The 557,406-nt window shown below is 39.5% G+C and overlaps 3 protein-coding genes across 9 annotated transcripts; all 3 read left to right on the plus strand.

The window, feature by feature from the left end:
• The first annotated feature begins 13,670 nt into the window (after window positions 1-13,670).
• Window positions 13,671-25,188, plus strand: EOMES (eomesodermin). 3 transcript variants are annotated; one of them, XM_081933557.1, is made up of 6 exons: window positions 13,671-13,808; window positions 17,580-17,734; window positions 18,390-18,511; window positions 18,719-18,877; window positions 19,656-19,717; window positions 23,510-25,188. In XM_081933557.1, exons 2-6 carry the CDS (start codon window positions 17,584-17,586, stop codon window positions 24,243-24,245), a joined length of 1,230 nt encoding a protein of 409 aa, XP_081789683.1. In that variant the 5' UTR covers window positions 13,671-13,808; window positions 17,580-17,583; the 3' UTR covers window positions 24,246-25,188. The 3 variants fall into 3 exon arrangements, with proteins under 3 accessions (XP_081789683.1, XP_081789681.1, XP_081789682.1); XM_081933555.1 differs by lacking the exon at window positions 13,671-13,808 and adding an exon at window positions 15,143-16,159; XM_081933556.1 differs by lacking the exon at window positions 13,671-13,808 and adding an exon at window positions 15,143-16,159 and having other exon boundaries at window positions 23,567-25,188.
• Window positions 25,189-110,720: 85,532 nt separating this feature from the next.
• SLC4A7 (solute carrier family 4 member 7) lies at window positions 110,721-221,259 on the plus strand. Of its 5 annotated transcripts, XM_081969822.1 has the most exons (27): window positions 110,721-110,925; window positions 154,360-154,441; window positions 161,851-161,994; window positions 164,844-164,982; window positions 168,126-168,286; window positions 170,572-170,760; window positions 172,095-172,433; window positions 181,099-181,214; window positions 184,909-185,066; window positions 185,659-185,746; window positions 191,995-192,141; window positions 192,891-192,994; window positions 194,124-194,298; window positions 197,163-197,296; window positions 198,403-198,648; window positions 199,111-199,216; window positions 202,595-202,756; window positions 203,938-204,051; window positions 206,500-206,661; window positions 208,936-209,187; window positions 209,688-209,756; window positions 210,428-210,601; window positions 210,771-210,902; window positions 212,092-212,192; window positions 214,007-214,114; window positions 217,510-217,593; window positions 218,244-221,259. In XM_081969822.1, the coding sequence occupies exons 1-26, from the start codon at window positions 110,878-110,880 to the stop codon at window positions 217,589-217,591; spliced, it is 3,732 nt and encodes a 1,243-aa protein (XP_081825948.1). In that variant the 5' UTR covers window positions 110,721-110,877; the 3' UTR covers window positions 217,592-217,593; window positions 218,244-221,259. The 5 variants fall into 5 exon arrangements, with proteins under 5 accessions (XP_081825948.1, XP_081825947.1, XP_081825951.1 ...); XM_081969821.1 differs by having other exon boundaries at window positions 110,722-110,925; window positions 217,510-221,259; XM_081969824.1 differs by lacking the exon at window positions 110,721-110,925 and adding an exon at window positions 111,557-111,671 and having other exon boundaries at window positions 217,510-221,259.
• A 3,772-nt stretch (window positions 221,260-225,031) lies between these two features.
• Window positions 225,032-402,332, plus strand: NEK10 (NIMA related kinase 10). Its single transcript, XM_081933724.1, has 38 exons — window positions 225,032-225,153; window positions 226,483-226,620; window positions 227,081-227,171; window positions 227,456-227,516; window positions 229,051-229,184; window positions 231,711-231,809; window positions 234,150-234,234; window positions 237,475-237,516; window positions 239,460-239,538; window positions 240,153-240,220; window positions 243,625-243,704; window positions 246,577-246,663; window positions 259,467-259,691; window positions 262,043-262,182; window positions 265,194-265,255; window positions 265,714-265,791; window positions 266,198-266,262; window positions 268,366-268,468; window positions 268,833-268,961; window positions 269,472-269,609; window positions 270,422-270,467; window positions 278,680-278,801; window positions 282,541-282,643; window positions 303,588-303,663; window positions 312,148-312,277; window positions 313,567-313,637; window positions 316,978-317,191; window positions 321,337-321,514; window positions 321,595-321,678; window positions 324,175-324,220; window positions 325,345-325,382; window positions 325,490-325,630; window positions 347,055-347,155; window positions 364,703-364,813; window positions 376,481-376,589; window positions 397,169-397,221; window positions 397,309-397,364; window positions 398,920-402,332. Exons 3-38 carry the CDS (start codon window positions 227,110-227,112, stop codon window positions 398,966-398,968), a joined length of 3,465 nt encoding a protein of 1,154 aa, XP_081789850.1. The 5' UTR covers window positions 225,032-225,153; window positions 226,483-226,620; window positions 227,081-227,109; the 3' UTR covers window positions 398,969-402,332.
• The last annotated feature ends 155,074 nt before the right edge of the window (window positions 402,333-557,406 follow it).

Raw genomic sequence — 557,406 nt, forward strand, 5'->3', positions numbered from 1 at the left:
TACAACATGGATAAATGCTCATTTACAAATAAACACCTTGCCATACCTTCACCAGATGCTTTCACACTCCATCCATTTGCCAAAGATACGTGTTGCTTGCTGGCAGACATTTTTATAAAACAATTCTTATTTCTAGTAATGCACTGTGATGCTCCACTGTCAACAACCCATGAATCATGGCTTTTTGGTGCATTTCTAGAGATAGCCAAAGTAGACATACATAAGTTGACATTAGCATTTTTCTTAGCTTTTCTAGTATTCTGGTGTTTTGCATGTTTACAGAATCTAGCTATATGCCCCTTAGCACCACAAGAAAAACATTTTCTAACAGTATAGGCAGTTGAAGGTGACTCTTCATGTTGTGGTGGTTTCTCTCTCAGTTGTTCTCTTTCCAAACTCCTTCTCAACTCTTCCAACAGGCGTGCAGTTATGTCAGTCAATATTAGTTCATTTTGGGTTAGAACCTCGAGGGACGATACAAAATCATCATAACTCTCATCCAGTGATGACAGAATGATGTAAACTTGATGTAACTCTGAGAAAATAAGTTCCTTTTCATGTAGCTCTTGGAAAACTCCTTTCATAAAGTTTAAATGAGCTAACATATCTCCACCCTTCAGAAGATATGCCCTAAACAGTTTGTGGGTAAGATGTATATGTGCACCTACAGTGTCACGTACATATATCTTCTTCAAATTCTCCCAACATCTTGCTGCAGAATTCTCCCCACGAATATGAACTAACTGTTGGTCAGTCAGTGTTAGACCAATTATACACAATGCTCGTTCGTTGCATTTTTGAAACTCTGCTATCTTCTTGGCCTCATCCTCATCATCTGGATTCCAAGAAGTCACGTCCGGTGGATTCTGTATAGCATCCCACAATCCCTCAATACGCAGGAGTAGGCTGCACTTCATAGATCAGGAAACATAGTTTGTTCCATCCAACTGGGTTATCAGTGATAGATTTGCTGATGGTGCGTGTGCCATCTTCTCCATAATAATAAAACTTACAAACTAAACAGCTATCTGTATACGGTAATGCGTATCAACACCAACTCTCTTTTTAGCTACATCTGGTACACCCTGGGCCCATAACCAGTGTTAAGTAAGTAAGCTCCCCATTAGGAGAGCGAGTGTGCAGAGAAGCGTAATGAGAGTGGTATGCAAGATCACGCACAAACCAGTATACAGGGACACTGAATAATATAAAATATAGTAATTTACTATGTGGAAATATAGAGGTATTCAGAGTCCAGTTAACAGTCCAAGTCATACACAGTTCAGTCATTCAGTTATCAAATAGTCAGTCTAGCACACAAAACAGCTAACAATAGCAAACCACAGTACCTCACAATACACCAATCAACAAAACAGAGAGCTAACAGTCATTCCGGTTCCCTCTTATGGTTATTTGAGGAAACAAACCAATTACATCTCTCTAGCATTTAAAGTAACAGATACATTTGTTACAATCATAGCTTATATACATTGCCAAGCCAAGCCTAGGGTTACATCCCTAACAAGCTCTCTTAAAGTCCAAGACTCTAGTTTGACTTTGTTCTACTATTTGTGTTTGCATAATGTTGAATTCCAGTATTGCATCATCGCTTGCCCCCAAGGTTCCTGTAGATTCAACTCCTTCTATCATTTCCTCTCTGTTAGTGAGAATTAAGTCCAATATGGTCGATCCCCTTGTTTCCTTCTCTACTTTTTGGGAAACAAAGTTGTCTGCTAGGTTTGTTAGGAACCTGTTGTATCTTCCACTTGGTGCAGAGTTTGTTTCCCAGTTGATGTCAGGGTAGTTAAAATCCCCCATTACTATTGTGATGTGCTTCCTACATACCTTAGTTAGCTGACTAGCAAAAATTTCATCTATTTCCTCTGCTTGGTTGGGTGGCCTGTAGTATAGACCTATGGCAATGTCATTTCCCCCCTTTAATATTGATCCAAATGCATTCAAGATAGTTCTCATCATTGTTGTGCTCTATTTCTGTAGAGATGTAGTTCTTTCTTATATATAGTGCAACTCCACCTCCTCTTTTATTTGGTCTATTTCTTTTAAATAATTTAAATCCTCCTAGCTGTATGTTCCAAATGTGGGTTTCATCCCACCAAGTTTCTGTAATGGCAACAATATTATATCTGCCCTCATTTACTTGAATTTCTAATTCACCCTGTTTATTCCTCATATTCTGTGCATTGGTGTATAGACATTTGAGACCATTTTTTTGTAAAGAATTTTTATTGGTTTTAAAACATTTATGGGAAAAAGGTAATAGGGTACATAGAAAATTTTGGTAGCTCCCATGTTAGTAGTAGAAATCCCCCCAATTCTCACACTTCTACAATTTTAAAAATAACATATAAAGGATAAGCATATACAGAATTCTTACTTTATATCAGCCATATGTTCAATCCTCTCTTTCTTTGTCACTTTCTAGTATGTCAACAATTACAATAATATTTCAGATATATTTATTTTTGTGACCTGAGCCTTTTCGTTATTGCTCCCTCCTCCCTGCCCCCAGGTGGAGCCATAGCTCCCCCCTTCCCCATGTCTTGTACATTACTGCCTTTTTCCCCACTTCCGCTATTTTCATCCTCTGGGAGAGAAAAATGTTTTTTAATAAAGACCTCTGCCTCGTCCACTGTCTTAATTCTGATTCGGCTTCCCTCCCAGAAAATCAGCATTCCTTCTGGCAATAACCATCTAAACCAAATTCCACTATTGTATAGTTTCTTTGATAAGGAAGAATACTTCCTCCTTTTTTCTCTAATCTTTTTTGGAATTTTCTTTAGAATGGTAATTTCTTTATCTTGGTATTTTAAAGGTCCCTCCCTTTGGGCCCCTAGCACCTCATCTCTCGTGGTCCTCCTGAGGAATTTAACATGTACCTCTCTTGGGACATTATCGGTTCTGGCATATGCTGAATTAATTCTATAAACCAGGTCCAGGTCCCACCACATCTGCTCTTTGTTTCTTTTAAGGTATTCTGCTAAAATTGTGCTCATAATATCTTTAAAGTCTTCGTTTTCTGTCTCTGGTAGATTCTGGAAGATGAGAAAAAAAGACATTCTTTCAAATTCTATTTTGGTCATAAAATTTTCCAACTCTAAATTCCCCTTTCGGACCTCCTTAACTTTTTCCTCCATCCCGGCTTCCCCCTCCTCCAGCACCACAATTTTCTGTTTATTTTCTGTTGTGTTATGTTGTACCCCTCTGAGTTCACCTTTGAGGTCTGCCACTTCCTTCCTCAGTTCGTTTTGACCTCTCATAATTTCCTGAAACATTTCATTGACAGATAATTCTTTTGAACTCTCTCCAGCCGCTTCTTTTTATAGCAATGAAGTAATTTTCGGCTGCTGGGTATTTGGACTGGAAGTCGCTGAGGCAGGAGCCGAAAGTGACTTGCCCATTGGAGGTTTCTTAGGTCCCATTGTCTAAATTCAGAGATGGTAAATCTTTTACAAAGAAAATGGCGTCGCTGGAGCATGCAGCCGGGGTAGTCCAGGGTGGCAGGCGAATCCGAAAGTAAAAAGTTAGTTCTCCTTCACTGTTCTAAGACACAGAGGTATACTAGGAAGGGAAAAACCAAATAATCAAATCCAGAAAGTCCACACAGCAGAAGAGATCCAGAGCACCCTCTTTAAAAGATGCCAGAAATCATCATTTTTCTTCCCCAGGGAATTTTCGAAAGGCAGCTTCATTTATAAGTACAAAAACGGGAACGGAGGGGAGCCATCTTAACTCCTCCTTTTCACAGGGAGAAGAGCAAAAGTTTTGATTTTCTTTAAAAACAGCTCAGCAAGCACTCTTGCAACTGTGATTTCAGTCTTTCTCACATAATTAGCTCAAGTGGCAAGTCAGCCTTTGTTTTCTCTCCATTCCAGGGTGGAGAGAGCGAGTTTAAATGCCGCTTTGTCCAAGGGGGGGGGTTAAAAAAAAGAAAACTCCCCCCTCTAATCTTCAGTTTTCAGTAGATTGAACAGAAACTTATGATAGCCTGCTGCTTATCCGTTACCGGTAGTTGAAGAGATTAGGAAGGATCCTCCATGACCAACATTTCAGCCACGCTTCCTTTGATTAGCTTATTTCCTCTGGAGCCCATTCGGCGAAGGGGAAAGCATGCCCCCCCCTTCTGCTCCCCGACTCCTGGGGTGAAGCTGGAAAACCCTCCTATGGCAGGGGATCCCCTCCAAGGCCCCCTGTGCTCCTAAACGGAGCCCACCGAGAAGACAAGCGGCGAACAAAGCGTCCGTCACCTGCAGCGACCGTCGCCATTTGAGACCATTTTGATTGACCCTGTGTTTACTGTCTACATAACCTGTGTTATGCTGACTGCCCCTATTTTCTTGCTATATGTTCACTTCCATTCACTTCACACTTCTTGGTAATAGGCTTCTCTTAAGTCTAGTTTGGTGAACACCTTGCCCTCCACTAAATGGCTTAGCATATCTTTCATTAAGGGGAAGGGGAAATGTTTCCCACACAAATGGCATTAATTCCACAGAAATCCACGCAAAGCCCCCCCCCCCAATCCTTTTTCTCTTTGAGCCGCCACTTTGGATTTGGTGGGATGAATAAAACCCCTTGTAGAGTGTTCTCTTTTTTTTCAATTTTATTAACAAACATATAAAATACACACACACAAAACTTAGACATACAATACATTTACACAATGCAATACAAACAGGAGCTTCCTGTTCTTTCTAATAGCAGTTATCAATCGATAGCGCTCACCTTATATTATTTCCCATTCAATTGTATTTCATTTGAGTTTCACCATTCTTAACTTTATTATTTTACTCATAACTATTATTTTTGAGTTTTGTCATATTCCTTCGTTGATTCTTTTTTCTTTCCTCCATCCACCTATATCATTTATCTCATATCTGGTAGAATTCTGATTCTTCTTTTCCCTGAATTTCTTTAGTTAGTTTGTCCATTTCAGCACAGTCCATAACCTTTCTTATTATTTCATCTTCACTTGGAGTTAGTTTGTTTTTCCATTTCTGGGCAAAAGCAATCCTTGCCGCCGTAATTATATGTAGTATTAAATACTGGATTTCTTTTTTGTATTTCACAGACATTATTCCTAATTAAAAAAATTCAGGTTTCCATTCTATTTTAACCCCCGTTATTGCCTCCAGCCAATTTTTGATCTTTTTCCAAAAAAATTTAGCCTCCTCACATGTCCACCATAAATGATAATACGTTCCGTGTATCGATTCGCATTTCCAACATTTTGGGGAGGTATTTGTTGATATTTTAGCTAACCTTGTTGGTGCCATGTGCCATTTTAAAACATTTTGTATTGGTTTTCCTTGTATGCAACTGAGAGTATCATTTTTAAGTTTATTCCCCAAAATTTTTCCCATTTGGCTAATTCAATATTATATCCAAAGTTCTGCGCCCATTTTATCATTTGTTCTTTCACAATTTCCTCTTCCATTTTATACTTCAGGAGAAATTTATATATTCTCCCTATCATCTTTCTATCTGAGCTTTGAATAATTTTATCCAATTCGTGTGGTTCTGTTTCGATGTCATATAATTTGATATCTTTATTGTATTTAGTTTTGATTTGAAGGTAAGTTAGCCAGTCAACTTTCATGTTCTGCTCTGCCAATTCTTCAATTATTTTTAAGTTTCCCTGTCTATCAATTAAGTCTCTATATCTTAGCATTTTGTTCAAATCTATAAAATTTGGATGGGTCGTCCTTTCTGTCGGTGATAGCCAATTCGGAATTTTCACATAGTGGGTTTTTTTTTATTTTGAGACATTTTTGCAATAACGCTCTTCTAATTAAATGATTTTGAAAGTATTTGTGTGTTTTATTTTTATCATCCCATAGGAATGTATGCCAGCCTGCTTGCAAATCATGGCCTTCCAAGGTCAAAATTCTTTTATTCTTTAGCTCTATCCAATCCTTCACCCATGTTATTGATACTGCTGATGCATATAGCTCCCAATTTGGTAATGCTAAACCTTCCCTCTCCTTGCTGTCTTGCATTGACTTTAGTTTAATCCTCACTTTTCGCCCCTGCCAAATAAACCTAGGGGTTATTTTGTTTAATTTTTGAAATAATTTTTTACCCGGATTAATGGGTGCGGCTTGCAACAGGAATAAGATTCTTGGTAAAATATTTGTTTTAATTGTCGCTATACGTCCCATGAGTTATAGTTGAATATTTTTCCAATTTTCTAACTCTTTCTTTATTTGTATCACTAATTTATTATAGTTATCATCTTTAATTGTGGAACATTTTGCCAACACCCAGATCCCCAAGTATTTCACTTTCTTAGTTATTTGCATTCTGGTTGTTACTCCCAGTTCCTCTTCTTGCTTTTTTGTCATGTTCTTGGTTATCATTTTTGTTTTGTTTTTTATGATCTTTAGTCCTGCCACTTTGCCATATTCTTCTAATTTTTGAATTAATTTCAGACTGGATTCTAATGGGTCCTCTAGAACAAATACTAAGTCATCGGCATAGGCCTTATATTCTTCATTTTTGAGTCTTAAACCTTTTATTTCCTGGTCCTTCCGAATTTCATTTAATAAAATTTCCAAAGTCAATATAAACAGCAAAGGAGAGAGGGGGCATCCTTGTCTGACTCCTTTTTTTATTTCAATCTTCTCTGTTAATTCTCCATTCATCAGAACTTTGGCTGTCTGATTGTTATAAAATCCTTCTATCATTTTTATATATTTTTCTCCGAATTTCATCTTATCCAATAGTGTTATTATAAATTTCCAGATTACGTTGTCAAATGCTTTTTGTGCATCAAGGAAAACCAGTACCATTTGTTTTTCTGGATGCACCTCATAGTACTCTATTATATTTAGAATGATTCTCGTATTATTTCTAATGTGTCTGTGAGGTAAAAATCCGTTTTGGTCTGGATGTATTCGTTCATTTAAAACCTGTTTAATTCTTCCTGCCATAATTGCTGCAAATATTTTATAATCGGAGTTTAGTAATGAAATTGGCCTGTAGTTTTGAATTTCTTGTAGGCTGGTTTCTTCTTTTGGGATCAGCGATATTATTGCTTCTGTCCATGATTCAGGTATCTTGGCTTTTCCTAAAACTTCATTAAATATTTCCACTCCTAACTCTTCCAATATTATTTTATTATATTTGTATAGCTCCACCGGTATTCCATCTGGTCCTGGGGTTTTATTATTTTTCTGGTTTTTCAAGACTAGTTCCACTTCAGCTAACATTATTGGCCTGTTTATCGCCTCCCTTTGCTCTTTTGAGATTGATGTTATCTTTTCTGTGTTTAAATAATGCTTTATTTTGTTTTCCTCCATACTATCTTGTGCGTATTGTTTTGTAAAGTATTTATGAATAATATTCTTCTTTTCTTCTGCTTTGTATTGAATTCTTCCCTCATCATCTTTTAATTGATATATCATCCTTTTTCTCTTTCATTCTTCAGTCTGTATGCCAGCCATCGTCCAGGTTTGTTGGCTTGTTCAAAGTAATTTTGTCTGGCCGCTTTAATTTTCTGCGCTAATTCCTTTTGATTTATTAAGTTGATCTTATGTTTAATTATCTCTCTTTTTTCTTTTTTAATTTTATTCTTTGGGTCTTTCTGGAGTTCATCTTTGGCTTCCATAAGTTCCTTTTGCATACATTCTTGTTGCTCTTTTTGTTTTCTAGTTTTCTCGCCATGTAGGCAATCGTAAGGCCTCTTATGTATGCTTTCATAGTGTCCCAGAGATTTTGAATTGAGGTATCTTCTTTTTTATTTATTCTAAAAAATTGTTTTAATTCTTTCTCCAGCATTTGAGTGTATTCTATTTCGTTTATAATATTTGAATTCATCATCAATTTTTTCTTCTTCTTTGATCTTTCCATCTTAATTTTATTAGATTGTGATCTGCCCACTCATTTGCTTCTATTTCAATTTCGTCTACTTGATTGCATAGACCAGATGAAATCCAAGCCATGTCAATTCTTGATAGGGACTGATGGGGGTTCGAATAAAAGGTATATTGCTTTCTTGCAAATTGCATTATAATCCCCAATTAAGCAAATATTTTCATATTCTAATTCATTTGTTTTGTTCTGTAGTTTCCTGTAGAATTCCTCTTGTTTCTGATTTGGTGCATATATGATTTTAATAATATCGGGTTTTTTGTTGTCTCTAATTCAATCATTAGTATCCTGCCTTCTTCATCAGAGTAGACTTCTTTGCAATTTATTTTTTCCTTTATATAGGTTGCTATCCCTCTTTTTTTTCTGCTAGTGCCGTGTATAATTTCCCTAGTTTTTTTGTTTTCCAGTAAGTTCTTATGTTCCCTTTTAATATGCACTTCCTGTATGCAGATTATATCTACCTTTAGTTTCTTAAGTTTGTTAAACATCTGCGCTCTTTTTTTTGGTGCGTTCAGTCCAATCAAGTTTGTTGAAATAATTGTTATTTCCTGGTCCATCTTTTGATGGGGTATTTTTTGTTGCTTCTAGTTTGTATCTGACTTTTCCCTCTCGTGCCCTCCTTTTCTGCTCTCTCTCTTTCTTGCCTCTATTCTTCTTTCCTGTTTCTTCCTTTGTCTTCTGATGTTTCTTCCTCTTGACTTCTACTTTCTAGGTCCTCTTTACTTCCTTGTTCTTCTTCCCCTGTGCAGTATTTCTCATAGAATTCCTGCGCTTCTTCTATATTCTCTACCTTATATCTTTTTCCTTGCCAGGACACCAGTACCTCTTCTGGTACCAACCATCTGTACATTATTCTGTTTTTATTTAACTGATTTGTTAAAAATTGATATTGTCTACGTCGTTCACAAATTCTCTGTGGAATCTGTTTAAGCGTGATCAACTCTTTTCCCTTCTCTGGTTTTTTTGTATACTTCATCTCTAGTTGTTTTTTTGGCAAATCTTACATGCATTTCTCTCGGGAGCCTATGTCTTCTGGCATAATTAGTATGCACACTGTAAGCTTCATCAATATCCCCTATCAACTCTTGTTCTTTTCTCTGTAGAATTTCAGTGAAGATTCCATTCATTTTTCCTTTCAGGTCTTCCTCCTTCTCTTCCAGTATGTTTTGGAATCTTAAATAGAATGCAGCTCTTTCATTTTCAAGTCGAATGATTGATAACTCTAGTTCTTTATTAACTTGTCTATATTCCAGCTCCATTTTTTCCAACTTCTGATCTGTTTGTTCTATTTTTGTTTCGATGTTCTGGATTTTCTGTTCGTTGATTGCTAAGGCATTCTGTATCCTTTCAATTTTGTCATCCACGGTTTTAATATTTCGTTTCAATTCTCCCATTTCATTTTTCATTTCTTCATGATTCCTCCTTGTCTCTTCATGATTTGTAGCCGTCACTTCTTGGTTTTTCATCAGTGTCTCTTGTATCATCTGGAGCATCAATTGCATACTCTGCATTGTTGGTGCTGGTCCCGTTGTTCCTGCCATCGTTCCGCCTTTCTCCAGCCCCAATGCGCTCTCAATTGATCTTTGATTTGAGGAGGGGGTGTTGCCGAAATCATATTAGGTGTGGGTTTTTTTACTAACTTTGCTGAAATTGCCATTCTTATCCCCCTATTTATCCTTGTCCACAATTGCATATAAATTCTACTTTACTTCTACTTTATCAGCAATATCAATATTATCAATAATTATATATCTCAATATTTAGCAATAATTAACTTTCCTTGATATCATGTTTCAATATCTACACATTCTTATGTATTTTTCCATTCTATTTTGATCCTTAATTATTATATATCCTAGAGTTATATATCACACTGTTATCTTATACAAATAGATGTCTCTCAATTGTATCAATTATATGGGTATTCAATTCTAGTAATAAGTTTCTCTCTATGCATATATATCAGCTTATGTCACGGTTAAGGTTTCTTGCATCAGATCGCAGGGTTCAAATTTTTGATCCACTAGATGTCACCCTCTGTTCAGTATCACTGTTAGTGTCAATCAGTTAATGCAACAAATCCAGCGACAAAGGAAAATAGAGGGGGGTAACGAAGCCCTCTAATCTTTTCAAAAGAGCAAGAAGAAAAAAGTCAACAAGTCAACAACCAACCCGAATATTAAACAATCCTTCTGTGCTTTAAACGTCTTCTCAGCAGTTACTATGTCCTACTCCTGTTGTCCATGCCGGGTTTCGTTCTCCCTCTGGCCAATTTAATTCAAGTTATTCACGCCGTCAATTACAACTCAGTAATTCTGCTCTCACAACTTTTCGGCAAAAATCTGAAAAATCTCCTTCCCCGAGCCTCCTTCTTTCCAGCTCACCCTCTCCGCCAGTTACGCGTTGTCCTTCTCTTCTTTGGGTTGTCAATAATAGTAACAGATGTCTCGATTTCAACTGCTTTCTCTCTCTGCTTCCTTCTTATGCGGTCGCCATTGCTCCAGTCCTGACGAAGTGGCAGGATAGTTCCTCGTCTATTTAGTGGGTTTCTCCTACTGCTGGGAGGATTTGCTTATCACCCCAGCATCTTCAGAGTTTCCCACTTAATCTGTTGGTCCCTCCAGGATCCACAGCGCTCAAAAATGAGCCCAAACGAAGAAGTTAGAGTTAGAGGTCAGGAGAGCTCCCATTCCTCAACTCCAAGCACTATGACATCACCACAGGAAGTCCCCCTTGTAGAGTGTTCTGGGGAGGGCAAAAACAAGCAAACAAAGGCCCATTTTTTTGCAAAAATGGGCCTATTCTTTGTCCAAAAAAGGGCCTTGGGAAACTTATAGAGTGCTCCTGGGGGCTGGAAGAGGAAAACTGAACAAAAGACAGGCTGTTTTTTTGCTCATTTATGCCCACCCCAGCCCCTAGGAGCTCTCTGAAAGCCTCCTACAAAATGTGCATGGCCATTTTGGTGAAAGGGTGGGGCTTCAGGAGGCAAAAAAAATGCTGTATTCAGTGTATAAGACATACCTAGATTTTCAGCCTCTTTTTTGAGGGAAAAAGGTGTGTCTTATGCTCCAAAAAATATGGTATATACATATCACTCTGTCTCCACCCAACCCCCCTCCTTTTCCCCACAGCATTCCCATCCATCAAGTGTGGCAGCCCTGGAGATCCAAAGTTATGACCTCCATGGCTGACAAATAGTCATGCTGAATTGCATAGCACAAATACAAAATGTATTTTGTATTATGTCATTAACAATTTTATGATAATTTTTGTCATTGAAAATTTGCCAAATTTCAATTCCATAGGAGTCATGAATCCCATCCTTTTTATTGGCATGACTTTTTGCACCCCTCCTTCCTGGGGAAAAAACCTAGCACAGGAAAACTAGAAATCTAGGTCATACTTTATGACATTTTGACAATTCAAGCTAAAATTTTAGGAGGTTGTCTACAGACTGATATGGCTACATTAATTATTGCTTTAAAAAGTTTGTTAAATAAACAAATCATGATTTCAATAGGGAGATCTTGTTGCAGGGTAAAGGTACTGAAAGCTCTAAATCTAGCTATTAAAGTTATAAAGGTTTAAGTTTAAACCACAGTCAAAGTCAGCTGTTTACTGATGAGGAAGGTGGCACTATTGCCCAAAGAAGGAAAATACTAAATAATAGTAAACACGGCAAGTGTGCATTTTGAAAATCTACTGGCAAAATGGAAGGAAGATGTGATGTCATTAGCAAAATCACTTTGCTTAGTAAATAATACAAAGTAGTTCATAATCCATGTTGCTACTCTCCAAGGTGCTGAATGTTCACATAAATAATTCATTATACTTTGCTTGAAATATGGTAGAAGCAACAAATGTTTGCTATAAAAGATAGGTAAGACCAATCAATGAAGAAAGTGACTAAGGATATATAATCTTATAATTTAAGAAATCCTTACTCAGAAGTAAGTTTCACCTAATTCAACAGGATCTATAAACAAGTGGTTTTGGACCAGGAGTTTGAGATGATAATCCCAATTCTTGTTACACATCATTGTTGTTGCATGAAAGTGAGGAATAATTTGTTAAGATTGGCATACAATTTTCTATCTACTATGAATGAGAAAGGTTCAAAATATCATTTTGGATCTAAAGACATTTCCAGTATAGCAATTTCTTGTGTATAGCTAGATTTAAATTCTTTTGATCAAGTGTAATTTTTTGAATTCTTCATGTCTGGACTTCAAAACCATACATGATTGCAAAGATTCAAGATTCCAAAGAAAATTAGGATGATAACATGGAGGAAGATATATCTTAAAATATTAACTTATTTGGATTTCCCTAAACTCAGCATAGCAAAATTGTATCTGAACTTTTATAAAGCTACTAGTTCAGGACAAAGGGAGATAATCCAGTAATGCTGTCCTAAATTGTAGAGACCCACATGTCATTGTGATTAGTGTTGCTTAAAGGTAAGCCACTATATATTCCCAAATAATTCATTTTCAGTTGCATGTTTTTAAAATGAAATCTTGATCTTTCGCTGTTTTTACTTTTCAGTGAGAAAACCTTCTTGGGCATTTAAAATTATTTTTGAAATGAAACAAGACAAAGTAAATTATTGGGTGAATTGAAATCCTGTACAAAGAAAATACAGGTAATGCTTTATTTGTCCTGTGACTATATGGAAATGGTAGCACTTTTCTATGAAAAGTTATTGAGATCTTTCCTACAAAATTGGCTGCCAAAAGTAGAAATTTGCTATCCTTCAGAGTATTAACTCAATTCACACCATGTCTTAAGGTTAACCAATATGAGATTTATTTTTAATGATTTACTTATAGTTAAGCAATCTAAAATTTATCTTTAGACTGGCTGGATTCACAGCCAATCTAAGATCTGGCCAAAAACCTGAAATAGTCAGCAGAGAAGCTCATCTGATAATTTTATCTCACAAAAGGACAAATTCTCTGTAACTTACAATAAGAGCTTGCTTCGTTTATATAGAAAGGAGGAATTAACCAAGGAAGAGACTGTCTCTCACATTTATTTCGAACTAAATTTCAATAAAATCAACGAATTTGTGTCCAGCATTTCATAAAAACAAGTGGGAATGTATGCTACATATCTTAAGATCTTCTGAAAGAGTTAATTAATAGGTGTTTTTTCAATCGATGCAATTTAATCGATACCTGTACTCACTAAAAGTGAAACCAACACGCAGAAAAACTACGTTCTTCTGATTTTCCATGTTCTTTTATAAAAAGATAGTGTTAAAACTGTCAGTCTGAAGAATTATTACCATTGATCCCCTACTTATTAAAGCAGGAGCTTCGCACATCTTGCAAGAACTCCAAAAGACCTGCTTCGTTTCGCTTTTAACTGATATATTGGTTTTTAGGAACGAATTTTGAATTTCTCAGGCCCTTGACAAAGAGGGGAACACTAAGCTTTAAAACATATTACTGTACAGCCGCGATCACTCTCGTTTTACGGTAGTTTCCTGGTTTGGTTTGTTAACGGGGACTTTTTCGCGACGGTGAATAACGAAGACCCGGCGGGAAAGAATGCCCTCGTATCCATTGACTGACACTAACTCGGAGCTTTCGCCATATCATAGCTCCTTATTGGACTTTTTTAAAGCGGGCCTTCGCTAAACACAACGAGGAAACGTCCACTAATCACGCAGAAGTTTGCGGTACGTCCCAGGACAGATCTGGGAAAGGCCTCTCGGTTATCTAGGGAGAATGTTCCGGAATTCCCTCCACTAACGTGTTACTGCTAGCGGCGTCATGACATTGGGCGTGCTCTTGCGTAAGCTTCAGGAGTGGTTGCGCAAAAGCTCTGGTAATAACGTGTGTTCCGGTGCTGCTTACAGGTGACTGATTCCAATCCAACCGTCTTCGGAACAGCCAGGGTTCCAAATCAAGGTAAGATATATTGGGATCGAAGATCTCCCTATGTATGCTCACTACTTTGGGTCCTGTCCTCACTGAAATTTGACAATCTCATGCTTTTTCTCAGCGGTTTACTTGGATTATTCTCTATAAAAATCTAGCCGTACTCGGAAAATAAAATGCAGTTTACACAGGCACACAAACAACTCCAAAGCCTGCTTCTATTGAGGCTGCGTTGGAATGAAAGTTCATTAAATTCAAGGAGACCAGCTTCCAATCTTATAGTTTGTAGCTTAAAGGTGCAGGCCTTTTTATGCCTCTGGAAGTTAACTCGAATTCACAGCATCTTGCTTTCAGCTAAAAGGTCCGTGGGATGGCAGCAGCTTTGGTCTGCCTGAATCTCCAACAGCCTACGTTAGATTAGCTGGTAATAAGTAAACACTTTGTATTACTTTTCAAACTAATAATAACTGTTCTGTGCTTCAGAGAGGATTGAAATTGCAAGGCCCCCGGTGGTCGAGGGGCAAAGTAGAATTCCTTCTTGCTAATGTCAGATACAAGTTGCCTTCCTGAATTCAACAGAAAAACCTTCCCTGGTTTCTGTGTCCCTGTTCCTTCATCTGCTTTTCCCCTCTCAGAGCCCTGAGAAATCGTGGAAGGTTCGACACGTTGTTCTACCTTCCTCTCTCTCTGTCCCTCCTCTTTCACACCCACAAATCGGGACAGCATTAGAACGAGGAGGACCCCCGCTTTGTCAAGAACCAGGCTTGCGCCGATGCTGAGGGCGACGCTAGCCGCGTTTTAGACAAAATGTGGGTCCGCCGCGTCTCCTCTCCCAGCTTGGTCAAGGGCGCTGGTGAGCCAAGGCCTCGCCTGTTGAGGTGGGATGATGACTTCATGGGTGGCCTGAACTAAAAGGCAGTGGCCATTCTTTCCTTTGACCTCGAAAGTGGATTTCGGCCTTGCAGACGTTGGCAGACTAAGAACCAGCCAGACTCCGCTTTTCTTTAAATTGAGAGGAACGCTTTTAAAAGTTACAAGTTTCTCTTTTTCTTTTCGCAGAAGAAAAACTTAAATCCCTCTTATTTATAGGAAAACTTTTTTTCTTTTTTCATCGAATTGTTTAACAATGCAAAGAGAGGGGTGACTTTAAAAATATACCTCCCTCCAGGAGTCACAGATGACTTGTTTCAATTAGTAACTGTCTAATTAAATTAGTGTCTCCTAGCTCAGCCAATAGGTGGACGAGAATAAGAGAAGTTCGTCTCTGAATGGAACCGCCTCCAAGCCCCTCCCCGGGTACAAGAAAGAAGCGCGCGCCTATATATATGTATACATGCTCCCGAGCGCGGTCGGGTGCAGTCACTGGCATGGGATTAAAGGGACGGGGACGGTGGGTGGCTTTCAATAGGTCGCCACAGTGGGCGGCTAACGACCTTTTCTCTTTCTTTAAGAAGTCTGTGAAGCGTAGACCTCGGGAGGGGTGAGGTGCACGTTGTTTGCGGCTCTCGCTAGAGCTGTTCTCCGAGAGTTCAGGGACGCTTCAAGGCGGAGACGAGGGGGTAATCACTTGGCGAGATGCAATTGGGGGAGCAACTCCTAGGCAGTTCTGCTAATCTGCCGGGTGCCCCGTTTTATCCACTGGAAGCCGCGGGCGGTAGAGCCGGCGTTACCGCGCGTCACCTCAACACTGGGTCGCCGCCGCGCCTGAACTTGGAAAAGGTGCCGAAAAAGTTCGGAGGCGCCTCTGGGCCGGCAGCGAGCCTGTTAGGTGAGGCTGAGGCGGCGGGCGAGACACCGCCCTTCGTCACTGCCGGACAGATGCCGCCCAAGGCGGTAACTGAGGTCGCGGACGGCGGGCGCAAGAGCTCGCCGTGTCCAACTGAGGAAGACGTGTTGCCGCCGCCGCCGCCGCCACCCCCGCCTGCGCGCTACTCTTTAGATGGCCTGAGTCCTGAACGGTACTACCTGCAATCTCCCGGCCCGCAGGCTAGTGCCGAGCTGGGCAGTCCGTGTTCACTTTTCCCGTACGCTGGGACGCCCGGGAGCGCGCAGTCCAGCTCCATGTACCAGGCGCCCAGTGGAGCGCGCTACCCCTATGGTTCTGTGCTGACTCCGCCGGGCAGCTTTTCGACGGCAGCGGGTAGGACGCCCTTCGCTGCAGCCGCGAGCACCTATCAGTATGGCCAAGGCGCACCTCCCGGTGCTCTCTATAACCCTTACCCGCCGGCGGCGGCGGGGGGCAGCTCCTGCGGCGGTCTAGGGGGACTGGCGATGCCCGGCGGGGCAGGCGGGCTCCGTGCCCAAGTTTTCCTCTGCAATCGACCGCTTTGGCTGAAGTTCCACCGACATCAAACCGAGATGATCATTACCAAACAGGGCAGGTAGGTTTTTATGACGAGTGGCCGTTTCCGAGCGCAGCTTTCCTGCCGAGCATATCTGTTAACTACTGCATTCCTGGGATTGGTGGCAAAAGGAGAGCGGAGCTGCATCCCTCTCTAGTCGGGATTTAAGTTTTGGGTGAAATCAGGCTTCGTGTGCCCTAGAAACATCTGGTTTCAAAGACGTTTTAAATTCGTTTCTTCGAATTGAGGTTTGTTAGGTTTGGAAACATGTTTGGAAAGGAGAATTAGCCGATCCAGTTGCACTCAAAAAAGAAGAAGAAATCTGCAGCAAAACACTTTAGGATCCTGGCTACTCTTATAAGTGGGTTCTGGTTTTACTTTTTTAATGGGCTCCCTGGTTTCGTTTCTTTCCTATTTCAGAATTCCAATCCTATAATCTATTTTTCATGAAATACTATTTCTTCAGTCTCCTGAAGCCAGTGCACACTTCTTAGATTGCTCCCTCCCTTCTCCTGTAATCAGACTGGATTTTAAGCACTGGTGCTATATTTATATGTTGAAGTGCATTAAAATCTCACACCAATTCTGACCCTTTTTGAAAGAGACAGAATTTTGGGGGGTATTTTGATTTTATGAATCTCAATTTGGCTTTTAGTTTTAATATGTTGTAACAAACTGATTCTGGCACCATTTGTTTGGAAATTGATCTGATCAAAGTTGCTGGGAAATCACACCACTGTCTTTTCCTGTTACTTAGCAAAGCAATTTGTGTGACTGAAATTTATATTTTAAGATTTCAGGAAGACCGAATCCAATTTCAACTAAAAACAAGCTCTTTCCAAGCAAGTCTTTCCTGCCATCCCTATGAGAGGGTATGATTATGGGAGCTTGAAGTGGAGTTCTATTATTTCTTCTTTAACTTCTATTTCCCGTCCTAAAAATTAAAATTAGTTTCCTTGATAACTTTCAGCAGAATGCTTACTTTTCCCCAATGGGTTTGTTTTGAATAATTATTAGAAAAAGCAAATGGCTTCAGTGCAGAGAATAATACCTGTCCCAGGAAATCAGGGTTTGAAGTTCAAAAGTTAAAATTCCAACCCTCAAAACTGATGATGAAAATGGAGGTCTGCACATTTACACAGGATAACTGTGGAACAACTGCTGGAGGATGTTGATTCTCCAAAGCAGAATTCTGCTAGGTGATGGTGAAGTCTTTTCTTTCCTGCATCTACTCTGATGCTTGCAAAAGAGAAAGGATGTTTGAAGCCAAACCCTCTCCCAGCCAAGCACTCTCTAAATATAAAACCTGCAAGGGGACCACCATCTGCCTCCTTTTCTTTGCCCAGGTGCTAGCCAAGGCTGAAACATGCTGCCAGAGGGACTCTGCAGGAGTTTTTGGCAAATAGCTGCAGGCTACTTCTCTAAAAGCCCCTTTTTTTCTTTCTCTTTCCCATTTCAGGCGGATGTTTCCTTTCCTGAGTTTCAACATAACAGGCCTCAATCCTACTGCCCATTACAATGTTTTCGTGGAAGTAGTGCTTGCAGATCCTAACCATTGGCGCTTCCAGGGAGGAAAATGGGTGACATGTGGCAAAGCTGATAATAATATGCAAGGTAGGATATTATTATGTAAGGTCTATGCCTACAGCTGGTGGGGAAAGGGTTTGTTTGGGGTTTTTTGTTTTGTGTTGTTTTTGATCTTCATTATTCACCCTAGAGGTGGATAGAACATTACACTTAATTGAGTAGGAAACCAACAGAGGCATTTTTGCCTCATGTATGTCTTCCTTGTAGCCAAAAATTTCATTGTGGAAGGATAATATTTCTCCCACTTTTTAAACGAGATATTGATGGCCTCTGCTTGTGCCCAGAATCTGGGAAAGTATAGAGCTATTTCCCTCTTACATTTCTTCCAGTCATTTCAACTGTAATTAAGACATTTTTTAAAAAAACTGTATTTATGGTTAAATTGCTGAAAGGATAGCTGGTATAGTTGAAAGATGTTGCAAATGGTTAGCAAGGAAATTATCTTTTTTATTATGATATATTCTTGGGTCTTATTATGGATGCTACATTTCCTTAGCCTAATAAAGTCAGTGGCAACATATTATTAGATGTACAAGTGTGTGAACAACAGTGCCTCTTTTCTAAATCTGATACTTAGTAGCTACATACTTTGGCTAATGTGTGGTTATGTCAGTGTCTCTGGTATAGAAGGAGGGAGCCGAAACATATTTTTGTTTATTTTTTTCCCCACTCCTTCTAATAGGCAACAAGGTTTACGTTCATCCTGAATCTCCCAATACTGGAGCCCACTGGATGAGACAGGAAATCTCTTTTGGAAAACTCAAACTTACTAACAACAAAGGGGCTAATAATAATAATACCCAGGTAAAAAAATTATGTACTTAAATGCGATCTGAATCAGACAAAATTGGCCCAGCAGTCTTGAATATTGACTTAGTCTTGTCTTTTAACAGAGATAAACTGGCATGTAAATGAGAAATAGGCTTTGAATCATAATCCTAACTCTGTACAAAATTTAATAGATTTTAAAAGTATTTGTCTTATAACAAAAGATGGCTAAACTGTTTCCAGATGATTGTTCTACAGTCCCTGCACAAATATCAGCCTCGTCTCCATATTGTGGAAGTGACAGAAGATGGTGTTGAAGATATGAATGACTCTACTAAAACACAAACTTTCAACTTTCCTGAAACACAATTCATAGCTGTTACTGCATATCAGAACACTGATGTAAGATAACATAATCTCAGAATGTCCATTGTTTTTTATCTGTAGCATAGCATCTTCTTTTACCTCATGCTGCTTTTAAAATTAAATGATAAAAACGTGTAAGCAAACAAACTTATGAGGCTGAGTGTTTTAGTGGCATGTAAATTGCTATTTCCATCAATCTGTTTTCAACCACTCTATTTAGCAGATTTATTTAAATTTATTATAAATTTATTTTCTGATTCATTTGTTTGTTTGTTCATTCATTCATTCATTCATTCATTCATTCATTCATTCATTCATTCATTCTCTATAGCTGCCAATGTCAAGCAAGTAACTCCAGTGAACAATCATTAAGCAGTTAAAAACAATTACAGTATAATACAAATTAAATATATATGGCAGGTGAGAAAAATAATCATAGATATCAATATAGCTAGGAAACATTTAAGATCCCAAACCTATATACAAAGTCAGGTTTGAATCCAGATTTGGGAAGTCAGGAGTACAAATTGGCCTTACGAAGGGCCAATAGGGCCAGAGTCATTCTCAGTCCTGAGAAATAATGTTCCAGAGGACAGGAGCTTTGGCAGGAGTGAAGGCACGCCTCCTGGAATCTTCCAGTCACCATTCCTTGCCTGAAAGGGCCTGTAACCCACTCAACCAGCAATATTTATATAGAAAATTTAATTTTCCATGTAAATATTTTTTTTCCTTTTTACACATACAAAGAGCTATTTGTCTTTTTAGGTATAACATATCTAAATAGGTCATGCTATTTTTCTGATTTACTTTCCAGATCACACAGCTTAAAATTGATCATAACCCTTTTGCAAAAGGGTTCAGGGACAACTATGATTCGTAAGTAATGATTTGTGTATTTCTACATAGTGCCAAGGACAATGAAAGATTAGCTCTTAATGTTTCTTTTAATTAGTATACGTACTTGAATTTTATATTTTAAAAAGTAACTTTACATCCGAGCAAAGAGCAACTCTGTTAAATAACAAAACACTACCAGTACTTAATGTAACTAAGGAATAATACATACATGCATACATACATACATACATACATACATACATACATGTATATGTATATGTATATGATGTGTGTGTGTGTTGTATTTGTACTGATAAATAAATAAAGGGAGACTAGTATAGATCTATTTCGAGCTAATTAGCTCTCATCAGCTAGCCATACCCTTACTGGGATTTGAACCTGGGCTGTATTATATATTAGGCAGGAGTCTTAGCCACTAAGCCACAGGCTCTCCTCCTTATCAGTTGAGATATGTGTGTGTGTGTGTGTGTGTGTATGTGTGTATATATGTGTGTGTGTGTGTGTGTGTGTATTTGTGTTACAACCCCTGGTATGCCTAAATATGGGAGGAAGGTCACTACTCCCTCTTTCTGTCCTTCGGCTCATCACAGAAGACCATGCAGGCAGAAAACCATATTTTTATTTTTAATGTTGTCTTTTTATATTTCTGTTGTATTTGTATTGATAAATAAATAAAGGGAGACTAGTATAGATCTATTTCGAGCTAATTAGCTCTCATCCGCTAGCCATACCCTTACTGGGATTTGAACCTGGGCTGTATTATATCTTAGGCTTAGCCACTAAGCCACAGGCTCGCCTCCTTATCAGTTGAGCCAGGGAAATAGGTATGTATTTGTGTTACAACCCCTGGTATGCCTAAATATGGGAGGAAGGTCACTACTCCCTCTTTCTGTCCTTCAGCTCATCACAGAAGACCATGCAGGCAGAAAACCATATTTTTATTTTTAATGTTGTCTTTTTATATTTGTGTTGTATTTGTATTGATAAATAAATAAAGGGAGACTAGTATAGATCTATTTCGAGCTAATTAGCTCTCATCAGCTAGCCATACCATTACTGGGATTTGAGCCTGGGCTGTATTATATCTTAGGCAGGAGTCTTAGCCACTAAGCCACAGGCTCGCCTCCTTATCAGTTTATATATATGTGTGTGTGTGTGTGTGTGTGTGTGTGTATTTGTGTTACAACTCCTGGTATGCCTAAATATGGGAGGAAGGTCACTACTCCCTCTTTCTGTCCTTCGGCTCATCACAGAAGACCATGCAGGCAGAAAACCATATTTTTATTTTTAATGTTGCCTTTTAATATTTGTATTGTATTTGTACTGATAAATAAATAAAGGGAGACTAGTATAGATCTATTTTGAGCTAATTAGCTCTCATCCACTAGCCATACCCTTACTGGGATTTGAACCTGGGCTGTATTATATTTTAGGCTTAGCCACTAAGCCACAGGCTCGCATCCTTATCAGTTGAGCCAGGGAAATAGGTATGTATTTGTGTTACAACCCCTGGTATGCCTAAATATGGGAGGAAGGTCACTACTCCCTCTTTCTGTCCTTCGGCTCATCACAGAAGACCATGCAGGCAGAAAACCATATTTTTATTTTTAATGTTGCCTTTTTATATTTGTGTTGTATTTGTACTGATAAATAAATAAATCTATACTAGTCTCCCTTTATTTATTTATCAGTACAAATACAACACACAAACACACACACACACACATACAGACATATATATATACCGTGTTTCCCCGAAATACGCCAGGGGCTTATTTTCTTTTGCCCCACGAAATATGCCCTTGGGTTTATTATCATGGAGGGCTTATTGTTTTGGGGCTGCCGGGCGGCTGCTCCCTTGTGAACTGGCTCCCGAAGAGCCGGGCACAGCCTCAGGGGCGAAGCAGCCATGAGGTAATCATGCCCACGAGCAGCCGCCCGGCAAATCCCCTCTCCAGCCAGGAAGAGCGCCATTCACGGACCTAGGGGGTAATCCCTAAGGTGCCAAGCCATGTGGCGCTCTGCCCATCCCCCAGCTCCTGCGGCTTGGCACATTCGGGATACCCCCTAGGTCAGTGCATGGAGCTATGCCCGGCTGGAGAAGGGGGTTGCTCGAGCGCCTGTTCCGCTCGCAGCTTCACCAAGCCCTTGCCAGGCTCTCCCAGGCCACCGCCGCAGGCTGCTGCTGCCCGCCGCCGCCGCCGCCGCCGCCGCCCCGCTCCGCGCAACTTCAAAACTCGGAGCCGAGTCTTTCAGCATCGGCCGCTCTAGGAGTGCTCTCTATGGTGGGCCGGCTGCTGGAAGACTCCCTGTCCGGCAGCCAGCCCACCATAGAGAGCACTCCTAGAGCAGCCGATGCTGAAAGACTCAGCCCCGAGTTTTGAAGTTGCGCGGAGCGGAGCGGGGCGGCGGCGGCGGCGGCGGCGGCGGGCAGCAGCAGCCTGCGGCGGTGGCCTGGGAGAGCCTGGCAAGGGCTTGGTGTAGCTGCGAGCGGAACAGGGCCTCGCGCAACCCCCTTCTCCAGCCGGGCAGAGCTCCATGCACTGACCTAGGGGGTATCCCGAATGTGCAAAGCCGCAGGAGCTGGGGAGCGGGCAGAGCGCCACATGGCTTGGCACCTTGGGGATTGCCCCCTGGGTCGGTGGGTGGCGCTCTTTCCGGCTGGGGAGGGGATTTGCCGGGCGGCTGCTCGTGGGCATGATTACCTCATGGCTGCTTCGCCCCTGAGGCTGTGCCCGGCTCTTCGGGAGCCAGTTCACAAGGGAGCAGCCGCCCGGTAACTCTCCCCTTCGGCCAGGCAGAACTCCACTCCCCAACCTAGCGGTATCCGGAAGGCAGCAAGCAACGTGAGCGCTTCCCCCCCCCCCCGGCTCCTGCGACTTGGCGCTTTCGGAATAACGCAAGGTCAGTGAGCGGTGCTCTGCCTGGCCGGAGGGGGGGTTTATTTTCAGGGGTGGGCTTATATTTTTGCCCACACGAAAAATGTGGCATGGGTTTAGTTTCGGGACAGGTTGTATTTTCGGGGAAACACGGTATATATATATATACCCAAATATGTATACATATCAGTGGTGGGTTCCTGCCGGATCGCACCGGATTGTGCGCGCTCCCTTTCGGCGCTAAACCCGGAAGTACGGTCTTGCCCCGCCCATGGCAACTCGACGACGCTTGCCTGCGCTCCACCAGCTCGGCTGGGAATGGAGACGTTTCTCTGCTCAGCAATGTCTTCAGTGGAGTGGTGGCAGCCTGGCAGGCTGAGCCTGCGTCCCTTTCAGGCGCTCCGCTCCGCTGAGGAAACGTCTCCGTTCCCAGCCGAGCTGGTGGAGCGCAGGCAAGCGTCGGCGCGTCGCCAGGGGCGGGGCAAGACCGTACTTCCAGGTTTAGCGCCGAAAGGGAGCGCGCGATCTGGTGCGATCCGGCAGGAACCCACCACTGATACATATACATATTTGGGAGTAAGTTCTATTGAATGAAGAGGTTGGCTTTCCAAATAGACAGAACCTATCAGTATATTACGCATTGCAATAGATGTGTGAGTTAGCTTAGCAGAGACTACTAGATGTAGAAAAAATGTTTAGTTTGGAATATAACTTTTTAAAAATTTAAACAGTTATTTTATTTAAACACATAACTTTATTATCTTTAATTAGTATTAACAGAAAAAAGTGTATATTAGACTTACAATCTCTATCGCTAAGATGGCATTCCAATGAACTGTGGTTAGAGCCCCATTCAGATTCCATACATGTCAATATCAAATTTCTGAGTGGCAAAGAACAGTATCTTAGCCTTTCTCTTTTATATTTGTAGCATGTACACAGCTTCAGAAAATGACAGATTAACTCCATCTCCTACGGATTCTCCTAGATCCCACCAGATTGTCCCAGGAGCCCGGTACACTGTACAACCCTTCTTCCAGGAACAATTTGTCAACAATCTGCCACCAGCTAGATTCTATAATGGTGAAAGAGCTGTACCACAGACCAATGGCCTCCTCTCTCCACAGCAGGCTGAAGAGGTGACTAATCCACCACAGAGATGGTTTGTCACTCCGGTCCAGCAGTCTGGGGCCAACAAACTGGACATGAATTCCTATGAAACTGATTACTCTCCAAGTAGCTTACTCTCTTATGGTATCAAATCCCTTCCCATTCAGACATCCCATGCACTAGGGTATTACCCAGATCCAACATTTTCTTCTGTGGCTGGATGGGGAAGTCGAGGCTCTTACCCAAGGAAAATGTCTACAGGTTTACCTTGGACCTCGAGAACAAGCCCTCCAGGTTTCTCTGAAGACCTCCTTTCAAAAGAAAAAGTAAAAGAAGAAATTGGGTCATCTTGGATTGAGACACCTCCATCCATAAAATCTCTAGATTCAAATGATTCTGGAGTTTATATTGGTGCTTGTAAAAGGCGGCGACTGTCCCCAAACAGCTCCAGCAATGAAAACTCTCCAACAATGAAGTGTGAGGATATTAATGCTGAGGACTATAGCAAAGATGCTTCTAAAGGCATGGGCTACTATGCTTTTTATACCAGTTCTTAAATGTTTGAGTCCTGGTGTCTTGAAATTTGAGTAACTGTACATGTACAGTGGTGGTGCTGAGATCCCTTAGTGAGGAACCTTTGGTATCGTCACCTTTTGAAATGGTCTTGTGCAATTCTATAGAATGTGCCAAAGTTTTTGTCTGACTTCCACAGGAAAAAAAATGGAAGAAACAAGGTAGCACTAAAATAAATAAATAAAGTCTCTTTCTTCTGCTCATTTCCAAAATTTAAGGGAAAATGCTTAAGCAGTATTAAATTAGGTTTTCTTCAAAATGGTCAAAAAAGAGGGATAGTAATACATAAGGACATTTTAATCAATGGTTATGTTTTATGCATTGCCAAACAATTTAGAGAAAGGAAATTCTTAATTTCTTCTAGAAGTCTCTGTAAAAAGGGAGTTCGAATTGGATCTCTTATTGTCGACTATCTGAAAAATACTTAGAGGCTTTTCCTTTAGAACAATTCTTCACATATGCAAGAACAAAAGTCTTAGTTTATAGCAAGTAAAACTTTTTTTTTTGACTGGGGGACTTTTGATCTTATGGCAGTGAAATATTCCTACAAAAATAGCAAATAATGATTCCATATAATATGTACAGCTCTGTGTCTAGGCATAATTGTAGGCTATGGCAAAATACTATCTTTAGTTCTAGTTATGGCAGTGCAGTTGAAGAGGATATGTTGGGAGTTCTCCATTTAAACAAATTCTAAATTGAAAGTGGGCACTAAGGCTGGGAGTATGTCAAAATGTCTATTTATTGGTAAGTGGTCAGTGTATTTTTTTTCAACTGTTTTACATGGAAAGTGTTGTACTTCCTGTTGCGCTGTCTGTAAATATTATTATCAGATATTGAAGTCACAAAAGGCTTTAAAACAAAGCATTAGTTTTATTTGGGGGATGCTCTCTGTACATAATTTATAATAAATGTATTACAATGATATTAGTTGTTGAGAAATTTCCTTTTCACTGCAAATGCTATATAAAGATCGGGGTCCTGTTCTGAAACAGCAAGTGTACTGTTATTCCAAAATAAAATGATTTTGGCAGCAGGCTCTCAACAAAGTAGGTAGAACAGGGTCGGTAGAAGATAAGAAGGTTGCTGCATCCCATTTCTCTGTTAAGCTGCTGCACAACCAAAAAGGCTGGCCTTCCTTACCCAGCCATAAAACCCCAGATTCCCAAGTGAACATGAATTTTATCCCTCCTCAACGCCTACCCGCGGGAAGAGGTATAACTTATATAAGCAAAAAGCCAACAGGTCGCCCTTAAGTTGGCTGGATCTCCCCTCGCATTCCTCCAAGAAGGAGCGAAGTCGGACATCTCTGGAGCGCCTAGCCTTGTCGATGCAAATATTACAGATACAGTGCGAGACACTATCCCGAGTCGGGCGCCTTTTTCCATAGCCGCTTTATTCCCATCGGCAGCTAATTCGGGATTGAAGAGAACGGAGGTCTTCTCCTGCTCTGCTTGGGAAAATGTGGACTCGCGCCAGTAGCCAAAGGAAGACGTGTCCGGGCTAGGCTTACATGCGCTCCGCGATACTCCAATGCCGCTTTGTCCAGGGAGACTCTCTGAAACAACATGTTCAAGTGAGGGACGAAGAGAAGGAATTCTTGGATCTTGCGCAGGTCCATTTTCTGACCACCAGGCGACAGTCCTTATGTACGTCCAGCAGCAGAGACTTTCCTTGAAAAGGAAGCGTTTCAATTTCAAGTGGAAGTCGCGCCAGCAGCTTAATTCGAAGACTAGAGGCTTGTTCTGTCCAATTTCTGGACAGAATTTTAAAATCATTTTTATCACGCTGAAGTTTGTATGCACGCACGTCTTCCTGATTTAAATCAGATTCTCAACGATCCTGGCGCTTAGGAAGTTAAAATCAATATACACGTATAGTGCATTTTTAATTAAAATAATTGTAACACAAAATAGATAAAGATACTGCACATACCATTTTGTTTGTAAGGTGATTGCAGCCGAGGCATTAGCTTGTTGGGGGGATAAGTAGCGCGGGGGGGACTTACTGCGTCTGACTTTTTCTTTGGACGGAAGGGACCTCCAAGAGCTTCCTTGAAATCAAAGCCGGGGCAGTCCGCCGCGAGTCTTCAGAAACCCCCTTTCGCAAAAAGCACGACTTCTGCTTTCATTCTTCCCCCAGCTGCAGACAGAGAATTGGACCCGGCAGTTCGGCGTTAGGACGCCGCTATCAAGAGAGCCTCCTGACCCCAGCCAGGAGGTGAGAGCCGAAGTGCGGCACCCAACCATTTTCGGTCAGAAAGCGCAGTTTCCAATTTGATATCCCTTTCCTCACGGAGGAAACCTGTATGTTCAGAAGGTTGTCTGTTTTCTCGGTCGCATGGGTGGGAGTGGTCTTTTGTTCCGTGCCACCCAAACGCCTCCAAAGTAAAATTCCGAAACTATTCCAATTTGGATTATTCTTCTAACCAATCTCCATTTGCTCCCTCGTTTTCTCTATCCCTCGGTTGTCCTGAGCCAACTGCCGAGTAGCAAAGCGATTCCCCTCCTTCAGTAGCGTTTTCACGCAACCTGTATATTTTTTCACTGCAGTGTTTGAAAAAAACGAAGGAAAGAAGAAAGGAGGGGTGGGAGGAAGGAGGAAAAAAAACTCGTGAAAAGTCCTCACACTGTTTAATGGAACTTATAAGTGCCTGGCTGGCCCCAATTAACACCTTATGATAAGGCATTCCTAAAATGGGGTGCCAGACGCCAAATTGCGAATAAATGTATCTAATTAATCCGCCTAAGATGACAGTGATAAACAAATCTATATTTAAATCGAGATGAAAGATGCAGGTTATTTGTTTACAATAACAGTAGGAAAGTTAAAAGTGCTGTAAATGCGGGTCCGCGTGTAACATACAAACCTGCTTTGGCATTACAGATACAGCTGCCGATTGCAGCGTCAAATAATTCGCTGCGTGCTGGACTCCATCAGCGCCCATGTGCAAAAGTGGATCTCCCTGGGATTGAATCCGCAGACCGATTTGCATGAAGTTCGCGGTTTTCAGACAGTAGCTTTTATTGCCAATTCAGAAGACAGTGGATAGGGCGACTAGCACGGAGAGTCTTTGTGGATGTAGGTTTAAGTTGCCCAAATCTAAAATTTGAGGCAAGCAATGAAGGTCGTCGATTGCCATAGGAAGCAGAAATTGGGATCTTAATGGGGAAAGAAAGCAGGAAGTAAGACTAGGAAATATACGCATGCTGATTATTGACTCAGGTGCAGGAACACTTCCACTAATTACAAGTCTGTGTACTTTGGCACCTAATTCAAACACATTGAAATCCATGAGATTCGCGTCCTGTTTCTGTGTTTTAACTCATATAAAATCAACCAGAATATAGGTCACAAGTGGTCAAGTTCCGAGGCTTCTGACAAATGTGTTAACTTTGCCACTTGTTTAGAAGACAAACTGCATAATCCAGCTGTTGTAGAAAGTGTGAGTCACTTCGAGGGACTCCTGGTGATTTCCCAACCTTTGGATAGTTTTTTCCAACTTCCTAATCTAGCCTATAGTTTTAGGATTTCCTGGTGATTTTCCATCCAGGCACATTTTACAGGAAGCTGAATCTCACTAATGAAATGTAAGGTTCTAAATGTTTTTTGTTTTCTATCAACCTGACACATGGGGGGGGGGGGAGAGAGAATGTGAAATGTTCTCTTTTAAAACGCTTGTAAAAGTCTTTTCACCATATCGACCAATGGGAGGCATTACTCTTAATTGGTCGCAACAAATCCCATAAACATGAGGCCACTTTTACTCAATGAAAAAGTCTAAATAGCAAGAACTCAGCCGCATTTCGACGCAGAGGCTAGGAACAAAGGCGGTGACCCTCTCCCTCAGCAGCTTCGCGGTTTGCACGTTTTAATGAATCGTGACCTGCGTTCTGGTAGGAAATCTAGTCTCAGGTCAGGGGGGGGGGGACTGAAAAGGCGAAGCCAGTGACCGAGTACATGCCGTAATACACGCGTGTATTATTTGTGGGTGCCCGTGCAAACTGAATGAAAAATGACTTCTTCTACTCCACCCTTCCCTCATTTCAAGCATGCATCCGGATTTAGACGAGAAATGCGTAGGACAGCAGCAGCGGGGCTCCCGACGGCTGCCAACCGCAAAAAGTTAAACAAAATGAGCGGCTTCTGCTGAGATTGGTTTGGTAGGTCACTGCAATACATCCTGCAATGAGCCCAGTTTAGGTCCCACTCAAAGCAGTCCCACTGAGTTTTACACCTATTACTGAGTCTATTCGTAACTCTCTCAGTGTGAACTCCCTCTCTTTGAACTTCCAAGTTACATTTTCTTCCTGAGTTCATAATTGCTTTTCCATGTCCCAGGGAGGAAGGGAGACCTGAAAAGGGGGGGGGGGGGAGAGAAAATTCAGAGGCTCTGCTTTCCTGGTGTTCAAGGTTTCCAGAAGGGTGAAGATGCCATTCCACACCTGTGGTTTAAATTGCATCTTCCTGCCGCCGCCAAAGCAACAACCTTGCCATCTGGTTATCTGGATTCTTGATTCCATCTGCTCAGCACAACTTCTGGGCAGTAGTGAATATGACAATACGCCCTCCTTCTCCACCTACTGCCCCACAAGGGTCTTCACCATTCTTTGCTGGCAGTGTCACCTGGTGAGAAGAAACAGGCTCAGATCCCAGAGCTGTAACAAAGAAGAGCAAGCCAGCCTGCTGTCTATTCTGAGGCGATTTGTGAGATAGGGTGCTTGGTGCTTTCTGAGCTTGGTAGGTTCCCCCCCCCCCCCCCAGATATTTTATTACCAAATTAAGGTACATCATTAATGGTAGAGAGAAGAGAGTGAGTTTGCACTTATTCTTTATACATAGTTTAATTCTGAATGTCTTCTCTGGGTACCATTTGTGATGTGCACTGTTTCAGCTTTCTGCAAATTTACTTTGCGTACTGCATATGCTGTTCTGATCAGAGACTCATGGTATGGTGCTCCCACTTCATATCTGAAAAACAACTTTTAGCCACAAAAACAACAGATCACCTCACTGCACTGCCAAGTGTTTTAGATTTTACACCTTTTGGAGTTGTAATGGGGTAGCATCGGCTGTATTTAATCACTGAATAGCTGTTGGGTGATGAATGAGATGGAGGTTATGTCATATGACCAAGGTGGGAGAGGTGGAAGGGCTTTATGTAAATTGGAGATGTCCTGAGATAAAGAGGCTATAAAACATATAGATAGTATATTCACTAATAAAAGGCTTCCCTGAGAAATTCAACCCGAAAGAAAAATGCTTGGGGATCTGCCAATGAGCCCAAAATATATAAATCCATGCCCCTTTGTAGCAGCCTTTTTTGGGAGAAAAATTCCACAGACATCTGCATCCAAGCGTGGGTGTTACCTAAGAGTCTGGATAGATCACAACCCCCAATTTTGAGATCTGGATCAGCCGAAATATTTGGTTGGGATGGAAGAGTTACAGGGGAAACAGTTTTTCCTGATCAATCTGAGTTGGAAATGTTGGAAGTTCAGTGTGTAAAGTTCACTCTACTCTGCCACATTTTGGGAGAAGATGTGTTCATGCCATCATCCCAGCTTGGATAAGTCATTGGCAGATTCCCCGGGAGAAGGAGATGATGCCTAAAGGCACTATGAGAAATTATACGAGTTTCTGTTCGTCACCTGAAAGGGCAATACGTTGACAGTCACTGTGGAATAGTACATTTTTATTACTGAAATAAGTTTCTATCCATAAGCTTCTTTCTCAGCAAAAGATGAGTCCTAATTCGACTTGCAAAAAGCACTATAAATCGCCGCTTGCTGCCTTTACTGCTGAAGTCTAGCCTTTGGCTCTCATACTTCTGCCTGAGTTGCATTCAGTTGGGCAGGACCCCATTCTGAAGTTATGCCAAGAAGGCAGCCGAAACCTCGTCTTTTTCGTCGCTTCAAAGTGTTTACATTTTCCAGCAGAGGCGCCATTCTGGAAAAGAGCGCTGTGTAACCACTGCCTCTGCGTCGCTTAGCTCGGACCGAGCTGAAAGTAGTTCTGGAGGGAACTAGTAGAGCCAAGTTTCTCATGAAGGGTAAGCAATCTTGTCGATTCACCTGTTTCTAGGGTCTGGTAGATTTCCGTAAAAACTGGACGAAAGAAGCACGTGTGCAAGGGCGCTTGAGAAATAGGAGAGCTTTTATCGACTAGCTGATTGAATCAAAAAGCCCGGCAGATATCTCTATTTCCGCCCCTTTTTTCTTTCGGTTAAATTTGTTCTAAAGGCAATTGCTCCTGGCATTAATCTGGACGTAATTCCCATGACGCTCTCAGTCATTAATCCTTTCTCTTCGGGAAAGCCCGGATTGGTGCGGATTATACTAAGAGTGACACCAGGACGCTTGTCCCCTAGGTTCCCCCCCCCCAATTTCCTATCACCTGGGGAACCAAATCATATAAAGTATATCCCACCGACTGTGCAGATTGTTTCCTGCTTGCAATTTAAACAGCTACACATAGGGCAGTTAGGTTATCTATCCTCGAAATAGCCTTTTTGGAAATAATGTGGAGGAAGTGGGTGTAATTTATCATTTCTATCCTTTATCAAAGTTTCTCCAAAATATTAAAATTATATTATTGGAGTGGGTGACCTTTAACCTTCCAAACGTTGATCCTCCCTAGTAGCTTTGCTGATTGGGAGTTATAAATGAGAAGTTAGCAGAGGGCTGCACATTCCCAACAGCTGCCTGTAAGATTGATATTTTATCTACCTATAGGAATGAATCAATATGATTTCATTTCAAAGGAAATTTATAAATAGGTTGAAATCAAATAAGGCTTCAAAAATCCAAAGAACGATTTTGATTGCAACTAAGAAATACTGCCACCTGGTGACTATCTTGGTTGATACTTTGGTAAGAAATACTGCCACCTGGTGACTATCTTGGTTGATACTTTGGTATACTATAGATCAGTGATGACTAACCTTTTTGCCATTGTGTGCTAAAAGCGGGAAGAGCACAGGGCGGGGAGGTCCTGCACATGCGTCCCCACACCCATAATTCTATGTACCCTCCCTCCGTACATGTGATCGCCCTGCCGCCCGCTCCCCCTACTTTCGGCATGTGATGGCACAGTGTACCCGTTTTTCACCTTCTCCAGACTCCAGATCCTTTCTAGGAGCCTGGGGAGGGCGAAAAAAGCCCTTTTTTGGATTTGCGTGTTGGGCTGTTTTTGAATAACAGAGTTGAAAGGGAGCTTGGAGATCTTCTAGTCCAACCCTTTGCACAAGCAGGAGACACTATACCATTCTGGACAAATAGCTATCCAGTAACTTCTTTAAAATCTCCAGGGATGTAGCACTCCAACTTCTGAAGAGAAGCCATTCCATTGGTTAAATGTTCTCACTGTCAGGAAATTTCTCCTTACTTCTAGGGTATTTCTTGATTAGTTTCCATCCATTGCTTCTTGTCATGCCTTCTAGTCCTTTGTTAAGTAGTTTGACCCCCTCTTCTTTGTGGAAATCCATCAATATTGGAATACTACTATCCCATCATGCCTAGTTTCTTTATCAGACCAAATATAATCAAATCCTGCTATCATTCTTTGTATGTTTTAGCCTTCATATGTTTTACCCTAATCATTTTTGTTGCTCTTCTCCAGACTCTTTGCAGAGTCTCAACCTTTTTTATATTGTGGTGACCAAAACTGGATGCAATAGTCCAGCGATGGCGAACCTTTTTTGGCTCGCGTGCTACAAGTGGGGGGAGCACGGGGGGTCGTGTGTGGGCGTGCCACACCCATAATGCAACGTGCGATCCCCCAGCGCGCCATGCACGCACAACGCCCCCAATTTTTACATGCTTTTTTCGCCCTCCCCAGGCTCCAGAGGCTTTATAGGAGCCTGGGGAGGGTGAAAAGAGCCTCCCCCCCCCCCGAGGCCCTCGGGAGGCTTCCGGGAACGTCCGGAGGCTTCCCTGAAGCCTTCGGAACGCTTAAAGTCACTTCTGGTTTGCTCGGAGGGTGGTTTTAAGCGTTCCGAAGGCTTCAGGGACCGTCCAGAGGCTTCCCTGATGCCTTCGGAGCGCTTAAAACCACCCTCCGAGCAAACCGGAAGTGACTTCCGGGTTGCTCAGAGGGTCGTTTTAAGTGCTCCGAAGGCGTCAGGGACCGTCCAGAGGCGGTCAGCTGACAGGGCAGCTGACAGGGCAGCACCTCGTGTGCCCTGACAAATGGCTCCGCGTGCCACTTGTGGCACGCGTGCCATAGGTTCGCCATCACGGCAATAGTCCAACAGCAGTACTAACATTTGATTCTATCACTCTACTAATGCAACCTAGAATTGCATTGGCATTTTTGATGGCTGCAGCACACTGTTGGCTCATATTTAAATAATTGTCTACTACAGAGGTGTCAAATCCACATCATACACCATGATGTATTGGGACTTTTTCCCCCTTTTGTTAACTGGCATGACCCATCCGGCCCAGGGGCCAAGAGTTTGACAGCCCTGGTCTATTAGGACTCCAAAATCCCTCTTGCAGTTACTGCTATTGAGTCAGAATCCACCTATTCTATACCTCTACTTTTGGTTTTTCTTGTGTAATTGTAAAACCCTACTTTTCTCACCATTGAATTATCTTTGATAGATAGGGCCCAGTGTTCAAGTCTGACAAGAACCTTCTGGATCTTTAGCCTATCTTCTGGGGTGTTGCCTATTCCTGCCAGCTTGGTATTGTCTGCAAACATCTAAATAGTTTATGAAAATATTGAAGAGTATTGGGCCTAAGACAGAGCCTTGGGGTACTCCACTGCTCCTTTCTTCCATGTAGATGTAGTTCCATTAAGGACTGCATGTTGAGTGTACTTATGAATCCATCTGATGATGATGCTGTCTATCCCATATTTTTCTAACTTACTACATAGTAGTAAGGTTAGGTCTAACATTCTTGGCTCTTAAATGGATCTGTTCTAAGCAAGCTCGGTGACACTACTCATGAGGAAAAAATGCTATGGATTAAATGGTGTTTTTGTAACATAATCCTACACTTTGTACCATTTTACTCTGAAGTTAACTTGCAGTAACTTTTAATGCAGCTGATTTATATTTAGTTGAAAGGCAATCTACTGAATTCAGAGGGTTTTACTTTTAATTGGGTTCCAGATATTCTTAGCAAATAGTAATCTATTTGAATTCAGTAGATTTCATTTCAAATAAATATGGGCGATCAACTGCAAATACTGCATTTAAGATTACTATCTGAAATCTACCAAGTGGAGAAAGCAATTTAAATTAATGAGACTAATTTTTTAATAGATATGCATGCATGCTAAGTTGGAAATGAGCTCAAATGAAACTTGGGTGATGAGAGAGAAAGGTTTCATGAAAAGTAAATATGAGCTGAACTGAGTGAAGTTAATTTTTTGGCAAAGAATTGCTTTTATTTTTCAAAGTGCACACAATATTCACATATCAAATTATACAGAATCAGTTATTTGATGTTATTTGATCAATGAAAACACTAGGAGAATTCAAGAAGATAAACACAATTCTTGAATACGACAATCTTAAATTGCACTGGACTATAATTATCAGAATTTTCCCCATTATTCCCCAGCAAGAATAGCAACTTAGAATTTCTAGTTATTATTGTATTACAGGCAGCCCTTGACTCATATCCACAACTGAGACCAGAGCTTCTATCACTAAACAAAGCAGTTAAGTGAGTAACACCCAATTTTCAATCTTATTTTGTTCAGTCAATAAACCACAGTTGTTAAGTGAATCACACAGTTGTTACATGAATCCCCATTGACTTTGCTTGTTGGAAGCTAGATGGAAAAATTGCACATGGTGATAATGTGACCTCAAGACTCTACATCTGTGATAAATACATGCTAGTTGCCAAATGCCCAAATTTGATCAGGTGACCATGGGGATGCTGTGACAGTTGTAATTGCATGGCCTAGTTGTAAGTCCCATTTTTCAGTGCCATTGTAATTTCGAATAGTCACTAAACAAATAGTTATAAATCAAGGACTACTGTACAACTGCCAGTAGTACTTGTTAGCATGGTTAGTGATCAAAGGTGTTCTGGCAGTTGTAGTTTAGTAACATCTAAAATGTCATTTATTTCCTAGAAAATGCATTTATTTTATTTATTTATTTATTTATACTGCTTATATACTGCAGGATACATATGTCTTGTGGCAGTTTTCAGGAACCCAGTAAAACATGTCAATTGAAATGCTGATAGCATCATTTAATAACCAAACTTTTCAGAAGATAAAGATGATCCTGCAGGTTCCTGGGCAACAAGCCATATAGGGTTTTTAAGATTAGTACAAGCACATTGAATTCACCCTGGAATACTATATATTTATTTCCTATTCTGATCTAGAATAAGATTTATCAGGTAGAACTTGTAAGTTCTACCTGATAAATCAATAGTTGATTTGAGAAATAAACATATGGCCATATCTTGCATATTAACAAATATCATTATGGGCATTTTTAAGGTCTCTCTATCTTCAGAAATTATAGGAATTTAATACAAATACATTCAACAGGGTATTTCAAAATCATGGTACAGGTAATCCTCCACTTACAACAGTTCATTTAGTCACCGTTGAAGTTACAATGGCACTGAAAAAAGTAATTTGTGACTTTTTCATATGTATGATCATTGTGGCATCCCCGTGGTCACATTATCAAATTCAGATGCTTGGCAACTGACTCATATTTTTGATGGTTGCAGTGTCCTAGAGTCATGTGATCACCTTTTGTGATAGTTGTGTATATTGGTCAAATTCACACATCATTTAAAGCTAGCAATAGCAAGAGTACTTAGATTTATATACCACCACATAGTGTTTTACAGCACTCTCTGAGAGGTTTACTCTGTCAGCATTATTTATATATTGCCTCCAACAATCTGGGTCCTCATTTTACTAACTTTGAAAGGATGGAAGTCTCGGTCAACCTTGAGTCCCATCGGCCACATTTTCCTGCAATATTGCACTTTAACCACACACCATCAGGCCACACCAGGCAGATTGATTTAACACAGTTTATTAATTAAAACATGGTTGAGTTAACGCAACACAACAAGCTATTATTTGTTTTCAAATCACAGAGGTAGGAATTACAAAGCACATTAAATGAAAACTAAGTAAGCTACATTATGGTTTAACAAAAAACAAAAACAAAAAACCAAACCCTGGCAAAACTTTAGTAGGTTCTATTACTTGTTAGAACTTTATTTCTTTTCTTAGTTTAATCATTAAAAAAAAAATAGAATCATTGTAGTAAACCCCACAGTCTGTAAATGGTTAACTTCTAACTTGCCTTCTCTGTGGATATTTAGGTTTAACTTTGTGATATATGTTACACCAGGGGTCTGCAATCTTTGGGCCATTTAAGCTATTTGCAACTAGCCATGGAAAAGTGTGTACATGTGTGTACATGTGAATTCCTCACCTGCGCAAGCAGTATATGAGCGTGTGCACACAAGCTCCATTTACATGAGTGATGGGCACGTGTGCTTGCCACTCGTGCACATGGACATGCTGTTTGCCGACCCCTCATTGCAACTACCCCCTCACCTACCCCCCAAGCTGGTCCACAAAGCTGGAAAGGTTGGAGAACTCTGTGTTACTCAGTTTAAACATTTATTTTTCAAATAAATGAATAATACATACATAATATATGGTGATGATTATAGGGCAATTCTAAGCATGTCTATTAAGAAAAGTATCCACTTTGAGTTTTTTGTATGTAAAAATAATTTGGATATGTTTAAAAACATGATTGGTATAATTAACATAATTTTATTCAACTCCCCATTTTCCTTTATGCCCATAATGGAAGGAAAAACAACAAATGCTTGTCAATGGACGAGTATTTTCTCCCTTTTTAGTTGAAGGGGATGGTGACTATTCATGGTGAAAGTAAATTAACTGCATTATTATTTGCATCAAATGCTAACAGAGCATAATGTTGCAAAAAGAGGGAAAAGAAATAAAGTCCACATAACTCAATAGGATTATAGTTCACATCCCCACAGTGAGCAGTTGCTTTAATGGTTGGAGATTGTGGAGGAGCTAAAGTACTTCATCACTTCATCTTTCTCCTTTACTTTCTCCTTTAAAACATTTTTGTTCTGGAGTTCAGGAAGATAATTGGTGATAAAGGGCAAAAGTAGGTTGCAAAAAGTTTAGGATTGTTTTCTTTTGATCTTTCTTCTTTCATTTCTTTTCTTTTTCCACAATATTACGATGAACAATTTTGAATATTATTAGTATAGCAACATTCAAGCCTATTTTTTTACCTTTTCCTGGCAGAATATCCCCATATGCTAATAATACACTGTTGTCGTATATGAATATTTACCTAAACCTTTATGGGAAGGATTTTAGTGCTTGTTGGATTTCATGAAGTATAATTCAAGGGAGGACATTATACTGCCACTGAGGAATGCAAACTATGATTTGAATAACATGATAGGAAAGATATTGAATGGCTCCTTGAGGGAGTATTATGCTCTGAGCTGTCACAACAGATTGTGTGAATAAACTAGACTGGAGATGTGATTCTAATCATATTGATGAAACATTCATCTGAAAGAGTGAGTGCAACCAGAAGGGACTCACTGGGAATACAATTAAATCCTAATCCGGACAAGACAGACCCTGGCAGGAAGACAATGAATATAGGAGAAAACTCTGGGTAGAGCAATGTTTCCCTGGAATCAGACCAACATCCTGAATGATTTATCTAAACAAAGATGAATATCAAGACAAATTCAATGTACTTAGATGTTTAGAAATCACTTCAAGTTTCTAAATGTTTTAGAATACTTCAATTCCTCTTCTACAGAAGTTAGAAAGCTATGCTAGCTCTAAGAAAAAAAATATTCTGGACATATTATAGCAAGGTGAACTCAAGGTTAATTTAAAAATCAAGTTGCTAAATGCAGCAGGCACTCTTTTATCAACAACAAAGAAAATTATTGCTGATTCTTCTTGTAAAATAAAAAAGCATTAATTTTAATTTTAAAATATAATGCTCTTATTTGAAATCCATCTTTAAGTAAAATATGCAGCTTCCTCAATAAGTGAAAATTGAACTAGCTAGTTGTTCATTGTATGTTGTAAATACTTGCTAAATGGGGCACTTTGATTTTACCATTATTTTCATTTCCAAAATCTTCAGGAGCAATTTAAAAGCCTTTAGTCATTGTTTCTAATTCTGCTGACATGAAATTCAGGTGCTGAGAACCAGGAGGAAAATTTCCTGTCCTGGCCCTGAGATGCTACAGGACTTGTCAAAACAAAAATCATTTCACCCCATTTGATGCGAAAGGTAAAGAAAGAGGGGGAGGTGTTAAAAAAAAGCAGTAACTTGGTGCCTAAAATAATTAATGCTTATTTATTTTTCTACTGCTAATTTAATCTGAATTACTGTTGCACTAGCCTGGCTATTAATTGGGAAGAAAATAAGAATAAGAATTCTACATTATGAGGAAATAGCATAAAGCACCTAAATAAACGATGATCAAACCTATTATTTATAATTGAGAGCTAAATCATTAAAAGAATGCCTGTATTTTTTATGAAAAATTGCATTGTTACAGATTAAAGAACATTTCTCTACCAAAACCAGTGTCATTCTGAGGCTAACCTCAAATTAAAGTAACATTTTCCAGATTGAATATTAAAATGTACAATCCATTTATGATTTTTAAAAATCGTAATTATTTCATCATCTCAAGAAGTCAGTTATGCTTGGACACTATTTTTTGCAGCATTTTTATAATCAATAAACATGTGTTGTAGAAGTTTATACCTTGGACTTCTCTTCAGAAAAACATATTTAGATGTGTAACATGAAATACATAACTTGTATTACAAAGGAAATACATTATGCTCAAATATAGTTATAAAATAATTTTAAAAATAATTAAAATAATTTTAAATAGTGAGATTCGTGGAAGAAAACATTTTTGCAGTCCTTACTTTGTTGCCTATATTCATTATTGAATCAATAGCTAAATCCCAGTAAAATAAAGTTGTAATTTTTCTCCTCATCCAGATTAATGGACTTCTTGGTCCATGGAGTCCAAAGAGGACTCCAAAGTCCATATTAAAGACCTAATCTAATATTTATCAGTGACCTCTCATAATAAAGTCATAGTCTCAAACATATAATGCTGAACAGTTGAGGAACATTGATCCAACTATCACAGCACACTTTCATTCTGATATACCAGAAGATGGATACCAAGTAATCTGAGATATACAAACCCCCAAATTTCACATATTCTAAACTGAATAAAATATGGGAAATTTGGGAGAGTGGTTTAAACTGAGGTTTGTATGAATGGGGCTTACTGTCTATACCTACTAAATAAACACCTGAGTCTAAGTAAGTCTTTGAATGGGAAGATATAAGACGATTTTGTCTTACCATAGCTTCATATATTAATTAGGTTTTTTTTTAAACTCCAGTCTTTAAACAAACCATTGTTTAGATTCATACAACATTTTACACTCTGAGTCATATTTAATAACCCAGTGTACTTAGGTTGATGTTTCACTATGAACCAATACTAATAAAGTACCTATGCACACTGCATTTTGTAATGACAGTCATGTTGTGTTTTTTCGGGGGTGGTGGAATTTTCAAGGCAGTGTTGACTCCTGGGCAAATGCTTTCTGGATAAGATTACTGAAGTTGTTTGCATTACTTGCTTCCTAAAGTTGAGAGAGAATGATTGGCCCAAGATCAGCAAGCTAGCTTTATGTTTAAGACTGGATTAGAATTCACAATCTCCTGGTTTGTAGCCTGACAAACTTTCTCTCTATATTGTTTTATACCAAACTGGCTCTCCAAATTGTTCTAGACTGCAATCAATATGATTATTAAAATTTCTTTATAGCTATTATTTCTTAAGAAAATATATGTTCTTTGATATACATTATATTTGATTTGACACTTATCAGGAGTCATGAATATTAGAGCAATTGAAAGCAGTGGTGAAATTCATTTTTTTTACTACCAGTTCTGTGGGTGTGGCTTGGTGGGCGTGGGAGGGGAAGGATACTGCAAAATATCCATTCCCACTCCACTCTGGGGTCAGCCAGAGGTGGTATTTGCCGTTTCTCTGAACTACTCAAAATTTCCACTATCGGTTCTCCAGAACCTGTCAGAACCTGCTGGATTTCATTCCTGCTTGAAAGCAATTAGATGATCTTTGCGAAACATGTCGGCACATGTTTCTAGACATGTTCAAATAGCCATAATTTCTGGAAGGCTAATAAGAATATTTTGAAGACTTTTCCTCTCTCTCCCCCCTCTCCTTCTCTCTCTCTCTCTCCCCTCCTCTCCCCTGGTGTGTGTGTGTGAGAGAGACAGAGAGTCAGACAGAGAAAGTTAGTATTTCTCCTTTGTTTTGCAAAGTGTCTTTTTAAATGCATTGTAATTTAGAATAGATCATTAGCCACTTCAGTGTAGGGGCTAAGGCATCTCCTTATAAACCTACTAGTCTAGCCTTAAGAATGAAGCCTGCTGGGTAACTTTGGCCATTCACACTTTCCCAGTCTTAGGAAGAAGACAATCACTTCTGAAATCTTCCCATGAAAACTGCAGAGACTTGCCAGGGAGTCACCAAGAGTCAGTCCTGACTCAAGGGTACACACAAAAAAGATCATTTATATAGAACACTAGCTGATGACCACACATTGCCTGGGTACTTATTTATCCAAATCCTGTATTAGACAGGAAAAGCCATCGTTCATTGTGGTGAGAAGTAGAGACCTAATTGCCCTGGTCAACAGCATGGGAAAAATTCTATAGGGAACACTTGTTGAGTGATTATCTGCATTAGCAGGCACCTTCCCCAATAACTTGCCCTCACTGCTTGAAGCTGAGTGCCCAGGGTTTTTTTTTTGTTCTTTTGTTTGTTTTTTTAAGAACCAATCCCCCTTATCAGAGGGAGCCCCCTTATGGAGTACTGTGAAGCCATTATCATGGCAACTCCATTGTGCTGTACAGTTGAAGCCATTTAAGGCACAACAGGCTGTATCTTAACAGAACTTGAATCCAAAATGTACACTATCATTGTGAAAAGTACTGTGATTCAACACTATAGATATAATTCATTTGTTTTCATTTCAGTGGCCCAGGTGTTCCAGAGTTATGACACACACACACACCCCAAGGGATGTTAGGGGTGTCTTACCCCCACAGTATCTTTTTACAGATTGTAAGTCATCTGTGTAGCAAGTTTGGTTAAAATTGCTCAAGGCATTCCAGAGTTATGCTGGAACACACAGACACAGAAACACATACCAGGGGTGTCTTAACCCCACAGTGTTTGTCTCTGGAGTGTAAGTCATCTGTGTACTAAGTTTGGTCAAAATTTCTCGAGATATTGAACATAAATACATACATCATTTTTTATATACGTAGATAGAAGATAGATAGATTGTATAATAATAAAGTTCATTATTATATTTGTGAAGTGCAGTAGCAGATGGATGATATATGTTCTTTGTTTCCAATCAATTTTTTTAATAGTTACATTATTTAGTGGGTTACTTGGCACATTAAAGATGTATTCTTGGGAGAAACCGGAAGCATCATGACAAGACTGATTGGAAATTAGCAAACTCCAAGGGGCATCACAAAATCCAACCTGACAAACCACTGTTGGGTGATCTGCAGACTGAAACCATCCTGTAGGGATGGGGAAAAAGGAGGTGCCTCAGACAACCAAGAGGAACTGGCAAGTTCTTTGGTAGATCAGAGAGAAACTCTTTGAATCGATAGCGGGTATGGCGGCAATATCAAATGACTGCTTTCAAGCTGGGGCAACTGGACTAAGATTTTTGAACTGGAGTGGTGTTTGAGCAAAGTATTGGAACTGGGTAAGTGATTGTCTAACTCATAGATAAAATAACTTTTAAATTTGGACTTTAAAAGTATCCCGGTGTGGAATTAGTGGCTATTTAGCACTTGGAAAATTTCATGGACAACAAAGTTGAAGTGGAGGCTAAAGCTCTTAAAACCTGAAATGATCTATTTGGATTGGAAAATATTAAAATTTGACAAAAAGAAAGAATTCATTTTTTTTTCTGGAATAAAAGTGGTTTTGAACAGTTATTGACAATTAATGGATTGGAGTGCACAGGCGAGTGAGGCCATCTGTTGGTGAAAAGAGATCATTACAATACTTAGAGACCGGTGAGAGAGAAAGGAAAGCTGGAGAATTTGACCTTGGCTACAGAGAAAGATATGTTATAGCAGTGAGAATTTTTAAGGAATGTTTGCTTTGCAACAAACTTTTCTTTGACTGCTTGGAAGAAAATAAATCCTCAATTCAGACTGGACTGGACTAACATTAAAACTGGATTTTAGAATTTGGGATATTAAAGGGAATTAAAAAAGGGATTGCACGGACTTTAAATTTTAATTAAATGCGATACAAGTTTTTAAAAATCTTTTTAAAAATTGTTAAATTAGTTAAAGTGACATTATGAAACTCTTGATGTATGAGGAATTATTTGAGATATTAAAAATGTGAGTGAAACTGTAAAAAAATCAGAAATGCAGACAGAGTACTAGATCAGGAAACTAGACATGGGGTAAAAGAGGGTTCAAATGAAGACCAAGAAGATAAGGTGGAAGAAGGGAGTTTAAATGTAGAGAGAGAAAATGATGTTGGAATTGGAAATAAAAAATAGATGATTTTACTGGGATTTACAGTGATACCAAAAAAATAAACAAAGGGGATGTCCCCACCCCACAAAAGAAGCAATTGAATAGCAAAGAAGGGAAAAGTGGGAATAGACGAGGGGAAACCCTGGAGAAAATTATTTGGAAGAAAAGGAATAAGAATTACAAAAATATATTCAGCAAATCCATTTTTGTTTTCCCAAACCAATCTGCTACATGCGTTAGTACCGCAGCTTCATAGTACAATCGAAGGTTTGGGAGTCTAAGGCCGCCTCTTTCACAAGTATCTTGCATAATCTTCATCTTTACTCTCGGTTTTTTCTCCTTCCAAACAAATTTATTTAATGTTGCTTGCCAATTTAACAAAGTTTTATCTGTTTTAAGCACCGGTATCATCTGGAATAAAAAGATAAATCTAGGTAGAATGTTCATTTTAATTGCTGAGATCCTTCCAAGCAAAGACAATTGTAGCTTTTTCCATACTTCAAGGTCTTTCTGGATCTTTTGCCACAACACTTCATAATTATTTGAGAAAAGTTTTGTGTTTGATTCTGCAATTTGTATTCCTAAATACTTGACCTTGGAGACTATTTCAAAGCCTGCTAAACTTTCAAGTCTCTTTCTTTGAGACTCTGTCATGTTTTTAACCATCATTTTCGTTTTGTTTTGATTTAGTCTAAACCCAGACACCATGCCAAATTCTACTATAATATTTTTCATCTGGATTATTGATTTCAAAGGGTGTGAAAGGGTAACAACCAGATCGTTGGCAAATGCTCTAGTTCTATATTCCTTTTGCCTAATAGTTATGCCATCTAAGGATTCTGAGTCCCGAATTGCATTCAACAAGACTTCCAAAGTTAAAATAAATAACAATGGAGATAATGGGCAACCTTGTCTTGTACCTTTTTGTATCTCGAAAGTTGTTGACAGATTTCCATTAATAATAAGTTGTGCATTTTGTTGCTGATAAATTGCTCCAATCGCCTGCCGAAATCGTGGTCCCATATCCATCTTTTCCAAAGTCTTGGTTAGAAAATTCCAGTTCACTCGATCAAAGGCCTTCTCTGCATCCAAGAAGACCAGCACTGCCGAGATCTGCTTATTCTTATCAAGATAGTCAATTAAATCTATGAGTTGCCTTACATTCTCCTTCATATGTCTGCCTTCAATAAATCCTGCTTGATCATGATGAATAATCTCTTGAATAACCGGCATCAATCTGTTGGCTAGTACCTTAGCAAATATTTTATAATCTGTATTCAGAAGAGATATCGGCCTGTAATCTTCTGGTTTCTTAGGGCCCTCTTTATCTTTGGGTATTAATGAGATAAAAGCCGCTTTCCATGAGGAGGGTGTTTTACCTCCTTGCTGTATGTTACAAAAAAGTTGTGTAAGATATTCAATCATTTCCAGTTGTAAAGTTTTATAGTACATTGCAGTCAAACCATCAGTCCCTGGAGCCTTAGCTAGTTTAAGTTGGTTTATAGCTAAAGTGATCTCATCAGCAGTTATCAGACGTTCCAAATTTGCCTTTTGAAGCACAGATATTTTAGTAACCCTTTTTTCTTCCAAAAAATCATCTACTGACTTGTTCTGTATATTATCCTGTACATATAACTTAGCATAATAGTCCACAAATGATTTTTTAATCAAATCTTGTTGATATACCGTCTTCCCTCCATACTCAATTCTATCAATAATTCTATCATTCGTGTTCCTTCTCAAAGTATAAGCCAACCACCTACCAGGTTTATTAGCGTTAGCAAAGGTGTTATGTTTAGCAAATTGCAAGTTAGTTGCCGTTTGTTCGGCTATAAGCATTTGAAATTGGTCTTTCAACAATTTTAGCGCCATCTGGAGCGCCTCGTCTTTCGGGCTTGTTATAAGCAGCTGTTCCTTGCTTTTTATTTCATCTTCCAGTTCCATTCTCCTTTTCTGTCTAATTTGTTTATGTTTGAAATTCATATGTATCAGGACCCCACGCATGTAAGCTTTACTTGCATCCCAAACTGTTTCAATGGGAGTACCCTTATTCATATTAAAACTGAAAAATTCCTTCATGTGTTTTTTAAGTTCATCAACATTTTTTTCATATCTAAATAAATTTTCATTTACTCTCCAAGACCTTCTTGGCCTCTTCCCTAGCTCAATTTGTAACCACACCGGGCTATGGTCCATAAGTGTCCTGGAGAATATCTTGGTTTTCTTAGCTTTAGGGAGTAGATCCGGTGTTAACAAAAAGAAATCAATCCTTGAAAAGGATTTATGTCTATCTGAGTAAAAAGAAAAGTCCATCTCATTTAGATGTTGTATCCTCCAAACATCTTTTAATTTCAAGTCATGATCTTGTTCTGGGATGGCATGCATATCTTTTTTATGAAGATAGGGTGGACAAAGTGTTCAACAATCACGTTCTCCGAAGTGCCCTGATGAGAGTATGGAAGAAGCACCGGCCCAATTGGGATTATAAAATACCGCTTTGGTTTGATCTTGCAGACACCATGGGGATTATGATTAAGTCACTCGGGGGTTGTTTATACAAAGATGTGCTTATCGCTGATGGGGATGAATGGAAGTTAAAAACTTTGGAACAACTGTTGGAAGAAGGAATTGTTTTAAATTGGTTACATTACATACAGCTTCAGAAGAGATGGGAAGAAGATCGAAGGGTCGGTTTTATGGACAAAGAAGTGGATCTGATTAAGCAGATAAAAGAGACTGGCCCAAAACAAGTTAAAAGAATATATAATGTACTGTTAGAAAGAGATTCAGAAAGTGAATTGATTAAGGATTGTATGATTAAATGGGCTCAGAATTTTGGTGAAGTTGTTATGTTGGAAACATGGGAAAGAATATGGGTTCAGAATGTTAAATTTACACAGTCACAGAATTTAAGGGAGAATTTTTATAAAATGTTTTACAGGTGGTATTTAGATCCTAAAAAATTATCATGCATGTACCCAAATATTCAACCAAAATGTTGGAGATGCGGGTGCCTAGATGCTACCTTTTTTCATGTATGGTGGACCTGCAATAAGGTTAAGGCTTTTTGGATAAAAATATGGTGGGTCATGCAAAATGTACTGAAAAAAAGAATACAATTTACTCCGCAAATGTTTCTACTGGGCATAGCTAAGGATCTTACTAAAGGGGAAACAAAATTGGTTCTGTATATGGTCACAGTAGCTAGGCTGCTGATTGCGCAACATTGGAAGAAAGATTTTTTACCGACAATTGGTCAATGGACTCAGAAAGTGGCGGGGTTCGCCAAAATGGCAAAAATTTCAGCTTTTTTAAAAGATCAGAAGCAGGAGAATTATACACAAGAATGGGCAAAATGGATTGATTATATACAGAATAAGTATCAGACTAGGAGGTATTATGTAGCCTTTAGCTAAGATTGTTTAGACTGATAGTTGATTAGAGTAAATAATACATGGGATGCTTGGAATCATTAGAGTGGTGTATAGTGGAAGTCAGGGGGGGGTTGAGTGGGAGGTGGGGGTGGGTTAGGGTGGAGGGTGGAGGGTGGGGTAATATATATGTATAAATATACTAGAAGATGGGATTAATGAACTATTATTTTAAGAGAAATTTATATTATGATTTATATATGTTAAATTAGTTTAGAAGAAGGGACTGATGGGTTATTATTATTCTAAGAGAAATTTATATTGTGATTGTTGGGAAGAGAGGGGGTACAATATGTGTATGAGTAACCAATTTTAGACAGGGGGAGGGGAGGGGGTAAAATAATTGGTATAATATTTGAATTTCCTTTCTTTAGGGGGGGCTGGGGGGAGGGGAGGGGTATAGTATCTGTATGGGATTTATACTGTATGGTGGGGGGCTTAAAGGGGGAAAATATGTTTGAATAAAACTTTTTCAATAAAAAAAAAGAACAAGAATAGAAGAAAAAGGAACTAAAAATAAAAAAAATAACTAGATGGTTTCATTAGGGTAAAATAGATGAAAACTGGGATCATGAAATGATAATTTGGTATAACTTTGAAGGGGCAATTAATGATATTGTTTATATAACAAGAAGAAAATAAGTTTAAGATGGAAAATATGAGAAGAGAATAATGGAGTTGAAATTGGAAATAGAATTATGATGTAAAATGGATTATGTACAAAAAAGGATGTAAAAGGGGAAAACCTGGACAACGCTTTGTTCATAAATATATTATTTGTATTTAAAAAACAATAAAAACTTTATTAAAAAAGATGTATTCTTTATTTTTCCTGACAGTTTTCATTTATATATTATACAATGAAAGAATCACAAAAAATTAGCAATGCATCAGTGGTGGGTTGTAGGTGGTACACCCCGGTACGGGTGTACTGGAGCTTGCCCGGAGCACCGGGTACCATTCCAGTACAGTGCTCTGGAAGGCCCACCCTCCTGCTCTCCTTACCTGTCTTTAAAGTCTTCTGTGCTTCTGTGCACACACACTGGGCGTATGCAGCCTGTGTGGCACTCCGCCAAGCAGCTGGAGTGTCATGGAGGCTCACGGAGGCATCACTGGATGATAAGACGCATGCACGCACTGGAACTCACCACTGTCATGCATGTAAGCATATTTTAAACACTGTCACAACCCACCTTTTTTCCTTAGGTAAATATGGAACTATTATAATACAAAGTATTGACCTTCACTTAGTGACTTGAGTTGCCAGTCCCATTTATGGTCACAAAATGAGGGCTACCAATATGTTAATTTTAAACAAACAAACAAACAAACAAATAAATAAATAAATAAATAAATAAATAAAGAATTCATTTTTGCATCCTGCCTTTAGTTCTAAGAAAGACAAATGAAGAGGAGGGGGCAGGGCTGACGTCGTGATGGTACAACATGCAATCTTGTAGCTCCAAGATTGCCATTGATACCTCTGCCGCTGGATGGTCCTTTTGGACCTAAACCGTCCCATAGAGATGGTGACAGTGAAGGGCACATCTTGCTGATCCCAGGAGGAGCCATTTCTTGCCGGCAGCAGTGAGGCAGCCATTAAAGCTGCTGAAATTGGGACAGCTCTGGAATGGAAGAGAATGCAGGAGAGAAGTGTGTCATTTTGGTGAGAATTTTTTCTGCATTATTATCTGAGAGAACACCCTAAAAGACTAGAAGTAAAGCTAAAATTGAACGGAAAGTGGATAAGCGGTGAGATTGAGCCAGAGTCAAACAGAGTGCTTTTACTTTTTTTTTACTTTTTAATGTGAGAATTTTTGCTGGATTTTTACAAGTCCCTGTTACTTTTTAAACTGGATTGGTTTTGTTTTGTTTTTTCGTTAAATATTGGCATAAATAACTTTTTATTAACTAAGACTTTTCCCTCCCTACCTTTCTCTTTCCAATATTTTATTGTTTTCTTTGTAGTTTTGAATTCTTTCTAGTCTTCTTTTTGAGTTTGGGGAGAGGAAGTGTAAGCGCTAAAAATAAGTAACACTGCCAATGCTTGGAAACATTGTTTTCTTTTCCCTGTATGAGTGTTCTGAGAAAAGTTAAGAACTGTTATTGCATTTTAAAACCTCTGAGACTGCTGATAGTGGGGTGAGCATTGAAGGTTGATTACTCGGGTGCTTTCCTGGGATACTATCAGTAAAGGGAGGCTGGTCTGAAAGGTAATTCAGCAGCTTAAAGAAATAAGACTGTTGTGACCTTGGAAAAAGAAAACTGATAACTTTGTTTGATAGTTAACATAAAAGCCTCAGTAATGTCTGTGATTTCTTTTTCTCCACTCCATTATTTCCCCTCACTTAGTTATTTTTAGCTGATAGGAGCCTTTTGGTAGAAGAAGCCTAGCATTTTTCTTTTTCTTTCTTTTTTCTCTCCATCTTTCTATTTTTGTTAAAGCTAGTGTGTCTTTCCTCTCCTCTCTTTTTTCCTTTTTGTATATATAGATGTAACTTTCTTTTTTCCTTTTCTTCTTTTTTCTTCCCCCTTTTTGGTTTTTTTGGGGGGGATTTTTGATTTTGTTACCACACGATATTGAATTGGATTAAGGGCACATAAGAACCTGAAGATTTTTTCTTTTTCTTTTCTTTTCTGTTTTTCTTTCCATTGCTTTTTTGTTCTTATTCTATGATCATTTTGGATTATAATTACCCTCCACATAAGTGGACTGGTTGTAGAAGAACCTGAAGATTTTGTACTTTTTAGCCAATAAAGCTTATTAACTTGTTGGAAATGAGCAAAAAGATAACGACCGCCAGCTCTTCAATACCAACTTCTTCTTCCTCACTGTCTGGAGGCCAAAGATCAATTCAGACAATGTTACAGCAGGAAAAAGACAGAGAAGTGACTTTACAAATTATTTTTCAAGGAATTCAAAAAATAGAATTAAGAACTGAAAATATTGAAAAGCGAACAGAAAAAACAGATGAGAAGGTTGAAAACATCCAACAAATGATGATGAAATTTGAAGACAAGACTCCAAATAATTGAAGAAAAGGTTGAACAAAGAGACAAGAAAATTGGAGATATTGATAATTGATTAAGTGTGGTCGAAAAAGAGAAAAGTGGACTATTAGAATGGGAGATCGACAAATCAGAATTTTACCTTAGTTTTCAAAATATAGAAGAAGAAAAGGAAAAGAACTTGGCAAACATAATGATAGAAATTCTCGCAGGCACCATGGAGATAACTAAAGAGAAGATGATGAATGGCATAGATGTGGTGTTTCGAGTCTTCACAAGATATGCAATGAAAAACAAGCTTCGAAGAGAAGTCCACATAAGATTTACCACAAAAACAAAAAAACAAAAAAACAATGAGGACACAAATATTACAGATGGCAAGAGATAAAACATTGAAATATAAAACAAAGAGATTGTGATTCTGAAACAGGTACCAAGAAGACTGAGAGAGATAAGAAGAGAATATCAATTTTTGACTAAAATTCTACAGAAAAAAGGAGTCAATTATAGATGGCTGATTTCAGAAGGCCTGATGTTTGTATGGCAAGGACAAAGACATAGAATAGATTCAATTGATAAAGCAGAACTATTCTATGTAGAATATCTTACAGGGAAAGAGGGGGAGACAGGAAAAGAAGAGTCATTAATTGAACTACAAGATAATGGTCAGGCTGAGATTGAAAAAGAAGAAGGCGCAGTAGGCGGCACTGTGGATACTAAAGAACAAAGAGAACTAAGATCAACTAGAGCAGTTAATCCTATCTATAAAGTATAAACACGGAGGAGAAAAAATTAATCTCAATTATATAAATGGACTCCTCAGCTACTAAAAGAAGGAAAACATTTCATAAATCAGAAAAATTAAAAGTGGACATAATCTGCCTACAAGAAGTACATATTAAAAAATAACAGGAACATTTATTGATACAACCAAAATTAGGGAAAATATTTGCTACATTGTCACATTGTAAGAAAAGAGGAGTGGTTCTGTATATTAAAGATACAATTTCAGCAGACCAAATCCACACAGATGATGATGGAAGAATTTTAATGGTGGAAATTATGGACAATAATAAGAAAATACTTTTAATAGCAATCTATGCTCCTAACGACAGCCAAGATGAATTTTACAAAAAATTACATTTGAAAATAATTGAACTGTATTATGCTAATATTTGCATGATGGGAGACTTTAATGGAATAGTAGACCAGAATTTGGACTATAAACCACAAAAAACAACAAAACAAAATAGAAAGAATCTTCCAAAATCCTTTTTTAAAATGATAGGTGAAATAGACCTAAAAGATGCATGGAGAGAAAGAAATATTAAAAATAGACAATATACTTTTTATTCAAACAGACACTTATCTTGTTCCAGAATAGATATGATATGGATTTCAATGGAATTGATTTGTGATATACAAGAAATTGACATTGAAACAAGTACTTGGGCGGACCACAATCCAATGACAATTAATTGGAAAGGACAAAGGAGAAGATCAAGATGGACTTTAAATAATACTATATTAAAAGAAAAGGACTTTGTACAGAAAATTGAGAAAGAACTGGCATTCTTCAAAGAAAACAAAAAAGAGGACACATCAATGCAGAATTTCTGGGACACAATGAAAGCCTATGCCACAAAGTTGATAATACACTACACAAGAAAAAGAAATACTAAGAAAATACAAGCTTTTAAAATACTGGATGATGATTACAAAAGATTTGAAAAGAGTTACAGAAGGTCCCACAAAAAAGGACATTAAAGTAAAAATGGATACAATTAAACATAAAATGGGGCTAATGGAAAAGGAAGAATTAGCACAAAAAATTAGAAGTGCTAAACAGAATTATTTTGAAAACGCAAATAAATGGAGAGATGGCTAGCATACAAACTATAAAAAGAGAGAGAATCAAGAAAAATAATGCAACTAATAGATGATCAAAGGCAAATTTGTCAGGGAAATAGAGAAATTAAGAATTATAGACCAATATACAAGAATATTATGGAAAACTGTGTGACCAAGAGAAGATAGAGGAGGAAAGAGTCAAACAATACCTGCAAAAAGCTAATTTACCCCAGATAGCCAACGAAACTGAAATGATGTTAGAAGGTAATATAATGATGATGAAATTAGTTGAAGTTCTTAAAAAACTAAACAATGAAAAGGCTCCAGGTCCAGATGGACTTCCAGTGGAATTTTATAAGACTTTACAGGAATCATTGTATCTCCCATTGTTAGAAGTTATGAATGAAGCCATGTCTAAGATGAAGATACCCAAATCTTTGTCAGAAGCATATATAACACTTGTCCCAAAGGACGATGCAGACCCACATCAAATTAAGAATTATAGACCAATTTCCCTTCTAAATTCAGATTATAAAATATTTGTTTCAATACTGGCAGAAAGACTTAAAAGATATGTAAATAACTTTATTCATCCTTATCAAAATGGATTTCTGCCAAAGAGACAAATTGGGACAATATGAGAATAATTCTGGACACTTTGGAATATTATGAGGTACCTCCTGAAAAACAAATGGCATTGATATTCTTAGACACACAGAAGGCCTTTGATAATGTGAATTGGCATTTTATGTTGCTACAGTTGGAACAGATGGGCTTTGGCAAAAAATTTATTCAAGCCATACAAACCATATACCACAAACAACAAAGATAATGATAAATGGAGAATTGATAGATTCCATTGATATAGGGAAAGGGACAAGACAAGGTTGTCCACTATCACCCTTGTTCTTTGTGTTAACATTAGAAGTCTTAAATAGAAATATTAGAGAAGATAAAGATATAAAAGGAATAGAAATTTAAAAAGAAGGATATAAACTGCAAGCATTTGCAGATGACCTAGTCTTCATCTTAGAGGATCCAATGGGAACTGAAACTGAAATATTCAATAACATACAAAAGGAACAAACAGTTACCGTGTTTCCCCGAAAATACGACATGTCCTGCTAATAAGCCCAGGCCTGGTTTTTGAGGTGGGTGTAAATATACACCCTCCCCCGAAAATAAGCCCAAGTGAAAGGGTGCCATGGCAAGTACAGGAGGAAGCCCTTCCCTTCCCTAGTCACCTCAGCGCTTCTCAGCTCCTTAATCGGATCAGTTGAGCTGATCTGGCTTCCATTCAAAAAACAGCTGATTTGCGGGTGCTGCTCAGGCCGTGGCCTCCGGCAAGTGCGGCTGCCTTTGCCATCGATTACGGCCACAAAAGCAGCAGGAGGCCAAGTGATGCACCCCACGCGCCTTGCCCCGGCCTTCCGAAGGGTACTGTAGCAGCAGCTATCCACAATTTTTAAATCATTATTTCGTCCTGACCCACGTGGCCCAGTGAGCCACGTGGATCGGGACAAAATAAGGGAAAAAAATTTGTGGATAGCTGCTGCTACAGTGCCGGCTTGAGTCTCCTGCTGCAAAAGTGTCTGCACCCGAGACTGCTTTTGGGAGAGGAGGCAAAGGGGAAGCAATCAGCTTCATCTCGCCCTTGCCCTCAACCCCCCCCCCCCTTCAGCTGAGCTCAAGCAGAGAAGTGGCCCGCAGGGTTTCAGGAGCAAAGTTGAGGCTGACAGGAGTCAGGGCAGGGGGGAAAGTCCAGTGCGGCCCCAGCGCTTTTCTTTCCTTGGAAATGGAATCTTGGGAGTGGGAAACGGCATTCCCAGGAAGGGTGGGTATGTCGGTATGTGTATAAAAAACACAAAGCACAGACAGAGCGAAGTTCATTGAAGACTTCTCCGGCCAGCCCACAAGACTATCTGAAGGGGGAGGGGGAGGAGATTTCCTGCACGTTGGCAGCAGCGTCTTCTCACAAGGCTTCTTCTGACATCCCCAGTTGTATGGATTTCCATGCCTTCCTTTACGGGATGTTGCTTCGCCCCTGGGACATCGGGAGAAGCCCTGTGAGGAGATGCCACTGCCAATGTGCAGGAAATCCCCCCCCCCCCCGCAGATCATCCTTTCAAAACGTAGTTTCACCAGGATGAAGAGGTGGCTGGAGGCGGCGTTTGCATCGGGTTGGGCTTTCTTTGCAAGGCAGACAATCTGGGGAGCAAGAGATTTAGGAAGCCTGGGCTGGCGTGTGTCCGTTTCTCCAGTGAAGCATCTGATTCATCCCCAGGGGTGAACGTTTCACCCTTCGTCATCTCTCTGCCCTGGCTTGGAAGCTGCAGAGGAAGCCTGCTATGCCCGGGGAGGGGAGGGAGAAGTGACAGCAAGAGGAGCACATCTCGCTTCTCCCCCACCCCACCTGCCACCCGTCTCGCTAAAAAGATGGTGGGGAAAGGAAGCAGCCTAGATTCTGTTAGCGTTGGGGCGGGGTGGGAGGAGTTGGGCTGCGAGACATGCGTCCTGCCCGAGACTTGCAGCTCCGTCGTGTTCCTTGCTGTTTTGTCCAGGGAAGTTGAACTCGCGAGATTTTTTTTTTACAGGGTGCTTCCCTGGACAAAACAGCGAGAAACACGACGGAGCTGCAAGTCTTGGGTAGGACGCGTATGTCGCAGCCCAACTCCTCCCACCCCGCCCCAATGCTAACAGAATCCAGGCTGCTTCCCTTCCCCACCGTCTCTTTAGCGAGAGGGGTGGCAGGTGGGGTGGAGGAGAAGTGAGAGGTGTGGAGCGAGACCTGCCTTCTCTTGTCGTCTCTTCTCCCCCCCTTGCCAGGCATGGCAGGCTTCCTCTGCAGCTTCCAAGCCGGGGCAGAGAGGAGGCAAAACGCTCACCCCTGGGGATGAATCAGACGCTTGACTGGAGAAACGGCCCCACGCCAGCCCCGGCTTCCTAACTCTCTCACTCCCCAGATTGTCCCCCTCACAAAGAAAGCCCAGCCCGACGCAGGGTGGTAACAGGACACATCAGAGCAGTGCCGGCCACTCGCTTGGCTGGTGCAAATAAGACCCCCACCCCACCCACCCCCGATAATAAGCCCAAGGCCATATTTCGTGGGTCAAAATAAAATAAGCCCCTGTCTTATTTTCGGGGAAACACGGTAGATATGGTGAAATATTAAATGCTAAAGGTGAACTTAAATCTATGCACGAATTAGATGAACAAAGTATAAGAATGAATTGGTTTTCATATACGCAAATACATTCTAGATATGATAAAGATCTTAAAATAGAAGGTTTTTATGATAAAATGACTGACTTGGATAAAATTCTGACAGGTACTGATGAAAAGGTGATTTTAAAATTATATGGATACTTATTAGAGGTTAAATTAGAAGAAAAACGAGTTAAAGAATCTATGATTGCTTGGGGGGAAAATTTTGGTCATGGGATTGATTTAGAGAAATAGCAAAAATTATGGTCACAAAATTATAAAATGACAATGTCAACAGCATATAAAGAAAACTTGTATAAGAGACTTCCGGTTCCGGCGGCTGACGGCAACGGTCAAGCCTCGCTCGCCCCGCGCTTCCCCGGTGGGCTCCCCACTCCTTGGGGGGCATAGGACGCCCCGTAGAGGCTCCTGCCGGAGGGGCAGCACTGCGGGGGATCCCCTGGATCGGCGGCAGCCAGTGGGGGGCCCCCCGCCTCGCTCCAGGCATTGGGGAGCATGATGGGGAGACGCTCCGGCGTCTCCGCTGCGAGGCTGTGCGGAGAATAAGCGAGCAGAAGGATGCGGCTGCGGTGCGGTGAGGCAAAAACTCCCTTCCATTCCCTTTACCAAGCTGGAGAAACTGTCAGCAGTTTAAATTTCTTCCTTTCGGCTTGATTTGGAGAGGCGTGGCTGGAGGGAGGGGGATTTCCCCTCCCCTCGGACAGGCGGCTTGAAACAATTCTGCTCTCAGCCCCAGGGGAAGGAGGAGGGGGGAGCCAACCAATGATGTCACGCCCTTACTAAAAGTGAATTTTCGGATTTAACCCCATAACATAATGATGATCTGGAAACTTTGGGAACTTTGAAAACTTTGTTATGCCTCTAAACCCGAAGCTGGCAGGGCAAGATGGCACACTTCCATTGTCTTTATGAACTGTGAAACCTGACTCCACCTTCAAAACTTCAGGCTTCCGGTCCTTGTCTCCGTGCTACTCAGACAAATCTCTTGTTGATTGCTACCTTCTGAACTCCCTGGAGTGAAAAACTTTGCTCTATTGCCAGGGTGATTAGAAAAATCCTCTTCTGCCTGAACCCTCTGTCTCCTGGACTCTCCTGGCTGTTCTACCCCTCTGACTGATCACTCTCTATACTGACTGAACTCTTTATTCCACAAACAATGTCTCCTAAAAAACCACCTCCTGGAAAGCCTGGCTTTGCTGCCTCTGCCCCGACATCTGCAACCTCCAGTCCTAGTACACAATCAACGATAACAGCTTTGATGCAACCTAAAACTACAGAGACGGAGTTTCAACAAATGTTTCAGCAACTTTTACAGGGACAAGAGGAAATAAAAAAACAAAGGAGATGAAAGAAGAAATTAAAAAGAACCAGGCCCAAATTAATAAGAACTCACAGAGACTGGATCTTTTGGAGGGTGGGACAGCTGAGATGAGGGAGGGGATGGAAGGGGTGCAGAAGGGGAACAAAGAACTTGATACCCAACAGATGAAAATAGAGTTTGAGAGAATGTCCTTTTACCTTAGATTCCAAAACGTGATGGAGGCAGATGACGAAAATATAAGGGACATCATGACAAGTATTTTGGCTGAATACATCCAGAAAGAGAAACAACAGATGGGGTGGGAAATAGATTTGGTCTATAGAGTGAACTCAGCCTCTGCTAGAACACATAACGTACCCAGGGAGGTACACATTAAATTTCTCAGAAAAAGTACAAGAGATGAAATTCTGAGTGCACAAAGGGGGCAAGCTTTGACATACCAAGATAGGGAAATAACCATTCTGAAACAGATCCCCAAGAAAGTGAGGGAAAAAAGAAAAAGCTATTTGCAATTAGTGAATAAATTATACCAGAAGGGGGTGTGGTTCAGATGGTTGATGCCTGAAGGTATGCTAATATTCTGGGAGTTAAAATTAGTTAGAATTAATACACCCATAGAGGCGCAGGCCTTTATGGAAAAAAACAAAGCACTCCTAGAAAAACCAGATGATCCTACAACAGACATGCAGGACACGGGAGGGGCCGGAGCTCTGTCGGCGGGGGGAGATGGGGCAATACCGAGAAAGCTCAGATCACAAAAATGAGCAAGAAAATTCACCTGACATAAACTGATCGAAATTATTAACTGAATCCATATGCTGACTATATGTTACTACTTAGTAATGAATTTTGTGTAAATGTATACTATGAGTATGGGGGGAGGGGGCACCTACCGCACATCGCAACTGCCAAAATTTGTAACCTTTCTTTTACCTTTTTCCCTGTAAAATGTTAAAAAAACCAATAAAACTTTGTTTTAAAAAAAAGAAAAGAAAACTTGTATAAGATGTTTTACAGGTGGCACTTACCCCCAGCGAGAATAGTAAGAATGTTCAAGAACAAATTGGAACAGTGTTGGAAATGTCATCACATGCCGGGTTCATATTATCATATGTGTTGGACATGCGCAGAAGCTAAAAGATATTGGACTAAAATCCACACTTGGTTGGAAAAAAATGACACAGAAACATATAGATTTTAAACCTGAGATTTTTTTATTGGGGATATTACCGGAAATATACAATAGAGATCTGAAATATTTAATTGTAAACGTGTTAATGGCAGCTAGAATTGTATTTGCAAAAAATTGGAAAAATGAGAAAATACCCATGCCGGAGGAAGTTATTCAGAAAATAATGGAATGTGCTGAAATGAGTAAATTGACATTTGAAATTAGAGAACAAGAAGATGAACAATTTTATAAAGTATGGGATTTATTCTACCAGTGGTTAGATTAAAAAAACATGGAAATGAATAATGTTGGAGAAGCAAAAGACCTGTATCTGATTGCAGAATGCAGAGCTACGCATGAAGAATTCCATTGGGCACAAAGTACTTTTTAATTCTTCTCTTCCTCCATGCTACTTCTTTTTTCTCAAATTTTCTTAGAACCCTCCAACTTATTTCACTAAAAGTTTATTAAATTGTCAATATTTTTTAGAAAATGGTGGTTTTCTTTAGCCATAGCCTGAGAGATGTTCTGCATTTTTAAACAGAAAATAACCTTTGCATGTAAAACTGAGAAACTTTGGTCCTGAAAAATGTTTATATTTTATCTGGAGATTTATTGGTTTATTTAAAATATTTATATAGTCAAAACAACTCTGGATGACATATTGAATAATGAATAATGAATAAATGTATTAAAGTGTAGAAATCAACAATAATAAAAATAAAAACAGAAAAAAATGTGGTGCTACAGCCAATCTACAAATTTGGGTTAACAAATCCCCACTTTGCTTAAGCCAGTTTGTAGTTAACATCTTATATTTAGGTAACACGTGGCTATAAAAATGGCTGTGTTTTACTTTTATGCCATCTTTACTATTTTTATAAATAACTTTAGTGAACATATATAATATTCCTTCTTCCTCCTATTTTTCCTGCACCAACAATCCTGTAAGGTGAGTTAAGAAAGAATGACTGTCCCAAATTCACCGAGCCAGATGTTTCACCTAAGAGAGAACTAGAACTCCCCCACTGGTTTCTGGGCCAGCACATTAACTACTTGACCGAACTAACTGAATATTGAAATAATTCTAGAAGTTATCTTTCTTTCAAACATAATGGATTGTTTCTGTATTTTTAACTTTAAATAGCTTTGGATGCACATGCTTGTATCAGTTTCTACAAAGTAAACTAAGAGAGAAGAACAGATCTTTTCTTTTTTACTTTTTCCCCCAGTAACATTTGCTGCACCAAATCTGGGGAGTTTGTGAACTACAGGACCCTGAATTTATGCCTATCCTAACAGCATTGCAAGGTACACATCTGGATCATACATTGCAAGCAGTCAATAGGTCTTCAAATGGAATTAAACACTTCTTTTACACAGACAGAGGCCAATTAGTACCTGCTGCCTTAAAACTTTTCTAGGCCAAAACATTGGCACAAATCCTATATGGGGCACAAATAGGAATCCTCATAAAGAAAGACTTGCTAGAAACCATACAAACCAAATCCCTGTGAACCATCTTAACTGCACCCAAAGGAACTCCAAATGCCCCATTAAGAATTGAGACAGGACGTGGTCTCTCTTGGCTATCCCCTTTTATAGCTGCCATTTTATTGTATGGACATAGACACCTCTGAGTTCTCTTTATTAAAATGGCTCCGAAGAGACCACCACCTGGGAAACCAGGTTTTGCTGGTTCTGCTCCAACATCCTCAACATCCAGCCCAAGCGGACAACAGACATTAACATCGCTATTACAACCTAAAGCTCCCGAGGAGGAGTTAACCCATCAGTTGCTCCAAAAGCTCTTAAAGGGGCAGGAGGATTTGAAAAATCAATTGAAAGAAATGAATGAACAGCTCAAAGAGAATCAAAACCAAACAGCTCAAAACAAACAGAGACTGGAAGTCTTGGAGGGGGGGATGGCTGAGATGAGGGGGAAGGTGAGGGGGGGTCCAGAGAGGAAACTTAGAACTTGAGAACCACTTGATAAAAATGGAATTTGAAAGGATGTCTTTTTTCCTTAGATTTCAAAACGTAATTGAGACTGACAATGAAGATCTGAGGGAGATCATGACAAAAGTGTTGGCTGAATACATTAAAAAAGACAGACAGCAGTTAGGATGGGATATTGACCTGGTCTATAGAGTTAATTCAGCTTCTGCTAGAACACACAATGTTCCAAGAGAGGTTCACATTAAATTTCTTAGAAAGGCTACAAGAGATGAGATTCTGGGTGCACAAAGGGGGCAAATGTTAAAATACAACGATAGAGAGATAGCCATCCTGAAACAAATCCTGAAGAAAGTAAGAGATAAAAGAAAAAATATGCGCTATTAGCGAAAAAACTATTTGGAAAAGGATTTTGGTTTTGGTGGCTTTTGCCAGAAGGTATGCTGATATTCTGGGAGGGTGGTAGAGTTAGAATTAATACAACTACGGAGGCAGAGGCCTTCATGGAAAAAAAACAAAGCTCTCCTAGATAAAGCTGACGATACTACACAAGACATGGGAGGTGCTGAGGCTTTGCTGGCAGGCGGGGGGGAGGAGGCAACATTGAGAAAACTCAGATCACAGAAGTGAGTTAGAAAAATAATCCAATTGATGATATAGGGAATCTTTTCTGTTCGATACAAAATAGATTGAAATTATTGAAAGATATAAGGTAAAAATAAGCTGTCAAAATTTAGCTAAGCAATAATCATTTTGTTTATTAATATGTAAAAGTTATGAGAACTGGGGGGAGTACCATTTCCTGCATAATGTAGCTGTCAAAATTTGTAACCATATCCATTACCCTTTTCCTCAAAATTTTGTAAAACTAATTAAAAAATTATTTTAAAAAAAAGGAATTGAGACAGGCATGCCTCAAATTCAGGTAAGAGCCTGGAAGATGATGATCATTCATTGGCTTAAAATGCATTTCTTTCCAGAGGGACTGTCCCCACTAGTGTTGACTGACAATGTCCCTTTCCCCTGGAAACAGGTAATTGATCACAAGCTGGGCTCTTATGGGCTCTCACCGATATTCTTAATGTCTTTGATCAAGCAAAGCAAGTAGTAATCAATAGAATGAAGGACATGGAGTTCCAAGAAGAACTAAATAGGTTGACTCTCAACAGCAGGGACAGAATCAAACAGGGAGTGTGGGAATCAGCAAGATATCTAAATGGCCTGATCTTCCCAAAACAAAGAATAGCTTTCTTCAGAGCCAGATTTAACATTCTCCTTTCAGCACTCCTCCAGGGCAGGTATAAGAGAATTCCAATAGCAGAACAGGTATGCATATGTGGTAAAGGAGAAGTGGAAGATATCTCACACGTTTTATTGTACTGTGAGCTATACAGAGTTCAAAGGTTTGCATATATTCTCCCCTTATTAGAGAGATTGCCAGGGAGGGAGACAATTTTTATGTAGGCTTTCTTCTCCAGGACACAAACCCGGCTATCACACATACAGTGGCAAAATTCTGTGTTGCTGCAATGTAGTGCCATCTAGTGTTCAGCAAAGCTACTTGCCTTTATGTGAATGTTTCTAATAGCAGAAACTCCTTTAAAATATCCATATAAAGACTGCCTGAAAATATATTTTAAAATATATTTCCTTCAGCAAATATAACCTACTTTTCTGGTTTACATATATCTAAATAAATGTAAATAAAGCCTATAATGCTGGTTCATATTTGGCTTAACATGAAATGTGAATGACTCAAAATGGTCTTAATGTTCTATGCAATCTTGTCTTTGATGATTTGTTCAAAGTCAAAATCCTGATTTAATAATGTTATATATAAACATAACCATTGCTTCTTCCTGCTGAAGCTATATTCCAACTTTTCTACATTGAAACCTTATCAAGGTGTCATTTGTTTAGCTGTTACATAATTCTTTTTCATTTTTAGGAACTAGGCTTTTTAGTTGTTATTCCAACAAAGTATTGCAAAACAAAATCCTTTTCAATACTGAATCACAATACTTGTAGCATCTTTATTCTCTGCTTATCTGTTGTCTTTGAATACATAATATTCTCCATCTTCATTTTTAAAAAAGCTACACAAGCTGTTCCTCCATAAATGCTCAATTCAACATAAGGTCCTTGAGATGAACGGGATAGAGTTATAAAAATGGTGGCAACTAAAAATTAGAACCAATATATTTCTTTGTATATTAGGGCAATTCTTTTTAACTCCCTTTGTAACAAGGTTCTGCTCCATTTGAAAATGGATCATGTTTCCATAAAAGTGGTTGTGTTTCAAAGTTCTTGAGTTGATTTCTTTCTGGCTTATTGATGTTATATTGGGAACCAAGGGAAAATAGTATTTATATGCTGTATCAAAATGAAATTGTGGTGTTTATTTCTTAATTTAATGGAAGTCTTTTCTCATCCCAACTGTTGGGTTCCAGGCCTTCAGTCACCTAAGCAGTTACCCTACCTAAAATCAGAAGACAAGTAGCAGCAGATGCCGGGAGAACTAAGCAAGGGAATGATCCTCAGCATCCTCTAAACAGACATATGCCCCAAGCCCACAGACAGATATAGGCACAACTTTATGGCAAGAACAAACATTCTTGATGGTGTAGTACAAAAACAACATTGAATTAAAAGATGGAGTAAGGAGATCATCAAGCAAGGAATAACATTAAAGGAGGGTATAGTTGAAGGATCTGACCTCCATTATAGTACTTGGAGAATCCTGAATAGGAGTGAGAGTTGGAGTGCCTAAATGTAAAGCCAATAGGCTCTTGGCAGATAACAACATGCTATGTGGAGATAGTCTGGCCTATTTGCTGATATGTCAACTACTACCAAAAGCATGTACAAATGATGACTTGTTTTAGCCAATGACAAAGCCACGAAAGTGGCTTCATTATGGCAGTTTAAAGTTTGATCTAGACGTGGAAGAAGAACCTAAGCAGGTCTTATGAGGAAAAAAGAAATGCCTCCTAAGAACCATTCAGATTTGGAAGTTTCTTTTTATTGTTGCTTTGGAAATAATGCTAAATAAAGACAGAAGGAAGGAATATAAGCAGCCTCCCCACTTACAATTTCACAGAATGGTAGTCAAGACAGTTTTTATTACTTTAGGGTTTGCAGAAATTTGGAATGGGGTCAATGATAACCTTTGTCCTCTTCGTTCAACATTTTGAAATCAGCAGAAATGAAGGCAGTTGCTAAAATGGTACCCGCTAGGATGTATGTCAAAAGTTGCTAGATGGTGGGGTCAGTGGTGGGGTTCAAATAATTTAACTCTTTGGCTCTCTGCCTAATGACTGACTAGGTAAGTGTGGCTGGGGGGACATGGCCAACTCGATGTCACTCACATCGAGGGGTGCTTCACCTCACCCGACCTCTTGAGACAGTGGAGATGCTGCAATGGTTGTAGGTGTGAAAAATGGTCATAAGTCACTTTTCTGTGTCATTGTAACACAGATCACTAAATGAACTGTTGTAAGTCAAGGATTAACTCTACAAAAATACAAAAAGTTGCTTTGCTTGCAAAAAGCTGCCCTAAATACCAATCAGTAGATTAAAAGAGGGGAATACACACTGAAGGTCAATGACAGTCACAGCCATCATGGAAACCTAAACCATTCTGTCTGAATACCTTCCTTTTCCTCAGCAATACCTGCAACCCAGAGTTACAAATCAGGCACCGTGTCAAAGCACCTTGAGGAATTAAAATAGTTAAAGTTCAATATAACTATCAGCAACCAACTCTTGCTCACAAAGTGAAAGCCTTTAGCAGAGATGTCATTTAAGCTCTCCAGAGAGTGGATGGGCATATTTGGGTTACAAAATGCCAAGCTAAAGAGACAAATTAACAAAGTATATAGGGGACCCAAGTTCAAGTCTCTTCCCTCCCAAGCTTGTCAGGATCACAATTAGTACATGCCACAGATATCTAAATAAACTTCAAGCTTGTGTTGGAAGAAATATCCATTTGGTTCAGTTCAAACTGGGAGAAAGACACTAAAAATATGAAGGCTGATTGGAAAGATAGTTTAATGATGAAGCAGCTGACCATATGGAGTTCAGAGAGAGGGGTTTTTATACCCTCTCTTGGGCTTTGAACTTGAGCTTCCTGTTCCTGTGCAAGAATATATATTCTATTGACTGTTGCCAGACTTCCATGGAGCCATGTAGGTAGTTCTGTAGGTTGTCTGAAATGTTTGGTTGAAGTTTGGACTCTCTGAGATAATGTAATGAAAAGGCTTGTGTCCTGAAAGGGTGTTGGGCAATTCCTATTGCATCTTAATGTCTTTCCTCCTGTTTTGGATCTTGAGTGGGGGGCTAATATCATTCTGCCTTTGTCCAGGCCTTGCTGCAGGGAATTTTTGACTATGAATAGAGCTATCTTTCTCTTTACCTCTTAAGTGCTGACATCTGCTGTGGGCTATTAAGGAAGGTGGGGGCTGTTTTCTTCCTCTAAGAAAATTGTTTCTCCATTTCTCATTCAGGAAAATATATTCTTCCTTTTTAATATTTCTCAAAATATTTCATTCTTCTAGGAGAAGAATAGGTGGGTGCTAACTTTCTACAATTGGTGCCATGTTACTAAGCCTTATTAGCATGAGAGAAAACTAAAATGAATTGGGAGGAGGATCCACTTATTATCAATGACCAATCATGTGTTTTGTCCACTCTGAAGCAATGCAAGAGACACCTGTCCAAAAGGTGATTTTTCAAGAGGCAAATGGATTTTCTGTAAACCAAGACAGTCCAGTTTCTTCTTGAAAAAAGCACCTTTGGGACAACCGTGACCTGGATGACTGAAGAATCCCCATAGACAAGAGATTCCTGTGTTCAGTGAACTCACAAAGCACAGTTTCCCACCCAGGAGAAGCAATCCTTACATCTATTGGTACCAGTTAAAGATGCCAGCTGGTCTTACTCACCTCACAAGATATCCTTAGGAAATCACTGTCTTGTACTACAGAGAGAGAAGAAAAATACCTGATGCATGGAAAAATGTTGAAGTGATTGTCATACACAAGAAAGGTGTATTCCACTGGGGGGAAGCGGAACCGGAAGGTATTAGATGGTTCCGCCCCAAGCGCCTGATGGAACCAGATAAGTTCCAGACGGAGCTTGGGCCACCTCCTGTAGACCTGACCCGCCCCCGGGTGGAGGACCTGGTAGACGCATGGAATAGTGCGACTGCCGGGGCCCTAGACCGAGTGGCGCCTTTGCGGCCTCTCCTGCGGCGACGAACCACCCTGGCCCCTTGGTTTACCGAGGAGCTAAGGGTGATGAAACGCCACAAGAGACGCCTAGAGAGTCGTTGGAGATCCTCCCGTTCCGAATTTGACCGAGCACAGGCACGAGCCTATTTGAGGACGTACCTTGTGGCATTAAGAGCGGCCAAACGTCAACATTGTGCCGCTCTTATTGCGTCCGCAGATAACCGCCCTGCTGCCCTGTTTCGGGTGACACGCTCCCTCTTGTCTGAGAGGCCGCGGGAAGCCCCTTTACAGGGCAGAGCAGAGGAGTTTGGGAAATATCTACAGGACAAAGTCGCTCAAATCCGGATGGGATGGGCCCCTTTCAGTGGTCCAGTGGGGGCGCCCGAGGCGAGTCTTGAGGGACCATTCTGGGAGGAGTTTGACTCGGTTGCCATCGAGGATTTGGACAGGCTGCGTGGAGGCCTGCGACCTACCACATGTTTATTGGACCCGTGTCCCTCCTGGCTTGTACTGGCATCCTGGGAGGTTACACGCGACTGGCTCCTGGGCCTAGTGAACGCTTCATTGGGCGAGGGGTCTCTGCCGGCCGCCTTGAAAGAGGCAGTTGTGAGGCCCCTGCTCAAGAAGCCTTCCCTGGACCCAACGGAGCTAGTTAATTATCGTCCAGTCTCCAACCTTCCCTTTTTAGCGAAGGTTGTAGAGAGTGTGGTGGCACAACAGTTCCCACGTCACCTGGAGGAGAATGATTATCTGGACCCGCGCCAGTCCGGCTTCCGACCCGGGCACAGCACGGAGACGGCCTTGGTCGCATTGGTTGATGATCTCTGGAGGGCCAGAGATAGGGGTTGTTCCTCTATCCTGGTCCTATTAGATCTCTCGGCGGCGTTCGATACCATCGACCATGGTATCCTGTTGCTCCGGCTAGAGGGGCTGGGAGTCAGGGGCACCGTTCTACGGTGGTTTGGCTCCTACCTCTCTGACCGAACGCAACGTGTGTTGGCAGGGGAGCAGAGATCGACCCTGAGCCCCCTCACATGTGGGGTGCCACAGGGATCGGTGCTCTCGCCTCTCCTGTTCAACACATACATGAAACCGCTGGGCGAGATCATCCGTGGCTTTGGGGTGGGATATCATCTGTATGCTGATGATACTCAGCTGTACATTTCCACCCCGAACCACCCCAATGAGGCCGTCGAAATGATGTCCCGGTGTTTGGAGGCCGTACGGGTCTGGATGGATGGCAACCGACTAAAACTCAACCCCTCCAAGACGGAGTGGCTGTGGCTTCCGGCCCCCCAGTTCAACCAGTTGCTTCCATCTCTGGCCATCGGGGGCGAGCAACTGGCCCCCGTGGAACGGGTACACAATTTGGGCGTCCTCCTGGATGCCCGGCTGTCCATGGATGACCATGTAACAGCCGTGGCAAGGGGGGCGTTCCATCAGGTTCGCCTGATGCGCCAATTGCGCCCCTTATTGGACCGGGATGCCCTACGCACAGTCACCCATCGACGGAGGTGACGTCTCGCCTGGACTACTGCAATGCTCTCTACATGGGGCTTCCCTTGAGATGCACTCGGAGACTGCAGTTGGTCCAGAATGCGGCCGCGTGGGTGATTATGGGGAGGACTAGATACTCCCCTGTAACACCTCTCCTGCGCGAGCTGCACTGGCTTCCTGTAGTCTATCGGGTGCGTTTCAAGGTCTTGATTACGATCTTTAAAGCGCTTCATGGCACAGGACCTAGTTACATGCGGGATCGCATCCTGCCCCATACATCCCTACGACCAATCCGCTCACACAGAGAGGGACTTCTCCGGGTGCCGTCCACTAAACAGTGTCGGGGGGCGACACCCAGGAGCAGAGCCTTCTCTTTGATGGGCCCAGCCCTGTGGAATGACCTCCCCCGTGACATCAGGATGACTTCCGATCTCCGCTCCTTCCGTGTACAGCTTAAGACCCACCTTTTTCAATTATCTGGCCTGGCTCAACCGTAGTTTTTTCTTATTCCTCCTGACAGTCCTTTTAAATTTTAAATTGTGTTAAATTAAATTGTGTTATTATTAAGGGGTATTTTAATGGCTGATTTTTAACATTCTTAATGTGATGTAATTGTTACCTCCTCTGTGCATGTATGTCTTTGTATATGTGTGGATTTGTTGTTTATGTGTTTGCACATATGTTTTTATGTTTTATATGTTTTATTGTACGCCGCCCCGAGTCCTTTTTGGAGAGGGAGCGGCTAATAAATTAAAAATTATTATTATTATTATTATTATTAAAAACTATCACCCAATAAGCCTTCTTCAGTCTTCTACAAGATTTTCACCAAGACAATAGCAAAAAGAATGTTGAAAACATTAAATGATGCACAACCAAAAAAGCAGGCAGGGTTCAGAAATACAGCACAATGGATTACAATCAGGTTGTTCAGCAAGTCATTGAAAGGCACGCCATACTTCTGTGAATGACTTTCATTGACAACAAAAAGGCATTTGACTCAGTGTTCCAGCAAGCAATAATTAAGCATTTTTTAACCAAGGAACAGACACTGCTTACCTATTGCAATCAATATATGAAAAAAAGCAATGACAATAATTTGCCTTAGTGATCTTAAAGTGGAAATCAACATAGAATAAGGTGTACGACAAAGCGATACAATATCTTCTATCCTTTTCTCAGCCTGCCTTGAAGAAATATTTTGCAAACTGGACTGGACAAAAGATAGAATAAAAATCAATGGAGCCTATTTAAATCACTTAAGATTTGCAGATGATGTTGTTCTCTTCTCACAAGACCCAAAAGAGCTACATACAAGAGCTGCATGGAGCAGGAGAACAATTTGACTTAAAAATAAATGTGAAAAAGAGCCAAATTATTTGTCAGGGAAGCCTCCATCAGTAACCAAGAAAGAAACCACTCAACTCCATATTTCAGAATTAAGAGTACTTTTACTGGTTATGAGTAGATAGCAGCTAAGCAAAGCAAGATCTGAGGCAAAAGCGTGCGTAATCATAGATATCAATATGTGACCCAACTCCCTCCCCATAGTAACCCCATCCCCCAGTCCAATCCACACACCCCACAGGTGTCATGTGGGCTGCAGCTTCAAAACCCATCATCAGGTTGGTATGCCAGACGATTGGCCTTGGCGCCAAGTCCACTATCTGCAGCATGCGCAGTAGATGGTGAGAAAACCACTCGCTTCTTCATTCACTCCCGTGCTGAAGGTTCCCCCCCAAATACCATGTTATCTCCCCGCTTCCCCATTTCTATGGCAGCCAAAAGCAAGCAACAAAGCAGAGGCTGACATCCGGCCCTCCGTCAGGAAAAAACATCACCCCTGGTCATTGAGTAGATTTGGGGTTTTGGAAGTTTCACCTCCGGGAGGATCAATACTGCAATCTCTTGCACGGTGTGGGGGTAATTTATCAGAGGATTTCTCACTGAAAACATCCTTTAGGTCCCAATATTCTTTTGGGATTTTTTCTTCCCCCTCAATTCTTTCTTGTCCTGTGGCTGCTAGGTTAGGTTTAGCATTAACAGGTTTTGGAGCCCCCCCTCTCCCTCAGGCGGATCAGATGTGCAACCATCCTTTTCTCCAATTGATGGGTGGGTTCCACTACCATAACCAAGGTAACCCTAGTATGAGAGGCCGATCCATTCCTGGCACAACAATAAAACTTATAGTTTCTTGGTGAGTGCCCATCCACATGTCAGTTGGCTCAGTTACAAAATGGGCAGGGCTCCCTTACTTACTTTACTTTACTTTATTCATATTTATAGACCGCCCCCTCTCCCAAAAGGGACTCGGGGCGGTGTACAGTCAATACATAAAAGATACATAGATAAATCAATACTCAAATATTAAATACATAAATAGTTAAATACTTAAATACTTAGATGGAGTAGGTTAAAAGAACTGTACATTAAAGTAAAGTATTTAAAATACAATCATTAAAAAACCCCTAAAATACCCCAAAGAGTTAAATTTAAAATGGTTCCCCACAATACCAATTAAAATATATCTGCCAGGAGGTAAAAGCTATGAATGTGCCATGCCAGCTAATCGAAACAGGTGAGTCTTTAGTTTTTGTCGGAAGGAGCGGAAGTCGGTGGTGGTTCTAATGTCGGGGGGCAGGTAATTCCAGAGGGTTGGGCCCATCACAGAGAAGGCCCTACTCCTAGGCGTCGCCCGTTGGCATTGCCTGGTGGACGGCACCAGGAGAAGACCCTCCCTGTGAGAGCGAATTGGTCGCAGGGATGTGTGCAGCAGGATGCGATCCCGCAGATAGCTAGGTCCTGTGCCATGGAGCGCTTTGAAGATGGTAATCAACACCTTGAAACACACCCGAAAAACCACAGGCAGCCAGTGCAGCTCGCGCAGGAGAGGTGTTACGTGGGAGTACCTAGTACTCCCCATGATGGCCCGCGCGGCTGCGTTCTGGGCTAACTGTAGTCTTCGGGCGCGTCCCAATGGAAGCCCCATGTAGAGAGCATTGCAGTAGTCCAGATGAGACGTCACCAGCGCATGAGTGACCGTGCGTAGGGCATCCCGGTCCAGTAGGGGGCGCAATTGGCACACCAGGCGAACCTGGTGGAACGCCCCCCTTGCCACGGCTGCCACATGGTCATCCATCGACAGCCGGGCATCTAGGAGGACGCCCAAATTGTGCGCCCGTTCCACAGGAGGCAATTGCTCGCCCCCTATTGCGCGTGATGGAGTCAACTGGCTGAACCGAGGTGCCGGTAACCACAGCCACTCAGTCTTGGAGGGGTTGAACTTGAGTCTGTTGTCACCCATCCAGACCCCGACGGCTTCCAAACACCGGGACATCACTTCGACAGCCTCGTTGGGGTGGTTTGGGGTTGAAATGTACAGCTGAGTATCATCAGCGTACAGATGATACTCAACCCCAAAACCACGGATGATCTCCCCCAGTGGCTTCACATATGCGTTGAACAGAAGGGGCGAGAGGACCGACCCCTGTGGCACCCCACAAGTGAGTGGCCTCAGGGTCGACCTCTGACCCCCTGCCAACACACATTGCGTCCGGTCGGAGAGGTAGGAGCCGAACCACCGCAAAACGGTGCCTCCGACTTCCGGTTCCAGCGGCTACGGCGACGGGCAAGAACTTTGCCCGCTCCCGCTCTTCGGTGGGCTTCCCCCGTCTTTGGAGGGGCACAGGACGCCCCGGATAGGCGTCCTGCCGAGGGAGCAGCTCGCGGAAGGCTCCGGCACCGGCGGCGGCTGGTGGGGGCTTCTCCGCTTTGCTCCAGGCACCGGGGAGCAATTTCGGAGGGCGCGCCTGCGTCTCGCTCCATGCCGATCGGAGAACGCAAAACTGAAGGAAGCAGCGGCGGTGCGGTGAGATGCTTCCTCTCTTCATTCCCTTACTTTTGAGTTGATGGACTTTTCAGTAATTTTAAAAGTTAATCTTTCGGATTTTTTTGGGAGGAGCGGCTAGAGGGGAGGGGGATTTCCCCCCCCCTTGGACAAGCGGCTTGAAAAAACTCTGCTCTCGTCCCCAGGGGAAGGAGGAGGGGGGAGAGCCAAGTAATGATGCCTCACCCCAGTAAAAGTGTTTTTCATTGGACTTAGTTCCAGAACTTATGGATGACCTGAGAACTTTGTGAACTTTTAAAATTTCTCCTATGCCTCTGAGCCCAAAGCTGGCAGGGCAAGATGGCACACTTCCGTTGTCTTCATGAACTGTGAAACCTGACTCCACCTTTAAAATTCAGGCTTCCGGTCTTTGTCTCCGTGTCACCCAGAGGAATCTCTTGTGGATTGTTATTTCCTGAACTCTTTGGAGAAAAACTTTCATCTATTGCTAGACTGATTAAAGAAACTCCCACCTGTTTGGATCTTCTGCCTCCTGGACTCATCTGCCTGCTCTACTTCTCCAGCTGCCCAGTCTCTACACTGACTGATCTCTTTGTTTTATAAACCATGTCTCCAAAAAGACCACCCCCTGGGAAACCTGGCTTTGCTACTTCTGCACCGACATCTGCAACATCCAGTCCTGCCACACAGTCAAAGATCACAGAACTGATGCAACCTAAGAGTACAGAGATGGATTTGCAACAAATGCTTCAGCAACTTATACAGGGCCAGGAAGAAATTAAGAAACAATTAAAAGAAATGAAGGAAGAAATTAAAGAGAATCAAGTCCAAATTTATAAGAACTCACAGAGACTGGACCTTGTGGAGGGTGGGGTGGCGGAGGCGAGAGGGGGGGTAGAGGCTTTACAGAAGGGAAACAAAGAACTTGATATCCAACAAATGAAAACAGAGTTTGAGAGAATGTCCTTTTATCTTAGATTTCAAAATGTAATAGAAGCAGATGGGGAAAATATAAGGGACATTATGACTAATATTTTAGCTGAATACATACACAAAGATAAACAGCAGATGGAATGGGAGATAGATCTGGTTTATAGAGTGAATTCAGCATATGCCAGAACACACAATGTACCCAGGGAGGTTCATATTAAATTCCTTAGGAAAAGCACAAGAGATGAAATTCTGGGTGTACAAAGGGGGCAAGCATTGACATATCATGACAGGGAGATAACCATCCTGAAGCAGATCCCCCAAAAAATTAGGGAGAAAAGGAAAAACTATTCGCAATTGGCGAATAAACTATACCAGAAGGGGGTGTGGTTTAGATGGTTGATGCCTGAAGGTATGCTGATATTCTGGGAGGAGACAAGAATCAGAATCAATACACCCATAGAGGCACAGGCCTTTATGGAAAAAAATAAAGCGAACCTAGAAAAAACAGAAGACGCTACAACGGTCATACAGGACACGGGAGGGGCCGGAGCTCTGCCAGCGGGGGCTGAAGGGGCAACACCAAGAACGCTCAGATCACAAAAATGAATAAGAAAACCACAATGTTATAAACAGACCGAAAGTAATAATGAAATTATATCTAGACTATATATCATATCTATATAAATTGATTGGAAACTTTTTTTTTCTAGAATTAATATGCTGATTTTTTATGATTATGTATTAATGTTTTACACTTAGATATATCTTATGAGTTTGGAGGGATGGGGCGTCTGCCACACTTGCAACTGCCAAAATTTGTAACCATTCCACTTACCCTTTTCCTTATAAATGTTTTAAAAAACCAATAAAACTTTTTGAAAAAAAAATGGTGCCTCCAACTCCCATCCCCTCCAGCCAGCGCAATAAGATACCATGGTCGATGGTATCAAAAGCCGCTGACAGATCTAATAGGACCAGGATAGAGGAACAACCCCTATCTCTGGCCCTCCAGAGATCATCAACCAACGCGACCAAGGCCGTCTCCGTGCTGTGCCCGGGTCGGAAGCCGGACTGGCGTGGGTCTAGATCAGTGATAGCGAACCTATGGCACGCGTGCCACAGGTGGCACACGGAGCCAATTGTCAGGGAATGCGAGGCGCTGCCCTGTCAGCTGGCCAGCGCACATGTGCGTGCTGGCCAGCTGGTTCACCCTTTTTAAAAGCCATTTTTCGCCCTCCCCAGGCTCCAGATGGTGTCCAGGGGGTCAGGGGAGGCTGTTTTCACCCTCCCCAGGCTCCTATAAAGCCTCTGGAGCCTGGGGAGGGCGAAAAAAGCATGTAAAAATGGGGGGGTCACGGCTGTAGTGCGCACATGCGCACTGGTGGTTGCACATTGTATTATGTGTGCGGCATACCCGCGCACACAACCCCCTGCGCTCCCCCCACTTATGGCACGCGAGCCAAAAAAGGTTCGCCATCGCTGGTCTAGATATTCGGATTCGTCAAGGTGTCGCGGAAATTGCTGTGCCACCACATTCTCTACGACCTTCGCTAAAAAGGGAAGGTTGGAGACTGAACGATAATTAGCTAGCTCCATCGGGTCAAGTGAAAGCCTCTTGAGTAAGGGCCTCACCACCGCTTCTTTCAAGGCGGTTGGTAAGGACCCCTCGCCCAACGAGGCGTTCACCAGGCCCAGGAGCCAGCCTCGTGTCACCTCCCAGGATGCCAGTACCAGCCAGGAGGGACACGGGTCCATTAAACATGTGGTGGGTCGCAGCCGTCCATGCAACCTGTCCAAATCCTCGGGGGCAACAGAATCAAACTCCTCCCAGAATGGTCTCACAAGACTCACTGTTGACGGCTCCCCTGGTCCACTGAAGGGGGCCCATCCACTCCGGATCTGAGCGACTTTGTCCTGCAGATATTCCCCAAACTCCTCTGCTCTGCCCTGCAAGGGGGCTTCCCGCGTCCTCTGTGATAAGAGGGAGTGGGTTACCCGAAACAGGGCGGCAGGACGGTTATCGGCAGATGCAATAAGAGCGGCACAATATCCGCGTTTGGCCACTCTTAATGCCACAAGGTAGGTCCGTAAATAGGCTCTTACCTGTGTGCGGTCAGATTCGGAGCGTGAGGACCTCCACCTGCTCTCTAGACGTCTCCTATGGCGCTTCATCACCCTCAGGTCCTCAGTAAACCAAGGAGCCCGGGTGGGTCGCTGCCGTAGGAGAGGCCGCAAAGGCACAACCCGGTCCAAGGCCCCAGCCTTCGCCCTATTCCAGGCGGCCACTATGTCCTCCGACCGAGAGCGGGTCAGGGCTACAGGTAGTGGCCCAAGCTCCGTCTGGAACCTATCCGGCTCCATCAGGTGCCTGGGGCGGTACCAACTTGGGCAGTCTGGTTCTGCCTTCTCGCGGTGGGGGGTAGTGCCAGGGAAGTCCAGCCGGAGAGATGAGTGATCTGACCATGACAGGGGAGTAATAACTAAATCCCCTATTCCCAGATCACTCGTCCACTGCCCAGATACAAAAACAAGATCCAGTGTGTGGCCAACTTTGTGTGTGGGGCCCTGAATTAATTGGGTCAGGTCCATGGCCGTCATGGAAGCCATGAACTCCCGAGCTACCTCAGATGCTTCCCCCGTCGACAGCAGGTTGAAATCCCCCATAACCAGACGTTTGGGGATCTCAACTGCTGTCTCTGAGATCAGCTCGAGGAGCTCGGGCAGGGCTGCTGATGCATAGTGAGGAGCCAAGTATACAATCAGCAGACCCCACTGCCTCCCTGGGCCCCATTTCACACCAAGGGACTCACACCCGGGTATCTGAGGGACAGTGAACTCCCTTGGCTCCAAACATTCCCGTATAACTACCGCCACCCCACCACCCTTACCCAGGGCCCGGGGCTGATGGAATGCACGGAAACCCGGTGGGCACATTTCCACAAGGGGTAAACCACCCTCGTGGCCCAACCAGGTCTCCGTTATCCCTGCAAGGTCCAGCTCCCCCTCCGAGATCAACTCACTGATGAGGGGGGCCTTGTTGGTCACGGACCTTGCATTGCAAAGCATCAGCCGCAGGCCCTGGCTCTGTAGTTCCTGGCCACCTAGACTGCGGGGGTTGGTACAAACGACCGGGCGTAACCAGCAGCCACGGTCTCCCAACCGACCTTGTGATCTTCTCCTGTCCTCGCATCCCCCCTCCCCGCGACCATTGTAATAAAACAACCCTCTGTTGGAATAGCCTTTTCCCTCCCCCCCCCCCCCGGCCACACTCACTTCCCTCCTGGACTCACCTGTTCGCCTGGCACTGGCTCCCCTCCCGGCCTGATTAACCCGCCCCCCCACCCTGGAACCCCCTAAAAAAGATACAAAACATTTTGTTAAAAATCCCCTTAGCTTCCGCTTCCTCCACCTCTCGGGGTTCACAAACCCGTCATCCAGGCGGGCCCTTGAGAGAGCCAAGGGCCATCGCTGCGAGAGAGGGGCCTCCCGCAGGCGGAGCAGGTCTGACCTCAGGTAAATTGTTAAAAAACCCGGTGGAGTCAAGGTGCTGCTGATGATAAATTAATAGTCAGTGGGTCAGGGTCTCAGCAGGAAGTAGGAGGCAGTGTCCTGTTTGTACTTGGATGAGGGGGGGGGGGGCAGAAAGTGATCGAATGTCTAAATATCCAAATGGTAAAAAGATGGCAAAGATGACAAAAGATGGGTGGCAGTCCCAGGTGGTCCCAGGTGGGTGTGAGTTTATGGATAGAGATCTAGGGTCCTCAGTGGGTGGGGGAGGCATTCTTGGCCCAGGCGTTCTTGGCCCAGGCACCGCTCCGGCCTATCCATGGCCCTAGAACAGGGCTTCCGGTGGCCTCCGGTGTTCTGAACCACCCCCAGCCATTGTCCTGCATCTTCACACTCTCTCCTGGCTCCCATCCAGAAAACCCGGTGGGCACATTCCACCCTGGCTCTCACCCAGCGCTCCGATGTTCCGATGTTCCTGGCGCCAAGCTCTCGGCGTCTTCTGCTGGCGCCGGCAGGCCTGAGGGCACGGGAGCTATTGAGCCATCCAGCTGGCAAAAAGCAATGGGGACTTTTAAAGTTTTCAATTTCAGCCCCAGTTTTTCCACCACCTCAGGGCTAACGATGCAATGTGTGCATCCTGAATCTAAGAGGGCCAGCATTTTCTCTTGTGCTCCAGTAGAGGGCACTTTAAGTTCTACCGGGATAGTCATGGGGCCCAATCGGGAACTTACCAGACGTTCGTCATCAGATTCGGTTTCACTTTCCTCCGATGAGGAGGATGATTCCTCCTCCCTTGGAGTGGGATGGAACTGTGCAGTCAGCTGCATCCCTTTCATGGTGGTGTCCCTTCTTTTCCCAGGCTGTTTGCCTGGTTTTCTTTCTCCCCCAGCAGCAGGTTTTGGTCCCATCTTGGTGCGGCAGTTTGCTGCTATGTGCCCCTCCTTCCCGCAATGGAAACAAATGATGGCTAGGGGCTTGCTAGTAGACCAACTTTTCCCTCCTTTTGGAGCTCTTTGGAGGGTTTTGGGGGGGAGTAGCCTTCTCTTTTTCACTGTCATCACGGTACTTGTCTCAGGCTAAATCAATTTCCACATTCGCTGCCAATTCATACCGGGGCTGCAATGTGCGGGGGTGGGGGCCCTCCTGTTTACACAGTTCTGGTATATATCTTTGTTTAAACCGTCCATGAAACTATCCAACAGGGCCTGTTCAGACCAACCCCTCATATAAACAGACAATTCACGAAATTCTTGTATATATTCAGGGACTGGCCTGTTTCCCCGGGTAAGGGTTTTAAATTTAGTTCTGGCTTTTCGCTCTGTGAGCAGATCATCAAAGCGTTTCCTCAGGGCGGCCATAAACCTATTATAGTCTCTCAGTAGGGAAGAATCAGCGTTATGCAGAGCAACCATTCAAGCTGCTGCTTTATCTTCTAATGCCATGGTAACAATTCTTACCTTGGCTTCTTCTGTAGGTAAATCCTCCCCAAATTGATGCATGTAATTCCATACTTGAACTAGGAAAAATACCAAATGGAGGAACTTTGGCCATCCACCGTCTGCGGGGGGCCCCTCCCCCTCTTGGGGTGGCTCTGGCGGCTGCTGCTACTGGGGTTGGGGCTCGTTCATCCTGATCATCACCACCATCTGAGCCCCCAGTCTCTCTCGGGCAGAACAGACCCTCTGCAGTTCTCTCCTCTGTTTCTGGGAGAAGATCTTCTCTTTCAGGACCACCCTCATGTAAACGTCGCCTCTCCCAAGCCTCTTCAAAGAGTTTCATGGCCTGAGACATCATAAGGTTCTCCTCCTCGACCTCCTGCCATGCAGTGGCTAGATGCCTTGTGGTGACCCCAAATGGGTTTTCCTCGGACTCATACTTCTGTCCCACTCCCAATGTCCATCTGGGGTGAACGGATTGTTCTTCCACGTGTAATCCAGCCATTCGCTCTGTTTCCAGAGGGCATGAAGATGCAGTTGCTCCCGTGTCTTCCTCCTGGTCACTGCCTGGGTGGGACATTCTTTTGAAGTTTGGGATTTTATTGCACTCCCCTCGGAAGGTGTTAACTCCGGGTTGAATGTGAAACTGAGATCTTGCTTAATGTCAGGCCAGCCTTCATCAGTAACCAAGAAAGAAACCACTCAACTCCATATTTCAGAATTAAGAGCACTTTTACTGGTTATGAGTAGATAGCTGTTTGTGGGAGAGGCAGATATGGTGGGGGCTGGGGGCCAAATGATGTTCGGAGGATGCAGGTTTGCTGTTTAAGAGTGATCGTGTGTTCTGACCCTCATCGCCCTTCTCACACCCCTGGGTGCTCGGGATTGCAGGACCCTGGTCTCCGGCTGGTGTCACTTAACGCCAGGTCCATGGTACATAAGGCTCCCCTTATTTACGACCTCATACAAGAGGGTAGAGCGGACCTGGCGTGCATTATGGAGACCCGGTTGGGCCATGAGGGGGGTGTGCCCCTTAGCGAACTAGGCCCACCGGGCTTCCAGGCGTTTCACCAGCCAAGAGCCCAGGGCAGGGGCGGGGTGGCGGCGGTGGTTATTAGGGAAAGTCTCAGACCTCAGGAGGTCACTGTGCCTCAGATAGGCGGGTGTGAGTCCCTCTTTGTGAAGTGGGGCCTTGGAGCTCAGGTGGGCCTTTTTGTTACGTACCTGTCTCCCTGCTACATTTCACTGGCCCTGCCAGAGCTGCTAGATATTTTAGCTGGATTGGCGGTTGATTTCCCCAGGCTCATGGTCCTGGGGGATTTCAATCTGCCTTCCATTGGTGAGACATCCGAGTCAGCTCGGGAGTTCATGGCTTCCATGACAGCTATGGACCTAACTCAGTTAATTCAAGACCCCACCCATAATGGGGGACATACGCTCGACCTGATTTTTGTCTCTGGGCAGTGGATGAATGATCTAGATTTAGGGGATATTTCTATTCAACCCTTGACATGGTCCGATCATTTCCTCATCAGGCTTGACTTTCATACCGCTACCCCTCGCTGCAGGGAGGTGGAACCGACTAGATGGTTCCGCCCCAGGCACCTGATGGACCCCGAAAGGTTCCTGATGGAGCTTGGGACTTTCCCTGAATCCCTTGCTTACAACTTGACCGAAGCCCTATTGGAAGCCTGGGATAGGGCGGCCGCTGGGGCTTGGATCGCGTTGTGCCTTTGCGGCCTCTGACCTGGTGTTGATCCTGGGTGGCTCCCTGGTTTACCGAGGAGCTTTGGGAGATGAAACACCGGAAAAGACGCCTAGAGAGTGGCTGGAGGGCCAGCCAGTCCAAATCTGATCGAACACTAGTAAGAATTCATATTAAATCCTACTTAGTGGTGATAGAAGCGGCAAAGCGGCAACATTTTTCCGCTCTTATCGCGTCCGCAGATAACCACCCAGCTGCCCTGTTTAGGGTGACTGCTCCTTACTTAACCAAGGAACTGGGGAAGACCCCTTGCAGGGTAGGGCTGAAGAATTTGTTCAGTATCTGCAGGATAAAATCGGGGATGAATCTTGAGGAGACAATCTGGGATGAGTTTGACCCTGTGACCCCTGAAGGCATGGACAGGATTATGGGGAGACTCAGTGCTGCCACTTGTGTGCTGGACCCGTGTCCCTCTTGATTAGTTTCGGCTTCCCGGGAGGTGACACGAGGCTGGCTCCAGGCGATTACCAACGCTTCATTGAGAGAGGGGTTCTTTCCCACCGCCTTGAAGGAGGCGGTGGTGAGGCCCCTCCTTAAGAAGCCTTCCCTGGACCCAGCTTCCTTAGCCAACTATTGTCCGGTCTCCAACCTTCGCTTTGTAGCAAAGGTTGTTGAGAGTGTGGTAGCACGTCAGCTTCCCCAGTACCTGGATGAAGCTGTCTATCTGGATCCGTTTCAGTCGGGTTTCAGGCCTGGGTACAGCACAGAGACGGCATTGGTCACGTTGGTCGATGATCTCTGGCGGGCCCGGGACAGGGGCTGCTCCTCTGTCCTGGTCCTATTAGATCTCTCGGCGGCTTTCGATACCATTGACCATGGTATCCTACTGTGACGACTTGGGGGTTGGGAGTGGGGGGCACCGTTTTACGGTGGTTCTCCTCCTACCTATCGGATCAGTCACAGTTTGTGTTGACTGGAGGGCAGAGATCGACCCCCAGGCGCGTCACTTGTGGGGTGCCCCAGGGGTCTGTTCTCTCACCCCTCCTGTTCAACATATATATGAAACCGCTGGGCAAGATCATCCGTGGTTTTGGGGTACGGTAACATCAATATGCTGATGATACCCAACTTTTCATCTCTACCCCAAACCACCCAAACGATGCCCTCGACGTGATGTCCCGATGCCTGGAGGCTGTGCGAATCTGGATGGGGAGGAACAGGCTCAAGCTCAATCCCTCCAAGACTGAGTGGCTGTGGTTTCCGTCATCCCGATTTGTACACCTTGTTCCATCTTTGGTGATAGGGGGAGAAATTTTAGCACCCTCAGAGAAGGCTCGCAATCTGGGAGTCCTCCTGGATACGCGGCTTAGTTTAGAAGAACACCTGACGGCCGTGACCAGGGAGGCCTTTTACCAGGTTCACCTGGTACGTCAGTTGCGCCCCTTCCTGGATCGGGATGCTCTGTGCACAGTCACTCATGCCCTCGTCCTTTCTCTCACTCATGCAATGCTCTCTACATGGGGCTGCCCTTGAAGAGCACCCTGAGGCTTCAGCTGGTCCAGAATGCGGCCGCGCAGGTTGTCATGGGGGTACCTAGGTGCTCCCATGTTACACCCCTTTTAGGCAGCCTGCACTGGTTGCCGGTTGTTTTCCGGGTGCGATTCAAGGTATTAATTATGACCTTTAAAGCACTCCATGGCTTAGGCCCAGGGTACCTGCGAGACCACCTACTGCCACCAGTAGCCTCCCACCGTCCAGTACGATCTCACAGAGTTGGCCTCCTCAGGGTGCCGTCAGCCAGACAGTGTCGGCTGGTGAGCCCCCAAGGGGAGAGCCTTCTCTGTGGAGCACCTTCCCTCTGGAATGAGCTGCCCCCGGAGCTTTGCATAATCCCTGACCTCCAGTCCTTCTGACGCGCCCTAAAAAGTTGGCTTTTCCAGCAAGCCGGCCTGGCCTGTTAATTTTAACTCATTTTTAAATGTATTGTTCTATAAATTCTATTTGTTTTTTTGGATATATATTTAATTTCTTTTTAACATTCGGGATGTGTGTTTTTTAATGTTGTACGCCGCCCTGAGTCCTTTGGGAGAAGGGCGGCATATAAATCCAATAAAAACAAAACAAAACAATAGCAGCTAAGCAAAGCAAGATCTGAGGCAAAAGCGTGCGTAATCATAGATATCAATATGTGACCCAACTTCCTCCCCATAGTAACCCCATCCCCCAGTCCAATCCACACACCACACAAGTGTCATGTGGGCTGCAGCTTCAAAACCCATCATCAGGTTGGTATGCTGGACGGTTGGCCTTGGCGCCAAGTCCACTATCTGCAGCATGTGCAGTAGATGGTGAGAAAACCACTCCCTTCTTCATTTACTCCTGTGCTGAAGCTTCCCCTCCCAAATACCATGTTATCCCCCCCTCCCCATTTCTATGGCAGCCGAAAGCAAGCAGCAAAGCAGAGGCTGACATTATGCTTAATAAATTCATCAAAGAAAGAACTAGACATGGTAGACTACTACATATACCTTGGTTAATGGATCTCAATGGAAGTAGTTGCAATAAAGGAAATTGAATAATGTGTTAAACATGGTTGACAGCTAGCCATTTGGCAAGCTAGGCATAATTTTCAAGGCCAACCTCCCCAAATATTTTTATCAATGTGTGCTACCTACTCTAACATGCTAGTGAAATATGGACACTAACCATACAATTGATACAAAAACAATGAGTGGCGCAAAGAGCCGTGAAATGATACATGCTCTGCATTCTAAGACAAGACAGAAAAACCTGCACATGGATTAAAGAATTGAAATGGAAATGGGCTGGTCACATAGCAAGAAGAATTGATGGCAGGTAAACCAAAGTAGTCATACGATAAATCTCACTTGATAAAAAGAATCCACAAAAGAGACCTAAAACAAGATAGATCAATGACATCAGCAAGTATTGTGGTCCAATTGGCAAAAGTTGCAAATATGCGGAAGTGGTCTTCTTCCTGCAGTGGAAAGGCAGTAACTAAAATTATACATATACATGCTTACAAGCATGTAAAAAGACAAAAACATATTTTGACCATTCTTTATGTAAATATACTCCTTATCAAAGTCACAATGTATTCCTTGTGTTGCTTCGTTATCAATGTAAGACGTTTTGAATTCTATGATTAACTATGAGCAAAAACTTGCATATATGGGCTGCATAGTTTATATTTTGCTAGTTTATAGTTTTGCATAGTTTATAGTTTTGATATAGCTTTCTTGGTTGTTTTCCCTAGCACTAGTATATTGTGGAAATCCAGGCACTGTGATTTATAAAATGTTGTTGATAGTTTATTGAAGTGTGCAAATATGGATAATTAGATATATTTAAAAAACCATGATAAAACAAACAATTCCCATAATGTACATTGAATCACACCGCTCTTTCAGTTATGACCAAATGTTTGGATAGGATTTTATTTTATTATTATTTAAGCTGTACATCAAATTTGTGATTTAAAAAAACCCATTTATACTATCCTCTGATTGTTAATTTCCATGATATCTCCAGTAGGGGGCAGGTTGGCTTCATTTGCATTTTGAACATTTAGTTAAAGCTGAAACTTGGTAGAAATATTACTGTGTATATAATACCAGATTGCTGGAGAGTAAGTACTTTAGAAAAAGTGTTAGATTGTTTCTGATGGAAAGGAACAATCATTCAACATATAATGAAGGTATTTTAATAGAATCTAAGACTGTATTACTGTGAATCTTAAAGCCCAAGGAACTGCTTGGAATATTTCTCTCCCTTCCGTTCTAACAAATACCAACATTTGTGATTTAATCTATAATAAATGAGGCTATGCCCTAGTTAATTTGTTCCATTTTTTAATGGAGCCTGATTACAGTGAATATAGATTTCAAGTCAACTGAGGACCTCCAAAATTTGTAAAAGCCAAGTCCTGCGGGCAGTGAAAAATATATTTTGGCAGTACAAAATATGTTTGGAAAAACATTCCAAACATACAAATGCTGCAGTTGCTTGTAGCTCTTCTGATAAACCTATATCAGTGGAACAGGTAATATGGATTTGCAGAAGTTGTAAACTAAATAGGAGAAGGATATTTATTATATCATCATGTATCATCATGTACTGTTTTAGACTTTGATAGCAAAAAGTAAAGTTAAGATCAAATCTGAAAAAGCTTCTTGAATTAGTAGTGAAATATTTTCAAGAAAGTTCAGTTTCCTTTTGGAAAAGCACCTCTGGGAATTACAATTAAATAATTAATTAAAATCCAGTCTTTATTATTTTTACAAATAACTCAAGGTGACAAACATATCCAGCGCACCTTCCTCCTCCTATTGATCCTACAACTACCCTGCATTGGGCTGATCACCCATCTGGCTTTCATGGCTAATTAGAACTAGAACTCATGATCTGCTAGTTTCTAGCCTGATGCCTTAACCTTAGACCAAACTGGCTCTCAATATATGAAACATATATAATAATATATGAAAAATGCATATGTTGATAGTAGTAAATGAATTAATATCTACATTTTTGAAGGTAATACAAAGGATTTATTTTTTATTCTTTCCGATGGTTTTCAATTTATATGACTGCCCATTTCAATAAAGGGACTCTGCCTGCCAAAGAAATTACATAACTGGCGTCTGAAATAAAACAATAATCAGTTGTACAACCACTTCATGGTTGACACTTTGACCTTCATGACTGGGAGTTGACAAGATATAATCAATGATTTATAGGCAATGAATGTGTTAGTGGGCAATCAGCATGCTTGGCAGACATATACAGTAGCTCAGCAAAGAAAGCATTCTCTGAGGAATGAGTCTTTTCTGCAGGTACCAAGGATGAATAGGGATATAGACAAATCTGCAATTATTTATACATTCAGTGTTTTGTCTCTGAGAATAATGGAAACTTTAATCCTTTTGCCCCAGTTTATTAATTTAGGACCATAAAACTAGGTTGAGTGGAGTTGTAGTCCATGTTGACTGATATCTATCATTCTGTCTACAGATAAATTAGACAAGGAGACGATTATTTAAAAGTAAATATTTACGAACACTTAAAAAAACCTCCATAAGAAGCAATAGAAAAAAAATGTTATACAATTTTTGCACAAAAAGTGATGTAACTGTGCCCAAGGGGCAGGAAAATAAGCTATATAACTGTGTTTCAGGGGCAGAAAAATAAGCTGTCCATTTATTTCAGAAACAGATTGTTCAGTTGAAATGTTTTTCCACTCTTGATAAGGAGTTAAGAAGATACTGGCATAGCCATTCATGTTGTTGTTTCAGATAACCATATGGACACATCTATGAAGTTTCCAGAGAGCTAATGCCTGGAAATTTTAAGCTGTGATTTCTATAAAATGGGAAAGGTTAGAGGTGATTATTTCTATAAAACAGGAAATGTTAGATCTGATTATTTTTATTATATTTAGGTTGGTGTTACCTAAACTTTCTCAAAAACAAGAAATTACTCACCCAGTTTTGACTCTTTTACTCTAAAACTAGTTACATTTTTAAAAAGCAAAAACAAACCTTGCATGTTTATATTGCAGACTCTCAATTGCTTGTTTGTATAAATCATTTTGGATATTCTACTCCTTAGGAAATGATTGCTTTCATGGGTGCCCATAATGTCACAGCATTAGCAGCAGTTTGGAAAGCTCAACATTAATTATTTGTGTTCTACTTCAGAGAATGTGCATTAATTACTATTTAAAATTGAGAATAAGGCTTACATATTCCAAACAAATAATACATGGAAAAAGATCAAACAATAAAATTGTTGGAAGCCATATGAAAGTATAACACAGAAACCACAAAAATAAAACACTGTCACTATATTTATTTACTAGAGCAGAGTAATGTTTTCTGACCTTTCTATCTTCCTTATTTCAGTATGACCTTGTTTCACAAATGCTGCCAAAATTTAAAGTATTCCATGCTGTGGCTGAATCTTTAAACAGAGTGAAACATAAATATTCCATTAAATGTGTTGATATTTGCACTATAAGACACAGTTCAAAGAACACTACATTTTACACTGTACTGGTTACAGTGTCATTATTGGTTTCTTGCCTGATAATTACTGAGCGACATTTGTGACTATGAACGGAGTCCATCTGGCCATCCAGAGATTATAAAATCAGCCCCCCTCCACCCAGGCCTTGTTGGTATTCTATTGGTGGGTCAATTTGGTGATAACTTGCTTTAATAGTACTCTGAAATACTGTTTAGGAAAAGACATTGATCAACTGGAGAGCAAGTTGTAAAAAGCCTGGGAAGGGGAAAAATCTTATGAGGAATTGTTGGTTTTATTTAGCCTTGAGTAATGAGAGACACATCGGCAGTCTAGAAGTAGCTAAGGATTGTTGTGTAAAACAATCAGATTGCTCAGAGTTGTTCCATAAGGTAAGAGATAATGAATTCCAATTACAGGAAAGAAAACATTAGACATCAGGAAACATGTTGCATTGATAATTGCAATGATTCTTCAACAACAGAAATAGACTGCTAGAAAGAAAGGAGTTTCTGCAAGTGCTTAACTATTATATTCTCTGATTTTCTGCAATGTATCTTTATTCCAAATTTCAGCAGCCCTATTTTTAAACATAGCAGTGTCCAGAATATAATGAATAATGTTGAATAGGCTTTTATTTCTTCCTAGTTACTCTGAACATATTAGTTTCAATCACTCCCTTTACCTTAAGTAATAAAGAAGGTTACCCAATAGATAGTCAGTTTCATTTAATTGCAAAATGTTGGGCGACCTCTGTCTACTTTGGGCCTAGTTCTGCTCTAGTCTTCTCAATATGTTCTGTATTTTAGATGACTTTTGAGAAATATCCAAATGAAGCATGAGAGGAAGATGGAGGAAGATAGATTAGACTAGAGAAAATGCACAGAATCTTGACGTGGCGTTCATCCAATTCTTGCAGCATCTTTATACATAATTTTTTCCCCCTATTGGCTAATGTGTTGCAAATCTGAAGGATAAAACCAATAACCTTGCGTACAATGACTAACATATGCTCATAAATCTAATATTACCATTTGGCAATGACTCAAATCTGTACAAGATTGTGGCAGCCTGTTTCATGACAACATTTTTTTGAATCAAGGATGGATGGGTAGAAATTTGTCACAAGACTGAGTCCATGTTCATATTGCAGAATTTTCCAACTTCTAGCGCGCAGTGGGAAAATGTGATATTTTGTGAGATGTGTCCCATGAAAGAAAATGGTTTATTCTTACATGAAATGGTTTCCATTTCAGTGGGTGTGGCTAATTACATTAATCACTAATATACCAGTACACAGGACCCCATAATGAGGCCAAAGTATGCACACACTGCTTTCACAAATGCAACTTCTGCAGCCAAGTTTTGCATGGGCTGTGCTCCAGGGGTTGGGGAGCCCTGATCTAGTGGGACAGAGATAGCTTGTTGGTGTGTGTGTGTGTGTGTGTTAATGCAATATATGAACCAGGAAACTTACTTTCATTCAATAAGCATTAAGTCAATACAGCATTACTTAGTCTCTTCTATGAATCACTTCAGTATATTCTTTAGCTAAGGAGTTTATGATATCAGTTGCCAGATTGTAATTATTTGAAGCTGAGGTCAACCGCTGTACACTTTGGAGCAGGAAAAGCAAGAAAGTAGATTTCTTTAATTTTTATAGCAAATACTTTTCATTTTATAGGACAAGTCAAAACAATGTTACCCTGACATTAGATAAAACTAGCTATATGTCTAAGGTAACAAGTGCTTGGTGACAGCAACAAAAAAATTATTTATTTATTGGATTTAGAAGGCTGCCCAACTCCATAAGTCTCTATTTAATTAAAAAAAAACAATAAGAAACACAAAACATGTATCATACAGAAAAACAATTCCTCAAACAAATGAAGTTCTGTAAAGGCTTAACACCTAATCTAATGCTTGAGGTGACAGTCAGACTGTCAGAAATTTTTGAATACCCTCAGGATGGAAGCCATGCAGATTTCTGGGGAGGGGGGTACTTTTCCAAGGACCAGGTGTTGCAACCATAAAACATCAATACAGTTCTCTTTAAGGCAACCTACTTCCATCAAATGAGGTGGAGAAAGCTGTCCCTTCAGCAATGCTGAAAAATATTCAATTGCTTCTCATCTTATACACAGAATAGGAGAAGTTACTATCTTGTTTTTCACATCTGGTAAGTATCTACACTAAATGACATTGTCATTGCTCCTTAGTACATTCCTTACAGTATTCTTCCTGATATTTTTTCTAAAACTGCAAAATTTCAGGATGAACTATATAATTTCTTAATATTATTAATATATTTCCCATATTTTTCAGACTATAAGATGCACCAGAGTATAAGATGCACTTACCATGTTTCCCCGAAATAAGACAGGGTCTTATTTTCTTTTGACCCCCGAAATAAGCACTTGGCCTTATTTTCGAGGTCTTATTATTTTTGAGTGCAGGTAGTGGTGAGCATGGTCACCTCATGGCTGCTGCTGTGTTATGATGCTGCAGCAATGAGACGTGTTGCTGGGCCTGCCGCTTTTTACAGCAGCCATTAGCGTGACAAAAGGGGCACGATGGCTAAGTAAGGATATGTGGGGTGTGTGGGGTATGTTCCCCTTTCTCCCCCTCAGGCCTCGTCTTCTTACCTCATATTGTTCATACAGCAAGCAACCAGAGGAAATGGTGGGGACCAGCTGCACATGCGTTTAAGTATTTTCAGGGAGAGATTATTTTCAGGGGAGGGATTATTTTAGCGTATGTGCTCAAAAGCCCAATTGGGTTTATTATCCAGGGAGGTCTTATTTTCAGGGAAACTGGATATATTTCAAAGAGGAAAACAAGAAAAAAATAGTCCTTGGCCTCCATGAATCTGGCTTTTGCCCTCCCCGGCCCCCAGGAGCACTCTGCAGGCCTCCCAAACCTTCTGTGCATCCCATTTTTGCAAAAAACTGGCCCACTTTTGGCCTAATGAACCCCCCACATCTCATTTTTGTCCTACCCAACCACCAGGAGTACTCTGCCGGCCTCCTAAACCCCCAGGTGTCCCATTTTCACCCAAAACAGGCCCATTTTTGGTGAAAACGGGACGCATTGGGGTGGAGGTTCGGGAGGCCAAAAACAGGACCATTTTCGGTCTATAACATGCACAGACATTTCCACCCACTTTTTGGGGGGAGAGGAATGCATCTTATCATTCGAAAAATACAGTATATCTTTTTGAAGAAAACTGTGTTGGTAACTGCATAAGAAACAGCAATTACAGAAATATATAGATACATGCACATATGCAGAAAATAAATCCAGTAAATGTGTAATAAGATTATGAAGCCATCTCTTTGAACAGAATTTTAAAAAACAACCTCATTTAAAAACTTCTTACTTGAATATAGGAGAGACATCTAAAAATAAGGAGCCATCACTAATCAGGCTCTGCCCCTGGTGCATTCATTCTGATATATTTTGGTAGTAACCCATATTGGAGGACTTTTGAAGTTGCTTCAGAACCCATACAATTCTTTAATCTTCAAGATATTTAGGATAGGACAGAACAGGACAGAATACTTTGTTGGCCATGTGTGATTGGACACACAAGGAATTAGGTGTTCAGCAGAGTGATGGCATGGGGGAGGGAGAGTATCATTGAGTCTAGTTGTTTTGGCATGCAATGCTCTATAATGGTGTCCTGAGTGGAGAGGTTAAAACAGATTATAAACAGGATGCAGGGGTTGGTTCCTGCCGGTTCTAACTGGATGAGTCCACAAATCTAGTGTGCTGTTTAGAACCGGTTCCACCGGTGGAATGCCCCCTCACTCGCTTATCCCCGGGCCCCGCCCATCCAGTCACCGCACGTCCGCTTGCTCCCCCTGCCCATCCGCACCATGCCTCTAAGAGCCCTATAGAGAGCCCCTGGCTCTCTATTGCTGCCTGCCAAGGGGGTAAGTAATCTCTTTGCTGGTGCAGTGGCTTTTGGGGCTACTGTGGCTTGGGTTTCTAGCCCAACAGCCCCTGCCACCTCTGGATGTCTATTGCAGTTGCGAGGAGCCGAGGAGAGCGCGGAGAAGAGCGCGAAAGTTCTTGGTGCTTTGAAAAGCCGTGAAAGCAGCTGGGAGAGGCGCGTGGCTTGGTTTAGCCTCCCCGGATGTTGCAGCAGCAGCCGCAAGTGCGCCGATCTTGGCATTTTTTGCATCACAGCATGCTGCAAGAGGGAGTGAGTGAAGACCTTTTCTGGATTGCTGGCGGTGGAGGTGCAGGCCCATCGCCCCGTGCTCAGCAAAGCAAGTCTGGGGAAGTCCTTTGCACCATCTGGAAAAGGTCTTCACTCACTCCCTCTTGCAGCACACCCCGATGTGAAAAACGCCAAGATCGGCACACTTGGGGCTGCTGCTGTGATGTCCAGGAAGGCCAAACCAAGCCACGTGCCTCTCCCAGCCACTTTTGCGGCTTCCCGAAGCACCAAGAACCTTCACACTCTTCTCTGTGCTCTCCTTGGCTCCTCGTGACTGAAATAGATGTCCAGAAGAGGCTTTTGGGGCGAATGGGGCTTGGGTTTCCAGCCCAACAGCCCCTGCCGCTTCTTCTCCGCTGGTCCGGAGCCCATCCGGGAAGACGAAAAACATGAGGGGAATCCCTCCCCCTGTGGATGGGCTCTGGACCAGCAGAGTCTCCTCCTTCTTTTTAACCAGGCAGCTATCAGAGAGAAGAGGGCAGCACATGCCCGTGAGTTTGTGCAGCAGCCGAAGGTCGCCTGGTTAAAGATCACCTGGTTAAAAAGATCACCTGGCTAAAAAGAAGATAATCGCCTGGTTAAAAAGAAGGATGAGGCTCCACTGGTTGGGAGCCCATCCGTGGGGAGAGGGATCCCCCTCCCATTCCTCATCTTCCTGGATGGGATGGTAAGGGGACAGAAAAGGTTTTTCTCCCAGGTTTCAGCTTCCTGGCTTCAGTATCTCTTTCCAGCTTCTTTTGTTGAGCCTGCAATTAAGGTTCTTTTTTATGTCTTAAGAAAGATCGCTTGGTTGAAAAGAAGGACGAGGCTCTACTGGTCCGGAGCCCATCCACGGGTTGAGAGGGAGGGAGAGACAGACAGACAGACAGAGTGACAGATGGGGAAGGGAGGAAAGAGAGAGACAGAGAGATACAGAGGGACAGACAGACAGACACACAGAGAGAAAGACAGAGAGAGAGGGGGAGGGGGAGAGAGAGAGACAGAGTCACAGAGAGAGAGACAGACAGAGAGAAAGAGAAAGAAAGAAAAAAGAAAAAAAGAAAAGAAAGTGAGAGAGATGAAAGAAAGAAAGAAAGAAAGAAAGAGAACCTATGACCACAATTGAGCCCAAAATTTTGGTTACTAAGCAAGAGCGTCGTTAAGTGAGTTTAACCACATTTCCAAGTTGGCCACGCCCACCTCATCACATGACCGCCGAGCCACTCCCATAAAACAGGCCACACCTTCAGAATAGGTTCTAAAAAAATTTGAAACCCACCACTGCCAGGATGTGAGGTGACTGTAAATTATTTTCTCAGCCCTTTTTCTGGTTTGTGCAGTATATAGATCATCAATGAAAGGCAGGCTGGTTGCAATTATTTTTTAAACAGTCCTAACTAGCTGTTGAAGTCCGTATCTCTCCCGTTTGGTTGCTGTGCCAAATCAGACAGTTATTGAGGTATGTATAACAGACTCAATAATTTCTCTGAAAAGTATATGAGCAGTTCCTTGGGCAATCTTAGCTTTCTGACTTGATGCAGGAAGAACATTGTTCGTTGCGGCTTTTTAATGATGATTCTAATGTTAGGTGTAGCCATTTCAAGCCCTGAGACATAATAGAATACAGAAGCTTGAAGATCTTTACTATTGATACTACGTTGTCTAATATTGTAAGATGTGGTAGAATAGGAGTAGTTCTTCTAAAATCTACTATAATCTCTAAAGTTTTAAGAGTGTTCAGTTCCAGATTGTTCTGGCTGCACTACAGGGACAGTCAATCTACCTCTTGTCTATTTGCAGATTCATCATTGTCACAAATGTTGTATCATCTGCAACTTCAGTATTTTAACAGAGGGATCCTTCAAGATGCAGTAATTAAGATAGCACACGGCCCTAGGGGGCTCCTATGCTAATTGAACAGGTATTCAATGTGATTTTTCCCTAGCTTTATCTGCTTCCTACTCATTAGAAAGCTTATAATCAATCTACACGTGTCATCAGGCACAGCTATCTGAGTCAGTTTAGAGAGAAGGATTTCTGGAATGATGGTATTGAACGCAGAGGTGAAGTTTACAAAAATCCTTACTTTGGGGGTTCTAGATGTTATAAGATGTAGTGCATTGCCATAGTGGCAGCATCATCTGCCTATACATTTGCATGGTAGGAAAATTGCAAGGGGCCTAGATGCAGATGAATTTCAGGTGGGCCAACACCAGAGGTGGGTTGCTCCCAGTTTGGCCCAGATCAGGCAAACCAGTAGTACCAGGAGCGGGAGGCTCCACCCACCCACCCGGACACTTCTGCACAAATGCAGAAATGTTGTGTGCGAGTGCGCGCAGGAGCACACCCGAACCGGTAGTAAAAAAATTGGCAACTCATCACTGGCCAGCGCTAACCTTTTGAAGGTTTTCATAACTTCGGATGTCAGAGCAACCTGTGTATAGTCATTCATCTCCTTGATGGAGTGTTTCTTGAGCACACGGATGATAATAGAGCATTTGAAGCAAGAAGGGACATAACACATCTCCAGTGATTTATTAAAAATGTGAATGAAGATGGAGGCCAGTTGATCAACACACACTTTCAAGCAAGCAGGGGTTGCTCTGTCTGGCCCCGGTGCTTTTCCTGCCTTTTGTCTGTGAAGTAGATCTCACACATTTTTTCTGTGATCAACAGAGGTGGAGGAACCCAGAGGGATGGAATCGTATGTAGGAGACTTAGCTGTTGTTTGTGTATCTAAAATACAGAGGGTAATGATAGTTGACAGTGGACTCTTCTCAAACCTACAGTAGAACAAATTCAGGTCATCTTCCAGTTGCTGATTCTCTTCAGTAGAGCAAGAGGTCTAGTTTAGCCATTGATATTTTTCAGGCTTTTCCATACATTTGCTGGTTCATTTGTGGAGAGCTGATTCCACAGCTTTTTAGAGTAGCTTCTCTTTGCTGCCCTGATCTCCCTTGTTAATACATTCCTGGCCTGATTGTACAGCATTCTATCTCCTTTCCTGTAGACTTCCTCTTTGGCACGGTGTAGATGGTTGAGCTTAGCTGTGATCCAAGATTTATTATTACCATAGATGTGAAGCATTTTGGTTGGCACACATAACTCCTCACAAAAACTAATGTATGATGTCACAGTGTCAGTGAGACATCCAGGTCCACTGAGGCAGCTTCAAAAACATTCCAGTCTGTGCAGTTGAGGCATGCCTGCAGCTTTAACTTTGCCTTCTCAGTCCAATTTTGGGGTGGTTTATATATTTGAAAATGAATAGGCAAAGAATGCAAGTGGTATGCCACATTGAGCAGAATCTAAATTGCACTTCTCTCTGAAAGCATCTGTCTGTAGTATTTTTTTTCACATGCACTTCCTACTCTTTTATTCTACAAAAGAATACTACAGTGCAATATTCTTTGTTAGCATTGCCAAGAGCAAGGGAAGACAACCTGGCAATCTCCTAGAAATTTTGAGCTTCAAATATGTTGCCCTTGGCTCCAGCTAACAGGAACTATCAGTGTGAAACATTTGACTGCTTTTTAATTGTCTAATCCTGGACTAATTGTGCCTTTATTTATTTTTATTTATTTCTGTAACTTCAATGCTGCCACTCTTGCCAAGACAATTCTAGGCAACTTACAGTCATTGAACAAAATACCATATAAAGCATTAAAACAATAAATAAAGACCATACAGTTAAAATTCAATTAACCAAGATGGAGAGGAAGGAAGTGAAGTGTGCTTGGGGAGGAGGTGGGGTCTTTCTAATCTATGAAAGGTAAAAGTAAAGGTTCCCCCCCCCGCACATATGTGCTAGTTGTTCCAACTCACCCCTAAAATGCTTCCCCACATCGGGACCCCCCATCACCTGGGAGAGCAGGTCTTCAAGCCCTTTCAGAATGCCACAAGGATGGGTGTGGATCTCACCTCAGGGAGGCATGACGTTCAGGGGGGGCATAGGAAAAAGGACTTTCTCTGCAATTCGATTTCTTTCTGGATCCCCCTCCCCCACCCCCAGCCAAAACTTCTTGATCAAAGGGTTATGTCAGCGGTCTGCAATTTTTGCAGCTTGGCGGTCTGGCTGGTGTGGGGGGAGAGGGGAACTGAGTCACATGAACCAGTTCTGAATAAACCACAATGCGATAGTGGACCTCATGGCCAGGGCTGGGGGGGGGGCTGGGCTATGCAGCATGCCTCTTCTGCCACCACAGCTGAGACAGGCTAATCCCATTGGGTTGAGACAGTTCCTCAACCTGGCCCCATGCCATTCAACACCTTGAATTCAATCTGGAAGTAAACTGGCACTCAGTGGTGTAATCTAGGCCACTCTAGGGTCTCAAAGAATTACCTGGATAACTCTGTTCTGTACCAGCTGAAGCTTACAGATACTTTTCAAGATAGCCCCTTGTAAAGCACATTGCAAACCATGAGGTATCCAGGGCTTGAGTGACTTTAGTACAAAGATGATCATATTTAAAAACTAAGTCAGTGTACTTTTGAAATCACATTTTGTATTGGGCCAATTTGTTGATTAGTTTGATTGTAACAGAAGAAATTATAAGCATCTGCACAATGAAGTTAGTACAGTATGACCTTTTTTCTATTAACCAAGAATTTAAATTTGTTTTATAATGAACCACGATGATGGTATTTTCTACTTCTCTCAGCTTTCAATTGACACATTCACACTCCCAACAGTAATTCTGAATGAGGTCTAGTTCTTTCTTCCCATTTACCTCAACACTGCAAAAGGGATCTGCAAGGGATCTCCTCTCACCTGTTTTCTATTAAGACCCAAGCATGATTCATAACAGGATTTAAATAACTTTGCACTGATTGTTACTTTTCCAAAGATAGGTGAAATTTGTTTTTTTTTAAAGAAAGCAATTTGAAATTGCAGATCACATATGCAAAAAAAAAAAAAATGTGAGGAATATATGGAACACTTGTAGGGCCAGCCAGAAGGCCAGGCTGAAGGGAGGCCAAAGTTATGGAAGCAATGCTGCATACCTGTGACACAAGCCCTGTCCATTTCCTTTGCATGTTGCAACCTCACCTGCCACCATTTTAGGATGTGTGGGCTTCAACTTTCAGAATTCTGGGAGTTGAAATCCACACATCTTAAATAGTTGATGTCAAGAAATACTGATATAATGGCCTAATACTCCATTAGGTTTCTGAGTTGGTTCTAAAATGCTGACCCAATCATGTTTTGAAATGTCAATATAAATAAGCCAATAAATGTCAGTGGACAAATGAAAATCAAAGATAATTGCACATAAAAACATAATATTCATTCTGTGACACTTCTCTGCATCCTATATTGGATTTCAACATGAAGAGAAATGTTCTGGAGACAGCCTATGTGTAATCTAGAATACTGTTACTAATAAATGGTATAAGTAAATTATTACATTCATTTAAATGCATATGAGACAGTTCAGAGGTTATTTTTTAAATGTAAATTACTCAATTTTATATTAGAACAATTATTCAGTATATAGCAGGATATCACAGAGGATGAAACATTTGATCTCATTGAAACTACTTCTAAAGAAAATACAGAAAGATTAATATCTCATTAAAAACAAGAATTCTAGAACACTTTGAGTAATGCTTCTATTTTAAGGCTTTTTGGTGCAATAATTTAGCAAAAAGTAACAAGCATTAAGCCTATTGGTTATCCTATGTATTAATACATTGCCTTTGCCTCCAATCGCTAAATATGCATGGGCTAAACTAGTCTTTGGTTGCACTTATGGCATACTGTCCAAAATATGACAATATTGTAACAATTAGCAGGGAATGCTGCTGTAGGAATAACAAATGTGGACTAAATGGAGACATGTGTGATTGGTATGAAAGATACATATTAAAGTGGTTTGGTCATATGATCACTGTAAAATCAAAGGGTGAACAAATGGGCTAAAAGGAAAATGACCATCATGATTGAATGGAGTTCATAATATTGTCAAAAATAGAGAGGTGAAAAGCAATAAGATACTATATGAATAGAAGAAAATATTATCTGCAAAGGCAGAAAGTATGGAAAAGTCTAGCCAGCAGTGTGGTTGTAAAATAGATTTAGCTATATTACATTTTCTCTTACCTGATGGCTTTAATTTACTTTGTTTCCTGGTTTCTCCTCTTTTCCTGCACTTTGCATACATTTGTTTAACCCAAAGGGGGATAACATGATAGGCATGAATGTATCAAATTATTACAAGATATACCATACTTATGGGTGAAGATGGCAACACATCCCTTTTTTTCTTATTTTCTTTCCCTCTGAAATCAATCTTCAGCAATCATTGCTGCTGACTCCCAATTGTAGAAAATGCCATGAACCAATCCATATCCCATGCACAAATGACCGAGAGGCAAATGGAAAAATAAAAATAAAAAAATGTTCAAGTTGTGCCTAGCTCTTTTACTACTATAGTCCTGGAATAATAAAAATCCTGCAGATCAACATAATATGGAAAGAAATTAACGTGTTACCATATTTCTCATTTTCTCTTGGTATGTTGAAGAGTTCATTTAAACACACAGTGAAATAAATACTTTTATTATTTTTGGAGTCTTTGAATCAGTTTTTGACTCCTGGTGACTGCTTGGAGTAATCCCTGCAGTTTTCTTGGTAAGATTTTCACAACTGGTTTGCCACTGTCTCCCTCCTACGGTTGAGAGAGAGCCCAGTTGGCTAGGTCTGTGGCTAAGGCAGAACTAGCGCTCACAATCACTGTTTCTAGACTGTGTCTTACACTAAACTTGTTCTTTTTATCATATGAAAAGACAAGTTAAAAACATACAAGCAAAAATATTCCGTACATAGCAAAAGGTAATCTGATACAGATAACTGGCAGAAAATCGTGTTATGGTGGTTGATAAGGTTCTATGCATAGCTTTGTAGAATCCTCCATCCATTATTTTCACATTCTATCATTTTTTTAAAAGTACCTTTGTGGGTCTAAGAGACATTAACCCCACTAGGTAAGCCAGACCAGGAAATAAACTCCATAGAAAGGCAAAAGCTACTTTTAGAGCTATAATAGAATAGCAGTAGCAATATAGCATTTAGACTTATATACCACTTCACAGTGCTTTACAGCCCTCTCTAAGCAGTTTACAGAGTCAGTATATTGCTCCCAACAATGTGGGTCCTCATTTTAGCAACCTCAGAAAGATGGAAGGCTGAATCAACCTTGAGCCTGGTGAGATTCGAACTGCCAAATTGCAGGCAGATGGTACTCAGCAGAAGTAGCTTGCAGTACTGCATTCTAACCACTGCTCCAAGATTGCCTGCAATTTCCTTTCTTTCCATGTTACATTTCGGGGAGTTGTGGGGGAGGGGGAATGAGGGCTAGTCTGAATCTTTTCATAACACACTTCTGCTTTTCTGAATTTACACATGCTTTTTCTATATCTGGTGCTTCCCTAATTATCTCTGAATTCCTTCTTCCGGTCATCTCTCTGGCTGTCTACATGTATGAAGGTTTTGATATTTAGATACAAGAAAACAAATATCTGAAAACTCACAAAAGTGAAGATGTTATTTTTTGTTGTTGTTGTTTGGACATCCAGGTTCAAATCACTCTTCCTGCCAAAATTTATCTGAACCTATAAAGCATATTGCTGGAGGGGATAATAAGACAAATTATAGTCCATTTGCTTTGTCAGAGGAGACACAATTATCCCAAGATTTAAGCTAGACGAAGGACTCATCCAAGAAGTTTTTGTTAGTCAGAATTTGTATCAGGTGAGTCTCAAAAAAGATGCAGGCAAGTATGTTCATGGTTGATTGAAAGACATAGATTATGGCTTTTAGAAAGATGGACTAAATGGCTTCCAAGACAGAAGGGTCCTTGTGTATACACAATTGTGCGCCATTGAGCAGCTAACATAAGGAGAGGGTTATTAAAAGTTCTGTATAATTTGATTGCTTCAAGCACACAGTTATTGCATTTGTGGCGTGTAAATCTGATAATCTTGTTGAAGGCTTTTGTGCTCTTGACAAGAGTTCACTTATTTGGTAACTGCAGGAGGTACATGGTTGGAAGTGAAATCTTAAATATTTAAAGTTCTTGACTTGCTGAATTTATTTTCCAATTATAAGAAGTTGTTTATAAGAAGTTCCCCAATCTCTAGGAATAGCAATAGCCCACAAATCCACAGCCACATTCCACCAGGAATTATCTAGATCCAAAGACAAGATACAGAAGGATAAAAGAAACATTGTAATCTACAAAATAACTATAATAATTACAATCAATTCTACATGAAACATCATATCAATTAAGAACCAGAATCCACGGACACTGGCTGGCAGTCAAATGCCACAATTCCAAACTAAATCTCGACCATATCGACACCAAACAGTACCAGTTCAATTGGAACAACACAAAAATAATCAGCCACCCTACCACCTGCCACACTTTTGAGTTCATTAAAGCCTGGCACTCCACAAGCAATTTCATCAAAAGACATATTGACCTACAACCAGCCTATGAATCCCTCAGAATTCACCAACAAGCTTTAAAAATGAAACTTCACCCTCGAAGGTATAAATGCTTGCATATTCTAAAGATTAGAAGTATGATGGAATAACTTCATTAGAGAACAATAAGGAATTGTTGGTAGTAAAAATAGGATAACAGATACAGAGGCCTAACAATTAGGATTTATTTTCAACAACTCTTGGGGAGATCAATTTAAGGATTTCTGAATTTGAAATGTGACTATTCGGACAAGAAGTGAAACACTGGGAAGTTTAAGATTTCTTTCCTGACTGATGTGCAAAGTGGCTTGTGATAATAGATGATGGTCTCAGGTGGGTTTGAATTGTTAGAGTTTGAACTTGATCTACCGTCTGCATAGGATACAAGATGTCAAAACATGCTGTGATTTTTGTTGGGAAGTGCTGGTTGGAGCTTTTCCCAGTTCATAAGCAAGTACACTACTCCTTCCTTCTTGAGATAACTTAAATTCATTTAACAATCAATATATTTCTTGGGAATGTTAGTCATAGTGTTTCACAGTTCTGCATGTGGAAATAACTCCAGCCCTTCATGAGATTCACTCTTTGTCAAATCAAGGTTTGGAGGTTCTGATTATTCTATATATGATTAGAAATGGACTTTAAGCATGCCTGTGAAAAGATGATAGTTTATTGGAAAATACAGACAGCTCGACTTATATTTGTTTAACAATTGTTCATATTACAACTGTGCTGGAAAAAGTAACTTATAACCAGTTTTTGCAATTACTATTCTTGTAGTATTCCTGCAGTCATATAATCAGCATTTGGTACTTTGCAACCAGCATGTATTTCCGGAGAGTCACATAATCACGATCTGAAATCTTTCCAGGGGATTTCTGACAAGTAAGGGGAAAGCCAGGTTTGCTTAACAACCACATGAAAAAAGGCACAATTCATTTATTGACTGCATTGCTTAGCAACAGATGTTCCAGACCCAATTGTAGTCATAAGTCAAGAACTACCTGTAGTTAGGATTTCCTATGTATCTTTTATTGACTGTTTTAAGTGAGAGCTCCAAAAGTTACCACTAATTTGCAATGTATTCAGCTAGATACTGTACCTACTTTGAGTCTCTCTTTTTCCAAGTCTTGCTTCTAATTCATTATAAACACTCTTCTAACAACAAAGCAGAAGTTGGTAATAAAACCTCAAGCTTCCAATACTGAAGGAATGTTATCAGGCTTATGGTACTTTGTGTTGTCCTTCCAATTAAAAGTCCTTTAAATCATTTAATCAGTTTCATGGGGCCCTCTTTTCACTCTATCAGCAGAGAACTATGCCTTGAAAGACACAGTGAATTTCTGAGCTTTTGGCCTCTATTTGTTTTATACTTGAAATTGTACCTTGGCTATTTGTGGCTTGTTAACATCAAAGGGATTTTTTTTCTTGGCTGCTTGTGCTAATTGTTTCCTTGACAACATTTTCTATAGTAATTTATCTGAGTTTCCGTAGGACTGATCATTTCAATTCTTCTTGTCTTGTGAATTCAGAGGTGCAGAACCTGACTGAAAGATTTTGCTACCAAAAGCAGATGACAAGATAGTGTTCCCAGCCACATTTCATTTTCAAAAACTGACCAGATCATTCTGCCTAAAAGCTGGGAAGGAAAAGTATGGTTCTTCAAGATGTGATTAAACAATAGCTCCAGGGGTGGGTTTCAGCTGGTAAGGACCAGTACAGGCATACCGGTTGGTGTAATTTAGCGTGCCTTCCCGTACCTGTTCTTCCGGAGGCCCGGTACTGGAATCCTCGCCTCCTGTTCCTTCTTTGGCTGTTGGACAAATCCACGTGGCATGTGCTGCTCTCTTCTCTTTGATAGCTGCCTCATTTCCAATGAAAGTGGTGGGGAATCCATGCAGGGGGAGGAAATCACATGAATTCCCCACCACCTTCATTGCAAACAAGGCGGCTGTCAAAGAAGAGAGCAGTGCATGCCGGTGGGCTTGTCCAACGAATCCTTGCCTCCTGTTCCTTCTTCAGCTGTTGGACAATCCCACATGACATGCACTGCCCTCTTCTCTTTGATAGCCACCTCATTTCCAATGAAGGTGGTGGGGAATCCATGCAGAGGGAGGAAATTGCATGGGTTCCCCACCACCTTCATTGGAAATGAGGCGGCTATCAGAGAAGAGAGTAGAGCACGCCCATGGGCTAGTCCACCGAATCCTGGCCTCCTGTTCCTTCTTCGGCTGTTGGACAAGTCCACATGGTGTATGTTCCTTCTTCTCTTTGATAGCCACCTTGTTTCCAATGAAGTTGGTGGGGAATCCATAGAGGGAGGAAATTGCATGGATTCCCCACCTTCATTGGAAACGAGGCGGCTGTCAGAGAAGAGAGAGGCAGCGGGGCAGCTGGGTCCCTCACCCTCAGAGGGAAGAAGAACCAGTTGGGAGAGGGGCTTTGGTCCTGCTGCCTCCGGCGGACGGGGCTTTACTGTCCCACAGCGAAGATTCCTCATCCCGGAGTCTTTGTAATAGCAGGAATTTGTTCTCACTCATCCAGGCTTGTGCAAAGATTTCCCTCTAAAAGTCTCTGTGGCTGTAATTATGCAGGGTGTGCACGCGCATATGTTTTCCATAGTGTGGGGCTGCGGCCGTCTTTTGGGCCACTAGCGGCTACCTTTCAGGAAGCGCATAAAAAGAGGAATTGGGCTGGGAGAGAGTGGGAACAAAGCTGCTGGTCCAAACTACAGGACTGATGGCAGAGAGCTGGCAAGGCTCTGCGCGGCTGGTGATGATTCTGGAGCCCATCCGTGGAGGCGGGAAGATGAGGAACATGAGGGGGACCGGGGGGCATCACGTCTTTCTGAAGAGGACCTGCCAAAGAGGGCTGTCCTCAAAGAGGGCAGATGTGATGGCATTGGTCTTGGGATATTCTGTGGACCCCCCCAGGGAAAAACACTTCTGTCAGGTACTTTTAAGCAGAGCTGGCTTTTTAACCAGGTGGCTATCAAAGAGAAGAGGGCAGCGCACGCTAGAAGGCACAGGAGGCAAGGATTCATTGGACAAGCCCAGGGGTGCGCACTGCTCTCTTCTCTGACAGCCACCTCATTTCCAATGAAGGTGGTGGGGAATCCATGCAATTTCCTCCTTCTGCATGGATTCCCCACCACTTTCATTGGAAATGAGGCGGCTATCAGAGAAGAGAGTAGAGCACGCCCATGGGCTAGTCCACCGAATCCTGGCCTCCTGTTCCTTCTTCGGCTGTTGGACAAGTCCACATGGTGTATGTTCCTTCTTCTCTTTGATAGCCACCTTGTTTCCAATGAAGTTGGTGGGGAATCCATAGAGGGAGGAAATTGCATGGATTCCCCACCTTCATTGGAAACGAGGCGGCTGTCAGAGAAGAGAGAGGCAGCGGGGCAGCTGGGTCCCTCACCCTCAGAGGGAAGAAGAACCAGTTGGGAGAGGGGCTTTGGTCCTGCTGCCTCCGGCGGACGGGGCTTTACTGTCCCACAGCGAAGATTCCTCATCCCGGAGTCTTTGTAATAGCAGGAATTTGTTCTCACTCATCCAGGCTTGTGCAAAGATTTCCCTCTAAAAGTCTCTGTGGCTGTAATTATGCAGGGTGTGCACGCGCATATGTTTTCCATAGTGTGGGGCTGCGGCCGTCTTTTGGGCCACTAGCGGCTACCTTTCAGGAAGCGCATAAAAAGAGGAATTGGGCTGGGAGAGAGTGGGAACAAAGCTGCTGGTCCAAACTACAGGACTGATGGCAGAGAGCTGGCAAGGCTCTGCGCGGCTGGTGATGATTCTGGAGCCCATCCGTGGAGGCGGGAAGATGAGGAACATGAGGGGGACCGGGGGGCATCACGTCTTTCTGAAGAGGACCTGCCAAAGAGGGCTGTCCTCAAAGAGGGCAGATGTGATGGCATTGGTCTTGGGATATTCTGTGGACCCCCCCAGGGAAAAACACTGCTGTCAGGTACTTTTAAGCGGAGCTGGCTTTTTAACCAGGTGGCTATCAAAGAGAAGAGGGCAGCGCACGCTAGAAGGCACAGGAGGCAAGGATTCATTGGACAAGCCCAGGGGTGCGCACTGCTCTCTTCTCTGACAGCCACCTCATTTCCAATGAAGGTGGTGGGGAATCCATGCAATTTCCTCCTTCTGCATGGATTCCCCACCACTTTCATTGGAAATGAGGCAGCTTTTCTCTCTCTCTCTCTCTCTCACACACACACAAACGTGTAAGGGAGACTGGATAAGCTGGGAGGCTGGCAATAAAGAAGCCTCTCTTTCTCCCCGCCAGCCACTACCAGCCAGCGGGCCTCGGGGGTGAGTAGTAAATGAAGAGAGCACCAGCCATCATCCCTGCCTCCTTTTTTTGCAAGCCACAGCAGCAGAGAAACAGAGGCTTCTTTTTTGCCAATCCAGTCCTCCTTACATATGCACCTTGCATTGCGGCAAGCACAGTGTGTGTGTGCATGTGTGCGTGATGTGCATGCCTTACATAGTGTGCCCAACACCTTCGGACACCCACCAGTCACCCGCTGAATGGCAGAGAAATCAGGCTTCTGCAAAAGCAAAAAAAGCTGTTTGAAGTTAGCCCTCTCTGCCCCTCTGCTAAAATGGCGGGAACCAAGGCCAAGATATAACAGGATGACTAACCATATTCTGTTAACCTCCAGAGTGGTAAGAGGCTGAATTGGGAGCTCTGTGAATTGGCTTATAGGACACAGAATAGGATTTATTGGGCACTGGTTTTAGTTCATAGAATATATCTATGAATATAATTGGAAGGGATGTGTGTGAGAAAGACAGGGGGGGGGAGAAGAGAGAGAGAGAAAAAGAGAGGAAAAAAGAGAGAAAGAATGGAAGGAAGGAAGGAATGGAGGGAGAGGGAGAGAAAAAAAGAGAGAAAGAGAGAAAGAGAAAGAGAGAGAGAGAAAGAAAGGAAGGAAGTAAAGAGAAAGAATGAAAGAAAAAAGAAAGAAAAAGAAAGTGGGAGAGAGAGATGAGGAAAAGGAAGAAAGAAAGAAAGAAAGAAAGAAAGAAAGAAAGAAAGAGGAGAGAGAGACAAAAGGAAGGAAAGGAAGGAAGGAAGGAAGGAAGAAAAGAAAAAAAGAAAGAAAGAAAGAAAGAAAGAAAGAAAGAAAGAGAACTTATGACCACAATTGAGGCCAAAATTTTGGTTGCTAAGCAAGAGCGTTGTTAAGTGAGTTTCACCACATTTTCCAAGTTGGCCACACCTACCCGGTCATATGACTGCTGAGCCACTCCCACAAAACAGGCCACACCTACAGAATAGGTTCTAAAAAATTTAGAAACCCACCACTGAATAGCTCCCATACTTTTTCATTGCTATGGAAATTGTATGGTGCTTCTCTGAGGTCAACTTCAAAATGAAAGGCCATAGCTCTAGAGGTAGCACATTGTAACAACAACATTTATATCTATTCTTGACTCTGAGAAAGCAAAGAAACTTGTATGACGATCACCATCATTTTATTCCTACAACTATGTGACAGATAGGACTGAGAAACAGTGACTGACTTAAAGTCACCTAGGGAGTTCCATAATCAACTATTGCTTCAAAATGGGTCTCCTGAATCTTAGATTGTTACCTCATATATTGTGCTCCATTAAAATAGTTTCTCTGAAACTGTGATATACATGTAAGACATCCCTTGAAAGACATAAATGGTTTTAACAATTTCAGGTTCCAACAAGAAAAGTATATAAATAAGTAGTCTTATTTATGGTAGAAATGGTAGTCTTTCCCTACTATACATTCAGTTGGACAATGTGCATTAAAATGTGCATTTAGTTAAGCTGCCATGTAGCCCTTAAAAATGAATGGATTATTTTTCCCCCATGAGTCATGTAAACTTTACAATTACCACGCCTTTCCACTTTTACAAATACAATTACTTTTTTGGTATGTGATTAAAACGCATATGGCTATTCATTCAATATCTTTCTGTTTTCTATTTCCTTCCAGAAGTATTATTTCCTGCCTTTCCGCTTTCTTTTCTACCGTACATGAAACTGGGTTTGAAACAATTTCCTCCAATTCAAGAGAAATATTTTCAGATGATTTCATAAAACTAAGCATGATGTATAAGTTGCTAGAGAGTGTGGGAGAAAGCTGCAAAAACACTCAGTCTTAAATGATACATACATACATACATACATACATACATACATACATACATACATACATCATACATACTACACACACACTCAAATATTAAGGGCTACATTGACTGAGATGACAGAAAATATAATATGAAGTAAGGCATACTTGGCATTAATCACTAGAACTCTACAAATACAGTAATTTCCCTTGAAAAAGTTCTTGATGCTTTTTTGGATAGCTTAAAGTTGAGTAGTACCTTGAGTCACTGATGCTTATTTGAGTATACTGTATTTGTTGTTTTTGCACTATTAAGATAATTATAATACTCAGTTATTTGCTAGAATGAGTGATAAATGACATGGACTAACTATAATTCTTCTCCATTTAATAACAATGTTTAAACCAGTTGCCACACTAGAATGATCTATTTTATTTCTTGTTTAGACAATAGAAATTTTGCTTCTGATTCTTGTTTGCCATATGCTCTTCATTGCATGGGATTGCAACTCTCAGAGTTCTGGGTGATTTGCTATTTTCTTTTCTGGTAACAAAAGAAAATGGATGTGTAGTTGATCATGCTAATGTTTTATATCCCAGGTTGCTGAGAGTTTGAATGCAGCAACTGCCAGGGAAATTATGGTGGTTATGAAGGTGACTCTTAAAACTTTGTCTTTGAAACATAAAAGGTGTAGTCTTATTCTTACACCCTTGAGATGAAAGATTCACTAAATATACTCATACTTTATTTTAGATACATATGCACAAGACCAAGTAATGCTCTAATTGGCTTGGGCATGGAATCAGAGATTCCATCCTTTATCTAAGGTGGATCCTGAATTCAAACCTTGAATTTCCTGATTTGTTCTAATAAAACCTGAGATGCTCTACCAAAGTATGGTTTCTAATTCTATTTCTGACTACCTTATTCTATATTCATTAAGGAAGATATCTGGGTTTAGGCTTGGTGCTTTATTTGCATATTTTATCATCCAATGATGCTATGAAGCTTTCATTTCATAAAATATACACTAAAACCATAAAATAGAAAAATGATCAATACACAAAACAACCTACATAAATTAATACCCACCTAATAATTATCTCCACTCATCTTGCATTTTTCTTTCAAAAGCTGTATAGAATAGCAAAGTCTTAATGGATTTCCTGAATGATAATATATTAAACATATAATTACATAATAATCTAGTCCATTTTCTGTAATTCTAATTTGATATAGTACCATATTTGTGCTGAATTCAAAACATATATTAATAAAGTTCCAAGAATTCAAATTCACAGAAAGTAAAAATGTACTATGGTATTGTATTGTTAATATTTATGTATATTATTAAAATATGCTATGAAAAATATACGAATAAAATCCATGTTTTTTTTTTTTTTTGCTTAGCCATAATTGGCTGACTTCAAATGTAATATTAAGCCAAACGTGCTATATAAATCACAACAAATTAATTCTCACAACAGATTAATCAAAACCATTAGAGTAGTGAGCGAATTTGGTTTTAAGAGTATGGATAGGATCCAGTTAACTGTACTTGATTGTCTTTGAAATTACTAAATGACTTTGAAATTAGAACATTTTTCAGGCTAACTTATGCTAACTCAATTTCCTTCTTCATCTCTACCTTTAGTGAGACACTGACATTTCCATTGTGACTGGAAGTTAAGCAACCATTACTTCTTTTCTCTTGTCTGAAATATTTTGTTGAGTAATACTGAAATATTTGTAACTATTACCAAGAGGGGCATTTTTTTTTTGCACTCTGACAAAAACAGTGTTGCCGTTGCAACATGTAAAGACTTGTGATGTATCATCTTGGCTGCACTCCAAATAAAATTTTCATGCTACATGTTTCTATGAAGTGTGGATCAATGATACACTATAGGTGTGCTAGACTTGCATGAAGATCCCTTTCAAGCTGCTTTATAAATGATTGCTGATGGGGAGGTGTTTTGGTGCCAGACTTCTTGGTCTAAAAGTCCAAAAATGCCAGGGAATTTTAAAAGCATGGCATTCTGACAAATTAGCCATAGACAGACATATAGACATAAACAATATCTATATACTAAGCAAAAGAGACAATCAACAAACCAAAAGATAACAAAAGGGCCAAAATACCTCCCCAACAGCAATCAGCATCCAGATGAGAATAGATTAACTACAAGATTAACATCAGACCAACAATCAAGTAAACAATACTCCAATCAGGGAATTATTAAACAAGCCAACAGTAAGCATCCCAACCAAAGAATCCCTAAGAGCACCCGCAGGACAAGCCACTAAAATAGAAATTGAGAACAAACCCCACTCTTTACTATCACTGATGATATTACCTAGTTTGGGTAAACATCTGTACGAAAACAACCAAGAGAGGTATGACTAGGCTTTAGTGCCACAGAGCAAGAACCAGCCTAAGAGAAACTTTATGTGGCGGTAGGTGAAGGGGATAGACTTAGTGTGGTTTTGAATGGTGTGGATGTGCAGCTGCTCCTACAAGACAGGTAGTATAAAGATCCTTGACAATTTTCCTTCCCACCAGACAGAGGTCTGAGCACTTGCTGTGCCAACCACACCCAAATGTCATTCCTCCATGAATCCATTTAACTAGTTAATTACAACATAAACGAGGCAAAGAAAGAAAAGCTTACAATGAGTTTCTACCACCACCACCACCCCCCGTAGTCTTTCCATAGGCTTCAAAGAAAGTCTTTCGTCGCCACTTATGCATCTCAGGGTGCTCTTTTTTAAGTCTGATTGGTGGTATTGGGTGTGGCTTGATGCTAAGGCCAGTCAGTCAGGCTTGGTAAGGTCTGTCCCATTCTGGTTGCAGTGATAACTTTTTAGTAAATGACCAGATCCAAACCCAATTCCCTGGCTCAAATGAATAGAGAGTCTCCTCTGGAGGCAGTGTCTGGGTCAGTGTCTTGTGCTCTGCTTCCACAGGTTGTGGAATCATCTGTGCAAGGCTGAAAGATATGTGAACAAGACCATCTCCCCACTTTGTGACCTTCCCAGAAAAGGCATTGTTGGTCTGACATAGAAGAACCGAGTATAAGAGATGGAGAGATGGAGCAGAGTGGATGTAGCCTGCAGGCAGAATTTGAAAAGATATTAATATTGTAGTTGTTAAAGAAACAGGTAAACCAGTTACAACAAAATGGGGACACCACAGATGAGAAAAAAGAGAAACTGGATTCTGAAAATAAGGCAAAAGATGTCTGGTGATGAAAAAGAACAAGAAAAGATGAAGGGTTCCACCTCTGAAAATGAACAAATGCATAAATTTTGTAAAACATGTATTAAAGAGGACTTAAGCACTGGCAGCTTGAGAATGCCAGCTACCTTGAGAACGAAAGTTCCAAATTATTTTATAAGCCTAGAATTTTACTGTGTACAATTTGTGAGGGGCATGGAGAATCTATCAGTAATTGATAAAACTACAATGGAACTAATCCTAGAACAAATAAACATTTTCCAATCTCTAAAATAATGTGGTATATTTTAAAACAAATGTTAAAGGTAGATTATCTATCCTTGACTTTTTAGCCATACTAGTTTTGTGCAAGGTGGCTTTTGAAGCGGCCCTTTCTTGGTGCCCTGATTTCAGACTACAAGGGGGGTTTGGGAGGACTCTGACTTCTTTTTGCAGACTATGAGGATCCCTTCTAGAAGAGTGGAGTTTTGTTTAGAGATTTCAGTCAGTTGCCTAGATTCTACTCTCTCATTTACTTTTCCATTCCACTCTCACACAGCTTCCCTTCTCATCTCAGAAGGTCCTGCACTCTGGTCCTGCCAAAGCCCCTTGCTTTCCGGGATCTGTTGGTTGAACAAATCTGGATGTGGCTAGAAAAGGCATGGAGGAAGCAGGATTCAGCTGTGATTAGGAGAAGGGTCTTCTTGCTCACACACACAGGCATATATACATTTCTCTTGATCTCCTGGGATTTAAAAGTTAAAATTTAGAGGTACTCACCTTCTTTCCAAGTAGCCATTGAGCTCAAGACTTCCTTCACTACCCTTGCTCCAAATGGGCAATATCCAAGGAACTCACCCACAGATACAAGTCTGCGGTTGGCAAGGTGGAGGCTTACCTGGGCCAGATCCATTGGTCAGGTTAGTTTGGAGTCCCATCTGGCATGCCAAATTGGTGTGTGTGTGTGTGGGAACTAGTCCTGTTCCAAGCTGGGAGAAGAATGCTGGAAATAAAATGGAGGCTGTCTGCAAGGAAATAAGGTCTGTGTTTATTTGGTTTCCAGAAACTTCAGTAGCAGCAGCATGTTTCTGGGGTGGCTGACAAAATGGCTGAGTGAGTGGATAGATTTTTATAGGATTCTGGAGTTTGGTGACTGAGATGCTCCAGGGGGCTGTGCAATGTAGTGAGCCTTGTGTTTCTACAATTCTAATGGTGGTGGGTAAATCTAAAATATTCCCAAAATATTTCATTCTCTTGGGTGGGGATTCCCACAATATATCAATTTCTCCACTATGGCATATTTACAGTCTAGTTGAAAGTTTACCTGTTTTGTTACCTAGGGCTAAGAATTTCATCAAAGGACTAGTAGGACAAAGTGATATGACAAAGGTTAGAAAACTGGCTCTATGTTATTTACATATCTATATGATAAGCTTAAATCTAAGCCTGCAACTCTTAAAATGGTTTAGAAGATTGTCTACTAACACAATTAATAAAAATTCATCAGGGCTGTAACTTCTGGATAACTATCTAGCAGCTGTCTGGATTCTTTGCACGTCATACATGGCAGGAAAAAGAGATGTTACATTGGACATACAAGGAAACTGACTCATATTTTGATATTAAAAAGTTTCAAATAAACCAAGAGAGTGAATTGGATAATTTTCCAATATTGGATTTACAAAAGAGGTTTGTTAAAGCTTGAAGAATTTTGTGAGAAGGGACAAAGAAAAAAATTAATCAAGTCCTAGGACATTACTTGAAGTGACTAAAGATCAAGATTGTTAGAAGAAAGAATATAAATTTTGTCTATAAGATACAGATTAAAATAGATATTTCATTATTTCTAAGAACTTCAAATGGACTTTTACTAACACCAGGACTGAAATGATAAGGTTTTATGAATTTATTTATAGATAAGAGATGAGATATGGGATGATGAGATCATTTATTGTATTTAAGAAAAGATAATAAGTACCAATGTTTATATTTGTGATGCAGGGGAAAATCATTTCTTTACATATTTCTTTTTCTTTTTCTTTATTTTATTCTTATTTTTCTTTTTGGCACATTCTATTTTTATATTTTAAGTTAGCATTATTTATTGTTGCAATTGTTATTTTTAAAATAAAAAATCACTATAAAAATTAGAAATGCACACTGTTGGTTTAATATAAATTTAGAATATCATGAAATAAAATTTGAGAGAAAAGGGATATAGCATGAGGCCTCATTGGTTATGTTAGTTTACAAACAGGTTTTTCATTCTGCTTTGTGTTGTTATTATGAGTATTTTAAATCTCCTCCTTAGCAACTGGCCTCAAGCTAAGGAGTAGTCTTCTTAATTTACCAGCATACTTTTGGACAACTTTTCTTATGAATTTCTAGACTAGGTTTCTCTTGGCAGATTTATCCATAAATGGAATATTGAAATTATGCAGTTGTATATTGTATAGTAGATTAAAAAGATCTGGTTTATAATTTAAATATGGTTTTAATTAACATTTTATTTAACTCAATTACATGATACTGAACTCTATGGAACTTACATATGCAGCTCCTTTATTTAGGAGAGAATTTAGAAGCAATTACGCTTCACTAAGCAAATAAATACACTACCATAAGAAGGATAACGTTTCATGATCCAAAAGTTGGAGGGTTTTTTTAAAAAAAAGAAACACTTGGAATACTTATTTAGGAAATATCTAAAGTACAGTTTCATAATAGCTGAATACACACCATGCCTAGAGAAGGAATTGAGTCATCATTTTAAGATTTTGCCTTAATATGTTTTCTTTATCCAACCATTATTTTTATTATTAGATTTTAATTCCCACCCTCTTTATATTTGATATTCCTGCTTCTTATATTCCTCCACAACAATAATCCTGTGAGATGAGTTGACTAGAGTGTGTAGCTGGTCATAGTCACTCCAGCTGGCTTTCACATCTAAAGGAGATCAAGAACTCAGTCTCCTGGTTTCTAGTCTCACATTTGAACTACCATACCAAACTACATCTATGTATATAAAACAGCTAATTGTTATTCAAGAATTTGAGGGTAAAAAAATTGGGCTATTGGAAAAGCTCTCCAACTATTGTAGAACTTCAATTCCCAGCATTTGTTAGTTTTGGCTTTGCTTGTTCAGTGCTGGAAACATATGCAAAATTGCATATTGTAAACTTTGTACTACTGGTACTATAGGATTTCCCCCCCTTAAATAGGTGATACTAGGATTAAAACTGAAATCCTTAAAATGCTATAGTCATTCTGTCTATAGTTAGCTAGATAGAAATTTGAATTTTGGAAACTTTAAATCAGGTTTGGAATGACTGTGATCAAAATTATCTATAATAAAATTATTTTAAAAACTTTACAAATGAAACCAAATATTTTAATTTATTTATTTTGCTTGTGTCCAAAAAATTGTACACTGCTAGTGTCCAATCATACATTTTATCATGCGGAAATTTCCTGGACTCAGTTTGAGCATATTTAACAGCTCTAAACTGGAGTGATTCTTTACTGAGATAATTCATCATGAAAACCACTCCTATTTTACTGTTACATTTGTATCACATTCTTCCTTCCTAAAAGTACAACCAAGATACATGTCTATGTTTGATAGGAAGAGCAATTATATGTGGCGTCTAGGTCAAAAAACATTTAAGAAATTTTATAATCTTTTATCAACTGAAATAGATATAAAGCGGATTCTCCTTTCTTTAATTATATATACATAATGGCTACTTCTGCTGAGTGTCAGCTGCCTGCAATTTGGCAGTTCAAATCTCACCAAGGCTCAAGGTTGATTCAGCCTTCCATCCTTCCCAGTTGGGTAAAATGAGCACCCAAATTGTTGGGGGCAATGCACTGACTCTGTAAGCCACTTCGAAAGGACTGAAAAGCATTTTAAAGAGATATATAAGTCTGAGTGCTATTGCTATTGCGGCCTTTCTCACACTTCCATTGAATCAATGAACTTACTGTTTTAATGTCTTCATGTACATAATATACCTTGCAGAATGCAAAAATTTCACATAAAAATAATTTATGAATATCTCACAATATCATTTAAGAACTGATTCAAGAGATCCTTGAAAAGATGCCATCTGGGACAGAAAAAAGCTCTTTCTTAGCAAGAAAATCACTGAGTCTTATTACCACAATTGAGCCAAACTTTCTGTGATTAAACAAGGCAGTTATTCAGTGAAGTTTTCCCCATTTTATAACCTGTATTGTCACAGTTGTTAAGTGAATCACTGTAATTATTAAGTTAGTAATAACATATGGTAAGTGAATCTGACTTTCTATGGACTTTACTTGTCAAATGATCACATGAGTGATTACATAAGCCCAAGATACTGCAGCCATCATAAATATAATTTTTCAAGAGTCTGAATTTGGTCATGTGACTATGGAGATGATGCAATGGTTGTGTAAAAAACAGGCATAAGACACTTTTTTTAGTGTTGTCGTAACTTCGAATGATCATTACATGAATGGTTGTAAGTTGAAGACTACCTGTATAATACTAGATTATATCTTGGATCAGTAATTTTAAACAGGCCTGTAAATTCATCTCCAACAAGCCATCAAATTACTGTTAATAAACTGAAGATCATTTATTTCCAAACACAAGTAAAGTCAGCATCTGCAATATTATTGAATAATGGAGATATTTATTAGAAAAAATAACTTATTAACTGGCATAAAATAATAAACAAATCCTACATTTGCTCACTATTTTGCATAGTTTTATAATAAAGCTCTAGTTACTACATTTTGCAACCACATTTTTTCACAATATTTATAAATAACACAATGTTGTCTAATTTATTTCCTATGTAGAAAATAATACATACACGATACATATTTCCTATGTATGGTGTACCACATCTAAAAAAAGCATTTTTAGCAGTTACACTTTGATTTCTGTCCCCAGAAGAAAGGCTGAAATTGATACAAATTAATACTTGAAAAAGGAAAAGAATGAATATGGGATAGAGAATGTCTTATTGAAGAATATGTATTGTATACAGGGTCATATTTTTTTTTATTTGTAAGATGCAATAAAAAGGGCTGAAGAAGATTCTGGTCATATCTGAAGAGATATTTTCAGACAGAGTAAATAATTGCTCTAACATTTGAATTTGGTTTATTATAAAGGAACAGGCTTTAAATTGCATACTGAGATATTATTTACTTTTTTTTCTTTTGTTCAAAGGTGTCCAAGGGGTTTCTAGCCTGATGCCTTAATCACTATAGCAAATTGGCTCGTATTGTGTACTTAAAAGTATCCAAATATGTCTCACTAAACCATAAAGTTGCATGCTCCCATTAAGTGTGTTTATGAAGAGATGCAGCTAATCAAACAAAGGTAAGGTTTTATTTGCAAGGGAAGAAACCATGTTAAACTAGTTTACATCTTATTTGTTAACCAAACTTTATGAGTGGAACTAATAGATATTCAAAGACATATTTGCTCCTGGCTATATTATGTTCACAGAAGGCTTCATTTTAATGGAAAGCTACAATTCTTTGCATGTTTCTTTGGATATAAGTGTCAACCAGCAGTGGAATATACTAAATATCTTGCTAAATATCAGTGTAGTGACTAAAGTGTCATACATCTGCTGATTCCTCCAGTTCAAAGTTAGCATATTACTTAATGTTCAGTTTTATAAAAGCTCTGTTTTAAAAAAACAGTCTGAGACACCTTATCTACAATTATGTTCAGGAAACAATTATAGGCCAAAAGCAGTATCAGTAAATTTGATTAAGTCCAACTCGTTCCCCCAAAAAGCTGAGAATCTCAAAATACCTTTTTGTGACCGTTCCCATCATTTTCCAACCATAGTTGATAGGGAAAAAAAGTTTCCCACTGTTTTGATCCAAGAAGTGAAATCTGTAGCATCTCTCTGCCCACCCCATCCCTCCCCAAACGAACTCACTTGATGACTTTGGAGCAGTCTCTCTGGCTCCACATTCTGTGCCGGATTCCACACTAAAACTAAGAGATCCTATCATTACTAATCTGAACTGGACCGAAAATGCATCCAGATTGCAATAAACTAACGATGCAAAAGTTTTCGTTATTTTCAATGAGTTAATTTTTGTCAGTTTAGTCATGTTTTATTCAATGGTCTGGCTCCCTTGGAAACTTGGAGCGACCAACCTACCCCATAGTTGGAGCAAAATGGGGGTCCGAGAACTTTTAGGGCAGAATGTCGTGGAAGCAGCAGTCCCACAAATAGGGACCCATCTCCAAAAGAAAGCGACTGCACCCTGAAAGCTCTCGTTTAGCTTAGCTCCGAGACAAAAAAAAAAAAAATCCCGGTCAGCGGAGCTTCTATTTCTAAGCAGGAGAGAAAGCCCGGTCACCTGAAGCGGCTCCCCTTGAGCGCGGAGAAAGGTCGCGTTTTAATCCCTTTTACCCTCCGAAAGTCCCTTCTTTACCCTCCCGCCTCTTCTCTCAGCGCCTCTTCTCCGCGTAGAGGAGGCGCCGCATTCTCGCGGCGATTGGTTGGGCCTGCTGCCAATCGGGCGGCCGAGGGGCGTGGCTAGGCGCGAGCCGGCTAGGCTCTAGTAAGAGCAGAAGCAGCCGTCCAAGTCAAAGCCTCGTTGTTGCCGGAGCCGCGACGCTTCCTTTTTTTACCACCACCCCCCCCTTCTCTCTCGCCCTACGCAGTCAGGCAGCGAGCGCAGACCTCGACTCCCAGCGCTGTCCGTCTAGGGCACGCCATGGAGGAGGAGCGGGCCGGGGAGCAGATGAGGCCACTACTCACAACGGTAACAGAGCGAGGAGGCAGAGGCTGGGGGGCAAAGTTGGGGAGACAGGAGGAGGGTCCCCCTTCCCAGTCAACCGGGAGTTCCCTGCGATTGCTGCTTTTCCCCTTTGTGGGGGCGGAGCCCGGTGTCTTTTCTCTTGCCCGGCAGCCCGGTGGCTAAGGAAGCGCCGCCGCCGCCGCCGCCGCCGCCGCCGGGCACTTTAATCCACAGCTCGGCTTCTTGGTGTCGGCTTCTCCCTCTGTCACAGGTGTCAGTGCAGGAGCCGTGTGGGGAGGGCTACGGAAGACTTCTCCCTCCTCCTTCCTCTGCTCTCCTTTCCTCCGTTCATCTCCAGGCAACAGTGCGTGCAGCCAGCCAGAGCCCCAAATAACAGTACTGCTGTCGCCTCGTGAATTCAGGGGATGGTTAGGATAACCTGGGCACTCATCCGTTTAGTTCTGGTGTTAATTCTTCCCTTTCCTCTGGGCGAAATGTTTCTCGTCAGCATCTTCTAATGCCCCAGTTGCTCGTTTCCTGTTTCTGTGTGTGCGTGACACAAACAGAGAGAGACTTTTCTTTTTACAGCCTCCTGTTCGTTGCTTTCGTTGCTTTCGTTTAGGCCGATCTCTAGATATGGTGAGGGCAGGCCAGAGAGAGCGAGCTTGGTCTCTTTGTTCCCCACCCAGCGCTCTCTGTCTTTCTCTGTCTCTTCCATCCACACACTCATTTCAGAATTTCAGACCACAGTACACATGGAAGAGTGTCAAGTAAGGTAAAAGAGGACAAGGAGAAGACTGTAAAATTAAACTTGGTGTATGTTCTGGGCTGGAGTAAAAACTGTGTAGATGAATCTCTGGGGCAGTTGCAATGACTCATTGTGAAGCTCTCCTTACCATTTCACTCTCTCTGGGAGTGCAGACACATGGCTTGCCAGGACCACTTCTTTTGTCCTCAGAGCTTGCTGTCATATGGAGCTCAAGGAAATGATGTGCTGTTTCTAGGGCCTTTTCATTGCCACTGTTTATGGAGGTGGTCATCAAGGGATAATATAACATTCACTTTACTTCCGTTTGAGAGGAGTTGAAATGAAGCAGTCACATGCCTGTTCAGTAAAACTGGGTTTTTTCTCACTTTGATTTTGGGGAAGTGTGATTTTTGTTTGGTGGTGAAAAGCTCAGTTTAGGTGAAAGTTTTACATTTGTGTGTGTGTGTGTGTGTGTGTGTTTAGTTTCTGCCATTTATTTTAATGCTAACCATGAGTTCATTGCCAAGGTTTCTTGAGGCTATGGTTTGGCAATTAATCTAATTTAATTGGGTAGTAAAAATGGGCACTAGGTAATGGAAAGCTTTCCTGACAGAATGATAAGCAAACAAATACTCTGCTGTAGAAGCTTTTTTTTAACTGTTACTTTTCCTACTCTGTAACTCTATTAATAAAGAAGCTAAACAGTAGCTTTGACCAAAATACACATTATTCATAATGTAAGATAGTGGGTAAACATTTTGAATAACATCTCTGTGTCCCAGAAAAGCAGTTTAAATAATATCCACTCAGATCTTTCACATCTCTCTGATATTTGCTGTGATGCTTTTGCATAGAATTCTTATATAAATGCATGACATGTTTATAATTCAGATTGTTTTGAACTCCGAGCATATTATTTTGAGTGGGAAACTATTGTTTCAGGTGTAAAATTTAAAACAGCGCATTTTAATTTGAACACATTTTGAATTTGCTTTGAATTCAAAATACACATTTTGAATTCAAAACAATTGACATTTAAAATGTATATCCTGGTTTATTAATTGTTCCCAGGCAGGGCTCATTTAAACCCCTCATAGCTATAAAGAGGTCTTCAAAGGTAGAGATGGCTTCTGAAGTCCATATATGGCTGAAAGTTTTAAACGTACACCTTCAAAGTTGATTGAAATGCCTATTAGCAAGACTTTATTGTGAAACAAGTCTTATATTCTTGTGATACTGGCCATAGTCGAAAGAGAAGGGACTTTTGGCCTGCCTTTGAGCCAGCTTCTCCCTCATTTCCCTCCTTAAAATGGTGTAATGTGTGAAGAGAAGGATTTAACAAAGTTTTGAGAAAATTATGTGTGATTTTTCTGGTACTTTACCATAGTTGTGGAAGAAATCCATTAGTACTCACTTTGTAGAGTTTAAGTATTATGTCTTTGGATTGGTTTTATGTATATATAATACTTAAAGGGCCTCTTTGACTCTTCTAAATATTACAAGGTTAAGTGTCTGAGGAGATTGATTGTTTTTGACGTTGTATATTGAGCAAAAGGGGAATAGAAGTTTCATCATATTATTTGTTCTCTTATGGTTTATCCTTTTCCCACTACTTCAGCTATTGTCTCATTGGGCTAAATACAATTTTTCATTGACACATTATATATGATTTTTTAAAATCAAAAGATAGTTGAAGTATAATAGTGCAGCTTTTGAATTCTTAAAGATCTATGAGGTTGATAGATCTCAAATGGACTCTGGCCATTTTCTTGTCTATAGCAAAGAGAGCACTAATTTATGCAAATTAAAATGCTTACATAATGAAATAGAAATATGTTTCTGTCTTGTGCAGCATTTGTTTATTTATTCAATTCTATAACTGCTGACAGCTATTTAACTGTCCAGTTATCTATAGTTTATTTAAAAGCACAGTATTCATTTCTTCTTTTCTGGTTCCTAACCAGTTCTTTCTGATGATTCAGTTACAATCATACTTATCTTAGTTCTCTCCCTCCCCCATATACACATCTGCCCTTCTGTGGAATCTGAATGTACAGTTGATTCTTACTTCCTTCTCATTCAAGAAGGCTCTTAAAATCATGTTGTTTCAATAGATCTTTAGATTTTATGTTTTTCTATATCTATTTTCAATATTATGTAGTTACTGATTAGTGTGGTTTTTAATTGCTTTGTAATATTTTGTTTGTTGTATATCTCCAAGAATCAATCTGATTGGGGCATTATATAATTGTTGTAAATAAACATCATGGTGCTTTCCTCCTAGCCTACAAATACATTTGAAACTTTGTAGATAGTTGATAGTATTCTTTTTAATGGTTTTCATATTAAATAAGCAAACCAACTGTTACTTGTTTTCTTACTATCCCAATGTATTTTTAGTTTCATGTTTTTATTAAATTTTTATCTTTAATAATTCCTACTTGGAAGATAATTTAAATATAACTATAAGCTAAACCCTATAGATATCTCTCTTGTAATATATCTTGTCCAATGAATGTATATGCAAACATTAGTTCTGTCTTGTTAATTATCCCAACAGCAAGGTGAGCATTTCAAAGGTGGAGAGTGGTTGGAAGTCAAACAAAAGCTGAAGGTGTGAAATTGATTGTTCTCGTCAGTTTTCAGCCAGATGTCCCAGTACCACTGGGGCAAACATTCTAAAGAGTGGTGAATGGGAAAATTATGGTCAATTATGTTCATGTGATCTTCCTCTTAGCAACAGTCTCACTTAGCAACTGAGTTGCCAATCCCAATTGTGATTGCTAAACAAGGACTACCTGTATTATGATTCTAAATAGTGAAAATAAATGTTTCTAGTTGATTGCTCTTGCAAGGCATGGCTTGCAAGAAGGCTTGTAATTGGTGCTGACCACAATTAAATTATGCTATGCCTTAATTGTGTTTTATGCAGTCTTACTGATTATTTATATACAATTACCTATAAATAGACAATACAACACTATGAAAACAGTTTGAAGTTGTAATGTGGGATTCATAAGGAGATAAATAATATTATATGCAATAATTTTTCCTTAAAATTTGTGACTGACTCTAGATCTGATGATTTCAAGGAGTCCACCCTAAAAATAAATAGGACAAGTTTTATATGGCTACTGTATTCTTTAATTGTTTCTACTGCCTAACTTATATTGCAGCCTATAATTACTGTAGCCTACTCCCTTAGTATTACCAGTATTTTTTTTTCAAAATCCATCTTTCAAGGCTGCATAACTGGAACACAAAAGCAAGAGCAAATTAAAGTCAATCTTTTCTAGTAACCAATGATAAGTGATGTCTTGGAAATATTTTTGGAGACCTTAACTGCTTATAAGTTATAAAGTATTCTTTACTTAAATAATAGTGCATTATCATTCACCATTAATTTCAAATAATTTGTGAATTAATTAGAATTTAGAATTAGAATTATTAATTAGAATGTCTTTCCTCATTTAGGAAAGCCATACTTTTCATCTTTTTTACTGTGAGAAGTTGATAAAAATTGATTTGCCATATCTTTCTACATGTGCTATATTCCACCAATATATTATATATCTATGTTTTGAAATTCACAATGCATACTCCTATTCATTTTCTTGATTTTTGTCTAAAATCAGCTTTTTACAAACTGTTTTTAAGACAGATACATGGAGCAAGTAATTTTTTTGCCATTGGTAAATACAATATATGTCAAAATTGGAACAGTATCTTGTTACTTTTAAGATTTTGCTGTATGATATTTGCTACTTACGTAAAATGAAAATCAAATACAGACATTGTGAAATTGATTAGAAAGAATTCAGCTTTAATTTGCTGATTAAATTTATTTATGAAATCCTTTAGGGTATAGATATATTATGAAAAAAAAATAAAAACCAGGTAGTTGCCAGCAAGAAATTGATAGCTAAGGAAAAATTTACAAAAACAAGCAAAGAGTTCTTGTGGAGTCCCTGATGCTGTCGTTTGGCTGTTTGCAGGCATTTAAGTATTGGACTAGGTAACATCATCAATTCACCTCCCACCAAAACTGGAATGGCAAGCCAACAGGGAGACAAACCCATAGTTATTAGCACTGATGATGTTACCTACTTGTCTATATGAAACATCTGCAAACAACCAGCCAAACTCATGAAGGACTCTCCAGTCTAACCCTGAGCTACATATATTCTCTTCTCCTGAAACTGTGTCTTATGTGTAAACATTATTTGGAACTATTTATATTTCCTGGAATACACAACTCTGTTATATTTAACTAGGACTTCCTTAAAGGAGTATATCTTTTTTGAGACTACAGTGGTAACCATACAGATTTTTGGAAAATACATATCTGAGATTAAAGAAGTAGTCACATATCGGTGATATATGGCTGCAACCTGTTGTTGCCTTTATACTATGTCAAATATGTATTTTCCTGAGGTACAGATAATCAGGTAATCCTTGATTTATGACAGTTGAGCCCAATTTTACCACCTTTGTTGCCACAATTGTTTAAATGAATCACTGCAGTTAGTGACATGGTTGTTAAGTGAATCTGGCTTCGCCATTGGCTTTGCTTGTCAGAAGGTTGCAGAAGGTGATCCCATGATCCCATTACACTGCAGCTGCCATAAATATGAATCAGTGGCCAAGAATCTGAATTTTGATCACCTGACCATGGAGATGCAGCAATGGTCGTAAGTATGAAAAATGGTCAAAAGTCATTTTTTTCACGGCCATTGTAATTTCAAATGGTCACTAAATGAATCATTGTAGGCTGAGGACTACTTATAGCTGTGTGGTGTCAGCCTTTTGAGGCAGTCCAGATAAGAAGTACATGAGTAGTAACTGTATCTTTATTATAAGTGAAAACCATAAGTAGTAACTGTATCTTTATTGTAAGATTACAGTAACATAGCTTTGCAACTCTGAAAATACTTCTCCCTTCCTTTAATTTTGCTTTCCAGAAAACTAGCACAGATCCTTTCTGAAATGCTTTCCAAACCTTTTTCTTTTTCTTTTCTGGACTGACAGTACCTTTTGTGTCATGATTGTCTAGGCTGCAACTCTTCCTCTTATCTCCCAAGATCAGTGACGTGCAGTCAGGGGAGGCAGGGGAGGCACAGCCTCACCACTGTCATCATGAAAAGAAAAGAAAATGTAAAGGGAAAAAGGTGAGAGCTGAGGTCAGACTGAGCTAGTTGCTGCCTGAGTCTGCCTCACCGTGGATGACTGCTTAACTGTTTAAAAAAGCCTCTAAAAAGCACCCTCTACTATAAGGCAGGAGAACTGTGTGCTGCTCCTAGGTCAGGAATTTTTAGGCTTTTAACCCTTAAGTTAAGCAAGGGTTAAAAGCCTAAAAATTCCTGATGTAGGGGAGGCACCCAGTTCTGCCTCATAGTAGAGGGTGCTTGTTTGGGTGGGGCTTCTTCAGAGAAGCTTTGTTTGTGTGTTTGAGAGAGAGTTTGTTTGAGAGAGAGTTTGTTTGAGTGAGAGAGGAAAGGGGGTAGGAGAGGCAGGGAGGGCAGCCCACCTTACCCGGCCGGAGGGGCATCGCCTCTGGCTCCAGTCCAGCCTGCGGTGCTTGCAGCCCCCACCAGCTCCTCCAGGGACTCCCAGGCTCGGTGCCGGAGAGCCGCCATGAGAGAGGCCAGCCAGGTTGCCCGGGCGGCGGCAGAGGTTCCCTTTCTTCTTTCGGGCGGGGGAAGTGGTGGGGAGAGAAGCTTCCTCTGCTCCGTCTGCACCCCACCTGCACTGCCCTCGCCCGACAAGACTGCCCCAGATGCCACGAAGCTCTGGTGGGCGTTGCTGTGGCCAAATCCCGGGGCGGAGGGTGGCAGGGAGGCTGGGCCAGACTCTTCACGGGGTGGCAGGCTCCCCTGAGCCGGGCTGGACTTGGTTGATCCCGACCGGAGGGCTCGGGTGCTGAGGGCGCAGTCGGGGGAGCCGGGCTGGCGCCGCTTGGCTCTTCTCTGTGGAGCAAAAGGCAGGTGGCGGCAGGTGGACGCTCAGAGTCCCAGGAGCCATTCCGTCAAGCACGGCGCTCCCTCACAGCTCTCGTCACCCCATCTGGCAGGTGCTGCCGGCCCGGGAAGCAGCTGAGCTGGGTAGTCCCGGCTGGAAGTTCAGCTTCCAGAGCGGGCGGTGCAAGCGGCGGTGGGCTCCTTCGGGCTCCCGCCTTTCCAAAGCGTGTCCCTGTTTTTGCGGAAAGCAAAAGAATGGAGAAGAAATGGGGAAGCTTCAGGTGTGAAATGGGGCCGTGGAAGAGAGTTTTGCCCTTTGCTGGTGAACGTGGCCTCATTTCATGCCCGAAGCTTCTCCATTTCTTCTCCATTCTTTTGCTTTCTGCAAAAACAGGGACAATTCAGTAGCACAAATGATCCACTGGAATTTGTGCAAAAATTATAATATTAAAACAACAACAAACTGGTGGGAACATAAGCCTGAAAAAGTCATCGAAAATCAGATGGTCAAGATCCTATGGGATTTTCGTATACAAACGGACAAAATACTGGCGCATAACACACCAGACATCACACTGGTGCAGAAAAATAAGGTTACAATCATAGACATCGCAATACCAGGTGATAGCAGGGTCGATGAGAAGGAACATGAAAAAATCGCGAAATACCAGGACCTAAAAATTGAAATTCAGCGATTATGGCACAAACCAGCAGTGGTAATTGCAGTGGTAATTGGCACACTGGGAGCTATTCCGAAAGCGCTGGAATTAAATTTAAAACAGTTAAAACTTGACAAAATCACCATCAGTCAAATGCAAAAAGCTGCACTGCTTGGATCTGCACGTATATTACGAAAATACGTTACAACGTCCTAGGCTAGTAATCAATGCCAAATCCAGTGAAACAACTGGCCGCTGTGATACAATTGTATAATAATAATAACAATAATAATAGAGAAAAATTGTGTTTTTGAAAGTTTGAAGAACTGAGGAAAGCAATTTTTAAGACTAACAGAACTTTCTTCAAAGATAATAACAATTGTAATAGTCCTTTCATAAAAGAAGGCTTCTGTTATTATTATAACAGATTTTTGATCTGGGATCCAAATTAGATTTTATTGGGGACAACACTCTGATGCCGCATAAAGCAGGCAAAAAATTGCTGCCATTACTTGATAGTTCAAACATTTATTCTATCTCCTTTTTTAAATGCAAAAGCCAATCAGTTAAGATGTTTCAATTTACTATGTCTGAATATAAGCTTCATGAGTATTTTTTCTATCAGACATCATCAATGTGAATTTGTGTTTTAATGTATTAAAAAAAATTGATGTATTGTTTGCAGTGTCACTAGAGGGCACTGTCCCCATGTCTTGATTAGAATGTACAATAATATGTACAATAGAAGACAAATAGCAAATTGACTGATACTACAATTATAACATACTCTTAGGTTTATAGACTGCTATCTAGAAATTCTACTGAATTCAGTGGGACTGGCTTCTGAGTAATCAACAACAATTTAATATTACAGTCTTAGACCAGCGACCAGAACAAATAAAAACACTCAGTAGATATACACTTAAAACTTCTTATATAAAATAATAAATAACAAATCTATAATAAAATCCAGTGTCAATTTTACATGGTCTGACTATAAGATAGTTGCAATCTCTAAACTGTGTAGCCCATTGTAGGTTCAATGCTAAAAGAGAAGTGACTAAGCAGTACTTAGGCTTATAGACTACTATCTAGAAATTCTATTGAATGCAGTGGGACTGGCTTCTGAGTAGTCACATATTGACAATTTATTTTAATATGTGGCAAATAATGGTAAAAGGATTAATTTTCTTTTTACATCATACAAAGAATCAGAATATTTGAGTATATTTTCTTGAAGTGATTGTAGAAAGTGATGAATATGAATCACTTTTTAAATGTAAAAAAATTAAGTTTTTTTCATTGTACATGACTAATAATTCAGAAGCAGCATTGCCTAATTATGATTTTAATTATTTGTAACTAATTTATGTGATCAGCAATATATCAAGGCATATCAATCATCTTTTAGATAAGGATTCCTAATTGATTGATTGTATAATTGGATAGAGGATTGCTTTTTAAGTTTTAAAACTATACCTTCTGAATGATATTCTAGATTCTCTGATAATTTTTGCTGTAGTACTTTTACTGATTTACGTGATTAAGATTATCTATTTGCTATCTGAAGATAGCTACTTGCCTCACTAGACTGATAGAAAAAGCACATTCCAGATCCTTTCCCTGAAATGTTTCCATCCAATGAGAGCCAAAAAGCATGTCTGTTCCATGGTGGCCTTAGGTTTTGGAATATTATCTCACAGCAATCCAGCAGGCTCTTATTCGTTTAGACTTCTAGGTTTTCAGATTTTGATGTTATGGTTTTTATGTTTTGTGATTGTATTTTTTTAAGTTAGCCAGAATTGTGCTTCAAGTTAGATGGTACCTAGTATGGTGTGGTTTCCACCAAGGTCCTCTGATCCGGTGGGAACAATACTCAGATGTGATTGGTCGAGAGGTCTGACAGCTCCCTATAAAAGGGCTGCTGCCAGATAGAGTCTTTGCTGGATTGTTCATAGTTGTCACTTAATAAAGAACTGTTGTTGCTGAAGCCTGAGTCTTGCCTCTTCCATTCACCTGATCTAACATTGGTGACGAAGGTGGGATTGGAAGGCAACTAGGCACCAAAAAGAGAAAACACAATCAAGAAAGTCAATCCAGCCCAGAGCTAAGTGCGGCATCGAGCAGCCATCTTTAAGTGGCAAATTCAAATCTGCCTTGACTAAACAAGATGACTACACACACCCTACCAGCTCCGTATGACCCAGCCATCGAGCACTGGGACTCGTATATAATGAGGTTCGAATACTTCCTCAAAGCCAACCACCTCCTGGGCCTGTCCGAAGGCTGAAAGAAAGCCATGTTCCTTAGCTACTGTAGGCCAGAGGTATTTGACACCGTCCAGGACCTATCCCAGCCAATGCTGGTCCAGTCAGTTGCTTGGTTGGTGCTATAACAGACGTTAAGGACACACTACTTTCCCAAACTGTCTAAATATGTGCGGAGGCATGAATTCAACCTCTGTAACCAGAAAGAGGGTGAAACAATCAACCAGTATGTTGCCGAACTGTGAAAGGCTGTGGCCTACTGTGAATTTAGGGACTTAGATGAACTGTTGCTGGACAGAATCATTTGTGGTGTCTGGGACATTAATTTACAGAGGAGGTTGCTTGCCAAAACAAATCGCCCTGGACGAAGCTGGGGCTACCGAGTCTTTGACCAAGTCGATAGAGATGCTGCAGAGGCAGAACAGTCCCAAAAGTGTGCACAAGACCGCTGAAGTCCATCATTAGACTGCCAAGCGAGAACTCTCTGACAGCGAGGACGAGGTCTACCGCATGTGCACAGAGAAGAAAAGAGAATCAGCGCGGAAATTCAAAACCCATTTCCTGCCTTGCGCTGGCTGTAGGGGCAACAATCAGTGATCTGCCTGCCATTTCCAAGATGCCATTTGCCAGTGCTGTGACTGAAAGGGGCACATTGCAAGAGTCTGCCAAAGTGAATTCCCTGCAGCACCAAAGCAGCCAGCCACTCAGGCCACATGCCCAAGACCGCCAAGGCGAGAGTCATGGAAGCCATGGCAGAAGCAAACATGGGCAGACAACAATGCTATGTTCCAGACAACCATTGGCAAGCAAGCACACCACAGAACAAGAAGCTGAGGATATCCATCCTCCTTGAGGGATCTCCCTGCTCTACGGAGATCGACACTGGCTCATCACTGACCATCATGTCCTGGGCCACACTGAAGAAGGCTGTCTCCAACTTGAGGAGGCACAAGCTGAGGGCTCCAGACCTGCACCTGAGCGACTACCAGGGGAACCGAATCCCAGTTCTGGGCCAAAGCACTTTCCGAGTGCAATTCATAGTGAATAAGTAGGCTGTTACTGGGATTATGGGTATTCCTGACCAAATCTTAATGAGATGTTTTCTGTTCCATTGGGTGCATTAAAGATTGGCCTTAATAATTTTGTTTACACTGATGCTATTGCATTCTTCTTTGCATAAATTCTCACTTGAGTATTGTAATGGGTTTAGGATAATGATTTGACCTGAAAAAGTTTTAATGGAGTAGGGATCCATGGCCTCCACTTGTGCAAAAGAAGAGCTTTATAAAACTTGAAGATCTAATCACTATATGATTCTGGGCATTTAGATGCCTTTAAAGTAAAATACTATCCCATTGTATTTAAATGGTCTATTTTCTACTATTTTTACTGTGCAGGATTATTGAATAGCTATTTTAGCAAAATGAACATTTTAGATTTTTCAAAATTAAAAACCAGTTGATTTTATCTTCAGCACCAAATTTTATTCCCATTGCCCTTTTCAACCCTATTGGGTTTTGTGAAAATTATGGTGATGTCATCAGCATAGAGGAGTATAGGGATGTTTCATCCTGCTAGTCTAGGACATAAATGTTCCAGTTATAAAGAAATGTGCATCATTGAATAGACATATAAGTAAAAAAAAAAGGAGCAAGAATACACCCTTGTTGCACTCTTTTTTAAACGCTTCATGTGCCAGAAGGTCCCTTGTGAAATATGCACCTCCAACAAACTTGCTTTTTTTGTGGTGGAAGAGGCTTTCTTCCTGACTTTGTTTAAAAATATCTATTTATGATTTGCTCCGACTTCCAATTAGTTAGAAGAGATCAAAAATAATTGTGTGTTATCAAATATGGTATTAGTTTCATGCATAGATTTTATTCATGAAAAAAAAACAGTATGTGTATTCAAATTTATTCATACATTTCTGTTTACATACTTTATGTCTTAGAGTTGGAATGTAATTTCAGGGGAGAGTTCAAAATATATTATCAGTAGTGCTTTAGAAGAGCTTGACCTAATTTCTTTTCATTAGTACATATTATGCTGAACGGATTATGTACCTAATTTCAAGAGGTAAATAGTTTGGTGCAGCATATTGTCCCACTGATGAAGGGAAGGCCATACTTAAAATTTTGGTGATCTAGATTTATAAAAAAAATATATATTTGTTTCACTTTCTAAACAGATTTCATATATTCACTGATTCTGTATTATCTCTTTATTATTCATTTAAATTAACCACCTGTAATAGAAGCTTCTTAAGCTATATTTTGAAAACATAGTGCTTAGTGAAAAATAAACAATCAGATTAAAAGATATACCTTTATTTATTTATTTTATTATTCACACTTATAGACCGCCCCCTCTCCCGGAGAGGACTCGGGGCGGTGTACAGTCACTAAAATACATTATAAAATACATACATAAACAATTAAATTAATACTGGTGAAGGAGGTTATGAGACTGTAATCGAATAATAAATATAATACGTTAAAAGCCTATAAAACCCTTAAAACCCAATTAAAATAAATAAATCCCGGGAGGTAAAACTAAGACAGTGCCAGGCCAGCTGATTGAAATAGGTGAGTCTTTAACTTTTGCCGGAAGGAGCGGAGGTCGGTGGTGGTTCGAATGTCTGGGGGGAGGTCATTCCAGAGGGTTGGGCCCATCACAGAGAAGGATCTACTCCTAGGTGTCGCCCGCTGGCATTGCCTGGCAGACGGCACCAGGAGGAGCCCCTCCCTGTGTGAGCGGATAGGTCGCAGGGACGTGTGTGGTAGGATGCGATCCTGCAGATAACTAGGTCCTCTGCCATGGAGCGCTTTAAAGATGGTAATCAATACCTTGAAACGCACCCGAAAGGCTACAGGTAGCCAGTGCAGCTCGCGCAGGAGAGGTGTTACGTGGGAGTAACGAGTACTTCCCATAATAACCCGCGCGGCTGCATTCTGAACTAGCTGCAGTCTCCGGATGCGTCCCAAGGGAAGCCCCATGTAGAGAGCATTGCAGTAGTCCAGGCGAGACGTCACCAGCGCATGAGTGACCGTGCGCAGGGCACTCCGGTCCAGTAGGGGGCGCAATTGGCGCACCAGGCGAACCTGGTGGAATGCCCCCCTTGCCACGGCTGTCACATGGTCCTCCATTGACAGCCGGGCATCAAGGAGGACACCCAAATTGCGCGCCCGTTCCACAGGGGACAACTGTTCGCCCCCTATGGCCAGCGATGGAGTCAGCTGGCTGAACCGAGGTGCCGGCAACCACAGCCACTCGGTCTTGGAGGGGTTGAGTTTGAGTCTGTTGTCCCCCATCCAGACCCCGACGGCCTCCAAACACCGGGACATCACTTCGACAGCCTCGTTGGGGTGGTTTGGGGTTGAAATATACAGCTGAGTATCATCAGCGTAGAGATGGTATTCAACCCCAAAACCACGGATGATCTCACCCAGCGGCTTCACATATGCGTTGAACAGGAGAGGCGAGAGGACCGACCCCTGTGGCACCCCACAAGTGAGTGGCCTCAGGGACGACCTCTGTCCCCCTGTCAACACACATTGCTTCCGGTCAGAGAGGTAGGAGCCGAACCACCGCAAAACGGTGCCTCCGACTCCCATCCCCTCCAACCGGCGCAATAGGATACCATGGTCGATGGTATCAAAAGCCGCCGAGAGGTCTAATAGGACCAGGATAGAGGAGCAACCCCTATCTCTGGCCCTCCAGAGATCATCGACCAACGCGACCAAGGCTGTCTCGGTGCTGTGCCCGGGTCGGAAGCCGGACTGGCGTGGGTCTAGATAATCGGATTCGTCTAGGTGTCGCGGGAGCTGCTGCGCCACCACATTCTCAACAACCTTCGCCACGAAGGGAAGGTTGGAGACTGGACGATAGTTAGCTAGCTCCATTGGGTCGAGTGAAGGCCTCTTGAGCAAGGGTCTCACCACCGCCTCTTTCAAGGCGGTTGGTAAGTAACCCTCACCCAATGATGCGCTCACCAGGCCCAGGAGCCAGCCTCGTGTCACCTCCCAGGCTGCCAGTACCAGCCAGGAGGGGCACGGGTCCGTTAAACAAGTGGTGGGTCGCAGCCGTCCACGCAACCTGTCCAAATCCTCGGGGGCAACAGAGTCAAACTCCTCCCAGAGTGGTCTCTCAAGACTCGCTGTTGGCGGCTCATCTGGTCCACTGACGGAGGTCCACCCGCTCCGGATCTGATCGATTTTGTCCTGAAGATATTCCCCAAACTCCTCTGCTCTACCCTGTAAGGGTGTCTCCCGCACCCTCTGCGATAGAAGGGAGCGAGTCACCCTAAACAGGGCGGCAGGGCGGTTATCCGCGGACGCAATAAGAGCAGCACAATGTCTACGTTTGGCCGCTCTTATTGCCACAAGGTAAGTCCGCAAATAGGCTCTTACCTGTGTTCGGTCAGATTCGGAGCGTGAGGACCTCCACCTGCTCTCTAGACGTCTCCTGTGGCGCTTCATCACCCTAAGCTCCTCAGTAAACCAAGGAGCCCGGGTGGGTCGATGCCGCAGGAGAGGTCGCAAAGGCGCAACCCGGTCCAAGGCCCCAGTCGTCGCCCTATTCCAGGCGGTCACTAGGTCCTCGGAGCGGGAGCGGGACAAGGCTACAGGAATTGGCCCAAGCTCCGTCTGGAATCTATCAGATTCCATCAGGTGCCTGGGGCGGTACCAGTTTATAGGGTCTGGTTCCGCCTCCTCGCGGTGGGGGATAGCGCCAGGGAAGTCCAGCCGGAGGGATGAGTGGTCTGACCATGACAGGGGCGTGATGACTAAATCCCCTATTCCCAGATCACTCGTCCACTGTTCAGATACAAAAATGAGGTCCAGTGTGTGGCCCCCTTCGTGAGTGGGGCCCTGCACTAATTGGGTCAGGTCCATGGCCGTCATGGAAGCCATGAACTCCCGAGCCGCCTCGGAAGCCGCTCCCATTGACGGCAAGTTGAAGTCCCCCATGACCAAGAGTCTGGGAGTCTCAACTGCCGTCGCAGAGATTAGCTCGAGGAGCTCGGGCAGGGCTGCTGATGCATAGCGAGGAGCCAAGTATACAATCAGCAAGCCCCACTGCCTCCCTGGGCCCCAGTTCACACCAAGGGACTCACACCCGGGTATCTGAGGAACAGTGAACTCCCTCGGCTCTAAACATTCCCGCATAACCACCGCCACCCCTCCACCCTTACCCAGGGCCCGAGGCTGATGGAATGCACGGAAACCCGGTGGGCACATTTCCACGAGGGGTAAACCACCCTCGTGGCCCAACCAGGTCTCCGTTATCCCTGCAAGGTCTAGCTCCCCCTCTGAAATCAACTCATTAATGAGGGGGGCCTTGTTGGTGACAGACCTTGCGTTACAAAGCATCAGCCGCAGGCCCTGGCTCTGTATGACCTGTCCACCTAGACTGCAGGGGTTGGTACAAGCGACCGGGCGTAACCAACAGCCCCGGTCTCCCAACCGACCTTGAGGTCTTATCCTGTCCTCGCATCCCCTCCTCCCCGCGACCGTTACAATAGGGCAACCCTCTGCTTTAGTGACCTTTATATTCCCCCCCGCCACCGCATCCCCGTCCTTCCTAGACTCACCTGTCTGCCTGGCTCCGGCCCTTCTCCCGGTCTGATTAGGCTTCCCCCCCACCCTGGGACCCCCTAAAAAAGATAAAAAACATTTTATTAAAAATCCCCTTAGCTTCCGGTTCCTGCACCTCTCGGGGTCCACGAACCCGTCATCAAGGCGGGCCCTTGCAAGAGCCAAGGGCCATGCCTGCGAGAGAGGGGCCTCCCGCAGGCGGAGCAGGTCTGACCTCGAATAAATTGTTAATAACCCAGTGGGGTAAGGGTGCTGATGATAAAAAGTTGGTAAACGGGGTAGAGTCTCAATAGGAAGTAGGAGGCCTCAATGTCCAATGTCCAGATTAGTACTTGCATGAGGGGGGGGCGGGAAGTGATCGAATATCCTCAGATGGTAAGAGATGGCTGAGAAGACAGAAAGATAACAGAAAGGTGGGGGACAGTCCAAGGTGGTTCCAGATGGGGGGGGGCGTTCTAGGCCCGATTGTCCTTGGCCTAGGTAACTGTTCAGGCCTAGGTACTGTTCAGGCCTATCCATGGCCTTGAGACAGGGCCTCCAATGGCCTCCGATGTTCCAGGCCACCCCAACCGTTATTTATACCTTCGCCCTCACTCCTGGTTTCCATCCAGACGCCCAAATGGGCACACTCCACCTTGGCCCCCCACGCGGCGCTCCAAAGTTCTCCACGGATCATGAGATGCTGCATTAGGATTAGGATAAAATTCTCCACAAAATTCTCCACAATCCACAATCCTCCAAGATCGTAAACTTAACGTCCTCTGCTGGCGCCGGGAGGCCCGGGGGGGGGGCATGGGAGCAGCCAGGATACAGCAGATACCAAAAAGGAGTCCCTGGCCGCGGCGCCACTCTTCCACTCGTCCTGCTCGCAGCCGTCTCCAATTGCCTCTCCCAATTGCCTCCCAATTGCCTCCGGTCTTATTCTCCTTATTCTCCTCCCCGGCGCCTCGTTCTTCTCCCCAATGCTTTTTCTCACCGCCAGCGCAATCCTCACGCCGCGCTGCGCCACCGCCATAGCTTCCCAGCTGTTTCCACGGCCGTTTACAGCCTCACGCCGCGCTGCGCCGCCGCCATAGCTTCCCAGCTGTTTCCACGGCCGTTTACAGCCTTCCGTTCCTCCTCTTCCTCCAATCTCCCCCGACCACCCTGGCGGGCCAAAACGAGCCCAAAACAAGCCAGGGTGGTCGAGCTGTCGAACTCTCGGCCCTCCGATGACATGAGGGCCGGCAGCAGTCCCTTACCCAGTCGGGAGCTCCATGGCTTTCTTAGGAGCTCAGGAGGCGACCGCCATTGCCGGAAGCTCCTCCTCCTCCTTTGTTATTAACTATGTGTAAATGACATAGCTAAGACAAAGGCATATATAGTTTTAAAGGATAATTATCATGTTTTTGGAGTATAAGACACCCCCTTCCCCAAATGTGGGTGGAAATGTCTGTGAACCTTATACAGCGAATATTATGGCAGGGAGGGAGGGGTCGTGGTGCGGCGCTGATCAGATGTTCTAGAATTGGCTGCGGTGGTGGTGAATGGGCAGAGGTGGCAGGGGAATGGGCCGCCATGGCAGGGAATGGGCTGCAGCAGTCATGAACAGACTGTCACAAATGGGTGGCAGGGAATGGGCCACAGCGAATGGGCCGCGGTGGCAGCAAACATGCTGTAGCAAATGGGTCACAGCAAACGGGCCAGATGAATAGTGGTTAGATGCTGGGAGGCAGAGGCAGATTCACCTCCCTTGTTTTCCTCCCCAAAAGCTAGGTGCATCTTATAGTCTGGATCATCTTATAGTCCGAAAAATATGGTATGTTTCCCTTCCCAATTCTCTGTAATAGATATTAAACTAATGCAACTTCTTTAAGCTTTGTCCCCAGAAGAAGATAAAATTGCACCTATTTTTTTACTGATGGGGTCTAGGAAGCAAACTTATATATATATTAGGTGATTGTCAGTCAATCAGTTCAGATCGCATTATCATAGTTACATTAATTGGATCACATCCAATTTGGAGTTACTTGATCACACCCACATTTTTTCCAGGGACTGCTTTCTATCCATTAAGCTTTTGCACCTGGTAGTTATTTGGAAAGCTTTATTATGTCACTAGCTGCTTTCCCATTAAAAGGCAGCAAATCTTTGGTTTGACTCATCTACTTAGTCTGTGTTTTAATAAAATAATAGAAAAATAGGATTATAGGATTGGAAGGGACCTTGGAGGTCTTTGGATAGAGTATTTTATGCTATCTTAAATTGGCAGGGAATTCTGCAATGAAGTGGCTTGCTTTTTCACCTATTCTTTTGATGCAGGGCTGGCGTCTCTCTGAAAAGAAATACAGGTAGTGCTCGACTTACAACAGTTTGTTTATTTACAATGGCACTGAAAAAAGTGACTTATGATCATTTTTCACACTTATGACTGTTACAGCATCCCCACAGACATGTGATCAAAATTCAGACACCTGGCAACTTATTTATGACATTTGCAGTGTCCCAAGATCAAGTGCTCCCCTTTTATTACCTTCTGACTAGAAAATCAATGGGGAAGTCAGATTCTCTTAACAACCATGTTACCAACTTAACAGCTGCACTGATTCACTTAACAACTCTGGCAAAAAAAATATCATAGAATGTGGCATGTCATTTAACAAGTGTCTCACTTAGCAACATAAATTTTGGGCTCAGTTGTAGTAGTAAGTTGAGGACTACCTATAACTCTGAAGCCAGAACTGCAATTAGTTGTTTCATCTAAACTTCTCTGGACAAAGAGAAACCAAAGTAATTTCCCACGTCTGCTCCAGAATTCAGCTCCTCTTGTGGAAGTCTGCAGAATCCAGAAAGACTGTGTATGCACTTTGTGAGTAGGAGCACTGGAAGCGAAAAAAGATCAAGCTTTAAAATTGTGAGTCACCTAGAGTTGCTTAAGATGGGCAACCATATAAACCTTTTAAATAAACAAACAAGGAATTTTAACCCCTCAAAGTTAACTAAATAGAACAATTGATCCAGGGATGGGTTCCTGCCAGTTCTAACCTCTTCTATAAAAGAGGTCCCACAAATCTACAGTGCTGTTTAGAACTGGTTCCAGCTCCCTCCCTGTTAAGGAATATAATTTCAACCCTTGTGATTAATGGTGATGGATTGTGGCTTCTCCCTGGAAGTATACCTCTGAGTAAGCAAAAATAAACCCGAAGCAAGATCTAATAAAAAGTATTTTAATATAAAAGAAAGTAAAATACAAACTTGCTAACTGAATTAATTACATCTTAGCAAAGCTATGTGCCTGCCTCCTTCGGCAGGCGAACAGAAGATCAGAAGAGAAAGTTAAGAAGGAATGTGAAGTGCATGCGCACTAAATCATTTGCAGATAACTGTGACCTGCGCAGTAAATCTTCAGCGCAGCTAGCAAACCAATTAACGCAGTGACACCCCTTCTTTTGCTAGTTGGGCTGATGACATCAGATAAGGCACATCTTCTTCCGCAGATACTCGTGTTGAGCTGCTGGAAGCGGTTTGCTGAGCATATCAGCAATTTGATCATGTGTGGATACATATTGCAATTTAACAAAACCTTGTTTAACTAATTGCTTTGTGTTTTGATAACGAATGTCAATGTGTCTGGACCTAGAACCTGTGAAATGTGATTCAGAAATATAAATCACCGATTCATTATCTTCCATCACGGTGATTGGTTGAATCGGACGTGTCCAGATATCTGCGATCAAAGCATCAAACCATGTTAGAGAATCACATGCATCTGAAACACAAGCATATTCAGCTTCAGTAGATGAACAAGAAACAAAATTCTGTTTTCTCACTTGCCAGTAAACAGGACATCCATTCAGGAACATCATGTAACCTGAAGTACTTTTGCGTGATTTCTTATCACTTGCCCAATCAGAATCTGCATAACAACATAATTCTGCATAATCAGTATGTGTTGGTTGTAGCAATAACTTCATGTGTTTAGTGTGTTACAGGTATTTCAATAACTTCTTAACACATGTCCAATGAAATTGTTTTGTCTTACCTATGTGTCGTGATAAGAGATTAACACTAAGTGCAATGTCGGGTCTGGTCCAACTACTAATGTATAATAGTGACCCAATGACTGAATGATATAGTGTTTGATCTTAACTATCAGGACTTGGTTCATGTGTTAAGTTGTGAAAATCTGTTTGCAAAGCAATCTGTTTGCTTTGTTGTGTTAGCATCTTTCATGTTGCAATGATGGAAAACGTGGTCAATTTCCTCCTCTTGTGAAAGACTAAACCCCGTCTGTGTTTTGTCAATCTGAACACCTAAGTAAGTGCTAATATGACCTAAAGATTTCAATGTGAAGTATCTTTGCAAACTTTTAGCAAAAATCTCACTCATTTTCTTATTTGGACCAATATAAACAATACCATCAACATAAACAAGAATTATCTCATATGTATTGTTAGATCTTTTTGTGAACACGCATTCATCAGTTTCAGATTTAATAAAGCCCATTGAATTTAGTTTGTCACTAAGACATAAGTACCACATTAAACCTGACTGTTTCAGACCATAAAGACTTTTGTTTAGGAACCAGGTATCCCCTTCTTGCTGTTGGAATCTTGGGGAGGCTCTCATGTAGATCTCTTCATCTAGGTCAGCATGTAGATAAGCCGTGTCCACATCAAACTGGAAAACTTCTAAACCAAGGATAGTTGCAGTGGTTAAAGCAATTTTTACACTTTCAGTTCTGACTGTTGGTGAGTAGGTGTTTGTGTAGTCCTCAGGATAATGTTGAGCGAAACCCTGAGCTACAAGTCTAGCTTTGTACAATGAGTCACCATTCGGTTTCTTCTTGATTCCGTAGACCCATCGAGTGCCAATGACTTTTTTGTTTGCTGGAGGTTATGCAGGTGTAAATACATTAAGTTTCTTTAAACTGTCAATTTCATCCTGCATTGCCTCATACCATTTCTCTTGCTCTGAATCAGGAAGCTGCTTGATTTGTGTGAATGTATCAGGAGGAAGTGTAACATTGCAAATCAAAGGCAAGGGTGTTTTTGTCAGTTGCCACGAATATCGTTGTGGAGGGATTCCTTTTATGACCCTCTTGGAATGTCTCGGAACAACAGTCCATTCTTCTTCTTCATCCTCGTCCTCACATTCGTTGCTAGCATCAGCATTTGCGGCTTGCGAAGACGGAACATCAGGTTGTGAAGAACTGGTAGAAGGAATATCTGCCTGTGAATATTGGTCATCAGGCTGCGTGGCATCTGCAACATCATCTCTAGAAAAATAAAGTCCAGGATCATTGGAATGAATCCTGGACCAGTCAATATCTTCCTCAAAATTAGCAGATTGTGAAATCACAATTACATGTTTAGGGTCAATAAATTTGCTCCATTTTGAATTATCATCAATACCCATAAATCTCAGTCTCTTTCCTACTGGACCTCCTTTTCTTCTTTGAGCTGAGGGAATGTTCACCATAGCGTATGAACCAAAAATGTGGAGGTTCTTGAGATCGGGCTTGTAGCCATACATCATGAAGAAAGGAGTTTGATTTATTACACTGCTCCAAGTACGGTTGACAATGTAATTTGCATATTTGATAGCTTCACCCCAGTATATGTTACTGAGATTAGCATCTTATTAATTAAAAGAAGAGCTTTTCAAATTTTTGAAAAGTTATGAATGCCGACCCTGGGCCAATGATTTCTCTTTTTATTTTGGGAATTTAAGAAATTATTATTATTGTTAATTATAAGCTGTTAAAAGTATGGTTCTCAAAAGCAAAAATAGAAAATAAATAAAATTTTATTTGGAGCTTTTAACAGCTTATACTGGTAGTTTAAATGGGGCATACCATGTTTCCCTGGAAATAAAACAGGGTCTTATTTTCTTTTGACCTTGAAATAAGCACTTGGCCTTATTTTCGGGGAAGTCTTATTATTTTTGAGGTGCAGGAGGCGGCAAGCATGGTCAACTCATGGCTGCTGCTGTGTTGCAATATTTTCAAGGAGTGGTTATTTTAGAACATGTACTCAAAAGCCCGATTGGGCTTATTATTCGGGGAGGTCTTATTTTCATAGAAACAGGGTAGATAAAATCAAGAAATTAATTATGTTAATAAATATCTCAATTACATTCTCTATTCAGCATGATAAAAAATTTCCTGACTCAGTGGAGACAGCATCCTTGTGTGGGTTATTCTTGTACCATCCAATAGAACTGAGTCTGCAAAGTTTAAGTCCTGCCTCTTCCTGCTGAGATTCCCAGCTTTTCTGACTCACCACCACTTGAACAAGACGTGCTATTGATCTCTCCTTTAATACTGTGCTACCTTTTTTTCTTTTTTCTTTTGAGTTTTCTGGTCCTTTTTGTCTTATTTCTCCTTTCTTTACCTTGAGGTCCCTAAGCTTCCCCTCTGTTGATTCCTTGCGAGGCAGCTTAGCTCCCCTGGTATAAACAATGACCACGAGACGTCAGAAGGCAGTGCAGGTGGCTGCCGATCGTAGGAGGGCATTTGCGGCTGCAGATGCCCCTAGTAAGTGCTTAAATGAGGCACGGAGGTTGGGGGGAGGCTTGCAGAGCCACGTGGAGCCTTTGGAGCCTTGTGTGGGTGCAGAGAATCGGCTTCTCAGCGCCGTTTCCAGTCACATGGGAGCGTGGGGAGCCAGACTCAGCTTCTCCACGCCATTTCCAACCATGTGGGTGCACGAGGAGCCGGGATCAGCTCCTTGGCGCCATTTTCAGTCTCGGGGGGCACAGAGAGCCGGGAGCAGCTTCTCCCCACTGTTTTGAAGCTACTAGAGCACTTTTCAGCACTTGTTGAATCACGGTATCCATTTTGAGTGCCTTTTTGGCACGAAAAGGCTTGGGCCACCATTTTGGAAGCTGCCTTTAGTGGTAGCTGCCATTTTGGGTCCCAGCCATTGCCCGAGTCCCTGGGGATTTCCTCTAGGCCACCCCTGGATGCCTTCTGGGGTAGGCATTGAGACAGCAGGCCCAGGGAACAGGCTTTGGATTCAAACCCTGTCAGGATGCTAACTGGCACAACGTCATACATGTGAGGACCAGCTGGAATTGAAGGCAGACTGTATCAGTTCCCCCTCCCCGACAAAGTTAGGGGATCAGAGACAGGACTTGGAGGCAATTGATCAGCTCCTTAGGAACAGGAGCTGCCAACCCTGCCTTCCTTAACAGCTTGAGGTCTTTGGCACAGAGACCAGTGGGTCTCTTGTTGTGGGCTAGGGACAGGCCCAGGTATCCTTGTCCACAGGGGCCATTATATGCTCTCATTGACCCAGGACCCGGGCCCTAATGTGCCCTATGTGGGGATTGGCACCTCCATTATTTTAACCTTAGTTAGCTAGTCAGATAGTGTCAGCTGCTATGGAAGGGGGTGCAGGAGAGGCCTCATCTCTTCTGTTGGATGACCCTCTGGAAGGCCCATCGACCTTTCACCGATCCAGCAGGTGCAAGTCCCCTCCTCCCAAGAGGGGAGGCAATTCCAAGGGCAAATCTAAAGCCACACACAGGGCAGAACTCAGAAGACAAAAGGCCCTAGAAAAACAATTTGACAAGGCCCAAAGGAGGCACAAAGGCAGTCAGACACAATGGTTAAGGCAGTGCCAGTTCCAGCTCCTTCTGAGCCATGGCCACATCCTCCTTTAATAGGACTGCTCTCCTGTGGCTCCACCAATTGAGGGACAGGATCCCGGCTTCAGATTTGAGGTGTCACCAGGACCTCAATAAGTTGAAAGCGGCCCTTCAATTCTCAGCGGATGCCTCCATTAATGCAGCTGATGCCAAGAACAAGTGGTGCCTCACCTCCGAACCTTTTGCAGGGAACAAACTGTTCAGGGCTTCCCTTGAACCCAGACTTATCGAGTCTTAAGGATAAGAGGAAAATTCTCCCCTCTGTTTTCTGCAGGACTGAGAACCGGACCGCTCCTTATCATCGCAGGTTGTCTTTTTGGAACCCGGACAGGGGATATGGGTTCTCTCGTCTGGCCAGACACTACTCAGGACATCAAGGTCCCCAACAGTTGCAGGACAGGATGGGTAGAGGTTACCAACGATCCCCCCCTTCCAGGAAATTTTATTGAGGAACAGGAAATTCCCGTCCCATCCACAGACAAAAGTGACTGCGGCTGGAACCTTCCCATCGGCGGTTGATTGGCCTTCTTTGCCGACCGATGGGAGGAGATAACGACAGACACCTGGGTCATGGAGATGGTAAAAACAGGTCTCTCCATAGAATTTCTCTCTTACCCCCAAAGCATTTCCTCCTCTGTTCCATGTCCTGCGACTGGGAAAAGAGACGTCTGGTAGACCAAGCAATTCGGCATCTCTTGGACATCCAGGCCATTCGGCCGGTGCCAGAGGAACAGCAGGGACAGGGGTTTTACTCCCTTCTGTTCATCATCCCAAAAGCTTCAGGGGGCTGGAGGGCGATCCTCAACCTCAATGCCATCATATTGTCTATCAGTGGTTCAAGATGAACTCGTTAATGACCATCTTGGAGGGCATCCACAGGGATGACTTCCTGACTTCTGATGAAGGCCTACCTCCACGTCCCAATCTGTCTAGAGCAGCGGTTCTCAACCTGTGGGTCGGGACCTCTTTGGGAGTCGAATGACCCTTTCACAGGGGTTGCCTAAGAGCATCGGAAACACATATTTTTGAAAAAATACAGAAAACATAAAATAATTTTATGGTTGGGGGTCACTGCAACATGAGGAACTGTATTAAAGGGTCACAGCATTAGGAAAGTTGAGACCCACTGGTTTCTCCACTTCTGCTACCGGGGGCACAACTACCAATATCAGGGTCTCCCATTCGGGTGCTTGTCCATGCCCAGGGTATTCACCAAGCTACTAGCAGCCTTGGCGGCCCACCTACAGGGCCATCCCATACAGTTAATGTGCTACCTGGATGACATTCTCTTGTTGTCCAGGTCCCCAGACCAGGCCTGCAGGGATCTGTGGGAGGCCGTAGAGGTTCTGGAAACCCACGGCTGTTTCTACTTTCTGTGGGAGGCCGTAGAGGTTCTGGAAACCCACGGCTTCTCAATCAACTACTCCAAGAGTCACCTAGTTCCAACCAAGCACATAATTCACCTGGGCGCTCTCATAGACACCCGTCTAGGTCAGGTATTCCTGTCGGAGGAACGCCAGCAATGGTTTCCCACAAGCTTTGGTATGTCCCACACAAGGATGTTGTCTCCACTGTCATACTGTCAGGAAAATGTAGCGTTGTCTTACCTGATACACTCATTTTCTGAAAATGTGGAGACAGCATCCTGCCCCACCATTAGGGTCCAGGCTGCTATTTAGGGAGAGATCATTTCTTTTTACGCACGTCTATCTGCATATTAGTTCCATCATAAAAGCTGGGGATCTCAGCAGAAAGAGGTGGGATTTAAACTTTGCAGACTCAGTTCTATTGGATAGTACAAGAATAACCCACATAAGGATGCTTTCTCCACTTCTTCAGAAAATGAGCATATCAGGTAAGACAATGCTACATTCAAATTTTAAAATTTCCAATTTTCAGAAATAGGTCTGATTAGAGTACATTAGAATCATCTGCACAGAATAATGGTACATTATTAAAATGTTGGATAGTTTTTATTACTTAAATAAAAAGGATAGGAAATTTACCTAAAAGAGATTTTGAAACATGAAAATATTTGAACTAACAGTTAGTTAAAATTATATATACAACTTTACTGAGAAAAAGTGGGCTTATTTAATAAAAACTGCTATGAAAACTCTGAATATTTTAAGTATATGATTTATTATTATTATAAAGTTGATATGGTAATTCAATTGAGGTTTTTTAAGCAAAATTGTCCCAATAGCTAGTTTTAAACAAAAAGGGACACAAATGTTTGGGTGTGAAAAGTTAAAGATTAAAAAGAAAAACATGCAGAAATTATATTTCAAATAAATAACTTTTAAGAACTATAAAAGTAAGTGTTGAGTTGTGCTTTTTCAGTGGGGACAATCTCAATCTCTTAAATTTTCTGAAAACCCTAAGAGTGATGTTTTTTTTAATGATAGTACATTAGGAAATGTTTTTCAGACACAAACATACTGTCTTAAATATTTTTAATGCTTAAACTTTTATTTTTACATTTTGGAATTTGAATCAAATATCTGTAGTTAGTAATAATGAAATTTTAGCCTTCAAAGAATAATATTTCAGTTGGGACGCTGTTTTAGTTACTGCTGTAGCTAAATGCTAAGTCACAAACCACATAGTTTCAGCTCCTTTTTTGGTGTTCCCTCTGTGGGAATTGAAGCCATGCCATGTTCCTCAATTCTGTTATTCTGTGACCCTGTGCTGGTTCTGGTTACTGGCTTGAAAGATTAAGTATTTCTGGGAGATAATTGGCTGCAGCAGGGAGTTTTGTAGCAGTATACATCTATGTTGGATATAATGTTATAAAAAGGTTATGTTTATGTACAGTCTGATATCTTGGAGCACATTACACTGCAGTCTTCTACAAGGACATTTTCTTTTTCTGCATCAGCATGGAAGCAATGCATCTAGACAGAGAACTGCTACCTGTATGTAAATATCTTTTTTCCTTTTTATCTTTTCACATTGCTAGCATAGAGGTTATTCTTCCTAGTTTACCATCCCAATGTGCATAATTATTTATCAACTGAAAAATGGTGCAAAATGTTAGTAAATTTCAAACTGATGAAATTAACAAATACAAATTCATCATCATAATCTTAATGACTTATTGCAAGTTGTTTTTAGATGCAGAAAGTTAAGTGCATTAAAAATCTTTGAATGAAATGCTTTTTGTACTGCATATTAGCTAACATCTTTTCAGTGAACGATGGGGGAGGGATATCTATTATAGTGGCTTTTTGAATAGCAATTAATAGAGGAATATTTATCTAAAATATGTTTCTATTAAGATTTCTTTATTATCCCCCCTTTGCATTGCTTTCTTAAAAATTGGCATATCTCATTTTTATATGCTTCAAAAACATTATTGATTTTGTGTGTTTTGCTGTAAATGATTTTAGTACTATAACACTCTAGCTAGAATTCTTATTGAAAATGCTGTATGAGTATTTATATCACTTAAAAACTGATTCAGATGTCATAAATGAATAGTTATCATTATCTCAATAGGTAGTAAAGAGGGACATGTTTAATCAGAATGAATGTATTGCAGCAGTTGTTTATAAATATGTAATTTAACAGGATTATGCCACATATGAAGGCTTTTTAAAATTTCCTTTCCTGCTATTTTCTTGTGAAAAGCTTGAGCTGTATTCTGATCAAGCAGCAATGCTTGCTACCATTATTTTTTTCTGTAACATAAATAAAAAATAAGGTACTTCAAGGTTGTCTATGTAGTCAGTAAGGAACAGAAGGTTCAATGACAAACACTGTAAACAAAATCGAAAGCTTCCTCTCTTAGTGTCAGAGTCTAAGTTAATATATCCAAGGTACTATTGGAATATGTGTGTATGTGTATATATATATATTATATATATATATAAAATTTTACCCTTAGGATGGATTCTGATCCATTTTGAATATGGGTTATGTTATACTTGCTTATAGTCTCTGACACTCATTTTGGAGTGTAGGATACAAAAACAATATTTAACAACTGCTCCGATAAATGCCATCAATCAATCAAACAGTACTTAAAGCCTAATGAAATAACAAGGTTTACATGGTTTTCTGGCACGTAAGCAAGGACACTAATAGAGCCTTTGGGGGAAGCATGTTTCATAATGAAGGAGACACCACAATTAAGACATGAAATTTTATCCAGGTCCTATGAATTTCCCAGGGAGGAGGGGCTTTAATGAGATGATTGGATGAGCAGAGTCAACTATAGCAATATAGTATCTTGACACAATGCAATCAATAGAATAGAATAACAGAGTTGGAAGGGACCTTGGTGGTCTTCTAGTCCAAACCCCTGCTTAGGCAGGAAACCCTATACCACTTCAGACAAATGTTTATCCAATCTCTTTTTAAAACTTCCAGTGTTGGAGAATTCACAACTTTTGGAGGCAAATTGTTCCACTGATTAATTGTTCTAACTGTAGAGGAAATTTCTCCTTAGTTCTAGGTTGCTTCTCCTTGATGCTGTAATGACCTATTATTAGAGATAGTTATCACTCTAATGTTGATTAGCCGCTAATGGGAAGTGCAGCCAATTCAAAATTAGTGTTATTGCAGTGGTGGGATTGTTCCAGCAGCAGTCTGTCTGCTATTTTCTGCACTAATTGGAGCTTCTATGACGTCTCCAAAGAATAAGGTGCCTGAGCCTTCACAAAATGTTGATTTGGGGGAGGGGGGTAGGCATATACATAGTTTTGTATATTATATACAATATTGTACGTATAGTTGTTCGGCCCAGAAGAATTTGATGCATAAACCTAAAAACTATTTCATATTCTGCACACAAATAGAAGGATAGGGCTCCTATCTTTTCACCTCAATTTTCTCTCACTACAGAAATGGTAACTTAACTTGGAGAGTATTCTCTAGAAACGTGATTGCCTGAATAGCTGATTATATCATTTTATTTTTGTTTGAATTACTTCTTAATTACTTATTTTGACTTGTGGATATTCATAAGTAATAATAGATCCTTAAACATAGGAAGGATGAAAGAGAGCACTCCTAAGTTAACAGAGGCCCAGTTATGTTGAAAATTTTTCTCCATCCTATTATTGGTTGCAATATTCTGTAATGGAGATTTCTGAGTTAGCTTGAACTGTTGTTTTAATTTTGTGACTTCTTTTTAAAAAAAATTTTTATTGGTTTTTAAACATTTATAGGAAAGGGTAGGTGGATGTACAAAAAATTTTGGCAGCTACTTGAATGTGAATTTTTGCGGGGGGGTTGGGGGGGTATAGCATTTGTATGAGATTTACATTGTATGGCGGGGGTGTGTGAAAAGGGGGAAAATCTGTTTGTACAAAACTCTTTTAATACAAAAGCAAGCAGGATCCATTAAAACCTCATCCCTTGTGGTCTTCCTAAGAAATTTAACGTGTACTTCCCTTGGAACATTATATGTTCTGGCATATTCTGAATTGATCCTGTAAACCAGGTCCATATCCCACTGCAACTGTTCTTTATCTCTCTTAATATATTCTGCTAAGATTGTACACATAGTATCCTTAAGATCTTCACCTTCTGTCTCCGGTAGGTTCTGGAATCTGAGAAAAAGGGACATTCTTTCAAGTTCCATCTTTACCATGAACTTTTCCAATTTTCTATTCCCCTTCTGAATTGCCTTCACCTCCTCCCTCAACCAAACTGCACCCTCCTCCAGCACACCAATTCTCTGTTTATTTTCTCTTGTTTGCTGCTGTACATCTCTGAGCTTTTCTTTAAAATCTGCCACCTCTTTTTTCAATTCATTTTGTCCCTTCATAAGAGCCTGGAACATTTGGGTAACAGATAAGTCTTTTGAACTCTCTCCAGTCCCTTCTTGTTGTAAAAATGATGAAATTTTTGTTTGTTGAGTCGTTGGGCTGGATATAGAGGAAGTGGGTGCCGAGGCTGCCTTGCCAGGAGGTGGTTTTCTGGGCCCCATTTGTTAAGTTCAGAGATGAGTGTAAGTCTTATACAAAAGAAATGGCATCTGTGGAATGCACAGCTGGGTGAGACCGTGGAGGCAGACAAGCCCAGAAGTGAAAATTAATCCTCAATCACAGTTCCAAGCCAAAATAAGAAAATCAAATAATCCAAATCCAGAAAGACCACATAACAGGAGGGGTTCCAGGAGACCTTCGGGGGGGTAGTAATAGTATAAAGACAGAAATTTCTTCAAAGGTAGTTTCAAAAGGCAACTTTCATTTATAAGAGTGAAGAAGAAGACGGAAGCAGGCCATCTTGGCTCCCCCTTTCACAGGGAACCAGGGAGCAAAGCATCCAAAGTTTCCATAAAGCTTTTAAATCAACTCAGGTATCACCTCTTGCAATTGTGATGTAAATCTTTCTCACATAGTTAGTACAAGTGAGTAATTCAACGTTTTACTCTCTCTCTCCATTCCGAGATTGAGAGATAGTCCAAATGCCTCTTTACCCGGGGGTGGTGGAAAGAACCCCCCTCCGATCTTGCAACTTCAAATAGATTGAATCCACAACTTACAAAAAGCTGCTGTTCATCAATTAAATGGTGTTAAAAGAGATTGGAGCAAACTTCTCACCTCCAGCACTTCTGCCGCAACTTCTAATTGATTATTTTCTTCTGGAATCCATTCGGCAAAGGCACACAGCTGTGCTATGCATCCCCCACGCTCCCCGGCTCCTGAGGCGAAGCTGGAACCCCCCCGCAGCTGCCACCAATTCTGGGGGTTCCAGCAAGCCGCCCTATGGCAGGTAGTCCCTCCAAGACCGCCTGTGCTCCTAAAAGGAGCCCACCGGGGAGGTGAGCAGCGGACGGTAACGTCTGTCGCCTTCGGGGACCGGAAGTGATCTCCCAATTTTGTGACTTCTGATTCTTCCAGATCTTTACCTTGCTAAATGAGCCAAGAGGTTTAAAAATATCTATGGCTTTAAATCTCAGAAAAGCAGGTTTCTAACATGTGTATGAACCTTTAGAATAACATTGGAAAGAACACTTGACAAGAAAGAAGAAAACTTCTCTTCCTAGCTTTAAGAAAAATAATAGAAATGATAGTACTTTTGACAGTTTAAAATTGCACAAAGTATTTAAATGCAGATTTAGATATAGCCTTGATTACTATTATTCCCTTATGTTCTGTATAACGTGGCAAATCAATGAAAATGCAAGGGAAAAGAAAAGTAACTGGATGAAAAGACTGGTATAAAATTCAATTAAAAAGCTCTGTAATCTGTAGGGAATTTCTAAAATGGAGAAGTTAGTCCACAAATCAGCTTTATTCATTTTATGAATGATGAAATTGGTTAGAAATTGGTTATTTCATGGATTGTTATTTCTATAGAGTACATGTTATATATTTTACAACTATAAATTCTGAAGTGACTTAACAGACATCTAATGCAGCTGAACACTGGAAAATATGTAAGACATAGTATATTTAGTTCAATTATTTTTTATGAGTGAAAAAATTAACACGTGTTAACTTTGTTTCTAGCTTGTTAGACGAGATGTTCACAGCAAACTATTATAAAATCCTAGAAGTGCTTTTTAAGTGTTAAACAATAAATAACAAATCTGTTTTTGTTAAATACATGTTTTATAAAACATCAACAACAGTGCAGAAATAGATGGAAATTATTATTAGACAGTTAAGTGTTGCAACTAAGTACAGCAGATGCATCATTCTTATAATTACTTATTTCAAACATTACATCTGTTGGGTAGATAGATGATTTGAGAATGTTCTATGATTCTGGATTTGCAAAGGTGATAAAGTCAAGGCCTCCAGTTTAGAAAAAACTAATTAAAAAGTATGCTATTGGCTCATGTTACATTCAAATGAAAACCTATGTTCTACCTCTGTTTTAAATTTTCTGTTGTTGGTGAGATTGGAAACTCTCAGTTGTGTTGTATTATTTCAGATATTTATATTAAAAAGTAATATGGGAGGAATTATGTGTCTGTTGTTAGTTAAGTGTCTTATAGCACCTATTTATGCTAAGACGTTGAAAAAACTTAGTTGGAAAAATATACATATTTGGGGGAAATTGATTAATGCAATCTGCTAGTTAACTTTTCTCACTATTACTTTTTAAAGTATTTGAATAGTGCAGTAGTTTCCCTAATTCTCAAAATTAAAAGTACCTTATGATAATTATCCTTCATGAGACTGGAAACTGGTATATAATGTTGGCTAATATATTTTCAATGTGAACTTCCAATAATAAAAAAAATGTACAGAAATAGTTCATTGAAGTAAGAAGCATCTAATGTACAGTTTTAAGACTATATAGATGTTCTTTTTAATTCATATTTTCTTTTTTAATCCAACTCTTAAGTAATAAATAATTGTAGTTTGTGATTAAAAATATATTTACAGACACTCAAAAAGCTTAGATTGGACAATTACCTTTAAAGCAACTGCGTAAAGTTAAGCTAAGCAGTCATAATTGGCTATGGCTAAGATGATGTGAATTTCAAGGCTGAATACTGATCTGAACAGAATCACCATAATCTAGTCTGAAACTTCTGTTATTATGCCGCGATGTTTTTATTTATTTATCTGCTATCAAATTGTTGTCAGCTCTTAACAACTATATAGATAGCTTTTCTCTATAACATCTGTCCTTAACCTGGTCTTTACTGGATTAGAAGCACTGAGGTTTTTTCCTTATGATGCATAATAATGGAATTTACTTCTACAGGGTAGACATATGACCAATAATTTGAATGTCTTTAAAAGATAATATATAAATTCATAAGATATAATATCTATTAGTGATTATTAGTCATATTTAATAAAATGGATCTCCTAAGAAGCAATATATTTTGGAATGTTGTTCATTAAAAATTGAGTAAAGGCTTACTTAATTACTGTTTTTATATAACTATTGAATTTTAAAAATCAATAAAATAGTAGATAATAGAAAAGCAAGCAAGCAAAAATTATATCACTAATGTAGAACTAGAATGGTTTTGAAAAATGTCACATTAGGATCCAGATTATTGGAGTTACATATTCTTTTTAGTAATGGTTTTGCCATAGAGTGATGGTTATATCCATTAATGTCTTTTCTATTTACAGCTTAATGTTTTGCATGCCTTTTTAAATCTGATAAAAAATTGGAACACCTTCCCCATGATACAAAACTCAAATTCCTAGGATGAGGTGATGACAAATCTCACTAAGCTAAGGGAGGCTCACATTGATAATGTTGGATGTGGTTTGCTATTACAGTAATAACATAAAAAACATGGGAGGTTGCTATGAATGCTTCCCAAGTTTAAGTATGAGAAATAAGATGTAATCTAGCTAATAATGATATTGCATATGTTTAGGTACCTGATATCAGGAATAAAATCATCTATCTATCTATCTATCTATCTATCTATCTATCTATCTATCTATCGTACAAACAATTGCATAGGAATTTTTGAATCTTCTATATTGCATTTAAAAAAAATGCAATATAGAAGATTCATCTAACTTCCAACATTTTATTAGAAAAGATTCATAAATTCATATAATTTAGGCATCTTTGTTCCATAATTTTAAGCTGTCATAATGAAATAAAGCCTTGGTTCTGATAGTTGTAATAGACCACTAGGAGTTGGTTTGTGTCTTGTGGTTTATCCTGGACTACTTCTTAAACAATAGATAGAAACGGTAGCCAGGGAAGTCTTTACCCAGTTGTGGCAAAGTTATAATGCATTAATTGTATCTCTGCTTAGACCCAGATATCCTATATGGTAATCTATGTCCTGATCACTTGATTGGATTACTGTCACATGCTCTATTCTGTTCAAAATTATCTGGAAACTATAGCTGGTACAAAATGTAGTGGCTAGAATTATGATGGAACAGACTAACAAGCTAAAATAACACCTATTTTGAAATCACATTGGTTGCCAGTTAACTTCTAAACTCAATCTAGAGTGCTATCATTACCTTAAAACTTTGAGATATATTAAGCACTGTTTCATCACCATCATATTGGCCTATGTTCCAGTTGTCAAGTGAAGATCTATTATAACTCCCTTTTTTTGCAATATGGCACACCCACTTTATGAAATTCCTTCCCCTTAAAGGTACAGATGCCCCTCCTCAGCTTTGCTGGCATTTTATTAAAAACAAAATCAGTCTTATTCCAGTTCTTAATCTAGTTTCAATTTTATGGTGCTCATGCTACACAAAGTTAACTATATTAATAACATTTTAATCTGTACACTGGAATTACTGTAGTTCGTCTAAACATCTCTGAAAGTTAAATTACTCAATCAGAACAGAGCTGGAAGGGACCTTGGAGATCTTCTGTTCAACCCCCTATTCAAGCAGAAGATCCTATACCTTTTCAGACAAGTGACTGTCCAGTCTCTTCTTAAAAACCTCCAGTGATGAAGCACCAACAACTTCTAAAGGAAAGCTTTTCCACTGGTTAATTAGAATAGAGTAGAATAGAATAGAATTCTTTATTGGTCAAGTGTGATTGGACACAAAATGAATTTGTTTTTGGTGCATATGCTGTCAGTGTACATAAAGAAAAATAAAATACATTCATCAAGAATCATAAGATACAGTATTTAGTGATAGTAATAGATGATTAATAAGCAATCAAATCATACTAGGAAACAAAACAATATAAATTGTAAAGATACAAGCAACATGGATGTTTTGATGTTAAGTCTTCATTTTAAGTCTTGAGATATGATAGAACCTAGAAACTTAAATGCCTCTACTGTTGATACTGTGTTGTCTAGTATTGTATGACATTGTAGTTCAGGAAGGTTTCTCCTAAAATCTACCACAATTTCTACGGTTTTGAGTGTATTTAGTTCCAGATTGTTCTGGCTGCACCACAAGGCTAGTTGTTCAACCTCCCATCTGTATGCAGATTCATTGTTGTCTCAAATGGGACCAATCACTGTTGTATCATGTGCAAAGTTCAGTAGTTTAATAGAGGGATCTTTTGAGATGCAGCCATTGGTGTATAGAGAGAAGAAAGGTGGAGCCCTGGGGGGCTCCTATGCTAATTGTACAGGTATCTGATGTGATTCTGCCTAGCTTCACCTGCTGCTTCCTGTCTGTTAGGAAGTTTATTATCCATTTACAAATGTGGTCAGGTACAGCTAGCAAATTTAGTTCAGTTAGAAGAATATCTGGAATGATGGTATTGAATGCTGAGCTGAAGTCTACAAAGAGGACCCTTGCATAGGTCTTTCTGCAAGGGGATTCAAGATGATGTAGCATGTAGTGCAGAGTCTTATTAACAGCATCATCTGTTGATCTATTTGCTCGGTAGGCAAATTTCAAGGGTCTAACACGGATCTGTGATGGTTTGTAGGTGGGCCAGAACTAGCCTTTCAAAGCTCTTCATAACTACAGATATTAGAGCAACTGGTCTGAAGTCATTCAGTTGTAACTTCCTTATTGGGAGGGTTTCTTCGGCATTGGGATGATAGTAGAACATTTGAAGCAAGAAGGAACATAGCATATATCTAGTGATTTATTAAAGATGTGGGTGAAGGTGGGGACCAGTTGGTCAGCACAGCAGCGTAACTTGTCTTGACCTGATGCTTTTCCTGGCTTTTGTCTGTGAAATAGACCTTGCACCTCATTCTCTATAATCATCAGAGGTGGTGGGCCCAATGGGATGGGGTAGGTTGTAGGAGGCTTGGCTAATGTTGGTGTGTCTGAAATAGAGATTGTGGAGATGGGTGGCAGTAGTTTTCTCTCAAACCTACAGTAAAACACACTCAGATCATTTGGCAGTTGTTGATTTCCTTCAGCATGGGAAGGAGGTTTGCTGTAACCAGCGATATTTTTAAGAATTTTCCACATGTTTGCTGATTCATTTGTTGAGAACTGATTCCTTAGCTTCTTTTTGCTGCTCTGATCTCTCTTGTTACTACATTTCTGGCTGATACAGCATTATATCACCTTTTCTGTAAGCTTCCTGTTTGGTATGACGTAGCTGCTTAAGTTTAGCTGTGAACCAAGATTTATTGTTACTGTATATTTTCAGGTTTCTGATCAGCACACAGTGGATAGTGGATTACCCCCACCATCTCAGCACCATCACCTGGGCATGTGCACTGGAGGCAGCAAGTGCCCGAAGGGCAGGGGTGAGGCAGGGGTGAAATCCAGCAGGTTCTGACAGATTTTGGAGAACTGGTAGTGGACATCCTGAGTAGTTCAGAGAACCGGCAGCAGAAATTTTGAGTAGTTTGGAGAACCGGCAAATGCCACTTTTAGCTGGCCCCGGAATGGAAATTTTGCAGTGTGCTTCCTGTGGAATGGAGATTGTGCTGTATCCTTCCCATGCCACGCCCACCAAGCCACACCCAAGAACTGATAGTAAAAAAAATTGAATTTCACCATTGGGTTGAGGTGATTGGGCAGTTCTTGCTGGCTTCTCGGTGGCCCTGTGGATGAAGACTGTGTTCCTGCCCAGATGGCAGCCATCAAGTTATAGATTAGCGCCTGGCTGCCCTGGGCCAGGACAAGGCATCATGGGTCAGTCCTTCACTGTCTCAGGGCAGTCCCGCGGGCTAGATCTAGCCACATCGCAGTTTGGATTTGGCCCACAGGCCTTGAGTTTGACAGCCCTGCTCTTTAGCTATTAATGCAATATTAACTTCTTTCAAAGTCCCCGGTAACCCTCATACCTGTAAGACAGAATTCATTGTATTTTGTAGAGGTTGTAAAAGTTCATTTTCAAAACATCAGTACAAACTTGATAATTCACCTAATTCAGGCACCTTTCTTCTTTAATCTTTTTATAGCTTTAGAAATTTTCCTTATTGTTATAAGTTTACTCATAATTTGTCTTTGCTCTTCTGTAATCCTCAGTAGATTTTGTTTTCTAAGAGTTTCATCTTTGACCCTTTGGCTTATCAGGAAACTTCTCATGGACTTGTTTTACTAATTTATCAGCTTTTAGGTCCCAGCTTTTCACCCAAGTAGCTTCGGACAAAGGGTAGTCCTTCCAATGCACTAAATACTGTAAGTGACTTTCACCTCATAATGTGTTTCCCCTTCTACCACTACAGGAGGAGGGGGAGCTTGGGTGGATGGACTTATGCTGGACCCAATTACCAGTTTCAACAAGCTACAATGAAATACTGGGTAAATTTTACCTAATATTCTGGGTAGACTGAGTTGAACTGTAATTGGGTTCATTATCTTCACTATTGGGAATGGACCTAGAAATTTTGGGCACTATTTCTTGCTAGGTATTCTTAATCTTATGTATTTGGTAGATACAAAAACTTTGTCCCCCACACGAAAGGAGGGTTGGAGAGAGCGGTGTTTATCAACTTGCTTCTTATAGGCTTCTGCTAGAGCTTTCTTCGTATTTTCCCATCCTTTCTTTAGTGTGTCCATCCATTCATTCAGAGACATGGAGGAGGGAGGTTCTCTAGGGAACTCAGGCATGGGAACAAATTCTATGCCACTGATAATCTGGAAAGAAGTTAATCCAGTGCTGCTGTGGATCGCATTGTTGTACGCCACTTCAGCGAAGGGTAGCAAGTCCGACAAGTTGTCTTGCTGATAGTCCACATAACACTGGATGTATTGTTCCACCATCGCATTGGGCCTCTCCGCTGCGTCATTCGTGCTGGGATAAAACGCTGAGCTGAGTTCTTGTGTGGACCCAATGGATATCAGGAACTCTCTCCAGAACTTGGTGGTGAATGGAACTCCGCAGTCTGAAATTATCCTTTTGGGCACCCCATGCAGGCGATAAATGTGTTTCACAAACATTTTTGCTAATATATTTGCGGACGGCAACCCTGAGCAAGTGATGAAATGTGCCTGCTTGGAAAACAAATCAATAATTGTCCAGATTACTCTATTCCCGCTGCCGTCTGAGAGCTTGACGATTAAGTCCATTGCGATTTCTTCCCATGGTTGGCTAGGGCTGGCCACTCGTTGTAGTAGTCCAGGGGGATTCCCCGGCTATATTTTCATCATTGCGCAAGTAGCACAGCTTTTTATATAACCTTCCACCTCCGATTTCATCTTTGGCCACCAAAATTGAGTCTGGTGAGGTGGAGCATTTTTAGGAATCCAAAGTGGCTTCCTAGTTTCGCATCATGGCTTCGCTGTAGGACTTCTAGCCACAACCCCGCAGGGACATACAGTTTGGACTCCTTCCAGGCTAATCATTAGGATGTCCTTGTTTTTGTTGAACCATGGGTCCCCCAGGAGTGCTGCTTTGAGCTCTGTCGTCAGTTTATCCTGGCTTCGGGTAGTGACCTGGGCAGTTGTGGGTTTCAATTTTTTTTAGAACCTCTTCTGTAGGTGTGGCCTGCTTTGTGGGAGTGGCTTGCCAGCCATGTGACTGAGTGGGAGTGGCTTACCAGCCAGCCATGTGACTGGGTGGGCGTGGCCAACTTGTAAAATGTGGTGAAACTCACTTAACAACACTCTTGCTTAGCAACCAAAATGTTGGCTCAGAAACTCTGGCATTTGAAGCACACAAGTCTTAAAGCTGTCAAGTTACAAGTCCCTTGCACCCCAACCCTTTAGAAAAAAACCCACCAGAGATGTTCAAACTTGACAGCTTTAAGACTTGTGGACTTCAACTCCCAGAATTTGTCCTCTAGTCATGTTGGCTCAGGAGCTCTGGCATTTGAAGCACGCAAGTCTTAAAGCTGTCAAGTTACAAGACCCTTGCACCCCTAACCCTTTAGAAAAAAAACCCATGGATGTTCAAACTTGACAGCTTTAAGTCTTTAAGGTTTAGATAGGACTCTTAGAGGCGGTTGGGGTGATTGGTGAGCCAGCCAATCAGTGAGTGGCGGGCAGGGCAAGCGTGGTGTGGATGGGTGGGGGAAGGAGCTGGAACCAGTTCTAAACGGCACGATAGATTTGTGGAACCTCTTCTATAGAAGAGGTTAGAACTGGCAGGAACCCACTGCTGACCCTGGGCCACCTTTGGGTGAGAGGAAGAAATGATGGGGTGAATAACTTCTTCCTTCTTACTGTCGTACTGCAATTTTCTCGACAAAGCATCTGCCAACAAGTTCTTCCCTGCAGGGATGTGTTTAATTTTGAATTTGAACCTTTGGAAGAATTGTGCCCAGTGAACTTGTTTGGAGGATAATCTTCGATGGGCTTTGAGAGCTTCGGGGTTTTTATGATTAGTCCAGATCTCGAATGGCATATCCCCCCCTTCCAGGTGATGTCTCCACATGAGCATGCTCCACCTGATCGCAAACGCTTCTTTCTTTCAAATTTCCCACCTCCTTTCAGTAGTGTGAGTTTCCTGGAGATGTAAGCACACGGCAAGAGGTGGCCCTCTTTATTCTTTTGCAGTAGCACTGCAGCTATTGCTACATTACTGGCATCCATCTGGATTATGAATGGTCTTGCTTGGTCAGGGTTTTGCAGTATGGGCTCTTGGGCAAAAAGCCGAAATTGGCAAATCCAAGGAAGCTTTGTAGTTGTCTACGAGTGCTTGGAGGTTTCCAGTCTAAAACAACTTTCACTTTTCCTGGATCCATTTCTATTCCCTTGTTGGAGATGCAATAACCCAAGTAATCTAGTGAGGTCTTATGGAATTCACACTTCAACAACTTTACATATAGCTTGGCGGCCAGAAGTTTTTTCAGGATTTGCCATACCAGCTTTACATGTTCTTCTAGAGTTTCAGAGAAGATCAAGATGTCATCTAGATAAACGAGCACTCCATGGTACAGGTGCTGATGTAGCACTTCATTGATGTACTGTATGAAGACTGTGGGTGCTCCTTATAGCCCAAATGGCATGACTTTGTATTGAAAACTGCCAAGGGGTGTGTGTTAAAAGCGGTCTTCCACTCATCTCCCTATCTGTATGTGGTAATACGCCTCTCTCAATACACCAGCTTGGTGAAGATTTTTCCTTTAGCCAAGTGGTTCAACATATCTTTCATGAGGGGAAGGGGATAGGTGTTCTTTTCACATACCACATTCAAGGCTCACAGATTAACATAGAGACGAACCCCGCCATCTTTCTTTTCTCTGAAGAGTACTGGGGCCACTACTTTTGACTTGGCTGGTTCAATAAAGCCCCGTTTCAAATTGATGTTGATGTAGTTCCTCAATTCAACCATCTCTTTGGGAATCATGGAATTACATTTTGGCTTTGGTAATGTAGCCCCAGGTTTGAAGTTTATTGCACAATCTGTGGTCCGGTGAGGGGGAAGATCTTCCTCACTGAACACCCCCGCCAAGTCCCAGTAGTCTTTTGGAACTTGTTGGATCCCTGGGGTTTGGTGTCTGCTGCAGGTGCTGCAGGTTCCGGATGGTCTGGGCTATCGGGATCAATTGTTCCTGGGTGGTCTTTTGGCTCCACCGGTGATAATGGCCCAAAGCCGATAATCAATTTCCTAACGCTATCCTCCCACTTTATTGTAGGCACTCACTTGTCCAGCCATGCAAGCCCCAGGATAATTGATTCCTGCATTCTTGGAGCTACGATGAATCTGAGGAATTCATAGTGGCAGCCTATCATCAACCAACTCGATAATTTTCGTGGCTGGGGCCCCTCCAATTAGTGTTCCATCCACTTGCTCAAACTGAATGGGATGCCTTAGAGGTCTTGTGCATATGCCTAGCTGCTCCACAATCAACATGCTGATTAAGCACCGGGTGCAGCCGGTAACCACAATTGTCCCAACTTCCCCCTCCACTCCCGTTTCTGGCACTTGGAGGTGCATTTTATAGTAAAGGGGCGGATGAGTGCACTCACCATTGGGTTGTCTTCGGCATTACCCTCCTCCGATGTCTCCACAATGGTTGGACCTTTCATCACCTTAGGTTGAGGTTCTGCCTCCTGAGATTGTTGGCCCAGATGACCCTTTTGTAGTGGCTTCTGGGGCCTTCTCTTTACCGTGCTGGCAGTTGGTGTGCACGTTTGTGATATTGGGACCGGAGCCAAGCACTCTAATGCTCTGTGGCCGAATTGACAGCAATGGCAACATTTTATTGCCCCCCCCGAGGGACGAGAGGGGGTGGAGGCTTCTCAACTCGCTGCATCTGTGTTTGGCGGGCCAAGGGTTTCCTAGCAGGGATTCCGGCAGCAGGCTTCCAATGAGGGTTAATCTCATGGTCAAGTATGATTCAGTGGTGTATTAATCTTGGATACGTTTTGGGACCCCCCCCCCTTATTCCACAAGCTTCCCTCAGTTTGGGATCTAAGGCATTTTTGAATGTGTAAATGTTTTCTTCTGGGAAGAAAGCCCAATTTGGTGGTGCTTGATTTACAGGCTGCAGCCCAAATATTGGTGGCTGACTAGTGAGAGATGCTGGCTAAATCTTTTCCTGCTGGCTCAGCTCATTTGTTGCTGTATGGAAGGGGTAATTATCTCCATTCCAGTTTATTGCTGTGTTTTTGTTGGGGAAGAGGGGGAACTTTCACTCATATTTGGCTGCACAAGTTGATCTGGGAGGCTGCAATCATCTTGTCCCCTCCAGCTGTGTATAGAATTAGCCTTTCCAGCCCACTCCGTTCCATTCCCCTCTGGCTGTGCCTGCATCTTCCCAGATGCTATAAATCTTGAAAATTCCTCCTCCACAAATTCCTTTGTACTTTGGAAGAATTTCAGAGAAGCAATTCATCATTAGCTTCTTTTCTCAAAAGGCTCTATCTTAATTCTTCACTGATATTTTATGCTGACCGGGTCAGGTCAGTGTTGGGAGTCAACACCCCTCACCAGCACTCCGTGCCGGGTTGCTGGTGATTTATTTTAATAGGAGATATGGGTTAATTTCAGCATTCCAAATATCATCCAAAATTAAATCAGAGTTCAAGGCAGAACTTTCCTAAAAGTTCCAATTTATTAAGAGAGACATGGTACATCTGTGGAAACTCGAATCTTCCTCCGGGGGAGTGCACTCTTGCAATTGTTGTAACCACAATAATGTTGTTCTATTAAAGAAGGAGGCAGCGGCCGCTGATTTTATGGTCCAAGCTGAAGCCTGGAACCCCTTACATAAGATGAGTTCCATCTTTTTGTCTTCAGGCTTCAGCTTGTCCACTACATCTCCCGACACTACTGCGGCCAAAGATGATAGGGCTGTGATTGGCATATCAACAGAAGGCACCTGGAGGGCCTGGGAGAAAACCTGGTCAATATTGTAAAGACGCCTATGAGTTGCCCCTGGATTTGGAAATGACCCTGGTTTGCCCACTGATTTTTAACCACCTCTAAAAAGAGTGGTGGGGCTGGAACCTCCTCCTTGTCTATGGCCGTTTTAGCAAGTATTGTTTGCTTCAAATCCTTGCAAGGGTCTGTCTCAGGAATAGAAGAACTGCCACCAAGTTTAGTTGTAGATTTGGCCTTGCCTAAGAGCTGCTTAAAAAGAGAAGGTTGAAAGAGGCCAGCAAAAGCCGGGGTATCCGGCTTCCCTGAATCCTTATCATTCCACAACATCAACCCATGGACAGGTTCTTCACCTGTCACTGAGTCCTCGCTGGCTAAGGAAGGAGAACCAGGCCTATCATCGCCCTCAGTATGACTTTCTACATTCAGAAGAAAGACTGTTTGACTTTGGGATTTTTTAGGGGCCTGGCCCTGCTTTTCTTGTTGCTTCAAGTCTGAAGCTATACCATGTGAGATAGCAGAGGCAATCAACTTTTGTATATTGGGAGGAAGATGTTGCAGGGCCTCGTAATCCTAATCTGGTCCTCGACTAAAGGGAGATCCGATTGTGGTGCTAAGGTAGGGTGAGAAATCAGGAAATCCTGTGAGGAGCCCTCAAGGGGATCTCCCAAAACACCCCTTATAGCCCTGAGTGAGACAGAGGGGGATGGGGAAATGTCCATTCTGATTCCCCTACCCCCTAACAGGAGATGGGATGAGGGAAGAACCAGGACTGGAGGCCCTGGAGGGGGACCTGCAATCACGTTGTTGCTGCTCCCATAGCAGGTGTTCAGCCCGGGCCACACGCTTCTCCAGGGCACGCTGTCTGCACTGCTCATTGCGGATCATGGCCCTGGAGGGAAGTTGTACCACTGAGGCCTTTGTGGCCTTGGCCCTGGTGTTAGGTCCGGCATTGCCCTCTGTCCCTTGTGCTGAAGAGGCCTGGGTGCCATTTTGTACTCTGTCTTGTCAATCATGCTCCACTATTTACTCCTGTGGAACTAAGCCGCTCAATAGGAGCTCTCCTTCCCACCTCGTTGAGTCCCTATAGTCAGCTACAAATTTCGCCTCCTAATTGTCTCTTCAGGTGACAAGGAGCAAGCCTCAAAAGTCAAATGCCTCGTGGCTTACTCAAAATGGCTGCCGCTCTTTATGGTAACCAAAATGGCCACCCAGATCAATTAATGGCTGCCCTCTTCATTCGAAATGGCAGGAGACCGTGTGCTCATTCGTGGGGCTAAGGCGGTACCTGGGGCTAACCCTGCAGGAAGCCCCCAAACTAACCAGGCCAAGGCAATATGAGCACCAGCAACCAGCTAGCTGCAATGAGGTGGAGTAGTGGTCTGCCGGCTTACTGCAAGGCAAGGAGAAAACTCGTCAGAAAAAGGCTTCAGTTTAAACTGCGGTTTTTCCCGATATACGGGGCTACAGCCGCGCAAGCTAGCTCAACTTACTAAAATAACAACCCAGCTGCTTTCTTACCTCAATAATTACCACATGGAGCTTCTGGCTGCTGGATCAAACCAAATGTGATCCGGCGCCTCTGCGAGATGGTGGCGATGCCCGACACCCCCTCTAGTTGCAGCAACAATCAATTTGTGATTTTTAAAGTAAATTTGGAAAGATCAACCAAATTGATCAAATTTATTTTGTCAATTAATTGAATATTTGCAATTGCTACCCAGCTAAGAATCTGTCAGCCCAATTGGACCGTAGACTGAGAGGAAATTGGGCAAGAGGAGTAGAGGCATGGCTGCAACACTTTTCTCTCAGTCTATGGACCAATCAGGATTGATAACAGTCCAATGGTAGCACCTCCTGCTCCCCATCATAGAGAACATGTGAGTTTGAGGGAGCTCCTATATAAAAAGAATGTATTTGCTATTAAATCAAATTATGATATTCATGACACAAATATCAGTGAATTGAAACAATTTTGCAAAGCCAGCTTAAATATCTTTTTCCATGTAGGACTCCAATTTGCTTACCTTGCAGAAGTAAGCATAAATTTACTAGTCTATGAAATTAAGAGTACTGTATGATAGTTTGCACCCACTATTAAGTCTCATTTTTGGTATTGGACTGTACATTGACTTCTTCTAATCTGTTAGTCAGTGTTTTGCAGATTTGCTGCTGCAGTTTAGTTAGGACTTTTATTGATACTTCTGTTGCTTGCCATACTTCTGTAGGCATTCTATCAATCCTTCCATCCCTCCAACTTGCTAATGACCAGAATGATGATTTAACACCATCTTCTAATAGTAGAGGTTCTTATAACTAGGGAATACATGAAATGTTAAAGTCAGTTTTATAGAAATCTATATTTTATATATTATGAATGATCAGCACATTTTTTGTGTGAGGCTGTTAGTGTGAGAAAAAAGAAATGGATGTAGAGTCCTGACATTAAAAATCTTTAGCTTTGATAAAGTATGAGTATTTAGAATGAAAAGAATGAAAAATAAAATGAAAAAATATTTTTTTATTTTGTTCTAGGGTCATGATGAAGAAGCTGTTGTGGATACAGGCAAAATCAGTTCTACTATCAACACAAACTTTGAGAAAGAAGAATTAGAAAGTAAATATTAAATTACTTTTTCAAACCTAAATACAAATAAATGAAATAAATGAGGAATCCCAGTACCCTATTTGTAAAAAATTGTATTTTATAATTTATAGTACTATTTGGAATTTCTGGCTGTGTAGTGATCTCATTACATAATATTAATAAGATATTTATATTTAAACCAAAATTTTGGTTTTGCCATATCCTCCTCATAATATATAATCTACTTGAGAAAGTAGGAGTGAACTTTTATGTAGCTGGCAGCAACAGTAACACCACAGCTGAAGAGTTCTCTTAAGTAGTTCTCCATTTCAGAGTGATATGCCTGGAAATGAAGGACAGAGTTGAAAGTTCTTGGCTGGTAATCAGTTTCCAGATGAGAATGTTACACAGAGGGCAAACACACTTGAACAAGAAACCTGAGTGAGCTTTTCAGCTTTCTTATCCAGAGGAATTAAAAGGATTATGAAAAATTGCTTGTCTGTTTCTTCTCTCCCATTGGTAGGCTATTTCAGTTTACACAAAAATACTGATGCCCCCAGTGGCCATTGCTATATTACATAGTATGTTTCAGTGCAATGCAATACTGACACTATTGAGCTCCACACAATAAGCCTAGTTTTCAATATATTTTGTTAATGGAGTTGTAGTAAAATGTTTAAGGAAGATACCCCAGAGAGCCATATGAATACTCCGCACTTTCTTCATACAACCAATTAAAATTAGAGTACGGATTTATAGACATACTATCTCCATGCTTTTCACTGTCTTTTTCACCTTTCTTTTTTTAGCTTGTTGTCTGTGGAGAAAATGAAGCAACTTGATTAGATAACTATTTAGAAAAGATTATATCATAGTTGAATGAGTCAGTGTAATTGAAATCTTTTATTGTGTAAAATGTGATAGAAGGAAGCTCACTACAAATTTTAGTCAAGCATTTAAAACAAGGATTGTGGTATTTAAAATAATTTGCACTAAGGGTTCAAGGGTACAGCTGAATTTTTTTTGAAATGAATGAGCATTTACTTATATTAAAATGGGGTTCCTGGAACAACTTTGATAAAAATGACTTGTGCCAGCATATACAATACAATTTCAGAACACATATAATGTGGAAGAGGCAGTTAGCTTATGTTTTACTTTATTTTTTTAATCAAATATAATTATTTGGATTTAATAGTACTGATAATTTAAAACAATTGTTTTGAAGTAACTATTGTACCTTTTCACATACTTTTGTCAAAAAATACACATAAACTCAAATACATATAGCAATAATGAAACTGAAACAAAAATCATTTGCATGAGAGAATTCATTGTTAGCATAAGAATGTCTTTTAAAAAATATCAATTTTATACATTTGCATTTGTTGTATTGGAAATTAGCAACTATGCTATTTTAGGTTCTATAAGTATTTATAAAAATCAGTTGACTTGAAATGATCTTGTGTGTATAATGTGCAATTTATATAAGTGTGGTGAATATTAATTTTTTAAAAAAAATCTCAGTGTTTATGACCTTAGTAACCAAATACACTTTATAAATTTTCTCAAGTGACCTTGGATAAAGACATATCTGATCAAGCCAAACTACCTCTGGAGCTATCTGTTCTATATTTAGTATCCTACATTATGTTAAAGCTGTTATAAATAGTGATTTAAGATAATACTGTAACAGGCTTTGTATGGGATCAATATGTTACAGCTGTTGTGCAGGGGAGCTTTCTGAAATATAGGTAATAATTAACTTATATGCTTTATACCTTGCTATCTTCCAGATGGTTTGGATGATAGTTTTCTAAAGCCCAGACAGCATGGCTAATTAGTAAAGAGTTCTAAGAATTTTAGTGTGTATTAGGCTGACTAATGAAAAGGAAAGAATTCCAGCTCCCCTCTTGAGATAATGATTGATTCATCAACAGAAAGAGTGATTCTAGAATCCAAACGATCAGGAAGAAGCCACAGGACAGCTGGATACATTTGTAATTAAATTGGAATGCATTCAGATTTTAATGTTCCTGCCAAAATAAGCTATATGATTCATTGTGCTAGAAAAGAATATTAGACATTGTTCAAACTAGATTTAGCAGTATAACAGTGGTAATAATGAATTTCTTACCAAAGAAATTTCTATCCATTTCTACTCCTTTAATAGTTTCTTTTTAGTATCAAATCAATTGATAGGAAACTTAATTACAAGACATATTTGGTAAAACAACTTGTACAATAGTGCAATTTGTAAAACCAAACAAAGAAAGAGTTGATGTCCTTAATACATTAAAACACAGCTGTTTAGCTTTTTGTCACACATAAGCTACATGCAACAAAGAAATTTAGTTTTGTTTATAATATAGTTTTAATTAATTTAGAATATGACATACAAAGAGAATAATAAAGTAAATATTAGGGAAATTAGGGAAGACAAAGGAAAAAGGGAAGTGGGGGAATGTAAGGAGAAAAAGGGGGGTGAAAGGCATTGACTTCCGACTCTTTTGGTGCAGTAAAATAAAGCATTGACATCTAACAGCAATTTTTTACTTTTTCATAATAATATAAACTAGCCATTTCTATAACAATAAATCTTTCTAATTAGTAAAACCCAAAATCAAAGTTTCATTTTTTTCCACATCAAGCATAAAAGTTCAGAAGTGGTTTCCAAGTAGAAATAAAGGGGTTTTTTTCTTTAATCAAAACAGTGAATTTAGCCATTTCTGTGAACTCCATTATTTTTTTGCAGCCATTCATCCATTGTGGGGAAAAGAAACTTAATTTTGAAGAAACAGTTTTATTCTGATTGTACTGAAAAACTTTAAGGGAAACATGTTTCTCTGAAGGCTTTTAAAATTTAAAAACATCTTTCAAAACATTGTCAGTTCTTATTTCTTCCCAGCAACATTAGTTTAATTAAGTTATTGGAAATTTAACTTGACACTGGGTTGTTTCTTAAGCTAATATAAAAATAAGCTGTCAGTTAGTGTAGATGATAGGAAGAGGATAAATGCCCTTACCTTGATAAAGGAGAAAACGAATAATGTATCTGGAAAAAGTCTAAATAAAGAAGTCTTCAAAAACATTGTGGCAGTTACTGCGGTAGATAGAAACTTGGCTTTGTCACTAATAAGTTAAATTTTACCTTCCATTTTTGTTTATTTATTTACTTTATTAATTTCCTTAATTAGGTTCAGTGGTGGGTTCCTACTGGTTCAGACCAGTTCGGCCAAACCATTAATGGTTTGGCAGCCTGGTTCGCTGGAACCAGCAGTGACCCAGGTCTGCCACGCCCCTGACTGGTTCCCTGGGTGGCACTATTGGTGCTGCCATCTCGTTTTTCAGTTCTGCTCATGCTCAGAACAATTTTAATTGCACTGTGCATGTGCATGACGTACATGCATGAGTGAACCGGCAGTAGTGTCTGCCGGAACCCACCCCTGATTAGGTTGTAGTAATAGTGCAGTGACATTTCTTCATAAATATCTGAATGGCTTTTGTACTTTTGAAAACTTTGCAGGAGTATGCTTCTCACCCATAATAGGCATTCCCTGTGTCTCTGACATATTAGAATGATAAAAGTATCATCATGGCACCTCAAACCTTATTCTGGAAGTGATCTCTTCAGGTTGTGACCCAATTAATTCATATCCTTTTAACTTTAGATCCTTGTTTACTTGTTATAGGAACCTCAGAGTTTATTTTCTGGTATGCCATATAACAGTATGCCATTTGTGCAATTGCCAAAATTCACACTACTGTAAACAAAAGGGGATTAACCACTCTGTATTGCCTTATAATATTTGCATAACCATACATTTTATCTAGGAGCCCTGGTGGCTCAGTGGTTAGAATACAATTTTACAGGCTAATTTTGCCCACAGTCTGAATTTGATCCTGATAAGGTTTGAGGTTGACTCATCCTTATGAAGTTGGTAAAATGAGGACCCAGATTATTGGGAGCAATATGCTGACATTATAAACTGCTGAAAGAGTCCTGTAAAGCACTATGGAGTGGTATATAAGGTCAGAGGGGAGAAGTCAACAGGTCTCAGGGAAATAACATCATTCATTCATTCATTTCATTCATTTCATTCATTTCATTCATTTCATTCATTTCATTCATTTCATTCATTCATTCATTCGACATGATCACCCATCTCAAATGTATACATGATTCTTAGGGGCCAACAATGATTTTAAAAAAGTGAAATTTATTATAAAACCGATCATGGGGTTATAATGGTAACTGGAACAATTATTTTTGATGTCACTAAGTGATACAATCATGTGACTTTAAGCTTTACGACTGAATTGCCTTAGTGATGACAATTTCAGTCACTTTTGCCATTGTAACCCAAAGATTACTTGTAACAGGACAGGTAGATACAACTGGGGTGAGATGGTCCTGCAAGCAATCTGGCCCCATGAAGAGGTTTATAAATAATTAACTGTACCCGGCCATGCATTGCTGTGACCCAGTCTGGCGAAATGGAAAAGAAATAAAAGAGAAAGCGCAAGTCCCCCGGCAGAGGCAGCCCCCGCATGGAAGTGAGCCATGGTGGCCCCTGCAAGAGCCGCCACGGAGGACGCTCCCACAGGCCCTGGCCTGGCCGAGCTGAGGAGGAGAAGAGGAGGAGGAGGAGGCCGCCCCCCGGCTTCCCTCAGCAGTGGCGGCAAGAAGAGGCGGTCAGCATCCCCTGAGGAGCAGGAGGAGCAGGAGGACGAAGGAGCTGCCCCTGGGGACACAGATGGGAGGCAGCCCCCACTGGCCATGGCCCCCTCCAAAGATGCTGTCGCTGCTGCAGTCACCGCCTCACGGGGCACCCAGCAGCCGCCCCAGCCCTGCTGTGCCTCAGGCTGACACCGCCGCCGCCCCATCGGAGCTGCCTTGGCGAGGCTATAGCTGGCTTCCTGTGAGGGGGGTGGAGAGCGTGTGCAGCCAGCCGGGCTGAGGAGATGCTCCGCCTCCACCTCCTCTGGAGCTGGGCTGGGCAGGGGGAGGCCGGCTTAAGGATGGGAGGAGGCGGCCGAGGGATGGGGCGGGCGCCGCCCCGCCACAGACAGCAAAGGCTGGCAGGAGGGGAGGAGAGAGAGGGGAGGGGGAGGCCAAAAGGCTTCAACTCCCCTTAGTGGAAATGGCAACGCTCATCGGAGGAGGGGTGGAAAGGGGAAAGGGTGCAGCCGCAGCCCAGTCACAACATATAAAGGGACCGTTGGGATGAAGCTGGAGAGAGGCCGAACTGTACTATACTCAAGAAATGAACGCTATGGTGTAGCGTGTGTTGCTTTTACATCCAGCAGATGGCACTGGTTTTAAAAAAAGCATGTTTTTACAAAAGAGCATGTTTTTACCTTTCACAGGTATGACATCTATATAATATACATATATAAAAACATGCGTGTAGTTGAATGCAAGGTTGTGTCAAAATTTCAATGCAATTGGTGAAGAACTTTAGGAGATTTGAGATTTTGAACAAACAAACATTACATTTTTATTTATATAGATTACCAGATCTTGAATTGAATCTGGAAGCATGATAGCAACCAATGCAGCTTAAAAGTGCCCATAGGTCTCTCTATATATGGAGATGGAGGGGTTTCGTAGTGAATGATGAAGACAGTAAATTTACTTGGATTCCCATTATATTTATCAGGAGATAGATATGTGCTTTTAATGGCCTATGTCTGTTGCAGTTTCTTTAGGATTTGGGCCTGGGAATGAATGCTGTGTCTGTAGTTTATCTGGCTTACTAGTTGGTACAAATGTTATAGGAAGACATTGGTAACTTGATTAATATGGGAACTGTCAGAACCAGTGTGTTGTTGATCCCTTGGTGGTGACAGTAGGATTATGCCTGGGCAATCAAGCTTCCCACTTAGGCTCATCAATAAATCATAGTCCCCAGGCTCTTAATCCAGTTATCAATTAAATTTGGCAAAAGATTCCTAAATATTAGTTGACTAGTTTGGAATCTTCATTGCAGAGAAAAAGGAAATCTGAACAAAACAAATGACAAGGTATCAGAGACTTACATTTCTATGTCCAATGGTTAAATTTTAATTTCAAAGGATATTTATTTATTTGTTTATTTATTAAATTTGTTAGCCGCTCCCTCTCCACAAAGGGACTCGGGGCGGCGTACAATTTGAAATTAAAGTGGGAACAACAGACTTCATCTGAACCCTGATAAGATGGAGTGACTATGAATGAGACCCTCTGTATCCAGGAGTTTATCATCTTGTTTTGAATGGATTTACACTACCTCAGACACATCCGATGCGTAACTTGGTGATCCTCTTGGAGTCACAGCTCCTGCTCGAAGAGCAAGTGTAATTGTGGTTAGGAGGGCATAATTTCATGCTTTGTGCCAGTTATACCCTTTCCTGGAGAGGGAAGCTTTCCACTTACTCACTCGTGCCTTAGTCATCTCCCATTTGAGACTACTACAATGCACTCTACATGGAATTACTCTTGGAAAGCATCTGAAAACTTCCTAGCTGGTGCAAAGTGCCATTGCATGAGCTATATTGGGTATCCAAAGAAAGGCACATATAATACCTCTGCTCCACAAATTACATTGGGTGCCAGTTTGCTTCTGGGTCAAATTCAAGGTGTTTGTTATGACCTATAAAGCCCTACATGGCATGGGGCCAGGCTACCTATAGAACCTGCTTCATCCCATAACATTAACCCATTCCATCCTGTCAAGCAGACATGTTGCAGACCCCATTAGTTAAAGAATTCTGGGGGTCTAAGGAGAGAGCCTTCTCTGCCATTGCTCTTGCCAATGGAATATTCTTCACCCAAAAGTGAGATAGGCCCCACATTCCTGGCCTTCTGAAAAGGGTGTTAAAACATGGCCCTGTGGCTCTGAATGGGGAACCCAAAGGAGCATGCAGTGGGGTTGGCTGGTGCCTTGAGAATCCATCCTTTGTCTTTGTCAACTAATTTTTAATTCCTTCCTTAATATTTTTAAATAATTTTTAAATTTAAATTTTAACTTTAATTTTTACATTCTGTTTTATATTTTGATGCTTTATTATATACCACCAAGAGTCCCTTTTGAGGGACATGGACAATTCAGAAATATTATATATAAAAATAAACTTTGAAGGGGAAGAGACACTGGATTTTCATTAGAAAATAAACCATGTTTTATTTCTAATAGTATGAACAATGAATTACAATATGACACTTTTGGGTAACATTTTCATTTCTGCCTTTAAAACCTTAAGGTTAAAAAGTTAAATTATCATAAACTAGCAGAACTGGTAAATCATTTTTGTTGCTGTTGTTTGATCTTCTTTTCAACAGTGGATATCCAGCAAATCAAATTTGTTTTATAAGCCTGTAGTATGCTCTGTGTTTTTCTCTTTTTTTGGACAATTATTTTTACATTTCTAATACATTGAATAATGTTTTGGTTAAGGTCATAGAGCTGTATATATTGGTGTTCACGTGCCGTTTGGAAAACAAGGTCGACGCCGTCATAGACATCATGGTCATAAACGTCATAGACGAAGAAAAGAAAAGGATACTGATAGAGAAGATGGGCGGGAATCTCCTTCTTATGGTAAGAACTTTGTTATTACTTTACATTTATAATCAATCTAAGGTTCATGTTTGTCTGTTGCGACAGGATGGGAAGCAAAATTTAATAAATATAAGTAAAAAATGTAATTCAATTAAAGAACAGCTTTTCCAGTTTCCTAAATGTATGATGTACAACATGATATGTCTTCCTGGAACAGATTGTCAGAGTCTTCATCTCATTATTGCTTTTTCAGGGAAAAAGCTGCTCTGCCCTTGAGACTAGCTCTATCTCAAAAAAAGTCTAATCAGGAAACGTTGGTCCTCTTTACAAGACAGGCTTTTGATTTCCATTTCTTGGGGTTCCCCCATTTTTCTTTCTACCTTTTTCCCATCCAAAGTTTTCTTGACTTCACTTCATTGTGCTCTCCAGACAATGGTTTCCAGAAAGTTAGGCATTGATAAGAGCAGACTGTTTCTCTACCATATGTTTACATGGGTAAGGATTGTACTCCTAAATCAGTACTCACTTCCATAGAGAGGTGATGATTGTGATTTTTAAGGGTAGCTTGTTAATGAAGCTTCCACTCATGCTTCTACAAAACACTACATGTTTTAATACATTTTCTTCAGCAACTTCAGCCTTTGAAAAGTACAGCAAAAATTAGTAGTATAAGTCTGGATAATGTGATTCATAATCTTAAGATTTCTGACATCATCATACTGGTCATGGGTAGTGGAACAAAACTTCCAGAGTATTTACTTCCCTTATGTGCCACTAATAAATTGTTCCATTGCCATCATTTACTCATGATATCTTTCATTTTGTTCAGCAAATGTACTTGCGATTATAACTTACTTGTTTGTTGTGTTCTGAATCTTAAACATTTGGTATGGATTGAAAGGCCTTTTATATGCTATGATAGCTGATCTTTTTACACATGTGTTTTGCAGAATTGCCTCTAAATGCAATGCAAATGTTGGAATATATTAGTGTATGTTCAAGCGAAACACCAAATTTTTGTAACTGCACATCTACAATCCAAATATAAATGCCTTGTAACAAATGAAACAAAGTTTTAAACATTAAACATCTGGTGTGTAGCAGTAAGATAATGTCTACTATATTATAGCCCCAGGCACTATTAGATGTAAAATGAATGATTATTTCTCAGCGATCTAGGAGTGGGAGAGGGAAATATCAATATTGTGTAACAAATGCTAATGCATTGATCATTTAATAATCAAAGGAAGTCTGCATAGAAAGAAAAAAACCCCAAAACCTTTATTTTGATGAAATTCGTGTTTGCAAACTTTAATACATTATGCACGAAATAATTTTAGGCTAACCATAAATAATAAAAAGGCAACAATTGCATAGAGTAATAGTGGCATTTTGGAATGATAGTAAGAGGAAATGGAACTCATGGAAATCGGAGTCAAAAGAGGGAGAACACAAAACCTATCAGCTATTGTGGTGGCAGGAATGGGATTGCCCTCAATTCCTACCCTGAAAACAAGTGGATTGTATAATCTGAATATGAGTTGTTTGTCCATAGAGACATTATAAAGCTTTGCCTATAACTTGTTCATTGAATCAACAATTGTTTTACATCAGCAGCTGAGTGATGACCATTGTTCAAGTATTCCATACTTTTTAAACTAGATTATGTATGGCTAAACAATAGTGAAGTACAGATTTAAATTTTATAAATCCTATTTCTCATGTTCTTGTGGTTAAATGCCTGACCGGTGGATAGCATGATTATTATAGTCTAAAGCAATCATAATACAATAATCAATATTGTATTATGATTGCTTTAGTCTATAAAGAAGACAATACACAGTCTTATTTAGTTGAGAAGACAAGAAAATAAAAAAGATCCTTGCCATAAGAAATCAGCCTTTAGAAGCAATCTGGATGTAGTGAAATATGGGAGGTTTTATTTTCATGCTATTGATTTATTAATATATTAAAATAGCAGTGCTTTTAGTTACAATTCAGTACTTTGAAATCCTTTTCCTTATGCATAAAAACACTGCGAATGATTATAATTTACAAATGTTCATTCTATTTTTAAATGATTTAAATATGGTTTCTTAAATATGATTCTTATTCATTTTTAAAACATAATAATAAGTTTTAATTTTTATCCTTGTACTGTTAGTAGTGGTTTATGTCTAGTTCACACAGTACTAGTTAAGACTAGTAGGCTTTACTGCTATTTTGTACTTTGTCAAACTTTTAATAAGTTGCATGAATATAACATTGCAGTGTTGTCTATTTTTGCCTTTAACATTTGCAAATAAACTTGTAAAATTTTGTACTGATTCAATTCATTCTTTTAGCTATGCCAACCAAGTGTGGTTTATGATAAAATAAAGTAATAACAGTATGGACGAAAAAGGAAATTTTACAGCCATATTTCTCTTTCGCCATCAAATTATTATTTGGTTTAGTGTGAGCAAATCTGGGAAGTGTTTGTGCCTAAAACCTAATCTGCATACAGTTCATAAATATGAAGTTTAAGAGTATACAGTATGTGTATTTGCATTAGCAATTTCTCTTCATAAGGTCACCTAATTGGGCAAACAAATCCATGAACTGAAGCTGTCTTGAATTGTATTTTGTCATGATTTGGTTAATTTTTAATTAGTTTTTTTATAACGTATAGTCATTTTACAGAATTATTACTTACAATTATATTGAGATCTGAGGAACTAAACATCTAATAATACTATTAATGATAGTTTTATAGGGACAATATAGTCTTTTATTTGCTTTTTTCTGCCCTATTCCTCCACAAATACATTTATAATTGGTAATGTGTTGATATGGATAAGAATGTAGATATTTACTGAATAAGTGTCTCAAATTCAATTTTTATCAAGACACACCATCCCAGAGAGTGCAATTTATCCTTGGTACAGAGGATGATGATGAAGAACACATTCCACATGATCTTTTTACTGAAATGGATGAACTTTATTTTAGAGAAGGGGAAGAATATGAATGGAAAGAAACTGCCAGGTAACTTGGAAGATAATTCCTTTTGCTTCTCATTCATAATAATAAATTAAGAGAAATGGCATATTTTTGAATATTTACAATACAATAGTAGAGTTGGAAGGGACCTTGGAGGTCTTCTAGTCCAACCCGCTGCCTAGGCAGGGAACCCTATACCATTTCAGACAGATGGCTATCCAACATCTTCTTAAAGACTTCCAGTGTTGGGGCATTCACAACTTCTGGAGGCAAGCTGTTCCACTGATTAATTGTTCTAACTGTCAGGAAGTTTCTCCTCAGTTCTAAGTTGCTTCTCTCCTTGATTAGTTTCCACCCATTGCTTCTTGTTCTACCCTCAGGTGCCTTGGAGAATAGTTTGACTCCCTCTTCTTTGTGGCAACCCCTGAGATATTGGAACACTGCTATCACGTCTCCCCTAGTCCTTCTTTCTCTTAAGCTAGACATACCCAGTTCCTGCAACCGTTCTTCATATGTTTTAGTCTCCAGTCCCCTAATCATCTTTGTGCTCTTCTCTGCACTCTCTCCAGAGTCTCCACATCTTTTCTACATCGTGGTGACCAAAACTGAATGCAGTATTCCAAGTGTGGCCTTACCAAGGCATTATAAAGTGGCATTAACACTTCACGTGATCTTGATTCTATCCCTCTGTTTATGTAGCCTAGAACTGTGTTGGCTTTTTTGGCAGCTGCTGCACACTGCTGGCTCATATTTAAATGGTTGTCCACTAGGACTCCAAGATCCCTTTCACAGTTACTACTACTGAGCAAGGTACCATCTATACTGTACCTGTGCATTCCGTTTTTGTTGCCTAAATGTAGAACCTTACTCTTTTCACCATTGAATTTCATTTTATTAGATAGTGCCCAATGTTCAAGTTTGTCAAGATCCTTCTGTATCTTAAACCTATCTTCTGGAGTGTTAGCTATTCCTGCCAGCTTGGCGTCATCTGCAAATTTGATGAGTTCCTCTTTTATTTCCTCATCCAAATCATTGATGAAGATGTTGAGGAGTACTAGGCCTTAAACAGAGCCTTGGGGTACTCCACTGCATACTTCCCTCCATGTAGATGCAGTTCCATTGAGGACTACACGTTGAGTGCGGTTGGTCAGCCAGTTACGAATACATCTGGTGGTGAAGCTGTCTAACCCACATTCTTCTACTTTTTCTAGTAGTAGGTTATGGTCTACCTTATCAAAAGCCTTACTGAAGTCCAAGTAAACTATATCGACGGCATTCCTCTGGTCCACTAATTTTGTCACATTATCAAAGAATGCAATAAGATTAGTCTGGCATGATCTGTTTTTGACAAACTCATGTTGGCTTTCGGCTATTACTTTGTTTACTCCTAGATGTTTGCTAATTCATTGCTTGATTATCTTTTCCAGAATCTTTCCTGGCATTGAGGTCAGGCTGATAGGTCTGTAGTTTCCTGGATCTATTTTCCCCCTTTTTTGAAGATGGGAACCATATCAGCTCTTTTCCAGTCCTCTGGTAGTTCTCCGGTGTTCCAGGATCTCTGAAAGATATAATTCAGTGGTTCTGAGATCTCATCTGCTAGTTCCTTCAGAACCCTGGGGTGTAATCCATCCGGTCCTGGTGATTTGAACTCGTCTAGGGTAGACAGGTGCTCACTTACCATTTTCTTCCCTATTTCAATTTGTGTTCCTAATCTGATTTTTGTGATGCTGTTTTTGATAGGTTGGACTGTTTTATCCCTTTGTGTAAAGACAGATGCAAAACATGAGTTAAATAGTTCTGCTTTCTCCCTGTTGCTTGTCACCTTCTTGCCACTTTCTCCTAGCAATGGACCAATTGTTTCCTTAATCTTTTTCTTGTTTTTCTTGTTGGAAGAAGCTTTTTTGTGAATTTTTACTTTTGTGGCAAGTCTTTCTTCATTGTGAGCCTTAGCTTTCCTCACTTCATCTTTACAGTCTCGGACTGATATTCTGCCTTAGTTATGTCCCCCTCTTTCCACTTTTTATATTTATCTTTTTTGTCTTTCAGTTTGTCAGAGAGTTCTTTATGCAGCCATGCTGGTTTCTTTTGGGAGCTGTTATTTTTCTTCTTCATTGGTATTGTGCTAGACTGGGCTTTTGTAATCTCATTTTTCAAAATTTCCCAAGCTTCTTGAGTTGTTTTCCTCTTGAGGATTCTCATCCATGGAATTTTTCCCAAGCTCTCTCTAAGTTTATTGAAATTAGCTTTCTTAAAGTCCAAGACTCTAGTTTTACTTTGTTCTACTACTTGTGTTTGCATAATGTTGAATACCAATATTGCATGGTCACTTGCCCCCAGGGTACCTGTGGTTTCAACACCTTCTATCATTTCCTCTCTGTTAGTGAGAATTAAGTCCAATATGGCTGATCCCCTTGTTTCCTTCTCTACTTTTGGAAAACAAAGTTGTCTGCAAGGTTTGTTAGGAACCTGTTGGATCTTCCACTTGGTGCAGAGTTTGTTTCCCAGTTGATGTCAGGGTAGTTAAAATCTCCCATTACTATTGTGGTGTGCTTCCTACATACCTTAGTTAGCTGACTAGCAAAAGGTTCATCTACTTCCTCTGCTTAGTTGGGTGGCCTGTAGCATAGACCTATGGCAATGTCATTTCCCCCCCCAACCTTTAATATTGACCCAAATGCATTCAAGATAGTTCTTATCATTGTTGTGCTCTATTTCTGTAGAGATGTAGTCATTTCTTATATATAGTGCAACTCCACCTCCTCTTTTGAAGGGCATTTGAAGGCCATCAAGTAACTGAAGTTTCAAAACCCTTAAGTATATTTCTTCTAGCTATAGATATTAATGCTTTGTCTAAGTTGAGTTTTTTTCTCATTTTTGTAAAAATCATTGTCTTTTTGCAACACTGAAAAAGTAAGCTAAAATAAAAGTAGAATCCTACACATGGTCCCATTGAAGTCTAGACTTTAATTCTGCATAGACAGATATTAATCTCCAAATCTCTTTAAAAACAAGTTATTAAATTGTATAGGATACCTGGAAAAGTAAAGATCAAATACAGATTTCAGAGACTGAGACAATTGAAAGAACTTTAATTTAAGATAAACCGAACACGTTTGTATTTAAAAAACTTTTTCACTATACATGTTTGTTATACATATTTTATATATATATATATATATATATTGCAGATGGCTAAAATTTGAAGAAGATGTTGAAGATGGTGGTGAGCGGTGGAGCAAACCTTATGTGGCTACTCTGTCTCTTCATAGTCTGTTTGAATTGAGAAGTTGCATTTTAAATGGAACGGTCATGTTAGATATGAGAGCCAATTCACTGGATGAAATAGCAGGTCACAGATATTTTACTTAAGATTTTATTTTAATGTGTTTTATATGTTTTGTAAAGTAATTAAAATACATTTGTGTCTTGTGTTTGCAAAAAAAAAACCAACAGGAATTCTATGCTCTAATTTTTGTTGACAATATTGCAATCATATTTCAAAATCCTGTTGATGCAGCCCAGCAGGGTATAAATTAAGTCATATATTTGTATTTAACAACCTTTTTCATGACTTTAGAGATAGCTTTTTTCATTGAAAGCAGTGACAAGGGTATTATTTAATTCTGCTTTATTTAGAATAGAAACTTTCCTTTTTTCAAATCATATTTTTTTAACCTAGCACACTCTCATTCCTTTAGTGATGTTCAAGGTCCATTATGAATTGCAACAGATCATCATCAAGCTAATATTTTTAGGTTTACACCAAATATTATGATCCAAAGTAGCTTTCCTGGTTTTGGAAATGTTCCAGATGGGTGGATTAAATTCTTGAAGTGGTTTAACTGTTACTGAAAATTCTGGGAATTAAATGCTAAACATCTAGAGCAGTCATGGTGAACCTTTTTTGGCTCGCGTGCCACAAGTGGGGGGAGCGCAGGGGGGTCGAGTGCGGGCATGCCGCACCCATAATGCAATGCACGACCCCCCAGTGCGCATGCGCGCACAATGCACGACCCCCCCATTTTTACATGTTTTTTTGTCCTCCCCAGGCTCCAGGGGCTTTATAGGAGCCTGGGGAGGGCGAAAAGAGCCTCCCCTGACCCCCCGGAGGCCCTCCGGAGGCTTCAGGGACTGTCCGAGGCTTCCCTGATGCCTTCGGAATGCTTAAAACGACCCTCTGAGCAACCCGGAAGTCACTTCCGGTTTGCTCGGAGGGTGGTTTTAAGCGCTCCGAAGGCATCAGGGAAGCCTCGGACGGTCCCTGAAGCCTTCGGAACGCTTAAAACCACCCTCCGAGCAACCCAGAAGTCACTTCCGGTTTGCTCGGAGGGTGGTTTTAAGCACTCCAAAGGCATCAGGGAAGCCTCGGACCGTTCCTGAAGCCTTCGGAACGCTTAAAATGACCCTCTGAGCAACCCGGAAGTCACTTCCGGTTCGCTCAGAGTGTGGTTTTAGCGCTCCGAAGGCATCAGGGAAGCCTCGGACGGTCCCTGAAGCCTTCGGAACGCTTAAAACGACCCTCCGAGCAACCCGGAGTGACTTCCAGGTTACTCGGAGGGTCATTTTAAGCACTCCGAAGGCATCAGGGAAGCCTCAGACCGTCCCTGAAGCCTTTGGAACGCTTAAAACAACCCTCCGAGCAACCTGGAAGTCACTTCCGGCTTCACCTCCGGAGGGGCGGGGGAGGCTCTTTTCGCCCTCCCCAGGCTCCTATAATGCCTCTGGAGCCTGGGGAAGGTGAAAAATAGCTTTTAAAAAGGTGAACCTAGCTGATAAGTGCCCTGATAAATGGCTCCGCATGCCACTTGTGGCACGCGTGCCATACGTTCGCCATCACGGATCTAGAGGGTACTGAGGCTAGAAAAAGCTTTTCTAGAATAGGAATGAATAATGATTATTGTTATTTTTTTGTGAATAGCTGCTAAATGAGGAAAATAACTTTTGGCAAGCAGCCACCAGTGTTAGTTGTTGCATTGTTGAATTATGTAGGATTTTTTTCCCTTTATTCTTTTCCCCACTACACTAAAATCTACGTCTACAAAATCCCAGCTGGATAATACAGAGAATCATAAGCATACTCCATTTTTGGTACGATTTAGTACTAAACATTTTAATATTATCTTGTTAAACATTTCCTACATATCCAAGGCTTGAAGGCCCAGGGTACCTGCGAGACCACCTACTGCCACCAGTAGCCTCCCACTGTCCAGTGTGATCCCACAGGGTTAGCCTCTTCAGGGGACCGTCGTTCAGACAGTGTCGGCTGGCGACCCCCAGGGGGAGAGCCTTCTCTGTGGGAGCGCGTTCCCTCTGGAATGAGCTGCCCCGGGAGCTTTGCATAATCCCCGATCTCTGGTCCTTCTGACACACCGTAAAAAGTTGGCTTTTCCATCAAGCCGGCCTGGCCTGTTAATTTTATCTAATTTTTAAAATGTTATTGATATATTAATTGGGTTTGGTTTTTTGGATACTTATCTAATTTCCTTTTAACTTTTGTGATATGTGTTTTTTAATGTTGTACGCCACCCTGAGTCCTTTGGGATATAAATCCAATAAATCCAAATCCAAATCCAAGATGTTTCTCGGATATATCAATCTTTCATATTTATTTTAAATTTCATTTTTCCTTTGTAGATATGGTATTGGATAACATGATAGCTTCTGGCCACCTTGATGAATCAATGAGAGAAAATGTCAGAGAAGCCCTTCTGAAAAGACATCATCATCAGAATGAAAAAAAGTTTAGTAATCGGATTCCCCTCGTCCGATCCTTTGCAGATATAGGCAAGAAACATTCTGACCCTCTCTTGCTTGAAAGAAATGGTGAGATAAGTTGTGGCATCCAGTTGTTTTATGGTTTAATAATATAATGCAGAGATGTGAGAAAAGTCAGCACATGCAAAAATAAGATTAGAATTCTTTCCAAGTAAAAAATAATTATTGTGCAGAAAATAAAATTATATTTGTATCTTTTGAACTTGGAAAGTTTAGGGCAATTATTGCATCATTGAACTCATAGTTTTGTCTTTCTACTACCCTAAAGCATGATATATGTAAAAGAAAAGCTGTGGATATTTGTTACATATGTGTTGTCTATCTCCTCTTAGTTTCTGCATCTTCCTGTCATCATTTTCAGTAAAATCATGTTTTTTTTTTGTTAATGACACTGTTGATGTTAGCTTTCTTTTAGTACTAATTAAAGAGTCAATTTTTTTGGGGGGGGGAGTGTTTTTTGCCTAAAAAGATATCCTGATTTTGCAATTGTGAATATTATATATCTCAGATATATGATTTATTATAGAAATATAATATTATAAGATATACATGTTTTGTGCTCTTTATTCACTGATTGCTCCTCTCTGTCACAATTGGGCTAATTTTTTATGTTCTGGAAATCTGACATCTTTTCAGGTAATTTTCATTTTAATCGTGTTATCTGAATTTTTTATTCTGATTGCTGCAACTTTGTTGGCTTTTGAACAATTTAATTTTCTTAGATTACTTAATTTCGTGTAAGCGGTCTAAAAATCTAAATTGCTAACCAGAAATTGAATAGCTTTTCAATGAATTGTTCATTATAGTTAGAAACTAATAATAAATGCTGGTTTTTAAAAGATGCTCATTTAAGTATTTATCCTTGATTCTATTGTGAGGTTACATCTGTCTGGAACTGTCAAATGCATTTTTATAGTTGTGGTAAGGATTCATATAGACATGCATGTTTTTGTTCACTGCATATTTTCTGAAACTTGCATTAAGAAAGATTCTTAATATTTTATTGCATATTCAAAATAAATAGATTTCTATTATAAACATAGCAATCTGTTTGGGGCTGTAAAAACTATTAACATTCAGTGATTTGGGGGACAATTAATATCGTTTATAAATCTATCAATCCTGTGAATGGTTTATAGTGTTGATATTTTCTTCAAAGCTGTGAACTGAATTAATCACAATTTATATACATATCTATATATGACTTTTAAATGTTCATTATGCTGTATGCTGACTTTTTTAACATCTAAAATTCTGCTTAGCACTCAATATTTTACTTATCTCACCTATGAAATTATGCCTTTAAAATGTTTTATAGTATCAGATGATATGATGTTATGTTTCTGCTGAATATTTTCCTCACTTTATTTGTTTTATCTCAGGGGAAGGCCTTTCAGCCTCCCGCCATTCTTTACGAGCAGGTCTCTCTGCCTCAAATATTTCCCTGAGAGGAGAGAATCGTTTATCCCTTCTTCTCAATTACCTACTTCCTGGATCTCCAACAACCTCAAGGAGTACAACCCCTTTACCTACCCCACAAAGCACTCCACCTTCCAGTCCTAGGTGTGATTCTAAGGGAACCACAAATTTCCAGCCAACCGAGCATCAGGTGTCTCCTTCTAATGATGATATTCCTAAAGTAGTAATTCATCCACCCGAGGAAGATTTAGAAGCTCAGGAAGATGAGAAGAGGACAGAGGAAAATAGTGACATAACACCAGGCAACTATTTGAACTCAAATTAGCCATGTGTGGTGCTTTCTGCAGCTGAATCACTCCCACTGCGAAAATTTTAATCACACAGCTTTAGCACCCATAAATTGTACATCAGTCTGCTATTTGTTTGCATGCCTCATTATTTTTGCGTGATACTTTCTCGGAGAACTTTATTTGGAATTTTGAAATAGATAAAATATGTTATCCTTAATATTAACATAAATATTAATACATTGAAAGCAATTACATGTGTGAACATTTCTCCATACTTTTTTGTTTCTTAACAAAATGAATTCATTCAGCAAGTGCTCCTGCTTTAAAAGATAAAAAAGGTGTTTGTGTGTGTATGTAGGGGGGGATAAGTTATATATTTGTAAACTAAAAATGGTGGCCTTTTCCTCATTTTCAAAACTTCTAATTCCTATAGGGAAGGTACACTAAGAATCCAAATATCATGATCTCTGTTGTGAAATTTCTACCTAATTTCAAGATTACAGTAGTACACTAGTAATTATTAAGTAATGCTACTTTGCCCATTACATGAGACTGAATAGGAATACAGAATATTTTATACTATGTGATATAACAAAGAGATATTTAAATAGAAAGAGAACCCAGCAAGTCTACTTAGGCTCTAAAAATAAATTGTATGATGAGACAACTCTTGTAGTAAGAATATGGTATGGACAATTCTTGCATGATACTTCTTTCTCGGATATCCTGTTCTTTTCATACATAGATATTTATTAGTCCCAGAGAATAATACTCTGGCTAAAATGTGACTATCTAACTATAATCATTGATTCAGTTTCAAGTTACCCTTTTCTTCATTTGCTTAGTTATATAAAACATTGTATCTTTTAACTAAAGAAGCCTTCAGAGTAGCTTTGAAAGATGAACACTGTCCATGTTATCATGATTATAATTAGGCTATAAAAATCATGTAGAAATAATGAAGTATTATAAGTTGCTTAAAATTGCTAAAAAACAGGAAACTGTATATCTTTTGAGCAGAAACTTTTTAGGATATGCACTTTCATAATAATTATATTGCAATTATATTTCAACCAAAAATAGATTTTTACATATCTACAATCAGTGTTGTCTTTAATTGATACTGAATTATTTTTCTAGTCTTTAACATACACACACATGCATGTATACATTTTGACCTATGACCAGTTGCTTGGCAGCTGTTTGAAATTATAATGAACCTTCTTAGGGTTATTAGAAAAGATAATCTGGAAAAGATAAAAAAACAGATCTGTGAACATCTAGAAATGAGTAAAGTAATAACTAGAAGTCAGCACAGGTTTGTTAAAAACAGATCATGCCAAACCAATCTTACTTCATTCTTTGACATAATGACTAAATTAGTAGACCAGTGAAATACTATAGACATAGTATACTTAGACTTCAGCAGGGCGTTCAACAAGGTAGACCACAGCCTACTTCTTTATAAGCTAGAAAAAATTGGGATAGATAGCATCAGCATCAGATGCTATCTATCTATGTAACTGGCTGACAAACAGTACTCAACGAGTAGTCCTTAACGATACTACGTCTGCATGGAGGGAGGTAAGCCGTGGGATATCACAAGGTTCTGTCTTAGGTCCAGTACTCTTCAATATCTTCCTAAATAACTTAAATGAGGGAATATAAGGGGAACTTATCAAATTTGAAGATGATACTAAGCTGGCAGGAATAGCTGGCATCCTAGATGATAGGCTCAAGAGCCAGATGGATCTTGACAGACTTGAACACTGGGCCCTAAAACTAATAAAATGAAATTCAGTATAGAGAAAAGTAAAGAATTAGGCAAGACAAACCTAAAGTACGCATATAGATTGGGAGAAATTAGCCTTAATAGCAGTAACTAGCAGTAACTATGAGAGGGAAGTTGGAGTCTTAATGGACAAACAATTAAATATGAGCCAACAGTGTGTAGCGGCAGCCAAAAAAGCCAATGAAATCCTAAATTGCATTAAGAGAGATTCAATCAAGATCACATGGTAAGAAGGAGTGCACAAAAGAGCAACAAAGATGACGGGACTGGAGGCTAAAACATGAAAAATGGTTACATGAACTGGGCATGGCTAGTGTAGTGAACAGAAATATCAAAAGAGACATGATAGCAGTGTTCCAATATCTGAGAGGCTGTCGCAGAATGGAAGAGGTCAACCTATTTTCCAAAGTATCTGAAGGTCAGACAAGGAATAATAGATTAAAACTGATCATATTTCTACTGAATATTTTCCTCACTTTATTTAAAATTCTGTAGAGATTCTCACTCATCCAGGTCATGGTTATCCCAAAAGTGCTTTTTCAGGAGGCAACTGAACTTCCTTGTTTTTTTCTTTTGAAGAAAAGAGAAGCAAAATAGCTTCAAAAGAAAAAAAAAACCAGTAAAGTTCAGTTGCCTCCTGAAAAAGCACCTTTGGGACCTTACTTTGTTTTATCTCAGGGAAAGACCTTTAAGCCTCCAACTAATCTTTATAAGCAGGTCTCTCTGCCTCCTGCCAACTTAGCAGTTTGAAAGCATGCAGATGCAAGTAGCTAAATGGGTACAATTTTGGTGGGAAGGTAACAGTATTGTATGCACCTTGGCATATAGTCATGCTGGTCACATGAGCATAGAAGTGTCTTTGAACAGTGCTGGCTTCCTCATATGAAATGGAAATGAGCACCAGCCCCTAAAGTCGGATATGACTGGACAGAGGAAACTTACCTTTATGATGATGTTTGCAGAGACACTTTGGCATTTGTGTATGTTTACACTAGGATACTTGGTTGCTGCATGACAAGTACTAATTACATTATGGTTAAAACCTGCCAACCCCATGCACCAGGAATTGATAGGGAGATTTGATTACAAATTGTATGGCTTTAAATGCATCTCTTTCACATTTCCTATATGCTTTATGAAGTGTGATTTAAGGTTTGTATATGTACTTGAAGTTTGATTTTGGACTTGCTATTTATTTGTTAATAAACTTTCAAGCATATTAAGATGACAGGGAAACAATTTACTTTCTTTTTTTCTTTTTCATTTTTATCTTGAATGAGTTCTATAATTTGAGATATTTAATGTTTCACATTCATTTGGGCTTAGAGGTTTCTATTAACGTATGGAAAAGTATGTCCATTATAGATTATTAATTATTATTAATTTATTATTATATACTTTATTCATTTAACATGAAACTCAGTGAACTGAACGCTTTAAAATGTATCACAAATATCATAGACTGGCTCTGATGGTTGATACCAGCATCCTATGTATCCACCAAGTATCTTCTTAAAATATATGTTGTTCCAAGTAGCACAGGTTTTTTTTGCAGTTCTGCTGGTGTTATTGCAGGAAGCTGCAATTTCTTGATGTACTTCGTAAAATTCTTGGACATGGTACAAAGTGCCCCAATGACAATGGGTATCACTTTTATATGTTTCATCCATAGCCATGTAGTTTCGATAGCCAGGTTGCGATATTCCGTGATCTTTTTCTTCGATTCTGGCATCTCCTGGTACAGTGATATCAATAAACTGCACGCTTCGGCCCTTAACAGCCGTGATATCTGGCGTGTTGTGTTCCAAATGACAATTCATCTGTATTCGAAAGTCCCACAAGATGCTCACTGTCGCATTTTCAGTAACTTTTTCCACTTTATGATCCCATGGCTTTTTGGATACAGATAGATTTTTTTTTACATAGTAACCAGTGGATTAATTTAGCAACTCAATCATGTCTAGCTTGTAATCTGTTTACGCAATTTTGCTGCACTCACATATTAAATGTGAAACAGTTTCAACTTTGTCATTGCAAAGTCAGTTTGGATTGTCAGTGGATTTTTATTTCTTTGCTTTCTTGGCATTAGTTTGTAATGCTTGTTCTTGAGCAGCAAGTATTAAACCTTCTGTTTCTTTCTTGATGGTTCCTCTCTTAAGCCATGCCCATGTCAAGTTGTTATCACATTTCTCTTCAATGTTTTTCAAGTGCTGTCCATGCAAAGCTTTGGTTTTCCATCAATTTAATCTGTCATCCAGCTATTGTTCCTTATTTTCTGCCTTTATTTCTGTTGTTTTTATAATGTTGTCCGTTTTCACAGCCTGCAGCAATCTTTCTGTATTTTGGTTCACATAATCATTCAAACTTAATTTATCTTCTTCAACAGTTATAGCCCTCTGCCCCCTATTCTTCTTGGCAGGTACAACCTGTTGGTGTCACTTCATAGATGTTATTATAGGATTATTGTCATCTAGTATCATTTTTGGCCTTTTAGCATGTATTTCCCCTGAATTGCTTTTTTATTTTTTTATTTTTCCTTCTTATCTTCTTGTTTTGTTTGTTTATTTAGTTCTGTCTTTTCCTTTGGTCTCTCCATTATCTCCTCTCTATTTCCTGGGCTTTTTTAAAATCATTATTCATTGTCTCCTGTGGAGCACTTTCTAACTTTCCATTTATGTTATTAAGTGCATTATCTCCCTGTGATTCCTTGTCATAGTATCACAAATGCTTTGAAACATCACTATTAATTCTTTTTGCAACCCTCTTATTTCCCCCTACTGAAACATCTTGCCTTCTTTTTTTGATAAGTCCAAATATCACTCAGTAGTTTGTCAATTTTCTATCACTTCCCCAGGCTCAATTATTTTTTTTCCCTCAGAAAGTTGAACTGGAAACCATTTACTCAATCCTGATGTTGCTCCTCTGGAAATAGAGTAATATGGTTATTTATATCCCACAGTTAGTCAATTTAGCTCTTTTAGGTAATCCAGGAAAATTTCCAAATGTCTCCTTAAGTCCCTGCTATAAGTTAAATCATAGCTCCAGATATTTAAAAGTCACTTTACTTAGTTTTATTTTCAATATTAGAGTTACAGTAGTCATGGAATAGATAAGTATAAAACAATAGATAGCATAGCAGTCATCCAGGTGTTATTTGTTTTCCATTCACCAGTAGATAGCACCTTCCATTTAATTTCAACATTGCATAGATTGTAACAAGTTCTGTTGTATTTATTCAAACAAATAATCAAAATTCTGACAAGTCATTCCAGCATTTTAAAATGCCTTATTGCCAATAAAAATTAGAGATCCAATCTTTCTGTGTTTTTAAAGGTTTTGCGCTCTCTTCTTAATATCTTTTTCTTTTGGGTCTTTGATTTTTCTCTCTGTAATTGTTCACCCCTTAAACAAACTCTTCAAAGAGTCCCTTTTCCAAAATTTATTTTCTTTAGGATAGGTTTTAGGTAAAAAAAGGCACATCACCAAGTCCCTGTTAATCCACACCACTCCAGCAGTTTGTTTCTTTGGCTGCTCCAGCTTCATGGCAGCCATAATGGCTGCCTCTCCACCTCATCGTCGGCTGAGAGTGAATTAGCCTTCTCTGCAACCTGCAGGGCACCCCTCCACTCTTTATCACCTCTACAGGGTACCTTTAGTCCCTTTTGGGGCTCTCTGATGAAGGGAGTTCACAGAGGTCCACTTTTCGTGTCCGATAGTGCCATGACATCAACCGGAAGTCAAAAGCATCCTTTATTTATGAGGCTGTCATTCTGCTTCTGGAATTTACAATTTGCATTTTTTTAAAAAAATACCTGTATTTATTTTGTAATTAAAAATTATGACTTTGATTCTCCTGAGCAGATTTTGCTCAAAGTATTCTATAAATCTTTGGTTCGTTCTTTCTCTCTTTCTCTCTCTCTTTCTTTCTTTCTTTCTTTTTCTCTCCCCTCTCTTTCCCCATTTCCCTTTCCCTCTACCTCTCTTTCTGTCTCTGATGTGGCTCTTGTATTGGTTGAGAACCTTAGTACACACCTGCATCAATGCTTGGCTGACCTTTCTAACCTTAGAGTTGCTTTCTTTGTCTAAAGATTCATCAGTCAAGATGATATTGCCTAAGTTTTTGAAGTTGTTTGCCTTTGTTAGCTGGGTGTCATTAACAGTGATTTTGGGTTCTATTGGTTTGGTATTAGGCATGGGCTGGTGAAGTATTTTAATTTTTCTGTTCAGGCTTATAGTCAGGCCAAAGAGCATAGCAGCTTCAGAGAATTTGTTCATCAACTGTAGATTGTGGTCTCTGTGTGCCAACTATCAAAATAATAATTTCAGTGTGTTCTTTTAAGTAATTTGAAATGACCAAATAAAACCAATATGAAAAATAAGAAAACTAAAAATTGTAACTATCCATTAGAAATTGAACTACAAAAGAAAATGTACATGTGTCTAAGGAAGAATCTATTACAGGTAGTGCTCGATTACAACAGTCATTTAGTGACTGTTCAAAGTAACAGCAGTGACTTATGACCACTACAATTTTATCACAGTTACAACCTTTGCAGCATCCCCATGATCATGTGATCAAAATTCAGATGCTTTGAAAATGGTTCATATTTATGACTGTTGCTGTGTCTCAAGGTCATGTGACACTCGTTTGCGACCTTCTGACAAGCAAAATCAATGGGGAAGACAGATTCACTTTAACAACTAATACACTAACTAACTGCAGTGATTCACTTAACAACTGAAGCAAGAAAGGTCTAAAATGGGACAAAACTCACTTAACAAATGTGTCACTTAACAACGTAAATTTTGGGCTCAATTGTGGTTGTAAGTCAAGGACTACCTGTACTGAAAACTACTCTCTTGCTTTTCTTAAAAGCATTAATTGTAGTAGCAAGAAATATCTCTTTTAATATCCTTTGATAGATATACATATTTGTTATGTTAAGAAACAGCTATTACCTAGAAATGGGTTTGAAAATAGGGCAGAAAGTAGTGTCATTCATAAAGTAATAATGTATCAACTATTAAATTATTGGTTTTAGTCAAGTTTCTAGTACTGAACAAGGTGAAGTTTATTTTAGTAATCAGAGTGTGACGGAATTAAAATGTTTATGAGCCTTGATAAATTCTTTTCCAGATCAGTTGCTGTTTATTTACTTGTTAGATAATATCTCATATTTCCTTTAAAGTGGTCAAAGCAGCATTACAAAAGTATTACAGAATTTCAGAAGATTCTGTTCTATCTGTGCTGTAATTCATTTATGATCAAGGTTATTAGCTCTAAAATCAAGACACTGAAGTAGATAGCTGAGAATGTTTATATTTATTTAATACTTTTTAAGAGGTTATATACTATGGTGGTAATTGCTCTTTCTCTATCTGGATATGTGTGCATTCTCTGAGCTATTGACACTGTCCAGGCATCCAACATTGGAGGTCTCCTGAATCTATTCAGGCAGAACAAATACGCTTGACAATAGGAGCTAGACTAAAGTGCAGATTAACAGCTTAATTCATAGGGGTGGGTGGGATCACATAAATTCATTTACGTTTTTAGGAAATCATCAAATCACAAAGGTTTAGAATCCCTAATATGTACAGTTCATCCCCTCAAAATTACATATGTTCATATTACATATTAGATTCTGCTAGGTTTGGGTCTCCTTGGCATGCTTTGTTTTTTATCATGGGCCTTTAGATATTGAACTATATTTCTTATATCTACCATTGGCCACGCTGCCCACAGTTGCTGGGCACCGTAGCTGAGTAATATATGGAAAACTAAAGGTTTCCTACTACTATTTTAAATGATAAAAAGTTTGTCATTTTTCTCATTCTGATGTGTAAAACAATTACATCATGGATCTGTTACACAAAATTGATATATTGAATATAAGGCATAATTTTCCTCTTAAAGATTAACCTACAGTTTACATTCATATCCAAAAACTAATATTTGGCTAGAATGGTACAGTCCAGCGGAGAAACAGAACATTTTGTGGTCCTCTACAAGATTCTGCTTCCAGAATAATGTACATATCTATTATTTTCCTATTTTGCCCATGAAAGCCAGCTGGATGACCTTGGGCAATCACTCTCTCTAGGCCCAACTCACCTTACAGGGTTGCTGTTGTGGGGAAATAGGAGGAAGATGTCTTGGATACATTGAGTTATTTATAAAAATAATAAAGGCAGGATACAAATAAGTAAAATTAAAATAAAAAGTAAGCAAACATTTAAAATGGAATTTTATGTATTACTTATCTTCATAAGAATACATATATATGAAATATACATGGCCATCCACTCACTTTCCATGACTTTAGGTGGCTTACAAAATATAAAACTCTAAATATACAGAGTAAAATAATAACCCCCACCCCTAATTCAAACTTTACTTAGAAATAAATGAATTAATTGGATCATGGCTCAGATCCTACTTTTAAAAGTTTTCTTGCTATAGGGCAGCACTAATGGATGATTGCTAACTTTCTAATGGTTCACTGTGATATAGGATTTATTTAAGCATTCTAAAGTACATTTTGCTTTATTTCATGATTGTTCCAGGGAATTCCAGTAAAATTACAAAATTCTTGTAATTGCATGATCCACATTGGTGGTTAGATGCACATTTTAAAGTTTAAAAATAATACCTTTTTGGTGAATTTTGCAAAAGGCCATCATTTAGGTAATAGCTAATTTTAACACTTAATAAGCTTTCATTGTTTTTCAGAAAAAATAACTTGTTTGGCAATTTTGGTACTAATGCACTTTTTATTTATTAACTTTCACATTTGCTTTTAGAAAGCTGTCACAATTGTTATGTAAGCATGCCTATTTCTAGGTAAAAGTATTTTAAATATGCTTTTTTTATTCTAATTTTAGGGCTCTTAGCATCACCACAATCTGCACCTGGTAATTTGGATATTGGAAAAAATGGAGAATTTAAAATTAGTGGAACAGGAGGGAGTAGAGAAAACAGTACGGTTGACTTCAGCAAGGTAAAGTTTTAAGCTTTTAGAGAACACATAGCTTTGTGCATTTTATGGAAGCTTGCTTTTCTCTTCAAAATATACTTGTTTGCACTTGTATTGTCTAATCTAATCTCTAAAATAAAGTTCTAGAATAAATTAGTAGAAACTATAGGTTTATTTTAGTAATTACCTGAAAAGAGTATCAGTTATAGACACTTTGGTATAATGCTTAAAAACAAAAGAAATCAGGGATTTAAGTTCTAGTTTCACTTTAAGAATGAAGCCAACTGGGTGACTTTGGGATAATCACTTCAAAACATTTCTGAAAATATTGCTAAGAAAACTTCAAGAGTTTGTCCGTGAAAATCACCAATGTTTCAAGGTTGACATTTATTTCTACATACATACATAGGCTGTGCCACTTTTGTTGTTATGTCATGTCATGTCATGTTATGTTGTTATGTTATGTTATGTTGTTATGTTATGTTGCTACATTATGTTATGTTGCTATTTATCACTTATGTGATAAATTCTACATAATTGCTTAAAAATAACATTTTATTTTACACATTGTAAGCTGAGAGTCTACTGAGTATAGTAGGATATGTGAAAGAGGAAAGCGGATGGAGAGGAAGGTGGAATCAGGGTTAAGTTGGTGAGCAGAAGATTCCAAACTGATGTGGTTGACTTACTAGAATGGGACAGTAGCAATATAGATAAGAATCCAACTCTATAATAATTAGATGTGAGACAGTCTCTAGCATACCTCTTCAAAGAGGATAGTGGTGTGAAAAAATTGTTAAAGATCTGAAATCTGGCTAGGTATAAATTCTGAATTAGCAGTGAGTGTACCCTAAGCAGTCTACCGTCAACCATGGAAGCTCAATGGTTGATTTTTGATCAGTTATATTCTTTCAACTCAACCTCTCTCTCAAAGTTGTTTGCGAGAAAATAATGGAAGGAGTGCTAGTATATTGTCTTGGGGTCTTAAACCAGAGACTGGATATATCACAAATAAATTGATAAAATGTAGAACTTCATAAAAGCTCTAGTCTAAAATTGTAAAAGGTTGTAAATGTCTTTCAAGATAGTTTGCTATTTTAATAATATTTCATTTATTGCTGTTGTTATTTTTCAGTAGCCATAATAGTTAAAGGCAACAGCAAAAGCAAAAGCACAACCCATCTTGCAGAATTAAGGTTTACTATCTTTTCTTTTATGTTGCAGCTTCCTTTTATTCCTGATTATCATGTGAGGCCATAATTAGGGTGGCAATAAAGGCAAATTGAAATATATTGTAGAAATATATGCATGAATCTTGTGCTATTGTTGTTGTTATTGATTAAATATGTATGCCACCAAATCACCCAAATTCTTGGGGACTTACCACAACATTAAATATAATAAAATATTTATGATAACAACCCCACCTAATTTTTAACAATTAACATTGTTAATTGAAACTATTCCTATCAGATTTCTAAGATTTCCAGGTTAAAACACCTTTCAAATACTTTTTTTCAAATATTAGGTACTGCTGTTAATAATTAGTCTTAGTAATGTTATTTTCTATTTTAAAGATTCACTATATATGTATTTTAATTACTAGAGCAGGGCTGTCAAACTCACAGCCTGTAGGCCAGATGTCTCACACGCTGATCATGCCCATGCCCGGTTTAGCAAAGGGGAAAAAAGTCACAATACATCATGTGATGATGCAGGTTTGACACTCCTGTACTAGAACAATACATTTATGACTTGTCCAGTCATATTCTGATGCATAATAAAATTGTTATTATATAGATAATCCTCAAATTATGATGGTAATAGGGTCTGCCTATTACAGTTATAAAATGTTACAGTCATTAAGCAAGGCACCAATATGATCGCCTTCCTCAATAGTCACTGTCCTGACCATCTCAAATGTGGCTCCTAAGCAATTGCATAGGTAGGTTGAGCAGAGTGAGAGAGCTGCTTGCTGAAAAAGGGTAGGCAGCTACTCTACTCCTTAGCATGAGCTACAGAATTAGAAGGTCTTTTTCTCCTGCCTAGAACAGGACAGAGAGGAGGTGCACTGTGCAGAAAAGCAAAGCTGTCCCAGCTTCACTTCTCCCAGCAGTCTGTTGTCTCTGGACTAGAGAAAAAAAGAGAGAGAAAGCAGCTTGTGACCTAACCCTATCAGCTTTTCTGTTGACTTGTAAATGGTGATCACATGATTGCGGAGGGCTTGGTAATCCTTTGTAAATGTGAATGGGTTGCCAAGGACCCAGATCACAATTACATGGCCCATAACTTAGCACTGTTTGAATGTCCATTCAGTGCCATTGTTATGTCAAACAGTTGCTGAATGTATATTTGTAAGTCAAGGACTATCTGCATAAGCTTCTGTAATACTAAGATCATTGACTTTTCCTTCTGTGTAGTGGGGTATAAGATTTATAGAAGAGTCCTTATCATGTCATTGAAACTCTGCTGTAGCATAGACACAGCTCATTTTAGATGCATATACAGAATCCTGACTGGAGTACCTCAGCTAACATTGTCACTTCCAGGTATAATATGAATAGAGTGCATTTAGAACTATAAGTGGGTAGAACCTTTGAGTTTAAATGAATAGACTATTGTAGGTTGAAGGACCAAGTACAGAGTTAAAACCTGTATGTTTCCCTTTTTATTGACTAATCTACACAGAATTGCTTCCTTTAGTACAGGGGTCACTAACCCCTGGGCCATGGACCAGTACTGGTCTGTGGCATGTTAGGAATTGGGCTGCACAGCTGGAGGTGAGTAGCAGGCAAGTAAGCAAAACTGAAAACATCTCTCCTTGTCCATGAAAAAATTGTCTTCAAGAAACTAGTCCCTGGTACAAAAAAAAGTTGGGGACTGCTGCTTTAGTGTAAATAATGCTAACTTGTAATGAAGTTATTATTTGTATAATTTATAATATAGTATTTCTCCTTTCAATGTTTTGGTTCCAATATATAATTCAGGAAAATGATGTAATTTTGCTTAAAAGTTCTCTTAACAAAGCAAATTTATATGATAGTTTAACCATGGCAAATGCCACTATTCTAGCTCCTCTGTCACAGCTTTTATGTTTTTACTTGGCCTGTTCTTCTCTGCACCTGCCTTGTCTCCTGTTGGGCAGGATTCTGCCTCCTGGCACTGTAGTTGTGGCACACTTGGTGTGGGACTCAAGAGGCCAGCTGTAAGTGTTTTTTTTTCTAGATAGCTATGTAACTTGTGTGTTAGTTTCAGTGATTTTTGTGTTTCTGTCTTTATGTGAACCAATAGTTTGTATAATGCTATATATTATGTTGGTGAATTTTTATAATTATATACACAGTTCCCATGGGTAATTTGAAGAACACTACTGTATAAAGAATCAATTCTCCATAAATATTCTTTTTTAGATTGAATTTTTTAAAAAATGAAGCAATTGTGTATATAATTACATTGATTTAGTGGAATTTGTAGCTATTTAGTATAAAACTATATTATTCCCAAGATATAATTTTCGTAAGTTTTTGTGATTGTATATTTTAACATAGTTATGAAATACAGTGTTTGTACGTATGGTTATATTAAAATGTTATTAAACTTCATAACATACATGACACCTTAATAATACAGTATATTTTGCTTGTCACTTATTTATAAATGTCAGTTTAAAAATGCTTTAGAATATTTTAATATACTATTAATCATTCTTTGAAAATAGGTGGATATGAACTTTATGAGGAAGATTCCAATAGGTGCAGAGGCATCAAATGTGCTTGTTGGAGAAGTGGATTTTTTGGAGAGACCAATTATTGCTTTTGTGAGGCTGTCTCCAGCTGTGCTTCTCACTGGTCTCACAGAGGTTCCTGTTCCTACCCGGTAAAATAAAAATATAATGTTGTAAAACTTTAATTCTCCGTATTATTTTTAATCTATATTATGTAATTCAACATTTTTTTTCTTAGAAAGAAAAAGAGACTGCTGTCTCTGTTGTGAGTTTATCATGCTGGTTTAAAAGCTTGTATGCAGATTCTATCTTATGTTGGTTTAAAACCTCTTTAACTTCATAGTTCATACTTAGAATAAGTGAGTTCTCTTTAGTGGCAAGTATGGTAATAGTGGTAATACTATTTCGTATAGCATATACGAACAGCATAATACATATAGCATATATGTAGAGTATAATGAGTAAACATTTACCAATACAACATATAGAATGTGTATCAAAATATAAAACTTCAGAGGAGTGAACTATTTAAAAACACAAGTGATGACTAAATTATGAATAAAATTAAATTATGTATGAGCAATTACTGGGGTGGCTAATCCTATGGCTGGAATGCAACTCAGAATTTCTAGTTGTTGTTATATGTGCGATATTCAATAGTAAAATTTCTATTTGTTATTGACAGATATTATTGAATTCCTGCTATAATATTTGACTTTGCAACCCTTTTTCATAATTTCACAGTTTCCTTTTTCTGTTGCTGGGACCAGCAGGTAAAGCACCTCAGTATCATGAAATTGGTCGATCAATAGCAACACTCATGACTGATGATGTGAGTACTGCCATTTATTGCATATTCCCAAAATTATTTAAAATAGTCTGGAGTCAATATGCATTTTTGCAATTGACTTAAATTTATAACTGTAAAGTACAATATATCATCTTATGCACAAATATTTATAGTGCATACTCATAAGTGCATATTATTACCCTTTCCCTAGCAAGTGAAGAGATGAGGTGCTATCTTCAGGACTGTGTTTCTCCATTTCAATTAGCTCAACTTCTTTGTTGGTATTGGGAGAAGCAGCTGGATATTTCTCATTTTTGGGATGTTAGACAAGTCAAAATCTAGAAGTATTGGCTTTCCATGATGGGGCCAATCCTCTGGAATGGCTTCCTGCATGAAGTTGGATTACCTCTGATGTTATTCATCCTCTAGAAACAACTGAAGATGAACTTGTTTCAAATGGCATTTGGATGTTGATATTTGGTTTTGTGTTGGATTGTATGTGTCTAATGGTGATGTTATTTTCTTTTCATTAGCTAGATAGAGTCCATATAATTGCAGTGGGATATGAATTTGATAAAAAAAATCCTTTGAATGAAACAATGTTTCATTCCTAAAGTGCAATAGGAAGTAATAATTAATAAGTCAAATAAATTAAAAGAATATAATAAGAAAAGAAATTGAATTATACAGATTGTCCTCAACTTATAATAATTGAGCCCAAAATTTCTGTTGCTAAGTAAGACAATTGTTGACTGAATTTTGCCCCATTTTATGACCTTTCTTGTCATATTTATTAGTGAATCAATGCAGTTGTTAAGTTAGTAACACAGTTGTTAAGTGAATCTGGCTTCCCCATTGACTTTGCTTGTTAGAAGATGATAAAAGCTTATCACATGATCCTTGTACACTGCAACCATTATAAATATGAGTCAATTACTGAGGATCTGAATTTGATCACATGATCATAGGGATACTACAATGATCATAAGTGTGGTAAATGGTCATAAGTCATTTTTTTCAGTGCCATTATAACTTCAAACAGTCACTAAATGGACTGTTGTAAGTTGAGGACTACCTGTATGTAGTTTATACCAATGCTGTTCTTCATGTCTCTCCATATCTTTGTTCTTATTAACTAACCTTATTTCTATAGTATCTGTGAACTTTTCTGTACATTGTCCTTCTTTTTAGTCTTCCCTTTTATTTAACTAATTCATTTTTATTTTTTTGCTTTGCAGTGTATATGATTTGATTATATGCCCAAATCACTGTGAAGTATTTACTTCTAGTAATTTTCATTTCATATTCAGTGCATTGTTCAATATTCATTAATTCTTACCTTATCCCGCTTTGTTCATCGCACATAGATTTAAATGCCTTGTATATTAATGAGCAGAAGAATGCTACAATAAAGAGTTATTTTCCATTTTTTGACAAGTATTTATTCTATCCATTACTTTTCTACTAGCAGATCTGAACATTTCTCCATCAGTTATCCTATTTTTAGTGAACTTTCTGCTAAGGTACCCAAATCTATCTACTTACTCCAGTTTTACCTTTATAACTTGCTTTTGTTTCTCCATTTCCCCAGTAAAACACAATTACTTTGGTCTTTGGATTTGGAATTCTATCATACTCCTCATTATATCATTTTTATTTATTATTTATTAAAATTCTCTTATTAAAAAATCTTCCCAATACCTGAAGGTCTCTAGGTAATATAAAGTAAAACACACACACACACAAAATAAGCTGAATGTATATACTACTAAAAATCTTGTTCCTGTAACCTTTAATTGGGTGCAACAGTTCATCACAGGGTAACAATTTTTGAACCAAGGTACCTCAACTGGGCTAACTTACTTAATGTATCCAAAATTAATATATCCAAAATCTATGAGACCTATTAAAATTGAAATTCGGCTACTTTTCTAAAACATTTTATGAAATAAATGTTATCATAAAACAGTTTATGAAATAATACAAAATGTCATAAAATATTTCCTGTGCTGACATTTGACTGCACTATATAGTTCAACATGGATGGTTTTTAAGGCAGATACATCTCTGAATGTTTCCCATCATTTACAGTGAAGGCATTACACTAGAGGTTGTCATTGTTGAAGACATTGAACTATGGTATGGTAAGGGAATATCTCTAAAAGTAGAGGTCTAACAGTCACAGGTTATCTTCAAAAGAAGTATTTAAAAAAAGCTGCTAGATTAGAACAGCAATTTGATTCCAGACCAAGTAGATAACAAAGAAATGAACATATGTCAAACTCAAAACAGTCTCGGAAATATAGGTTTGGCCTGGGTAGTTTCAAAAGAGAAACCAAAATCCAATCTGAGGTTTGGAGCTTTCCATTGGGTTTGTCAGTTAGTCGAGTGGTCAGAATTTCAGGGTTTATAAGTAGAAGTCACAGGAACAGGACAGGAATTCAGAGGATTGTTTCAAAAGGAAGTCAGCCACGAACAAGCCCCAGACTAAACTTTCAGGCAATGGCCGATTAGTCCATCAAATAGATAAGCAGCTGTTCAAACAGGGTCCAAAACACGAGCACAGATTCTCCTGGCAACTAAAACTAAATCCACTGCAGTGTCTCACAAACAAACATCTGGCCACGATTGCTTCCAGCTACGCCTCGCTCTGCCTGCCATGCTAAATAACTCCTGATGCAGCCCATGAAGAGCGATGGGGCCTTTTCCCTAGCAATCTGGTAAACTTGCCTCCCTGCCAGTGGTGGATTCATACCAGTTTGGACCGGTTCGGCCAAACCAGTAGTAGCTTGAAGGCCTGGGTCACTGGAACTGGCAGCGACCCAGGCCTGCTGTGCCCCTGAATCAGTTGTCCCGGTGGCATCATCCGTGGTTTTGGGGTTGAGTACCATCTTTACGCTGATGATACTCAGCTGTATATTTCAACCCCAAACCACCCCAACGAGGCTGTCGAAGTGATGTCCCGGTGTTTGGAAGCCATCGGGGTCTGGATGGGGGACAACAGACTTAAACTCAACCCCTCCAAGACCGAGTGGCTGTGGTTACCGGCGCCTCGGTTCAGCCAGCTGACTCCATCGCTGGCCATAGGGGGCGAACAATTGTCCCCTGTGGAGCGGGCGCGCAATTTGGGCGTCCTCCTTGATGCCCGGCTGTCAATGGAGGACCATGTGGCAGCCGTGGCAAGGGGGGCGTTCCACCAGGTTCGCCTGGTGCGCCAATTGCGCCCCCTACTGGACCGGAGTGCCCTGCGCACGGTCACTCATGCGCTGGTGACGTCTCGCCTGGACTACTGCAATGCTCTCTACATGGGGCTTCCCTTGGGACGCATCCGGAGACTGCAGCTAGTTCAGAACGCAGCCGCGCGGGTTATTATGGGAAGTACACGTTACTCCCACGTAACACCTCTCCTGCGCGAGCTGCACTGGCTACCTGTGGCCTTTCGGGTGCGTTTCAAGGTATTGATCACCATCTTTAAAGCGCTCCATGGCAGTGGACCTAGTTACCTGCAGGATCGCATCCTACCACACACGTCCCTGCGACCTATCCGCTCACACAGAGAGGGGCTCCTCCTGGTGCCGTCTGCTAGTCAATGCCAGCGGGCGACACCTAGGAGTAGATCCTTCTCTGTGATGGGCCCAACCCTCTGGAATGACCTCCCCCCTGACATTCGAACTACCACCGACCTCCGTTCCTTCCGGCAAAAGTTAAAGACTCACCTATTTCAATCAGCTGGCCTGGCACTTTCTTAGTTTTACCTCCCGGGGATTTATTTATTTTAATTGGGTTTGGGGTTTTAAAAAGTTTTTAATATACTACATACTACATACTATATTTAATATTTATTATTCTATGTACAGTCTTGCAACCTCCTCCACCTACGTATTTAATTATTTAACTGTTTTGTATGTATTTTATAACGTATTTTAGTGACTGTACACCGCCCCGAGTCCCTTCCGGGAGAGGGGGCGGTCTATAAATATGAATAATAAATAAATAAATAAATAAAATCATAGGGGCCACCATCTTGCTTTTGCTTCTGCGCATGCACGGAGCAATTTTAGTTGTACTGAGCATGCACGCGCAGCACACATCAAGTGCATGGGGAGTGTCCCTGAACAATCCGGCAGTAGTATCTGCCGGAACCCATTCCTGCTCCCTGCCCTGGATACTCTGGCATTCACTGTTGTAGGCAGCTCCTCAGCCTCTTTCTCTCTGGCCTACAAGTTCTCCCCAGCCAACTGTTCAGCTGGCAGTTCAGGCTCAATAATTTCTGACATGTCAGGAACTATCTCATTCTCTCTCTTGAGGCTTCTGGGGAAGAGGTAAAGGAGGTGTCATCTACAGGAGATATCACACTTACCTGCCTGCCAGCCTGCTTACAAGCTTTCTGGGACTTGCAAGTGAGATTGCTGTCACTAAGTGATTGGTTGTCCTTTATGACCATATCAGTGGTGGGTTTCAATTTTTTTTAGAACCTCTTCTGTAGGTGTGGCCTGCTTTGTGAGAGTGGCTTGCCGGCCATGTGACTGGGTGGGAGTGGCTTGCTGGCCATGTGATTGGGTGGGAGTGGGCAACTTGTAAAATGTGGTGAAACTCACTTAACAACACTCTTGCTTAGCAACCAAAATGTTGGTTCAGAAACTCTGGCATTTGAAGCACGCAAGTCTTAAAGCTGTCAAGTTACAAGACCCTTGCACCCCTAACCCTTTACAAAAAAACCTGTAGGGGTGTTCAAACTTGACAGCTTTTAGACTTGTGGACGTCAACTCCCAGAATTCCTCCTCCAGTCATGTTGGCTCAGGAACTCTGGCATTTGAAGCACGCAAGTCTTAAAGCTGTCAAGTTACAAGACCCTTGCACCCCTAACCCTTTAGAAAAAAAAAACCCAGGGATGTTAAAACTTGACAGCTTTAAGACTTGTGGACTTCAACTCCCAGAATTCCTCCTCTCACTCTTCATCTTGATGATGTGCAGACAGGCGGTGGGAGGGAGCTGGAACCGTTTCTAAACCGCACTGTAGATTTGTAGAACCTCTTCTATAGAAGAGATTAGAACTGGCAGGAACCCACCCCTAAACCATGTCATCCAGCAGTGGAAATTCTCATCTCAATTGCTATGGAAATTAAGGACTACTTGTATACCTTTGGAACTAGTGTGTAATGAAACCTGTGAAGATGTTGATTTCAAAAATAAGTGTTTTAGTTACAAAATAGTCAAGCAATTTAGCAAAATGTTTACATACACATAGTCACAGTTGTTCACAAATACAAATCAATTTGTTTAGAAAGGAATATTCAAATTTTGCTTTCAATTTTATAGTAAGGCAGATTTTGGAAATAGAATAACAACAAGTACTATGTTGTAAGTTGAAGTAACTCTTATCATCATTTGATTACTAATAGTACAATAAAAGTAATACTAAGTGTATATAATTTGATTGCACATTTCCTTATAATTTGGCTATATACCTTTTTTGTGTTCAGTCATCTTATTCAAGATGATTAAAGCTGCTAAATATGAAAATTTTATATTATTTTGTTTTAGTAACAATGCCCAGCAAAGTTCATTCTTTTTCTAAAAAGATTCTTCATATGATAACTATATCTTTATAGTGCTATAGCAAACTGTTCATGGAGTTTATACTATTATTGACAATTATAAGAGATTATGAAAGTTGTTCAGAATGTGTGGAATATGCCAATAAGTTGTCACAGTGTTTTTAGATTATTTATTGCCTGCACATTTTATATTATTTGCAAGTATGCAGTACCTGCAATATTTAAACTGTGTTTTAGAAACAATATTAACAAAATTTTGTTTTAAAAATTAATTCCAGGATGCTTTCTCTTTGAGATCTGCATAGACTATAGATTCTTCCTTTAGGCTTTTAAATCTATAGCAGTTGATCAATTGTTGAAGACAATATGAAACTCATTTCATATAATCTAGTTTCTGAAAATAGCTATTATCCAACTATTGTTATAACTAAGTTATCAAATTGGTATCTAGTTGGCCATTTAAACCCTGTTTGGTCCATCTAGTTGCTCTCCAGAAAAGTAGATTTCACTTACTAAAACCTCCTTAGTATGTCTCTTGCTGATAATTCTGCAAGTCCACATCTCTGGTGGGTATTCATTCAGAAAACCTAATGTATGCATAACTTAATATTTTAATAGAGAACTAATTCTTTATTTTGGTCTTTCAACTATATTAGCCATGTTTTTACTTCTTAGTAAAAAGTTATGTCATGTCAAGAAATCAATTACATACTTCTATGCCTTTTTTAAAAGGTTTTCCATGATGTTGCTTATAAAGCCAAAGACAGAAATGATCTACTATCTGGAGTTGATGAATTTTTAGATCAAGTAACTGTTCTTCCTCCAGGCGAATGGGATCCTTCAATAAGAATTGAACCACCCAAGAGTGTTCCTTCTCAGGTAGGTTGCTCTGTAAATGAAGAGTCTTTTAAAATGCATTATGGTATGATAAGTGTGATCAAGATTGCATTACAAATCTGAAAAATAAATTTGCAATGAATTGTTTTTATTTTATAAAATGATTCAAAAGCAAAAAAAGGAAAAGGATATAAATTATTTTACAGCTTTAAAATAATTTATTGAACAGGAATGGCTATCACATACAATATGTGACATATCTACAGTTTGATATAAACGTCACTATACCTAACATAGATAAATAGTCTAGTTACAATTGATTTAAACAAGTTATTATTAATACAGTATTGTGTTAATTATTGGAAATTATTTCTGAGTTGATTAGCTTTTAAAAAAGCCAACTCTGGTTTGGAAGAACTCTGTATTATATAGTTAGCCTGAAAGATTAATGTAGATGTGAAGAAGATGGCTTGAAATTATGTTTGTTATTGAAGTATGACTTTGTGAGTGAGTATAGTGCAGTAGCTAAAACGTTAGACTAGAAATGGGGATACCCAGGTTTTAGTTTTTCTTGGGTCATTCACTGTGTAGTTATTTTTTTCTGATCATTAATTATTGTTAGATGCTGGACAAAACCCCTCTTCATAGCATACATTGATAGCTTTGCTATATTAACTAGGTAAAAATAATGTAAAACAAGCAGACCATGCTACCAAGGGACAAATACTAAGAATAATAACTTTATCATGACATAAAGGCAAAAATCATTTAACAGATTTTTATTAATATAGGAGAAGAGGAAGATTCCTAAATTTCCAAATGGAGCTGCTTCTCCTGGAGAACCCATTAAGGAAGAAGGTCATCATGCTGGACCTGAACTACAAAGAACTGGAAGGTGTGTAGAATTTACTTCTGTTATAATAACATCAGTGTGAAAATCTAAATTATTGCTGCTTTAAAAATTTATAAAATGTAATGGATTAAAATTTCTACATAAATATGTTTGATTCATCGCTAATGGTCTATTTTAGTTTCTTAATACGGTAGAAATATTCTTTAGCAGATTCTAGGGACTATAGTAAAGTTTTAATACAACATCTGAAACTACATTATGAAGATAAAAATAGTTTGAAGACAAAAATTGCCTGTATGAAGCTAGATATTCAGATTATAGAGATTTCTCACATGTGAAAATTATACAGATGTTCTGTATGCTCCCAATCTTAGCAATTACAACAGAAAAAAATTGTTTAAGAAGGATAATATCTTTGTTAAATTAAATTCTGCAGAAATGTTTTCATATGGAAAATCCTTGTGAAGATATGGCTGCCTAAAATTTAAAGATGAGCTACATTTTAATTAAATAATATTATTAAAGGAGAGATAACCCTGACAAATAGAAGATTTTAAATTTCAATTTCTTTCAAAATTGTTCATCTTCCTTAGTATGAATACCTGTTTTGTTTTGTTTCCCTCCTCAATTGTAAGCAAAAAATAATCGGCATTGTAACTCAGCTTTTTTTTAAAAATTTTTTTCCAAATAATACTTTTTAATCACATTATTTTTTCAATATCTTATAAACAATGAAATAATGCTTTCAAAGACTTGCAGCTAGCTCCCTATTTCTTTAAAATATGTAGATAATATTAAATATCACAATTGTATGTAAGTTTATTTTAAAATTACTCAAGGCATATATTACTATTCACCCCAACAACATACATGCACAAAACCTGATAGTGAATGCAGAAGCTCATGCCCTGAAAATGTTTTCATTTAAGAAAACCCCCAGAGACTAACAATGGATACTTCACCATTAAAATGAATAAATCAGAAGATCAGTTCACTCAGCTGAGAATGTATAGATGAAATTGGAATGTTTACGTCTGTGTTGTCAATAAGTTTGGAAAATAAGGCTAATTTATGCTAAAAATCTGCACTGTCAGTCTTGTGTGTCCCATAGTTTTAAACATACTGGAGTCCTATAGAGTACAGTTTGATGAGTTTCATCTCACCTATTTAGGCTTTTTGGTGGTTTGATACTTGACATCAAAAGGAAAACATCTTTTTTCTTGAGTGACTTCAAGGATGCATTAAGTCTGCAGTGTCTGGCCTCGATTCTTTTCCTATACTGTGCCTGTATGTCTCCTGTAATCACTTTTGGAGGGCTCCTTGGAGAAGCTACAGAAGGCAGAATAGTGAGTACAAAGAATGGTAGTAGCCAGGATTTTAGCTTTTCAGAGGCAAGTGACTGTGTTCATTTGTCTCCTTTATTTCTACTTTTATTTGAAGACCTTTATCAACCTCCTTTTGACTAGCCCTGCCTAATAATACATGTTTCTCAAATATGTGGAAAAAATGGAGAACAGGAGGAGATGCACAGTTAAGGTAAAAATTGATAAATCTGTTTCATGGTCCGAGAAACAACTTCCATTGTATGTTTTTAAAAGGCCTTAACCTAGTAATGGAAAAATATTTGTTACATCTTCATAATATATTCAAGAATGCTAATTCAGAGATCTTGTTTGTTTTGTAAAATAATACAATAAAATATGTTTTTAAAATGTTTTGTAAATAAAAATTCAGCATTCTGCACTAAACTAAATGTCATGCACACATGCATGTAACAAAATTCAAATTAATTTTTTTGTTAGAGAAAAGCTGTTTCAAAAAGGGATATGCTAACAAAAGAATTATTTATCTTTATCCTAATTTCTCTATCATATTTCATTTGGTGTGAAAGCCATTTATTACTATCTTTCCTTCCCCATCTGCCCAAGTCCAGGCTTGAATGTTCCTGGGGATATAGCAGTAGAGAAAAGATGGCAGAAAAATGGTAAAACATATTTTCTTACTGGTCCTCCGAACAGAATAATTCTCTTAAATCTGCTTTGCTCTACAACAAATATTTGGATTTGAATGCATGTTATGCAACACCTAGTTTGGTTTTAAAATATTTGTTTTCTATTGCCAGAGGAAAAATATATTTCTAAGGAAAACTTGAATGTGAACTCTAAGAAGTTTGGTCAACTATTATATTTTCATTAAGTATATCAGCCATAACAACAGTTGGTTTATCCTAGCTTTCAAATTAATGACTTAATTAATTAACCAAATATATACATTAATAGAATTACTGAATATAAGTTACTTTTGGTCAGCATTTTAGTTTGTAACTGGCACTTATAAAACTACTTTTTGAAGGTGTTATGGCATATAATATACTAGTGCAAATGTATTCTTCCATGCACGGGGTGGAAAACCTATGACTTATGAATCATATACTCTCCTGAATTGAATTTTTGTCATCTCTAGAACATTCTCACTTTGTTTGATGAAATTTAGCAGCCATACAATACAGTTTTGCCTATAGGACTTTTCACATTTGGAGACCAAAATAAATTACCTTCCATATCAACCTCCATATGGTTCAATTAACACATTTGCTTAATGGATACACCCAAAATTAGCAAAGAGGGTATAACATTTGTCTCACTTCATTACATTATTTCCACCACCACCCCAGTTTTTGAAATGGATAGCTTTTATAAATAAAAAAGCATACTCCCCTTCTACAAAATGGATACCTGTCCCATTTTGGAAATAAAAACATGCTTATAGTCCTTAAACCTATTTACATATATATTGAAAAGTTAACTTTGCTGTCTAGGGCAATATCAGTACTTTGAATTTTACTAAATTTGTTCTCTATCTGGACATCTTGAAAAACACACACACAAAAAGTCTTCCTACTATTTCGTTAGAGAGCTAGTTTTCTATATTATAATATGACTTGATAATATGATGTCCAATATCTATGATGACCATACAGCTTACTACCCATAGCTAAAAAGATGCTATTTAGCACTATTTTTGTGCTAAAAATAGTAGTTTTAATTATATGTCATGAAACTGCTGACTTTTAAAATGTCCATTTTTAATGTCCATTGAAAAATACCTGATACTTTATTTTCTAGTTGTCTGGAGTTGTTTGCTGCCTTCACAGGCTTGATGTGCATGAGTACATTAGTTCTTACACGTTTGTGTTTAAACAAATAACTTAATCTTAATAATAACCGTAATAACATAAGATTAATAATAATCTTAATAACCCAGGACACAGGTTTTGAGTACTGGTACGTGTTATTTTTTTCATACCTCCAAAGTTGTCATTTCCACAGTATATTTGCTCTGAATAGCTGAGGTTAATGCATTGATCAGCTCAGACTTAATTGTGTGTATCTTTGAAGTGTGATTGTATATGCTAAGGGCTGGTTGTGCCCCAGGTTAACTCTAACCCCACTGACCTTTATGTATCTGCGATGATTGATTATTTTAGTGTACACAGTATCAACTTATATTTGCCCAGAAAATATTTTTGTTGATCTTAAATACTATGCAGTGAATTCAAATTAATTAAATTTGAGGTTGTTTGGATATTTTAAATTTATTTTTGGTATTTTAAAGTACATAAAAATATAATTTTAAGTACTCCCATTCCCTGTGAATGCCTTTTATAGAAAATAAAAGCAGACATAGTTGCTGGGCAATTATGGACACTGTAACTGAGAAAATGCATTACTGAACAGGATGATAACTACTTGATTTTTTAAATAATTTCTATTGTCTATTTATTTCTTTTCAATAATAGTATCCTCATTGCTCTGTTGCATTCAGTAAATTTTTGAGTTCTATGAATTGTTTGCTTTAATACAAGCTTCATGCACAGCTTGGCTAAAGGTTTGTTTCAAACATGCTTTCTTTATACAGGAAAAGTTATCCTTGTTTTCCTACTTTAATTAGATTTGGTATGTTACAGGTATTCTTGTCATTAATATGCCAAAACAATCTTTTCTTAGGTTTTTGTATAAATGTATACTTTAATTGGACTATTTCATATTTAATACTTAATTACTAATCTACAATGTAAAATAAAATATTAACTAATAATATTTGTAATATTCTAACAGTTGATGCTGTTAACTAATATATGAAAATACACATTATTAAATGTTTAGTTTTATCTTCAGTGAATCACAGGATTCTTTTTCCCTCCCTCCAGAGTGCAATAGAGTCTTTATTTGGAGCATCATTAACTGGAGTTGCCTATTCACTTTTTTCTGGGCAACCTTTGACAATATTGGGCAGCACTGGACCAGTACTAGTATTTGAAAAAATATTGTTTAAATTTTGCAAGTAAGTACATTTTTCATTCTCAAAAATTCAACATTCTATTAGCTATTAGGTTTTTTTTATTTTCTAGAACAAAGCTAGAACAAAGCTAGTTCATCATTTCAAATATTAATTTTTGATTCACCAGGAATGAAGTTACAAATTGTCTTCTTCATTTCAACTTATTAGCACATTTTCAAGGTGCTTATCCTGACACAATTTAATAAATAAATATGAAAAACAAATTACACAAAAGATAAATACTAAAAACTAAAGTGCATCAAACAGCAAATGGAATATTGTTTTAAGACCAGGGACATATGTGGTAGGAGGAAATGCATCAGAAACATTAGCATGGTATCCATGACTGGAAAAAAAAACACCTAAATGTTTATATATAATATGCAATATATGTTAAAAAGGAAAGGATTTTTACCACACAGTTGCAGGGTTTGTGTTTGTTTGTTTGTTTTGCTTTCCCTATGTTTGCATTTAGAATCATAGAATCGTAGCACCATAGGGTTGGAAGGGAGCTTGGAGATTTTCTAATCCAACCCCATGCTCAAGGCAGGATACCTTGCTATCCTTGGTCAAGAAGGAGAGAAGGAAAAACATGAAACTGACTTACGCCAGACTGTCTCATGACCCAGTCTGATACCAAAGAATTTATAAAGAAGCTCTTAAAAGGATGCCAGAAATTAAAGATGATATGCATTGAAAAAGTTCTAATTGCCATGCATCTTCAGAAGGCAATAATGCCTCAGACTAGCTTCTGTAACAGATCTGCTATTCCTGATTTTAAAGCTTTACAATTTAAAATTTTCAATCATTTTATTTCAGTTGTTCAAATGTCATTTAAAATTAAAAGATTAAAAACAAACAAAATCAAAACAACTAGTTGGCCACTCTATTGAAACAAAATAAAAATCTGTATTTTGAAGTTTATTATTGATCTATAGCTGTATTTATTTGCTTGGGACGATTCAGTTCACTTCAAAATCTGTTATATAGTATTGTGTGCATATATATCTTTGTGAACTTAAGTGTGTAACAGAATGCATTGCAATAGTGAAAATCATTCTTATAAATCATTTTACTAATATATGATTCTATGTTGCCTTTTTCAACAGAGATTATGGACTTTCTTATCTTTCTTTACGAACCAGTATTGGTCTGTGGACATCATTTCTATGCATCCTGTTAGTAGCAACTGATGCAAGCAGCCTTGTGTGTTACATTACTCGATTTACTGAAGAGGCTTTTGCTGCTCTGATTTGCATAATATTTATATACGAAGCACTGGAAAAGCTCTTTCATTTGGGAGAAGTATATCCTTTCAATATGCACAATGACCTTGATAAGCTGACATTGTATTCGTACGTGTGATTTTTAAATAAAATCATGTTCTTTTACTGTTTTATTTGAACTTTCCTAGAAATTTTGAGAACCAGATTAAGCTGATAGCTCATCTAAAAAAGTAATCAAATAGTTTAGATGCCGCAGAATTATTCTCTTGTTATATGATTTATTTGTTTACTTCTCTTAATGTATGTTCTATTTGTTTGGATATTTCTCATTCCATTCCTTTTCTTTGCTTTTTATCTTTATCTCTAATATTGAAAAGAAGGACCATGAGTGTTTTTTATTTTTAGAGTGATCCATCAACTCTTTATTAAACCAATTTGTTTTGAAAATGCATTGCATTATCTGTTTTAGGTCATTTTATTATTTCATAGCAATTTTTCTTCATTTCCATTATTCTGTTTTCAATATGAGTTTAATATTAAAATATATAAATATAAAACATTGATTCAAATGATGCATTTTAAATTTGCTAGATGTGTATGTGCTGAACCTCCAAATCCCAGTAATGAAACTTTAGAGCTATGGATGAAAGCCAATACATCTCTGGATACCATACCATGGACCAACCTCACAGTTAAGGTGAATGGCTTGAAAAGTGATCTAAAATTTCTTATTACAGTGCTAATCAAAAAGAAAATAACAAATTGCATTTGACATATGGCTTGGGGAAGGTATGGGACATGCAGCCTGTGCTAGACCTCCCAAGGCTTCCCCCACCCACCATCAGCATTTACCTGGATTCCCTCTGCTAATCCATGATCATCAGAGAATGGATAGTAATGCGGGGACTGCAATCATAAAGTGATGAAGCCACATGACATCTTACAATTGCATCAGATATGACCAAAATTCCAGTCCCAATTGTGATGGTAAGGTGAGAACCAACTGTACGAGCTATCAAGACAATGTCCACTGTTAAAAATCACATAGTTTCCCCCATGACAATCTGTCTCTTTAGATCTTGATATTTAGATCTTCTAATAATGCACTGATTGGTTCCTACATGCAAATTCCTGTACCTTGCTGTTGGTTGCCTTCTTCTCTTCTATGTTTCCCAGTTTTACAGCGTTTTCTACAGAACCAGAACTTTGTATAATGTGTTTGAAGTAGGATAAGTTGAACTTATTTGTTCCTTGAGTGAAAATTCTGGGTTGATTTATTAAATAATAAAATGTTTTCTTTGCTGTCACAATATTTCCAAGATTTTTTTCAACACCAACATTTTTTAAAAAGTATTATTTCTGTCCTACTTCATCAAAGTGCAACTTTTGTTTCCATAGACTGTCATAGGGAATGCCACTGCTTGGACTGTTTTAATCTTTGTAGGTACAGATATGTCACAGCATTTAGTTATTCTTTCCAAGCCTTCATGGCTACTTGCCAAGTGCTAATCTGTGATGTATTTCTCAGCTGCTTCTTTCCTTATTTGTCAGTTGTTGATCCTAAAAGACAGAAACTAACTCTTTGAAAATTATCAGTTCTGAGATTGGTTATTTTACTTGTTGTTTACTTTAGTTTCTTGTTATTTACTTTAATTACTTTTTCATATTTCATTTTAGCTTCATTTTTTTCAATTTGTTCCTTGAGTTTGCAGAAGTTGCTGCCTTTCCATGCAGGACACTGGCTTCCTCAAAGCCTAGTAAGAGCTAGGAGAGGTTGTCTGTCTCCTGACTGCCAGCTGATTGGGATCATAGCCTAGCCCACAAGCATGGTGTCCTTTGTAAAATGCCATTGGCATTTAAACTTTCTCACTTGAGGACACTTATTACTTCTGACCATAATGGGACGCTCATTACAATCATAAATTGACAGTTATCTGTATACAGTAGTTTTTTCATAGGATGTTGAGATGTTTTGGAATTCCCATTATTCTAAACACAATTTGATATGATTAACATGGTGAAAGGTCTTTTTATGATCAATGTAGTAAATGACTACTTTTGGTATTGATTAACTTAGTTATCTGGTATGCATCAGCAATACTGTCTCATGTTCTTTGACCTATTTTAAACTCAGTTTGAACATCTGGCATCTCCCTTTTCATGTAGGGATATAATATGTCTTGAAACATCCTAAGCATTATTTTGCTAGCATGGGAAATTAAAATGATTATATAATTTACACACTTTGTGAAGTCTTCTTTTTAGATATTGGAATGTAGATTGACTTCTTTCAATAAGTGTTCTCCAGATTTGTTGGTACAAGTTGGTTAAAATCTTTATTTATTCTTCATCAATATCTGTAGTTATTCCATCAGTCCCTATAGCTTTGCAACTTGTAATAACCAAAGTGCTGATCTAATTTAATCTTCTAGTACTAAAAGTAAGTAGGGAATATCTTGTAAATAGGGAATATTTTATAAGCTATCTTGAATGTTGATATTTGTAACAGAATTACAGTTAAGATAATTGGCTATTAACTATTGTTTAGAACGTCAATTCAATGTTGGGATTTCCATCTGAGCTAAGAAATATTTATAAAGTTTCCTTGTTTTTCCTACTATGTTTCTAATTTCAGTGTCTTTGCAGATGTTGATTCTTGTTTTTTTCAACAGCTCTTTGTAACAATTTTTCAAGTTTCTACCTGAAATTTTTGCCTTTCTTGGCTTTGGTTTCTTTTATCTTCTTGGAAGTTTTCATTGTTTGTTCTCACATCCAGTTTCTTCTTTTTCTTAATCTTTGGCAATCTCTTTTCACATTCCAAACCTCTTTAAGTTCATTTCAAATTTCTCTGGTGTTCCATCAATGAGGTTAGGACTTCAAAGTGATCCCTGATGCTCTCCTTGAAATGGTGGGTATATGTTTAATATTATATCATGGAAACTGGTTGGTTTCTTCAGGCTTACCTTGAAGTTTGCTCATGAACAGTTTATGATCTCTTCCACAGTCTGCATTGCCATGTCTTTGATGCCATAGTAGAGCTTTGTATAGGAGAAATATATCTAATCAAATTTCAGTGGACTCCATATGGTGCTGGTCCATGTATAAAGGCAGCATTTTGGTTGCTGAAGTCCTGTTACCTATGAAGAAATTATTGGTGTGACAGAAATTGAAAAGTCAGTCTTTTGCTTCATTTCAGTTCCCTAAACTGTACAACTCTTTCATATTTCTAACTTCTAGCCTTCAGTCTTGCTTGGCATGTTTTGACATATTTATTAACTTGATCATGAAATCTCCTCTTCAGCATCAGTGTTTGGAGTATAAAGTAGTATAGCTATCATTTAAGTGGTTGTCCACAAAATCTAATTAATATTTGGTCACCGAATGCATTGTAACCAAGTACTGTTTTTATTAAACCCTTCTTAGTATAGAAGAAATAGTATAATTTTTTCTTTGTTTTTAATATTCTGAGCAATAACAGTATGATTTCCTAAAGGAAAGTGTCCAATCCCAGTTCATTTCATTTTGCTAATCCATAAAATGTCTATTTTCATAGGGCAAATTATGCTAAACATGGGAAGAAATTTGTTTATTTATGGAGCTTTTAGGCTTTTCTGGTTAGAACTATAGTTTCCCCCCAAAATAAGACAGGACCTCATATTAATTTTTGCTCCAAAAGAAGCATTAGGCTTATTTTCTGGCTAGGCTTTATTTTTGGGAAGTATGCTATTAAAATGTGTTTATCTGGCTGACAATATTAACTGGGGATTATTTTCGAATAGGGCTTAAATTATGAACATCTGGAAAAATTATGCTTATTTTCTGGTTGGGTCTTATTTTCAGGGAAATATGGTAATTCTGAGTAGTTGGAGCTAATTATTAAATTTATTTGTATTTTTGCATATTAAAACATTAAACTGTTTTTTTTAATTAACAAGTGAATGTTGGTTGGTCTATATTCAAGCAACTGTAAGTTTTTTATTTCATGTGTGATGAAATTATAATGCACTCAAATTTAATTTCAGATGTGAATATTCTTAATGCAGCATTTGATTTGTGTTTTTGGTTGTATTTACAGGAATGCAATAATCTTCATGGCATATTTGTTGGATCAGCTTGTGGACATCATGGTCCATATTTCCCAGATGTTCTTTTTTGGTCTGTTATATTATTCTTTACAACATTTTTCCTCTCCTCCTTTCTCAAGCAGTTTAAGACCAAACGTTATTTTCCCACTAAGGTAATTGTGATAGCTTTTATATCTTTACATATTTTTACAGCAAGTATTTTGCTGAAGATAATTTGATTTGTAATGTTAAAGGCAAATAATATATTATTTTAATATTTTCCAATATTCCTCCTGCATCCTTAGTCTTATTGATACACAAAGGATCTTGAAGCCGATTTGCATATCCAGACTATTGCAGCATAGCTACAGAACAAGTAGACATTTCTTTGCTGATCTTTCATTCTTATTCCTGTGGCCACAGTATTCTACATTAAAGTTGTAATACTTAAATGTTAATGAATATAGCTAATAAAATATCAATAATATAATATTAATGATTAATATAATATGAATTATTATTATGTAATGCAATACAAACATTAACAAAATTTCCTAAGCACTATAGAAAAAATTGAATTCTGTTTTCTAAAGTCAGAGACTTGAGAAAACAAACTTTAGCATTGAATATCTCTCCTAATATCCCTCCAAACAGTTGAAAGTGTATGTTTTAGATTGCTACCAGATTCAGTATCATTTTCTGTAATATTTATTGTGATATGAATGATACGGTATGATACATACAATTTGAAATAGCACAGCTTTTAGCTTAAACAAGTGAACAGTTAGCAACTCATGTTATGAGACGATAAATTATTAGAGCTGAACTTGAACAATTGTAACAAAAGTTTTTTAAAGGCTAATACATATGAAATACATTGCTAGTATTTTTTAATTAACATTAAAGTGAAGCATTAAATTGATCATTGTTAACCTGATTAAAGTTTGAGAAAGTAATGATGAATTGGAACAATGCTAAATTACATTTAATTAGGCAGAAAAATTGCTGATGACAATGAGCATATCATGCTATCTGCTTTCAAGTTTTTAAATTCTGTGTATTGCGTATTTTCATTATGCATTGTAAAATAAGGAGAAATACTTTAATTGTTGACATAGGTTTTTAAATTTTTAAATAAATTATTTTACAAGATTTTGTTTTAACATTTAGATTTATTCATGAATATTTTTTTTTCATTAGCAGGTGATTCCTATTTTAAAATATTCTAAAATTAAGATGTTAGAGCATATTACAGAGTCTGAATAATTATAAATATTATTGTACTTCAGAAATATTTCATTGCACATAAGTATTTGAAATGCCAAAGTGCTTTTATGCTTCTTTCTTTTTTTAGGTACGATCTACAATAAGTGATTTTGCTATATTTTTGACAATAGTGATTATGGTTTGCATTGATTATCTTGTTGGAGTTCCTTCTCCTAAACTAAATGTGCCTGAAAAATTTGAGGTAAGCAAATGCTTTTTAATTTTCACTTAATAAACTCTAAAATACCTTCCATTAAATTCTCAGGAAAAATTATTTAATTTTAAAAAGTAGATGTTGATGTGATAGACTGCAGCAGCAGGACTACTTATTTGCTTTGTAGATGCTTGATAGAATAACATCCAATGACATATTATACCAGTGGAATTCATATATTTGATTGCATATTTCATGGTTTTAACTCAAGCAGCTTTCTGCAGCTCTATGAAAATCACATTATGGCAATAAAATGGAGCAGTTTGTTCGTGGGCTGGGTGGTGGCCTAGCAGAAGCATGTTAGTTTGGCATGCTTATGTGGAGATTGTACTAAGCAAAATGGGACAACATGTCTCTATGCCACATGCTGGTTACCTGGAAGTGGTCACTATTTTGCTCTATGCACATGGGCACGTAAAAATAGCAACCATTTCCATGAGACTGCCATATAACTCAGGGACATGTGGCCTGTCCTCTTTTCCAACATGCAGTCTAGAAATCTTTTTAAAATAAATGACGAAGAAGGTAGGGGACATAGTGGGGTGGGAACCAGGCCTTCAGGACTCAGTACAAGGGTGAAAAGTTCTGTAGGGACCCAAGGAGCAGGAAGCAGAGCACAGGATATCTTGGGTATTGGAGGACACTTTCGGAGGCTTGGAATAGATGGGCCTTAGCCTGTGCTAGGTCTTTAATGGCCTTATCCACTCCTGAGGTATCCCATGCTCTGCTTAACAACTGCATGTTTATTTAACAATCACATAAAGGAAAATAGGATGTGTGCAGGTTGTTAAGTGAGACCAATTTGCTTAACAACTGTCACCACTTGCAACCATAATGGGCAAACTCTATGACTCGTTATGTCTCAAAGGTTACCTGTACATTTATATACCTATATTTTTTTTATTTAAAGTATCTGTTTTTAATTGCTTCTTGGTATATATCAGTGGTGGTGAACCTATGGTATGCATGCCAGAGGTGGCACTCAGAGCCCCCTCTGTCATGCCAGCCCAGCTTCATCATGTTTCTCCATTGCGTTTCTCGCCATTGTTTGCAGGGAAACAAAAGTTCGTGGAACTAAAAAAAAAAACATGATGGGGAGAAATGTGACAGAGAAATGTGAAGAAGCTGGAAATCAGATAGGCAAAAAAATAATTGGGGGAAGTGAGGGCGTCTGGGCAATGGTGGTGGGTGGGGCAAGCTCTATGGCCTTTCCTCCATCTTTCTTTCCCTTCCTGATTGAAGTGGACAAAAAAACAACGAAGTCGCCCACTATAGCCAAGGCCACCCCTGCTAAACAAGCAGCAGCCACAGTGGTGGCGGCGACGGAGTATAGGGTGGAGAAGCGAAGAGTATAAATCAGTAACTACTCATGTTGTATTTTTCAGCCCTAGACAATCATAGTATTTGCAGATTCCTTGGGACAATGATATGGGGGGAGGACATATTTCTTTATTGGAACCACTCATCAGACAAAGAAGCAGAAGAAAAAAAGCAATTTGGTCTCCATACCATGGATTCAAAGCATCCCTAACTTTGTCTTTTCCTGCAAGATACAGGCCATGTACCAATAGCTTTGCCCTTTTTGGCTTATAACCAAAGGTATCTAGGCTAAGACTATCCCCTCTTCTGTCCTGGACAGGACATTTTATGGTGATGTAGTTTTCTTCCAGATAAATAATTGATGGGTTATGAGGAAGGCAATGTCTCTTTCAATAATAGAAATTAAAACTATTTTATTTTAACAAAAAAAGAAGTAAAATATACAGAGAAAATTGGGATAAGAAAATGAAGAGAAAAACCAAGAAATTATATTACAAAAGTTTTCTTTCTTTTTCTATTGTTGCTGAATATAATATTTCAAAAGCAGGAAAATAATGAAGAGGCATGAAAGTGCATTTATTACATTTTTCTTAGAACAATTAGCTGAATTCTGCCTTGTTTATCATTATTTTAGGTAGCAATACCTCAGTATTCAGATTAAATTGCTGTGTTGGCACTTTGTGATAAATAAGTGGGTTTTGGGTTGCAGTTTGGGCATTTGGTCTCTAAAAGGTTCATCATCACTGGTACATATGTTTGATTCCTGACAGCCATAGGCTATAATTAAAATTTGTTAAATAGCTTGCTTATTTGGTGGTTCAGCAAAGCTTTAATAGTGGTATAACAGATGCTAAAAAAGTAAAGTTTGGGAACCACTGAAATATGATAATGCTTTGTGATCACACCAAATTAAGCAATTTTGTTTAAACTAATGTTATATTTATGTATTAATTGGATCTTATATGAAAAGTATCTTTTTTCAAAATTTAATCTTTTAAATTTAAATTTAAAATTGCTTTTATTATAATCTGTATCCAGGTATTTATAGTGTTTCTCTTATAAATAATGAAAAATATATGTTCCTTTGGGTAGCTGTATGTTTATGTTTTATTTTAGCCTACACGGAGTGATCGTGGATGGCTTATCAATCCTCTAGGGAGTAATCCTTGGTGGACCCTAGTAGTTGCTGCAGTTCCTGCTTTGCTTTGTACCATCCTTATTTTTATGGATCAGCAAATTACAGCAGTTATCATAAACAGAAAAGAGCATAAACTCAAGGTGAATATTTGTTTTGTTTATTCATTTACCAATGAAACAGTTAAGTTAAATTAGAAATAATTACAGTACTGCAGTAATTTTCTATATACAGGAAACATACAAGTCAAAATTTTGTAGTCAGCTAAATACTTTTGTAACAGACAAATTATTTATAATATAATTTATTTATAATATAGATCATTTATTCTTGGAAAGTTTCATGGGTAACAGATTTGACTCTGGTGATTACATGGGCATGTATCTTTTCTTGGTATCTGTTTGTTATTGCCTTTTTCCAATATTGTCTTTTTTTCTATTGCCCTTTTTTAACTTCCCAAGCTAGTACTGTATACAGCTAAGTAATTTTCTCTTGGCCTCACACTGATAACGACATCCAACCCTTCTTAGTTTATTGAGATCAACCAAAGAGTGCTAAGGCTACCATTCAAACAGTTTTTGTAAAACTGTTTAAAAACTGGTAAAGGAATTTAGCTGGAAAGTATTGTAAATGAAATATTGATGTTGTAGGGAGGGGCAACAGAATTAAAAGCCAAAACTATATTTCAGGCAGAAACTTGGAAATGACCAGTCCCAGCATAAATATTGTCTCTGCATGTGTATATATACTGTATGTATACGCATGCATGTATTGTTGTGTACCTCCTTCATTATAGCTGCAAAAGTCTTTCAAAGGAGTGTTATTTTAACATTTTGATGAACAAAGTGATAAATGTTTTATTTATGCTTACATGTTTTGCTTATACTTCTTACAAATCATTTGCACAGCCTCGTGTTGAGCTGATTTGTGATGTAAATGTAAAATTGTTGGCTGATTCAGCAAGCTGTGCCTGTCCATATTTGTAGGTGGATTACTGCTTTTTGACAGATAGAAAGCAGCAAGTAAAGCTAGGGAACATCTCATCATGCATCTGGACAATTAGCACAGGTGCCCTTTAGGGCTGTGGGTTTTCTCCATTGCTCTTCTCTCTGTATACCAATGACTGCATTTATAAGAATCTTTCTGTCAGAGTATTGCAGATAATATAATAGTCATTGGTTCCATTCAAAACAATAATGAATCTGTATATAGACAGGAGGTTGAACAAATGGCACTGAGGTGCAGCTAGAACAATCTGGAGCTGAACATGTTTAAAACTATAGAGATAAGAGTGAATTTTAGAAGGCACTCTCCTGTTCTGCCATCTATTACTATTTTCAACAGACAGTATCAGCAGTAGAATCCTTCAAATTTTGGGGTTCTATAATCTCCTAGAATTTGAAATGGACACTTAACCATCGTTAAAAATGCATGACAAAAAATGTTCTTCCTGCATCAGCTCAGGAAGTTCAGTTACCCCCCCAGGAACTACTGATACAGTTCTACAGAGGAATTATTTGAATCTGTCGTACATATTTCTATTACTTTCTGATTTGATACAGCAACTAAACAAAAAGGTATAGACTCCAATGGATAGTTTTAACTAGATATAGAGATAGAAAAAACAATTACAACAGCCTGCCTTCCATAAAAGATCTGTATATTGTGTGAGTCAGAAGGAGGATTGAGAAATTACGTATGTACAGGTCCCTCACATTTTGAACTAAATTGTTTCAACCCTTCAGAACATTGCTATAGTGCATTACATGTCAAACAACTAGACACAGGGACAGTTTTTCTCTCATGTCATCACTCTGCTGAACACCTAATCTTCCCACTACTGTCTTATGTCTAAGTATATTTACCCATGTTGTATGGCTGTAATATTATCATTATCCTTCTCATTTTCTCTACTATGCCCTTATTGATATCATTATTATGATTATTATTACTCTGTTGGTTTACATGTACACTTCTGCACTTGAGACAAATTCCTTGTGTGCCTAATCACACTTTACTTTTTTAAAAAGTGCTGTGCTGTGCTCTATTCTATTCTATTTTCATTCCATTCTTTGTGCCAGTTCAATGAATAATTTAATTTTTCCCAAATCCTGAAGCTTTAAAATCTTACTTTTATCCTAAAAATTCTTATCCACTACAATGTGTTCTAGAAATCCCAACCTTGTAAGTTTGTAGATTGATATTTATTATATCTCTCAAATGTAATTTAAACCCTTGCACTTCTTTTCCATTTTAGTGACCATTGTATTCCATTGGGTATATTCAATGACACATTATAAAGTGTGAAACAATTTAAAATTTTTATAATAAACCTTTATATAAACATTCTAAATATTGTGAACATTATCTGTTTACTATACCATTTTAGCACGAAACATTTTTGTTTCATTCCACAGAAAGGTTGTGGTTATCATCTTGATCTGCTCATGGTTGGCATTATGTTAGGTATATGCTCTATCATGGGTTTGCCTTGGTTTGTGGCTGCAACTGTCCTTTCAATAAGTCATGTGAACAGTTTAAAAGTGGAATCTGAGTGCTCAGCTCCAGGAGAACAACCAAAGTTCCTTGGAATCCGTGAACAAAGAGTGACGGGATTAATGATTTTTGTTCTGATGGGGCTATCAGTGTTTATGACCTCTGTTTTAAAGGTAAAAAGCAGATTTTTAAAAAATTCTATTACAAGCTAAGTATATTAAAACTGTTGTTTTCCTTTCCTTTCCCTTCCCTTCTCCTCCCCTCTCTTTCCCTTATATTTATTTTCCCAAAATCCATTGATACTACTAAAAATGATAATCCCATATCCATATTATTAATCTCTCTTTATTATCAAGTCCTTCACTATATTTTTCATTTTCATAATCTACAGTCAAATTAGACAGTCTTGTATATCATCTCTGCCTAGATGAATAGTAATATCTTATATCTGAACCATTTTTTCCTTAACCATATACTTGCCAATCACTTATGTTCTATTTGGCTTTTTTTCCCAAAAATACACTGAAATATTCATTTTGTTAAATCTGTACATTTTTTTTTTTTTGATGAAATAGTCAAATGTTTGCAAAAAGTGCTTAATGCTTTTATATTCATTGATCTGTTGATTTTCAAAGTTTGATTTGCTGGGATTTTTGTTGTTCTTTTTTTACAGTTTATTCCAATGCCAGTTTTATATGGTGTTTTTCTTTATATGGGAGCATCCTCTCTAAAAGGCATTCAGGCAAGTTTTAATTTTACTCAACTTGCATCTGTAGAAAAAAGTAACATAGATGTCCATAGAGGCAGTATTTGGTTTTCCTATCTCTGCTCCCATACATGTTGCCTTTTGAGTGCCTTGGGGACTTTCTTGAAAGTATAAAGGTCAGGAGGTCACATATTGAGCTCTAAAGAACATAAGATGGGCTTATACAAGATAGGTTTCTGAATTTATCATTGCTGTAACAGCTAGTTTGCTGTATTGATGAAGGTACTGGCCTAAAACCAGAAAACTAAGTTCTAGGCCTCACTTAGGCACGAAAGCCAATTGAGACATAGTCCCTTAGCCCAATCCAACTCACAGGGTTGCTGTTTTAATGAAAATAGAAAACAGGAGTATGGGTATCTTCCCCACTTTAAGAGAGGGAGGGAGGGAGAGGGACAAGGCGGAGACAAAAGGCAGGAAAAATGTAATAATAATAGCTATATAGTGAGAACATGTACATACAAGTACAGGTTGCATATGTGCATACACAAACTTATTCCTAAATTCTAAAAGTGTTTAGTAGCTAGTGTACAATTATTATTTTTACTAAAGAAGTGTCACGCCTAATTTATCCACTTATTTTTATAATTACTTTTGTTTTCTAAAATTGTTTTTAGACATATGTTTAATAATTTTTCTTTCCATTACAGTTTTTTGATCGTATTAAACTGTTCGGTATGCCTGCCAAACATCAACCTGATTTGATTTATCTCCGTTACGTGCCACTATGGAAAGTACATGTATTTACAGTAGTTCAGCTTACATGTCTTATTCTTTTGTGGGCAATTAAAGCATCAGCTGCTGCTGTTGTTTTTCCTATGATGGTAAGCTAATATTTCACTACAACTTTATCCACCATTTATAAATATCTAAATATGAAATTCAATGATAATATTAAATCTATGCAATTAATGCTGTGTACTGTAATTTATATTAATTCTATATATTAATATTTTGGTTTGCTAGTAATTTATATTTAAAACTGTTTTAAAGGTTTTAGCTTTAGTTTTTATTCGCAAACTTATGGACTTGTGTTTCACCAAACGGGAGCTCAGTTGGCTTGATGACCTTATGCCAGAAAGTAAGAAGAAAAAGGAAGATGACAAAAAGAAAAAAGCAAAGGAAGTAAGTGAAATAGTATTCATATAGAAGCAGTTTTTGGTGGGGAAATGGAAAACATTTTCCATATTTGATTCAAGTTCCTCTAAATGTACTGGTTCATTAAAGCTCTATAAAAAGATGCAAAATGAAATGTGATTGATAGGAATATGACAGCACAAACATAAACTGAATATACCCTAAACATAGATATTATATAAGTGTCACATATAAATGCTCCTTTTCAAATATTAAGAAGTCTTTTCAAAGATTAAAAAAAGTATTTATAGATGGTTAATTGTTTTCAGGATAATCTTACAATAAACAAGCCATAGTAAATTATTTCAGAAAATATATGTTGTAGTCAGGATATAAACAAATGTGAACTAATAGCTAATATAAGTATATTTGGAATGAAATGTACTAACATTTCTCTATGACTAATATTGCAAATTAGAAATTTGTAAATGATACATAGTACATTCACTGTTACATAGTAAAGTCACTGTTATGTTTGTTGGCATACATTTTAATGTGTTTGTATAAATAACACAAGGGTCAAAGGAAAATTCAATAGATTTGAAATGATGTAATACATAGACAATGTGTACTATAGTATCTTCCATTACAAGGGGTTTACAGTTAGAAATACCTCATCATATAACACAGTAACCTAGGAATAGACTATTTTGTCCTGAAGTAATTGTATTAGAACTGTTTTAAAATGGCCTGACCTCAAAATGAGCCGCTTCTGTGTGACCAGGACATTTTAGAATAGGGCCATTTCAAGGTTAGACAATTTCCTAATTAGTTAAGTAAATTTATCTGTACTCAGAATGACCCATTTCTGAGTTTAAATGGTCCATAATGAAAAATTCTTCACATCTCTGGTTGTTGGCAAAAATTCAAACAGTAAAAAAAAATATTCTTTTTTTGGTGGCTATTGTAGACCTTAATTTGAGTGCCATAATACAATGGCTTGTTAATTTGCACAAGTAGGAGTTTTCTTAAGAGGAGACTAGAGTATAATTTTCTGGCTTGAATTCTTCACAACCCTTCATTCTTTGTTCCCCAAATGTTGGGTGAAATCTGTTACTATGCAGTTTCCAAAATGCTTGCTTTTAGGTCTATGTTGATAAAATACAAAATTCATTTTTGCATTTCTCTTATTATTCAAAATTTGGTAAACCTGTATTGGATTATATATAACTTCCAGGAAGCGGAACGAATGTTTCAGGCAGTGGACAGTGAAACTGTACACCTTCCATATGAAAGAAGTGACGTATTACAGATTCCTGTGAAAGCTATAAAATACAGGTGTTGTATTTACCTATTATTTTAAATTTTATTTTATATAATGGCTTATTCAATTTAATTCTGAAGGATATTTGTATAATCTAAATTAATTATGGTGTGAAAGAGGACCAAAGTAGCTGCATGTATCACCATAGTGCACTACATGTTATTTATTTAATGAATATTTTGAACAGATCAGATGACTCCATACCAGTCAACTGTATCTATATGAAGAACTTTCTTTAGTTCTGTCTTATCTGTTATTGTGCATAGTTAATGTGGAAGATACTGAAGATATTAAACTGAGACTTTTATCATTTAGTGAAAGCCTGAACCCTATTTTCACATGTATAAATAACATTGGCTGTGTGCTATAACAGGGGTCCCCAAACCCCAGGCCATGGCCCACTACCTGAACTTGAATTGTTTGGAACTGGGCTGCAGAAGTGATGGGTGAGTGTGCACTTGCATCCCCATTTGCATAAGCAGTGAGCAAATGTGTGCTGCACTCCATTTGCATGAGCAGTGGGCGAGCGCATGTGCCTACACTCCATTTGTATGAGAGCGGGCAGTTGTTTCTGCCACTTGTGGTAATGGAGCTGTACATGTACTCTTGCCCACCACTTACACAGAACCACCCCTTCCTGTACTATCAAATTAGAAATGTTATTATTCCCCAAATAAACATCTGTTTACCATTTTTAAAATTAATATTCCTTATATGATCTGCTACTACTTGGATTCAATATTTTAGCATTTTTAGACTGAAATAAATTTGATTTTTTTTTAAAGTATGACTATTTCTTCATGAAAAATTAATACCAAGTGAGTAACTGTGGTTAGTCTGGAAGCTATAATGCTTATTCTTGCTTTGACTTTCTGCTGAAAACAGTTATAACTATGGATTATTTTCCTTCTCAAGTTAATAAAAATATGTATCGTGAACTGCTTATTGCCAGTTTTCTATCCTTTCTTAACACAAGCTATTAAAATGGTATTGTGCATTAACTGCACATTTTTCACTTGATTTTTTCTGGAATACTAAAGCTCATAAAGTTCCTTAATCAATTCAGGAACAACACCTGTCCAGTTATACTATCAGTTGAAAATAAGATGGAATGAAATAACACACTTAAGAAACTTACTTTTGAAGTATCTCTGCTAATATATTGATCATATAGTTAAGTTAGTTTTATAACAATGTTTTTCTTAATTTTCCTAAAGCAATAACACCAATTCCATTCGATGTAGTATTATATTGTGAATATATCTACAAAATGAATACCTTAGAGTTGTGCCTATTCTCAGAAAGTTTGCCATCATTAGCATGGCAGGTCACAAAATACTGATTTATCAGAGGGCAGAGTAGTAAAAATGCTTCCCTTTCTTAATGTCCAGTTTACCTTTCTATTCTTTGCTTTGAAGCAGAGTAAAAATATACACATTTAATTTATTATTGCATGGAGCCTGATGCCCACAGAGGAAAATGATTGCTGGTATATAGGCATCCATGAGTCTATAGTAATTCCAGGAAAAGATACATGGTAGAGAAAATAGGTAAAAGTGATTCTTTCAAAAAACTTTTCCTATCTTCTATTATAATGTGGTTCAGACCATTAGAAATTACCTATTTTCATAGACTAATTTAGAACTAACACTGAACTGGAACGTGGATTATTTTTAACATTGAGATTCTTAGTGTTAAAATGAAATAATGCAATATTTTCTAGTACCCATGCAAAAAACATAATCAAGGCTTAAAATGGTAGAGTATGACACCTCATTAATGGTTTAGTAAGGCATGTAGAACTAATCAGTGTGTGTTTATTACCCAGCATTGACCCCTCTGTGGTAAACATATCAGATGAAATGGCCAAAACTGCACAGTGGAAGGCTCTTTCCATGAACACAGAGAATGCCAAAGTAACAAGATCTAACTTGAGGTAGATTAATCATGCTTTATGATTTTGCTTTTGCTTTATATGTTTAGAATGAAAACGGAGCTGGTTGTTAATTTATATACCAAACTAATGTTGGCGAACCTTTTGGGCTTGGTGTGTCAAATATTCAGAAAATGCTTAACTTGACTTTTCTGGCATGTCACACACATCTCCACTCCAGTGGTGCCAAGGATGGGCCTGAAGTAGAGTCCCACACCTCGATTTCAGCCCTAATGCCCTGCTGCCACTTAAAAAGCATTCTCTTGATGTTCCCCAAGCACAACTCATTCTTGCTCACCCTCCCTAGTGTAAAAATGAGTCATGTTTTTAAGAATAGTTGTTGTCAGGTGTTAGTGAATGCTGGTATGTCATCCAAAACATTATTGTGTTTCACTTTTCACATGCATGACATGAGTTTGCAATCACTGCCCTAAACATATACCAAACAACTTACGTTAAGCAGCTGTTTAGAATGATGGGGTATAACAAAAAGAGGATACATTTTACCACAAATAAGCAAAACTGAAAATCAAATATCCTTATTAACAAAATGGATACATTTTTACTATAGTGCTTTGAATGGGACAGGTAATGTGCTCTAGAATGTTCTCAAATGATAACACATTATGTTACATGATAAATATATTGGAAAATGAATAATAATATATTGCTGAAAGAAAATTTGGACTAATATAAACTCTTTGCTTGAGAATAACATGGTTTCTTTGACTATACATTAAGAACTCTGCTCCAAATTACATAAAATAATGGTGGACAATGTTGTTTGTGTGCAGTGACAATATTTCTTTTCAGCCTTAAAAATATAGAGCTTTAGAGATTGATGTGGCAATGTCACTGACTGAAGAATGCTCTGCCTTAAAGCACATGTTTTACAAATTGTGCTGCCATATTTCTGGGATATGCTGGCAAATTTTGGTTATATTATTTGTGGCCATTGTTTGAGTTGCAAAAAAAGATTCTAGTTACTAGTACATTGCTTTTTCTTGATACAAAATATTCCAGTTTTCTTTCATATAATTTAAATTTGTTCATTATTCTAATTTTAGTATTACACATTTGAGTGGGTGAATTTGAGACTCACTGTAAATATATAGTATTTCTGGGTTGACATATTATGTGAAAACTTCCTTTATCTTAACAATTGTTTGATTCACTCATCATTCAACTTCATAATTTCATTTCCCCTCTGTAGTACAGTATACAGTGACTTTAGCTGATTTTTTCAAATGACCTGCAAATTTGGCTATAATAGCCAACACAATTACAAAGTCTTGAGTTCAGACATTACAACAATCCATGCTTCTGAATTACTCATAAATCTATCACTTGCTACTGGGTATTTGAAGTACAGCCCTATATGTCTGTCTGTTTGTCTTATCTGTCTGTTATCTACAATCTATCCATCCATCCACATACCATCCATCCATCCATCCATCCATCCGAATTTCATTGAATTCTGATAATTCAAAGAGCTTTATATTCTAATGGTTATACTGGATGATAACACAAAAGTCAAATAATTTATTTTACATTTCTAAATATGTATCTATGATACACAAAGTAGGAATCATTGTGATGCTTTTTTAATTATTAAATCATATTCATTTATCTAAAAGAATGTTCTACCAAACTTGCTAGCCTTTAAAGAAGATACTAAGGTTGTATTGTTAGAATGTATAACTTTTTTTTAATTAAAAAGGCATTTATAGGTTAAACCTTGCTATACAGTGGGGCAAAAAAGTATTTAGTCAGCCACCAATTGTGCAAGTTCTCCCACTTAAAAAGATGAGAGAGGCCTATAATGGCATCGTAGGTAGACTTCAACGATGAGAGACAAAATGTAAAAAAAAAAAAACCCCAAACAATCACATTGGCTGATTTGGAAAGAATTTATTTGCAAATTATGGTGGAAAATAAGTATTTGGTCAATATCAAAAGTTCCTCTCAATACTTTGTTATATATCCTTTGTTGGCAATGACAGAGGTCAAACATTTTCTGTAAGTCTTCACAAGGTTGGCACACACTGTTGCTGGTATGTTGGCCCATTCCTCCATGCAGATCTCCTCTAGAGCAGTGATGTTTTTGGGCTGTCGCTGGGCAACACGGACTTTCAACTCCCTCCAAAGTTTTTCTATGGAGTTGAGATCTGGAGACTGGTTAGGCCACTCCAGGACCTTGAAATGCTTCTTACGAAGCCACTCCTTTGTTGCCCGGGTGGTATGTTTGGGATCATTGTCATGTTGAAAGACCCAGCCACGTTTCATCTTCAATGCCCTTGCTGATGGAAGGAGGTTTGCACTCAAAATCTCACGATACATGGCCCCATTCATTCTGTCCTGTACACGGATCAGTTGTCCTGGTCCCTTTGCAGAGAAACAGCCCCAAAGCATGATGTTGCCACCCCCATGCTTCACGGTAGGTATGGTGTTCTTTGGATGCAACTCAGTATTCTCTCTCCTCCAAACACGACGAGTTGTGTTTCTACCAAACGGTTCTATTTTGGTTTCATCTGACCATATGACATTCTCCCAATCCTCTTCTGGATCATCCAAATGCTCTCTAGCAAACTTCAGATGGGCCAGGACATGTACTGGCTTAAACAGGGGGACACATCTGGCACTGCAGGATCTGAGTCTGGCGACGTAGTGTGTTACTGATGGTAGCCTTTGTTACATTGGTCCCAGCTCTCTGCAGGTCATTCACTAGGTCCCCCCATGTGGTCCTGGGATTTTTGCTCACCGTTCTTGTGATCATTTTGACCCCACAGGGTGAGATCTTGCGTGGAGCCCCAGATCAAGGGAGATTATCAGTGGTCTTGTATGTCTTCCATTTTCTAATTATTGCTCCCACAGTTGATTTGTTCACACCAAGCTGCTTGCCTATTGCAGATTCAGTCTTCCCAGCCTGGTGCAGGTCTACAATTTTGTTTCTGGTGTCCTTCGACAGCTCTTTGGTCTTCACCAAAGTGGAGTTTGGAATGTGACTGTTTGAGGTTGTGGACAGGTGTCTTTTATACTGATAACAAGTTCAAGCAGGTGCCGTTGATACAGGTAATGAGTGCAGGACAGAGGAGCCTCTTAAAGAAGAAGGTACAGGTCTGTGAGAGCCAGAAATCTTGCTTGTTTGTAGGTGACCAAATCAGCCAATGTGATTGTTTTGGTTTTTTTTTTTACATTTGTCTCTCATAGTTGAGGTCTACCTATGATGCCAATTACAGGCCTCTCTCATCTTTTTAAGTGGGAGAACTTGCACAATTGGCGGCTGACTAAATACTTTTTTGCCCCACTGTATGCTCCTAGCAATATGCGAATTTATATCAATATATATCATTAATACCCTTGTCTTGGTGTTTTTAACTATGAATTTTTCTTAACAGCCCTGAAAATGAGTCATGTGTGAAAATAGACATTGGAAAAACATCTGAACTAAAGTATGTAGATGCTGAAACCTCATTATAGAGGTAAACAATGATATTATTTTATAGGATATATTGAAAGAGGGTGACTTTACAGCTTCTTTTAAGTACTAGGTACTTATGCGAACAGCAGTGAGATTTTCCAACAAGAAATGTCTATCACTGTGGAAATATTTATTTTAGTGGAATGTTTGTTTCAATTTTTAAATAGGAAAAGTAATTTCTTTTTTAGTTATCAGTAATTCAAAGATCATTTTTAACTATAAATTATTGGTTTGCATTGTATGTGATATTTTTATATAATTTTAAATACAAATGTCCTGTTATCAGGCATTTACTAGTTGGGTTTTTGCAAATGTTATGCCAGTTTATAAGAACAAATCATACATATGCAATTGCAGTATTTCAGCCTTTATTTGATATTATTTTATGGATTGCATTTGTATATGAATTATTTCCTGTTGTACTGTTAAACACCATTGTATTGCATTTTTAAAAAAATAAGTCTTATATGTAGTAGTCAACTTGTCAGATTTATTTTTTAATTCACAAACCACAAGAGCAGATTATACTGAAAGAATAAAGCAGTTTTTTAAATATAGAAGTCTAGATTGGCATTTATTTAGACTGCCTTTCAATAAGATTAAACATGATTATGGTTTTCTTTTTGTAAATTAAGTTTTAATTTTCTCTAGGGCATCCTAAAAATATATTCCAGAGAGCTGGAGTTTGATGATTGGTAACTGTAGGAGAGGGAAGAAATTTATATCATATAAATGGAAATTTTCTAGTAATGATGTATCAGAACATCTGGATTTACATTAAGAGTTGATTTCTCTTACATAAACTTTATTGCTACTAGACATTGAAAATAAATTTATGTAAGTTCTTGAACCCATCATTTTAACATTCAGTTCAAGGAAATAAAACCAGAATTGTTTTAAAATTATGGTAAATTTTAAAATATGTTTTCCAAAGCATATTTGTCTTAGATCAATAAAAGCATTTATATACAATGCTGGATGCAGCTGAGTTTTATCTGTTTAATGTTTAAGCCCTGTGTTTTTGTTCTATCATTATAGATTTCAGCACACCATATATGAAATGAATAAGGTTTGATTGTGCTTAAATAGTACCTGTTTACCAATTTTATAATAAGACATATAATAAGATTCTCTAAAATGTTAAGTTTTTTAGATCAGTTCTGAAGAGAAACATTTTAATGTAAACATCTATTTTAATATGGTTGTGTGAAAACTGTAACAGAAAATACATATAACTTAATTTCAAACTGAAACTGAAGGTTCTCTGGTTTACAGTGCACCAAAGATTTTTTAAAAAAAATCTTACAGTGTAGAAGAGGCATTGCAATGTGTAAGCATCCCAATATTGTTGAACTTATTTTTTTTGGAAGCAAGTTAGGGATGCAAGATTTGTAGTTTCATTTGGCAACGTCTAGAATTCTGGTAAAAGCAAATTCTTGAATATAGTTAACTCAATTTGTGGATTTTATTGAATTTCAAATAAAATTAACAGTTGTCAAAAAGGGCCCTCATTCTCAGAAATGCTCAAATATAAAGCTGAGCAAACAAAGAAAAAAATGAAATCTGTACCCAAGTATGTTAAAATCTAATGCCCCAAAACAATCAAATTAATATTATTATATTTTGGATTTGATATGACATATTGGAAACAGGATAATATTTTCATTCCTGAGTGCTTGCACAGCATGTGCCTTAGGTTTTTTTTTAAATATGCACTTTTCTTTATTTAAAAATCATATTTGTTTGTATCTTATCTTTGAAATTACATTTCAAATTTGCTATTTAGTGTAGGCAAGTGAATCATGTTCATAAGAATTGACAGCAGTCCAAATTAATTATTCTTGTCTTTTGTTATTACAAATATTTGTGTTCAGAGCCATGTGTAGAAATTTACAAAGACTTAGATTGTTTTGAATTTTAACCCTTTGTTTTCAAATGCCTGACATTCAATAATGCTGTTCAATGCCAAAGGGCATTAATAAGTTAATTTAAATAAATATCTGAAAATTATTGAAACTCATTATTTATTTGCTAATTATGTAAAATAATTCCTAATGACAGAGATAACATGACTTGCAGTGTAGTTTACATTATTTGCTTAAATACTGCTTATTAATTCATTATTACACATTTTTTTATAGCAGATGTCCAAATATGATGTTTAAAACTCCAGGGCTAATTTATAATGTTCTGCTTATTGTATGTTGTAAAATATTATTTCTTTTTCCATAAATAAAATTATAGTAGTAAAGCCAAACCATAAAATACATATCTTATTGTATGTAGATATAAATATTGCCCTAAAAGCTATAAATGAGTAACATTACTGATTACTAATTCACCTGAGAGTGAAATCTAGTTATAGCCAGTATATTCCCACTATGAGAATACTAGTTCCACTAAGTGACTGTTTTCTAGATACAGACTGATTTAGTGGCAATAACTGCAAAGCAATCTGAGGAAACGTACTTTTTCTGTTCTTTAAAGCAACACATTTTCAGTCCAGAATATCTGAATTTCAATTCTATGTAAACATTTTGTTTAAAGTTGTTTAATGTCATAAACAGAATACAAACACTTTTTTTCATGAGTCTGTGGGAACTCATGAACCACTCCCCCCCACACACATGCTTAATTTCTATATTTCACATTAACTATACTAAAAACAAATTATTCAGTTTTTCAAGGCAATCAATAAATTATGTAAGATAGTGTTCAAAGCATGTACATTACTTAGCATCCAATATGATATTTTCCTCTTTTACTTTAATTAAATTTATTTCTGTGTTTGGTAGTCTTATAAACAATGTTGTTTGGTAAAAATTCCAACTATAATTGTAATGTCAAATAACTGGTGCATCACAAATATTCATGGGTCTTCATTGCTTAAAAGAGTTTGTTAATTAATTGTGTTATGTCCCCAACATAGTGCATGTTGGCTATTAGTAAAATGTATTGAATGTTATTTTCTTTTGATATATTTTTGTCAGTAATGTAATGGTTGTTAGAATGATTAATATAGGTTCAACGTGTTACAGCACAATTATTATGAAGAACCCTTTAATTTCATGAATGAATAGGTGTGTAATGTCCATAGATACTTGTATTAATACAAAATGTTGTCCTGTGATTTTACTATTTTGAATTTTTAAATTACTTTTTAGAAAATTTATCAAGAACAGGAAAATGGTTATAATTAGTGTGAAAATTTTAAAAAAATCTTATTTAGCATATATTGTCACTGTTTTGCAATCTTAGAATAACTTATTTAATGGACAGGTTTTTATAAATGCAGTTTATTGGTTAGCAGATGCATCCTTTCAAAACTTCCCTTTTGTCACTGATACTTTGTTTTGCAAGTGTCTTCCAAATGTTCAGAGTTGCTTCCTGAACAAAACCATCTACTTTGATTTGAGGTGTAATTCCACAGTATATTCCAATTTATATAATGGTTTTTTAATCATACATCATTTTCTTACAGAATCCTTATATCCAAAGTTACACAGTTTGAATTTAGAGATAATATTTTATTCTTTTATATAATGCCAACAAAATTCTACAGTATATGTAATCGGGAAAAATCCAATGTTTTATCATTTGTTTAATGACTATTTTTTGTAATATTTGAAAAGGTTGAAAAAAAGCAATAAAATGTCATGCTTTTAAAGACTCGAGTTACTTTTTTAATATACACTGTACCTATACCAAAGGTGCTTTTTAAAGAGGCATCTGGACTTTCTGTTTTTTCTTTGAAGATGTTTCGCCTTTCATCCAAGAAGTTTCTTCAGTTCTGACTGAGAATCTCCATAGCCATTGTACCTGTAGGATTAATATTTCTAATGAGGGGGGAAAGAACCCTTTCTCTGAGGGCCTATTATTCTGAGAGTGAACAACAACTAGCAATTAGGTTTCCTTGCCATCTTCACTCCATCACTATAAACTAGTTTCTCCTTTCCACACCAGCCCTCTAGGAAACAAGAAAAGAATTGTCTTATTCTAGGCTTGACCAAGCACTGAAGAGAAACAAATGTTTAGGAATCAGTAGCTAGGTCAATATTTCAGCCAACCTGAGGAGGAGGATAGAAGCCCACCTGCCAGGACTGAAACAAATAAAAAAACCTTATCAATAGAAAATAAGTTTCTGAGGGAGGGTCTGACCATTAATATGAGTCTGCTAATGTAGTGATCTCCCAAAGCAAGCTCAGAAATAGCAGGTCTTGTTTCACAACTTAAGTTGTTGTTATTCAGTTGTTGGACCCTATCTTGACTTTAGTTTTATTTATAGATTGTCAAGTATTAATCACAAAGGATAGATTTAGTTTTGATAATTCAAATCAATAAAAAGGGTATCTGGGTTCTGCTTGCTAATTTTTAGCCTATGGTCAGACATGAATTTTGGATTACATCTGGGATATTAATTTTTCTTGGAGTCATATAGCTCATTTATCTTTTTAGAGAGAATACAGTCTAAATACTTAAGGGGTTTATTTCAAATCCCACAATGTGTTCCCAACATTGTCTTACACCATAAGGCTGGCAGGGCAAACACTGAAATTCATATCCCTCTTCAATTGGCTAAAAGTTATTTTTTTTCAGCTACAATGTTGCTGAATAAATGATGGTTATCATCAGTCTTTGGAATTCTGGCCACCACAGCATCCTGCATTCATGATGATGATGATCTTGGTACTTGGCAACTGGCTTGTACTTACAAAGTTGCAGTATCCCACAGTCATACAATTGCAATTTGCTACCTTCTCTGCCAGCTTCCTAAAAGCAAAGTCATCTGGCAGAATGGCAGGCCAGAAGATGGATGGTGCAACAGGACAAGACAGGGAGATGGACAGTGTGTGGCATAAGTGAAAGAAAGTCAGGAAGACTTACCAGATTGACTTGCAATGTTCCCTGCTGGCTTCCTTATTGACTTTGCTTATGGGAAGCCAGCAGGGAAGGTTGCAAATGGCAATTGTGTGATCATTGGTTTAACCTTTGTAAATGTGAGACAGCTGTCAAGCTTCCAAATCGCAATCACATGCCATGTCAGTACTAGAATGGTTGGAACTTCAAGGACTGGTTATAATTATCATTTGTTCAGTGCCATCACAACTTTGAACAGTTGCTGAATAAGTGGTTGACAAATATAAACTACATTTAAAATTGTGCCTAATTGCAATTAAAAATTGATTAGCAAAGTGAAATTATATAGGCTATTGTTCCTAGTAATGTTTCATTAGTAACACTAATCTGGAATAAATGTGTTCCATTACATTAACAGAGTCACAAAAATAATAAGTGGGACTGGTAGTAGAAAAAAAGATTTGAATGATTGGCAGCTATTAACTTGCAAATGCATAATATACAGAAAGTGTGAATTATCTTGTGCTTTGTTGAGAAGTTTGCCCAGTCCTCTAGTTTGAAGGGAGAAAACTTAATTCCTGAAAATCCTGGTAAGAGAAATGAGATTGATGGATAATTTTTTTGTGAAAGAAATAGCAAAAGACCATCATTTCTACAATCATATTCCTGGAATAGACACTCATTCCTACAAAGGAATAGATTCCTTGGGCAAGAACTAATGCTCTCTTCAAATATGTTGATAGGGATTCCTAGAGGTGAAGTTTATGTTTACTCATACTGGTAATAGAAAAACGAACATGCCTGTAAAACATATGGTGATTTATTTGTGTGATATAATAAATGCTCACACATTATATGCATTACCTACTATTTAGTACTGAGGAGAAATAAGTGATGGTACTTCTCAGCATAAATAATAGGAAGAAATGAACTGTTTGACAAGAGATTAACAATTCCATCTAAAATGCTATTTGATTAAAGAGCTGGTCTGGCGATACACAAACAAAATTGAAAATTGTCAATATGTGGATGAGAGTGGAATACCGATAAAGACTTCATGTTTTTTAGGCATTTAGGAACAATTTATGATAAGATCTAGGCCTATAGTCTATCCAATTTTAATTTTAAAAACTCCATATGGTGCCTTTCAAAACAAAAGTTTTCAGAGTAGCTTTTTGTGTATATGCCTTCAAGTCAGTTTTGACTCCTAGTAACTGCTTGAAGAACCACCTATAGTTTTCTTGGCAGGATTTTTGAAGCAGTTTATCATTGCTTATTTCCTGAGGCTGAAGAGAGTGACTGGCCCAAATTCATCCAGCTGGCTTAATTCCTAAGGCGGAACTAGAACTCAAGGTCTCCATGAATAATTTTAATTACTTCATGTTATTTAATTTTAATTATTTGACCTCCACTAGGGGGTAAATTAAAAAAAAACAAGTAATTAAAAATCTCCACTTTGGGAGTGCATGTGTGTTCTTCCTCAGAGCAACAGTAACAAGTAATATCATTGAGATAGATTGATCCTGTAAAAACCTTCAATCATACAAGACTATGGGAGCGAACAGAGAAGGATTTCAAACATCATCTAAAGGTTAAAAAAGAAACATACTAGAAGTCCCCTGTGATGTTATGGCATCAAATTTAACATTAGAAGGGTCTAATAGTTTTTACACTGAATCTTCAGTGAAGGCAACAGTACTTGGGAAATAATTCAGCAGAAACATTCTTAGCAGATGCAGATTTTTTTTAATCAAACAGGAACTGAGTACTGTAGATAAGACAGAAATATGTTGTAAGACAGGATATGCAGACAAAGTCAAAGAAACATTGTAAATATATGCCAGGAGCAGTGGAAAGGGGGAATTTTCAGAGAAGCATCCATGACTGGAAAATATTGTTTAAGTTTGTAAAGAAAGATACTTATGAAACAAACAAACAAACAATTAAAAATTTATGGTAATTATGTTGTTACCTACCAAGTACATCTACATTATATTAAACAATATCTTTACAAGACATGACACAGATTTCGAGCACCCCTAATATTTGGAAATAGAAATTGTAAAATTTGACACACCCTACGTTTATAAATTAGGTGCTGGAGAGAGTACCTACTTCCTGGGCTCGCCCAATTACACGAAATATATAGACTAGTGTTTTTCAACCTTGGCAACCTTAAGATGTGTGGAATGGACTTAACTCTCAGAATTCCTTAGCAGCTGACTAGAGAATTCTGGGAGTTGAAATTCATTCAACTTAAAGTTGCCAAGGTTGAAAATAATGATATAGATTTATCACCCAATTTTTACTGCTTAGGAAGAGTACGATCATCTTCCCTTTTACAGTTTCCCTTCATTCGCGGTTTGATGTCACCGTTCTTACGCACACCAAAGGGCCGCTGTGTTAGAATCGTTCTTTTGGATTCTAGCCGCGCGGCTTCTCCGTTGCTATGACAACAACGGTAGTGTTAGTCGTTGTCCCGGAACCTTCTCGGCCCTTTTATACGGAGCTTAATCATTGGTTCTAAAAAGCGACCTTTAGGGAAAAGGCGCATTTTCATTGGTTCCTGAGTTTGCGGATTTGATCGCTCGGCGGACTGGACCATTTTATTGGGCTTAAAATCAAACATTGGTCTAATTATTACTACAAAGATAAATAATAAACAAGAGGGCTGCTACGGTGTGAACATTGACACTCCAAGCAGGTGAGTGATAGAATGGCGGCCCCAAAATTGGGAAGAGCTATCGTGCTCCATCTCTCTGCCCCCTCCACCCCCCCTCTGAGATCAGCCTCTTGTTTTGCGATTAGAAGGAAAACCGCGGAGATTGTGGAAAACTACGCTGGCCGTTCTTCAAAATCCTTTTACGGCCTGAGATTTAGCATCGGCGCGTATGAAACTAATGTGCATATGCATGGAAGAGTGTGTGGCTTTTCTTTTACTGAAAACTGGGAACAGCTTTGAGGCATCTTTAAAGAAGAGGTGACTTAACTGAGCTATAATAAACTTCTGTGGAACCTATTCGGCCGAGTAAATAAGGAACACGGCCTCCTCTATGGTTATAATACAGATGGGCTCAGATTAAGAAAGACAAACGTATACTGTGTATATAAACGAGGGCTTCAATTTAATATGTAAGGAGTACAATCTACCATTTCTTTTTATCAAGAATTGCATTTTTAAAAAATGGGGGGGGAGCTCCATTCTTTAAAGATTTCTCACCTGTTTCTTTATAGGAGACCTATAGTGTAGATTTGAAAAAGATAACCAGTTAACCATATGTAGTATACATACATTTATAGTACTTTTATAAGTACTATAAAATGTATTTATTTGTGTTCTGCCTGTATTGTTTTTACAAATAATTTAAGATGGTGATGCAATGTGTTGCTAGAAAGCTGGATCTAGTTATTTCAGAAGTCAGCAGTGCAAAGGCAATTCAGTATTTGCTCGCTTGCTGGATGTCACCTACCTTACAGTGCAGTCTAGAATATCACATCTATTTCTATAAGTATATACACCATATCAGTAATTGACCTTGACTAATTTCAGGAGCTAAACAGGATCAGCTAAACAGATGCCAACAGGTGGTGAATGCCTTGAGAAATCCAGGACTGTTATACAGGAAGTCAAATATAATGGAAGACAATAATACTTCTCTTCCATGACACTGCTAAGAAAACTAGATGGATGCAACCATCAGAAGTCAAGCTTGACATTGAGAGTTCTCTGTCCCTGGGAATGTCTGATTTAAATGCATGAATGGATATGGATGAAAAAATGCAATTAGAGCAATAAAGTATTACTTTAGAACTCTGTATGTGTGAAGATATACTATCATTTTTCTGTTTATCATTCAAAAATACATTTTTATATTAAGGTGTACAAAGGTTTGAGGACTTACACATTTAAATTATCATTTCCTTATTTACAGAGTGAGGGGGAACTTTGTAGAATGTTACCTTTTTAAAAGATGTAATAGATATGGCCAATAGTTATGTATATCTTCTGCAGACTGTTGACTTTTTTCTGCAGAAATCAATAACAGAAGATTTTACATTCAAAACTACAAGATCTGCTCAACTAGTTCTGTGCTCTCCACATCTGAATTCCTTGTGGGCTTGTTGCAATCCCTGCCATTCTACATTAGAAACCACTGCTCAAAATGGAGAGGTATCTTAAAATGAACTCGTAAATTGAAAGCATATACTGTATGTTGTAATGGTTAAACTATTGGATTAGGACCAAACAAACACAGGTTTTGGTCTGTATTTATATAGGGAAATATGCTTCGAGCATTTTAGCAGATCTCTTTCAACCCAATCTATCTCACAGAATTTCTGTTAATGGCAATTAAATTAAAAAGGTCCCATGTGAGTTTCCTTCTACCTTTAAAGGAAAAGTATAATCTAAATCTTACAATAAATAAACAACCTGATGTACTACTTAAAATTCAAAGGTAGAATAAATTCCACTTAGATATGATTTCATGAGCTGATATTTTAGCATAGGTTTTATTATATATTACTTTTTCAACCAGCTGTTTCTTTTCCTCCAGTTGCCGAAATTATATTCCCATTGTTCTTCAAATGTCCACGAACCAATATTATTTTTTACATTTATTTCCCCTAAGAATTAATTCTGATGCCTTGAGGGTATAAAATGCCTGATCAACTCAAGAAGGTGAAGACCAGAGAAAAGGCAGCAGATACTAAATCTCAAAGGTATAGTACTTTTCACTAAATGTCAGCAATATCTCCTGCATTTGCACCAGCAGTTAAATAAAGTAGTCTGAACATTGTGTTACATGGTTACTGTTTCTCTGGTCACCAAGTTTGACAGAAATAGCTGTGGTTGACAAGTCTATATAAATGTGGACAGAGACAGGAATTCATAGAAAGATGCATTAGAAAGTTCTTTTTCTACAGAACAGCATGGATAAAATTACATTTCATAATGATATGGTAATTATATATTGTTAACAAGCATATAATTTATTTCCTCCTAGGGATTATTCTGATCTTAAAAGGCTTCTGGCCTTTCTAAATGTCCAGTCTAGCAAGCAAAAGGTACTTCTCCAAATTGCTATAGTTTGAATCAATGTTTAAAAAATAGCAAATCTTGTACAGTGAATTCCATGGTTTCAATATGCTTACAAGTTCCTCTAATAAATGGAATGAATTGCATAGAATGAAGTCAGTGAGATTTTCTAAATACTTATGTTTTATAATGAATTATTTTGTGTTTTTGTGTTCTGTTTGCTTTTGTGTTGCTTTAGCATTTTGTTTGATCATAAGTAAAAGATTTTCAGAGTTTTAGATAATATCATTTCATGTCTGTCTTGGGTTTCAGTGCTTCATATTTCTACCAGAGCAGTTTTCATTAAGAGTTTTGAAAATATGAGGTAGTATAAATTCCAAAAACACTGATTGAACTAGAATCGGATCTTAAGAGACAGTATTGCTTAGATTAGATTTAAATGGATTTTTGAAATAGATTCATTAGTGAAACAGAACCCTATTGTAAATATTTGACATACCCACAAGGGATTACATAAAAGTACTGTCCCCAGTATTTCTACATATTTTCAGCTTTCTGTTCAGGAAGGTCAATATGTGAAGCTCCGTCTCTATTCTGTTTTATTATACTAAGGTTGGGCTGTCTGATAAGTAGATTGCTTTTTGGTTCAGTTCAAGGTGCTGGTAATGATTTCAACCCTATAGCATAAGGTTAGGTTATTTGAGGGAACACCTTTTCCCAATCACATCTATTCCATCCCATGAAGTCTGACAGGAAAGCAAGTTGTGGAACCTGATCACAAAGGATACTATTTGATGGGACCCAGGAGAAGAGCCTTTTCTGCCATACCATCTGCCTTTTAAAACATCATTTCTCCTGAGGTCAGATTGGCCCTGATCTTTGTAATCCTCTGGAAGGTCCTGAAAACATGGCTTTGCCATCTGGCCTAAGATGGTCATGGAGCCTGCACAGTGGATGTATTGCTGGTGAAATTGGATGCATGTCCCACAATTATATATTTTATATTTTTAATGGTTTTTGTTATGCTTTTGATTATTTTGTTGTGTGAGATGCACATAAATTTATGCTACATAAATGTATGAAATACTATACATAGAGAAAGTCTAAAGGAAAGGCTGCAGCTTAGCTTCCACATTTTCAGCCATTAGGCTCAGCTCACCTGACAAGAATTGTCTAGAGTTCTACAGTGAGCAGGTTGTATGTTACTGTATAGTCTTTTGCCCCCCCAGAGGCAATTGGCAGGCTTCAAAGCAAGGTTCTAAGTTGAAGTTTATTGAAGCTGCTCTCTTTGATCTTTCAGTTAAATGCTCTAATTTATTGGCATTTTCCTCCAACAATCCAAATTGTGTTTGTGTGTTTCTGGGTGTCTGTGTATAAAGATAATCTAAACAAATATCAGTGACTAATCTTAAATGCAGGGGAATGATAATAATTGTATCAATTATATATATTTAATATATCATTATTACCATAATTGTTATGGAATTCCAGTGACAATCATTGATATTATTTTTGTTGTATTAAGTAATTTACTTATCAGTCAACCCTGTTTTGCATTTGCAGTTGCCAGCCCTTAACTTTGAAAATATTAATAATAATATGACCAAGTCTGAACAATATTCTAGCAACTCTTGCAAAGAGAAATATAGAGGTCAATGGGACGAATCTGCTGAAGCTGTTGAACTGGAAAACTTCAGGTATAATGTATTGAAATGAGTTAAGGGTTATTGTATTTGCATGCATTTACTTTCAATATTTTTTAATTTTATTCTCAAGCATCTATACAAACTTGAGAATGAGATTTCCAAAAGGTTTGATTATGATTAAAGTACAGCATTGAATACAGTTAAAGAACTTTCCAAAGTTTCCAGCAGCTTCCAGAAGTTATTGCTAAATTGAAATTGTTTGTATGACACAAGGGAAAAGTATTAAATATTAATAGTCATATGTATGTGACTTCTGTATAATTTTTATATAATGAAGTACAATTTAGCTTTTTTTTTTAGCCCTCCCACTATTTTTGGTACATTATTAGAAAGGCCAAAGGAGATTTTGGCCTGAAAAAGTTGTCCATTCCTATTCTAGAGCTTCTTAGAACAGTGATGTACTAAGTATTCTTATTCCTGATACCTGAATTTAAGGCATAACTGTTGTATTAATCTATTGATGCCTCACATATGGAAGACAATGTAGAATTTCTATAGTTTTAAGTCATGTGAACATGTGTGTGTGTGTGTGTGTGTGTGTGTATGTATATATATATTCATTTGTCTTTGTAGAGGAACTACTATTGAAGTCTTATTTAAAGGTGGGAGAGTAGAAAAATCATTTGTACTTTCAGCTGACAGAATGATACTATAGTAGCTGAATTCATATGGAAAATATATTTTCAGTGATCATTTATAAAATGATCTTGATTGAATGATATTTATTCTATTCTACAAATGGTACATTACGACTAAAAAAGTGTCCCTGCCTCACTGCACAACAAGGAAATGAGAGATTTAATGACTTACTACCAATCACTCAACCACCATTCAGTTTTATAGCAGCCTCCCCCAAAGCTATTTATGACCTGTTTCCAGTTACAAATGGCCTCATGGTTATTTTCCATTATCACAAACCACAGGAATGCTGCGTTGCCTCCCACTTAACTTCCCACATTCTTCTCAGTTGTCTTGAGAGGCCTTGAACCTGCTCTGCTTCCCTGATGTGGTCAGTGCAATGATACGGGCTTCTTGAGTGCTGTGCAGACCTCGTTAGGAAAGCAGAATGGATCACAATCTTGCTGGCCCATTTAGTGCAATCCCTAAGTGACCACTATTTTCTGAATGACCACAATTCAATGCAGTCAGGCTGGAAAGGCAGCCATTTCTGGAACATTTCTACGTGGCCCAGGGACACAGAGATTTGTTCTGGTTTCCTAATGTAGTTTGTACACCACAACAGAAAGCTATCAGATTCCAAGTAACATTCCCAACAGAAATACAAGGCAGGCATTTTCCTCGATGTTCCTTTTTATTAGAGAGGTCATATTGGCACATTTGGGACAAGCCGAAACTGAAAGGCCCCGGGTTTCCCTTACTCAAAGTGAAGTCAAAGTCTCTTCCCCTGCACCCACATGTCCATAACATGGACCAATTAGGTCATCATCCCAACTGGAGTTGTTTCTCAGTTACGCCTCTCCAGGTACAGGTGAACGTCCTTGACTCCCAGAAAAAGAATGTTGTTATGGCTATACATCTTACTCTGTCTCCATCCAACTCCCCTCCCATTTCCCACAGCATGCCCATCCACTGAAGATCCAAAGTTAAACATCGCCTCCAGGGCTGACAAAAGCTTCAGAGCTTTCCGCAGCATTGCACAGATTGGCTTATGGAAACAGAATGAATTTGTTTGTTGTTGAACCAAAAGTGGCTGCCTTTTTGACACAGCTGCATTGAATTGTGATGAGGGGGTGAGGAGGACGCCTAGGCCCTGCAGTGACTCAGTGGAGAGGAAGGCATGTGGGGACCTGGTGGGAAAACAACCACCAGGAACCAGAGGTGAAGCAGGTCCAAGGGCTATGGGTGTGGTAGGAAGCAAAATATGAGGTGTTATGGGCTGGAGGAGACTTTGGGATGCCTTGTACAGGTCTGAGCCTGTGGCAGACATCCAAGAGCCTTTCCCACCCATGACACACACCATCCTCCACTTAACGACCCACATAATTGTTTAACGACTGCATCTTGGAGAGCAGGAGTTGGTGGGGTAAGGAAAGACTCCATTATGACCGTAAATCGAGAATTACCTGTATTGCCTTTATTTGATAGTCAAGGAACTAGAGTTATAAGCAGACATAAGATTGACAGGAAAGCTGTGCATATTTTTGTAGCTGGCTAAATGGTATCTTGGGACAAATGGATGGTTGTATTACCACCCCTTAAATTGGTGAGGCCAGAGTCAGTCATATTTCATTTTCCAATAGGCATATATGACAATTCCTACAGTACACAGCACTAAAGATAGTTGCAATATTGAAGGAAGAGGGAGTGACACTGCTGGTGTTTCCCCTGAGACTAAGCAATGAGTCCATACCTGACCTGCAATATGATTGTAGGGTTTTTTACTTCAGGTATAGGTTGGAGTGGACTATATATTTTCTGTAATTGATATTTTTAAAATGTTTTTCGTACTCTGATTTGAACCTTTTGCAATATCTGGTTTGCCTTTTGTGTCTTTAGTATGAATTACAAGAATGAAAGAAATTTTAGTCACCATCCACAGCACAAGTTATTTCAAGATATCTTTGTAGCTTTGGTTAAAAACCGGCTTATTTGCAGGTAAGAAATATAGACTATATGTATACTTGTTAAAGACAAGTATTTGTCTGCAAAATTGAAGAGATTTGGGGTTTTTAAAATATATAAATTTATATAATTAGATACAGCATTTGATCTGTTCTGACTAAAAATTGATTCTGTGTGATTTGTCTACCCTATAGGCATGTCTATATATGGATACTCATATGTAAGTAATTAATTGGAACAGGTTGATAGAGGACTGTAGCATAAATAGTTAGAAATAATAATTTATTGATATTTGATAGTGAAACTTCATTTTAATATTTATTCATTCATGAATTGCATTGTTTTGATTTCCAGTAATGAAAGGAAGTCATGTTACTAAGTTTTATGAGAGGTTTTGCTCTCCTTTATTTGACCAGTTTCTAGATAGCTCCAAGAAGGTTGCAGTGTTTTTATTTATTTATTAAATTTTGTGCTGCTTATTTCATTTCCATGTGAAAAGAAAGCTAAATATAGAAACAATTAGAATTCAACATGTTGCATATGAGCTAAGACCAAAGAGAAAGACAGAATGAAGGTGAGGTTTTCGTTTTATTCTGACAGCCATCTCCAGCAAGAAAAGCCCCCCATCAGAGCCGCAAAATAACCAGCAAAACTAATATTTTTAGGCCCCTTCGGAACCCCAGGGGAGTGAGAGTAGATCTTACCTCAGATGGTAAAGTGCTCCACAGTGCAGATGCCACAATGGATAAGGCTCTTCTAGTTGACCTCACCAGATGAAATTCTTTAATAGATGGGGTTCACAATAAGCCCCTTCCCATGTGGGGCAAAATAATTCTATTGGGACAAGATAGCTACTCAGATAACCTAGACCCATGCAATAAGGGTCTTTAAAGATGATGATCAATACTTTGAATTGGACCTAAAACCAGACGGATAGCCAATGCAGAGGGAACAACAATGGTGTTATATTTCACCTTAGGGAACTCCAGAACTGTCCACATTTTGCATCAGCTGTAGCTTCTGAATACTGTGAATACTCTTCAAAGGTAGAGGGCATTGCAGCCATCCAACTGAGAGATGATTAGAGTAAGAATGACTGTGTTCAGGCTTCATGATCAGATAGCCAAAATGCTAACACTCACTTTGATCCTATACTTGCTGCTATTCGCAGTACCACCTTTGTTTTTTACTAGATTATTTTTAGAAATTGACTTGATGGCCAGCATAACGTTGAACTGTCATTTTAATCACGGCTATTTCTGAGATGGAATGAGTGAGAGGAAAATAAATTGAAATGTGTCTTACAGTCATATAGTTAGGTATTTGCATTTAAAAGGTGTTAAAACTTAAAAATAATTACTTGCAAAAAAATAAAAATGAGGATTTTTTTTCACATAAGGTAAGTTCAAACATAGTCCACTTTTGCTTTTTTCTTGAGTGTTGAAGCTACTGATATCTTGGTGGATGGAGAAGTGGCAGGTATAAAATATCTGTTACTTTCAAATGTCTGTCACATTCAAAGTATGTTTTCTGCAGTGATTTATTTATTTGCATAATGACATCATTATGATGCAGTTTGCATGCTATCAAGAGATTAAAATTGTACTATCCCTTAGTCTTCATCTTGCTATTATTGATCTATATACCTACTTCCCAGTTTTTCTCTCAATTTTTCTAGTGGCTTCTCCACTCATCCCACTTATTCCTTCCCAGAAATATCTGTAAAATGTTGAGTTAATGGACTTTGTCCATTATTTGGGGTAGTATATTTGGATTCAATTTTGCCATTGCTATCAAGCTTTGGCAGATGCCTAAACTAATAATGATTCGTTTCCAAGGACAATGCTCAAAAAGTTCTATTTAGTAAGTTTTATTGAGATGAATTTATTGAATAGTGAATTAATGCTCAATTTAGAATCAACATATTTCGTATTGATTTGGATGAAGATTTCCTGTATCCCTCTGATTCATAAACTTAGGATGCACTGCAGAGAAAATGTCTCTTTCTATCAGAAGTGTTTTTTATATGAAGGTTGCTTGAGCTCATTAAACTGAGGTCTATAAGCTTGAGATTTTATTATATTTAAAGACTCAGTCTGTGTTACTGTTAATAGAGCTGATTTGTAATCTAAAAGCAATAACGTTGGTTTGTTTTAATTTTGTTCTAAATTTATACTATAGTAAACAGCATATAGTTTAATTAAAAATAAGTTCAATAATTTGGAATAAGTTATTTGTATGGATCCAGTTTATGAGATGTTATTTTCTTGTCTGTAATTGTCTGACTATTAATTATAAAAATATGAAGTTGTATAATCAGAATATATTGGCCTAGAGTTACTAATATGGGGTATTATTTTTTATTTATTGCAGGGAATGGGCTAACCGAGCTTCATCTGTCCATTTTCTAAGAATTTTAATTTGTATAAGATTATTAATGAGAGATCCATGCTATCAGGTTGGCTTGCCTTTAGTTTACCTCTTAAAACATTCAGCATTAAATTCTGTAACACAACTGTAACTACTAGTTAATTATTAATGCAAGTGAGTTGCTTTTCTAGTAGTTCCTTAATGTCATTTGTCCAATCTAGTGAGTAAATTATATTATGATTATCGTGGTAATTTGGAATGATTTGGTGAGTGCATTTTCAGTTTGTCAGCATTGCTCTAAATCTATAAATAATTTAAAGCAACTTATTATTTTCACTGTTGCAGTAAGGTACATGTCCATAAAAAAGAGCTCTTTTTTGTTACATTGAATTAATTGAATAAAGCATTAAAAACATTTTAGCACTTTATTCAATAAATAAATAACAATTAATTCAGCAAAGCGGTTAATATAGCAAAGCAGCAGTATGATTTTCAATTCTGCTAAATTGATCTAAACAGAGGTGTCAATCTTGATTTCATTGAGGGCGCATCAGAGTTGTGTTTGAGGTGAGGGGAATGGGTGTAGCCAGCTCAACATCATTTGTGTTGGGGGTGTGGTACGCTCTACCATAGAAAACGGGCATCAAGAGTTCCGTTTTCGGCTGTGATGGCCTCCTGCAGTCCTCTGCCAGTGAAAATAGAAATCTGTTTTCACTGACAGAGGCACCATGGGCTGGTCCTTAACTGTTTCAAGAGTCTAGATCTAAGCACCACACAGGCTGAATTTGGCCAGCAGGTTTAGAAACCCCTGGTCTAAACCAATTTTCTGTTTGCCAACATGGACTCAAATGCAGGACCCTAAAACCAATAATCAAGGCTTATTGCAGTAATTATTTAAAATGTATATATATGTTTCAATAGATTTTCATGGGTGTAGGTATACTGGCCTTGTTGTATTCGGGTCTTTTCCCGTGTAAGATTGAAATTGCCTTGGCAACGTTTCAGTGAGGTCTCACTCGCCATCTTCAGGCTGGGTTTTGGGCTTAAGGTGTGATCGGAGCTGCCGTCTTTCTATAAATCTTGGTGTGTGTGTGTGGAGTGCTCGCTTTGTTTCAGTAGGTGGAATGATTGGTTGTGTGGTTGTATCATGATTGGTAGATTGGTGCTGATCGGTGCTGGCTGTGTGTCCATTGTTGTTTCATGTTGTAATGGCCTAGATGGTGGGTGGGGCTCGTTTGTTGACTAGGGCTGGTTTCCAGATGTCTGGTAGGTGGGAGGTATCGTCACGTTTATTCATGTTGTGGGGGTGTTTCTCTATTTCGGTAGCTTCCATAATTATTCTCTTGTTGAAGTGTTCTGTTTTGGAGATTAACCTGGTTCCTATAAGATGCACCTAAATTTACAGGAGGAAAACAAGAAAGAAATAGTTTTTAGCTTCTCTGTGTTACATTTTCTCCCTCCCTGATCCCCAGAAGTGCTCCACACATCCCGTTTTTGGAAAAAATTGATCCATTTCTTTTGCCAAAAATGGGTCTGTTTTTTGGCTCTCAAGCTCTCCGCACATCACATTTTTTCCCTCCCAGGCCCCCAGAAGCACTCTGCAGTGCTCCACACGGCCCATTTTCACTAAAAATGGGCCTGTTTTCACCCAAAACTCACTCATTTTGGGCCCTTCACTAAAATGGACCTGTTTTCACCAAAACCTCACCCATTTTGTGGCCTGCAGAGTGCTTCTGGGAGCCTGGGAGGGTGAAACCAAGACACCCGGAGGGCTTGGGAGCCCAAAAATGGTCCCTTTTTGGAAAAAATGAGCCATGTGGACCACTGCAGAGTGCTTCTGGGGACCAGGCAGGGTGAAAACGTGGTGCATGGAGAGCTTGGAAGACCAAAAAGGGGACCGATCTTGGTGAAAACAGGCCATGCAGAGCACTGCAGTGCTTCTGGGCCCTGGGTGGGTGAAAATGCGATGCTCGAGGGTTCAGAAGGCTATTAATGCCTGTATTCGTTATATAAGATGCACTTGAATTTTCACCCACTTTTAGGGAGGGGTAAAGGTGCATCTTATACTCCAAAAAATACAGTACATCTAAATAGAGGAAAATAAGCAGTGGGGTATTCCAAGGTTCTGTTTTAGACCCAATACTCTTCAATATCTTCGTAAATGATTTATATGAGGGAATAGAAAGAGAGCTCATCGAATTTGCAGATGAAGCCAAATTGGCAGGAACAGCCAAACCCCAGAAGATAGGCCCAAGATACAGATGGATCTTGACAGACTTGAACACAGATCCTATCTAACAAAATCCAATGTTGAGAAAAGGAAGATTTTGCACTTATGGAAGAAAAACCAAATGCACGGTTTCCAAAGCACCAGAAGGCAAGACAAGAAACAATGGATGGAAACTAATAGAGAACCAAACTATCATTGTCATCCTGACAATGAGAACTATCAAGTGGAATGGCTTGCCTACAGACGTTATGGGGGTTCCATCACCAGAGGCTTTTAAGAAGAGAATGGTCATCCATTTGTCCAAAATGATATAGGGTCTCTGCAGAAAAGGAGTTTGGACTAGAAGAGCTAAAGAACCCCTTCCAACTATGATGGCGGTGATGTAGAAGAAGAATCATGTGAAATTTCACATGATAATAATCCAAGATTCTAAAAACCAGATCAATCCAAAGGTCATAATTTCACAGGCAGAATCCATACAAATGCCATAAAGAGCCATAGATGAATTGGATGTTTCCTGCAGGATTCCCTCTTAAATCAGGCTACAACCAACTGTTACTGTCCAGATATTTACTGCTTTCTTGGCTAGACACCTGATGGAATGTCTCTGCTCTTCTCTTCTCTGCACTCACTGGGTGCACTCACTGGCTTGAAGAACATATATCATTGTTATTTCATTGATCTTTGGTTTTCCATCTTGTGATGCTCACACTCTACAGGTTATGCTGGAGTGACTTCTTCAAAGTCAAACTCAGTGTCTGAGTCATGACCCATGACAAAACCCAAGAATACAGAACAGTCACTTGACATCACAGAGCCATCTTGCTTATACATCATGGGATCTCCAAGGCTGATGAAAAATGTTTTAGTTTTAGCTACTTTTCAGAGGTCAAGCAGGGATAAGATCAATCTCATCTCAGAGGAAATGATATTCCAGAGGGCAGGGGCCATAGCAGTACAGGCATGCTGCCTGGGTCCTGCCAGATGGAACTCCTTAGTAGGCAGACATTCATACCCTTCCTGCTAAATTTAAAGAAATAGTAAATAGTATAATTGGAAATACATTTGACATGCTTACCTTTGTTTTCTCTTGTTTAGGAAGTTCTTCACAGTCTGAGTGGAATTGACAGTTTAGCACAGGTACTATTCTAAAATAAATAATTGTTTTTTGTACGTAGTCGTCAAAAGAGTAGCCCCATGGTAAAATAAATGGCAAATTAATTTAAACAAACAAACAAAATATTGTGTTTTCAGGGGCTCACTAAACAAAGGCTGTTCATCTTTTGAGATAATAAAAAAAGATTGAGATGAGCGAAGATAAGAATATTTATGAAATCTAAATCTAGCCTTGGGAATGGGAAAGGGATAAATGAATTGTTAAAGGAGAACTTAGTTTGGTATAAAATGTAGTAGAGAAAAATTCTGAAAGGCTTTCAAGATTCTGTTACGATACCCAGCAATTATAAAGAAACATTTCTGAAATTCTGCTGTTCCTCTTTTTTTTGGACCTCATCTGCTTTAAAGGACTAACATCAAACTGTAAAGCCTCTGAGTTATTTTTATGAAACTCCTTTAATTATTTGTTCATCTCTTTTCTATTCCCAGGGCTATATCCCATTAAAGAATGAATGAGAAATTTAAAAAATGCCAAATCATCCAAAGGGTCAAAATGCTTAATCTGCTTCATACTTTGCTATTATTTGGTATAATATAATTGTCATAGTTCCAAACCAAGCCAGCAAAATAAGGTGCGCTGTCTCAGACGTTGACATTAGTATTAATTTGTAGTCAGTAAATGAGTTTAAACATGCTTGAGATAAACAAAATCATCATCCAGAAAAAATATAACAATAAAAAAAATGAAAATCTTCATATTTATTTTGGAAGCTTCCAGGAGGTTTTTTGGGGTTTAAAAGATTAACCAGTGATATCACTGTTGCCCAGGGGACACCCAGATGGGGCTCCATTCATGTCCCTGTTAATGAGCCCACATAATTGGTACTTATTTATTTATTCGGCATTTGCACACTTTTGAACTGCTAGGTTTGCAGGAGCTGGAACAAATGATGGGAGCTCATCCCACAACACAGCAGCATTTGGGTTGTGAATGCAGGCTTGCAGATTTTCAACCTAGCATTCTAACTACATAAGCCATTTATTTAATATCTAAATAAATTAAAAAGAAAAAAACAAAGGGCAGACTTGATGGGTCACTAGGTCTTTTTTTGTCATCAGGCCTGCAGCTTTGGTGGCTAGGGGCAGGGCATCAGGGTGAGGCAGCAGCAAAGGAGTGGGCAGTATGGTGCTGGTGGGTGGCAAAATATCACTGCAGCATCAGTGGCATCGGTGGGATAGCTGCAGGAGCAGAGTGGCATGGGACTGTTACAGCATCCCAGTTTCTAATTTCCCCTTTGAAAAATTAATTGACCATCCCTGATCTAAATTTTATAATGTTGATGTTATCCATTCAGTCAAGTTTGAGTCTTGATGATTCTGTGGGCCAGGTCTCTCCACTTCTGATCTTGCACGGGTCTTTCAGTTTTTCTCTGCTATGGGTGGTAGCTTTGGTGATGGCCAGCCATTGTGTTCTTTGACAGTCTGTTTTCCTTTTAAGAAATTATTGTTAGAAAGTTGGAAGGGAAAGACAATAACATAAAATATGCACTATTAATATCCCCATATATATTTCAAAGATTCTGAATTCCTTGTATTCAGTAAAATTTCTAAGCTTTGGAGTTATGCCTAAAAGTTTATATTAAGATAAGCTAAGAACTGAGTAAGTGGCTAAGTATCAGGAAAGAAGTAAAAGAGCAGAAATAGGTAAATTTAAATGCTGCCTGGCTCCCAGCAATTCTGGGGGGTACTACCAAGCCATTATATAAAACCTGACAAATGTTTTGGATTAGTACTTTTTTTTCCTGGCAATCTCAGTGTCATAATAATGAAACTTTTGTTTTATTTTTGTAATATTATGTGGTATGTTGTGAAAAAGTACGCCATTTACAAGTTCGGAGCATATGTTTTATAAAATAGTACTATAACCTTCTCTTGATATAATATTTTTATTGTTTTGTTATTTACAGTATATGGAAACAGTAACAAATGATTATCTTGCCTATGGAGAGGAGCAACATAACATAGACAAATTAGTCAACATGATATGTAAGTTTTAAGTAATTAGCTCCCAATAAAATGAAGTAGTAAAATTATGAAATAAGAAGATTGAATGTTGATTGAAATATTTAGTATTTCTAAGACTTCTGATATTGAAATTGCTCTAACACAGCAAGTAACACTAAATAAACAAATGAGACTTGTAAGTCTTCAAGAAATACCAAAGTTAAACCCTGTTCAATTTGACCCAATAAAACCATAGATTTTTACTTAGTCAGGAATAATGAGGTTACACTAATTTAAATGGCTTTTTCTGAACATGGCTGAACATATTTCACATTTTGATTTAATGTATTTTTGAAGGATAGCCACATGGGACAGGCAAAAAAGGCCTGCAGCTATGTGATTAAATTTCTATCCATTTTTTTAAAAATGCGCTAATCTGTTTTAAAATTGGCAAGTCTTGATGATCAACTTGATCATTTTAAATCTTAAATCTGACATTGAATCTTCAAAATCATGTCTCAGGATCTATTAAGTTCTAAACAGATTGCTATTTTGTAAATATACCATGGGTTTTTCTCCTCAACATTATTCAGAATAAAAAATTTATATGAGATATTTTATTCAGTTTCATTTTATTCAGTTTCTTTAATTCACAGATATTATTCAAAAACTTTCAGCGGTTAAAGATCAAAGAGAATGGGTTACAGCCAGTGGAGTGCATAAGGTAAATGAATTAATGAAATGAAACTAATCAGTTTCTTGGAAACTTATTCTTTTCTTTTTAGGTTTCAATTAATAATAAGATCTCTCAAATGAAAATTACTGCAAGATCCAATCTGGGTCAGTCACCAGAGGTTTACTCTTCTGAGCTTTCAGGCTCATACTGGAGCCCATCGTCTATTGTGTGGCCATTGTTCTCATCTGGCACACTGTATGGAGAGTGAGAACCCACTGTAGTATCCAGTAAGCTAAACAACTGGACGGAAGGTACCTATGTGAACGAATCAGGCAGAATGGATACCCACAAGCATTTATTACAAGAAGCCCATCCTCACACAAAGGAGAGAAAGGAAGAAAGATACAATATTAACTATATGGCCCACACATATCAAAAACATTTCAGAAGCAGTAGAACACAGCTTCCGAGATCTGCAAGTGGGCATTGAACACTGCCCAGCGATTATGATATGACGAAAAATCATGCATTGCAAAGGTTGCTTGGAGGTGGGAGATACTTTTAATGTAATCTGCTGGGTCATCAAGTGCACGAATTATCCCTGTTAATATGTAGGACAGATGGGGAGGAAGTTAACTACCAGATTGTAAGAATGCAAGTGAGCAGTCAGATGAGAATAGCAGAATTTGTTAGTAGCTTCACATTGCAATGCAAGGACAAACATTCAGTTTTGCAGCTACTAAGATTGTTTGTCCTGCAGATACAAAGATAGCCAGGAAAATGATTGAAACCCGGGAAATTAGCTCCTTATAAATCAACAGGAGTGCTGATTTATCACCTTAGGAGTCGAGGACCTGGCAGCACAAGGAAACAATAGCCAATTAGCCAATAGCCTTCAACACATTAATCAACCATTAAGAAGGATCTACATAAATATAACTCATAGAATAGCTCAAAGAACATATTCTAGTAGAGAGAAGTTCCCTGAGGATGGACTTCAGTATGAGCCCGAAAGCTCAGAAGAGTAAATCTCGGTTCCTGGTAACCAACTCAGATTGGATCTTGCAACATTATCCTGAGATACATATATTTACTTATCTTCATTCATGAATAGTACTATACTATTAAGATTAGGAAAATGTATGATGTTATTGATCTATTTATAGTGGAAATTAACAATAAATCACTGAAGCATATTAAAATTTTATCAAAAATCAGGTCTGAAAGAAGCATATGTGAAACTCATATGATTTTGATAATACTGCTGCAAGGAAACTTGTTTCAAAAATTAGCCATTCCAGAGAAAGGGCCTAATTGTAATAATGTAAAGGAGTACAGTGGTGTATTTGAAAAAGGAATTAAGTGACTTATGTAAACATCAGCCTAGCCCAGATAGCTAGAATGAACTAAAGAAATGTTTCATCTCGATTGTCTTTAATATAAGAGGAGAAGGAAGAGAATCTCTGTCAGGCTTTGATATGGAGCAGTGTTGGTGAACCTTTTCGGCACTGAGTGGTGAAACGGGAGCGTGTGTGCAAGCACACATGTGTGCATGCCAGAAACTGGAAGAGCAGTCTCCCAGTGTGTATGCACACTCCGGGAAGATAATCTTCCAGTTTTTGGTGCACACATGCACACAGCCACCTGGCCTTCTGGTTTCTGGTGCATATGTGCATGTGAAACCAGAAGAGCAGCTGCCCAGTGCACATGAGCACACCAGGAAGATGATCTTTTGGTTTCCGGCACACCCAGGCAAACCGGCCACTTGGTCTTCTGGTTTCTGGCATGCATGAGTGCGCGGAGACCAGCTAGCCGGCACGCTAGAACCCGGAAGATCAATGGGCGACGTCTCGTGGACCCAAAAAGATGGCTCTGCATTCCACTTCCAGTACGCATGCCATAGGTTCACCATCACTGACATAGGATATAATAACAGCACCTTATATTGTTTACCTAAATTATCAATAAGATGAAGCAATCACAAACATTTTAAATGAAATGTACTATCTTTTCACTTTCAGTCTTTTTAAAGTTCTTTAGACAGCTATGACGCACTGACCTATTCCCATTATGTGCTAAGGTATCTCTAGGAAAGCATTTATGTTGTATCTGTTTCTTTGGGTATCAACATTTTTATTTTATTTTATCATAATATAAAATAGAAAAGAAAATGAAAATAATGGGAAATTAGGGGAGGGGAAAAAAGAGAAAGTGTTGAGTAGAAAGGGAAAAAGAAAAAGTGTTGATTTCTGCATCTTTTAGTACATTGCAACTTCAACTTTTTACTTTTACATAGTAATAGACACCAGCCATTTCTATAACAAAAACCTATCTAATCCTCAAAACCAAAAACAAAGTTTCATTTTTCCATCACAAGCACAAAATCCAGATCGTTTCTGATTTGGTCCACCTTGGACTAATGGCATCACTGATATGGAATTACTACAAGCCAGATTTCTATTACGTTCAGTCAGAGCCCTTAAACAACATCACAAAGCTGCTTTTTCCCTGCCATCCTAAATTTTGCTGTGGGAATTGCTTGGAAGTTATTAGTGTAAATATTTTAATTTCTTTGATGTTTCATTACTACAAGTTGCTACAAATCTTAGGATAACTGGATAAACAAACAAACAAACATGAGCTCCAGAAGAACGAGCTGAGTATTTTGAAATTACACTTCCAATTGCATGCATTATATCAGGCATAGACTTTTTCACTTTTGGCTCTACACCTTCTAATCAATGATTTAGAAAAGGAAATTGTACCTGTGGAAGCCAGATTTCCAACTTCCCTTGCAACTTAAAAAGACTGTAGGAAGAGGTTAGGGAACAGTCTGAAAGAATTGCTTCTACAGGAAATCTATAATACCAGTTAGAGCCACAAGATTTCCAGTGTGATTTCCATGTTATTTTAGGCCATCACCCTTTCCTCAGGGCACATCAAGGTGCCTTATGTGGCTTGCACACAGTGCTTTTGGATGGGATATTTGGGAAAATACCCTTTTCAGAGCATAGCATTTGGGCTATTTCAGCTTTAGGAGGGCACTGGGATAACAAGCAGAGGTATACGGACATATGTTTGGGAAACAGTAAGCCATCCTCCCACCAAAGTCATGTATTTCTTAGTTTTTTAAAATCTCAGCATGTAATAGGAAGCAGATCTGATACTGTTTTATTTAAGAATGAACCAAGCCTGATGATGGCATATAGTTCTTGGTTTTATACACCATTTGATTTTTATTTACATGTGTGGGAAATGTATTCTTTCTTCCTTTTAATATGACTCAAAACAGTACAGAGGTATGGGTTTACTTCTTGAAGATTGTTTTAGAACTTTTTCAGTTTCTAATGCTACTGTGTAAGAAATATGTAAAACTTACTTTTTAAACACAGTTCATTATAGCTTCTAGATCTAGAAGAATATTTTCATTTTTTCCTTTCTTGCTTTTACAGACTTTGATTAATTTACTAGGAACTAGAGAAAATAATGTGCTAGTAGGTTCACTGCTTGTTCTCACAAGCTTGGCAGAAAGGTAAGCTTCAGTTTCTTGGCTATTTTATTCCTTTCATTTATCATGACATCTTCCTCTTAATAATTATGACAAATAAATTTAAAACCAAACAATTTTTTGGTGTTTATTTCTGATATTTTAATGGAGACATGTTTTTCATCTGGGGACTGTGTCAGGTGCCATGTTGTACTTCCAGACACTAACTTGCCTGAATATGTAAATATTTGCAGACAAATACACAAAAGTTTGCATGTATATGTATACATATACTACATTGCCAGATTTTTAATAGAAACGATTGTGAGTACATTTTAACATATGTAATTAAGTGGATTAATGCTTAAATAAATAAATTATGTTGATAGTTGATTGCAACATCAAATGAAAATTTTCAGATATGAAATTGTAGTATATGATCAGTTTTCATATGTCAAATATTCTTTCTAATGAACATTTTCTGAATCTGCTTTTGGTTCAGATTTATATTTATTATTATTTTTGTCAATTAAATATTGTAGTAAAATAAGGGAGAGGGTAAAGAATGAAATTGAGGTGAATAAATATGGACTTATTTCAAAATTGAATGTCTAGTGTGAATAAAGTATGTTGAGATAGTTTGGTTGTATACAGATAACCCAAGTTTTACAAACAGCTACTTAGTGACTAGCCAAAGTTATGACACATCCAGAGATGGTATTCAGCAGGTTCTGATCAGTTCTAGAGAACCCGTAGTGGAAATTTTGAGTAGACAGATCCCTCAAAAGCTACCTATTTCCAGAATTCTGTCAGCTGCATTTATTTATTTATTTATTTATTGAATTTATAGACCGCCCCCTCTCCTCGAAGGGACTCCCCCCCATATCTCCCCCATAGTCACATGACTGAATTTTGGCAACTGATTTCCTTTTCTGTGATTTACTGTGATTTTTGCTGATTTCTGGCCTTTCTGGATAGTTTCCAGCAAAAAAATTGTCATAGGAATACATGGATTTGCTTAACTACTGCAGCGTTCATTTAACAATACTGTGTTCACTTAATACCTATGTCATTTGCTTAATGACCTCTGTAAATAAAGTAATAAAATTGGTCAGTTACGTGGGTGTCTTGACTTATGATGATCATGATTTATGATAGAAATTCTGGTGTCCATTAAGGTCTTAAGTCAAGGATTACCTGTAGGGACAATGAAATGAGGACTGATTGCAAACTGAATAAATGATAGAAAAGTGAATAGGTCAAAAGAAACAGGAAAAAGTTGTAGTAAGTCTTTCTTCCTGAGAGAAGAAAGAGATGAGAATTTTAAAGAATAAAAGATAATATATGAAGTAGTGGGAAAATGTGGTAGAATCACAGATGACTTGAAGAGTAGAAAGTGTGGAAAGATATAGAAATGGTTTGGTGTATATGCTATAAAATATTACTGGTGTAAACTATGTTCACTTCGCCTTTTAATTTCTTCGGATTTCTATTTCCGATTTTGTTTTTCATTATGCATAATGTTACTATAGTGGAGCAAGGGGATATACTGTTTATATTAAGTATGTACTTTTATCATACTTCGAATTGTAATAATGCAGTCGAATAAGCCAGTAGATAACTCTAGGGAATCTAGTATTTTTTTCTTTGTTCTAAAATGCACTAGCTTATTTGAAACAAATTAGAATTACTTTATTAAGATGCATGATTGAACTAGTATAGGCTGCTATGAGGGGCATTTGTTTGTTTGTTTGTTTGTTTACTTACTTATTTACTTAATTACATATTTGTATTGGTCTAACTACAATGTTTAAGTAAGATACAGATATCCTCAACTTATGACCGTATTTGGGACTGGAATTTCAATTGTAAGTTGGGACAGTTATAAGTCAAGGTAGACATTTAACTGGACACAAATTAATGACTGTTTTTTAATGGCAGCCGTTAAGTAAATCATGCAGCAGTCTGAATTCTGTGGTTGCTAAGCAAATTACATGATTGTAAGCCTCAATCCACTCTCCCAAATTCACATTTTTTTTCTGAAGAGCAGCAAAAACACTGAAAAATGATTAAAACCACTACAAACCAGCATAAAAACATTGAAAATCATGGTCATTTGACCACAATCAGTCGTATATGTGAACTAGTTGCCAAGCATTCAAAATGAATCATGTGACTGCAGGGACATTATCATTATGACTCAGTTGAAATTGAAAAGTCAAAAAAAAAATAAAGTATTTTATTTAATAAAAAAAAATTAAAGACAGACATTGACAGAGACAGACTATAATTATTTCATAGCTTCTCAGACTAGCCTCCAGATGAACTAGAATAATGTTCTATCACTAGTGTTGAAGTAAAATTGAGGTGCCAGTCAAGCCAACCTCTGGATTAGCTACCTTGTCTTTCAGCTAGGGCAGATTGTCACAATGTTACAGCCAATGATCCATACTTAAAGGCAACAGATGTGTGCATGTATTTGTATGTATTGTAATATATTTGCTTTTAAAAGGGAGAACCTATCACTACAAAGCATGCTTTACCAACTCTTTTGTGTTTTTTGATTGTTGTAGTAGTGTCAGAGACATAATGCAATCTGCTTTCTGAAACATTCAAATTATGGGCTCTACTCATTACCAGGAGTCCCAATTTTAATCATATTAGAGATTCAGTGTGGAGAAATTGCTCCAGAATTAGATGGCATGTAGTTTTCCCAATTTCATTCATGCCAACCCATGAAATAGTGTGAAAATTGCTGAAGTTGGGGTTCAGTGGCTCTAATATTTCATTTCTCTAAAGGAAAGCAAATAATATATTACTGGCTCTGAAACTTCCGAAATCATACACTCAGTAATTTAGGATAATATTCAAATTCAGTTCAGTTTCAAAAATAATCTCCCTAATGTTTTTATTGTAGCCCTGAATGTCGTGAGAAAATAAGTGAGCTGAACGTTGTTGAAAATTTATTGATGATATTACATGAATACGATTTACTCTCTAAAAGGTGGGATATGTCATTTTCACATGTCAATTTACTTTTGTGTTAATGATTTTTAGATATTTAGATAATATTCTATCTCTGAAGTTGTTCACTTAAAACTTTTGAAGTATAATATGAGGGAATCCCCAAATCTGACAGTGAGATATAGTATACCTTGCTTAGTGGAAATATTTAGTGGAAATATTAACCATGAAAGTGACTGAGTTAAACTGATAATGCGAAGATCTGGTTTCAAATATGCCACTAGCTCTAGCAATTCACTAAGCGATTTGAACTAGTTCCTCTTTTTAACCACCAAAATTTCACAGGATAGTTATGAGAAAAAATAGAAGGAAGGAATATTAAATGCAGTGCTGTAAGCTCCTAACTGAATGTTAGAATCTCAATGTAATAAATATTTTTATTTCTATGATCCATTCCAGGCCCCTAGATGGCAGTTCTTGAATGGCCCTCATTGTTGGTGCTTCTGAACACCAAGTTGGTCTACAATAAGGCCACCCTCATTCACAACTTGATTGTTGATGAAAAACCAACTTTGTATTCAGTATTGTGACCTGGCTGGGATAAGAGAGGCAGATTCCAGTTTCTGAGTATCCAGCTGTATTCCAGGTGTGACACTAGCCAAAACCCCAGGGTAGAAGCAATGGAGTGACAGATACTTGGGATGCATTCAGGAGAACTTCCTTTCAGATTGTTGTGTGAGAAACCCCTTCTCCCAAGTTGGTGGAGACAGCGGTCATGCATGGGTTAACTCAGTCAGTAACCAATAGAACTGAGTCTACCAAAGTGATCGTCTCTGTGGAGCATGCTCCCGCTTTTTTAGACTCAGTTCGATTGGAACTGGCTGTGCTAATCATTTTCTCCTCAAATAATTCTCAATTATTGACTATTTTAATTCGATTTAATTGGATTTAATTGGTTTTTTTTCCTCAAAATGACTAACAAAATTGCTTCATCTAAATTGAACTCGGATTTAGCTTCGGCTGAAGCTCAAACTAACTCTTAAGAGCCTCTGGAGGCTAGAGAGTATTGCCTCGCCTCAGCGAGGCTTGCCTTGTGTTGCCTTCGGGCTTTTAAGGCTTCCTGGAGCAGCAGGCTTGTCTGCAATAGCCGTGGGAGGCTTTGCAAGCTGTTTTCCCCTCAGCGAGGGAACCCCAGGCCTCTGCCTTGCTACCTGCTCCGTTGACTGCCGCCGCCGCCACCATCAGGAGCCTCCGAAAGCTGCAGGGAGCTCGGAAAAGCTGTGTGGGGCCTCCTCGCAGCTGGAAAATGCTGCTGCTGCCGCTGCGCCTTGGCATCGACACTCCGGCCACCGCTGCCATTCCACGGCTTCGCCCTTTGCCCCACAGCCTTGCCGCAGAGCCTTCAGTGCCCACGCTTACATCGCGGCCTCGGCTACCTCGTGGCGCCGGCCCATAGGCTCTTCAGCCTCAGCAGCCATCTTGTTTGGCCGTGAAAATTGTCCGGTGGCCATTTTGAAGAGTAAGAAACAGTGAGTATTGGCTATGGCCTCCTCTCCTATCCCTAAGCCTCAACTGCCTCCAGTCGCCACGAATCCAGCCCCTACCACTGAGCCCCCTGCTCCTAGGGGCCGCAGGCGTAGGCCTGCTCCTGAGGAAACCATTGAGCCCCCTCCCAAGGATCCAAGGCCTAACTAGGGGGGCATGGAGGATCCTTCCTCTCGTGAGGAAGACAGGGCCCTGCGGGCCCCGGCTAAGAAGGCCAGGTCCAAGACTAAGCACACTGAGCCTTGCATTTTTTGGGCCCAGAGGCCTGTTCATTCAAGCCCTTCTCCTGACTTATCATCTGATTCGGAGGATGACATCTCCCCTGCTGCCTCAACCCTGCAGCCCGAGGATGCTAGGGGCACAGAGGCTTTGGCCAACAGTGGGGATGATTCGGATTGTGGCAGAAGCATTACCCCTGAGGAGGATCCACTCTACCAGGAAGATATCTCTCCCCCCTCCCCCGCCGTCGCCGCTCTTACTCGCCAGGCATGGCTGATATGATCTCTGAGGCCATTGAACGTGGTATTGCTGCTGGCCTTAAACACAGCTCTTCTAATCGCTCTGCTTTTCACAGGTCTGCTTTTTCCTCTAGCTCCAGGCGCAGGGATGGTGAACTCTCGGCTTCTTCATCGAACGACCTAACCGGCATCTCCAACCAACAGTCGGTCTTTGGGGGAGAGAATCGACCGGCAAGAGACTCAGATCTATCGGAGGATGAGGATCTTCCCCCCGATCCATCTCCCTTTGTTGGTTTGTTTAAACCTGCTGTTTTTCGCGCTCTCCTTTTTAAGGCCAGAAAGATTGCAGGCATTCCTTTTCCTAAGACGACTCAGACTGCGGAAGCAGACAAGGCTGACACCACTGGTCCACTCTTCACCCTGCCTACGGTGGAAAAGGAGGTGATCCCATCACCGCGCTTCTTCATAGAAGTTGTCCAGAATCAATGGGCATCTCCAGGTACTGTGCCCCTTCCCAATGCCTTGGATAAGCGCCTATACAATGTCTCTCCAGATCTCGCCAAGGCTTTGGAGGTACCTCTATTGATTTACCTATAATTGCTCTTTCCTCTCCCAGCACGGCCTCAGCAGCTCCTGAGGAAACTCTGCGACCTGAGGACAAGAGAATAGAACAAACTCTGATCAAGGGCCACCAGGCCTCAGCTTGGTCTGTTAGAGCGGGCACATCTGCTTCCTTCTTTAGTCGCTCTGTTCTCCTGTGGCTGAGACAACTTCAAGCTTCCTTCCAGCGAGGGATTCTAGGGCTTGCAGGGATATTAACAAGATTAAGGCGGCCCTAGAATACACAGCAGATGCTTCCTTGGATGCGACCTGTTTTGTGTCCAAAGCCATTGCATCTTCCATCTCTACCTGCCGGCTTCTCTGGTTAAAACAGTGGCAGAATGTGGGCCAAGTGGAGGCTTACTTCCTCCCCTTACTCTTCATCACTTCTCTTTGGCCCTCCATTAGAGCCCCTTCTGGTAGAGTCCAAGGATAAAAGGAAGGCCCTTCAACCGGCCACTAAAATGCAGGAAGGTCGGAGCCAATCCTTTTACTGCAGGCAGCCCTTTCGTGGCCCAGGACAGGGATGCTTCCACCTCCCGTCCGCAACAACAGGCCCCTCCCATATAGACCCCCTTCTTCTCCAATAGATCAGGCAGGAACAACCAGAGATTCCAGCCCAGAAAACCCTTCAGGGACAATTCCAACTGTTCCTTTAAGAGTCAGAAGTGACTGACTCTTCCGGTTCCTGAAGGCGACGGACGTATTGCCTGCCACTTGTCTCCCCGGCTGGCTCCATAAGGAGCACAGGGGGAAGGGTGGCTTGCTGAAGTCCCCCAAAAGGCGGCAGCCGGCGGGGGTGCTTTTCAGCTTCGCCTAGGAGCCGGGGAACGGAGGGGGGCGAGGGACAGCATTGCGCTGCCTGCCTCTTTGCCGAATGGATCCGGAGGAAAGAATACATCTGGAGAAGTGCGGCAGGATCCTGATGTTAGGGGAACCATCCTGAACCCTCTGATTGATCAAAGGAAAAGCAGCAGACCTTTGTAAGTTTTGTGTTCATCCTATTTGAATGGAGATTAGAGGGTTTTTTTCTTTCTTCTAACCCCCCCTCGGAATAAGCGGCATTTGAACGATCTCCCTTACAAGAGAGACAACAAAGGCTGAGTTGTCCCTTGAGCTAGCCAATGGTGAAAGATCTTTATCATGATCACTAGGAATGACTGTGGAGCCTTTTTTCTTTAAAAACCTGGATGGAGATTTCTGTTTTCTTTCTCCCTGTGGAAAGAGGAGCTAAGATGGCGCCCGCCCTTCTTTGTTTGATCTAATCATAAATGAAGTCTGCCCCTTGAAATCACCTTCTGCCTTATTACTCTCTCCGAGGGAAACCGAGACTTCTTCCCAAAAGGTGCTTCTACTGAACTTTGTTGATTAGATACTTTACATTTGTTTGCCTCTGTGCCTTGGAACTGTGAAGTGTAAACAGCCACTGTCGGCTTTGTTTTGTATTTTGGAGACCGGCACAGCTGCGCAATCCTCAGACGCCATTCTCTTGGAAAAAGACTGACATCTCGGAACTCTAAACAAATGGGGCCGAAGAAAATACCGACGGGCAAGTCATTCTCAGCCCCCACATATGCCTCCTCCAGCCACAGTATGCAACAGACAAAGATTACATATTACAGCAGGAGGGGGTGGGGGAGGGATCAAAAGAACTATCTGTTACTCAAATGTTCCAAGAACTGATGAGGGGACAGAATGACTTGAAAAAAGAAATGACGGAACTCAAAGAAGAACTCAGAGACGTTAAAAATCATATTGCAGAAAATAAACAAAAGATTTCGGTGTTAGAGGAGGGAGCGACTGGACTGGGGGAAGAAATTAAAACAATCCGGAAGGGAAATGCAGACTTGGAAAACTTTCTGGCAAAAATAGAATTTGAAAGAATGTCCTTTTTTCTTAGATTCCAGAACCTACCAGAGACAGAAAATGAAGACCTTAAGGATATTATGAGTACAATATTAGCAGATTATATTAAGAGAGATAAAAATCAGCTGTGGTGGGATATGGATCTAGTCTATAGGATAAATTCAGCATATGCTAGAAGTCATAATGTTCCAAGGGAGGTGCATGTTAAATTTCTCAGGAGAACCACAAGGGATGAGGTACTTGAGACACAAAGGGAGAGACCATTGAAATATGAAAATAAAGAAATTACCATTCTTAAGTAGATTCCAAAAAAGATAAGAGAGAGAAGGAGGAAATATTCCTCCTTAGCAAAGAAATTATATAATAAAGGAGTCTGGTTTGAATGGTTATTGCCAGAAGGAATGTTGATATTTTGGGAGGGAAATAGGATTAGAATCAATACAGTACAGGAGGCGGAAGTCTTCATTAAAAAAAATTCTCTCCTCCTAGAGGACGAACATAGTGAAGGTGGTGGGAGTGGCAGCATAGTGCAGGATAAGAAGGAGGGAGGGGCTGAAGGCTCCTCTGGGGGCAGGGGGAAGAAGCAATATCAAAAAGGCTCAGATCACAAAAATAAATTTTTTTGAAATAAAAAATTGGTGATATTTTAGAAAGTGACAAAGGAAAATGAATGAACACATGGTTAACATTACAGAATAAGATCTTATTTTCTGCTTATTTTTTGTATTTTGTTTTTAAGATTGTTAAAACTGTGAGTGCTGGATGGGTTACTAACACCAGTGTGGGAGTTCCCAAAAAATTTTGTATACCATATATGGTATTTCCCCATATATGTGTAAAAACCAATAAATTTTTTTGGAAAAAAAAGAAGAAGTGACTGACTGGAGAATCTCCCAATAGGGGGACGTCTGCCTGCCTTTGCGGATCATTGGGACGACATCACCAATGATGTGTGGGTCAAGTCCACAATCAGATTCGGCCTTCTCCTGGATTTGCCCTCCAACCCACTTTGTCACGTGCCCAATCTCCAGGGACCCTCAAAAAAGGCTCCTGGTAGAGCAGGCCGTTCACCATCTGCTCCACATTCGGGCCATTCAACCTGTGCCTTCAAGCCAGGAAGGGCGGGGTTTTTACTCTCGTCTCTTTATCGTGCTGAAGTCTTCGGGGGGCTGGAGGGCCATCCCCGATCTAAAATTTCTAAATCAATTCATCAGGTAAAGGAGATTCAAAATGCACTCTCTCCTCTCAATTCTGGAGAGTGTTCACAGACACGATCTCCTAACATCAGTGGATCTCACGGAGGCCTACCTCCACATGCCCATACGCAGGCGTCACAGATGTTTTCTCGGCTTCGTTCATGCGGGCCACCACTTCCAATATCAGGCCCTTCCCTTCGGGCTGTCCTCAGCCCCGAGGGTTTTCACAAAGGTTCTTTCAGTCGTAGCCGCCCATCTGCAGGTTATGCCCATCCGGATATTCTGCTACCTTGACGACATCCTTTTGTTGTCCAGATCTCGCCCTCAGGGATCTCTAGGACACCCTTCAGGTGTTTCAAAACGTGGGGTTCTCCATCAATCGGGAGAAAAGTCACTTCATCCCCACGTCTCACCTGGTGCACCTGGGAGCCCTCATAGACTCCTCTCAGGGGAAAGTCTTCCTCTCGCAAGACTGCCAGAGCAGTCTCAGGGAGTTAGCCAAGGAGGTACGAAGGAGGCAACGGCTCCCTTTTCTTCAGCTGTATCAACTGCTTCTCCATCGTCCCTTGGGCACGGCTTCACAGCCGCTGCCTCCAGTGGTTTCTTCTGCCATTCCAGAAGACCAACAGCAGCTGTTCCCTAGTGAAAGTCAGCCTGACTCCAGAGGTTCTGCGCTCTCTGGACTGGTGGATCTCCCCAGCTATAGCTCAGGGATCTCTTTTCAGGGAACCTCCGTGTCTCGTGGTAACAACGGACAAGAGTCTAATGGGTTGGGGAGCTCACCTGGAGAGTCAAGTAGCCCAGGATCTTTGAACCAATTCCTACTTATCCCTCAATATGAATTGGCTGGAGTTAAAGGCCATCCACCTGACTCTCCTCCATTTTCAGAACTCCCTTCACAACACCCATGTGCTCATCCGGACGGACAACACTACAGCCAAGGCGCATGTCAATCGCCAAGGGGGGGACAAGAGCGGTGTCTCTCATGGAGTGTGCCTTTCACCTAGGGACTTGGGCGGGAGCCAGCCTTCTCTCTATACACGCCGAGCATATCTTGGGCTCAGACAACACCACAGCAGACTGGCTGAGCCGCACAACGATCGACCCGGCGGAGTGGATCCTGAATTGCCGCATATTCCTTCAGATGTCGTCCAGGTACGGAACTCCAATCCTGGATCTCTTCGTAACTGCATCCAACCACCAGCTGCCCAGGTACCTGTCTCTATACACGGAAGGGACGGATGCCCTAAGGTGCAAGTGGCCTCGCGGTCTCCTGTATGCATTCCCTCCCTTCCTCCTAATTCAGAGGGTAATTTGGAAGGTGATAGAGGAAGAGGCCAATCTCATCCTAATCGCCCTCAATTGGCCACGCCGACCATGGTACGCAGACCTGATCAATCTGTCTGTGGAACCTCAGTGGCTTCTACCAATGATTCTGTCCCTCCTTCATCAGGGCTCCCTCTACCACCCCAACCTGCGCTGGCTACGCCTAACTGCTTGGAAGCTGAGCGGGCGGTCCTGAGGGCAGATAATCTTTCCGAGACTGTAATCAATACCATTCAGGCCTCCCGCCGCCCAGCTACGAATAGGATCTATGAATCTACATGGCAGACCTTTGTAGCTTGGTGCCGGGCCCGAGGAGTAGACCCTCTGAAGGCTTCAGTGTCCCAACTTCTGGAATTCCTGCAACAAGGTCTTGATAAGGGACTTTCACCAAACACCTTACGACGGCAGGTGTTGGCTCTCTCTTCTGTTCTATCTCTTCACCGTGATGAGCCCCTCTCACTGCACCCTCATGTCCGCAGATTCATTAAGGGGCATCCAATGTCTGCCCTCCTGTCATTCACCGTTTTCCCTCCTGGGATCTGACCAAAGTCCTGGACTTCCTTACTGACCCGCCCTTTGAACCTCTCAGGTCGGCAACCGTACATCACCTCACACTTAAGACGGCCTTTCTGGTGGCCATAACATCGGCACGGAGGGTTTCAGAGCTAGTGGCCCTTTCTATCCGATCGGACTTGTGTGTGTTTCACCCAGACGGGTGGTACTTCACATCGATCCAACCTTTGTCCCGAAAGTGAACTCAGCATTCCATTGCTCACTAGACCTCGCTCTTCCAAACTTTTGCCCTGTTCCGTCTCACAGGCTGGAGCACAAATGGCAGAAACTAGACGTCAGGCGGGCGCTAAAGATCTACATTGCCAAGACGGCGGTCTTCAGACGCAGCGAAGCTCTCTTTGTGTCCTTCCACCCTACCAACAAGGGGCTGAAAGCTTCTCCATCCATGATTGGACGATGGATCAGGTCGGCCATTGCTCAAGCTTACAGCATGCACCATTTCACTCCTCCACCTAACATTATGGCTCACTCCACACGAAGCGCGGCTAAGTCAGCGGCGTGGGCACGGCAGGCCTCGGTGGAAGAAATCTGCAAGGCAGCTTTCTGGTCTACTCCTAATTCGTTTATACGACATTACAAGGTGGACAGATATGCAGCCTTCGGAAGGAGAGTCCTCCAACAGGTTCTTCCTTCTTGCAGCTCCTAGGCCAGTCTCATGTCCTCCTGGGGACACGCCAGCTGTGGTACGTCCCATGCATGACCGCTGTCTCCACCAACTTGGGAGAATGGGGTGTTGGTTCTTACCTGATACACCCCTTCTCCGGGCAGGTGGAGACAGCGGTCATCCCCATCCTTAAGGTCCTGGCCTACCTCGCAGGGAGGATCTGGGAGCATGTTGTGTAGTCACAGAAAGGAAAGCGATTGTTCACAGCACAGCAGTCTACTTATCTCCTTCGTCAAGAAAAGCGTGAGCATGCTCCACAGAGACGATGACATCACTTTGGTAGACTCAGTTCTATTGGTTACTGACTGAGTTAACCCTTGCATGATCGCTGTCTCCACCTGCCCGGAGAAGGGGCGTATCAGGTAAGAACCAACGCCCCATTTTGTTAAGTTGGATGCTTATGGCATCAGTTGGGACTGCCGTTATTGTACTAGTTTCCATATTGTGTAGCAACTCCCTGCCTGAGATTCTGGACTGTGGCTGGTTGGCAGTGCAGTTCCGCAAGTTTATGGTCTTGTATGGACTTCATTTGACTTCTCTGGGCATGGGGTCTGAGATAGCTGAGAAGTTTATAGCTACCATAATAACCACAGGACTATTCCAAGCCACCCAGGACCCAATATTATAATGGTCATTCACCTTGTGTGTTTTTTATGTCAGAGCAGTGGCAGGATGCTCTGAATTTGGGGAAAATGTTGTTTTCTCTCCTGTTATTTCCTATCATTCTCTGGAGCAACCCTCCTCTACAGAGAGACTGGGCCTATTAGATTGGTCCACCCCAGAGGACAAGTCGACTTGATGATCAGACAGAGCTTAATCTAGAACGTCTGCTATATAATCCAGCCAAAGTCTTGATAGCTGCTTGGAATGGGAGAGTAGTTCTGGCTTTGAACTAAATTGTATTTAAGCAACCTCTCTGCACTCATTGTTAATAGCTCTCTATACTATACAGAAGAGTTAAGGGATCTAAAAATGGTTGAGAGATGCCTAGGCTGTCACTGGCAAACAACGAGTAAAACAATTAAACATGATCTAAAGTTACTGTTGGATTCTACTTCATGATGGTAAAGGTGGTAAAATACCAATATGCTGATGATACTCAGCTATATGCCTTGGTCTGTGGTGAGTGATACCCTGTCCTCCTTCTTGCAATGTTTGGAGGCTGTTAGGGGCTAGATGGGGAGCAACGGGTTGAAACGAAATCCTTGCTAGACCGTGTGGCTCTGGGTTTGGAGATGGTTGGCGGAGGGAGAATTGCCACCTTTTGTCTTGGATGGGGTGGCACTACCCCAAACAGACCCTGTGCATAATCCAGTTTTTTTTTCCTGGATTCATAACTCCTGCTCAAAGAGCAGGTGGTGGTCGTGACTAGGAGGGCCTTTGCACAATTGTTGGCTGTGTGCCAGTTATGCCCTTTCCTGGACCAACAGTCCCTGCTCATAGTCACTCATGCCCTAGTCATTTCCTGTCTTGATTATTGCAACACACTCTACATGGGACTGCCCTTGAAGAGCATCTGGAAGCTCCACTTGGTGCAAAATGCAGCTGCCCACAGGGTTTTGTGCAGACCCAAGTGTGCACAATCATCACCTCTCCTGTGGGAGCTCCATTGGTTGCTGATTTGCTTCTGGATGCAATTAAAGGTGCTGGTTGTCACCTTTAAAGCCCTTCATGGCTCAGAATAAGGTTATCTGAGGGACTGTCTCTTGCCGGTCACATCTACCCCACCCATCAGAGTGGGGAGATGTTGCAGGTCCCATTTCCGAGGGACATACACCTGGTGGGACCCAGAAGAAGGGCCTCCTCCATGGTAGCTCCCTCTCTCTGGAACATCCTTCCCCCAGAGATTAGAACGGCTTCTACTCTAATACTTTTCCAGAACGTCCTGAAGACCTGGTTCCATCAGCGGGCCTGGGGAACCCAGAGCGGAATTGAGCCCATTAAATGGCTCATGGGATCTGCTGTTGCCAAGTCGAGTTGTGTGGGAGGGGGATTGATTATGTTATATTGTACTATATTAATTTATTTGATTCTTTTTGTTAGTTTTTATTGTTTTAAATGTGGTTTTTATTCTGTAAGCCGCCATGAGTCACTATGGGCGAATAGGTGGCAATATTAATCAATCAATCAATCAAACAAAAAAATTATTATTTCCCCATTTGTTATAGAATCTGCATATAACTACCCAGAAGTCTTATTTCAGGTGACCCTGTCCCTCCTTTGAAGGAGTAATACTGGAATCCACCTATAGGGTTGCTGTGAGGAATGTCCTGCATATCTCATAGTCTTTCTACATTGGATTCCAGTCTATGGGCAGAATCAGTGGAAGTTATAGGAGCTGAATTGTGCAGTTATCTGGGGGACCTTTGATTCTGTTGAAGATTCAAAAGGATTGTTTCAGCTGCTAATTTGGCCTCTTCTGTATTAATTCTGCACCCCTTGTGGTTGGTCAAGGCTACCTGGGAGAGGGTGCATGATTGGGTCTGTGTGGTGGTTAATTATTTTTTGAGGGAGGAGGTGATGGAATGCCCCTTTCTCAAGATGCCATTACTAAACCCAACTAATTTGAATAGTTTTATTTAGTCTCCAACTTCTCCTTTTTTATGGGTGGTTATGGAGAGACTTGTAACATGGTATTTTCAGAGGACCCTGAATGAAACAGATTATTTGGATTCTTTCTGTCATTCTTCAGGATATTTATGGGATTGAGACATTATCTGTTGTGCTTTTGGATGACCTTTGATGGGAACAGGATGGGGATGATGCATCTATCCTTTATTTTCATGATCTCTCAGTGCCTTTGAATATCATCAATCATACTTTGTGGACCAGCTTTGGGAGTTGAGGTGGGCGGTATTATGTTGTATGGTTCTCCTTCCTCCAGAATTCCTTTCTATCAGATAAAGGGGCAGAGGTCCAACCCATATCCCCTACTTCCTGTGGTGCCAAGAACTCAGTCATCTCTTCTGTCTTATTTAATATCTATATGCGGCCACTGGATGAGATGATACAACAATTTGGGGTGGATCATCAATATGCAGATGATACCCAGCATTAGCTCTCCAAACTAAGCTGCTTAAGTGATGCTGTACATGTCTCAAAAGGCAACTGGACTTTCTTGGGGCTTTTTTTCTTGAACAAACACCTTTGGTATGATTGACAATCTATCCTGCCCTAGATATTTGCTGTAGATGTCCTGTCCCAGTGCCTACAGCTGTAGGGGCCTGAATGGGGCACAAGGATCTTTGACTCAATCTAAGCAGGTCTGAATGGTTATTTGGGACTTTTGGTGACAAGTTTTTCCAATTTTAGTTCTGAGTTAGGTGGACTCAGGACTAAAATTGGACTCTGTTTCAATGTGGAATTCTCTTGGACTCATGGTTTTTGCTAGAAGAGCAGGTGGCAACCATGGCAAGAAAGGCCCATGCTCACTTTTGGATTTGCATTAGTTGCTTTCATTCTTAGTCTGGGAGGCTCTTCTTATAGCTCTCAAGCCCCTCTGACTTCCTGTCTGGATTACTGTGATATCCTTTATATTGGACTGCCCTTGAAATGCTATCAAAAGCTTCTGGTGTTTGTTTTTATGTTTCCCAAGCACACATTTGAATGTCTTTACTGTAAATAATTGAATGTTATAAATATATTTGACTGTTTTTACTATAAATAAGAATCTTAAAACCATAATAAGACTAGTCAATCTTAGAAATAATGGGAATAAATTACAATTAGATGAACTCAAAGATTAATCTACCATCAGCTTTAAGGGAATCCTTGGCTATGCCCAGGCCATCCCTTGCTAGGTGCTGCTTTCAGGCTTTCCTTTTTAATGTTAGAGATTCATGACATCAGAAAAATTAATCTCTTAGAAATAGAAAGGCAGCCACTCCTGTCACTCTGATACAGTGTCTTCTGGATTATGTGTTCCATGATCATTACAAGCATGTTCAGGAAACAGGAAGGAAATTACAAAAGCCATGTTCTGTGTTTCTGCCTTTTTTGTACATGTATTGTGATACTGCACAGAGGTACAAAACAGGTGCCATTTCATAATGACTTCCTGAGATTGCTATTATCAATTTAACAAGAGCTTCCATTCCTGTGACTGCTTCTGATTAAAAATAGCTTAGAGTTGTTTCAGTTAAGCATTATAACAAGCAGTTATTGAGTTGGGTGTTTGAAGAATAGGTTAATTTAAAGTATTTTTTAGATTGATTTCTTTACAGGTAGTCCTCGATTTGCATTTAGTGACCATTCTGAATTATAATGGCACTGAAAAAAGTGATTTATAACTTGCATTCACACTTGATCGCACTCAATCATTGCAGTATCCCCATGATCACAAGAACAAAATTATCTAAAGGATTATCTTAGTTTCATCTATTAAATAGTATCATCTTATGGAACACAGAAACTAGTTTACCATGTTGCAATAACTGCTCTCTTCAACAATATCCTCCCAAGATATGTGTGACTTCCACTCTTAGGATGCTAAATAAAAATGCATCACTCTCTATGTTTCATTGAGAAAGAAGGCTAAATTTGGGTATTTATATAATTTAGCAAGCATGCTAAATATAACTATTGAATTAAAAATGTTTACTCTTTTTTTTTGCAGATTGACAGCAGAATTACTCCGCCTCCTTTGTGTGGAATCACAAGTCAAGGAACAAATCAAGTTGTATGAGGGTGTGCCTATTCTGCTTAGTCTTCTCCATTCTGATCATCTAAAACTACTCTGGAGTGTAGTTTGGATTCTTGTACAGATTTGCGAAGATCCTGATACCAGTGTTGAAATTCGAATTTGGGGTGGAATCAAACAGCTCCTTCATATTTTGCAAGGGTAGAGTTCTGAATTTATCTATAGTAACAGCAGAGAGAATGTGTATACTCACATACAAACTTCCAAACTACTTTTTTCTCAGCGCATTGAGCTTGATTTCATGTGAAAATCAATTCCTATTAACAGATTTTTGTCTTTGAATGATATTGTTTTATAGAAAGATTTTCTGAGACTTGTGTTTTAAAAATGTAGGTACAACTTTCATGAAATATCGATATAGCAATTCCTTTAGGAAGAAGAAATTAATGTATCAGAACTCCTTAAATAAATTTGACAGAATGTTCATTAGTTATACAAACCAACAGGAGGCAGTATCTGACCAATTTAATCTTATATTGGGACTTGCCATACATATGTAACTAAATCTTATTCTATAGGAGTCAACTCCTCTATTCCTTAGAATTGCTGTTTTTAATTCAGGATGTCTGTTTCGAGAGGCTTACAGTCCCATGGATTCCATGGTTAGTCTTGCTTTGGAGAGGGATTTTTAGGATAATTTCCATGGTAGATTAAGCTACTAGCCTCATGTGCTGCTCCTGCCCGTTTCTGAAATTAACTTTAAAAATTCCAGTCCAGATTGTGGTGGGTTGGCAAGAGATCAAGATTGGTGCTCAGCCCATACGACAGCCATTCCAGGCTCTGATTGGTCATTCTTCTTCTTCTTGCCTTTCCAATTCATGCAGGGATGACAAACTTTGTTAGCTGCCCTCTCTGGCCTTAACACACCCTATGACCGTGATGGTGAACCTATGGCACGTGTGCCACAGGTGGCACACAAAGCCACTTCTGAGGGCACTCAAGGCATTGCCCTGTCAACTCCAGTGCACATGCGCCCGCTGGCCAGCTGATTTTCGATAGTTTTTTTTTAAAATCTCCAGAGGATTCCCTGAAGCCTCCAAAGGGCGAAAAACAGCCCAATGCAAACCAGAAATGAGGAGAGAGCTGCCGGAACGGGGGAAAGACAAGCAGCAAGGAAAGAGGCTTCTTTCACTCGTGCAGGCTGCTCTGTTCCCCCCTCCTCCCCCTGCTACTAAAAAGAATCCTGCCTGATCACTGGAATCCAAAGGGAAATGAGGAGAGAGCTGCCAGCACGGGGGAAAGACAAGCGGCAAGGAAAGAAGAAAAGAGGCTTCTTTCATTCAACGTGGCTGCTCTGTTGCCCTTTTCTCCATTTCAGTGTGACGCCATCGAAGTTGCCCCACCCACCATCGCCCAGGTCTTCGCTTCTCCCAAGCATTTCTTTGCCTACCTGATTTCCAGCTCCATCGCGTTTCTTGCCATCGTGTGCAGAGAAACAAAGTTTGTGGGACTACAAAAAAACTTCAATCAATCAATTACAACTTTGGAGGGGGAGATCTTGCAAAGTTGGAATTGATTGATTGAAGGGGTTTTTTTTAGTCCCACAAACTTTGTTTTCCTATCCAAAACGGCAAGAAACAGGATGGAAAAATGCTACGGAGGGGAAATTAAATAGGCAATGCTTGGGAGAAGCGAGGACCAGGGCGATGGTGGGTGGGGCAGGCTCCATGGAGTGGTGTGAAATGGAGAAAAGGGCAACAGAGCAACCACCTTGAGGGAAAAAAGCTGCTTTTTCTTATTTCCTTGCTGTTTGTCTTTCCCTCATGCAGATAGCTCTCTTCCTCATTTCCCTTTGGATTGCAGCGACCAGGCAGGATCCTCTGTGCTAGCATGGGGGGAGGGGGGGAACAGAGCAGCCCCCTTGAGGGAAAACTGCTTTTTCTTCTTTTCTTGCCGCTTGTCTTTCCCCTGTACAGCAGCTCCCTTCCTCATTTGTATATTGACTGTAATGCCCAGGATCCTCTTTAATAGAAGGGGGGAATTTAGCAACTGGACTCACACCTGCCATAGTAAAAAGGGCCCAATCTTTACACAGGAGAATGATAAGGGAAGGTTTTTTGACACAGGAGCATCCCCCCACCCCCACCCCAATCTCTGCCCGTTAGTGGCAGAGCAACTTCTCCCCTCACTGGGTGTTAGCTAAGGGGAAGCAACCAGAGCAGGGAGTGGTGAGGAAGCCTTGCGCAAAAATGCACAGTCCACACAGGTGAGGGGGGGCATTAAGTTATGTGGGTGGGCACTCGGGTTCATGTGATAGCGCACACGCATGTGCTTTTGGCACCCGAGGCGAAAAAGGTTCGCTGTCACTGCCCTATGAGTTTTCATAGCTGACTAGGGACTTGAACCATGGGCTTGCCAGTATTTATTCAATACTTTAACCACTACATCACACTGACCCATAATGTGCAAGGATGCGTAGAACATATGCATTCTTGATTCTAATTGCTGATCGTCTTAGAGATATATGCAGACTGTTTCTTGTACTTTTCTAGGGAACGAAGTCTGTTTTTGGATCGTTCTTCTATTGGGAGTTTATCTAGTGCAAACATAGCTGGGAGAATCCAGCAGCTTCATTTATCAGAAGAGTTAAGCCCTCATGAAATACAAGAAAGTACATTTTCTCTTCAAGCAGGTACAGTAATACTATGATGATTTATATCAATGAAGTTATTTTTGCCTGAACAATGCATTAAATGGTAATCAAAAACTGATGGATCAATTAAATAGTAGGTTCAGTAGGTTCTTTTATAGATATACATATGCTGACTGTCCTATAGAGCAAGGTGAGTATGAAGCCACAGACATTTTCTTTTCTTTTTTTTAAATCAAATTTTCATTTTTTATATTCTTTATACATACTATATCAATGTGTGAATGGTGTGGTAACTGGGTGACATACATTTCAATATACATAAACATAGTGTTATTATTCCTAAATATTACATTTCATTTCCATTGTTCCATATTATTTATACATGTCTTTTATTATTACCCTTTCTTTCTGAACCATCTTTCTGTCCTTTTGTATATCTTAACATATTAATATATAATTATTATTTCCCTCCACTATTTTCTATCCCTATTTTAACTATTTTCCCCCTTTCATATTGCTATAATATTCAAAGACGTGTTTTCCACCTGTTTTGTTGTTCATATTTCCATCAAAGCTCCATCCTTCATTCTTCCATTTTTCAATATCCCCTTATACAGTTTTAGTATCAATCATGATCATTTATATGTTTAAGATATTTCTATTCATGTTCTTTCCAGTTCTTCAATCCATATAATTCTATTAATAGAAAAGGTTTAGATTTATATATATATATATATATATATATATATATATATATATATATATATATATATATATATATATATATATATATATATATATATATATATATATATCAGTACATTATTATTTATCAGTACAATTACAACACAAATATAAAAGGCAACAGTAAAAATAAAAATATGGTTTTCTGCCTGCATGGTCTTTGTGATAAGCCGAAGGACAGACAGAGGGAGTAGTGACCTTCCTCCCATATTTAGTCATACCAGGGGTTGTAACACAAATACATATACATATACATATACATATACATATACATATACATATACATATACATATACATATACATATACATATACATATACATATACATATACATATACATACATACATACATACATACATACATACATACATACATATATATATATATATATATATATATATACACATACATACACATTATATATATATTTTGAACAATATATATATTGTTCAAAATATATATATAATGTGTATGTATATATATATATATATATATCCCTAATCGCCCATTAAGTTCTAACCTTCCACTGTTCCTCATATTTTTATACATATTTAGTAGTACAGTACAGTCATTCGAAGTCTATTCTCCCATTCTTCATATTTATTTATATTACAATATTATTCTGATATCTATTGCACTGCCAAAACAGTAATCCAACCTGTATAATTCTAGTATTAATACATGTTATTGAAATATATTCATAAAAATATTCTTTTACTCTATTTTTCCTTATCCTTCATCTTTTACCCACTTCAGAACCTTTAATCTTATTTTCTTTTTAATTTTCCTCCCATATTTCTCCTTTGGGTCTTTTATTCCCTCTATTTGCCTATGCAATCTAATTTTTCCTCCCAACTTTACCCTTTCCCTTTGTCTAATTCCAGAACTATCCATTCCACCTCCTATCTCTTTTCCCCAGGTCTCTTCCTGTTTCTCCCATTCCTTTTTTAATTTTTTTTACATTATTTCCCTCCTTTTTTAGTTCCTTAATCACTCTTCCTTTGGCAACATCTCCTCATTATCATCTTCTTGCTGGTTTCTGTCCACTTTCTCCTCTATTTCTTCTGGTAGATCCATTCTTTCTTCCTTGTCCTAATCATTGTCCATTATTTCCCAATTTTTCATCTGTATCATCAAATACTTTCTCAATTCTTTGGAAAAGCTCCATTCTGTTTAAGTTCTCCTTACTTCCATCTTATGTTGCGTCTGTGTTTAATCAATCTCTTTTTCAGTCTACTGTCCAGAGTTCATTAATTCAAAAAGCCAAAATTCCAAGTCACAATTGTAAATGTCTCATTAATATTCAGTCCAAACAGTTTGAATTTACCAGGAGGTTATCCACGCCTCTTCAAATTACCTTATATGTTCATTAATAATCAATGATGTTCAGGGGCTCTTGAAGTCCTTAGTTAATAATCAGATTTTTAGTGGTCTTAGAATAGGTCTGTATTTAACAGATATTTCCAGGTTTTTTTTTTTAATAGTGATTTTCAAGTTTGCATATTTTCATTTTCGTCAGCAGATGGTGCTCTCGCTTATGTCTGCTCCAACCTCTCTGCAATAGTGTTAAGAGTTCCGATTTCAATTATTTTTTCAATTATTCAAATTATTCTTAAATTATACATCCAATAATTGAGTAATGTTTGTAAAGAGAAATTGGGACTTTAATTCCAGTATTTTAAAATGTTCTCAATATCACATCTTTTAGCTTTGAGGAACCAAGTTTCTATTTATTATTTAAAAAGCAGATTTTTTCCTTCTTCAATTCTCTGGTATTTTTCCTGTGTGCTCATTCGCAGCTTCAACAAATAGTTTTAAAGATGCTTTCCTCTTGGATGTTTGGGGTCAACTTCTAATAAAAAGTATTTTCTCACTCAGCTGACACTCCATTCACTTTTTCCTCTCCAGCACAGTCCTGGGTATTCAGGCTGTCCCTGGCTTCATGGCAGCCATTTTGGCTGCTGCTGCTCCTTGCCGTCAGATGAGGGGGCTTTCCCAATCAGGGAGGAGAGATGCTTCCCACCTTACTTCATCCCCCCTTTAGGGGGGCTCCCCAACAGGAGAGGTTGAAGTTGACTGCAGAGCTTGCAGATCAGGCTTTCGAGGAGGCAGAAGTACAACTGGAAGTCCACAAACGTTTTCTTTTCCTCAATCTGTAATTTCTCCAGATTACATAAAGTGTTAAATGTGAACGGATTAATGTATTAATTTAAAATGTTATTTTAAAACTCAAAAAGCATACAATTGATAAATACCTTAATATATATAGGAGCAGTGTAAAATAATTTTTGGTGATTTATTTTAGCTTGTTGTGCTGCAATTACTGAATTGGTCCTTAATGACACCAATGCCCATCAAGTAGTACAGGTGAGAAGTCTTTAAATACTTTTTGAGATTAAACTTTTTATTTATACTTATACAATGCATGTTTCTTGGAACAGAAATAGTATTGGTTAAAAATATGCTGATGTCCACTCATATAAGGACTGGAGGGCCTATATTTACCACTTTATCATTTTATAATTAAGTACTGTGTGTAATTTGAATTACTGAAGGCATGCTATTGATATCTGCCTCAGCATGGCTGCCTCATGGCTAACTGTTATATAGAGAACGAGAATATATCTCAAAGAGTTAAGTGTGTCAGCTAAAGCCTGTTTAACTTGCAGGTCATGCTGCAAAATGAAAGGTATCTGTCTCTGCTGATAATTTTGCAATAGACAATACATTCCTCTTGTGAATCTGACTGACTATTAGGAATTCTTCTTTATTACTAAATGTTTGATTGTTCTCTGAAATATTATTCCTCCACATATACTTTTTAGGAAAATGGGATATATACAATAGCAACGCTGCTTTTACCTAATAAGCAAAGGAATATAGCAAAGGCGAACTTATTACAGGTAATCCTTTTTATTTATTTATGGATTTTCACTGCAAATAGTTGCAGTTTTGAAACACAAATAATGTGGTTTATTATGATTTTCTATTGCCTTTATTGCCTCCCTCCTTCCCTCCCTCTCTCCCTATGCCTTCTAAGGCAGTTTGATAAGTTTAATGTGATTAATTTAAAGTTAATAAGAATATATAAGACAGAAAAGCCAACAAACTGCTAATAGTTTCATAAGCCATCCTGCACTACTAAATACTAAAATTGATATTCTTCTAGTATTTCAATGTTTTACTCTATTAATATAAAAATTGTTCAGGCTTTTAGCTTGTTACTGGCATTGAATCCTTAGACTAGAGAAATCAAATGTGGCTTTCAATCCTGTATGGAATTATTTCTATGCATTTTTCTCATTCTAGTGTTATGCATTCAGAGCTCTGAGATTTCTTTTCAGTATGGAAAGGAATCGACATCTTTTTAAAAGGTATGTTGAAGACAAACTATATTCCCAGATTATTTTCCTTTGAATAAATGTGTGTATATAAGGTACTATGCCTTACATTTATTGTATGTGCGAATGTGTGCATGTATGGATTTACCTGTCAAACTTTGCTTAAAACACTGATTTCCAATAAACACCTGTTCCCAAAGTCTTTATAATCTATAAAGGGAATAAAATTGAACAATATATTCACATTTTAATAATAGAATACTTTTGAAGGCACTGGAACTCTGTGACATCTCTGTGCTATAAGTGGGCCAGATATAATTCCTGAACCATTCCTGTTCAAACTACATATCTGTGATTATACTGTCATTGACTGGGGATGACATGTCACAACAAATGACTGTGCTTACACTGTTTTTGTGGTAATTGTTCAAAAACAGTAAGTATATGCATTTGAAGTCCAATCTTAATTCAGAAAAAGAAATCTGTGCTCCATAATATGGCTTTAGGAAGCACTAATAATCCAAAACTGTATTTATTTTGCTTGTAAGTGGATGCATGATAGACGTTCTTCACAAGATCAGGGCTATACATAGGCTGGCAGTTTTCAAATATTTTATGTCCATTTGTTTTTAGTTTCATTAGATATTCATTCTGGGATGCAAGCATCTGAAGAACTGCTAGATGGTAGCAGAGGTTTAGTTTTATGTATATTTTTGCTGTTATCCACATTTTTACTGCTTAGTTATTGTAGCCCTGAACAATTCATTTCAGACTCACCAAAAACTTTTAGGGAATAAATGTGAAACATACAGAACAATTTTTAAAAGAGATCTCAAAGATCCTTATTCAGTATCATAGGAAATTTCCCAGCTTAAACATATGGAGGGATCAAATGAAGGAATCGAGCTAGCATACTTTAATCTTGCTTTATTTTGGATAGAACAAATCTACTGCAGAATTTCTTAAGGATTAAACAGGACTTACATGAGAGTAAAAGTTATTACATTTGATGAGATTTACTACAAAATATGAATGGATAAAATTGATTTTGTTGAGTTCAGCAAAATCACTGTCGTGCTTCCTTCCTTCCTTTTGCACTGTCTGCTTCCTTGCTTTTGCCTTCATCAGGTTTTGTTCTACTCTTTCAAAATGCAGCTCATATCTTCTATCACATACAGTATCGCATAATTCCCCACTATTTTTGATACCCATGTATATGTAATTTCCGAGAAAATTATAAAGTATATATGCAGTTGCAGATAAATTAATTTTACAAAAAGGGGTCTTATTTTTTACTGGTAATTTTAATCAATAGTAATTCAGATTATATTGCACTCTTTTTTTTGTCCTCATTTTTAAGTTTGCTATTTGTCTGTATATTTGCTGTATACAGACACAGACACACTAAACATTTTGGTAGGGTTGGTAGGATTTCCTGCATTGTGTCAAAGTCGATTGCAGAAAATATGACTTCAGCAACAGAATGGTCAATGCCTGGAATGCACTACCCAACTCTGTTGTTACATTTTCAAACCCCCATAATATTAACCTTAAACTGTCTAGCATAGATCTCGCCCCTTTCCTAAGAGGTCTGTAAGGGGGCGTGCATAAGCGCACCAGTATGCCTACCATACCTGTCCTATTGTCCGCATTTATTCGTATCCATTTCCTGTGTTCATGCCCATGTTTATAGTTATGCCTGTTATCTCATTCATGTTGACCAAATAAATAAATAAATAAACAAACAAATAAATAAATAAATAAATAAATAAATAAATAAATAAATAAATGGTGTTAGTAACCTAGATTGACAAGATAGGGGAGCTGGGCATTATAACGATTTTCTAATTTTAATTTTCCTTTGTGTTTGTGTCCAAGGGCACAAACTTTTAAATTAATAAAAGTCTTTCTTTCCAATAAATACGGAATTTTCTGAAGGAAAGGGATTGAATCAACTTTCCTTTAGCAAGAAAGTTCTGATGTGTTACTCACATGCGTAAAGGTAGAACTATTTTGTCCTTAGTACATTTGTCAGAAACAAATTCTAAAAGAAATTAATTTTTAAAATGTGATTAATGAAAGTGGGTATAAAGCTAATTTGGTATTCCATAAATATTTACATTTATATTTTTGTAGGCTCTTTCCTACAGACTTGTTTGAAAGCTTCATAGATGTTGGGCATTATATTCGTGAGATCAGTGCCTATGAAGAGCTAGTATTGAAATTAAATGCGTTACTGGTGGGTAGTATATGTTTTTCTTTATTCAAATAAACTGCCAAAATGTTTTAGCTTACTCTGGCTTTTAAATGTCATCTTTGAATAAAATATTGCAGAGTTTTTGAAAGAGAACTTTGAAAACTGCTTTTGTACAAGTGATAGCTGTGTAATGCTTTGCAGTATGTTTTGTGGTAATCTTAAGACACCATACTTCTTTTCATGTGCTCTAGCTACATAAATTTCTTTTAAGAATGGAATAGTCAAAGAAGTGTTCTTGATTGAGATAAAAAAAATGGGTGAAAGTGGTTTTTAAGGGGAAAGTAGGACTTTTATAAATTATAATCATTGTCTAAAATTACATCAATAAAGTAACTTTTGTAACCAGGAAGATGAAGTTAAGCAAATCTCTGAAAATATTGAAACTATAAATCAGAATAAAGCACCAATGAAATACATAGGCAATTACGCAGTTTTGGATCATCTTGGCAGTGGAGCATTTGGAAGCGTTTATAAGGTAAAAGTGCCTTTGATTTGTTTTGAACATTGCTTTTCATACTCCTCCTCACACTTGATTGCAGATATATGTTATTTATTTTTATTGGCAAAGGAAAGCAATATGTTGACTTGACTTAGCATTATTTGTAAATAGAACATTTCCAGTAAATTCATTGAAACAGAATCTTTCAGGCTTGGACTCCATCAACATTAAAAGTTTTTAACATTTTGAGTACTCGCCTATATCTTCAGATTTGTAGCAAATACTATTTTATTAATGTAAACATTTCTAAGATAATATATCTCAACTACTTTAAATAATTTGTACTTACTATATAAATAATAATTAGTAGTGCTCACAATGTGACCTGCCCAGTTTCCAGAGATTCTTTCTACTCAAATCTGTTAGGACATTCAAATACTTATATATCATCCAAAAATATTCTCATTGCAAAATGGGAAATTGGGAACTACATTGTAATTTCTATTGTATACTATCTGTTCATATCATTTTTTCTTCTTGCTGTAGGTTAGAAAACATAGTGGCCAAAACTTTCTAGCAATGAAAGAAATTAATTTACATAATCCAGCATTTGGAAAAGATAAAAAAGATCGAGAGAGCAGTGTAAAGAACATTGTCTCTGAATTAACCATAATTAAAGAACAGGTAAGACTAAACAAAAATAAGTTTCAGAGAAATTGTTAGGGGAAGTCTTTCAATTACAGTTTAGATGCCAGTTAAAGTGAAGTTATTTTAATTACTATGCTACCCTGAATATGTGTTGGCTACCTACTTTTATTCTCCTGCTTAGGTTTTTCATTGCCTGCTACCTATCCCTATTCATCCCTAGTAAGTTTGTAGGTGACTAAGAAACTGCTATAGTGCACATGCCTTCCTAACCTGTTGCAAGCCTTGATTGAGCTATATGATCATTCATACATTTGCAGTTGAAGACTAATCAAGAAAAAAAATGAAATTAGCAATAAGCTCTAAAAGCATAATAGATATATTGTAATATTGATGGTGTTCTTTTATCTGTTGTTGGTGCAATCCCTTCAAATAAGCATTAATGCTACCCAAATGCCAAAGACATTCTAATATTAAAAATCTAACTTGCCATAATTCCCATTTAGAGGAATATCACCATTAATGTTGTACTCCTTCTAGAATGAGGAGGGTTAATATTTTTGTCCATTTTTTCTTGGAGGAAGAAGGGTAGAGGGTAGCAATGAGTGTGTTTCACTTACTAAAAGTCTCTCACTTCCAAGCCATTCAGACTGAAGTCATTGTACTGATTTGCCACAACATTTCAATGGTAGAATTGATAAACAGATTAAAGGTAGGCATGAAGGTACTTTGTGCTTCCTTTCAGACTCTTTTTTTTTAAAAAAAAGAAAAGAATTTTGGAGTACTGACTCATATCCAGTGTATCACACACTGCCCACATCTAATCTAACAACTGTACATTTTTATTTTAGCTTTATCATCCCAATGTTGTACGATACCACAGAACCTTTTTAGAAAGTAAGTATAAGTCTACAAAGTGACAATCCACAATGTATTGCTTTCATATTTTTTTAAAAAAAAGTGAAGTAGGGACTATATCAGAAATGTTTACTTTTGACATCTTCAAGAAGATTATTTTGTGTTTTTTAAAAAGTATTACATTGTTAGTTAAAAGACAAGGAAAGAAAGTGAATGTATTGGAAGCAGAAATTAGAAGTTTGAACAAATAGCATTATGTTAGCTTTAAAAAGACTTTGCCTTTTCAAGAGCTGAGGTTTTTAGATAGCGGAGTATCTGTGAGTAGCCAGAGGTTGCAGTTAGATGTACCTTTGTGAATGTATGGGGGAATATATATAGTCCTTGACTAACAACCATTTGTTTAATGACTTTTCAAAGTTACAACAGCACTGAAAAAAGTGACTCATGACCAGTTCTCACACTTATGACCATCGCAGCATCTCCATACTTACTGATAGTTCCAGCAGCCGGGCTCCTTGGATTGTTATTTGCAACTTTTATTATGACAAGCCAAGTCAATGGAAGAAGTCAGATTTGCTTAACAATTGCATGATTCACTTAACAACTGTAGTGATTCTCTTAACACCCATGGCAAGAAAGGTTGTAAAATAGGACACAACTCATTTAATTGCCTTGTTTAGCAGTGGAAATTTTGGGTTCAATTATAGTCAAGTCAAGTTGGATGTTTGAAGAACATAGTGAGTGTGCAGTGATATGTGAGTAGAAGTATGATTCTCTATTTTTTCCTTGATGGTTATAGAGAGTTTTGGAGATGTTGCTGAAAATTCGCAAAGGTCTTTTTCAGGAGACTACTGGACTTTCTTATTTTTTTCTTTGAAGATGTTTTGTTTCTCATCCAAGAAGCTTCTTCAGCTCTGACTGGATGGTGGAGAAAGGAAGATTTATATTCCTTGCAGACAGCTGGTCCTTTGCATCCTTTTTGAGAGTTGTTGAAGCACGTGGAGGTTTATCTGTGTCCTCAGGATCATCTGAGTAGTGCTAACGGTTCCTGTAGTCTGCCTTTTTTCTGGAAAACCGTTCAAAATGCCACACCATTTGAAGGGTGTTCATCACAAATTGCATAGCTAAAAGTCCATAGATATTCTAAGTCATCCAGATCATGGTTGTCCCAAAGGAGTTTTTTCAGGAAGCAACTGGACTTTCTTGTTTTTGTCTTTAAAGAAAAAACAAAAAAGTTAAGTTGTCTCCTGAAAAAGCACCTTTGGGACAACCATGACCTGGATGACTGAGAATATCTACAGACTTGTTGCTGAAAATTGTGTATTTTTAACTACAAACCAAGTTGAAGAGAATTTTTTTTTATTTACCTCTGTGTAATAATGTGTATGTTTTATGTTATATTTTAAGTGCAATTGTGTGCCTAGCTCTTTAAGAAGGCTAGGAAACAGTTAACCTTTTTAATGATGTCATCCAGGGAAGAAGTCAGTTTTAAGATGGCTGCCGCTGAATAAAGACAAGCCTCTAGTTCAAGCTCCTTGCTGTCTGCCTTTATTTTATGCCAGAAGTCATCATATGGTATCAGAAGTGGGGTGAGAAGAGTTATGGCAGCAAACAGCAACACAAAGAACACTCCTTCCCTGGATTTGGAATCAGGGAATATATCTGAAAACTGCTTAAGGTGGAGGGAGCTGATAGAGCTCGTGTTTGCAGGACCTGATGCAGACAAATGGACTAATCAGCAGAAAGCAGCACACTTTCTAATATTTGTGGGACAGAAAGGACGTGATGTGTGCAGAGCCTGGCAAGCAAGTGGAGAGATCACTGCAGAGGACAAAAAGAAAACAGAGGTACTGTTTGAAGCATACTGTAACCCGAGAAAAAACTCCAAAGTGCAGAGAAAACTGTTTTATAAGAGAAACCAGTGTGGAGGTGAATCTGTGGATGATTGGGTGACCCAGCAGTGCTTGCTTGCCAAAGACTGTGCTTTTTATGATGCTGAAGATATGATTAAAGACCGTATTTTGAGGGGCAGTAAGTCTAAGGAAGTTCAGGAAAAACTGCTGCAGGAAGAAGACTTAAATCTTGAGAAAGCTGTAAGGATTGCCAGAGCATATGAAATATCAAGAAAAGACATGCAGATACTGGAAGGAACACAGCACCAGTTCAATGCTATAGAAACTCAAAGCAGTAGATATGGGCAAGAAAGTGCATACAAAGGAATAAAAGGCACCTATGGCACTGGAACAAGTAACAGAGAATGGATATTGTGGAAATATGCACCATAAAAATAGTGTTTATCCTGCATGGGGGCAAACATGCAACTAATGCAGGAAAAGAGGACACTTCGCCAGGGTGTGTAAACTGTCTTTGCAAACCGGAAGGCCACAAACACGGGCTGTATATACCTTAGAGGACAATGATGACGATGCAGGGTCAAACTTGGATTGCTCCCCGATATATCTTGCAGCAATACAGAAAGCACATCAGTCTGCAGATTAAGCCAATGTAACATTACAGATAGGGGCCAACAAAACTCCAGTCACATTCAAAATAGATACTGGAGCACAAGTAAATTGTGTGCCAAGCCACATATATCTGGAACACCTCAGGAATGAATCCCCTTTAGAGACTCTGAATTTACCAAATTTAATGGGATATGGTGGTGAAAAGCTGAAAATAATGGGTCGCTGTCAGGTACAATGTGCCTACAAGGGATCGGAAAGGGCTTTACAATTGTTTGTGATAGAAACGCAAGACCCAGTTGTGCTAGGTCTCAAAACAAGTAAAGAGATTGGCTTGTGAAGATCATAATGACTGTGGATGGTGGGCATAGAGGTCTGACAGAAGTTGACATTAAACGTGAGTAGTATGATCTATTTAAGGGCCTGGGGTGTCTCCCAGGCATAAGCCACATATGTATAAAGGAGGGTGCACAGCCTGTCATCCATGCGCCAAGGAAAATACTCTAACTCTTGTGGATAAAGTTAGACAGGAACTCACTAGGATGGAGAAGTTGGGAGTAGTAAAGAAGGTCAGTGAACCATCGGAATGGGTCAGTTCTGTGGTTGTGGAGAAGAAGGACACAGGTGCAATTCGCATGTGCATCGACCCACGTGACTTGAACAAAGTAATAATGAGAGACATTACAAACTCCCCACCATAGAGGACATAGCACACAAGCTAGTAGGAGCAACAGTGTTCAGTGTATTAGATGCCCAGTCTGGTTACTGGCAATTGCGTCTTGACGAAGCTAGCAGCTACCTCACTACTTTCAACTCCCCTGCGGGTCGATGGCGCTTCACAAGGCTGCCTTTCGGCATAGCATCTGCACAGGAGATATTTCAAAAGAAATCACATGAACTAATTGCTGGTCTACAGGGCGTTGAAGTAATAGTTGATGATTTGTGGTCTATGGAAAGGATCAAGTAGAGCACGACAGAAACCTTACTGCTTTGCTAAATGGATGTCGTGAGAGAAATCTTAAACTCAACCCAAATAAAATGCAAATTGGGGTAGGAGAAATGACATATTTTGGACACATACTAACCAAAGAGGGCTTGAAGCCTGATCCAAAGAAGATCACAGCAGGGTAGGGCTGAAGAATTTGTTCAGTATCTGCAGGATAAAATCGCTCAGATCCGGACAGGCTTGGACTCTGACTGGGTAGATTCGGGCGAGCCGACGGGGATGAATCTTGAGGAGACTATCTGGGATGGGTTTGACCCTGTGACCCCCGAAGGCATGGACAGGATTATGGGGAGACTCAGTGTTGCCACTTGTGTGCTGGACCCATGTCCCTTTTGGTTAGTTTCGGCTTCCCGGGAGGTGACACGAGGCTGGGTCCAGGCGATTATCAACGCTTCATTGAGAGAGGGGTTCTTTCCCACCGCCTTGAAGGAGGCGGTGGTGAGGCCCTTCCTCAAGAAGCCTTCCCTGGACCCAGCTTCTTTAGCCAACTATCGTCCGGTCTCCAACCTTCGCTTTGTAGCAAAGGTTGTCGAGAGTGTGGTAGCACGTCAGCTTCCCCAGTACCTGGATGAAGCTGTCTACCTGGATCCGTTTCAGTCGGGTTTCAGGCCTGGGTACAGCACAGAGACGGCATTGTTCGCGTTGGTCGATGATCTCTGGCGGGCCCGGGACAGGGGCTGTTCCTCTGTCCTGGTCCTATTAGACCTCTCGGCGGCTTTCGATACCATCGACCATGGTATCCTACTGCGACGACTTGGGGGGTTGGGAGTGGGGGGCACCATTTTACGGTGGTTCTCCTCCTACCTGTCAGATCGGTCGCAGTTTGTGTTGACTGGAGGGCAGAGATCGACCCCCAGGCGTGTCACATGTGGGGTGCCCCAGGGGTCGGTTCTCTCACCCCTCCTGTTCAACATATACATGAAACCGCTGGGCGAGATCATCCATGGTTTTGGGGTACGGTATCATCAATATGCTGATGATACCCAACTTTTCATCTCTACCCCAAACCACCCAAACGATGCCCTCGACGTGATGTCCCGATGCCTGGAGGCTGTGCGGATCTGGATGGGGAGGAACAGACTCAAGCTCAATCCCTCCAAGACTGAGTGGCTGTGGTTCCCGTCATCCCGATTTGTACATCTTGTTCCATCTTTGACGATAGGGGGAGAAATTTTAGCCCCCTCAGAGAAGGCTCGCAATCTGGGAGTCCTCCTGGATACGCGGCTTAGTTTAGAAGAACACCTGATGGCCGTGACCAGGGGGGCCTTTTACCAAGTTCGCCTGGTATGCCAGTTGCGCCCCTTCCTGGATCGGGATGCTCTGTGCACAGTCACTCATGCCCTCGTCCTTTCTCACCTGGACTACTGCAATGCTCTCTACATGAGGCTGCCCTTGAAGAGCACCCGGAGGCTTCAGCTGGTCCAGAATGCAGCCGCGCGGGTTGTCATGGGGGTACCTAGGTGCTCCCATATCACACCCCTTTTAGACGGCCTGCACTGGTTGCCGGTTGTTTTCCGGGTGCGATTCAAGGTATTAATTATGACCTTTAAAGCGCTCCATGGCTTAGGCCCAGGGTACCTGCGAGACCACCTACTGCCACCAGTAGCCTCCCACCGTCCGGTACGATCCCACAGAGTTGGCCTCCTTAGGGTGCCGTCGGCCAAGCAGTGTCGGCTGGTGACCCCCAGGGGGAGAGCCTTCTCTGTGGGAGCGCCTTCCCTTTGGAATGAGCTGCCCCCGGAGCTCCGCATAATCCCTGACCTCCGGTCCTTCCGACGCGCCCTAAAAAGTTGGCTTTTCCAGCAAGCCGGCCTGGCCTGTTAATGTTAATGTTAACGTTAATTTATTTTAAATGTATTGCTTCTTTAAAATAAATCGGTTTGGTCTTTTTGGAAATGGGTTTAATCTTTTTTTTAACTTTTGTGATGTGTGTTTTTAATGTTGTACGCCGCCCTGAGTCCTTTTGAAGAAGGGCGGCATATAAATCCAAATAAACCTAAACCTAAACCTAAACAGCAATTCTTAACATGAAGGCCCCAGCCTCCAGAAAGGAACAGGAGACGTCATTGGGCATTTTCAATTATCTGTCGAAATTCTCTAAGGGCCTCGCACAACAGATAGCACTGTTACGTGCCTTGCTGCAGAAGGATGCCATTTGGTGTTGGGATGCAAACATGGAAATAACTTTTGACAAAGTGAAGAAACTGATCACTAAATATCCAGGGCCAATACCGAGATACTTTGACGTAAATGCTGACACTGTGCTTCAAGTGAATGCATCCCAGTTTGGATTAGGTGCTGTACTGACGCAACAAGGACATCCGGTGGCTTATGCTTCACATGCACTGACCACGACACAAGCTAATTATGCTCAAATTGAGAAAGAGATGTTGGCCATTGTGAATGGATGTGAGAAGTTTCACCAGTATATATATGGCCATCCAGTAGTTGTAGAAATCGACCACAAGCCATTGGAGTACATACTACAAAAACCACTAGCTTCTACACCTCCATGCTTGCAGCGAATGGTTATGAAATTACAGCAGTATGATCTCACAGTGAAGTATAAGCCTGGGAAGGAAATTCCAATGACAGATTGCCTGTCAAGAGTGTTTCCAGAAGGACATGAAGCCAGGGATGAAACAGAGTTGGAAGAGCATGTACATACAATACTAGTGAACATGCCAATATCAGATGTACGGCTGGAGAAAATAAGACAAGACACCAAACAGGACAAAGTACTAGAGAAAATCATGTGCAATGGCTGGCCAGAAAAATGCAAGAAGCTGTGTCCTGAGCTGCAGGAATTCTGGCCTGTGAAAGATGAACTATCCATTCATGAGGATATCATACTAATGGGTGACCGTATTCTTATACCTAAGTCGCAGTGGGCAGAAGTAATGGAACAAATTCATTAGGGACATTTGGGCATTACTCTGTGTAAGCGCAGAGCACGGGAGGTGGTCTACTGGCATCAGTTGGACTCTGACATTGAAACACTTATAAAGAAGTGTGACACCTGCCAGACATTTCAAAAAAACAATGCAAAAGAACCTCTTACACCGTGGAATGCTCCTTCAAGGGCATGGCAGAGATTGGCTACGGACATTTTTCATTTTGGAGACATCCACTATCTGATAATAGTAGACTACTACAGCAAATACTTTGAACTAGTGCAGCTGGGAAGTCTAAAAGTGAACAACAGTTATATAGGCCTTCAAGACATTACTCTCAAGACATGGAGTGTGTGAAGAACTGGTGTCTGATAATGGGCCACAATTCTCATGTGCCAAATTCCAGTCCTTCCTGCGTGAATGGGGAATCAAGCACAAACCCACAAGCCCTTATAACTCACAGGCCAATGGCCTAGCAGAGAAGTATGTTGGCATAGCCAAATCCATTATACAGAAAGCACAAACGTCAGGGCAGGATGTGTATTTGGGCCTACTAAACTATCGTGCAACACCCATTGAAGGTTTATGCTCACCAGCTCAGCTGTTAATGGGAAGAACACTGAGGACTACAGTGCCTACTGCTCCGCATAAATTGCAGCCTCGTTCCATCTCACATGAACGGGTAATAGCTCAGAGGAACATAAACACGAGAAAGCAAAAACTGCATTTTGATAAATCTACCAAGCCTCTTCGTCCACTGTATGCCGGGCAAGCTGTGAGACACAGAGTCACTGGGAAAACATGGGAACCTGCTCGAATTGTCAGAGAGGGCAATTCACCAAAATCATATGTAGTTGAAACCAAGTGTGGACAGCAATTGAGAGGAAACAGGTGTCATCTGCATCCAGACATGGCTGCCGATACTGCGTTGGAAGAAGAAAACAACAAAGAAAGTGAAGTGCAAGCGCATGATGGCACAAAACTCCTGAACACGAATATACAGCCTACCCAGAATGCGAAGGACAATGTAAGCATATCAGCATGTGACAATGCTGGGGCCAACTCACAACCTGACAGTAATTGTACTGATGATCAGACAGCGGTAACTTTTTCTCGCTATGGTCGAGCTATTAAACCAAAAATATGGAAAGATTTTGTATCATATTAGATGTTTTATACTTAAGAAGGGAGATGTAATGATGTGTATGTTTTATGTTATATTTTAAGTGCAGTTGATGTGCCTAGCTCTTTAAGAAGGCTAGGAAACAGTTAACCTTTTTGATGATGTCATCCAGGGCAGAAGTCAGTTTTAAGATGGCTGCCGCTGAATAAAGACAAGCCTCTAGTTCAAGCTCCTTGCTCTCTGCCTTTATTTTATGCCAAAAGTTTATCTGTTCCAACTAACATCATAAAGATAAAGGCAAAGGTTCCCCTCACACATATGTGCTAGTCGTTCCCGACTCCAGGGGGCGGTGCTCATCTCCATTTCAAAGCTGAAGAGCCAGCATTGTCTGAAGATGTCTCAGTGATCATGTGGCTGGCATGACTAAATACCGAAGGCACACAGAATGCTATTACCTTCCCATCAAAGGTGGTTCCTATTTTTCTACTTGCATTTTTACATGCAACTAACAACATAAAATCAGTGAATTAGATTTGATGTTAGGCAATTCAATTTTTGAGAGATATCATTGTGGTTGAATCCATAGCTGTTGAGGGCATAGGTACCTGATGCTGTGTTAATGTGAGAACATCTGAACAATCCGTTTACCTTTACATATTGTTTATCCTTCAGAATCTCCAAGAAATATGCCTGCTTGATTTTCCTTGCATAACTATTGTCTACAGAAATAAATTACTATTGTTACTATTTATTTCATCATGTATAGATGATAGATTGTATATAGTCATGGAGCTCATAGAAGGAGCACCCCTTGGAGAACATTTTCATTCTTTGAAGGAAAAACAACAACAATTTACAGAAGAGAGAATATGGAATATATTCATTCAAGTAAGGACCTGAAGTTTCCTTCATTGTTTTCCCCTACATGTTTTCTGGTCATGCAATTAATCAGGAGTCTGAAAAATTTGAAAACCATGTTAGCGTCATAAAATTAATTTCAAGTCACTCAAAGAAAATTTTCCAATAGTCCTTTTATTCTTGTGTTATTTGGACAAAAAGCAAGGCAAGCATACAATTAAGCTTAATTAATTCCCTTATATATATACATATCAGCGACATGCAGTCACGGGAGGCAGGGGAGGCACAGCCTCACCATTGTCATCATGAAAAGAAAAAAAATGTAAGGGGAAAAAGGCGAGAGCTGAGGTCAGACTGAGCTAGTTGCTGCCTGAGCCTGTCTCGCCGTGGATGACTGCTTAACTGTTTAAAAAAGCCTCTAAAAAGTGCCCTCTACTATGAGGCAGGAGAACTGTGTGCTGCTCCTACGTCAGGAATTTTTAGGCTTTTAACCCTTAAGTTAAGCAAGGGTTAAAAGCATAAAAATTCCTGATGTAGGGGAGGCACCCAGTTCTCCTGCCTCATAGTAGAGGGCGCTCATTTGGGCGGGGCTACTTCAGAGAAGCTTTGTGTGTGCGTATGTTTGTTTGAGAGAGAGTTTGTTTGAGTGAGAGAGGGAGGGGGTAGGAGAGGCAGGGAGGGCAGCCCACCTTACCCGGCCGGAGGGGCATCACCTCCGGCTCCAGTCCAGCCTGCGGTGCTTGCAGCCCCCGCCAGCTCCTCCAGGGACTCGCAAGCTCAGCGCTGGAGAGCCGCCGTGAGAGAGGCTGGCCAGATTGCCTGGGTGGTGGCAGAGGTTCCCTTTGTTCTTTCGGGTGGGGGAAGTGGGGGGGAGAGGCTTCCTCCGCTGCGTCCGCGCCCCATCTGCACTGCCCTCGCCCGATAAGCGCATCCCAGATGCCACGCAGCTCTGGTGGGTGGTGCCATGGACGAATCCTGGGGCGGAGGGCAGCAGGGAGGCTGGGCCGGACTCTTCACGGCATGGCTGGCCTCCCCCGAGCCGGACCGGTCTCGGTTGATCCCGACCGGAGGGCTTGGGTGCCAAGGGCGCGGTCGGGGGAGCCGGGCTGGCGCCACTTGATTCTTCTCTGTGGAGCAAAAGGCGGGTGGTGGCAGTGAACGCTCAGAGTTGCAGGAGCCCTTCCGCCGAGCATGGCGCTCCCTCACAGCTCCCGTCGCCCCATCTGGCAGGCGCTGCCGGCCCAGGAAGCAATTGAGCTGGGGAGTCCCGGCCGGCATTTCGGCTTCCAGAGTGGGCAGTGCGGGTACTGGTAGGCTCCTCCGGGCTCCCGCCTTCTCAAACCGTGTCCCTGTTTTTGCGGAAAGCAAAAGAATGGAGAAGAAACAGGGAAGCTTCGGGTGTGAAATGAGGCAGTGGAAGAGAATTTTGCCCTTTGCTGGTGAAGGTGGCCTCATTTCATGCCCAAAGCTTCCCCGTTTCTTCTCCATTCTTTTTCTTTCCACAAAGGTAGGGATGCGCTTTGGGAAGGCGGGAGCCCAGAGGAGCCCACCGGCCCCCGCACCACCCGCTCTGGAAGTCGAACTTACACCCATCCTGGCGGGATCCTACCCCGGGCTGGCTTTCAGAGACATGTAAGACTCTTTCCTCAAGCGGGCATCTTTTCCAATGAAACAGATCGAGACAGGAAGATCATTTTATTACATTTGAACGTTCTGACTAAAACGACTTCTCTCATTCAAAGAGGGAACCCAAAGGCCATCTTTCCGTCCCTTTTATCAAAGAAAATGCAAGAGAAAAGCTGATTGGACAGGGCAAAAATAACTCCTCCTTTGCACTGTAAATCAGCTTCATGGAATTAAACACTACAATCCAACTTGTGTGTGTGTGTATGTGTGCATGCGTGTGTTTGAGAGAGGGGGAGGGAGGGAGAGGGGAAGGAGGGGAAGGGAGAAGAAAAAGAAAAAGAAAGAAGGAAAACAAATGCTGTCGCTTTAAATTGGAACTGCGCATGCCTGGTTGTGGAATGCTGGGAGTTGAAGTCCACAAGTCTAAAAAAATTGCTGCCTCACCAGCCATACACCTCACCGCACGTCACTGGTATATATACTTGTCTAATTTCAAAGCTATCTTATTATAACAAGTTGTGCCCAACAAGGCTAGTCAGGTTACTGTGCCCAACAAGGCTACTCAAGTTCTGTAAGTATTGCTGCCCAACTAGGCTACTCATTCACACAATACTCACATATATTCTCAACACAGGTGATCAGGCTGCATTCGAGTGGGCTGGGAAGCAGACTCAGGGCATCCCATGCTCCAACCAGAGTCGTCTCGAACTTCAGAGCCTGGGTTCATTCCAATTTTCTCTTTATACCCAACTTGTTTACTCAAAATCCATGTGTATGGTACATCTTGCCCCGTCAGGAACTTTACATCCTTACTGTTTGTTCCAAGACTTCACTACATTCTGTACACCCACTAATGTTGTACCTGGTATCACTAACAATAAATCATTCATACACATACTCAGAATCTTTCCTTATCGGTAGTACACACATTCCAGCAACGTTGTTCCCATTGAGTTCATGAAAAGGCTAGCTATGGTTGTATTACAGGCCTTCCATGTTCATAACTTATATTTGTGATATATTCATAACATACAACATAAAATATGTAAGATTAGGCTATGTGGCAATAAAATAATGTGGCAGCACTTTTTCTGACTAACAAATATTTTTAAAAGATCTAAACTTTTGTGAGCTTATTTGTTAGTTGGAAAAGGTACTGCCTTACTCCTACTTTTTTATATACCATAACCTAACATGGTTTTCCATCTGTAAGGATCATATAACACAGCGATGGTGAACCTTTTTTGGCTCGCGTGCCACAAGGGGGGGAGTGCAGTGGGGTCGTGTGCGGGCATGCCGCACCCATAATGCAATGTGCGATGCCCCCCAGTGTGCATGCGCGCACAACGCGCGACCCCCCACATTTTTACATACTTTTTTCGCCCTCCTCAGGCTCCAGAGGCTTTATAGGAGCCTGGGGAGGGCAAAAAGAGCCTCCCCCGCCCCCCCCCAGAGGCCCTCCGGAGGCTTCAGGGAATGTTCGGAGGCTTCCCTGAAGCCTTCGGAATGCTTAAAACGACCCTCCGAGCAAACCGGGACTTCCGGAGGGCCTCCGGGTGGGCGGGGGAGACTCTTTTCGCCCTCCCCAGGCTCCAATAAAGCCTTTGGAGCCTGGGGAGGGCGAAAAATGGCTTTTAAAAAGGTGAACTCAGCTGGCCAGCACTTGCATGCGCGCTGGCCAGCTGACAAGGCAGCGCCTCGCGTGCCCTGACAAATGGCTCCGCGTGCCACCTGTGGCACGCGTGCCATAGGTTCACCATCACTGATATAGTAGATAATATATTGATGTTTATCAAATGGATCTGTCATTTTTTCTTCTCATCCAAATAATTGATGAAGATGTTGAAGAGTTCTGGGCCTAAAACAGAGCCTTGGGGTACTCCACTGCAGAGGAAAGTTTCCTCCTTTGCAGCTGCCCTGGATACTGTTCTGTCAGCTGCTCCGCAAAGGAAAAAATGGGAGTAGTACACTTTGATCTTCTAATGAACTGTGGTACCATTTTGTTTATTATAGGACACTCACAAATTACCCTTTCAGATTGTTATGCTTCAGAACTTTATTTGCATTAAAATAAATTGTTTAATTAGTGCTGGTGTTTCTCGCTTTGTATTGTATTAAGTTTATTATTATTATTATTATAAAGCTATGTTTAGCTCTTCGGTATTTGCACAAAGAGAAGAGGATTGTCCATAGAGACCTCACACCAAACAATATCATGCTGGGCGATAAGGATAAAGTAACAATCAGTAAGTTCTATTTTTATGATCTTATTGATATTTGATAGAAAATAATCAGGATGCTGATAACAATAATAAGCTAGTAATAATACCTATGTGTTACATTTACTCTGAAAAACATCTCAGTACAATAAGTGGCACCATCTAGTTGAGGAATATTTCCTCTTTTTAAATATAGTAATGTGTCATTTATGATCGACGAATAATAATATGGCAATATAGTGTAGATATTAGACAGCATGACCTTTTCTTATTTTCTTTTTTTGTTGTTGTTCAAGTTTCTTGAAAAAGTGCAGAGTAGTGAGATACTTCTGTATACATTAAAATATTTTGCTATTTTTAATGGAGATTCCAGAAAATATAGTATCTATTGAATAAGTAGGTATTTTTTTCTTTGTGAAATTGTATTTTTCCAGAATTAATGCTGTATTTACATTTTTATGCTGTTTATTCAAAATTGTTTTTGCCTGTTCTTTCTGTTTTTAAATCAGTTGTTTTATATTTTTTCCTTCAGAAGGAAACATTTTGCATAATTCTGTCTGCCTACCTATCTATCTACAATATATCTCTCTTTATCTCTGTCTCTATCATCTCTATTTAATCTATATCTGTAATCTAAATTATGTTCACACATTGATGGATGAGATAGGAAAGGCATACCTAACTTATCGTATTGGTTATTTGTATATAAGTATAATCGAAATTAGATGAGAGATTTTATAAGCAAGGAGTTGCTAAGAGGAGTCCATACAAAGCTGATTAAGGAGATGATAATACATGGCCCCGTCCATCGCCCATTGGATGTGGTGAAGTTGTCTGGTCTCAGCAGAAAATCACCCCAAAGCATAATGTTTCCACCTCCATGTTTGATGGTGGAGATAGTGTTGTTGGGTTCATAGGCAGCATTCCTCCTCCTCCAAACACAGCGAGTTGAGTTGATGCCAAAGAGTTCAATTTTGGTTGCATCTGACCATAACATTTTCACCCAGTTCTCCTCTGAATCATTCAGATGTTCATTGGCAAACTTCAGACGGGTCTGTACATGTGCTTCTTTGATCACGGAGACCTTCTGGGCGCTGCAGGATTTCAGCCCTTCACAGCATAATGTGTTACCAATTGTTTTCTTGCTGACTATGGTCTCAACTGACTTGAGATCATTGACAAGATCCTCCCATGTAGTTCTGGGCTGATTCCTCACTGTTCTCATGATCATTGAATCTCCACGAGATGAGATCTTGCATGGCGCCTCAGACCGAGGGTAATTGTATCTCCTTTTGCAAATAATCGCACCAACTGTTGTCACCTTCTAACCAAGCTCCTTGGCAATAGTCTTGTAGCCCATTCAGGGCTGTGTATATATACAGTTTTGTCCCTGACATTATTGGACAGCTCTTTGATGTTGGCCATGGTGGAGAGTTTGAAATCTGATTACTTGCTTGCTTCTATGCACAGGTGTCTTTTATACAGGTAACAAGCTGAGATTAGAAGCACTCCCTTTAAGAGAGTGCTCCTAATCTCAGCTCGTTATCTGTGTAAAAGTACCTGGGAGCCAGAAACCTTGCTGATTGATAGGGGATCAAATACTTATTTCACTCATTAAAATGCAAATCAATTTATAACTTTTTTGAAATGTGTTTGTAGGTAGTACACGTAGAAGACTGAAGTTCTATCTTAGCTAATTAGGTTCAGTTAAAATCAGAAACTTTTTCTTTTCCATAATAAGTACCTTATCAGTTACTAGTAATAAATATCATTATCAAGTGATGATTGCAGATTCATAGAAAAAGATAAATTATACTTTAAAATTTTAAATGTTTATGTTTGTCAAAGACCAATTAAAGAAAGAAAATATTCCAAGTTTCTTTATTTGCCTCTCGTCATCATTTAGCACTCATAGTATTTCTAAAATGGCACAAGTCTTCAAAAAGAAACAACACTACAACCGAAAAGAGACTCTTATATCAATAAAGGCAAATACTTAAAATAAAGTGATTAAGAAATAGAAGATATGTCTTATTGTCCAAGCTGGCAGCAATAGCCAACACTCCAGAAGATAAGTTTAAGATACTAAGGTTCTTGATAGATTTAAACACTGTGCCCTATCTAACAAAATTAAATTCATTGGTGAGAAAAGTAAGGTTCTACATTTAGATAAGGAAAAACAAGCCAGCAATATGCTGCATCTGCCAAAAAAGCCAAACCTAGGCTGCATTAACAGAGCAATAGAATCAAGATCACGTGCAATGTTAGTACCACTTTATAATGTCCTGGTAAGACCACATTTGTAATATTGCATCCAGTTTTGGTCCTTATGATATAAAAAGATGTTGTAGAAAGAGTGCAGAATAGAGCAACAAAGATGATTAGGGGACTGGAGGCTAAAACATATGAAAAACGTTTGCAGGAATTAAGTATGTATGGTTTAATGAAAAGAAGGACTAGGGGTGACATGATAGCAGCATTCCAATATCTATGAGGCTATGAGGGGGTCAACCTATTCTCCAAAGCATCTGAAGGCAGAACAAGAAGCAATGGGTGGAAACTAATCAAGGAGACATCCAACCTAGAATTAAGTGCTTCAACACTGGAGGTTTTAGAGAAGAGATTGGACAACAATTTGTCTGAAACACTACACATTTTTCTACTTGGGCAGGGAGGTTGGACTAAAAGACCTCCAAGATCTCTTCCAATTCTGTTATTCTGTTATTTAAAAGCGAAATGTTTAAAAACGTCAGTCTTTCCACTGCAAATTAGCTTCTGGGCTCATTTCCCATCTTCAGAGTCTTCTTGCAAATTATTGCTTTCTGGAAGATCTTGATTTCTGGGACTCTCCCTGTCTCGGAGAATTCTTAAGACTTGGGAGCTCTTGCCCGAACCCCTTAGCTGGAAAAACTGTTCCCTGGAATTCTTCGTGGGACCCCGTCAGTTGGCCATGTATTATGAGAAGCTGATTAACTTGTTATGAACCATTCAAAAATATAGAATAACCTCTAATGTTTTTATATAGCCATCTCTTTATAGCATTATCTTTAAAGACAGGATAGACATCCTGTCATTTTTCAATTGTCATATTTTTTGCATGTTCTTTGATGGCAATAAAGCTCTAAACCATCTGATGTTATCATGGCTAGGGCCTAAATGTACCTATGTGTATTTATTGTTGTGTAAACAGTTACGAATATAAGGTTATTGCTAGTGGTGAATAGTTTATGTAGCACAACTGTTAATATGTACACTGTGGAACCTGACTGCCTTGAATGCACTGGCTTCTTTATCTTTATCCTCAATTGGACACTGCCTGCAAGAAATTATCACTAGAAATATCTTCTTATTGCATTTACTTAAACAAAGAGAAGAATGAAGTAATTATCAGTATGGCTGCAGCAGAAATTTAATTTCTGTTCATTCAATTAATTTATTATTTGTGATAGACCATGCCTTTGAAATAAGGAAGCACAATTCAATTTAGAGGGTTGTAATAATGATGTGTTTTATATATAAAGAATAAATAAATGCCATTGGGTGGTGGTAAGGAAATATTGGCTTCATTTCCTTTGGAGCAGAGGAGCTTTCTTAATGTTTCCATTTCTCATTTAGACTGCATGATAATTACATTATGTGGTTATGATCTTCTGAGCATATATGTTTAAATAACTAAACTTAAAACAAAACTCTTTTAAAGAGAGGTTTATCACAATAATGACGTGTATCACAATAATCATCTCACAACAATATACTGGAATGCAACTGTTTGGGGAATGTTTATCTTTCTAATAAACAATGGACAGTAGCAAAATAACTCTCAGCTTGGATTAATTAGAAATATGTTAAAGACAGCATATGTGACTGTGCTGATTCTTAAAAAAAACGTACCTATGTCAACATGCAGTACATAGAGACAGGACTAGGACTGTGTGATTGGTTTCACAAAATATATATTTTTCAATCAGAATAGAGATGAAGGGACCTTGGCAGTCTTCTAATCCAACCCCCTGCTCAAACAAGAGACCCTATACCAGTGGTGGGCAACCTTTTTTTTCAACTGAGCCAAATCTCGCCAAAACCACGATTGAAATTTATTTTGAGAGCCACATTTTTAAAACCGAAAATACATAGGATGGTACACTGTTTTTAGTTTCAATAAGTTTTTATTGAGAATATTCCGCATGCAAGTATCTACATAGGTCGGGAGGATACAAATAACACAACTAATAAAACAAAAACTTTAGAACGATATTATTTATCGATAACGTTAAATTCCGTAAAATTTGCCTTACAATGTAGAGAAAATTACATCCTGACAATGACTGACAAAGTCACAACCACTAATGTGAACATTGGCCTTGCATTTCCTTGGATAGTTTGAGTAAGTCAGGTTTGTATGTTGTTGTTTTTAATTTCATCTCTCTCTCCCACTTTCTTTCTTTTTTTCTTTTTCTTTCTCTCTCTCTCTCTGGCTCTTTGTCTCTCCCTCCCTCCCTCCCTCTCTGTCTCCCTCTGTCATTTTCTCTGGGTGTCTATCTGTCTGTCTCTCTCTCTGTATCTCTGTCTCTCTCTCCTCCTTCCCCCATCTCTGTCACTCTGTGTGTGTGTGTGTCTGTCTGTCTCTCACTCACTCTGTGTGTGTGTGTCTGTCTCTGTCTCTCCCTCTGTCCTATGACTGCAGAATGCTGCAAAATACCACAAATGCAGGCCAGTTGTTGAGTGTTTCAATTGTGATTGGAACACTCAACAAGGTGACCACAGTGTGTGTGTGTGTGTGAGTGAGACAGACAGACAGACAGAGAGAGGAACAGAGAGAGGGAGTGAGAGAGGGAATCAGAGAGAGAGACTGACAAGAGTCTGACAGAATCAGAGAGGTACTTTTAACTACCTGGCAGCAGCGTTTTGCCTTGGGGGGCTCCTCAGAACATCCCAAGACTTCGGAGGGAAGCTTACAGCCCGGAGCAGGAGCAAAGCCCCTTTCCCAACTGGCCCTTCCTCCCTCGGAACGCTTCGGAGGGAAGCTTCTGCAAAAGCCCGGGCGAGTGACAACAAGTTCCCGCCGTTACGAGGTCTCCGAGGCTGTAATTTTCTGAGCTGTGCATGCGCGCCTGTTTTCCACGGCGTAGAGCAGCGGCAAGATTCTGTGCGGTGAGCGATGATTCCGGGGGCCATCCGGGAAGATGAGGAACGCGAGGGGGGACCCTGACCCCCCACTGATGGCCTCCGGAATCATCGCTCACCGCTGCTCCACGCCGTGGAAAACAGGCGCGTGCACAGCTCAGAAAATTACAGCCTCGGAGACTTCGTAACGGCGGGAACTTGTTGTCACTCGCCCGGGCTTTTGCAGAAGCTTCCCTCCGAAGCGTTCCGAGGGAGGAAGGGCCAGTTGGGAAAGGGGCTTTGCTCCTGCTCCGGGCTGTAATTGCGCCTATGTTTTCCACGGCGTGGAGCAGCGGCGCAATTATAGAGGCTAGCTGCAGAGTCCTGACTTTTGGGGCGGCTGCCCGAGAGGAGGGAGGAGAGCGAGCGCCCGGCACACAGAAGAGCCGCATTAAAGTGTGTAAAGAGCTGCATGTGGCTCGCGAGCCGCGGCTTGCCGACCACTGCCCTATACCATTTCAGATATGTAGCTGTCCAGTCTTATTAAAGGGCACACTTAAAAAAAATGTGCAGTGGCTTTGGTCCTGGTTAATGCACAGATAGTATATACATGGCATACCTCAATCCTTTGAGAGTAATACAGAATTCTGTAGGTCCCAAATTATCCTGAAAGATTTACACACCTTAATTTAGGCCATTGTCAGGTTAATAGTAAAATTCTGAACTACGGGTATTATTCTTTATGACCAATCAGTGCAAATGTAAGTGTGGATAATCTACTGAGTTTCATTATTCTATTGAGATTTATATAATGGATTTTTGTTTTAAATGAAGAATATGTAATTCATAATCTTGCCAGGAACCAAAATGGAGAGTAATTTTATTAAAATTAATTTTAACATGAGTTTGCTGTCTGATAGATGCAAGGTTGAACATTAGTTTTCTGATGAAACATTTCAGTGCCATTCATCAGATGCTAATATTGTAAATCATGTGTATTGTATTGTACATTAGTATAAATTATAAAACAAAATATTTTCCATTTCCATTTCTTTTTGGTTTAGGGCATTTCTTTTTTGGTTGTGCTTAATCAAATGAGTGATTCTGATACTTGAAACATAAACAAATAAAAGATCAATAAAATATTCTTTAAAGTGAATGTTGAATGCAAACATCCCTCTGCTTGTGTATTTATTATTGCATGTTTGCAAGCAGTTATGATTGATCTATTGTAACCAATGAGAGCCTTTAGACTGTATTCAAATGTTCAGCAAATGCATTCTTTCTGTCTTCCAGTACTAATTCTGAATGCAGATGCAGGCTTAAAAATCATTCTTGCATATGGAAAGCTAATATGCAGCAGAGAATCATAGCAGCTTTGTATAAATATATTCTTGCATTTTAGTATTTACTAGGAAGTAGTTAAATCAGGAGCTAAGATGTACTTAAAGAGATAGCCACTACATGGTGCTCATGCATTACAATTTGAGATATCTCCTTTTGCCCATTCAACCTATTTCAGTAGAGGGGTGGAATAGCATATGCTATATAGTGTTTAAAATAACTCTTGGAAATCTTAGTATGAAATATAATGGAAATATGGAAGGAACTAGAATAGATTTTTCCACTGTTTAGATTGATAATATTCCGTCAGTAAAATCATTGGTGCTCTCTGAACTTGGTTGTTTGCTTACAGACTTCTCACTACCTAACTAGGTAACATTATCAGTACTAGTAAATGTGGAATTTATTCCCTGTATATGTATAAATAGCTTGCTCTATAAGTGTTGTTGGGCCAAAGTTTTTACTAATTTTGCGTAGTTGTTTTAATGAAACCAGATAGTTCTAAAATGGCTTTTTTGGGGGGTCAAACAGATGGCTGTACATTTTGGGGAGGGGGGATAAGTCAAACCCACATAAATTGCCTAAATGCTTCTTAATGTAAATAGTATTTAAAGTCTGATGGAGTCTGTCACCATTCCTGCATGGCTGGATGTCACAATTTGTTGTCAATATTTTTCTGATTTCCTATCCAGGGCTTCTAGTTCTATGTCTCTAATGTCTGGAATTGCCCAAGTGTTAATCTGCTGGCTTATATTTAAGTGATTGTTTGCTAGGGTTCCAAAATCTCTCTTACGGATACTGTTATAGAGGAAGGTTTCAGTAGCAGTAACTGTTGAGAGCGATCTTGAAGCACTACTGGACAATTAGTTAAATATAAACCAGCAGTATGTAGCAGCAGTCAAAAGAGCCAACACAATCCTAGGTTGCATTAACAGAGGGAAAGAATAAAGATCATGTGAAGTATTAGTATTGCTTTATAAACTTAATAAGACCACATTTGGAATGCTGCATCCACTTTCGGTCATCATATAAAAAAGGATGCAGAGACTCTGGAAAGAGTGCAGAAAAGAGCAACAAAGATGATTAGGAGGCTGGAGGCTAAAACATATGAAGTACGGTTGCAGGAATTGGGTGCGTCTATAGTGAAAAAAGGACTAGGGGTGACATGATAGCAATAACAATAGCACTTAAACTTATATAGTAGCTTTCCAATTTTTTATTTCTTTTCTTTAACATGCTGCAGCTTTTTTGCATTTAATCTTAGTATATTGATCTCATTTTCCAATCTGGTCCTCCAATTTGATGGTGCACTTTTTCTTCTGCTGAGGCGGAACCGGAAGGCATTAGATGGTTCCGCCCCAAGCGCCTGATGGAACCAGATAGGTTCCAGACGGAGCTTGGGCCACCTCCTGTGGATCTGACCCGCCCTCGAGTAGAGGACCTGGTAGACGCATGGAACAGTGCGACTACCGGGGCCCTAGACCGGGTGGCGCCTTTGCGGCCTCTCCTGCGGCGACAAACCACCCTGGCCCCTTGGTTTACTGAGGAGCTAAGGGTGATGAAACGCCACAAGAGACGCCTAGAGAGTCGTTGGAGATCCTCCCGTTCCGAATTTGACCGAGCACAGGCACGAGCCTATTTGAGGACGTACCTTGTGGCACTAAGAGTGGCCAAACGTCAATATTGTGCCGCTCTTATTGCGTCCGCAGATAACCGCCCTGCCGCCCTGTTTCGGGTGACTCGCTCCCTCTTGTTTGAGAGACCGCGGGAAGCCCCTTTACAGGGCAGAGCAGAGGAGTTTGGGAAATATCTACAGGACAAAGTCGCTCAAATCCGGATGGGATGGGCCCCTTTCAGTGGTCCAGTAGAGACGCCCGTGGCGAGTCTTGAGGGACCGCTTTGGGAGGAGTTTGACTCGGTTGCCATCGAGGATTTGGACAGGTTGCGTGGACGTCTGCGACCCACCACATGTTTATTGGACTCGTGTCCCTCCTGGCTTGTACTGGCATCCTGGGAGGTTACGCGCGACTGGCTCCTGGGCCTAGTGAACGCTTCGTTGGGTGAGGGATCTCTACCGGCCGCCTTGAAAGAGGCGGTGGTGAGGCCCCTGCTCAAGAAGCCTTCCCTGGACCCAACGGACCTAGCCAATTATCGTCCTGTCTCCAACCTTCCTTTCTTAGCGAAGGTTGTAGAGAATGTGGTGGTACAGCAGTTCCCACGTCACCTGGAGGAAAATGATTATCTAGACCCGCGCCAGTCCGGCTTCCGACCCGGGCACAGCACGGAGACGGCCTTGGTCGCATTGGTTGATGATCTCTGGAGGGCCAGAGATAGGGGTTGTTCCTCTATCCTGGTCCTATTAGATCTCTCGGCGGCGTTCGATACCATCGACCATGGTATCCTGTTGCACCGGCTAGAGGGGCTGGGAGTCAGGGGCACCGTTTTACGGTGATTTGGCTCCTACCTCTCTGACCGGACGCAACGTGTGTTGGCAGGGGAGCAGAGTTCGACCCAGAGGTCACTCACATGTGGAGTGCCACAGGGATCGGTGCTCTCGCCTCTCCTGTTCAACACATACATGAAACCGCTGGGCGAGATCATCCGTGGCTTTGGGGTGGGATATCATCTGTATGCTGATGATACTCAGCTATACATTTCCACCCCGAACCACCCCAATGAGGCCGTCGAAATGATGTCCCGGTGTTTGGAGGCCGTACGGGTCTGGATGGATGGCAACCGACTAAAACTCAACCCTTCCAAGACGGAGTGGCTGTGGCTTCCGGCCCCCCGGTTCAACCAGGTGCTTCCATCTCTGGCCATTGGGGGCGTGCAACTAGCCCCCATGGAACAGGTGCGCAATTTGGGCGTCCTCCTAGATGCCCGGCTGTCCATGGATGACCATGTAACAGCCGTGGCTAGGGGGGCGTTCCATCAGGTCCACCTGATGCGCCAATTGCGCCCCTTATTGGACCGGGATGCCCTACGCACAGTCACCCATGCGCTAGTGACGTCTCGCCTGGACTACTGCAATGCTCTCTACATGGGGCTTCCCTTGAGATGCACTCGGAGACTACAGTTGGTCCAGAACGCGGCCGCGCGGGTGATTATGGGGAGGTCTAGATACTCCCCTGTAACACCTCTCCTGCGCGAGCTGCACTGGCTTCCTGTGGTCTACCGAGTGTGTTTCAAGGTTTGATTATGATCTTTAAAGCGCTTCATGGCATAGGACCTAGTTACATGCAGGATCGCATCCTGCCCCACACATCCCTACGACCAATTCGCTCACACAGAGAGGGACTTCTCCGGGTGCCGTCCGCCAAACAGTGTCGGGGGGCGACATCCAGGAGCAGAGCCTTCTCTGTGATGGGCCCAGCCCTGTGGAATGACCTCCCCCGTGACATCAGGATTATTTCCGATCTCCGCTCCTTCCGTGTACAGTTGAAGACCCACCTCTTTCAATCATCCGGCCTGGCTCAACCGTAATCTTTTCATATTCCTCCTGACTGTCTTTTTTAAATTTTAAATTTTTATTGTATATTGGATTTTTTATTAGACGGGGCATGTTAATGGTTTTAATTTGTCTTAATGTTTTAATCTATTACCTCCTCCGTGCATGTATGTCTTTGTATATATGTATGTTTATATATGTCTTAGTGTACGCCGCCCCGAGTCCTGCCCGGAAAGGGAGCGGCTAATAAATCCAAATTTATTATTATTATTATTATTCTATGTTAATTTTGCTTACAGAATCATGTAAAGTTGTGCTATATGTTAGTTGGTTTGTTATTTTATTTTGTTTTGCAGTGAGCAGGTGTTTACACAGGTAGTCCTTATCACCACAATTGAGCCCAAAATTTCTGTTGCTAAGTGAGACATTTGTTAAGTAAGTTCTGCCTCATTTTATGACCTTTTTGCCACAGTTAAGTGAATCACTGCAATTGTTAATAATATGATTGCTAAATGAAACTACTTCCCCATTGATTTTGCTTGTCAGAAGGTCACAAAAGGTTATCACATGATCCTGGGCCACTGCAACCATCATAAATATGACTCAACTGCCAAGCATCTGAATTTTGATCATATGACCACCAGGATGCTGCAATGTTGTAAGTGTGAAAAATGGCTATAAGTCACTTTTTTCTGTGCAGTTGTAACTTAGATTACTTAACTAACTATTTAAGTTGACCATATGTATTTGATATTGCTGGCATCTTTTAATACTTGTGCTTTTTTTGTAACAAGTTTCAATACAGGCAATTTTATTCTGTTATTTATCTGTTGCCCTGCTTGTGCCATATGTGAAAGTTCAGGGCCACATATGAAGTTCCATAAACTGTTTATTACTAATCACACCTATGCACAAACATCTATTAAACTAACAAACACTATGCCAGCATTAAATAAGAGTCAATGGAATTCAAGAGGGATTGAATTTAATCCGTTTATAGCTACATAGAGACTCTAGGCTTATTTCTCTCTTGACCTTGCTTCCAAGTTCTGCTATTCATTCTTCTACATCACCTTCTCTTTTAACCTGCCCTTCCTCCTTCCATAGCATCTTTGTAGTTTTCCCCTTTTAGCAAGGCCTTTTGGGAATCTGGTTCTCATGGAAACTTGGCAGAGGAAGCAGTGAAGCTGTCCCAAAGGAAGCTTCCTCCGTTCACTTCACTTCAGAATTGACTATTTAGCCAGGTGGCGGTTGCTAAGAAAACATTTGAAGCATTAATATGTCCCTGCCCTTAGCTTTGGATCAAAAAGGCCATAAGCAGAAAGCTGAGCTTAATCGGCTTCCTTGCATCCCCCAGATGAATCTACAGAGGTTGGTTAACTTATTCAGCTATGAATTCATCAGGTGGCACAGGTTGGCAGGCTGGGACCTTGGTCGGTCATACCTTCTTAGAGAAACGTTGGTGAAATTGCCAAATTAATCTGGGGGCTTGACATATCTGGCATTCTCCCAAGTCTTCAGATACTGGTAGCCTTTCCAAATGGATAAGATATTGTATGCCTTTAACCCTTTGCCTAGAATCCACTATTTCTTGCACTTGTATTCTGTCTTTCATAATGAAAAGGGTGCGAGATGGGAGTACAAGAAGATAGAAGTTTTTCTTTGAACCCTAACCTAACCCTAACCCTAACCCTGAACAGTGAATGTCTGGATGCATCTTTATGGAGGAAGGCAATTGCAGTCAAATTGCTGTGGGATTCATTTGTTGGAGGAACCTGTGAAGGGTCCCACAAATTTTGCATATATCCCTGCCCCTGACAGAAATTAGTTTGGACACCATTCCTATGTAGTGACAGACATGGTACACAAAATGTTGATCTGTTTTTTTGGCAGTGAGCAATCCCTTGTAAGGGATGAAGATGGCCTTATAGAAAACAAAAAATTGGTATAGAACTAGACTTTTTCTCCTTTAATTACAAATGGCCCTTCCTGTCAATGGGCATTCACAGTCTTGTATACTTAGCCTATTCTAGCTGCTATTTCAATAGCATCTAATTCTGTAAACCACTTAGAGAAGGAAGTGAAGCACTGTGAAGTGATGTATAATTCTATTACTATTTGGGCAGCAAGTAGCCCTTGCAAAAACAGCTCCTGGTACAAAACCATTCTCCCTGTGGTTCTCTGGTAAAACTGTTTGGTATGTGCCATACAAAGGTTGAAAGGGTGTTATTGCAATAAATGTGTGGAGAGACTTATAATAAGAATATTCTGCCGGGGCAACAAAGAAGGGTAGTTATCTGACTAGTTGCAGCACCATTTAAATGTTGGAGTATTTGGTTAGTCTTCTCTATCTTACTACTTGTGGCTTGGCGATGGCTTGAAGATAAGCTTACTTGAGCATTCAAAAGTTGGAATAATGCCCTTTGAACCTTGGAAGCAAATTAACTGCCCCTGTCAGAAATTAGCCTGGACGCCATTCCTATGTAGCGAAAGACATGGTACCCAAAAAGTTGACCTGTTTTTTTGGCAGTGGGCAGCCCCTTGCAAGAGATGAAGTGAAACATATTGGTAAAAAGATCTCCTATGACTAACATGGATATGCATTCATTGACGGGGTCAATGACGGGGTGTAAATCAGTTAAAATATCCAGAGAGGCTATATGCCATTGATGGGGAAGGGGATGCATAGGAAGGGGATGAAACCCATCTGCTGGCTTCTGATGGTGAGATTTACCGTATTTTTGGAGTATAAGACTCACCGGACTATAAGATGCACCAAGGTTTTGAAGAGGCAATTTTTTTTTAAAAGGCCCATTTCCCTCCCCCCAAAAATGAATAGCCTTTAGAGGGCTTGCAGAGTGCTCCTGGGCATGGGGGTCCCCCAAGAAACGGGCCCTTTTTGTCAAAAGATTTGCATGCATAGCCTTTAGGAGGCTTATAGAGTACTCCTGGGGGCTGGGGAGGGGGCAAAATTGAGCAAAAATGGCCAGTTTTTCATTCTTTTCTGCCCTTCATCAGCTCTCTGAAATCCTTCTACAGGCTTCGCATGGCCATTTTGGTGAAGGGCTGGTGCTTCGAGAGGCAAAAAATGCTGTATTCTGTGTGTAAGACGCACCCAGATTTTCAGCCTCTTTTTTGAGGGAAAAGGGTGCGTCTTATACTCCAAAAATATGGTAGTTCTCTGCTGGTGTGGTAAGATGCTATGTCTGTAGAGATTCTCGGTCATCTAGGTCATGGCCATCCCAAAGGGGCTCCCTCAGGAGGCAACTGGACTTTCCTGTCTAGGAGAGAATAGGGCTGGATTCATGAGTTTCAACAAGGCGAGAAAAAAATGTACAGCAGTACATACAGAATTAAAATTGGGTGAAGCAGATTTGGATTGGAATGAGGCAGCTCTCATGGCTCAGTTCAGATGGGGTCCAAAAAACCGAACTGCTGGTGAGTTCATCAGGCAAGGAGTTCCATATATTCCAGACCAAACCTACCAGATTTGCATTAATATTGACTCACATTTAGAAGAGATTTGTGCCTGTAGCCAGCAACTTAGCCTCACTATTCAAACTTTGCTCTACTGAAGTTTTGAATAGGGAAGAAACCATCTTTTTGCTAAACTAAAAAAAGTGCTTTTGATTTGAAACAGCTGGATTTCTTGGGCTACCACATTTCAACAATGATACATAATCCATCAAGCAACTCCAGAACTTAATCACCAGAAACAAGGTACAGCAGCCTACAGAGCAATTCTCATTGACCCCTGAAGTTTGCCACGAGTTTCTGATAGTTAACAGTAGGGTCAATTGATGATGCGGAAGGCCCATTGCAAAGCTGATGCTGTTAGGAGACTTAATACAAAGAAGATTCACAACTGGTCAGTCAGTAATTCTGCTGTTTGAATTCTTATAAACAACTCACATTGTGCAAGGATAGTTGCCATCCATTCTCATTCTCATTCAAATCCTTCTGACAAGCTGTTCTCTGTAGAATGGCCAATGCTGCTGGAGCAGGTTCAAGTGCTGGGGTTACGTGCAGTGGGGGTTGAGGTTGAATTCTACATTTGTTGGACAAACTGGAGCATTGTAGCTGACATACTGTGGATTTGGTTTCCATTCTCCACAGAACAGCATCCAATGTAGCTTTCTCATCACTACCCCAACATATGGTCAGATACCATTTTGGTGTTTTTCATTGTAATCTGTTGAAAAGTTTTCAGTGAATTGAGTAGATGTCACATGTGAAAGATCAGTACTATATGTGAAGTTCCAATTAAACTTTTTTATTATTAATGATATCTATATCCAAGAATTTACTCAATAACTGTTAACACTATTTTGGCATTAAATAAGGGTCAACAAAATTCAAGAAGAGTTGGATTTAGTCGGTTTATGTCTACAGAAAAAAAACTGCTGATTCCACTTTAAACTCTGCCACTAGGTTCAGCCACTCCTTCTACTGCTTAGTTATTCTTCATTTTAGTTATTCTTGTTTTATTCTTCAGCTTTGTTGATTTTGTTCTCTGATGGCTTTGTTCTTTCTGAGGAGCAGGTAAAGGAAAAATTGCCAGGTTCAATATTATGCTAGATTCAGAGGTGGTATTCAGCCAGTTCACACTGGTTTGGACGAACTGTTAGGAGAAATTTGACCTGGTTTGACGAAATGGCAGCAACCTCTGGTTGGCCCCGCACCCTGCCCCGACTCCTGGTTGCTCCTCACTTGCCCCTCTCACCGACTCGATGCTCGCTAGCCCCACCCGCACACTTGACACTCACTCATTCTCTCGACACTCACCCTGCCCATCCCAGCTTTATATATGTTGCCTTCACTTTGCCACGTGGTCCAGCTACTTACTTTGCCAGTCGCCTCTGTGCCTCACTCGCTCTGCTCAGCTCACCAAAGGTAAGTAAGCATGCCGCCTGCTCTCCCTTCTCCTTGGGTCTGGGGCCAGGGCCCCAGGGACACGCCATTCCTCGAGGCCCCAGAGCCGCCACCCACCTCGGCCGGATCGGAGAAAGTACCATTCCCCAGCTGCAGCCTTGCCCCGGAGCAGTCACCTGCTTGCTGACCCGCTTCCTCCTCCATGATCGCCTCTTACTTAGGGCTTACCTTCCTCCCGTGGCAGCTGGTCTGGCTTCCAGAAGGCAAGCTGTCTTTTTTGGTGCGAAAAAGTTTCCCAGCTGCTGCCTCTTTGCCAACTACTTCCCAGCAGCAGCGGTTGGCTGGAGGCCACCAAAAAAGCTGCTGCCATCACTGCCCTCTTGTTCCTGATACCCATGTATGTGCATCCCATTGCCTTCTGCGTCACTTTGCTCGGACCTACCTGGGCAAGTCCCTCCAGCACAGCAGGTAATGGGATGCACTTGCGCAGCTGGCGCAAAGAACAGGGTGGTGACGGCAGTGGCTTTTTTGGCGACCCCTAGTAGTTTTTGTAGCTTCCAGCCAGCGCCGGGAAATGGCTGTTAAAGAGGTGGTGGCTGGGAGGCTTCTCGCAGTCACACTGAAAAAGAGAGCTTGCCTTCTGGAGACTAGTCACTGCGGAAGGTAAGCCTGAAGAAAGAGGCGGTCATGGGTGGAGGGGAAAGTGGGGCTAGGGCCTCTGAAGGAGGGAAAGAGGACTGGTGAAAGGAGAGCGGGGTGGCATGCAGGAGGAGGAGTTTGACAGATTAGGCCAGGCACGGGAAGAAAATAGATGTGAAGAAATTCAAAAAAAAATCCTATTGGGTTCTGCGGCTGTGGCTTAGTGGGGGGTTTGTCATGTGACTGAGTGACCATGGGCATGAGTGATGTCAAGTTGGCCATATCCACTCAGTCACATGACCTCCCCTCCCATCTAGCCACACCCACAGAACCAGTAGTAAAAAAAAATGAATCCCACTAGCTAGCTTCTTCTACTTCCAATTCCCCCTGCCTTTCCTCTCCAGTTTGAGCTACCTCTGGCAAGGCTTCAATTTCTTTGCCCTGTGTAGACCTTTCCAGTTCTTCCAATTCTGCTTGTTTGAGCACTTCGTTTCATATTATAAATTGACAATAATATGCTAGTCTCTGGTCTAATTCTATTCCTGATTATGGATGTTGTTCATTCCACAACTTGTGCATTCTTTTCAAATATCCTCTTCTCAGTGGAGTTGATTTGTAGTATGAGATAATTATTTCTTTGTTTTCAATCCTTGTATATTTGTGAAAAGTAAACACATTTTCTTCCGCTAGTCCTCTTGCTTAGCCAATCATCTCGACTCCTGTAGTCTATTTATCATTAGATATCCAGGAATACAAACACTTAGCATGGTTCTTGTTAACATAGGGGATGACCAATCTGGTATGGGTTTCTGTAAATAGCCTCTCACAGTGTAGTTTCATGGCAGAGATATTTTTTGTCTGGCTCCTCTTATGAGACCAGACCAGTTTGTTTGAACCTTTGGCATAGCTCCCTTCTTCCTGAGAACACACAAGCCCCACAACCACGTTAAAATAGTGTCTCAATTATTATTATTTTGTTTTTTTAACAGAATGAAAATGAATATTCACATGATTAGCAGATTTGATTTAAAGCCTGTATTCTGCCTACAGTTAAAAAACCCTCACATATTTTTCAGAAAGTCTTATATGGATTAAACTGCATTATAATCAGCATTTTAATATTTGTAGAAATAATAAATTAGTTCCAAAAAGTATACTTTAAATAGACCACTTCAAATTTAACTTTATTAATATTCAGCACTTTAAACATTTATATTATTTATCAAAAAATTTAACCCCATTAATTTTTGTTTCATGTCCTTAATTTTTTAATTCTGCCATTTTTTTCTTCCAAAGCATCAAATGGAAAAGATATTTTAAAATGATATATATTTTTACATAGCTTTTTCCTCCCTGCTACTTTATTGGAACATTGGAATTGGAATATTCTTTATTGGCCAAGTGTGATTAGACACATAAGGAATTTGTCTTCGATGCAAATGCTCTCAGTATATATACAAACAACAAAGTGATAAGTCAAACATTATAAATCATAAGATATAAAAACAAATTCATAAGACAGTAATAGGAGAGGGTAGAGGTTGTCCTCAATTTACAACAGTTCACTTAATGACTGTTCAAAGTTACAACATCACTGAAAAAAGTGAGTTGCAGCATCCTTATGGTCATGTGATTTACAGCCAGCAACTTGACAACTGTCTCACATTTATGACAGTTGCAGTGTCCCATGGTCCTATTACTACCTTTTGCACTCTTCTGACAAATAAAACCAATGGGGAAGCCGTTTCACTTAACAATCATGGTATTAATTTAACAATTGCAGTTATTAGCTTAACAAATGGGGCAAGAAAAATAGTAAAATGGGGCAAAACTCAAAACATAAATTTCAGGCTCAATTATGGTTGTAAATTGAGGAATACCTGTAGTAGGAAAGATGAGAAAATGGGAAAGATGACAAGATGAGAAGCACTAGCAAAATAGCCCTACTCATGGATCAATATCTTTAGGCATAAGACAGGGCTGTGGGAATTAGGTGTTTAACAGAGTGATGACATGGGGAAAAAACTAAGTATGTGTATAGTTGTTTCTTTGTAGGTTATTCTGTTGTGGGTTAGAAATAGTCATAGCCACAGTGTTTATTTCATAATTTGAGAACCTGTTCTCTCTTAGTAATTCCTATTTTCTCTGTATTCTTGATTTTGGGCTGATAATTGATCAAATGAATCTAGATAAAGGAAATTATCAGTTGCATAAAAAGTAAATAGCTGCTTTGATTCAAATTGAAGGAAAGTCATGTTAATAGTTTCAGCTGTCACCAAACCAACTGGAAGACTTAGAGAAATACATGTCAACTATTATTCTGTGGTTACATTACACAAATACAGAATGTTTAGTGGAAATTGTGAACAAAAGACCTACATTTTTTTTTACTAAAACACATAGCATATGGAAAGTCATTTATTTATTTTAATTTATGACTGTCATTCTGGCATAGATTCTATTTCTGTGATTGTCTGATATGGCCTGACTACCTCTTGAAGTGTATTTTGGTCTCTAAAATAATTTACCCAACTATTAATAAGGCTGTGACATACTGTTTTATTCCATGGGGTTAAGTATTTGAAAATATACCAAGTCAGAATTATCTTGCTGGGGGAGATATTACTATTTTGAGAGAATAAAAGAATCAGAAACTATTGTACAATCCTTAGCAGTTCCATTAGAGAAATATACCACATGCCTATCAGCTGTTATAATTGAATTAATAAACATAAGCTGACAGAGACAGTAAAAAAAGGTGAAAATAACAATTTATTTATTGATTCCAATAAAAAAAACACTTAATAGCTGTATCCATTTCTCATCAGAGCAGCCAAGGCAAAGTGATATATAGCTTTTGATTCAGCTTTTCTAACCCAAGAAATTGTAATAAAATCACATTGTGAGTGCAGATAAAGACTAGTCAGAAGGATAATAGGCATGAAGTTTTGTCTATAGTTATTCAGTTAATACATTAAATTTGCATTGAGAAATAATAGGCATTTGTTTTATAAAGGGATCTCTTTGAAAAACTCATTGCTGATTTCATTCTGAGTTCTTTTTCATCTCTCATCCTTTCTTTTTAAAAATATATTTAATATTGAATACTGAGAATTGAGAAACAACAAGAACTATTATCACTAGTGCATATGGTGTTGCTGATTAATATTAATTGTGAGAGTAGTTAGACAAGATTACAAAAGGCATAATCACAAATAGAATAGCAATGTTAATAGAATTCAAATTTTGTCATATGTTAAATATTAACTGGACTATGCCTGTTATGATGATTAATGTGAAGCTGTAACTTCTGACAGCCATTTCTCAAGGTAATATCGTTCTTCTGCCGTCTTGATTATCATTAAAAACAACAAAAATATGACTTCTGGTGCTTGGGCTTAGGCTTGTCATTTAAAATCTGAATAAGTCTGTCATTAAACATTGCTCGGTCTAAAATGACACCTATAAATTTAGTGTTTGGGTTAATTAATAGCATTAAATGTAAGTCTCCTTTGAGAGCTTTGGCATCATTTGGAGAACATGGAGCAGTGCTTAATATTAGCTATGTTAAATGGTATTTTAATTTATTTTTAACATTGGATATTTTATCACTTTTCTCAGACATTTTTCTTTTTTGTAAGGTTGATCATGTTGCTTATTTCTAAAGGTTACCTAGAATTTTAGTCTTAATTTATGGAGTCCAGAATGACATTTCAGGGAATATTCTGTTCTCCCCTCTAAGCCTGGAGAGACCATTGAGCTAGGAGTTGTTCCTACAACAGATCCTGCCTTCTACTAAGTTCAGACATTCTTTATGTGATTACAATACAATACAATAGTAGAGTTGGAAGGGACCTTGGAGGTCTTCTAGTCCAACCCCCTGCCTAGGCAGGAAACCCTATACCATTTCAGACAAATAGCTATCCAATATCTTCTTAAAGACTTCCAGTGTTGGGGCATTCACAACTTCTGGAGGAAAGCTGTTCCACTGATTAATTGTTCTAACTGTCAGGAAATTTCTCTTCAGCTCTAAGTTGCTTCTCTCCTTGATTAGTTTCCACCCATTGCTTCTTGTTCTACCCTCAGGTGCCTTGGAGAATAGTTTGACTCCCTCTTCTTTGTGGCAACCCCTGAGATATTGGAGCACTGCTATCATGTCTCCCCTAGTCCTTCTTTCTATTAAGCTAAAGTTCCTGCAACCGTTCTTCATATGTTTTAGTCTCCAGTCCCCTAATCATCTTTGTTGCTCTTCTCTGCACTCTTTCTAGAGTCTCCACATCTTTTTTACATCGTGGCGACCAGAACTGAATGCAGTATTCCAAGTGTGGCCTTACCAAGGCATTATGAAGTGGTATTAACACTTCACGTGATCTTGATTCTATCCCTCTGTTGATGCAGCCTAGGACTGTGTTGGCTTTTTTGGCAGCTGCTGCACACTGCAATTAAGAAAATTGTAATTAAGAAAATTACAAAAGAAGGCAAGTGAGAAATTAGGCAGAAGTATATTTTACAGGCTGTGAGATTCCAAAAAAATTGTATTTCACCTTCTGTGCCCACTAGAAAAATATATAGACCAGCTGGGGGGAATTGTCCAGTACAATAACAACTCATGAAGATAACAGACAAAAATATCTTTCTGTCCTCATTTACACCTCCACAGGAATTTGTAAAAAAATTAAGTGCTCTGATATCAGTCCATTATTAGATCACTTAAGAGAGAAAGCAATTTATTCTGACGCTATATATAGAAATGATATATGCATTTCCATCTTAAGATAAGCTGTGTTACAGAGCTAGTTTACCTTTAAACAATACTTGGGGTTTTTTAATGATACCATTCCTATACTTTTACATAGTTAAATCGTACAATTCTGGCTAAAGAGTAAGTAATTGGTAATTATATGTCTGTATTTACAAAAACAACACAATGTTCAACTGATTGTATAAAGGCCAAAGCTGATGAACATAACAATCTTGTCTCACTGCTTTTCAAAACTATTAAAGCCAACATTTCAAAGTAAATTCTGCAGGAAGAACGAAGATCTTGACAGACATAATATAATACTTGGGAAAAGAATTGAAACATAACAGCCCAGGCAATTAAAATATTTTAAGGCACTTTTTAAAATATAATTCTTGTTATTTTACTATTGCATTTGGCTACAAGAAATTACTCTTCTTAAATTACAGTATTGCCAAGATTGCTAGCTGATATAGTTTTGGGGGGAAAAGTATTTATTTTGCTTGTATGTTTTTGGTTTGCCTTTGTTCAGTTTTATCTTCATAAATGGATTTTTATATTTATTTAAACAGTGTTTCATTTCCATGCTGCTGGAAGGTATCAGAATGAATGGCACTGTAAATTAGAATAGTGGCAGGCAACTTCCTCAAAATTGTTACATCTGATTGAAATTCATTTCAAAGGCAAATGTAGACGATGAGAAAATAGAATGAATCAAGGGCTAGTGGTATAAAAGGACAGAGAAAAATATTCTTCTACATGAACTTTTATTAACAGTGAATCTTCTGTAATAAACATAATTTGCTTTTCTTCTATATTTCCAGCTGACTTTGGTCTTGCAAAGCAAAAGCAGGAGAACAGCAAACTCACTTCAGTTGTTGGAACTATTCTGTATTCCTGGTAAGAAAATATTAGGTTAGAGTTTGGAAGTATTTTTTCTAAAGTGTAATTACTTCTTGTGAATGTACTAAGAAATGATGAATAGCAGACAAAATAGTTATGCTTGTGCTTGCTGGTAGCTTTTGAAGTTGAATCTTGACCTATTCCTGCTGCTCATGAGAATTAGCTAGAATTAAATAGAATTAGAATAAAGTTCCTATGTTGCTAAACTGTGTTTTGTCTTAGAGCAAGGACACATTTGGAAATTTGAGAGATTTATAGACATCACAAAATGGCTGGTCTGGTGGACACCTCTTTTTACAAAATATAGCTGTGTGAAAAACTCCTACACGTTTTCAGTTTTAAGCTGTATTTACATGTTTAATCAACTTTTCATTCATAGGAACCACGCAAAATTAGCACTTTGGTGAAAATTTCTGTAGTCGGATTGAGATGCATAATTTTTATTAATATAACCAAAGTCTTTTTTTGAGATGAGTTTATGTGCTAAAACACACAGGAATTTTCAAGAATGGTAGGATCGAAAGTAGCCAATTAGCAGCGAGCTTTGGCTGACCAATCAAAATGCACAGAGGCTAAATCTATGAGCCAATCAATGTTGTCATACTCTCTGACTATAAATAGTCATGAAAAGCATTGAGAAATTTAATTTAGCTCTGGCTGCGGGCAAGGATGAAGGCCTTTGCTTTAACCAGTACTGAGCAGCGGTATCGCATCATTGTGTTTCATGAACTCCTGTACAGAAATAGCCAACAGAGTGAAATGCCGTTGCACCAAAGTGAGAAGAGTGGTTGAAAAATACCAAATAATACCAAATAACTGGTTCAGTTGATGATAGGCTCTGCTCTGTTGTCAACTGAACCAGTCGACAAAACGGCAAGAAATGCAACATATTTCAATGGCTGACAGGAAGCTCACCTCACCTCAGTTTGCAAGAATTTGGGGTGAAATGTGATGTAAAAGTGTGCACAAGCACAGTGCGTCACAGAGTGCTTGCCAGAGGGCTCAAATGCTACAAGGCTCGAAGTAAACCTTGCTCACAGACGCTCACCACTCTTGTTGACGTGCGTGGGCCAAGAAGTATGCCAAGTGGACCAACGAACAGTGCGCCAAGATCATCTTCAGTGACAAGAGCAATTTCTACTTGACTGGGAATCAGTGCAATAAGTATGTCAGAAGATTTCCAGCTGAAGAATTTAGTCGTACTGCCTGAATCTATCTGTGAAGCATCCATTGCATGTGATGATCTGGGGCTGTATTGCTGCTTCTGGTATTGGTCGGATACAAATCGTGCAGGGAATCATGAATTCCAAGCAATATGTTGAAGTCCTGGAAAAGACCATGCTTCCTTCAGCTCAGCAACTTGTAGGGAAGGACTTTTACTTCCAGGATGACAATGCTCCTTGACATCGAGCCAAGTCCGTCCAGCAGTCAAGAAGCATGGTGTTTGACTCCTGGATTGGCCAACTCAGGGCCCAGATTTGAACCCAATTGAGAACTTGTGGACAAGATTGGTTACGAAATAAGCAAGAAGCATCCAAAGACCAAGCAGGAGCTGATTTAATCCATTATTGCAACCTGGCACCACATTGTGACCGAAGATCACATGCAAAGGCTTATATAGTCTATGCCAGTGATGGCGAACCTATGGCACGCGTGCCACAGGTGGCAGCTGAGCCATTTGTCTGGGCACATGAGGCGCTGCCCTGTCAGCTGGCCAGAGTGCATGTGCGCGCTGGCCAGCTGAGTTCACCCTTCTTTGAAGACATTTTTTGCCCTCCCCAGGCTCCAGAGCCTTTATAGGAGCCTGGGGAGGGCAAAAAGAGCCTCCCCCGCCTCCCCGGAGGCCCTCCGGAGGCTTCATGAGCTTCCCTGAAGCCTCCGGAGTGCAAAAAACTGGCCCTACGGGCAAACCGGAAGTTCAGGAATGGACTTCCGGTTTGCTCGGAGGGTCGTTTTGATTGCTCCGGAGGCTTCAGGGAAGCGTCCTGAAGGTCCCTCAAGCCTTTGGAGTGCTCAAAACGACCCTCCCAGCAAACCGGAAGTCACTTCCGGTTTGCTTGGAGGTTCGTTTTGATTGCTCCAGAGGCTTCAGGGAAGCGTCCTGAAGGTCCCTCAAGCCTCCGGGGTGGTGGTGGGGGAGGCTGTTTTTGCCCTCCCCAGGCTCCTATAAAGCCTCTGGAGCCTGGGGAGGGCAAAAAAAGCATGCAAAAAATGGGGGGAAGCGCCTGTAGTGTGCGCATGCGCACAGGGGGTCGCGCATTGCATTATGGGTGCGGCATGCCTGCACACTATCCCCCTGCGCTCCCCCCACTTAGAGCACGCGAGCCAAAAAAGGTTCGCCATCGCTGGTCTATGCTGAAGTGATGCTGCCTGGTGATAAGCAATAAGGGCTGGCCAATTTCATATTAGTAAGCATGTTATTAATGGTCCTTTTCAGGGCCACAAACAATAAAAATGTTAATAAAACACTAGCATTGGCCTTAGTAATTGCAACATGTATTCCACTGGGTATGCATCAGTTAATCTCTTTTCGTACTCATTGTAAACATGCATTGTAAGCCTGCAAGAAAATTCACAATCCCCATCTAAACAGCACCAAATTCCAAAAAGCTTATGTTTTCACTTAAAAGCCACCAGTATTTATTTAAATATAACAATATTTGCATAGCAGTTAGCATAAAATATCATAAAATCAATGGCCTATATAAAAATGTCATAAACCATAAACGGTAAAGCGTGCAGGACTTTTTCACACAGCTGTACCTCTAGCCTAAGTTTGCTTTTATATATATCCTGACTTTAAAATTTATTATAAATAATTCAAGGTGGCAAGCATACTTAATGTTACTTTCTCTTCCTACTTTCTACACAACAATAATCCTGTGAGGTAGGTTGGACTGAGACAATGCCTGCCAAAGCCCCACCACAGCCAGCTTTCATGCCTAAGGTAGAGTAGCTCATGATGTCTTGCATGATGACTTAACCAGTATACCAAAGCATTGGCCAATTTACCTTTTATCATTTCTTCTGGTGGATTGGCCAGATTTCAAAATGAAACATTTTGTTCACCTTTTAGTTTTTCAGAATGGCTTAGAGTTCTATATGTAACCCTGAAATGTTTTTGAAAATGCAGACAATGTTTAAGGCTGGTATAGGCATATTCACATAGTACATATTCTTGGGAGTTTTTTTATGGAAGGATGCAATTAACTAGGGGCTAGGCTTTGTCTATTCCTATAACATATTCCTATAAATAAATTTCCTTTTCATAATACTTATAAACTACTTCAGTTATTATACTCAAGTCAGATACCTGTTCTCATGAAAGCTGATGTGCACGTGCAGAACTTAAATCTCTAAGAGTTCCCAGGGGAAAGGAATAGCCTAAATTAGCCTTTAAAACCTGACTTCTGATCATCTTCTGCCAAATACTAGATCACAAGTAAAGCAAGAGGAAATCAGGGAAGGAAGGAAAACATTTTAAATCTGGAACAGTTAAAAATATATTTAAGCTGTCTCAGCTGTGGGGTGGAAGATGAAAACAATGTCATAAGGACATGTGAAAAAAATATGATCACCCAAATTCCTGTGACTGATCCTGGTGATAACTAAAAATAGAACATCTTTGCAGTCTTGCATGCTGTATGTATTGACTTCTATATGATTCACCAAGTTTCAATGTTGACCTTCCTTACTTATTAATTACAATTAATATTAATCTTTTAAATACATTGCTTTTATTTTGTACTGTTTAGAACACACACACACACACACACTATCTCTATCTATCTATCTATCTATCTATCTATCTATCTATCTATCAAACATATAAATTGTTTTTAAATAAGTTGTTTAACACTAATAAATAAACAGTGATCAACAATGTGTTTACAAGCAATTATATTTAATCTTGAACTCAGTGTTCTCAATGCAAATGTAAGGAACTATCCATATAAGGTCTAAATAAGGAAGCATCCTTTTTACAGTGGGTAGGAAGTGACATGATAACCTCATCAAAGAGAGTAGGTCTAGAGCTTTTAGCCCATTTTATTAATATTATTTTACAATTTGAGAACTTATATTTTCTATCATTAGGGATAATTTATTTTGTCAGAGGGTTAACACAACTGTTATTTGTTATATTTTATTGAAAAATAGTTCAAATTTTTCCTATATAATTTTTGATGCTTTGATGCTGAAATATGATGGTACTTGCAGAACTCATGGGAATGAAAAAAGAGGGCTCCAGGACTAAATTTGATGGGTCACAGATTGAAATGCATAGTAATGTATTTAGACAGTAACTCACTCTCAAGTCAATCCAAGTCATATAGGATGTTCTGAACAAAATAGGAGGAAAAAGATGTATTAGATATATTCACTGCCTTGTATTTATCAAAATAATGAAGTAGGATTTTAAAAATAAAATAAAATTAATTAAATAAATAAATTTACTTCTTGTTCTGTGCCCTTTCTCCTTCTGTAGCTGAAATAGTAACAAATTCAAACTAATCATAATGAGCGCTATTTAGAGTTTCTTTTGAAGCTGACTTTGAAGTTTCAGTTTTGAGACTAACCAGTAGATTTAATTAACTGTATTTAAAACAACTATTTTAGTTGAGTTAAATTGAGAAGGAATGACTGGCCTAAGTACCTGTTTTTTAACCTAAGGCAGGGCTAGAATTCACATTGTCCTGGTTTCTAGGCCAATATCTTAATTACTACACCAAACTTGCTTTCATTTTCTTATTTTTTTCTTATCTAATGTTAAATGAAAAAGAATTTGATGCATTGCTTTGGGAATGCAAATCTTACCTTTTCCAAATTATCAAAATGAATTACATTATAGAAATTTATATATTAATCTATTTAAATATAAAAAGAGCATACATTTGGAAAATGTTAAGCTAGACAGTAGCTATTGTAACCAAGGTACTGTGATTTTTCTTCTTGATTAGATATATGAGTGAAAAATAAAAACAGATAGTGTTGACTTTTATGAATAAGTTCCTTTTATACATTTGAATCAAATCAAATTCTGTTGAGTTCATGTCATTTCCTTAACAATGAAATAGAAATGGTTGCCTTTCCCTTCTTCTGGAATACTTTTACCATCTTCCCAGGCTATTTCCAGCCACTGCAGGTCTACCATCCAAATGCTAACCAATTCTAGTTCTGTTTAGCCTTTGGATTAATATAAGATTAACCAGCTGCTGACATGGTACAAAAATGAATTAATTTATTTCATTCATTATCTAGACTGTTTGCTACAGTTTTACAAAGCAGTTGTAAAAATTTTAAATGTTTAAATATTTAAATTAAATATTAAATTAAAGTTCTAAGTGGAGGAACGTATTAATCCAGCATTTTAGAACCAATGAATGAAAACTAGTTGCAGCCACTGAAGCTCCCCAAAATGGAAGGGACATCTGATTATTATATTTTTTAGAGTATAAGACGCACCTTTTCCCCACAAAAAAGAGGGTGAAAATCTGGTTGTGTCTTATACTCTGAATGTAGCTGCCTGGGTTGTCTGGAAAAGGGGCAGGTGAAGCGGACGCTACGCAGTAAGCATAAAGCAAGGTGGCTTGCCGCTTGGCCTCCCACTTCTCCAGACAACCCAGGTTGAGGGTGGTCAGCTTATGTTCTTTGCCTGGGAGACAGATCTGGCCAGGAGGAATGCACACCCAGTTTTTGCAACCAGGGAAGAAAAAGAATGTTTCAGGCAGCGGGTGGTTCCAGGCTGTGCTGCAATCCCCGCAGCTTGGAACTGCCTGTCACCTGAAACACTCTTTTTCCTCCCTGATTGAAAAAATGGGGTGTGCATTCTCCTGGCAGGATCCGTCTCCTGTTCCCAGCAAGCCTCTGCGCTTTTGCTGCCTTGGTCATAGGCTGATTCTGCATGCCCCGTTTTGGAATAGAGAGGAAAAAGAGCATGCCCTTCTTCACCTTCTCTTTCCTCCTGGCCAGATCCGTCTCCCAGGCCAGGAGCAGAAGCCGACCGCCCTCAGCCAGGCTTGTCTGGAGAAGGGGTAGACCAAGCAGCAGTTTACCTTACTCCTCTCACACAGTGCACTTCACTTGCCCCTTCTTGGGTGGTTCCAGACAGCTGAAATCGATGTGCTGCCACCCGAAAACACTGGTACTGTGATCTCTGCTGCCTGGAATTGCCTGAGAAGGGGCAGGTAAAGTAGGCGCTGCAAAGATTGCAGTGACTGGAAAGGAGACATTTTGCCTTTGTGGCTGCCGCTTGGCTTGGCTCCAGGGAGGGCTTAGGCAGTGTTGGCAGTGGCGGCTCCTCACATTGCTGGGGAGTGAAGTCATCGTGGCCATTGTCTCCCCTGAACTGCTCGCTGAGTCTCTCAGGCACCTCATACTTGCAGGAGGAAGGCAAGGATGGCATATACAAAAGCCTCTGAGTAATTGGGAAAGGAAGCCACGTTTGGAACCTGCTGAAAACCGCCACCCGAAAAGTATGGCTTTCTTTCCAGTTATTCAGAGGCTTTCATATACGCCACCCTCCTCCTCCTCCTGCAAATGAGAGGTGCCTCAGAATCGTTAGATTTCTCAGGACACTAGATTGGGAAGTTAAAAACCTGGAATGGGGTACAATCAAGCTTTATTCAAAGGCTTTGACTCATGTGATTGCTGCGCTGCCACCAAAAAATGCTGTTATCTCAAACTCTGTAGAGCCCACTCCACCTGCCCCTTCTCAGGCAGTTCCAGAGATCGTGGTAACAGCATTTTTGGGTGGCAGCAAAGCGATCTCAGGAGCTTGATTGTATCCCATTCCAGATTTTTAACTTTCCAATCTAGCATCCTGAGAAAGCCTTTGTGGAAGCGAGACCATTCCTCTTCCCTTCCTCCACCACGGCCTCCAATGTTCCCGGATCTGTCATGCAGCAAAGAGATACGATAACTGGGTGCAATAGCAGCAATAGCAGTAAGAAATGCATGACAGATCCAGAAGGATTGGGGTGGTGGAGGAAGGGAAGATGAATTATCTTCTCTCCATGAAGGCTTTTTTCAGGATGCTAGATCTCCACTTTCTCTCCGGAAAAAGCTATTGGTATCGTCGGGATCTTTGCTAGTGGAAGAAGCGTGGGATGGAAAGGAAACTTTGGAATGTGGGAGCATGGGTCGAGAGTCTCCTTGGAGCCTGGCACCTGCTTTTGTCCCGAGACATTGTGAAGAGGGCTGTCAACAAGCCCAGTTGTTCAAGGAGACAGCCTTGCCAGGTCGTCTTTTCCCCAAAAAATGTCTTTTTTCAGCTTTCCTTTTGCCGCTCAGGTACCACCACGAGGAACCGGTAATCCAAATGGGAGGGATTCCCACCCCTCTTCGCCCTTCGTTCCTGGTCGAGTACAGCGGTGGCCGTTCATCAGCCCCCGCGTGTCTTTCCCTCCGTGCTGAAGAAAAGAAGCGAGCCGATTGCCGCTCCTTGGGCCAAGTGGCTCTGTGTGGTCGCTGATCAGAGGGAAGGGGGGAAAAAATAAAGCACTGAGAGAGATTTTAGTCCTGCCCTGCCATGGGAGGGGTAGAGAAAAGTGGATTTGAGATAGTTAAAAGCCTTACCCTTTAGGAAGATCGAGCTCTCATGCATCGCGTTTTTGCCCTCTCCGACTCCCAGAAGCACTTTGCAGGCCTCCCAAACTCTGCATGCCCCATTTTTCACAAAACAAAAATGGGCGTGCAGAGATTTGGGAGGCCTGCAGAGTGCTCCTGGGGGCCAGGGAGGGCAAAAACTTTCTTTTTAAAATTTACCTCTTCAAAATCTTGGTGTATCTTATAGTCCGGTGCGTCTTATACTCCAAAAAATATGGTACATTGCAGATAATTGTCAGCAATTGTGAAGTATGAAAAAGCAAGGATAGGATAGGATAGGATAGGATAGGATAGGATAGGATAGGATAGGATAGGATAGGATAGGATAGGATAGTAGAATAAATAGAATAGAATAGAATTCTTTATTGGCCAAGTGTGATTGGACACACAAGAATTTTTTCTTTGGTGCATATGTTCTCACTGCTGTACTGCAGAACAATCCACCCCTCTCAGAGATGAGGTTCTGACAGATATCCAAACTCATGGATCTAGGCATCTGCCAAAATTTGCCTTCTTCCCAAGCCATGCTAGGGATAGTAATTGGCGATTTTTTCCCCACTAGCAGGAAATCCGCCAGTCATTTTCCTTAAGTTATCCTATATTAAAACTGGAAGAATAGCACCAACTTGGCTATCAGAATTATACTAGCATACTTTTATGCTACAACAAAGGGGAATCACATTAATGTTATCAGAATGAATAACAAGTAATTTTTATAGGCTAGGTTGGGAAATTGAATAGCCATTATTTTTCTAAATTGTTTATATTTTTATAGATACTTTTTATAAACTTCAGGATTTTCATGGTAATATATATTTAGTGACCTCTCCCCTGTCCTTTTTGTATTGAATACAATATTTGTTTTTGTTTATGCAGCCCTGAAGTTGTAAAGAGTGAGCCATATGGTGAGAAGGCTGATGTCTGGGCTGCAGGATGTGTTTTATATCAGATGGCAACACTCAACCCTCCATTTTATAGCGCCAACATGCTCTCCTTAGCAACTAAAGTATGCAGGTTTGCTAAATGGGATTTTATCATTTACCTTTGTCTATTTGTTTCATTTAATTGTCTTTTTAATCCTATATTTGTTATACCACATGGGAAATGTTCTGCAGTTAGCAATCCTGCATTTCATAAGGATTTTATAGCAGGTCTAGAGAAACAGCTTTCTCTGACATAGATAAACTTTTTTCTTAGAGACATCTTATTACTAAACTAGGCAACATCATCAGCCTAATTTATTAATGAAACCTCTGAAAGAAATATCCAAGTTCAGAGAGCACCAAGGATCCTACAGTTCAACCTAAGCTACAAACATTCTCTTTTATGGATACCATATTATATTATTGTTATCACTTGCTGTTACTTAGATATTATTCAGAATCAATTAAAATAGGACTGGCAATCCATACGCTTCAGGTACTGTCCAGTTTTCTGCATTTCTGCAGTACTGCATTTTCAAGAGACAACTGAACTTTCTTCTTTTTCTTTGAAGACATTTCGCTTCTCATCCAAGAAGCTTCATCCAAAAATAAATTAATTGAAGGAAATGCCTCATATGGAGGAACATACCTTTGGAGCATTGATATTAATCTATAAATCCCTAAATAGCATGATTGAGGGACTGTATATCTTATAAATCTGTCTGGACATTAAAATCTGGAAAGTATTTCTTATATTGCTCCTGCATCACACATCTGTCCCAGGGTATACCTTCCCCAGAATTTGGATGAGACCTTATTATCTTTACCATTTTAAAACTAGCCAAGAAATTTTTTATTCCACAAGGCTTCTCACTGTTAAGTATTTTTGTCTTGTTTCAATTATTCATTTTAAGTTCCACTTTATATTTTATTTGTGGTTAGCAATTTTGAATACTTGATTGAATAGAAAGGTGGTGTATAAATTAATTAACTGCATTTAATCAGATGAAATTGCTGGACCAATTGTCAAAGGAAAGCTCAGGATCACATTGGTTGAAACCATGTGGAAGAGGCCTTCATCTCACAGTGGCTAGACAATGGCTAAAATGATGATGATGAAGAAGAAGAAGAAGAAATATGACTCATTGATATTTTTGATTATTTTTGAATGAGTTACTTATATGGATATCATATTCATAAAGCAATTTATTTACATTTAATCAGATGTAAAAACTGTACATATATCTGTTTTATAGTTTGTAAGTAACAGCTATAAGAGGAAGCTAATTATGTGAAGTTTGCCATGCAAATCAAATGCAAAATTGCAATATAAAAATCACTTTAAAAATGACAGCAACTATTTATTTTGTAGATAGTAGAAGCTGTTTATGAGCCAGTACCAGGAGGTATATATACTACAAAGGTATCTGCTGTCATAAAAAAGTATGTATTATTAACGAAATTATTTTATTTGAACAGCATTCAGTATTTGCCTATTTATTTTATTAAATAATAAAATGATTTATTTAATAAATTAATAACATTTATTTATAATAATAACATTTATGTATCAGCCAACTGCAAAAGGCAGCTTTACGTAGAACACCTTACACCACCTAGTGATCTCTGTAACAACATTAAACATCTACAACTATCCCAATTCCTTGGAAAGAACTCAATAAGTAGATAAAAATGCCAAAATCCAGTCTAATATTTGTTTGTCTGTCTGTGTGACGAACCAAAATATTTATTCATGTTGCACTTAAAAATTGTGGGGTCCCATCAGGGTGGGATGATGGCAGAGGTGAAGGGCCATTGCAGGATCCCTGTGGTAAGTTGTAAAGGTGAATGACTATGGGGCTGCTGTAGCTGTTGTAAGTTTGAACAAGGTTGTGAAGCTTTTTGAGGGAGGGCAGTCTTTGAATGGCTATTAAGTAACTTAAAACTACCTGTAAAGGAATATCAATTGAATGTGAAGATATAATAATACAAAGTAGTTAGGTAAATCTTAGCTATTATAACCTAGCTATTATAACTTTTTATTTTTTGCAGAGAGTTGACTCATTTATATTTCTTATTATTCAATTCAATCCATATTTATGCTGTAAAAGTTGAAAAGTCTATAACTGTAGCACTCAACATATTAGTTTCTTCTTCAGCCTTTTGCTTCATTTGCTGCAGAGCTCCTTTCTTTTTACCTCTTGTAACTCCTCCAATTCTTTTTTCAACCTGTCAAGGAAGTCTCCCACTTTTCAAACTGAATTAAGTGAAACCTTTGCTGCTTAAAATCACGCTTTCTAGTTTATCCCAATGTGGGATAAATGTGTATGAGCACAGCGAGGCTAGGGAAAGAGGGCATGACATTTGCATTAGTGAAGGGGGGAGGTCACTGTGGTGCCTGCAAGCAAAGAAAGACTGATGTTGGAAGAAACTTATTTGACCATCTTGCAACTTTTCATACTGGCTTCCCCATTGACTTTGCTTGTGGGGACACATCAGGGAAGGTCACAAAGATGATCATATGACTGCAGAACTCTTCAACCAATTCAAGTTGGTTGCCAAGCACTCAAATGTGTTCATGTGACCGTAGGGGTGCTGCAGTAGTTGGAACTTTGAGCACTAATTATCCCATTTATTCAGCCCCACTACAATTTTGAACGGTCACTAAATGAATGGTCATAATTTGAGGACTAGCTATATGCATATCTTGTATGGAAAATAAAGAACACTCAAATGAGTGGCAACATTTGCTGAGAAAAAGCTTACACAAAAAAAATCCCTCTTCAAAATTGAAATTGCATTGTAATGCAATTTGTGTTCATCCTGTTTGAAAGCTATAAGGCCAAATAGATATAACACTTATTTTTTTCTCAAAATAATTATGTGACATTTAATTTATAAGAGTAGTTTAGCATTCCCATGCTACATGTTTAGTGCATACATACATCCCAGAGTTCTTATTAGTTGAAAAAAAGGAAACATGAAGATATAAAATGAATGATTATATTTAAACAGAAAAGAAAAAACACAGAATAATAGCCATTAGCAATTGATATGTTCTGAAATATGATATTAATATATAATTATTACTTATCCATAAGCATACAATTATTTACAAGTTTATTTTTTTAAATAGGACATAGAAATATTGATTGTACTCAGTCCTCACCTCAAGCCTGTGGTATATAATTATGAGTTATTATTAAAAGACACATGCAATTGCCCAATTCTATTTGTTGAACTAAGAATGAAGAGAACTAAGTTTTGGTAAAACCTCAAAACTAAATGAGTGGCTAAGTCAGTTGCAGTCTAATTTAACTCAACTTACCTCAATTAAAGGAAGGGAGTTTATTTTATCTGAAGTGTTTTATTCATCATTTGAAAGTCTGTATTTACACAACATATGCCATAAGACATAAAGAGATGGCAATATGAAAGGAGATGAACCCATTTTTTAAATTAGTATATAAAGTAGGAAATTAGCTAGTAGAAAGATTTAAGTATGAGGTATTTAGAAAAGAAGCCCAACAATCATTTTGATTTCTTTCATAAAGAGTGACTATAAAATTATAATTTTGAATTGAAGCTAAAACAGAAATGTATACAACATAAACAACAGGAGACATTAAGGTTGGTACATGAAGAATAAAGGAAAAGGTACCTTTGTGAGCAAAAAAGAAAGTAAAATAGAAAAAGTCATTACCTATTGTAGAAAGGATAATTGCCATTCAATCTACTTTCCTAACACTAAATGGAAAAAAGGAGGATAGGAGCTGTTGTTGTCCTACTATCCTTTAATTTTTAAATGATTGGTACAAATTCAATGGATAGTACAATAAGAGTGGAATAAGATATAAATGGATTATTCTTCATTAGAGCGATTTCATAGTGGTTGAAAAGTGGATGATCTTATTCGTTTATCAACATCAAAGTAATGATGTGTTTCTAGATTTTGCTAATGCATCCAAACTCAGCTTAGTTTCTAACTTCAAATTTTTAAACTTTTGTAAGCCATAGTCCTTGGAAACTTCGCTGCCTTTTGTTATAACATTTTTTTTACTCTGTTTCCCATACTGTTCTGAGAACAATACAAAGGCCCAAACATGACCTAGTTCTTATGTGTACTTTGTTTTAGTAGCCACACAACAATGTTTTCTGGCTAGATATTATATTGCTAAAATATTTTTCTTCACTCATTTGAGCAAGAGTGAGCAATGTATGGTTGTGAAGGTGTTCTTAAACTCATATCATTCCTAGTATGGATGAGGAGTAGGGAGGGATGATGGAAATTGTGTTGCAACAATATCTTAGGACTACACATTTTATCTCTGCATTGGAACTTCTGAGATAAAACAAAATTAACATGTTTCAGTTAAATTCTACATATACAACTTCTACTTGGGCACAGTAAAAAAAACTATAAATTAAAGTATCTATCACCAACTATGGTTTCCACGAAGGCTGTACTTCCAAGAAAATATAATCAAGAATACATTGGTAAATAGTTTTCTAGCATTTAAACTTGATTTCAGCCGAACAATAGAGACCTAATATTATACATAACAACATAAGAATGCCTATGATATTCACATAAATTTGGTTTATTTCTATTGGGATTTTTTTTTTTAAAATTGTTGTGTAAAATTTTATGAACAAGGCAATATTTGGTAAGGGCTGTTTCTCTTTTTATGTAAAAAGATGTACCAGTCATTGATTTTATGAGAATTAGTTTCATGTAAATATTGGTTGTCATCTCCTAAATAACAGAGATTTTTCCCCACAGATGTTTGAACCCTGATGCAGAGATCCGTCCTGATATAGTAGAGGTCAGTTCAATGATTTCAGATGTTATGATGAAGTATTTAGATGGATTATCAAATTCTCAGCTTGTCTTGGAGAAGAAATTGGAACGTGAAAGAAGGCGTACTCAGAGATATTTCATGGAGGCCAATAGGAATGCAATAAAATGTCATCATGAACTTGCTGTGCTATCTCAGGTAAGATAAACATATATAGTTACCAAGGCTACGTTACATTCTCCGTTATTTATTCAGAGTTGTCAAAGAGTATATATAATACAGCATTAGCCTGCTCTCGCACTTGTCATGTATAAAGTTTGCAACACATTAACAAACAAACAGCTGTATACCTACAGTAATGTGAATAATTGGTTGCTGAAACTAGAAAATAAAAACAGTATTTGTAATATCATCAAATGATATGTTGTTTTTACATTGGAAAAGGATTGAGATTGTAGCATATACATTTAATGTCCCCAATTTGCATTCCTGAAAGATTAAATATTGGATCTTATAGCTTAAGGCTAAAATTTTGAAAATTCTACAAAATGAGGGCATATAACTAGAAAATTAAAAGCAAATCATTGTCTCATGGAAACATGACTTAGAAGTCACTAGAGTGACAAAAATAACCCAGTAATGAAAGTAATTTTATGCTTCAAGATTATTGGCTATTAATTTACAAATTCAAACATATCCGTTTGATCACATAATGCTTTCCAAGATATACTTCAACAAAACAAGAAGTGGAAATTATCCTTTATATCAGAAAAGTGCCTTCAAATCTATTGTACTACATAGCTAGGAAAAACAAATGTTAGAATTTCAATCTTAATTTCACATTAAATAAAACTTCTATGTGATATTCAGCATATTGAAATTATTTTGTAATTATTGCAAAGCTTTTCTACAATAAACCTCCTTCTCAGAGCTTGGGCCGTGATAGTTATTTGTGCTAGTTTCTTTCCTATCTGAGAGAATCTTAAGCAATAATTCCAATTATTTGTTTACTACCACTGAATAGGAATTTGAGATTCTAAATCTACATCATAGTGAGCAATTCCCTTGCCATACTGATTACTGTTGAGCAGATCATTAACATTTGCTCCAGTATTAGAACTAAATAACCCAACATTAGACCTGGCTGTCATAATAAATCAGCCAATTCAAACAACTGAGTCTTGGAAGAGGATTTTATAACTATGATACTTCAGTTGCTGGGATTTTTTTTTCTGAATGTGGGATGGACTTCTGGGAGATATAAGGCTTTCTTCACTAAATGTATTTTGTGATGTACAATTAAACCATTGACTTGTAGAGCTGTAAAATGAGCAGTCCTTATTTTTGAAGGAAACAAATGTTTTAAAGACTTTCCAGGAAAAAGAGGCTTGGCCATTGGTACATTTTTGAAGTAGGATGCTCCACAGTATGTGGGTCAATACTTAGAAATATCCAGTTCTAATGCTGGGAAAAGTATAAGGATAGAGAGGAAGGAACTGACTAATAACAAAGGCAGATGAGTTTAGTTACAATACAACAGGTGTACAATTGGAAAACTTGAAAGTACAGGTTATGGATGGATGGACGGACGGACGGACGGACGGACAGACAGATCAATCATGGTATGGTTTCTAGGAGGTGAAAACTATAGAATAATTCTTTGTAAGATAGTCCCACAATATATGTGATTTTATAGGCAATAAGCAGCATGTGAATTGGGCTTGGAAGCCAGTGAATTGATTCAAAATAAGTGTTATGTTTCAAGAATATCTGCCCTGGTTAATAATCTGGCTGCCAGATATTGCAGCTAGTGAAATCTTCAAGTCAACTCCAGATAAAGCACATTGCCGGTTTTTTTAAATAAGAAGTGGCCAAGTGTCAGCTCTTCCAAGTTAACTAGATAGGAAACATGACTAAGATGAAAAGATTCTATTTTATTGTAAGGTGATATTAACATAATCTTGCAAGTCTGAATGTATAAACTTCCCACTACCATTTGTAACTGCTTGACCAATTAAACCATTGAGGGGGAGCACTCTTTTATCTCATATCCTAAGAAGTATCTATTCCTCTCATCCCTTAAGGTAATGCACATATTTTATTACATCAGTCACGAAGACTGGCCATAATTGATGCTCCAATAGAGTTGAGCCAAGGCTTGTTTGGCAACACCTTATATCTGCTTATCTGGAAAAAGTCCAGGATGAACTCCAAATCACACACTAATTTTTTTCAGGAAAAGCACAACCATATCAGGAGCAACTTCTGAAACTGATTTATTTATTTTTTCAAGCATGTATTAGATAACAAATATAAGTATAAACATGATTTTGAATACATGAAATGGATACGAATAAAAGAGAACATTAGGACAGGGACGGTAGGCACGTTGGTGTGATTTTGCATGCCCCTTATAGACCTCTTAAGAATGGGGTGAGATCAACAATAGACAGTCTAAGGTTAAGGTTTAGGGGTTTGGGGAAGAAACCCTAGTCAGGTAGTGGATTCCAGGCATTGACTACTCTGTCGCGGAAGTTGTATTTTCTGCAATCGAGTTTGGAGTGGTTTACCTTTATATCTATTGTGTGCTTGTGTATTGTTGTTGAAGCTGAAGTAGTCATTAACAGGTAAGGCATTGTAGCAGATAATTTTATGTACTATGCTTAGGTCAGACCAAAGGTGGCGTAGTTATTGATCTAGAAAACCATGGTATTTAATGAGCAATAGCAACTCTGTTTTGATAAGGTTAAGTCTGAGATTGTTTCACCCACTGAGCTCCTAACAGCCTCCAGGCACTAATTCAATACTTTCAGAGTATCTTCAGCCCTGTGTGGGGTGGTGATATACAGCTGATTGTCATCAACATACTGATGATAGTTCACTCTAAAGCCGTGATGGCGAACCTATGGCACGCGTGCCACAAGTGGCACGCGTGCCACAAGTGGCACGCGGAGCCATTTGTCAGGGCACGCGAGGTGCTGCCCTGTCAGCTGGCCAGCGCGCATGCGCGCGCTGGCCAGCTGAGTTCACCTTCTTAAAAGCTATTTATCGCCTTCCCCAGGCTCCAGAGGCTTTATAGGAGCCTGGGGAGGGGGAAAAGAGCCTCCCCCGCCCCCCCGGAGGCTTCAAGAACCGTCCCTGAAGCCTTCGGAACGCCTAAAACCACCCTCCTAGCAAACCGGAAGTGACTCCGGGTTGCTCGGAGGGTGGTTTTAAGCGTTCCGAAGGCTTCAGGGACCGTCCGAGGCTTCCCTGATCCCTTCGGAGCGCTTAAAACGACTCTCCGAGCAACCCAGAAGTCACTTCTGGTTTGTTCGGAGGGTGGTTTTAAGGGCTCCAAAGGCTTCAGGGAAGCCTCAAGACGGTCCCTGAAGCCTCCGGAGGGTCTCCGGGGGGTCGGGGGAGGCTCTTTTCGCCCTCCCCAGGCTCCTATAAAGCCCCTGGAGCCTGGGGAGGGCAAAAAAACATGTAAAAATGGGGGGGGGTTGTGCGCGCATGCGCACTGAGGGGTCGCGCATTGCATTATGGGTGCGGCACGCCCGCACTAGACACCCCTGCGCTCCCCCCACTTGTGGCACGCGAGCCAAAAAAGGTTTGCCATCACTGCTCTAAAGCATTGAATGACCTCTTCCTGTGTTTTGTTATAAATACTAATGTGATAGAACAAGCACTGTAATATCCCACAATGGAACAGCCAAATCATAATAGGTTCCAACTCCAAGTGAAATGGATCTAGAAAATCTGCTTCCTTTAGGATTGTCTGGAATTTAATCTGCATCAACAACAATCTTTTTTTTTAAAAAAAAAGATTAGGGAATAGATAAAAATTTTCAAATAAATGATAGTTTCTTCAGGCGGGGGTGTATCACTAGCTCTTCTAAGGCAGGTGGCATCATGACCATCACTAAAAAACTAGTCATCACTTGAACATATGATCTTATCATACAGAACTTCTAGCATTGCTTGAAATGTGTTTAAAAATGAGAAATAGAAACTGTACACTCCAAAGAGAATGGCATGAAGGCCATTGCCACAACCAAATAGGAGAAAGAAAAGCAAAATGTGAACTTTGATTTACTATAAAGTGGCCTTGAATTTGACATAAAACTGACCCATTTCTTTTTTAAAGATTTCATAGTTTTTGTATAATATTTTTTATTATAATGTGTTTGTTTGAAAATTTATTCATGATACTGTTTTGTCCAGCTGGTAGAAATAAGCTTGATTACTATAATTGAAATATCTGTGAAATTTCATGGATACCACTTAGCGTGAACTTTACAGACTAGTATTGTCAAGCAAATTATTTATTTTCTTAAATAATTGTTTCTATTATTGTGCAGGAATGTTATGAAAAGTCAAGTTTCAGCAGCAGTAGTAGTGAAGCAGCTAGTTTAAAAAGTGAATTTTATGAAAATACTGATATTCTATCTGAAAACCTCCACCAGTTTTCTGGAAAAGATGAAAAGAAAGATGAAACCCTTTCAGATGATAACTGCATTTTAGAAAACACAGAAAAAGGTAAGATTAAATAAGAAAAGTTTATTACTCCTGATCAGAATAGCAGAAAAGGGTTAATTCTGTTTTTTATTTTTACAAAGATGTCTTCTCGGAATTTGATGATGAATTGGATATTGCAGATTCTAGCAGTTCTAGTTCAAGTCCCTTTAAAGAGTCAGCATTTGGTAAGTTTCTTTAAGAATTGTTGATAGTGTTGATTAGAAGCTATTAGTGATGACAAAAACTTTACTATAGTATCTGAGTAGTAATAAGATAGCACACGTGAATCATAACTGAAAACATAATGATGATCCTACAGTTTCAAAATAAATTTAGAAAGACCAAATGAGACAAAACAAAAACAAAACAAAAAAAGAATTTGATTTAAAAATCAGAGATTTAGCTAAAAATCATCCATAATCAAATTAATGTGGTGTAAGAAGCTCCAAAATTAACTAATGCACATTTGATAGCATCGTCATCTATCTGCTTTAAGTGAATCTGGGCGATGTTGATTGTTGCAAAGTCTGTCCCAGAGCTATCTTCATGCTTGTAAGTGTGTTAAGCTGTAAATAAACTGATCTACAATGTGAAATATAAAAGCAATATTTACAATAATATTTTATTACTTATCCAGTCTTTTAAAAAAGGGCATTATAAACTGAATAAATATCAGATTTAAAGGATTTTTATGTTTGAAAAAGCATAAGCTGTGTTGTAAAAAGTAAAGCTGAGCATTGAGATAAGTAACCCTTTCAATCAATCAGAATCGGGACCTTGGAGGTCTTCTAGTCAACTCCCCTGCTCAAGCAGGAGACCTTATATCATTTCAGGTAAGTGGCTGTCCAGTCTTTTCTTGATAAAGCATCTACAACCTCTGAAGGCAAGGAGTTCCACTGGTTAATTGTCCTCACAGTTAGGAAGTTTCTCCTTAATTCTAGGTTGTTTCTCTCCTTGATTAGTTTCCATCCTTTGTTTCTTTTCTTGCCTTCTGGTTATCCTCTTTTCTGATGAGAGCAACTTTTACCAAAAGTACTAAAACCTGGTTCAATGAACATGGGATTACTGTGCTTGATTGACCTCTCCATTCTTCCTCCATACTCTGGGTCCTTGGTTTCCAAATGAGATGCAAAAGTTGCTCTCATCAGAAAAGAGGACTTTGGACCATTGAGCAACAGGACCTTGGACCACTGTGCTTCATTAAGCCAGGGTCAATGCAGCTGTCTACCAGGAGATTTTGGAGCACTTCATGCTTCCTTCCGCAGACAAGCTTTATGGGGAAGCTAACTTCATTTTACAGCTGCCTACACTGCCAAAAGCACCAAAACCTGGTTCAATGACTGTGGGATTACTGTGCTTGATTGGCCAGCAAACTCATCTGACCTGAACCCCATAGAGAATCTATGGGGCATTGTCAAGAGAAAGATGAGAGACATGAGACCGAACAATGCAGAAGAGCTGAAGGCCGCTATTGAAGCATCCTGGTCTTCCATAACACCTCAGCAGTGCCACAGGCTGATAGCTTCCATGCGCATTGAGGCAGTAATTGCTGCAAAAGGGGCCCAAACCAAGTACTGAGTACATATGCATACTTATACTTTTCAGAGGTCCAATATTGTTCTATGTACAATCCTTGTTTTATTGATTGAAACTTAGAGTGCTCGCCGACCGGTATGTATTTACAACAGTAATAATGTCCTGGGATCATGTGATTGCCATTTGCAACCTTCCCAGCACATTTCTAACAACCAAAGTCAGTGGGGGAAGACAGATTCACTTAGTGACCACATGATTCATTTAACAACTACAAGTCATTTGTTTCATAATCATCATAAAAGAGTTTGGAAAAATTAGCTTTAACTCATTTAATATTATACTTTATCCTTTCCTAAACTAATTCCTAATAACAAGACTAAGAGAAAAATTGGAATGGAGGGTATGTGATTTTTTCCCCATTCTGAATAAAGGTAGATTTGCCTACTTTGACTTCTGATTCAGAAAACAAATATATCAGACAGGAAAATAGTTTGCTTTCTTAAATGTACAGTATGCACAGTAAAAATACAGTAAAAAGAAATTACCATAGATACAATTATTGCGTCTGATAGATTGTAAAAGTAAAGTCCAGTAATGCATGACTCTAAGGGGCAGAGATTATCTCCATTTTCTAGCCAAGGGAGACAGTTTTGTCTGAATATGCTTCCACGGTCATGTGGCTGGCATGACTATATTCTGAGACACATGAAACACTGTTACATTCCCATCAAAGTAGTACTTATTTATCTACTCGTATTTGCATGGTTTCAAACTGCTAGTTGGCAGGAACTGGGACAAAAACAAGAACTACCTTGTCACATTGTACTTGGGTCTTGAACTGCCAATTTTCCCTTTGACAAACCCCAGAGTCTTAACCATTAGGTCACCATGTACTCTCTAACAAATTATATAGCCAGCAAATAGAATATTCTTATGCTTTGTCAAATGTAATTAAAATGTGATATTTAGATAAGTATGAGTCATGATGCTCTGTTTACACCTTGGCTTTTTGTATTTAGAGTTGTCTTTTATTGCCAGAATATATTTTAAAAAATTGTTATGGTAGGATGCAAATGTTAGAAGAAAAGTATTTTATGAATTTAAAATGTTTGCTGACTGATATACATTCAGTACCTTTGTTACAGGTATAAAACGCAGTTTAAGTGCCTATGAAAGACAGCCTCAGGCAAGGCAAGTTTGAAATCTTATTTTACAAATGTAAATTGTTTGCCTCTCTTATTCTGAATTCATCTTGAATCTGGAGTACAGCAATATTGAAATTTTCAAAGAATATAATTTTCAAAATACATGAAACACATTAGCAATTTAGCAACTTATAAAATTATGTAGCAATAATATATACAACATATAAAATGATGCTCATATATTTTAAAAAATCTTTCACAAAACAAATCTCAGTTCATGTTTATTTTGTATTGTTTCAGTGGTATAAATGTCTTAAAATAAGTTGACAGAGTAGAAGCAGAAATTGTTATTATAACATTTTATTATGGTAATTGTGATATATATTTTATCCATTGCAAAAATGTTTTTTATATTCTTCTTTAAAGTCCATTCAGAATAGGAGTATACAACATTTTATTGTCCAAGGGCAACTCTTAGTTTTGAGCATCACACTGGAAAGTAGACTTTCCAAAGTATTGACTGCTCCTAGGAGAAAACTAAATCTGATCTAATTTACATTTAAACTAAACTAAAAGTAAATATAGTTAAAATGATAACTCCCCAATTGTGTATTTAAAGCTGTTCTCCTTTTATCTGAATTTTTTTTTACTAAACATTATTGCCATATCTAAAGCTTTTTGAAACAGCATATGCCTAAGGTCTCAAACTAAGTGGTGCTAATTAAAATGTTAAATAGTATGAACTTGCATTTTTTTGCATTAGCATTCTACAGAGAACTGCATAGGTTTAGTACAAAAAAGTTAATACAACTCTTGAAGCAATGGCCTTTTTTAGATTTGCTCAGGAGCAGGAAAAAAGAAGGGCTGTTTTAAGGAATAGCAGAGAAGTTCTAAATACTTTGGATTGTACAAGGACCAGAACGTTTCTTTCAGACACTCTTTGAAGATGCACACCAATAAAATCTAGTAATACTGCATGATAAGAAAGATGGAAAAGGTTTTTTTTTAATGTATGTGTGCTTTTTTGTAAACTTTTAATAAAATTGGGAGTCATTATAAGACTCCCAGGTGATTTTCTTTCCAGGCATTGATACAATTTATATGCTAAATTTCTCACACAATTATTATTTGAAAAATTATTCTTGCTTAATACCTTTTCTGTGTTTGCAGAGATTACACTGGAATTCCAGGATTCAGACCAAGACCTGGTAATTTCATTTCTGTCACTATTTTTGAAAGTATTCCCATCTTGAATGTCTTCTAATCTTATTTTAAAATTGTGTTAGTTTCAAATGCAGTTTTTTTTTCCCTTCAGCTTTGCTGCCCCTTGATCTGCTTCTGAAAGCGCCTTCATTCATGTTCAGAGCCCACGTTAAGAAAATAGAGGATTCGTTAGTGACAGGGTGGAAATCCCATAGCCTTCCTGCTGTGATTCTGCGCAATCTGAAAGATCATGGTAGTACTTAAAAATATCACTTCATCATTAAGCAAGTTATGAATAGAACATAGATTTACAGAAAAGTTATAAATAGTGAGATGCTGTATTGAAGAAAAAGTCTTACATAAATAACATTACGTGGAACATTTAAAAAAAACTAACTTCTTAGACACCTGTAATCTTAACAGTATAGAAAAAGATGGGATAAAGAATGGTCTCCAAGTTTAATTCGAGCAGTCCAAAAAAAAATGGAATGAAGATAAAGGAAAAATTTAGATAGGAACAGTAAGTATTTGTTCAATGTCCCCTACCCATCGCTACCTTTTAGCTGCCCTGCACCCTGTATTGCAGCAAGCAACCCAGAACTGTGCAATTCTGGGGCTGTTTACCATGCTGTAGCTCAGGAGCCTCTTGGTGCACTGTGGCTCTGAGACTGAAAAATGCCTCTTAGCTGCAGCAACAAGTCTCAGATTTCCCTGGAAGCCCCAGTTGGCATAATGCATTGTAAAGCCACACCACCTGTTCTGTCCCGTGATTCCAATGAATATGCAGACACCGGCTTTGCTGTCTCCAATGACTAATTACATAGATAAAGTCATCCCTTAGCTAGGAGCCTAGAAAGCTATCTTCAAGAAACCAAGATTAGACTTACGGAATGCTTTCTCAATGGCTAGTAAAATGGACTGTTGTTTCCTGCAAAGATTCCCCTCCCGTTCGCTCCACCTATAAACTCTTTGGGAGGGGCCACAACCTTAGCCAGCTGTCCCTACTTCCTTCTATGACATCGTCTCCACAGCTGTTCCTTTCTCCTCTCAGCACTAAGTACACGCACATTAGGGACAACCTCCCTCTGTTCCTCTTCACTGCTCCCTGACTCAGATGCCACCTGGTGGCCAACAGGCCTCTCTAGTTCCTGCTTTGACTCCAAACACCCTCCAGAGTCTTCCTCATCCTCCAAAGCAGTCCCATAATGGTCTGAGCTGTCAGAGTCCACCAACAGCTCAGCCGGCTGCTGCTGGGCCACAACACTATCCCTCACCGCAGGGCCCTTCCCCCGGGTCTGATGCTCAGAGTGTGGCTTAGCTGGGAATTGTTCATGGAAGGCCTGCACCAGAGCAGGTGCGTGCACGGAGGTCGCATCCGCCCAGGTAACATCCTCCGGCTCTCGGCCTTTCCATTCCACCAGGTATTGGAACCATCCTTTCAACCATTCTGAATCCTGGCAACTTCGTACTCGGCCAGCACCTCATCGGCACGGGGTTCTGGCTGGGGATGATCCTGTTGGAGAAGAGGACAAGCTGGCCTTTCAGGAACAAGAAGAGATCGATGAAAGACCGGATGGACTTGCATTGAATGTGGTAAAGTCAGGCGATAGGCGACCGGATTGATGACTGCTTCAACAGGATACAGGCCAAGGTAACGGTAGTCTAACTTCTTGACCGGCCAGTTTGACGGAAGGTGTCTAGTGGACAGCCACACTTGATCGCCCACAGTCAATCGACGAGACCTGTCTGCCTCCTTGGCTTTATCCAGATATCGCTGCACCACTTGATGGACCCCCTGTAGTTCTGACAGGAAGTCCTTAGCTATGGGGACTGGTGAGTCGATGGGTGTGAGGGGAAAGAACCGAGGATGATACCCCACATTGGCCAAGATGGGTGTCGTCTGCGTGGATGTGTGCTGTGAGTTATTGAATGCAAACTCTGCTATTGCCAGGTAGTCCACCTAATCATTTTGCTGCTGGTTCACAAAAAGCGCAGGTACTATTCTAATATCCCGATCACTTTCTCCATCCCTCCGTCGGTTTCGGGATGGTGCGCTGAGGACAAGCAGATTTGTACATCCAAGGCCGTCATCAGCCCTTTCCAAAACTGACCTGTGAATTGCATTCCTCTGTCCGACATGACCCTATCAGGTAGGCCGTGCAACCTGAAAACATGTTAATGTTAATAAACATGTGGGCGGTGACGCGGGTTGTTGGTAATCTCCGACATGGGAAAAATGCGCCATGTTCATTAGCATGTCTACCACCACAAACACCGTGGTAAGTCCTGAAGACGGAGGCAAGTCTGTCAGGAAGTCCATAGAAATGGCCCCCAGGATCTCTCCGAGGTCGGCAATGGCTGAAGCAGCCCTGGAAGGGCTCCCATCGCTGACTTGCCTGCCGACACCATATATAACACGTGACATAAAATTGTACGTCATGTCGCAGTCAGGGCCACCAGAAGGTACAGGAGACCAGGTTCAAGGTCTTGAAGAGGCCAAAGTGCCCCGCTGCAGGATTATCATGGCACTCGGATGGAATAAGTCCCCGAAGGGGGCCCGCTGGCACATAGAGTCTGTCCCGGTTCCACAAAAGTTCATTGGTGAATATCCAGGGGAAGGCAGGCCCCACCTCTGCCTTCCGTTGTTCTACCCAATCATCTTGCTGCTGCGCTTCCTGTATCTGGGCCATAAGTCCACAGGCTCGTAAACCGCACAGAAGGACTCTACGGACAAAACTGTCCAGGGTGGAATCGGGTCTTTGGTACACGGATACTCGGGTTAGGGCATCCGCCCTTTGGTTGTGCGCACTGGGGATGTACATCACACGGAAATTGAACCGTGCAAAGAAAAGAGACCACTGGATCTGGCGCTGGTTCAATTTCCGCACGGTCTTCAGAAATTCCAAATTCCTATGGTCCGTCCGGACTTCAATCTGATGCCTGCCCCCCTCTAGATGATGCCTCCAAGCCTCAAACGCCACTTTAATGGCTAGTAAGTCCTTCTCCCAAATGGTATATAATTGTGCTCAGAAGAATTGAGTTTCCGTGAGTAATAAGCGCAAGGGAAAAGGATACCTCCAGAGGCGTGAGCCTGAAGTAACACCGCTCCCACAGCGATATCGGATGCATCCGCCTCCACTACAAACGGATCATGGGGGTCAGGATGCTTCAAATGGGCTCTTCATGAAGGCCTGCTTCAAGGCCTGGAACGGAGGTGTTCAGGGCTCCCCAGTGAAACGGAACTTTTTTCTGCAGGAGCCAAGTGAGGGGCGCAGTCAGGGAAGCAAAGCCAGGGATAAAGGTCCAATAGTAGTTGGCAAACACGAGGAGTCGCTGGACATCCTTTTCCGAGGAGTTTGCCAACTACTCAAAGACTCCACCTTGCCCGGCTCCATCGCAATGCCTTCGGGAGAGATATGATGTCCCAGGAACTCAATAGTGGACTGCCAAAACTGACACTTCTCCAGTTTCGCCTAAAAGTGATTCTCACGGAGCCATTGTAGGACCAGGTGTAGGTGCTGCCGATGGCTCTCCAAGGAGGATGAGTAATTCAAGATGTCATCGAGATAAATGATAACAAACTGGTCCAAAAGGTCCTGGAAGATGTCGTTCATAAAATGTTGGAAGATGGCAGGGGCATTAGCCAGACCAAAAGGCATGACCGTGTACTCAAAATGCCTGTACCTGGTAGCGAATGCCATCTTCCATTCATCCCCGGGTCGGATCAAGATAAGGTTGTATGCTCCACAGAGATCCAATTTGGTGAACACCTTAGCTTCTCTGAGCTACTCCAACAGTTCAGGAATAAGGGACAGAGGATATTGATTGCGCACCGTGATAGCATTGAGCCTACGATAGTCACAACAGAGTCTCAAATCTCCGGTCTTCTTTTTGACGAACAAGATCAGGGCAGACAATGGTGAAGACGAGGGTCTGATAAAACCCTGAGCTAGGTTTTTGTCCAAAAAGTCCCGCAATGCGGCCAACTCCGGTTCTGATATCGAAACGACCCACAGGGAGCAGTGCGTCCGGAATCAAATTGATGGGACAATCATATGGCCGGTGCGGTGGCAATTGGTCTGCTTATTGTTCATTGAACACGTCTGCAAAATCTGCTGTGTCGGAAGGCAAGGACACCCCGGGTGGACTCAGCAGCTCGCCTGCACAGACATGACGGATGTGATCCACACATTGCAAGGCTGGGAAGGTGACAAGATTCTGGGACCAGTAGATTTGTGGGTCGTGCGCCCGAAGCCAAGCCCAAGACCACGGGGTAATGCAGGCCAGAGGTAACATAGAACTGGATGGCTTCCTCATGAGCCCCGATGACCAGGTGCAAGGGTTGAATGGCGGCCTTGATAGGCCCAGACAGAAGCACCTGGTCAATGGTCGCCACAAGCATAGGAGGATCTACTGGACACAGAGGGACCGCATACTTGGTCGCAAACACCTCGTCCATGAAGTTCATGGTAGCCCCGGAGTCGACAAGAGCATGCGCCGGAATCCCCTGCGGGCTACTGGACAGGACTATTCGGGATGCCAGGGTCAGGTGTCGGGGAGGCCTGCAAGTCACTGTCTCTGAACATGGTTCTGAATTGATGCGCATCCGACCCACGGTCTCCCTTAGATCTGGCTTGGAGGCCTTTCCCAACAAATTGTTCTGGGTCTGGGGTGTAGGTCCCGTAACTGATGCCCCTTGCCTCTTCTTGAGGCAAAAGGCTGCCATGTGGCCAGGCTCCCCACAATAAAAACACAACCCCCCTAAGTGCCGTCTGTCTTTCTCCGTTATCGACGAGCGGGGTTTGGCTGCACCTAATTCCATGGGCTCCTCCCGTGGAGTTGGAGTCTCACACATGGCCGGAACCACCCTGTTCTCCTGGGACGTGCGGCGAATTCCCCACCTCTGCAACCGAGCATCCCTCTGTTCCTCTTCACTGCTCCCTGACTCAGATGCCACCTGGTGGCCAACAGGCCTCTCTAATTCCTGCTCTGACTCCAAACAGTCTCCAAAGTCTTCCCCATCCTCCAGAGCAGTCTCATAATGGTCTGAGCTGTCAGAGTCCACCAACAGTTCAGCCAGCCGCTGCTGGGCCACAACACCACCATAGGAAGCACCATCCATCCAAACAGCATAGCAGAAAGCCACAGCACCCCACAAAGCCAATCACTCCAGCAGCACAGCATAAGCCACAACTCAGCTATAGTCACCCTCACCATCCTGCATTCCAAGGCTCCAGCTATCCTATACTCCACTCTTCCAGCTGACTCTTGTCATCTTCTTGCTCCAACTGTTGATAATGCATGCTTATCAAAGGGCTAGGCTGAGCATACTTAGCCTGCTGTGGGAGTAAGAAGATGATGTACATCAGCTAGGATGGCAGGTCAAAGATTATGTAAGTTAGGGCATCTAATGCATATTGCAAATTTCCCAAGTGCATAGAGTGTTATTATTTTTTCCACAAAAAATAAAATGCTTTATACAGGTAATCTTTGATTTACAACAGTTCATTTAGTGGCCGTTCAAAGTTACAACAGCACTGAAAAAATGGCATTACCATTTTTCACACTTACGATCACTGTAACATCCCCATTATCACATGATCAAAATTCAGGTGCTTGACAACTGATTCATATTTATGACTGTCACAGTGTCCTGGGGTTATGCGATCACCTTTTGAAAACTTCTGCAAGCAAAGTCAGTGAGGAAGCCAGATTCACCTAACAAGCAGGTTACTAACACAACACGTGCAGTGATTCACTTAACAACTGTGGCAAGAAAAGTTGTAAATTTGGTTTTTTAATTTATTGTACTTCACGAAGTGAAAACTTTCAGATGTTTTATTTATCCCAATGTTTTACAACAAGTTTGTTTTCTAGAATTTAGAGCATTCAAAAGAGGAGAAAAATAACAACTAGATGCTATCTTTTTTGAAGATGTAGAGATATATGAATTTGTGGTTGTTATAAAGCACATGATCTAACATAATGTTATGTAACATAATATGGCCTTAAATTCAGAATTTAGAGGTTAGAGTAAATTTGGTTGAAACTTTCATTGGTATTTCCTAAAGCAGTCTGTTTTTCAGTAAATATAAGGTTTTTATTGAATTCTTTGTATCCTATCACTTGAGTAGACATTTTTACTAATTATCTCATCCTGAATTAATACAATTCCCATGAAAAAATATCTGATATTATTTAATGTAAAAGACTGTTACATTTTTGGTTTTGATATGCATAGTTACATTATAATCTGTATATTTTGTTGATTTGCTGATCAAAAATAGTTTAAGTAAGGAGAATAATTGCTACCAAATTGCATAATAGCTTGTTTGTTTAAAGTTCCAAAATACAATATCTACTTTGAACAAAAATAGTTTTTTTTTATTCATATCTTTTTTTCAAAATTCTTACAATGCTCTTCAGTAGTTATTCTGATTCTATATTTCATATATATGCTGAAAACCAATCCATTTTTATTTGGACTTTTGGAGTTTTCATGAGCTGTATGCCATAATCATCACAATTATGACAAATCATGGCTTGAACTATCTTGCTTTGCATGTAATGAGTCTTATTTCATATATTAGTTTCACCTTTTAAGTTGCATTACTGAAATAAATGAACTTTTGCACAATATTCTAATTTTTCAAGTTTCACCTGTAGTGCAGGCTCAGGACCACCTGCCCTGGACTTCTTAAAGCCTCCATCATCCCCTGAGACACTTCATGTTCTGTTTCCTGTTCCTTAGAGTACCAATAGTGCTTGGGCTTGCTTATTCACCATTTCCCGCAGGCCTTTTCTTCCCTACACACCTTAGATTTATTCCTCATTCCATCACCCAACATGGGCTTATCTTTTGAAGATCTCTGGAGCTCCAGAGATTTCCTAACTGCATTAGGGCAGCAGAATGATTTCCCCCCTCCATATGGCTGCCTTCCAAAAGTGACTGCCATTTCTATTTGACTGCAAAGAATTGAAAGTGGTGGCTACTTCTGGGGCATAGACATGCAACCCAGGGACAAGGGTAGAATGGAACAATTCAGCACAGTAAGCTGATTGTTGCCAGTTCATCACTCTCAAGTCGCTTCTGCCAACTCATTGGCACCAAGTCATCACAGGACAATACAACAAGGCCAATTTGCAATTCGCTGTGGGCAGCTTATATGAATGTCTTCAGCCTTTACATTTTCTCCTCAAGTTTCATTTCTTAATAAGCTTAGTTAAATGCATTTAATACATTATGCATAGAATATTACATATAGATTCTAACTTTTCAATAGAAAATTCATAGCATTTTTCTCAAGAAGGATCATCATAAAAACTTAATGTATTCTACACTATCTTTTTATTCTATTGCTATTATTATTATGTTGCTTTCAGTTGTACCAGCAAGCATGTTTGGATAAAGGAGAGGATTTACTGGCCAAAAGTAGACAAGAGAATGTATAAATAGTTACAACTATTTACTATTTAAAACTTAGTAGAGTTTGGCTTAGCAGAACTATGGATCTAGCCATTGAATAATCTTACAATTTATCAATACACAAATCCAATTTTCAGATAAAATTGAAATGAGAAATACCATATTTTTCGGAGTATAAGACGCACCAGAGTATAAGATGCACCAAGGTTTTGAAGAGGCAATTTTTTTTTAAAAAGTAGATAGGTAGATAGAGGGCTAGAAATGGAGAGAAAGAGAAGAAATACTGTAGGTAGGTGGGGAGAGAGAGTAGGTAGGTAGGTAGGTAGATAAAGGGAGAGAGAGAGAGAGAAATACAGTAGATAGGTAGGGAAAGAGAGAGTAGGTAGGTAGGTAGGTAAGTAGATGGAGGGAGGGAGGGTGGGAGAGAGAGAGAGAGCGTAGGTAGGTGTTGTGGCCCAGCAGCGGCCGGCTGAGCTGTTGGTGGACTCTGACAGCTCAGACCATTGTGGGACTGTTCTGGAGGATGAGGAAGACTCTGGAGGGTGTTTGGAGTCAGAGCAGGAACTAGAGAGGCCTGTTGACCACCAGGTGCATCTGAGTCAGGGAGCAGTGAAGAGGAACAGAGGGAGGTTGTCCCTAATGTGCGTGTATGTAGAGCTGAGAGGAGAAAGGAACAACTGTGGAGAAGACACCATAGAAGGAAGTAGGGACAGCTGGCTAAGGTGTGGCCCCTCCCAAAGAGTTTATAGGTGGAGCGACAGGAGGGGAATCTTTGCAGGAAACAACAGTCCATTTTACTAGCCGTTGAGAAAGCATTCCGTAAGTCTAATCTTGATTTCTTGAAGATAGCGTTCTAGGCTCCTAGCCAAGGGGTGGTTTTATCTCTGTAATTTGTCGTGGCAAACAGCCAAGCCTGTGTCTGCATATTTTTTTAGAATCACGGGACAGAAGAGTAGGTAGGTAGGGAGAGAGAGTAGGTAGGTAGGTAGATGTTTCCAGTGTATTTATCTATGTGCTGGAGAAGGAAATCGCTGACAATCTGCAGCACCTAAGACTTGTTTCTGCTGGCACAGCACTTGATCAATCTAATTCTCATCAATCATTCTAACTAAAGAGCTTTCTGAAAGGAACATTTTTTTTTGCACTCTGTAAATCTCCAAAAATGGCCTGTTTTTCATGAAAATGATCCCATTTTTTTCAAATAAAAGGCATGAATAGCCTTTGTGGGGGGCTTGCAGAGTGCTTGTGGGGGGGGGGCAAAATGAGCAAAAAATGGCCCGTTTTCCGTGAAAACAGGCCTGTTTTTTGTCAAAAAAATTGCATGCATAGCCTTATGGAGGCTTATAGAGTGTTGCTGAGGGCTGGTGGGGGGGCAAAAACGGCCCATTTTTTCTCATTTCTGTCCTTCCCAGGAGCTCTCTGAAAGCCTTCATAAAGGTATGCACAGCCATTTTTGTGAAGGGAAGCAAAAAGTGCTGTATTTGATGTATAAGACGCACCCAGATTTTCAGTATCTAACACCTTCAACCAAAGGTGTTAGATACTCCCCCCCCCCAGTGTTGCAGCAAGACAATAGTAGTTTCCACTCAGGTCCTCTCTTTTCCGGCGGGAACAGAGAGGCCCCTGATTGGTTGAAGCGCTGGGCAGCTCCCCTTTAAAAAGGGAGCTGCCCGACCATGCATTCAGTGGATGCCTGTCCTTATACCAATAAAGAGCTGTTGTTATCGCTAGCCTTTTGTGCCTTTCATTACCCGATCTAACACTGGCGACCAAAGTGGGATAGGAAGGCAATTAAGCGGACAAAAGAGCGAAACTCACTGACAAAAGAGCTTGATCACAAGGCTGCATTCCGCTCGGAGCACAGGAAGGCAACAGGAGGACCATTACGAACCCAGAGAGAATCATGATGGCCACCTATGCCCAACCACCTCGGTTCAACCCAGCCATGGACGATTGGGACGCGTATCTACTCCGTTTCGAGGTCTTCCTGGAGACGAACGATCTCGGAAAAAGAACCTATTCCTGGGTTACTGTGGCTCTGAAATTTTGGAGACCGCCAAGAACCTCTCCGAGCCGCTGCCGCTGCACGCCATCTCCTGGTCCACATTGCAACAGACGTTGAAGACCCACTATGCCCTGAAGCTGTCCAAGTACGTTTGGTGATACCACTTCAACATGCGGAACCAGATGGAAGGCGAGTCGATAAATGAGTACATAGCAGCACTCTGGAAAGCCCATTGCGAATTCCGTCAGCTGGACGATGTTCTCTTAGATCGAATCATAATGGGCCTCCAAGACTGGGCTCTACAGGCGAGGCTGCTGGCGAGATGCAACCTTTCCTTCCAGATCACTCTCGAAGAGGCGAGGGCAGCCGAGTCAGCGAACAAGTCCGTGGAGACCCTCCAAAGCCTCCACGCACCCACGGAGGCACCCAAGAGCACACGTGTCCACCACGAGGCCATCTAGTCCGAGAGCGACGAGAGCGACGAAAGCAGTTACTGCATGCGCAGTAGCCGCGAAACACTGGTGCGGAAATTCAAGTCGCCCGGCCTGCCCTGTGCCAGCTGCGGAGGCAATCACGTTAGAGCAACCTGCTGTTTCCGATACGCGATGTGCCGGCAGTGCGAGCGAAGGGGACACATCGCCAGAGTGTGCTGCAGCGAGTTCCCTGCAACCACTAGTTGCCCCGAAAGAGCAGAGAAGGGAACGAACCGGAGACAGCTACCCAACCAGAGGCCCCCCAGGAGGACAGAAACCGGCGACCAGATAGCCAACCTCACGGCGACGGCCCGGGGACGCCAGGGTCGCATCAGGAAGTCGAACATCATGGTTCCTATGCGGCACATCCGAACCAGCCGCCCCAAAAAACTACAGGTCACTGTTTTCCTCAAAGGCACCCCTTGTGAGATGGAGATCAACACCGGATCGTCTCTAACAATGTCTCATGGTCGGTCCTGAAACAGACGGTCCCGACCATACAGAAGAAGGACCTCAGACGTCCAGACATCCGCCTGCGGGATTACCAGGGGAACCTGGTTCCCCTCGTGGGCCAAGGCACGTTCTGAGTGTGCTACAAACAGATCACCAAGGAACTACAGGCAATCATGGTCCGGGACGATCTCTAAAGCCTTTTTGGACTGGACTGGTTTCAGGCATTGGGGATGGTCATAGCCGAAGTAAACAGCCTGAACGAGACGGGAAAAGCACCAACCGCTACTACCATCGGGAACGCCGCGGAAACGATATTTAAGGAGTTTGAGGATGTCTTTGCCTCTGGTCTGGGTGAGTGCAAGGGGGACCCTATTTCCTTTAGCCTAGACCCAAACGTGGCACCAATTCGGCTAAAGGCTAGGAGATTGTCTTTTGCCCTCCGACCAAAAATTGATAAAAAATTGACAAACTGGTGAGCCAGGAGATCCTCAAACCAGTCGATCACGCCTGCTGGGAAATGCCGATCGTAACCCGGTTAATCCCAACGAATCTATCAGATTGTGCGCCGACTATAAATGCACAATCATCAAGGTGTTACAACAAAGCGCGTACCCTGTACCCGTAGTCCAGCATTTGTTGCATTCCTTCGGCCTGGGGAAAATATTCGCAAAACTGGACTTGGCGCAGGCGTACCAGCTTCTGCCAGTAGATGGCGCCACTGTGGAGGCCCAAACAATTGTGACGCACAGGGGGGCGTTAAAATGTAACCGCCTGCAATTCAGCGTTAGTATGTCCCCTGGGCTGTTCCAAAGTATTATGGAGTGACTTTTGCAGGGGATACCAGGAGTCGTCCCCTATTTTGACCACATATTGGTATCCGCTGCGAATGAAGCACAACTTTTAAAACGAGTTCACACTGTACTACACAGAATCAGGAACAAGGGCCTCCGCCTAAAAAAGGAAAAGTGCAGAATAAATGTACCCAGGGTAAAATTTCTGGGCTACATGATCGATGGCTCCGGGATCCACCCGACTAACCAGAAAATCAGAGCTATTAGGGAAGCCCCTCCTCCAAGGAATCAGACCGAATTCCAGGCGTTCCTAGGGCTCCTTAACTTTTATAGCGTGTTCCTCAAGCAGAAAGTGACGGTTGCTGAACCGCTCCACCGCCTGCTAGCGAAGAACGCGGAGTGGACATGGGGGAGGACCGAGGCCAAGGCATTCGCTGCCGTGAAGGGACTGTTATCGTCGGACTCTTTCTTGGTGCAATATAGCCAGACCCTGCCCCTGTTGCTGACCTGCGACACCTCCCCTTTCGGCGTCGGCGCAGTCCTGAGCCACCGGATGCCGAATGGCACAGAAGCGCCCATCACATTTTACTCGAGGACGTTCTCCGTTGCCGAATGGAACTATAGCCAGTTGGACCGTGAAGCCCTGGCTGCAGTGGCAGAAGTCAAGCGGTTCCACGAGTACTTGTATGCCAGGGATTTCAAATTGGTGACTGACCACAAGCCCCTGTAGGGACTATTGGCTGGGGACCGCCCGACACCAATATACCCTTCCCCCCGCATGACCCGATGGACTACCTTCCTGGCGGCATATTCCTACCGGCTCATCCACCGTCCAGGCACCACACTGGGTCACGCCAATGCACTAAACCGATGCACACTACCAGACCTGCTCACCGACCCCACCCCCGAGGCCGTGGTACTCCTGCTCGACTGCCTAGACTCGGGCCCCATCTCCTCCAGTGACGTCACACGCCATTCCTCAAAGGACCCCATCATCAAACAAATGTTGAACTGGGTGTGGAGGGGTGGCCCAAGGGGCCGGTTGGAACTGAATTCAACCTGTATTTTGCAAAGTGGGACGAACTGTCAGCCATCAGGGGTTGTCTACTGTGGGGGGACAGGGTAGTCTTTCCCAAGCAACTACGAGTAGCCATGTTAGAGGCTCTGCACATGGGTCACCCGGGAATTGTGAGGATGAAAGCATTGGCAAGTGGCCCAATTTGGACAGTGACATACAGGAGTGGGTAGCCACATGCACACCCTGCCAAGAGTCCAGACCGGCTCCCCCAGAGGCACCTGCAAAAGAATGGGAGCGACCCCAAGCACTGTGCTCCAGGGTCCACATAGATTTCGCTGGCCCAGTTCACGGTCAGACATTCTTCATAATCGTGGACACTTTCTCAAAGTGGCTGGAGGTAGCCCTGATAACATCTACCACGGACGCAGTCATCAAGACGCTACGCAGGCTATTCACGACCCACGGATTTCCAGATGTGCTAGTATCAGATAACGGCCCACAATTCATGGCCAAATCATTTGAAGAATTCTTAGCGGCACAGGGAATCCGACATGCCCTAGTCACTCGGTTCCATCCAGCGTCAAATGGCCAGGCGAAACGGATGGTAAGGTCTACCAAGGAAGCCCTAAACAGAATGGGCCCGAGCGACTGGCAAACGCGAATAGACCACTACCTGCTTATACGGCACATCACACCCAGCGCCACCACCGGCAGAAGCCCAGCCGAACTCCTCATGGGGGACCGGCTCAGGTCTCACCTAGACTGGCTACACCCCAACTACTCATCGGAGACACCCCCTGATTCCACGAGCAAAATTCGGACTTTCAACATAGGCAACCCGGTCTACGCCCACAATTACACAGGGGGGACCCTGTGGATACCCGCGACTATCGTCGGGGTTTCAGGCCTGCGATCCTACTCTGTCCGGCTCGAGGACGGATGACATTGGAGGAGGCACATCGACCAACTCCGGGGACGAGTGCAAAACTCCCCACTCCGACAAACGCAACGACACCACTGCAAGCCGAGCCACACCAACCCCAGACTGAGCGGGAAATGTTTCGGGATTTATCTGATTCTAACAGGGCCTGGAAAGATCCACTTCCGGAAGTTCCAGCTGAGGGCTCCGAAAGTTTCCAGAGGGTTCCATTGGACGGGTTCGGAGAGGCAGCAGGTCCGACCGACCAGCGCGACCAACCAACTGAACTGTGCAGGTCCAGCAGGACGACACAAAGACCGCCTACCTGCGTGACTACGTCACCCGTTAGAATATTCCATCCTAGAGGGGAGGGGTGTTAGATACCCCCCCCCCCCGGTGTTGCAGCAAGACAATAGTAGTTTCCACTCAGGTCCTCTCTTTTCCGGCGGGAACAGAGAGGCCCCTGATTGGTTGAAGCGCTGGGCAGCTCCCCTTTAAAAAGGGAGCTGCCCGACCATGCATTCAGTGGATGCCTGTCCTTATACCAATGAAGAGCTGTTGTTATCGCTAGCCTTTTGTGCCCTTCATTACCCGATCTAACAAAAGGTGCGTCTTATACTCCGAAAATACAGTAATAAGATGCCTTGACCTCTCATAGTACATCCTATAACATGCATTCTAGGAATATGGCAAACAAGTTGGTCTAGATTTTAAGACTTTGTTTCCCAGATTCTTTATAAATATTACCCTGTTAGTGAGAGGAGCATCTCATTCTCACTGTCTTTATGAAACTAGCTAATCCAAGAGATCCTTACAAGAGATGTATGGGGGCCTTTAATGTAAATCCTGGAAAGTGACGAGAAAGGACTGCTGGTTGGCTCCCTTGAGTGTATGTACCATCTTTGTGTATGATCTTGTGAAAGATCTATTGCGTCTTTTTGGACAGCTTATTTCAGAGTAAGAAGTAAGATTACCTTGTCTTCTAACCAGTACCTGCATTATGATAATAATACATAATAAAATATTGAAAACAACATCTGAATTTGCAGTAAATTTTGTACTGAGAGATGTCCGTAAATTGTTAACTTTCAAATATATAGACATTGTAATTTTAAGAATACTCCCCTAGTCAAAAATACCTTCTAACTATCTGAGTGTCACAGTTTAGTTCTCTCAAAGTTATTAAATATAAAGGTATTCTGTAATATCAGTAGCTATATTACATTTCTATCTACTTGCATAATTTTTGTGGAGATAATATTTTATTACCTTATTTAAATACATGAATTAGTGGCCTTGTCAGGGGAAAAACACCCTGTAGAAAATGAGGTCTATGGACCGAGGCTGATTCCCTTCCGCATATCTTTTGAGATATTAAAAAAAAATAAGTCTTTAAGAAGTATTCTAATTAATAAACAAACTTTAATAATAAAATAATAAAAGTAGATAAAACAGAAAATAACTAAATTGTTACATTTTGATAATGAAAGCTCCGGTTGCCAAGTTGGCAGCCGAACAAAGAAGAAAGGAATTTTGGAATGTGTAACGCATGCACAATAAATCACTTTCAGATAAGAACTTTTATGACCTGCGCAATAACTCTTTCTTAGTTTAACTCTTGAGTGTCAATTCATTCAGTTCAGGCCTAGCAAACTTTTTAACATCGTGACACCCCTTCTTTTGCTAGTCTGGGCTGACGTCATCAAATCATCAATTAAGGCACATCTTCTTTCGCAGATACTCGTGTTGATTTGCGGCAAGTGGTTTGTTAAGCATGTCTGCGATCTGATCATGTGTAGAAACATATTGCAATTTTACAAAACCTTGCTTAACTAATTGCTTTGTGTTTTGATAACAAATGTCAATGTGTCTGGACCTAGAACCTGTAAAATGTGACTCAGAAATATAAACCACAGATACATTATCTTCCATCACGGTGATTGGTCGAATCGGACGTGTCCAGATATCTGTGATCAAAGCATCAAACCACGTTAGAGAATTACAAGCATCTGAAACACAAGCATATTCAGCTTCAGTAGATGAACATGAAACAAAACTCTGTTTTCTCACTTGCCAGTAAACAGGACAACCATTTAGGAACATCATGTAACCAGAAGTGCTTTTGCGTGACTTCTTGTCGCTCGCCCAGTCGGAATCAGCAAAACAAATCAACTTTGGTTGATCAGCGTGTGTTGGTTCTAGCAATAACTTCATGTGTTTAGTGTGTTTTAGGTATTTCAATAACTTCTTAATGCATGACCAATGAAATTGTGTTGCCTTACCTACGTGTCGGGATAAAAGATTAACACTAAGTGCGATGTCAGGTCTGGTCCAACTACTAATGTATAATAGTGAACCAATGACTGAACGATAAAGTGTTTGATCCTCGAACTCAGGACTTGGTTCATGTGTTAAGTTGTGAAAATCTGTTTGCATGGGTGTCTTTGTTGTGCTAGCATCTTTCATGTTGCAATGATGTAGAATGTGGTCAATTTTCTCTTCTTGTGAAAGACTAAACCCCTTCTGTGTCTTTTCAATTTGAACACCTAAATAAGTGCTAATGTGTCCTAAAGATTTTAGTGTGAAGTATCTCTGCAAACTTTTAGCAAAAATCTCACTCATTTTCTTATTTGGACCAATATAAACAATATCATCAACATAAACAAGAATTATCTCATATGCATTGTTAGATCTTTTTGTGAACACGCATTCATCAGTTTCGGACTTAATAAAGCCCATTGAATTTAGTTTGTCAGTAAGACATAAATACCACATTAAACCTGACTGTTTCAGACCATAAAGACTTTTGTTCAGGAACCAGGTATCCCCTTCTTGCTTTCGGAATCCTGGAGGGCTTCTCATGTAGATCTCTTCATCTAGGTCTGCATGTAGATAAGCTGTGTCCACATCAAATTGAAAAACTTCTAAACCAAGAATAGTTGCAGTGGTTAAGGCAATTTTTACACTTTCAGTTCTGACTGTTGGTGAGTAAGTGTTTGTGTAGTCTTCAGGATAACGTTGAGCGAAACCCTGAGCTACAAGTCTGGCTTTGTATAAAGACTCACCATTTGGTTTCTTCTTGATTCTGTAGACCCATCGGGTGCCAATGACTTTCTTGTTTGCTGGAGGTTTTGCAGGTGTGAATACATTAAGTTTCTTTAAACTGTCCATTTCATCCTGCATTGCATCATACCACTTGTCTTGTTCTGAATCAGGAAGCTGTTTGATTTGTGTGAATGTCTCTGGAGGAAGAGTAACGTTGCAAATCAAAGGTAATGGTGACTTTGTCAGTTGCCATGAATAACGTTGTGGAGGGATTCCTTTTGTGGCCCTCTTGGAACGTCTAGGAGCAACAGACCAGTCTTCTTCTTCATCATCATCATCATCCTCGTCCTCACGTTCGTCGCTAGCATCAGCATCCGCGGCTTGCGAAGACGGAACATCAGTTTGTGAAGAACTGGTAGAAGGAATATCTGCCTGCAAATTGTTATCAGGCTGCGTGGCATCTGGAACACCATCTCTAGGAAAATAAACTTCAGGATCATTGGAATGAATCCTGGACCAGTCAATGTCTTCCTCAAAATTAGCAGATTGTGAAATGACAATCACATGTTTAGTATCAATGAATTTGTACCATTTTGAATTATCATCAATACCCATAAATCTTAGTCTCTTTGCTACTATACCTCCCTTTCTTCTTTGACTTAAGGGAGTGTTCACCATAGCATATGAACCAAAAATATGGAGGTTCTTGAGATCGGGCTTGTAGCCATACAGCATGTAGAAAGGAGTTTGATTGATTACACTGCTCCAAGTACGGTTGACAATGTAATTTGCATATTTGATTGCTTCACCCCAGTATGCGTTACTGAGATTGGCATCTTCTAGAAGACAACGCATCATGGTTTGTAGAACCCATTGTCTTCTTTCTACGACTCCGTTATGAGCCGGTGTATATGGAGCAGATGTCTGATGAAGAATTCCATTCTTACGCATCCAGTCCTGGAAACGCTGAGACATGAATTCTGCACCACGGTCACTCTGGATTCTGGCGATGCGAACTTGGTATTGTGTAGAAACAAACGCTGCAAAGTCTTTAAAGATCTGAAAGGTCTCAGATTTCTCTCTCATAGGATATACAAATCCATATCTAGAATGATTATCTACAATTGTTAAAAAATACTTTCTGCCACCAAGTGTTGGTGGGAAAGAACCCACTATGTCAGTGTGTACCAAATCAAAAATGCGTGTTGACCGGCGTGTAGCGTGTTTTGGAATTGGAGCCGCCTTGGATTTAGCCTTTTTGCAAACCGCACAATCCAAAAACACCTTACACCCCTTTAGATCCAAACCTTTTGCGAACTCCGGCATCTTTCTAAGAACACGGAAACTGGCATGCCCCAATCTTCTGTGCCACTTGTGAATACACCTGGAATGCAAAGGTTTACCAGTTAGTGAATTCTCAACATTAACAGTTTCATGAGGCCCCTCAGGCTTGCTTTGAGCAACCTGTTTCTGTTTTCTCTGTTTGTTGGCTTTAGGAGCCTTTGGCACAGTAATGCTTTCTCTCTCTGGGTCAACTCTCTCTGGGTCTGCGTTGTGCCTTTTTGGAGTTTGCATACTTGCCTGTGCTTGCCCTTTAGGCTTTGGCTTTAAGTAATAAACACCACCAATCAGCATGGTTTCAGCAACAATATCTCCATCTTTAACTAAGTAACTTGCTTTTTCGAGGTGGTGAACCTGGAACTTTAAATCTCTAGACAAGTGACTTTGACTAAGCAAATTACTGGTTGCTGAAGGTATGTAATAAACATCAGGGATGTGTGTATCGAGCTCTTCAATGTAAACAGTTCCTTTTCCCATAACCTTGCAAGTGTGGTTGGTGAAGGAATACAGTTCTCGATACTCGGGCTCTGGTTCGCCCATCTCTGTGAAAAGTTCCCTTCTGTGAGTAACGTGCACAGCTGCTCCACTATCTAAAGTCCACAAAAGACGTCTGTCGAACTTTTGATCAGGTTGTGGAACATTGGTTATGGCCAGTGTCACAAGTGGAGCTTGTGAATCACGCCTTGGACCACGACGGCCTTGTCTTCCGCCTCTACCTCTGCCTCTGGAATCTGTTCCTCTGGGCTGGTACGTGGCGGGAGCTGGAACTCGTTGGGGACAATCCCGGGTGTCATGTCCCACACGGTTGCAGGTGTAGCATTTTGGCATCCTTGGAGCGTAGCCTCTTCCTCGGAAGGGATGTCTGGCTGGAGCCTTTGATGCTGGAGGTCGTTGCAGATGTGGTGTAGCTAACCTGATAGCTTCGTCTTCCACTAAAAGTCTGCAAACGTGGTTAACTGTGCGTTGAGCAATAGGCACGTAGTTAATCTTTGCAACAGCATCTTTCCATTCATAATTCAATGAGTTAATGATGATGCTAATCATTTGGATATCATCGATTACATGGCCATTTTGTCTCAATTCACTTCTCATTCTTTTCAGTTTGGTCAAATGTCCACCAATTCGTTCACCAGGTTTCAACTTCGAACCATGGAACTCAGACATGAGCAAACATGAAGATTCAATTGAAACGGGCCTGTAGCAATCTTCCAAAATAGCCCAAATTTCTTGGGCAGTTACATCAGGTGGAAAGATACCTTGGATCTCAATTTCCATTGACATGAGCAAAGTCGTGATTGCTCTGTTTTCGAGGTCTCTCATTGCAGGTGTCCAGGGTTGAGGAGGAGGATTAAAAACCATGGAATGTGTGCCTTCTCTTCGAAACAAGAGCGCAATTTCACTGACCCAGGCTTTATAATTCTCTCCTGACTCCTTTAATTTGGACTCACCAGTCAAGGGGGTGACTGTGAATACCTGCTGAAGAATGTGCATCGGAACAATTTGTTGTTCTGGTTGCAAAGCTGGTTGTTGAACCAGGGGATGCTGGGGTTGCATCATTGGCCTTTGCGTGGCAACATCAAATTGGCTTCCTCGAATTCGCCTTTGACTTTGCCTTTTTCCATCTAGGGAGGATTCGGCACCACCAGGTGTTGAAGACTTAACCTTTGGAGGCAAAGTTTTGGCTTCTAAAGGACTCATAGGTAAATCTCTAGAGCTTTGATGAAACTGAATCATCTTTTGCTCTAATAATTTTTCTCCGCCAGCAGATGGCAGTGCAGCTTCACTTCTTGGCTGCAGCCCTCTATACATGGCCAGAAGTTCAATGGGCTCAAAGGGATCACGTGATCTCGGTGACGTGTACATATCTCTTTGTACTGATTGACCTAAGAACTTCTCTGTGGGGTGTGTCTTAGGCTGTTGTTTTGAAGAAAAGATGGCGTCCTCAGACATTTTGGGAGTGGGGGAGCTCCTCCTACTTCTCTTCATTTCGTTAAAGCATTCTCTCGCCTCCCTAGTATATTTTTCAAAAAGCTTTAATCGATATAGATAGCTTTGCATTTCTTCCTCATCATCTGGGAAGATTTCATAAACTTTGCTTTCTGTGTGTTAGGATTTTTTCTCTGCCGGCAGTTGCCGTTTAGACTTTTGCCGTTCATTAATTGTATCTTGATAATCTGCGAGGGTCTGGGAATGGAGTGGCTCTGGCAGAGTGGGAAGTTTTGGCTTGGCCCCCAAAAATTCATAATCTCCTGGAGATATTTTAGAAGGAGGAACCACTGACCTCGTTTCGTGGATGTCGCGTCCTGTAGCTCCTTCCCCCACATCTGGCTCGGCACCTGAAGGAATTTGTTGTTCCTCTGTGTCTGAGGGAATGGATTCTTTGTCAGAAGAAGCTGATCCGTCTGTGCTTGCCCCATCTTTCTTTTTCTTTTTTTTCTTTTTCTCCGACATTGCTAATTAGGCTTAGTCGGTTATCTTTAGATAGCATGAAGGGAAAATACAGCCATAAATTGTAGCCATCTCAGCTGGTAAGTTGTCAACCATCCTCTGCTACCAAGTTGTCAGGGGAAAAACACCCTGTAGAAAATGAGGTCTATGGACCGAGGCTGATTCCCTTCCGCATATCTTTTGAGATATTAAAAAAAAATAAGTCTTTAAGAAGTATTCTAATTAATAAACAAACTTTAATAATAAAATAATAAAAGTAGATAAAACAGAAAATAACTAAATTGTTACATTTTGATAATGAAAGCTCCTGTTGCCAAGTTGGCAGCCGAACAAAGAAGAAAGGAATTTTGGAATGTGTAACGCATGCGCAATAAATCACTTTCAGATAAGAACTTTTATGACCTGCGCAATAACTCTTTCTTAGTTTAACTCTTGAGTGTCAATTCATTCAGTTCAGGCCTAGCAAACTTTTTAACATCGTGACAGGCCTATCACTGACAGTATGGCCTTTTATCTTGCAGCAATAATTTTGCACCACTATCATAAGTTTAAAACTCAATACAGCCAAACAATAATATATAAAGAGTATATGAAAAGTCAGGCTCAATAGATTTTTTTTACAATATATAGTGTATTAAGTGTTCAGATTGGTGACCATTTTCTTGTTTGATGCATGCCATTTGAACATTCCCTAAATATAGTAATATTTTATCTGACACTGGTGGCATAGTGGTTAGAGTGCAGTACTGCATGCTACTTCTGCCTGCCAGTTGCCTGCAATTTGGCAGTTCAAATCCCACCAGGTTCAAAGTTGACTCAGCCTTCCATTCTTCTGAGGTGGGTAAAATGAGGACACAAATTGTTGGGGCAATATGCTGATTCTATAAACCACTTAGAGAGGGTTCTGGAGCACCATAAGAGATATATAAGTTTAAGTGCTACTGCTTTCTGGGGAAAAAGAGAATTAATAGAACATACTGTTATTTTCTATAGGGCCTGACTTTGAATATATCCTGTATAAAAGAGCAACCAAGGACAAAAATCATAAATAAGCATGCATATTGCAGACCCAATAATGATGATTTGTCTGTATTACAAAAGTAGTACTGGAAGATAAATCTTGTAATGTTCCTGTTGTGAAGACATTGTAAATATTTCCCCATTCTTTACATATATTTTAAGATAAGAAATTATGCAAGAGTTGCTATTTTAATTGTCTTATAAAAGAAAAACATTTTACTGTCTTTTAGCATATGTTCATTCATATTCTGTGATACTGAGTCAGAAAGAAAATGAAAATATAAATTTACTTAGTTCGTTACAATATGAATAAAGCTGAACTCCTTTGTAGATTTTTATGTCTGGTTGTAGTGTACACCTAAAATAACCTTATTCAGGTATTAAAGGCTGAAAATGGGTTTTATATTTTCCTCCTAGAGAATGTTCAAAAGCATTGTAAAGTTGTGATTTGACAATCTTTGTATGGCCTACATCTAATTTTATTTAATATTTTTTAATATTTTGCTTTTGCTACATGAATATTTTCAACAGAACTAAAGTATGGAAAATGTTTTATATTTAAAATTCAATAACTCTCTGTTGTTACAAAAAGGGAAATACTAGATTTATTTATAATTTGCAAGATCTAAATGCCTTTCGGCTCTTTTTCCTTTTCCTGGCTTCTGCATCTGTCTTCGAGAGAAATACTGAAACTAGCAAATTGATTTTCATTGCTCACTGTAACATTATCTTCTGCAGCATCAGCTGGGATTGCTGTGTCACAACGGAAGGTGCGTCAGATCAGTGATCCTATTCAACAGATTCTAGTTCAGCTGCACAAAATTATTTACATCACTCAGGTACCTTTTGCTGATATTATTTTAATACGGGCCAATTGTATTGCTTGATCGGGATAACAATAGTTTCTCTGCTCCCGGCTAATATATATATCTTGTTTAATCTTGCGGGTAATACTGGTTTCTGCAAAAGGGATGTGGGGTCCAAGACTATTATTTTGAGGAGTCAGGGTAAACAGTGAGAATAGATCTCACACTTCCAGAAGTATAGTGATATAGGTTGGCTGAAGGTTGTTCCTGCTCTTGCCCACTCCCTTCTTTTCAAGTCATGAATTTTTATGTTTATCTCTTCTCCCAGCTTCTGGTGCACGCACATAGGCATATCGATCTGTTTCTTAACTATACTTAGATTCTCATTTAGACTTAAAGCAAGTACTGTTGGTCATTTTCCATCTGTGAATTAAACTGACAACTTCTTCAGCTGGTAACATTTTTCATAATCTTTGATTCTTAGCAGGGCAATCTATGTTGAATTACCTAGTCTTGCAGTATTTCTTCGTCCTCACTTTTAACAAGCTTTCTAAGCTTGTCAAATACTACTTGGAAGACTTTCATTCACTCTCCAGTTAACAAGTCTTCAGGAGTGTAAATTCTGCTCAATTAAACTTAGATTTAATAGCCTGCATTTCCCTGTATTAAAATAAGAGCTCTTCAACTTTCATAGTTGCCTATCCTGGTTTCTCTGTAATTTATTACATCTCTAGTAGAAGCCCTGTAAACCTCATGCCTACCCCTCTCCTTAAGAATACTTTCAATAGGAAAATACTTTCTATATACACTTCTGGTGGTGCTATGGTTAGAATGCATATTGCAGGCTAAATCTTCCCACAGCCTGGAGTTAGATCCGGCCGGACTCGAGGTTGACCCATCTTTCTATCCTTCCAAGGTAATTTAAATAAGGATTTTTTTTAAATATATATTTTTTTATTTTCAAAACAAACACAACACATCCTTCTTTACATATTGTAGAAAGTGTATCAGTTGGTTACAAAAAGGCTTACGTGCATCTCTTCCACAGTCAACAAACATAATTCATATTAACTCAAGTATTTTAATTCAGATATTTATACATGTTACCATCATCATACCTCCATTTTCATTTGACTATAATTGTTTAAACGTCCTTCATCATAAAATATACCAAGATTTAATACATAACCACATATTGGCATTTCATTTACTATTTCTAAAATCCTCCAATAACACTGAATCCTTATGTCCTATTCTAGTTAAACATCCATAATATTTAATAACAAAGTTTTCTAATCCTCCTTTCCAAATCACTGTTTACAATTTACATCTAGTTTCCTTATGTTGTACCCATACCTGTATATACTTTGTTATCATTATCCCTCCTTTATTTAACTATATCTTGCATCATAACATTTCCCCCCTAATAATCAAGACTTAACTGTATCTAACTTAGTTCTTTTTTATTAACCTTTATATATAATCCAAAAGGATTTCTAATCTTCCTTTCATGGGTACCATTCAATATTCATATCCAATTATTACTTATCATAACACTACACATTGTATACATTATTATCATTACCAATTATTTATTTAACTATATCTATTGTCACTAAATATCACTAAGTTTACTAAGTTTAAATTATACTCTTCCATCTATAAAACCTGTATCTTTCCAGTAGCAAAACAATCTCATATCTTCTGCTATTTGTGGTGTCAGTCCTCTAATTATCTCCTTGATCAACTTTGTATGGACTCCTCTTAGCAACTCCTTGCTTATAAAATCTCTCATGTAATTTCGATGCCCTTCTTCTGTTTCCTTAATCAGATTGTCTTTGATTGCCGGTAGTATTATCAATGATATTGCTAATAAAATTTCTCTCTTTAAATCCATAAATACTTTTGTTTTTTCTTCTTCTGTATCTTGCCATCTGGGGTAGATTTCCCCTCCATTTAATTCCTCTTTCAGTATTCCACTCTTTTCATTTTCAGAGACAAACCAATCACCATAAATATCAGCAATTTTAATTTCTTTATATTCATTTTCCTCTTTGATTTTTAGGATTTTAACCGCCACTTTTTCCATTTGATAAACATCTCCAACTTCGTCTGTTAGATATTTTACTGTTAGATACTCTAAGTATTCCAACTTCTTCTTTATCCTCTCATATGTGTTTGATAATTTCTGTATTTCTGATAATATCTTTTGCAGACTTAAAAAATTTTCTGCTGTTGAAATTGTACCATTATCTCCAGCTAACAAGCACTGCTGCTCTAGCTTAGAAGATTTTAACAAGATTAAGCATAGATTCACAATAATGTTTTATTTTCACCTTTCTCTGGTTAAAGATATACTTCAAAGGGAACATTTTATGCTTTTCTTCTTATCACTCTCTATAAACAAGCAGTGAGACCTTGGAGTACCAAGCCAGGATAATCAGTGAGAAAAGTTAGAGAGTTTCATTTCCAATACACAAACCTCTAGCCTCTGAGTAGCAGTGTTATTGTTGTAATTTTCTTTGTTTCTTTTTATATATTTTTGTATTTCAAGTTTAAAAAAAAAAGTCCGATTCTTGAATGAGTTAGAACACCCACAGTAATGAAAGAGGAGAATTTTAGTCCATAGATTACAAAGAATAATAAAAAATAGAAGAAAACTTAATCCATTTGTTTTAAAAGGCTTGCATAAATTCCATCCATGAAGATAGCATTTAAAAAGTAAGATAACCCACTGTCCAAAACCATTCCAAATTTAATTCCGCCACTTATTTCTTCTGTTCCCCAATTTTAATTAATTTTAAGTTTTTTAAAGGCAGTCTCTTTTAAAATGGTAAAAATTCCTCACCAGCTGGAAACACTTTCTCTTTCCATATCCTTCCATTTTGGAGCCGCCCCGACCTCATCAGCCTAATGGCTGGATTTTTTGTCGCCGGCTTGAAGAACTTCTCTTGGATCGATTAGGGACTTTGTGATGTTCCTGAGATCAGCAAGACGTATTCTTCCTGTTCACCATCTCTGCAAGACGGTTTAGGTCCGTTTGGACCACCCAGTGGCAAAAGTATCGACCGCGATCTCAGAGCATTGAGATCGCACATCGTCTCGTCGCAACATTGGCTCCTCCTCCCAGAAGAGCTTTATTTTCATTGGTTTCCTGTCTGTGAATGTTGGAATACATGTTAGAATGTATATTGTATTGCAACAATTACAGAATTATTCAGACAGTAGGTGGCAGTGTTTAGTTTCCATCTTCTGTTAGAATCTATGGTTCCTTGATGTTGTGAGGAGTTTCCTGTGACAGTTGAAACCGTTAAGCAGCAAGGCCCATGATGACTATATACTATACACCTTAGTTGATCTGTAGGGCTATGTAACTATCCTCTGCTACCAATCTGAATGGCTATATAGAAATCCTTTGCTAGCATTTCTATATAATAAAACAGAATTTTTAACAGTGGATTTCTGCAGAAGCTTTGCTAGTGTGGAGCAAATAATAAAACAATCTACTGTAAAACATTTGCAATTGAGAAGTCACTCTCTATAAAACATATGTTCCACTTTAAAAAGAAGACAGATGTTAAAAAATTCTAGGTAACTGCTTGATATGGGAGAAAATACTGAAGTACTTCAATATGTCATTAGAATGCTAGTAAAAAATAATGCTCCAGAAGGATTCAGGGTTTATTAAAGAATGAAACTGGGAGGAGGAGCCAATGTTGCGATGAGACGATGTGCAATCTTAATGCTCTAAGATCGCTGTCGATACTTTCGTTGCTGGGTGGTCCAAACAGAGCTAAACCATCTGCAGAGATGGTGAACAGGAAGAATATGTCTTGCTGATCTCAGGGACATCGCAAAGTCCCTAATCGATCCAAGAGAAGTTCTTCAAGCCGGCGACAAAAAATCCAGCCATTAGGCTGATGAAGTCGGGGCGGCTCCCAAATGGAAGGATATGGAAAGAGAAAATGTTTTACCGTTTTAAAAGAGACTGCCTTTAAAAAACTTACAATTAATGAAAATTGGGGAACAGAAGAAATAAGTGGCAGAATTAAATTTGGAATGGTTTTGGACAGTGGGTTATCTTACTTTTTAAAGGCTATCTTCATGGATGGAATTTATGCAAGCCTTTTCTTCTTCTATTTTTTTTTAATTATTATTCTTTGTAACCTATGGACTAAAATTCTCCTCTTTCATTACTGTGGGTGTTCTTCTAACTCATTCAAGAATCGGACTTTTTTTTTCAACTTGAAATACAAAAAAATATAAAAGAAACAAAATTGCAACAATAACACTGCTACTTGGAGGCTAGAGGTAAGAATGAAACATTCTTACTTTTCTCACTGATTATCCTGGCTTGGCACTCCAAGGTCTCACTGCTTGTTTATAGAGAGTGATAAAAAGAAAAGCATACAGATGTCCCTTTGAAGTATATCTTTAACCAGAGAAAGGTGAAAATAAAACGTTATTGTGAATCTATGCTTAATCTTGTTAAAACATTCCAAGCTAGAGCAGCAGTGTTTGTTAGCTGGTGATAATGGCACAATTTCAACAGTAGAAAGAAATTTTAAGTCTGCAAAAGATATTCTCAGAAATTATCAAACACATATGAGAGGATAGAGAAGTTGGAAGACTTAGAGCATCTAACAACGAAATATGATGAAGATGTTTATCAAGTGGAAAAAGTGGTGGTTAAAATCCTAAAAATCGGAGAGGAAAATGAATATAAAGAAATTAAAATTGCTGATATTTATGGTGATTGGTTTGTCTCTGAAAATGGAAAGAGTGGAATACTGAAAGAGAAATTAAATGGAGGGGAAATCTACCCCAGATGGCAAGATACAGAAGAAGAAAAAACAAAAGAATTTATGGATTTTCTTCTTATCACTCTCTATAAAAAAGCATTGAGACCTTGGAGTGCCAAGCCAAGATAATCAGTGAGAAAAGTAAGAGTGTTTGGTTTCCAATACACAGCTTCCAGTAGCAGTGTTATTGTTGCAATTTTCCTTGTTTCTTTTTGTATCTTAAATAAGGATTGTTGAGGGCAATATTCTGACATTGTAAACTGCTCAGAGAGTGCTGTAAAGCACTGTAGAGCGGTATGTAAGTCTAAGTGCTATTGCTATGTGGGAAAATAAACTGTGTTCTATTCCCAGCTTCTCCTTATCAGCATACTTGCCTTTGGGGTTTATATGGCTATATGAACAACCAGCAGGAAGCCAGGTTGTCAGAATAATCCTGAAGGATTCCTTTAATAGTTAGAAATTTAAGCAATTGTGTATAGTTTTCAATGGTTCATGATTCTTGAAAGCTGCTGGAATTTTCCATCCTTATCAAGCCATTTGGAATACCTAGGCATGTAGAAAACACTATAATGTTTAGACACATGTCTACCTAATTTAGTACTAGTAAGTGCTAAAGTGAAATATAAATATTCTTCCTTGTGGATAACTACAATTTCCTTTCACTAACAGGAGTAGCAAAATAAATTTTCTTTTTCCCCTATACATGCAGTCTAAATTTGTTCTGGAAGATTAAAGAACCTTTTAAAGTTGATATCAATGGATATCAGGGGAATCCGAAGAGTTCACCAGTCTTTATCAGGAGCCTTATAAATCTGTTAGAGCTCTTAGTTTCACTGGATTCTCCTCTCATTGGCCCTTCCATCCTGCTCTTCAAAACTATTCAAACTGTACTAGATTTGATTTGACAATTGTATATTCCTTTATATTCCCATATATTCTTTTTTCCAAATATTTCAGGGAAAAATATATTTCCAACCTCACTATATGTATTTCTTATAACTAATATACTTTTCTCCATAATAATCATAATTGTGCATTTTTCTTATTTTTTTTCTTACCTCCACATTTCTTGTTTATCCAAGAAGCTTACTTCTTGGATTTTTAGTGATTTAAAATTTTTGATTGACTATTTTGGTGCAGAGTATTTCTTTGTGTGAATGCTATTTTTTTATTTTCTGAGTTACAATAGTAACTCATGAAAAGAGCAGTTTTCTCCACACGAGTAGTATCCTGCAGATGAATGCACTACAAATTTATAAATTCTTGGATCTTGGAAATTGCACTTAACTCTGCTCACATTGCCAGGAATTTGAGTCCCTAAATCCTGATTGGCTCAAGGTTGACTCAACCTTCCATCCTTGCAAAGTTGGTAAAAGGAGGACCCAGATTGTTGGGGGCAATATGCTGACTCTGTAAACTGCTTTGAAAGGGCTATAAAGCACTTTGAAGTGCTAATGTTATTATTTGATAGCCCCTTTTTTCAAATTGATAGGCAATCAACTGACTTTACTATTGAAGATTCTGTAATTGTGTGTGGGTGTGAAGTATATATGTGTATATATTAATTACAGAAATAAAATATTAACTACATAAATAAAATGTGATGAATGACAGTTAGAAAAACAAAGGCATAGGAAAGCTACACATTTGGTTATAAATACTCATTTGTATCTTTGCATCAAAATGGAAATATTTCTCAATTTCAAACCAAATTACAAAGAAAAAAATAGTGATTTAAAATGCATATTTGCTAGGTTTTTTACAACGCTTTTTCATCCTTAAACATGTGTATATTAAACAAAGCGTAGCCAGGGGGCAGCAGCTAGCCAGTCTTAGCTATATTGAAAAGCTAAACAGAATCAGATCTACTTAGTAGTTGAATGGGAGTTGCCGGGAAATCCCAGGGTTGTAGATTAGATTTTTTTTTAAAGACAGGAAGTCTATAAAGTATAGGTAAAGGTTCCCCTCGCACTTATGTGCTAGTTGTTCCCAACTCTAGGGAGCGATGCTCATCTCCGTTTCAAAGCCGAAGAGCCAGAGCGTCCGAAGACGTCTCTGTGGTCATGTGGCCGGCGTGACTAAATGCTGAAGGTGTATGGAACACTGTTACCTTCCCACCAAAGTACTCCCTATTTTTTCTATTTACATTTTTTACGTGCTTTCGAACTGCTAGGTTGGCAGAAGCTGAGACAAGTACTGGGAGCTCATTTGGTTACGCAGCGCTAGAGATTCAAACCGCTGAACTGTTGACCTTCTTATCAACAACTGCAGCATCTTAGCCACTGAGCCACTGGGTCTCCATCTATAAAATATACAACCCCCCAAAAAATACCTTTAAAAAAAAAGACAGTAGCAAACTACTTGATAGTGCTGCTAAGAAAATTATTTCAGCATATCTATGATGACATCAAGAATTGAACTTTTTCCAAAGGGGCTTTTTTTATACAAGTTTATAAACCAAAATGAGTGTGTGCAGAAATTATATATACAGTTTTCTTACATATCTTTTTTAATTCTTCAGAAACTTACAAATTTAAAAAAGAGAAATCAGAATAATTTGAAATTGATATATACATTCATTGCTGGTATACTCTGCTATGTCTCTTCTATAATCCTTTTTATTCTGGCATACCTGGTATTTCTTGGAATAAGCTTGAATCTGAAAATCTTATTCTTTGATTAGTGAAACTTCACAAGTGAAAAATAAAAGGAAGATTTGTTCAAATAAACCATTGAAGCAGTGCATTAAATTTATGAAAGTATGCAAAGAAATTCTTGTATGATATATTGCTGATTTTTAAAATATTATTTTTCCCAAGCATTCACATTTTTCCAGTTGTTGCTATTTCCAACAATAGATTTAACCATCCTATATGCAGAATTGTAGCCTTTTCCTATAATCTCTGCACTACTGCTATAATAAAGATTGTGTGTTATTCATCACCCTGACTTTTTTTCTCACAAATAGAAACAAAAACCATATTGGGTGCTCAGTTTTGCATTTGGTCTTCAGGGTAATGTCTGATGCAAACTTCCACTGAATGATTTTGGACTTTGGTAGATATTTTTCCTACCTATGGATTAAGAAAACATCTGCCAACTTTGTAGATGGATATGATTGAACAGAAGTGCATCAATGTAAGCTTCAAGGGAAAAATGTTGGAATTCTTCTGCAGCCTAATAGATTCTATCATATATTAAAGTGAAGGGAAATCAACCAGTTTTTTTTTTATTTCCAGCATAGGCAGATTTCTTTAGAGAGTTCTGAAAGATTGCTGACCAAGTACTAGAGTCTTTAAATACTTCCTCACATCCTTTTCTATAGGCGCTCTGATAAGCATAGCAATCAGTTCTGTACCTTTTCTGGAAGCTAAGCAGGAGTGCCTAAGAGGAGAATTCTCGTTGTCATTTTTGGACTCCTAGCATCCTTTCTCCATTCTGTCTCCATGGCAACAAGTTTCATTCAGACCTGAGAGAAATTATGCAAGTTTTTTTTAAAAAAAACAATTATGTAAACCTCTTACCTTATTTCCACTCATCTAAATTTATGAAAACAAAGATGGAATTAAAATCTTTACTCAATTTCATTCAGAGAGAAGCAATCCTCCTGAACCCCTTATTTATTCCAAAATGTCCCTATATGAAAAAGGAAATTCTTTTTTGCCACTACATTATGCCTTTGTATGTTATATGTTCAGTGTTTGATAAATACCTCGAACAATTGTTAAAAGAGGCAGCTTGTAACCCAAAATACAGCAACATAAATTATATATAATGAAACCCCCTTATTCTTACTATAAATGAAACCAATTAGCATAACTATGAAGCAGTTATTTCCTGTATTATATTATCTTGAGTTAAACACTGACATTGAAAACAAACACACTAGCACTGAGTTTTAGCATAAATAAGCTTCAGTTTTCAACTTTGAGATCAAGTTTGACTTCAAATGGTAATTTTTATATTGAAGGTGGTTCAAGTCTTAGATTCCTAGGACATTATAAACACAATAGAAAAGAATACATGTAGCTCAAAGTTGAACTGTGGAGCCCCTGGTTCTATGACTTTGGATGTTTGTGTGTAGATATTTCATTACTTGATTAGGTAACTTGATATTACCTAGTAAGGTAATGAAACATTTGCAAGCAACCAATGAAACTTAGAGAGCACCAAGGACTCCACATTATAAACGCATTTAAAAGCTCTTTTTCTGCACATCATATAAACATGTTTTGAATCAGTTTACTGAGGAATAGTTGCTCTCTCTTTGTGTTAGCATAATAGAAAAGAGGAATGGATTCTTTTAAAAAAGTATGCACTGAAACACAAAACCACTATTATAAATAATGTATTTATTTTTTATATTTCTAAACAACTCATCTCCTCAAAGAGGAACTTTGGGAGGTATACAGTAAAACATTAAAATATAAAACAGTATATGCAAATTTAAATATTAAAGTTAAAATTTTAAGTTAGAAATTTTAAAAGATTATAATTACATTTATGCACCGAACATTTCAAGAAGATATGAAAAACATTTACAGTAAATGGAAGGATGCAGAGACTAGCTTTGGAGTGAAAATTGTGGAATACACTTGTAGCCTAATGTGATCAGTATGATGCTAATGACATTTTAAGAAGGCAAGAATAATTAACTCTGGTAAAAATGATTGACAAAGGCAAAGGGAGGTCTTTCATGGCACTAACCATCCCCATGACTGCGTGCTCCTTTAGACTCTCCCTGCAAGACTCCAGAGTGATGTTTTAACTCCTTTTTGGAAGGCTAGGAGAATGGAGGTCTGCCTCAACTCCAGGGGAGAAATATTCCATGTGGTGGGGACAAAATAGATAATGCTATCTTCCTAGACCCCACCAGTTGAAGTTCTTTTTTTTAAAAAAGAATTTTATTGGTTTTTAAACATTTATGGGGAAAGGTAAAAAGGGTACAAAGAAAATTTTGGCAGCTCCCGTGCTAGTGGTAGAAATCCCCCCAAATCTCACAATTTTTACAATGTTCAAAAAAAAGGTATAAAAAATAAGTTGAATTACTACACATGCCCAAGATGGTGTCCTGTCGTGTTTGAGGAGAACTTCGGGGAGATGATTGTCCTTCTTGGGGCTTGCAGGGGTACCCTATCCCATCGTTGGTTCCTGGTCCAGTTATGAGAACTTCCTGGGACCTCAGGGATACCCTTGAGCTCGGATGTCCTGCCTTGTAGCCGGAACATCGTGAGTGAAATGGGGCGGTTGGCGGTGAAAGGAGAATAGAGAGCATCGGTGGCTGCCGGCGTGGGTGTGGTCAGCAGCTGCGGCGGGACGCCCGGCCTGGGGTCTCTGCAGTGGATGTGGTCGGCGGTGGCAGCGGGACGCCTGGCCTGGGGTCTCTGCAGCTGCCGCTCCCCACGCCGTGGTGTTATCCCAGCGAGAGAACTTTATTCCCTCCGGGAACTCCCCCTTTCCCGGGGATGGCTTCTGGCCTACCAAGACGCTTCCTTAATGATGGATCTTGGGATCCCGAGAGGTGGCATGCGAAGAAGAGATTTCTTAGGGGTTTTTTACAGGGGTTTTTAAACCAAATTTTAAGAGGGGAAGGGATGGGTTGATTTGGATGGCTCAGACAGGCTTGGGGGGGAGTCTGCCAGGGCACAGGCCAGAGTTAACTAATGGGCGCGGGTTGGGAGTGCTGGGAAAGGTTGGGATTCCGGGGGAGACATTAAGCCATTCCATTGGGGGGGGGGGTTTCACCATCTCTACTGTTTGTGGGAGAGACAGATATGGTGGGGGCCGAGGGCCAAATTATGTTCGGAGGATGCGGGTTTGCTATTTAAGAGCGATCGCGCGTTCCAACCCTTCTTGCACCCCCGGGTGCTCGGGATTACAGGACCCTGGTCTCTGGCTGGTGTCGCTTAATGCCAGGTCCGTGATACATAAGGCTCCCCTCATTTACGACCTCATACAAGAGGGTAGAGCGGACCTGGCATGCATTACGGAGACCAGGTTGGACCATGAGGGGAGTGTTCCCCTTAGCGAACTATGCCCACCTGGCTTCCGAGCGTTTCACCAGCCAAGAGCCCCGGCAGGGGCGGTGGTGTGGCGGTGGTTATTAGGGACAGTCTCAGACCTCAGGAGGTCACTGTGCCTCAGATAGGTGGGTGTGAGTCCCTTTTTGTGAAGTGGGGCCTTGGAGCTCAGGTGGGCCTTTTTGTTACGTACCTGTCTCCCTGCTACGTTTCATCGGCCTTGCCAGAGCTGCTGGATGTGTTAGCTGGATTGGCGGTTGATTTCCCCAGGCTTATGGTCCTGGGGGATTTCAATCTGCCTTCCATTGGCGAGACATCCGAATCATCTCAGGAGTTCATGGCTTCCATGATGGCTATGGACCTAACTCAGTTAATTCAAGACCCCACCCATAATGGGGGACACACGCTCGACCTGATTTTTGTCTCTGGGCAATGGATGAATGATCTAGATTTAGGGGATATTTCTATTCAACCCTTGTCATGGTCTGATCATTTCCTCATCAGGCTTGACTTTCATACTGCTACCCCTCGCCGCAGGGAGGCGGAACCGACTAGATGGTTCTGCCCCAGGCACCTGATGGACCCCGAAAGGTTCCTGATGGAGCTTGGGACTTTTCCTGAATCCCTTGCTCACAACTCGACCGAAGCCCTAGTGGAAGCCTGGGATAGGGCGGCCACTGGGGCCTTGGATCGCGTTGTGCCTTTGCGGCCTCTGACCTGGTATCGATCCCGGGTGGCTCCCTGGTTTACCGAGGAGTTCCGGGAGATGAAACGCCGGAAAAGACGCCTAGAGAGTAGCTGGAGGGCCAGCCGGTCCGAATCTGATCGAACACTAGTAAGAATTCATATTAAATCCTACTTAGTGGCGATAGAAGCGGCAAAGTGGCAACATTTTTCCGCTCTTATCGCATCCGCAGATAACCGCCCAGCCGCCCTGTTTAGGGTGACCGCTCCTTACTTAACCAAGGAACTGGGGAAGACCCCTTGCAGGGTAGGGCTGAAGAATTTGTTCAGTATCTGCAGGATAAAATCGCTCAGATCCGGACGGGCTTGGACTCTGACTGGGTAGATTTGGGCGAGCTGACGGGGATGAATCTTGAGGAGACAATCTGGGATGAGTTTGACCCTGTGACCCCCGAGGACATGGACAGGATTATGGGGAGACTCAGTGCTGCCACTTGTGTGCTGGACCCGTGTCCCTCGTGGTTAGTTTCTGCTTCCCGGGAGGTGACACGAGGCCGGCTCCAGGCGATTACCAACGCTTCATTGAGAGAGGGGTTCTTTCCCACCATCTTGAAGGAGGCGGTGGTGAGGCCCCTCCTTAAGAAGCCTTCCCTGGACCCAGCTTCTTTAGCCAACTACCGTCCGGTCTCCAACCTTCGCTTTGTAGCGAAGGCTGTCGAGAGTGTGGTAGCACGTCAGCTTCCCCAGTACCTGGATGAAGCTGTCTACCTGGATCCGTTTCAGTCAGGTTTCAGGCCCGGGTACAGCACGGAGACGGCATTGGTCGCGTTGGTCGATGATCTCTGGCGGGCCCGGGACAGGGGCTGCTCCTCTGTCCTGGTCCTATTAGACCTCTTGGTGGCTTTCGATACCATCGACCATGGTATCCTACTGCGACGACTCGGGGGGTTGGAAGTGGGGGGCACTGTTTTACGGTGGTTCTCCTCCTACCTATCGGATCGGTCGCAGTTTGTGTTGACTGGAGGGCAGAGATGGACCCCCAGGCGCGTCACTTGTGAGGTGCCCCAGGGGTCGGTTCTCTCACCCCTACTGTTCAACATATATATGAAACCGCTGGGCGAGATCATCCGTGGTTTTGGGGTACGGTATCATCAATATGCTGATGATACCCAACTTTTCATCTCTACCCCAAACCACCCAAACGATGCCCTCGACATGATGTCCCGATGCCTGGAGGCTGTGCGGATCTGGATGGGGAGGAACAGGCTCAGGCTCAATGCCTCCAAGACTGAGTGGCTGTGGTTTCCGTCATCCCGATTTGTGCATCTTGTTCCATCTTTGATGATAGGGGGAGAAATTTTAGCCCCCTCAGAGAAGGCTCGCAGTCTGGGAGTCCTCCTGGATATGCGGCTTAGTTTAGAAGAACACCTGACGGCCGTGACCAGGGGGGCCCTTTCCCAGGTTCACCTGGTACGTTAGTTGTGCCCCTTCCTGGATCGGGATGCTCTGTGCACAGTCACTCATGCCCTCGTCCTTTCTCGCCTGGACTACTGCAACGCTCTCTACATGGGGCTGCCCTTGAAGAGCACCTGGAGGCTTCAGCTGGTCCAGAATGTGGCCGCGCGAGTTATCATGGGGGTACCTAGGTGCTCCCATGTTACACCCCTTTTAGGCGGCCTGCACTGGTTGCCGGTTGTCTTCTGGGTGCGATTCAAGGTACTAATTATGATCTTTAAAATGCTCCATGGCTGAGGCCCAGGGTACCTGCGAGACCACCTACTGCCACCAATAGCCTCCCACCGTCCAGTACGATCCCACAGTTGGCCTCCTCAGGGTGCCGTCGGCCAGACAGTGTCGGCTGGTGAACCCCCAGGCGGAGAGCCTTCTCTGTGGGAGCACCTTCCCTCTGGAATGAGCTGCCACCGGAGCTTCGCATAATCCCTGACCTCTGGTCCTTCCGACGCGCCCTAAAAAGTTGGCTTTTCCAGCAAGCCAGCCTGACCTGTTAATTTTGTTTAACTTTTAAAATGTGAGTGTTATATAAATTGGGTTTGTTTTTTGGACTGTTTCTAATTTCCTTTTAAATTTTGTACTATGTGTTTTTTAATGCTGTACGCCGCCCTGAATCCTTGGGAGAAGGGCGGCATATAAATCTAATAAATCCAATCCAATCCAATTAGGGCAGATCTCTTCCCACCGGCATTTCAGCCGCTCTTCTTTCGCTTAACTCTTTCCTCCCGGAGCCCCTTCGGCAAAAGGGCAGAGAGCCCGCAGCTGTTTCATGCCCCCTCTCTGCTCCCCAGCTCCAGGGGGGAGGCTGGAAACACCCCCACCGGCTGCCACCGAGTCTGGGGGATTTCAGCAAGCCGCCCTGTGGCAGGAGACTCCTCCAGGGCCCCCTGTGCTCCTGAACGGAGCCAACCGGGGAGATGAGCAGCGGAAAACACATCCGTCACCTACAGGAACCGGAGGTGATCCAGTTGAAGTTCTTTAATTGATGGTGCTCATACTATATTTCCCCTGCCTGATTGGATAGGATGGGTCAATGCAATGGAACTTAGCTGGTTCTGCAGGTAGCCTGGTCCTATGCCATATAGGACTTTATACTTCATAACCAACATCTTGAATTGGACCTGAAATAAATGGCATCCAATGCAGTTTCTGGAGCAGAGGTGGGACATCCTTCTTTGAACTCCATATTAACACTGATTGGGACCAGTCTTGAAGGAAGGAGCTGAAGAAGCACAAGACTTTGCCACCCCAAGTCCATAAAGGATACCATGGTTGATGTTATTGAAAATCGCTGAGAGGTCAAGAAGAGCAAGGATGGATGCAGAATGTTCATTCTGCTTCTGCCAGAGATCATCCATGAGTGTGATCAAAGCATCCATGAAGGTGATCAAAACCCAGTCTAGCACAATACTAATGAAGAAAAAAAATAACAGCTCCCAAAAGAAACCAGCATGGCTGCATAAAGAACTCTGACAAATTGAAAGACAAAAAAGATAAGTAGAAAAAGTGGAAAGGGGGGGACATAACTAAGGCAGAATATCAGCAAATAGCCCGAGCCCGTAAAGATGAAGTGAGGAAAGCTAAGGTTCACAATGAAGAAAGGCTTGCCACAAAAGTAAAAAAGAACAAAAAAAGCTTCTTTCAACATGTTAAAAACAAGAAAAAAGTTAAGGAAACAATTGGTCCATTGCTGGGAGAAAATGGCAAGAAAGTGACAAGCAACAGGGAGAAAGCAGAACCATTTAACTCATGTTTTGCATCTGTCTTTACACAAAGGGTTAAAACAGTCCATCCTATCAAAAGCAGCACCACAAAAATCAGATTAGGAACACAAGTTGAAATTGGGAAGAAAATGGTAAGGGAGCACTTGTCTACCCTAGACGAGTTCAAATGACCAGGACCAGGTGGATTACACCCCAGAGTTCTGAAGGGACTGGCAGACGAGATCTCAGAACCACTGAACTACATCTTTCAGAGATCCTGGAGCACCGGGTCTACCAGAGAACTGGAAAGGAGCTGATGTGGTTCCCATCTTCAAAAAAGGAAAAAAAATAGATCCAGGAAACTACAGACCTATCAGCCTGATCTCAATACCAGGGAAAATTCTGGAAAAGCAACGAATTAGCCCAACACCTAGAAATAAACGAAGTAATAGCCAAAAACCAACATGGGTTTGTCAAAAACAGATCATGCCAGACTAATCTTATTGCATTCTTTGATAATGTGATAAAATTAGTGGACCAGAGGAATGCCGTCGATATAGTTTACTTGGACTTCAGTAAGGCATTTGATAAGGTAGACCATAACATACTACTAGATAAAGTAGAAGAATGTGGGTTAGACAGCATCACCACCAGATGGATTCGTAACTGGCTGACCAATCGCACTCAACGTGTAGTCCTCAATGGAACTGCATCTTCATGGAGGGAAGTATGCAGTGGAGTACCCCAAGGCTCTGTTTTGGGCCTAGTACTCTTCAACATCTTCATCAATGATTTGGATGATGGAATAAATGGGGAACTCCTCAAATTTGCAGATGACACCAAGCTGAGAGGAATAGCATTCCAGAAGATTTGTTTAAGATACAGAAGGATCTTGACAAACTTGAACATTGGGCACTACCTAATAAAATGAAATTCAATGGTGAAAAGGGTAAGGTTCTACATTTAGGCAACAAAAACGAAATGCACAGGTACAGTATAGGTGGTACCTTTCTCAACAGTAGTAACTGTGAAAGGGATCTTGGAATCCTAGTGGACAACCATTTAAATATGAGCCAGCAGTGTGCAGCAGGTGCCAAAAAAGCCAACACAGTTCTAGGCTGCAGAGGGATAGAATCAAAATCATGTGAAGTGTTAATACCACTTTATAATGCCTTGGTAAGACCACGCTTGGAATACTGCATTCAGTTTTGGTCACCACGATGTAGAAAAGTTGTGGAGACTCTAGAAAGAGTGCAGAGAAGAGCAACAAAGATGATTAGGGGACTGGAGACTAAAACAAATGAAGAACGGTTGCAGGAACTGGGTATGTCTAGTTTAATAGAAAGAAGGACTAGGGGAGACATGATAGCAGTGCTCCAATATCTCAGGGGTTGCCACAAAGAAGAGGGAGTCAAACTATTCTCCAAGGCACGTGAGGGTAGAACAAGAAGCAATGGGTGGAAACTAATCAAGGAGAGAAGCAACTTAGAACTGAGGAGAAATTTCCTGACAGTTAGAACAATTCATCAGTGGAACAGCTTGCCTCCAGAAGTTGGGAATGCCCCAACACTGGAAGTCTTTAAGAAAATGTTGGATAGCCATTTGTCTGAAACGGTATAGGGTTTCCTGCCTAGGCAGGGGGTTGGACTAGAAGACCTCCAAGGTCCCTTCCAACTCTGCTATTGTATTGTATTAAGCAGTTTTGGACCCATATCTTGGCCTAAAACCTAACTGAAAATCATTCATTTCCTAGGAATCTTCTGGACTTTTCCAATTATCATACATATTTTAAAAATATAATTGAAGATATGTAAGCTAAAGAAGTTAGTCTAAAGGTTTAAGATGACTATGACAAAATATGAACGTACATTGATTTTATCTGATAATATAAATGAATAGATAAAGGGTTTCTATTTCAAGAAGCTGTAGCATACATGCAGATAGTGAAGGGGGTAAAACAACTATTAAAACCCATAGGGTTTTAGGGAACCTTAATATGCATATTAGTAACCTGTGTTTCTTCCATAATGAACTAACTAGGTATGCCCCCACCCTATGTACCCTTGAAGAAGAGCATGTACATTCATACCAGCCAGTGTTCAAACCTATTTCTGCTAAGAGCCAGAAAAAATATTTTAGTATACTCTTTCAGGTACCTGTTTCAGTTGGAATTGATTCTGAAATGGTTAAGCTGATTTGCTGTTGATTAGAAAGATGATGAATGAGGATACAGAGGTCTAAAAAGAAGGGGAAAAAATTATGAACAAAGGAAAATAATGTCTTTTGGAAGGCAAAATGTGATTTTATCTTATGATAGAAGGATAAGAGAGCAACGAAAGAAGGCAAAATGTGCAAGACAATATAATTCGTTTCGTTTTTTATCTGCTATCACTTTTATTTTGCAATATGGTCACTAAAAGTTATCAGAGAGTTATAATTTCTTGTATCAGTCTGTACATTAGATATTTTGCATTTGAAAGTACTTTTGTACTTCGTAAATTTTATACTTGTCTGAAAGTCCACGGTTTTATTAGGCAATCATGAAAAAGTTACTACTGCTTAGTCCAACCCACCACAGTAAACTAGGGGCAGTGATACTAAGACACATAGCTTGCAATACTTCACAGGATTAGTGACATTATGAATATGAAATGCTTTAAACAGTCCAAGATACTTAATAAATTAGAAGTAATAGAAGTAAATACATGCTAAATACTATAAAATATATGTTCCAACAATAAAAGTTACTTGCTGCTTTTCTTATTACTTTGCTAGTTAAGGATGATTAATTATGCAGTTTTTCATTAACACATAAGAGTATAAAGTGATATGACAAAAGTTTTCTGCATTTTCAAACAGCTGCCACCAACTCTGCATTGCAATTTGAACAGAAGAATTGTCGAGAGATTCAAGAAATCTTTATTCAGTCAGCAGAGTAATCCATGTAATTTGAAGTCTGAGATTAAGAAGGTATAGTATTCAAAAGCACACTTCTACAATTTTTGGAATATTTTCCCTATTGAGATGTGGCCCATATATTCAGAGGAACTGAAGCATTTTCAAAGTTTAAGATACTCAGCATTGAAAATTCTTCATTTTATTCATAATAAGTGGATACTCAAATTATTATTTTAAGAATGACTGAACTTTAATTTATATGTAGCCATTTATAACAAACATTTAATATGATGCTTAAACAGGACTTAATCACTGTTTCATGAGATAAGCCATGTTAAAGTTTGGACTCTGTTTCTAATTCCTCATCTTTCCGTATTATTCAGCAAAAAATTCAGTAGGAATTTATCAGAAATAAGTACTGCATAATAAACGATTACACCCACTTTTATTTCTTCCTTTTATATTTACATCTCCTTTTCTATTTAAACAAATTTCCTCTGTTCATATAATCAAAGTCCAATTCCAGTAAAAAAAAACATTTAAGCATTACCAAAAATACCCATGATTAAACATCACCAAAATGCCACATTATTTGTTATAAAAAAACAATATAAGCATTACAAACTATATTACATTACAATTTGAATCCTTCCTTATATATTTATATCTCTATTTCTATTTAAACAATTTCCCCCATTTCCTCTCTTTAAATAGTCAGTTCTAGTAAAAAAAAATAACCAAAAATAATAAGCCATTGTTTTAACATTAATCAAAGAAATCAATGTTGTATTTAAATGATTGTTCTAACATCTGTTTTCTCATACTTTCTTTTCTTCAAATTAATATCTTCATTATCTGGACCCTTTTGTAATTCTTGTGTGGCCACTCTAGTTAATCCCTTTTTCAAATTTGATACATGAAAATAATCCACATTGCTCTTCTAATTTACTAGTCATATATATCTTTTAAAAAATTTAAATCATCATCTGATTTCATTTGTAAATCTATTATTTCCTCCTCTTTCTTGTAGGGTGTAATTTTTAAATCTAACTATAAATCCATTTTAGTTTTATTCACTAAGGCTTTTTCTTCTTCATTAATACCATCTAATCCACTACAGAGTTAAATAGCTGAAAAAGCCCTGCACTCTCATCCATCATTTCTATTAACGTAACCATCTGATACCTTCTGGCATACTTCAAACTTAAAGTCTAAACAAAAGGAATTTTCCATTGAGAAAGGATCCTTTTAATTAATTTCTAAATCTTTTAATTAAATCTATTTGAACTTTTAATTCATTTAAAACTTTTAAAATCACACTGTAATCAAAGTTTTGTTGTATATTCAAAAAAGAAAATTCTTAACAAAATTTATTCACATTTTTTTAATCAATTGAAGGAGGACTCATCTAGCAAATAAAACCAGATTTGTGATTTTGCAAGTTTTCAGACTTTAACAAACAGTTTTTAAAAAGTAAACTCCAAAGTGATTTAAAAAGATGAGGTTGGTTGATCTTGAGTTCATAAAAGGCTACATTAATAACTTTGAACTCAATGGAATATTACAACTCCCAGTTGTTTCCAAAAGACTACTAAAACATTTGTTTCTGCCATCTACTTACATGAATGAAGGAAGGGAGGGAAGAGAAAGAACTAACCAAATGCATACAATGTATTCTTAAGATCTCTCCTTGATCAGCAGTCCCAGCTCCAACACCTATCTGCCTTTCATCATCATATCTTCCACTTTTCTTAGAATGTTAATTTGCCATTCCTCACTAATAGCTTTTTTGAGTTCAGTGCATTTCTTCTTAAGATTATGTGTGATTTTCTTGGCTGCTGTTTTAAATTATTGCTATTGCATGCCAAATATAAAGGAGAAGAGTTATTATATGACTTCATATAGAAAAAATCATTTGGAAGTATTTCTAGTCTACAGCCTCCTGTGAAAACAGCCAAGTTTTTGTTCTTGATTTTTTTTTCTTACCACAGGTTAGTCCTCTTTTAGTTTCAATTATTTTGGATACAATTTTCATATTCAGATGTGTGATATGCTGAGTTAGTTCTTCCCTCAGGAAAGAATCACTGCACTTTTTCTTTCCATCCTACAGTCTCATGAATAATGCCAATACCCTTTAAAAAAAACAGAGTCTGTCTGTCTCTTTATAAAGTGGAAAGAGATAGGGAAACTTCTCCTGGACTTTCAAAAGAAAGGACTTTTGCCTTTCTATGGCTGGCAGAATGGCCAGCATGCATTCTAGACCCTGTAACACCACTGGTCTCAGAAGAAAATATATTTCTAAACATAAATCAATGCTAAAAAGCTAATGGAAAGTTTAAAACAATAAATAGATAAAAAAAGGAAAATATAATTTTTAGGCTTAAACCCACTGCTAATCTTCAGGAAGAAATACATAGCCACATAGTATAGACAAAATCAACTATAATACAGGTGATACAGGGGAATGGTTCAGTTAAATTCTTAAAATCATTTGCCTAAATATTTTAATTCACATTTACATAGGTTGCTGTTTCTTTCTGATTTTCTAGCACTGATTTTATAACATTTCTCCAGATGGGACACATTTCTTACTCAGGAAACCAGCCATCATGCAGGCATGGAAGGTAAAAGGACACAAAATAGAACACCCCCTTCTCTTTTAAAAGCTCATCTGAGAAAGAGTAAACTTCCTGGTCCTCCTGATTGGTTGCTCCGAATTTGAGTTTCATGAGCTTTGCGACTCTCTATCCACTATTTAGCTTTGCGCATTTAGATGTGATTATTTTATATAGTAGTATAGCCTTTATTGTCATTGTACAAAATAAATACAATGAAATTGGTTAAAAATTCTGAAATTTTTCATCTAATTCTTTTAGAATGCCCAGAGTCTTCTGACAGGAGAAATAGGTAGCATAAAAATTTAATAAATAAACAAACAAATGGTAAATAAATGATCAAAATTCCAGGATAAATTTAAGAAAAGTTAGGTATTTCTTTGCTTTTCCTGTTTTGACTTTTAAGATCATTTTTAAAATGTTAATTTTTCATTTTTGCTGTGGAAATTTTTAAATAATTCAATTTTGACCTATTTTATTTCTTTTCTCCCAGGTTTGTTTTACTTAGAGTAATTATAATTTCCAAATCTTCTCAGTTTCTGAATTCTACATATTTGAAATTTTAAGTAATATCTATAATTCATTTTTTTTTATTAACCCACAATTTAACCCTAACAAAGTTGAAATTTGTTCTGGTCCTATAAGGTTAGGTCCAGACCAGTGGTGGGTTCCTGCTGTATCGCACTGGATCGCGCGCGCTCCTGTTCGGCAAGGAACCCGGAAGTAAGTTCCTGCCCCGCCCCTGGCGACGGGACGGCGCTTGCCTGCACTCCACCAGCTCAGGCGCGACCGGAGACGTTTCTCTGCGCAGACATGACTTCAGTGGAGCGGTGGCAGCCTGGCAGGCTGAGCCTGCGTCCCTTTCAGAAGCTTCGCTCAGCTGAGAAAACGTCTCCGGTCCCAGCCGAGCTGGTGGAGCGCAGGCAAGCGCCGTCCTGTCGCCAGGGGCGGGGCAGGAACTTACTTCCGGGTTCCTTGCTGAACGGGAGCGCGCGCGATCTGGTGCGATCCAGCAGGAACCCACCACTGGTCCAGACACTACAAGGCAAACTATCATAGGCCTAGATTTCTGGTTGCTGCTGCTGAATGCCAGGTTGGTTAATAGCAAGGTCCCTTATTTGTCACCTTATTAGGGAGGAGCAAGCTAACCTAATGTGTATCACCAAGACTTGGCTGTCACCAGAGGGAGAAGTTTCCCTCTTGGTAATATGTCCAGCAAGAGTTACATTTTGGCACCAGCTGAGACCCCAGAGCAGGGAAGGGTAGTAATATTGTCATTCAAAAATATATTTTGAACAACGGGCCATAGTCCTTGAATTTCTGCATGTGAATCCTTGTTCCTGAAACTGGACTCTCAGGATCAATTGAGGCTGTTGCTGCTGTACCTGTCTTCCTAATGCATAGTAAGCTTTCTGCCTGTGTTTGCTGGAGGCCATCTTAGGTTTGGGTCAGTGATGAAATTCATTTTTTTTTACTACTGGTTCTGTGGGCGTAGCTTGATGGGCATGGTGTGGCTTGGTGGATGTGGCAGGGGAAAGACACCACAAAATCTCCATTCCCACCCCATTCCAGGAGAAGGATACTGCAGAATCTCCATTCCTACCCTACTCTCGGGCCAGCCAGAGATGGCATTTGCTGGTTCTTTGAACTACTCAAAATTTCCTCTACCGGTTCTCCAGAACCTGTCAGAATCTGCTGGATTTCACCCCTGGTTTGTGTAGTATTTGTACAAACTCATTGTTCTGCCGGACTTCAATCTGTCATCCTTGAGGATGGCCTGAGAAGTGGCTTAGAGTTTTCGGATCATCACAGAGCATCCGGTGGTGACGTCGAGACGAGTGTGGGGAAAAAATCAGGACTCTGACTTCTTATCCCAATCTACACGTTTGGAGAATCCCTTCGGGGATACGCCGATCTTGGAGAGAGACGCGGAGGAGTAGGGAAACCCTAGGACTAATGAGGTGGAGGGAGACCACCCGTTAGGACGTGGGGATATCCTTTTAATCCGGTGTGCAAGCGTCTGCCTTGTTTCAATGGCGGACTTGAAGTCTCGACAAACTATCTAAAAGGGGAAGGAAGAATTTAATCAACTTCTTGTTTTGTCATCGAGTGGATTAGCCGACTGGCTTGCTAGTGGAAACAGGGGTGAGTGTGGGCAGAAAAGGGAAGATCGCAGAGGAGAATGGGCAAAGCAGTGAGTCTCCAGAGATCGGGCGAGAGAGCTCTATAACCGAGAGGCCACTTGGAGGAGTGAGAGCAGCAGATTTTAGAGGAAAAGACCGACCCGAAGAACTAATTGGTGTAAGTGAGTGATCGGAGGGGAGACAACAAGAAAGAGTACGAACTGACTCTAAGTCATACAGACTCAAGTAGTGGAAAGAAATCGCGTAAGAGGAAGAATTTGGAGAACTGTGGTGTGCTTGAGAGCAGCAGTTGACAGACACTATTTAGGAAGAGAAGAGAACAACGAAACGGAAGGGGAAGAGGCTGATGCAACAGCTGTGCTGAAATTATTTAGAAACATTTAGAAGAACGTGGACAATTTTGCAAAGACTGAAAAGAAAGTAACTCAACCCAGAACTTAAAGAAAAAGTAGTGAATGAACTGACTGCATTAATAGTTTACTGAAATAAGTTACAATTATATACAATATCTATATATAATATTTATAATACCTATAAATAAGTACTCAAATCAATATTTATATTCATAAACAAGTAAGTAGAAAGCTTGTGGATATTCATGTGTGTGTGTTTGTGTGTGTGTGTGTGTTTGTGTGTGTGTGTGTGTGTGATAAATACCTATCTGAGTTAAATTCCAGTAATCATACTAAGCATATAATGAAATAATCGTACCTTTAAGATATAGTACTGTTGATATGAATGAGCACTGAGGCTTTCTCTTTCTGTCCTTCCCTCTCTGTTTGTTTACTTCTTTTTTACTATTTCCAGTTATTATTGAATAATTTATAGATATTATTTAAGTTGCTTATACTGCTTTAAGACTACTGTTTGTATATTAATATAGATAGAACAAGCTAAGTTAAGGAAGCATTTAAAAAGGGGGGGGGGAGGAAAGATTGGATGCTAATTTGGGATAACTTATATAAGATACTAAAAGAACAAGATAAAACTTTAAGAGAGATGGCAAATATCAGCACTGAGAACCGGGGAAAAGACCATTGTAAACCCAGCGACAAATCCAACGACAAAGGTATTGATTGCTTCTCCAGCATCCCAAAGGTCAACAGAAGAAATGACTACAATGGAAAAACCAAACTCTGGATCGAATATCGAAAATGTGTAGACAGCACTGCTAACTATCCAAGAATATGATTAAGCTTCAAGAGGCAGTAGCTAAAAACCACAGTGAATTGAAAAAGGATATGAATGAAATGAAAATAGAGATGAGTGAAATGAAAAATGAAGTTAAAAATGATATACAGAAATTAGATGACAAAATGGGAATTATACAACAAACACTGGGGAAAAAATGAGCAGTCAATAAAAGCGGTAGAAAAAAGAACAGAACAAACAGAGAAGAAACTAAACTTAGTTGAACAGCAGATGAAAACATCAAGCAAAAACTTAGAAGGCTCTCTCATCCACCTGGAAATGGACTGTGCATAATTTTACCTTCAATTCCAGAATATAACAGAGACAAAAGAAGAAGATTTACCAATGATAATGTCGGGATTAATAGCAGAGATGTTAAAAAGAGACAGACATGAGATTCTAAATGAGTTGGACGATATATACAGGGTAAGCACTAATTATGCCAGAAAACACCGATTGCCTAGAGAAGTATACATCAGATTCGTGAAGAAAAAAGTAAGAGATATAATTTATAAAATAACAAGAGATGAGCTGATGATGTACAAAGGCAAAGAGATACAAATCCTGAAACAAATCCCGCGAAGAGTGAGGGAGCAAAGGAGAGAATATCATTCCTGGCAACACAATTGATTAAACGAGATATACTATTTAGGTGGTTGGTACCTGAAGGGATGCTGGTAACCTGGCAAGAGAAAAGGATTAAAGTTGACAATCTGGAGAAGGCACATGATTTATATGAGCAACTAGTAGGCCCGGAACAGGAACAGAACAGTAAAGAGGAGATGGATATAAAAGCCAGGAAGAACGACAACAAAGAATAATGGAAGGAGAACAGTGAGGGAGTAGTAGGGAGAAGGAAGAACAACAGAGAGAGGAGGAAGTGAGACCAAAAACAAGGAGCCAAAAAAGAAACTAGTCTTAATAAAAAACAAAGACAGGTAGAGAATTAGGAGGATGGAAGAAGACATTCAATTATTGCCAGTAAATATTAACGCCAACAAAAAGAAAGCGTATCTGGGCAAAATTAACAAAACAAAAGGCAGACATAATATGCTTACAGGAAACACACATTAAAAAACAAGATATAAAATATCTGGAATGTCCTAAATTAGAAAAATTATATGCAGCATTAGCAGAAGAAAAGAGAAAAGGGATAGCGATATATGTTAAAGATGGGATAAAGACAAATTTAATTTATGCAGACCCAAAGGGAAGAATATTAATGATAGAGATATGGATAAATAAAAAATCAATACTACTGGTAGCAATATGCAAAATCAGAAGGATAATTTTTTATAAAAAATTACATGAAAAAATTAGAGAAATTAGAGTGAGGAATATCTGCATAATAGGAGATTATAATGCCATAGTAGACAGTAAAAAAGATTACGTAAGTGACAAAAAAACTTAAAAAAAGTATTACCAACAACCTGTTTTGAGATGATGGAGGAGCTAAACTTGATAGATATTTGGAGAAAAATGTAACCTGGAAAAAAAATTACTTTTTATTCCAACCCACACCAATCCTGGTCACGGATTGATATGGTATGGATGAATGGGGAAATTGGGGAAGAAATACATACAATTGAAATATTACCAATACTTGGGCAGACCACAACCCCATTAAAATAATCTGGAAAGGGGGAAAAAACTAGATGAAGATGGATGTTAAATTTGCAAATATTAAAAGAAAAAGAATTTATTCAAAAATGTAGAAACGAATTGGAATTATTCCTTAAGGAAAACACAAAAGAACAGACATCTATACAAAATTTATGGGACACCATGAAAGCTTATTCCTGTGGAATTATTATAGTGTATTCAGCAAAAAGAAACAAAGAAAAATGGGCAAAACAGAAGATATTAGAGAAGGAAATTAAAAATTTAGAAATAGAATTACAAAATAAGCCACAAAGTGACAACATTAGAAAGGGTTGGATGTTAGCAAAACATAAATTAAATATATTAGACCAGGAAGAAATGGTAAAGGGCCTAAAACTAATAAAACAAAACTTATTTGAGCAAGCAAATTAACCGGGGAGGTGGCTGTCATATAGATTGAGAAAAGAAAGAGAAAAAAGATTAGTATATCAACTTCAAGAAGAAACTGGTGAACTACAACATACAATGGAAGGGAAGAAAAAGATTGCATACAAGTACTTTGAGAATCTGTATAAAGGGGAACAAGTTGATGGAAAACAAATAAAAGAATATCTAAATGGAGAAGAAACCCCGTCAATAACAGAAGATATGAAAGAAATGTCAAAAAAAATAACAAAACTAGAATTGAAACAGGCGATTCAGAAAGAGAAAAATAATAAAACGCCAAGCCCAGATGGATTCCCAGCAGAATGGTACAAAATAATAGATGAATTGAACGAATCAATAGAACTCTTGATGTTGGAGATGTACAATGAGGCACTGATGAAAGCAAAAATACCGGAGAGAAGCACATTTACTTTAATATTTAAAGAAGGTGCAGATAAAAAACAGATTCAAAACTATAGGCCAATCTCATTGTTAAATGCCGACTATAAAATATTCACAATAATAGCGGAGAGATTGAAAAAACTATTAAATGACTATATACATCCAGACCAAAATGGATTTCTCCCAACAAAACAAATCAGGAATAACACTAGAATAATAGCAAATATTTCAGAGTACTATGAGGTGCATCCAGAAAAACAAGTGGCACTTGTCTTTCTGGAGGCACAGAAGGAATTTGACAATTTAAATTGGGAATTCATGATACAACAAATTAAGAATATGAAATTAGGGGACCAATTTGAAAGATTAATAGAAACGATATACTCCACCCAAAGGGCAAATATACTATTAAATGGGGAACATACAGAGACCTTTAAAATAATGAAAGGAGTAAGGCAGGGTTGCCCATTATCACCTCTGCTCTTTATCCTGACACTTGAAAGTCTTTTAATAAGAATTAGACAAAATTTGGAGATAAGAGGAACTAAAATTGAAAAAGAGGAGTATAAAATCCAGGCCTTTGCAGATGATTTGGTATTCATTATAGAAGACCCACTAGAAACAGGAAATAGCTTAATGCGAGAATTAGGAAAATATGGAGATGTAGCAGGGTTAAAGATTAATAGAGAAAAGACTAAAATGATAACTAAAAATTTGAAGGAAGAACAAAATAAAGAATTAGAAAGAATAATAGGACTGCAAGTGACAAAGAAAGTTAAATACCTTGGAATATGGCTAACTGCAAAGTGCTCAACTAAAAGAAAATAATTATACAAAATTAGTGCAACAAATAAAAAAAGATCTAGAATTATGGGGGAAACTACAACTATCATTATTAGGGAAAATAGCAACGATAAAAATGAATGTACTACCAAGAATATTATACTTATTTCAAACAATCCCCATAAAATTAGGAAAAAACTTTTTTACTGAATTGAATAAGATTATATAAAAATTTATATGGCAAGGGAAGAAAGCCAGGATAAAGTTGAAAGCTCTACAGGATGACAGAAACAGAGGTGGTATGGGACTCCCTGACTGGGAGCTTTATTACAAAGCAGCAGCACTAACATGGATCAGGGATTGGATAAATTAAAAAAATAAAAGAATACTAACATTAGAGTGTCACGATTTGCAAACGAGATGGCATTTTTTCCTATGGGAAGAGGGTAAAAAGAAACAAAACTACATTCCGTCACTATATTAGAGATGCACTGATACAGGTCTGGAATAAAATTAGAGAAAAACATTACATGAAAATACCGACATGGCTTTCCACTATGGAAGCCATGACACTTCCCAATACACTAGATCTATCGAAAATGGTTAGATATAGTGAAATTTTAGGCAGCCAAGGGAATTTGAAAACAAATCAAAAATTAAAGAAGCAAAATATAAATATAGATTGGTGGGCATATCTCCAACTACAATCGAGATACAAAAAAGATGTAAAAGAATATGGAATATACACAGAATTACAACAAATAGATAAAATTTTAATTGGCCCGGAAAATAAACTCACAACGAAAATTTACAAATATTGATTAGAAGTAACTTTAGAAGAAGAAAAAGTTGGAGACGACTTCTGGCAGCTGAAGGCGACAGACGTGTGCGTCCGCCTTCTCGCTGCTTCGGTGGGCTCCCCTGAATCGCAGGGGAGCACAGGGTGCCTTGGAGGGGCACCCTGCCGTAGGGGCGGCTTGCTGGGACCCTCTGGAGCAGCAGCAGTCGCGGGGGGGGGTCTCCAACCTTACCCCAGGAGCCGGTGAGCGTGGGGAGCACGCGGAATGCCACCGCGCGCTTCACCGACGCAGCCTGGAAGGAAGCAATTAATTTGAATGCAGCAGCTGAAGTGCGGTGAGGCGGGAAGTCTCCCCAGGTCTTTTACAGTTTATTACCCTAGTGATTGACTTGCAGTTTTTTTTCTGAGACTTTGTTTCAACTTTTGGAGGAGTTAGAATTGGAGGGGGGGGAATTTCCACCCTCCTCGGAAAAGCGGCACTTGGACAATCTCTCCCTTGCAAGGGAGAGAGAGAAAGTTTGAAACACTTTCACTTCCTTTAATTAATGGGGGGAAAATCTCCTACAATTGGTATAGAAGGTAGTGGCATAGTCAGTTCTCGAAGCCTCTTAGGGTGGTGCATGAAACACCACTGTTATGCAAGGTACACTGGTTATCAGTTTGCTTTTGAGTCTAATTCAAAGTGTTGATCACCACCTTTAAATTCTTCATGGCATGGTACCAGGTTATCTGCAGAACCATCTCATCACAATGGGATTGTCCACCCCACTCACACTGGCAGAAGGACCATGCTGCAGACGCCATCATACAAGGAATTTTGGCTGACAGGGTCTAGAAAGTCTTTTCTACCATGCCCCCTACTTTGGAATAGCTTGCCACCAAAGGTGCAATCTGCTTTTGAAAAGGGTCTTAGATCCTGGCTCTGCTTATTGGCTTGGTCTTAATGGATATGTTCCATGCTGGAGATTGCTATGAGTGATAAGAGGAGATTCCACCTCTGTATCGTTCATGCTCTTGGTTAATAGTTTTTTATCTGCTTCTTGTTAATTTTAATTTTTTAATATTATATTTATGATATTATAACATTGTAAGCCACCCAGAGTTGTTTCGGTTAGTTAGATAGGTAGCATATAAATTTCATTAATAAATATAAATAAACAAATTTAAAATCATATGTATCCATATGGGGATTGGATAAATAAACCTGTATTAACAAAAAAGGAACAGAGAATCTCTCTATGCAAAATATGCATTATTTTGTATTTTCCATTTAATCATTAAACTTTTGAACTTAGTCCTGACCCCAATTCTTTGGCAATCTGTCTAAGACAGGCGTGAACTCCAGAATCTTTCGATTCTTTTTTATTAATGAAAGCTATTGCTTTTGAGAGACAGAATACCATGCTTTGTGTAAGGATTTGTGCAAAGAAGAATTTACAGTTTTATTACATGAGGAGAATATTTATAGCTCTTGTTAAAATCTCATAAAGAAAAATATTGTTAAAATGGTCACTCTTCCCAAATCAGATGGAAGAACAACCATTCCACTAATCTAGCATGAAGCTCTGTGGAACTTACGTTGTTGGTTATTCAGCAGATTTGTGTTATGCTTGCAGTTAAACCATATCATCTCTATGATAGAATTAAAATTATTTTCATTATATATGTGCAACTTGACTTCCATTTTAGAACAGATCCCTAGTCCTAATTATTGTCTGGTAAAACATTTATGAAACGGAGAAAATAAAGTTTTCATTTGTGTTTGATCTTTCTTTAGGTACTTCAAGGTTCCCCAGAATTGATTGAGCCTAATTTTTTGACTTCAGATTGTCATTTGTTGCTTCACTCTTCAAGTGGCAGTACTTTAGTCCTAGATGACAGACCTGGTAAGTCTATCAAAAAACCATATTACTTAGTAGTTTGTTTACGTTGATAATACCCAACAAATATGAATAATTATTAATAAAAACTCATTTAGACCAACAGGGGCTCTTCTGTGGACCAAAGCAGTATTTTTCCTACCTTTTATATAGCAGCTGCAGTTGGCCATAATCATCAAAGGTCTGATAGTAATATTCCATTTTAATCTAATTTGAAAATAAAGCACATATATGTGTGTTGACTAGTTTATATTTTATCAGCAGCACTAATTCCATTTTTCTCTTTTTAATTTAAAATACAGAATCATACAAGAAAAAGAAAGAAAATACAAGATAAAAACAAAGACAAAAAATAAGTTTATAGAAAAAATATTAAACATACACATAAAATGTTCTTCCTTGATGAATACTGATAAATATATTTCAGCAATAATAATTGTTTTTCCTCCCACCCTGCAAAACAGGCCCACAAGTTATGAATTTCTGCATTTATATTTGAAGAATTGCTATATAACATTAAAAATATAGTTATTATCAATCAACCAATTTGACCTATCACATATCCATTATAAAAAAAACAGTAGTAGTAGTTCCAACATCAAAGCTAAACTTCAAAGCCTTCTGTTAACAATTTATTATTGTATTTAACTTGCAGAAATAGCCTTTAATTTCTTACAAACTCACTGCAACCATTGTCTCTGATCCAGCCAGATTAAATACCCTTGGTTGACTCTTGATAATACAAGATCCTTTGCATGTAGCTTCATTGACTGGAGAAAGTCAATGACTGGAGAAATAGCATCAATGATCTCAAAGGTCCAGTTAGTCATAATTACAGTGAGAAGCAACTTCTCCTCTTGGGATCTTGAACTTTTTCTCCAGGAGCAAAGGAGAGGCTGGAGAAAATCATGTTAGTGGTAAATTACAGACATACCCCTGGAGGCTCTTTTCTGTTGTGGTGGTGGTCCTTCCTGTCAGGACATGTCCAGAAAATGCTGGGGAAGGTAGTTCAACACCCAGGGAATTGACTTCTGTGTCTTAACATTTGGATCTTGGCCTAGATTAGATTAACAGGATTAAAAGGGACCTTTTGGTCATCTAGTCCAACCCCCCACCCAAGCAGGACCATTTCTGACAAATGGCAGTCCAATCTCTTCTTGAAAGCTTCCAGTGATGAAGCTCCCACAATTTCCGAAAGCAAGCTGTTCCATTGGTTGATTGTTTTCATTGTCATAAAATAAAATTAAAATAACTCCTTCCAGTTTATCTTTTCTTTTCTTTAAAATTATAAATGGAATCTTTCCAAGTAACTGCTTCTCACTCCCAAAAAACAGGTCTCAATTGAAGATATCTCCATAACACTTCTTGTTTAGTAAATTTTAGTAAATTGCAACACCATATGTCTTGACAGCTGTCTTCTAGTTAAAATGATGGTTGTATTCCACTTTCCCAAGAAAGCCCTATTCATTAATACCCTCTTTAGCCTCCTTTAGAAATCTCCAGGTTTCAAGCAAATCTGTTAATCATGAATTTCAATGCATTTAATTATACAACTGATAAATCTACTGTTGCCTGTCTCTGGATATCTTATTTAGGATGATTTGAAATTGTGACAAATTAATACAATACAATACAATAGCAGAGTTGGAAGGGACTCTAGTCCAACCCTCTGCTTAGGCAGGAAACCTTATACCGTTTCATACAAATGGCTATCCAACATCTTCTTAAAGACTTCCAGTGTTGGGGTATTCCCAACTTCTGAAGGCAAGCTGTTCCACTGATTAATTGTTCTAACTGTCAGGAAATTTCTCCTCAGTTCTAAGTTGCTCCTCTCCTTGATTAGTTTCCACCCATTGTTTCTTGTTCTACCCTCAGGTGCCTTGGAGAATAGTTTGACTCCCTCTTCTTTGTGGCAACCCCTGAGATATTGGAACACTGCTATCATGTCTCCCCTAGTCCTTCTTTCTATTAAACTAGACATACCCAGTTCCTGCAACCGTTCTTCATTTGTTTTAGTCTCCAGTCCCCTAATCATCTTTGTTGCTCTTCTCTGCACTTTTCCTATAGTCTCCACATCTTTTCTACATCGTGGTGACCAAAACTGAATGCAGTATTCCAAGCGTGGCCTTACCAAGGCATTATAAAGTGGTATTAACACTTCACATGATTTTGATTCTATCCCTCTGCAGCCTAGTACTGTGTTGGCTTTTTTGGCACCTGCTGAACACTGCTGGCTCATATTTAAATAGTTGTCCACTAGGACTCCATGATCCCTTTCACAGTTACTACTGTTGAGCAAGGTACCGCCTATACTGTACCTGTGCATTTCGTTTTTGTTGCCTAAATGTAGAACCTTACCCTTTTCACCATTGAATTTCATTTTATTAGATAGTGCCCAATGTTCAAGTTTGTCAAGATCCTTCTGTATCTTAAACCTATCTTCTGGAATGCTTTCCTGCCAGCTTGGTGTCATCTGCAAATTTGAGGAGTTCCCCATTTATTCCATCATCCAAATCATTGATGAAGATGTTGAAGAGTACTGAGCCCAAAACAGAGCCTTGGGGTACTCCACTGCATACTTCCCTCCATGAAGATGCAGTTCCATTGAGGACTACACGTTGAGTGCGGTTGGTCAGCCAGTTACGAATCCATCTGGTGGTGATGCTGTCTAACCCACATTCTTCTACTTTATCTAGTAGTAGGTTATGGTCTACCTTATCAAATGCCTTACTGAAGTCCAGGTAAACTATATCGATGGCATTCCTCTGGTCCACTAATTTTGTCACATTATCAAAGAATGCAATAAGATTAGTCTGGCATGATCTGTTTTTGACAAACCCATGTTGGCTTTTGGCTATTACTTTGTTTGCTTCTAGGTGTTCGCTAATTCATTGTTTGATTATCTTTTCCAGAATCTTTCCTGGTATTGAAGTCAGGCTGATAGGTCTGTAGTTTCCTGGATCTGTTTTTTTCCCTTTTTTGAAGATGGGAACCACATCATCTCTTTTCCAGTCCTCTGGTAGTTCCCCAGTGCTCCATGATCTCTGAAAGATATAGTTCAGTGGTTCTGAGCTCTCATCTGCCAGTTCCTTCAGAACTCTGGGGTGTAATCCACCTGGTCCTGGTGATTTGAACTCGTCTAGGGTAGACAGGTGCTCCCTTACCATTTTCTTCCCTATTTCAACTTGTGTTCCTAATCTGATTTTTGTGATGCTGTTTTTGATAGGTTGGACTGTTCTATCCCTTTGTGTAAAGACAGATGCAAAACATGAGTTAAATAGTTCTGCTTTCTCCCTGTTGCTTGTCACTTTCTTGCCATTTTCTCCCAGCAATGGACCAATTGTTTCCTTAACTTTTTTTTTTTTTAACATGTTGGAAGAAGCTTTTTTTTGTTATTTTTTACTTTTGTGGCAAGCCTTTCTTCATTGTGAGCCTTAGCTTTTCTCACTTCACCTTTACATGCTCAAGCTATTTGCTGATATTCTGCCTTAGTTATGTCCCCCCCTTTCCACTTTTTCTACTTATCTTTTTTGTCTTTCAATTTGTCAGAGAGTTCTTTATGCAGCCATGCTGATTTCTTTTGGGTGCTGTTATTTTTCTTCTTCATTGGTATTGTGCTAGACTGGGCTTTTGTAATCTCATTTTTCAAAATTTCCCAAGCTTCTTGAGTTGTTTTCCCCTTGAGGATTCTCATCCATGGAATTTTTCCCAAGCTCTCTCTAACTTTATTGAAATTAGCTCTCTTAAAGTCCAAGACTCTAGTTTCACTTTGTTCTACTACTTGTGTTTGCATAATGTTGAATTCCAATATTGCATGGTCACTTACCCCCAGGGTTCCTGTGGCTTCAACACCTTCTATCATTTCCTCTCTGTTAGTGAGAATTAATTCCAATATGACTGATCCCCTTGTTCCCTTCTCTACTTTTTGGGAAACAAAGTTGTCTGCTAGGTTTGTTAGGAACCTGTTGGATCTTCCACTTGATGCAGAGTTTGTTTCCCAGTTGATATCAGGGTAGTTAAAATCCCCCATTACTATTGTGGTGTGCTTCCTACATACCTTAGTTAGCTGACTAGCAAAAAGTTCATCTACTTCCTCTGCTTGGTTGGTGGCCTGTAGTATAGAGCTATGGCAATGTCATTTCACCTGTTCAATTTAGCTGGCCTGGCCTAATCCCAGTTTAGTCCCTCAAGTCTGTATTTTAAATTTTTAGGGGTGAGTTTTAGGTTGTTTTTAATTTTTATCACTTTGTACAGCCTATTCTTTAATTCGATTTTATGGGAATTTAAGGGTATTTATTTTTGTATACGGTTTTTTACTGAGATGTCTGTACACCGCCCAGAGTCCCTTCGGGGAGAGGGGGCGGTCTATAAATCTAATAAAACTTAAAGTTAATTCCCCCCCCAACCTTTAATATTGACCCAAATGCATTCAAGATAGTTCTCATCATTGCTGTGCTCTATTTCTTTAGAGAGGTAATTATTTCTTATATATAGTGCAACTCCACCTCCTCTTTTATTTGGTCTATTTCTTTTTTTTAAATTTTTAAATTTTATTAACAAACATGTAAAATACACACACACAAAACTTAAACGTACAACACATTTACACAATGCAATACAAACAGGTTCTTCCTGTTCTTTCTAGTAGCAATTATCAATCGATAGCGCTCACCTTATATTATTTCCCATTCAATTGTATTTCATTTGAGTTTCACCATTCTTAACTTTCTTATTTAACTCATAACTATTATTTTTGAGTTTTGTTACATTCCTTCATTGATTCTTGTTTCTTTCCTCCATCCACCTATACCATTTATCCCATATTTGGTAGAATTCTGATTCTTCTTTTCCCTTAATTTCTTTAGTTAGTTTGTCCATTTCAGCACAATCCATAACCTTTCTTATTATTTCATCTTCACTTGGAGTTAGTTTGTTTTTCATTTCTCGGCAAAGGCAATCCTTGCCGCCGTAATTATATGTAGTATTAAATACTCGATTTCTTTTTTGTATTTCGCAGACATTATTCCTAATTTAAAAAATTCAGGTTTCCATTCTATTTTAACCCCCGTTATTGCCTCCAGCCAATTTTTGATCTTTTTCCAGAATTTTTTAGCCTCCTCACAGGTCCACCATAAATGGTAATACGTGCCGTGTATCAATTCGCATTTCCAACATTTTGGGGAGGTGTTTGTTGAGATTTTAGCTAACCTTGTTGGTGCCAGGTGCCATCTATAAAACATTTTGTATTGGTTTTCCTTGTATGCAACTGATAGTGTCATTTTTAAGTTTGTTCCCCAAAATTTTTCCCATTTGTCTAATTCAATATTATATCCAAAGTTCTGCACCCAATTTATCATTTGTTCTTTCACAATTTCCTCTTCCATTTTATACTTCAGGAGAAATGTATATTTTCTCCCTATCATCTTTCTATCTGAGCTTTGAATAATTTTATCCAATTTGTGTGGTTCTTTTTCAATGTCATATAATTTGGTATCTTTATTGTATTTAGTTTTGATTTGAAGGTAAGTTAGCCAGTCAACTTTCATGTTCTGTTCTGCCAATTCTTCAATTGTTTTTAAGTTTCCCTGTCTATCAATTAAGTCTCTATATCTTAGCATTTTGTTCAAATCTATAAAATTTGGATGGGTCGTCCTTTCTGTCGGTGATAGCCAATTTGGATTTTTTTTTTTTGAGACATTTTTGCAATAACGCTCTTCTAATTAAATGATTTTGAAAGTATTTGTGTGTTTTATTTTTATCATCCCATAGGAATGTATGCCAGCCTGCTTGCAAATCATGGCCTTCCAAGGTCAAAATTCTTTTATTCTTTAGCTCTATCCAATCCTTCACCCATGTTATTGATACTGCTGATGCGTACAGATCCCAATTTGGTAATGCTAAACCTCCCCTCTCCTTGCTGTCTTGCATTAACTTTAGTTTAATCCTCGCTTTTCATCCCTGCCAAATAAACTTAGCGGTTATTTTGTTTAATTCCTGAAAGAATTTTTTACCCGGATTAATTGGTGCGGCTTGCAACAGGAATAAGATTCTTGGTAAAATATTCATTTTAATTGTCACTATACGTCCCATGAGTGATAGTTGAATATTTTTCCAATTTTCTAAATCTTTCTTTATTTGTATCACTAATTTATTATAATTATCGTCTTTAATTGTGGAACATTTTGCCGACACCCAGATACCCAAGTATTTCACTTTCTTAGTTATTTGCATTCTGGTTGCTACTTCCAGTTCCTCTTCTTGCTTTTTTGTCATGTTCTTGGTTTTCATTTTTGTTTTGTCTTTATTGATCTTTAGTCCTGCCACTTTGCCATATTCTTCTAATTTTTCAATTAATTTCAGACTGGATTCTAATGGGTCCTCTAGAACAAATACTAAGTAATCGGCAAAGGCTTGGGCCTTATATTCTTCATTTTTGAGTCTTAAACCTTTTATTCCCTGGTCCTTCCGAATTTCATTTAATAAAATTTCCAAAGTCAATATAAACAGCAAAGGAGAGAGGGAGCATCCCTGTCTGACTCCTTTTTTATTTCAATCTTCTCTGTTAATTCTCCATTCATCAGAACTTTGGCTGTCTGATTGTTATAAAATCCTTCTATCATTTTTATAAATTTTTCTCCGAATTTCATCTCATCCAATAGTGTTATTATAAATTTCCAGATTACGTTGTCAAATGCTTTTTGTGCATCAAGGAAAACCAGTACCATTTGTTTTTCTGGATGCACCTCATAGTACTCTATTATATCTAGGATGAGTCTCGTATTATTTCGAATGTGTCTGTGAGGTAAAAATCCGTTTTGGTCTGGGTGTATTCATTCATTTAAAACCTGTTTAATTCTTCCTGCCATAATTGCTGCCAGTATTTTATAATCAGAGTTTAGTAATGAAATTGGCCTTTAGTTTTGAATTTCTTGTAGGCTGGTTTCTTCTTTTGGGATCAGCGATATTATTGCTTCTGTCCATGATTCAGGTATCTTGGCTTTTCCTAAAACTTCATTAAACATTTCCACTCCTAACTCTTCCAATATTATTTTATTCTATTTGTATAGCTCCACCGGTATTCCATCTGGTCCTGGTGTTTTATTACTTTTCTGGTTTTTCAAGACTAATTCCACTTTGGCTAACGTTATTGGCCTGTTTATTGCTTCCCTTTGTTCTTTTGAGATTGGTGTTATCTTTTCTGTGTTTAAATAATGTTTTATTTTGTTTTCGTCCATACTATCTTGTGCATATAGTTTTGTGAAGTATTTATGAATAATATGCTTCTTTTCTTCCGCTTTGTATTGAATTCTTCCCTTAATTGATATATCATCCTTTTTTCTCTTTCATTCTTCAGTCTGTATGCCAGCCATCGTCCAAATTTGTTGGCTTGTTCAAAGTAATTTTGTTTGGCCGCTTTAATTTTCTGCACTAATTCCTTTTGATTTATGAAGTTGATCTTATGTTTAATTGTCTCTCTTTTTTCTTTTTTAATTTTATTCTTTGGGTCTTTCTGGAGTTCATCTTCAGCTTCCATAAGATCCTTTTGCATACATTCTTGTTGCTCTTTTTGTTTTCTAGTTTTTCTCGCCATGTAGGCAATCGTAAGGCCTCTTGTTGTATGCTTTCATAGCGTCCCAGAGATTTCGAATTGAGGTGTCTTCTTTTTTATTTATTCTAAAAAATTGTTTTAATTCTTTCTCCAGCATTTGAGTGTATTCTATTTCGTTTATAATATTTGAATTCATCATCCATCTTTTTCTTCTTCTTTGACCTTTCCATCTTAATTTTATTGGATTGTGATCTGCCCACTCATTTTATTCTATTTCAATTTCAATTTCGTCTACTTGATTGCATAGACCAGATGAAAACCAAGCCATGTCAATTCTTGATAGGGACTGATGGGGGTTCGAATAAAAGGTATATTGCTTTCTTGTTTTTTGCCTTTCTCTCCAAATATCGTGTAATTTATATTCCATTGCCATCTCAAAAAAGGATTTGGGTAGCATATATTTTTTTTGTTTTATTTTTCTTTTTGCTTTCATAGTCCATTTTTTATCCGCTATTGCATTATAATCCTCAATTAAGCAAATATTTTCATATTCTAATTCATTTATTTTGTTGTGTAGTTTCCTATAGAATTCCTCTTGTTTCTGATTTGGTGCATATATGACTATTAATAATATCGTTTTTTCTGTTGTCTCTAATTCAATCATTAGTATCCTGCCTTCTTCATCAGAGTAGACTTCTTTGGAATTTATTTTTTCCTTTATATAGGTTGCTATCCCTCTTTTTTTTTTCCTGCTGGTGCTGTGTATAATTTCCCTAGTTTTTTGTTTTCCAGTAAGTTCTTATGTTCCCTTTTAATATGCACTTCCTGTATGCAGATTATATCTACCTTCAGTTTCTTAAGTTTGTTAAACATCTGCGCTCTTTTTTTTTTTTTTTTGGTGCGTTCAGTCCATTCAAGTTTGTTGAAGTAATTGTTATTTCCTGGTCCATCTTTAGATGGGGTGTTTTTTGTTGCTTCTAGTTTGTATCTGACTTTTCCTTCTCGCGCCCTCCTTTTCTGCTCTGTCTCTTTCTTGCCTCTGTTCTTCTTTCCTGTTTCTTTCCTTGTCTTCTGATGTTTCTTCCTCTTGACTTCTACTTTCTAGGTCCTCTTTACTTCCTTGTTCTTCTTCCCCTGTGCAGTATTTCTCATAGAATTCCTGCGCTTCTTCTATATTCTCTATCTTATACCTTTTTCCTTGCCAAGACACCAGTACCCCTTCTGGTACCAACCATCTGTACATTATTCTGTTTTTATTTAACTGATTTGTTAAAAATTGGTATTGTCTATGTCGTTTTCCGTGGAATCTGTTTAAGCGTGATCAACTCTTTTCCCTGGTATGTATTCGTCCCTTCTCTGGTTTTTTTGTACACTTCATCTCTAGTTGTTTTTTTGGCAAATCTTACATACACTTCTCTCGGGAGCCTATGTCTTCTGGCATAATTAGTATGCACACGGTAAGCTTCATCAATATCCCCTCTCAACTCTTGTTCTTTTCTCTGTAGAATTTCAGTGAAGATTCCATTCATTTTTCCTTTCAGGTCTTCCTCCTTCTCTTCCAGTATGTTTTGGAATCTTAATAGAATACAGCTCTTTCATTTTCAAGTCAGATTATTGATAACTCTAGTTCTTTATTAACTTGTCTATATTCCAGCTCCATTTTTTCCATCTTCTGGTCTGTTTGTTCTATTTTTGTTTCGATGTTCTGGATTTTCTGTTCGTTGATTGCTAAGGCATTCTGTATTCTTTCAATATTGTCATCCACAGTTTTAATATTTCCTTTCAATTCTCCCATTTTATTTTACATTTCTTCATGATTCATCATTGTCTCTTCATGATTTGTAGCCGTCACTTCTTGGTTTTTCATCAGTGTCTCTTGTATCATCTGGAGCATCAATTGTATACTCTGCATTGTTGGTACTGGTCCCGTTGTTCCTGCCATCGTTCTGCCTTTCTCTAGCCCCAATGCGCTCTCAATTGATCTTTGATTTGAGGAGTGGGGTGTTGCCGAGATCATATTGGATGTGGTTTTTTTAACTAACTTTCCTGAAGTTGCCATTCTTATCCCCCTATTTATCCTTGTCCACACTTGCATATAAATTCTACTTTAATTCTACTTTATCAGCAATATCAATAGTATCAATAATTATATATCTCAATATTTAGCAATAATTAACCTTCCTTAATATCACGTTTTAATATCTAAACATTCCTATGTATTATTCTATTCTGTTTTTGATCCTTAATTATTATATATCCTAGAATTATATATCACACTGTTATCTTATACCAATAGATGTCTCTCAGTTGTATCAATTATATAGGTATTCAATTCTATAATTAGTTTCTCTCTATGCATATATTACAGCTTATTTCGTTGTTAGCTTTCTTACATCAGATTTCTCGGTTCAAATTTTGATCCACTAGGTGTCACCCTCTTCAGTATCCCTGTTATTGTCAATCAGTTAATACAACAAGTCCAGCAACAAAGGAAAATAGAGGGTGGGTGGGTAACGAAGCCCTCTAATCGTTCCAAAAGAGCAAGAAGAAAAAAGTCACCAAGTCAACAACCAACCCGAATGTTAAACAATCCTTCTGTGCTTTACACGTCTTCTCAGCAGTTATTATGTCCTACTCCTGTTTTCCATGCCGGGTTTTCGTTCTCCCTCTGGCCACTTTAGTTCAAGTTATTTACGCATCAATTCCAAGCGATTCTGCTCTCACAGCTTTTTGGCAAAAATCTGAAAGATCTCCTTCCCAGAGCCTCCTTTTTTCCAGCTCACCCTCTCTGCCAGTTTCACATTGTCCTCCTCTTCTTTGGGTTGTCAATAATAGTAACAGATGTCTAGATTTCAACTGCTTTCTTTCTCTGCTTCCTTCTTATGCGGTCGCCATCACTCGGGTCCTGGCGAAGTGGCAAGATAGATCCTTGTCCGTTTAGTGGGTTTCTCCTACCGCTGGGAGGATTTGCCTTATCACCCCAGCGTCTTCAGAGTTTCCCCCTTAATCTGTTGGTCCCTCCAGGATCCACAGCGCTCAAAAATGAGCCTAAACGAAGAAGTTAGAGTTAGAGGTCAGGAGAGCAACCGTTCCTCAACTCCAAGCATGATAACGTCACCACAGGAAGTCCCCTGGTCTATTTCTTTTAAATAATTTAAATCCTTCTAGCTGTATGATCCATTTGTCGGTTTCATCCTACCAAGTTTCTGTAATGGCAACAATATTGTATCTACCCTCTTTTACGTGAATTTCTAATTCGCCCTGTTTGTTCCTCATACTCTGTTCATTGGTGTATAGACATTTGAGTGCATTTTGATTGACCCTGTGTTATGCCTGATTGCCCCTATTTTCTTTCCACTTGTATGATTCATGCACATAGTATGGCACTCACTATTAAATGCTTGGTTTTTGCTTGACAGCAGGAGTGATAATCTTACCCGCACAAACATCTGTGTTACATGCACTGATAACCCTATGAATTTTAGATTGCTGGGGACAGAAATGTTCTGTATCAATTAATTCTCTGTCCCCGCTGTTCAGTTTAAATGTTTATCCAGAAAATCTGTGAATTTAATGCCAAGTAACTCAGTCCCTTTCTTGGATGGGTGCAAACCATCTCTTTTGTACAGTTTTTCATTGGACCAGCTGCAGACATCATGACTAATAAAATCAAAGCCTTCCCTTTTACACCACTCCTTTAGCCACACATTAAACTCTGCTACACACTGGCTCTTCCCTTTTTGTTCCTTATATACTGGCAAAACCTCTGAAAAGATAAGCCTACAACCTATACTACTAAATTCATACCCCAAGCTCTGGAAACCATTCTTCATAGAAAGTACATCTTTTTGGGACAGATCATTTGTGCCAAGATGTATAATAGCATCAACATCACAGGCATTACTTGCACTCTTGACTATCTTAAGAATATGCCTCTTGTCTCTGCTGACAGTAGCACCTGGCAGACACCTGACCTCTTTTAAAACCTCTATATCCTTTCCTAAATTTACATCCCTTATGATTGAATCACCAACCAGAAGGTGACTTCTCTTTTTTTCACAAACCTTTTATCTAATTTTCCATTTAAAACTTGTAAGTTGGCAAACATTTTTTTTCAAAAATTTTCCACAAGACTTTAATGTTAAACTCATTTGAATCCCATCTCTTTTATATCTCCTTTGGGTGGGGGTGGGGACGATGACATTGTAGAACATATAACAGAGTTGGAGGGGATCTTGAAGGTCTTCTAATCCAACCCTGCTCAGGCAAGAAACTTTATACCATTTCAGCCAAATGGTTGTCCAATCTGTTCTTAAAATCTTCCAGTATTGGAGCGTCCACAACTTCTATAGGCAAGTCATTACACTAATTAATTGTTCTGTCAGGAAATTTCTCCTTAGTTCTAGGTTCCTTCTCTCCTTGATTAATGTATAATATTATAATATTCAAAGTTCTTAATTTATTATTGCTTTGGGCTTAATATAATTCAAATCTCTTTTATAACCAAACATTCACAACAGAATGTAAACAATTCTTTTTCAAGGTCAAAAAAGGTAGATATTACATAACAAATTAACAGAGGAAGCTAAGACAAAGGTTCTTACAGCAGAGAATTAAAAAGGGGGGGAGGGGGGAGTTCCCATCCCCCTTTTAAAAAACCAGATTATATGCAAAAATAAAATGAAGCAACAGACTTATTTTAGAAAAATGAGTAAAATACAAAATTCCTAGAGTAAAAATCTTGTATAAATTAGACTTTTACTGCAAAAAAAGCTAAAAGCAAGCAAGCAATCTCTCATGCTGCTGACTTCCTTGTGGCAAAAGAAAAAGTATTTGAAAGCTCTGAAGTAAGATGATGAAAGTTTACATTTGTAATGAAGCAAAAGGGATAGCCAAATAAGCATTTAGCCATGTTCTAAGAATTAATCTTCAAAAAATGATATTAAAAACAGAGATGTGTCGAACAATATAAACAGCTGCAAGAAAAGATGGAGACTCATACCTCTGGCTACATTTACTGAGAGTTGCAATCATCTAGATTTATCTAGGTCATCTGGGAGTTGTCATGGTGATTCCTAGTTACTCCAAATTTAGGGAGCCCATACTGCCAAAGAGCCGGCTTTGGCAGCAGGGTCAGATGTTTGTCGGCAGAGAGAAAAAACACCTCATTGTTCAGCATGCCATTTTCTGGGGTTCCCTCAGTAGTAACTCCATCTCTGAACATAGTGTAGCATGGTACTGGAATTAACCTTTACTATATGTTTTCATTTAAGGAATATGAGAAACTTTTTTGTTCATTTTCATATTGCTTTTGGTTAAACATTTTATTATTTTATTTTATACATAGACTATTTCTTTTTATATAAATCACTGCAGGAACTAGATCAGAGGGCAGCATATACCGTATGAGTTGTAAGTAAATTACCAATAATAAAAATACAAAAATAAACATCATAAAATCCAATTTTTATACACTAGAGATCAATAGCAACTTTCATACATAAAGAAAGACTGTCACTTTCTGCACAGTTCCCTCTCAAAGCATCCTTAGTATTAGAGCTTAGTATTAAGCTAACCAGAGTGATATAAACACAGAAATAACAGTAATATAATCAGACGTGATGTTAGGAAGCTTAAATAGATGTCAGAATGGTGTAACAGAAGTTTAATATGAAAAAAAATATTGGACAAGAACAAACCATCCTGCTTCTTGGAGAGCAGAACAGCAAAAATTGCAATGGGAAAAAAAAGAATAGAAAAGAAAATAACTGCAGCGTTGGGAAAGTAAAAGATGAGATACAATCTGGAGCATTTATGAAAAAAGCACAAAATGACTAGGTAAAAGTATAAAACTTAGCAACAAAAATAACAAAAGTAACAAATGTTATGAAGAATACTTTCCAACATCAAGAGCAGAGAAATATCACAGTTAGAAACATCAGAAAACAAACACTTTATTATGAACTTGTTTTAAGTTAGTTAATGTAATTTTATGTATTTAATTATTTTTGCTGCCCATGTTATTGATACAACAACAATTCTAGGCAATTTACAATTTGAAAGGTTCTGTGGATTTTGTGTGTATGTATATATATAATTTATATATATTAATAAATAACACTAAATGTGCTGGCCCAGCATTTTATTGCACCTGTGGAAAATAAGAAAAATAGCAGAAAGGCCTCTCTTTTCTGTATCATGTTAACTTTTGTCTGTAAGAATCCTGAACAGTTACAGTCTAGGGGACTTTCAGGAGTGACCAGCCCTGAAAGAGCAAAGAGTTTTCTCCTGCGTTGTTTTCTTGTGAGATGCTCTCCTTTCAGAACAGTATGATTGACTCCCCATTCTCTTAGCTTTTAGAGCAATGTTAAAATGCACCTTTTAAACTTTTAGGTTTTTAGGATGTGAAATTCTAATATCACTTTACAAAGCCTTAGTAAGATAACACTTGGAATACTGCATCCAGTTCTGTTCACAATATTTAAAAAAAATATTGAGATGCTGGAAAGAGTGCAGAAAACAATAAGAATTATTAGGGGGCTTGTGGGTAAAACATACAAAGAATGGTTACAGGAATTGGGTATGTCTAGTCTAATGAAAAGAAGGGCTAGGGGAGACATGATAGCAGTATTTCAATATTTGAGGGGCTCTTACAAAGATGTGAGAGTCACATTATTTTCCAAAGCACCAAAAGGCAAGACAAGAAGCAATGAATGGAAACTAACCAGAGAGAGAAGCAACCTAGAACTAAGGAGAAATTTCCTAAAGGAGAGAAAAATCAACCAATGGAATAGTTTGCCTTTAAAAATTGTGGGTGATTCATAACTGGAGGCTTTAAAAAAGAGACTGGACAACATTTATCTGAAATGGTATAGGATCTCCTGCTCGAGCAGGGTTTGAACTAAAAAACCTCCAAAGAGTCCTTTCCAACTCTTTTGTTCTATGTTTTATAACTTACCTAGATTAACCTCAAAAAGTAAGCAGAATCAGATTTGCTTAGTACTTCAATGGAATACTATCGGGAAATAGATTAGATTTGGAATTTAAAAAAAAACAAAAAAATAATATCAAACAATATCCATAATTTTTCTTGTTGTCAGGATAATTATATGCAAATATTTATGAGCTCACCAGAAGTTGAGCTCAGTTCAAGTGAGATTTCATCTTTTTCTTAAAGTATGGCATTTAAATCCTTCAGCTTGCACAGCTATGTACATAGGAATCTAGAAAACCTTTCTTGGTCTATATACAAGCAGCTTTTTTATAATTTTGTGTGCCATTTCATTTACAATAATCACTGTCTAATGTAAATGGGATTATTCTATTTTGAGATGAACAAAAGAATAACCAAATAAACATTTGCATCTGGATAACACTAACTTCTCAGTCTTTTGGTTAAGAACAAGTGTAATACTACATTTGATACTTTTAGAGTTTTAGAAAGTTTAAAATATTATGCTTCATAAATACATACCGAATATGGGCTGCCATTTGTCAGAAATGGTGTAGGGTCTCCTGCTTGGGCGGGGAGTTGAACTACATGGTCTACAAGATCCTTTTCAACTCTGCTAATCTGTATCTGAATATCTGTAAAGCTGGAAAGCAAAATTGTAGACAGGGTTCAGCAATCATAATGGGCTACCTACCCAAATTTTAATTTTCACCCCCAAAGTTTATTCAACTCATTATTTTAAGGAAACAATAAAGATTTGGAACAAAACAATTTTGAAACAGACATTCCAACATTGCATTGGCTTTTTCTAATCTCAGTTTCATATCTTCAGATAGCAGCCTAAAAAATTGATAGTTGATGTTGATTGAAAAGTCCAAGTAATCTTTTTCTGATTCTTTAAACCTATATTTTTGGAAAATGGAAATGAACTCAATTGAACTTATTTTCAAGTAAATATGCTTATTTTTAATATAAACATAGAATGAGAGGAAATGAAATTATTGTCATCCTTTCAATAAAAATAGAACAGTATTTGAATTGAATATAGATTCTTGGTAAGCTCTCTAATTCCTTCTAATTTTCATGAAATACCTGTGCCACTCAAAGTTATTTCAAATATTTGGTAAATAAATTTAACAACAATAGTAATTAGCAGGCAAAGCCAATAATAACCTGGCAATGGTTAAGAGCAGGAAAGAAAGAGAGGGAGTAATTCTAGCTGCACAATCCTTAATAACAAATGCATTCAAAGCCAGAATTCAGAAGACAGCAAGTGGTGCCTGTGCAAAGAAATTGAAGAAACAATACAACACCTGACTGAAGAAGATCATACAGATTGACTACAAACAATGTAATGACAAAGTAGCAACAATGATGCATTGGAAGATTTGCAAGAACTACTCTTTGCCTGCAGAATCAGTGGGACCATAAAGTAGAGAAAATGAAGAAGCTAAAGTGCTCTGAGTTTTTAGAATTCAAACAGACAGATACATGCCATGTAACACCCCAAACAATGCAATTGTCGATAATAAAAACAAAAAAGTATGGATTGTGGATGTAGCAATACTTGGAGATAACTGAATAGGAAAGCGGGAACTAGAGAAAAAGACAACAAAATACAAAGACCTGCAAATAGAAATAGAACAACTGTGGCAAAAGAAGACAAACGTAATATCAACAGTAATAGATGACTTGGATGTAATCTCCAAAAAACTGGAGCACTTGAATACCATCAGCATTGACAAAATCATCAGTTTTGCTCAGAATAGCTTATATCCTGCAATAATACCTTTAACATCATCAAACATCACTATCTGCCCACAAGATCCTTGGGAAGGACTTAATAGGTAGATAAAAATGCCACATCCAATCTGAATATCTGGCTGCTTATGCTTTGAATAATAATAATAATAAATACTTGCCTTTTTTGTTGCCCCTATGTAATCAAGGGAGGCATGCCCAAAGCAGTTTCTTCCCCAGCTAGTCATCTGATAAGTAAAGAACTGGATTAGATTATTTATTCACAAAATGTGTCAGAAAAGTAAAATAACAACAAAAACTAAAAATAGTACTGTAGGGTAACATTGTACAAAAGATGGAATATGCCAGTAGATAGCAAATTTAAGAGTTATTGTATCATTTTTTTTAAAAAATCATGGTTTTAGAGAGAGCAACAAGTTTAATGGATACAATGGTTTATATGGATGATCTTGGGAGAAGGATGAAACCCACCGTTTAGGCAACTGTCAGAGAATAGGCATCTCAGTGCACAGGAGGAAAAAAGCATGGGAACCATTTCAAAGTACCTAGTTTTCTAGAGACAAAAAAAAGGGATAGAAATATTTTCATACATACAAGATTCTGTTAATGTAACATCATAATAAAGTAAGATTTGTTTATTGGGTGTGCTTCTTGTAGGGAAAAATGAAAGCCCAACATAAATCTTACAAACATGTAGACTGAAGTGGCTCTTTTCAGATCATGGCTTAGGCTTTGGAACTTTGTCTCGTCTTCCAAGCTCACATACCACTACAGCAGAAAAGAATAAATGATACAGAAACTTCAGTGTATCAGAGTATTTGGCTCACAAGTATCCAGTATCATTTTCTTTCTAGCAGTAAAAAACATTTTTGGGAGGAGGATAGAGGGGTTCATAAAGGAAACAGAGAAGTGGTAGTGGGTGGCACAGTGTTGAGCCAGTTTGCCTTCTTTCTTCAGAGTTGATTCCAGTCAGTGATGATTGGAGAGGAAAGGTCTACCTTTGGCCCTTACTATGCTTTCTTCTCTCTTTTATATCTACATGAGAGCAATGGGTGAGTTCATCAGTCACCATAGGACCATCATTATTTTGACAATGCCCAATTATATAACTTTATCTCTGGTGAATTAAGTGATGCCATGAACATCTTATTGTAGTATCTGAAGGCTGTGTGAGTTTGGATGGAAAACAGAAGTTTCCAATTGAACACTGGAAAAACTGTGGCTTTTGAGTCCTACTGCTTCCAGGACTATGCCAGCTTTGTTATTGGATGGGGTTGCATTGCCCTAGATATACCTGATGTACAGTCTGGTGTCCCCCTAAACTTAAAATTGCTGATCGATGAACTGGTGGCAGTCATGATTGGCAGACCTTTGTACAGTTTTGTCTTATGCACCAGTTGCATCCTTTCCTGGATCTGCATGCTCCCCTTAAGTCACTCATGCCTAGTCACCTTCAGATTGAATTACTACAATGCAGTCTACATGGGATTGTTCTTGAAGAGTATCCAGAAACTTCAGCTGGTACCAGGGTTGCCAAGAGGATTATTAAGTGCTGGAACAAGATTAACATGGCCCCGCTCACCTACACATGGACATATAATCAATAATGTCATTGTACATTTATTAATTACATTCAAGCATACTTGCAAATATATTAAAAAGAGGACAGGTATACTTCTGTAAAAGATAATGAAAATAATAATACCCATTAGTACATAAACAATAATAAAACAATTATTCAATGTTTCACATTGTTCTGAATTTAAAGTTTAATTTTGGTTAGTTTCACTTGTTTTGCATTTAATGCCAAATTGAAAAAGCGTTTGTTGCCCCTTTTTTATTAATCTCATAACGTTTCTGTTTTTACTTGCGTTTTTGACTCCATATTTTTGAGATGACATTTCATAACCATTCATGAAATGAAATGAAATATAAAATATATTCATAAACAATATAAAACTAAACTTGCAAACTTAAATAAATAAGTAATGAAATTAAAATTCAATAAATTACATAAATAACTGTTCAGTGAGTTTCAGATTAATAAAGGTTATAACAATCAAGGCGGCAAGGCAGTTTTGCTATAACACAAAGTATAGAGTATGAAGTATATATCCAATATTATTTTTCTTTTTAAAAAATTGGTTTTGTAATATTTTTTTAAATGTTCCCCTTCGTGGGCCTTCTTTGAGCTCCACAACCCCAAAACAAGGTACTGGCTGCACCTCCCTCTCCTCAGGCCTGGCTGGTACATAATGTAGCAGCAGAGATAGTTATGTGCACTCCTAGAACAGTGCATGTTATAGCTCTGCTCCATGGGCTGCATTGATTGCCAGCTTGCTTCCAGGTCTAATTTAACATGAGACCAGGTTATCTGAGGAACCACCTCTCCCTGGTTACATCAGCCTGTCCTATTAGATCTGGGAGAAAAGGCATGCTGCAGGTACTATCAGCTAGCAACCTACCTCTGGTGGTCCTAGGAGACATGCCTTTTCCATAGGCCCTATTTTACAGAACACCCCCCCTCCCCAAGATTAGATTAGCTCCATCCCTTGTAACACTTTAGAAGTCCCTCAAGATGTGATCATGTTACCAGGTACGAAGTGCCAAGGAACCAAAGACATGGATGTATTATTTGCATGTATCTTTTAATTATTAAACATCAGCAAGTTTCCTTTTGTACGGGCAGTAACATCTTTTTCTATTTCATTCTTACAGCATGTCTTTTGTAAATCCACTTTCAACTTAGTCTCTGTCATATCAGCTAAAACATGTTCCCCTTCTATAACATATTTTACACATAGTCTATTCAAAGAGGCTGATATTGCTGTTGACATATTTAATATTAACCTTTGGATCCATTTTTCAAAAGTGTCCTCGAATAATTCCAGGATTAGAATATTTTGTGCCTTACTGTATCCTTAGTCAAATTTGTATGTTGTTCTTCTTCAGTGGGAATATTTAGTTCCCTTAGTGCAGTGGTGCATGGACCGGATGCATCACATACAGACCACGCTCACCCCAGCTCCAAGAAGGAAAAAACGTTGCAAAATGTTAAGTGGCAGCAAAGTGGTGCCGCAAGTTTGACATCCGTACTTTTTTTCCTAGTATTTTTCTTGCAAGTTTAAGTCTGCTTTTTTTTTAAATCAACCAAGTGATGATCTATTGGTTCTGACAGAATTGAATGGCCAGCTTGTTGCCTGAGCATGACATTGTGGACTGGAAAGACTAGCTTGTCCAATTTCCTAGCCAAGTTTCATTTTTAAGGCAAGATTAGAAATCATGGTAACCTGGTTTCTAACTTGGTATCTTACTGTAATTGCTAGACTAAACTGGCTGCTTTCAGTGTTAAATACAACACTTATAAAGAAAGATTCTTTATAATTAATTTCAAAATCTTATTTCAAATTTATCCAGATCCTTTAGATTTAGATCATTTAAATCTTTAATACATTTGCAACTTTCTAAAGTTTTAATCACCTTTTTGTTGTTTATTTCAATATATAAAATATATATATATTTCTAAATTCTTAAATTTGTATTTAAATTTTCTTTTGCTAATGTTTGGAGGAAATTCACCTGGTATTTTCAGAATTGTGGATCCAAAGCAATTTCCAAAAGTGATTAGAAAAGGAAGTATACAAATCCAGTGTCGTTTTAATGGCTTTATGGTTTGAAGAAGATGGCTATACTATTATCTTTTAAGGCTCTAAACCCACCAGAGACTGCTGTCTTGCATTCAATATATAAGGAACAACTACCTGGAACACTTGTAGATGGCCTATTTGCAATCTCTTTGTTCTTTACTATGGTTGTCACTTCTGCTCTTTGCACAGCTATCTTTAATGTGCTATTCTTTCAACAGGCTATTCTTATACCTCTTCAAGCTAGTGAGTATAAGGATTAAGCTAATCTTTTTATTTTTAACACTTTTGTAACTATAAAAAGAGATCAAACCACCACCCTGGGATAAGACACACAAGTTCTAATAACAAAAAATGCTATTAATTAAAATGAAAGGAAGCATTCAAAACATCTAAGCTAGTATTGTTGAAATGAACATATATTTCAACCTCTTAATCCTAGAGAAGATTATATATATATATATATATATATATATATATATATATATATATATATATATATATATATATATATATATATATATATATATAAACACCCAATGTTTTATTATTATTTCTACATTATTCCCTAATGTTCTGTTTTAAACAAGTTTTTTTTTTTGCTGAAAAATGTTCTTTTTATATAAATTTATATAAATATCTGTTCAATTATCCAACTTTATAATTTAAATACTTATAGGTCTTCTTGGCACTTTTGAAATGGATGAAGGAATGACATATGAACAAATGCAGGTTAGACTTTGTTTCTGGTACAGTTGTAAGCAATTTTTAGGTCTTTTGACAAAATTATAATGAAACTTGGTATACTTCATTTTTTAGACTATAATTGAAGAGGTTCTGGAGGAATGTGGATATTACAATTTTACCTCAAGTAGGTGAGTTTCATTTCAGAATGTTAAAGTGAGATGAGGTTATTGATTGAAAGTATTAATTATTTTTTCTAATGACAGGTCATGTTAAGCTTAATAAGGTAAAAGTTTCCTTGTCAGTCATGTCCGATTCTAGGGCATAGTGTTTAACTCCCTTTCGTGACTGAAGAAGTCAGCATAGTCAAAGACAATCTCCATGTTCATGTGGTCAGCATGGCTATATGCTTAAGACCCATAGATCGCTGTTACCTTCCCACCAAAGTGGTACATACTTGCATTTGCATGCTTTCAAGTTGTTAGATGGGCAGGAACTGGTAACAGGAGTAACCCCATTGTGCAGAAATCAGGTCTCGAATATCGGCTCTCCAGCTGACAGGCTCAGGATCTTTAACCATTGAGCCATTGCGGCCCCTTATTAAGGTTAATAGAATGGATCATTTAATTGAATGCAGGTAAGTGGTAGATACAAGTGATTTGTAAAATTTGGATTATAGTTCCACAAGAAAATAGCACAATACTTCACTGTAGTTTCCTCTCTTTTCTTCTTTTCTATAAGGCCCATTTTTGGATTAAAAAATAAATAAAATGTCAAAAGACTTTTATCAGTAAAAAGTATTTTTAAACAAAAACAAAACTTTCTGAAAAATGCATTAACCTAGTTGGAATATTTGAAAGAGTTTGCCCAAATAAAACTAGAATAAGAAAGCAAAAGGATATAAAATGAAAGTAGTTGGAAAAATCTGGCATGAACCTGTTATGCTGATTTCAGCAAGTGTTACTTTTCTCCACCCATCCCTGATAACTACTGCAACTGCTGACTTCCCATTAAGATTAGCATATGCTAGAAGTTAAATCAGAAAATCTTATGAATCAATTAAATCTTATTAATCATATTAAAATGAGTCGCAGTGAGTGATCAAAACTCTAGATACAGAATTAATGCCACTGATCCAGTGACCCTGAAATTGAGAATTCTGCCTGGCAGAAGCTCTCAAAGATCAGAATTTGAGATGTCAGCCAAAATTAACTTTAACTGCAGGTGCTATGCATGAGACAATCTGCTTGGACTTGATATACTTTAGAATTAGCTATTTTTTCTCCCCAATCAATAAAACTAAAATATAAAGAACAGAATGTTTAGTAATCAAATTGTCATTTTACATAGTAAAACTAAATGTCTTGCTTTATTTTACATATATCAGATAACTTATGACTCACACTTCTGGGATAGAAAAAGCAACTTTAGATGTCTAATTCTTAAGATTTTGCTTAGAAAATGTTGCTGCATACTGAACTGTGTAACCAAAAGAGATGTTGAATGCCTTGCAAAACCACTCTGTCCATGATTTCTACTAATTCTACACTTTCTACTAATTTTAAGCAAGCTGGACAATGTTATTATATCTCAGAGGACAAGATCATAACCTGACCTACCTGCCTATGTTGATGCACTTTTGTATATTCCACTTTGGTAGCAGAGATTTAATCTAACTCAAGATGAAAATGCTATTAATTTTTTTATTCCATTAAACAAATAATTAAAGCTCTTAAATCCTTTTAGGTATCAATACTATCCATGGGGAGCAAGAAATCATCCAGCCAGAAGATGAGCACTTGGAATTTTGTCTACATTGGCGGATTTTCTACTAAGGTCTAAATATCTCGACTTTAGCTGTTATTTTCCCACTACTAAAAGGAAACACTGTGTAAAACACAAGACAAAAGGAAACACCCAGGAACTAGAAATCATTCAGATTTTTTATGTAGCTTACAAAGAATCATCAAGCAGTAGAACTCTAATATATATCTCTGTTAGTAGGTGTATGCAATATAATTTTGGTGTCAAGATATGGTTTATGCAAAATGTAAACATTCTTCCAAGTAGTTTGACTAAGATGACAATGTACAGTTCTTCAGCCCCTTCTTGCTTTTTGGAATGGCCTGTTGAATACTCAGGTTTATTAGAAATCCTAGTTTTTACAGATTTCTTAATATCAGAGTATCTATTTTTTTTATAATAGAATATATTTTTAGATAGAGAGCAATTCAGAATGTCTAAGGAAAGGGGACAAAGTCTAGCTATATTAGAATCAAAAATAGCTTGGGAATCAGAAATGAACATTCCAAGTACTGCTTTAATTACTTGAAATAGTTGGTATTTATGCTGCAAATATGATATAGACAGTATTTACAACTTTCACAATTTCTAACATTTGTTATATCCAAAGATTAGAGCATGGAACATGCTTAGATTCTATAAATAGGTAAATATCAATATCTAGTCTAGATATAGATGTAAAGCCACAGATAAATATGTACTATACATATTTCTATTAAATAAATACTCTAATTAGTATTGATAATTAGATATGTAGCAAACATTGCATTTTTGAAAAACTGAAGATCTTTCTGGAAAATGTTTGTAAAATAGTAATGCACACATTATTGTTATCTGGACATTTCTTTACCTTTGACATATTTTCAGCTTTACTAAATCTTTTCAATTTAGTGTATATTTATCTATAGTGATGTTGTAAATTTTATAGATTGGATGTAATATTTCCAAATTCCATTGACTTTTTAAAATGAGAATATGTTTGAAAATTTTAATATAGGCTTTAATCTTGGGACATGTAAGGTGAAGGGCAACATCGAATATTGTGTTAGGGGACTAAAAAAGGAAATCAATTCTACCAACTATATCCGTTGGTAGTCACACTGTTGTTTACATAAAATGTAATGTATATGTACGTTAACAATATTTTTGAAGTTACATGCTTACAGTAATTTAAATTGCTAAGGGGCATATTACTTAATTATGCATAACATATTTAATGGAGGGAGACATGGAGGGAGACCTAGGAAAAAAGTATGTTCAGATTTACCTATTCTAACATATCTTAATCTTCTATAAATGATAAAATGGATTTGAGATAAACCAAAAAGAACATTTGAAATCAAAATAAGAAAACTGCAACAAAATATCACAAAACAAAAATACTATCTAGCATTGCCATTTGTCACTTTCAAATTACAGTAATATTTCAAACATATTTCTATATTTGTGTGCTAAAGTTGGTAATGAAATGCACATACTAAAATTTTCAGTAGGGCTGCATACTCAGAGATTGGTTAGGTTCCTATATGTATGTACAGTGTGTTTTAGAGGTTATGGACCTTTTCTGCATTTTGCTTGTTCACCACAATAAAATCAATAGAACCAAGCAGCTGCACGGTTCATGGTGGCAAATATTTTTATGCAACAATTTTATTCAAGAAATTTCATGTGAAAACTATATTAGTTCTGATGGATATTGATAGATAACAAAATTTCATAGAAAAAATAGTAAATAATACAGTGACAATTGCAAAGGGCTGTGTATGTCAAGATGTCAGCCACAGAATCATGATGAAAACCCCACCCCTTTCTTCATGTATCAGATATTGGCACACATACAAAAGAGGTAGATTTCAATCACAAAGCCACAACCACCGTCTGTCTTAATGCTGCCTACAAACACCACTGAATTGAGCAGTCAAAAATTAAAAACAGGCCAAATTCTGCTCAGACTTCATTGCCTTAAAAGTGATTCTTAATAATTAAGGAATTGATAGCTCTGAGTCATGTCAAATGCTTTTTAATGCTAAAATTGATAGAAACTGTTTGAATCCAAAGTGTCTGTCCCTCACAGTTTTTTATACATAGATTCTGTCCTATACCAAATTAAGCCAGTGCAGATTTATATGTGGTTCTTCAAACTACAGACCACAGAAGGGACAGCTTTTCAGGTATAAAAGGCATACTATAAATTTCAAGGAAACTCTGCTTCATATCACTGCTGATATCGCAGTGTAGTTAAGTCTTCGTAGTTGTATAAATTTCCTTCCATTTTTTTTAATGCTCTTAGGATAAACCAAGTGCTTGTATAATGATAATGATACTGAATCCGATAGTACCATTTGTAATGGCCTTTGAAATAGGAACCATACGAGAATATGATTGCACATTTTGAAATTTCAAATAATAAAGTATGTTAATTACTTTTTAAAAACTGTAATTATACAGGTAACCTTCAAAACTCAGCATTTATCATCTTGGGAATAAAAGTAAAAGTATGGCATCTTTTTAGTTTTAGAATATCAGACTACCAAAATCATTGGAAATTCACACATTTGCATTCACTTTTAATGTGACTTAATTTAAAACATCATTTAATGAAAACAGAACATCTACCTAGAACAGTCATTCCAGACACTGAAATTGAGTCAGGTTCTAATTATTTTGTCTATATTCTTATAACAATTATGTTTTCAAGAGTCAGTAGGAAAAAATAAAAAAATTATTTTGTTTAATGAAATTGACCTGCTATACAGTTTTAAATTTAGTATAGTTACACCAACAAGAATGATTTTTTTTCTACAGTTATTAATATGTTGCACAAGTTGATACTTGAAAATATTTATTGATAAAATAAATATACTATTGAAAATTATTATTTTGATAGCTATTACTTATTGCAATTATTCTTTAAATGTAAACTTCATTTTGCTTGACATTTAGATTGAAGAAATAAAACTAATGGTGCTTGATAGGTGAGGTGGGAATGAAAATAAGAATGGTGGCAAGAGCCACACAATTAAAGACACACACCTTTTTAGCTGTAACGTAGGGTGATATAGATAAAAGGATGTTTATGTAGGATAACCTACATAAAAATACAGCTATATGAATCTGACATATATTACACTAAATATATATATATTCGTAGATTTTCATGGGTGTAGGTATGCTGGCTTTGTTGTATTCGGGTCTTTTCCCGTGTAAGGTTGAGATTGTCTTTGCAACGTTTCGGCAGGATCTCACCTGCCATCTTCAAGCGTGGGCTTAAAATGGGAACGGAGCTGCCGTCTTTCTGTAAGTCTTACACGGGAACCTTACACGGGAAAAGACCCGAATACAACAAAACCAGCATATATATATATATATATATATATATATATATATATATATATATATATATATATATATATATATATATATATATATATATATATATATATATATATATATATATATATATATATATATATATATATATATATATATATATATATATATATATATATATATATATATATATATATATATATATATATATATATATATATATATATATATACTATTTTTTATTTCTCTATTGTGTAAAAGAAATGCAGCAAGAGTTCAGCAAGAGTTAGATATATTTTACTATTAATTTTAACAGCCATACTATTTTTTATTTCTCTATTGTGTAAAAGAAATGCAGCAAGAGTTCAGCAAGAGTTAGATATATTTTACTATTAATTTTAACAGCCATAGACAAAAATATATTTACATCTTGCTATCTTTTGGTGTGAAGTGATAAGATCACATATTTGGAACTAGATGCCGAATGTAGACACTGTGTAGGAGAATTCATTCAACCTAATGCAGATGATTTGTTAGTTGGCTTAATTGTGGGAACAGCAGCAAATGTGGAAGACAGCAACTTTTACATAGTTTGTACTGTACCTATTGAATCCAGGATAGGGAAGGATATTCTTGCTGGTGTTCGAAGAGCAGCAATAAGTGTCTGACAGCCACAACCGAGAAGATAATACAGAGTGATAGGCTAATCATACACTGGGATTTTCCTTTTGTTTTACCCACAAGTGTTTGGATAGGAAGAGGGGATAAACCTATTTTAAAGTTTATGCAAACATTGATCATATGTTTCCTAACTGAAAATAGTGGGAAATCATGTTGCTCATTTTTACCAGTTGTGTCCACAATCATTGGTCTTGTCAGAAAAGGTTATAGAGATTTTTTAAAAAGAGGGTTAGGGCTGCTTGTAGCCTAATGCCATCATTTGCTTTTCACTGTTTACAGTGATTTCTTCAGCTTGAGCATGGTAGCAAGCTAGAAGTATCCTTGTAGGATGGATATCCATGCAATTGCCTTTTATTTAGGATTATGGAAGTAAATGAAAGTTCATTCTGTATCATTTCTTATTTGTGATCCATACTATTTCTTTTTGTTCCATTTCTAAGCAAATAAATCTCAGACTGATCTATTCCAATTTTTTTGCAATTTAATGTCTTCTGTAATGCTGTTTTATAACTATTGCCCATTGTATACTTTGTGTACTATACAAGTTATTAAAACTTTCCTAAATTTGTTGGAACACCTTTCTGAAATATATAGGTAAAACATGTCAGATTTTATAAATATTTCTACCAAGAATATAGAATAGAAGTAGACCCTGCATTACAGTAATATGTATTATAACCAAGTTTGCTGACATGAAATGTGGTACTTCAGAGTAATAGAAAGTAGTAGCAAACTGTAGATATCTAAACAAATACACATGAAAAGCATGCATTAAGAACTGAGTGCCTGCTATACAAAAGTAGAGAAGCAGCAATGTAACATTTTCCATAATAATCTTATTTTATAGTAAATGCTTCTAATCCAGTAATAGATATTACATGTAATATACTATACATATTGCTATGTAATATATATTCTATAAAATATTTTCCATTTGACTTAAAATAGAGATGATAAATATTTATACTAAATATATTTCTAAGTTATTTTTAAGATACTAATTACTTTGTTCTTTGATCTTCAAGCATTAAGATTTAACGTACAGTTTTAGTTCTGATTCTAAAGAGTCTTAACTTTTCCAAAAAGACTTATTTTAAAGAGATGTCATGAAAAATATCAACGATTGAAAGGAGAATTAATTTGATTAGATTCAAGAACTAATTAATGTAACCGGCAAGTAATTGACAAATTCTTGCTTTACTGAGTGACAGATTGTATTTTTTATCCGGTGACATACTGAGAACAAGCTTTATTGGCATTTCTTTTTAAAAAAATATCTCAGCACAATATCTGCTACAGTTTGATAAATTTGTGTACAAGTAGTCATTGACTTATGACAATTGAGCCCAAAATTTCTGTTGCTAACAAAGGCATCTGTTATGTGAGTTGCACCCCATTTCACAACTTGTTTTGCCATAGTTAAGAGAATCACTGCAGTTATTAAGTGAATCGTGATTGTTAAGCGACTCTGGCTTCCCCCTTGGAAATCAATTGGGAAGTTTACAAATTGTGATAACTCAGGATAGCTCATCTGTCATAAATATCAGTTGCCAAGTGCTTGAATTTTGATGTGCGACCATGCAGATGCTGTAACAGTTATAAGTATGAAAATTCACTTTTTTCAGGGCCATTTTAGCTTCAGTCACTAAATAAATGGTTGTAAGCAGATGTCTACTTGTACAAAATATACATAATGTATCTCTAGCTCAAAGAAAGTTTGCACATTTGTTAAAATTTCTGGTTCACAACTAGCTATGGTCAAAATTATTTAATGAGAATTTTACTTTGAAAGCATTTTGTTGTATACATCAAAAGACTATAAACTATCAATACTGAGGTTTACAGAACTGAACAATTGATTTTTCTTCAAACTAAACAGAAAGAAGCTACTAAAATCAACTATTTCTTTGTTTAGCAGATTTATATACCCAGCCATCTCATGAAACAGGACTCTTGGCATAATGACAATACAAATACTCAAACATAAATAAAATAGATAATATAAAACTCCAAGATTATGGAAGAGCAACAGTCCCTTTACGTTATACAGCCTGCTTGCAGGCTTACTATGATAGAAAAAAAAATGTTTTGAGAACCTTCCAGAAGGCAAGCAGGAATGCACCATCCTAGCAGCACACATCTGAAGCTTGCAGATAAATTTGAGGACAGCCCAAATAGAGTACAATACATAGGAAGTGTCTAGGACATGAGTAAGTGTGGTTCAGTAAGGAGGGCAACTGAGAAGGCGTCATGAGGGGAGAAGGACCCCCAAATTTCACACTGGGTCTGTCTGGGGCAGTGCCACTTCATCCAATATAAATAATGGTAGTGTCCCAAATCCAGAAGAGCCTATGAATCCAGAGTTACTCAATCTTGTTGTAGACGGTCCTGGGCCTATACTGGGCCTCCAATAGCCTCTCCCACCCAGGAGGAGGCACCCCATGCTCCACTTAATTATATGCATGTATATTTAATGCTTCATTGGGAAGAGCAGGAATGGGGGGGGGTCATTAGGTTATATGTTTTACCTAACAACTGCTGCAACATTCATCCCTCATTGACTTCCAACAGCACTCTACATGTCTTTTCTCCTGCTTCATTTCCTGAGCTCTTTTGTAAACCACAGAGAGACATGATCCACAACAGAGATCACTGTACATATGTATGATTTATCCAAAGGTTCAGTTCCTCTCTCTCTTTCCAAATAATACCAAGGACTAAATCAGATTGTGCAGCAGATCATCAGGAATAAACCCCAGGTCATCTGGATCTATCAGTCTTATAATTCCACATGAAATCAAAATGATCTCCCATGCCCACCTTGACCCCTCATTGTCAAAAACATTTATATTTGTTTTAGAATAACTTCATTGAAATTTATACATTTCAGTTTTCTGTATTTTGTGATACAATAATTGGGAGGGTGTTTCTGGTTTATTGTAAAAGGAGGGATAATTTTGTGAGGAGCAGTATGGTTGATTCCAGTCCATTTTCTTAGATCAGAAAATTCTGGATTTGATTTCTACTCATCCAGGAAGTTTGATTGTCTGAATTATATACACCTGCAGATTGTAAAATATTGATGATTTACCTACTTGTAAAGCTTCTAAATTACATCATTAAGTTGCTACTGATCACGATATTTTATAGACCTTTTATTGTTTGCAGTCTCCAAACTGTTAATTTAAAATTCTCTGTGAAGTGAGAGTTTCTGAGTTGTTGATAAAAGAAATCATCACAAGGATTCTATATACAGGTAGTCCTCAAGTTATGACCATAATGGAGCTTATCCACAATGATTGCTGTTAACTAAAACATTTCACTTAAGGACACCCCATATCTGTTCTCCCAATGTAACATGTGGATCATTAAGTGGAGCATGGGATACCTGGGTGTGGGAAAGGCCATTGAAAGCCTGCCCTGGGCCTCCCAATGCCTCCCCCACCCCTGAGGCATTGGGTTCTCCTTGTCGCTGGGAGCAAGACTCAGCCTGCTCCCAAGCTATCTATTGAGCCAGGAGCCACTGTTACCCAGAGGGCAATTGCAGCCTGTAGGCTGAGGCCTACTTTTCCATCCAAGAGACTTTCAAGACTCGGCCTGCTCCTCCCTCAGCCCCAGGGCCCAGCAGTACCCAACTTATATATTTCTAATATAAGCACCCCCTATAGCGTGATGCTTTTTCATCTGCTAATTCAGACTTTATCAACAGCTCACTGAAACTGCAGGTATTCTCCTGGGTTAATGAAAAATCACTATTTTTGAAAGCTGTAATATATTCTTTATTTATTTATAGCATTTTCAATGATTTGATGGCTAAAAGACTCCCAAAGCATATAACATAAGATCATTAGCAAACGAGAAAACCATTACCTGCATCTGATACAAGTTTTCTACAGTCTGCTGAACAAGTTAAATTCACTTTGTTGACATTGGAATATTGTTCCACTCCCATTTATTTATTTATTTATTTATTTATTTATTATTTATTTTATTTGATTTCTAGACCACCCCCTCTCCCCGAAGGGACTCGGGGCGGTGTACAGGTACCAAATTAAAAACCTTACAAATAATCATAAATATAGTTAAAATCGAATTAAACTTTAAACCCCTGTACAAATTTATAAAAATTAAAAACTTAGCCTAAGACCAAAATTTAAAAATACAGGCTGAGGTGGGAGAGCTGGAATTAGGCCAAGCCGGCTAGATTAAATAGGTGGGTTTTGAGCTTCTTACGGAAGGAGCGGAGGTCCGTGGTTGTTCTAATATCAGGGGGAAGGTCATTCCAGAGGGTCGGGCCCATCACAGAGAAGGCCCTTCCCCTGGGCGTCACCCGCTGGCACAGCCTAGTGGACGGCACCCGGAGGAGACCCTCTCAGTGTGAGCGAATTGGCCGAAGGGATGTGTGGGGCAGGATACGATCCCGCAAATAACTAGGCCCTGTGCCATGGAGCGCTTTAAAGATGATAATCAACACCTTGAAACGCACCCGAAAAGCTACAGGTAGCCAGTGCAGCCTGCGCAGGAGAGGTGTTACGTGGGAGTATCTAGCGACTCCCGAGACTACCCGCGTGGCCGCATTCTGAACCAACTGCAGTCTTCGGGTGCATCTCAAGGGGAGCCCCATGTAGAGAGCGTTACAGTAGTCTAGCCGGGACGTCACAAGCGCATGGGTGACTGTGCGAAGGGCGTTCCGGTCCAATAGGGGACGCAATTGGCGCACCAGGCGAACCTGGTGAAACGCCCCCCTTGTCACGGCTGTCACATGGTCGTCCATTGACAGCCGGGCATCTAGGAGGACGCCCAAATTGCGTACCCGATCCACGGGGGCCAGATGTTCGCCCCCAATGGCCAGTGATGGAATCAGCTGGTTGAACCAGGGTGCCAGTAGCCACAGCCACTCCGTCTTGGGCGGGTTGAGCTTGAGTCTGTTACTTCCCATCCAGATCCGTACGGCTTCCAGACACCGGGACATCACTTTGACGGCATCGTTGGGGTGGTTCGGAGTAGAGATGTACAGCTGGTTATCATCCGTGTACAGATGGTAATCTACCCCGAACCCACGAATGATCTCGCCCAGCGGCTTCATATATGCATTGAACAGGAGAGGCGAGAGGACCGACCCCTGTGGCACCCCACAAGTGAGCGGCCTCGAGGTCGACCTCTGCCCCCCTGCCAATACAAATTGCACTCGGCCAGTGAGGTAGGAGGAGAACCACCGCAGAACGGTGCCCCTCACCCCTGGCTCATCAGCAGCCCTGCCCAAACTCCTCGAGGTGATCGCCGAGATGGCAGTTGAGACCCCCAGGCTGTTGGTCATGGGGGACTTTAACTTGCCATCGGTAGGGGAGACATCCGAGGTAGCTCAGGAGTTCATGGCTTCCATGACAGCCATGGACCTGACTCAGGTAATTCAGGGCCCCACACACGAGGGAGGTCACACACTGGATCTTATCTTTGTCTCTGGCCGGTGGAGGAGTGATCTGGGAGTAGGGGATTTAGTTATTACACCCCTGTCATGGTCAGACCACTCATTTCTCCGGCTCGACTTCCCAGCCGCTACTCCCCATCGCGGGGAGGCGGAACCGGAATGTCCAAGATGGTTCCGCCCCAGACGCCTGATGGAACCTGATAGGTTCCAGACGGAGCTTGGGCCACTTCCTGTAGCCCTGGCCCGCACCCGGATGGAGGACCTAGTGGCTGCATGGAACAGTGCGGCCACCGGGGCCTTGGAGCGGGTTGCGCCTTTGTGGCCTCTCTTGCGGCAGCGATCCACCCAGGCCCCTTGGTTTACCGAGGAGCTGAGGGTGATGAAGCGCCGCAAGAGACGCCTAGAGAGCAGATGGAGATCGTCACGCTCTGAATCTGACCGATCACAGGTGAGAGCCCATTTACGGACTTACCTTGTGGCGTTAAGAGTGGCCAAGCATCAGTATTGTGCCACCCTTATTGCGTCCGCAGATAACCGCCCTGCCACCCTGTTTGGGGTAACCCGCTCCCTCCTTCAACAGAGGCCGCGGGAAGCCCCTTTGCAGGGTAGAGCAGAGGAATTTGGGGAGTATCTGCAGGACAAAATCGCTCAGATTCGAAGCGAGTTGGTCTCTACTAGTGGTCTAGAGGTGACATCGGAGGTGAGTCTTGAGGCTCCACTCTGGGAGGAGTTTGACTCTGTTACTTCCGACGATATGGACAGACTGCGTAGGCGACAGCGAGCCACCACATGTTTACTGGACCCGTGTCCCTCCTGGCTTGTACTGGCATCCTGGGAGGTCACACTGTTCCATGCAGCCACTAGGTCCTCCATCCGGGTGCGGGTCAGGGCTACAGGAAGTGGCCCAAGCTCCGTCTGGAACCTATCAGGTTCCATCAGGCGTCTGGGGCGGAACCATCTTGGACATTCCGGTTCCGCCTCCCCGCGATGGGGAGTAGTGGCTGGGAAGTCAAGCCGGAGAAGTGAGTGGTCTGACCATGACAGGGGTGTAATAACTAAATCCCCTACTCCCAGATCACTCCTCCACCGGCCAGAGACAAAGATAAGATCCAGTGTGTGACCTCCCTCGTGTGTGGGGCCCTGAATTACCTGAGTCAGGTCCAAGGCTGTCATGGAAGCCATGAACTCCTGAGCTACCTCGGGTGTCTCCCCTACTGATGGCAAGTTAAAGTCCCCCATGACCAACAGCCTGGGGGTCTCAACTGCCATCTCGGCGATCACCTCGAGGAGCTCGGGCAGGGCTGCTGATGCATAGCGAGGAGCCAGGTATACAATCAGCAAGCCCAACTGTCCCCCTGGGCCCCATTTCACGCATAGGGACTCACAACCGGTTATCTGTGGTACAGTGGTCTCTCTCGGCTCGAGACGTTCCCTCACAATGACCACTACCCCACCACCCCTGCCTAGTGCCCGTGACTGATGAAATGCGCGGTAACCTGGCAGGCACATTTCCACGAGAGGGAGACCTCCCTCGTGGCCCAGCCAGGTCTCCGTGATTCCTGCCAGGTCCGGCTCCCCCTCCGACACCAAGTCGTTAATGAGGGGGGCTTTGTTGACAACGGACCTGGCATTGCATAGTATCAGTCTCAGGCCCTGGCTCTGTAGGGCCTGACCACCTAGATTGCGGGGGTTGGGACATATGACCGGCCGTACCCAACGACCACGGCCCCGGTCTCCCAACCGGCGATAAGATCTCTGGCTACCCTCGCACCTGCCCCTCCCCACGACCGTTGGAATAAAAAGACCCTCTTCTGGAATATCACTACTCCCCCCCCTTAATGGCTCCGCTCACTTCCTTATTAACTCCACCCACCGGCTTGGCATTGGTCCCTCCCTCAGTCTGACTAGCCCCTCCCCCCACCCTGGAACCCCCTAAAAAACAAATAAAACATTTAACTAAAAACCCCCTAAGATTGCGCCTCGCCCACCTCTCTGGATTAATGTATCCCTCATCCAGGTGGGCCCTCTTAAGGGCGGAGGGCCAAACCTGCGAGAGGGGGGACTCCCGCAGTAAAATCAGGTCTGCCCTAGAATATAGACAGTTTTCAGTCCCTGCAGCAGCCGGTCGTTCTCCAGCTCCATCGTGTGCACCCGCTCGGTGTAGAGGGCCAGGCGGTCGCTGAGATGCCGCAGCTCTCTCCTCTCCTGTAGGTGCGCGAGCCACGCGGGTGGGAGGGGCGGCGCTGGGGCAGCGGCGGCAATGGACGGCGCAAGCGGGGGGGCCCAGGCGGGCGCCCGGCGGGCGCCGGTCATTCAATCCCACAAATTGGGGCCAGTCATTCAATCCCACAAAATGGGGTACCTCGGAAAACAGCGCATGTCCATTCGGAGGGGGACTTTTACATGCTGGGTTTTTTATTATTTTAATGGTTGACTATCCCAAGAACTTTTATTGGGCCTCCAACACCGCTGTCTTAGCTCAACCCTTCTTCACCCACTGCAAACAGCAGCCAGAGCAGGGTGGGGAGGAAAAAATAATATATCACAATCCTTCCGTTGGAGAGAGAAAAAGGAGAAAGGACTTCACGGGAGAAGCAAAGCAGGAAGGCCCTCTGATTAATTTCTTCTTTTCTAACCCAACTAGAGGAACCTCAGCAGGATGTTGGCTTGTGGTGCGGATGGCTGGCTGTTTTTTTTTTCCCCCTCTCTCCTTCTCTCCCTTATTCTTCCAGTATGCAAAAATCCACCTGTCTGTTGTTCGCTGAGCCACCAGGCCGAAGAAGAATCTGGAAAACCGAGGAGCCGCGGGTGGGGGTGGTGCTGCTGCTGCTGCTGCTGCCACCTGCGAGGCCGCTCCCATCCACCGGCCCTATTTACATAGAACAGTTTTCTGAATAAAAAGCAACTAACATTTGCTTAGATATTTAACAGTTAGAATTTAACTTATAAGATATTTGAAAGAACAGCTGTAATAAATGGAAATCCTGGCATCAAACTAAAATTACATCACCTTTTAATTCCAGACATATATGGAAATATTTACATATTAATTAAATAAAGCACTAACAGAGGATTGTAACCACTGCCAAAGAGATAAAACTGATTATGTGATTGATAATTCCACTTTTGCTTCTCTAACCAAATATTCCCCCAAAGTTCCAAGCAAATCTAGAGGATATTGATGGGGTTGACAATTTGAACCAACAAGACCAAATTTCCTTACTTACAATTTTTATGAAATAATGTGACACCATATTTTTTTTTACCAAGCAATTCTTCTTCAACAGTTTGAATAGCTTGCTATGTCATAATTTATTCTGTCTTCTTCTAAAATAAAATAATTATGAAATTTTGTTCCTTCAAAATGCCAGAGTTTTATTTTTCTCTGAGGTGTCGAACTGATGATAAAGCTGGCATCCAGAAAAAAAAGCAAAATAACAATTTGTTTTGTAATTTATGCCTTATTTTAATGTGCTTGAAATGTGGTAGAATCTTTAACTCTGCATGTTCAAAGTATGTAGTTGGAGACTAATAGCAATTGCAATCTTATTCTGGAAATAAGATATGAATTAAACAGTATTATTCTGAATTACAGTTTGACATGCACTGATTCATTCAAAGAAATTCTGAAATAAATATATGTACATTACTTTCCTTAAGGATAACATCAGTGTTCTCTTTGTCTACTTCAGTAAAAAAATTACATATTTCAAACTGTAAAAGTTATGTATATAATCACTATTGCTTTTAGGAAATCAGTCTAATTCACAGAAAAACAATTTTGCAAAGGTATCCAATAGTTATGTTTATTATGTTTGTAAAATATCATTCAGATTGACCAGGCATATTGAAGTAATGCTTTTACAATTAAACGCTTAACTTTACTTTGTGCTAACTTACAGTATTCACCAGTGATGCGTTCCTCTCCCCGTTGCTATCGGTACACAGCGCGTGGGGCCGGGCATCCTGTTTGTGCACGTGTGCTGTGCACGCATGCAGATTCTACCGCCCCTGTGACACCCAGCTGCTTGTCGGAAGTTGCACAGCCGCTGCACGCTATGCGTGTGTGCGCAATTGGCCGATTGCTTTAAAAACAGATATAGAACACGGGTGGGTGGGTGGGCCAAACGAGCCACTGTATCAGTACAGTGACAGCTACTACCGGCTACTACTGGTACGGTCATACCGGCCGGAACCCACCACTGGTATTCAGTAGTATTCACTAGTAAAACAATGTTTGTTTGTTTTCCAATAGTGTGGGGATTTATAATTAATTAAACAGAAGAAAAAATAAATATAATTACAAAATTGCCATAGTATGTATCATGTGTGTAGTATATATCGTGTGTTTGTGTGCGTGTGTGTTTAAGTGATTTGATCTCCCCACATCTGTTAGAGAAAGTATATTTGTATATGGCTGATCTTTTTTGAGAGTGAGAATCTAGCCTGAGCAAGGATTAAGGAAGCAGGGTTCTAACTCTAGCAGAAGTAAGATCTATTTAAGGAAATACATTCAGGAATAGGCAAAACCTATGCAGTTCCTAGTTAACTACATCAAACAGACAGCAAAGCCTGCATGGACAGGCACAAAATGAACAGAATGATAAAAACTACTGTTTTATGATGCAAATCCTACCTCTTGTGTATCTGGATCATGTTATGTGAACATAAAAAAGATAACTTTGCAATGCAGCCTTAAGATACAGTACAATTCCTTCAGACAGCAACATCTGTATGATGCATAATTTGGGAATAAAGGCAGAAAAAAAATCACCCAGATTAGAAAGTTCATAGACAAAGAAATGAATTATTCTCCATTTACAGGCCACTGCCATTGTGGTCAGTAGGATATGAGCTGCTAAAAGGTCAGTATAACTGAAAGTTAATTTCCAATAAAATCTAGGGCTGGGTAGATAAAGTTGATTGGCTTCATTTTAGCTGCTTATGAGGGTTAGATCTCTGATCTATATATTTTTAATATAGGAATCTTTGTCAAATATATCGGAGCACAGAAAAAAATAATGTATTTTGTCTAAATACGTAAGATAGCCAAAAGTATCTTATTTCATTTTTTAAAAATCAGGAATCCTTGCAGCAGTATTGGGCTCTTTTCCAAAAAGCTTCCAATCTGTAAATAGCAAGGGATATAAAGTTTTTAAAAAAAATAAATTTCATGTTTTTCTTTTATAAAGTACTTGCAATTCCTATGCGTTCTATAAATGGATTTCCCACCCCCCTAGGAACATATACAGTAAATGGTATTTGTTCCTGCCAGTATTTGCCACAAAACAGATCTAGAGAAGTTATTTTTAATCTCTACTAGCATCTGCAATAGAAATGGATAGCTGGCAAAAATTGCACTTACCATCAGAATGATACAAAATGATTCTAAATCTAAGTGACTACAACCCATCATCCTTTGCCAACCTGTTTTGTACTTTAGTGATGAAGTCACTTTGGTGATGAATTATGCTGTTTACAGGTGATAGGAATTGTGATCTATCACATTGATAGGGTGGCAACTTGAAGTCTATTCAGTGAATGTCTAGGTTTTAATTGTAATTAATCTGTATGATTTACTGGTATAGTAAAACTCAGAAACAGCTTCATCTAATAATTCAGATACACCCCATCAATCAGTTTCTGCCTCATCTTCTGGCTTTTTCTGTCCTGGATGCCATTTAAAATTATTTTGCTCAACTAAGCCCTCAGCAAATTGAATGGGGTACTTCTGTCCTTTGCATATTGTTTTGCTACTCTTGGATTCTTTCTTTCTTTTTATTTTATTCTGCACTGGTTTTTTAATTGTTTGATTTGCCTCCCCGCTTTTATAATTTGTTAGCCTTCTCAAATGTTATTTTTGTAATAGTGAGACAAATCTGTCAATAAAAGAATCTACAGATATTTGAAATAATAATTCAATCTGGAGCCCTTGGCAGAATATCCCTCTCTACAACTGATCCCAGCAGTCAGAAGAGGACTCAATATAACATATATGCACCTATCACCTTCAAAAAGTATGATTCCCAAACCTCTTGTCTTTCTTCACAATCCAACTCTTCTTATTTTAGTAAAACTTTGTCCTACTTGCATTACCAGCAGTTTGTCCACAAAAAGTCTTATCATAGCAAAACAGGATCTTTAGCTCTTCCAAACAATAGAGTCTAGAGACAAAAACCCACATGCAAATGTGGGTAAATATGGTCCCAACTTCATAGTAGCTTTGAGGTTAATGTAAGATAGAGCCAGGATGGCAAACTTTGAGCAGTCTGTCTGTTTGCCGATTCCATTCTAAATCTCTTATTTCTTAGAATGTTGCAATTATTTATAATTTATCCCTCCATGAGGAAAAGTTTTATTCTCTAGTCCAGGGGTGGGGAACTGTGGCTCTTTTGCGACTTGTGGACTTCAACTCCCAGAATTCCTGAGGCAGCTATGTTGGTTCTGGAATTCTGGGAGTTGAAGTCCACAAGTCGCAAAAGAGCCACAGTTCCCCACCCCTGCTCTAGTCCATCCCAAGCTTTATCCCTAAATATAATCCAGTATTCTGAAGCTTTTTAAGAACAGGATATGGTCTTTCTGAACATCTGCTGCCAGATACAGATAATCTCTATAAGTTAATACCTTCCATTTTCTTTCTCAGGAAAAGAGGGCTTCTCAGGTAAATTGCTATCCAATGCTTTCCAAGAACTAGCCCTACATATGAATATACCTGAAGCATATGAAAAGACAAACTTAATACTGTATATGGGCAAGCATGCATACTACACTATTAATCTAGCAGAAGGTTTTGAAATATGGCTTATAACTCCTGGCAATGTAGGAATTCTGCTTACTTACAGTGTACTACAAAAGATCAGAATTATGCAAGCCATTATATTCTCACTAACACTTTATAGAAGTAAATGATGAGTTTGAAGAAGCAAGATGGGAGTAATATTGACACTTTTTGATGTTAATGTTGCAGAGGATTCCCAAGAATATCATGGATAACCAATAAAAAAACACCTCAATGCCATAAATAAATGGATCATCAAACAAATCATCCCAGAGGCAAGGCACAAATGACTAGCTCAATTTATCCTACTTTGGACAGATTATGTGAAGACCTTGCTCTTTAGAGAAGGTTCTAATATTGTGAAAGATAGAAGGAAAGAAAAAAAAAATGATGACTAGCAGCAAGCTGGATAAACAGTTTCAGTATTGATGAAAGTGTCATTGGAAGAATTGAAGATCAGATTAAGGACAGATCATCAAGATCTATGTGGCTGTGAGGAGTTAACAACTTGACAGCACATAATCACTTATGGATATTCAACATCTATTCACACAGGTGGCAAGTATATGGATAGTTATGTCCTTTAATATATCTCACATAGCAGAAAGTGATCACAAGGCCAGTGTGTAACTAAGTGTTATATTTTGGAAACAAAAGTATGTATATGAAAATTCCAAAAGCTTTTAGTTAGTCAATGTTAAAACAAAGAGGCTAGACCTGGAAATCAATAACTTTGCAAAAGTTACCTTGAATATTCTAGAAGAATATAGCACATGTAAATGGTAATCCATTACTGTTGAAGATTTACACAGTTTAAACCAGATATCTTTACCAGGAATGACCATGGATGCTTGGAGTTTGCATGAAGCTTTAAATGAAGTAGTCCATTGGGAGAGAGCTCCATCAGAGATAATGCTTTTATCCAATATGATTAAATTTGGAAGTTTCTTAATTAAGTGGTCCTTCACTTTGTTTTATTTTATTTTTGTAAAAGTGAGGTTCAAATAAAGAATAAAATAACTTCTAATGAATCCTATATTTTAATGGAAATGTGGAAATTTTATGATATTGTTTAGGAATTAGTAGATAAGCCAAGAGAGCTGTTTGATGTAATGATAAGGGATCAGCCTAGAAACCAAAAGACGATGAGTTCTTTTGCCTTAGATATGAAGACAGCTGGGCCAGTTTCTCAGTCTCAGCAAGGAGGCAGTGGCTAACCCATTGTTAAATCATGCCAAGAAAACTGCAGGGACTAGACTAGACAGTCACTTGGAGTCAATTCTAATACAAAGGCACAAAAAAGATAAATCAATCTGAGATTGGGTTATATCCTATTTAGGAAGAGATAAAAGATTGAAGATTCTAGATCTCAAACAGTCCTTGTAAGTTTAGACCATTGCCAAACAATGACAAAGGGCAGCTTTTGCTCAGCTTCAACTGTCTCCTGCACTCTTTCCAGAGTAATTCATGCTTTAATCAATTTATGTTTAGATTTATCTAATGCACACTAACAGACTGCTTACTATTGAGTGTTTTTCACCCTATTAATCTATTCTCATATTAACTGCACTAGTCTTTTGCCAACTATTTCAAATCATTTATTAATATAAATATACTTTCTGTGATGATCCTGATATTTTTATAACATCTTACTGACTCATCTATACATCCATGCAATCAACTAAACAGTTGATATTTATTTGCTTTGATGATAAGAAGTTGAATGTAGAAATTAGTTTAGCTTCTCAAAAGAAAGTTAAGATAAGGAGCATCTGAAAGTAGGTATCAGTCACAGATCCTAGTTGGCATTAAAGGTAGAGTCTTAAATTCCAGTAAAGAGGATTCAGGGAAGAAGATGAAAGGTAGAAATAGAAGTGATAGCTGGCAGCAAAAATGGCTGGAAAGAACTTAGACACTACCAGTATATAGCAAACAAGTAGCAAAACCCAGTAGTGGTTAATGAAATCAAATAGAATTAGTGCATGATCAAGATTTTGGGGAGACTAAAAAATGGCACTTCATGAAAAATTCTGCTGAGGAGATGCCAGGAAACCTTTGAATCATCACCAATAAAAACTTGGTGTTGCTTAGATGATAAAAGGTAAGAAAATCAGAAAAAGGGGAAATTGTATTTTGCTGTCCATGGTTTGGATTAGAAGAAAGAGTGGGTGCTGTTGACAAAAGAGAATGTCAGAATTAGAAGAACACAACCTGAAGTTTGGATGACTTTTTTAAAGCATTGTGAGGGTGCAAATGCCAGTATGCCATCTATTCTACTCTTTATTGTCCATATATTAGCATAGGCTTTCCCTGATCCACTAGTGAACCCAATAGTGATATTGAAGTAACAACATTTCAAAAGACCACCACATAATCCTTTTAGCCTGCATTGATATATAGGCTGAAACTGACAAAGCATGCTTTCCCTCAAAGAAATCAGTAAATATAGTAACTTAATTTTACACATGCAAATCCCCTCAAGATATGAAAATCTGATAGACACACAATATAGCTCCTCCACCCATCTTTACAGAACAACTAGACATCACACTCCAGAAGGGGAAAACTTTTCTCACTGCACATTCCCTCAAAACATGCATTCCAGCCAACATGTTTTCACACCACAACTTCAGACATCTACAAATCTCAACCGCCCTATAAATATTACTGTCCCTAACCTTTTCACTCATGGCCACCTTCAAGAGCTATCTTGCATATTATGCTGTCAAATAAACCATACTCCTCTTCAAGCAGTTATCCTATGTTAATGATTCGAAGAACTTCCTTCTGACAGTATGTTAAAATTAATATAGATCTCAAAAATTATTCTTAGATGTACCATAATATGGAATAAATGTAAACTAGTCTCTGTCCAAAAATATTCTTTATGGTTTCATCATACGATCCCCTGTCAATCAGATCCGCATACTTCTCACTAAGGTGAGGATAGCATCCATGTATGGGTTAACATTGTCCGTTCTCTGATTGGACTGAGTCTGATTAATAATTAATACCCTTTATAACCCGTCCCTGTGGGTAGCTCCCAGCTTTTGACTCAGTCCACTCTGAGGACGGTCGTGTTATCCTGGACTAGTTTCTGCTTGCTATTCATATTGATATAAATTGGAGAATTTTAATTGGAATTTCTGTGAGTAGATTGATATATACATTTATATTGCTGAAGGGACTGTTGTCTCTTGCTGCCCTTCTGGCCTCATTGGGCCACAACGGCCTAGGCCTAACAGACCCACACATTGCTGGGACATTGCCTTGAGGTCTGTTGGTGGGGGAACGAGGAGTTGTTGCTGCGCTCTGTGGTACTCATTGGCAATTACTTGTCGCCTGCTCCCCCCACCATCTCCTTAATAGCCATGGTGTAGCGAAAGTTGCGAGGCTCCATTGCTGCATGATCAGCCTTCCCGGTGAGAGAACTTGACTAACAGAAGCCCACTGAGGCTTATCTCCCCGATCTCCCCCGGCTTTCTATCAATCACGCTGTGTCCGCTGAGGCTTATCTCCCCGAAGCCGGCCAGCAGAACTCCGCAGCCGCCATGCAGACACCCCCACCAAGCCGCTCCACTTCTGAAGCTTCCGACAAATGCAGGGATTGACAAAGGGGCGCGAAGAGCCTTCTTTAACTGCACGCAGGAGAGACGAGGCCACTGTTGACTGTGATTTGGGGTCCTGGTTGTCAACCTGTTTGCCTCCCCGTCCAATGTGCAGCTGCCCAGGTTCATCACCAGGTTCTGCACACCGGGGGCCAAGGGAGTGGATGCCCTTCACCATCCATGGCCCCAGGGACTCCTTTACCCCTTTCCTCCGACTCCGTTGCCAGCCAGGGTTGTACGCAAGATCATCTACAGCAGGGCAGAAGTCACCCTCATTGCCCCACACTGGCCCATGGTTTGTGGACCTCAGGGCGTTCTTTGTGAAGAGGCCCTGGAAGATTCCACCAGACAAAGGTGTCCCTTCGCCAGGGGTCGCTGGAACACCCAGACCCACAATGGCTCCAGCTGACCGCCTGGTGATTGAGCGGGGTGCTCTGCTGTGGGAGTTGTTCTCCCCCAGAGTTGTGGACACCATTCAGGCTTCCAGGAGATCTTCCACGGTCCATATTTATAATGCGACCTGGCAGATCTTCTGTATGTGGTACTCCACCAAAGATATCACCCCGACCATAGCCTTTGTACCTCAAGTCTTGGATTTCCTACAGGATGGCTTAGATAAGGGTTTACCCTCGAATACAATCAGACGTCAGGTAGCCACTCTTGCCACCATTTTGACCTGGGGAGAGGGTCAAGCCCTGTCTCAACATCCCACTATGAGATGGTTTTTGAAAGGGGCATCCAACCTTAGACCACCTACAGCCCACAGATACCCCACATGGGATTTGCCAAAGGTACTCTTGGCCCTTACCAAGCCTCCCTTCGAACGCCTTCGCACCGTCTCGATGCAATTCCTAACTTTGAAGGTGACCTTCCTGGTGGCCATCACATCCGCCAGGAGGATTTTGGAATTGCAGGCCCTGTCAGTTAAAGAGGACCTGTGTACCTTCCATGAGGACAGGGTGGTGCTGCGGCTTGACCCATCATTTACGCCCAAGGTCGGCTTATGGTTTCACAGGGCGCAGGAGGTGGTCCTGCCAAATTTTTGTCTGACCCCTGCTTGGCTGTTAGAATGCAATGGCACAAACTTGATGTAAGGAGTGCACTGAAGATTTATATACAGAGGATGGCGGACTTCCAGTGTTCTGAGTCTCCTTTCAGCCCACGTCATTGGGGCATAAGATTTTGATACCCACCATAGGTAGATGGGTCAGGAAGTGCATAGCATACCTGTCTTCCCAGGAATCAGTGCCTCAGGGAGTCACCACAAACACTACAAGAAGTACCGCGACAATGGCTGCTTGGGCAACCCAAGCATCCCTAGAGGAGATTTGCAGGGCAGCCACGTGGGCCTCACCTTCGCCATTCATTCACAATTATAAATTGGATAAATTTGCATCCTCGGATGCGGCATTTGGGTATCGAGTTTTACAATCTGTGCATGCGGACAGGTGACTCAGGCCAGGGTTGATCCCTCCCATATGGGCAATCTGGCTGGGGTATGTCCCATACATGGATGCTATCCCCATTTTATTGAGAAAGAGTGTTGGTACTTACCTGATACACCTTTTCTAATAAGGTGGGGATAGTATCTGGCCCACCTAGTATATGTCTGGTCCTCATTCATGCCTTCTAGGTTGGCACTTGTATTGGGGTTTCTGGAGCCCTACGTCATCATAGTTTGTAGTTATTGTGCCTTTGGTTCATTAAAACTTTTCTCAGTTTTGGATAACCCATTGAGTCTGTGTGTATGTCTTTCCTTCGCCGAAAGCTGGGTAGAGCTACCCACAAGGACAGGTTATAAAGGGTATTAATTAATTATTAATCAGACTCAGTCCAATCAGAGAACGGACAGTGTTAACCCATACATGGATGCTATCCCCACCTTATTAGAAGAGGCATATCAGGTAAGTATCAACGGTCTCTCTCCATGTACTTTATCACATGATCTTCACAAAAACCAAGATTGCTTTGGACTAGACTATTTAAAAGAAACTGCAATTTTTTTAAAGGAGCACAATTTTCTTTATAGTGGTACTCCAATTGTGAAACTCTCTACCTAGTATTTTTAGACAAGATCTTTTGGGGTTTAATTTTAGATGACTTGTTGAAACAGTTTTATTCAATGTAGATATCCAGTATGAACCTTCATTTGATGTTCAAAATACAAATACATTATCTCTGCTCTGTGTTTTAAAGATCTTTTTAATTCATTATTTTCTCAAAATTTGCTCAATAGTTGCAAAATTTAAAATGATAAACATGAAGTAAGTGTCTTGGTTTTCACTTTAAATCAGATTGTTTAGTAATGTGTGTGTCTCTTTTCTGATATTTTCCCCCTATGAATGAGTTTCTACGTTAGAAACAATTTTGCATCTGGCTATAGAGATAAACCAAACTCAAAGTTCACTAAATAATGAAGTGCTTTATACAAATAGAAAAAATGACCTTCAGTTTATCACTTATCTAATTTCTGCTTTGCCACATGTTTGCGGATGATTTGGGTAGTACTGAATTTCCTGAGTCTGTGGTAATTTTATCAAAGTACTATGTCTTGCAATCACCTCATATGGCACGGACAAGCCAAGCCTAAGATAACACTCTTGACAGTTTTACGTTTCTGTCACATTCCAAAATACTTCTTAAATACCTTAAATAACAAATACACATACCCAAATATTGGATGGGTAAAGTAGCACGTACTGTGATAAGTAACCACTTGGAAATGATCACCATAATACAAGGAAAAGAATCTGGACTTGTCAGTCCATGAGCTGATAGATTAATAATGCAGTTTTGATTAGAGAGAGTTCATTTTTGGGAGCCAGATAACACATGGAATTCTGAGAACATACTGCAGGTGCTCTTATAAGATACCACTAAATAGCTTTTATTTTCACAAAATATGGCTATGGTAGTCTTTAGCAGACTCCAACCACCCATTCCTATGGAGTCGATTTGATGAGGTTGCTCTTTGTCCCTGCATATTTCTCCCAACACAGACTGATCATTCTCCTCTAAACTTACCATTGTCCTTTTTCTGGACAAGTGAACTGCTTTTTAAGCAGATGATTAAGCAGTAGTTGTCTATGACGCCAATATTTAAAGAATGTATTTGGGATCTATATGGGGCAGAGAAGCATTCTTGAAAATAATAGGGATACTTACCTGATACTATCTATATAGCATTCACTTTTTTAAAAAGAATCTTTTAAAAACCAGAAGGGCTATAAGTCCAAAGGCACAAAAATAAATTTTGCGAAGGAATCTGATTGCATACCTAGATATGGTTCAATTAAGAATGTTACTGATATATACGGCTCTAGCTCTGGGAGCTATTGATTGGAGTAGATGCGATAACTGGCATATGGTTTGCCCTTGGGTAATTGATTTTCTTTTAATGGAGGACTGGAACCATAGCAAATGAGCTGTAATCTTTTCATCCACATTGTGGGTTTGTTTGGAATGGCCAGTTCGTTAAAAAAAATACATTGTCCTAGCTCTAATATTTAATAGAAGGATGAATGTTTCTGTTATCACCAAAAATGGGAACTTTACTCCTTTTGCAACTACTAAACTAGTGTGGCCTTAACAGACTAAATAACCAGTACAGGCAATGCATTGCTACTCAGGAACCAATCAAAACATTGGCAGTTTTATTTTGTATTCAGGCTTTGTATTTATTGAGGAGGAGGAGGTTTTATTCAGCACAAGTAATGGGACTTCCAGGTGACACCGTAGGCGTTGGAAGATGTTTCTTTGGGAACGCCAGCCTCGAGATCGCGTTTAAGCTGCTAGAACAGCGTAAACCAGCTGTCAAGCAGCTTGAAAACTCTCCCCTCGGGAAAAGGGGGGGCGAGAGCAGCCGGGCATTAAGGGTAGAACCCCCCATAAACCCGCAGGAGTAATTCTGTGGTGAGAAGGGTGAGAGCTCCCCAGCAGCCCGACAAAGCTCCGCATCTTGGGACGCTTCTGCTGCAGCAGAAACAAAACGTCGCGACCACTGCCTGCAATCAATGCTTATCTACATTTGAATAAAAAGCAGGCAAAGCAAGTACGGGAGTTTTTATAATTGCGAGCACAAACCTTAACTCCAATGCAGTTTTACTTCCTTCTGTGAAAATTGAAAAGAACAAAGGGTAATAAAGATGGCGTCTGCAAGTCAAAGGGTGTGATCAAAGCGAAACTTAAAAGGAAAATATTTGTTAATTGTTTGTTATCGTCACTAAAAAGTCTCAAGAGCTCATGTCTAAAGTTACAAAATTTAACAAGCTTGGGGATTAAGTGGACTTTCTGGACTCAATAAGCTGGTTGCTGGAAAGTGTGATTTGGATATTCGGAAATGCTTTTAAAACAAACCAATATAAGTGCCTCTAAGAGTGCTGGAATGGATACACAAATGGTGACATTTGAAGCTCTCCGGGGCGCTTTGGAGGCACAAGTTTTGTTTTTGCAGGAGAGGATTGCAATTGCCCTTAAAAATGTGTTTGATGAAATGTCTGAAATTAAGGATTTAATTCAAACCCGTAATCCACAAATAAGAGAGGCTACAGTGGATGTGTTTAAGGGTTCATTTGTTTTTGCAACATCATTGGGCGATAGGGTGGAAGAAATCACTCAGTCTAATGGGAATTTGGACAATAAAGTCGATGAGCTTCAAATCAAGATTGAAAAAGCAGAGGCAGAAGTTACAATGATACAATACACAGTGATGGAATTTGTTTTGAGAATAAGAGGTTTGAAAGAATATAACGAAGAAAATTTGAAAGAAATTTTTGTAGAAGCTTTCGCTCGGTTAACTGGTGAACTAAAAGCAGAATATGGTTGGCAGACTGAAAAAAATTATCGGGTTAGTTCATGGATCGTCAGACAGAGACAACTATCAAGAAATAATGCAATTTACTTTGTTATCAGGGAAATAAGGAATGGAATACTACAATCACGATCCAGGATAAATCCAAAAGAAGAATCAGAAAAATTAATAGGATGTGAGATAGTAAAAAAGGTTACATATTTAGGAGTTTATATTACAATTTTAAATGGGAAATTATATAAGTATAATTAAAAACATTAGGGCATAAAATATAGATATAGATGGTAAATGGGAGAATTTACAATAGTTTTAATAATGATGGGAATACGGAAAAAGATTTGGGTAAGAAATGATAATTTATGCAAGAATAAAATTTGATAGAGACTCTTTATAAGATGTTTTTATATGGTGTTTAGATCTTAAAAAGTTAGTTTGTGTGTATCTCAACTTATAATTTAAATGGAAATGTGGTTGTGTTGATGCTATGTATTATTATGTATGGTGGATTTGTAAGGAAACTAAAGCATTTTGAAATTGTTTTTGCTAGGTATAATTACAGACTGTATATTTATAGAGACTAGGTTGATTTTGAACTTAATAATGGCAACAAAATTGAGGGAAGAAGGAAGGATTGCTTATCATTCAAGATTGGACGTTAAAGGTAGTAAATCTAGCAGAGATGGCGAAAATTTCAGTATATTGGAAAGACTGTTAAGAAGAGAAATACAAGTCGAAATGGAGAAGATGGACTGACTATATTTAAAATAAACATTGGACAAAGGAACTTTAATTAGTCTAGGAAAGAATAAGGAATGTTATAGTTTATCTAAATTTGGTTTAATAAAAGGGGAGTTAAAGTACAAGAGGGAGCAAAGATGTTATAGTTAGTTAGCCTATGTTAGTGTATGATTGTTAAAGGTTTATACCCTGTATTTGCTTTGGGAAGTTGGGGGGAGGGAGGCTTGGAGGGGTGGTAGGGTTGGGTGGAGGGAGGGGAGTGGAAGGGGAAAATATTTGTAAAAATTTATTAAAACCTTTCAATAAAAAAAATAAAGAAAAAGAATAAAACAATTAGGGAAAAAAAGAAATGAGTGGGAAAGTGAATCTTCTTTTATTGATAGTTTCAGGAAACTCTGAGAACTGCAAAGAAGCTGCAGGTTACCTATCCTCAGTATTTGGAGGAAATATCACTGACTTGAAATTAAAATCAGATTTTTTATTTTGTACCATGTATGAAGCAGAAAAATAACTCTTTCCTGGAAATCAGTAGAAAGGACAAAGAATCATTATGAAATCTGTATGAAAGAAGATTTCAGTTATGAGAGATGGATAAAAGTACAACTGAGCCCTCAGTGTTGTTGTCTACTGTTCATTGCTGCAACATGTTCTGATTTGAATGAATGTATCAGCATCTCTTTTGGTTACTTGCTTATTTAGTTCTCAGTTCCAAAAAACAGGAATATATGAATTAGGTTCAGTACTTAGGTCAGTCCAAGTAGCTATTCAGAAGTTAGTGGTTAGAAGCAATGGTAAAGCAAGATATGGAATTAAAACCTGAAATATTTTGTTGGCTATTTGAAAGGGAGTACAATATATATTTAATTTTACACATGTTAGAAGCTGCTGGAATTGTGTTTGCACAACAGTGGAAAAACAGAGATATGAAAATGAGTAAATATTACAATGTGCTCCTGCATAAATAAACTGACAATTAAAATCAAGAAGGCTTTGAATACTTTTTCATGTGGGATTTGTTTTAGCAATTGCTAACTAACGGAAACAGAAATTAGAAATCCAAAAGTATGAAAGAAAACACCAATTATGTAAGGAAAGGTCCCTAAAATGTATAAGGAAATATTACTAGATCATTATTAATGCGTAGATAACTGTGGGACATTACACACCCACACCCACACAAACTATGACAGTGCCAGGAGAACACCAAAAAATAAGAATCCCCCCCCCAAAAAAGACTGCAAATGAAAAAAGTTTTTTTCTTCCTAACCCTAAGGACAGGAAAGACAAAGCCACTGGAATAAAAACCATCAAGGCATTGTGGGAAATTATAAAGGACTGTGCCAGGAAGCTCACAGAACCATCAACTACCTCAGAATAACCTAAACATCGAGGGTGAAACACACAAAATCTGGCAAAGCTGCCTTGCACCAACCTGGCCTGCCCATAGAAAAGCAGCCACTTTGAGATACATAAACCTGGTCTGAACACTTTTAAGCAACATATTGCATCACAAAGAAAACATTTGCAAAAAGGAATAACATTTCTTGTAGGAAATATATTTTATAAACAATTAAAAAATAAAAATTCCCAAACAATAATTTTAAAAAGATATTCTATAAATAAAAAAATCCTTAAAAACCATTGTTAAGTATTCCACCAGCAATAATTTATATTATAACTATTTTAAGGTATTATACCAGCCACAGTATACTGTAACCATTATTCCACCAGCTATAATTTATACTATAACCATTTCAAACTATTCCACACACAATAATTTAAAATGAAACCATTAAAAATATTTCCTACACAATAAATTACAATAAAATGATTTAAAACAATTCTAAGCACAATACATTTTAAAGTATTGAGTATAGAATATTTTAAAATGGTTTATTTTAATTTATTTTGGATAGAATCTTTTTTAAAATAGTCTAAGACAATTTAAAAAAAGAATCCACACACAATAAATTGAAGTAAACCATTTTAAAATATTCTGTACTCAATACTTTTAAGTAAAATTATTTGAAAAAATACTATGCACAATAAATAAAATATTATTTTAAAATACATTAAAAAAAAAAACAACAGGTCACTTACCAGCAGGCAGAATCAGCAGCACTCCGATGCGATGGATCCGACTCAGATGCGATGGATGGAGACAACCGGGAGCAGGCAGGCAGAGAGGCAGCAGGACAGGTAAGACTGTCACTAAGCAGGTTGCCTGGCAGGCTTAGCCAGCCAGGCGAGGGTGGAGGGGGGGGGCGGGGGGCTTTCGGCCTTCCCTCGTGGAAGCTTGCCACCCGCGCCGCCCCTGCCAGCCCGCGGCTTCAGTTAGGGAAGGCCTGAAAGCCTTCCCTCGTGGAAGCTTGCCTCCCGCCACCCACGCCAGCCCACGGCTTCAGCTAGGGAAGGCCTGAAGGTCTCCCGCCGCCCGCGCCACTAATTCATAGCATCCCTAGCCATCATGACTATTAATGATGAACTATTAACTCAACACTAAAATTTACGAGAGCAGGAATGGGAGATTAAATTTCTTAAGTCTTAATCAAACCTTATCTCTATCCAGAATACTGAGTTGCAACATGCCAATAAGCTCTGCCAGCTAAAAATCATATTTTGTTCCTGTTGGTATTTCTATAATGGGAAGAAATAATTCTACATCCCTGTTGAGCATTGGTTTATACAAGGCAGAGGGCTTAGGCCAGGGGTGTCAAACTCACAATGACATGTTGTCATCATGTGAAGTATCGCAATCCCCCCCTCTTTGCTAAACCAGGTGTTGGCATGGCCAGCGCATTATGCATTCAGCCCACGGGCCACAAGTTTGACATCCCTGGCTTAGGCTAAATTAAGCTTCAAAGTGATTTCCTCCACAAAAAAATATAAATAGAAATCTGTAGTGATACGTCTACCATAGGCCCTTTAGAAAGAATTCTAACTGATCCCACTACACTTATAATACTGTTTCAGCTGTGACCATGGGATACATCTCATATCTTGTTTTAGTATTCTTCATATGTTTTCATGTTTACCATCGTTTCTGTTGCTTTGTTGCAGACTTTGTTCGTGGCTACAGTGAGAAGTAAATTAAAACATTTCAGTTTATTGTAGTTTTTGATTTGCCATCAGTTATTACTTTAATATGTTAGGTTTTTTAAAATTGGAGATACAGTTGTCCCCAGACCGGATTTTAAATTGCCCAAGTGGTTGTTTCTGTTGTACCATAAACAATAGTAATTAATGACTTTACACTTAGTCATTGTCTGGGGAGGCCTTCTACTCTGGATCTAATTTAAATTACAGGAGCCTAAATAAAGCTTTGGGGATGTCTATTATAAATCAACAGAAAATGAAAGCAGTCAATAAAGGATCAGTGCCAGGTGTTCAGGCAGTTCCTCTACAACATAACCAATCACTAAAGGGGTCATCTTGAGTTGTTCTTATTACATTTTGTAACTGCAGCAGGTTGGGAGGCTGGAGGAGAAATTGTGGAAACTATTCAGTCAAAATGATTTACTGCTTTGCTTTACAGACATGACTCACTAAATGAACTTTGAGTCTGTTCATAGACATTCATTTTATTTCACCAAGAAGCAATGTCTAATTTTGATAGAAATATTCATCTGACTAAATTAGATAGCAGTAAGAGATAATCATGGCAGAAATGGACTTTTTTCTTAGTTCCCAGAAATCTTGCATGGTTGACACCATCAGCTTTAATTGGGAATTCTTGAATTAGCTAAAAAAAAAAACCCTCCCAGATGGTATGGAAGTCCTCTTTCACAACAACTATTCCTAGGTTGCACAGTAGAAGGACATGTGATGCGCTTTTTTGGTATTTTCAATAGTTTAGTAGACAGTCATGTGCCAAGAACTTCAACATGCTGAATGTCAAACTGGGATCAAAAACCATACTCAAGGCTATTTTGAATCATGAAAAATTGTGAGTAATGCTGGTCAGTCACTCTCTCTCTCAGCCTACCTTCTTCACAGAATTATTGCTAGAATTAAATAAGCCAAGAGGTTTTACCTGCAGAAAAAAAAGGCAACATAGCAAATGCAATAATAAAATAAAAGAATGGCTATTGTCATGCCACAGCATATAATTTGTGTATATACTGTTCTTCTCTACTTGCATCTAGTGGCTGGGGCCAAATATAAATCTATATTGTTGGAAAGCTGACCCATCCCTTTAAGAGTCATCGACCCACAAACATTCTCAATCCTAAAACAAGTGCATCATGGGAAGCCAGACTCCATTTCTTTTAGCATTCAGAAGGAAACAGAAACACCAGGAAGAATCCAGCCTAATCCATGGCAGATCTTTGTCTGAGGACAAAAATCCACATCCCATACACACAGCATCACTGGTGAGATTTGAATTTATTTGTTCATTGTTATGCTCACCAGCAACTCAGACTGCTTATTTTGTATTTGGGTTCTTATTGTATATATTTCTATTTTTTCCAGTTTCACCCATCCCATTCCTTTAATAAAGCATCCAGATCTACACGTACAGTCTTTTTTTATTGGAGAATAGGTGGGTTTAGCTGCATATCAAGCTGCATGCAGACTAATGTGTAGCGAGGATAGAACAGCTATTTCATTTTTACTTTCAATGTTTGCTGTTCTAAGAATCAGTGATTAACCTAGATCAGTGCACCTGCCTAATGGCAATGGGAATTATATCAAATCACATTTCTATAATCCTAATAGCCAGGCTGAAAGAGCAGTTCAGTACTCAGAATTCACTCTTCTCCTTAATAAAAATAGACAATGTTTTTGCCTGGAGGCACACCAGCACCACTACAAATTTTAATTGGCTAAGCATGTGGCTGATAAGTTGTTTTGATCAGCATATGAACCCATATTTCATCTATAGTGCCATATAAATTTCTTCATTTGCTCATTACACTTGTGCATTCCATATGCACTTGTTCTCATACAACCTCGAAACAGGGATTTAATCATGTCCCTCAGTTTCCCTGAAAGAAGAGATAAAAACTTTAAGATCAAATCAAGATGGGACAAAGTTAGTGTTTCTCCCCTCAATCAAAATTCTATTTGCTGTTAGCAGCAGAGAAATAGTGACTCCCTTGCAAGGAAAATCATTGTTTCCCCGTTGCTCTTAGAACAGGAAACAGTTTTAATGACAATCAGAGAGGGGGAAATACTTTAAACAGTTTGCACCCCTTCACCACTTATCAGGAATTAGCCAATGGGAAGAGGTTACCAGCACTGATTATATTTGGAGGGAAAAACTGGCTGCATGTTGCAAATAGGAATTAAAGAGGGAAAGATGGTAACATAGGCATTTCAGTGGATACCTATTTGGTTTCTGAAAGCTACCTGTGGCTCACGTTGTTCACAAAATCTCTGGAAATTTTTTCTTACAACAATAATCCTTGTGACCCTGCACCCATTTTAACTATATATAGAATTAAGCATTTATATTTCTAATACGTGTGGCTTTTGATACAGGTAGTCCTCAATTTACAATAGTTCATTAGTTCAAAGTTACAACAGTAATGAAAAAAGTTTCTTATGACTGTTTTTCACAGTTACAACCTTTACAGTATCCCAATGATCATGTGATCAAAATTAGATGCTTGGTTCATACTTATGACCATTGCTGTGTCCCAAGGTCGCCTGATCAACTTTTGTGATCTTTTGACAAGCAAAGTGAATGAAGTCAGATTCACTTACGCTTTTAATAACTTTAGTGATTCGCTTAACAACTGTGGCAAGAAAGATTGTAAAATGGAGTAAAACTCACTTAACAAATACCTTACTTAATAACAGAAATGTTAGGCTCTATTGTGATTATAAGTCGAGGTCTACTTGTACTTCACATCCTTGACTAATGACTGTGCTCTTGTTTCAGTAAATAAAGGAAGACATTCAATTATGCAATGACATAAAAATCAGAGTCTAATATAACATAGAGTTCTCGAGCTGACTTGAATTTAAAGTGAATGATGTTCAAAGAGATTTTGGTACAAAAATATCACATTAATATGGAAGAATATCTTCAGGTTTAAAAATTTACTGGAAAATATATGGCCCCTTAAGATCACCATCTTCTGCAATAAATCATTAGGAACAAGCAAAGGTTATTTAGGACACTGCTGGTTAATGGCAGTTAGAAGAAAATAACAAATGAATATGTATGTGTCAATTCCATATTATAAGCAAATAGAAGAGATAGCTTATCTATTCATCAAGCTATACATGCTCCAGGAGCTCTGTTTAGGAAGCAAGTTCTCTCTAGACATTTTTGAAACTATTTTACACCTCAAATGTCTTTTCCAATGAATGATGCTAGAAAGCAGACAACTCATTTGGGACTATTTTTCTTTTTTAGGTTCTGTACTGAAGCACAATAAAAGATTGTGTTCTCATATTATCCAGGGTAATGATATACTTCCAAAAAGTATGTTGGAATCAACTTCTAGTACAGATTTCACAATCAATAACATTGATTTAGTTTTATACAGTTCCCCCTCCTTTTCAGAATGAAAATGAAGCATGCTGAGAATCCTTTAAGAAATACTAAAAAAGAAGAGGTGGCTGCATGTTGGCTTTCTGGAGCCACTGAACTCTAGACAGGGAGAAAGATGCAAAGAAAGATTACGCTGTAGATGAATATGATGCTTGCTCCATTACACATTCCAAAGTACTTGCAAGGCGGTGGCATTGGGACTGAATCTAAAGCATTGTTCAGCCATAATACAGGAGTTTTCAATGTCTTGAGATCAGAATGGAAGAAAATAACTATTAATAATCTCATAGGCAAAGAGAAGTCTGAGTGATATACATAGAACAGACACAGTTGAAATCCTAAATTTCTGTCTATATCCCATTGCTTCTTGCAGGCATTAAAGTCATCCTACCAGATGTGAAAATAATTGAAGGTCCAATCATCAGAGAACAGTGAACCATGGGTATAATTTGTTGCAGAAAGGTATATTGGTAGTTATATTTTTAAATAAATCTCTTGCAATATAGCTCTAGTTGAGTCACTCTAGGTAGCCAAAGTATTCTTGATTGTGAATATTTAGTGCTAGTGAATGATCATCACAAGACATTTGGAAAACTCAGATCACTATTGCACTGAGCCACCTTGGGAAATCTGGGAATTATGTCAGAATGCTTTTTATAGACTATAGCTCGGCCTTTAACACTATCTTACAGGCGTTCTCATTGAAAGTTGACTGACCTGAATTTCCCTCCCCTCACTTGTGAATGGATCAAAGACTTCCTGATGGATCGTCCACAAACAGTAAGGGTTGGGTCCTTTACATCTTCCACGCTGACGCTCAGCACAGGCTCCCCCCAGGGCTGGGTGCTCAGCCCATACCTGTACTCGCTGTATAAATATGACGGCATATCCTCTGATCCATCCAACATCATAATAAAGATTGCAGATGACACAACAGTGCTGGCTCTCATAACTGGAGGGGACGAATCAGTATACAGGGAAGAAGTCCAGAAGGTATCTGCATGGTGCTCACGAAACAACTTACATCTAAATACTAGTAAGACAAAGGAGATGGTGCTAGATTTCCGGAAGCACAGAGAGGAACCTGCCCCACTGTATATTGAGGGGGGCTGTGTGGAGAGGGTTTCCTCTTTTAAATTCCTGGGAGGGCTTATTAGTCAAGATCTCACCTGGAAAATCAACACGTCTCTGATGATTGGAAAGGCCCAACAGAGACTTCATTTCCTTAGAGTCCTGCGAAAAAAATCAGGTGGAACAACGGCTGATGACATTTTTCTATCAGTCCATCATAGAAAGTGTCCTCACATATTGTATTACAATGGTTTAACAGCTGCAGACAGGAAGGCACTACAGAGAGAAACTATTGGTTGCCCTCTGACACCACTGGATGACATCGCCAGATCTCGCTGCTTTAGCAGAGTAAGGAATAAGATACTCAGAGATGATTCACACCCTGGTCAGTGTCTCTTTGCACTTCTAGCATCGGGCAGAAGACATCAAAGTATAGCCAGCTGAACAAACAGGTTTAAAGATAGTTTCTATCCTTGGGCTGTGAAACTTTTAAATACAACCACAATCACTCTATGCACCCGCTAGTTTTTTCTTTTTCTTTCTTTTTTCGTTTCTGTTATAATTTTGCACCAGTGAGGTTAAAACCAATTTCGTTGTATTTAAGTACAATGACAATAAAAATTATACTTATACTTACTTATCACAAAGGCTGGAAAGTCAGCAAAGGCAAAACTGTCAAAGAACAAAATCAGTTTCAATCATAACATCACTTGATAGCAAAGAGAACTGAAAACTTTGCAGAGAGAAAGAAAATATATATCACATTACTAGACTATAGATTTGAATCTGATAGAGATTCTAGTGCATATGATTAGAGGATAAGCCTTTAAAAAACCCCTGAAAGGATGAAGAAATGGCGACAGAAAGGCCTAAAGGGATATTTAATGTTTCTTGTTTGTTTTGTTGACTTCAAGTGATATTTAGGTACACTAGACTGAATTTTTACATTGAGGGAAATTAAAGATTATAATTAGTATCTCAGCAAAGCACTAATTTTGTCTAAACAAACAAACAAACAAACAACAGCCTCCCACTCACAGACTCCATTTACCCTTCCAGTAATGTCTTTATTACACCAATTATATTCTTTAAGTTCCTCAGATTCCCTTTTTTTTCTGCTTTGGGAAAATGTATCCAGTTTGCAAAAAAAAAAATGATATGAGCAATGCAATTCTGTTAACTCAATCAGTTCTGAATATAATGAAATAGAATTAGAACGACATTACTTGGAATTGAACCATCCCTATGTGATCATATCCTGAAGTTTTAGAATGATTGTAACGAATCATTAATATGATTGATTGTGTTCCATATCAGTTAATCTTGTATGTACTACGTGGCCACAATATGCCTGAGAAATTCACAAAATGGTTCTAGCAGTCATGTGAAATGCCCTGCAGGCTTTTCCAACAGGTTTCCAGTGAAAGTTAGTGTTCACCAAGGCTCAGCATTATCACTACTGGTGTTTGTTATTGTCATGGATATTATTTATGGAAGAACTGCAACATGACATCCCTTGGACCTAAGGGATGAAAGTTAGTGTTCACCAAGGCTCAGCATTATCACTACTGGTGTTTGTTATTGTCATGGATATTATTTATGGAAGAACTGCAACATGACATCCCTTGGACCTAATTCTATGCCAACAATGTCATGGTTGCAGTTGCCACTATAGAAGAACTGCAGCAAGACAGGCAGATATGGAACCTTAGCCAATTTGGCCTGCACCTCAAGAAGACTGAATACTTAGAGACAAGCCTCAACACCATCACCATACTTGTCAGCAGTGAAGATTTAATAAAAGCCAACAATTCCCATTATTTAGGATCCCATCTACAAAATGATGACAGCACAATGACAAAGTAAGAGTGTCCCAAAGATGCTTTTTCAGGAGGCAACCGGACTTTCTTGTTTTTTCTTTGGAAAATGTTTTACTTCTCATTCAAGAAGCTTCTTCAGCTCTGACAGTATAGTGGGGAATTGAAGGATTTATATTCCTTGAAGACAGCTGGTTATCTGCATCCTTTTAGAGGGTAGTGGAAACACTTGGAGGTTTATCTGTGCCCTCAGGGATACCTGAGTAGTGCTGCTAGTTCCTGTTTTCTTCAATTTTTTCCTTCTGGAAATCCATTCCTACTCCCACACCATGCGACACCAGGGTGTTCATTCCAAATTGTATAGCTAAAAGTCTGTAGAGATTCTCAGACATACAGGTCATGGTTGTCCCACAGGTACATGTCTGGAACAAAGCACCTTTGCTAATTTGCTAATTTGTGTAACAAATTATTGTTGAGAGCTTGTGGAAAAATAACTGCTGAAGATCAATTCTTTATTTTATGATTTTTCACTGGCCAGAGTCATTGGTTTGAGATGGGCATCCATACAAATTGAATGAATGAACAATCTGTCCATACTTCTATTCAAGATGAGATTATTCAAGTATGTCATTTGATTTAAATCATTCATTTAATCACTTCTTATGGCTACCTGGTTATAGATTGTGACTCTGATCAAGCTGCTGTAAGATTGAAATCAAACACAAATATCAACACAAAGCAAAAGTGAAAGTATGTCATAATCAAGTTTATCCCAAAATTCCATATCAACCATTACAGATTGGCACATCCGCTACTTTAATCCTATGTCTGGGAAAACCTGGTTTTGAAGGCCAACAGGAGCAGGTCTTTCCAAATGTCCACAGGGAGAAAGATTAGGCTGTTCCAGAGTAAGCAGCATAACAAAGCAAGCACATTTCTTGACTCCTGCTAGGTAATATTGTTTGATAGATTATTTGAGTGTCCACCTTGTCAGATCTTGTGGACAAGCAGATTCAACTTCCACCTCAGCCTCCTAACCACCTTGACTCTAATATGAAAGTCTTGACAAAATAGTGGTTTTAATTAGTTTTAATTTACTTTCATTAGTGGAATGTTGATAGTTGCAACATAGAAAGCGTCCTGTTCACCTACTTAATTTTTAGAACTATAACTGCTTGTTTGTTTGTGCTTATATTGATAGTCATTAGCCACTTTTAGGAAATAGCTTTCTTTGATCTGGTCAGGTGAGGAACTATAAGGAAGGTTAGTATTTCTGTAGAACCTTCAAAACTAAATATGATGTTTAAAAAGTTGAGAACAGATGAAGTACTATACCTGGGAGGCATCACATTAGGGATGACTGCCTAGGTTATATCAGCATATCACTTTTAGCTTTATTTCCATTGGATAACTAAACTTTTAGAATTCTACTTTTTCCCTGCATTATAGCAGGCATTTCAAAGCACATTCAAGCCACTGAAGTTCTTAATGAACTCACTTGTGTTTTCTGGTAGACTCTTGCTGAAACAGATATAACACTAGAGTATTATGCTATTGTGCTAAATATTTCCTAGTTGATATTCTTTATTTCCAGAGAAGCTATGAAAAGAAGCTAAACTAATATACAGTTTTATATATAGATGCTTTGTGTTCCAGGCCAGAGCTCAGAATCAGGCTGGCCCTGCAGTGTCTCTGGCAAATGTAGAGGTGAAACTCAAAAAATTAGAATATCATGCAAAAGTTCACTTGTTTCAATAATGCAACTTAAAAGGTGAAACTAATATATGAGATAGAGACCCATTACATACAAAGCAAAATTGTTCAAGCTGTGATTTGTCATAATTGTGGTGATTATGGTTTACAGCTCATGAAAACCCCAAATCTACAATCTCAGAAAATTAGAATATTGTGAAAAAGTACAATATTCTAGGCTCAAAGTGTCCCACTCTAATCAGCTAATTAAGCCATAACACCTGCAAAGGGTTCCTGAGCCTTTAAATGGTCTCTCAGCCTGGTTCAGTAGGAATCACAATAATGGGAAAGACTGCTGACTTGACAGTTGTGCAGAAAACCATCATTGACACCCTCCGTAAGGAGGGAAAGCCTCAAAAGGTAATTGCAAAAGAAGTTGGATGATCCCAATGTGCTGTATCAAAGCACATTAATAGAAAGTTATGTGGATGGGAAAAGTGTGGAAGAAAAAGGTGCACAAGCAGCAGGGATGACCACAGCCTGGAGAGGATTGTCAGGAAAAGGCCACTGAAAAGTGTTGGGGACTTTCACAAGGAGTGGACCGAGGCTGGAGTCAGTGCATCAAGAGCCACCACACACAGACAGATCCTGGACATGGGCTTCAAATGTCATATTCCTCTTGTCAAGCCACTCCTGAACAACAAACAATATCAGAAGCATCTTACCTGGGCTAAAGAAAAACAGACCTGGTCCAAAGTCCTCTTTTCTGATGAGAGCAACTTTTGCATCTCATGTGGAAACTAAGGACCCAGAGTATAAAGGAAGAATGGAAAGGCACACTCTACAAGATGCTTGAAGTTCAGTGTGAAGTTTCCACAATCTGTGTTGATTTGGGGAGCCATGTCATCTGCTGGTGTTGGTCCACTGTGCTTCATTAAGTCCAGGGTCAATGCAGCCATCTACCAGGAGATTTTGGAACACTTCATACTTCCTCCCGCAGACGAGCTTTATGGGGATGCTGACTTCATTTTCCAGCAAGACTTGGCACCTGCCCACAGTGCCAAAAGCACCAAAACCTGGTTCAATGACCGTGGATTACTGTGCTTAATTGGCCAGCAAACTCGCCTGACCTGAACCCCATAGAGAATCTATGGGGCATTGCCATGAGAAAGATGAGAGATATGAGACTGAACAATGCAGAAGAGCTGAAAGCTGCTATTAAAGCATCCTGGTCTTCCATAACACCTCAGCAGTGCCACAGGCTGATAGCTTCCATGCTATGCCGCATTGAAGCAGTAATTGCTGCAAAAGGGGCCCAAACCAAGTACTGAGTACATATGCATGTTTATACTTTTCAGAGGTCCGATATTGTTCTATGTACAATCCTTGTTTTATTGATTGCATGTAATATTCTAATTTTCTGAGATTGCGGATTTGAGGTTTTCATGAGCTGTAAGCCATAATCATCACAATTATGACACATCATGGCTTGAACTATCTTGCTTTGCATGTAATGAGTCTATCTCATATATTAGTTTCACCTTTTAAGTTGCATTATTGAAATAAATATTGCACAATATTCTAATTTTTTGAGTTTCACCTGTATGTATGATACCTTTGGGTCCTGAGAGAGATTCCTATTATCGGGCAATCTTCACTTAGTATAAGTTCACAGAGAAATTAAGAAGTGAGAAAGTTCCCACTTTAATAGCCCAAAATCACAAAAGCAATATAATGATTGAAACTGTGATTATTTATTTTTTCCTTTTCAGCATAACTAGCTGAAGTGATCTCTCTGACAGTCGATGTTGAGTTTGAGTTTGAGTTTATTAAATTGAGTTTATTAAATTTATAAACCACCCCCTCTCCCCGCAGGGACGCTTGATGGTATTGACATTTATATCTCAGCCAGTTCTAGACATTCTGGGTAACTTTCATACAAAGAAAATGCATGCAATAGTGATCTGAAATATCATATATGTAATAAAGTTGTTAATATTAGTCCTACTTAATGCATGATACAACTAGAAACCTTTGTAGCCTTAGGGCTGATAGTATGATTGACCTAAGGTTACTTAGCTGGTTCCCATATCTAGGGGAGGACTAGAACTTGTGTCTTTTTTATCTAATCTAACATCATAACCACTAAACCATGCTGGCTCTCAATTGAAATTAACAATAATAATACTTTAAAAATGAATGATAGAAATGTATGTGAAAGTTTACAATATGTGGTATAACTCTTAATTTTCAAATGCTTGATTCCAAATGCAGAATGTAGTTTTCAAAAAATCCTGTTTCTGGTTATCCTCTATCATTTGATCTATTGAAAGTGGATAGGGAGGAGAACTAAGAATATCCCTTCATGAAGAGTTTACACTAAGTGCAAGAACATTATTGCAAGTATCTTAGACCTAAGTCATATAGATTTCTATAAGGAATAACCACCACCTTGAATTTTACTTAGAAACATCCCAGTAGTAAATCTAGCACCTCTAATATTGGTGAAACAGTGCTATAATAAATCTTATCTACCAGCATACATGCAGCAGTTCTATGCACTGGTTGAAGTATATTGAATGTACTTCATTGCAGACTAAAGGATGACTTGACCCAGCAGTTTCATATAGATGTTAACTACCAGCAGAGAGAGTACCAGATTCTGTTACATCTCATATTGAAGCAACCATGACTTAACTATTATACATCAATAATAATTGATTTGAACTACCCAGTTAAAAGGGAATGAAATAACTGCAGAACAATGCCACCAACTCCCAACTGTTTCAAGTGGCCTTGGAGGAGATCACAAACACTGCTTAGAGATCTAAACAGACCAGATATTGCATTCTTTCTATTCAGTTGTCATCAGAGGTCAAGTACAAGAGTAATCCTGCACTCCAATAGAAGTGCATCAAGAGAATTTATTTCCTCCAGGAGTTGCAGTCAACCAATTTTCTTCAAATCTTTCTCTAAAAAGGGAATATTGGAGATAGGAGATAGTTATGTAACATCATTGCCTCCATCATATTTTTTTTCTGTTGACAATAGATTAAAGATGCTCATTGACTCTGAATTAGATGGTCATAAAAAAGATAACAGACAAAAAACTACTTTATATCCATTTTGGTGTAAAGTAGATTTTCAGAATATAATTCAATTTTAGATCTGTCATCTTAATGATATTAATGATTTAAGTATTTTCCAAATGTGAAATTGCACACACTTGCAATATATAAGGATTGTTATTGTTGTAATATTACAGAAACAAGAATAGTGGAAATGTGAGGTATCTACTTTACCAAATAACAATCTGAAGGAAGCTTTCATAAGACCATTATCCCTCATTGAGCAAAATGGAATTCTTTTTGAATAAGCATAAGCAAGATAGTTTCATGGAGCATAGCAAAATGCGAGACTGCAATACCCCATTTGTGCATGGAAATACATTATTCGTAATAGAGCCTTTGATGTCTTTTGGAAGAAATTGTATACCTTTCACATTGCTTCTTGGAACTGTCAGCAGCTGCTATTCATCTCACTGAAAATGTTTTCTTCTGTATAGATCTTTCCATTACCTGTTGCATTCTGCAGCTCTGTCTTAAAAACAGAAGGATTAAAAATAACAACATAAGAAAATAAATGAATCATTCTTTCTAAGAGTGACAGCCTGAGAATTAACAAAATGTGCTGTGGGTGGAACGCAGCTTCAGATGAAATATGAATCAGAAGTGTATTTGGAGGTGAATAGGAAAAAATAATAATCTTTCATTCTGAATATAATCTCAATAGAATACATTGGATCACCAAACTGCTTGTCTTCAAGTGATCGTCAGAAAACTTCAAAAAAATATCAGTTTTTTTATTCTACATTTAATCCTCTTGCCATTATTAAGAGTGAAGAAATTCGAAATACAGATTTTCTCCTTTCAAGAAATGTAGAAAAGACAACATCAAAGTATATACGGAGCTATACTTTAATCGGGAGTAATTGAAAATCTGACATAAATTCAAGAAATTTCACTTTGGAATTAGATAGTTAAATCATATTACTCTTAAGTAAGGATTTGGGGTTTTTATTTAAAAAATATTGTTTATCAAATGAGGAATTTTCTCAAGTGATGGTTTTATAGAAAAACTAGTCTGCTTTTTTCATATTGTGGCCCATTCAAAAATAATTGTGAAAACTTGAATAAAGGAATTAAACTAACAATACTTCAGCACTATTTGGCAAGAGTTCCGTAAATATTATGACCATAACTCTGCGTTGAGAATACTACTTTTTTACCACAAGAACAACCAAACACTTCTGAAGTATGTGCATGTGCTATGGACTGAACAGGTCATTGTCAACTGTAGTTAAACTGAAAGTAATTTTGTAATGAAACGTTGCTTCTATAAAAATTACAAATATTAACATTTCTTTAATTTTAAAGATCACATTTTTATCCCAGCTGGCCTTCCAAAAGCTCAGGACAAAGTTTATAAAAGATATCTCAATAATATATATTAAACATTCCTGTTATGTAGGCTGGGATGTTGGCTAAGATTTGACTTCTTTAATTGCATGGGTAGAGATAATGTCGGAAACCAACCATACAAATCATAGCAGGTCAATGACTTGATTATAACAAGACAGTAAGCTAGGATGCTACTGGATATTTAGTGTACAGCAATATATCCCTCATTTTGATTAAGCATTAACCCCACATAAAACACAAAGAATTCCAGTTCAGGCCCCTCTCTTTTTGTGGCATACCAGCACTATGTGAATCCAGGATATCCCTGTTTTCCAGCCTCTTTGGGCAGTGTACAGAGCTTCTTGGCAGAGACATTTGAAACAGACAGTGGGGATTCCTGTGGACCAAATAAGAAATAAGATTATAACAACTGTCATTTTAAATTTTATTGAAAATGTGATTCTGTAAGTAGAAAGTAAGAAGCTGACACTAAGTGGCATTTATTTAACCTAATTAATACACAGGCTAAAGATTTTTTTCTTTTATTCTTTTTTTTACTTCTCTGAAACACAGAATTAACTGTAGAAGATGTGTCAAGATAACCACTAAGTGCTGCTGAATCTGCAGGGGTGGCCTGTAGATATTTAAAGCACCCAGTGTTTGGTGGCTATCCAGTTATTCTGAGGTCTGCTGCCTCTCCTCACGCTGGCACTACTTTACATTCCTGCTAAAATATGGCTCAGTTGGGGGTTACAAAATTCTCCTGCCACTCCTAGAGTGGGGCCTTTCCCTGGCATGGTACTTGGCACAATTCCCAGGGATTTGAAAATTATTCTCCACTGGGAGGAGGACCCGGCAATGTTATCATTCCAATATAATTCTAAGATGTTAATTTCACGGCAAGGTTTATAACTAATATCTAAGGTCACGGTGGTTCAGGCCTTTTTTTTTTAAAAGAGTCAAATAGATACTTTAGAATTTGAGTTACACTGGAGAGACAGTGCTGGAGAGACTGGAAAGATTAAGTCCCTGAAGACTTAAGTGGGATTGTTCCAGCAACCTTCGAAATTTGCAGTTAAGTTCCTATTAATGTTTTTCATGAAAAAAGGGGAAAGTAATTACCATATTTTTGGAGTATAAGACACACTTTTTTCCCTCAAAAAAGAGGCTGAAAATCTTGGTGCGTTTTTTACACTGAATACAACGTTTTTTTGCCTCCTGAAACCCTGCCCTCTTCACCAAAATGTCTGCGCATAGCCTTTAGGAGGCTTTCAGAGAGCTCCTGGGGGCTGGGAAGGGCAGAAATGAGCAAAAAAGGGCCATTTTTTGCTCAATTTTGTTCCTTCCCCAGCCCTCAGGAGCACTCTATAAGCCTCCTAAAGGCTATCCATGCCCTTTTTTTGACAAAAAACGGGCCCGTTTTCATGAGGTTTGCAGAGTGCAAATATTTTTTTTAATTGTTTCTTCAAAACCTTGATGCGTCTTATACTCTGGTGTGTCTTATACTCTGAAAAATACAGTAATACACAACTGGATATTTATTTCAATTAAATGTAAGTGAAATCCAATATGGATTTTGTCCTATCTCTGCCCTCTGTTTGGAGGGCATGCTCTCAGCCCATCACTCCCTCAAGGGTACTTTTCTTTTTCTGCCAAGAAAAAGTTGTGTACCCCTACATGAAAAGCTTGTGCTAGTTTTCTTGTCTAAGGCAAAACCAGGGCCTTGCACAGTATGTTCAGTCTCTCTCTATAATGTAGAAACCAGACTTTAGGGTCTTTAATTCAAGTGGGAAGTCTACATAAATAGACCAGGCTTCTTATAGTGTTTCACCCTGCAACATATGGAGCATAGTAGCCCAAATAATAGGGAGAATCTCTCCTTTTATATTTCAGTCTAGAATATTGAAATAAGGTTTTGTTTGTTCTGAAAGTATCTGTAACCCAATTTGCAGCATTTATTTATTGAATAAAATTATATGCATAAAATAACCACAATCTGTGTTCTGGAGTAGTATAGTTTCCAAGCCTGGCCTAACGGACAATTTGTGAAGAACTGCTTCTATGGTGCTATAAAGTGGTGGGTTTCAAAATGTTTTACTACCGATTCTATGAGCATGGCTTATTTTGTGAGTGTGACTTGGCAGTCATGTGACTGGGTGGGAGTGGTTTGGTGGTCATATGACTGGGTGGGCATGGCCAATTTAGCTGCCACTTTGCCAATTTAGTAATCCATTAAGCAATACATAGAAGCCCCCTTTTTAATTCTTTTTAATACTGCATGAAGTTTTTGCTCTAGGTTTTATTTACTAGGGGAGAGAGGTTGGCAATGCCTGGGGATTTCTGGGAATTTCTCCTCTGTGTTAGAGGCACTAAAATAACCAAGATGACATAAGGTCTCCTGCTGCAGCAGAGAATTGGACTAGATGACCTCTGAGGTCCCTTCCAGCTCTGGATTGCATTGCTGTTTCAAAGCATCCTCTGAAGCTGCGTCTAGTGCCAGGTTTGCGGTCCTTCCTTCCTCTCCTTTTTATCTCTCCCTCCCTCCCTCCCTCACTCTATCCATCTATCCATATCACATTCACTTTCCCTTCCCTTTTTCTCCCTTCCCACCCTCGTTCCCTGTCACGATGTTAAAAAGTTTGCTAGGCCTGAACTGCCTAAACTGACATTCAAGAGTTAAACTAAGAAAGCTTTATTGTGCAGGTCATAAAACAAAAAAAGGTTCTTATCTGAAAGTGATTTATTGCGCACGCGTTACACATTCCAAAATTCCTCTCTTCTTTGTTCGGCAGCCAACTTTGGCAAACGTAGCTTTCATTATCAAAATGTAACCAATTAGTTATTTTCTGTTTCATTTACTTTTATTATTTTATTATTAAAGTTTGTTTATTAATTAGAATACTTTAAAGACTTATTTTTCTCAATATCTCAAAAGATATGCGGAAGGGAATCAGCCACGGTCCATTGATCTCCAACAGGGTGTTTTTCCCCTGACAACTTGGTAGCAGAGGATGGTTTTTGATGATACCAGCTGAGATGGTTACAATTTATGGCTGTATTTTCCCTTCATGCTATCTAAAGATAACCGACTAAGCCTAATTAGCAATGTCGGAGAAAAAGAAAAAAAAGAAAAAGAAAGATGGGGCGAGCACAGATGGATCAGCTTCCTCTGACAAGGAGGCTCCCTCGGACACAGAGAAGCAAGATCAAAACGTGCTTCAGGAACAACAAATTCCTTCAGGTGCTGAGCCAAATATGGGAGAAGGAGCTACAGGACGCGACATCCACGAAACGAGGTCAGTGGTTCCTCCTTCTAAAATATCTCCAGGAGATTATGAATTTTTGGGGGCCAAGCCAAAACTTCCCACTCTGCCAGAGCCACTCCATTCCCAGACCCTCGCAGATTATCAAACGATTGATGAATGGCAACTGCCGGCACAGAAAAAATCCTCCCACGCAGAAAGCAGATTTTATGACATCTCCCCAGATGAGCAAGAAATGCAAAGCTATCTAGATCAAATAGAACTGTTTGAAAAATATGCTAGGGAGGCGAGAGTGTGTTTTGAAGAGATAAGGCGAAGTAGAAGAAGCTCCCCCACTCCCAAAATGTCTGAGGACGCCATCTTGTCTTCTTCAAAACAACAGCCTAAGACACACCCCACAGAGTTCATTGGTCAATTAGAACAAAGAGACATGTACACATTCCAAAATTCCTCTCTTCTTTGTTCGGCAGCCAACTTTGGCAAACGTAGCTTTCATTATCAAAATGTAACCAATTAGTTATTTTCTGTTTCATTTACTTTTATTATTTTATTATTAAAGTTTGTTTATTAATTAGAATACTTTAAAGACTTATTTTTCTCAATATCTCAAAAGATATGCGGAAGGGAATCAGCCACGGTCCATTGATCTCCAACAGGGTGTTTTTCCCCTGACATTCCCTTCCTTCCTTCCACTATTGATTAGCTTAGCCTAAGCAAGGATAGCTAGCCGCACTTTCAATAAGCTCTCAATTCCATGCCAGAGGTCTTCAAACTTGGCAACTTTAAGACTTGTGGACTTCAACTCCCAGAATTCTACAGCCAGCAGAGCTGGATTCTGGGAGTTGAAGTCCACAAGTCTTAACGTTGCCAAGTTTGCAAATCTCTGCTCCATGCACTTGGGGATCCCCAAACGATGAGGGTTTCTTTCTTTCCCTCTTGAAGCCCCCCCCCACCCGCTTTTGCTCCCAGGGGGCTGCTGGGAGGCTTGCTAGGTTCCCCCCTATTCTATTTTGGACCTAGTAGGCCTCCCTGAAGCCTGCTGGGAGCCAAAATGGGTGCGCCCCCCATGGTCTTTTTTGGGCCTAGTAGGCCTCCCTAAAGCTTGTTGGGAGCCAAAATGGGGATCCTAGGGGTCCTGGAAGGGGCAGGGCAAGGGAAGGTTGCGAGCCCGGTGGGGATGGTGGGGGGGGGGTGCAGCAAACTCCGTGGGGATGGGGGCTAGAGAGACTTACCTGTAGGCTGGAAAAAAAGGCAGCTCAGTTGGGGCGCAGGGTAGGCGCCACGTGGCAGCTTAGGCAGGGAAGCCATCCAGGAGGTGAGGAGTGATTGGCTGGGGCGGGTGGGTGGGACATTTATAAAATCAGTAAAACAATAAAAAAGGGAACAATACATTTTCCCATGAAGATTGTTATGTGCATGTGCAGAACAGAAAACTAAGATGGTGCTGCTGTTGAGGATAGTACTGATATGGTCATGTGTCTGCTGGAGTTACTACCTATTCGCCCGTACCATACTGTACCGGTTGGAACCCACCTCTAGGGCTATGCTCAGTGATGGGATTCAGCCACTTCGCACCATTTTGGGAGAACCAGTTGTTCAGTTTCTGAGCAGTTTGATTAACTGGTTGTTGGAAGAAATCATTAGGGCAGAGAACCGGTTGTTAAATTATTTGTATTCCACCACTGGCTATTCTTATTATCTCCACCAGGAGACATAGCTATCACCCGAAGATGAGGGATCTTAGTTGTCATCTCTTCCAGGACAAGGGTTTGCAATGTGGAGAGAAAAACACAGGAAAGGCATTCTGCAATTTTTCTTGCAAGAAAGGAACCCCATCCTTCCAAATGAGCATCAAAGAAATTGCCTCTATTTAAGAAGAGCAGCAAGCTCTAACTTCTCCATTGATAACAATCATTCATTTATTCAGATTTGTGTCCCTTGACTCCCAACTTGAAACTGCATGATTTTGACTCTGGCTGACAACTCTTCTACAATCTTTGAACACCCTAGACCTCATTGACCACTTATGGACCTGCTGTTTTGGACTTGCAAATTTTTCAAGGCAAAATTGCTAGTCTTTAGGGGATTTAATTATGTGTATGTGTATATTTTGTGTGTGCGTTTGTGTGTGTGCATGTGCTTGTACTCACATACCTCTGCCACTTATTTATGTGCTTCACAATCTTCTCAGTGAATTTTCAATCCACCTCTGTGTGTGTTTGTCAGTGTGTGACTTGAGACAGGAGATCTACATGAGGAAAAAGCCTATATACCAAGCCTATGTATGATGGTATATGACAGTGATGGCGAACCTTTTCGGCACCGAGTGCCCAAACTGGAACTGCATGTGAGTGCGTGCATGCACTGGCCAACTGGTTTTCAGGTTTCTGCTACACACATGCGTACCGGCCAGCTGGTCTTTGGGTTTCCAGCACTGCACACATGCCCACAGAGAGTGTTCCATCTCTGGCATGCATGCCATAGGTTTGCCATCATAGGTCTATGATATAGTGCAAATTCCTACATTATGTGAAATTTTATTTGAGTTCACTTGTGCACAGAAAGGCTTTCCTGCTCACAACAGTGGTATTGAATGAGCAAGGTCATAAATCCAATGTTTGCTTTTCTGGTTTACAGTTTTATTATTGTGTGAGACACTAGAGTTATATTTTACGCTGGGTGATTTTAAATAAATAAATTGTAATTTTTAGAGCAATTTGAGAGGAAATTATACATAAATGGGGAATTTAAATTATTTTAAATTTACATTTGCTTTATTTTATTGGTTATGCTTGCTTGTTTATTTTGCTCCAATCTAAATTTTTAAAGCTTGCAGCATATCATTCAAAAATGAAACATGATATTAACCTCCAAGAGTTTCCACATCCTTGCTGCACTATTTCCATCAAAAGTTTGAAGTTTTCTCATTTCAGCTGGGCTATGTGCCCGGAATTCTGACATCTTAAATACTATGTCATTAAATATTTGTATAACTTTATGCCATGAAGGTTTGTATCAGAATAAATGACTTAATCTTTTGACACTTGGGTAGATATACATTGGGAACAGATACCTACACTGTTTATATTAGTTTAACTTTCATTCTCGGGTAGTTCTGGGAATTAGAGTTTTGACATTGAGTGGAGGAACTAACAAAGAATATTTTGCTTTTAAACAAACTATAATGTTGTCCCCTCACATCTTCTGGCAGCAGCATAAACATGGAATTAAAAATATTTGAGTGAGAGATAATTATTGGTGGGCGGACCCAGAATACACTCCACACTTATTAGCTTGTACTGTACATCTTTAATTAAAACACACAGAGAAAAACCATTAATCAGAAACATCCACTTTGTCTGTCTTCTAAGAGCTCAGCCACAGCTGGGTCTATTTCTGTGTTGGAGGCCTGTATACAAAGGCACATGTAGAATGAAATTGTGCTTGTTGGCACTTCCTTAAAGCCTAATAATGATTTTGGAATGATTCCCTGAAGTAGTTTCCTAATTAGATGAGATGAAAGAGATCTGTACTGGGCTCTCTCCTCTCTTTTGTAAATATTAGCTGCAAAAGAAGAGAAGATCCAAATCAGAGACAGGACATAAGAGGGGTGGGGGGGAGGCAGTTAACTGAGGAGCAATGCACATGATTCCAAAGTTATATTTGCAATTCATTATTTTGATAATGCATTATCTAATAGGAATGGAAGATGTCTGTCAAAGAAACTGTATTGAATCAATAAAACCATAAAAAGCCATGCACCGTGTTCTGTAACTAATTTGCAGGTATTTACCCTTGCTAGAAGGGGATCCATTTTCTCTACCTTACAGATCCTGTATTTCATTTCATTCTGTCATATACCTGTATATACATAGAAACATATGCAAATGCATGCATTTGCTCCAATTTACTTCATTCTAAAAGCTTTATTCTTACCATCTATTTGCCCAACTTCCATAATAGGGCTACTAGAAATGATTATAAACATCAGCCTTTGTTTATCTCAATTTCACTCCAAATTTCCAGATTTTTTTCTGTTATAGTATGAAAGAAGTTTTTTTTAAAGAAAAACTTTACTTTCTTACAGGAAAACTCCAGCAGTTTATTAATTATTCTGCAAAGGAAAGAACATCTTCTCAACCTGTGCAATGTTTGCTCTGATTTAAGGACATTTTTGATTTTTGCTTTACCTCTTGCATTAAAATAGCACATTGGCTAAGGGCTTTGTCTAAGGTGCAATAGGTTGCTTGCCGCACTGTGTGTTAAAAAAAAACACCATTATTTTCTTTCCTTCGGTTAGCAGAATGCTATAATGATGCGGAATACATTCCTGATCTAAAACTTTCAACTTCTCAAATTACGGATTATTCTTAAAGTGTTAATCCTTAAAGTGTTAAGGTAGTCCTTGACTTACGATCACAATTGAGCCCAAAATTTATGTTGTTAAGTGAGACATTTGATAAGTGAGTTTTGTCCCATTTTATTGCCTTTCTTGATACAGTTGTTAAGTGAATCACTGCAGTTGATAAGTTAGCAGTAAGGTTGTTTCAGTGAGTCTGGCTTCCCTATTGACTTTAGTTGTCATAAATTCTCAAAAGGTGATCACATGACTTTGGGACAAAGGAACCGTCATAAATATGAACCAGTTCCCAGCATCTGAATTTATGAAAAATGGTCATAAGTCACTTTTTCAGTGCCATTGTAACTTTGAATGGTCACTAAATGAACTATTGTAACCTGTGCTGAAATTAATGATAGAGTGGGCAAGTAAACAAAATGATATACTGGATTTGTTTAAAGTGAGAGAAGGTCAAATCTAGAAGTAGCTTGCTATGAAGTCCTTAAAATATGACTGAGGAGGAAAGGGAAAAGATGTTTCTTTGGGCATCACACTTCATTTAATGCTTTCATTGAACTGGACTTGAAAATTATTGGACAACCAATCTTAATGGTTATAAACTTGTTTTACATGTCTGCACTGTTGTGTAGTCAGATGTAGTTTGGAGGTTCTTTTTTTTAAAGAAAAAGCTTGTGAACAACTGTAGCAAGCCACATGTCTATGGAGATTTTCAGTCATCCAGGTCACTGTCCTCCCAAAGATGCTTTTTCAAGAGGCAACTGAACTTTTTTGCTTTTCTTTGAAGACATTCAGCTTCTCATCTAAGAAGCTTCTTATGCTCTGACGGAATGGTGGGGAATGGAAGAATTTATACTCCTTGCAGGCAGTTGCATTCTTTTAGAGAATCGTTGAGGCTACTTGGAGGTTTATCCGTGTTATCAGGATCACCTGAGTAGTGCAAATGGGTGTGGAGCCTTATTGGAAAGGATTGTGTTGTAGACTGGAGATAGATGTTATATCCATCCCTTACCCCCTGTTGAGAGGGCTGTTCAATTTTACATAGATGGCCTCCTTGATCTTTCTTTCAAACGAGCAGTCCTCTCTCTCCAAAATGTGGACATTGCTGTCTTCAAAAGAGTGGCCTTTATGCTTTAAATGCAGATGGACTACTGAATCTTGTCCTGATGGGTTTATTCTCATATGTTGTGCCATATGTTTATGAAGTGGTTGTTTTGTTTCCCCAATTTAAGATCTACACATAGCTCATAGCATTGTACTGCATATACCACATTGCTCAGTTTGTATCTGGGTATTTTATCCTTGGGGTAGACAAGCTTCTGCCTTATTGTATTTTTGGGTTTGAAGTGTGCACGTATGTTGTGTTGGCTGAAAATCATCCTGAGAGTTTCAGATATACCTGCAACATATAGAATGACAACATTGCTTTGTTTATTTTTCTCTTCTTTGTCTGTTATGGGGATGCTCCTGCTGGGTCTTTTGGGGGATTTGATGAAGACCCACTTGGGATAGCCACATATTTAGATAGCTTCCTTGATGTCTTTTAGTTTTTTTTCGGTCCCATGCTGGTAGGCAGGCCTTCAGCTTGGTAGTGTAGGGTTCTGATAACTTCCAGGCATCCCTATATGCAAAAGGCATGAATTTAATGAGAATGGTGATTGCACAGCAATTCCTAACCTATTCCAAACATTTAATTATTTGTTTTGTGAAAAGAAAAAGGCTTTCAGTGACGTCAATGGTTATATTTATCTGTGTGTGTGTGTGTCTGTGTGTTTGTGTTTGTCGCGTTGTTTTGATCTGGCAATTCACCCTTAAACTTGGTATTCTCTGGAAGTCTCCTATTCAAATAGTAAAGAGGGCCAACCTTTCTTAGTTTTTGAGCCAGACAGGATTGGCTACTACTGTATCCTTTTGCTTTCATAAGTCAGTTCTACTAAGGAATCTGTTGCAGTTTTGCTCATAAGGGAAAAAGTGACCCAGAAATTGTTCAATCTAGTAAGATGTTCAAAATAGAAGAGTTATTTCATTCATATATTTTGCTCTAATACCCCATGAAATATTTGTGGCATTAACCAATGAACATTCTCATTTTATAAGATGATTTAAATTTATTCTGGGCTGGGAGAAAATTTATGTTTTTTAACAATCATGGATAATCCAGCATTCATTTAAACTCCACTAGAAACTCATTGGCTGGATGAATCTCCCCTTTGAAATAAGCTGCTTTGAAGTCAGGGTTTGTGCACCAGGTGTTTTATTTGCTCTTGCTTTGCTGAAATGCATTTTCTCAATATAGTCATGCAGAAATTTGAGGGACTAAATTTGTAGAGGCAGGTTGGGTGACACAGCTGCAGCAAAATATAGCATGGAGAAATTAAAGACTGATTCAGTTGCCCTTATAATATGACAAGATTAGATTCTAAGGCCAATGTTCATTCATGAGATAGAGCAAAGAAAGAAGACAGTTTAATCCCACTAAACTTGGAAAAGAGAGGCAATGAAATAAAAATATGTTAAACTTTATGAGTAAACAATGAAGAAAGCAAATAGAGAACTTTACAGTTGGAATTCCCATGACTATCTTGTACTTGACTAGAAACAATACAGTGTCACTCTTCTTTCCCCTTCTCTTTTCATTTCTTTTCATTACTCAATTTCTAATTGTCCAGCTGCAAAGACAAAGACCAATATAAACTGGAGTTAGAGAGAGTCTTTGCCTTTTAATTGTTTATCATCATCAAGGCTGCCATTTTGTGAATGAAAAAATATTATCCTCTTGGCCCTTACATGAACACTCATGTCATGTTTTCAACATTCTGCCTCATGACTTTACTTTCCCTTGATGTTTATAATGATTATTCATAGCTTGTCTTTTGTCTATTACATCACTCATACTTCTTAAGTAAGGTTCAGTTGTGAATTCTACTTATTAAGTCCAAATCTAATTGGAGTTTCTGTTAAGCAACTTCCAAGGGTTGCCTTTGTCTGCTTCAATACCATTCTATCAAAAGATAATGAACTAGATGTAAAGCCTCAGATAAAATAAATTGGTTTGATGGAAATGTATTGTTACTATACAGAACAGTCAAATCATCCAGTAGATGTCTATTTTCTCTCTCAGCAATAAAAAATGACTTCTATTGTTAATGCATACTGATTATAAAATCATTTGTTCAGTATAAAAAACCTTTCCAACTAGCTTTACACACACACACAAATACCAATTTTGGCCTTGGAGACACAGCAGTCAAACACATTCCAGAGTGATATAGTAGAGTTGGAACCAGATGTGGTGACCCAATTCAAGGGTGCTTTTCTCTTTCTCAGACCAATCTACTCCACAAGCTTTACTTTACTTTATTGTCATTGTACGTATATACACAGTTTACACATACAACGAAATTCACATAAAGCCCAGAGACCAGGCCCAACACACATAACAATCCCCAAACACACCTTCACCCACCAAAAAATAAAATTCCTCGCCCCTAAACCACCCAAGCATCCAGACAACAGACCAAGTAGTGCTGTCCAATAGCTCACTGATGGTGACCCCTTAGTTCATTGTTGAGTGCAATTATAGCTCTGGGATAAAAGCTATTCAGAAGACGTGTGGTCCTAGTTTTAATTGTTCTGTATCTTCTGCCAGAAGGCAACAGTCTGAAAATATTGTAAGCAAGATGGGAAGAGTCTCTGAGAATGTTATGCAATTTCCTCAAACAGCGAGATGCGAAGATGTCATCCAGGGTTGGTAGCTGGAGCCCGGAGATATTCTGGGCAATTTTAATGATTCTCTGTAGAGTGTTTTTGTCTGCTTCAGAACTGTTCCCATACCATGCAAGAATGCCATATGTCAGGACACTCTCAATAGTGCTGCGATAGTAGGATAGAAATAGATGCTGAGATAGATTTATCTTCCTTAGCATTCTCAGGAAGTACAGCCTCTTCTGAGCCATCTTCACAAGCATGTTAGCATTCATGGTCCATGAGAGGTCCTCTGAGATATAAATGCCCAGAAATTTAAAACTACCAACTCTCTCCACCTCCTCGCCATTTATGTACAATGGTAAATGTACATCTCTCTTCCTCCTGAAGTCAATTATAAGTTCTTTAGTTTTTTGGTGTTAAGTAAGATTACTTTCTTTACACCACAATGTCAGCCCTTGTACTTCCTTCCTATAAGCAGACTCATTGTTCTTATTAATGAGCCCCACCACTGTCATGTCATCTGCAAATTTAATAATTGTGTTGGTGTTAAACAATGGGTTACAGTCATGTGTGTACAAAGAATAAAGGAAGGGGCTTAGCACACAACCTCTAGTCCTTCTTTCTCTTAAGCTAAACATACCCAGTTCCTGCAACCGTTCTTCATATGTTTTAGTCTCCAGTCCCCTATTCATCTTTGTTGCTCTTCTCTGCGCTCTATCTAGAGTCTCCACATCTTTTTTACATCGTGGCAACCAGACCTGAATGCAGTATTCCAAGTGTGGCCTTATCAAGGCATTATAAAGTGGTATTAACACTTCACGTGATCTTGATTCTATCCCTCTGTTGATGCAGCCTAGAACTGTGTTGGCTTTTTTGGAAGCTGCTGCAATCTTACATATGTTTCCTATTGTTCCAAATGATTTAATACAGTATGGACAACAATAGACATAGCATCATCAGTTGATTTATTACTCCTATATACAAATTGGTGTGGGTCCAAAGTAGATGGAAGACTAGCCTTAATATAGTTCAACACCAGTCTCTCAAAACATTTCATGACAACAAATGTTAAAGCTATTGGTCTATAATCGTCATCGTCAATAATAAAAGAAATTATTCAACTAAGTTTCCTAAAATATAAATGTTGCTCAGTATGCAATGTTAAATATCTATTGGTTCATTCACAACAGGGCATAAGACACACTTGTTCCTTACTTTAAAAAAGTGAAAAGTTTAGGGGTTCGGGAGTTCTGCAATTCCATGTTCCAATAATTTTATTTATTAAGCCATTTTTTAATTTCAAAATTATGCACAGATTTCAATCAATATACCTTACATTGTGTACATTTCATAGAGATAAAAATAGGAAAGCAATCCTTTCTGCCCACCAATCTCATAGGACAGGGATCTCCAAGCCCTAATCCATAGACCAGTATTGAGCTACAACATGCCAGAAACTGTACATGCAAACAAGTGAAACCACATCTGCAGGATGCAGGCAGCACATGAAACCAAGCCCCCTCTGATCTGCAAGAGGCAAAACCTCTCTCCACAGAACTGGTCCCTGATGCCCAAAGGTTGGATGCCATTGTCATAAGAGAACCAGAGATTGGATATCTTCTATTTTCACTTGGATGAAACCCACAAATGGAACATACAGCTAGAATGATTTAAATTATTTAAAAGAAATAGACCAAATAAAAGAGGAGGTGGAGTTGCACTATATGTAAGAAATAATTACCTCTCTACAGAAATAGAGCACAACAATGATAAGGACTATCTTGAATGCATTTGGGTCAATATTAAAGGTTGGGGGGGAAATGACGTTGCCATAGGTCTGTACTACAGGCCACCCAACCAAGCAGAGGAAGTAGATGAACTTTTTGCTAGTCAGTTAACTAAGGTATGTAGGAAGCACACCACAATAGTAATGGGAAACAAACTCTTCACCAAGTGGAAGATCCAACAGGTTCCTAACAAACCTAGCAGACAACTTTGTTTCCCAAAAAGTAGAAAAGGGACCAAGGGGATCAGTTATATTGGAATTAATTCTCACTAACAGAGAGGAAATGATAGAAGGTGTTGAAGCCACAGGAACCCTAGGGGCAAGTGACCATGCAATATTGGAATTCAACATTATGCAAACACAACAGTGGTGGGTTTCAAATTTTTTGGGAACCTACTCTGTGGGTGTGGCCTCCTTTGTGGGAGTGGCTTGCCGGCCATGTGACCTGGTGGGAGTGGCTTGGCAGTCATATGACCAGGTGGGCATGGCTAACTTGGAAAATGTGGTGAAACTCACTTAACGATGCTCTTGCTTAGCAACCAAAATTTTGGGCTCAATTGTGGTCATAAGTTCTTTTTCTTTCTTTCTTTCATCTCTCTCTCCCACTTTCTTTTTTTCTTTTTCTTTTTCTCTCTCTCTCTGGCTCTTTGTCTCTCTCTCCCTCTCTCCCTCTCTGTCTCCCTCTGTCATTTTCTCTGGGTGTCTATCTGTCTGTCTCTCTCTCTGTATCTCTGTCTCTCTCTCCTCCTTCCCCCATCTCTGTCACTCTGTGTGTGTGTGTCTGTCTGTCTCTCACTCACTCTGTGTGTGTGTGTGTGTGTCTGTCTCTGTCTCTCCCTCTGTCTCTCTCCCCTCCCTTCCTCTCTCTGTCACTCTGTGTATGTGGGTGTGTCTGTCTCTCACTCATTCACTTAATCACCCACTCTGTGTGTGTCTCTCTATCTTTCTCTCCCTCCCTCCCCCTCTCTGTCTCTCTCTCTCTCTCTCTCTGTGTGTGTGTCTGTCAGTCTCTCTGATTCCCTCCCTCACTCCCTCTCTCTGTTCCTCTCTCTGTCTGTCTGTCTGTCTCACTCACACACACACACTGTGGTCACCTTGTTGAGTGTTCCAATCACATTTGAAACACTCAACAACTGGCTTGCATTTATGGTATTTTGCAGCATTCTGCAGTCATAGGACCAAAATATATGCTTTTAACCATATATTTTGGTCCTATGACTGCAGAATGCTGCAAAATACCATAAATGCAGGCCAGTTGTTGAGTGTTTCAAATGTGATTGGAACACTCAACAAGGTGACCACAGTGTGTGTGTGTGTGTGAGTGAGACAGACAGACAGACAGACAGAGAGAGGAACAGAGAGGGAGTGAGAGAGGGAATCAGAGAGAGACTGACAGAGTCTGACAGAATCAGAGAGGTACTTTTAACTACCTGGCAGCGGCGTTTTTCCTTGGGGGGCTCCTCAGAACATCCCAAGACTTCGGAGGGAAGCCTCCAGCCCGGAGCAGGAGCAAAGCCCCTTTTCCAACTGGCCTTTCCTCGCTTGGAGGGCTTTGGAGGGAAGCTTCTGCATAAGCCCGGCCGAGTGACAACAAGTTCCCACCGTTACGAAGCCTCGGAGGCTGTAATTTTCTGAGCTGTGCGCGCGCGCCTGTTTTCCACGGCGTGGAGCAGCAGCGAGGCTCTGCGACGCGAGCGATGATTGCGGAGGCCGTCAATGGTCCCCCCTCGCGTTCCGTGTCTTCCCGGATGGCATCCTGAGTCATTGCCGGCCACGCAGAATCTCGCCGCTGCTCCACGCCGTGGAAAACAGGCGTGCGCGCACAGCTCAGAAAATTACAGCCTCCGAGACTTCGTAACGGTGGGAACTTGTTGTCACTCACCCGGGCTTCTGCAGAAGCTTCCCTCCAAAGCGTTCTGAGGGAGGAAGGGCCAGTTGGGAAAGGGGCTTTGCTCCTGCTCCGGGCTGTAATTGCGCCTATGTTTTCCACGGCGTGGGGCCGTGGCCAGAAGACAAGGAACAGCAGTGGCGGCGGGGAGTCAGCCCCGATGCAAAAAACGCCAAGGGGGCGGGGCAGGAAATTACTTCCGGGTTCATTCTTCAACCGGATCGCGCGATCCGGTGCGATCCGGTAGAAACCCACCACTGAAACACAAGTAGTAGAACAAAGTGAAACTAGAGTCTTGGACTTTAAGAGAGCTAATTTCAATAAACTTAGCCTGGGAAAAATTCCATGGATGAGAATCGTCAAGGGGAAAACAACTCAAGAAGCTTGGGAAATTTTGAAAAACGAGATTACAAAAGCCCAGTCTAGCACAATACCAATGAAGAAGAAAAATAACAGCTCCCAAAAGAAACCAGCATGGCTGCATAAAGAACTCTCTGGCGAATTGAAAGACAAAAAAGATATGTAGAAAAAGTGGAAAGAGGGGGACATAACTAAGGCAGAATATTAGCAAATAGCCCAAGCCTGTAAAAATGAAGTGAGGAAATTTAAGGCTCACAATGAAGAAACAGTTGCAGGAACTGGGTATGTCTAGTTTAATAGCAAGAAGGACTAGGGGAGACATGATAGCAGTGTTCCAATATCTCAGGGGTTGCCACAAAGAAGAGGAAGTCAAACTATTCTCCAAGGCACCTGAGGATAGAACAAGAAGCAATGGGTGGAAATTAATCAAGGAAAGAAGCAACTTAGAACTGAGGAGACATTTCCTGACAGTTAGAACAATTAATCAGTGGAACAGCTTGCCTCCAGAAGTTGTGAATGCCCCAACATTGGAAGTCTTTAAGATGATGTTGGATAGTCATTTGTCTGAAATGGTATATGGTTTCCTTCCTAGTCAGGGGATTGGACTAGAAGACCTCCAAGGTCCCTTCCAACTCTGCTATTGTATAATTCTCAGATACATTCTATTGTCTTGATTTTCCCTGCTTGCAGAAAGATTAAACATTACAAGAATGCTGGAAACCTCCTACATCTGAGCATGCATGAAATTGTGACACATCATCTTAAAGTCTGTGAAAGAACTTTATTTGGGAAAAAAGCATTTTGCCTTTTGTTCACGAGAAAGCTATGACATCATCCATCCAGCTGTTCCCCCAGAATGTCTGCCTCAGCATTCTTTCCACATTATGTGCTTTTTGATACTTTTTCACTGAGACATGTCTGCAGTTAAAGTTCAGATTTTCATTATGCAGATCATCTGCTGTATAACTGTGTGAATCAGTGACGTGCAGTCAGGGGAGGCAGGGGAGGTACAGCCTCACCACTGTCATTATGAAAAGGAAAAAAATGTAAAAGGAAAAAGGCGAGTGCTGAAGTGAGACTAGCTAGCTGCTGCCTCACCGTGAATGCCTGCCTAACTGTTTAAAAAAGCCTCTAAAAAGCTCCCTCTACTATGAGGCAGGAGAACTGTGTACCTCATTTAGTCTAATCTGACTTCTAAGGCGTTTTATGATCGCTCGGGCAGAATTAAGCAAGGGTTAAAAGCCTAAAAATCCCGAGGTAGGAGAGGTACACAGTTCTTCTGCCTCCAACTCTCTCCTGAAGTCAAGGAAGACTGGCCAGAGAGTGATGACGCTGCAGAAGGGAGAATTCCCATTGGTCCTCTGGGGCTTCATTGGTTCCTGGGAAAATGCAATTTGTTGATTGTAGCCTGCATTTCTCAGGCATTGCTTCGACTTCTCCCTTCGCTTTGTGGAGAGAGGGAAGCAGTGTGGAATTGGACTGCCTGAGCCAAAGTGATCAACGGGATCTTGAGACTTGATTTTTGAGCAGTACCAATCCATTCCACTCTTTCCTTTCCCTTTCTGTCCTTCTTCTATCTTCCTTTTCCTTTTCCTTTTCTTTCTCTTTTCCTTTCCTTTCTCCTTTCCTTTCCTTTCTTTCCTTTCCTTCTTTCTTTTACCTTCTTTTTTTCTTTTCCCTTCCCTTTCCCTCCTTTCTTCATCCTTTCCTTTCTTTGCCAATTCATTTCCTTTTTTCTTTCCTTCTTTTCTATTTCCTTTCCTTTCTCCTTTCCTTTCTCCTTTCCTTTCTCCTTTCCTTTCTCCTTTCCTTTCTCCTTTCCTTTCTCCTTTCCTTTCTCCTTTCCTTTCTCCTTTCCTTTATCTTTTCCTTTCCCTTTTTCTTTCCTTTCTCTTTTCCTTTCTCCTTTCCTTCCTTTCCTTTTTTCTTTTCCCTTCCCTTTCCTTTCCCTCCCTTCTTCATCCTTTCCTTTCTTCTTTTCCATTTCCTTTCCTTTCTCCTTTCCTTTCTTTCCTTTCCTTCTTTCCTTTACCTTCTTTTTTTCTTTTCCCTTCCCTTTCCCTCCTTTCTTCATCCTTTCCTTTCTTTGCCAATTCATTTCCTTTTTTCTTTCCTTCTTTTCTATTTCCTTTCCTTTCTCCTTTCCTTTCTCCTTTCCTTTCTCCTTTCCTTTCTCCTTTCCTTTCTCCTTTCCTTTCTCCTTTCCTTTCTCCTTTCCTTTCTCCTTTCCTTTCTCCTTTCCTTTCTCCTTTCCTTTATCTTTTCCTTTCTCTTTTTCTTTCCTTTCTCTTTTCCTTTCTCCTTTCCTTCCTTTCCTTTTTTCTTTTCCCTTCCCTTTCCTTTCCCTCCCTTCTTCATCCTTTCCTTTCTTCTTTTCCATTTCCTTTCCTTTCTCCTTTCCTTCTTTTCTTTCTCCTTTCCTTTTTCCTTTCCTTTCCTTTTTCTTCTTTCCCATTTCCTTTCCTTTCCCGCCCCCTTCATTCCCTTCCTTCCTTCCTTGGGGTCTGAGGGAGAGGGAGTGGACCCTTTTCCTCCTTGCCCCCCTCCCTAACATGTGCTTTTTTGTGTGCTACAGTATGTGTAAAAAATGCTGATATGAGACCTTAAACATAACCCTTTAACTGCTGCCAATAAAATATTGGATAAGATAATTTGTAGGATTTTAATGTTTGTAAATCTGATTGTGATGACATCAGTGCCTCACCACCCATAAACCTCATCGCATGTAACTAGTATGAATATAAAAATGTGATAAGAAATAGATACACTATTGTACTGCAGTCTATGATAAAAAGGAAGAAACAAAAATCTATCTGAATCAGAATAAAATGGTATTGGAAATAACGGATTTGGTAGTTTCTGAGATGCTGTCACAATCACTCCCATTCAGCCACTCATGGATTTTTATACACAGATGTTATGTACCGTATTTTTTGGAGTATAAGATGCATCTTTTTCCTTCAAAAAAGAGGCTGAAAATCTGGGTGCGTCTTATACACTGAATACAGCATTTTTTGCCTCCTGAAATTCCGCCCCCTTCACCAAATGGCTGTGCAGAGCCAGTATGAGGCTTTTAGAGAGCTCACGGGGGCTGGGGAGGGCAGAAATGAGCAAGAAATGGCCCATTTTTTGCTCAATTTTACCCCCCAGCCCTCAGGAACACTCTATAAGCTTCCTAAAGGCTATCCATGTCCTTTTTTTAAAATGAAAAAATGGGCCTGTTTTTGCGGAAAATGGACTGTTGTTGCTCGCTTTTGCCCCACCCCACCCCCAGGAGCACTCTGCAAGCTTCCTAAAGCCTATCCTTGCCTTTTTTGGGGGGGAAATGGGCCTGTTTTCGTGAAAAACGGGCCGTTTTGGGGAGATTTGCAGAATGCAAAAACTTGTTTTTTTAAAATTTTCCTCTTGAAAACCTTGCTGCATCTTATACTCTGAAAAATATGGTAATCAATGGAAGTGCACAAGGGAACCATTTGTTGAATAAAGATGGTACAAAGTACAAAATAATATTAAAATAATGCTAATAATCTAAACAAAAAATAAGGAGTCTTTAATATTGAAACCTAGCTTTACAAAAGCAACATCTCACCATAATAAGATTAAGGAAAGTTTTAGGGGAGTTGGCCTTGTTTTTCAAAGTTCACTTGCTGCAGATCAACAGAGAAAACTTAGATGCAGGCATAATATAAAGAAATGTCTTCTAATACTTGGGCTGTTCATTATGTCACAGAGAAGTATAGCATTCATAGTTTGTGGTTCAGAATTTCTTTCTTTTTTTTTACTGGCTTTTGTCAATTGACTTCCATCACTGGCTATTATTCCAAGTGCACTCACGTCATGGTGAATGACATCATTACACTCTGACAATGATGTACTGTGAGAAGACAAGCATTTCTAGCCTTCTCTGGCAGTCAGGTGACTAAAAATTTAGCCAGCTCTGAAAATAAAAATAAGCAAACACGACAATTTTATTGAGAGAGAAATTTGATTTTAGAAGTGCCATCATACCTTTAGAAACTGGACTTTATTGAACTGAGCTTATCCTGAGACTACATATCTAGGTAAATTTAGGACTATTAAAGCTTACGTGGTATCTTTTTATTCACCTAGGAATTTCATGGTTTGAATTTCAATGTATATTTTTTCCTAAGAAGAGCAGATTTCCCTTGGTTCATCTATTTTCTAGTTGCTGGCTGTAATCCCAAATTTCCCCAGAAGTTCTAATATATCAGAATCTGAAATGCAAAGTCCTTGTTAGCTCTTTTGAAAGATGTCTGTTAGATATTAGCATATATCGCAGCAAGTCTCCTCTCTGGTCCGCCGCTACGGCGGGAAACAGGTATCGCTCTGATTGGTCGAGAGGCGTACCCGATTCCTATAAAAGGGGAACCCTCCGGCCACAGAGCAAGCTGGATCACTACTACTACTAATAAAGAGCTGATAAGTCACTACGTGTCCACAGTCTGTTCTCTCGTTGCCCGAATCTAACATTGGCGACGAAGGTGGGTCGAGAGACAGATAGGACGAAGAGAGCTACTTCAGAATCTCAGGATTCGATCCAGCCCAGGAATTCGGCAGAAATTCCGGCAGCCATCTCAGGACACCGCAGCGCGGCAAATTCAAACGAAGAGAAGATGGCCATGCACACTCCACCCGCTCCATTCGACCCAACGAACGATGAATGGGAGGCTTTCATGATTCGTTTCGAGTGTTTTCTCGAAGCGAACGAATACACGGGGATAACAGATGCAAGAAAGAAAAACATTTTCCTCGGCTACTGTGGGAGAGAAGTCTTCAACACGGCCAGAGACCTCACCGCGCCTACTCCGATACAAGCGGTATCATGGACGGTGTTGCAACAGACTCTACAGACTCATTACGCGCCAAAACCTTCCTGCCACGTTTGCCGCCAGGAATTCAACACGCGGAACCAGAAGGCGGGAGAATCAATCAATCAATATGTTGCAGCCCTACGTAAAGCATCAACTAACTGCGAGTTCAGGGATCTGGACGAGCATATCCTGGCACAATTTGTTTGTGGGTTAAGAGACATTTCGCTACAAAAAAGACTGTTGGCAAACCCAAATTTAACCCTACAAATAGCGCTAAACGAAGCAAGGGCATCCGAGTCAGCGGAAAGATCATCAGAAAGCATACAACGCGGATTCAAAATAAGCCAGCCAGCACCCAGACAAACCAGAGTCCACTACGAGGACACCAACCCCGACTACGAGGATCCCAAGTTCGAGGACAGTCACCTGATGCGGAGCAGTCACATGAGGCCTGGGGGGAGACCCGGATTCTGTTTGCCGCCCTGCGCAAGCTGCGGAGGGAATCACCCCCGGTCTACCTGTCGGTTCAGGAACGTTGTTTGTTCACACTGCAACAAACTTGGGCACATCGCACAAGTGTGCCGGAGCGAAGTCCCTGCCTCACGGCAGCCGCCTACGTGCCGCCAACAGAAGCCCAACCCAGGGGCTTGGCGAAATCAAAAAGGGCGCCCAGAGAGAAATCCACAAGTGTTTACCCAGAGAGACAATTCCCATAGAGCTGAAAGGGCGTATTCCCAGAGAGATTATACACAAAGAGCTGAGAGAGCGTTCTACCAAGACGCTCAATGAGAGTATTTTCAGGATACAGACGCTGAGCTAGAGTTGACCCAGAGAGAGGAATTGCGAACATATCTCACCACAATACGTCAGGTCCGCACCAAGCGGCCTAGAAAGCTGAAAGTCACAGTCCTCTTGGAGGGCTCTCCTTGCGAGCTGGAAGTTGACACAGGATTGTCCTTGACGATCATTTCATGGGCCTCCATGAAAAGGGCTATCCCTAGCCTCAAAAAGAGCCAACTACGCGCACCAGACATCCTGCTACGAGACTACCAGGGGAATCGAGTCCCCATCGTGGGCCAAGGCATGTTCCAAATTCGCTTCAAGGACATCGTAGCCCAGCTGCCCGTGACCATCGCCAGCGCTCCGTTACAGAACCTTCTAGGACTAGATTGGTTTGAAGCCTTGGGGTTAGAAGTCACCGGAATCAACGCCGTGGAGAACAGCAGCGCTGAGCAGATTTTTAAGGAGTTCAAGGATGTGTTTAGCCCCGGTCTTGGTAAGTATGTGGGTAAACCAATCTCATTCAATTTAGACCCCAAAGTGGCGCCAATCCGACTTAAACCGAGACGAGTGCCTTTTGCACTCCGCCAAAAAATAGATAAGGAGATAGATAAGTTAGTTGAGCAAGGAATCCTTGAGCCGGTGGATCACGCGCGCTGGGAAACTCCCATTGTGACCCCAGTCAAGCCAGACAGGTCAGTCCACATCTGCGCGGACTATAAATGCACAATTAATGTCGCGCTACAACAAAGCGTATATCCTGTGCCAGTAGTACAACACTTATTGCACTCGTTGGGGCCAGGGAAGATATTTGCTAAATTAGACATGGCACAAGCTTACCAGCAGTTGCCCGTGGATAGCGCCACAGCGGAGGCCCAAACGATAGTGACGCATAGAGGAGCATTCAAATGCAACAGGCTACAATTCGGTGTGAGTATTGCTCCAGGTCTGTTCCAGAGCGTCATGGAACGGCTTTTGCAAGGGATACCGGGGGTTGTCCCCTATTTCGACGACATCTTGGTGTCCGCTGCAAACGAGGAGCAACTATTAAAAAGAGTCAGATCTGTTTTGGCCAGAATCAGAGAAAAGGGCCTCCGCCACAAAAAGGAGAAATGCCAAATTAATGTGCCTAGCGTAGAATTCCTGGGATATAGAATTGATGGTCAGGGAATACACCCCACCTCAAAGAAAATTAAGGTGATCCAGGACGCCCCCACACTACGAAATCAGACCGAGTTGCAGGCCTTCCTCGGACTACTTAACTTCTACAGCGTTTTCCTGAGACAGAAGGCGACCGTTGCTGAGCCATTACATCGACTACTCCAGAGGAACGCAACATGGAGATGGGGACGATCCGAAGCAGCAGCTTTCAACGCAGTAAAGCGCCTACTCACAACCGACTCGCTACTAGTTCAATACAGCCAGACGCTACCACTGGTATTGACCTGCGATGCATCCCCATTCGGCGTCGGCGCAGTCCTCAGCCACAGAATGCCAAACGGGAACGAAGCACCCATCGCCTTCTACTCCAGGACTCTTTCATCGGCCGAGAGGAACTACAGCCAGATGGACAGGGAAGCGTTAGCCGCTGTCGCTGGAGTTAAACGTTTTCATGAATACCTCTATGGGCGCGACTTCGAACTGATTACGGATCAAAAACCGTTGTTGGGACTCTTGGCGGGAAACCACCCCACACCAGTCTCCCTTTCTCCACGCATGACCAGGTGGACTGTTTTCCTGGCTGCATATTCATACAAGCTGATACATCGACCGGGCTCCACTCTAGGACACGCAGACGCACTCAGCCGTTGCCCACTACCGGACCTTTTGCCAGACCCCACTCCCGAAGTACCGGTGCTGCTCATTGACTGTTTGGACTCAGGACCGGTTTCTTCCTGCGATGTTGCAAGGTTCTCTTCTAAGGACAATATAATAAAGCAAGTTCAAACTTGGGTTTGGAGGGGGTGGCCGAAGGGAAACGTGGGCCCGGAATTCAAAATGTTTTGGTCAAAACGGGGTGAACTCTCAGTGTTACAAGGTTGTTTATTGTGGGGGGATCAAGTTGTTATTCCTTATGCATTACGTAGAAATGTGTTAGATGCATTACATGTTGGGCATCCGGGGATCGTTAGGATGAAGGCGTTAGCAAGAAGTTACGTTTGGTGGCCAAACATGGACAAAGAGATAGAGCAATGGGTGGCCACTTGCGATCCATGCCAGGAATCGAGACCAGCACCCCCGGAAGCGCCCGCCACAGAATGGGAAAAGCCTAAAGCACCCTGGTCGCGAATACACATCGACTTTGCAGGGCCAGTCCAAGGTCAGACCTTCCTTATAGTTGTGGATGCATACTCCAAATGGCTAGAAGTAGTCCTAATGACTTCAACCACGGCAGAGGCAGTCATTAAGGTTCTACGGCGACTTTTCGCCACTCATGGCCTGCCCGACCTCCTGGTCTCCGATAACGGGCCCCAGTTCACGGCCATGCAATTCGAAACGTACTTAGCAGGTCAGGGGATTCGGCACGCCCTCGTCGCGCCATTCCATCCGGCATCAAACGGACAGGCGGAGAGAATGGTGCGATCCGCAAAAGAGGCCCTCACTAGGATGGGTCCAGGTGATTGGCAAACACGCATTGACCATTACCTATTAATTCAGCATATTACCCCCAGCGCAACGACGGGTAGGAGCCCCGCTGAACTACTCATGGGCCGCTGTCTACGGTCTCACCTGGACCGTCTTCACCCTAATTACTCTGCCACAACGCCCCCAAACTCTACAAGCAAAATTCGGAGTTTTAGCATAGGGGATTCAGTATACGCCCACAACTATGCAGGGGGAACATTGTGGATGCCGGCAAGGGTCATTGGCATCACGGGTCCACGATCGTATCTGCTAGAGCTCGAAGATGGATGGAATTGGAAAAGGCACATCGATCAACTACGGGGTCGCCTGGCACACTCAGACCTGCGGGCTGACGCCGGAAACTACATGCCAACACAAAGTCAGCCAATCGAGACCCCCAGCACAGAGAAACACGACACCTATGAGCCCAGGGTAGAACAAGAGGTCGAAAGAGAACCCGAACAACGCCAAAGCAACGAAAGTCTGCAGACCCCCGAACGCGAAGCAGAGAAAGCAACCGATCCTGAAACCACTCCAGATCAACCAGAACTGCGACGTTCTACCCGTGTAAGGCAAACACCAACATATCTTAAAGACTATGTAACCAACCGTAATGCGCCGTCTAAGAGGGGAGGGGTGTTAGATATTAGCATATATCGCAGCAAGTCTCCTCTCTGGTCCGCCGCTACGGCGGGAAACAGGTATCGCTCTGATTGGTCGAGAGGCGTACCCGATTCCTATAAAAGGGGAACCCTCCGGCCACAGAGCAAGCTGGATCACTACTACTACTAATAAAGAGCTGATAAGTCACTACGTGTCCTCAGTCTGTTCTCTCGTTGCCCGAATCTAACAATGTCTTTACTCTTATAAGTTTAGTTTTAAGGGTTTGGATTTTTACAAATTTCATAGTCTACCCCTCCTTCCACCAGACCCACTGCCCTTCCTGTTGTTCTTGAATAATTCTATTTGGATGGACAAGCAGCAGCACTCTCATCCGAAACTCTGGAAATAGAAGTGACATTTAAACTATACACCCCATCAACTTAGATCACATACATTTCCTTTCCACAATACTGTGAAGAATGAATGTGTATGCATTTCAAATGCATATATTCCAATTAAATCAGGAATGCACAATCTGTTTTGAATCAGCTTGGCTTTTCAATAGTATGCCAAAGGCTAGTTTGTGGTGAGATAGGAGTGATTTTAAGTGGTGTGGGTTTTTTTTTTTTTTGTTGTTCACATGTAATTATGTAAAAATGTGACTATGAGGCTCTGATAGCTACATTCAGGACTGGGAACTATATATGGAGTCTTCCTGCATTAAATAAATGTCTAGGACCGTGATGGTGAACCTATGGCACACGTGTCAGAGGTAGCACACAGAGCCCTCTCTGTGGGCACGTGTGCCGTCACCAGCTGCTATTCTGGTTTCCGGCGTCCTGGTCTTTGCGAGTGCCAATGCACCAGAAAGTGGCCTGAAAAATTGCCTGATAACGCCCCCCAAAATGGCTAAAAAACAGGCATGCACACCCGGCCAGCTGGTCTTAGGGTTTCCGGTGCTGTGCAAAGATGAACTGGCCGGCTCACATGCACGTGCCAGAAACCCAAAGACCAGCTGCCTGGTGCATGCATGCATACCAGCCAGCTGGTCTTCGCATTTCCAGTGCGTGTGCATGTACGTGCATGTACACACGTTCTGGTTTGGGGACTTGGTGCTGAAAAGGTTCGCCATCACTGGTCTAGGATGATGGCAGCTCAGGGAAGTACCATGGGCATCTATAGGAGGGCTATCAAAAAGGTCAAAATGACAGCCATGGCCATATGATCAGCGTGCATTAGAAAAAGGGTTAGGATTTTGCTTGCATTGTCACAGCCACAGTGTTGACATTTTGACACCTCTGCCATTCTTTAGATTTCAAAAAATGGCAGGGATTCACAATAAGACATTTGCTTTTGATTTTTTATTATATGATTCTCATTTTCTCTCATTCATCATCTTCTTCCCATTAGTCTAGGTCTTGGAAAAAAGTCAAATAAGATGAACAACTATGTGCATTAGAACCCTTCAGAAAATGTATCTTGTAGAATAAATTATTTAATGCGATGTCTGACTTGCCGATACGTCAGCTGCTGAAGATAACAAAGAAAGAATATATGCCATATTTCACTCTTTGTGCAAGATGCTAATAAAGAAGGCTGTGTTGCTAGGGGCACAGACCAATAAAGTCAAGCTGCAAATAAATGTAGAATGACATTTTTGTTATTGAAATTGCTGGCCTCATTTTTTTTTTGCAAAGGGAGCAGACAAAGGGGAAAACTGACAAACATTTGCATTCAAGTTCATAATGTCTGGTTTTTGGACAGAGAAAAGCTGCAAACATAGACTTTGTCATTGCTGGAATTAATTTCACGCCTGGTCCCATAGCTTTTGCAAGTCACTTCTTCCTGAATGTCAAATTGCTGTGGGGGCATTTATTACCAAACAAAACTGAATAGAACATGTCAGAGAATAGGCACTAAAAACAGGGAACACTGAGATGAAGAAAGACTGCTATCAGAAAATGGAAGTAATTTGTTGAATGAAGTGTTCAGTCAAGCGAATCTAGAAAACCTGGGGTTTTAAAATTTAAAATTTACAGCTATGGGAGGAAGAATTGATACTTAGACACTGAAACAATATTATAAGTATTTCTCTTTCTTGTTTCCTTGTTTGCCAAATATTTTATATTTCAACTCCCTTCATTGACAGGCATTATAACCAAAGGGATTGGAAGAGTACAACTTTCTAGAAAGAAGAAGCTCTCTATATTCAGGAGGCAATTAACTCATATATCACATGAGGAAAATTGCCAGCTTTTAAAGTCATATATACAGAGGTTTAGCAAGTGTGAAATGGGAGCCAAGGAATTTACCACCCTGTGACACATTTTGGCAATAAGACTGAGGAAATAGAAAGTGATGAATGAGAAAAGACCTGTATCTTCCTTTTGTTTGCCACTATATATAGAATCAGCCTACCATGTAATTTGATATCAGAAAATGACTAAGTAGGGGAACATTCTGTTCCATCTTGTACTAATCAGCTAAATACGTCATCTCCTATTAATGCTTAGTTGGAAATAATATTAATGACTCCCAGTACCTAGATTAGTGAGACCAAATTGCTAGATCAGACCAGCCTTCCTTCAAAGGAACAAGGTTTGTCACAAAATTTCCATTCTGTTATTTATGGGGCAACAAATGTATGTTGAGGCTGCTCTTGGTGTCAGAGCCAGTGCCTCACTGAGCAATCATTGGCAATCATAGGAAGGTCAGCAGTAAGGTGTTGCACAACCTTAAATACAATCCCAGGAGTCCCTTCATATTTTTTTTATTTATTTAACTAATTTTAACTGATTACATCTTATTCAGTTCCTGGCAGGAAGATCCAAAAGAGAAAGCAAAAAAGATGAGATGATTGGCAACCGCACAAAGTGTCATCTCTTTTTTACATGGATGCAACACTTACTTGTGGTTCCTGGCAACCCCATTCAAAACCCAATATGACCATCAACTTTTAAAAAAGTGATCTGCCCTAAGCCATAGGGCGATTGCACTGATCATGCTTGTTGATAGCCTCTGGTGGAGCCAGGATGAGTGTTGTGCAACTAGTCTCAATGATAAGATCATAGTATCTTTGTGTAGGGATTGGGGGATCCTATATTGCAATGGTCCTTTTTTCTCTGTGAGGGTTCCAGTTGGTCTTGACAAAGAGGTAGGGAGTGGGAGGAGGAGCTTGAATCTGAATCCCCTAACTTGTAGGATGCCACAACAATGCTCAATAATCCAGTGGCAGGTTCCTAACTGGTTTACTACTGGTTTGCTGAGAGAGGCCGTTTTGTGCACGCACCAAAATTTTGCATGTATGCTACTAGCTTTGTGCACGCACCTGCTATTCATTGCTGTGCATGCACAGTTTATTGAAAACTGTTCTGTGCATGCACAGAAACATGCCGGCAGTGGTGATGGGAGAAGATACCGGAGAACCAGTTTGGGGGCATGGCAGGTCTGGGTTGATGCTGATCCAGTGACCCAGGCTGGAAAGCCACTATTGGTTCAGTTATATATAGGGGTATATTCATACATATATGGAAAAATACTGCCCAATGTTAGTATGGATTTAACTAGTAGTTGGGTCAACTTTTCTATATACACTGACATTATTATATTATTCCTCTCAAAGCTGGGATAGCTTTAAACATTCTCTACAAAAACAGATACCAATATGGCAATCTCAGGAAATGCTAAAGAACCAACAGCTTGTTAAGAACTCCTGATACCAAGTTTTCCTACCAAACCAGTTTGAATTAACTAACTCACAGAGCATTTGTCATCACTAGATTTCAGTAGGAAGTTTAAAATGTATGTATCTATGTATGCATCTCCCTATCTCCCCCTCTCCCCACAGCTTGTACGCCTAACCCTAACCCTAACCCTGAAGGCCGCAAGCTGGCATACGCTAGCCTCCCACCGCCGCTGCCCTTTCGGCCATGCAGCATATGCCAACACGTGGCTTTTGCGAGGGAAGGCCTTCAGGGTTAGGGTTAGGTGTAGAAGCTGGCGTACACCACGTGACTGAAAAGGGCTCAGCGGCGGTGGGAAGCTAGTGTATGCCAGCCCGCAGCTTTCGCGAGGTAAGGCCTTCAGGGTTAGGGTTAGGGTTAGGCATACAAGCTGGCATACACCACATGGCCGAAAGGGGCGCAGCGGCAGCGGAAAGCTAGTGTATGCCAGCCTGCAGCTTTCACAAGGTAAGGCCTTCAGGCTTAGGGTTAGGGGTACGAGCTGGCATATGCCATGTGGCCGAATGGGGGTCTCCTGCTATCCCCCCCAGTCCCCAGCCTCACCTGGCTGGCTAAGTTGTCCCTTGTCTCTTCAGTCCAGCTTACCTGCTGCCTCGTTGCCTGCCTGCTCCCTGCTGCATCCATCGAATCGGAGAGCTGCTGATTCTGCCTGCTGATAAGTGACCTGTTTTTTTTTCTTTTATGCTTTTAATGTTTTTTTTTTAAATATTTTATTTATTGTGTACAGAATTTTTAAAAATCATTTTATTTAAAAGTATTGAGTATAGAATTTTTTAAAATGGTTTATTTTAATTTATTGTGTGTAGAATACTTTTAACTGGTTTTATTTTAATTTATTGTGTGTGGAATACTTTAAAATGGTTTTATTTTAAATTATTGTCTGTGGAATACTTTAAAATGGTTTTATTTTAAATTATTGTTGGTAGAATCTTTTTAAAATTGTCTTAGACTATTTTAAAAAATATTCTATCTACAATAAATTAAAATAAACCATTTAAAAATATTCTATACTCAATACTTTTAAATAAAACAATTTTAAAATATTCTATCCATAATACATTTAAAAGTATTGTGGATAGAATATTTTAATGGTTTTATTTTAATTTATTGTGTATAGAATAGTTAAATGGTTTTTAAGGATTTTTTTATTATTTATAGAATATCTTTTAAAAATTATTTTTAGGGAATTTTTATTTATTTATTGTTTATAGAATATGTTTATTACAAGAAATGTTATTCCTTTTTGCAAATGTTTTATTTGTGACGCAATATGTTGCTTTCAAGTGTGCAGGATGGTGCATGGTTTATGTGTCTCAAAGTGGCTGCTTTTCTATGGGCAGGCCAGGTTGGTGCAAGGCAGCTTTGCCAGATTTTGTGTGTTTCTGTGTGATACCTGGTTGTTTAGGTAATTATGAGGTGGTTCCTGGTTCTGTGAGCTTCCTGGCATTGTCCTTTATAATTTCCCACAATGCCTTGATGGATTTTATTCCAGTGGCTTTGTCTTTCCTGTCCTTAGGGAAAAAAACTGGTTTCATCTGCAGTCTTTTTGGGGGGGGGGGAATGTTATTTTTTTGGTGTTTTCCTGGCACTGTCATAGTTTGTGTGTGCAGGTGTGTAATGTCCCGCAGTTATCTACACATTAATAATGATCAAATACTAATAATATTTCCTTATACATTTTAGTGACTTTTCCTTACATAATTGGTGTTCTCTTTCATACTTTTAGATTTCTAATTTTTGTTTTTGTTAGTTAGTTATTGATAAAACAAATCCCATGTGAAAAAGTATTCGAAGCCTTCTTGATTTTAATTGTCAATTTATTCATTCCTGCACATTCTAATATTTATTCATTTTCATATCTCTGTTTTTCCACTGTTGTGCAAACACAATTCCAGCAGCTGTTAATATGTGTAAAATTAAATATTACTGGTTTTAAATCTATATCTCGCTTTACCATTGCTTCTAACCATGACACCACTAACTCTTGAATAGCTACTTGGTCTGCCCTAAGTACTGAACCTAATTCATATATTCCTGTTTTTTGAACTGAGGAACAAATTTCAGAAAAAGAAATCTGTATTGCTCTGTGAATCTACCTATGACATTCATTCTTGATCTAACTTCTTAGATAAAAAACTATATATTTCCTATTTGTTGGGGGACATTCTTCCTGAAAAACTGTACATTGTTGGGTGAAAACAGAGGTCCCTTCTGTTACCTGTAGTGTAGTCCTCAGCTTACAAACACAATTGAGTCCAATATTGTTTTCTTTTTTCTGCAGTTAGTATTATTTAACAGGATGAAGAGGCAACAGAGTATGACCACTAGGACAGTCATTTTTCCTATGTAAGTAGCTGTTTTATTGCTTTGTGTGCTTGTTTCATCCTTAATATAGTAGTGCAAGCAATTAAAGTCTTCCTTTCTGTATTTCTTTGTGCAGGCCATTCATTGGAGCAAGGTGGTCAGTGGGTGACTTCCTTTTCTATTATTTTGTGTGCTGGTTTCCTCCTAATGCAGTGCATGCAATGAAAGAGTTCATTTCTGTGTCTCTTCTTTGTTCAGGCCATTCATTGGAGTTAGTGATATTGAAGACTGGCAAGGACAGTCATCTTCCTTCTGTAAGTAGCTCTTTTATTGTTTTCTGTACTTATTTTAATCTTATTTAAGTAGTAAGTACACAAAATAATAAATTTCATTTTTTATATCTTTTTGTAGATCATCCATTGGGGCTAAGAATTCAGTGACATCATCTTGGCCACTCCCACCCAGTCACATGACTGCCAGGTCACTCCCATCCGGTCACATGACTGCCAAGCCACTCCCACCCAGTCACATGACTGCCAAGCCACTCCCACCCAGTCACATGACTGCCAAGCCACTCCCACAAAGCAGGCCACACCTACAGAAGAGGTTCCAAAAGAATTTGAAACCCATCACTGATCTGGATGGTTAGTGGCTTTGATTCCCACACATACATTTGTAAATCACATAGCTCACCCCTTTTTTTTCACTTTGTTAGAAAAGTTGGTGATCTGGAGACTCCTATAAACATAGGAGTACTTTAGACATACTGATCCTGTTCAAGCAGTTTTATTAAAACTATTTATAAATATAAAAGCTACACCTTGCTTGTCTTCCAGCAACTAGGCTCAAATTATTCTAGAATTCTAGTTACACATTATGATGATCAAAAGTAGTTCCTCAAGATCTACCAATTTAGTGGGAAAAAACTCTTTGATATTCACTTATTTCAAGCAATGGGGTAATGACTCTCTTGAACAATTGCGAAAGAAAGAAAGTGAACTGACCAACTAAACTATGAATGGAAACTTTTTGAATGATTGTTCTCCGATCCCCTGAGAGGGCTGAGCCAAAATGGCACTTCTTCCCCCATTTTTGCTGCCGTTACAAATGAACTGTTGTCTTTGAAAAATCTTCTGGGTTGGAACTATAAAACCCTGGTGAACCCTAGAGGAATCTCTTTATACAATCTTCCTTGGATTGGGGAAAATTGACTACAACTAGAGGGGAGCTGTATTGAAGACTGATATACCACACTGGACCTTGCCTGCCTGTAGACCTCGCCTGACAGCGCGCTCCTATAGACACCATCTTTTCTGTCTAGACTTATAAACTTTCTCTGAACTTCACAATGCCTGCGAAAAAGGCCCCCATTCCTAAACCAGCCTCGGCTCCATCTTCTTCTGTTTCAAATCCTGTTCCACAACAGACACAACTATCTTCCTTTTTACAACCAAAAGCCTCCGAGGGGGAACAGCAAAATACTTGAAAAAACCAATAAAACTTTTTCTTTAAAAAAAAAAGATCTACCAATTTAGCTCAGTTATCAAACAATGTGATTTTAATATAATTAAATCTTTCTAGTCTTGCAAGCCATGACAAAGAAGGGGTGAAAAGTAAAGGTACAATCCTAGGCTCCACTTAAATAAGTGTTTCTCAACTTTCAGAATTCCCCAGCGAGTATGAAAGGCCAATTTCTAGTTGAGGTAACAAGGTGATAAACCATAGCTAGCTGAATAGTACAATACTCATCTGGGAAACTAGATTAGAGAAATTATCAAGCACAGGCATGTTTGATCTACTGCTGGCCTGGGAACAAGCTTTGATGGGCTTTTTAAAACAATTTATTTTATTTTCTAGGAACAAAATTTTGGGTCAGGAGCTCATGAGAATCAGACATTATCCAAAATCTATTTGTACAACTTTTTAATATGTAGAATATGTAGAAGCAAGCACTTTCTCATGGAGCTAAAAATAGGCTCACCTCCTGTAATTGCTGTGGAACATAAAGCCTAGGAAAGCTGCTTTAAACCTTGGCAATTCTAGGAGCAATCAGCATCCCAAGGTCATTCTAGAAATATAAAAATAAGCAGGGAGGGAGAAAATCTGTATTCTGATTTTCAACCACTATGGATCAAATGATCACAATTTCAAATGCAAAGGTTAAAACATTTTTTTTGTAATCTGCAGAAAGGTGTGATCTGAAACAATATTAATCCTTAACATATTTGTATACATACATAGAAATATTGAAAGAAAAAGCCATCTGCTTCAATTCCAAACCAGGAGAAAGACACTGGAAATGAAATGGAGGCTGGAGGCTGATTGGAAAGAAATGTTCCATTTATTAATGAAGCAGAATCACCAACCACATATGATTCTGGGACAGCTGATGAAATGGAGTTTAGAGTGAGTGTATTTATACCTTCTGGATTCCTATGGGGTCCTGTAGGGGTCATGGCTAGTTCTATAGGCAAAAGGGGAAATGAAAATCTTAGGTGTTTGTCGAGCTAATTTGTCAACATTTGGCTTGTTGTTTATCAGAGTTTCTGCCTGACCCAATTTTTCTGAATGGATTACCAAATCTGTATTTCTAAAAGCTGGCCTTCTCAGTTTCTGCTTGGGGATGGAAAACTGGGAATGGTTTCTGCCTCCCTTTAGTCCCCCCCCCCCATTTTTATATCCTGCCTTTTTATTATCCCCCAAAATATTTCATTCTTCGGGGGGGGGGGCTTCCCACAATCCCCCCATTTTTGCCATAATAAGTATTGGTGACACACACACTTTTACTGTCAAAAGATTAAGAATTGATCGAACTGTTAATGCAAAGGCGGGGGGGGGGCATTGATAGAGGCATCAGAAAAATTCAGTGGCTCCCAAAAGGAGGGCTTTCAACCCATGAAGGTCTATCAGCCAGGGCAAAAGTTCTGGAAAGAAATTTACAGTATCCAATTTTCTATGCCAATTATTTTCAGATGTTTGATGTCACTTTCTGTGACACTTTGTGAAGCAAGCACATGCCCCAAAATCCTTCACAACCATGGTTTTGCTTTAGTAAAAAAAACCTACTGGCTACCGATTTTCAAGGGTTGCTTCCCAAATCTGCCTTAGCTCTAGTTTGGTGCATCCAGGTTTATCAGGCCAAATTGAGGTTAGCCAGTGTGCTATCCAGGCTATTTAATATTTCTGAAATTGCGCACAATGAGCCCTGGGACTCCTATTAATGAGACCACCAGTGCAATATATTCAGCCTTACTGGGCAACTGGGCAGCATCATTTGTGAGTCACAATCAGGACAGGGTTTTGAAATCTCTTTTCTGCCACCTCTTCAGTGAGGGAATTGCCTGAGAGGGTTAGGGTTAGAAGTGGCAGGGTGGTATAACTGCATGGGCCTTAGTGCCATGGAGCAAGAACCAGACAGGCAATACTGGAGAAATTTCCCTGCCACCAGATAGAAGTCCAAGGTGTTCAGGACTTGCTTTGCCAACCACTCTCAAATGTCATCCCTCCATATATCCATTTAACTGATTACAACATAAATGAGGCAAGAGAGAAAACCTTACAGTGAATTTCCACCCTCCCCCCATAGTCTTTCCAGTTGTCTTCTGAGACTTTGAAAAGAATCTTTGGTCTCCACTTGTCCAGCTCAGGGTCCTCTGTTTAATGTCTGCTGGATATTGTTAGGATTAATTGGTGGTAAGGCCAATCAGTCAGGCTTGGGAAGGTCTGCTCCATTCTTGTTGCACTGGTGACTCTTTTGGTGACTGGATCCAAATCCAATTTATTTATTTATTTATTATTTATTTTATTCGACTTATCAGTCGCCCCCTCTCCGCAAAGGGACTCGGGGCGACGTACAATCAAATCAAATATACAAGTGTGGCATGGAGGAGGTAACATCAATGTTTAACAATACAAATGCAAATACAAGCCACTAAGTTAAAATAAATAGCCATAAATTAAGACAGTTAAAACAATTTAAAAACCCAAAATATACATTTACAGTATAAAAATTGCCAGGGAGGTTAGAGGTTCTAGTTAAGCCAGGCCAGCTAGTTGGAACAGGTGGGTCTTGAGTTTCGTGCGGAAGGAGCGGAGATTGGTCGTTATCCTGATATCTGGGGGGAGGTCATTCCAGAGGGCTGGGCCCATCACAGAGAAGGCCCTACTCCTGGGCGCCGCCCTCTGACACTACCTGGCGGACAGCACCCGGAGGAGTCCCTCTCTGTGAGAGCGAATTGGTCGCAGGGATGTATGGGGCAGAATGCGATCCTGCAAGTAACTAGGACCTGTGCCATGGAGCGCTTTAAAGATGGTAACTAACACCTTGAAGCGCACCCGGTAGACCACAGGGAGCCAGTGCAGCTCGCGCAGGAGTGGTGTTACATGGGAGAACCTCGTTCTCCCCATGATTGCCCGCGCGGCCGCATTCTGGACCAGTTGCAATTTCTTGGTTTGAATGGATGGAGGGTGTCTTCTGGAGGCAGCATCTGGGTCAGTGTGATCTGCTTTATGGAGTTGCCTGTGAAGGGCTGAAAAATATGAGAACAGGACCCCTCCCCTCTTTTGGGGTGACCCTTCCAGAAAATGCATTGTTGGAGGATAAGAGATGGGGATGTAGTGTGCAGGTGGATAGATAGCTTGCAGACAAGGTTTGAAAAGGCATTAAAAGACATTGTGGGTGTTAAATAGACAAATAAAACCCACTTAAACACATACAGTAATTTTGGCCTGTTCTTAAAAGTGCAAATGGAGAGGAAGAAAAAGGACACAGTTCTCTTCACCCTATCTTGCTGGCCAGGCAAACTAGGGTAAAGGTCATTTTCTTTTCATTGCTTTAATATTTTTTTCTCTCTCTAACAATTTAAAATTCTTGTCTTTTTGGACTAGATACATTTAACAGTTACATTTACATAACATACACATACATACAAAGACATGGAAAAAGAAAAGTACAGGAAAACAGAACTCTCAGGTTTACATCCTGGTCATTTCCACCATAAAGCTCAGTTAACTCAAATTAGGGAAGGCACAAATCTTAACAAACATGTTACGTGGTTTCATAGAAAACACTGACTTGGGGCAATCATTACATAAACAAGAAAGAATTAAAATCAGATCACTGACTCCATGCTTCTGACAATATTAATGTTATTAAACTCTATTTTAAATAACCATGTTTGAATACTTTCCTCCTTCTCACAAAGGCAGTTCACCTCATTTTATGTGGAGGTGATGTGCTTAGGCTGCAATCCTATAGCACAGAATCCCAGAAATTAATTGGTGGTTAGTGAATGTTTTTGGTTGATTTTGTAAACCAGTGGTTTAATTTTTTCAAGCAGAGAATATGTTGAATATTTGTAGTTTTGTTATAATTCTTGGGGTAAGATCTCTGGCAAAATGTATAGGCCAACTCTGATGCTTAGGCTCTTGCCTAGTTTTTCTCTTTACCAGAGATGAAATGTCCAGAGCCCCTTAATCTTTTATTTCAGTAGGATTATTTGGGAACAAGTAATTACAAAACTGGAATATCTTAATAGCATTCTGTTCTATTACCTACAAAATAGAAACATTAATTAAAAATGGCTAAAGATTAAAAAAAATAGCAAAACCCTTGATCCAACCAGATGTAAGCATTTTAAAGCCTTGATTTGTTAATATATGAATTGTGGGTAACAAAGTGTGAATAATTTTCTTACACGTCTTTTAAAAATAATGTCCTAATAAGAAATGTTTTTTAAAATCATTTTTTTAAAAAAATAAGAAGAAAACAAATTCCTTTAAAAAAATGTATTTTATCCCTCGGATCCCAGTTTTTCTCTGCTGTTGCAAATGACTCCACTACTTTCTACAAAACAGTATAGCCATGTTAATAATGAAGGTATCACTTAAAGATTATCCTTAGTTCACAAAGACATCTCAATAATTCTTTTTAAGCCATCCTCATGACTTGTCTATCTCATCCCCAGTCAACTGTGAAACCAGCCTAGAGGCTCTTTAGTTGCTCTGTGTCCTTCCATCTTCCAACACAAAGTTTTCCTAAGGAATAATCCTTTATGATGGCTCTTGATATGACATACATGGGAGCAAAAGAATTGTCATTTACTCTGGCTTACCCAGCAAGCCTCTTCCTCCCTCCCTCCCCCCTCTCTTCACCTTTTCTGTTCAGGACTCAAGCCATGTGGTCCTGTCCACCATTAAACCATCTTTCCAAGCAGCCTCCATGTCTCCAGTGTCTTTTTCCCCACTTGGAGCCGAATCCAGAAGGACATTTCCTACAACAACTCTCTGTCATCTACTTACTACACATTGCATCACTATCAAGATAGGACATTTGATTTGTGCATTTTTTTTGTCTTTTTTTAAAAAAGGAATATCAACCTTTTGAGTGGTCATTGTCACAAAATAGGACTCAACATATGTGAACCACTTTAGCAAGCAGGGTATGGGGAGAAGAGTTTGGACTTTTTTTGGAAGCATCTATGTAGGTCCCATGGCATTTTTATCATATTTCACATTTGTTTTATGAGGGATCCCAATTCCCTCATAAAAATAAGAAGAGACTTTAAAGTGAATCATATACATTTTTGCTTCTCCTCCCTTTGCCCCTTTGCCCCTTTTTCATATTTCTTTTTAAAAATATACATTACATTTTGTCTTTTTTTTCTTTTGCAAAGAAATAGAAAAAAAAACCTTTATCTCTTAGCTGATTCTTATTTTAGGAAAAGAGAACTCTTGCTGAAAGGAAGCCATGCTTAATTCTTATTAAGATATTTATTAATAAGAAATATTCATAGAAATGGATCTACTATATTTAAAGCAATTGTCATTGATTACAATGATGATTAGAAGCATTATTGCCAAAATAATTATAATAGTAAGAAAACTAAAATAAATATCATGAATCTTCAAATATAATTAATTATCCTTGAGGCAGAGCTAAAGAGAAAGATACAAAATTTAAAAAGTGTATATGTAATTTATGATTTTTATTTTTAAAACAGTGGTTTTATATGTAATAATAGACAATATTTGTATCACAATAGAAGTTTTTTTGAAGCCTTATCAACAAGACAAAACATACAAAATATTAGTCTAGACTAGTGAAGGTGAACCTTTTCGGCACCAAGTGCCTAGACATGCGCGCCAGCCACCTAGTCTTCAGGTTTCTGGTGCTCTGGCGCACATGAAGACCAACTGGCCAGCATGCATGTGTGCGCCGGAAACCAGAAGAGCAACTGACAACAGTGTACATGCCCACAGAGAGGGCTTTATGTGCTACCTTTGGTATGTGTGCCATTGGTTCACCATCATTGGTCTAAAGTCTCTAGACTATTTTAATATACTTTCCATAATTTATGCTAGCTGAATATTATTTTTAAAACTATTTATTTCAGCACAAAGTATTATTTGTTCCTCTTCAAACCAATAAGTGACTAGGCTCAGATAAGAAATGATGGGTATCTTGTATATACTTTTAAATTCCAAAATAATACAGTAATCATTTCCTAATGTTGTATTAAATGTGTTGCTATAGCCGAAATAAACTGTGCAGGCATTTTTCTGTTGTGGAGAGAGAGATTGGAAAAATCAAAGAATCCATGAGGAACCATAAGGTTTGTTAGAAAGTCCATCTTGCAACTTAGGGGAAAAAATCCTTGAAGGGGAAATTCATAGTAGAAACTATTTTAACCTCTCATATTTTCCCAGTGTTGAAAATGACCAAATGAAGACAGATCAATGATAACCCACGGAGAATACTGAAGGTGCCTTGATCATTTAGGGGTCCCAGATCTGGGCTGAAAAAACTCTGTTAATGGCATCTAGTAATTATCTTAGGGTTTTTAAACCCAGAATTATTAGTCCTATATTCTTGTATTATTGACCCATCCCTAAACCAGCATGTTAATCCAAACATGATACTAATGTAGATCAGTTTCATACTATTAATTTCCATTTGAAAAGGAATGAGTCTGAAGAAAAAGTTACTAGCAAAAACAGAAAGAAAAAACAGAAATACTGTTCCCTTTTTCCTCTATGTTGCAGGTGTTCTGAACTTGTCAGAGGCCACATTAGAGCTCTTTGCAATGGTTACCCGTTCTCTAAATCTACAAAATGAAACTAATGGTGAAAACAATGTATGGTACATACATTGAAATAATAGAAAATAATCTCCAAGCTTGTTTTAATTTAGTTTCTGAATGTTTCGTTATCAGACTATGTAACATCACGAGCAGGATATACTTATCCTATTCTCCTTAGCTTATAAATGTCTTGTCTGCCAGTGTTGTCAGTTGGTCGTTTGATCAGTTGTTCATTTGGAGCTATATTTAAATTCTGAGCAGCTGATTGGTTCTCTTGTGGATTGATCACTGGAATGGTCTGGTTTCTTACATATTCATATGCTGCCTCTAGATCAATATGCTTGTTAATTTATCCTTTAGTAAAATACCAGACTTCAATAAATTCAGGTGTTAGTGGGTCCTGGCATGGCTAATGGTTTTTGTTCCTTCCCAATCAAACAGATATTGTTTATTATCAACGTGGTTTGAGATCAGGAATTTATGGTCATGCCATTTAACTGATAGTTGATGTTCATGAACCCTTGTTCTCAATTGCCTTCCTGTTTGTCCCACATAGAACTGGTTACAATTGTTGCAATTGATTTTGTATACTGTGTTGCTGTTGTCTTTTTTCTGTACTTTGTCTTTGACTTTAGATCTTTAGTTCTTTTGTGAGTGTAAATGTGGGCTTGTGAGCTATCATTATTCCTAGGGGTTGCAGTATTCTGGCAGCCACTTCAGATGTTCCTTGGATGTATGGCAGGACTTGTTTTTGTGTTGTGGTTGGTAGTGCATTTTGTTGGGGTTTGGATTATAACGATCGCATTATGAAATTTTTTTGGATAGCCATTTTAGAGTAAACATTGAAAAGGTATTTCTCTTCTGCTTTTCTTAATGACTCGGTGCTGCAGTGTGTTTTGGCTCTTTTGAAAAGGGCCTGGATGTAGCTCTTCTTGTGTGCAGTGGGGTGGTTAGAATTTGATCTGTGCATGGCAATTTTTGATATATGCAGATTGTTAGTTTGCTGTTATCTTGTGTCTTATGTCAATATCTAGGAAGGGGAGTCATTGTTCTTTTTCTTCCTCATGTGTTAAACTGATCCCAGTGAATACATTGTTGAGTAGATGGTGTGTCTCTTCTAATTTGATGATGGCAAAAGTATCATCTATGTAATGTACCCAAAATTGTGGCTGGATGGTTGGCAAGACTGTGAGTTCAAGTTTCTGCATTACTGCTTCTTGCTATTAGGCCAGATATAGGTGATCCCACAGGCTGTATTTGTTAATAGATTTGGAACACATGGAATATACATGTTCAGAGCAGTGATGAAATTCAAAAAAGTTTACTACCATTTCTGTGGGCATGGCTTGGTGAGGTGTGGCAGGGGAAGAATACTGCAAAATCTCCATTCCCACCCCACTCTGGGGCCAGCCAGAGGTAGTATTTGCCAGTTCTCTGAACTACTCAAAATTTCCGCTACCATTTCTCCAGAACCTGCTGTATTTCACCCCTGGTTCAGAAGCAATATATAACCAATGGCTGTGGAGCAGCCATTGGAGATTTCAAGCTAGCAATAGAAGACTTATATACCACTTCCCAGTGGTTTGCAACCCTCTCTAAGCAGTTTACAGAGTCAGCATATTGCCCCTAACAATCTGGGTGGTTATCGGTATATTACCGAACTTGGAAGGATGGAAGGCTGAGTCAACCCTGAGCTGGTGAGAATCGAACTGCCAAACTATTGGCAACAATCAGCAGAAATAGCTTGCAGTACTGCATTCTAACCACTGCACCACCATAGCTATTGCTTTTGTGACTTACTCATTGCTTTCTCAGTGGCATCTTCTTAATGACTATATGAAGCATACTTTTAATTTAATTTTGCTGGTAGTCTTACGTTTTTAGAATATATGAGTACATAATAATTCATTAAAAAATAATATTACACCAGAACATTTGTAAATAGTTGCAAATATACTAAGGAAATTCTGCCCTATTGTACTTGCATTCCGGTGTTTGATATATGTAAGTCATGGATTCTGCATTATTGTGTTTTGACAATACACATTTCATCACATGCCTATTTATGATGCTTTTTGCAGAAACCTATGTTTCTCTAAATGCAATATTTATTTAAATGTATCTTAATTGATAACTCTGTGGGAGTATGCGTCTAGGAAGCATACATGAAATTTAGCAATGGGGAAAGGGAGAAAATGGGGGACAAATGGTGTGGAAAAATGTAGTTTTAGTTTCATGCTCTACTGACTCAACAGATAAAGTTACATTCTAATTTCTAAGCCACTGAAGACTCAAAAACCATCAAAGTGCAGAGCTCTAGCAATTTCATTTTATAGTAAACAAAACAAAGTGAGAAAAATAATAACTTCATTTGAGATTGAGAAAACCCATTGTATCTAATGGTCCTTGATGTCTTTTTTCAATAAAGTTATGTTAAATGAAGTATTGTTTCTCCAAAATTATTTCTTTCATGGGGATAGTAAACATATAGAAAACTACTGCAAATATTTATTGGAATAACATTTAATGGTTAATTTAGGTTGCTGTTTTCATGAATATTTCATTTACAGCTTTTTGCTCTTATTAGAGCAAATCATATTAGATAGGTTCTTTGTCAGATTTAGGATAACATTCTAATTTATATTTTGGTAAATTGGTAAATATAGGGACAAATTTTCATGCTTTCCATTTTCAGGAAATGTGTTGTACTTGTCATCCTATAGACTCTTTATGTAACTAGTCAGTTGTTTGAATTTTAATCATAGGTCCATGAAACCTGTGGGAATTAATTTAGTCAAGACTAGAGGTGAGCAGACCAAGATAGATCTTAAATGATTACCTTAGGGATTCAATCTGAAAAATTATGATTTTTAAGTTAAAAGTTGGATCAGGTCAAACAAGGATTATGCTTACTTTCTCATGTTATAAAATAACAGAGGGAATCTTCCTTCCTTCCTTCCTTTTTAATGTCACGTTTATATTAAAGCTTCTAATGAAATATATACACATAAAGTCCAAAAATTGCATCATTTCCCTCTCTCAAATTTCAAGCTGAGCCTTAGGTCAAGCTGAGCCTTAGGTCAAGGATTTAAATTATTTAAAAGAAATAGACAAAATAAAAGAGGAGGTGGAGTTGCACTATATATAAGAAATAATTACCTCTCTACAGAAATAGAGCACAACAATGATAAGGATTATCTTGAATGCATTTGGGTCAATATTAAAGGTTGGGGGGGAAATGACATTGCCATAGCTCTATACTACGGGCCTCCAACCAAGCAGAGGAAGTAGATGAACATTTTGCTAGTCAGCTAACTAAGGTATGTAGGAAGCACACCACAATAGTAATGGGGGATTTTAACTACCCTGACATCAACTGGGAAACAAACTTTGCACCAAGTGGAAGATCCAACAGGTTCCTAACAAACCTAGCAGACAACTTTGTTTCCCAAAAAGTAGAAAAGGGAACAAGGGGATCAGTCATATTGGAATTAATTCTCACTAACAGAGAGGAAATGATAGAAGGTGTTGAAGCCACAGGAACCCTGGGGGTAAGTGACCATGCAATATTGGAATTCAACATTATGCAAACACAAGTAGTAGAACAAAGTGAAACTAGAGTCTTGGACTTTAAGAGAGCTAATTTCAATAAACTTAGATAGAGCCTGGGAAAAATTCCATGTATGAGAATCGTCAAGGGGAAAACAACTCAAGAAGCTTGGGAAATTTTGAAAAATGAGATTACAAAAGCCCAGTCTAGCACAATACCAAATGAAGAAGAAAAATAACAGCTCCCAAAAGAAACCAGCATGGCTGCATAAAGAACTCTCTGACAAATTGAAAGACAAAAAAGATAAGTATAAAAAGTGGGAAGGGGGGGACATAACTAAGGCAGAATATCAGCAAATAGCTCGAGCATGTAAAGATGAAGTGAGGAAAGCTAAGGCTCACAATGAAGAAAGGCTTGCCACAAAGTAAAAAATAACAAAAAAAGCTTCTTCCAACATGTTAAAAACAAGAAAAAAGTTAAGGAAACAATTGGTCCATTGCTGGGAAAAAATGGCAAGAAAGTGACAAGCAACAGGGAGAAAGCAGAACTATTTAACTCATGTTTTGCATCTGTCTTTACACAAAGGGATAAAACAGTCCAACCTATCAAAAGCAGCACCACAAAATCAGATTAGGAACACAAGTTGAAATAGGGAAGAAAATGGTAAGTGAGCACCTGTCTACCATAGATGAGTTCAAATGACCAGGACCGGATGGATTACACCCCAGGGTTCTGAAAGAACTGGCAGACGAGATCTCAGAACCACTGAACTATATATTTCAGAGGTCCTGGAGCACCAAGGAACTACCAGAGGACTGGAAAAGAGCTGATATGGTTCCCATCTTCAAAAAAAAAGGAAAAAAACCAGATCCAGGAAACTACAGACCTATCAGCCTGACCTCAATGCCAGGAAAGATTCTGGAAAAGATAATCAAGCAACGAATTAGCGAAAACCTAGAAGCAAACAATGTAATAGCCAAAAGCCAATATGAGTTTGTCAAACCATATTTGTAGTAGAGCTTTTCTAATTAAATGTTTTTTGAAATAGCTATGGATTTTGTCTTTCGCATCCCACATAAAGGTGTGTCAACCCAGTTCCAAATTATAACATTCTATTGTTAGTAATCTTCTATTTTTTAGATTGATCCAGTCCCTTATCCAGGTGAGAGCTGCTGCTTGGTAATAAAGCTCCCAATTAGGAAGTTCAAATCCTCCTCTTTCTCTACTGTCCTGTAACAATTTTAATTTAATTTGTGGTTTTTTTCCCCTGACAAATAAATTGTGCAATTAATTTGTTTAAATCTATGAAAAAGTTTTTCCATAGGCTAATCAGTATCATTTAAAATAAAAATAAAAATTTTGGTAGTATATTCATTTTAACAATAGCATTTTTCACATTAATGATATTTGTAGTTTCGTCCAATTTTCCAAATCTTCCTTAATTTTCTGAATCATTTTATCATAATTGTCTTCCTTAATTGTTGAGCATTTCCTTGTCAGCCAAATTCCTAAATATTTTACCCTTTTTTACTATCTACATTCCCATGTTCTCAATAGAGGTGGAGACTGACAAGGATATAATTTAAACCTTTGTAATTAATGATGATGGATCGTGGCTTCTCCTTGAAGTATACTTCTTGAATAAGCAAAAATAAACCCGAGGCATGATCTAATAAAAAGCATTTTAATATAAAGGAAAGTAAAACTTGCTAACTGAATTAATTACATCTTGGCAGAGCTATGTGCCTACTTCCCTTGGCAAGCGAACTCTGGATCAGGTTGTGGATCATTGGTTAAGGCCAATGTGGCGAATGGAGCTTGTGGATCATGCCTTGGACCACGACAACCTTGTCTTCTGACTTTACCTCTGCCTCTGGAGTCTGTTCCTCTGGGCTGGTATGTGATGGGAGCTGGAACTCGTTGGGGACAATCCCGGGTGTCATGTCTCATGCGGTTACAGATGTAGCATCTTGGCATCCTTGGAGCATAGACTCTTCCTCGGAAGGGACGTCTAGCTGGAGCTTTTGATGTGGGCAGCCGTTGTAAATGTGGTGTGGCTAATTTGATAGCTTCCTCATCAATTAAGAGCCTGCAGACATTATCTACTGTGCGTTGAGCAATAGGCACATGGTTAATCTTTGCAATGGCATCTTTCCATTCATAATTCAATGAGTTAATGATAATGCTGATCATTTGAACATTATCAATAAAATGGCCTCTTTCTTTCAATTCTTTTCTCATTCCTTTCAGTTTGGTCAAATGTCCACCAATTTGTTCACCAGGTTTTAATTTCGAACCATGGAACTCAGACATGAGCAAACATGAAGATTCAATTGAAATGGGCCTGTAGCAATCTTCCAATTGGGCCCAAATTTGTTGGGCTGTTGCATTAGGTGGAAAAATAACCTGCAGTTCGGTTTCCATGGACATTAATAATGTTGGGCAATCCTTAGTCTCTAAGTCTCTTATTGCAGGAGTCCATGGCTGGGCAGGAGGATTAAATACCATACAATGGGTACCTTCTCTGCGAAGCAAAATTGCAATCTCACTGACCCAGGCTTTATAATTCTGTCCTGACATTTTTAATTTTGACTCACTAATCAATGGAGGAGCAAAAATGCTTGTTGAGGGATGTGCATTTGAAAAGCTTGCTGCTGTTGCACCTGTGGTTGCTGAAATCTAACCTGTGGTTGTTGTGTTACAGCTGGAGCTGGTGCTTGGGCAGCAAAATTAGCATGGCTTGCTTGCGGGGCAGGTATCTGCCTTTGCTGCATTAAGTATTGCTGTGCTCCATCTGAGAAGGCACGTGCACCACCAGGGGGTGCTGAAGTTTGGGCCTGTGGAGGCACTTGATACATTGCAACCTGAATATCTGAGTAATATGCTCTCTTTAGTAAATTATTTCTGCCAGGAGATGGTGCTGTGGTTACATCTTTTGGCTGTAATATTTCTGCTTGCGTGGCGTGTGGAATTGGAGAACAAAGAAGATCACGTGGCAATTGTGACGCGTGCACATCTTTCTGTTCTGATTTGCCTGACACAATATCCACCAGGGGATGTGTCTTAGGCTTTGGAGAAGAAGGCAAAATGGCATCTTCAGAAATTTAAAAGAGAGAAAAAACCCTCTTATTTGCCTCTAGAGTGGCGTAATCTATTTTGGCCCGAAGAAGCTGGTGTTCAAAAAATTCTATGTGATTATGATAGCTTTCCATAGCTTGCTCAGAGCTTTGGGGAGAATCATACATATCTCCTTGTGTGTGGGAGTGAAATTTTGCGGCTCCGAGAGCTTTGGCCTAGCACCGAGTGTTTCAAAATCTCTAGGAGATATTTGGGAACAGGCATAATTATACTTTACTGACCTCAGTTGGGATTCGTTATCTTCTGGAGCAGCTCTATCTTGTTGAGATCTGGGTGAGATCTGTCCCACAGCAGATTCTTCATCCAGTCCCATTGCATCAAGAGTTATAAATCTTTGTAGAATACTTTTCACCTCTTCATCGGAGTGAGCAGAGGTTTTTATATCTCTTGCAGAAAGTTCTTTTTGGGTTTTTTTCTTTCTAGGCATTTTAGAAAGTGATCTAAATCAGGCGTTCCTTGGTCGTGAGATAAATCATTTCTCTCTAATTAGCCTAGAACACTTATCTCTTGAAAGTAACTAATAAGGAGAAAGCCATAAAATAAACAACCAACCTCTGGTGCCATGACAAGGATATAATTTAAACCTTTGTAATTAATGATGATGGATCATGGCTTCTCCCCGAAGTATACTTCTTGAATAAGCAAAAATAAACCCGAGGCATGATCTAATAAAAAGCATTTTAATATAAAGGAAAGTAAAAATACAAACTTGCTAACTGAATTAATTACATCTTGGCAGAGCTATGTGCCTACCTCCCTTGGCAGGCGAACAAAAGATCAGAAGTGAAAGTTAAGAAAGAATGTATGACCTGCACAGTAAATTATTGCAGATAAGAACTGTGACATGTGCAATAAATCTCAACACAGCTAGCAAACCAATTAACACAGTGACAAGACAGCCCCTTGTTGCTAACCTTACCCAGCTTTTCGACTCAGTCCACTTCTGAGGACAGGCATGTCATCACTATCTCTTGCTGATAATTGACTTTATTGTAGTTCTACAATTTATTATTGGTTTACTTCATTACTTTTGATGTGATAAGAGAAAGAATTGTGAGGAGGAGCTTTCTCTGAGCTGTCAGTTGGGGCTGGAGCGAAAGGGCTCAAGCCCTCTGCTCATCCTGAGGGACCTTTGCTGTCAAAGTTCACTGACAGGGTAGGAGAGAGCGAAGCGCTCTTTGTGAAGCGCGGCTCCGCTCCCTTAATTGTGGCTGTCAGTTCGGAAAGAAGCTACGGCATTTGAAGTTGCTGGTCTGTGGGTGACATTTCTCAAGCGTGTGATGGCGTTTTGTTCCTGTAGCCGCTCAGGACTCCCCCGCTTTGCCGCTAGAGAGATGAAAGAGGCACGGTTGTCATCTCACCGCTGCTCCGTTTCCTGCAAGCAGCTTGCCTTTATTCTTGCCGCTTCTTGTCTGGAACCTGCCTTTGATCTCAGGAGATCGGGCTTTGCCAGCGGAGCTTGAGGAAAGCTCAGGGAGATTCCGGAGTTCAAAGACAAGGCAGCGCGATTAACGAGAAAGGCAGGTGAGCGAAAGGCAGGCTGAGCCTAGCCCTGCCAATTGCTGCCTCTGCCCTAACTTTACCAATGCTGTTGCGGGCTGCCTCAGGTAGCTCGAACTGACCTTTTCTGAACTGCTGTCAGATTCTGTCAAGATGGCGGATGCTATTTCAGGCATTGAAAATGAAGGACCTTTGAGCTCAGACAGGGCAGGCTCCAGCCAAGGACTCCTGATTGTGGTGGAGGCTTCCACCTCTCAGGAGATAACCCTAAAGGACGTAAGAGGGCTGAAAAAGCTACTTCATCCAAAGGCAAGAAATCTTCTAAGTCAGCTTCCAGGTCTGAGAATGGAAAAGACCAGTCCATTAGTGCTAAAGACTCCAAGTCTCACAGGCCTTCCTCCTCTTCCTTGAAAGGGAATCAGGTGCCACTGGCCAGCAGTAGTAGGTCTTTCCAGCTTTCATCTGTTTCTTTCAATCCAAACCCAGGCCTTTTCAGTCCTCTGTTCCCTATCAACACATCTGGCTGTGGGGGTCAGGGACTTATCTCCAAGGGAATATTTTACAGACTGTCCAGTTGCGGTCTGTGGGTCACAGACCTGCTGAGGCCACGTTCACCCCTATGGCTGTGGGGCTTTGCCCAGACTTACAACCACCTGCTCTGGCTTTGCCCAATATTCAGGACATAATAACAGCTACCATTAGTCAGGGCATAGCTGCAGGCTTGCAGCAGGGGTCTGGAGTTATCCCACCAGTGGCTCCTGTGGCTAACCCAGCTCCAGTGCCAGCACCAACCATGCAGAGACCCTTATCACCGGCTAGGTTGCACCGTAGCCTGTCTCCTGTCTCAAATTATGGAGAGATTAAGGACGCTGAATTTTCTGGAGATGAGGCAGTTCCAGAAAAAGCCTCATTCTCGGGGATGTTCCAGCCAGCCCTTGCTGACCAAGGCCAAAGCTTCGGTCACCTTCACAGCACTGTCAGCCACTCCACTGCCTGTAATAGCTTCTGCTTCAGCTGATTCAATTTTTTCGGAACAGACAGTGGAAATGGACACTGTTCCTGCCCCAAAGCTGTTTCTGGATGTGGTGCAATGCTAGTGGGCGTTCCCATCATCAGGACCTATGCCATCATCTACAGACAAGAAGTTCTACAATGTGGCCAATAACCTAGGACAATTCCTTCAAGTTCCGATGATCAACACCCCAATAGCGGCCCTCTACACACCGACCACTCTGCCCGGGTCACAGGAAGAGGTCCTCAAGCCAGAGGATAAGAGAGCTGATATTGAGCTGTATCCAGCTCGATTCAAAGCTTTGAAATTCTAACTCAAAGAGTTTTTAGTAAAGTTTATACCATTTTAGTTGTAAATGTTCTCACCAATACTGCTGTGCTGCTATCTTCTCTCCCTCATATGCCGCTGTCATGACTCAGAAACGGCCATGGATGCCAATTTCTTATCCGGTGATTCCAAGGAGTTTCTCTCATCCGGCAGGGAAGTTGCTTGCCTCCTCTCCATCACCTGAGCTCCCCCTCTCTCCTGTTGATCCCTTCAGGTCCAATTTCATCCTTTTTCAGGATCTTCACCGCAGGAACTCGAGAAAAGCTAGTGGAGCCACCATTCCTTTGCCCGCTCCGAAGTGACATCACCATAGGAAGTTGACATTTTATCAATTTCTATTGTGTCCAATGCTTCTCTAGATCTTTGACAATATGGATGGTCCTCTTGCTGTTGCTGTTGAAATAAGTCATCATCTTCACCTCAAGGTATTGTGAATGGAGATAAAAGGTGACATGGAATCTTCACTGCTTTTCACGAGGAGAAACATTCAAACAAAAAATTGAAGTAGGGTTATCTAGAAGTTTGATCAAAGAAAGCAGTATCAGAAAATATATTAAGAGGAATTTAAGATTGACACAAAAGTATTATAAGAAGTATAGATATGAATAATACCTATCTGCCTAATGCATCTATTGTTCATTATTGATTTGCTTCTCTGTTCATATTATCTTTCTTGCCAGGAGCTTAGGAAGAGTTTGAAGAACTATTTACTGTTATTTTTACTACAATAACAAAACTGTGAGGCAGGTGAGGTTAAGATTTAGGGATAATAAATAGCTTAAAATCAATCACAGAGTTTTCTTGGCTGAATATTTTTCTCTAATCCTAATCCAATACATGAAACACATCTGGTTTTCATAGAAAGCAGAACAACCAATCATAAATAAGAACAAATTGTCAAGCATCCAAAATGTGGTTATGTGACTGGGAGGCTGTTGTGAATGTATTGTCTGCAAATGACCGTGAACAGTTGTAGTGATAAGGTATTGATCATAAATTGAGGACTACCTGAATGAAGAGTTTGTGGTTGAACCAAGTCCTTTTTTTCACAGAAGATTTAGCTTGCCTTAAATTCTTATTGCTATCCATTGTGGGTTCCCACATCAAACTATAGATCACATCAGGGTCAGCTGTAAACTGAAGAAGTATGCTTGTCCAGTATCTGATATATTTCATATAAATGACGCTGTGCTTCAATGGTTAGATGGCCTAGACATTGATATTTTAACATAGATCTTTTTAACATTTATATTCAGTTGTATTTTATTAATCTAGGTAAAATATTATTATGTATAGCTAGTACAGGTATGATATGTCATACCCTACATAAATAATCATCATCATAAATAACCTTTGAAATGAAAGGCCTTTGGATGAACACTTTCAGAGACTTCCATTTAAGCTAAAATTGCTAATAATCTGTATTGGCACATTTACAAGTGAACAAGAAATCATATTGATACCCCCACCCCTTGCCTATTTGCACCTTCTCCAAAATGGAGACCAAGTCTTTATGCCATCAGTTTCATTTTTTAAAATATTTTTTTTAATTTTCAAAAAAACCACAACACATCCTTCTTTACATACTGTAGAAAGTGTATCAGCTGGTTACAAAAAGGCTTTCGTGCATCTCTTCCACAGTCAACAAACATAATTCATACTAACTCAACTATTTTAACTCAGATATTTATACATGTTACCATCATCATACCTCCATTGTCATTTGACTATAATTGTTTAAACGTCCTTCATCATAAAATATATCAAGATTTAATACATAACCACATGCTGACATTTCATTTATTATTTCTAAAATCCTCCAATAACACTGAATCCTTATGTCCTATTCTAGCTAAACATCCATAATATTTAATAACAAAGTTTTCTAATCCTACTTTCATGGGCCTTGCTGCTTAACAGTTTCAACTATCACAGGAAACTCCTCAGAACACCAAGGAACCATAGATTCTAACAGAAGATGGAAACTAAACACTGCCACCTACTGGCTGAATAATTCTGTAGTTGTTGCAATACAATATACATTCTAACATGTATTCCCACATTCCCACAGACAGGAAATCAATGAAAATAAAGCTCTCCTGGGAGGAGGAGCCAATGTTGCGACAAGACGACGTGCGATCTCAATGCTCTGAGATCGGCGTCAATACTTTTGCCTCTGGGTGGTCCAAATGGACCTAAACCGTCCAACAGAGATGGTAAACAGGAAGAATATGTCTTGCTGATATCAGGGACATCGTAATTTCCCTGATGGATACAAGAGAAGTTCTTCAAGCCGGCGACAAATAACCAGCCATTAGGCTGATGAAGTTGGGGCGGCTCCAAAACGGAAGGATGTGGAAAGAGAAAGTGTTTCCAGCTGATGAGGAATTTTTACCATTTTTAAAGAGACTGCCTATAAAAAACTTAAAACTAATTTAAATTGGAGAACAGAAGAAATAAGCAGCGGAATTAAAAATTTGGAATGGTTTTGGACAGTGGGTTATCTTACTTTTGAAATGCTATCTTCATGGATGGAATTTATGCAGGCCTTTTAAAACGAATGGATTAAGTTTCCTTCTTCTATTTTTTTTAATTATTCTTTGTAACTATGGACTAATATTCTCCTCTTTCATTACTGTGGGTGTTCTTCTACCTCATTCAAGAATAGGACTTTTTTTAAAACTTGAAATACAAAATAGATGCAAAAAGAAACAAAGAAGATTGCAACAATAACACTGCTACTCAGAGGCTGGAGGTTTGTGTATTGGAAACAAAAAACTCTTACTTTTCTCACTGATTATCCTGGCTTGGCACGCCAAGGTGTTACTGCTTGTTTATAGATAGTGATAAGAAAAAAAGCATACATATATCTCTTTGAAGTATATCTTTAACCAGAGAAAGGTGAAAATAAAACATTATTGTGAATCTATGCTTAATCCTGTTAAAATCTTCCAAGCTAGAGCAGCAGTGTTTGTTAGCTGGAGATAATGGCACAATTTCAACAGCAGAAAGAAATTTTAAGTCTGCAAAAGATATTCTCAGAAATACAGAAATTATCAAACACATATGAGAGGATAGAGAAGAAGTTGGAAGACTTAGAGTAACTAACAGTAAAGTATGATGAAGAAGTTGGAGATGTTTATCAAATGAAAAAGTGGTGGTTAAAATCCTAAAAATTAAAGAGGAAAATGAATATAAAGAAATTAAAATTGCTGATATTTATGGTGATTGGTTTGTCTCTGAAAATGGAATGAGTGGAATATTAAATGGAGGGGAAATCTACCCCAGATGGCGAGATAAAGAAGAAGAAAAAACAAAAGAATTTGTGATTTTAAGAGAGAAATTTTATTAGCAATATCATTGATAACACTACTGACAATTAAAGATAAGCTGATTAAGGAAACAGAAGAAGGGCATCGAAATTACATGAGAGATTTTATAAGCAAGGAGTTGCTAAGAGGAGTCCATACAAAGTTGATTAAGGAGACGATTAGAGGACTGACACCAGAAATGGCAGAAGATATGAGACTGTTTTGCTACTGGAAAGATACAGGTTGATAGATGGAAGAGTATAATTTAAAACTAGTTAAACTCAGTGAAATTTAGTGACAATAGATATAGTTAAATAAATAATTGATAATGATAATAATGTATACAATGTGTAGTGTTATGATAAGTAATCATTGGATATGAATACCCATGGGAGGAAGATTAGAAATCCTTTTGGATTATATATAAAGGTTAATAAAAAAGAACTAAGTTAGATACAGTTAAGTCTTGATTATTAGGGGGAAAATGTTATGATTCAGGATATAGTTAAATAAAGGAGGGATAATGATAACAAGGTATATACAGGTATGGGTACAACATAAGGAAACGGGATGTAAATTGTAAACAGTGATTTGGAAAGTAGGATTAGAAAACTTTGTTATTAAATATTATGGATGTTTAGCTAGAATAGGACATAAGGATTCAGTGTTATTGGAGGATTTTAGAAATAATAAATGAAATGTCAGCATGTGGTTATGTATTAAATCTTGATATATTTTATGATGAAGGACGTTTAAACAATTATAGTCAAATGAAAATGGAGGTATGATGATGGTAACATGTATAAATATCTGAGTTAAAATACTTGAGTTAGTATGAATTATGTTTGTTGACTGTGGAAGAGATGCACGAAAGCCTTTTTGTAACCAGCTGATACACTTTCTACAGTATGTAAAGAAGGATGTGTTGTGTTTGCTTTGAAAATTAAAAAAAAAATATTAAAAAAAAGAAAATAAAGCTCTCCTATACTCATCCCAAGCATATTGCCAATATTAATGCCACTGCACACAGGCTCCCAGGTATGAGGCCAAGTTATCAGGCCACAGTATACTATATAATAAGGTAAAGGTAAAGGTTCCTCTCACACATATGTGCTCAGTCATTCCTGACTCTAGGGGGCAGTGCTCATCACTGTTTCGAAGCGCCTGCACTGTCCGAAGACGTCTCCATGGACATGTTGCCGGCATTACTAAATGCAAAAGGTGCATGGAAAGCTGTTACCTTCCCACTAAAGGTGGTTCCTATTTTTCTACTGGCATTTTTTACATGCTTTCGAACTGCTAGTTGGCAGAAGCTGGGACAATTAATGGGAGCTCACTCTGTTACGCGGCGCTTGTAATTCGAACCAAAAAACTGCCAAACTTTCTGATCAACAAGCTCAGTGTCTTACACACTGAGCCACTTTATCCCTTTATGCTGTATATAGGCTCATCTTCTGAATTTGCTCCAGGTTAATTGCTCCTAAATAATTTCACTCTCTTTCTTTTGTAATTGGATTTAATTTTAGGATTACTATTCTAGATTTACATATAAAATCTACAGTGTCTTGCTGGAATGAAGGAGGCAGTGCACAATTAATGAGATCATTGTCTATTATTGAATGTAATGTTTGGTCTAGTGGCTAAACCACCAAACTAGAAACCAGAAAATTGTAAGTTCTAATTCAGTCTCAGACATGAAAGTTGGGTGGATGATTTTGGGCCAGTAACTTTCTATCAGCCCAACTCATTTTACAGAATAGATGTGGTTAGAAAAATTAGGAGGAGGAAAGAGAATTAGGTATGTTGCCCACTTTGAGTTATCTATAAAAATAATAAAGGCAAGATAAAGAATAAATAAAAATTAATTAAATTAAATTTAAAGTGTTAGACATTGTATTGCTGCCTCTTTTTCACCATGACACTAGAGGAGTAGGGGAAATCATTATGGATGCCATTTGTGTCTATAAAATAAAAGGAAGCCATTTTTTGATAAGTTTTTGCCATATCTGAGTTTTTGTCTTTTTATTTGTAGAATTACTTTTCCCTCCAAAAATGTGCACTAGAATTGATGATGTACATTTCTCTAAAAGTAACATATCTAATTATTATTTTACACATTTTACATCCACCACAAATGAATAAATAAAATCTATTTAGAGAAAGAGAGACAGAAAGAGAGAGAGGGAGGGAGGGAGGGAGAGAGAGAAAATTTTTTCCCAATGCACCTTCTTACATCACTCTGCATTTTCACTGATGTGGTACAGAGGTGGCAGTGAAAATATCAATCTCATGCTTTAATGTCTATTATTCTGCATATGTAAAGAGCATGTATGTATTTCTGTGTGTCCCCTATTTATTTCCAAAATAAATTGTAAAATACTGAATGCAAGATCTTATTATCATCATGGTTTAGATTAGAACAGTAGTCTCCAACCTGTCTGGTTTGACGGACCAGTGGGGGGGGGGATGGTTTTGCACACGGGCCACAGAAGTAGGGGATGAGTGGGCAAATGAGTATGTGCGCAAATGCACGTGTGAATCTGTATTTCTGAGAGAGGCGTGCATATGTGCACACACTCACTTGCCCAATGCTTCCTCGGCCCAGTTCTGAATAGGCTGCAGCCCAACAGTAGGCCTCAGCCTGGGCTTGAGGACCGCCTGATTTAGAGCCTACAAAATGAAAGAAATCATCCTGAATGCTAGAATTCAGTTTCAATAAATGCACATGCATTAGCCCGAAGAACTATTAAGTAACTTCTATTCCTTTTTCATGTATTAAAAAGATATGTCTTGATATTCAAATTATTCATCTGTGGTTTTTTGACTGTCAGTACTAAGTTCAATAGGACTTAGCTGTGAAGAGATCACAGAATCATGTTGGCAAGTGATTATTTGTACTTTCTAATGCCCTATACCAATCTTTATTTTACTTCTACAGTTTGCCTTTTAGTTAATGATTCCTAGTGCAGCTACTGAAAAAAATGATAAAATCAACTTTTAATTACAGGAAATTCAATCCATAACTTTTTAATGCACACATTTTCCAGAACTAATTCTTCCCTACAGATATAATCTACTATAATAACAAATGTAGCTTGTAGCTTTAGGGCCCTCTGAAACCCTTAGGTAATTTGAAAAACTCTCTGTAAATGATCATATCTCCGATAACAGCTATCTGTCCTTTCCTTGGCAACCTGATTATGAATAGAGAAGGAGTCAAAAAAGGAAAACTGATGTCATCTGTTTTTTTCACTCCAGGCCACAACTATTACTGGCATATAGTTACCTAATAATATTATTGTTGAATGATTGCAGTTCCTTGCGGGTTCCATTGCTAACTATAAAGACACCAGAATAATGCAACATGTACTATGACATAGTGATGTAAGCTCCATTCTGTGGCACTTGCATTGTGACATTGCATACAACTATATTAGGGGAAGAGTTTGGATTACAACATGGCAACCTATGTTTCATTATTGGTTCCTTTGCCCATTTGCAGGTGCCTATGGATAAATTAATCACATTTCTTTTTTATTTCCTCCTTTCTGACCCATTTTTTCTTGGTGCTTTCAAGTGACATTTTAAGAGATCTTTGTCAAAATGAGTTGGGTTTTGTTACACGGTTTTTTCTTTAATATATCACAGCTGCATTTTTCTTATTCTTTTTATTTTCAAATTAGCCTTTCATCATGTTAGTTTTCAGTATTTTCATTTGAAAATTTTTGAAACCTTTTTCTAAGTAAGATATTACTTTGGAAATTGGCATTATGAGCTGATAAGATTGTTCATGAAAATGCAAGGCAAGGTTATGCTGAGGTCATAGTGATGAGGAGGTTTAACTAGGAGTATGATATTATGTTGAGAAGGGAATCAATCAAATTCTGAATAACAATTGGCATTAATAATGGCTGACAGAACAGTTTGGACTGGATATCTGGATCAGTTGTGGCATAAAGAAGACTAGCATCTGAAATAACACTCCAGATCATAATTGTGAGCAGAGATTTGTGAATATATTGCAGGGTGGTTGGAGTAGTAGATTAAAACAGATTGCAAGGAGGGGGATAAAGATAAAGGAAGGCAAAGACTACTCCAGATGAAGAAGGGTCAGCCATTTGGTGTCAATTATTTCTTCTACCCAATTACATCTCCTTGGACCTGAATGTATGCATCTCTCCAATCTCCTAGTACTCCTGATGGTATTCACTATCACTAAACATGGAATCTTCCTGGAATTCCTACTAGGGTTGAATGTGGAAGGCACAGTTGTTCCTCTTCTAGAAGGAGTCATTCTAATCAGTAATGATGGGGAAGAGGTACTTGAATGTTTACCTAGTTCTTTGTGGTGCTGCAGGGCTTATTTCTTTTTTCTATGCTACTGTGTGAAACCACTGGGAGAGATTAGCAATTTAGGAATGACAGATTAATTTGGGGTATTAGAAGCAGTAGCAATAGCTGGTCTGAAGAAGTGAAGAGGCTGTGGTGTTTGGAGCCCATGAAGCATTCGATCAGACAAAAAATAGTATCAGGTAAGTTACGCTAGCAACCAGAACCTCTATCTCATATGCCAAACAACCAAAGGAATTTCAAAGGAATTGATTCATTTAAAACATGGCTTCATTCATGGAATTTCTCCAATCAAAGAAGAATATTCTCTTTGAGGAAATCCACTTTTTCTCCGGATGCTTCTGCCTTATGGTTATAAATCCATCTCAAGCTTTGTCCAGTGTGATATTCAGTTTGGCTAGGATTGCATTTTTCAAAAATTGGTCCTGAAATACATTAATCATTTTTTATTTCTTTCTGAACTCTCTCAGAGTCAATGAAGTGTAACTGCAGTAAATACATATTTTTATAGAAGCAAATCTTTTGCTGTCATCTGTTTAGAGATCTTTCCTTCCATAACAGAACATTGAAAATTTCAGTGATTCAATTTTCATGGCAAAAAGCAGGAGACAAGGGAAAAAAATATTCAAGTAGAATGCTTCCATTAAATAAGGAAATCTTCATTACAGCTAGTACAGCTTTCAGACTGCATCATGTATTTAATGAAAGGACTGCTGAGATACAGAAAGTCTTCAATTTGTGACCATAATTGACCTGGAATGACAATCATGTCATCCATCATTAAACAGATCATCATGCAACTGTGACTGGTTTTATGACATTTTCTGCAGTGGTTATTAAGCAAATGCCACCAACGCTAAGCAAACTCATTATCCACAATGGAATTTTTTTAATGGAAACTGGAAGTAAACACTGTTATCCAGCAAAAAAAAAATCATAATTGTGCTATGAATGTGGTCATGTTGCTGTGGGATGCTGCAAAGAACCTTAAATATGGGCCTGTTAATGAGTATCAAAAATGCTATCATGTGACTGAAGATGGCAGCCGTCAGAATTTCAAATCTAAATTGTAAGTAAGGGGGGGGGGGCGTGCATTGAAATTTTTAATGGTTGCTGAGACTAGTTGTAAGTTGAGGGTACTTGTAATATATGTCAAAAATGTGTATTCTATGAGATCTATATCAACCAGCAAATAAAAAGAACAGAGAAACTAAACATTTTGCTTCTAAGAAGAATAAATGGAAAGGATTTGTAGGAGGTTTGCAGGATATTTCTTGACCAAATTAAAGTGCTGGGTTTTTTTTGGTTTGTAACACACAGGAGCACTTAGCTAGATATCATTTCATGAGCTGTGCAAGCATGGAACAGCATGTAGTAGACTCAGATTTGACATTGTTTGTTCAGACAGCTTCCCTGTTGAGTTGTCATTTAGATTGCAGACTGTTACAAGGCTTTTCTGAAAGCTGCCAGCCAATAAAAAAAATAGGATAATGTGTGATCTTCAGTTGTATTAATTTATCTTTCTATCTTTTGCAGGAACAAAGTATTGGTAAAAATATGGGTGAAATTAAAAGTTGGGCAGGTAAAGCTTTCAAACTTAGGAGGAACAATATTGATGTTGCTTGGGTAGTTGGGAGGGAGGGGAGCAGCAGCTCTGAGCTTTGCTCTCCTTTTTACTCTCTTCTTCTCCTTTCTTAATACCTTCTACTTTTTAATCATTTTTATCAATTTTTTTAACTTTTAACTTTGCTCTCCTTTTTACTCTCTATTTTTATTCTTTTTTTAAAAAAACACTCTTCTATTTTTAATCAATTTCTAACTTTAACTTTTAAATTTGTTCTCCTGTTACTCTCTATTTTGATTCCTTTTAAAAAACATTCTTCTATTTTAACTTTTTACCGGACAATTTTTAACTTTCAACTTTTAAATTTAAATTTTTTTAAAGTTTACTACCTGAGAGGCTCATCTTTTACTCCAGCTTTTTCTCCAGTTTTTACTCCAGGTGGTAAAGCCCTTAGTGAATGAGAGGAAAGTTTTCTCTACTAAGCAACAAACCTGCTATCCATGGCTGCGACAACACCCAGACAACCCAAGATAAAAGACTTTTCTCAGATAATGGACACTGCAAACTCTCTACTGCAAAGTAATAAAACAGACCAAGACAGGTCTCCTTGGAACCACGGGATGGCCTCTCCCAGGGGAAAGAAAACAAAGACGGCACAGCGCTCACCAAGCAGTAAGGCAGGTGGAGCTGGATTGCAGGGGCAGCAGAGAATTGATGGATACTGTCGGCTTGTTTCTCCAACTGTGGGTTGTGCATCCTCCCCCCCTTCCCCAGCCGGACAGCTGCGGGGCTTCGGCACTGTTTGGGGAAGCACAGCCTGAGGGGAGTCAGTTGGGAAGTCTGTTGGGAGGCTCACAGATCCCTCTGCATACTCGGAAGACAAATGACTCAGCAACTTTAAGTGAGCCAGCTCCATGCCGGGATAAGGGATTAGAAATCCCAACTTTAATTCCACCGCTTTCTGGTGGCCCTGCCCCAATGGAGGCCGTGAAAATGATTGGAGAAGGAACTGGGCAGCAGACAAGGAAAAGGAGCAGATCTCCCGTTGACTTGGCTTTTCAACCTCTCTTGAATCAATCTAAGATTGAGGACTTTGTTTTGACTCAGCCTTCTGGTCAGGGAGCTTCTGAAGGTGCCACCCCCCCGAGCTGAGAATGAAGACTTACCTGAAACTGCGGCCCCTAACCACCCCTTGCATGAGCCTATGCTTGTAGAGCTTCTGGCTCAGCAATGTTTTCTGGTTGCAGAAACTACAGCGAGCATTCAGCTCCAGCTTGATAGAATAGTAAGTACTTTAAACTACTTAGTCTCCTGGATTACCAGTGGGTGTTCTGGGAGGATCGCTCGGCAGTCGGTGGTGGCGACAAGGTGTTCCCTACCAAATCCCAGGGAAAGCTTTAATAAAAGCACTGGCCAACAAAATCTTGGTCAACAAAATTCTATTAACAGTCTGAATTCCACATCCTATGATGCGATTAGCCTCCTGGTCTTACAGCCAAAACAGGTGGCCCTCATCATTAACCCCATTAATGGCAAATTACCTTACTGGAGTTCAATACAGCTGGTGAGGGGTCACCTATTTAAGTTACTGGGGCTCAAAGCTGATGATCTGAAGAAGGTCGAACCCTTACCCTCCCCTGAATACTGTTCCAGAGTGCTACTTAGTTTCGACAATCCCAACATTCCAAAACTACTGTTCAGAAGAGGATCCTGGTTAAGATCCTTTGGCATCCTGCCAAGAAGAGTCTTCAAAGACATATCGACTAAGCCACTTTTGAGTAACTGACAACTTGTGAGTGGCAGGAGATTTATTGCCCCCAAAAGATCCTCAGTGGCATATATTAATGAGCTAACTTTGAATGCTATCCCAGACAATGCACCATATATTAGCTATATACCTACTTCTGCACAACTCTCAGCTGGCGTTCTCTCAGATGGTAGGCTAACTGCTCCTCCTACAACTGGCCAAATCAGCCCCCTGCAGCATGAAACATCTTACCAGGAAGCTTCCCTCGATTTGATCAGCTGGGAAGAGGTGGGCCCAAAAGAAGCGACATCAGCTCAGGGCACCCAAGGTCTCTTGGTTGATGGGTCCCAGGTCAATGTTTCTGGGATTCCACCTATTTATGGGACTGATCTGTGTCAAGATGGCTTTTGGAACCAGGAGGAGACGCAGCTCTTTGGCTCCTTTAGAGCGCTTCCTCAATCGGAAAGAGCCCAAATCATAAAGCGTCTGGATGCAGTTAAGTCCAAGCTTCGGAGTCTATCAATCTCTGACAAGGATTCCTTTGGACCTCAGGGATTTTATACTGATTTACCAGCAGACACTCAATTGGCATTTTCTCCAAAATGTTTAATTCATAAACCTGGAGACGCAGGGCTAACTCAAACCCTGCTTGATGACACTGCCGAATACCTTCCAACTAAGCAACCAGTCAATGCCACAAGTACGAACTGGAGTGCGCTTAGAGTCTTACAGCCCCATGAGCAAGGCTCCCCTCCCCTCTCTTTTCCCCTGCTTTTGCCTTCCAAGAGGATGACCTTGCCATCTAATAATTGATGTATTTTTTTGGATCTGAAGGGTGCTCTGGAAAAAATTAACACAGAATGACTAGTAAACCCGGTTACCCCCCCCCCCCCCCCCGCCCTGCACACTCAAGTGCCTTTCGTGGAACATTGCAGGCTGGGGGCGAAGATGCGGCACTGCAGAATTTGCTAACTATATCCACTCATTTGATGTGATCCTGCTTCAGGAGACCTGGGCTTGTGATAAGATATCCTTTTCAGGGTTTACGGCCATCTCATTGGCTGCTATTAGACAATCTATGGCAGGGAGGCCTAAAGGTGGTCTAGCTTGTTTGGTCTCTACTTCTTTGAAAGTGGAGACAGTGGAACTACCCCCCTGTGGCTCTTTAGCTATGGCGCTTTTAATTAAGAAAGGACGTAGTAAACTGTTAGTGTTCAATGTTTATCTTCCCCCGGCGAGGAAGCAAGCCGATATCAAGGCTCAATGGGGCACGCTGGAGAACTATATTACCTGTATGGAAACTAAATTCCCAGCGATGTACATCCTAATAGGGGGTGACTTTAATGCCCATCTGGGAGCTCAAGTCCCTCCAGCGATAGAGGCACTCTACCCCCAAGAAACCCTCCAGGCCATAGGTCATCTGACTTCAGCCAGACATTCTAAGGACGAATTAACAAATTTTGCTGGCATCCCGTTAGCCCTTCTAGCAGCCCAACACAACAAGATAATTCTTAATGGGAGTACCCTAGGTGATCTGGCTGGCGAATTTACTTTTAGTTCCTTACGTGGGAGTAGTGTTATTGATTTTGTACTGGTATCTCGACCCTTAAGAGAGGCAGTCCGTGCTTTTTATGTGGATTGCCTTACGCAGAGTGAACACTACCCCCTGGTTACAATCATTGAGCTTTTTTCAAATACACATCTCCCTAGGGGCCCTCAGATATTTGATCCCTATGTGGCCTCGTACACAAGGAGGATCAAATGGTCTCCCAATAGTGAAAAAAAGTTTTGCTCCTTTTTATCATCTCCGGAGTGTCTCAACTTGTATAATCAGGTACTAGCAAGCAGTGGCTCGGAGATAGTCTTGGCCTTTAAATCATTAATTAACAGTGTCCAAAGGGAGCTTGGAGCCGTCTGTGGGCTCAGTGGTCTATATCAATCACGAAGTAATACTTGGTTTGACAAAGATTGCTTGATGCTTAGGAACCAGATTAAACGGGTTTACCTGCTCTACCACAACCGAGGGGACAAACGCCTACCAGAGGACTACTACCGCCTGAAGCGGGAGTAGAAAGGATTAATTGCTAAGAAAAAGAAAGCTAAAGAGAGAGAGAAGTGGGATTTACTTCTCCTCTCTATCCAGCAGAAGGACACCCGATTATTTTGGCAAATTGCTGCCAGCTCTTTGCCGGGCCATCAGGAACTCCCTCTATGCTGCATCTCTAACAGAGACTGGGAAAACCATTTCTTGGCAATTTACCAGGCATCAGCAAGTTCAACCGTGCCTGACCCACAGCTGTCTCCTGTAACCCCTGACTGGCAACCTGTGACCCATGCTGAGATCACCGAGTTTATCTCCGAACTTAAGTCAGGCAAAGCTCCTGGCCCTGATGCTATTCCCCCTGATCTGCTAAAATCCAACCCCGAATGGTGGATTCCTCTTTTGGCAAGACTCTTTACATATATTAATTCCTCTGGCAGAGTACCTTCCTCCTGGAGCTTAGCAATTGTGCCAGTTTTTAAACAAGGAAAAAGAAACAACCCAACTGACTATCGCCCCATAAGACTGCTCTCCACTATTGGGAAATTGTATGCAAAATACCTCCATCGCAGACTCCTCACCTGGGTTGAGGAATCCAATATCACTGGTGCTGAACAAATTGGGCTTAAAGCGGGCTTTGCCACACTAGATCACTGCTTTGCCCTAGCGCACCTGGTCGACAAATATACTACTATACCAGGTGGCAAACTCTTCACTGCTTTCATCGACCTAAAGTCAGCATTTGACTCAGTCCTTAGGGGTTTGTTGTGATCAAAACTGCTTAAAAGTTCTATTGACAGACATTTGCTGTTCTTAATTAGGTCCTTGTACAATCAGACCTCCAGCCAGGACAGGTGTGGTCTGCAGGGAGAACTTTCTAATCCTATCCCGATTAAGAATGGAGTAAGGCAGGGATGTGTTCTGGCTCCTCTTCTGTTTAATATATTTTTATCTGACCTGGCTGGTTACATCGGACATATTGAGTCCCACGCCCCGAAGCTGACAACTACAAAGATCCCGCTTCTTCTTTACGCTGATGATGCGGTTCTCCTTTCATTGTCAAGGCCAGGACTGAAAAGATTACTTTCTGCGTTTGGGTCTTACTGTGCTGAAAACCATCTGGCTATTAACTATGATAAATCAAAAGTACTAGTGTTTACTAGAGCCTGGAAATTGTATAACTGGGATATCAGTGGCAATGCTGTTAAGCAGGTTTTCCATTTTAAGTATCTAGGTATTCAATTTCATCTGCTAGGCTTCACGGAGGATGCCTTGGGAAACTACGACCTCAAGGATGCCCAATTTAGGATAGTCCAACGGCTTGTGGACATTGATTTACAATATCTACGAGCCAGAGCCATAAAACTTGCTCCCCCCTGACTCTCAACCAAGTTAATAACTATGGATTGAGGATGGCTTCCTATTTTTATACCCTAACCATTCCCAAGTATAGAAGAGCTTTTTCCCTAGCTCGCTTCAATGTCTTGCCCTCAGCACTTCTGGATGGTCGTTTCAAGAGGCTCCCGATTAATAAGCGGCTGTGCCCTTGTGACAGAGCTGAGGTTGAGACAGCGGAGCATGTCCTTCTATTTTGCCCTATGTATAGCGTGGACAGATCTAGGTTACTGTCTCTTCCTGAAATCGTCCCTTCTGGTCCTGATGGCTGTGATTTGTTTGTGCATTGCCTTGGGGATGTCTCCTCGTACATCACGTCTCAGGTTTCCACGTTTTTCTTGAGAGCTGTGACCATTAGAGGAGAGAGCTGTAACCTCCCTTAGTTGGGCTTTTGGTGACTGGCTGCTGTATCTTTTTTGTAGTGGTCATGTTTTGGTCTGTGACTGTAAATAAATTTTTTTAAAAAATATTGATGCTAAAAGAGCATAATCTTTCAAAATCAAAAATTTCAAATTATTTAGGACTGGTTTCCTTTTTTCCAAAAGCTGTCAAAATAAAATTTGCTTCAAACTTTAGTTTTCAGCCATTTCAAATTCAGTAACTTTAAGGCTAGCAAGCAGCCTTTCGTCATGGAATTAAGCAATCCATCATATCTAAGTGGCTTGTGACATTGATTGGTATAGAAAACTGGTTTCTTCCATGAAAAATCTGTAACATACAGCACTGGTAAATTGCAATTTCATTGCCATTAGAAAGTTTAAATAATAAGTGAAGTATTGTATCGTTATGTTTTGTTTTGACATGTATATCATGCTTGAGTACTATCACCTACATACTTTAGTCATTATCTATCTGAGAATGTAGGTGCACCTTGACCAATAGTTCAGCAAATGGACAGTATGAGAGCCCATGCTTGCAGATGAGAAACATGGGTAGAAGGACAATTTTCAGCCTTTTCACCCAGCCACTTTTTTCCAGATACATTTCCAGGTAAAAATGCAAAATCAGCAGATGAAAAAATAAAATGTAATACACCAAGTGTTTTCAGACTAATAATGTATAGTACTGTAAAGCTTTGCTGTTCTGACTTGAAACCTGCCTTCATTAATGAGAAGGCAAACTGATACTATAATTGTTAGTATAGAAATGTTCACTAGACATTCAAACACTTTTCTCTACAAATTTCTTCTGCCTCTAAGTGGAAGATTTTGTAACTAACATTCAACTAGAAAAACTTCATTTTCTACCAAAGTACTACTCTAGGTTATTCTTGAATAAGTGTACAGGTACTCCTTGACTTACAGCCATTCATTTAATGTTGATTCGATATTACAACAGCCTCAGAAAAAGTGACATATAGCCTGTTCTTGAAGTTGTGATTGTCTCTCACACACATCCTGGAAAGTCACATGCCTTGCGTTTACAATAATTGTAGCAACTTGTGGTCACTTGATCACAATTTATGACCTTCCCAGTCAATTGGGGAAGCCAGATTCACTTAATGACTAAATTTATAAAGTCATCTTCTGCTTGACAAATGAGAAATGGCAATAGGGAGGAAATGGCAAGCGTTTGACCTTGAAATACACATCAAAACTCATCATAAGAGGAATGGTTAGTTCAGTTATGATCATTGAAATAAATGACAACTCAGCTATTTCTCTGGGAAGCCATATTTGTCATCTGAGAGACAAAATATGTTGCTTTGGAGTTTGGCATGTCAGAGTAAAATATTATATGACATCAAATTAAATCACTTCAATTTTGTTTCACTCCTTCCATGAGTAAGGTAAGATTGCTAGTATGCCAAATTAAAAATCAATATTTATTTTCTTTTCCTCATGCCCTGTATATAGGAATATATTTTAATAAATATTCCTTTGCAGTGCATTCAAGTGCTGTTCACAGATCGTTTTAGATTCCTCTTATAAGCTTGACACATGGTCAAGAAACCCAGGCATAATTTTTACATGCTGAAGTGAGAATTAGCACTATTTATATGAATATAGAAGCAGAGAGAATTGAAGACCACTACTTTATTTTTTTATATTTGTTAAGGCAGAATTGTGAATATGTCAACAAGGGTAATACTGTATCTTGGAATATAATACTTTTCTAATTACAACTTGGTTTTTTTAGGATAGAGACACATTTTCATCAGTTTGGATAAAATACTAGCACACATTCATATATAAGAATACATGTACTTGTGTATGCTATATGTCTGTATTTATATATCTACATAAACAAGCAATTATGCATCATGCAATCCTCAAAGGAATTAAATGCAAGCTTTTCTTTGAATAGATTATGCCTTTGTATATTTTTATATGTGCTTCTAAAACAAGACTTTATAATTACTCTAGAAATAAGCTACTTGTAAAATGGCTGTATATATGTGGCATTCATGAGTTGGGTTGAAGAGTTGTGGGCCTCAAGAGACAATGATTTTTTGCACACTTTCCAGTCAGGATTCTGACTTGTGCAGAAATAGCATTGGTCGCCCCTGATGGATGTTAGTCTCAAGATCTGATTGGAAGAGTGCAACTTTCTTGGTTCTTTTACATTTCTAAGGGCTTCAATATTATTAAGGAAAGTATCATGGACTGCTTACAAGGTATGAAACTGAGACCAACTGTAGTGATTCTGTTACTTCCTGAGTGGCTGGTACCAGTTATTGGAAATAAGGGAGGAAAGGAAATGTTATCCAATGCCTGTTCACTTGAGTAAGCTGCTGAGGGGAGGTCATCCATCAGTTTTAGATGTAGAACACTAATATACTGATGAAAACCAAGTGCATATCCCTGGGATGTGCCCAGGATATGGTGAGAGTCCTACTATTTGGGGTTATTAGGCTCTAAATAAACAAGATGAGATTAATACTATGTTTATCAATGTAATGTCACTATACACTATAGTGGAACTAGAACAGTACATATCTATGGAGGTTCTCAGTCATCCAGATCATGGTTGTCCCAAAGGTGCTTTTTCAAGAGGCAACTGGACTTCCTGGTTTTTCTTTGAAGATGCTTCACTTCTCATCCAAGAAGCTTCTTCAGTTCTGACTGGATGGTGGGGAATGGAAGTATTTATACTCCTTGCAGACAGCTGGACATTTGCATTCTTTTAGCAAGTCGTTAAGATTATCTGGAAATTTATCTATGTCATTCAGGGTCACCTTAGTGGTGCAAATTGGTGTGGAGCCTTCTTGTAACAGTTGAATGAACTGTGTTATAGATTGGATATAGATAATGTTGTATCTCTCCTGCTCTGTTGAGAGAGGGCTGTTCAATTTTGACATAGATGGCCTCTTTGATCCCTCTTTCAAATCAGTGGTCCTCTCTGTCCAAATGTGGATTTGCTGTCTTCAAACAAGTGGCCTATGTCTTTTAAATTCAGATGTACTGCTGAATGTAGTTCTGATGTTTTTGTTTTCCTATGTTGTGCCATGCACATGAAAAGGTTGTTTTGGGGTCAAAGAGGCCATTGAATTGTGGCTCCACATTGTAATGGGCTTCAGAAGGAGGGCAGAATCCCACCTCCCCCATTGTGAAGCTTCCAAGTGAAAATGTACACTCAATCAATTCCAACTTCCCGAGATCTTTTTCTTTTGTGAGAAGTTGGAATTAATTGAGTGAAACATGATGGAGAAACGCAATTGGAACTGGCTGGGGCAACTGTGCACGTGCTCACAGAAAGAGCTCTGGGTGCCATATCTGGCACACATGCCATAGGTTCACCATCATGGAACTATGGCAATGTTTCTCATGACCCCTTGAAGATGTGTGGATTTCAATTCCGAAAATTCTCTTGCCAGCATGAATTCTGGAAGTTGAAGTCTACTTCAGGCAGCCAAGGTTGAGAAACACTAAGCTGTTGGCACTAAATTTGGCCAGTAATTATGAGATAAGTTTTTATAAGAAAAATTATATGGCAATGTTTGGTTTTCTGCCCTAGAAATGTTGCACAAACTTATTGGGTAGAAAAATTGCCTTTATGCATCTATATTATTGACCATCTTAGACCAAGCCAAGTCCAAAAACTCTAGTGAATTTCTAGAAGGCTAGCACTGTGACAAATTGGCCATCAAAAGACACATAGACATAAACGACATGTACATTCTATGTAAAAGTCAACAAGCCAAAAAGGGAACAAAAAGACCAAAACACCTTCATACCAGAATCAACACTTTAATGAGCATAGATTAAACCAATATTAATATCAGATCAACAATCAAGAAGTAAGCAATACCCCAATCAAGGAAGTGCCAAACAAGCTAACAGTAAACTGCCTAACCAAAAAACCCTCCAAGACCACTCCCTCCAACACTGGCAGGGCAAGTCACTAGAATATAAACTGAGAACAAACCCCGTTCCTTAATGACGATGTTACCTAGTTCAGGTAATGAAACATCTGCAATAAAGCAACCAAGCTCAGAAAGCTTCAAGGACCCCCCCCCCCATTTCTCCTTATTTGTTCTTTTTGTTCAAGCATGCTTCTAAAGTGACTTTCAGCAGCAGTGTGGATGTTCATAAACAAATAGGATTACTTAAAATGACGGCAAGGCCAAGCGTCTCATGATGCAGCTTTTGAAAACTGGGCTGCCTTTCTTATTTCTTCCAAAGTTATGTTCAAATCTGAAATATTTTCTTCAAAATAAATGGGGAGTTATGTTGATTTTGACTTCTGGAAACATGGCAAACCAGTAAGCAAAGATGATCAGATTCTTTGAAAATCTAATCCCAGAACATTGATCCATTAACTTGTGGACCCAACCATTTCCACATGATACAGCATTGCAAATTGAAAACAAATTCCAGGATTATTTCTTGCAATACTTATTTTAATCTATTGTGTAGAAACTTAGAAGCAATATACTTAAACATGGGTTTAATCAAGCAAGTTGTATGACCTATGGAAATCTGCTATTTCTCTTTCACTGATTTCTATAGAGACATGACCCCACATAAATGAACAAACAAATAAATAAAATCCCAAGCAAATTCAGTTTTAGCGCCTATCGTGTCAGCCTGATTTAACTTTACTGAAAACAATCTATTATATTCTGCTAGCTGCAGTGGCAGAGGAGGTAAAAATGAAGCCCTTTTAACTAATATGTTGTTTGTTCAAGTTATTTTCGTTGACTTGTGCTATGATTATTTCCAAGCAGCAACATTCCAGAAATGGAAGGATGGCAAAAGAATTATTCTCAGCAACTTCAGCTGTAATCAGCCTGTTTAAGAATTGCTGCTAAAAATCTGAATTTACCTTGCTGTTTCCCAACTACAAACATTAACATTTTGCTTAGAGGAGGCATATATAAATTTCACTGAAAATAGTACATGAAGATGCAACAATGTAAGATTGATAATAGATTGATGTAGTTACCTTGCATTTTAAAATGTGGCTTTATGATTCAAGCATTTTGCCAGAACTATTGCAAAGTGCTTTATAACAAACGGTCAGAATGCAACCAAAGGACATTGCAAATGAATCTGACTCCAGTCATATAGATTGTATCACACTACGATTTATAATACTTAGTAAATTTGCCTCTTCCATTTGGTTTATCCTCAGGTGTTCAAAATATCTTCTTTTGACAGATCTGTCTCCAAAAATGCAGACAATGACAAAGAGACCAAAGTAAATAACCAACTATTTTGTTTGCTGTGAGAACCTGTAGCAAGAGTGGGGATTGAAAAGCAATCTTCCCTCTGCACTACACCTGACCCTTCCTATTTAATGAATTTTTAATTAATTTAAATTTTGGTGTTGATGGCTTGATATGAAATGTCTTTTGTGAATATTGTTTAATAGTGCAAGTGGTTTTCCTAAAAATACAAAAAAAAGTGATTGGAAGAAATAACAGCAAGGCAAGAAAAAGGAGCTGGCAGAAAAAATGCTGCCTTAAGATTTGTAAGTAATTTATTTCCCTTAAAATCCTGTTTGAAACTCCTCTTTGTGTCTGCTTATTTGTATTCTGTGACTGATGTATGATTCTTGTAATTTTTGCATCTTGCAAGAGAAAAATGACTTCTTAGCAGTGAAATGGGATGTCTCATGGAATAAAACAAGGAGCTGAAGAACAAACTGAAAGAAAATCTAGAAAGTGAGTACTATTTTAACTTAACAACATTTTATTTGTTTTCATTTTAAAAATAAAAGCAATTGATTTCATCTTAGCTTTGACTGTAAAATATCCCTATCCGTATCCCAATCCATCCATCCATCCATCCATCCATCCATCCATCCATCCATCCATCCATCATCTATCTATCTATCTATCTATCTATCTATCTATCTATCTATCTATCTATCTATCTATCTATCTATCTATCTATCTCTTTCTGCCAGGGCCTGCCCATTTGAATAAAGAGGAAGATGACTTGAATCATGTGAGCAATAGCAAGAGTGTAAAATAATAAGGAAAACAAAAGTACTATATAAATAAGGAGGTGTGGTTAAATTAGTCACTAAATTAGTGGATCAACAAAATGCTATGCATATACTTAGAAATCAGTAAGGCATTTGATAAAGTAAACCACAGCCAATATCTTTATAAAATAGAATAATGTTGGATAGACAGTACCACCATCAGATGGATACACAATTGGTTGACCAACCACATTCAGCATGCAGCTCTCAATGAAGCTACATCTACCTGGAGAGAAGCATGCAGTGGTTCTGTCTTGGACCCATTGCTCTTCAACATCTTAATAAATAAGGTAGATGTTGGTAGAATAAGGCAGAATAGAAGGGAATCTCATCAAATTTGCAGGAAAAAACAAATGCGCAAGTATAGAATAGGCTCTATCTGCTTGGTAGTAGTAACTGTAAGAGAATCTAGGTGTCCTAGTGGACTATAGTTTAACTATGAGGTAACCAGTACTTGTTTATAGCCACTTATATTTCTCTTATATTTCCTTCCCCCAGGGATTAGAACGAGATACTGACAGAAATGATAGAAGGTAAGAAAAAGAGTATGAGGAGCCAGTGGTGGGATTCAGCTGGTTCATACCATTTCAGGTGAACCAGTTGTCAAATTACTCACACACCTCACTATCAAAATGGATCCTGAGCGCTGTGCTGTAATGGAGAAATGGGCAACAGAACGGCCAGCACAAGGGAAGGAGAAGGCCATTTCCCTCTTTCTTCTCCCTGCTCCTCCTCCCCCACTTATGCCTGCCATTCCATTGTCCGTTTCTCCATTGCAGTGCAGCACAACATCCACAAACAATTTTGATGGATGTGTGTGTGTGTGTGTGTAACAATTTGCCTTGCCAAACTAACTCCACAATATCCCCTACATTGGGGCCAGCTTCAATCGTGCTGCCAACTTAATTCCTCGCCCTTCTCACTTTTTTTCTGCAGACAGATCAACATCCCCTGTGCACAGCTCCACAGGGAGTAGAGAACTCCTCCCTCCACTTCCCCCCAATTCTTCACCTTCCCATGTGAGCTCTTGGGAGGTCAACTCCTTGTCTCTATGGAAATCCCCCCTCCTCATTCCTCGGAAACCTCACCTCTTAAATGTCCAAAAGGCTGAAACAGCCATGAGACCAAAGTGAAGACAAGCACCCTCAGAAACATCCTTTTGGCAAAGTGTAGAAATTTAACAACTGATTCACCCGAGATCAGATGGCCATTGCGAAAGGCTTGTTCCACATGTGCAGCAGAGCTGGAGAACAGAAATGACAGTAAGATTTGTTCTTCCATTTCTGGGAGAGAAAGACACATATTTCAATTGATGACTCTCTACTTCAGGAAATCATAATTGGGAATGTCATCTCTTCATCCTCTGTCACTAGAGTTTTAACCTTTAGCAGCAAGCTACCTTTGAATGAATCAAAAATAGTTCTTATACAAATCCAATTCTTTTGTGTTATTTGATTGCGAAATAAGCAGTTGTAAGAGTATAGATAAAAGCAATCTTAATAACATGCCATTTTTCTTAATGTGATATAGCATGATAACAATGAAATATCCAAATAATACTGTTGTTAAATTATTTGCTTAACACTTTTCAGACTGTGTGAAATGTCAGAGGAAAGACCAGAATGTGTAAAATAAAAAATAATGCGGAAAAAGACACACTTTTTCCCTCAAAAAAGAGGCTGAAAATCTAGATGCGTCTTATATACTGAATACAGCATTTTTTGCCTCCCGAAATTCTATGCCCTTCACCAAAATAGCTGTGCATAGCTTTTAGAAGGCTTTCAGACAGCTCCTGGGGGCTGGGGAGGGCAGAAATGAGTGAAAAATGGTTCGTTTTTTGCCCCACCAGCCCCCAGCAGCACTCTATAAGCTTTCTAAAGGCTATTTGTGGCAAAAATGGGCCTGTTTTTTGCTCGTTTTTAGCCCCCCGAGCACTCTACAAACCTCCTAAGAGCTATTCATGCCCTTTTTGTGAAAAAAACCCGAGCCCTTTTTTGCAAAAAATACTCCTGTGCGTCTTATATTCCGAAAAATATGGTACATACTTTTATTCTGCAGAAAAGTATCTAGGTATCATGTGCCACAAGGTAACTTTTTACCAGTCATGGATAGACATAGAAACGGAGTAAATATTTCAATATGTTTTTGTTTCATTCTGAATATGATCAATATTTCTGTGATTCAGAACATCTTTTAATAAATTTGTCTCTTAGATTGCTTTTGATGAATTTATAAGTATTCTATTTTTCTACTATCTTACTGAGAAATGCAGAGTAATTTCAGCAAATTTGCATTATTAAAATATAACAATGCATTTTCTGATTTTCATTGGTTAGTCATTCCATTAATCAAATGTAGAGTATTAGTCCAGAACGGATGTTTTATTTGAAAAAATATATATAGAAATATACAGAAAGTTTGTTATAATAGTTACCACGTACTAAATTGATAAAACAAACAATAAAGCAGAAAATAATATTGTATCATTGCCCTTTTTAAAGAAACTCTTCTGAGGTCATTTATCAGGACTTGCAATAATTTTGGCACCATGATTTTTATATGCCAAGTGTTTAATATTTGTTGCTATTAAAACAAGTGGACTAAAGTATGAATCCTAATATTTCTTTGCCATTTTAAATAGTGATTGATTTCAGCATGAATAGGCTCAGCAGATAAAATTTGCATGTACATGCTAAGAGTTTTCTTTGCAATTTGGGGGACAGAGGGAAAGCCCATTTGACTGACAGCTATATTGTAAGTGAATGGAACCCTACTTTCAGAAAGCTTTAAAAATCAAATCAAAGAGTACCACTGAAATTCATATTTAAAGTCCAAGATGAGATCTACTGAATTAAATGGGGAAATTCTCCAAAATGGTGGAGATAGCATCCATGCATGGGGTTAACTCCGTCCATTATCCAATAAGATTGAGTCTACAAACTGTGATGTCATAGCTCCTGAGGTAGCTCCTCCCAGCTTTTAGACTCAGTGTATTCCTGGACTGGCTGTGCATTTGCCTCTCTCCTCCAATTTTGGATAAAATAATTAGGAGTTTTTAAAAATTTGGCCAGATTCTTCAAAAATTTCTCCAGACTTCAATTGGACATCAGAAAGGCAGGGAAAAGGGTCCCGTAGCCTTTGCAGACTTGCCCCAGGGGCAGGGAGAGTGTTATGAATCAGCTCTGGAGTGGACTCCCAGGGGCTTACCCTTCGGCAGTTTCTCGCAAGGGACAAGTCCACGAGTGGTAACTCCGCGGCCTCTGTTTCTTGCCATCTTCTCCACCACCCCCAATTGCCTCGACATCACTGTTGCCACCGCAGGCAATGCCACCACAAGCACTGCCTCCGCCACCTCATGCACCACAGCCGCTACTGCCATTACGCTTCTTCTTCATGGGATACGCCTGGTTCATCTTCCCAACCATCAGTGTTTGGAAAGGAGGAGCATCCAGCCAAAGACTCGGATCTCTCGGAGGATGAAGTTCTGCCCCCAGACCCTACCTTTGTGGGTCTATTTAAACCAGATGTTTTTCGTTCTCTCCTGTTTAAGGCCAAGAAGATAGCAAGCATTCCTTCCTACAAGCCATCTCAGGGGACAGAACCGGAAAAGACTGATACCATTGATTCTCTCTTCTCCCAATCCACAGTGGAGAAGAACATGATTTCTTTCCCCAGGCTATTCCTCGATGTTGTCCAGAATCAATGGATTTTTTCCGGTAGAGGTCCACTCCTGAACACCCTGGACAAATGTCTCTACAATGTGGGGCCAGAGAGGCTTTCGAAGGCTCTCAAAGTTCCTTCTATCGATCTCCTAGTGGTGAGTCTTTCATCCCCCAACGCAGCGTCTGCCGCTTCTGATGATGCCCTCTGTCCGGAAGACAAGAGGTTTGAACTGACGCCCCTTAAAGGGCATCAGGCTTCAGCCTGGGCAGTTCGAGCCTCTACTTCCACTTCTTTCTTTAGTACACCTGCCCTCCTTTGATTGAGGCAATTACAGGATAGAATCCCACCCAGTGATTCCAGGGCTCACTGGGACGTCAATAAAGTTAAGGCAGCTATGGAAGATGCAGCAGATGCATCCTTGGATGCGGTTCGCTTTGCGTCCAAATCCATTGGTTACTCAATTACTACATGCCGCCTTCTGTGGCTCAAGCAATGGCAGGCGGATCCTAGGGCTAAGTGGAGGCTAGCCTCTTCCCCCTTTTCCAGCAATCTCCTATTTCGTCCTCCTCTAGAGCCCCTTCTAATTAATCCAAGGACAAACAGAAGATCCTTCCATCTGTCACTTGGAAATCAGAAGGGCGTTCTCCGGCATTTTATTGCAAGATGCCCTTTCAAGGGCAGGATGGGATTTTTAGCAACTCCCGTCCTCAACGACAGGCCCCTCCTAGACAGGACCTCTCACTCTCTGACAGATCAGGCAGGAGCGGCCAACATTTCCCCCCTAGGAAGTCTTTCCAAGGAGGTTCCAATCGTTCCTTCAGAAGGCAGAAGTGACTGCCTGGAATTGCTCCCATCAGGGGCTGGTTAGCAGCCTTTGTGGATCGTTGGGATGACATCACCAATGACACCTGGGTCAGGAGAACTATCAGATCAGGCCTAGCCTTAGATTTCCTCTCTAGCCGTCCAAACCACTTTGTCACATTACCGGTCTCCAGGGATCCACTCAAGCACCATCTGGTGGAACAAGCCATTCAGCACCTACTCCTAACCCTCCAGGCCAGGCAGGACAGGGGTTCTACGTTCATCTCTTTATCATGCCAAAGTCTTCAGGGGATTGGAGAGCAATTCTCGACCTAAAATTTCTCAACTGTTTCATAAAATACCGGAGGTTCAATATGCACTCTCTGTAGTCCATTCTGTAGTCCACAAGAATGACTTCCTCACCTCAGTGGACTTCACAGAGGCATACCTCCATGTCTCCATTCTTCATGATCACAGAAGGTTCCTGCATTTCTCCTACTCAGGAAACCACTTTCAGTATCATGCCCTTCCCTTTGGGCTATCATCCCCCCCAAGGTATTCATTGTTACTCCCAGTAGTAGTGGCCCACCTTCGCTTCAGACCCATCAGGATACAATGCTATTTGGATGACATTTTACTGCAGTCCAGATCGCTCAGTCAGGCAAACAGGGATCTCCAAATCACGATCTAGCTGCTCCAGGACCAAGGGTTCTCCATAAATCTAAAAAAGAGCCATCTGGTGCCCACCTCCTGCCTTGTACGTCTGAGCCTTGATAGACACTGTCCAGGGGAGGTTTTCCTTTCCTCAGAAAGACAGCGCAGCCTCCGAAATCTGGCAAACATGGTGAGGAGAAAACAACTAGGCCCACTGATACAACTTTCAAAACTATTTGGAAAGATGGTTTCATGTTTCTCCATTGTTCCTTGGGCATGCCTCCACAGTCGATGCCCCCAATGGTTCCTGCTACCCTATCAGAAGACAACAGCAGCTGTTCCTCCAAGCACGTACGTCTGACTCCAGAGGTAATACAATTGCTGGTGTGTGGGGTGTCCCCGGCCATTGCACAGGGGCCCCTCTTCAGGGAGTCTCACCACATCACGCTCACAACTGATGCCAGCCTGAGCAGGTGGGGCACACATCTCAACTCTCAAGTGGCTCAGGGTCTATGATCCCACTCTGATCTCTCTCACAGCATAAATTGGCTGGAGTTGAAAGCAATTCACCTCACCCTTCTACGTTTTCAGGGCTCAGTACGCAACTCCCACATCCTGATCCTCATGGACAACACCAACGCCAAGGCATATGTCAACCGCCAGGGGGGACAAGGGCCATCTACCTCATGGAGTCAGCCTTCCAGCTGGGTTGTTGGGCAGAAACTCACCTGCTCTCCCTCCATGCAGAACACATTTCAGGAGTGGACAACACACAGACGGATTGGCTGAGTTGCACACAGGTCGATCCTATGGAGTGGAGTCTTCACCAGCGCATCTTTGCTCAATTGACTGACAGGTACGGGGTCCCAGTCCTTCACCTCTTTTCCATGCAGTTCAACAACCAACTGCCAAGGTATTTCATGTGCGGCATGACACCAGGGTCAGAGGGAACAGATGTGCTCAGGCCCCAGCCTCCTGTACACATTCCCTCCCTTTCCACTACTACAGAGGGTCATCCGCAAAATGCTGGAACCTTCCTTTGAACCATTGAGGTCCACCTCATTGCAACATCTGACATTGAAAGTGGACTTCTTAGTCACCATCACATCGGCAAGGCGGATTTCGGAATTGGCGGTTCTGTCCATCACTCAGACAGAGTCTCTTCCGCCTCGACCCAACTTTCATACCAAAGGTGAATACGGTCTTCCATAGAACGCAATAATTGATCTTACCAAATTTTTGCCCCAATCCGACCCAATTGGCTTGAGCGCAAATGGCACACTCTTGATGTGTGCAGAGCCATTGGGGTTTACTGCAGACTTTGGTCCGAAGCATTATTTGTCTCTTTCCACCCAAGCAGCAAGGGGACAAAAGCCTCATCCTCCACTATAGGATGCTGGATAAGATCTGCCATCACCAAGGCATATATCGTGCATGCTTTGACTCCTCAATCAAATGTCATGTCACACTCAACACGCAGTGTAGCCACCTCAGTGGTGAGGGAAACCCAGGCCTTGGTGGAGGAGATCTGCAGGGCGGCCACATGAACAACTCCATCCCCATTTATCCATCCCTACAAGCTCGATAAGTATGTGTCAGCAGAGGCTGCATTTGGATGGCGGATGTTACAGCAGGTCCTTTCCACACAGGGAACCTAGGTCCGCACACAATCCCTCCCGTTTGGACAGGCCAGGCTTTGGCATGTCCCATGCATGGATGCTATCTCCACCAACTTTGGAGAATGGACATTGGTTCTTACCTGATATGTCCATACTCTGGATGGTGGAGATAGCATCCATCCCCACCCTGTTGTCTTCATGCGGACCTGAGCCAATTGGTATTCCGAAGGAAAGATGGCCATTATATTTAAATCACATCGCAGCACAGAAGTCTATAGTCCACCTTCATCAAAAGCTGGGAGGAGCTATTTCAGAAGCTATGATGTCACAGTTTGTAGACTCAGTTCTAATGGATAATGGATGGAGTTAACCCCATGCATGGATGCTATCTCCACCGTCCAGAGAACGGGGGTATCAGATAAGAATCAAAGCCCATTTCCAGAAATTTGCTAAATTAAGACTTTATGTTTGAGTGTCTCATGTACATCTATGCTCCATTTTGGGAGCTCCCTTCACTTCCTGCTTAATCCAACCAGGGGCAACCAAAACTGGCTGGATTGCTGTGGCTAAGAGATGCAGTCATGTGACACTGTTTTACAACAACGACAATTGGTCCTAATTTGATCTCAATTGAAATTGTAACATGATGACTACCTGAATTATGAAAATGCTTTTGGCATCCCCTTCTTGTCTGGAAATCAAAGTAAAGAAAAGCCTTCCAGTAATTTGAATGACATGTAGATAGATGGTCATGCCCTGCAAGTTTCTTCCCTCAGTACCTGGGGTTCTAAGAAAGAAAACCCCAAGAATACTTGGAGGAAGACATAAAATGTGCTCTAGCCTTGCCAGCCAAGTTAATACGAGCCATCTGGTCAAATGTCCAACAGTGTTTCTTGGTGGGCGTGGCCATGTTGTCATGTGACTGGGTTGGTGTGGCCAGGTTGTCATGTGACTGGATGGGTGTGGTCAATTTAGCAGTCCATTTTGCCAGGGAGCAGGGGCTTAGACTAGATGACAGGAGGCAGGAATTTTCTATCACCTAGATTGTCTTGAGTTTTCTCAATGGTTCCCTCCAGGCAGGCAGTGGGCCGGTTCGTTGATTCAGCTTTGCTACACTTTTACGAGGTGTGAAATGCTTTTGGCTGAAAACCCAGGCAACCCAGTTATCTCCACCTCCCATAGCCACCTGGGGAAAGGGGGAAAAAGCAAAAGGTGTTGGTTTATTGTTCTGTTATGTTTGTTTGCTTTTCTGGTGTGAAAATAAAAATATAGTAAAAATATGACAAAAATATGGAAGCTTCAGCCAGGTGGAGGGGCACCAAGGTAAATCTTCTGACAGCTGACCCAGAAACGAACTGCTGAATGTCACTTTGCTTCTGCAATTAAAAACCTCTTTCTGAGCATCTTCTGAAGACTTTTCATTTTAAAGCAGGAGTCTCCAAAATTTGCTACATTAAGACTTGTGGACTTCAACTCCCAGAATTCCCTAGCCAGTGATGCTGCTAAGTGGAGATTCCTGATTTAAAGTGATGGCATTTGTTTTTCTCTTTGCCAAGCAATCTCCCGATTGAAAAGTGAGTCCTGATTTTTTCCTTCTAACACCCCCCCTTTTCTTTCTTTCTCTTTCTTTCTCCATTCCCTTCCTCCCTCCCTCCCACCCACCCCTCTCTCTTTCTTTCTTTCAAGCAAACTTGCTGGGAGAAAAAGGCTTTTAAAAGGTTCTGAGAATTGTGTGCCTCCCAGCTGAGCCAGGTGATGGTGGGAAGTGGGTTTTTTTGCCACCAGTTTGCTGGAACCCTGGAAATTTTTGCTACCGGTTCCCAGAAACTGGTGAGAACCGGTAGCATTTCATCTCTGCTCTGCAAGCCTGTTTTTTGTGGGAAAGGGACATGCGGAGAATTTGAGAGGCCTTCAAAGTGCTCCTGGGGGACAGGGAAAACAAAAATGCAACATGGGGGGGGAATGAAAAATGGGCCTGCTTTTTGCAAAAATGGGGAATGCAGAGTGTGTGGGAGGCCTATAGAGTGCTCCTGGGGACTGGGGAGGGCAGAAAATGAGAAAAATAGGCCTGTTTTATTTTGCAAAACTGGTCAATTTTTGCAAAACAAGGGCATGCAGAGGGTGTGGGAGGCCTGCAGAGTACTATTGGAGGCTTGGGAGGGCAAAAACAGTCCCATTTTTGTAAAAAGCGGTCCCATTTTTCGCTCATTTTTGCCCACCCCAGTCCCCAGGAGCACTTTGCAAGCCTCCCAAACCCTCTGCACGTCCATTTTTGTGAAAAATGGGATCCGTGGGATGGTTTTTTTGGGGGGCCACAAATGCACCCAGATTTTCGTCCTCTTTTTTTTTGGAAAAAGGTGCATTTTATATTCCGAAAAATATGGTTGGTAGCACTCTGATGAAAAGCTAACGAAGCTTTCTACAGTAACAAGAAACCAATCAGCACCAGAACTGCAGTAATGCAAAATGAAATCAGTGGAGAAAAAGTCCTAGATAATGCCAACTCTCCCACAGAATGTCATTAGCCACTTTGTGTCGAGCTAGTTCATCTTCTGCAGTATACCATGGATAGCGCATGAGCATGAACTAAACAAATTGGCAAGGCAGCCAACCTACTCTGTAATAGTACTGTAAACTCCCTAGCACTCTATGTACAAATGCCACATGCTAAGTAGATAAATAAATAATAAACTTGTTTACCAACAGCGTTCAAATTGCCAACTAGTGTGGTAGCTAATATAGTCCAACACTGTCCAATCAAAAATAAGCTCTTTCCACCTGAGCAGAAAGAAAATTGCCTCTCAACAGAGGAACAAAAGCTGAACTCCTGATTGACAAGATAATTTTGGGAAACTGTGAGAAAAGCAACACCAACTTGAATGTAGCATGGATTGATTACAAGAAGGCGACTCCATGCCATTTGATTGATTGGATAATCAAATGCCTAGAAATAATCTGAGTAAATAGAAAAAGCTTTGTCAAAGATCAATGACACAATGGAACAACCTAATTAGGATATTTGGTGAAAAATCAGGATTGCTAGCTGAATAACAAGGGCTAACAGCTGAAGAACTACTGGAAGAATAATGTTTACTCTTACAAAGAAATGACAATCTGTTATTATAAATCAAGTCCAACAAGAACATGATATTTGAAATAAATGTACCAGTTCTGGAAAGAACAAGATCCAGAATAATAAATAACAGAACAGAGGCTAGCAGATCAACAATGATTTATCATACAAAATATTCACAAAAAAAGAATTGGAAAAATGACAAAAATCTACCTACAGCAGAGAAATCAAAGCTTGTCAGAAGTAACTCAGACTGCAGATACAAATCAGGGGAATTGGCAATAGAGGAAGTCAGCACAGCTATGGAATTATTTTTATTCCAAAGCATCAGATCTGAGAAAACCTATAACATATAATAATAAGGGTTGAAGGGATTGGGAGGGGGGTGTCTCTAGGTCCAACTCCCTATTTAGAATAAAAAAGACTTACTATTCAGCACCAGAAAGGCAAACAAATGACTCCAAAAAATGATTATTATAGGTCAGCTATAGATGTCTGCAATAAGTTATGTAATTAGTTTATTATTTACAAATATACATCTTGAATGTTTGTTTCTTCTCTTTTACCTTTTTTCTCCCTTTATAATTTTGTGTATATTTCTTTGTTTTTTTAATTCAGTTAATATTTTTTTTTAACGTTCAGGCTATTGTTGGTCATCCAGACTTCTCTAATTTGATGTAGGTAAGGCAGCATTTTTATTCTGCTATTTTACCACACTGAATAGGTAGTACATTTTGTCCCACAAACTAGCAACAGTAATAACAATAGCACTTAGACTCATATACTTCTTCACAGCGCTTTATATCCCTCTCTAAGCAGTTTACAGCATCAGCATGTTGACCCCAACAATGTGCTGTATGAATTAAATAACACCATCATGACTCATTTTATCATATGAATGTTTTCTTTTTAAATGCTCAATATACACATGCTCCCTAAATGTAATAGATTTTCTGTCATTTATTCTGCTTTGGACACGGCCTGCTCACACCACCCACAGGAGCGAATGGAACTCAAACTGTGGATCTGAAAGAACTCCATCATGTCATCTGGTTATTCTAGCCATATTTTCCTCTCCAAACAACTTTTTTCTTCCTAATGACTTGGGTAGAGGAAGAATTTTTGAAGCTCAAAAGCTTTACACAGTTGGCCTCATAAAGTTAAATAAAACCCTGCATATGTGTTGGATCTATGAGAGGAACTGCTGGGTGTTGGATATATAGAATATTCTATTTTAAATGAAATATCTGAAATATATATAGAATATATATAAATAAAATATATAGAATATTCTATTTTATATTATATATAAACTATAAATATATTATATTTATATTGTAAAAGAGGTAGGGGACCAAGATTTCAATTTAAGAAATGCAGGAGCATGCTAAGTCATTTCTTATTTATTCGAGTAATAAATTCATATCTTGCTCTTTAGATATAATCCCCTCATGGCAATTTATATCAGCTTAATTCCTCTTACATGGATGATCTGAGAAGCTGAAATTGCTGTAAGACAGCAGCTAAAATAAGAACCCAGTTTAATACCATTGATAAAGAAGTACACAGATGCAAAACAAACATTTTTAAAAAAAATGTACATTAAATCTTATTTACTTAGATTGTGTTCAGATAATATTGGTCAATGTGATTCCATTGGTTTTTATATTTAACTACTTACGCTATTAAATTAAACTAAGGGTAACATTTTTTTCTTTCTATGCATATACACAAATATATTGCTTTGTATATATCCTTGCCTTATTGGCTTTGCTTTTAATGCCATTACAGTGCTATTAGCAATGTATATAATCAGAAGGTGGGCCCAGGAATTATTATTTTAAAAGTACAACTTTCTTCATTTACTCAGAGGTTCGACCCCTCCCCCCATGCATCAAACAATAATTCCCATTAAAATCACTAAGATTCACTTTTAAGTGAAGGATTCCATTGTAGAAGTATGCTTTCAAATGAAGTTTTACTTCATAAATGGCCCATTTCGCTCATAATGTTTCAACTAGAGAGAGAAGGATATAATTTCCCATGTGCAACCTTTCCATGCTTTCCCCTTGATTCATCTTGTTTTCCTATTTTCTATTTTTAAAAAATCATTTAAGGAGGAAAAAAAAGAAACTGCTCAGTATCTTTTGATTGAGAGCCATATATCTGGAAGCACCCCAGGTAATGAAGTAACTTGGCAAACAAATTCAAATGAATTAAAATAAGACCTAAGATAGATAAATGTAAATAACAAACAGAAATAAATCTAATCAGCACCACAAATACAAACTGGTAATACCTGTAATCAGTGACAAGAATGAAGAGACTATGAAAAAGAAATTCATCAAGAGCTGTATGGACTATCAATTTGATTATGGTAGACTTTAGGCTGAAGGGTCAAAAATGTAAAATCGAGTATGAGCATAAATATTCTGAAGTCAGAATGTATGGATGATAAGCTGAAAGTATTCAATCCTTTCTTCCTCTTTTCTCTCTTTCACTTCTTTTTTGTTATCATGAATCATCACAGCTGCTTTTTCTATTTCAAAGTCATATTGACTTAATGTGATCTAAAGTTATCATGAAATAAAAAAACATTTAATTGAAGTAGAAATGTTTTTAACATACTTTTACAACACAGTGGGAAGTGGTGGCTCAGTGGCTAAGACGCTGAGCTTGTCAATCAGAAAGGTCGGTAGTTCGGTGGTTTGAATCCCTAGTGCCATGTAACTGAGTGAACTCCTGTTACTTGTCCCAGCTTCTGCCAACCTAGCAGTTTGAAAATATGTAAAAATGCAAGTAGAAAAAATAGGAACCATTTTTTCTACTGGTGGGAAGGTATCAGCGTTCTGTGCGCCTTGGGGTGGCTGGCATTACTAATGCTTACAGTGCTGGCTCTTCAGCTTTGAAACGGAGATGAACACCGCCCCCTAGAGTCAGGAACCACTAGCTCTTATGTGCAAGGGGAACCTTTACCTTTACAACACAGTGATTTGGATGTTATACTGAAATCAGATTTTGATATGTTTGATTTTTAGATTGTTAGTATAATGAGATAATTCAAATCTGTTATCTTTAAACTGACTTTGTTGTTGTTCACATATCGTGTGAAAGGGCAGGAAGAACATTTTTATTCTAATATAACATCCATAACATGAAAACCTATGGGTTTTACTCTATGTAGTGTAATGTTCAAATGAAAGGTGAAAAAATAGAGTGCTCATGCTGAGATTTATCAGATCAAAACAAAGGAAGAATAAGATGAGGAAGATCTATAATTGTTTCATGTTTCAACATTTAAAAAAATAAAAACTAAGAGGGGATTCATAAGTAGTAAGAAAACTAACTCTTCCCTACTCTTGCCGTCCTTAAAGTACTAAGCATTAGTCAATTGTGTATTGTTTATATTACTTAATTGTAACATGGGAATCACTTTCACTGGGTTATGCATAAGCTGCCTAACAATTGTTTTCAAAATAGCTGTCTCTTTTTGGGATTATATACTTCGCTGAGTTGCCTAGTGCTTTTTAGTTGCTTAGTAACAGCAAATCATGCTCCCTAAACAAGAATCACAGAATCTCCAGAAGTATCTGGGGACTGCCCACCACAATGCTAGACAACTCATCAGTGCTTCAGAGCCATCTCTATTGCTTAGTCTTTACTGTCCTTTTCTTGAAATCTGAAACATGCTGGAGATCAAAAGCCCAGTCATACCACAAGAATTTACAAGTGACTGAGAACAGATCATATCATGTCCCTGCCAAATTTACACCTATGCATGCTTCTGCTTTTCGTTATCGGGGCTCTATTTTTCATGGATCCTTCTGAAGATTAGTTTTGCCTTTTGGTAATATTTGAACTATCTACCTCATAATAAAGCATGAAACACCAATGATGGAATAATTTACTTTCTTGCATTTTCTGGTTCTATCATCAAACCCAACCAGGCTAAACTTTTAATTTCTCATAATATTCCATAAATAAAATTTGATTTGGTGGAAATAGGATGCTAGATAGACTCAGCATAAGGACCCACTTCCAACCAAAACTATGGGCTAGAACTGTTATGGCAAACCTTCCCCTCCCTCCTCAGAACCTCCATTTCTGCCAGCAATGGTCAGGATGAATGTTGCAGAGCTTCTGTGGTTGTTCTTAAGGGCAAACAACTGCTGTTTTGCTGCAAGATTAGTAGTTTTGGGACTTGTTTATAAACATTTTGGGGTGCTTATCACGTAACTTCAAATGTTCACTAAAGGAATTACATGTATTCAACTGGAATGTTTCCTTTTTGTGACTTTAGGCCTTTATGTTGCATTTTTCACATTATGACAATTGAGAAAAAGTCATGATACTATTTCAGGTACTTGAATAAATACATAATACTCCTCTATAGACAACTTTTAAAAAATCTAATCATAATCTTCAATGTCTCCTGGGGAGACTCTCTTGCCTGTCTACGTGTCTGCTTTTGCTCCTGATCTTCCTCAAAGAGCAAGGCCAGAACTGAACACAGTGTGAGAAGTTAGCTATGTATTTATGTTATTTTTCCCAGATGAAGAACATTTATCTCTATTAAATTTTATTTTGGGGTTTTCAATTATTGTCTCTAATCTATCAATATCATTCTGAATCCCATTCCTGCTTTTTAAGTTATTTAAACAATTAAAGCCCAACCATTTTATGTTATCTGCAAATTTGAAAAAACATTCCTTCTTTTTCTTAATCTAAATAATTAATGAAAATATTGAACACAGACTAAAACTGTCCCTTCCCCAAACACTTAATAACTTGCTTCATTCTGATTTGGAACTGTTGCCAGCTGTGCACCTCCTGAAATGCCATTTGACCCATGTGCATAGTTTGGAAATCTGAATACACTCCAATTAGATTCTCTGTATCTGATTTAGTGCATAAGTTGATTGATACAGCTAGAAACATTTTAAAGTATTTTACTTTTACATTTGTTCAGTTTTTTGATAGCTTGAACTAAGTCTTAAAGTTAATAGACAACAAAAGCATTTCTCTAGTTTATGCCAGGGCATCTGTCTCTCTCCCTCCCTCCCCCTCTCCCTCCCTGTGTGTGTATGTGTGTGCGTGTGTAAGGGATCTACATCAAAAGTCATAGTGGTGCCTCTGATTGCATAATTGCAGCTCCATCTTGATTTTTTCTGTGGGTGGCCCTGTTTAAATTCCTCCCATTGATGCTGTAACACTACCATTTAAATAGCATTTCCCAAATCTTTTAATATATTTCTATATTTTTTAAAGAATACCCATAGTTATTCTTCAAAGATTGATTTTAACATTGCTTTTAACACTAATTACTTCAAGAATATTTTTAGCACTAAGCCACTCTAATCAAAATCTACGTTTGTTTTAAGGATATCCAGTTAAGATAAGCTTTCATGTATCCAGCTCTGTTGTTAGGGAAAAAAAGATTAAAGAAACATTGCGAGAACACAACAGGATTGCAAATAGATGATGGTGTCATGTCATCTAGTCTGAATAAAGTGTGAGCAATTCCATCCTCCATGATTAATGTAATATTGCCCATAGGGTCTCCAAAACAGATGGGATTATTCTGTCAACTCTTGACTCCATCTGTTGTTTATGTCACTCAGAAATCCAGCCTCCAACAGATTATCTCCAAATTAGATGGCCCTTAATCAAAAAAAAAATGTTGCCTCCCAATTGTTTATGCCTATGGGTGGTACACATAATGTTTTGACACAGCACCTTTATCCATCAAATTATTCTTTTATGGTGCAGAAAGGAGAAAGCCTAAATTACTCTCCTATTTTTTATTTCTTTTTTTGGTACATTCTTTTCTAAAAAGGGTTAAGGGTCCATAGTCAAAGGCCTCTCCCTTTGGGATGAATTCATGCTAATTATACACAATATTGGTTCCAGTAGTTCTGGAAAGCTGTATGTCTTTTGATAGATAAATACATGTAATATTTATATTTAGATTATCATAGAGATACATAACAGACAATGATACATTAAATTATTGTCTGTTATGTATCTCTTCCTTTTTGCCTTTCTCTCTGTATTTTTACCTGCCTTGCATTCTATTTTACCAGGTATTTCATGTCTGCTAGTGTTTAATTAATAAACATTTATAGCTATACATTTATGCAGCAGTTGGTTGTAATTTTAAGATACAAATTGCAATCAACTGCTGCAATCCACAAAAACAAAACAAATCTTCCTTGAAATATTGAATTGATCAGATTTAGAGCATTTTGACTGGTAACTTGGTTTATGTACAGTGGGGCAAAAAAGTATTTAGTCAGCCGCCAATTGTGCAAGTTCTCCCACTTAAAAAGATGAGAGAGGCCTGTAATTGGTATCATAGGTAGACCTCAACTATGAGAGACAAAATGTAAAAAAAACCACACCAAACAATCACATTGGCTGATTTGGAAAGAATTTATTTGCAAATTATGGTGGAAAATAAGTATTTGGTCACCTACAAACAAGCAAGATTTCTGGCTCTCACAGACCTGTACCTTCTTCTTTAAGAGGCTCCTCTGTCCTGCACTCATTACCTGTATCAATGGCACCTGTTTGAACTTGTTATCAGTATAAAAGACACCTGTCCACAACCTCAAACAGTCACACTCCAAACTCCACTATGGTGAAGACCAAAGAGCTGTCGAAGGACACCAGAAACAAAATTGTAGACCTGGGACCAACATAACAAAGGCTACCATCAGTAACACACTACGTCACCAGAGACTCAGATCCTGCAGTGCCAAACGTGTCCCCCTGCTTAAGCCAGTACATGTCTGGGCCCATCTGAAGTTTGCTAGAGAGCATTTGGATGATCCAGAAGAGGATTGGAAGAATGTCATATGGTCAGATGAAACCAAAATAGAACCGTTTGGTAGAAACACAACTCGTCGTGTTTGGAGGAGAGAGAATGCTGAGTTACATCCAAAGAACACCATACCTACTGTGAAGCATGGCGGTGGCAACATCATGCTTTGGGGCTGTTTCTCTGCAAAGGGACCAGGACAACTGATCCGTGTACAGGACAGAATGAATGGGGCCATGTATCGTGAGATTTTGAGTGCAAACCTCCTTCCATCAGCAAGGGCATTGAAAATGAAACGTGGCTGGGTCTTTCAACATGACAATGATCCCAAACATACCACCCGGGCAACGAAGGAGTGGCTTCGTAAGAAGGTCCTGGAGTGGCCTAGCCAGTCTCCAGATCTCAACTCCATAGAAAATCTTTGGAGGGAGTTGAAAGTTCGTGTTGCCCAGCGACAGCCCCAAAACATCACTGCTCTAGAGGAGATCTGCATGGAGGAATGGGCCAACATACCAGCAACAGTGTGTGCCAACCTTGTGAAGACTTACAGGAAACGTTTGACCTCTGTCATGGCCAACAAAGGATATATAACAAAGTATTGAGAGGAACTTTTGATATTAACCAAATACTTATTTTCCACCATAATTTGCAAATAAATTCTTTCCAAATCAGCCAATGTGATTGTTTGGGTTTTTTTTTTACATTTTGTCTCTCATAGTTGAAGTCTACCTACGATGCCAATTCCAGCAATGAGTGAGATAATGGACTTTTTAAAATCTTCAGGATAACAGAGATTCCTTTTGCAAAGATCTGGTAGGGAAATACACATTTATTAAAACAAATAAGCAATGTTAGCTGGAATCATCATTTGCTTTTAAATGAATTAATCAACAAGCTATTTGTATAAACTTTTATGTTGCAAACATTCCAAGAGAGCTGCTTGTTTTATATCTTATTTTTTAAGAATTGATCAATAAGTAAAAGCTCTTGCTCTCTCTATGGGAAGCCATTTTTAATTTTTATAATTTTATAATGAGAACCCATTTTTATTTTAAAATTTTAGTAGAGTAAGTTGATAAAATATGTCAACGAGATAATTCAATAATGGCTGAAATTTCCTAAGGATTCGCAAAGGTTGCACGTGGATAAATTATTCTTTGGGAAGAGCATTATATGTTTATATGTTTTATTATATATTTATATGTTTTCTTATAAAAGAACAATTGAAAATATCATAAAGATGGTCAACAATATTGGATTGATAGCCCTAGTTGCATTCCAATATTGCTGATAATGGCACTATCTTTTCACTTAAGAAATATTCAAAAACAACATGATGAGCTAAATTTATTAAGTGAAATATTTTTCTTTGGCTAATATTTCCTATAGATTATTGGCTGTAGATTCCACAAATTTTTTGATTTTAAATCCTAGAAATGCACAAACTCTTTCTGGTTTAAGTCACTTTTGTCCTTTCAGTTGTATGCCTATCATTTAGTGGCATTTCAAATGGTAGGCTAGACTAGGATAAATTTGATCTAAATTAAACTAGTATTAATTAAATTAGTTAATGTAATATTCCACATATGTAACAATTGCCTCTTTATGTCAAGTTAAAATGTAGAAGCATTGGAAATATGCAATTGTATACCTTGATAGAATGTATACTGAAGATGTAAAATGAATGAAGAAACATGAGACATGTAAAGGCTAGTAAAAAGGGATGTTAGCATGTGGCCTCTTATGTCAAAAGAAGCAGCCATGACTCTATCAAGTAGAGCTGCTTACTTCTGCTTCCCTAGTTAAACTGAAATTGGTGATAAAGCAAGAAGCGACAAGGTCAAGAATGAATGGTTGCTAATGAATATGGACAGAATTAAAAAGAAAATAACTAATGTGATAAAAAAAATGTTGAGACGGCTTGAGCATGTAAGAGAGAATGAATGAGAAGTGAATTGCAGAACAAATATATGGAAGTAGAGTGAATGAGTTGAGAGGAGAAGAAAGACCAACAAAGTCATGATTGGATGAAGATGATGAGATGTTTAAAAAGAGAGAAGTGAAAGCAATACATGAAGTGGTATATTTGGCACATTTTTTTTGAAAGAATGAAAAGATATGGAGCAATACAGTGGAATGTATTGATATAAATTGATTTAGCTGGAATTCTTTTTCTTTCTTCTTGTCTGTCTTTAATTTCTATTCTCACCATTTCTTATTCTTTTTCTGTACTTTGCACAATGCTGGTTATCCAAAAAGTATCTCTAGGCATGTTTCAATGATTAGTGAATACACATACAACTGAAGTGTGTGTGTGTGTGTGTGTGCGCGCGTGCACGCACCAGAGAATATATTGAAGTGCAAGTAACAGAAAGGACTGTTGTTTATAATGATTTTGAAGTAATACCTGATTAGATAATAGTTAACATATGTAGAAATTCTAGTTGTTTATTATTTAAGACTGTATATTATTTAAATACCATTTAAAGACAAAAAGTAAAATAATGATGTATAATATGGTTTTAATATAGTTAAATAAAAAGTGCTCCTCTTGGTCCGGTGACTGTGCTCGAAGCCTCACTTCACCCACCTTCACCCAGCCAAACGCACTGCACCAAGAGGAACACTTGCCTCCATTGCCTCTGAAGACGGAGGGCAGGTGCACGGCAGCAGGGAGCAGCAGGTGCTGCTGCTGCTGTGGGTGTGAGATGGACCCAACGGAGACAAGTGCTCCTCTTGATGCAGTGGCTGTGCTCGCCTGCTCCAGCCTAAGCCTTGCCCCACCCCACCCCTGCCAAGCCAAGCGCAGGGAAAACCTTGCACGGTAAAGATTTCTAATTGCTCGTAGACAAGCTGCTGCCAAGGAGTGGATGTGTCTCCCAGCCACGGGTGGTCTCAGAAATCAGGATGGGGGGGGTGCAAGGAAAAGGGGATTCCACCTCTCCCACAACCACTCCCAAATTTGCCTGAACATATTACTCGAATCTGGTAGCTCCACCGCTTCTCTCTCTCGGCCGCTCTATGCAGAGAAACATCTTGCAGAGTAAAAAAAAAAACCTTCACGAATGTGAGCAATTAGTAATATTTACCGTGCAAGGTTAAGAGTGATCTTAGGAGGTAAGGCCGCGACTCTGTTTCCCACTGGTTAGGAAGCAGAGCGAGAGGCACAGAAGCTGTCAGCAGGCAGGTGGGCAGCAACCCCTCACACGGGGAATGGTCCAAGGCCAACATCACCGCAGAGTTTGGGCTCTGCTACTTCATCTTGGGGAAGATCAGTTCGCCGCAATTCTAGTGTGGCACTGTCGCTTTCGTTTCTCGGTGGGAGAAGAAAGAAAGCAAACAGCAGTTCCACGGCAGTGCTCTCAGAGGGCAGGCAGATCTCTGCAGGAGCCAGGGAGGGAGAGCATCCAGAATAGTGGCTGCAGCCCCTTCAAAGTGCAGCTCACAGAGGTGATGGGCATGGTGGGCAAGGCGGCCCCGATGCACCTGTTGCCTCTTTGCCCGAGCTATGTCCTGCTCCGGCTGGCTGCGTAAATACAAATGCGGCACCAAGATGAAGTATCACCACCCAAGCCAAAGGGAAAGCACCACAGGTTCTGCGGTGGTGTGGCTGGGCTTGACCCATGTCTAAGGGAAAGTGCTGCCTGGCCTGCTCCATGCATGAGGGGCTGCCACCCACCCACCCTCCAGCAGCTTCTGTACCTCTCACTCTCCTTCTTTGGCGGTGGGAAGCAGTACCATAGCCCAGTCTCCTTTCCCCAGAGCCTTGCGGAGCTGGCATAAGAGACACACAGGCCCAGGTGGAAGGCAGCCTTTTCTGCAGCATCCCCCTCCATTATTTAGATCGCCCTGCAGGGGGGAGGGGCTCTGCCTTTGCAGATGTCCGCTTGCATGGAGGAAAGTGTTTTCAGGCCGAGAAGCAGCAGTGGAGAGAGTGCCCACACAGACCTCCTGAGCTGTGAGAAGCAGCTCCCAGTGATGTTATCAGGGCGAAGACATTGCAAGCGGAGAAGCCATCTCCTCCTCAGGAACTGCCAAGCGCTTGCTACCCCTCTGACACCTGCCAAACCTCCTCCCATCGCAGACTCCTCTCACCGCTCTTTTCTCCTGGTGAGATCTGCCGCCTGAAAGGTGACGATCGTGGAGAAAAGCATTTTCAGGCAGAGGATCTCCTCCCCGATTCAAAAAACAGTGTGTGTGGAAAGCGTGTGGAGAGCCTAAAAGCTCTTTCCTCCACAATCCTCACATCTGTGATGAGAGGAGGCTCAGCGGGTGTCAGAGGGGTGGCGAGTGCATGGTGGCTTTTGAGGAGGCCAAGACTTCTCCGCTTGCAATATCTTCACCCTGAAAGCATTGCTGGCAGCTACTTCCCACAGCTCAGGAGGTCTGCGCGTGCACTCTCTGTGCTGCTGTTTCTCAGCCTGAAAATGCTTTCCTCCATGCAGGCAGACATCCCGGGGCTGCTGCACATGCGGCCACCCTGCTTCTGCAAAGGCAGATCCCCCCCCCTGCAGGGTGATCCAAAGAATGGAGAGGGATGTTGCTTCTTGGCCTGAAAATGCTTTTCTCCACGATCCTCATGCTTCAGGCTGAGCAGCATCAGCGGGAATAGTATGAGAGTGGAGCTACTTTTTTTTCTGTGGGACAGAAGGAAAGTCCTCCACTCCAGTTCCTTCCTCGGCTTTTGGAAGAAGCCACGTGGGGTGTACTCCCTTCTCTTTAACAGCCACTTGGTTTTCAATGGGGGGTGGGGGGAAGAAATCCATGTTTTTCCTTCCTCTGCATGGATTTCCCCCACAATTGGAAATGAGGTGGCTGTCAAAGAGAAGGGCGTGCGTGCCACATGGGCTTCTTCCAATCCTCTGCTCTGGCAAAGGAAGTGGGTGGGTGGGGCAAGCCTGGTGCAGACAGGCGGGGCAAGCGATTGAGCAAGTGGTGACTGGGTGGGCAGGGAGAGCAAGCAAGGGGGCAGGCCATGAGAAGGAGCGTTCTGGTATGCGGCCTCCAGAAGAATGGGTACGGGAAGACACACTAAATTTCACAAACGGATATGGGCGTACCTGTGCGTACCGGCTGAAACACACTCCTGGGCACAAAGCTAGCTGGGTGACCTTGGGCTAGTCACTTTCCCTCAGCCTTAGAAAGGAGCGAGGGCAAACCATTTCTGCAAACCCTTGCCAACCCCCCCCCCCCCGTACCGACTTGTCCAGACAGTTTCCAAGAATTAGGCATTATTGAACTGAAGAAAAAGAAGGGGAAATCTTAGATTTCGCATATTTGTATTCCATCTACAATGGAAGAATAAAGGGTGAAGCTGATGGAATTGGTGGAGGAGGAAAAATTGATAGATTTGATAGAAAAGACTTTGATTAATTTTATATCTATTTGGAATAGAGAGGTAGCATTTCTGGAATTTTTTGTGAGAAACTAAAAGCAATGAATTGTTGATTTTGGGATTCAATTATTAGAATTATAGTGAGTTATAGAAATATTGCAGACAAATGTAACCTTCCGAGTCTGATGCATTTTTTGATATGCCAATCAATATGTCATCTGGAAACATGGAAACTGTAGAACAACATATGTGAAAAGTACAGGTATGACAAGGTTTACAGGCACTCACTGCATGCTTTTATTTGAGTCATGCATATTTCATTCTGATTTTCCATATTTGTCATCTACCACAGATTCTTGGTGAGTTTTTAGCTTTTTCTGATTTCTGTTTCCTTACTAGCCCTGTCAGATGTATCTGTTAATTACTTACTTGGGGTTGATCATAATCTTCTTGCTCTTTTTATCCTGGGAGCTATTACTTGAAGAAATCCTCATAAATCAAAAGACCTAAGCAAGAGACTCTGCATGGAGTTGTTTCAGCTTTATTGGTTGTCACTGAGGTAACTCATTATTCCTTTATTTTAGCTCATCACAACTTCCAGAAAGGTTTCTTGGGTTCATTGTTTACCTGACTGTAGAATCATAGAACTGTAATGGGCCGTTTGGCCACTGAGTTCAATGCCTTATTTAGAGCAGGAATCCAAATTATAGCATCCCTGAAAAATGTCTGTCTTCCTTCTGCTTGAACACATTCAATCAAAGAAAGCTGCCAGTTTTCTTAGTATTTGGTTCAAACTCATACTATTAAGAAGCTTTTTTTTTTTACATTCAACATCACATTTCCTTTAATTTGAATTCATTATTTTATCTGTTACATATAAAAAAAATTGAGAATGTTCTGCTGTATGGCATCCTTTCAGAAATTTGAACAATTTAGATAAGTCCACTCAGTTTTGTCTTTCCAAGGCAAAACACCTCATCTCTATAAAACATTGTATATGATATTATATCTAGCCTCTGATCATTTTTGTGCTTCTCGGAATTTATTCCAATTTATATTAATCTTTATTTAAATAGGGTGGCCAGAACCTGATGCAATATTCAAAGTGTGGTAGAATTAATTCAGAATAAAAAGGAATCATTGCCTCCTATGATTCGTAGATTATACTTCTGTTAATAGAGCCCAAAATTGCGCTTACCAAGATATTTTATATTGTCTTTAAAATTGCTCATCACAAACCCAATAGATTTGCAAGTTTGAAGAAGACATAGTGCTGAGTCCAGTGTTTTGGGCTTCTACTGCTATCAGTTCTCATTATCTTAGTCAATGACAAACAGTGCTAGTGCAGAACATCTGGTGTTGGTTAAGCAGAATACCCCTCTTATACAAGGACATTGTTCAAAAATTTGGATAAAAACCCCTCCTCCAAACGTACAAGCACAATTACTTGCTGAATGATTCTGATACTAATGTAAGCCTTGTTTGTGAATTGAGTAGCATGTTGGACGGAGGAACAGCGTTTCTTCCATGAATGTTGAATGATTCCTGCAGGAATCCTGATAGTAGTTGTGCCTGTGAAAAACAGTTGAGCCAAACACACACATATATTTTTCAGAGAGATCTCAGTTCATATAAAGTGGGACTCAATGAAATTGAGTTTGACACCCCTGGGCTAGAAAATTCATTTCATCCACAAGTGTCTGAAATTGTCATGTAACCATCTTCTCAACAACCTTCCCTAGAAAGGGAAGATTGGAGGCAGGATGAAAATTATTCAGAAGGTGGAAGTCTAATGATGGCTTCTTAAAAAGAAGGTAGAACACAGCCTCCTTAAAGTGCTGGAGCACCCAGGGAAGCATTAATCAGTGTCAGACCTCACCTGCATGGTACGTTGTGGGAAGCTTTTGCAAGCCCGGAGGGACATGGATCTAAAACAGAATGGTTGTGCTCATATTCCATAGGATCTTGTCTACTTCCTCAGGAGCAACAGAGCCAAACTGTTCCCAGATAACTAAGCAAAAACCTACCCCATGTGTCATCACCAGACCAACTACCATGCCAACATTACTTGGGAACTAATTTGAATGATTTTGTTTTCCAGAAAATCATTAAATTCCTCAGGATATTCCTTCAGGTGGACCTCTGTATCCTCCTTTCCCAGCTCATCTTAAAGAGAGTCACTGGCTAATTATTTGCAAATGTGATTAACATAGAGAATGTCTGAATTCTGCAGGGAGGCTCGTGCAACAGCAAAATCCCATCTCACCCCTTGAGACCAACCTAAGAAAAAGGGTCTCACAATCAGGCACTTGTGGAACTGTGCTCCTGGAGGCTGTCAGAGATTCTCAATAACCTCACCCTATAGTCTAGTCTGTGCTATATTTGATAATCCACTGGGCTTATTTCTGAGAGAGCAATACTCCAGCCAGGTCTCAGTGACGCAAGCTTGATTAGTTGCAAATTTGGGCTCGTTTTCTGTTTTCTGCCACAAATTGCTTCCCCCCATCAAAGTTACAGGCCACAGCTCTCACTGAAAAAGAAAGGGTCAGTTTCCCTGAGAATATCTGACAAAGAAAGAAAAAAATCAGATGGGAAAATATCAGCCCATTGAGAAGTTGGAAGGACCTGAATTTTCCAATTTCTTTCATAAAAGATGTCTCAAGTAATGGCCTCAAATTTGCCATAAACCAAAACAAGCAATTTTCATACGGCTCAAAATGCAGAATGATTTATGAAAAACACCTTCCACCCAAAAAAGGTTAACATGGATTGTGCGGATGATAAAATCAGAGCAGCAAAACAAGTGGTTGTAAGAGCTATTTACAGTTGGGAAAAAAAGGACAAAGCAAAGGTATCTAGAAGCTGTTCACAAATCAGAGAATTATGCAAAGAAAACAGACTGTAATCATGTGCAGCTGAAAGTACCGCAGTATGTTCCTGGTTAACCTCACCCAGAAGTAACAGCCTGTACCCATTGATATTTGGGGGCCTACCTTGGCATCTGACGTTTCCCTGTTTGACCCAAAAATATTTTTTAGAAACTATTTTAATCAAAAATAGATAGCTGGGAAATTGATATGCTACAAAACAAAGCACTATTAGGATCAAAACATTTCCATGAATGCCTCTGGGTAGCACATATGTCTTTCGTTTCGTTTGCTTTTAGACGTTTACTTATTTAAGAATTCATTCTGGAATACAATGTTAGGTCCTGGAGAAATGCTATCTGCATATTTGTCAATATATTGCATTCCGGCTATGCAAGTATTTTCATCCTTGTTGAAAGTCCCCACTCCTTGAGCTTAATAAGTTCTCGGCCACCTTCTCTAGAAGATCACTATTTTCCTCCTGTGTTTTTCTTCAAAGCCAAGTCATGAAGCCAAGTCTTTCTGAGCTCTTTCATCCTGCTCCACTTGTAATCCTGAAGAATACATCAAGAAGATAGGAACTCAGATAATGTATAGATTTTACCAAAATAGCCTTCAGGAATGGATAACTATTTCTTGCAGTAAACTGAAAAATATTGACTATGGAAATACGTTATCAACTTTGAAAACCAAAACAAGAGCCAATGTTTATTTTTAACAACATGGCATCATGTCTGGAGATGCATTTGCCAATTAATTGGAAATGCTAAAAGAGTCACTCAGTTCACTATTTTTTAATCTAGCAAAAATACTTCCAGGAACATGGAAGGTATATATTGGAAGAAATCTCTCTGCTCATTTCTCAAATGAAAACTTCCAGCATTATGTGTAGAGAACAGGCAGGACCATCATTTTTCTAGGAACACTATTCCTCTCTTTTAATAGTTCTTCCAGTCCAGAAATTCTTCCTAATATTCAGTCTCAATCTACTTTCTTTTAATTTTAATTCATTCACTTGTCTAACTCTTACTTTCAAGAGTTTGAAGCTATATTTCAGAACTTATAATAGCTAGCCATGGTACATTCAGGACAAGTGAGAAAATTAATGAAAATAGCAAGAAAGACATTTGAATAATCTTTACATAAAAGTAAAGGTAAAGGTTCTCCTCGCACATATATGCTAGTAATTCCTGACTCTAGGGGGGCGGTGCTCATTTCCAGTTTCAAAGCCGAAGAGCCAGTGCTGTTGGAAGACTTCTCTGTGGTCAATATGGCTGGAGGACTATATGGAGCGCTGTTACCCTTCCACTAAGGTGGTCCCAATTTTTCTACTTGTATTTTTATGTGCTTTCAAATTGCTAGGTTGTCAAAAGCTGGGACAAGTAATGGGAGTTCATTCCGTTACATGGTGCTAGGGATTCAAACTGCCAACCTTTCAATCGACAAGCTCAGCATCTTAACCACTGAGCCACCTTAACTTTACATAGGATAGTCATTAACAAAACCTTCTCCTATCCTGGTTGACATGCTCTGTGATCTAGTATTCCCAGATGTCCAACTAAAGTAGCTGCAAACTATAGTCTCATTGTATATATCAGCAGAAAGTTAAATCAAAAAGTTAAACAGTTTAAGAAAGTCACAAATGTTGATCTGATCATAAGAAAAAAAATCTAATTCATTTATTCTCAACCAAAAGTTTTGCCTACTTTAAAGATTTATTTTTGTTTGTTTACGTATTTGTTTATTTATTTATTAGAATTGGCCTTAAGAACATAGGAACAACCACCCATAGGGATGAAAGCTATCAAATTATCATGCAGACATAATTTTCACCCTTGTGTGACTCACAATCTTCCTGATTGTAAAACCACGAATGTAAAGATAAATTCATCCATGCACAAAGTGATGAGAGGAGAATCAAGAGTGAAGATTCACATATTAACTTTCATGGGGCACCTGATTTTCTACACAGTTGCCCAGGACCCATATGCTTTCTTTGGAAGCTAATCCCTTGTGGATGATGAATTTGATGCCCATTGTAGTAATGGCTTTAAAGCTAAAGATAACATTTGCTAGCCAGTGGAATATCTGAAACAAAACATAGGGCAGAAATTCAGAGCCTCACATCAAAGAACTACAAATGACTGTCTTGAGGGTGATAAGTGAGAATAGTTTGATACCAGTTCTTAAACTGACCAGGGTAAAGGCTGTTTGCTATATTTTTTTTCTTTCTATTTGTACTTACTTCTATGTAAACATATAAATTATTTTTTATAATCAGAAGAATACTGCTTCAATAAATACAAAATTACAGATGTTCCTCTTAACATTTTACCCACAACCTTATATATAGCATATATCTGGAAACCGTCAAAGATCCACAATCTTAGATTAAAAACTATTTGTTTCATCACCTGTAACATTTATGGGCAGGCTCTGAATTGTCACAGCTGCCTTTTAAATTATCTCAAATTGATGGTATGAGTTCTGCTCCTTGTTTTAAGCAGTCAGATATGATTTGTATAATTTAATTTTTTCCCTTTCATGTAAATCACCTGATGAGTCTTTTTATGGATGGAATCCATTCTAAAAATGCTTTTATAGATACCACGAAAGATGCAAACCGAACATTACCTGTGAGTTGGTGATAATTTTATCATGTCCTATATCTTTTGAAGATTTACTGATGAAACGAAAATTTCATTTTGCAATATGCGGGTATTACATAAAAAGACGGCAACAATAAAAAATTAAAAGAGGAGTATTGATAATTCAATAAGTAGGAGAGAAAAAGAATCAGGTTTAACATTCAATGAATTCTTGCCCGCATTTTAAAAAGATTGAAAAAAGGTTTTTTTTAGCAAAAGAATTTGCTTGGCATTGAAAAGATAACATTTGACTGTTTGTTAATGAGGGTCTGAGGAAAAGCTATCAGGATATTTTAGTTCTGTTTCAGGGATCTTTGGGTTTTTCTTCTTCAGACAAGCAAAATACTTTATTCAAATTTCAGTACTAGACTTTGGGGTTGAACACATTGATCATTTCAGCTGCAAAATGCCTTAATTTTGTCTACTACAGTGGTTTTCAACGTTTTCACCATGTCCCCCTTTAAACACCTTTTGTGGCCATGGACTATGACTATGGACTCCCAAGACTTAAGATTTTCAAGCCTTTGTGGACTCCCTATGACAACATTACAGCCCCTCAAGGGTCTGTGAACCACAGATTGAGAACCAATTCTCTATTATACAGCAGCAAAAAGTAACAAGTTAAGAATGCTAAGGAGAAAAAAATATAAAACAACACACTTAACTTGAAGTAATTTGCAGAAATAGGTATGTGTAACTCCTGAGTTGTTTGTATGATCCTTAAGATCCAGAGGTACCCACTTGCATGGCCTTCTGGACACTGTGAAGACTTGACTCTTCCCCCAGGCACTTGTCAAGACAGGACTTAAGTCCAATACGTGTATTGATGGTGTGTAATGTCCTAAATATTTATAGTGGTCTGATGACTAATAGCCACTCAGGTATATCTTGTATAAAATAGTGGCCATGTAAATCTTCTAAATCAGTGTTATTTAACCTTGGCAACTTTTAAGATGTCTGGATTTAATCTTCCTTCTTTCTTAAAATTGCCAAGGTTGAGAAAACACTCTTATAAATAAATGTGGGCAAGGAGGAGAATGTCAGAAAAATAAGCATGACAGCAACAACGGCATGATTGGAATGCCACCTTAGTTACATGCAATGCATACAAAAATTGACAAGGCTGTGAGGGCATAGCCCCAGCTTTTAATGTGTGTGTGTATACGCATACGCACATACGAAGGCCTGTGCTGCAAATTTGGTTTTTCATTTATTTAACAGCTAAGGTGATGCTAGTTCTGCTGGATGAGATATAGCAAAAAATCTATCATTAAGTGATCAAATATAAAGCTATTTTCAAAAGCTTATTTACCAACATTTTGATAAAGCAAGAGTACAATAAAACAAAGAGACTATTGATATACATAACTTCCAGCAATTAAAAAAGCAGGTAAGAAGGTACAGGTTTAGTAATGACACATCGAAAAGGCTAATTTTATAATATTCATGTGGCCCTGTTCTCCTGTCAGAATCACCCTTTTAAAAACATCTGAATAGACAGATAGTACTGAAGAAGGGATTGTTTTACCGATGGTGAGTCACTTCTTTTTATTGGCTGCAGCACTGTATCTCATGCCTTAATAGATGGATTCCAGAGAATATAGCATGTAACTGATGCAGAAGCAGTGCCATTCTGGAAGCAGTTTTCCCAGGAGAATCTAAAGCATACATTCAAATTATTAGAGTTACAAGAACATTTTTTGGCTTGCTATAATATAATAGGCCAGTAGTGTAGTTTATTCACATAATAATAATAATAATAATAATAATAATAATAATAATAATAATAATAATAATAATAATAATAATAATAATAATAATAATAATAATAATAATAATAATAATAATAATAATAATAATCTCCGCCGTTGCCGGTCCCAAGCCCGGATGAGAAAGGAGGAGGGTTGGGATCAGGTTGGCAACCTGGCCCCATAAAAAAAAACCCGCCAACCCATATAACATGGTGAAAGAAACAAATAAAAATTCTATACCGCATCGGTCATCGCGTGGGTTAACAAGGGCCGCGGCGGATGTTGAGGTCCCTGGACATCCGTTGACAAGTGGACTACAAGTGGACCAGCCAACAAAACGACAAAAATATAGTGCAGATGAAAACCGTGCCATAATGGCCTGTTATTACAACTCAGAGCCTGGGAAAAGAGGTTATTTAAAGCGAATGTATGAATTATGGAAACAACAACATCCAGATTCAAATGTTAGTGAACAACGACTTGCAGATCAAAGGCGATTTATTACACGGAATAAAGTGTTTAGTGAAGTTGAACTTGAGGAAATTCAAGCAAATTGCAAAACTAAGAAAACAACATCACAAGCAGAAATAATTGATACTCAAGACACACCTAAAGGCATTGTAGTAGAACTCCCAGAAGAAGCTGTCGGGGAGGAAATAACAACACTATCACCAGAACCAGTTATCACTGAACCAACTGATGAACTTACTCAGAAACAAAAAGAATTGAAGGACAAGATCATGGAGCATTTTCTGCTTAATAAGGAACGGCAAAGTTTACCATCATTAAAAACTGTGCCTAAGAAAATTTTGGCCCCTATCATGAAAATGGTTAATGCAGTGCTTTCAACAATTGAATCGGGATCCATCTTGGAAACGAACCAGTTAATGTACAGTGTAGCCGCAATAGTCACTAATGAACTAGGCATTAAAATCAAAGCACCTAGTTACACAACAGAAAAAGCATCAAAGCCAAAGTGGAAAATCCGATTGGAACAAAAAGTCAAAAAATTAAGGGCAGATGCTAGCAACTTGAAGAACATGCGTGAGCAACGACTTAGAAACAACAAAATTATAGATCAGCTAATCAGAAGGTATAGATTGGATACAAGAAACATCAATGAAGCTGTAGAGATTGTAAAACAGCAGATAACAGCAACAGCTAGGAAAATTGAAAGATATGAGGCACGAATCATCCAATACAAACAAAATCAGCAATTTCGATCAGACCAACGGCGTTTTTATCAAAGCCTTAATGTGAATGATGACACCAAAAGTCAAAAACCAGAAAAGCAGGCCACAGTTGAATTCTGGAAAGAATTGTGGGAAAATGCAAAGGACTACAATAAGGAAGCAAAATGGATACATGACTTTGAGAAAAGCATTGGCAACAAACAAATGCAAGTATTAGAAATAACAACTGAGATGGTCAAAAATCGAGTAAAAAAAGTAAAGAATTGGACATCACCTGGAAAGGACCAATTACATGGTTTCTGGCTCAAATATCTGACCAGTTTACATGCAATATTGGCCAGGCAACTGAATGAGATTTTACAAAATGGCCAAATTGATGAATGGTTGACAACTGGAAAAGCATACTTGATTCAGAAAGATGCAACTAAAGGAACAATACCTGAAAACTACAGACCAATAACATGCTTGCCAACAACCTTCAAATTACTCACAGGCATTATTGCAGATAACATTATGGATTATTTGGAAACAAACAACATCTTGCCAGTAGAGCAGAAAGGCAACAAAAGAAGGAGCAGGGGCACAAAAGATCAGCTCCTAATTGATAAAATGATATTAGAAAATTGTAAGAACAGAAAAACGAACTTGAATATGGTCTGGATTGATTACAAAAAGGCATTTGACTCATTGCCACATAGTTGGATCATAAAATGCTTAGAAACAACTGGCATTAGCAAAAATATTACATCCTTTACTGAAAAGGCGATGAAACAATGGAGAACCGAGTTGGCAGTAGGGAATGAGAACTACGGAATGGTTAATATCAAGCGAGGAATTTTCCAGGGTGATTCACTTTCACCTCTTCCCTTCATCATCGCGATGATCCCACTATCAGTAATCTTAAAAAAAATGAAATTAGGCTACCAAACAGCCAAAGAAGCTGAAAAAATTTCGCATTTATTATATATGGATGATTTGAAACTCTATGGAAAGTCAGAAATAGAAATCCAATCATTGACAAACACAGTCCGAGTATTCAGCACCGATATTTCAATGAAGTTTGGCATGGAAAAATGTGCCACTGTATCCATAAAAAGGGGCAAAATCACTGCGTGTGAGGGAATTGAAATGCCCAATGGCCAACTAATTAAATGCAACGAAAATGAAGCCTACAAATACTTAGGCATTCTGCAGTTGGATAACATCAAGCATGGAGAAGTAAAAACTATTGTCAGGGGAGAGTACACCAACAGAGTTAGGAAAATTTTGAAATCTAAATTGAATGGTGGAAATACAATCAAGGCCATAAACACCTGGGCAATACCAGTTATAAGATACACAGCTGGTATAGTTAACTGGACACAAGCTGATTTGGACATTTTAGACCGAAAAACCAGGAAACTAATGACAATGCACTACAGTTTACATCCACGTGGTGATATTGATAGACTATACCTACCCCGGAAATCAGGTGGCAGAGGATTATTACAAGTGAAGCAAATAGTTGAAGAAGAAAAACATGCACTGGCTGATTATTTAAAAGAAAGTCAAGAACATCTATTAATCGAAGTAAAGAACAAAAATCTATTGAAGGCCCAACAGACAAGAATACAAAAAAGATGTGATAAAATTAAGAATGGAGAGTTGGCAGAACAAAGCATTGCATGGCCAATTTCTGGAAAAAATAAAAGATAAAGTGGACAGTGAAAAAACTTGGTTATGGTTAACAGCAGTACATTAAAGAAAGAAACAGAGTCACTAATCCTGGCTGCGCAAGAACAAGCTATCCGAACAAATGCCATTAAGGCCAAAATCGAAAAATCCTCTGATGATGCCAAATGTAGACTTTGCAAAGAGGCTGATGAAACTGTTGACCACATACTCAGCTGCTGTAAAAAAATCGCGCAGACTGACTATAAAATGCGGCACAATTCAGTGGCACAAATGATCCACTGGAATTTGTGCAAAAATTATAACATTAAAACAGCAACAAACTGGTGGGAACATAAGCCTGAAAAATTTTATTATTTTATTTCTTAGATTTTTAAACCGCCCCCTCTCCCAAAAAGGGACTCGGGGCGGTGTACAGTCAGTGCATAAAATACAGACATAACAATAAAATACATTTAAAATACATTAGAGGGGGAGATAGACTGTACAAGAAATAAATACCTAAAAACATCCCAATTAAAACCCCAAACCCAATTAAAATAAATCCCCGGGAGGTAAAACTAAGAAAGTGCCAAGCCAGCTGATTGAAATAGGTGAGTCTTTAACTTTTGACGGAAGGAACGGAGGTCAGTGGTAGTTCGAATATCAGGGGGGAGGTCGTTCCAGAGGGTTGGGCCCATCACAGAGAAGGACCTACTCCTAGGTGTCGCCCGCTGGCATTGCCTAGCGGACGGCACCAGGAGGAGCCCCTCCCTGTGTGAGCGGATAGGTCGCAGGGACGAGTGTGGTAGGATGCGATCCTGCAGATAACTAGGTCCTGTGCCATGGAGCGCTTTAAAGATGGTGATCAATACCTTGAAACGCACCCGGAAGGCCACAGGTAGCCAGTGCAGCTCGCGCAGGAGAGGTGTTACGTGGGAGTAACGTGTACTCCCCATAATAACCCGCGCGGCTGCGTTCTGAACTAGCTGCAGTCTCCGGATGCGTCCCAAGGGAAGCCCCATGTAGAGAGCATTGCAGTAGTCCAGGCGAGACGTCACCAGCGCATGAGTGACCGTGCGCAGGGCACTCCGGTCCAGTAGGGGGCGCAATTGGCGCACCAGGCGAACCTGGTGGAACGCCCCCCTTGCCACGGCTGCCACATGATCCTCCATTGACAGCCGGGCATCAAGGAGGACGCCCAAATTGCGCGCCCGCTCCACAGGGGACAGTTGTTCGCCCCCTATGGCCAGCGATGGAGTCAGCTGGCTGAACCAAGGTGCCGGTACCCACAGCCACTCTGTCTTGGAGGGGTTGAGTTTGAGTCTGTTGTCCCCCATCCAGACCCCGACGGCTTCCAAACACCGGGACATCACTTCGACAGCCTCGTTGGGGTGGTTTGGGGTTGAAATGTACAGCTGAGTATCATCAGCGTACAGGTGGTACTCAACCCCAAAACCACGGATGATCTCACCCAGCGGCTTCACATATGCGTTGAACAGGAGGGGCGAGAGGACCGACCCCTGCGGCACCCCACAAGTGAGTGGCCTCAGGGACGACCTCTGCCCCCCTGTCAACACACATTGCTTCCGGTCGGAGAGGTAGGAGCCGAACCACCGCAAAACGGTGCCTCCGACTCCCATCCCCTCCAACCGGCGCAATAGGATACCATGGTCGATGGTATCAAAAGCCACCGAGAGGTCTAATAGGACCAGGATAGAGGAACAACCCCTATCTCTGGCCCTCCAGAGATCATCGACCAATGCGACCAAGGCCGTCTCAGTGCTGTGCCCGGGTCGGAAGCCGGACTGGCGTGGGTCTAGATAGTCGGATTCGTCCAGGTGTCGTGGAAATTGCTGCGCCACCACATTCTCAACAACCTTCGCCAAGAAGGGGAGGTTGGAGACTGGACGATAATTAGCTAGCTCCATTGGGTCGAGCGAAGGCCTCTTGAGCAAGGGTCTCACCACCGCCTCTTTCAAGGTGGTTGGTAAGTATCCCTCACCCAGTGAGGCGTTCACCAGGCCCAGGAGCCAGCCTCGTGTCACCTCCCAGGCTGCCAGCACCAGCCAGGAGGGGCACGGGTCCATTAAACATGTGGAGGGTCGCAGCCGTCCACGCAACCTGTCCAAATCCTCGGGGGCAACAGAGTCAAACTCCTCCCAGAATGGTCTCTCAAGACTCGCTGTTGGCGGCTCGTCTGGTCCACTGACGGAGGTCCACCCGCTCCGGATCTGATCGATTTTGTCCTGAAGATATTCCCCAAACTCCTCTGCTCTACCCTGTAAGGGTGTCTCCCGCGCCCCCTGTGACAAAAGGGAGCGGGTCACCCGAAACAGGGCGGCAGGGCGGTTATCCGCGGACGCAATAAGGGCAGCACAATATCTACGTTTGGCCGCTCTTATTGCCACAAGGTAAGTCCGCAAATAGGCTCTTACCTGTGTTCGGTCAGATTCGGAGCGTGAGGACCTCCACCTGCTCTCTAGACGTCTCCTGTGGCGCTTCATCACCCTAAGCTCCTCAGTGAACCAAGGAGCCCGGGTGGGTCGATGCCGCAGGAGAGGTCGCAAAGGCGCAACCCGGTCCAAGGCCCCAGTCGTCGCCCTATTCCAGGCAGTCACTAGGTCCTCGGAGCGGGAGCGGGACAAGGCTACAGGTATTGGCCCAAGCTCCGTCTGGAATCTATCCGATTCCATCAGGTGCCTGGGGCGGTACCAGTTTATAGAGTCTGGTTCCGCCTCCTCGCGGTGGGGGATAGCGCCAGGGAAGTCCAGCCGGAGGGATGAGTGGTCTGACCATGACAGGGGCGTGATGACTAAATCCCCTATTCCCAGATCACTCGTCCACTGCTCAGATACAAAAATGAGGTCCAGTGTGTGGCCCCCTTCGTGAGTGGGGCCCTGCACTAATTGGGTCAGGTCCATGGCCGTCATGGAAGCCATGAACTCCCGAGCCACCTCAGAAGCCGCTCCCGCCGACGGCAAATTGAAGTCCCCCATGACCAGAAGTCTGGGAGTCTCAATTGCCGTCGATGAGATTAGCTCGAGGAGCTCGGGCAGGGCTGCTGATGCATAGCGAGGAGCCAAGTATACAATCAGCAAGCCCCACTGCCTCCCTGGGCCCCAGTTCACACCAAGGGATTCACACCCAGGTATCTGAGGGACAGTGAACTCCCTCGGCTCTAAACATTCCCGAATAACCACCGCCACCCCACCACCCTTACCCAGGGCCCGGGGCTGATGGAATGCCCGGAAACCTGGTGGGCACATTTCCACGAGGGGTAAACCACCCTCGTGGCCCAACCAGGTCTCTGTTATCCCCGCAAGGTCTAGCTCCCCCTCTGAGATCAACTCATTAATGAGGGGGGCCTTGTTGGTAACAGACCTTGCGTTGCAAAGCATCAGCCGCAGGCCCTGGCTCTGTAGCACCTGTCCACCTAGACTGCAGGGGTTGGTACAAGGGACCGGGCATAACCAGCAGCCACGGTCTCCCAACCGACCTTGAGATCTTATCCTGTCCTCGCATCCCTTCCTCCCCACGACCGTTGTAATAGGACAACCCTCTGCTCGAATGATCTTTACTTTCCCCACCACCACCGCATCCCCGTCCTTCCTAGACTCACCCATTTGTCCGGCACTGGCTCTCCTCCCGGTCTGAATAGCCCTCCCCCCCACCCTGGAACCCCCTAAAAAAGATAAAAAACATTTTACTAAAAATCCCCTTAGCTTCCGGTTCCTGCAAAAAGTCGTCGAGGGTCAGATGGTCAAGATCTTGTGGGATTTTCACATACAAAAGGATAAAATACTGGCGCATAATACACCAGACATCACACTGGTTGAGAAAAAGAAGGTTAAAATCATAGACATCGCAATACCAGGTGATAGCAGGGTTGAGGAGAAGGAACATGAAAAAGTCGCGAAATACCAGGACTTAAAAATTGAAATCCAATGATTATGGCACAAACCAGCAGTGGTAATTCCAGTGGTAATCGGCACACTGGGTGCTATTCCAAAAGCACTGGAATTACATTTAAAACAGTTAAAAATTGACAAAATCACCATCAGTCAAATGCAAAAGGCTGCACTGCTTGGATCTGCACACATATTACGAAAATATGTTACGATGTCCTAGGCCCCTGGGTGGGGCCCGACTAGTAATTAATGCCAAATCCGGCGAAACAACTGGCCGCTGTGATACACTTCTGTTGATGCAATAATAATAATAATAATAATAATAATAATAATAATAATAATAATAATAATAATAATAATAATAATAATAATAATATATTTTTATGGTTTTCTGCATCTTGAAAACCTGTCCTCAGACCGAGGTGTAAGCTGAAGGCCAACCTTATAGTCAAAACCTTATCCTTTTATGTGTCTCATGTAGCATGTAAAAAAAAACAACTTAAGAGTTTTGATTGCATGGTTGTGACCTCCATCTTGATTTTTTTTGGCTCTGCCTGTCGTGGATCCTAACACTGTTATACAGTTAAAAACTAAGCATTATGGATTCTGCCCCCTGAGTTTGCTTGCCCAGTTCATGACAGCTAGCAGAGCTGACTCCATTTCAGATAGATAGTCTTCATTATAACTGGGATGGAGTTTGCTCATTTCAGTCATAAATCGTAATGGTCATAAAGCACATCATTTATGATCAAGTTGATTTTTAAACTTTTTTTTGCATCATTAAATGGATCACCATGGTTGTTAAGTGAATCTTCAATAATTAAATAAACACTGTGGTCATTAAACAAAACCATTATTCATTGTGGAACATATTGCAAAACACCAAAATAAATTCCTGGTTTTGGCAAAAATGTTGTCAGTCATAGGCAAGTGACTATGGGATGCTATTAATGCTCACAAATGTGGGCCAATTGTCAAACACCCAAAATATGGCCACATGACCAGCTATCAAAACTTTGGAACTGGTCATAAGTACCTTTGGGAGATTCACTTTAACTTCAAAAGATCACTAAGAAACAGTTGTAAATGGAAGATAACGTATAATTGAAAACTGAAAGCAGCTAAGAAGTACAAATAAATATTGCACAAGCAAGGACTTTCATCTTGATAGTCTGGTATAACTTTCAGCACCTTTATTTAAAATTTAATCCCACTGATGCAGGAATCCTTGATAGAATATAGAATGGCAGCATATTTTGGATAGGGCAGCATAGCATAGCAAACTATTTTGTAATTAATTTGATTTTACAAAGTTGGCAACTCTAATTTGTGATTTGCACCTCATCTTACTAAGTTAAGATTCCCCATAAAAATGACTACATTAAATGAATCCTGGTTTTCTTCAATCTCATAGGGATTTTTTTAATAACAGAAGTCATTACAGAATCCAGTTGTTATTACTAGAGCGAGAGATGGGAATCATGTGCAGATATTGTCTGCATGCCTTGAATTTACAGCTCAGGATGGATGTGCATGCTGGGAAATGACAATAAACCAGGGGAGGAAAACTGACATTGGTAACAGAACGGCAAGGTATGCTGTTCTCATGCCTGTCAGCAACAATATTAAGATGGATATCTGTCAAATTCTGGTCCTGTCCCTGGCCTACTAACTGGATCCCTAATGCCAAAGAAAGGGAAAGGAGTCATGAAATCACTCAGAAAAGCATAAAATGAGATGATTTCTCCCTGCATCCTTGGCTGATGCTGCTGTAGTTAATTAATCTCTTTGGTTTATAAGAAAAGAAAAAGGAATAGGATTTGTTGTTTTACTGAAGAAGAGGAAAGGGACTTCATGCCATTTATGTTAGTGACCTGGCTTTGGGACTAATGGCCAATCTACCACTTTTTATTTCCTCTGGTCCCAGCCCAACTTAGGGCTGTTAAAGGGCAAACCTAGCAATAGTGATTTTTCAGAAAGAAACACCACATTACAGTATCTAGCTTGACAAATAAGAATTACTGGAACATTTAAAAAAATATCTTGGTCACTTCTTGGCATATTCCACTTTCCACTGGTCTCCATCCAGTATACAATAAATGTCAAACTATGATAGGTGAGTTAAGTCTATATTTCTCTACCTCTTTATTCTGTCACTGTGTATATTTTTCTGGCTTCCATGTTTCAGCTATTTTTAAATGTAGCACCTAGAAGCCAATAGGTTTTTCCCACTGATGCGAAAACAGCAGTTTGGTTGTTGGGTTCTCTGTTTATGTATTACAGAGAAAACAAGATTTATTAAGAAAACAGCATGAAGCAAATGATTAATTTTACTGACATCTGGATTTTTCCCCCTAAAAGTTCAGTAATGTTTCCCTAGCTCATTCTATTTTACAGAATTAAAGATTTGCAACTTGAAATTTAACCTGATATGCAGTAATATAATAATAAAAATCAGCTTGATTCATTTATATTTTTATTTAAGTTAAAATATTTCTAGAGTATTTCCAATATACAAATAGTCCTTATTTATATTCAGTTGCTTAGCAACTATTCAAAGTTACAACAAACTCCCCTAAAGTACTTACTGCCAACTGCCACCCCCCTCCCAAATCATACGATTGCACTGGGTGCTCAGCAACTGGTCCACATTACACATGACCACAATTTATTATGTCTTTTGCTAGAAAGAGATATTCACATCTGATTTCTGGCAAAAAACATTCATTTCACGCAACAGGTTGCTTAACAACTGCAGTCTTCGCAGAACCCATGGTGTTTGCTAAATGACTTCATGGTCACTTTATAACTGCCATGTTTGCTTTACAACTCTTAAATGCCATTGTAAAAAAAAAGTCATAAAATTGGGCCAGCTACCTACTACCTTGACATATGACCATAATTCTGAATCTATTACACTTTTAAGTTGAGGACTACCTGTAAATAGCTATATGAACAAAATACAGGAAGTCCTCACATAGCAACTATAACTGTGACCAGAATTTTTATTTGCTAAATGATGCATTCATAAAGTGTGATATTATCTAGCAACAGCAGTCCCCAGTTACTGTCATTAAGCAAAGGTTTTATCAGGGGTGGGTTTCAACTGCTACGGACTGGTACGGCTGTACCGGATGGTGAAATTTAGCGTGCCTTTCCATACCCATTGGTCCGGAGGCCACATACCAGAACACTCCCTCCCCTGGCCTACCCCCCCCCCCACTCGCTCCCCCTGTCTGCCTGGTCGCTGCTCACTCGCTCCCTCGCCCCACCCATCCAGTCACTGCTCCCTCGCCCTGCTCGTCTGCACCATGCTTGTCCCGCCTGCCACTCACTGACTCACTGGGTCACCAATTGCCCCACCTCTGAAAGCCCTATTTAAACCATGGCACGGATGGCCCACTTACCTTTTCTCCTGTTTGGCTCTCGCGTTGTCACTTGCTAGTAGATCAGATCATCGCCTTGCTTGTCTTCCCTGCTGTTATTGCTGCCTCCCTCAGGTAAGTAAGCTGCAACTAAGTGCAGGGGGGCAGCCGCAGCGGGAACCTAGCTGGAGCGGCCTGCAGTTCTAGGCAAGTCCAGGGATCACTGTGGCCTTTGCAAGGTCGCTGGGCTCACTTAGATTGCAGGGCTGCGTGGCTGCAACTAAGTGTGGGGGATGGACGGCAGCGGCGGGAACCTATGTGGAGTGGGCTGCAGTTCTAGGAAAGTCCGGGAACCTCGTAAAGGCCTTTGTGAGGTCCCCGGGATCGCTTAGAGCACAGGGCTGCGTGGCTGCAACTAAGTGCAGTGGCGGGAAGCCAGTTGGAGCGGCCTGCCATGGCTCTGCATTGTAGGTGAGTCTGTGGATCCCTTGGGGCCTTTGCAAGATCCCTGGGCTCGCTCAGAGCACAGGGCCACATGGCCACAACTAAATGTGGTGGCAGTAGCGGTGGTGGGAAGCCAGATGGAGCAGCCTGCCGCGGCCCTGCGTTCTGGGCAAACCCAGGGATTCCTTATGGTCTTCATTCCAGTGGATCCCCAACCTTGCCTAGATTGTAGGGCCGCCTGGTGCTCTGCTGAGGCCTTTCTTGCCACCCCCCACCCAATCCCAGCCTCACCTGTGTCCCTCCAGCCCAGCTGGACTGGTTGCCTGCCTGCTGCTTGCATCCATTGCATTGGAGAGCTTCTGATTCTGCCTGCTGGTAAGTGACTCCGGTTTTTTTTTCTTTATGCTTTTGATGTTTTTTTAAAGGATATTTTATTTATTGTTTATAGAATATATTTTAAAATGGTTTTTAGGGAATTTTTTATTTATTGTTTGTTGAATATGTTCTTTTTAAAATGGTTTATAGGGAGGGAACAGTTTTTTATTTATTGTTTATAGAATATGGGTTTTTTAATGGTTTTTAGGGAACTTTTTTATTTATTGTTTATAGAATTTTTTAAAATGGTTTTTAGGGATTTTTTTTATGGAATATGTTTATTATAAGAAATGTTATTGCTTTTTGCAGATGTTTTATTTTTGATGCAATATGTTGCATTTAAGTGAGCAGGTTGTGAATTCACTACAGAAACACACACAATCTCCCAAACCATGCACCAATCTGCCCAAATAAAAGCAGGCACTTTGAGGCACATAAAAATTATGTATCTCAAAGTGGCTGCTTTTCCATGGGCAGGCCAGGTTGGTGCAAGGCAGCTTTGCAATATTTTGTGTTTATTTCTGTAGTGAATTCACTACAGAAACACATGAAATCTCCCAAACCATGTACCAACCTGCCCATATAAAAGCAGCCACTTTGAGGCACATAAAATTTATGTGCCTCAAAGTGGCTGCTTTTCTATGGGCAGGCCAGGTTGGTGCAAGGCAGCTTTGCAATATTTTGTGTGTTTCGGTGTGATACCTGGTGGTTGAGGTAATTGTGAGGTGGTTGTTTCTTGCAGCAATAACCTTCTATGTGACTCCATGGCTGCATTAATATGTTGAGTTGTATGCTGCTTTGTGAGCTCCTGCAGCTTGATGGGTTTTGATGGTTTCTGATTGCCCTGCTTTTGTTTTCCTGGATTAATTTTGGTCCCAGGTCTTTTGTATTTCCTATGCTAGGGGTTAGTTTTGCCAAGAAACAGGAAAAGAGGAGTTCCAGGCAAGCTATTTTTAGCCTTTGTCTTAATGGATGTACTTAAAATTTACCTTTCAGCTGGTGTTTTTGTCTGGTGGTTTCTGGTTCTGTGAGCTTCCTGGCACTGTCCTTTATAACTTTTTTATTTATTTATTTATTTATTTATTTATTTATTTATTTATTTATTTATTTATTTATTATTTATTTATTTATTTATTTAACTTATCAGTCGCACCCTCTCCACGAAGGGACTCGGGGCGACGTACAGTCAAATATAAAAGCATGTGGCCTGGAGGAGGTAAATACATTAACATTAACAATACAAATGAAAGTAAAAGCCACAAAGTTAAAATAAATAACAATAAAATTAAAACAATTTAAACAATTAAAATACCCAATAAATTTATATATACAGTTTAAAATTGCCAGGGAGGTTAGAAGTTCTGATTAAGCCAGGCTGGCTAGTTGGAACAGGTGGGTCTTGAGCTTTGTGCGGAAGGAGCGGAGATCCGTCGTTGTCCTGATATCTGGGGGGAGGTCATTCCAGAGGGCTGGGCCCATCACAGAGAAGGCCCTACTCCTGGGCGCCGCCCCCTGGCACTGCCTAGTGGACGGCACCCGGAGGAGCCCCTCTCTGTGAGAGCGGATTGGTCACAGGGATGTATGGGGCAGGATACGATCCCGCAAATAACTAGGTCCTGTGCCATGGAGCGCTTTAAAGGTGGTGATTAACACCTTGAAGTGCACCCGGTAGACCACAGGGAGCCAGTGCAGCTCGCGCAGGAGAGGTGTTACATGGGTGAACCTCGTTTGCCCCATAATTGCCCATGCGGCCGCATTCTGGACCAGCTGTAGTCTCTGGGTGCATCTCAAGGGGAGCCCCATGTAGAGAGCATTGCAGTAATCCAGACGGGATGTCACCAGCGTGTGAGTGACTGTGCGAAGGGCATCCCGGTCCAATAGGGGGAGCAATTGGCGCACCAGGCGGACCTGGTGGAACGCCCCCCTCGCCACGGCTGCCACATGGTCATCCATAGACAGCCGGGCGTCTAGGAGGACGCCCAAATTGCACGCCCGCTCCACGGGGGCCAGTTGCTCGCCCCCGATGGCCAGCGATGGAATACACTGGTTGAACCGGGGGGCCGGTAGCCACAGCCACTCCGTCTTGGAGGGGTTGAGTCTGAGTCTGTTGTCTCCCATCCAGACCCGTACGGCTTCCAAACACCAGGACATCATTTCGACGGCCTCGTTGGGGTGGTTCGGGGGAAACTTCCCACAATGCCTTGATGGTTTTTATTCCAGTGGCTTTGTCTTTCCTGTCCTTAGGGTTAGGGGAAAAACTGGTTTCATGTGCAGTCTTTTGGGGGGAAACTGTTATTCTTTTGATGTTTTCCTGGCACTGTCATAGTTTGTGTGTGTGTGTGTGTGTGTGTAATGTCCCGCAGTTATCTACACATTAATAATGATCAAGTATTATTACTAATATTTCCTTATGCATTTTAGTGACCTTTCCTTACATAATTGGTGTTTTCTTTCATACTTTTAGATTTCTAATTTCTGTTTCTTAGCCATTGATAAAACAAATCCCACGTGAAAAAGTATTCAAAACCTTCTTGATTTTAATTGTCATATTCATTCCTGCACATTCTAATATTTATTCATTTTCATATCTTTGTTTTTCCATTGTTGTGCAAAGACCATTCCAGCAGCTGTTAACCTGTATAAAATTAAATGTGTATTGTATTCCCTTTGAAATACCCAACAAAATATTTCTGGTTTTAAATCTACATCTTGCTTTACCATTGCTTCTAACCATGACACCACTAACTCTTGAATAGCTACTTGGACTGACCTAAGTACTGAACCTAATTCATATATTCCTGTTTTTTGAACTGAGGAATAAATTTCAGAAAAAGAAATATGTACTCCTCTGTGAATCTACCTATGACATTCATTCTTCTTGATCTAACTTCTTAGATGAAAAACTATATATTTCCTGTTTGTTGGGGGACATCCTTACTGAAAAGGCTGTACATTGTTGGGTGAAAACAGAGGTCCCTTCTGTTACCTGTAGACCTCAGCTTATAACCACAATCGATTCCAATATTGTTTTATTTCATTTGCAGTTAGTATTATTTAATGAAGAAGAGGCAACAGAGTATGACCACTTTCTTCTCTAAAAAACCAAGAGAGGAGCAATCAGCTGATCCACAACAATCACCAGCACCAACACCACCAGCAGTGCCAGCACCAGCACCAGCAGCACAACCACTTCCATCACTTGAAGTTGGAGAAAGCAGGAAGTCTATCTCTTCCACTGAAGTTCCAAAACTTCCTGACTGCTGGAGTTTGCAGCAATACAGAAACTTCAAGGACAAGTATGATGGACTAGCAGTATCCGACAAAAAGTTAGGTTGTGAGTACTGTGTGAAACCCATGTTCTCATTAGAGAAAGGTATTCATGTTTCTAGACAGTGGAATAATTTCCAGGTTGAGGCTGCAGGGACAATTAAGGAGAATCAGCAATCCTCTCTCAGAAAAAAAATTGAAGGAACATTTTCAATCAAAAGCACACCTTATTTGTAGAGAGAACAGTAAACAACGGGAGCAGGATGCTTTAACCAAATCCATAGATAAATCAACTGACAAACATTTATCCAGTACTAGCAAATTATTTTTGCTGTTTATGATCTGGCACAAAGATGCAAAACATTCTCAGACATCGAAGGGTAGGTAAATTTGCTAATTATGGTTGGAGTAGATATGGAAGTAAGCTTGCATTCACGGAGATCCGCAATGAAAATAGTTGAATTCATTGCAAATGAAATCAAAACCACCATGTTTTCCAGCATTCTTGCAAAGAATCTAAAAGTGTGTTTAATAATCGATGAAGCCTCAACGTTATCAATGAAAGCAGATAATAATAATAATAATAATAATAATAATAATAATAATAATAATAATAATAATAATAATAATAATAATAATAATAATAATAATAATTTATTAAATTTCTAGACCGCCCCCTCTCCCCGGAGGGACTTGGGGCGGTGTTCTGATAGTTTTAATTAATGTTGAAGATTCAGAATACCCAGCAACTATTTTTGTTGACCTGTTGGAATTAGAGAAACAAGATGTGGAGACCATATGTTCTGCAGTGATGGGAAGCTTACGTAAAGTTGGGTTTACCACCGAATATCTGCAGAAGAATTTAATAACTTTCTGATCTGATGGTAACGTTATGCTTTGGAGAAAATCTGGAGTCAGCACCAGAATATCTCAAGACTTCCCAAACATTGTAATCTAGCACTGTTTGAACCACAGCCTCCAACTTGTGCTGGATGATACAATAAAAGAAATAAAACAAGTGAACCACTTCAAGATCTTCCTTGACAAGGTACAAACCACTTTCCAGAAATCCCGCAAGAGCCAGAATGATCTTTTCCAAATTTCTGAACAACTGGGCATTGAAATTGTGAAGATTGGCAGAGTTTTGGGACCAAGATGGGCTGCCTGTAGTTTAAGGTCAACCATAGCTGTGTGGCATGCTTATCCAGAGCTACAACTTTTTTCTGGGCAATGAAAGATTCCCAGGCATGGCTTCCGTTTTGAAAATGTAAATTTTTTGAATGATTTGGCCCTCATGATCGATATTCTAAATGAGATTTCTCTTCTGTCAAATGCCCTGCAGGGGAGAAACACAGATATCATCAAGGCCGAAAAATTAGCATTGTGATCAATTAAAGCATTTGAAATGCTTAGATAGGGAAAGGGCCATATGAAAAAAAGGTTGACGCAATGCTAGCTTCAGAAGCCTTCAAAAACATAAAATTAGTTCCAAATTAACCGTTTGTTGACCTTCCTTGTGAAAATCTTTTGGCATGCATCACCACCAATTTGAATAAAAGGCTGATGGACTGCGACCATCTAAAAACAGTTAGCCAATTGCCAGACGCAGACAAGTTACACTTTATTACATATTTGGAGCCGGATTATTGGAACATTGAAGATGTAGTTGTTCCATGGGCAGAAGCAGAGGCAGCATTGATTGAATTTGGTGAAATTTTTCATTATGAAATTGATTTGAATGACTACATAGCTTTTTTGGAAAATGTTATCAAAGATCCAAAGACCTACAAAATTCCTGACAGTATCAAAAAACCTAAAGATATTGTCAAGACAATTTCTGTTAGTTTAGCAGAGGTGGAAAGGGGGATCTCAAAAATGTTCAGGGCAAAGAACCCACCTAATTGTTCAAAACGTTAGTAATCTGCTGATGATAAGCATTGTTGCCATGCCTGTTGAGAGATGGGACCCAATTCCTGCAGTGAAAAAATGGCTCAGAGAATATCATTACATGGCTGATGATCCACAAGTAAAGACCAAAAAAAGTGCAGCTGAGGAGTTTGGAAGCCTAAGAACAATCTGGAAATATCTTCAACTACAAAACCAATAACACAAGTAAATACTTGAGTGTACCTCTTTCATTGTGTTATTCTTATATAAGATGTAAGTACATGCAATTAAAGTCCTTTCTGTGTCTCTTCTTTGTGCAGGTTATTGGAGCAAGGTGGTGAGGTGATGGTGTAGAAGACCAGCAAGGCAGTCATCTTTTCTCTGTAAGTAGCTGTTTTATTGTTTTGTGTGCTGGTTTCATACTTAACGTAGTAGTGCATGCAATTAAAGTCTTCCTTTCTGTGTCTCTTCTTTGTGCAGGCCATTCATTGGAGCAAGGTGATCAGTGATATTGAAGACTGGCAAGAACGGTCATCTTCCTTCTGCTCTTTTATTGTTTTGTGTACTTATTTTAATCTTATTTAAGTAGTAAGTGCACAAAATATTAAATTTCCTTTTTTTATATCTTCTTTTTGTAGATCATTCATTGGGGCAAATAATTAAGTGACATCGACTTGGCCACTCCCACCCAGTCACATGGCTGCCGAGCCACTCCCACCTGGTCACATGACTGACAAGCCACTCCCATCTGGTCACATGATCACTGAGCCACTCTCATTCAGTCACATGACTGCCAAACCACTCCCACCCGGTCACATGACCACCGAGTCACTCCCACAAAATAGGCCACATCTACAGAATAGGTTCTAAAACATTTAGAAACCCACCACTGGGTTTTACTTAGCTACAACCTCTGATTTCCTGCTGGCTTCCCAAAGATTTGTAGGAAGCCAGCAGGGAGGTTTGCAAATCATGGCCATGTGGCCATGACATGTTGCAATAGCTGGAAATCTGGCCTGGTTTCCAAATGCCCAGATCATGATTACATAACTTTGATAATCAAAATTTCAAGGACTGCTCATAAGTGCAACTCATTCAGCATTGCCACAAGTTTGAATGATCACTGATCAAATGGCTGTTAAGCAGGACTACTTGTAATTACATAAATGTGATAACACACGTGTATTCTAGTTTGCAAAATATTCAGCAAAGCATTTAATATCAAGAAGTGCCTAAGCAAAGAGTTGTACCATTAAAAAGAAAACCAGAAAATATATAGCGAAGGAGTAAGCATTCATTTGCAGTAAGCATTGTTACTAATTGATAAATTCTCCCTTGATTCATTGATTGATCAGATTTATTCTATCAAAATATATTGTTACTTGAGCACCAAAAGTATACAAATGTTTTGATTACTTTTGTTTATAGAATTTGAAAGCACAAGCATTTATTTGCTTCTAAGAATCTGTAGAGATTCTGTGATCCTGGTTATGGTTGTCCCAAAGGTGCTTTTTCAGGAGACAAGTGGACTTGTTTTTTCTTTTGAAGACATTTCACTTCTCATCCAAGAAACTTCCTCAGCTCTGACAAGATTCCCTTCTATACTACCCTGTCAGAGCTGAAGAAGCTTCTTGGATGAGAAGTCAAACGTCTTCAAAAGAAAAAACAAAAAAGTCCAGTTGCCTCTTGGAAAAGCATCTTTGGGACATTTTTCTAAGAATGTTCTTTGCTATGATCTGGATAATTTGTATGACTCTGACCTATGCCATTTATAATTTATTAAAGGATTTATCAAAATGGTATAATGTTCTCAGTAATTTCCCCCTTAAATGCTTTCTCTGGTTATTTTGGTTTATGACCATAAATTGAATAAATGAAAGGAAATACTTCTTCTGTGCTGCTTTGCTATCCCAAATAGATACCCCTTCTTTTGTGAGCTTGTTTCCCTGCAAACAATGAAACAGAAGCTCACAAAAGATCTTACCTATTGCTGCACTGTCGGTGTTGGGATGTCTCCTCTGGTGGGCCAGCTAGTCTTCGGGTCTCTGCTATGCATGCATGTCTGTGCATGTGCACATTTGTGCATGTCCATGCATGCACAATGATTTTCCATCACTGGAATATATATATATAGGTTTTGCGAATGATCCTTTTTTTTTACCCCTGGCAATGACTTTTTCCTCCTAACAAGACACAGTAAGAAGTGTCAGACCGCTTTGAAGAAAAGTTGCATGTGATTTTAAGATTACAAGTTGCCCAATTTTCCTCTAAAAATGTAAAAGTATAATTGCTAGATATAAAGTGTAATTTCAATCTTAAAGAAAATGCATCAAAATTTAATATGTCTACAAGACCAAACCAGTCAAGGGATTGATTCAAACACATTGAAATACATGGAGGCTTATAAAACAAATGACTATGCTGTACTGAAAGATATAACAGAATAAATGGATGCAATCATTCTGAAATTTGTGCAAATTTCATGCTTCTGATCTCTGTTAATTGTCTTTCTGCTAAGCTTTTGGCAGTTTGCTGCTGCTCCAGCTCTGAGAAAACAGGCTTTAGAAATGTAATGGGGAAAAGTAAATATTGCTTGAAAAGCCACTGTATTGCTGTGAAAGGACAGCGTCTTATTAAATTTTATATGTGCGATTGAAGTGTTGTGAAACCCAAGCACTTTCTTCTTTAATTAAACATGCCCATTTCTTCCTTTTAAGAAGAAAATGTCGTTAGAAAAAATGAAAATAAAATTAATTATTCAGATTTGTCACTCAGGCAGTAGGAAATGGCTGCACTTTAAAAAAAATAGTTTATGGTAAATTTATTCAGCCTGCAATTTAACAAAGAACAAAATAGATTTAGAGGAGGACAGAAACCACAGCACATTAGAAGAGTTAATGCTGTTTATATGAAAGGTTGCTGTTCACTTCCTAGCACCCCAATGAAATAAACTATCAGACGTTAACAATTCATTATTGCCATGCATGCTAAGGTAGAAAGCATAGAATGAACAAAAGTGTGCTGCAAATTTTGCATTTTTTACTTTCCATCTCATCTCCATTTATACAGCCAATATTTTGATTTGGGTAATGTAGTAATTACTAAGATATTACACAAGCATTGTGTAATCAGTGTAAGTGGTAGCCAAAAATAAATAAAATAAAATGCAATTTGATGAATCAAAGCTTTTTAGCTTACCATATCATGTACAACTGATATGTAAAGAGACCCAAAGGATTATTTTCTCTCCAGGAAAAGCAATCTTTAGTATCACTGAATTTAATCTTTGGAAACAGTGCCAATTTGAAATATCAGGCAATGGCTCAATATACATCCTATTTAATGTTATTGAATAGGTGGGCAATATATGCCTTTATGTAGTTATTCTTAGGCTTCAGTTACATGATCTCACAGGATTGGCCATGCTGATGAAATCTTGAATTCAAGACCATTTGTTCTTTAGTCACGTTCGACCACCATCCCTTCTTC

This window comes from Natrix helvetica (genome assembly GCF_964273705.1).
Source record: "Natrix helvetica genome assembly, chromosome: Z".
NCBI lineage: Eukaryota > Metazoa > Chordata > Lepidosauria > Squamata > Natricidae > Natrix > Natrix helvetica.

Bases quoted from the DNA above. Each gene is read 5' to 3' on its own strand.
- EOMES (XM_081933555.1), top strand. From the start codon at position 15,354: ATGCAATTGGGGGAGCAACTCCTAGGCAGTTCTGCTAATCTGCCGGGT. The intron at 17,735-18,389 runs GTAGGATATTAT...TCCTTCTAATAG, and splicing joins AGCTGATAATAATATGCAAG to GCAACAAGGTTTACGTTCAT. The intron at 19,718-23,509 runs GTAAGTAATGAT...TTATATTTGTAG, and splicing joins TTCAGGGACAACTATGATTC to CATGTACACAGCTTCAGAAA.
- NEK10 (XM_081933724.1), top strand. From the start codon at position 227,110: ATGCCTGATCAACTCAAGAAGGTGAAGACCAGAGAAAAGGCAGCAGAT. The intron at 262,183-265,193 runs GTACAGTAATAC...GATTTATTTTAG, and splicing joins TACATTTTCTCTTCAAGCAG to CTTGTTGTGCTGCAATTACT. The intron at 265,256-265,713 runs GTGAGAAGTCTT...TATACTTTTTAG, and splicing joins ATGCCCATCAAGTAGTACAG to GAAAATGGGATATATACAAT.
- SLC4A7 (XM_081969822.1), top strand. From the start codon at position 110,878: ATGGAGGAGGAGCGGGCCGGGGAGCAGATGAGGCCACTACTCACAACG. The intron at 164,983-168,125 runs GTAACTTGGAAG...TATATATTGCAG, and splicing joins GAATGGAAAGAAACTGCCAG to ATGGCTAAAATTTGAAGAAG. The intron at 209,757-210,427 runs GCAAGTTTTAAT...TTTCCATTACAG, and splicing joins CCTCTCTAAAAGGCATTCAG to TTTTTTGATCGTATTAAACT.